Raw genomic sequence first — 554,328 nt, 5'->3', positions numbered from 1 at the left:
CAGAGTGCTCCATGCATGAATTTTTCATTGGGGGGGGGAGGGGAAGGGGGTAGATAGTGGTGGCCATCGAGGGGGTGGGTATTTTGGTTGATTTTGAAATTTCTGTGAACTCTGGGTTATTAAAGCTCCATTGCAATGAATGATTACTTCAGAGTACCAAGAGACATAAAGGTGGCAGCGAGGGCCAGATTCTGCTTTCTTTAAAGTCAGTGGAGTTTTGCCATTGCATTTAATGGGAACAGGATTTGGGCCTGAAAAGCTTCAGGTAAAATCGGATTTCAAATGGCAGATCAGGTACATAGGTTCTAACTGACACACATTCCGATTTGAACAGAGATCTGCCACTTTTCACAGGTGGATGCTCTAACCTCTAGGCAATGGAGTATTTTGCTATGGGGCTCTCTCATCCTCTTCTTTGAAGTTCTTCCACTTACTATTTAGTTATTATTTTAAATTGGGCCAGAGAAAGAGAATGACTCTATAAGCCTATGAATAGGGCGCTCCCCTGAGAGGTAGCAGATCTCTGTTCAAATCCCTTTTCCTCCCCTGGTAGAAGGGGGACTTGAACCAGTGGTCTCCCACATCACAGGTGAGTGTGCTAACCACTCAGCTAAAGGTTATAAGGAAGGTTGGTGTCATTTTGTGGAATCAAGCAGTCTCTGAGCACTCCTACCAGCTTAGGTCCTACATAGGTGCTCCTGCCTAAATCATATCTTCCCCCAGGTCAGGGATCACTAGCAGAGACAGGTGAAGGAGAGGGGTGGGGTTTAGGATATACCCCTCTCAGCAGCAGCTTCCATTTGCTTATTTAGGCAGCTCCCATCCTAGCATGCTGTGTTTTGTGGATCATAGTCCAAGGCACCTCTCCCTCTCCTTTCTTTGTCTAGGGAGCACAGGCACATAACTTGGGCTTTGTGGATCGCAGTGGTGTTCCTGTGCGTTTTTTTTCTAGGTGCCTAAAAGTTAGGCGTTGCAATGCTCAGCGTCGCAATGCCTAAATCCCTTTTGTGGATTGGGCCTTAAAGCTCTCTCATTACTGATCTCCCCTTAGTGGATTTTGATGACTGTTAGATACATTGATTTAAGGGTGTTGGTATGACACAACTCAGGTGTAAGACCCACCCATCAAATTTCTAGAGTAGGATAAATACCTGATTCACTGTAGCCTGAGATTCAAATACATGATAAACTGGAAGCATTTGCAGCAATCTGGGATGAATGGTCTGGTTCTCCATCCTTTTCTTTCTTCAGGCTGCTTTATTGGAATGAGATCCTCCCCTTGATCTGTCTTCTTTTCCAGCACTCCTTTCCCCTACTCCTTAATTCTCTAGGAAGGCCACAGACCCCTTGTAAGGGCTGTAATTTGAGAACCACTGTCCCAGCAGATCATCTATGTAATAGCAGATCATTTTCTTCCCAAAATTAAATAGTAACTGTGGCATTCCAAAGAAGTTCAGTCAGAGGCAGCTAAATATCGGTAAACCTCACTATGGCAACGAGAAGATCAAAGAAGCTGATCTTCAGACCCAGCCCAGAAGAATCTGCAGAAAGCATTTCATTTTCACACAGAAGAAAACCGAGGACTGGCAAATGATGAAAGCTGGAAGGTGATCCAGGCATCACCATTGTTCAAGGGCAGTGGGCTGAAATACCATGAGATCTGCATCTTAGGCAGCATCCCTCATCTAGGCGGCGTCCTGCCATAATGATCTGTGACAATGTGTAGACCTTAACTAAAGTTAAATTGTATTTGTTAGTCCTACTGTTTAACAGGCACCTTGATGGGTGTGTTGGTTGAATGCAGTTCTTGTTTTACAAAATGTTTACTCGTGTGGTTGGGCTTTCATTACTGAAAAATCTAAAATTGACTTAATCTTGGGCTGCAGCATTAAAAGATTGAAGTGGCTATGGATGCAACTCCAGAAAGCTTACACTTACTCAGAATGTTTAATGGGAAGCTGGCTAGACTCCTGGCTTCTTCATGGGGGACTGGCATAATGCAGGGAGTTCAGATTACAAATTTGAGAATGTTGCTGTTTTAAATTATAAAAATCTATCGGTCGGTCTAGTCTTGTGCAGTTTATTTAAAGGTGATGTCACTCCTGATCTATGATTAATTTTGAGTGCAGCTCCAAGGCACTTATTCCCTGCTGTTTTGTGATGGATTTAATCATTTCTCTTTCATACATTCCTGTGTTCTCAGGCTGCGACCACTTCAGCAAGGATGCACTCACTTATGGACCCCACTTCTTTGGCCTCAAAATACTTAACTACCCACTGGGGCTCCATGGACCATAGCTTGAGAAGCAGAGCGTGTAGCATGCAGTGTCCCTTTGAATCTCTGCTTCTGGGGTTGAATTTATGTGTTTTTAAAGCTGCATACAGAATAAAGCATTTGTAGAATGGATTTTATATACATGTATGTCCACCTGTGCTACTCTGGATAGACTAAGTAGCTGAGTTTTATTGCAGAGTATACTCAGGATGAAATTAAATGAACCTGCATCAAGGTGGCTAGACAGGCTTTGTGGAGGTGAAATGCACCCCCAACCACCCGTCAGGCCAGGGATACAGCGTGGCCTCCAACCCCTAGCATTTGCTACTCCAGTCTATTTTTCTAGAACAGCAGCTGCAGTGTCTGTGCTAGTTATGTGGTGTGGAATGGTCACTGGATCTGTGTAAATCCTAGCTGCCTGGCCTCTCCCTCACCATAACCTGACAGAGATTCTGAGTGGCATGCTGGGATGAGACATTTACCCTCTATAGGACAGATCCACTGATATCCCTCCTTCTGCACAGCCCCTCCTGGTGCTTATGTGATGCAAAGAGTCTGGGGTGACGTTTCTGTGCATTTGCTTTTCTGATCCAATTATCAAACCAAGTATTATCCATTCTTCTCTTTTCAGAAATGTTCATGTGCATAACAAGCTTTGTCTTGGCCTCAGGCAGCTATAGGGGGTGCAGCAACATCTGAGGAAAATTGGGTAATGGGAGGGGGATTATGTACAGGTGCCATACATATTCAACTTCATGTGTCCTTGTGTGATAGGGCCTTTCTCAGGGGTCACACTCAAGCAGCTTCAGCACTCTTGCCCCTTTCAAAGGTCTTGTGGGAAGTCTTTGTGGGCAGTGGAGGCTTGTCAGCTGTTTCCCTTTCAGCTGCTCTGCAAGAAGACTCAGTACCTTCCAATGCACAGCAACTTCCCTTTTGAAGCCTGCTTCCTCCAGCAGCAGGTGTGTCTGGTAGGGACTGAGGCCCCAGGGGGAGCTCCTTGCCTGCTCCTGATTGGGGTGGGGACGTGTCTCACCACACCCTGCTTTTGTGGATTGCTGCTTCCCCCTCTCCCCCCGCCCCATTGGCCTCAGTATGATGGTCTTTGTGTTTGATATTCTCTCCTTGTCAGCTCCATCCATGAAAAACAGTTAATAGATACAACATTTTAAAAATCCCCTCAGGGCTGAGAGCTCGGGCTTTGAACTTGTGCATTGAAAATCTTTCTACAGTTTGACAGGCCTTGTTCTGCCCTGAGTGACTGTTTGTTAGCTCTAATGCTGCCTCTCCCTTACAGTCTCTTCCCTGTAGCATCACTCCACACCTGCCCCTCTTATCTTCTCCTCTGACCTGGCACCTTCAACCCCCTTCCCTTTTCTTTCCGTTTAGATGATCCCCCTTAACTAAACCCATTGTCCCCTAGAAAATTATAGAACTAATATGACATTTGCTGCTATTACATTATTCACTCTGCTTGCGTGTTCTACCTCTTCCCCTGGCAGTGTCGGGTCTATGTAGATGGTAAGGTCTTTTGGGCAGAGACCATCTACAACTGTGTGTGTGTACAGTGCCTAGCACAATAGGGCCCTTCTGTTAGTCTTTGGATTCCACTGTATTAAACATGATTAATAATGATAAACCACCATGGCATAAAAATCCCAGTAGGAGAGGCCATAGTAGAAGCTAAATTCTCTCCTACTGTGCCATGAAATCATAAATGGAGAGACTTTGTAATTTGTATAATTGTCCCTAGATCTTGGTCTTAGATTTGTTTTGGGTCTAAACTTCTTACAAGCTGCAGATTGTTACTATGGTGCTTTGCAACCCATTTGAACGAGGAAACCCCAGTGGCATAAATGAAAGTGCTTGTTACACTTGTATAAGGGGCAAACCCTACTCTGGTGAAGTAGGCCCTGCCTGACCAAAGTGCAACACGTGCTGTTCTGCTCTGAGAGTGGGTGGACAGGACTTGGAGAAGTCCAGAGCGTCCTGGTGCACCACTCCAGGTGAAGGGGAGCAGTTGCTGCATAAGGGAGGCTTTAGCTGAGAATAGGCCATTTTGTCTCATGAGAGGGGTGTGAAACCAGATAGCTGATGCCCTGAGGGCACAGTTCCATGGCCTGGGATAAGAGAGATTCCTTCCTCCAGTCCTTGCCCCTATGGAGAACCACATCCCAGAGCCTCAGCACTGATTTGTCACTTAAGTGCTGTATGCTACCTTGAGTGGTTAATGAGGCATGTGTGTTTCTTTATAGAGCAGCATTTGTACTTTTTATTCATAGTTATAACATGCATTTAGTGGGAAAGAGCTCCACTTGGAGGCTGTAGCAGATAGTAGCAAGCATAGGCCCTCACAGAGGAGACAGAAGAGGTTAACTGCACCCAGTCCTTGTCTATCAGGGAAGTAAAAGGGGAAGCAGGTGGGGATAAGTATCTTAGTAGAGCCTCACCCCCCCACACACACACCAGAAAAAGAAGGGATACCACAAACCAAAAAAGTGAGACTAAAACTGGGAAATATTGGAGCCTGTTGGGGGAGTGCAATGAAACAAGGAGCAAATGACAAAAACAAAAGAGTGGTGGCAAAGAGACCCATGAAAACCAAGGAGGTGAGAGGCCAGAGAGCATTTAGTGAAATGATATAACAAGCACTAGAGCTGTCTGGGAAATACCTCACGTTTAGGCTGGCTCCGGTTAGTGCTCACAGCACAGGGCACTTCTCAGCTTCAAAGTGATTTACTACAACCATTGTCAATGCCACACCATGGGCCAGTGGGTCTTATCCCCACCAGGGGACCGTGCTGTTAGAGAAGTAAGTGATTTGCTGAGGGAGTCAGTGTCAAACCCAGGTTTAAAACTGAGGCTGCCCCTTGCATGTAAGTGTCAAGTTTAACATGTTCACCAAGAATATAATTCTGCTCTGGCCTTTATAGGCTCAGCACCCACCACTAGGATCAAACTCGGAAAACAGCTCAGTGCCCATTTATGCCTCTAGCTAAGGGCCTGATCTGCCAAAGTGCTCGGCACGTACCATGCACCCCGGTGTGCTGAGCTCTTTAGAAAATCTGGCCTATGGAGTCTGGCCCTCAGCAGCAACCTCTCGTGGCCTTGCCTCTCTTTGGTTCTGTCAGTTAGCCCACTCTCCCTTTCCATGCTTCCACCATACTGCCCCTCCCTTGGGCCCCAAGAAACCTCCAAACCCCTCCCAAGCCTGCCGGTCTGGGGGACAAGCCATCAAATGTGTGACAAGTGACCAAAATGGGGAACAGCCATGTTTTGCTGTATGCTGCTCCATAGGTGACAGGTTATAATTGTTTAGGTGTAAAATCTGTTCTTAAGGCTATTTTCCTACTCTGTGAATCAAATAAACCTTTCTTGTAGCCTGTCACAGGGTGTTCCCATGTGGGGAGAGGCTGCTGCAGGTCCAAAGCAACCAGCCCACAGGTGTTCCATAGATTGATCATTTGAGGTCCAAATGGGGAAAAAGAAGGGGGCTCTGGTAGGGGGTTTGGGAAGTGGGTGCCTGCCCAGGCTTCTGATGGAGCACTGGCAGGAATGGGAGGATGAGCCCTGCTCAGGCTGCCCCCCAATTCAACAAATGTAGCCCCCCCCATTAGTGCCTTTGGAGCATTTCCTGTCTTAGAGCTTCTGCTACTGCCCTCTTGGGATCCAGGGAGTTCTAGGTGCTGCAGCTCTGAGCCCTCTGCCCCTGTCCCACCTCAGCCTTCCCCTGCCTGAAATCAACTTTTGGCTCTTGAGCTGCCCCCACCCCCTCTTTCTTCCACAGGCCTCTCTCTGCTCCCTGAGAGCCGTCCTGCAGAGCACGGCCTGAGCATGCAGCAGAGCAACACAGGGAAGCTGCAGGGTGGATCCAGGAGGCCGAACAATGAATCATACTTCATAATGTGGTATAGGTGAGAGCTCTGCCTGCAAGCAATATGCCCCCTTGAGCTGTGGTCACCAACAGGGCTTGAGGAGATTCTAGCACCATGCACTGTCGTGATGAAGGGAAGAAGAGTACAACCAGGGAGAAGAAAGGTACAGAAATAGAATGAATGTAGGTTGGTGGTGGCTGTTTCCTGTTACTTTCAGCCAAGGGACATCACAAGACTGTAGTGTTGCTGTGCTGCCCAGGAGTGGTGGTGTGTGTGCTCATAAATCAGAAGCACTTGTCAGATCCCTTACAAAATTCAAAATGGCTTCTCTAAGCAGTATTTGTTGTGCCTGCGCCTGCACAGGGAACCTCCCCTTACAAGAAGTGCTTCCTCAAGGTAATGCTGTGCCTTGTCTTTGTTTCTGCCCTGCAGTACACGGGAGGCTGGAGGAAACTAGCTGGGGTTAACTTCTTCAGTGGCTTCCATGTTCTCTTTTGGCCTTCTTTTCCTCTGTGGTGGAGCACATTGTCACATGGCCTCACTGTGTGCAAAGCTATCTGACTCTGCAAGGAATCCCATGGAAACCAATGGGACTTCTCCCTCTGAGTACCTTCCTCTGTGAGTGAGCATAGTGGAGTCTAGCTCCCAGCCTGCAGACAATTGTGCATATGGTGTTGTGCCTCTCTGCTGCCTTAGGTGTCACTTAAGAGTAGTTTTTCTTGGAAGTGTGAGGAAAATCAAATTCCTCCCTTTTGGTTTATTATAAAAAACAAAACAAAGAGTACATCAGCAATGAATAGTAACAGCATAGCTGGCTATAGTTGCTCTTCATTGGTCCTCCAAGGAGTAATTGTTCCCCAAAAGTCTCGTAGCTAACAAGGGAATGGAAGGTCCATGAAGCACCCAATAACCCAGGGGTAGGCAACCTATGGCACATGCGCCGAAGGCGGCACGCGAGCTGATTTTCAGTGGCACTCACACTGCCCGGGTCCTGGCCACCAGTCCTGGGGGCTCTGCATTTTAATTTAATTTTAAATGACGCTTCTTCAACATTTTAAAAACCTTATTTACTTTACATACAATAGTTTAGTTATATATTATAGACTTATAGAAAGAGACCTTCTAAAAACGTTAAAATGTATTACTGGCATGCGAAACCTTAAATTAGAGTGAATAAATGAAGACTCGGCACAGCACTTCTGGAAGGTTGCTGACCCGTGCAAACAATGGAGAGAATAAGAACTTAAAACAAACAACCCCCCAACTCTTTAATCAACGTGATAATGTAACAAAACTAGTGTCTTACCAGGCATGCTAACGTTACACGGTGGAACATAACTTGGTAATTCCCCTGCTCTTTGTCTAGTTTAGAGTGGAGGAGAGTTGTGGGACCCAAAAATCAGTAGAACTCTCAGCTGCTGATACTCACGTCTGTGAGCCTCAGTCCATGTTAACTGTAATACAGAGTCATCCATATAGGGACTTAAACAGATGAGTGCTTTTTTTGATTGATGTTGAGGGTTTAGGAGGGAATATAACAGTGGTGACCAAGGTTCCTCGAGTGCCCGTTCTTTAATAGCCTTGGCAGAATGCATCTCGTAAAGCTCAGGCAAAACAGCAATAACACCCTGGCATCCTGCTGTGGGAGGCGTTCATGAATGATTTCCTTGCCAGAATTAATATATCTAATACTTTACATTTAAAATGTGCTAAATGTGGAGCTGTTGTCCCACGAAGCCACAGGCCTCTAGTGCTGACTTCTACTCCCTGCCTTGAGAGCTTGCCTGTTAAATCCCCAAAGCCTTTAATTTTGTTACCAGATGAGATCATGTAAAAGGGGATAGGGCTGGCCCACCGCACCTCAGACAAATAGCTGGCTCTCTCCCATCCAATGTACTTGCAAAATACTTGCAAGCGTTACCGATAGCTGATATGCCTCTTACCCACGCCAGGCTCAAATACAAAACCCAACAAGGTAAAAACATGCTGCAGGTATCTCAGTGTTCCTCATTTTTACAGGGATGGTGGAGATCTCTCTTCTGTATGATTTGTGGCTAGCAACCTGTGTGTTCACTTGCAGATAGACCTGCTCCTCAGATGGAATGTGTGTGTGTGGGGGGGAGGGCTGCATGTGCAGAAACTACTCTGCACAGCTGAGCCCTCTCTTGTGGCTAGTGCGTTTTTTCAGAAGAAAACTTTGCTGTAAAGCCAGTTTGCTTGGAATGGGGAAGGAAGAGCCTATGGGAAAAGGAAGTATGGGCCAGTGGTTATGGCACTAGCCTAGGACTTAGGAGACCTGGGTTCAATTTGCTGTTCTGCCACAGACTCTGGGCAAGTCTGTGGGTCTCAGTTCCCCGCCCATACAATGGGGATAATAGCTCTTCACTTACCTCACGGGGGTGATGTGAGGGAAATAGGCTAAAGGGTGCCAGGTGCTCAGTTACTGGTGTGTTAGGAGCCATATAAATATCTTAGGCTGTGGCTACACTTAGCACTTCAAAGTGCTGCTGCGGTAGCGCTGCCGCGGCAGCGCTTTGAAGCGCTAAGTGTAGTCAAAGCGCCAGTGCTGGGAGAGAGCTCTCCCAGCGCTGTCCGTACTCCACCTCCCTGTGGGGAATAACGTACAGCGCTGGGAGCCGCGCTCCCAGCGCTGGGGCTTTGACCACACTGGCGCTTTGCAGCGCCGCAATTTGCAGCGCTGGAGAGGGTGTGTTTTCACACCCTGCTGCAGCGCTGCAAATTTGTAAGTGTAGCCAAGCCCTTAGATGGTAAAACATTCCCCCTTCCTGTCTCTAGAGTGCTGGCTGGGCTCCCGTCACTCCAGTTTACTGTAGGAGATAGCAAAGTCCAAAGGTCTGAGAACTGTGCTAGGAACAAGGTTTCCTGAGTTCTAATCCTGTTTCTGGCATAGCCTCCCCATGTGGCCTTGGGCTAGGGTGACCAGGTGTTTGTTTTTTGACTGGAACACTAGGTCGAAAAGGGACCCTGGCGGTTCCGGTCATCACTGCTGACCGGGCCATTAAAGGTCCAGTTGGCAGTGCTGTGACGCCAAGGCAGGCTAGTCCCTACCTATCCTGGCGCTGTGCTGTGCTAGCAGGTCCGGCTCCTAGGTGTGGGGAGGGGCACAGAACTCCATGTGCTGCCCCCACCCTGAGCACCGGCTTCATATTCCCATTGGCGGTTTCCCGGCCAATGGGAGCTGTGGGGAGCGGTGCCTGCAGCGAGCGAGAGCAGCACGTGGAGCCTCCTGCCCCCCTGCCTGCCCCGTGGCCTACTAGCGTTGGACCTGCTGGCCGCTTCCGGGGCGCGTGCAACGCTGTGTCAGGAGGGGCAGGCAGCCTGCCTTAGCCATGCTGCACTGCTGACCAGGAGCCACCTGAGGTAAGCCCCGAGGTGTTGAAAACAGGACACCTGGTCACCCTAAGCCCCTCATCCCTGGCCCCACCCCAGAGCCTGCACCCCCAGCCCAGAGTCCTCACCCCCATGCACCCCAATACCCTGCCCCAGCCCAGAGCCCCCTTCCATACCCTGAACCCCTCACCCCACACAGAGCCCTCACCCTTGCAGAGCCCTCACCACCTCCTGCACCCCAACCCCTGCCTCAACCCACAGCCCCCTACCATGTGCTGAATCCCTTGGCCTCAACCCCAGCCTGGAGCCTCCTACTGTGCCCCAAACCCCTCATTCCCAGTCCCACCCCAGATCCTGCACCCCCAGCCAGAGCCCTCACCCCCTTCCACACCCCAAGCCCCTGTCCCAGCCTAATGAAAGTGAGTGAGGGTGGGGGAGAGCGAGCCACCGAGGGATGGGGAATGTAGTAAGCGGGGGTGGGGCCTCAGGAAAGGGGCGGGCTCTGGGGGAAGGGGCAGGGCTGGGGTGTTCGGTTTTGCACAATTAGAAAGTTGGCAACCCTACCTGGCGCAAGTCAGTTAATTTTTCTGCCTCCATCTGTAAAGTGGGGATCATAATACTTACTGGTCCCTATCACATGAGGCTGTTATGAGGGTTAGCTGAATGTAAAGTGCTTTGTAAACTTAACTAACTTAAGCGCTGGCAGGACACCACCATATTTTCATTCCCAGCAAGGAGTATCTGTATCAAGGCCACTTCCTCTTTACTCTGTGTTAACCAACTGCAGCAAGAACTAGGCATTGTTCTACGCCCCCGGTAGGGTGACCAGACAGCAAGTGTGAAAAATCGGGATGGAGGTGGGGGTAATAGGAGTCTATATAATAAAAACACCCAAAAATCGAGACTGTCCCTATAAAATCAAGACATCTGGTCACCTTAGCCCCGGCGTATAGGGACTGTCTCTTCTGGAAGAGGAGGTGCAAATCCTCTTACAATGCAACACTTGGTGCATATCACCCAGGTGGTGATGCTTTGTTCCAAGGGGAGTATTTATCTGTACTGTGTCAGCACCCCCTCCCCATCTGCCCCCCAAAAAGAAAAGAGGGCGGGAGAGAAAGAGAAACAGCATGTGAAATGGCTAAAAACCTGCTTGGTGTTGCTTTCATTTCAACAGCAGCACTTTCTCTACTCCTGTGTGGAACTTCCCTGGCTCTCTGCAGGTCTGCTGAAAACTTGTCAGTCCTCCCCATTCATGAGATCACTAGCACAAGAGAGAGCTGGGCCGTAGAGTCTCTCTACCTTTACCTATAATGCAGCGACACTGCTAGCACCTAAGGGTTACGGTTCCATTAGCCTTTTGCCTTAGAACCTCTCTCTGCCTATGGCTGCGCTGGCGCTAGATGGCCAGTGTTAGACGGAGTTGAAGTCTTTTCAGACTTGTCTGTGTCGACTTAAACAGGAACAGCCATTGTGCTTATTATGGTGGCTAGCTCTGTGCTGTGCCTCCATTTGGGTGCATTGGTACCACTGAAGGACACTGGCCAAGTGGGCTTTGTGTGTGGGTGGTGAGGAGAGGGGGAAGACAGCTTGGCTTTCGTGTTGATGCTGTAGACCAGTGGTCCCCAACCTTTTTGTGACCAGTAGCACATTCATGTTTTCAGAAGAGCGTGGCGGGCGCCAACAATTTTACAAGGCTTATTTTGTATTTTTACATTAAATAATACAAAAACCATCATATTTAATATCACATAATATATGAATCCAGAGAGAAGCCAGAGAAAAGCCGCGAGGACAGAGAACACCGGTGCCCGCAGCCCTGGAATGCTCTGTCCCCAGCGGGTGCAGGGCCCCAGATTGTCTTCTCTGCTGGGCACTAGGTGGGCCCCGCACCTGCCAGAGACCGAGAACACCAGCGCCTGCAGCCCCAGAGTTCTCTGTCCCCGGCAGGCGCGGGGCCGCGGCTTCTCTCCCCTGCTGGGAACCAGGCAGGCCCCGCACCTGCCGGGAACAGAGAACGCCGCGCCCACAGCCTGAGTTCTCTGTCCCCGGCAGGTCCCCTGCTGGGCACTAGGCGGGCGCACATAAATGCCCCGGCGGGTGCCATGGCGCCCGCAGGCACCACGTTGGGGACCACTGCTGTACAACTTTCTGTAGCATCATTGCTGAAGTCTTCAGATCAGTGAGAGGCTGCCACCTGCTGGTTCTGCAGGCGCAGACACAATATTGGATCCCACGTCAGAAAATCTGCTTTTGGGTATTAGGATGGAGCCAGATGATGTTTTAATACATAAATAAATACATAAAAAATAAAATTCCGTGCCCACCGGCCTTTCAGTCTCCAGAGGGGAGCAGGAGGGAGAGGTTACTGGTTAGGTTCTCACAGTGAATGGACAGTGACTTTCCTGTCACCTCCTGACCAGTCTCTGCAGTTAGGAGTCGGGAGGGGAAATGTCTGCTCCGGTTCCTGAAGGCAATGTGGTATCTTTCACACACAAGCATTAGCTCTGTAACCTTGTCCACGGATCTCAGACCAACACAGCTGCCCACAGCTACAGCCTCAAAGGGCAGGGAGTGAAAGCAGGTGCCATTGCCCCCGCCCTGCTGCAGCACAGCTCCTTTCCAGCTGCCAGCACACTGCGTATTACACAGCATGGGTAAAACTTTAACCCTAGTGCATGGGGGGCCATCACCTCTGGCTGAATGTTGTTCCTCTCATCTGTTGCATAGTTGGCACTGTAACCTCAACAGCCTCAGTGTCTCCCACTTCCATACACGTCCTTCACACAGCTTTAAACAGGCTTTTGAACTTTACTCTGCATATGGATCACGTTCCCAAGGGCCTCCACATTGCATATTATTTTCAGGCAAGAAACTTGAATTTTATTTCTCCAAAGGCAGTTGGATGTTCCAGCCTGGTCACCCTAAACCACTCCAGGAACAGGAGCGGTCACTGCCTCCGAGAAATGGGCATGCTGCTTCCAAGCCCTCTCAAGCATCGAGGGTTGGGCTTGGAACACAGATTCTGATCCCATGCATTGCCACTACAGTACTGGGTTTGGCCCTCTTCAGTGCATGCTCACCAGGGATTGAGAACAGGGATAATCGGCGTCAGGATTGCACCACTGAGCCCTGCAACCTCACGGACCCATGGTCCCCAAAGACTTTGCATTCTAAATACAGAAGAACATAGAGGCTGTTGCATTTCATTAGTCGAGGCCCTTTTCCATGACACTAGACCACAGCATACAATTTCTCCTTTCATCCTAGTTATATTTCCCCTAATGCCAACCTCCTTCCCAGCTAAATTTAGCTGCTCTTCATAAGCCTGAAAGATGAGGTGCCACTTTCCACTGTGGCCAGTAATGGCATGCTCCCTACCAAGTTTGCTGTGGTCAAACATATTCATTTCCTGTCTAGCCTTGCTTAAAGTAAGTGCATGCTGATACCTTCCCATTTGGCAAGGAAATGCCACTGGATTATTTTATTTTAATACTTTGAAGCCAGCTGGGAAGGTTTTTCAACACCAGAAGCAAAATTCTGGCCTTCCTAGAATCCCCCCAGCCTGCAGTCCTGACAAGAAAAGCATCTAATTCCCTGTGCCCTGAATTCCCCTTGCTTTACTGGAAATCTGATTCACTGTTTAATCCACTGATCAAACTCAGCTGAGTACAACTAAATCAATAGTACAGAGTGTCAAGGCTGTGTCAGGCTGTTAGCTCCCAGACAAAGTGGAGATTTCTAGGAAACAGTTAAGAAAGGGGCACCATGAAGCTTCCCCCCCTTATTGCTGGAGAAAGCACCCAGTTGGCAGAGCTAAACTGGGCAGTGGGCAGAACTGCTGTGGGAAGCAAAGATGGGCAAGGAAACAGCTTTATGGAAATGTGTTGTATGTCAAAACGAGACAGCAGCACTTTCTTCACCATGCTGATGCCAAAGTTGTCATTCTGGGAATGGGAGGCAGTGGTCTCAACTCTTGAAGAGAGTGGTGCTTTCCTGCTACCTAGCCAGTGTGCTGACAGGCTCTGTGAAGTATGTCTATTGCTCTGTCACAGAGAGGGGTTATGATGTGGTGCCATTGAGGGCCATGGGTTGGAGTTAATGGAGCACCAGTCTACAAGTCATTAGTTGGAGTAAATGGGGGACCATGCTACAGGTCATTTTCCACCCCTGGGGAAAATTGACATCCTCTCAGAACAGTCCAGGGGAGAAGGCTCCTAAAGTTAGCAAGGAGTCTTCCTGGCTAGCTGGGGAGCACACCCTTCCCAAGTCTAGAATATTTTATCTAGTTCCTCTAACCCTAAAGAGATTCTGTTCACATGAGGAATTCATGGGCCTCAATAATAGCTTGGCATTTTCAGAGGACTGTGCCTGCTCCTACACTGACTAACCCTAATCCCCAAGGAGGTTTGACCATTGTTTCACTCGGCTGAGCTCTCCAGCATTAAACCTTTGCTTTGTTCTCTCACTGACCTCAGTAGAGTTTACAAGCCTCTGTTAGACCCCTGGCAAAACTTCCTGTGGAAGAAAGATGCAACCCCCGAATCCTTGGTGTCTGTAGCTGTTCCTAATAAGCTTCTCTAGATGTCAGCACACCCACACGATCACACTGCTTTCTCCCTGTTCTGAGCTAGTGCTCTTGGAGGTAGGTTTTATCTCAAGTACATTGTAGAGTTCTTCCCTCAGGAGGAGCTTATAAAGGTGTAGGTTTCATAGCTAGTCCAATGAGTGTTTTTTGTTGTTCTTGTTGTTGTGTAAGGCAGGGACTCCAGGAACCATGAAGTGGCACCTGTGTTTTAGATTGCTTGTTAGCTCCCTATTTCTGCACTGTAATTGATTCCAGAGGCCTATGGATGGTTGGGTCATATTGGCCGCACTAAGTAGGCCTTACCTAGTGGCATTCAGGAAGGAATGAGTTAGAAGGCTCTAAGCAGTGTGAGTTGGGTCTGGGAAGAACCTGGAATATTTCTGCTGAAGAGTAAAGGGAAGCATTTAGCAGCTTAACAGGTTAGTTTGGCTTCTACTGTTTTGTTGTGGAAGCCCTGTGATGGCCTTGCCAGCATGTGCAGAACTGCAGAGAGAAGGTGGTGTTTCCAGCTAGCCTGGGAGTTTCTTGTGTGTCTTTGGTCTCCTGTACTCTCCAGGTAAAGTAATAAAGGCACAATTCAGTCTGTAGTTCCAGGCTGGCCCATGAGGAGCAGGTTTCTTGGACTTATTCCCTTTCCCAGTTGGAAGGTTTGTTTCCTCTGGGTTCCAATGTTTCTCTCCGGTGTGATGCTTTCTCCCATTGGGCAGCACTGCCAATGGATGAGCTAGTGTAAAGAAAGGCAAATCATATTTCGTTTGAGCCCTAACTTTCTGCCAGGAGAACTTGTTCTTAAGCTGAGCATAAATGAAATGCATATCACCTGCACCCAGCACTGAGTCCAGGTAGGGACCTCTCTCTCCATTTTTGTTGGCAGGAGTGGCCGCAAAAGGACATAGGCACATATACAACAGATCTATAGTGTGTGTAAACTTGACATTGCCCTGATACAGAGCCATTTTTATGGGGAATAGGATGTGCTCCCCTCCCAGCTGCTTCTGCTTGTGCTGCTATGAATGGAAAATCTGAGGGGATGCTTTCTGGTCACTCTATAACATCTGGCTACCTCTTGGGAAATAAACATACATTTTTTTGCCTGATGGTATCATAAAACAAGGAGGTCTATGGGCATGTGACCTGTGTCCAGAGTAAAGTTCAAAAGCCTGTTTGGAGTTGGGGGAAGGACGTGTACGGGGATGGAAGGTGTGGAGATGTTCGGGTTGGGTGTCTTTGAATCCCAGCCAGTTGTGCAACAGATAAGAGAACAAAACTAAATAGGAACAAAATTAGGCCAAGGTGATGGCCGCAAATGAACTCAGTTCAGAAGGTTTTTTTTACTTGTTTTGCATAACAACCTGTGAGCAGCCAGAACTTAAGGGGGCTGTGCAGCAGCAGGGCAGGGGTTTGCAACCTGCTTTGGCTCCCTCCCCTTTGGGATTGTAGCCATGGGCAGTTGTGTTGGCACCTCTATGGACGAGATTACAGCGCTAACTCTTGAGCATGCGAGTTACCGTGTTGTCATCAGGAATTGGAGCAGAGCTCCAAATTGCAGTAACCAGTTAGGAGAGTCATTGCCCCTTGATTCTGGGAACCAAACTATTAATCTCTCTGAACTGCCCTCTGGCATTAGGCGTAGTTTGATGTCTATATTTGGGGGGATAGGAGACCAGCCAGGGCTGTCCATCTCGTGTTGCCCCGAGCTACCTGACGTCACTGCTCACCTCCTCTGAATGTTTGAAAACCTCTGTAGATCCAGAGGTGACGCGTAGGACTGTCATGTGTCCCTCCCTCCACTATCAACAGTTACGTGTTGCCTCTGGGTAAGGGGGGAGCCTTCATGGGGAGGTAGCAATGACTCAAGCTGTTTTGGGGGAGGCTGAATTTTTAAATTGTGCCCCCCATTACCAAAATATACAGTTTGGGGAGGCAACACCCCTCCATGCCCCCCAATTTCTGCTAATGCCTCCAGCTCCTCAGGCTGAAAGCTTGAGCTTAGCACCAACTATCTAATCTTGGGCCAGCTCTGGACTGTCAAACCCAGTGGTTTTCAACCTTTTTTTTTTTTTTTTCATTTGCAGACCCCTAAAAATTTCAAATGGAGGTGCAGACTCCTTTGGAAAGGTTAGACATAGCTTCAGACCCCCCGAGGTCCGCAGACCACAGGTTGAAAACCCTGGGTCTAGCCCCATCAGAGATCTGCTAATGCTGCTACTATGGGTTGTAACGGCATACCAATTGCCATTAATAATTCTGTCCTCTGGCTACAGCCCAGAGCTACAGAAGCTCTGCGGTCAGTATGGCACGCACTCTGCAGAAGGGAATACACCCCTTTTGCTGTTAATGCAATGTGGAGTGCATGCACAGAACTTGTTTACAGCATCTGGCTCCATCGTAGAACCCCAAAGAAGATGTTTTGAGGTGGAATCCAAGAAATGGTCAGTTCCTGCTGTCACTAACAGGTGGCAGCATTTCATCAGTTTTAAAAGACTGGGTCCTTCAGTGTTAATGCCACAGGAATCATTGTACCTTTGTAGCACTGCAAGATCCAACCCAGCTGACTGCAAACCCTGGGGCAGAGTCCTTCAGCTGTACCATCAATGACCCAAATAGGGGCAGAGAACAGAACCTGCCCCCATGAATAAATTGGCTGCTGGAGTAAAGCAATATTACACAACCATTATTTGGAAAGACCCATGTTTGTTTGACTCCTGGAAGTTTAGCACTCAGCAGCAGCATTTGTAGCCTTGGCCATGTTCTGGGTGAAATCCTGACCCCATGGAAGTCTACTCTATAACTCCTGTTGACTCCCCTAGGCCAGGATTTCACCCACCAACTCCAAATCCACAGTTAGTTTCTTTAGTCCAACCCTGACTTCTTCCACTTCCTCTTGGAACCTTCCGAACACCTTAGGGAGTAATTAATGCATCATCAACTAGATCTAGATTATTGGCCCAGTCCATTTTCATGCGATTCACAGCAAACTTTATGCTGCATTCTCTGGCCAGTGGTGGGAAGGACAGAGGTTACTGCTTGGATATTTGTAAAGCAAGTGTCCAACATATGCTGCATAGTCTATGCCATGAGCGGGCCTTTTCCAGCCTTCAGAGCTGATAGCTCCCAAGGTCAAAGTCTCTCATTTCATCAAATGTCTAGATTTGGAAGTTTACTGGCATGTCAGCTCTGAAGAGAGTTAAATCATTAACTTGCTCTGCAAAAACCTAAGATTTCTGGCTTGCTGGTGCTGAAAGCAAATACTCCCAGTTCTGGGGTATTTGCTACTGACCCTTTGGTGTCTTATTCTGAATTCCAACTTGCAGCAAGAGACTAATGGACTAGAAAATGCCTGGCAGAGAGCCAAATTCAGGAGGTGGTGAGTTGGGGGCCATCATTAGGAGATAACGATGTTGCACTTGTAGGTTTTGATTGCAGTAGAGCCAAGAGGACCCAGTCAGGATTTTAGTCCCCCTTTATATTAGTCCCTGTACAAAAGTGTGCCCCCAGACCACAAAGAGCTTGTAAGTGATCCACAAGGCTGTACATCAGCATTTAATAGATGAAGTATAAAGTTAAGTAGATAAAATCTTTGCTGTCCCCATCTGACCCTCAGCCTAGCCATCCTGACCTGGCGGCCCTCTCTTAGACATTGCTTGAAAATCAGAGGAGCAGTGTCCTTCCTGTTGTGTTCAGGCAGGGAGGTACTTGGCTGGCGTAGGTATTCCAGTGTTATACTGGCAAAACTGTAGACACAGGTTATACTGGCAAAACTGGGCTTTTGTCTGAATAGCTTTTTCCAGCCAATCCCTCTTCCCCAACCCCCACGGGCAAAATAAACTGGCCAAAGTGCAGTTTTGCTAGTATAACCACATCTTCACGGGCTTCTGCTTGAACAGCTCCGCCAGGCAGGGATCACATCTCTTACCCCCTCCTGTCTGACACAGCATTGCATCAGAAGTCTGTGGGGTAGACCTGACCTCTGTGTGTAAGGGGCAGTGTGGGAGGAGGCACAGAGGTGGTTTTGTGAGAGATGGACAAATGGACAGTGGTAGCTGGCATTGTTGCGGAGTGGCAGGGGGGTGAGGGAAAGGCAATAATAAGTAGGCAGAATTAGGGACTTGAAGAGCCCCTGAATCAGTTCTCTTTTGTTCATAGCAGTGTCTCGTCAACATTGGATAAAGAGCTAAATCTTCTTACGTGCTTTAAATGGCCCTATACGTAGCCCTGAGACTCACCGGCTTAGGTGTGAGGTGGGTACTGTGCATAATGTAGTGTAATGCAGAAACCACAGGGTTGATTGGTTCTTGTGTGCATAAGGGCTAAGTGGTAGTCGCCCTGTCTGTTGGGCACCCATTGATGATACTGTTGCAACTAACGTTTTAGGCTACAGTATAGTTACTGTCAAAGGAGAGCTGTGCAGAAGCACGTTCTGAAAGAAGGGAGCTGCCAGTAAACTGGTTAGCCGGCTGTCTTTGTGTCTAATAGAACATCTTGTTAAGGAATCAGAGGCACCTTGTAATTCCTCAAGTATAAACTGGTCTTGCTTGTTAAAACCTGTGCACGCTCCTAATTCTCAAAGCTTGGGCAGATCAAGCCTCGTGCTGAAGAATATCAACAGCAGCATATCCTCTCTAGAGACTTTATTTAGTACTCGCTCCCTTGCAAACGTTATCCAACAATACAAACAGAGCTCGGTAGCCAGGAAAAGTCCCATAAATATTTCTCCAATGTTTATATCCAGTGCGCGCCCACTCTGTGTCTCTGCCTCCCTCACGTACACAGAGAGTTACAAAGCTTTCAGGTTTGCTGGAAGAGAGGGTGCTCCAGGCAGTGCTCTTGTAGAAATGGAGGGATAGATGATACTTATGAGAATGTGGCCTCTTACACAGTGGTTCCTCTTCAACTGATGTCCTGAAAGTAGACAAGTTAGACTCCATTTTGTCGGTGATGTCTGGCTTTCCTTCCCCGTAAAGATTATCTGGAACTCCTTTACAGACGTCCCCTTGGAAATTCCTGATTTGGGGGTGGTGTCAAAATGGTGTCTAGCTACATTCTGGGCCTAGAGTGATTAAGCTCTGGAGGGCACAGAGGGTAGCAGAGGATCAACACACACCGCATGTCAGTGGAAACCCTTTTCCTATTGCGTGACTAGTGTGAACAAACCCATACAGAGAATTCCTGGCCAATTTTCAGGCCTCTACTGTTCAGTGCTCTTGAAAGTGAGTGACTTAAATAGCGCAGGCTGGAGCTAGGCAGTGTGCAAATGGGTGCTGTCCAGCCTTCTCCACACAGCTGTGCTGCCTGCACCTCAGTCCTGAGCCAACTGCATCCCTGCTCTTATTCTTGGAATCCTACCTCAGCTACTCAGTCATAACTTGCAACAGCCTCAGAGTCTTGGCCTCTCCTGAGCACAGCCTCTCAATCATGCTGACTTTCAAGTTCCATTTTTGGCACAAACACTAGTTACATTTTCGCCAGGCAGCCTTCATGTGTTCCCATGGTTATAGAATAGTTCAAATGGGGCCATATTTGTATCCCCAATTCCTTCTCTCTCCAGCAGGCGATCGGAGGATGCAGGCCCTTTATCCTTGAACAGTCATTCTCTGCCAGCTCTGTGTTGGGCACAGATGTTGAACGAGGTGCAAACTGAGACCACCAAACTCACTTCATTTGTGAGCTGACCCAGGTTTCCTGATGCGGATGTGCATTAATGTACTCTGCCATCTTGCTGTTCATCTTTCCATCCTGGCACTCCCATTCCTCCTAGGTGTCTACACCAGAGCCCGTCTGCTGATGGAGATGGTGTGGGGTGTTTCCCTTACCCGGTACCGACAGACCAATTGGCTTGCACGTTAAGGACTCCTGTTCAGAATGATGACGTTCTCCATCAGTAATACTGAATACTTACACTGTGCTGGACGTCCTCTAAATCCTGCACAAACATTAGCTTCCTTTTCCTTGAGGCCTTCTGGTTCCTTGGCTTTCATGGCTCTGTCCTCTCTTGGTCTTATCTCATTGGCTGCTCCTTTGGCTGGTCTTATCTCATTGGCTGCTCCTCCTCTCCTCTCCCCCTGTGCTTTACCTTTGGATGGCACTGTCTTTGCACAGCATTCGACTTTTTGCTGATCACTCATACATTCACCTTCCCCACCTCTCCAGCTTAGGGCTGCATTCAGTCCTACATATCTAACGCTCGCTGACACATTGCCTTGGATGCCCGCCATCATCTCAAGCTCATCCTGGAGAAAAAATGCTCCTTATTTTCCGGCCTCTTCCCCTTTCTCCACTGCTGTCACCACCGCCATCTGTCTCAATGCTCAAACTTGCAACCTTGAAGTCATCTGTGACTCCTCTTCCCCATACATTCACTGATCTTTACATAAATAAACACCAATACTGAAAATACCGTGTACCATTCCATGGCCCGGCACAACGCCACACTGCACTGATTGTATTCATTTCGGGTCTCTCTGGCGCCTTCTATCCGAGGATCTCAGAGCGCTTTACAGATATTAATTAACAGCTTCACCTGGTGGGGAGGGATAAGTATCATCTCCATTACAGAGAAGAAAACTAAGATCTGGAGTGACTTTCTGTACCTCACGCAGGAGTAAGTGGCAGTGCCTGGAATAAAAGGGGATCTCCTGACTCTATCATGTACTCTAACTAGACTCTATTTACTGAATTTTACGCATTTCCCTGGAGTGCAGCATTTTGGCTGCTGATGTCCATGACCTTGGAGCATTAAGCTTGCGGTTTCATGTGCTTTGGAAGCCCTGGAACACAAGTGCTGAGGCCAACAGAAGATTTTTCCCTGAACTTCTTCGCCCAGACTCCAACACGTTCCTGCCGCTCTCCTGCGGGATTCCCCTGCCCTCAGCCAGGTCAGTTGCAGTCTAGCAGGACAGCGATGGTTTCACATGGTATCTGAATGTTCTGAGCTGGTCTTAAGTGTCTGAAATTGCACATTATGAAACAAGACAAACCAGCTCAGGCCCATGAAGACACTTGGGACCTTAGCATGGTAGTGGAAGAAAGCCTTAAAGTAGACCTTTGAAAACCTTAGCCTCTGTCCCACAGGGAGGAGGCACATAACTGGATTCTGGCATCCCCTTCTGGGTCCAGCTGTTTCCTTTAGAGGTTTTGAAGTCCTGCATGAACTTTTCCTATGGCAGCAGAGCTTAGAGAGGCAGCATGAGCTGGCTATATAAAACATTCCTTGTGTAAACACTTTCTTTGCAGCCTGGCCTGTCTCTGGAGGGAGATAAGGAAGGTGTGAGTGACTAAGCGTGCTGGCTTTGAAATGCAGTCCTGTTTTCAGCCTGGAATTGCAGTGTGCTCTCAAGGTAAAGGTCACCCAGCCAATGGTGTGCTCTTTAATTGCTTGTTAGTTGGGCCTTCTCTGCCCGGCTGTGTGCAGTGGGCTCTGTAGTTGTCAGTCTCACAAGTGGCAGTGTGCAGTTGTTTCCCCCATTATGTGGTGCAGAGTACCGGGGAGTGCTTGGTCTTTTACAGCTGAGTGGGGGCACAAGGGCCCTGTCCCAAGGGGTTCACAAGAGAAAGGAATCTCTTGCCTTCTGTTCCTGATCAGAGTCAGGGTTGCCTTCAGCCTGAGGTTCCCCCAGTGTCTGGCTGTGTCACAGATAAGGTTTCTCCAGTATATTCCCGTCTTGAAAGAATAACCACCAGCAATTACTAGAGAGCTTTGCAGCAGCATGAGGATTATTGCGGAGACCCACTTCTGTGTGCCCAGTAGAGTCTGTTTGTCTGCACTGCCCTGCTTATATCAGGACTGTGGGGAAACCAAATACTTGATCTAGCTCGGGGGCTGTCTTTGAAGAGATTATTGGGGAGTTAATGGACGTTTGAGCAGTAACTCCTTGTGGGGAATTTATTTCAGGGGGACACCTGAATCAGAACACCTAGAAATGTTCCATATTGTGAGCTGTGGGGCAGGTCTGAGAACTGATGCACGCTATGCTCTGAACTAGTTCTGTCCTTCTCAGACCCCAGAGAGAAGATGCGGTTCTGACTGTGCACTCCTCCATGGGACTTAATGGTTTCATGGATAGCAGGAGCAAACTCTACTGCTAGGATAAGCCACCTGGCTGCCCCATTGCTAGTTAGTAAAAGAGTCCTTCTGCAGTGACCAAAGCAACATCCCATGTTCTTTGGAAGAAGCAATGGTCATTTTTTGGGGAGAGGTGAGGGGGAGGATGAGATGGGTGCCAGGGAGATTGGAGGGGAGGAGGTCATAGTAATCGAAATACAGACTGCTGAGGGCACGGAGTGGGCTGATGGGCGCATGGAGTTTTAACTGTGTGGCTAGAGAGGAAAGGTCAGTCTTCAGAATCTTGCGGGGGTGTGTGTGTGCAGGAGGAGTCAAAGCTGTTTTAACCACAAGCCCATCCTTCCTCTGGCATCTCTGTTTGTACGGTGCAGCACAGGTTGGCTGGGGTTCGCTATTTCAGCTGAGCCTCTGTTTCTTCCCAGCCTGGCTTTGAGCCAACAGGTTAGTGAAAGTGGGGGCCCAGAGCTTGGGGAAGAGCATTCACCTGACCTGAGCTCAGCGCTGCAGGGAGCCAAGAAAGTAGGTTTAAAAACAAAAATCCGCTAGCCAGAGCCCTTCCCCCTGCTTCCAGGGTTTCATTTTTGAAAACAGCTGGGCAGCTAACCCCAGGCCAAGCCAGGGGAGGGAGTAAAGGGGAACTGAAATTAAGCCAGCTCCACCTTTGATCCTGAAATAAGGGCTTCATCTCTGGAGGCACAGTGCTCCCCCACCACCCCACCTCACTGGGGCACATGGTCCTGTCTCATCCCACCCACCTTCCCTACGTGAGGCTCTCCTCGCTGGCTCACCTGCCTCCCCTGTCCAGCCTGCTTCATTGGCCATCTTTCCCTGCATCACAGGGTGTGCTAACCACTACGGAGCAGTGAGAAAGAACACCTTTGGGTAAAAACAAGCCCTTGCTAATGTGCTGCTCTCTCCAAAGTGCACCTGGCTTTAGCAAAGTATTTAATTAGCCTCCACAAAGTTCTTTTCTTCGCCTGCAGATTATAGTGATCTCAGCCCAAGAAGCCCTGGAATGTGATTCCTTCTGAGGACATGCTCAATTGAGACATAATGACATTGACTTGGTGTGCAACAGAATGTAGTAAGAAGAGCATGGAATGGATTTTATTAACATTATTGAGCTACTTGTGAATGATTTTGTGACTATAGATATTGGTGCCTTCTTTCTCTGAATGTCACTGTAATTGGCAGTGAAAGTCGCTAGATTTGTGTCTGGTCACTTTAACACTTATTTTCTCACAAGAGAAACCAAAAAGTCACTAAATCTAGTGACAGTCGCTAAGGTGGCAACACAGTGACCTAGGCAGCTTTCTAATAACCTTGGGTCTTGCCTGGGCTTTTCTCTCATTACAAATGTTGACCTTATTAGTTAAAGGGCAACTCTGAAGTGGTGACCGAATTATCTGATTAAGCCTGCCACCGTGCTCAGTACATGGGGGCAGGCGGTGCAGTTTCAGTACAAATGACTTTGGTCCAGTGGGTTTGATCACATTAAAAAGAGGGATTAAATGAACATGAGCCTGAATTAAGCAGAAGGCCCGGTGTGTGGTTTCCATTGAGCAGAGGGATGGTCAGGGCAAGAGGATGTGGGTGGGGGGAAAGAGAGAGCATCATTTGAGGGTGTTCTGGTTCCATGGCTGCATGCAAAGCCTGGTGTGGAGCAGGGGGCCGCATAGTCTGCAGCGTGGCAGGTTGTTGCTCTCCTCTGCCTCTTGGACCCTGGAAGGGAAACAGCATCTTCATCCCTCTTCCCTGCAGCCTTGCCCCTCAAGCTGCCATCTGCACAGCAGAGAGAAGAGCAAATGATCCAATCTTGCCCACTGGACCCAGCACTCCCTGTCCTTACACACATCTGAGGGTGGAGAGGGGAATCTAGCCCTGGAGTCCGTATGGTCATTTGAGAAATCTGCCAGGTGGAGTTTGATGATGGTTCTGCTCTCCCTGTGGGAGCTGTGCTCACATGAAACAGCAGGTCGCTGGAGCTGAGGACTGCTGTCACTTAGCAGCTGGGCTAGGATTGTGCTTTCAGCAAAGGTGGGACCCATCTCAGGCGAAATGAAGGGTTCCAGCATCCCTGACTGCAGAGGTGCCCTGTGGCCAGTGAGGGTTTGGAGACTTTGTGTTTAGGGTGGCTAAGATTTTAGTTCTGAGAATTGGAAATTGCCCTGACAGTCCCTCCCCCACTTGGCTGCTTTGCTCGCTGCAGCGAAGTATTGAGGCTAATGCAGTTTGGTGCATGCACCTCTCCCCCAATCGTTGCTGTCTCTGACTGTTGATAGCTGTAAACCCATAGTGACTGCAGCAGGTGCAAGTGATGGCAGGGCTCTCTCTAGCTTCCCACCTCGCTCCTCCCAAAGCTGCAACATTCCTTCGCCATAACTGCTTAAAGAACCTGGAACAGGGATCAAAGAGCCACTGCCTGTTTGTGCCTGAGAAACGCCAACGTTGGTCGGCGGTTGTTTTGCTCTCAGGCTCATGCTGAGCTCTGTCCCCAGCTGCTCTCAGCACTGCTTTGGGGAAGTTGCAGTCCAAAGGTTTCGTGCTCCTAGGGCTTGGACAGAGCCAATGGCCCTGAAGTTTGTTTTCTGGATCAGGAGCCTGCAGCTGGAAGACTTTGTGCTTTCCACAAGGGAAGCTGCTTGAAAGTGGCTGAGCCTGTGCAACCAGGCAGGGAGGCCTCTACCCCCCTGTTCCTCCTCTGGGTGGGTGTGGTGCAGGTTCCACCTGCACAGTGGGGGATTGCACCCTAGCACAGGTGTTAGGGTGCTGTGCTGGCGGAGATGGGGTGGGGGATATGTTCCAGGTTGCATTAGATTGTAAGTAATTGGGGGCAGGGATTCTGTAACGTGCCACAAACACCTACGGGAGCTACTACTGAAAAAGAGGGTAGCTCAGGGGTCTCCTGTTCCAAACCAGGTGTGCGCTAGGAGCTCTCATGCAGTGGAGTTCCTGTTCCCAGTGGTGATTCTGCACCAGCCCATCTGGCTGCCCATTTTTGCCTGTTATGCTCCCTTCCCCCACCTCAGAAGGAACTCTTTGGCTGTACCCGGGAAGTGAGCTAGCCTACCCTGGAAGCTAACCTGAGGGCACCCTGCTGGCAGGTAATGGGAAGTAATGCTGACATGTTTCCCTTCTTAATCTCCTGTAGCAAGGAACCCACAATTTCTCACAGCAACACTGTTGTGTCGCAAACCAGCAGTACACAAGGAGGCCAGGGCATGTCAGAGTGCGAAACCGCCATTTCAGAGTCATGTGCTGCTCCACCCTCTTGCTGCATGTTCGGGGCTCTTCTCCTGCTCCTGGGTCTGTGCCCATGCCCTCCCAGGGTTCACAACCTGGGACTTGCTCATTGCCAACTCCTCTTCTCAGCTCCCTCTCTCTCTGCCATCAATGGTCACTCCTCATGTTTTCCTCCTTCCTATACCAGCACTCCTCTGTCTCGTTCTGATGTCCTGTAACACCTGAAACCCTCAGAACCTCACCCATGAATCTCCTTTAACCCCTCCTTTGCTGGCCTTGTGTACCTTCTCACTTGACCCTCTGCCAGCTTTAGTTGTCACCTCTCGCCCTGGCCCCTTATATCCTCCCTCTCCTCTGGATCCTGTCCTGCCTCTCGGATATCTCTTCTCTCCAATTCTAGGGGAAATGTCCTCATGTGCTCTCCGGTGGCTTTATATCAGCCGTATCATTTTCCAGCTCCCCTTTCTGGTTAAAAGTTCTGCTATCACTTTTCTGGCCATGTGTCCTGGCACAACCTACTTCTTCACTGCAGAGTTAGCTCAAGCTCTTATTCGGGTGTTGCATCTCCCTAGCCCCTCTTGTGCCCACACAAAAAGTCCTCTCACCAGAGTTTATTGGTGTTTTTAAACCCAAGCTTGCTGGCCCACCTGGGGCAGAAGCTAGAGCTTGGGTGCTGCTTTTTCTCAGGCTGGTAACCTGCCCACCTTACAGTGAGAATACAGGCTAAATCATCAACTGCTAATATTCCTCCAGCACCTTCTCACAACTCCCCCCGTACCCAGAAGGACAAACAACTTCTCCCACAATTCACAGTAACTCAGGCATGGCTTTGCAGTGTGGTTTCAAGCATCCAGGCTAGGCTGACTTGGGTGCTGATCACCTGAGTTAACTCTGCAGTGCCTGTCTTTTGATACTCTCATTCCCTGCTGCCACTCTGACCTTGCAGCCATCAAACCTTGCGGCTCCCTTGTCCTCTGATCTGCTCTGCTCTGGGAAGCATTTTGTGATTATGGAAACGAAAGACTATTTAAAAGCACATTTTCCTGTATGACTCTTAATGGAACATGATTATGACATTACCAGGGTCTGCTTCAACTAGGCGTGATTTGCATCTAAATTGCATGCCAATTGCATAGTGTCACAGGAATTGAATCCCATCAAAATGCTTCTTAGGTTAAGAAAACAATGTGCAAATTATGAGAAACAGCAGATTAGAAGCTGGCAGATTCGTGTAGAATTTCTCTTTTATTAGCTATTCTCAGTGGCACCTACTAGCTCTTCCTGGAATGGCAGGGCTGCCTCAGAATAGCTATTCCACATTCTGGTTCTTCTGTGGCATATGTTTCTACCCCTTGCATCAGGCACTTGGTGTGAGGTTCACAAAGATATTTAGGGGCCTAACTCTCATTGACTTCAATGAGAGTTAAGTGCCTAAGTATTAGTGAAGAGTTCCCAGCTTAGCATGGAGGTTACCTTTTATTTTTCATTCTAAATGTAATGCAAATCAGACTGGGGGATTTTCTGCAGCTAATGAGCCTCCTTCTATCTGGCTCATTGAAACACACTTGCTTTCTACACCAGGAATTTTAGCGTTCTCTGTCTTGTGACTTCAGTAGCTGGACATTGCCGTAGGACTTAGGACACTGGACTCTGAATATTGGTCATTTGAGTTGGATGCAGCAGCCGGAAGCTGGATGCTGGAGTTGGACACTACACCGAGTAGGATTTTTGTTGTAAACCTATTAAGGGAGTTGTTTGCCAGAAGAGCAGTTTAGGAGGCCAGTTCCAATGCTTATTGGTCAGCACTCTGCCTGGCATATGGGAACCACGGCTCATTTCCCAATCCTGATCTTGCTCTTCACGTTGGCCCGCTGGCTTAGTGATTAGTGTTCTGTACGTCCATGCACAAGAGCTGGGTACGATTCCCTGTTGTGTTCTCTCCCCTGACAAGGGCTGTGCCCTCTTCCCCTGCAGGGTGGCTTGTGTGTGTAGCGTTGCTCAACCACACCCTCTCCAGATCAACTGGCTGGCACTGGTGTGCTCAGAATGCCCGCAGGGCCGGCTTTAGGAAGTGCGGGGCCCGATTCAAACAGTTTCGACGGGGCCCCGGCAGGGATGACTAAAAAAAAAACATAAAAAACCACATGGGGCTTGTACTCATCGGGTGGTGCTCCTAGTCTTCGGCGGCGGGTCCTTCACTCGCTCTGGGTCTTCGGCGGCACTGAAGGACCTGCCGCCGAAGTGCTGCCAAAGACCCGGAGCAAGTGAAGAACCCGCCGCCGAAGGGCCGCCGAAGACCTGGAGCGCTGCTGGGTGAGTAAAAATTAAAAAGGAGCCTCTAGCCAGGGAAGGGATTCTCGGCCACTTGCCCCCTACCTCCCCGGCAGCCCTGCCACTGGGCGCGGGGCCCTCTTAGGCGCGGGGCCCGATTCGGGGGAATTGGTGGAATTGGCCTAAAGCCGGCCCTGCAGAATGGAGTCCCATTAGCCACGGGATAATAGCTGCAATTTGGCTCTAACTGTCCTGTGCAGAGCAGAGAGCACAGGGATCATGTGCTCCTGTCTACTCGTGTTCATGTGCCCGGTGGCTCAGTCCCGTACACAAAGAGCTTACAATGGGGGAGAGAGAAGGACAAAGAGCATGAGGCGAGGAGCACAACAAATAGGCAATGTGGTCATGTCGGCGGCTGGCCAGTTCCAAATGCATTGAGTGGGTTTATTTTTAATTAGAAACTATTCCCAATCACCTCTAGCCCTGGCTATTGTTAGTTGGCTAACTCCATGTGGGCATCACAATACAAGTGACTCTTCAGCAGGGATTTGAATGCAGAGAGCAGAGGGGCCTTAGAAATCAGCTCAGGAAGGGCTCCTTTGATGATGATGATGATGATTTCCCCTCTCACATATTTTGTGAACAGCCTCACCTCTCCTGCCTGGGATTCTGGGAATGTTTCAAAGTCAGGCATATTTGAGATGCTCCTGGCTGTTGCTGTTTAATTTGGTCCCCATGGCAGCTGCCTGGCTTGGAGTGTGGGTGGGGGCAGGATAGTTTTTATTTAAAGCTTGATGTGCCGGCACCAATGGGGTTGTGCGTTGCTTCTATAAACAGGAAGTCTGGTTGGCTGCAGCATCAGTAGATTAGACAGGAGACAGATCCCAGAGCAAGCTGCTACTTAGGAGGTGGTGATGTGTGGTTCCAGAGAAACAAAGGGATTCCTAGGCAAGGGAAAATAAGACAAGGCAGTGACAGCAGTTTAAAATATCCTCTGATGTGCAGCCTGGGGCTTCCATGTTCCCTGGGTCTGTGCTGCAAACTAGTATACAAACAAGCTGAAATAACTGGGGATTCTGTATTCAATCTTGCCGGGGTGGGAAACTCCACCTTGGATACTGCCTGGCTGGTCAGAGGCCAGGCTTAGTAAAAGGCCTGTGGGGCTGGGGCTGCCGCTGGGCTGTTGGGGGGGGAGGAGGGCAGTGGGGCTGGGAGTGCCACCGGGCTGTGTGGGGGCAGTGCGGGGCAATGGGGCGAGGACCTGCCTTGAGATACCATCTATTGCACGTGCTGGGAGACTGCCCAACGGGAGGCATTAAACCTTTCACATCTGACCACTGGAGACCGGCTGTTTTGTATTGTGACCCCAGTGCCATTCATATCGGCTCGTGCTGGGAAACACTAAAGTCTGGGACTGGTCCCTCTCCCCTTCTTCCCTTTTCCTTGCTGACTGAATGGCACTTGAAACTGAATTCAGACTGCCCTCTCCAGAGCAGGACCTTCCTTCCTCTCTGTCTGCCCTCAGCAGGAATTTACTCCTTCTCTCCCTCCCCCTCCCAGGTTGTCCCTCTTCTCCCCTGACTCCCCCTTCTCCTTGCTGAGAATAACCGCTCCCTGTTTTCTCTCTCACCCAGGGACAGCAGGCTTGGCTGCCCTTTCTGCCACCTGCCCAACAGCAGCCAGGAGAGTGGTCCCTCTCCCTCCTCCCAGGTGAGCGGGGAGGGAAAGACTTTTAACTAGAAAAAAAATCCTTGTCGGCTGGCACTCGCCAGAGGCGTGGTCAGGAGGAAGGGGCCAAGGGCCAGAGGTCAGGCAGGGCTGGTGCAGCTCACCCTGCTTGTGACCTCCATGGAGCTCAGGTAAATATTTAATGATGCAGCGTGCCAGAGAACTTGGCATCCAAGGGCTTGAATCAGCACAAACCGCGCCTGTGCTTTGGGAACAGTGATGAGGGAGAGCCGCGTCCTTTCTGTGAGAACAGAGTTCGCTAGCAAGGGGAGAATGGCTGGACCTGCCTGTGGGAAGCCGGGCTGACAGTGACTCCAGGAGGCGAGGGAGACTCAGGGCTTCCAACGTCTGCTTTTTATTAAGCATAACAGCAGGTTACATGTAGTGCTGGTGTTAGTGCAGCTGTGGCCTAGTGGATTGTGCCATTACGGCTTGGGTCTGGGAGTGACCAGGTTCCATTCCTTGCTGTGTGATTTTGGTCACATCTCTTCCCCTGTCTGTGCCTCGGTTGCCATGTCTGTAAAAGGAAGACACCTTTCCAAAGTCCCCTGACAGCCACAGATGAAAAGCACACATCGAGGGCCTTGTACTAGCATTGCAGGCAAGCCTTGGCTTCCCAAGGGCCCAGGAGGCCAGGGAAACCTTTTGGAAAATCTGGATTTTCAAAAAGGAGAAATGTTGGCTTGATAAGTATTGAAAACATGCAGGCTTGGGTCCCGCCCACAGAGCAGATCCAGGGCAGGGACCTCTCCTAAGGCAGCATGGTGCGCTGTGCACATCCACATCCCTCCTTACTTCAGGGGGAGCTGCACTGGACACCCAAACTGCCAGGGAGCAGGTTTGGTCCCAGCCTGAGCAGTGTCTCTAGGACAGGCTGCCAGGTCCGCTGTGTTTGGTTTTATAACCAGCTGCTCCGAGGAACCAAACTTTCAGCAGATGCCTCAATGTTTTCCTTAGAAATGGACTTGTTTTCTGGCCCAGGAACACAGTGGTCTCTGAAACAGGCTTCCCATCCTGTTGGCCTTGGTAGCTCTCTCCATCCTTTCCATTCCCCACAAGGCCTTGGGCTTTCCTGCCTTGCAGAGCTGCTGAGCTGCCTCTTGCTCTTGTAGGTTAGACTCCTGCCCCTAGTGCTCTAGAGATGGCAGTAACTGGGGCCTATAAGGCCTACTGCTAAAACTAGCTGCATTGCAGGACGGTGCTTTGATGTTGCAGCTCTGGCAGGAGCTGGGATTCTCAAGCTTGGGTGGGAGGTCGGCTTGAGAGCCTGAGCTCCAGCCCAAGCGGCAATATTAAAGCACGGTCTGTGCAGCTATTTTTAGTGCACTAGCACAAGACCCACTAACACAGGTGTGGACCCAGGCTGGGAGAGTTATTCCCAAATGCAGTGTAGACGTACCCTGAGCATTCTGACTCCGACTCCTGTGTCTAACCCACCAGACTGCAGTGCCCAGCTGTCAAATAGACCTCAAGAGAATCCACCTTCAGGATTTACAGAAATCCTGGTTTTAGAAAATGTTTTATCTTTGAACTGATTCAGCAAGATTCTGATACCTTCACTGGTGATGGGTAGCACCACTGCACAAGTCATCCCATTATCTCTGGTTAGTCTATTGGGGGACTATTAGACTTCAGTATTAAGTGTATCAGAGCCTGACATATCAGCACTTGCAGGCCTGTGCTTGACAACAGAGGCAGCTGTCCTTTGAGGTGGAGAGACTCGGGGGGCAGGAAATGGGAGGTGGGAGAGGGCCAGAATGCAGCATGCAGAGTACATAGTGTTATGAATTTTTTTTGTGGTCCTTGTTTAGGGTGCTCTGCATAACTCCTGGGTGGTTCTGCCATTCATGAGCAATGAGATCATCTCAGAAGCAAGCCACTGTGTACCACCCTATCACATTTATATCTCTCCTCCCAGCCCACCCTGCCCCCTCTCCCTCCGCAACTCTCAGTATTATATCTCACTTAGTCCATTCCCCTACATGGGCACTGAGGCAGAAAGGCAGTGCAGGAGTGCCCTATATGCTAATCTCTGGGGATTTTTCTATTTTTAAATATCCCGAATGATGAGGCTTCCACAGTTTCTTTCCACATCCGCCTCCTACAGCATTTCTCTCAATGAATGATTATCTTTACATAGCCCAAGATACACACACTAGTGATTTATATAGACTGAAGCCACTGGTAAGTACTGGCTCTTGTGGGTTGTTAGGGTGGGTAGAGTGAGTTTTCATATAAATATTATCATTAATGGAATATGTAAACTCTTCAGGCTAATGATGGCTCTATGAAACTTGCCCTAGGTATTTCCAGTTTTCCTAATGCTTTCGTTCTTTAATGGTAACAGTGTAGTCATATAATTTGCATAATGGCTTCACAATAGAGGTGGAAAACCCATGGAATGAAATCCTGGCCACGTTGAAATCAGTGGTAGACTAGACTTTAACCAGGACCAGGATTTCACTCATGATCTCTCCCCCGAGGTGCCTACAGACTAATAAAGTTACTAATTCAATTGCTAGAGGAAGAACTGGTAGTATTAAGGTTGCCTGCAGGGCTGGCTCCAGCTTTTTTGTCGCCCCATATGGCGAAGGGGAAAAAAAAAGATTGAGCTGCCGCCGAAGTGCTGCCGAAGAGGAAGAGACAGAGTGAAGAACTCAGCGCCAAATTGCTGCCGAAGACTCAAGCAGAGCCCTTGAGCTGCTGCTGAAGACCCGAATGTGCCTTCCCAATAACGGACAGAGTGCCGCCCCTTTCTATTGGCCGCCCCAGGCACCTGCTTCCCATTATAAGACCCCTTTTCAGTTGTTTATAACTTTGCCAAACTATAATCATTTGGGCTGAAATTTCCATGCTGGGTGTGTACTTCAGGTGGAATTTTACTTTGTAAGCTTTCAGCCATTTTATTGTTTCATAGAGTTTAAGCCAGAAAGGATCCTTAGATCATCTAGTCTGACCTCTTGGCTATCACAGGCCATTAAATTTCATTCAGATAATCCTGTATTAAACCCAAAGACTTTAGTCACAGTATGGCATTTTAGTCTTCAGGAGGCTAAACTGTGCGCCACAGGCAAAGGTCATGAAAGACTAATGCCGGAGGCCCCTGCAGTGACAGGGTCTTGATTAAGTGTATTATGCCCAGATGCTCCCAGCAAGCAAACTTTGCCCCATACTGTGGGGAAGATGCCTGCCAATCTGACTTTGTGTAGAGTCATCAACATTGAATGACTCCTCCTTACTGGAACAATGGCTTTTCTACCAGTAGGGCTGCTGATTTTTAAATGACCCTGGTGGCTGTGTGCCAGCTTCTCAAATATAGTCACTCAGCTAGGAGGCAAGGCCCTTACTGCCAAATGGAGGCTGTAATCCACAATGAAGGTTGTAGTGCAGTGTGAAGGTCATACTCCAAAATGAAATTCACAGTACAAAGTAGAGCCCCTGAAACGGGCTTCTCAAAACACAATGGAGTTCATAGTCTGACATAGACATATCCCCAATCTGTCATGTACAGGTTTCTTTCTGACACCCATGAAATGTCGTCTGCCATCCTTGGAATTTCATGGACTAGGACAAGAGAGGACAAGGACGTCTTCTGTTTCAAAAGAGCTGGATTCAGGCAAAATGCTGAGGACAATCCAAGAGGAAAACCATATATTGTACCTTGCAGTTTGGGGCCTCAAGCGCCCTGCTTTTCTATTCTAGTATATGGCCATGTGAAATAGAACCTTGAAGTATAGTAAATGAATTAAGAATTCTTCAGAGGCTTAGGGTGCTATGAAAACTCTGAAAACCAAGTGTAAGCCTTATGGAACATGAAGCACCAGGTTAAAAGAGAAATCGAGAGGCTTAATTATCTGTCACCTTTTCTGCAGGTTTCGGTGCTCTAGGTACGTCCAGGTCATAGCCCACACAAAGTATTCCAAGTACCGCAGTATGCATCTCAACAAAACTAGGCCCCAAACGAAATCCAGACCGCTTTCAGGAATTTCAGAAGATTAGGAACTGCAGAATGAGAGTGTGGAGGATCCATTATTACTCTCCTGTGTCAAGAGGAAATAGCTTTCCATAAACTTGAATAGGTTAGGAAGTCGATTTTATTTTATTTTAGAAATTTAACAGGGTTCATATAACTAAACATCCCCTATTTTTCAGTGTGACCATTCCATAGCCAGGTCATGAATTGAATATCAAGGAAGATTGGTCTGAGAATACAGTTAGGAAAAAAATATTGTTTTGTCCATACTAAAAAGATTCTGTCAGCCTTTTTCTTTGGGAAGCTCTAGCAGGAAGTGAATGGGGTGGGAAGAGGGAAAATAGGACTGGGAATTGGGGTCGGAGGAAGAATGGGAGTGGTTGGGCAAGGAGACTGGGACTGGGAATCAGAGGGAAGGGTCTGTGCCCACTAGAGAACACTCCCTTCCAGGGGCTGGAATGGAACCCTTGTTTCCTGAGTCTCCTCATTCCTATGCTGTCAGCAAATAGCCACGAAACCACTGGCAAAGTGTGTGTCTCATCCCAATGCTGGTCCACGTAGAGGATGACAACCTTCCATTTCTATTAGCTACTCTGATAGCTCAAGTGGCAGAGGCCTGTGTGGTGGTTCTAAACATAAGGTTCCAGCCCCACTGATTAATCATGTTAGTGTTAATATGATGCCACATGTTGGCAAGGAGCGGGGGGCAGGATGGGTCAGGGGTTCTGATGGGGGCAGGAAGTGGGAGAGGGTGGATAGGGGCGGGCGCCAGGCTGTTTGGGGAGGCACAGCCTTCCCTACCCGGCCCTCCATACAGTTTCAGAACCCTGATGTGGCCCTCAGGCCAAAAAGTTTTCCCACTCCTGTGTTAGAAGAACATTTTTAAGGTTGTGAAGTCAAGCACTCAAAAATTATGAAATGCCAGAATTAAGGTTGCCTGTTTAATCTTAATCAAGCCCCCTTTGTGCATTGTGATATGGTCTTTAATTACATGATCTCACACACCTTTTTTTCCATGGGACCTCTGTAGAGAGGGTCCTCTGAGAGAGACATAGAGCTGACCCATGATCTCACTGGGCTCAGTAGCAAAACTCCCATTGACTTCAAGGAGAGTAGGATAGGGATCTTCCATCAGGGCATCTATCCAGATAGCGGCCTCTCGGCCTTAGTCAACTCTGCAACCAGCATCTCTGCTAGTTGGGTGACCAGACAGCAAATCTGAAAAATTGGGACAAGGGGTGGGGGGTAATAGGAGCCTATATAAGGGAAAGACCCAAAAATTGGGACCGTCCCTATAAAATCAGGACATTTGGTCACCCTATCTGCTAGTGAAGTTGAAGCATGGGAGCAGGAGTAGCATGGAGGGACTGACTGAGATCGTTGGGTTCTTTTGCTTCAGGAATCCAGTCCTCTGCTGCCTGTGTCAATCTGCTCTTGCTTGGCTGGAGTCTTTTGTGGGGAGGCCTATCTCCCCCTAGGGTGACTAGACAGCAAGTGTGAAAAATCGGGACGGGGGTGGGGTGGGGTAATAGGAGCCTATATAGGAAAAAGACCCAAAAATCGGGACTGTCCCTATAAAATCGGGACATCTGGTCACCCTATCTCCCCCTGCCATGCTGGCTGCTCAGTAAGTTGAGCCCTGTAATTGCAGATGGAATAATCTGCAGCACTCACACCAGAAAGATTCAGAGAATACAAACCACAGCCATTTGTTTTCACTGGGGGTACAGGGTGGGGAATGAGGGAGGATTGCTTTCTCTGCTCTGCAGCTGCTCTCGATGTGGATTTCACTTCCTTCCTTGCAGTAAGCTGCCCATCTGCAAATCTCTCCCATCCCCCCATTCCCGCACCAGTTTGTGCTGTTTGTTCTTGTTCTCAGTGGAGGTAGCAGGAGAGAAGGAGCTGGGTACGCCCTCTGGGTGTCTAGAGTCCTGCCCATATTTTTTGGAGACCTGCAGTGTTTAGGATTTAGTGTGTGTGGCTGCCTAGTTTATCCTTTGTAAATGTTTAAGCACACATGCTGCTGAAACAATGGCTAGTTAGGAGACTTAGGGCTGGTCTACACTGGGGGGGGGGTCGATCTAAGATACGCAACTTCAGCTACGTGAATAGCGTAGCTGAAGTCGAAGTATCTTAGATCGAGTTACCTACTGTCCTCACAGCGCGGGATCGACGTCCGCGGCTCCCCGTTGACTCCGCGTTGGTGGAGTTCCGGGGTCGACAGGAGCTCGTTCGGGGATCGATATATCATGTCTAGATGAGACGCGATATATCGATCCCCGAGAAATCGATTGCTACCCGCCGATACGGCCAGTAGTGAAGACGTACCCTTAGGGGCAACAGAATCTTCGCTCACAAGGAGTGGAGTTGTGCTGAGCCCCCGAGCAAGAAGATTGTTACCCATCCCATAACAGGTCAATCTTTGTCTCGGAATTATTTCCATTGCAAAATCTTAGGCTTAGCCCTATCATGTCCTTGTCTGTCTCCGTCCACGTGTAAGGGTCATTGACTGGAGGCTCCGTTGCTCCAGCCAAGACATCCCGGAAGAGATCTGGCACCGGACCTAGTCCTGTCAGAGAGTTTGCATAACCAGAATACGGGCAGAGAGGGAGCGCATTGTGCGTAACAGGTTTGTCTGCAGAATGAGCTTTCAACATGATACTCACCTAGCATGTAACTGACACTGACCTCCTTCCGAATTACTTTCTCCTCTCTCTCTGAGTTATTCATATGTGTGCACGCACAGAATAGGGTTTTGTAGTTCTAGGGTGACCAGATGTCCCGATTTTATAGGGACAGTCCCGATATTTGGGGCTTTTTCTTATATAGGTGCCTATTACCCTCCCATCCTCTGTCCTGATTTTTCACACTTGCTGTCTGGTCACCCTATGTAGTTCAGAGATGCCCCATTTTTCCCGAGCCACATTTTGCAATCTCACTGCTTGTGATGAAAATGCCTCTCCTTTATTATAAACCATGGGACACACTTGTAACATCTGATATTTGTGTTTCAGGCCTTGGTGGCGACATTGAGATAACACCTATTCCTGGTAGACCGCATGTAGTCTATTTCCCCTCCCGACCCCAGCATTTGGAACTCGGGAACTCGCCACATACCAGCTGGTACAGATGAAAGACACATTGCAATGCTGGCCCAGCCTAACCCAGCATTCTTCTTGACCACGGGCTCTGTTCCCTGTACGGGTTGGCAGGCTGGTCTGGTCTTGCTTCACAATTTCCCCCCTTAGTCAGTTGTAAACAGAGCTTGATGGCTGCACGCCCAGTTATTCCCTTTAGACTTCTGCAAATAACTGGATTGCTGTCACAATGACCATTTTGGTCTGCTGAAGTCTAGTAAGTAGCTGACCTTGGGTTTGGTTCTGCAGGATCCCAAACAGTTGTGGCATTTGAATCTGCCTGGTAATGGGGCCTGGAGACAACAGGCTTGTGTATTACATCTGATGCAGGGTATTCTGGGTAACACATAAAGAGATTATCCTGAAGCAGAAAGTGTAGAGCAGGGCAAGCCCAAAGAGCAGGGCAGTGAATCCAAGCCTGATTCTGCTGGCCAGTGGCCCATGTCAGAATCAGGTAGCTAAACTGAACCCATTTCCACTGATTAGTGATCGCTCTTGGAAGCTAGCTGGGCTATTCCAATTAACCCATACTGGTCAGTTTCCTGATGTACTACGCTTACCAGAGCACGGTACAAAATGCCTCTGCAGACCTTTATTCGGTATTTTAAATGCTGTCTTTTGACAGCAGTGGTTATCCTTGGCGCACTCTGAGAACTGGCCTCGGAACTGTCACATCCTGCAGTGGTGTTTTTAATGTTTGCGAGTTATTTATCGGCTGCAGCAAGAGATTTCTTTCACCTGCCTGTGGGGGCTGCAGCTGCTTTGTCAGCAGAACCAGAAGACCCTTTGGGCTGCTCTCTCTCTTTCTTGACTGGAGGGTTGGGAATGCATGTTCTTACCTGCAGCCATTGTGGGGCAGTTTCAGGGGAAGGAGCCAGGACTTTTTGGTGCTCAGAATAACCTCAGCCAGGTTCCACATCAGATGTCAGCCACGGAGAGGCTCTTTCTCAGAGGAGGCCACTCCAGCAACGAACTGAAATTGCAGAAATTTTTAGAAATTTTCAAATTCTTGGTTTGGTTTTGTTTGTTCTTTTGTCACTGACTGCAATAGAATAAATGATGGTTGAGGGTTTATTCAACTTCTTAATTTTCCTTTTTCTTTTTTTGCCATGTTGTGACTTTTCCAAAGTTGAAGAGGTTTTGAAAAGTTAAAGTGGCAGAAAGGAAACTCTAGGACTCTGCCCCTGGGTAACCTTTCCAGAGACACGGAAGTTTTGAAAAATTAAAACTGCAGAACAAAAAATAAAACCAGTAAATAGAAAAACTGGGGAGCGAGGAACCCTGAGCATCATTCATTTTATTGCACTTGGTGGCAAAAAGGGAAAAAAGAATGGAGGGAAATGAAATTTTGAAAATGTGAAGTTTAACACTATACACAATCAATGTAGCCACAGCCACTATTAAAAACTGGTTTACTGACAGATTGCAAAAAGTAATTGTAAGTGGGAACTAGTCATCCAAAGGAGACATTTCTACCATGGTCTTGCAGCAGTCTGTTTTTGGCCCAGTGCTATTCAATATCTGGAAGAAAACATATAATTATTACTAGTAAAGCATGGAGATGATACAAACTTTGGTGGAGTGGTAAATAATGATGGGGACAAGATTATTTTTACACACTGACCTGGCTTGCTTGGTTGTTCATCTGAACAACATACATTTTAATATTGACAAATGCACAGTTGTACACCTGGGAGCAACGGATGTTAGTGACCAATTACAAGCTGCGGGGACTGTATCCCAGAATGCAGTGAAACTGAAAAGGACTTATGGGGTCACGCTAGATGACCAGCTGAACACAAGCTCTCAGTACGACGCTGTAGTTAAGAGGGCAAACACAATCCTTGGCTACATAAGCAAGGGAATACCCAATAGGAGCCAGGAGGTGGTATTACTTCAATATATGGCAAAGTAAGACCATTACTGCAATAGCGTGTCCAGTTCTGGTGTCCACACTTCAAAAAGAAGGTTGACAAACTGGAAAGGATTCAGAACAGAGATACAAGAATGATGTGAGGTCTGGAAAACGTGCCTGATAGCGAGAGACTTAAGAAGTTCAATCTAGTTAGTTAAGCTGAGAGCAGGGCCGCCGAGAGTGGGTTCGGGCCCCCGTAAAATATTTTTTTCGGGTCCCCCAGCAAGGGCAGACCGGCTAAACAGGGCCGGGGAAGCCGGGCCCCGGTAATTTGTACCGGCTTCCCCCCTGCCCCCTTCTCGTTGGCCCTGGCTGAGAGAAGGTTAAGGAGTGACTTGATCATAGTCTAAAAGTAGCCATGTGGAGGAGAGATTTCTGACAGTAGACAGCTCTTTAATCTAGCAGAAAAAGGCATAACAAGATGCAAAGGTTGGAAACTGACACTGGACAAATTCAGAATGGAAATAACGTGTAACTTTTAACAGTGAGGGTCATTAGCCATTGGACCCATTGACCAAGCTTCAGTTTTCAACCGACAAGGCAGCCTTAGCCAAGGTGTTTTTCAAGTAATCCTAATCTCCGGGGAAAGGAGCCATCCACCACCTTCCACTGCAGTTGACTCAGTTAAGGTGTTTGCCCTGGCAGCTCCGAGCACTGGATCAGACCTTGTCAACCACACACCAACTTGTCTGATTCTGGGCAGTATAAACAATGTTACTGTGGTAATAGTTATCCGTCCCAGAGGCCCTTTTATGTACTGTTCTGTTGTGGGTCAGTCTAGCCAGCTCTGGCACTCAGGCAGCGTCCCAGGAAACCCCTTTACATGCCTACCTAAACCAGCCCCAAGTCCAACAGAACTGCACTGAACGTACCTGTCAGCACTGTAGGTCAAAGCGGTTGATATACATAGGCTAGGCTACCGTGCTGAGTGGTGAACTGGATTATTCAGGTGACTGACCTTGCACATTTGGATGGCTGGTGTGTTTTCTGTGCTGGAAAGCTGTGGGGCACGTGGATGGGCTTGTGCAGAAGGAATGGGTGTGTTTTGTGTGAAACTGCGTGTGCAGCTCTAACCGTGAGTCAGGAGATGCCTGAGGGCACTTTCCAGACTTCTGATTTTCCCAACACAAAGCCATTCATTGCCCCACCTATTACGTAGATTTCAGAACCTTGGTAATATGGAAGAGGATGGCGACATGCACCTCATTGCCTGGCTGGCCAGAACGTCCTTATATACAAATTGCTTATTTGCAAAGCCCTCCCCCAACTGAACCAGAGAGAGAAGAGTTCATTCCAAACCTGAGAGACGGGGATGAAGAAAGGAATCTGTTTTGCTGCTGAAGATAGCGCACTTCGTGGGTGCTGTCAGGTTGTGCTCTCATTCTCTGTGTTGCGCTCATGGGTCCTCACTGAAACAAGGCAGGGCCAGAGGGCAGCAGTTTAGTAAAGTGAATGAGAGTGACTGGAAAATGAAAGGGCACAAACTACTAGTGAATTCACATGCTGCTTTGCAAATCCCCTACAGGAGGAGCTTCCTGCCAGGGAGTGTGGTACCCACGTGCCCTTTGCCACTGGTTCCCTCACTCTCTGGAGCTACTGGACACAATGGCATAAAACTGCAGTGGCTCAAACAAAGAGAGAATGTTCCCGTTTGGTTTGGAACAGTCGTTCAGTTGGCACAAGTCAGGCTTGGACACTGATTCATCTGGCTGGCATCACAGCTGCCCAGTCTCACTATGCATGCTCTCAGGCTGCCTGGACTTGCCACCCACAGTCACTCACCCTGGTGGGATGGCTGCCCATACTGACTTGACTGGGTAATATCCTAGGGTTTATCACTAGAGTAGGTCAAAATGTTTTGATGGAACAGGTTTCTATTGGAAAATGCATTTTCATCGACGTAATCGTTTTGGAGCAACCTGTTTATTTCAATTAAATATTCAACAGGAAAGCATTGAAGTGTTTCGTTCTGACTTTCTCATTTCCATTCATTTCATTTGGATGTTTTTATGTAAAATATTGTATTACATTTATCTATTTAATATAAAATATTAAGTATTAATATAAAAGTCAAAATGAAATGCATCAAAATGAAACATTTCAACAATTCCACAGTGAAATGTTTCAATGTTTCCCAATTGGAAGTTTTTGGAATTTCCCTTCCACTGAAAAGCTCAACATTTCAACTTTTTGAAATGCCAGAACTTCCCTGGAATGGAAATTCGATTGTCCTGCCAGCTGTGCTTGCTCCACTTCCACACATGAACACTTTGTACCTCCCAAGCCTTCCCTGACAGGGACATGGAGTGACCTGAGGAGATGGCAGGGTCATGGTCTAGTTTGGAGGTATCTGATACACCCAGAAGAACTAGCTGAGGAACTTAGCAGGTTGAGTGACTTCAAACAGCTGTGTGGAGCTGTACAGAATCAGAGCTCTAGGAATTAGTGGCCCCTCTGGGGACAGAGATCCAGGCCCCCTTCTGTGGAAGAATGCTGTTAAATCTTCCTATCTAAGGCAGCAGGAGTGGTTCCTGCTCTGAAGGGTGCTCATGTCGATGGGCCTCGTGGAGCAGGAGTGTTTGTTTGAACTGTGTTCATTATTATTATTATTTATTTATTTTTGGAAGGTGCAGGCTCAGCAAGTTAAGCAGGGATTTTCCGGTGACAGGCTTTGAGCTCCTGGATGGCAAGAGACACATTGTTCATACAAGCCTAAATCTGTCGGGAAAAGAACTGGGGTTGGGCAATTCCAAGAGTCTGAAGTCAAGGGATGCAGGACGGTGGGACACAGTTAGCAACCCCAGGGCATATGAGAAAACTAGCAAACAACCCAGTGTGCTGCAGTGAGACCAGCCCATGACAGGAATCTGAGGGCACATGGACGTATTACAGTTACAAGCCTGAGGATCTGAGCTGTCAGAGAATCATAGAAATGTAGGACTGGAAAGGGACCTCAGTAAGTCATCTAGTCCAGTCCCCTCTACTGAGGCAGGACTAAGTACCATCCCTGACAGGTATTTGTCTAACCTGTTCTTAAAAACCTCCGGTGATGGAGACTCCACAACCTCCCAAGGTAATTTGTTCCAGTGCTTAACTACCCTTACACTTAAGAAGTTTTTGCTAATGTCTGACCTAAATTTCCTTTCCTGCAATTTAAGCCCGTTGCTTCTTGTCCTGTCCTCAGTGGTTAAGGAGAAAGATGCATCACCCTACTCTTTATAACAATCTTTTACGTACTTGAAGACTATCATCATGTCCCTCCTCATTCCCCCTTGGGGAGTTGCCCCAGAGACTGCTCTTATTGGTCCCCAAAGTGTGCTGTTGGTTCCCTGTCTGGTAGGTGCATTGATGCATGAATCACAAACCTCAGAAGCATCTCGCCTGATGACCTAGGGGAAGAATCGGAAACTTCTACAAATGATGGGAGAAATAGAGGGTTGCTGGCAGCTCCCAGTGGAAGGCACGGGTACAATGGGAGTTGGCAATGTGAGAAGGAAGGTCTGGTGACTGAGGGTCTCCCGGGATCCTGCTCAGATGAGAGAAGGTCCTTTGGTTCTCAGTGTGGGAAACAACTCCCCTACCACATCTCATGGTGAACAGACAGGTTGTAGTTAGCTTTCCTCATTGTTTCTTCATCCAATAATACATCTATCTGGATGCATTCTGTTCCCTTTCCCTTAACTTCCTGTCCCTCAACGTGTCACTTCCCTTCTGAACCCAGGAAAACTGTGGGATATGTGACTAGAGGGTTTCTGGCTACATGCAACATTGATTTTCTGGCTAATGTGGGTCTATCGTATTTTGTCTCCAAGGCAGACTAAGGGAGTTTCCTGGTCTGAGGAGGCTCTGGGTGCAAGTTGTTACTGCCTAGCCAGTCGTCACTGTTTGGGGGAGTGCCTGTGACACATGATTGGAAAATACAAAACAACATCTCTGTTTATGCAGCAGGATGGATGATAAATCCATTTGATTCATCTTAATTTCCCCTGCTCAGGCAGGAAATCTGGAAATAGCTACATCCCTTGCCATCTCTGATTGGTCCCCTGAGGCCACTTGCTCTTTACAGCTTAGCCATGATCTTTGATGTTGCTGGTGACCTTGGAGACAAGGACTAACAAAATAAGGCTGCTTCTTGAGACCCAGTTTTGTCTAGTGGTTAGAGCAAGGGACTGGGAGCCAGGAACTTCTGAGTCAAAATCCTGCCTCTGCCGCTGACTCACTGTGTTATTGGCACCACTGCTGTGCCTCAATTTCTTCATCTGGGAAAAGTGGGTGGTGCCAACCTACTCCCAAGGTGTGAGCAGATTGTCGGGATTAATGAGTCAATATTTGTGCAGGGCTCTGCAAAGGGAACGTGCTGTCTGTGGAAGATGTACTATTAGTCTGTGAATTGGCTCGCTATTCAGGTAATGTATTAGTGTTTGTTCTTGTCCCTCTTCAGTGTACTCTGACCCATCACCGCGCCTCTTTCCTCCACACTCAGTTCCCCATTCCTACCTTGTCTGGGTTCAGAAGTGGCTTACACACGCTTCCCTTTCAGCCCATTGAGGAGAATAATGAATTTATTCTGAAGGCTGGGTATGACTTGTTGTGGTTGAAGTAGCCAGTGTTAGCCACCCAAGCCTATTTCTCTACATTGGCTGTGCAGTAAATCTAAAAATAGCCTAGTTATCCTCCGCCTTTTTCCAAATCTGCGTCAACCCAATCTATAAATAGGTGCATGTATCCGTATGGATATAAGAAAAGAGAGAGGATGTCTATGCAGTTACATAAAGCAGGAGAAGAGGGCACGTTCCAGTGGACAGAATAAATTTGTGCAATATATTTTTTGCTGGCACTCTTTCATCAGCACTAAAACAGTGCCCAGCAGGCCCATGGGGGTGCAGTGCTGCTGGAAGCTGTGTCTTTCACATGAGCTGTAAAATCAAAGTCCTGACTGCTTGTGCTCAGTTAAAATCCATGATGTCCTGGTCAAAGTCCAACCAGAGTGAACGACATTCTGCCTCTCCCAACTGCTCCTGTAATATCAATTAATTACTGAGTCCTAACTCCACAACCTTCCCCACTTAAAGGGCTGTATGCCATTGCCACGTGCTGTTCCCCCAATAGAGGTATCTGCATTCCAGTGGGGCAGAGGAGAGCAGGGACACCCATGTGCGGGGTTTGTTCACTCAGTTGGGAAGGTTTGCTAGCGGCTTGGGGATCCAGTGTGGGTGAAAGCTACTGTCTTAGGGTGGGATTTCCAAGGGCACCTAAGTGACTTAGAATCACAAGTCCCATTGGAGTTCCCATCTGAGATCTATGGGACTTGTGCTTCCAAGTCACTTAAGTACTTGTTGAATTCCCATCCTAACTGCCTACCCTTCTCTTTGGGAGTCGATGACCACCCAACTCCTGAATGGCAAAGAGGTGACTGGCTGGGTTAGAGCCTCCCCACTGCCACACACCCCTGTTTGTTTATGCTGCACTGATCTGTAGTTAGGGGGAGGCTGTGGGCCTGGTTCTATGCCAATGGGGGTTTCTCTGGGTTAGGTGTGACAGGAGGGTGGTTACCAACTGTACCCTATTTACTTTTTGACTAAATGAGCCACTACTGGGGGAGTGCTCAAAAGGGAGAGAAGGGGCACACAACACACGGAATTGTATTAAGTGTTGTCTGTGTATTCTCATGACCCCTGGCTGGGAAGCTCTGCCACCCTGGGACATTGTCCTATTGGCCTGCTGCCTGTGGTGCTCTGGTCCCATGAAACACTTTGTCTCACACTTGGAGATTTTTTGCCTGGTGCATCAGTACCCTAGGCAGCCTATAGGCAATGAAGGTGAACTGGACTGGGGAAAGGTAAGGACTACTTTAACCTCTACCTACAGCAACAGACGGGGTTAGAGAATTTGTATAAATAATAATCTTACCAGACAACTGAGCCTCCTGCCTCTGTCTTAATTTCACAAAACCCCAAAGGCCCTTCCCTGAATGTGTGCTCCAGTTTTTGTTTTACCTGCAGAGGTTGTACAGATGTCAGTGATGTTTTGCCCGTGTATAAACAATGCTCAAGCTGTGCAGAGGTGCCAGGGTCAGCCAGCCAGGTCTCTCAAGGGCCCATATGTTGTCAGGTGAGATATTGGCCCGGGATCAAGCACAGTGACTCTGCCTCTGGAATGGAAACCGCCTCGGGTGGAAGGTGTGCAAACAAAGGCCGAAAGTGCATGTGCACCTGGGAGGGGGCGAGGGAAGCTTCCAAACTGTTCAGCTTTGAGGGCTGCATTTACAAAGGGCTGTGAAGGGGGTTGGCTATTTAATACCCCTTGAGTCTAATGGGAGAAGCCCGGTTAACCCCTATTCAGCCCTCTCCATTTCTTGTCCCTCTGTTACGGAGCCTATTAAACCACCAACTAGTTGTCACCAAATGTTGCTTGCCCAAGGAGTCATTGGAAGAGGTAAGAGGCACCTACATGTCTCCCTGTGGAGCTGCAGAGTCTGTGTCTACAGTTTATACAGAGTCGGCTGTGCAGCTGGGAGAGGCCCAGCTCCCACTTTCCTGCACATATCTATCAGAGTGAAGTGGGCCCAGTGAATGGGGCCTCTCCAGGGCAATGCTGTAAGTTCCAGCCACACAGCTAAGGGTGGAGCTGCAGCGAGCGGGCTGGCTGGCTGGCTGGCTGGGATGCTCACATGGACGTTCACATGCACACCTCGCCCTCCAAAGAGCTAGATAAGTTTAAAGCTGACTGTGGTTGGGGGAGCTAATTGCCTCAACCACACTTGCCTGAGCTCCCCTTTGGAGCTTAATCAGGCAGGGCATTTGTGAAATAATTTTGCTAAAGATAGCCCATGGCCAGAAGTTGACCTCTCTGGATAAACAAACATCCCGATAAGCCGTCGCTGACCTTGAGACCCTTACATAACCCAGCATGTGAGAATCTTACCTTTTCCTCATTGCAAATTGCCCTTGTACCCGATTTGGGTTGTAGAACATCACCACCACCAAGATGGAAGTGATACACTTTTTGTTTCCATAGGCAATGGTTTCTGGATTCTTGGGCCCTTGGGATGAATGAATAGATATTAGGGCTTTTCTCTGTGAAGCCTCCAGCCCAGCTAGTGCCCACGTCTTCTCATTCACTTGGGTGCACTCTAATCTACCGCAGAGCATGGTCCAATCACACCAGAGGTGCGTGCAGGGGAAGGCTGGAGTCCCGGTCACAAAAGCCTGTAGTCCAGGGTTGGGGGATGTACCAATGCTTCAGGAACAACTGCTTGATGCACTGATAGTCTCTCACTCTGAACTTGGCTCTGGAAGGAGGAACAACTGTCAATAGCAAGCTGAGTTTGAGAAGCAGCTGCAATGTAATCAGTTCTTAAAACAAAGAGCCCCAAACCCAACTACGTATGCCCAACTAGTTATACATCTCTCCCCTCCCCCGCAGCTGGCAACCTCTCTGGTCCAGTGACTGGGCAAAGTTGAGAGGATGGAATATGTGATTTTTAAACTCCAGGGATGCCTCCCAGGGTAGAGAGGAGACCTGGTTTCTGTGCTGGCCCCAGCACGTCATGACTGTCAGTTTTCCTCATGAAGTGTTGCCTGAGTTGCTCTTCTGCTGATGTCTCTCATTTCCTCCTCTCCTTATGGGAGATGAACAAAAGGAATCTAGAGGAGGGGGATCTGCCAACAGGAGGGGAACAGGAACAGATGCCCTCCCTAGTGGTACAAACTAATCAATGTGCAGAACCGGGCCAATTGGGCTCAGCCAACAATTCCCGCCCCCCACCCCATACTGCCAAGTGGTCTGTCACTGGCACAGAGCTTATTTACTGAGCACTTGGGTATGATGCAGGGAAAGGCCTGGAAAACAGGAAGCGTGGAGATCTATTAAAAAAAACCCTCAGATCTCTAGGTACAAAGCCCTATAAACACCCTAGATGGGGTTGTTTTTCTCTGGGCTTTGCAGCTACTGTCAGGCCTGTGTCATGCTATGTTCTGCCGGCAATTCTCTTGTCACCTCTGCTCTCTTGGGAGTGGAACAGAGGGAGCTTCCCAAGCTGCCACTGGAACAGTAGCTCCATTCGGGTCTCTGTCACATGAGTTCGCGGTCTCTGGAAGTCCCTAGGGAAACTCAAGTCAAACACAGCAGCACAGCTTTGCTTCATGTGGTGGTTCTGTCAGGTCTGTGTTCCAGCCAGTTCTGCCTTGAATCGTGTACGTCCTGCCCGTAGCTTGAGCACCACACATCAAAGCTGGGAATAAAGTCCCTGGAGTCTGTGACAGCAACAAAAACAATTCAACTATTTTTCCTGTGCTAATAAGTTTCCTTTCCGTTTGCCAAAGGCGCCACTCAGCTCTAGGCACTCCAACTTCATTTAAAAGCTACAGTTCCTATAAAATCAAGGACTGAAATAGCTCAACCCCATTCTCACCCCACCCCGCCCTACATCCATGCCCACCGGCCAGCTGAACTGCAACTGAAACCTCCAGGCATCTCAATCCTCCCCTAACAGCAAGGACAATACATGGCCCTTGCAGCATACCCTAATGATCCACTGACTCAAGCTATTTTGGGTTAGGAGGGAGTGAATTCCAAAGTCAAGGGCTCCTTGCAAAACATATCCTGCCACCAGTCTCCCTTCCCCCGCTTTTTAAACCAGGCGGTGCTTAATTTGTAATGACAGAAGTGCTGGGGCTCAAGTCATTTTTTTCATGCATAAAGCCCAGAAGTGTCGGGGTTATGAACTGCCAAACCTAGAGGTGCCAGGGCTATGAACTGCCAAGCCTAGAGGTGCCAGGGCTATGAACTGCCAAGCCTAGAGGTGCCGGGCCTCAAACCCAGCACAAAGTAAGCACTGAACCCAGGAGCTGAGAACTTGAGCACCTCTGCTGACTGTAACTGTGGCCATAACACAGAGCCAAAAAAGCAAGATTGTCACAGTTGTGGTGTAAGGATAATGTTTCCCAGCGGAAGAATACAGAAAAAACTTGGAAGAGAGAGAAGAAAAAGAGTCCATCTGATGCAAGGGGCTTGGGTCTGGCTCTGTCCATGAACAGCACCTAGTAATAGGATCAGGAAATGGGTAATTGACCCAGCTCTTGTTCCCTCCAGGCTAAACAGGAACAATTGCTACCCGTTAATCCCAGAATCCCTTTGCTGAATCATCCAGCAATAAGTGACAGGGGCCAAGTTTCCAGAACTTTTAACTGCCTGGAAGTGCTAGAAACAGCCCTGCCACCCCTGTCTGGGCACCCTGGACTTCCACCTCCGCTGGTTCTAGGAGGTCAGCCAGTATGACCTTGTCTTGTTCCCAGCAGAAGGAGCAGCTTCAATTAACTTGACTGGATGATAAGGATCATTGCTGTTGACAGTAAACTGGCTTGTCTGTTTGCAAATAGCAACTGTCAATTTTTCCAGAGCACCTGCCTGCTCTTTAACCTAGAAACCCCATTTCAGTGGGTGGGGAAAGGGGAGATGAGCTAGGGATCAGATTTATACAGCAGCTATGACTGGAGCCCTTACCCTGTCCACCCCAAGCAGCGGATTGACAAAATAAAGGGGGGGTGGGGTGTTTTCTGCAGCCCAGAACAACAGCAGGAATCCTGCTGCTTGCCAGTACCTGCGCTGGGCTGTGCATCACCTCTGCTGATTGAAACTGTGGCACTAATACATGGTTTCATGAATGGTTTTGTAGACTGTGCAGTTTCTCTGGCTGATCCCTTCCCGAGAACCAGGCAAATCTATCTCAGAGTAGCGAAAGTGGACCAGGGTCCAACACGCCCAGCCTGTGCTTTCCTCGGGAATGGTCAGTGTGTTGCTTGGGGTGGCAGCCAGGCTGGAATAGCAGAGGTTGCTGCAGGTCAGCACTGAGGTAACAGCAGATTGGGGGGCTGGGGGAGATGGCCGCAGGGGGTAAAAGCACAGGAAGTGCACCAGTAATTATACAGCCTGCAGGAAGTGTGAGTAGGAAACTTGCACAGTGCTTGTCCCATCCATGCCCCCTTCCTGAGTTCCAGCCAATGCAATCTCACTCATTTGTACAAGCATGAAGTGTGTCCACAAAACATTAAGGAAAACATTTAATCGAATAGATTTTGCAGCGCCATATTTTTGCTCCAAGTCAAATAAGCGATGAGCCTGTTTAGACCAGTTCTGTTAAGTGGAAGTGAGTTAAATAAAAACACCTGTGACTGGGAAATGACCGATTTCTCTGCGTAAAATGAAACTGGAGAAGCCTGGGACTGAGCCTGATTCAGAGGGGAAGGAAGAGGCTGAGAGGAAGGAATGTAAAATCCAGGCTACCTCGAGTGGGGAAACTCCTGCCTTGCTGAATACTGTATAATTGTACTATTAAAGCAAGAAGTAAGTAAACTAGTGTTGTGCACGGCCGTATGGGAGACCTAGGTCAGTCTCCTGGTCCTGGGAGATAGGACTGAACCAGGATACTTAATGGGTGGGAACCACTAATAGATTTTAAGGTTAAAACAAAATTCCATCTTCTGCTTGGCCCTCGAGTGAGTATGTGGTTGGGTCAAATTCTTCCAGAGCCAATTTTCAATTAATTTGCAAGCCCTACACAGCAGAGGCGTAGCCTATCTCATCACTGGGTCTCTTGTAGCTTGACACAGCCCTGATTCCAACCCAAATGCTGGCACTGAAAACATTCACAGCTGCCATCTGCAAAGATAGTAATGAATCAGGAGTTAAACTGTGCAGCTGTCCCCTTGCAAATGAGAGGTGGCTGCCACCCTGTGCATCCGCAATGAAGAAGCTGCCACAAGATTGCTCAGCTGCCTGAAGGCCCACTAATGAATGACCCAGCTGCCATGGCACTTGTTTGGCACAGACCCATTGTGGATGGATTACATCGGCTGAATAGTACCACTGAGCCATGCACTGACCTCTCCCAGTAATTACTGGGGCCCTTATTAAGAGCAGTAGGAAACATTACAGAGAAACCATGTATCCCTGTTGCACGCCAGGAGGAATTGGTGGCCTGCGGGAGATGGCTGAATATATTATTCAGTGGGCTCTGTCTCTTTGTTAACACATCGCTGGCATGATGGCCTAGACAAGGGGTTCTCAAACTGGGGGTCGGGACCCCTTAGGGGGTCACGAGCTGTCAGCCTCCACCCCAAACCCCGCTCCGCATCCAGCATTTCTAATGGTGTTAATTATATTTAAAAGTGTTTGAATTTATAAAGGGGGTCGCACTCAGAGGTTTGCTATTTGAAAGGGGTCACCAGTACAAAAATGTGAGAACCACTGGCCTAGACACTGATGCTGTGGGGAGGTCCATTGCTTGACTCCCCTCTCTAGAGTGCCGTGCCGCCTCTGCACCTTACCTATCTGGGCAGGTAAATCACAGCCTGCCTGGCAAATGAAAGCTGGGTGACCTCACCTTTTATCACTCTATCCTGCCTAATCTTTGGGGTTCCTTTCTCCTAGTTCCCATCACTGTGATATCTGAGGGCTTCCCAAATCAGAGCTGCAGTGCAAAGTCCACAGGAGCCTTTGTGGACGCTTCTTTTCCCCTTGCTACAGGAGGCTCTGCTTGGGGAGTGTGTGTGTTTATATAAACACACAAATACACTTTTCTAGAAATTAGATACAAAAAGCTATTTTCAAAGTTTGTCAGAACTGCAGAGTCAAGTACTGGAGTTAGGCGATGCCCCAGATGTTAAGGTTGCCCTTGCACCCTTTGTGCAAGTACACTGCGGTAATGGTAGTCTTTGAGGACATGGTCACACACTATTTTTTGCACGGGACCCCTGCCTCACTCAGTGCACGGTTCTCCATTGTTCAAGCTGAGAGGCAGAGCTAAAGCATAGGAACCTATGGGCTCAGCAGAGCTCTCGTCCTGCTCACAGCAGCTTTAGGGAGGTCTAACATCTGTGTGAAACATGAACGTCCCCTACATTGGTGCGGAGTCCCATCACACTCCAGTACAGGCGATACAAATATTTCCCTTACAAAAAAGGCACCAAATTAAAATACTGCCTCGGCAGCTGTCAATCAAGGTAGCCACCCCCTCCTCCACGTCCCTTAGAATAAAGAGGCCAGTAGTGTTGCAGCTTCTCTCTGACATGTTTCTGGGCAGGTGCTGCTGTGTGCCATCGGCTTTGCTTTGTTATTGAGCTCCTATGGCGGCTCTGCCACCCTCACCCTGTCTGTGTCCCTCGCTCTCTGCCTGACACGTGGCTACTTGGCCACATCAGGTAAATGCCTAGCCCTTAATGGTATGTCAATACCAATGCTAATGGGAGGCACACAAGAGCATTGAGCAGTGTAGAGGCTGGATGGAAGGATTTTGACAATTGGGAATCCAAGGAGCTAATACTGAGTGAGCCCCGAAAGCCCGGAAAGGCTGACATGTGACACAAAGCAGGCAGGGGAGCGCTCACTTTGATTTCTTTGGCAGTTCTGACTGAGTAAGGACTGCAGAGTTTGGCCTCTGACTAACCCTTTAGCAACTTATCGCTACTACAGTCTCTCCAGCGTGTCGTGCTCTTACCTTGCAGTTTGGACGCTTTGTGGCCTGGAGGTACGTTGGCAGGCCCCCAGCTAGTTAAGCCATCTGTTTTTGTAGGCGTGATTGACCAATGTTTTTTCTTTTGTGCAGTAGAGAGGAGTAGAGACGCAAACCTTAAATGACTGCATAGCTTGGGGAAATGAGGTAGTGACCGCAAACTGTAGAAGTGCTTCCAAAGTATCATGGAAATAAATTCTTCAGTTAGTTATTCAAAAATAAATAAATACAATAAAAGGTGGGGAAGGAATCTCCCTAAAAGCAGTGGCTCTTGTCAGCCTTGTGAAGTATAGAAGGAATTCTAATGTGGAAACTTACAGTATTGCACAGTGGCTGCAACTTGATTCAATTTGAGGATGACCTGATGTTACTGGCCTCAATTTTTTATTATATTCTTGTGGTTCGTGATCATCTGCAGCACCAGATTCCCTGAGCTACTTGCAAGCTCATGTTAGTTGGAAACATAGTTGGGGGAAGGGGAATAAAATCTTTTCTTTGACTGGCTTGAGTAAGAAAGATACATCATTTCAAAGGCCCGACCTCTGTTTATTCCAGTCCTCGTGCTCTTCACAAAGTCCTGGGCCATCCTGCTGCCTAGCTGAATAGTTCTGATCTAACTTCAAAAACTCCTTGCTGGGGGCTGGATTTGGTTCCGTTGCATCCACATGCAGGAGCAGGGCCAGCATTGAGCCCCACGTGTAAAAAATCTGTGTCAGCTATTTTTCTTTGACAGGTGCTGTAAAGCTTTCAAAACAAGTAATAGATCTTAGGCCCTGAACTATCCTCTGCCCTAAGTCTGCTTTCTGAGTTTATAGTCAGGGGCGGCTCTAGAAATCAGGCTGCCCCAAGCAGCGCGGTGCGCTGCGCCGCCCTTCCCCGGTCCTGCGGTGGGTCCCCTCTTCCCGCGGCTCCGGTTGAGCTCCCGCAGGCATGCCTGCGGGAGCTTAACCGGAGCCGCGGGAAGAGGGGACCCTCCGCAGTCATGCCTGCGGCAGGTCCACTCGTCCCGGGGCTCCGGTGGACCTCCCGCAGGCATGACTGCGGCAGGTCCGCCGGCCCAGCCTCCCACCCTCCCCGGCGGCAGGGGACGCCCCCTACATTTTGCCGCCCTAGGCACCAGCTTGTTTTGCTGGTGCCTAGAGCCGCCCCTGCTTATAGTTTAGATTCCGGTTCAGCAAGTGAAAAATGGCACATCCACTAAGTCTACTGTGAATGTCTTCTGCATACCCAAGATGCAGGATGGATCTTGAACATTTTTTTAAATGGAAATGCATTTTGGGGTTCTGTTTGCATTGTTACAGGTCAGAGACATTTGAAATGCAGAAAGCAAATTGTTTGGGCTCCCTTTCATTCCTGCTTTGTATTGTGAGGGCAAAAAATCCCCTGTTATGGAAGCTGATTAGTTATTTGGCAGTATTTTTAGCCAGGCTGAACCTGACGGAAGTAGAATGCAGCTTGAGCAAAGTAGAATGCAGCCTGAGGAGAGCTGGGGAGCTCCAAATGCAGCACTAGCTGGTTAAGCTGTGATTCTCTGCTTGGTAGAGCAGTTCAGACCGATAAAACATATAAAGTGAAAAACTGAAAATAAAAGAGACAAACCACAATGTTGTTCTTGCAAAAAAGCTAAACTAAACAAACCCCACATCTCTTCTGATTATAGCTTTTTTGTTTGTTTTCAGTGTTTGTTTCCTTTAAAGGAACATTGTGTGAGTTCTTATGTGTCAACTACTGGAACTAGGAAAATAGAAAATGTATTTATGGAGAGGGAGGTACAAGAAAAGAAGTTGGGCTGACTACTAGGAAAACAGGACCCGGAGAGGTACAAACTGTGAGTGTTTCTATATGTATATATAAAAGTTCATTAAAGAAAATCCCTACTTTGAAAGTACTTTGTAAGGGTTGCAAAGTGGAGCATGCCTGATTGGCCCAGGCATGCTATTTAAGGCCTAGAGGAAACAGCTGGAGGCTGTCTGTGCAACTAGGTGGATCCCTGACTTACTGCTGTAAACAGATCCCTCCTGATACTTGGTCTTGCTCTTGGTCCTGGTCTCCTGCTCTGCTCCTGATGCCTCGTCCTGCCTCTTTTCTGCTAACCCTACTTGGCTGGTTCACTTGGCTCTGACCTGGACATCAATCTTGACACCGAGCTGTGCCTATGGTGAGACACTGGTACGGCCTACTGCTTCTGGCCTTGGCCCTCTAGACTGAACTCCGATCACATTACGGCGTTCCCTCCAACTTAGGCCCACCCTTGACCCCACGCCTTGTATCTGGGGTGCTGACACATGATCACATACTGCTCGTTTCCAAGGGCTTTTTTTTTTTTTTTAAATTTTAATTGAAAAATGGGAAAACAAAGAAATTCTCCTGAGTGCAACTAATTGCTAGGCAGTAGTAGGACAGTGGGTGTCAAGATTGCTGGGTTCTAGTCCTGGGAGGCAGCCTTTTACTTCCAGCTGCAGTAATTTGTTAGCCTTACTGCTGTGCTGATCACTGGCACAAGAAAAAGTACATTGAGGTCTATGAATATGAAGCCCTGTCCTTAGCCCGGATAACAGGAAGAAAAGCCTGTAAACGCAGAGAATTCATCTATTAAATTTCTAACTTCGCCTTTGCAAGCATCTGGGGGGTTTCACTTTCAAAGGGAAACATAAACAAACTGGAATTATTTTTGTTACAGGCAGCTCTGTTCTTTCAGCTACATCCCTTTCCGTCAGGGTGGCAGCTGTTCTAACACATGTTCTCTCTGTGTCACCACTTCTCCTAGGCTGTAATGCTGGGTGCTATTAGGGTACATCCACACTACCCGCCAGAACAGCGGGTAGTGATTGATCTATCAGGGATCGATTTATCGTGTCTCATCTAGATGCGATAAATCGATCTCCGCTGTGCTCCCCGTTGACTCCGGAACTCCACCAGGGCAAGAGGTGGAAGCGGAGTCGATGGGGACACCGTGGCCATCGATCCCATGCTGTGAGGACAAGAGGGAAGTCAAAATAAGATACATCGACTTCAGCTACACTATTCTCGTACCTGAAGTTGCGTATCTTACATCAACTCCCCCCGCAGTGTAGACCAGCCTTTAGATTCTGGTTATGAAGAGGGCCTTAAGCATTAAGTTTGACCACGTGAAGGATGTATTTATCTGACCTCATCTATAAAGAGTTTCTCTCTGCCTCTAGCTGATAATGTTTCAGAAGAGCCAGGTGTAAACAACATGAATACAAATGGAAGTGGCACACACTGCTACATCTCCCATGGGTGCTCTGGGGATGCATCTTCCCTGAAATGTCATTTTTTAATGATGATCAAAGTGACAAGCTTCTTCTCCTCGTCCCCAGAAAGAATCCAATTTCTTTAACCCTTGGTACGTATGTCTCAGAACAGGGCCCGGCAGAATGAGCTTCTGTCTTTACACCCTCAGAACAGGACCTGGGGTGAGGGTGAGGTGGGAACACTGTTCAGTGGGGTGTGTAAGGTTGATCGTGTTTTTGCTGTGACCATCTCTCCTTTTTGTAATGTGACGTAGAGAAGGAATGCATTGTTCCCCGAAGAGCAGTGAGTTTTCCTTTGAGGTGCCTTATCTTTAACTTGGCCCTTCACTTATACTGTAAAGAGGAGCTGAGTGTATTGGTGTGTGAGAGTTAAACAGCAACTGACAAAAGCCCAAGCCCACCTGTTCCCAAATCCCCTGTCAGTTCTGTGCTGGATTCATTCTCAAGGGAAACCTCCCAAATGGTTCCATGGATGAAGTCACCTAATGAATATTCATTGCTGTTTGCAGTGTTGTTGAAGCTGTGTTAGTCCCAGGATATTAGACAGACAAGGTAGGTGAGTGTGACATACCAGTGTACAATTCAGACCAGTGGGAGGCGGGGGGGAGCCTGTGTCACCACTGCCCTGCAACCCTGGATGCCTTACAATGCCTTGTTGAAGTAGCTCCCACCTGGGTTGTTCACAAACAGCCTTCCAGCATGCCAACCACACCCTGAATGTCTGTGTGCAACTGAAGCCTGCCAGTTACACCCTGGCTCTCACCAGCCTGGATTAAAGTGCAGCGTGACCCCAACACGCCTCCAGTCCTGGATTTCCCCCCAGAAATGTGTGTCCTGTACTGCCCAGCCTTCTCCTGGACTCTACAAATATATTAAATCTGTTATTCCTTTCAGGGAAAAATGTACCACCTTATTATCTTAAATAGAGTTACCCAGACATTTCAGTTTAAACACACCGGATTAGATCAAGCAATAAAACAGTTTATTAACTACAAAGAGAGAGATTTTAAGGGAGTACGAGTAATAAGTCATAAAAGTCAGAAATGATTACAAGAAAAAGAAAGAGCAAATGCCTCCTAGTGCCTAACTTAATGAACTATATTAGATTCAAGCAAAATTTCTCACCATGTGCTTCCAGCAATGTTACTGACCAAACTCTTCAGGTCAGGACCCCGCCCCCCAAAGTCCAATGGCTGTTTGCTTTTGTCTTTTCAGGTACAATGAATGTGATGGGCAGGGGGAGAGAGAGGGGTGTCTTGGGGTGTTTTCCCCTTCTTTTATAGTTTCAGTCCCCCTCTTGCAAAAAACATTTCCAGCTGGGAACTAAGAGACAGTCCGTGTGGAAGGAGGTTCCCTGCTGTTTTTTCCACCTGATTGAGCTTCCCTTGTTTTCCCTTCCTGATCGATGACTCTGGTTAATGCTTAAATGCAAATTAAGGCAAACATGCACTCCTTCGTTCCAGAGAGGCCTGTTCAATCAGTTTGGTGCTATGTGAGTTTTGAACATCGTACATGGAAATCTTATAACTTCATATATGATGTTGCCACACATATTTTATCCAGACAGTACTGACCAGCAAATTATGAGTTTTCAAATGAGTTTACCAGGCATACCCTGGCCTATACAAAGATTATTACAGGGTGTAGGGTGTGAATACAGGGGTGTATTCTATCCCAGGGAGATATCATCTTCTATTGGACCAACTTCTGTTGGTGAAAGAGACTTGCTTTTGAGCTAATACAGAGCTCTTCTTTAGGTGCGTGTAAGCTTGAAATCTTGTCTCTTTCACTAACTAAGAAGTTGGTCCAATAAAACATATTGCCCCACCCACCTTGTCTCTCTAATGAATATTCACTTATTGACCACTTCCCCAGCTAGGCTGAGATTCTGCAAACATTAGGAAGAGGGTTAAATAAAAGGGTGAAGCCCCTTATACCAATGGTCCCACTCTACAAGCGCTATCCTACTGTAGCTCCAGCATCTGTGCCAGGGCTGGGCTGGTAAAGCATCTCCCTTCTCAGCATGCCAGCAACAGATTATTAGGCCATGGTTTGAGTGTTGGGACGTCACTGAGGAAGCACTGGGGGGCAGAGTGGTCTCAGAAGGCTGTGCTGTGGGGTGTGCACTGCCTCGGCCCCACCTGCACTGTCCTGTGGCGACAACCCCCAGGCATGTGGCCTAGTCCTGTGCTGACCTTTTGGCATGGAAGCACCTGGCATGGTGTCATAGCCCACCAGTAGGAGCTCTTCCCTGCACCCGTGATAGAGGGAGCTGGCTGGGTAAGCCCCTGGAATGTGTCACTCCTGCAGTAGCTGTAGCGGGTGTCCTCACTCCTCCCAGTGGGTATTGAAGGCACCTCTTCAAGTGCAGCTAAGGCCCAATGCCTAGGTATGGTCATTGCATTCTGGATTCATGCAACTGGTCATTTCGAAACACAGCACCGGGGCTATAGTCCCACTTGCTCCGGTGGCTGCTGTTGCTGCTGGCCTAATTGGGAGGAACCTGTCCTGTCATGGCTGACAGATGAGGGGACACAGAGGGCAGGAGGGGTCTGAGGTGGGGCGGGATAGCTCAGTGGTTTGAGCATTGGCCTATTAAGCCTGAGGTTGTGAGTTCAATCCTTGAGGGGAGCATTTAGGGAACTGGGGTAAAAATCTGGGGATTGGTCCTGCTTTGAGCAGGGGGTTGGACTAGATGACCTCCTGAGGTCCCTTCCAACCCTGATAGTCTATGAGAATGGGTGAGTCTATAGTGGAACTGGGCTTTTCCCATCTGAGCTCAGGCAGAGAATGTTCAGGTCCACGTGTGAGGCCTGCCCCCACACCCACAGAGCATGCTGCAGGGCCTAGCAGAGCTGGGGCAGCCCAGGTCGGGGAGAGCAGACTGAAGTGAGCTGTACGGGTTCAGGCAGGGCCGGTGCAACCATTTAGGCGGTCGCCTAGGGCGCTAGGATTTGGGGGGGCGCCATTTTCTTCAGCAGCGACTGCAGCGGCCGGATCTTCGGCCACCCCAGTTGCTGCCAGCATTTAGGCGGAGGGAGCCGGGGCAGGGGAGCGCGGGGAGGGCCGCCTGCAGCAAGTAAGGGGGGGGGGCAGCACGCAGGGGAACTCCCCACCCCAGCTCACCTCTGCCCCGCCTCCTCCCCGAGCACGCCGTGGCTGCTTCACTTCTCCCGCCTCCCAGGCTTGCGGCGCCTAAGCTGATTGGCGCCGCAAGCCTGGGAGGCGGGAGAAGTGAAGCAGCCACGGCGTGCTCGGGGTGCTTGTGCTTGTGCTCATGCGTGGAGCAGGGGTGAGCTGGGGCGGAGGGTGTGTGCCTCAGGGCGGGGATACGGGGGTGTGTGCAAGGTGGAAGTTTCGCCTAGGGCGCGAAACATCTTTGCACCGGCCCTGGGTGCAGGCAAAGATGGCACAGCCTGCCCATGCTGTAACTTATTCCCTTATTTTGAAGCAATAGAAGCTGGTAGTTTCACCCATTTCCTCCTCTCCCCCTCCCGCCCACGCAGCTGTCTCTGGGTCAGTGGGTTTCCCTATGACAGTGTCTGCAGCTGCATTGATTGACTGTATTGATATTTCCAGATCCACAGGCCTGGTCCAAGCCCCGCAGCCCTTTGTGTTGGGAGCCGAAGGCAGCTTAGTACCAGAGCATGAATGAATGTCCATTTAAATCTCCCCTTTGTCCTGACCTGTGCAGAGCCAGTGGCTTCTCCGTTGAAAACAATGGGGATATTTACATAATGGGGCTCTGGCAGAGCGGCTTCACAGCTCCATGGCTGACGTCAGGCACACGTTGTTCCCAGAAGGACCCCATTGACCAAGGCAAGCTAAATAAGCAGTTCTGCGGGGCATTGTGCTATTGCCCCAACAATGCTCTCCTACTGGCCAATTGGCTTTATCGCAGGTAACAGATGATTCATCTGTTGTCCCTGGATTGCCAGCTGGGGCCAGGTGTTCCTGGCTGATAATCCCGTCCAGGCAGCAAGACGAGGGTCAAAATATTCTGACGTGGTGGAGTGACAATGCCTGAGTGTGCTAAGTGATGCGCAGTTGGTAGGAGAGCTGGAAACAGCTCAGCTGGGCAAATAACAGTGGGAAATCACTCCCAAGTCCCGAAGAGACAGCAATCCCCTTCCAGAGCTCTTTGGAGGGGTTGGGGAAATGGGGGTGCTCTGTCTTTTGATGTTGTTGGTGCTTTGCCTGGGTCCTGCTCCTTCCACTCTGAGAGGAGAGCCCCTGCTGAATGTCCAAGGAATGGGCCGGTCGCTCCCTGGGTGTAGGCTTTGGAACTGAACTCCAGTGCACAGCTAGGCAGCTGCCCTGTGCATGGGGAGCCTCTGCTGCATAAACCTCTCTCTGTTTTAATTCATGGTATTTACCTATGTGTCCATCACCCTGGTGCCTCAGCACCTCCATGCCTCCCTGCGGTCATGTATAGCAGAGGGTGTCTCCGGAGCAGTTCAGACATCAGTTTAGAACAGGGGCGGGCAAACTTTTTGGCCCGAGGGCCACATCTGGGTATGGAAATTGAATGATGGGTCATGAATGCTCCCGAAATTGGGGGTTGGGGTGTGGGCTCCGGCAGGGGGTGCAGGCTCTGGGGTGTGGCCAGAAATGAGGAGTTCAGGGTGTGGGAGGGGGCTCCTGGCTGGGGCAGGGGGTTGGGATGAGGGTGTGGGGGGGGAATGAGGGCTCTGGCTGGAGGTGCGGGAACTGGGGTGGGGATGAGGGGTTGGGGGTGCAGGAGGGTGCTCTGGGCTGGGACCGAGGGGTTTAGAGGGTGGGAGGGGGATCAGGGCTGGGGCAGGGGCATGGCAGGGGGTCAGGGGTGCAGGCTCTGGGTGGCACTTATCTCAAGCAGCTCCCAGAAGCAGCGGCATATCCCCACTCCAGCTCCTACGTGGAGGCGTGACCAGGCAGCTCTGCGCACTGCCCCATCCGCAGGTGCCGCCCCTTCAGCTCCCATTGGCCAAGAAGGGAGCTGCAGGGGCAGCGCTTGGGGTGGGGGCAGCTTGCTGAGCCCCCTGGCTGCGCCTACATGTAGGAGCCAGAGGGGGGACATGCTGCTGCTTCCAGGAGCTGCGCGGAGTGGGGCAAGCCCCTGACTCCGCTCTCCAGCTGGAGTGCCAGAGCAGGGCAAGCCCCGGATTCCGCTCCCCGGGGGGAGCTCGAGGGCTGGATTAAAACGTCTGGAGGGCCGGCTGTGGCCCCTGGGCCATAGTTTGCCCACCCCTGGTTTAGAAGATGGCAAAGCCATCTCAGTCCTCTCTGCTGGCCAACACTAACTGGGCAGGCTGCCCATATGGAGCCCATCAGTGTAGCCCCTTATCAGCCAAAGGGGTCACTGTTTATTATACAACACTCCCCTTTCTCCTCTGGGATCCTAAGAGCATTAACTGCTGGAGGTGAGGGACTGATTGATGTTCCCTCTTCTCCCCAGGGGCTGAGCATGTTGCTTCTGCAGAACTACCAGCCCCTGTCAGCCCGCATGGGGATGCAAGGACTTGGGACTCTGACCCTGTTCACATGGCACTGCACAGGTCATGACCCTAGAGTCACTGGCCTGGCCCAAACCTTCTCCTAGGGACTGTCCTGGGACCACATAATCCCTGACCTCCATGATTCAAACCTTGGGAGTGTGGTTTTGAAGCCCGATCATTTTTGTTGTTTAAATTCCGGTGGAAGCCCAACGGCCAAGTCTGTGGGGACAGAGCCTGTTCTACTGGGCCAGGCCTCTCCCGGGGGGTGGGGAATGTTTGGCCAGTGAAGTGAGCTGAGGGGCTTAGTGTGCTCACTCGTACTGTCCATCCTTTTGGCAGGGAAGGTGTCTCTGGGACACAAGACAGGAGGAGGGAGCTGCCTCCCTTGGGAGCTGTGGCAGAAAAGGGGGCCTGGCTGCAGAGCAGCTGAGATGCAATGCATGACTATTTCATCCTCTAGAGCAGACTGATCAAAAACTAGCCACATAACGAGCCCTTCTCTGCCCCAGGTCGTGTGCTTATAAAACCATCCCAGTTGCCCCACTGCTCCAAATAGTGGGGAAAATGATAAGTGGAGCTGCCCAGTTCAGCCTGTGCGGAGGCAGGACAGGGAATATGGAGTGAATGAGGGGCTGGGTGTGCCCCCCTTCCTCTCTAAGTCCTAGCTCTGCGAGTGCTAAACAGCAGCAGCTATAATGCCAAGAGACATTAATAAACCAAAGGAAAAGCTTTTATGGGAGAGGTAAGAGGTTACAGCTGTTAAACTGCAGCCTGACATCTGGTGCATGAGCACACGGTTGGTGAGACTAACATGTTAATAACTGAACCTCACACAGTTACAGTGATGGTCAAGGAGCAGGGTTCAGAGCAAGCCCCTCCCAGGTGCTCTGCCTTCCCAAGTGGACTTTCAGTAGATAAGGAGGAAACGCCAAGCTCCTCTCTGGCCTGCATGGACAGTAAGGTCCCAGGGCACTTCTTGTAAGAGCTGGGGTTTATGTCTGGTGTCCTTGGTCAGGATTTTCCCTGTCCCTGCTGCAGTACTGTGTGCTGTTTGTGGCAGTTGCACTATAGCTTATAGTGCTGCGCTGTAAAGGCTGCTGCCTGCTCTCATGAGAGGTGGTTGCATCTCTTTGGTGCTGTATATAAAAAGGTGATGCAGAAATGTTAAGTGTTTCCTTAGTCCCTCAGGGTGACAAAATTCACCTTGGAGCATTGATCAGTGGTCAGCCAGTCAACACCCCTGGAGCACACAAAACACCAGCACCCAATACACAGAGTGCTGCCTGTGCTGCTGCTGTACATTATCGGGAAGTGAATGATGGCAGATGCCATGATCTGGGTGTGAATAATGGGTTCAAGTCACTCAAATCCTATTTTTCATGTTATCAATATTTATTTTTTAAACCCTAGTGGTAGGCTCCAAATTTTGTCAGTTGCACTTATTCTGAGACATTTCCTTTATCTGTGGATAATATGTGCAAGGGAGAATGGGCTAGGTTAGTATGAGTGCGATGAGATGTGGTTGGGTCCAAGTGGAAATCACGTGGCAGGACCAAAGGGATTGTGGCAGTGAGGCATGTGAGTAGCTGAATCTCCAGCTGTGACGTTTACGGCCTGGAATCTGGGTGGAATGCACGTGCACTGCATCTGTTCAATACGTTGGTCTGGATTATATGTAGGCTGGCTAAGACTGGGGCCTATGGATAGCCCTGGGCTGGGTTTGGGGTTGGACCAGATTGTGGTCTCACTCTGAGGTCAGGATTGGGGCTAGATTGTGGCCCTGGGTTAGGGTCGGATCATGGCCCCTGGCTAGGGTTAGGGTTGAGACTGGATGTGGCCTCAGGCTAAGGTTACAGTTGAGGCCAGATTGTAGTTTAGGGCTAGAGGGTGATCCTAGCTAGGTGTAGGGTTGGGGCTAGATGGGAGACCCAGATTTGGGTTACATTTTACACTGCACTAGATTTGTTTCCAAACTTCACATGCCCCTCCCCTGAGAGATTCTAAGCTCTCTGCTCGGCTTTTAGGGTGACCAGACGTCCTGATTTTATAGCGATTTTGGGGTCTTTTTCTTATATGGTCTCCTATTACCCCCCATCCCCTGTCCTGATTTTTCACACTTGCTGTCTGGTCACCCTATCCGCTTTGTTCCAGATAAGGGGGAGGAGGAGGAAGGTTTTTGCCACTAGGAACGATGGACAGTGAAGTGTGATTGTCCACTAACTTTGCAGAGCAATTCCTTGAATAGGGGGGTGGGGGATGAGTGGGGGGGGGTCACAGCTGCATCTGAGCAAGGCTGGGATGGGAGATACAGGGAGTGGGTAAGCAGCATCAGACATACAGACTGAGAGTCCTAATCTCCTGACACCCCAAAACTAACCGTAATAGCCTCTTACCACTAGTAATTGGGGTTAACAAACACCTGCTGTCCAGGAGACAGTTCCCCTCTAGGTATCAAGACAACACCTGGGACAGCATCAGGGAAGTGAGGCTTTTATGAGATTGCATCTGCTTCCTAGCTGGAGTGTAATTACTGCTGCATGTGGGTTTATTGGCTAGCTCTGCCTAGGGGGATGTTTATGGAGCCCTAATTGAGCTAAGCGGTAAGGGTGATTCCTGCTGTAAGCGGCTCCTAATGAGTGGGGTGAGGTTGACTGGGACATTGCAGGCCAGGCGGGTTTGTGGAGTCAGCAGGAGAGAGGAGGTCAGATGGAAAGCTTGCTGCTTGTTGGTGCCTGCACATGGTGGAAGGCAATACCCAGGCTTTCCAGTCAGCCTCCTGAGTGCTTGGATGGGAAGATTCCTCACACGCAAGCTGGTGCTGACCGTGGGGAGAGCTCTGCATTTTGTCAGCTTGGACAACGGGCCTCTGCATGTTTAGAGGCAAAAGACAGGACAGACCACGGCTCTGTGCTACAGGTAAATGAGAGCAGGGGCTTTTCAATACACGTTTGGGCAGTGCTTATGCCTCTAACACAGGGGTCGGCAACCGTTCAGAAGTGGTGTGCCAAGTCTTCATTTATTCACTATAATTTAAGGTTTCGCGTGCCAGTAATACATTTTAACGTTTTTAGAAGGTCTCTCTCTATAAGTCTATAAAATATAACTAAACTATTGTTGTATGTAAAGTAAATAAGGTTTTTAAAATGTTTAAGAAGCTTCATTTAAAATTAAATTAAAATGCAGATCTTATCAGTTTAGTGTGATCCTCGCCCTTGCTTTTCCTTGCTGAGTTTTCCAGTGTCTGGCACGTATTTGGATACTTTAAGCTGCACACAGGCTTCTGAGTGATCAGTTGTTAACTGGCTCCAAGAGGGAAAGAGGACAGATTTCATGTGTGAAAATACCTGTTCACACAGGTATGTGGATCCAAATGCTGAAAGCATTGCAAACACAATTTTCTTCAAACAGTTAAATTTCACTAGCAGGGATGGAATAGAGGCCCCATGATCTCTCTCGGTAGCTTCAAGTGCACTCTGCAGATCTCCAAACTTTGATGTCCACAATTCTGAGCTTTTTAACTGAATGGGCTGCATTTCAAAATCTTCAACACGCATCCACTGAAATACAGACAAATCTAAGTTGCTTTCGTTGAACTTTTCAGGTTTAATTAGAAAAGAAAGAATTGGGCCAAATTGCTGGAAATCTTGAAATCTGTCAGAAAATTCTGATTCCAGTTCTTGCATGCTTGAGGTCTTTAGACCACAATTTAAGGACTTCAATAACTCAGACATAGGTTAGGGGTTTGTTATTGAAGTGGATGGGTGATATTCTGTGGCCTGCATTGTGCAGGAGGTCAGACTAGATGATCATAATGGTCCCTTCTGACCTTAAAGTCTATGAGTCTATGTACATTCCAATCTCGTAGACACTGGCAGTGCAACATGTCAATAGCTCTTTTATGTGTTGGAAGTAGCGGAAAGTAGAAGTTCAAATATCCCGAGGAAAAAATATATATATTCCCCACCTGTAAATGGCTTTCCGTTTTTTGCAATGCACTGTGCAATCTTGTAACTTCCTTCTGTGGCTTGATTTTTACTTACACTTAAGCTTTTAAAAACACTGCTTTGCTTCTCATATCCTGCTACTGCCTTTTTGATCGATTCAGTCTTGTCCACTTCATCAAGAAAGGTTTTCTCGTGCTTCATTTCAAAATGTTGTTGAACACTTGATGTGCGACAAACAACACTTTCACAACAGAAAGCACAAACAGCACGGTCCGTCTTTTGAATAAATCCAAATGTCTGTCCAAGAAGGCTGAAACGAATGGACATCTAACTTTGCTTTCTTTGGAGCTGACATTTTGTCAAAAGTACCCTTCAACTCACAGTGGGGAAAAAAAATGGCGACAGATGGCACGCACAATGTCAAACGCAGTGTGCTGTTCCACATGGTCTGATATAAGCAGCAAACCAGAACTTTAAAATATCCCAGTGGCCTGGAACAATTTTTAAGGTGGGGGTGCTGAGCTGCGCCCCCTCTTGCCCCTGGCTGCACCCCTCACTGCCCCAGACTGGGGCCAGTGGGCCTCAGCTGGGGATAGCTGCAGAGCACTGGGCTGAGGCCAGGAGCAGAGCCCTGGGCCGGCTGCTGGTACCCCAGGCTGGCAGTGGGCTGAGCGGGGCCAGTGGCCCGGACCCCGGCTGGCAGGGCGGCCATAACCCTAGACTGGCAGCTGGCTGAGTGGGGCCGGCGGACTGAACCTCAGGCTGGCAGTGCCACTGAAAATCAGATCACGTGCCGCCTTTGGCATGCGTGCCATAGGTTGCCAACCCTTGCTCTAGCATCAAGCTTTCTGCTGAGGTGACCTTGGGCAAGTCACTTCTGTTCTCTGTGCCTTGGTTTCTCCCCACCTTAAAATGGAGACAGTGCTTCTGCTCTGACCCACCTTTGTATAGTGCTTTGAGAGCAGGTTGAAAAGGGCTATCTCAGTACGGAGCAGTGTTACTGTTCCTGTGGGGAGTTACCGGACTGGTGGGTGTGAGGTTAGGCTGATCTAACTCAAATATGAAGCATCATGACTCAGTCACATCAGTCAAATGACTTTGCAGTAACAGGAAGTTCAGATCAATGTATGCCACTTATGGGAGCCCCAGGCTGGGTGTTGGCCTTAGTGTGTCACGATTCCCAAATCACTACTAGCTATTGAATTTGAATGCATTTTTTCTGGCAAATCATTAGCCACTGGGCTAGAATTCACCCTCTGTGGATAACTGAGCCAAGGCGTTTCCCTGCTGAGTAACACAAAGAGGAGGTGGGGAACAAATTTCACAGTGGGGAGCAGCTTTCAGGGCAATCGCACCCCATTGCCTCCACCACCACCATCATATTTTACCTCAGAGGTTTTAGTCTTTCAGTCCTGGGGGATGCTCTAAAATCTGCTAGGCTGACTCTGAACTCTATCCACTGTTTCACATGGGTGTCATAGTATTCCAGTCTCTTCCTGGGAACTAGTAAGAGTGTCTGTATACAAAGATAATGTGTTTATTCTTTGTTTCATGCTGGTGAAAAGTGGGTTGACAGCCCAGGAGAGTGCAATCCCCATTTATCCCCATAGCACAGGCAGTGTGGGGGAATAAGCTTTCAACACCAGTGCCTTGCCCCACTGTGACAAAGTCAGCTCTGTTTGCTCTGGATCCTTAGCAAATGAGTTCTCTGAGCCCACGGGTCGAGCTTACTCCTCTCAAGATTCAACAGGTTGAGCAACCTGAGCTTCTGCCCAGACTTTGGTGAGTATATGGGCTCCCAGCACCTCCACATGTCAATGCTGAAGTTATATTTGTAGCAAGTGAATAGGGTGCTCCTGATGTCATCAGTATGTGAAGGCTCTAAGGATGGATACAACAGTCCAGATTAGTGATAGTCCCATACTCCCATTAACGGTGATTCCAGTTGTGGGAAGCCCTTTGTAGATAGCTCCTCCTTCTGAGGAACTCTCACAAACCCTGGCCAGCTTCATAGTTACTTTATTCATTCTCCACACCCTGGGATTCGTATCTTCCTGGTCTGTGCTGGATGAGCAGGTCTCAGCCTGAGTGCATATTACAAAAAGGAGCTATTTTCTCAAGGTGCTCACAATGCCTCACTTCCACAGGGTCTGTGAGACACCATTATTAATTATTACTTGTCTCCATAGTGTGCCAGATGCTGCCCACGCACAGATAGGGGCTGCATTTTCCGGCTATCTGAAGAGCTCACAATCTCAGAAGAGGAGCAACATACTTTATGTGGTATCCCTCTCCCCCAGACAATGGCTCTTCCACTGGGATATCATTAGTGACTGTTTCCATATGATAGTAGAAGTGGGACCGGAGGAAGGATTTAGAGGAGAAGGTAGAGGCCTTGTGGATCAGTCCAGAAAGGGTGTTCCAAAGGTAGGGGACTGGGTGGGATAAAGCACAGCGATGGCTCTGGGAGAAGGTGGTGATAAAATCTGTGCAGCACTGACTCCCCTGGGAGATGTCCCCAGCTTGAAAAGGAGAAGTGTGGTCGACGCTATGCAGAGAAGACTTTCCAGCACCCACTATCTCCCTCTCTCTGCTTATTGTAAAAACCTGGGCATATTTCAGGACTTCAGGGGACCTGGGAAATGGGACCATTCACTGAGAGAGTTTTGAGGGAGCTGGCTCAGAATCAACACATGCAACTGGGCAGCTGTGAAAGTGAAATCAAAGGCAACCTGCTTGTGACCTGGAACTTGGCCTCACTGTTTCATTCACGGTGTTCTAAGCAGGCATGCAGCCAAGGCCTGACTGTCTCCAACAAATGGAACAACTGAGATTAGCAAGTCTGAGCCCCGAGGAGGCTTTTGTTCCCCTTACATCTTGGAGTGTTACAGCTTTTGTTGAACCTGAGCTCCTTTCCTTCACACACCACCTGGCTCTCTGAAGTAACTGAACAGAATGTTCTTCACAGAGGAATAATTACAGTGTTCTCTGACGCAGCACCCTCTGTTCATTGAAAAAATGGGTTGTTTTGAGTCTGAACCTGGTCAGGAGTCACCAAAGTCATTCTTGCCTGAAGGCCATTTGGTGCCATGTATAAAATCAGTTGGTAGGTCTCGGACCAGTTCCTCCTATTGAGGCAGATGATTTGGCCCTATAAGGAAAATAACACCTAAGAAGGCCACCTTGTTGGCTTTCTCAGCAGAGAGGCTGATGAATAAATAGATCACAGAGACTGAACTATCCTCTTCATTTGTGTCTCTTGTTCCTTTTTAAGTGACTATTTCTCTGGATTGACATCCCTGGAGATGGATGTCCTTAAGGTATCCTGAGACTTTGTGCAGCTTTAGCAGCAGGGCACGTTTACCCCACACAATGTCCTCTGCCAGTGTGTATCAGCCTTATTTGGAGGAGCTGTCCTGGGGTGGGTGGGTCAGAGGAGAGGTCAGTCCTCAATGACCCGTTTAGTCCTTTACTCATCTGCTGACAGTCACTCCCTCTCCATTAGGAAGAACTGTTCCTAAGCCTAACCGGGCAGATATTACATAATTGTCCATTATGGGGTTTCATGTGGTCACTGCTGGAGACTGAGTTAGATGTACTACGGTTGGATCCAGCCTGACAATTTCTACGTTCCAAGCCCTGATGGCTCATTTCTTCCCTCTCCTGTGATCAAAAGGGAGTAGGTGTGATTCTACTATTCTTCACTGTGGCTTTCTGATGTATGTTGTGAATTTCCACTTGCTACCAGAGAGTAATTCGTTCTACAGTTCCCTGCCCGATCTGATCCCCCACTCCTTTACATTAAGATCCTTGGGTGTACTTCCTCCATAGGCCCTGGGACACTGCAACATTGGCCCCTAAATGGAAGGGACCAGGGGGGTTTGGGGTAATACATATGCTCCAGACCCTCATGTTTGCAGAGCTACCTGATGGATTCTGATGGGCTCATTTCCATGTGAGAGCTGGACTGAGTCAGTCTCCTGATCCGATTAGCTCACTGCTGCAGCGTTTCCCTTCTGTTTTAATTTGCTTTTCTCGTTTGCGGCATTGTTTTCTGTTCTGAAAGGAGCTTTAGGAGGTTGTTTTGTGCCTCACCCACTAGAATAAAGAAGAGCTGCCCACTCTGCTCCCTAGGGCTCTCTTCCATAGGGAGATTTTTATTTTAGTGCTTTGATATCCTCAGAATTTATTCTTGCAGCAACATTGTTTTCATGATCAAATGGAAATGTTTCCAGTGGGTGGCTTTGAAAATGAGAAGCTGAGCGAAGAAGCTAAAAATAGGGATCAGAGAGCAGCTGTGCAACTGGTGAGCAGCCTTGTTATGTAACAAGCCCAGGGCTGCATTTGCAGCAGAACTGGGAAGATGTTAGCATTAGTATCAGGGTGATCTGCTCTGGTCGGCATCTGGAAGAGTGGGGGCAGCAACAGTGGTGCATGTAGCACCAGAGTTCAGGAAGAAGGCTCTGAGGAAATCCAAGAGGTACAGTTGAGAGGGGGTCTGTGCAGGAAGGGGGCAGGGAGAAGAGTCTACAGCATTCACTCTGCCTTGAAGTGTGCTGCAACCATGTCCAGTATGAGTGATCAGTTAACCCTCCAATGGTAGAGCAAATGAGCTCAGCTAGAAGGCAAAGCTTGAACCTTCCCCTGGGTTCTGGTGCTAACTCTGGGAACACACAGAATGACGGGGCAGAGCTCCAGCTGCCAACTTCAAGTGCTATTGACCCATTCTAGCAGAGCTGCTGGGATTCTTGGGCAAGGGGGATTCCAACATGGCACCCAGAGCATAAAAAGCTAGTAGAACATTTGGTATACGCCGGTAGCACTCTGCTGAATGGTTGGGGTTACCCAGCCCCACATCGCCAGGGCCTCGGCCTGCTCACACTGATGAAATGCACCATGCCCCAGTGGTTTGTGTAAGGCAGGAAAGCACATATATTACTTTGGCTGAACTTCAGCCAGCTCTGGGCTATTTTGGGAGCCTATAAATGACAGGGCCCACCAAGAGTTCTGCCTGCCATGTAATTAGTGGACTACAGAGCAATACATGCAGGCGCCTTGTGCTGAGATCAGAGGGATTCCCAACCCCTGGCATCTGACACTAGTGTAACTTTTATTGCTAGGGTCAAGCCATTGCCACAGATGGTCCCACTCCAGAGTGTGAGTGACATCACGGGGACCTCTCTTATGTTTTCTCAGGCTTTTCATCCCTGTGTTGATAGTATTGTCCACTAAGGCACTGAGGCAGGTGAGTGGCCTTGGGTATTGTAGCTATTAGAGCTGGAAGGAGCTCCCAAGCTCAATAGGTCCAAGCCACTACGTGTAGGGCAGTTTCTCCCTTCTGTTGTTCCTCTTCCCCTGAGTGTTTTTGCTCCGACTTTCCCTCCCACGGATTGGTGGCTGGTGGCATGGAATGACTCAACAGGTTTTGTAGAGGGGAGAAAGGGAGTGTTGACTTTTCTTGGGAGGACAGATCTACTGCATGCATGATGTGTGGGTGCAGCGCTCCCTTCTCTTGTGAATGGTGGGGTTGGGTTTCTGCCATTCTGTAGATGTAAAACACAGACTATGTATAGCTCCGTGTGCATCGGAAACAATCTCCTAAGGCGCCTGTTCCGCCTCACGGAGCCCAGCAGCTGTTCCCACACATTCCACTGGAGCGTATCTTTCGGCCCGGCCCATTAATTTCCACATCTGTGAAGTCAAAGGGCCCCTCTTGTTTTCTCTCTCTGAACTGGCTCATCTCCCGCCTGCAAGCAAAGTCCAAGTAGGGGGTTATCCCATTTGATCGGCTACAGTATGTTTCCTCTGTGATGGGATGGCCTGGGGCTAGTTAACATTAGCCATTGAAAGGGTGGTGTCCAGAGAGGGTTTTCTAGATGGCTGCCTCTCTTTAGATGAAAACGCCATCCCTCTAGCTGAAATGCTCAAGCCTATTTACCCTTTTGAATCATTCTCCTCCCTATCATCTTCTCCCAGATGTAGTTTATTATATGGGACTATATGTAGGTTTTTCTCCTGATCAGATGTGCCTGGTTGTTACCACTTTTTTCTTAGCATGACGTGAATAGATAGCCTCATGGTAGATTTTCTTAATGTGTTATTACTGCTTTTTGAATGGAAGTGGGTGGGTTTGTCTGTCTCATGCTTTATTTTTAATTTAATTTTGGATGAATTTAATGACACAGATCTGCCAATGCACCTGACTAAGAGCTGGTCTGCTCCAGGAAAAAGCTCACTATAGCCAGTGCATGCTAGCTACTCTGCACTAACTCCCTGTGTGGACACACTTACTGCACATTAGGTATGCCTTTGGGTGCATTAGCGTAATGTACTTTGGAAGTGTACTAAGCTGACTGCCTGAGGGCGCTCACAGTGCCCAATTTGAGAGTCCACACCAGGAGTTAGTGCGCTTCAAACTCACACTCTAACTTACTGTGCTCTAACTTCCCCATGTAGACAAGCCCTAAGCTTGACCCTCAGCAATCTCTTCTATTCCAGGACCGGGCCCCACAATGTCTTTGCTAATGCTCCTCACTCATGACCCGCAGTCCCCCTGCTATGCCAGTCCAGGGTCTTCCTTGAGCAGAGACAGTATAGTCGACTAATTTGTGTAGCGGCTTCCATCTGACAAATGACCAGTGACACTAGTCTGAGACCAGTGAATTAATTTCCCTGGTGATCTAAATCCACATTTGAGTTGATCATCTAGAATGGGCTAATGGCCCCGGCTGACCTGGACAGATGTGACTGGGGGTAGAGGTGGTAAATGAAAACCACCCAACTGTCCCTGTTGTTTTTTAAATGGAATGACCCTGCATGTGAAGTGAAAGGCACTTCCCTGGGTAGATTCCAAACATAGCCCCAAATTTCAGCCTAACTAGTGCAGACGGAACAGCCATAGAAAATGTATTCTGAGTGCTCAAATGTTGGCCCGTTCCTGCCTCCGCATCTTATTCCAGCACAGTGCGGTAAGGGGCTAACACCCAGGAAGCAGAAATATTGCCATGTTTCCAGAGCCCTACAGCACGCACATGGAGTTATAGATCCTGGGCAGCTGATTAGATTCTCTCTTCCCATTGACCCCAAATGCAGTGGAGTCTTCATACAACTCGGCAGGAGCCATCGCAAACTGGTGTTGCTGCTGTGGGCAGCTCACCTCCCTTCTCTACCAACTCCTCTTATGTTGTTAGCTTAGCTTTATGTCTTGGGGGTTCATATTTTGTATTAGTTACCAGGAGAAAGGTATCTCAGCTTTTTTTTTCTCCCTAAAGCCCGAGGGAAGATTGTAATGGCATAGCCCAGGTTGCATAATAGCCTTTTTAATTACAGTGTGCCTAGGTTACAGCTCTCCACATACACATACTGTTTATTGGATCAGTAACAAGAAAACCATCATAGCAAACTGAGAGTGGAATTCCTCCTCTCCTGCCCCTTGCAGGCCCTCTCCTAATCCTCTGTTCTCAAATGTGCTGGCATCCTTTGTTCTCTGGCAAGTTCTCGCTTCTCCCATAGGCACCATCTCTCCCCCAGAATGTTCTCTTTGGCCCCTGCAATCCCTGCCCAAGGTGCAATTTAGCTGATTAGCAGGGATTTGCTAGAGCTCAGCTCTGAGCTGGGGTAATTGTCAGCCCTTGGGTAACAGCGGAGGAGGAAAACAACAAGTATCCAGGGAACAGGCTCCTTATTTATTCTTTGCTGTAATGAAGAAGAGGCATTCTGTGTAATATGCAGAGGGAAAGTGGGATCTGCTGTTTGCATCTGACAGCAGATCTTCCCTTCTGGGTCTCTGTGAGTCATATCCATCCTTGATTTCAGTTGAGGGGCAGGGGGCGGAGTTGGGGCAGGGACTTTGGGGAAGGGGTTGGAATGGGGGCATGGCCAGGGCTGGCACAACCCACTAGGCAACCTAGGCGGTCGCCTAGGGCACTAACATTTGGGGGGTGGCGACCGCAGCAGCCGGACCTTCCGCCGCCTCTGTCGGGGGCGGCATTTCGGGGGCGGGACCTTCTGCTGCCTAGAGCAGCAAAAAAGCTGGCGGCACTCCTGGGCGTGGCAGGAGGGGGCGGGGCAGGGGTGGAGTCGGGGGTGGGGCTGGAGGCAGAGGAGTGGAGTCGGTCACCCACCAGCGCAAGCAGAAGTTGGTGCCAATGGTCGCTGGAACCCCCCACAGAGAAGTCTTGTCTTCCTCCCAGTCAGGCTGATTGTTGGCACAGTTCTATAACTGATTCTTTGAGACACACATCTACAAATGGCAAAAGCGTAATACCAAACAGACTGACCATAATGCAGCCCTCTGGTTCCTCCTCTGTCAACACAGAGCGACTAGGTCTATCCCATCATTTAGGTCATCCCACATGAGGTGCCATCCTTCACCTTTATTCTAGGCTGCCTTTCCTCCCCCTGTCTCTGGTCTTAGACCTCTTCCGTACTACAACCTTTAGCCTAACTTCCTGATGTGGCTGGCTCAAAATGTGGTTGATAGCTAACCATGTTCTACCCCTGACCCAGGCCTAAACTGCTATATGGCTAGCTGACTGTGACTGGTTCAGCACACGCACTGTTATTTTGCTGTGTAGACGTGACCCTCTGCCTGTGTGGGTATGACCAGTTTGGGTCTCTCTCCTTCCAGCTCTCTGTGCAGTACAGTATAGCAGAGTGCATTTACCCACATTCTGCTGGTGCCTCTGTGTATGCCTCCTGGGTATTCTGTCCCCTGCTGCAGCACTACGGGACAGCTGCTCAGATTTTCCCAGAGTGCATTGATACAAGCATGGGTAGGTTCAGATGCAAACACTTTGACACATGGCTGTATTGTGAAAGAAGCTGCTGTCAGTGAGAGAGTGCCGTGAACTACTCTACTTAGAGTGTCAATGGGCATGCTCTTTTTTATTTTACTAAACTTTCCTCCAGAAGAGACCTCAAGGTCACACCTGAACCTGGTTTCCTGGGCCCAATGCAACCATGCCATCATGTTTGAAGTCATAGGATATCAGGATTGGAAGGGACCTCAGGAGGTCATCTAGTCCAACCCCCTGCTCAAAGTAGGATCAATCCCCAGACAGATTTTTGCCCCAGATCCCTAAATCTGAATTGAACTTACAACCCTGGTTTTAGCGGGCCAATGTTCAAACCACTGAGCTATCCCTCCCTGAAGATTCACATAACATGGTAAACCATGCCATTTCCTGTTGGGGAGAGTGACCTGCTGCTTTCAGACTATCTGGCTGCCTCACTCACACACACAAACTTGGGCCTGCCATTGACGAAATGCTCAGATAAACCATCACTCTTCCAGCTAAGTGAAGAGGGATATCTGGAGACTTCAGTCTGATAAGGCCTCTTTTCTCACAGCGTTTACAGACGGGCTGTCAAGACTGATTCCCCACTCTGTCACTTCTAGTGCAGAAGGTGGGGCCCGCAAGGATTCTAAAAATTAATACTTGTCACTCCAGGAATGTATTAAACTCCCAAGGTTACAGCTTTTCTCTGACCTTGGATGGGTAGATGCTGCCACTACCCAAATGCAGAACCCTTTTAAGAGACCAGGAAGGCGCACTTGGGAATTCCTTCTTGTGGGGTACCTTCAAGACCTTTCATCCCCCCTCCGGGGAAGAGCTGAGAAAGGGGAAAAAAAAAAAAAAAAGAAAGAAAGAAATCAGCTGTTGCCACCAGCTAATTAAACAACATGCACAAACCTCTTAAGACACAACAATCCAATTCTGTTCTTAAAAAAGGTAAATTTTATTAATAAAATTTAAAGAAAGAAAATACATCTGGGAACTTAGGCATTTGCTAGATTTAAAAACAAACAAACAAAAAAAAACCCCGACAAGGATTAAGCATCCAGGTTAACCTTTCTTGAAGTCCAGCTTAAAGGTTACAAGCAAAACAAAAAGTGCCTGGGGTTAGCACAGAGGAATCCACAAGCCATAACGAAATAAAAGGAATAAACCTAATCGCATCTTCCTAGACATTTCCTGATCTGCTTATATATCTGGCGTTTTTAAATGAGTAGTTTCTAGGTATGATACTGATGATTTTTTCATACCTGGCCCAAAGCTGCTTACAGCATAACTCTGTCCTGACCTCCTCTCCCCGGAGAACAACAACAGACAGACAAAAGGGGAGTCTTGTTTCAATTTTTAAAAGTTCTAGCCTACCCATTGGCTCTTTTGGCCAGGTGCCCACTCACTTCCTTTAACCTATGCATAGCAATGAGACTTTTTAACTCTTTATAGGTAGAGAAATTAGAGAACAACTACTAAGAGGGATTTTATAGCTACTGGCTGGCTGGGTGTCCATAAAAGGGAGCTACCTCCTCGCCCACTTCATTTATCACAGGGGCCTTGTGCAAGAATCCTTGATTCACTGTTTTTAATGACTTGTGGGAGAGGGATAATTGTGAGTGTGTGACTCAGATGGCCTTTTACAGGATGATTGTCAGTAAATATCATCTGGGTGCCAGTGTGGGCACAGCCACTGACTCAACCAGTGCTTGGGCAAGTCCCTTGACTGGCTTGCGTTTGTCAGTTGAGCTGTAAAACAATACCAAGGCAGAACTTCCTAGAAAGGCAATTCTGATCTGCCAAGAGACAGCTGAGAGAGGCCCTACGGAGAGAGAGCACCGGTTGCTTTGGGAGAGAGTTGGTGTTCTGCAATAAAGGCAGTAGGCTTCTAAATCAATTGTCAATGGCTTCAAGTAAGGAAAAACTCTAAATTCAATAAATAAGCCTTTGCTTCTAACTTCACGATAAAGGGGCTGATTCTTATCTCACTTACCCCCATATAAATCAGGTTAACTCCACTGAAGAGTGGAGTGCAGTGGAATACGGGCATACATCAGACAAGAATCTAGCCTACTGCCCGGTGACAACCCTCCCCCCCAGTTTAGCTATGGAGGTAGAAGAGCAGCAGCAGATTGTTTAGGGTGTTGGTGGATGAGTGGAAGTGTCTTGGTTTACAGCATGGAATGTACAATGACTTGCCTTGTGTAAACAAGTGACCAGTGTGTACACCCAGTGTAAACAGCTCATAGCCCTCAGAGCTCAAGCACAGCACCTTGGGTCCAGAACTACTGAACCACTGAGGCATGGTCTACACTAGGACTTTAAATCGAATTTAGCAGCATTAATTCGAATTAACCGCTCAACCGTCCACACCAGGAAGCCGTTTAATTCGACCTAGAGGGCTCTTTAGTTCGAATTCGGTACTCCACCCCGACGAGGGGAGTAGCGCTAAATTCGACATGGCTATCTCGAATTAGGCTATGTGTGGATGCAAATCGAACTTAGGAGCTCCAGGAGCTATCCCACAGTGCACCACTCTGTTGACGCTCTGGACAGCAGTCCAAGCTTGGATTCTCTGACCAGCCACACAGGAAACGACCCGGGAAAATTTGAATTCCTTTTCCTGTCTGGGCACTTTGAATCTGATGTCCTGTTTGGACATCGGGGCGAGCTCAGCAGCACCTGCAACGATGCAGAGCTCTCCAGCAGAGGAGTCCATGCAATCCCAGAATAGAAAGAGGTCCCCAGCATGGACAGACTGTGAAGTCCTGGATCTGATCGCTGTGTGGGGCGATGAGTCTGTGCTTTCGGAGCTGCGCTCCAACAAACGGAATGCAAAGACCTACGAGAAGGTCTCCAAAGCCATGGCACTCAGAGGATACAGCCGGGATACAACGCAGTGCCGCGTGAAAATCAAGGACCTGAGACAAGGCTACCAAAAAGTCAGAGCGGCAAACGGGCGCTCCGGAGCCCAGCCCCAGACATGCCGCTTCTACGAGGCACTGCATGCCATTCTAGGTGAGTCTGCCACCACTGCCCCACCAGTGACCGTGGACTCTGAGGATGGGATAGTGTAGACGGGCAGTTCCTCGGCGATGTTCGCCGATGGGGAAGATGAGGAAGGGTTTGTGGAGGACGACGCAGGCGACAGCGCTTACAATACCGCTTTCCCCGACAGCCAGGATCTCTTCATCACCCTCACAGAGATCCCCTACCAACCGTCCCCGGCCATTAACCCGGACCCTGAATCAGGGGAAGGATCAGTCGGTAAGTGCTATAAACATGGAAACATTTATTTTTTAAAAAACAGGAATAAAAAATATATAAAAACTATATAAAAACTTTTCCATATAAAACTATATAAAAAGAAGGTCCACACACATAGGGATGGAACAGAAATCCTCCTGGGACACTTCCACGAAGCTCTCGTACAGGAGCTCGAAAAGCCTCCGCAGGAGGTTCCTGGGGAGAGGTGCCTTATCTGGTGCTCCGTGGAAGCACACTCTTCCGCGCCAGGCCATCCTAATGTACAGCGGAATCATTGCCTCCACCAGCATGGCAGCATACGGTCCTGGTCTGTGCAGGGATTCTAGCAGCATCCTCTCTCTCTCTCTCCGAGTGACCCGCCTCAGGGTAATCTCGTTCGGCGACTGCTGCATCTAATTAGGGCAATTAGTGTACTGTTACTATTGTGAATGCTTGACTTTTACTTTGCATAGCAATGACCTTCGTTTAACAGCCACGTGTTGGAGGCCACAGAGGAAAAGCATACAGTGATCTTTCCCGGGCACAGCCGCGAGGGGCTGGAACAGGGTCAGACTTTATGCTTTCCAGATTGCCTTCAGCGGGAGGGCACAGCTATCCATTAACTGTTAAGCAGCCTATAGTGTAGTGCTTACCAGGCCTGGCTGCTACATGGATTCAGCTGTACCGCCCCGCTTGTCCGATCTCCTGTGCAAGACCGCAGCCAATGAAAGCGTATTCCGAAATATCGAACTTGTCCTGAGAGCTCGTGAGACTAGGTGCCCTGTATGGTCTTGTTCACAGAAACTGACTAGACTGTGTTCAGTGTTCGCAAACATGTATCTTTTCAAGGAAATCACTTCCTTTTTCCCATCACACAGCTGCGGCTCTTTCACGAACTGCCCCGGCATCCCCCTCACAGAGGCTGGCGCAGATTAGGGCGGCGAAAGAAAAAGACTAGGGACGACATGTTCTCGGAACTGATGGCCTGCTTCAGAGCCAAGGCGGCCGAGCAGAGACAGTGGAGGGAGACCCTATGTCAGCACCAGCGCTCACACAGCGAACGGGAGGACAGGTGGCGGCAGGAAGACCAGCAGGCGACTCAAACGCTGCTTGGGCTAATGAGGGAGCAAACGGACACGCTCCGGCGCCTTGTAGATGTTCTGCAGGACCGCAGGCAGGAGCAGAGAGCCCCCCTGAACTGTATCTGCAACCGCCTTCCCCCGCCACAAAGTCCTGTCCCCCCCTCACCCAAAATCACAAGAAGGAGGGGCGCTAGGGGCCGTGAAAACTGTCACTCCACCCCAGCAGAGCGCTCATGTACCAAACAGCTCTCATGCCATAAATTTTGAGAAGTGCTTCCCTTCCTGGATCACCCAGTCCCAAATCCAAGTTTCATCCCCCCACTGTGTAGTTGAGTATTAAGAGTAGTTTGTTGTTATTCACTGTTTCCGTCACGTTTTCCTTGTCAGAAGACTTTGTGTGAAGGGGGGGGAGGGGTTTTTTAATTGCATAGGACAGCCTCCATTACCAGGGTACAGACTTGGGGGCAGGATCAACAGCAGGACACACACAGACTGCAGTCACTAGGCACCAGGGTCATTCTGGGAGGTGAATGCTGCCCCGGGTCAGTCTGTGAGGTGTATGCTGCCCCAGGGTCCTAGCGCCTGCCATCCACAAATGGCAAGGCAGGCTGCCCTTACCATGCCCTTCCACCCTAGCCACGAGCCTCTCCGATGCCCTGAGCCCCAGCAAGAGCCCTCATCCACAGACACATACTCACCCTTCCCACACACCCCTCACCCCTTCCTAGGCCCCAACCCCCAGCCCAGAGCCTGCATCCAAACTCCGTCCCAAAGACGGCACCCCTCACCCCTTCCTGCAAACCCACCCCTTCCTGCACACCCACCTGCAACCGTCCTCCCCCCAGAGACCGCTGTAGGAGCAGGAGCCTGTCATTCCTCTAGTGTAGAAGCGGTCTGTACATCAGTGCACACCGTACCCACCACAGTCTGCGTCCATGTTTCAACCCTTGAACAGGAATTCATAATTAAAGAAAACTTTATTAATAATCAGTGTTCCATTAAATTTATTTTAAAACGTGTGTTGGAAGGGGGGAAACCTGGAGAACGGGGTATGTAACCGCAGATCGAAGTCAACAGTCACTGAAACAGGCTCAGGTTCAGCTTCTCTGTAAATCAACTGGAGAGTCATAGGTTACCCTGCTCTCCGAGGAACCTAGCTTTCAAAGCCTCCCGGATGCACAGCGCTTCCCGCTGGGATCTTCTATCGGCACGGCTGTCTGGCTGAGCGTAATCAGCAGCCAGGCGATTTGCCTCAACCTCCCATCCCGCCATAAAGGTCTCCCCCTTGCTCTCACAGAGATTGTGGAGCACACAGCAAGCAGCAATAACAACGGGGATATTTTTTTCGCTGAGGTCCGAGCGAGTCAGTAAGCTCCGCCATCTCCCCTTGAGACGTCCGAAAGCACACTCCACCACCATTCTGCACTTGCTCAGCCGGTAGTTGAAGAGTTCCTTCTCACTGTCCAAGGCGCCTGTATAGGGCTTCATGAGCCAGGGCATTAGCGGGTAGGCTGGGTCCCCGAGGATCACTGTAGGCATCTGCACATCCCCAACCGTTATTTTGTGGTCCGGGAAGAAACTACCTGCCTGGAGGCGTTTAAACAGACCAGAGTTCCTGAACACACGCGCGTCATGAACCTTGCCCGGCCACCCGACGTAGATGTTGGTAAAACGTCCCCTATGGTCCACCAGTGCTTGCAGCACCATAGAAAAGTAGCCCTTTCGGTTAATGTACTCGCTGGCCTGGTGGGCCGGTCCCAGGATAGGGATGTGAGTGCCATCTATAGCCCCACCGCAGTTTGGGAATCCCATCGTGCCGAAGCCATCTATGACAACCTGGACGTTTCCCAGGGTCACTACCTTTGAGAGCAGTTGCTCAACGATTGCGTGGGCTACTTGAATCACAGCAAGCCCTACGGTAGATTTGCCCACGCCAAAGTGGTTCGCTACTGACCGGTAGCTGTCTGGCGTTGCAAGTTTCCAGAGGGCTATGGCCACTCGCTTCTGCACAGTCAGGGCTGCTCGCATCCGGGTGTCCTGGCGCTTCAGGGCAGGGGACAGCAAGTCACAGAGTTCAAGGAAAGTGCCCTTACGCATCCTGAAGTTTTGCAGCCACTGTGATTCATCCCAGACCTGCAGCACTATGCGGTCCCACCAGTCCGTGCTTGTTTCCCGGGCCCAGAATCGCCGTTCCACACCATGAACTTGACCCATTGCCACCATGATCTCCACTGCGCGGCGTACCCTGCTTTGTGAGAGGTCTGCGCCACTCTGTGACTTCCTGTCCTCACCGTGCTGACGGAGCCTCCTCGCCCGATTTCTCAGCAGCTGACTGTGGAAGAGGTGGACGATAAGGTGCTAGGAGTTGACAACGGCCATAAGTGCAGCGATGATCGCAGCGGGCTCCATGCTCGCAGTGCTGTGGCGTCTGCGCTGTAACCGACCAGAGAAGGGCGCGAACAGATTTCCCGCCGGCGCTTTCAAGGAGAGAGGGCGGGAGTGACGGTTCAATGATGACAGTTACCCAAAACCACCCTCGACACATTTTTTCCCCCAGCAGGCATTGGGGGCTCTACCCAGCATTCCAATGGGCAGCGGGGACTGCGGGAACTGTGGGATAGCTTCCCACAGTGCACCGCTTCCAAAGTCGACGCTGGCCCCGTTACTGTGGACTCAGACAGTCGAATTAGTGTACTTAGTGTGGATACACAAATTCGACTTCATAAGGTCGATTCCACAAATTCGAGTTAAGTAGATTCGAAATAGTCTTGTAGTGTAGACGTACCCTGAGAGAGAAAAATTGTTTCTAGAGATTGTTGTGACACATCAGCTGCCTCCTAGTTGGGTTTAAAAGATGGCACCTGAGCCCTAGATGGGGGAGAGAGCTGGTGGGCAGAGCTGTCTGGGAGTGAGAGATTGGCAGGTGCAGGATGCCTGAGAGCACAGACTGGAGGAGCAAAGAAAAGAGGCAGGTGGGAGCTGCCTTGGAGAGACAGAGTCTTCAGAGAGCAGAAAGCCCAGTAGGCCCTCCATGGGAAGAGGGAGGCACTGGCTAGGTGGCCAGTTCCGTGGCTAATCTGCTGACTGCCCTGAGCTCTACAGGCAGTGCTGGGATTCGGAAAAGGGCTGAGTCACTGGACTCTACTTGGGCAGTGGAGTCATGCAACTGGGGCCTTGGAACAAAGGCAGAAAGGAACTGGGAACAGAATGTTTGGGGACTCATGGGTGGGTGACCTGGAAGTGATGCCCCTGGAGAGGGGAAAGGAAAATTGCTCTTGTACCTTGACGTTTATGGTGGGCTTGTTGAGAACGGTTCTACTATAAAGGTTTTGGGGGAATTAGTGCACTAGTGTATGTGTGAATAAACTGTGGCCAGAGATGGGACTTTATGCTGAGCACTGAGAGACTGTTCCTTTCCTGGTCAAACAGCTTGCCAGAGCTTGCGCAGAAGGGAAATCCAGGTGGGTGTCACCTTCTGACACTCCTCTGCTAGTTAACCAAAGTGGAACCAGGCTGCTGGCACAGAGAATTATCAGAGCTTGTGGGGATTATCTGAGCAAGAAGTTGAAGGAAAGCTGACAGGGGAAACAAAGCTATCAGCTTTGAATGTCAGTAAGACCAATGCATCTGTTTGCCGTGCAGGACTGGAAATAAAATACAGCTGACTTGGAGGAAGGACAGGTTGATATCACAGAGGTAGTAAATTCTGCAATAGAGCGTGACAGATAAAGGAGTTAAACAAAAATAGATATACAGTCAACAATGGAAGCTATAATATTTGTACACCAGTATGAGAAGCTTAAAAGTAGAAACAAGTGAAATTAGGTGCTTGGCAATGGCAGCGTGCCTTGGCATATAATAGTCACGGCTGAAACATAGCTTAATGTCAAGCATTTCAGCAATGTGGTGGAATGATAAGTCACTTGTATGTGGTTGGAGGACTGGGGTGCAGCAGCAGGACTGGAATAGCAGAGTAGGGATCATGATGGACGTGAGTAGCAGAGCTGGGAGCCAGGCCTTGGCAACACACACTTACATTTGCAAGCCCGATCTCTGGGAGGATGCTTCCTCATTCCAGATAGACAGGCCTCTGCTTCTCACTGGAACGGGCACAGCACAGCCTGGTAGTAACAGTGCAGGCCTGCCTCACCCTGCCAAAGGGCCCACACTGGGGAGTGACCAACAATGGCTGCATTCACTTGTGCCTTCCTGTTTAATGCTTGAAATAAACTGTAGTTACTTTACTTACCTAAACAACAAATGAAACACAAACACCCCACCGGGAACCTAGCTGACCTGGGGTTTAAAGAGAGAGAGAGTCAGATGGTTGAGCACAGGCTCCCCTTCCTGCAGCCTGTGTGACCGTCCTACAGCCATGTGAGCAGAACAAGACCTGTCACTGGAGTCACAGGAACAGAGGGGACTGTTGCCTGCCCTCATCTTCTTCCATCCTCCTCCTTCCATATGTGCCCCTGTGCTCTGCTGCCACATACCTTTCCTTCTCCTCCTACACAGTCACTCCCCTCACCACTTAGCTCATCTAGTCTAAGCTCCTGCCTGACACAGGCCATAGAAGTTCACTCAGTGATTCTTGCATCCCTTGGCAAACCGTTCCAGAGGTAAAAAACTGCATCTTATTTCCAGATTACATTTTTCTGACTTCAGTTTCGAGCCACTGGATCTTGTTATGCCTTTGTCTGCTAGACTGAAGTACCCTCTGGTATCAGATACTTTCTCCCTGTGCAGGTACTTGTAGAGCACAATCAAGTCACTGATTTAGCTTCTTATCAATAAACTAAATAGCTTGAGCTTCTTAAGTCTCTTGTGCAAGGCTTGTTTTCTAGACCTCATGTCATTCTTGGAGCTCTTCTCTGAACTCTTAGCTATTTTCCAATATCCTTTCTTTAAAGTGTGGACACCAGAATTGGAGGCAGCATCCCATCAGTGGTCTCACAATGCCATGAGTAGCCCTGGAGACTAAGCCCTTTGTTTATTCACATTCTAATACCAGGGCAGGGTGAGCTCCCACATGCTGGCCCTAAAATCTGATCTCAAGTGACTAGCTTGAAGCGCTTTGAGCAAGGTTCTGTGTACTCTAGAGAACAACTAGACCCAGATTCTCAAGTCCCTGGGTTCTGCAGTGCTCTGGTGGAGCAGACTGGAAATTCTGCAGGTGTTTTATTTAAATTCAGAATTGGAAGGTTTTGTATTAAATTAACTATGCAAATGAACAATTGCTCAGTACAGTTACTTTTTATATCTTTATAGTGTCTACATATTTTCAGTGTGTTGCAGACTTTTGCATTAACACCTGACTGTACTGAAGATGATGTCATGAGGAAGATGGAAGGTTTCGAAAGTGTGTCTCTGGGTTCCTGAGAAGGCAATTTGAGATTAGCAGGATATTTCTACTAAAACATTTTGGCAGTGAAATAGCTAACAATGTTAATATGAGCCTGTTATCTTTAGGTTTCAGTGTGAACACCCCATTAAGATGAATGGAGCCATTTGCACCTGTCAGAGCTATTGTTTCAGTTGTCCTGCAGAATGAGGCAAACACCACAACTGTGGTTACACTTGAGCTGCATTTTCTAGGTTACCTTAGCAACCATGACTGGCAACATAACTGTCTTTTAAATGAACACTAAAATTTTGGATCCCGATACAGCAGCAAAGGGTCTGCAGATTTGGTACATACAGTGGCCTTTCCTATAAGGATGAGTGGATTTCACACACTATGACACATTCAATTATTGGCCTTTCTGCAGAGATACTCAAGGAGTGGTCTAATCAATGGCAACCATGATGCAGATACTTGCCTACTGGCACTGGCGTGAGCCCCCTCCCCCAGCTCATGTCACATAAGACACCCAATAACCAACAAATGATTACTTTTGCCACTACCAGGCAGAGCTAGACTAGACCTGGCAATTTAGAGGTGAGCACTTTACCAGTCTTGGCTATTTCCCTAGATTGCTTTTTGTTTCATAAAATGACTGCATTTTACTTCTCGCTTGCACTAAGGGATCTCAGATCCTACCGATTTCTTTCCATGTACTCTTAGTGGTTTGAAGCCACACAGAGGTGACCCACAAAGGATTTGTTCAAAACAAACAAATATTTACACCCTTTTTGCTTCTTTCTAATGGATAAGTAGGCCTGACATGATTGCAGGATGATATTTTTTCCACAAAGAAGTTTTTCCTGCTTGGTTTTTTTTTACCTTTGAAATGTCAAGTCCTCATTTCACTACTTCTCCAACCACCATAAAATCTACCTGGATAGAAAAGATGTGAATTTGTAATGTAAAAAATGAAAGACTCTTTCAGGGTTTCTCTGCTCACAATATAAGAAGCCAGGGGCTGGGGGAAGCAGCACAAACCCTTTTCTTATCCTTTGCAGCCACCTTTGGACCAGGGGCGGCTCTAGGGATTTTGCCGCCCCAAGCACAGCAGGCAGGCTGCCTCCGGCGGTTTGCCTGCGGAGGGTCCGCTGGTCCCACGGCTTCGGCGGACCTCCCGCAGGCGTGCCTGCAGGCTGCTCACCTTCTCCCCATACTCTGCTGCCCAACAGGCCAGAGCTGGAAGAACAAAAATAGCATTTTAAAATTGGGCTAGTGTAAGTGATTATATTAAATATCCTCTTGGGATAAATGGGATGTGGCTGGAAAGCCTCTGTTTTGTGTACAGGACGTGTACAGCTGATTACTGTCATAAAGTAGCATTGACCTGCAGGAGGTCCACCGAAGCCGCGGGACCAGCGGACCCTCCGCAGGCAAGCCGCTGGAGGCAGCCTGCCTGCTGCCCTCGTGGTGCCAGCAGAGCGCCCCCCGCGGCTTGCCGCTCCAAGCACGCGCTTGGCGTGCTGGGGCCTGGAGCCGCCCCTGCTTTTGACTAGGAGGCTCCCTTTGAGATACCATAGTTAATACACAAAACTTTCTGGGTCATCTTCCCCACCACATATAGCAGGATTTTCTTTTTCATGCTTCCGTCAGTGTTTGTTTAACTTCTGTGGGCCCCTCTTATATTGGTGCCTCAAGAAACCAAAAAAAGGCCTACACAGCCGCTTCAGAGAGAGAGGAAAAGTTGCGTTTTTAGCCTTTGGGCATATTTGACATTGAAAATGCACCAGCAGCTGATAGCAAAATGAGGAAATGAGCATCCTACGTGGTGGAAATGAGGCAGCCTCAAGCTGTCAAGTGTAGCAGGCTCTGTGAGTGGATGCACGCACACCGGACAGATATACTTGAGCTGCTGCCTAGTGGCAAAGGTGCATGCTGTTGTGCTGCATTAATGTGACATTGCTATGTGATGATGTCCCACACTAATGCAGCATTATGAGGTGAGGCTGCTATATCACAACACAGCTCTGCATTGCCAGTTACTCACTTACTTTAATTGCCCTGCAGGCCAAAGATGGGGGAAATAGCACTCTCGCCTGTATTCTGGGATGGCAGTAGCCATCACTGAGCAGTACCGTGCCTGTCTCTGCAGGCTAATAGAGATTATTAATAATACTCCTTTATCCTCTATTACTACTTTCCTTTGAGAAGCTCCATGTGGTTTACAAACATGAAAGAATTAAGCCTCTTGACTCCCTTATGAGAATGGGGAAATCCAATGTCAGCCCTCCTCCACTTGCACGTGTAAGGATGTGTGCACATGCCAGCTGCTTTGCCCATCCCGTGCTGTCATGACAGTTTCTCACATGGACTCAACTGCTGTGGCTGGTGGGATTAACCTTGGCCCAGCTGCAGTGAAGGCAGTTTGGTTTAATAATCTCTACACAAATTGCCCAGATGAGGGATGCTTGCTGCAGCTCTGGGAATTGGGAAGAGAAATTCTCATGACTGATATTGAAATTCCCTGCATAGCTTTAGTGGCACTACAGTAAATCAGATAATTAGTCATATTATTGATCTTGCTGATAGATTCAGTCTAACAAGAAGGTCAGCTGCATTTGCTCTCACAGTGGGGGCTGTGTGTGCGCACATGTGTCTGCTTGTCCTATTTTAATCAGTAGCAGAATATCTTCTCGTAGGTCAGTGATGGCTGCTAACAGCCTCACCCCCCACTCTGGGCTTTCGACTTAAAGAGAAAATAAACAGATTGCAGTAACTGGAAGGCCTTTGACTATTCATTGTTGCCACTTTGGCCTCAGTAATTTAGGAGGAATCAGTTGAGAGCTTGGTAATAAACAATGGGTCAGACCCTCAAATTGGCATAGCTCTATTGAATTCAGTGTCGCTATCCAAATTTACATCAGCTGAGGGTCTGGCCCTAACTATTTAATCCTGAATTTGGCTTTTATCTGCTTTCATTCTATATGCATCTATAACCCTCACCTACCCTATTGAGCCTCCCCTGGCTGTGGCCTTGTGAATCTCATTTCCCCCCGTGGATGTGCCAGCAATGCATTTTGTAGCTCATAGCTTCCGACCTGCTCTCGGTGAATCCTGATGACACGACAATGGAACTTTGAAGCCGTCATTAGCTCATTTTCTACCACCCAGATCCTTCGACTCCCTAACATTCCAAATACCTTGATTTTTGGTAGGCCCCTCAGAGTACGTCTATGCTGCCATTAGACACCCATGGCTGGCCCAGGCCAGCTGATTCAGGCTCAGGCTAAGGGGCTGTTTAATTGCGGTGTCGATGTTTGGGGTCCGGATGGAGCCTGGGTTCTAGGAACGTGCAAGGTAGGAAGGTCCTGGACCCTGGGCTCCATTCTCACCCCGAACATCTACACCACAGTTAAACAGCCCCTTCCCTGCAAGCCTGAGTCAGCTGGGACATGCCAGCTGCAGGTTTTTAACTGAGCTGTAGACATACGCTCAGTGCATAGGTACCTCAATGATGGGTGGTTAGGAATATGTAGACAGAAAGACATCACTTTTCTGCTATGACCATGGAATGTTCCATTTTTATAGTGACGTGGGAGGTCAGAAGTCAATAAAAAATGTATCAGAACCCACTTTTGGGAAAGCTGGCCTCTACACCTCTGGGATTCTAGAACCCAATTCAAGCCCCATCCAGGGCCGGTGCAACCATTTAGGCGACCTAGGCGGTCGCTTAGGGCACTGGCATTTGAGGGGCGCCATTTTCTTCGGCAGCAACCACGGCGGCCGGATCTTCGGATGCCCCGGTCGCCGCCGGCATTTAGGCGGAGGGAGCTGGGGCAGGGGAGCACAGGGAGGGCTGCCTGCAGCAAGTAAGGGGGCGGCACACAGGGGAACTCCCCGCCCCAGCTCACCCCTGCCCCGCCTCCTCCCCGAGCACGCCATGGCCGCTTCACTTTTTTCCCGCCTCTCAGGCTTGCGGCGCCTAAGCTGATTGGCGCCGCAAGCCTGAGAGGCGGGAAAAGTGAAGCGGCCACGGCGTGCTTGGGGAGGAGGTGGGGCAGGGGTGAGCTGCTTCACTTCTTCCGCCTCCCAGGCTTGCGGCGCCAATCAGCTTAGGTGCCGCAAGCCTGGGAGGCAGGAGAAGTGAAGCAGCCACGGCGTGCTCGGGGTGCTCGTGCTCATGCGCGGAGCAGGGGTGAGCTGGGGTGGGGGTGGGGTGCCTCAGGGCGGAGGGTGGGGGGTGGGGAGCTGCCGCAAGGGGGATGCCTCAGGGTGGAGGGGGGGAGCTGCTGCGGGGGGGGGGGGCACCTCAGGGCGGGGGCGTGGAGGGGGGAGGGCACAAGGTGGAAGTTGCGCCTAGGGCATGGAACATCCTTGCACTGGCCCTGGCCCCATCATAAGCTAGAGCAGCTCTGGGTTTGCTCTAATTTACACTTGGACAGCAACACTCCCTGAGGGATCTCATCTAGCAGCCCAGGAGAGCCAGACTGTAGAGGTGCACTACTATAGTACACCCTTTCCTCCTTAATACAAGCTTGAGCTCAAGTGGAGGATTGGTATAGGGCCATTATGCTGGTTCTGTGCCACAGGGGGAATCCCATTGTACCTGGGGCAGTCAGGTGCGAAGATGTAGCTGCTAAAACCCAGAATCAAGTCACTATTTCCCAATCCCTATTGTTCTCCCTGTACACAGTTCTGCAGCCGCAGTTAGAGCAGGGTATGGCTGGGAGAGGGAGAGCAAAGGAATAAAACTCATACCAGCTCAAAATGAAAAGCAGTCCCAAAGGGACCTGTAGGGTTACATAACCGAGTGGAACAGCATTACAGTAACCAGCGAGGAATTCTAAACCCTGACAGATTAATGGGCATCCAGTGGGCCTGCAGTGAAGATCCACCCCCTGTCCTGTCTCTGACTAGGAAATTGTATCCATTACACTATGTGAGCTGTGCCAGAGCCCTCCTAACATGAGGAATGGGGGCTTTAGTTAGTGACTGACAGGATTCCCAGGCATGTAGACAAGGCAGTTGATGAAAATATACACCCAGCATTCCATACCGATTAGGGATGTCTGTGGAAAGCTACTGACCTTGGAAAGTTCTCTTTGCCTCCAGCACTAAATGGGACCCAAAATAGCAATACGCAGCATCTTCCTGAAGGGAATCTACTTGGCTGTGCTCGCTGTCTCACAACCCAAACAATCCTTACACGTGTCCAGTGAGTTAGAATATACATTGTCATGGCCCAATAGTCAGAATCTGTCACTGACCCAACATATGTTTTACTGGCTGATGATGTGTAATCCGACATATAACCTCCTCTCCTACAAAGCCAGTCCTCCTGAGCTATTGTGTTCCTCTTTCACTCACTATGGTGTGACGGATTGGATCACAGAAACCCCCCTGGGAGCTGCCAACTGATGTGCCAAGACTACCTCTGCTCCTGTTTTCCCTGCCAGCTCAGGACCCCAGCATCCTGTCTTGCTGAGCCAGACACTGCCGTCTGCTCCAACAAAGACCCAGGGTCTGAATTACTTGCCCCAAAACTGCAGGTTTACCTGAAAGCAGCTAACAGAAGTGTGCTTGTCTTTAACACCCAGATGCCCAACTCCCAATGGGGTCTAAACCCAAATAAATCCGTTTTACCCTGTATAAAGCTTAGTCTGCTTGCTTAGCCATCTAAGCATGGATGAGAAAGTGGCACCAAGGTGGTCTCCCAGGGTAAATATCACAAAGGAAAGGGATGGGGCTTTGCAAAAGTACAGGTGCACAGGTCCCCCTAGCTATTGGCAAACGCAGAACCTTAAAACAAAGCATACCCCACAGGGGGCAGAGAGGGGCATGAGGAAAGTAACTGGCCTTGCACCATGGGTTGATGAGCACCAGCAATCATACAGCAATTTCTGGTGGCCTGCATATCCACGTTCTACCCTTGGAAGAGAACAACCAAATTTCCATTTCTTCATCCCAGATACACAAGAAGATGATGTCCTGCAAAACAAACGAGGAACTTGCACTTATTGGCAGGTCAGTATTGAGAATTATTCATCCCTGTTTCCTCTCATTAAATAGCACTGACATCCTCAGATGATCAGTGGGGAGTGGTCTACTTTGGTGGAAGTCCAAGCTTTCCATGAGCAAGTGGAATTGCTTCCTGAGTCAACCTGCCCTTTTTCATTCATTAAAGTCTGGCAGAACTTTTCCATTAAAATTGGAGGAGAGGAAACAAACCCTGCAAAGGTAAAACAAATGCGGTAGCTGTTGTGATGTCTGAATGCTGCAGTCGTATGCTTTCCCTGGTGGCTGAATCAAGGGGCAGCATTGTTGGTGGCCAGTCTGGAGGGAACTAGCAACAGTAGTGGACAAGATAAAAAACTAAGAGGAAAAACTTGTCCAGAGGGAAGAGAGAGGAGTCCATAGAAGATACAACCACAGGTTGACAGAGCCCATCTGCAACAATGAGCACAGAGTGATCTAGTTAGTAACTGTGGGGAGAGCTGGGTCCGTGCATGCTGGAATGTCTCTTTCACTGGTTCTGAACATCAGCATCACAAACACTTTGTCTGTGGCTGATTGGCTGCTGAAGGGTTGGGTTAAACAGGGTACAGTATTGTCAAAAACATTCTATTGTCGTGAATAGGAGTTACACTTAATTTCTATAAACAGAGAACACATGCTCGTCAGGGAAGATGTAACATACATATCCCAACACAAATGGGTTGTGTACTGGTCTCTGCAAGTGGGTTGTCATGAGCGAAGATAAAGTCCTGTGGGACCAAAACTCTTATGTAATGTGTGCAACTTGTGCAATTTCACCTCCTTCCACAATTTTGCAGGGATATATTTCTAATTTATTTTATTTATTGGATCAAAATCTTACAACCATTAAATTGGCTTAACTGGGAATGGAAAGGTTTTCAGTGGAATCCAGGACTTTACCATTGGTGAACCTGAAATGATTCTGGGAGTCAGATAAATAGACAAACGTTCAAATGATGCTGGTGGTCCCAATCATTTGAACTTTTATTGATCTGGAAAATGGGCTGGAAATCTTGCAAGAAATGTCTCTCTCATCAGATTTCTTGCTGGATGAACAGTTCTGCAGGAACAGCCTCTCTCATGGGATTTTGGTGCATCTGCTTCAGGACAAAACCAGGATGTGCCATGAAAATGACTCTACCTGGTGCTGCTTTGTGACCAGGCATAGCACTGATTGGCCCTGTCTTGAAGAGCTTACAGTCAGCTTCTCTGTGTTGTAACTGCCTAGCACAATGGTTGGTCCTTAGCCACTACTGTAATAAATGTAAGATTAATAATGCCTCATATGGCCTGATGGTTCATTCCAATGAACAGGGCCGCCCGGGGGGGGGGGGGCAAGAGGGGCAATTTGCTCCAGGCCCCGAGCCCCACGGGGGCCCCCACCAGAGTTTTTCAGGGCCCCTGGAGCGGGGTCCCTCACTCGCTCCGGGGTGCCTGGCAAACTCTTGTGCGGCCGGGCGCAGGAGTTTCTGCTGCTCCCGGTCTTCGCCGGCGGGGGGTCCTTCCGCTCCGGGGTGGAAGGACCCCCCGCTGGCGAATTACCGCCGAAGACGGAGCGGGACGCGCCGCCGAAGTTCAGCCCGGTCTTCGGCGGTAATTCGGCGGCGGGGGACCCTTCCGTTCCGGGATCCGCCGCCGAAGTGCCCCGAAGACCCGCGGCGAGGCCCCCCTCCGCCGAATTACCGCCAAAGACCGGGCTGCGCTTCGGCGGCGGGTCCCGCTTCGGCGGTAATTCGGCGGAGGGGGGGCCTCCGCCGCGGGTCTTGGGGCACTTCGGCGGCGGGTCCAGGAACGGAAGGGCCCCCTGTCGCCGAAGACCCCGGGCCCCCGGAATCCTCTGGGCGGCCCTGCCAATGAAGAGACATTCACTTAAACTGATGTCCATGTGCACATGGCCATGCAGCATGGAAGGGATTAATCTGAAAAGGCCTGCACTCTGCCTCTCAAAAATCTGTGCTCCACCAGATTTCAGGCTAACCCTTGCAGTGGCTTCAGTGGGTATCTCTGCCTTCTGAAAGGACAGCAGGTTTTGGTCCCTGGATTTTATATATTAATATTTGTCTTCAATGGGACTATCTGGGAGAATCAAGTGGCAGTGCAGTGGGAAGCACAGTTGGAGTCACAAGATCACTCCTGGATGGAAGGTGCTGGAGGGAGAGTGTATTCAAAGCCTAGACAGGAGGTAAGGAGCTTTCCAGAGGCTCTTTCAGCCCACTGAAGAAGCCAGGTTGATCTTGAACTCTGGAGGAAGAATCTCCAAAACATGGATCTTTGAAGGGCGTTTGGAGGGTCATTCTAGGCAGAGCTGGCAGTTTCCTTTAAGACTCCTAGATGTCTATAAACCTACAAAGGAAAAGAAGCATGTCTGCAGAGGTGGTACTGCTCAGGTCTGTTAGTGAGAGAGACAGAGAGTGCTTTAGCCCATCATGAGAGTAAAAAATCCAACACTTGGTGGAACACTGAGTGACACTCATTCTTCTGTTATTAAGAGCAGGTGAAAGGTGCTGAACTGACAGCCCTGAAAAATGAAGTCTTCTAGGCCATGGAGCAGACACAGTACAGGCAACAGAAGGGGAAGGTAAGTTTTCCCCATTCTGCCACCTGCAGATCTCCACCAGTGGGAGCTCCTCCAGGGCAAGAGGGGAGTATAGTTGGCCTGGTTCATTCTGAACTTGACTTCTTGTAAGGAACCTTCACTATGAAAAGTGGGAGAAACTGAAAACCCAAAAATCAGAGTCAGGAAACAAAGTCCTAGTGAGCCAGGAAACACGCTCAGGGGTGTGCTGCAGGGGAGGTGTGGGGAGCGACAACAGGAAGCTCAGTCTGGTTACTCTTTCCTGCTTCAACAGAGACGGAGACAGCACCGCTGTACTGTTAACTCTTTCTCATATTCACTACGTAAGAGCACCAAGCCCAGAGGAATGAACAAAGCTGTTCCCAAGAGGCAACAGTAAATTTGTAGATTTTCTAGTCTTTTTTTACTATTATTACGTATTCATTTATTACACTGCGGAGGAGAGTTGTGACTTCCCAGCTCTGTTCAGGCTGCAACAATGGTACCAGTTGGGATGGGAGCATCTGCCCACTAGTAGCTGGACTGACTCCCACATTAACAGGGTGCCAGCCTAACACTCTGTATAGGAAGGTTGAGCTCTTCTGTTCAGTCATCCTAGGCTTGGATGCTAAAACACTGTTAACATTCGGGGTAATTACTGCTGAGCCTTGCCAACAAGTGAGTGGAGTTAGCTACAGCCAGGATACAAGGGGAGCAGGGCATGTCTCTTTGGATCAGAGGAGGAAGCTTAGGTTTAGATTTTGTTAGTAGTTTTGATTTACCAATAAAGCCAAATCCCAGGAAGAGGGTGTGTTTGAACACTCAACACAAGGTCGGTTGAAGCTGGGGTAGGGATTCAGACAAAACAGCTAATAGATGGTAACTATTATAGAGGAAGTCGGTAGCCACCCCTCTGTTTAGGTTTAGGAGGTGACTGGTCCTTCAAATCCCACAAAGGGGTCTCTTCTCTGATAACAGCCTCAGCTCAGAACTAGCACACTCAGGAAAAGTTTAGTTAATCGTTTGTACAGGTCAGGAGTCTCTGATCTGAAGTCTTCAGGAGCCAGGTGAGTAGGCAAGGGTTGTGGTTTTTTTTCTCCAGGGTGTAGTTTCAAGAGGCTTCCCAACTACTTTACATGTATTGTCCCAAACAGTTCTTGGAAGTTTCTAACATTTCCCCAAGGTTTACATTAGTCACTCTCCTGGAAAAATTATATACAGTCCTACAGCAGCACACAAACAACAGCATTTTTAATACAGTGGACCCCAATGATATTAAACTTAATTCAATAATGTTTAACTTAATTCAGTAAGTTTTATCCAAGATATTGCAGGAAATTGCCTTCTGTCAACACCTCCATTGTTTGCCATGGGCAAATGGAGAGAGCTGGGCCAGATAAGTTTCTCCTACCAAATTCTCTTTCAATCAAATCTGAACGGAAACTTCTGAAAATCACTATTTCCCTTCTGTTGCTTGTGTTGGCAATAAAATATTGGCAGCATGGATTCTAATCTCAGGGTTTGTGTACCTGCGGAAATTAAATGGCAGAACTATGGCAGCATAATTACACCACTGTAGCTATGCCAGTATAACTGCCCGTATGAATATTGTATTTTGGAATAAAAGTGACTTTATGTCACTCTAATTAGTTTGCTTTGGAAGTCAGTTTCCCCACGTGAACAAGTCCTAAGATTGAGGCCATGCACTGGCCCAAGCAGCAGCGCACATGGTACTGGGACCCCTAGGAACAGATAGCTTCCTTCGAGTAGAGAGAGCCAGACCAGGCTCTCCTTGCCTACCAGCACGTGGCCCAGCCTCTCCTCTCCCCAGGACACCATATGGGGAAGGAGCTCCCCTCACAATCCGGGGTGGGGAGAGGGAGAGCAAGCATCAGGCTGGGCTCCCCTGACCACCCTTTCCCCCCTGGTATAATAGTCTTCTGCTGGCGCTGCTGCCAGCTTATGTAGCTAGTCCTGTCCAAGTTGTGCTGAAGGTTCAGGGTTCACTCCCTACTAGTCAATGCAGGCTGGCGAGTTGCTACAGTTGCACATAACAGAATTTGTTTTCATCTTTTTAGTTTAAGAAAAACGCCCTAGGAAATTCCATAAAACAAACAAAAACCCTATGTTAAAAGAGTGTTATTTAATGAGGCAAGGATCCTGGGACAAAAATAGTATGTGATCATAGAGCTGAAGACTACCCTTCTATAGAGGGGGTTGAATTAAGATTGCATGGGACACTTAATTCTGACATTTCCTAACTTTGGTGTGTGCTTGACTTTGCAATCTAAATAATGTTCTTTTAACACTTTTTTATATGTAATGATTCTTTATATTATAGTAGCACCTTGATCCTGCACTGTGGTAGGCATTGTATAAACACTCAGTAAGAGACAATCCCTCCCTTAAAAAGCTTACATCATAAATAGACAAAATTGGGAGAAAGGAAGTCGTATTCTCCCCCATTTTACAGATGGGGAACTGAGGCACACAAAGACTTTCACGCATCAGCAGGCTGGGTTGGTATCATGGGGTGGCTGGTCCTTCAGGCAAGCTGGGCTCAGCCTTCCCATGCCTTAGCAGCTATCCAGCGGAAGTTGGTCCAGTAAAAGATATCACCTCATCCACCTTGTCTCTTTTTAGAAGCTATCCCTCAGCCTCACTCTTCTGCTGGCAACATAAGGGTTAATTAGTGACCTTATTTTGGTATAAGGGGGCTTAATTAGAAACAGTGATCCCCAGTCTGGTGGTGAAGCAGGGAGTGTGCTACTTAAATAGAGCTGGGAACTCAGCAGATAAAGGAAAACTCTGGCCGGAGGAATAAGGGGCTGTCCCCTCTGGGAAGAGCTTGAGGAAGTCAGGCTGAGTCATCCACTGAAGTAGAGTAGGTTCCAGTGGAAGGGAAGCCCTGAGTTAGGGCCTAAAAGGAACAAGGAGATTGTCCAGCAGAGCCCCTGGTGAAGGGAAGTAGTAGGGGAATCCTGCTGGGGAAGACGCAAGATAAGAGAAACTCTACAGGTTCAGGAGAAGAGGCCATGAAGCAAAGAACTTTAGTGGAGTCTGAGAGGAGCAGAAGATCTATTAGTTTGGGCATTTGATTTAGACTTTAAGCTGGATCTTTTATTACCCTGGAAGGAGAGTGAACTGTTAACCTGATTTGGCTGGAAGGCTGAGCCACAGAAAACCCAGGAAGGGAGTCAGGAGAAAACACCAGCAGGGACTGGCTATCACAGCCAAGGAAGTGGCCACCAGGACAGGGAGGGGTACAAAAGGTGAAGTTCCCTGCAATGCTGCATCCAGGCATGAGGGGGCACCCTAAAAGTGAGGACATTTCCTCTTACAGCTTGATTTTAATTAGTGAGCAAGAGAACCAAGGCTCCACAGTTCAATACTCTGCTCAGTCAGCCAGTCTTTCCATAACTGACTTCAGAAGCTGTGTAGACTTGAGGCCTCCAAGCTTTTCTGGATCATAGCTGACAAAATAAACTCTTAAATTGCACATTATGGATTTATTAGTGATTCCCTGGATCTGATCGCCACAATTAAAATGAGCTTAGAGTGGAGTACATATTATCCATTAATTACAGCTCCTGGCAGAAATGATTCACCTGTGATTCCTCCATGCCCTACCTCATTAAAATGGCAGCTGTCTGCCTACCCACTCCTGCAGCTTTAGAGAAATCCCAGAGCAGAACTCTGAGCCCAGATTCTCAGTAAACAAAGCCCTGACATGTGCACTATCCACAACTCATTCATCAGGTTGTCATTGCTACCAGGCAGCTGTCTGCTTCTGATCTGAACAGAAATTAGTCTTTCAGTCATTATTCTTTTTCCAGTGGTTTTGTTATAATTATTATTTCATGACTCTGCCAGGGTTGAGAATAGAATTGAGTGCATTTCTACCACACTCTGTTCTAAAGTGCCTCTTTACAGCATATTAGAGAGACAAGGTAGGTGAGGTAATATCTTTTTAGTGACCCAACTTCTGTTGGTGAAAGAGACAAGCTTTCAAGCTACACAGAGCTCTTCTTGACAGCGTGGCACTGTCAATATGTCCTGATGACTAAAACATATGCTGTGTTGCTTTTGTGTATTGAATCAAACACAGCCCAATTTATCTAAGAAGAATTTGTTTGGAAAACAACACAATGTGCAACAATCCAAGCCCCAGAGAGCAAATCACCATGAATGTTGTGCTAGCCACATCCTGTAGCTAGAATAAGGGTTTTTGGGAGATAGGGAGGATCACAGGATTAGGAAAGTGCTATAACAGGTTTGAACAGGGTTGATTTGGTGAGCAGGTCCATGGATTTTATTAAGGCTACCATCTTGTGTTGCAGAATCTCAGATTTAATTTTTAAAAAGGCTTTAAAACTAAGGTCTGGTCTACACTTAAAGGTTAGGTTGGCATGGCCAGTACTTAATTTGTAATGAAAGAGCAATTAGGTGCCAGAGCTCAAGCAATTTTTTTATTTTCATAACTGATGCAGCAAGCCTAGAGGTGCCGGGACAATGAACTGCCAAGCCCAGAGGTGCCGGGACAATGAACTGCCAAGCCTAGAGGTCCTGGCACAAATTAAGCACTGGGCATAGCTACAGTGTTTCAGGGTAAATTCACAGCCCTGAGCACCATAGCTATGCCAACCTAATCCCTGCTGTCCATCAACCTAACTACTCTTGCTTGGGGAGGTGGAGCTCCTACAATAATGGAAGAGGTTTTACAACAGTATAGCTATAGCATTGTAGCTGTGCCGCTGTAACAGCTGTAGTGTACACATGCCCTGACTGTGGCAAAAATAACCTTCAGATAGTGAACTGAAGCTATCCTCATCTGATAGCTCTTCACTGCTGTATATAAAAGGAGTGGGTCCTAGTGCCTCGGTTATATGTGCTCTAAGACCCCCATTAGCATGATGCTGCCTTTTGTTGACAGTCTCAGCAGAAAAGCCGAACACTGAATGTGCATGAACTTCCTGTTAGAGGGTTTTCCCTTTGGATTATAGATAAGGCACAGTGGGGGAAGGAGAAGCTTGCTCTGTTGCTCCCCATGCTGTATCAGTTCTGTGGGTGAACCAAAGCCTCTTTAGTTTCCACAACTGTCAATCCGGCACTTTTCACCAGCTCTCAAAGAAAAGGTAGGTGTTTGCAGAAAAAAAATATGGTTTGTTCTGTGTGTGCGCCACTCCAAAAAGCAGACACTTTTGAGATTGTCTGGATCAATAAAATGCCTCAGTGCTAATGCTTTGTACAAGGTGCATCTCCCTTATTTGGGCAAGAAAATCATTTTCCTGGAGCTCTTGCCTCCATTCGGAGCTAAATGTCTTTTATACAATGACAAGACAGAGCCCAGGGTGAGTGTTCAAAATAAGAATTATAGGGTCACCTGGAGTGCCAGGCTACCAAAGGATTGATCCAGTGGGGTCACCTGCAGGGCCAAGCAACTAAGGCATTGATACTGTATCCATGTCTCAAAATGTAACCAAGTCATTAGCTAATGACGGAGCTGAGAGGTGCAAGAGGACTTGGAGAAGGATGGCAGCTGTTTAGAAAAGGAACATGAGAGCAATGGAGCAATGAAGGGGAGTGTGGGGACTGAGAGGTGAGACACAATATTGCACCTGCCAAATGAGGCCTGGTGTTAACATCTTATTACAGTCATGAACTGTATCAGGGAAACTGATCATAGGAAAACTAGATGGAGTAACCTGGACTGTGCTCACATGAATCTACATAAGAAGGGCAGAGGGAGGTGCAATCAGGAACAAGGTGTGAGGAAACCTAATACTGCCATTAATAATATGATAATATACTCACTCCTCTGGAAGTATAATAGTCACACATAGGCAGTGGCTCAAAGGGCTGCATTTCTGCATCAACCATCCAGTGACAAATAAACACAATTCAGACATGCACTTTGGGGCAATTCCATGATTTCTAGCGCATCCATGCCCATGTAAACAGTAACTGCCAATCTAACAAGCTATGGTCATACTCCACAGCCACCATCCCAGGCAAAGGCCTGAGAGAACAGAATTTAGAATAGAATCTTAAAACATCCAACAAAAGTCACCAGTCTTAGGAAAGCAAATTCCAGAGCCAAAGGCTTCTGCTGAGAATAATCTGCAAGTTTCCAAACAGACAAATCTGGAGACTCTTAACAGAAGCCCTTGAGATAACCTCACTATTGCTGCAACATAAAAAATGGGGGGGGGGAAGATCTGAGGTTAAAAAACCCAAGGCCTATAATTATTATTTATATGGTGCTTTTAAAACAGATACAGCTGAAAGATCCCTCACCTGTAAACCTCATTTGTAAAGTGACACTGCATATTTCCAAACAGATAGCCTGTAAGGAACATTTGCTCTTTGTTGTATGCTCGAGATAGGAATTCACAGGTCAAATGTGGGAGGTGAGATGTGAGATGCATGCCATTCCATAGCATGCTCTGGCTGTTCACAGCAGTGCCACAGCATCTGATAGCAAGGGATGCTATGAAACATCTAAGCATCGCTTTTGGTACTGAGTTCTTTACTGGGTGCTTTGTGTGACAAAATTGCAATGGTTTTTACCACTTTTAGTTTCCTGACTAATTTTATGTATTTATGTATTTAAAATTAGCACAAAATGCTAGTAATTTATACCTATGTAGACATGTTTGATCTCATGATTAAATTAGGGCTAACAAAAAAAAGTAATCCCAATTAATTATGAGAGTAAAAAAATAATTGTGATTAATCACGGTTTTAATCACACTATTCAACAATAATAAAATACCCATTTAAATGTATTATAACTATTTTTGGATTTTTTTTCTGCATTTTCAAATATATTGATTTCAATTACAACACAGAATGCAAAACTGGTATTCTATTATTATTTAACAGTGTGATTAAAACTGATTGTGACTATTTTTAAAATCTAGTTAATTTGTTTTGCGTTAATTGCATGCATTAACTGCGATTAACTGGCAGCCCTAGACTAAATAGATGGCAGAGAGAGTCTGTTGCTTAGTAAACTGAACTGCAATAATCTTATTATTTTTATTTGGTTTTTATATTCTTTCCAGGATGGCAGCTCTATTGTCATAGATCCATTAATAGGGTTGCAGTTGGGCCCCCATCATTCTGACTTCAAAAAGCATTAGGCCTAGTGCATTTTTTACAATAGGGTGATCCCTCAGGTTGAGTCACAGTAAGGATCTGGGGAGCGAGAACAGGAATGAATGTTCCCTAAAGGTTTAGGAGGAATGAGATGGGATTTTACCAACATAACAGGAGCAAAAGTAGGACTAAAAAGTAAGATCATCTTTATGTGTTCTGTATGACTCTGTTACAGCTTTTGCTTCAACTAGCTGCAGATGGGCTCTCAGTGGGATGGTGGAGGCAGGAACATTTGCACTGCTGGACCACTCAGGGGATTGTAGCACAAAGGCCCATGGCCCTGTGAGCATTGTGTCAGCAGCGTATGCTGGAGAGCTGGGTACTGCACCTCACCCTTATGTACACCATGAGAGCTAGAAGTGGAGCAAGCGAGTGGGCAAACCAAAGGAGGCCTGGCTGGCCACATCCACTGCTAGGCCAAAGCCTAGGAGAACCAGGGCTTACGCAGTCCAAGGAAGAGGAGTTGCTAGGACCCCCACCCTATGTGGGCATCATAGACCTGCTCTTGCGAGTGGAGAGCAGGGAAGGGGCCCGTATCGAGGGGGGACAGCCCCGCACGGGGCACGCTCAGCCGGCATCTCCCTCCCTGCTAGCCCCGCTCAAAGCCCAGCTTCGCCCAGCTCTTCCCCCCTCCCCTTGGCCTCAGTCAGGCGGCACGCGCTGCCTGGCCGCCAGCTCCGGCGGCCCTAGCAACAATGCTTCTCGCGGGCACCCAATCAGCGGGCAGTTGCCTCCGCAGAGCCAATGGGAAGGCGGCGGGCAGAGGCGGGGCCAGGCCGCGGGGAGCTGCCCTGCTCGGCGCCGCCATTTTGGCTTCAGAGAAACAAAAGAGCCGAAGCGGCTGGCCGCGGGGATCTGATACTCAGGTAACTTGCTCCCCCCGCCCCCCACCGATCCTCTCCACCCCCCTTCCCGCAGCTCCCCTCGGCTCCTGCAGTCCCGAGCCCACCGGCTCCTGGGCCCAGCCCCTCCCAGCGGTTCGGGCGGCCGCGCCCGACCCGCCCGGACCCGGAGGCGCTGGCAGACCGCTCGGTAGCCTGGGTAAGCGGGGCCGGCCTGTGGAGGTTACGCTTCTCCCACGGGGCCCTGCTCCGGGCCGGGCCAGGCCAACTGAACTAACGGGATCCCTGTCTCGCCCCCCCCCCCCCGGCTGGGCTGGGCTGGGCTGGGCTCGGCTCCTGGGGTCCGGGTCCGCAGAGCTCTGCCTGTCACTGCTGGGGCCGGCCAGGTCCTGCCTCCCCGTGGGACGTGGAAATCCCCAGCTTCCCCCCCCCCCCCACGGGCGTTGAAACCCGCTTCCCTTACTGCCTACTTCCCACCCCATCCCCCTCCCTGATCCGCCCCTGACTTCCCCTCGTGCGGCTGGCGTTGGTGCCGTGCCAGGCACACACGGAAGCATGGGGCTGCCTCGTCCTTGTGTTTGGCTGATGCACACACAGGGGTCCCTCTTCAACGTCCCTCAAAGAGATGCTCGTGTGCCCCAGTTTCTTTGCGTGTGGACTGGCTTCACGTTGCACCGGGTTCCATTCAGTTAATGCATTTTCCTCTGTAGGGGTTCGGGAAGAATTTATAACTGTAGAGTGCGAGCACTTTTAGCACCCGAGCATCATGCTCATTAAGGAGAGCATTCCTCTTTCCCTTTCCTTCTCCCCCAAACAAGGGTTAAGAAATGTGATGCTAGTTTCTGGATGTCATCAAATTGTGAGGTAGGCAGAACTTTTGAGGCAACAAAACCAGGGTTTTACAAAGGGTGGTTTTATAGTAAGAGTAAAGGTGGATAGTTTTTCATTCCTTATTCAGTGTTACTTACCAATATGGAAACCGTATTGCTTACCTGCTAAGATAGTCAGGGTGAGAAGGGCTTTTTTTGTTGTTGTTGTTCAGTATAGTGATACAAATTAAATTTAGTATTTGCTCCAAAACCACTGAAAAATTACTGAAATGGAAATAAGGTAATTACATCTCTAGTATAAGGAAACACTTCTTGATTCAATAAATATTTGTTAATCATAGTTCCAGAGTATTACACTGCATGCAGTAGAAACCCTGTTCTACAAATGTTTTGTAAAATCAAGGGCTTATAAAATTGAGGGCATATGTAAGGTCAGGCACAGGGACAAAAAGGCATTTTGGATTAAGTGAGGTTTTGTAATTCTGGGGTTTGTAAAATGTGGTTACTGTTGTATTAACATTGCTGCCAAAATAAACTCCTGTTGTAGTTATGTACCAAACCATCCTGTTTTGGCCTTGCCTTCTCTAGAAAGAAATAACCCATTAGCTAACACATGCTAAAGTACACTTTTCTTTTCTAGTGTAGTCATACACCGAATCGCCATATAGTGATGGGCTTTCTTCTTTTTCTTTGATACAGCAGCCAAATATATTCCACGGTTATTTCAAACCCAATATTCTAATAAATGAATCTTGTGTTCTTATCCTTTGAATATTCCAGAAAAGCTTTGAGGAGAATGTCTCTAAAGACGCAGAGTTGGTTTTGGTGCCTTTTCCTTATGACAAACATTGAATATAAGAGATGGTGTTTGGCTCTGGAACTTAAAACTAATGTGGGTGTAAGATTTTTTTTTAGTTTCGAAAGCTTCAGACACCCTTTGATTTTGAAACTTGATTGATCTTATGCAGCAATTATATAGCTATAAAGCCATTGGAGAGCTGCTGCTAGGAATATGTGGGAGTTGTGCATGCTGAATTAGAAACTAAAAAGAGGATCTTTGAACTGAGTCCATTTTGTTTCGTATCATTTAGTTCTCACCCCATTTACAAAGTTATTTAAATTGAATATGTTGCCGTTTTGAAGTCAAACGTGTGTGTGTGTGTGTGTGTATATATATATGTATGTATGTTACGTTTGCGTATCTTGCTTTGTTATATTTTGGAAGTATTAAAGCTTGGAAACTCGTCAGGAATACATGTTACAGGTAACACAATTTCCTCCCTTCCCCCCCCCACCAGTGGAGAGGAGAATTTCAAATTTATCAAACACCCATTTGCTAGAGGTTTTGAAAGCCCATTCTGTCTCATGGGTGTGATTCGTAAAGTCAAAAAGTTTATGAACTTAAAAATTGGATCTAATGGTCTGTGAATTCCAGTGATGATTAAACCTGGTGAAAATCTAAACAAAAGGACTTCTCAACCATGCCTGTAGCTGTTTCCATCACTTCACACTGACTCAACCGATATTCTGAGCTTCAGAGTGACTCACAGAATGACAGCCCTAGAAGCTTATTGGGTAGATGGAGACCCTTGAGCAGGGTTGAGGAGCACCACTCTATAAAGAATTCCAGGCGCTCGGGTGAGGCCTGAGCTTCCTGCTAGGGGCCTATGCCTAGACCTTGCTGTTGTACCTCCTTATTTTTGTATCTTCCTCTGCCTAGTAAATGTAACTTAAAAAAAGAAGCAAAAAACATTTGTCTGAGATTGCCTTGGTATGTTGGCTGAAGGGGCATATAATCATAGAATATCAGGGTTGGAAGGGACCTCAGGAGGTCATCTAGTCCAACCCCCTGTTCAAAGCAGGACCAATTCCCAACTAAATCATCCCAGCCAGGGCTATGTCAAGCCTGACCTTAAAAACCTCTAAGGAAGGAGATTCCACCACCTCTCTTGGTAACCCATTCCAGTGCTTCACCACTCTCCGAGTGAAAAAGTTTTTCCTAATATCCAACCTAAGCCTCCCCCACTGCAACTTGAGACCATTACTCCTTGTTCTGTCATCAGGTACCACTGAGAACAGTCTAGATCCATCCTCTTTGGAACCCCCTTTCAGGTAGTTGAATGCAGCTATCAAATCCCCCCTCATTCTTTTCTGCAGACTAAACAATCCCAGTTCCCTCAGCCTCTCCTCATAAGTCATGTGCTTCAGCCCCCTAATCATTTTTGTTGCCCTCCGCTGGACTCTTTCCAATTTTTCCACATCCTTCTTGTAGTGTGGGGCCCAAAACTGGACACAGTACTCCAGATGAGGCCTCACCCATGGGCAGCAAATGTCAGAAATGTTACTGTTCTGTGAATACACTGAAGGAAAATATCTAGTCAGTTTAGACCAAAAACAAAAAACAAAAACTAATTTTAACTAGGACATAGGGGCCCCAAAGGGATTTCATATCTAGAAGGGCAAGTTAAGTAATGGTATGTGTTGTTTTTTTAGTTTTTTATATATTTTTTACACCATTATATTTGAGAAACAAAATATGTGTAGAGAACATTAGTGACTAGGATAAGTAAGACAAGGAGTGAGTTGCAGGAATTTATTGGAAACTAATATTAAACACCCAAATAATTTCAGTTATGATGGTGATTTTATATAGGCAAGTAGGCCATTCATTCATTTAAATGGGCCAATTTTCTCTAAGGCCACATCTATGTTAGGATTTGTATTATAATAGCATCTAGAGGGTCCAGCCAAGATTGGGGTCCAAATTATGATAGATGTTACATGTAACATAGGATGGTCCCCCTGTCTTGAAGAGTTAAATACAAGTGGTAGGACGGGAAGTGGAGGCACAGAAAGGTGAAATGGTTTGCCCAATGTCACAGACAGGTAGTGGCAGAGCTCAGAATGATATCCTGAATTACCATCTTGTGGCCTGTCCACTAGATCACACTACCTCCCTTTTTTTACCACTGGTTCACCTACACTTGTGGTAGCAACAGTGGGAGTATTAATATAGAGGGCTCCAGGTGCTTTCCCACAAGCATTTTAACCACTGTTTCCTTTAACCCTGGTAAGAACAGGTCTAGAATACATAGTGTCCAAAATCATGGCATCTTAGTTTAGCTTATACCAGTGAAACTGACTTGGTAGCTATAGTGGGAAATTTTAGGAAAAAAATCTTGGTGTAGACGAGGTCTGAAGATGCAGTTTTTGTTTAATTTAGTTGTGGTCCATTGTAATTTGCTGCAATCTTTAACATTAAACTAAGATGTAAATTAAATGTTTTCAGGAGATTGTGAGATTTGAAAGTGAAGTGCATCTCCTGCATATTGCTTTTTCTAATGTGTAACTTGTTCTGTAGCTAAGAATATGCTCACAAAATTCAACGATCTGATCAGAAGGCTAGAATATGGCAATATTTAAATGGTAATTCTTATTAATATATTTCTTTGTGGCAGTGCTGTTAAAAGTGCTGCCTTGGTAATTCTACTTTTTTCTTTAACTCTGAGTCAGGAATACAGTTTAGGAAATTGGCATTATACTACCTGTCATTCTGATCATAATGTTAGGGTAGGAGCAAAACACTGTGTTTTTCAGAGCCAAGGTCATTTGAGACTAATGAATATTGTGTTCCTGTTGATTATTGTGGCTAGAGCTTATCAGTATTTTTCCATTACATTTGATGAGTTAGCGCTAAATCAATCTTAAACAAACTGGCCCTTTCTACATTAGAATATGTGATTTGTCGTTGATGTGCAGAGGAACAATGGAATAAAAATCTCACTAGTTTAGTTCATTCACTCGTCCATTGTTTCATTTGATGATGGTTAGTTTGTCTCTATTGGCAAGAAGGTGTGATTGGTATCTAGGCAACGCAAGTCCTGCTAAGCATCTCTGCAACCTACTTGAAGAGATTAAAATTTTCCATTGCAGGGGAAGAGGATTTTTCCTTTGTACCTAAATTCCTTCATCTGGCTTGCTATTTTCTGTTCAAGGTTAATGTATTTTTGTAACTATGCAGGAAACATCTTTAAAATACACTATATAACCGTTTAATTACAATAATTTTTCTGTTAATAGTTTTAAGGTATGTTGATGTCTTATTACAGATTTTGGTTAGAAACAGTTCATCAGAATTTTTTGTCAGGGGATTTTTGTTAATAGAGGAAAAACACTTCATTTTTGTTTTAAAAATTGGTCCCTCTGTCCTATTCTGTTACAAAAATAGTTACCAAGAGACAGTATGATATGTTTAACACAAGTGGACATGCATTGTAATGTGCTGTAGGAGCTAGATACCACTTTTGTTTGCCAGACGGTTTAAAATTCACTACACATCTTGAAAGCGAAACAAAACAAGGTTTGCTAAAATTAAAACCCTATTAAATGCTTGTAGACAGGTGCTGGCTACATGTCTCTGGAGGCGTTGAGTTGATGGCTTACCCACCAAAGTTGTTTTTAAACTTCCTGCTTCATGCAGCAATGGGTTTTTATGTCATGAATATGTCTAGTTGTGTTAGAAAGATTGAGGTGGATCTGATGTGATAACACTAATCCTCAGAAAGGATGCGTGCAGTACTCTTGCTTTGTAAATAGATGTAGTTGGAGGTAGATGTTTACTATATTTATTTAAAAAGTTAAATAAATCAAAACTGCACAAGCTAGTGAAGCATGTTTGTTCATATTGTTTGTTTTTTAATTTTAAAAAGCGCTAGTCAAATCAGTAATGGCCTCCAGAGCCAGGGTTGTTTGAATAGAGGAAAGTACATCCTTTCACTGAAATTAAACAGTTGTCATTCAAGCTGGAAACTTCAGGTCTGTTCAGTAGACTGACACTGATTTTTCTTCCAGTCTCAATTTCTTTGTGTTCAGGATATAACACACAAAAGAATCATTTTGGTTAAAGAGAAGACCAGGCAGTTTTATTTTTTTGTAAAACAGCGACACAAGTTTTGCTGCTTGTAGTCTGGTAGATGGAAGTAGATGCATTGTAATAGTGATTACATAGATTTTTTAGGTAGCTTTTTAGCTAATGTGGAGCCTCTCAATCTCTCCTCTGGCCTCCTTGCCTCTCATCCAGTCTGTCCAAAATTCTGCTTCTTCTCATGCAGCTTACTGGCTTCCTGATTTGCCTCTTCAAATACAAGTTCCTTGGCCTCGTCTTCGGGGCATTACATCATCTTCCCTCTCTGCTCTTACTTCCTCCTAGCTAACTTCCCACTTCCTGCCCTCATCCCAATTCTTTTACATTAGACCTAGTCTATACTTAATATTTAGCTCAACATACCTGTGGGTGTAAAAAATCCACACACACCCCCCCCCCCCGAGTACTGTAGCTATGCTGGCCTAACCTCTTGTGGAAATGCAATTAAATCAAAGGAAGAATGCTTCTATTGACCTCTCACTACCATAACTTGGGGAGGTGGAGTTCCTACAGCAATGGAAAAACTGCTTCCATGACGGTAGGGACGCATCTACACCATGGGTTATGACCTGTAGTGTAGATAGTCTTACTTGTCTTCATCTCCTTTGTAACTCCCTGCTTTGAGCATTTCTGTTGTGATGACCCCTGTAATGAATGGGGTCTCTTGCCAGATACCTTCTCTCTCTTTTAAATCCTTCCTCTTTAAACAGCCCATTCTCCTCATTAGTAATCCTAATACCCTCTCTCCTGATCTTTTGTGTTTAGACTTTAAATTTATCAGAGAACATTTTTGGTCAAGTGCTGTGTACGCTGATTAAATGGATTTTAAGAACTTTTAAAAAAATGAGCTATTAGGACTTTTCTTCTTCCTCAGAGCAGTGTCTCCTATTGCAATCTCTTTATACAGCCCTCAGTCTCATTCTGTGGCTCACATGACTGAGATCCAGCCCAATTTCATGACTAGTGTATATAATGATTAAAAGCAGACTTTTAAAAAATAAGCCCCCCCCATTTACATTGCTAAAAATATCCCAGGATGTTTAACTTTTTAGCTTTATTAATCCTTCTACCAACTAGAATTTGTCATTTTTCCTGTGTTCAATTTTAGTCTGTTTTCATTATACGTAGAGGGTCTTGACCAGAATACTCAAGTAGCTATGCAGTAGTATGATGCACAAAGCTTTTACAGCATCTGAGGTTTGTCAGGAAGTGTGGATGAATCTCTTTCATGCTTCTTGAAAAAGAGGACTTTCTTTTAGCAATTGCTCCTGGTTTGTGTTTGGATCAGTTCCAAATGTACAGTAAATCATCTGTGCTGTATATGAGATATTTAGACAGTATTGTGGTCAGAGACTTTCATTATGACATCAATCAGAATAACACAGCTCCTGGGTACAAAGGTGGGAAATTCTGTTGCTGACAAACTGCTTGCCTACTTGTTGTTTTATGTTTTCTGAGGCCATGTCTATATGAGAATGTTGCATCAGTTTAACATAAGGTGTGATTTTTAAACTGATCTAGTTGAATTGGTGCTAAAGGCTATATTTCTATTTTGGTTTAAACCAGGCTTAGGTCAGTTTAGTTTAAGTTGATTAGGAATCTGCTTAAGCTAAATTGAAATAAGGTACTCTTAAACCTAAACAAGAGTGTCTTGTGCAGAGCTTTACACTGGTTTAACATCACATCTTGAGGGTATGTCTTCACTCCCAATGTGCTTTAACATGGCTGTGTAGTCTTGGCACCAGTGCTGGGAGAGAGCTCTCCCAGCACTGTAAAAAAACCCACCCTCATGAGGGGAGTAGCTGCCAGTGCTGGTGCACTGTCTACGCTGCCACTTTACAGCGCTGAAACTTGCATGGTCTAGGACCCAAACCTGTGAAGAAAGCAAAGTAATGAAACCAAAGGTAACCTATATTGTCTGATGTTACTAACAGTAGTAGATACTATTGTTGCTTTATGTAAGAAGAGGGAGCTTTTTAAACAAGTAGTTCCAGTTGTCTGATTCCTTGTTAAATGTAACTTTCACTACTACTTTGAGAAATCTGCTGACTGGTATGGTTTTGGATTGATAAATGTTTATCTATTTAGAGTATCAGTTAGGGGGAATATGACTTTATACACAGTTGGAATGACTTGTTTACTTTGAGAATAGACTGTTATCTTCTACTTAGATGTCTTTTAATATGTACACTGGATTCCAGAGAGCAGATATTAGACCTGTCATCCTCTCCTTGCTGTGAATGTGATCCTGTAGACTTTTACAGACAGGCTGTGCTTGCTGGTTTCAATTTGCACTTGCTAGATTGCTTACCTTGTTCTTGTTTCCATGCATGTAAAACTCTTCTTAACAGAATATAGAGGGAATTAAAGCCAGACAGAGTAATTAAGATATAGTCATAGGTCTTCTGAAAATAACCTGTGATCTTGAACATGGAAAATATTTGATCTCTTCCAGCCAACATCATTTCAATAATTTGTATCTGCATGCATGTGAGAATGTAATCCTGCAAATTTAAACAAAAATCTATGATGAAATCCTAATCCCAATTAAATCGTTGCCTTCAGTAGGGACAGATTTTTACCCCAATGCATCAGCATTTACAGGAATAAGAAATATGCAAACCACATTAGTGCTGGACTCTTTCCAAGCTTCAAGCCTTAGGGAATTTAATTTTCATTGATATTCTTGGTCCTATTCCAGGCCATGAATGTCTTACTGGATATGGCAGCCCCCTGGCTGTGGAGAGGGAAGTAGGCTGTCAGCAACCTCCTAGGGATTTCCAGTTCTTGTTTGGGTGGGTGATGGGTCCTGCCAATGGCTTTTTGCCTGTGAAGTCCTATTGGACCCTCAGTTTGAATAAAGTAACCTTTACCACCTTTGCTTGTAGTGCAGAAACACTGACTGCTATTGTGATACACTGCTGGTAGAAAGTAACACATCATACAGGCATAATATTGATGTGGTCATCCCGCATCAGATGGACTAATTATAACAAAATAATTATTTTAAAGTGCATTTTGGAGTTCATGTGATGGGACCTGCCACTGTGGACCATCAGGTTGCTACTCAGGTGGTTTCACATTGCTGTTTGAATCGCATGACCTAGTTTGCAGATTGGAATAGGTGAACTTCTTGGCAATGGTGGTTCTGGTGAGTATGTTATTAACCGTGTATGGTTCTCAGGAAAGCCAACCTCTCAACACAAAAGGATGAAAAGTGTGGAATAAGTCAGATATAAAGCTTTGTATATGAAATGCATCTGAATAATGCTATAGAGAAGAAAATACAAGACCGCCTTGATATAATTTGATTGGAAAAGTTCATTGTTGAACAGTATTTAATTAGAGGAAATTTTGTGGTTGTGACAGGGAAAGAATTAGACCCTCACCTGCTTTAATATTTTACTTGAATCACAGCAGACACAAGTACTATAGAGAAGTGGGTTTTTTTTCCAGTCAGATTGCACAGTATCACTAATTCAGAAATTTTGCTTACGAGACGCCCTTTTCTATTCTGCCTCTATTTATCCTGATGTGATCTGCTGTGGCTGGGAAAGATTTCATAAGAGATTAGTCTCCCTCCCCACTTCAGTGCACTGGCTGCTATGCATAATAAATGCAACTCCTGTTGACTCTGGGCAGCTATTTTCCTATGCATTCAACTAGATTTTGAAAGTTCTTAAGAGGATCCTTGTTTTTTGAAATATTGATAGCTCACTGTATTGCTTTTGTAACCTTTGAAAGAGGTTCCTAACACAGAGGTCCCAACTAACTGTTGAACTACTTTTGATTTTTCCCCATTAACGTGTAGATGGAGATATTACTTTTTAAAAATAAGACCTTTGTTTAACTATAATTGCTAGTCAGCTCTTATTTGGGGCTTGTTTACACTTACCGGGGCTTTGAGGTGTGACGATTGATGCATCGGCAGTTGATTTAGTGGGTCTAGTGAAGGGAGGAAAGGAGAAAGGTGAGGGGGAAAGCTGAAAAATCAAACTAGAACCTTTTTTCTTCATTTGAAAAAAAATGAAATGTCAACAAACAAAGCTGGCTGAATATTTTAAAAAAATTATTAACAAAATGCTGTGAGTGCATTATCATAATTGTAGAATCTCACTAAAATGTTGTACACAGTAACGAGTTTAAAATGTGTACAGGATATGCTCAAAGGAGAGGACATTGGTCACAGCCTGGGCAGAAATTTCTGACTTTAGTCAAATAAAGTTGTACCTTTGTGGACAACAATGGTGTGCGGCTGCCAAAAGAGCCTTTGATATGTTGTTGACTTGAAATTGAACTTAGGGCAGGAACAGATACCTGATGTACCCTATAAATAATTTGCTTTTCCCATTAAAAATGCAGGAGTAGGTAGCAGTATTACACTAAGGTGACATGCTTAGCACTGGTTGTTGCCTGCAATGCATTTAATATAGTTTCTAAGGTGCACCCTTGGTACATAGCCAGTCATGAACCTTATGGATATCTCTTCAGAGTGTAGGCTCAATCTGCCATGATACATCAGAAATAGGTGTTAGAAGACTAGGAATCTGCTATTGGAAACCTTTATTTTAAATTGTAATTCGTCATTACAAGCCATTATTAGGTTATGTGATGATGGCTTTCAGTCACTCATCTTTCTACAATAAAAGAACACTTGTGGTTTACATGCATTTATAAAAACTTAATTTAAACTGGGTTTTCAAAGGGGCCTAAGGATTTATGCATCCAAATCACATTGGAAGTGAGTAGTATTTGGGCACCTAGTTCCCTTAGTGTCCTTTGAAAATCCTCTCCTAAATTTAAAGTATTTATCGCCTTAAAATATGTGCTGAGACCCAGATGTGGTAGAGCAAGAAAAACATTAGGATTAGGAGGTTGTGAACTGAATATGAGTAAGAAAAAATTCTTATTCAAAACAGTGTAGCTGTTGGACAGAACTTCATAAAAAAATCTTCCTTTGGGGAAATGACTGACTAGTGTAATGAAGCTCTTTATACCAAAACATGTTTTACAGCTCTTAAGTTTGAATTAATGGATTTACAGCACAGCAGGGACAGATGTTTCTTGTTGTTGTTTTTGTCCAAAGGTGAAAATTGCAGAGATCAGTGTGGCTTATCATGAGTATTAGATCTAATAGAATTTTATTTATTTTGACTTAGTGGGCATGTTTCTATAGCAGCATTTATTTACAAAGTTTAGCAATTTGTATAATATTAACCAGGGGTAGTTTATGGTAGAATTAAAGATTCACTCAATGCTGCATATTCAAAAATGGTAGCAACCATGCTGTAACTTTTGTTGGGAATAAAAAAAATGAAAAACAAATTAAAAGCTAATTTCAGAGAGAGGCTCCTTGTTTGAGATCCCTGCTGATTGTCCTGGAGACTTCAACACCATGAACTCACAGTAACCTCTCAGTCTGTTTTAACCACTGGAAAGCAGCCCACTCCCAGATTTTTCAGAGCTTGAATGTTTTCTCAAGCAAGGGATCTGAGTTATGTTACCTTATATTCTATACTGAAACTGTCTCTAATTATCCTTTCATATACACCGTTAATTTAAATTCATAAGTCTCTTGCAGAAGTCAGCCATTTAAATCATCCTTCTAAAAATAGTTTTCTTGTGGAGATATTTCTATATTTAAATTATGTAACTGTTCACTATTTTAATCAAACACTTCATTTCTTTGTCAAAGAACACTATTGATATTTTTCATAGCTTTTGGATGGTATTTTTAGGAACTAGGGCCCAAAACAGATTTTTGGTCCATTTCCAAGAAGTTCAAGTAGCTTAGAATAGGTGATTTAGGGTCTTAATTACTATGGCAGTTATGTCCTTGGAAAAGAGATTAATTTTTCCAGGTATTATGTAACTCGAGAGCTGCATGGCTCAGATGCATGTGTTCTTGTCTGAGCAGGAAAAGCTCTGTAACCTGTCTAACTTGGTTTTTGTTTCACTAAAGAGGAAAAATAGATCTAGTAAAAAATAGAACTGTAATTTCTCTTTGGTATTTTATATATGTAGGAAACAAGGTGTAAAATGATTTAGACCAAGTTGGATACTCAGTATCTGACCAAGTAGTCTCAATATCTGAAAAGACTACTTGGTGAGGTGACGGATAAGCTCCAGGCAGCAGCAGCTTACTGTTGTTACACATTGGTGAAATTGGATTTTTTTTTGGTAGGTTTGTTTCATAATCTTTTCACAAACTGAATTAATACACTAGAGTTATTCAGGTTACCTTATGGAATTTTTTAAAAGTATTTTGGGCATATCTCCAGAAGAGGGCTAGAGAAATTACACTCCTGTTAAATGGAAATAGAACTGAGTTAGAGAAGACTGGAATTGTGGTGTTTCATGGAGGTAGGTAATAAAGCAAATGTTACATCAGATGTATCTTATAAGCGGTTGTAAATAATTGTGTCCAGCGTTATGTACTATGATACCTATATCCGGTAATTCCTAGGAAGCAGTAGCATTTACAGATGCACTCAAAGTCCTTGCATTCTTGCCAGTCATTGGAGTGAGGATGGATAAATGCAGCTGTCCTATTACCCATACAGACTTTTGTTTTATCAAAACTGTTGTTAGTGGCAACTGCTTTGGATGGTGTATGATTTTTGGTTTTACCTGTTTAAAATGTCTTGATTCTGACACAGAAAGCTACTGATAATCTATTGCTGGATCAGGTTGTATGTAAAGGGGTAATAAAAAATGGAATTTAGGGGTAGGGGAAGGTATTCATAGAAAAGAGTGACATTCTAATGGGTAATTTTGCTGATTTAGGTAGAAAAAATATATCCCTTTAGCTGTCAGAAAGGTATTTTAAAGACAAGTTTATCTATCTAATGTACTTACCTGGCCCCAATTACCATAGTATCTGAGTGCCTCACGGTCTTTGATGTATTTATCACCACAGCATCCCTGTGAGGTAGAGAAGTGCAGTCATCCACTTTTTACAGATACAGAAAGGCTGAGACTTGCCCAAGGCCACAAAGGAAATCTATGGCAGAATAGGGACTGTACATACTACAGACCTAGGAGAGGAAATTTTATCTACCAAGGTATCTTGGATTTGAAGGAGTTTCTCGAGGAAGATCCTTTAGAAGACTTCACGTTAGGTATGCAGGTGCCTTAAGTTGTCAAGACAGTTTTAAAAAATCAATATGCTGACTGATGTGATGCAGAAATGCATAAACTAAAAGAACTATGGAGAAGGCTCTACTCCAGCTTACCCTTGTCTTCCTCTTCTTACTTGCTTTACAAGCAACCAAAGGGCACTGTTCAGCACTGGCAAACCAGGCAACATTGGGTATAATCTTAGTTTTGATATTTTCTTTTAAATTGAGCTGCATCTGACAGATTTACTGAGTCTGTTTCGAAACTGCTGAAGTGATCAGTATATTTCCTGACACTAAACAAGGTTGTAAAGGGAATGCAGCAAGCAACGCACTACAGTAGATTTTTTTCCCCACTGCAGCATTCTGTCATTTTGCTCTTGCATTACTTGTTCAGTTTCATTTTTCTCAAGCAACAGAATACTTGCTTGTTTTTCCCCGACACTGCTGCAAATCAATGTATTAAACTTGCATTATCAGATAATTTTGAAAAACCCAAACTTTGTTGCTTACAAGAAGGAACCCAAAATTAGTAAAATAATTGTGTTCTAGTGATCAATGTTAGTACATTTTGATAGTCCTACATCACTAACAAACACTGTTCTTTGCCAAACTGAAATGCCTGCCTGTCTTTCCTATATTAACACAAAAAAGCATTGTTAACAGAAGTTTTAAACTTTATCTTTTAGGGTACAGTGGTGAGTATATGACTATGTAGTCTCAGCATGTATATCTGAAAAGGGATAACATTTTAGAAACGCACAGACATACCATTTAAATTGTTTTTGATTATTTAAAGGCAAGTCAAAGTTGTATAGGGGGTACACAAAATGAGTGGTATAAGGGAGCTTTCCACCCTTTAAAGAGAACAGGTCACTTTTACTTAAGAGCTACAATGGAGAACATAGTTCTCCATTTTAGTTTAGTACAACCATTTGTAATGAATGGGCTTTCCATGAGGACTGAGAAATAAAATAGTGGGTAGTTCATCTCTAAAGTTTAAATGATTAGTCGCTTTTGTTATTGCTATTATGTTAAGACAGCTGGACAGATTGCGAGGCTAAATTGAATTAATGATCCAAATTGAATAAGCAAAAACTAACATGAAAAATAGATTAAGTAGTTTCTTGTGCAAAGGGATTTATATGTAGCATTAAAACACTGTCACAAACAAAAGATTTCTTTTAGGTTCCTGTCAAAATGTAAACCGTTAATTTATTATGCAAGATCTTGATCACTTAACTCCTATCCCATACTTGATCACTTAACTCCTATCTATTTCTAGTACTGGGTAAACATTTACCAACTTGATATATTGACTGCAGTCTCTTTGGAAGAGAAATTACATTGGAAAGTTTAGGCCAGTTTTATAATGCAATTAAAAATGTGGAATCAAAACATTTCTCCTGCAAACTCCTCGACCTTACTGTCATACATAACTGTTTTCCATGATAGAATTAATTTGAGGGAATTTAATTTTAATGTGCTGAATAAATCCTGATGCCTTGAATTACAAGGAAGGGTATGTTTCATTTTCTACTTCCAAACATTTTGTTTTTATTTTGATGGCTCTACATTTCAGCTGGCGCTATTCCAGTCAGCTTTTGTTTTTTATTACATTATTTTTATTATTTCAGCAAGATGATTTCAGACAGAGGACATCTGCAGGTTTTATCCTTTAAATAAATGTAAACATAGTTTTTGTAAGTTTCATACACAGTCCTGGTAAAGCATTCCCTGGCTGAACTCTTACCAGGCTGCTTAACACAGATGCAGAATATACACATTATTTCATTAAACCTGGTAATATGAAAATATAAGGAGAGTTTGCATAACGCAACCACAGTGAAAGTCCCCTTCTGGGTTGTTTTTTTCACATTACTCAGAAGGATTTGTATTTACTTCTCATGCCTACTCAAAATAGGACCTTTTTGCAGGTATCTGCATACTGATGGCCCCAAATCCACACACTGAAAACTTTGCCTAAATATGAAATAATGAATTTGATAAAATTTCACATAAAACACAGCAGTTATGAGAACATATATGTGGCTTAATTCTGATTTAGTGCTTGCATTAGATATGGCATAATATATATGGTGCCTTTATCAAATACAGATTTAATGATAACAGTAGTAGGATTTTTTTTCCTGTTGAGCTACATACCCAAGTGACTTTTGTTTTCTGAATATACTGTGTGCAAATACCTTATGGACCATTTGGGTCTATATGAAAGAAAACAAGTTCTGAAGTTACACTGAAGAACTAATGAGCTCACTGGGGATATGAGGGAGGGGCATGATGTGTTTTTCTTAGGTGAACCTTCTCCTTTTGGCAGATATTTATTTCCTTTCTGTAGTGCTAATAAGCATACTTTTTTCAATATAAATTCTGCTGTTCTGACACAAGTTTAGGCCTGGTCTCCACACCGATTTTGTATCGGTATAACTAAGTTAAGGAGTGTGATTTTTTTTTTAAAAGGAAAAAGTAATTTATTTTGTTAAGATAGTTATCCTAGTACAACCTCTAGTGTGGACTCAGTTATGCTGGTATAAAAGTGTTTATACTGGTCTAGCTTATTCCCCTTCACATACTGAAATAAGCTGTTACTGGTATAATGACATCTGCATGAGGTGATGACTGCTTTTAAATGTACCTTATAATTAAAGCAGTACAGTTTTTGTTTGTCGACAAGGCTTTATTATCTAGGATTGAACAAAATTCAGGAGGGCTGGAGTTATTTGTTCCAGGAAGCCTGATTAAGTCTTTGGGGATTTTAAAATTTGATTGAAAAAATGTATATGAAACAGTATGTGATGTGTGCAAACAATCCTCAAAATAAAAATAGTTGTCCATTGAAATGTATCCCTCTCTTAGCACATTAGAATATCTGTTTTTAAATGGACTTGTATGTTATCTTGTATCTTAGAAACTGACAAGTATAGTGGTGCTTGACTGTTGCAATCTGGGTAGAAGGCAGCATAATATATATTTTCATAAGGGGGATAGAAATGCAGTAGAATAAGTTCAGATGACAAACTCCATGAGTTTCTGCAACTGAAAAATACTAAGAGTGCCATCTTCTGGATAAGACAGTGTTGCATACATTGGCTGGCTCAGTTAGTATTCATGAGCTAGGATGATGACAAATTTCAGTACCAGCAAGTTCCAGACCAAAAAAAAAAAATCATAATATGCTTGTATTTTAAACAAGTTAGTTCCAAATAAATATTGTAAGTCTTCAGTTTGTATTTGTATAGGTCCAGCTAAAAAGTAAATGAATTCTTAGCATTTCTGTTAATGTAGATATAACATTTTTCTCTTGCCAAGTAGATTTAGTGATTGTATTCTGAAAAATATTGGGAAATCCATTTAGATTGGGAAAGAAACATGCCTCCCCCAATATAAAATGTAACTAGAATATCAAATACAATATTGACAATTTGTTGAGTGCATTGTTCTAAGTTAGGTGTTAAATACCTTTGCTAGAGAATTGATTAAATTGATAGAGAAACAAAACAAATTTATCTAATTCAATCTTGGTATAAAAATCTAGTGGTTAGTTTTATTGCGTAGTGTGTTCTCCATATTTGGGAACTTTTGGAATTTTTATATATTGTTAACTTGAGTGTGCCTGGGAATAATTCCACTGACAGGCGTCTTGTTGAAGGTATATTTTTTCCAGCAGTCAGGACTTAATTGGTTGACCCGTTGTTTCTGGTAAATTAAAGTAGGCAGATAAACAGCTTAATGTTCTTATGTATGAAAAAGCCCTGTACATATTTTTAGTTGTACTAACATTGTTGCCTGTCAGACCTGTCCTCACTGCCATAAGCTTCTAGTTGTTTAGTTTTAAAGCTAAGCTAAAGCCGCTAAATATCTGAGAAGGACAAACAAAAATAGCCCATTGACCTTGAACACTTTATAGTTTCTTTGAATTAAGTGCCTTATTGTTCATGTAACATTCTTTAAGATGGAATAAAGGTGTCAGTTCATTTTTTTAGATACTAAAGTTAATCATTAAAGTGGAGTCTCAAATTACTATTACTCAACCTAAATTTGCTAGTAAGGTTTAGTCTGTGATTTTTTCATTCTGTACTGTTTATCTGTAAAATGAAACAGTAAAATAACAGGTAACTGAAACTGTTGAATGGTGGTTGATCTGCAGCCTTCTGGGTGCTATTTGTTATCTGGCAGCTTTCTACTAAAGATTCTCTGCCTTTAGCTATGCAGTATATAGTACATTTGAAAATTACTGAATGATAAAGTTAAACTGTTTTTAAAAGTTTAATTACTATGATCAATATTTTGTACAGATAACATGAATAGTGCATAGCATATTTCTGTTCTAAATTACTTTGAAACAATATATTATAGAAAGTTGCTCAGATTAGATTTGTATAGGTTTTTTTCAGTTCCTGGAAAAGATGATTTGTCAATTTAGTGGGAGTTTTTAACTAGTCTTTCATTCTTTATAGCTCGTGTTTGTGTTGAAAGTTAGTAAAATATCACATATTAAATGGAAACTTATGCATGGATTGACAATGATTGATTTGTGTAGTTCTGTAAGTGTACATAATAGCTTATACATAAAGCCTAACTTGGATCTAAACTCTGCTTAGTATCTAATACTTTATGTAGAATAAAGTGCTAAAACATGAAGTTTAATCTTCAGATTGCCCCATGGGCCTTTCTGTTGATAAGAAATGCTGTGAGGGCTAGTAAGGAGAGCAACTGAGAGAAGCAATATACTTATTACCCTACCCTTCCCTTCCCTTCCTTTGTATTGCCTCATCTTGTTCCCCTCCTTCATTGTGGGTCTGCGTAGCAGCTAAATATAATTTCTATTGGCTGAGGCTTTGGTAGGGAGGGGTAAGTAGCTTTGTTTTTCTCTGCCTGTATGATCTCACTCTTATTTGCCTCTGCACTTAAAGCTGTAGTTCTTTTCAGTTTCGCCTTGTGTAGAGGATTGTTTACATTCAGTTTCCTTTGCTGTGCCTTAGGAAAGTAACTGTTAGCTTGCTCAGACCTCGACATACAAAGTTACTAACACAAAGGATTCTATTCTACTTGTTTTAACAGACTTTTTGAACTGGAATAAACGCCTTTTGGGAGACAGATCTACTTCTGAACTGCCTTCACCATTGCCACATTGTTTTATCTAATGTGCTACAAGGATGAGCCCAGCATTTGGAGCTATGGAAGTGGAGCACTATGCCAAGGGAGTCCTGCTCGAGCCTTTTGTCCACCAGGTTGGGGGTCACTCCTGTGTCCTCCGATTTAATGACAAGACCATCTGTAAACCCCTCATCCAGAGGGAACACCAATTCTATGAGACTCTCCCAACAGAAATGCGTAAATTCACTCCACAGTATGAAGGTATGTTACGAAACCTTAGAAAGGGGTTGGGCTTTTTTCTGATTTCTAAATCCCAGTGTGCTCTGTTTCCTCTAAAATCTCTTCTGTGCCGAAGAGATTTTAGGGGTTTTCTTTTCATGTATTTTGATGTTGTCTGAGCCAGGCTGTGGAGATGCAGGGTGGAGATGCTTGCCAGTGGGTCTTTGGGCTGACTAACAGCATTAGAGTAGAGCAACTCTGCTGGTGACAGCCCATATATCTCCCTTAGGCACAGACAGGTAAGTAGCTAACAGCTTGTAAATGTTCTCAGTAATGCTTTCATTTTTATTTCTGATTTTAATTTTATTTTTTTTTTATTTTGTTGCCTCTTGTTTAATGTGTGTCTTCAGGGGCTGGGTAAGATTGCCTGAATACATGTTTTGTGGAAGTTTAGCTGTATTGTTTTGTGTTTTGGGTTGTCCTCTAACTCTCATATTAATCACCATATATAACGTCAGTATAGCAAAGAAAGTTGAAAAGTATCTTGTTAAACATTTGCAGTTTGTTTCTGCCCTTAAGGAAATGAAAATTCGTGGCATTTAGGTAGGCAAGGATCAAGTAGCCGTGATGAGGCTGAGTCAGATGGTATGTAGGAGTGGAAATTCCAGTTCTTTTAAGCATTGCACTAGTTAAACAAAATGCTTCTCTCTTTGTGGGGTATTCCATTAACTGCTGTCTGGTGATTAATTGATAAAATAAGTCTGAAGCGTTTATTCATTCTTGAATTGCTTTTTAAAGCATTTTAGACTTGAACACTGAGTAAGGGTGGCCAAGTTACTTTTGATATTGATTGTAAAATTGGAGGAGGGGCTTCAGAGATGTTTCAAAGTTATATTGCCTGATTGTTCACATACTTGCTGAGAGGTTTGAACACATCTTATTAAAAACTTTTGGAATTGTTGAAGAAAATGTGGTCTATAAATGATACTTTACAAAATGTTGTAGAACAATTGTACTAGTATATGTGGTTTTTCTTTTTGGGGAAGTGTGGGAGGGATTTAGGGGTAAGGGGGCCTCATTTGGTCCATCTCTGTTGTTTTTTCCAGGATAAAGCCAAAGGCCATTTGCTAGCTGGCTCCCCCATTTTTTCCTGTAGTCCTTTCCTATGTGGCAGCAGGACTGTCAGTCAGAGCTTCTGCACTCCCTACCCCAGCTACTGTAGGTCCCAGAACCGCCTGCCCAGCTCAGAAGTGCCAATCTCTCGCCGAGAACTCTCCCCTCCGGCCGAGTGATGTGCTGCAAGAACTGTGCAGATTGATTGATTTGAGGATAAAGAGAAAGGACTGAGAAAAAAAAAAAAAAAAAACATTCAGCCAGTTGTTACGGCTTCTTCGATAATCATTGAAACTTTCTAATATGGCACTGGGGGCAACCCTGTCAGAACTTTCCTCTAAGACTCTTAATATACAATGCAGTATTCTAGAGACTCTTGAGATGAGGAGGAAAAAATGCTTTCAAGGTTCACCATGTTTCTATGTACTACGATCAAATTTGCTTTGTATTGCTTTTTGTTCTTTATTTCACAAGACCGCTGCACAACCAACATCAATAAAATATATACCCCAAAAAGGGAGGGAAAAAAGTGTAAAATTAAACGTGGTGATTCTAAGTGGAAGCCTTTGAGCTAGTATCTGTTGTAATGTGTGACATTTTTCTTGTTTTGCTCTGCTTGAAGCCTTTCTTTGCCCTTGGAATCTATTAACCCGCAAAAAAATCTGGATAAATGCTTTTTGCTTTGCTGTCATGCAAAACTTAAAGCTTTTGGTGTTTCTATGCAGGTTATTTTTCATGGCAAGATGTAAATATAAAACGTTTTACATCTCTCCTAGGGTCAGACAAGTCAGACTTTTTTTAAATTAATAAAATTTTTCAATAATTGAAATTGTCTCCTGTTATTATTTGAGTTCTATTTGACTCTGTGTATCAGAGAGAAAAATCTCTTCTGTCACTATTGTTTTGTCTACATGATAAATTGTCTTCTCTGTGAGGTGTCATTTTGTCTAGATGTTTTGATATTTGTTAGGTTGACAGATGAGTTTTGGCCTGTGGCAAGATAAAAACTAAGGACCTGGGTAAGAGAAAAAACAAAAGTTGATATATTCTTCATGTAAAATCATGTTGCATAAAGTGTATGCATGCCATTTAATTGATCACTAACTGGTCATCTCCTTTCTTTCCCCAGGTGTGGTGTCGGTGAGCTTTGAAGAGGATGAAGATGGAAATCTGTGTCTAATAGCCTATCCATTAAATGGGGACCATGATAACTTGGAAAGCATAGATAATTCTGACTGTGAACCCAAAAATAAGTTGTTACGATGGTCTAACAAAAAGACTGTATTATTAGAAAATGACAAGATAACTAAGGAATGGGTCCGACAGCACAGGAAAGAGGAAAAAATGAAAAGGTAGGTCAAAAGGAAGTGAGTGTAAAGCTTTGAAACATAACCTCCATGTGTTTAGTTTTATTCTTATCTGGTCTGATGCAGATATGAGTAAAATTAAACACATGGGGGCTACATTTCAATGCTAGAATGGAGGTTTTATCCAGTCTTTTTTTTGTGTCTTCAGCCATATGTCTCTTCCTCCCACTCATTTCTGTTTCTCTTCTTCTCTCCACTGTGAACACTTTCAGTAGCAGAAGTGGTTTCCATTCAGGCGAGTTTCGTTTGAGCCCCTTCACAAGTAAATCTTTGCAGTGGTCAGTTGAGGAAGGTTCTAGGATTCTGGTTATTTTCTAACTGTAGTGTCTGCAAAAGCATAACTCTGCAAGAGAAAAATTCAGCTATGCTGAATGAGTCTACTGGAATCTTTTTTTTTCACGAGTGAATAAGGAAAAATGCAGTTAGAGGTAAAGCAGGATTCCTGCAAACCTGTTCCCAATTCAAACCCCCTGATCTGTGATATATTGTAGTAGCAGTTACCAGAGAGCTGTAACAAAATGGAAATCTGGAAAACTTCTAGCAAGCAGGGTGAGGGATTCTGTAGATCTCATTAATGTTTGTTTCATAGGGTCTGTTGAAATCTGCAAATATAAATTAGCATAGAGTCAGATTGTAGAAGCAGATTTACAAAGACTGAAATATCAACAATGGGAAACGTGCTCAGACCCATGTATAATGAAATAATGGATTTTGCCAGCTGTTGGTAGAAGTATTCTGAGATACATATGAATAGGCTAATTGAAAGCATTGGGTGGTTGATGGTCAGCAGTGTATAATATGTAACGCTTGAACAAATTATATCTTTTCCTTTTAAAAGTAGGGTACTTTACTTTCTCCATTTGGCTTCTGACTTCTTTATTTCTTTGTTTTCTAGTCACAAATTAGAGGAAGAATTTGAGTGGCTGAAGAAATCTGAAGTCTTGTATTACAGTGTAGAGAAAAAGGGGAATGTCAGTTCACAGTTTAAGCATCATAACCCTTGGAGTATGAAATGTCACCAGCAGCAGTTACGGCGGATGAAGGAAAATGCAAAACATCGGAACCAATATAGTATCCTTTCCCAGAAGTCTCTCTCTCAACAGCAGAACAAGGAGGGATTCTGCTTTTTTTCTTGGCAAATCCCCCCCCGCCCCCCAAACAAAAACAAAAAAAAAACCACCTAACCCAGACTGTGTAGAATAGGATTATCTGAAACCATGGTTTGTTAGATAGAAGGTGACTGTGAAGGGATCAGAATTTGGGCTTTCCCAACACTTAAACACATCTGTGCAGGGCAACTCAAAGAATCTACTTTAGTATGAGTCTCTGTTAGTGGAAAAGTTTCCAGCATCCTAGGTGGGGAGTGATCACTGACTAGACAAGTTTACTAATGCATGAGTTTAGAGGAGTGGAGTTCTGCTGCTGCTCTCCTTGGCATGAGCAGTTATATTTGTTGCATATATTAGAATGATGTCAAAGGATTTAGAAGAAGATGTTAATTGGAGATATACCTAGCTCCTAGAACTGGAAGGGACCTTGAAAGGTCATTGAATCCAGCCCCCTGCCTTCACTAGCAGGACCAAGTACTGATTTTGCCCCAGATCCCTAAGTGCCCCCCCACCCCGAGGATTGAACTCAGAACCCTGGGTTTAGCAAGCCAATGCTCAAATCACTGCACTATCCCTCCCCCCACTTTAGCCTTCACTCCTCTACCCTCACAATTCCAAAAATGTGTCTTCTCAGATACTATTTTTTTTAAAGTACGAGGGGATTGTTGGCTTTTAATTAAAGTAGTCAAAGGTGGAAAGTTTTCATTCCTTGAGTGAGAAAATAGGAGTACTTTTGAAAACTTTTTTTTGTACAGGCTAGTTCTCTGCTGCCAGCCGCTTCCTAATTTCAGATAATTTTTTGGTGAAAGCAAACTGAACCTAAAATTTAATCTGGATTTATAACTGAGAAAAGATGAAAATCCTTAGTAAATGCAAGCTCCTAAAAGCAGAAGCAGATTATACTTATCGGCTCAGAGTGTAGGATTGTTCATGTGATGGAAAATGAGATTTCCGTGTTCCGTTAGTGCCAGTGCAAACATCAGAGAGCACACTCTTAACTCCAGTAAAGACAAAAGGAGTCCATATGCGTGTGAACCTTTAGAGAAGTGATGGGCAACCTTTGGCCCACGGGCCACATGCAGCCCGTCAGGATAATCTGCTCTCAGGCCATGAGACAGTTTGTTTACATTGACCGTCCGCAAGCACAGCCACCCGCAGCTCCCAGTGACCATGGTTCGCCATTCCTGGCCGAATGATGGGAGCTGTGGGCGGCCGTGCTTGCGGACGGTCAACGTAAACAAACTATCATAGAATCATAGGGTTGGAAGGGACCTCAGGAGGTCATCTAGTCCAACCCACTGCTCAAAGCAGGACCAAATCCCCAGATTTTTACCCCTGTTCCCCAAATGGCTCCCTCAAGGATTGAACTCACAACCCTGGGTTTAGCAGGCCAATGCTCAAACCACTGAGCTATCCCTCCCCCTCTCTCCTGGCCTGCCAGTGGATTGCCCTGATGGGTCGCAGGTTGCCCACCACAGCTCTGGAGTGATGTTGGTTCTCTTCCATAATAAGGCACAAAGAGCCTTGAATACATTCTGCCTGCAACTGGCACAGATGCTGTAAAAATCTTAAGACCTATGTGCCCAGGGAAGGAAATCTTGTATGTGAGGCGTTTGGGTGATTTGGATCACTAAAAATGTGTATGCATAAACATAATTAACCCATTAGAACCATGGAGAATGATTAAAGCAAATAGAATTCTCCCAGGGGCCAGCCTCACAAATCTAGTGATGAGTCCTAGCTAGATAATTTAGTGGGCCTCCATTAGCATAGTATTTGAGGTCTTCCCAAATATTTATGAACTTATCCTCCTAACACCTTTGTGAGAGAAGGAAGTGTTATCCCCTCCTTTTAGAGATGGGGAACCAAGGCACAGAGAATTTTAGTGACTTTCCCAAGGTCATGTGGGAAGTGTCTGTGGCAGAGCAGGAAATTGAATCCAGATCTCATTAATCCCAGTCCAATGTTTTTCCTCCCTTTATGGAAATAGTGTCTGCTAGGTTTACTCACTCCATGGCGAACTTAAAATTAGATTGTGGATTGCCAGATGGTGGCCAGCCTAGTAAATAGTGCAGCCCCTAGTGATTTTTCATCTCAAATTTGAAGGTGCTTGTAGAGTGAGAGAGCAGTGCAAGCGGGAACCTATAGTCTCTTTGGACTTCGCATCCAAATTAAAGACTAGGTCATGTGCTGTCTACTTTGTTTAATGCAAAGTAGGTGTATCCTTTTGGTTCTTGCTAAGTTGCTAATGTAGTCCTAGATTGGGCAAAGTTTGGATCCCCATGTATTTTAGTCATTTCTCAGTTTAACTTTTTAAACTTTTGCTGACTGCTAAGAAACTCCACCACTACCTCCACTTGGAATGGGGCTGTCAGAATGCTTTTTAAAACCTGTATTTCTTATTGTAAGGCTTTTTCCTTAACCAGTCAGAATTTATCTTGCTGGAAAATCTAACCTCTCGATATGAAGTGCCATGTGTGTTGGACCTTAAAATGGGAACCCGGCAGCATGGAGATGATGCATCAGAAGAGAAGAAAGCTAACCAGATCCGGAAGTGTCAGCAGAGTACTTCAGCGGTTATTGGGGTCCGAGTGTGTGGCATGCAGGTGAGTCTGAAGTGGATTGCCGGTAGGGTTGGGAATAAAACGGCTATATTTGAAGAGACCTTTTTAAAACACTTTCTACTTGTACCTTTGTGGTTTGGTACTATTAGCAAAGACTAACTTTCTTCTGAAACAAGCCTTCTGCTGCTCAGAATTGAGGAAAATATCTCTCTCCCAGAGTTACAAGTATGATTGACTGGTAATAGCTCAGTAAATTTCCAGCCAGTCACAAACAAACTGTATTATCTTATTAAGGTGATAATAGGAAAATGAATTTTGTTGCTTTCTTAATCCATTATATTCTTTGTATTTGTAATTTTAGACATCTCCTTATTATCCAATCATCCCACTTCATGCCCCTACCCTTGAGAGTGTTATGTTCTTATGAGAGGTCCTACCTTTCATTCACCTTTCTAACTGAAGGAAATTTCATGACTTTCTTCAGAGCACACCAATGTCACTAATCAATCAGAGGAGTGACTGCATAGCAACCTGCAGCTCTCCCTCTGCATCACAGTGAGTGTGTCCTGTGAGCTGTAGATCAGAAAACAAACCTGTCTTTATTCTCTCACTGTGCATGGATCTTACCATTTGGCTATCAGAACAGCAGCAACAACTCCTACAGTTAGTACTATACTGGGGACTTGGAAAGTCTGGATTCTTTTCACTGCCGAAAGTAAACTTTTTGTGTAATGTGCAAACAAGAAGTTGATCATTAAATATGAGTGATAAGATTACAGTGTAGATACAATGAGGGAACAGCTTAGGCTTTCATTTAAAGTAGTACCCTGCAGCGTGCATATCTCTGGCATCTGAGTGACTTAATTGAGTCCTAAGAAATGCCTTAACTGCTTCACTGCAGCTCCAGCAGTGTTGAAGAGCCACCACTCTGCCCCTCTGCTGCTATGAAGTGGAGTGAGGACTGTCTGTTCTTCTTCCAGCTTCTGTGTGGGAGAGTTTAGCCTCTTCCCTTTCATCCGTAGATGTTGGTAGGGAGAGGGCATGTTTTTTCTTCCCAGTGGCCTTAGTAGGTGGAGAAAATGACTTCTCTATCCACTTCCATTCACAAACGTTCTGTGGGGTACTTCCTTTTCCATCCAGTAGACTCCCTCGATGCCTGATGTGTTTATTCAGCACTCCCTGCGCTGTTCGGGAAAGTGAATATTCATTCCTGTGGCTGGCGCTTAGCTCACTGCCGCCCTAAACTCATGTATCGAGAACAGAGAACCAGTCAGCAGAGATGGATAGGGAAGGGTACCACATTTTTTCACCACCGTATTGATGCTCAACTGAGATAATGGTTTTGGTTTCCTGTTCCAGCCCATTTAGTGTGTGTGCCCTTCAGACAGAGGCCTCTGCTGGAGAAACATACAGAGCTGTAGAGGGTGGTTGTTCCATTTACAGGTCTCTGACCTGTAAATATAGACTCCACCTGATCTGTGGGTTTGACGTAAATGACGTTCTCAGTTTGTAGGAAAAAGCAATGGTTACTGATTGCTAAAATTACCCTTTTCTTATAGATTCATAGACTTTAAGGCTAGAAGGGACCATCATGATCATCTAGTCTGACCTGCACATTGCAGGCCACAGAATCTCACCCATCCACTCCTGTAAGAGAACCCTAACTGCTGGCTGAGTTACTGAAGTCCTCAAATCATGGTCTAAAGACTTCAAGTTACAAAGAATTCACCATTTGCACTAGTTGCAACCTACAAGTGACCCGTACCCTATGCTGACGAGGAAGGCAAAAATCTCTTGGGCTCTCTGGCAAAATTCCTTTCCTACCCCAAATATGGCAATCAGTTAGACCCTGAGCATGTGAGCAAAACTCACATTGCGACCCATACTAGACTAATAGATCACTTTGGCTCCAGTTTTGCAAGGATTTAGATGCTTAAAGTTAAAACCTGGATAGAGAGGAAAGTGCTTTGAATTAACAGTTGCCACTATCTCATTTACAAACTGGTGTGGTTTCTTTCTACTCCATTTAGACAGCGCAATGCAAACACAACTGGCTGCTCTTCCTGCACATTTAGTTGTCCCAATGTATTCTGAAGAACATGGTTGGGCACTTGACCAAACAATTCAGAACTGGCGAATTTCTTCTGTAAGGGGGCTTATTTCAATGTTTCATACGGGCAATTGCTGTCGTCAGACTTCCAGCAGTCCTGGGAATAGGTTTGGTAAGGCTGCCAGCGGAGGCACGCAGTAGTTGCTAATGGAGTGAATGATATGGAGTGGCTGCCCTACATGTTGTAACTTGACTTCAGAAATCTTGGCCTCAGCCTTCCTAATCTTACTTAAACTCTTTATCCCTTTTTTCAAAATGGAAAAGCTCAAGTCTAAGCCTGAGGAATTTTCAGTTTCCTTTTGACTAGCAATACCTCAGATATTGGTGGGCTGTGATGGCTAGGATGCTTTCCCCTCCAACTGCATAAGAGCTATTTTAAGAGACAAACTTTTTCTCTCTACTGGGACATTGTTAATTTTTCTGGAGTATGATTCAGAGTTACCACTGCTGGCAATCCAACCATTCTTTTTGTTCTTCTCTCCTATACAGGTCTTCCAGACGGGCACTGGCCAGTTAATGTTCATGAATAAATACCATGGGCGAAAGCTTTCAGTCCAAGGATTTAAAGAAGCACTTTACCAGTTCTTTCATAATGGCAAATACCTGCGCAGGGAACTCTTTGAACCAGTTATAAAGAAATTGACTGAACTCAAATCTGTCTTAGAAAAACAGGAGTCTTACCGTTTCTATTCCAGTTCCTTGCTTATCATTTATGATGGCAAGGAGTTGCAGGAAGTGACTGTGGACTCAGACCCAGAGGACTTAGAGGATCTCTCAGAGGAGTCTTCGGATGAATCAGCTGGAGCATATGCATACAAGCCCACTGCTAGTACTGTTGATGTCCGTATGATAGACTTTGCCCACACAACCTGCAAGTACTATGGGGAAGATAGTGTGGTGCATGAGGGCCAAGACACAGGTTATGTTTTTGGACTTCAGAACTTAATAGGTATTATTAAAGAAATAAGAGACGAAAACAGCGAATAAACAGTTTGAATGCACATCAGTAGAAAGCACTATAGTGACTCTTTGTATTCCAAAATTATTGGCCACTTTCTAGTGGTAGGAATATTTACAGACTCTGTTGGATTGGTCCCATCAGAGTCAGACTTGTTCAGAGGAGGGCATTTACTTACAATGGTGCTGGACCTAGCACTGGCAAATCTTGGTATCCTTATTTATTTTAACTCTTTCTTAAACATTCCATATTTGATTATTCAAATACCTCTGTTATCCCGGTGTGTATATATTCCAATAAAGTTCTTTTTGTTCATTGTAAATGATGATGGTGTCATTGCTGGTGATTAGGAAAGAGAATCAGATTTCCCAGAGCTTCCCAGTCATATAGTACAGAAACTGAGTTTGATCACTGGATATTGAGGGGCAAATAATTGATTATCTTCTTAAATATCCAATAAATTGTTTTTATAGTAATTCAGGATCTCATTATAATAAATCTCATGGGGGTACATACCCCATTTGGATAGTTTGTACAATATTACCATAGAGATAAATTGAACCAAAGCATTAATAAGAACTTCTCAAAGGATTAACCTTCAGCTTAGTTTGAGTTCAGTCACAGCTACTGGTGGATTGCTGCACAATATGAAAACCCATCCCCTAAAGGGCTTAACATCTAATTTGAGACAAGATGCAATAAGCCAGTGTGACCCAGTGAAGGAAGATGAGGGTAACAAAGATCCCCCAGTTTCAGATTAGCTATTGCATGACCTGATGATGCCAAATCATCTTCAGTTTTTAAAAATACATAGCAGCTCTTCCCAGTTATGTACAATCAAACAATCACTGATTGGCTGATCTGTCGTATGTCACAGTAAAGGTGGATCTTAAGGAGGGATTTGAGGAAAGGGGGGGTAATGGCCTTATGGATCAATTCATGGACAGAGTCCCATGCACAAGGGGCAGCATGGAAGAAAAGGCTAAGGTGGTTGTGTGGAAGCAGTTGACATCCATGCAGGTGAAGCTGGCATTGCTGGCAGAGTAGATGAGGTGATGTGACAGACAGAGAGGACAAGTTATGAAGGACCCAGTGAAGAGATTAAACAAAGGGAGTGATGTTGGTAGAATGGGCCAGGAAAATGAACTTAGCAGTTGTATTCAAATGCATCAGAGGGGGGTGGGATGTATGTATTGGGAGAGGCCAGAGAGGAGGATGTTGCAGTAGTCAAGATAGAAGATTGGCTCTCCTGTTCTTTGGTCTCTTACTGACAGACAATTTCCAGGCAACACATTGAATCTCTGAGGGATGTTATGGTCCCCTATTCAAAGCCCACCAGTTGCTGATTTTCTTCTGACCGTACCTGTTTAAGGTCTGAGGCTGCTTAATATTCTGACAATGCTAATTCTAAGTTTATTATAGAGGTTCACTAAGTCTTTCCTGTCAACTCTTCTCATAGTTTTGGTTTCTTATAGTGGCCATCAGTTTTTGGCAGTAGTTACGCATCACTTCATGTTAAATTCCACCATGCAATTAACTTATGGAACTCACTGCTACACAGTATTATAAAGCCAAAAGCTTAACGCGGTTCAAAAAATTAGCGTTTTATACATACAATGAGAAATGATAAAAATGTGTTGGGTTTTAGGGCAAACCCTTAACTGCCTATGATTCAAGAGCAACTTCCCCTATGGGCACGTTAGTGCATCATTGTTCACTATTACATTTCTTGCATTTCCCTTTGAAGCACCTGGTACTGGCCACAGCCAGAAAAGATGCTGAATGTGATAGAGCACTGCTGGGCTGCTGTGAGAAAATGATCCAATGAGTGGAAATACCAAACTGGGAGAGGATGGGTCACTCACTGCAAAGTGTTGCTGGCTTTTCAGCTTCATTTTCAATAATGTTCTCATGTCTGTTAACAAACCAATGAAAAAGCTCTCTGCATGAAGTGCAGTCACCTGTCCTCGTGCATAATCATGCCCCTTGTGCAGATGTCGTACTCCACAGCCCAAGTTAACCTTGTCTATGCTCTTTCTGAAGTGTGCAAGGTGAAAAGGAATTGGTAATGAGTGACCTTTCAGTCTGCTTTATTACACATGGACCTTACTGTGAACAAATGTAATAGGTTCCGTCTCAAAGGAGTTCGGTCTAATATAAATCAAGCATTTAGTGACCACAGAATGAGCCATTCTGTCCTGTGCTTCACTTCAAACCAATTGAGGATCCCAGGTACTGGCTGGAGACAAAAAATGGTAGTGCACTAGTTGGGCAATTTGGGTTCAGCTTTACTTGGATTGCAATGGTCTCATTTGACCACCACATGGTCAACAGTCTGATGAAGGGAGGCTTTGGACCTAATGTAACAGAAAAGGTGCTGGTCAGAACTGGAGTACCGGTACTTTAGTGGTGGTGAAGTGGAAAGGATCTCACGTAGCACCTGCCAATAAGGAGGTAATCAGTGCTATGAATCCATCACTTTTATCAGTCTCACCTGTTTTATGGTTATATAGATAACATATCAGGATTGCAATGCAGACAAAACATAATTGGATGGGGAAATGCAGATCAATGGAACTTCCTGGACATTAAGGAATTGTGGGTGGGTGTGGGGAAGGAGAATGGAATGAATAAGGCCTGTGTCATTTTTAAAGGCAAAATTAGAATGTCCTGAGGGGAAAACGTATTCTACAGGTTTTGTTTAAAAATATATAGACAGTATATTGAGCTGGGCATCTCCCCCTTGGGATGGCTGGAAGGGGAAGACTGAATTATACTCACTTTTAATCCTAAATCGTGTTGCTGAAGGGTTAAAGGATGTAACCTAGACAAAAGGTGGAAGAGATCTGAATGACAGTATTATCTAGCCTAGCGCAAGAACGCCTCTATTTTCTCCCCTACCATCTTGTTCAGAAATTCATCTAGCAGCCGCTTATGTTTGAAGAGCTCCAGTTACATAACTGCCTCCTCAGAGCTTCCTATTGTTAAGCACGATCTATAGGTGGGAGCACAGAGTGTGATTTCAAATAATACCACAGCCCAGAAATTGTCGCTTATTGACTCCATTGTTGGGAGTCCCAGAAAAGAGGCTAAGGCTGGTACAGGTCATGGAAAGTGGGTACCCACTTCCACTCAGAGCCCCCCTGGATGAGGGCTGGGGCAGTGTGGGTGGAGCTGCCCTGTTGTACTTGTTCTGTGAATACAGAACACTTCATCCTCCAGCCTGTCAGCACAGGACTCCCCTGCAATATGCACGTTTTTGCTGGGAAGATGTGAATGAAGGTGGGGAGTGCCACCAACATGATGGTTCCAGTGGATGCAGCACCCTGAGCTGACAAATAGGCCCAGGCTTTTTTTGTTCCTTTTTTTCTCTCCCCTTGGTTATATAAGGGAATGTCCGGGGCGGGAGTCACCTTAATCCCAGCAGACAGGCACAAGTCACAGGGCCTCTTGTGCAGATACTTCAGTGATATTCCTGTCAGTGCTGCACATCTCGTTTTTTGGCAGCAGCTGGGGGTGATGTTCAGCACATGAGACAGCAGGATTTTCGTAGCCCGTAGCTTGTGCCAAAGAGCCAGCAGCAGCAAGTGCCAGGGAGCACGTGCAACAAACACATGGTGTTTCCTGTTCCGTTGCTGTGGGCTGCCATCTTCCCCCATTGATAACTGCTCCCTAGACACTCCACGAGCAGTTTCCAAGGGCATCACAAGACAGGTTAAAATTGCTCTAATCCTTTCCCTAATGCGTGAGTCACTGCAAGCATTAGCAGGGAGGCATGTGCCTTAGGAAAGAATTTTTTTTTTTTTAAAAAGGTCATTTGAATGAAAAATTCCCATCAACATGGCTGCCAAAGACACCGGACAGAAAGGGCAGGCTTAGGGAGAGGCTCCAACTGTGCATGGTGAGGGGAGGGGGGGGTCTAGTTTTGGGGAGATATTCGCTGTCCTGGCTAATTGGGTGTCCCACACTACAGATCTGGATGCACAGACCCATAGGCTTAAGGGTTGCCCCCTTAGTATCTGTGGGGCCAGGTGTACTGCTGTGAGGCGGGGGTGGGGGCATGCAAAGCTGCACAGGCATAGACTAGCTGAAAAGGGAGAGTGTGAAGATAGCTGGTCCAGATGTGCAGAGCAGGAGATTCTCTGTTCCACAGCAGAGAGAACTGCATGCCCTGATGAGGCTTCTCGTATGACCTGTGGGTCTAGGAAGGTGGCATGAGGACTTTGAAAAGTGACAATTGTGATGGTCTCTGACTCTGCTCCAGCAGCTGTTGTGCTGGCTAGGGGTGCCTCTCGCCTCACACTCAGAAACATGTAGCCCACTGAGGAGTTGGGAGGTTCTGTACAATCTCTCTCAGCAATAGGGCACAAAGGAATGATGGGTATTGGTTGCTGATGCAGGAAATCCTGTTGCTCAGTAATTTTATAGTGTAAATCTCTCTCTCTCTCTCTCTTTGTTGGAATCGATCTCAAACACCTGAGCTAGCATGAGGGATGTCTGCTCTGGGGACAGCAGCTGCTCCATGCCACTAGCTGCAACCCTGGCAGTTAGGCATGCACTGCCTGGCAGATCATGTGCTAGCATTGGATGCATTTGTACCAGGCATTTTCCATTCCTGTGCTGCACTGAGGAAATCCTACCAATGAGTAAACACATTTACCCACTTAGAGCGCTCTCCCTCTCTCCATAGCAGATAAAGCAGCTGTTTGGCTGCTGATTATGGTACTTTGTACACTTCAGTTCCGTATTTCCCTTGGCCGTTTCTTGCCCAGGTTGCGTAAAAGGGAAGAGTCAACAAATACCTGGCCCTACATGTTCAGGATCCAGACAAGGGAGGTGACGTGGCCACAGAAAAGCTGATTGTCTCCAAAAATCTGCCTGAGCAGCATGGACACTGGTGATAGCGCTGCTGAGAGACTTACGGATAGTCACTGATACGAGTAAGTCTTCTCACACACCTGGAGGTGGGTAAAGATAGCGAGACCGTGGCAGAGAGCTTCGATGAATTGACCAAGATTACAGTGGAAATTGGTGTATGGAGCTCAGCAGCTTTTGGCTTCCAGCCCTGAGTTCAGACCAGGCGGCCGCTCTTCTGAATCCTATTTAAGCTGATAATTTCTTGGGTTTGTTTTACATTTGGTGACGCAGAGTAGGATTTTCAAAGCACATGGGTGACTTGAAGCACAAGTCCCAGTGGAGGTCCTGGGGATGTGTGCTCCTAAGTCACTTTGGGTATGACTGCATTGCAATGTAAGCCCAGGGTTCCAAATCAGGTTCAAGCCAACCCCTCGCTCCCCTTCTGTCTACACATGAATTACACTAACCCAGGGCTCACATCCAGGGTCCCACAGTCAGAGTTTTCCACTAGCTCAGACCTCAGACTGGCGCCTCCCCGCATCCTCCCGCCAGACTCAGCCCTCGGATCAGAGCCTCCCTCCATCCTCCCGCCAGACTCAGCCCTTGGATCAGAGCCTCCCCCCATCCTCCTGCCAGACTCAGCCCTCGGACCAGCGCCCCGCTCAGGCTCAGCTCTTCGTTTGGAGCCTCCCAGAGGCTAAGTTGGATTTGGCTCTCAGGGCGTGGTCATTTGGGATGTTTCTTTCTTAGCACAGTGGAGGTGGTTTGGCTGGCGATGAGCTAGAGGAGACCCCCCCCCCCCCCCGATTCTGTCTCTCACTTCAGGACAGTTCTGAACTGCTGGCTGGTTGGTGGGGTTCTGACACTCCAGGGACTGCACCTGAGTCATGTGCTCTCCACCTTTCCAAGTTGTTTTTTCTCATGCTTCTAAGTTTTGTGGCTATAATATCAGCCATGAAATCAGAGCTGGGAAAGCCCCCTTGGTCCTAGTCTTTCCCCTGGTGACACCTCCCAGGGGCCAGTACTCTGTGTTCTTCAGGGCTCTCTTTTATCTGATCCCAGTAATGGAACTTCCCTTAGGGAGCCTGGTAGATTCTCCCCTCTGATGCCCTTAACAGCCATTGAATGAGACTTTTTCTTGCCTGCGAGTATGTGTCTGGGCAGGCGTGGAAGGGTTGTAATATTTGTGCACACTGCTGTGAGCTAAACTTAGACCCCGCTTGGCAACTGCTGGTGGTGCTAAGCCCTTGGGCACATAGCTGACCCTGGCTTGGAGCCCTGAGCTCCCTGACTGGTATTTAACCTTTTGCAGAGGCAGGAAGAGTGGGAAATCCCCCTCCTCCCGTAACTTCCTCCTCACGCCCCAGCACACAGCTTGCTGGAGGCCGGAGCTGAAGCCAGAACCCCCAGCCGGCTGCTGCAGTTTCTGGGGCTGGATTGAATTCCCGGAGGAAGAGCAGGCTCCTGAGAGCAGCCAAGCAAGTGCAGGGCAATGTGTCATCAGCTAATTAGCTGGGGCCTGCTGTGCCTCAGACACGTGGAACCCTCACAGCTGCTGGGCAAGTCACGTCCCCTGCTGCAGCATCTGTGTCCTATGTTAGAAGACTGAGGGAAGGGCAGGCAAATGGGGGCTCTGAGGCCCCCCAGCCCCAAGGGGAGCGCTGTGCTCCACCTCTCTGGGGCGACGGGGCAGACAGTGCGCGTGAACCAAAGGCTGCGCTGCACTTTTCCGTCAGGGGAAATGTCTGCCAGACATCATTTAATCTGAGCAAATGCAGGCCCAGGAAGCGAGGACCCGGCTTCCCCGGGGGGGAGAATGCAGGCAGCTCTAGCTCAGGAGCAGAAAAAACAGGGCGAAAATGGCTCACTGAGGTCAGTGAAGCCAAGGCTGGCTGTGAGCACAGCCGCTTTCCTGGGCTGGGCAAGGGGGACAGAGGGAGAAGCGCTCGCAGCCACATCTCCCACTGCTGGAGCTTGGAAGCCTGCTTGAGCTGGAGGCCCCAGCGTGTCAGGCCACAGTGAGGGCTTGGCTTTCCATGGGGTGTGGGAGGGGAATGGAGGCAGCGCAGGCAGCAGGGATGGAGGAGTGCAAGGGGCTGGGCGTGGTCATGCCCCTTGTCCAGGTTAAGCTGTACTGAAGGGGTGCGGGTCGCATGGGACAGCCTGGGGAGAGTGTCTGAACACCCAGGGCTGAGTATCCAGCGGCTGAGGAAAGATGTTAAAGTGTAGTTCTCCTCTGACTGGGCCCTTCTTACTCAGGCACCATTCTGCTGGGCTCAGAGCCTTTCTCCTCCCCCCTCCTTCCTAGTGCTATCAGGGTCAGAGCCATTCCCTCCGCCCTGGTAGCTACCGAGCTCAGAGCCACTGCCCCCGACTTCCATGCACTGTTGGACTCAGAGCCGGTGCCTGGGGTGCTGCTAGGCTCAGAGCCACTGCCCCTGGGCACTATGGAGTCCCGTTTGTTACTGTAGAGATTAACGTGAGTTTTCAGTCCCTCTAGGTCTGCAGAGCCAGCTGAGCTCCAGGGAAGGGAGCTGGAATCGATTCCTCCTTGTGCATTGTCAGCAGAATCCCAGAGCCAGTCCCTTACAGCGGTGCAAACCCACAGGCTGAAATGTCCTGCACAGGGGCAGCTGAAGGTGGAGCAGCTCTGAACCCGGTAACTGGGCCTGCAGGATCTTTACTGCTGCGCTGGTGCTCAGGTAGGGGCTTATACTTTGCTGTGAATGTGGCAAGATCCAAGCTCCTCCTGATCCCTGGAGATTAGTGGGCCTGGCTGTGGATTGGGGGAGACAATGCTGCCCTGGAGTTGCCTATTCTTATGCTCAGTGCAGCCCACAATCAGCTTTAGATTCTGCTGGGCTCCAAGCCATCCAGCTCTAGTCTGTTCAAGTGCATAAGGACATTTTAATTAATAAAAAAAGGATCAAGACTTTCCAGCCAAAGGGATTTAATTAACCTCCTCTGGTGAAATGATGGCTACGTGAAAGCACCAGCCTGCTGCGGGTCTTGGAAAATTCCTTTCAGTTCATCTAGTCTGTTCCATGCCTTGGCCAATGCAGGATCCCAGAGCTCTGCATCCACTAGCAGGGGCATTGCAGTGCTGGCCTGTTGGGCTTTTCAGCTAGCAGCTAAGATCCTAGCTGCTTGTTCCAGTCAAACGGTGCTGGACAGGTTTCTGGGCCCTCCCTCCGGCTAGCTGTCAAAGCCACTCCAGTTATATAAACTAAAGCAACACCTGTGCTGACAGGTGAGTGCCGTCAAAACAAACACTGGCAGCTGGTTGCCTTTCCCTGTGAACAGAGACAAGAGATGCTGGAACACTGGGACTGGGTGTCGCAGCGCTTGGCTGCAGAAAGGTATCTTGGATCCTCTTTCCGGTTTCACTGGTAAGCAATAGGAGTGACGGGAATAAGAATGTCTCTGTGATAGCTCGAGGCCTGGCCGAGAAAGAGGCAGAGGAGGAGGAGACCGATGCTGGCAGGGTAGGAGTCACCTATGGTCCTGAAATTGGTGCTTCACTGAATGCAGCTCCATTGATAGAATGTCCATCCACACAAGCACTCCAGCTGCCTTCACCGTACGTAGCCTAAATCATTGTCATCATCCAGATCCACCTTCCTAGCGCCGTGTGAGCCAGCCTTCTGCTTCATTCCTATTCTTGGCATCACAGTCAAGTATCCTTCACCCTCCTCTCCATCAAGCCCCCTCTCCTCCTCTCTATCCTCTTTCCCACTGCTCCCCACCTATCAACCTCCCTTCTCATTTGCCTCCTATGCCCTGTTCCTATACCACATCCTCCCTCAATGTTCTGACCTTTCCCAATCCTCCTCCTTTTGCATTGCACGGCATCATAGAAGATATATAGAAAAGATACCTGGTCAGTTTGTCCTGCAGACCAACCCTCTGCAAGTTCAGGACATGGTCCACCTCTCCCACCACCCCGAGACGATATCAGGCACGGCAATGACAGTGTGTGTGTCCAGGAAGGTCCGTAGTAGGGATATGTTACATGTACCATTGTCCCCATTACCCTTCTCCTGCCATGACTAACCCAATGAAGCATATCCAGTCCTTGGAATTTCACAGGTTATGTGTTAGCTGATTGCTCCAGTACCATTTTCCAAATAGTCTCTGCTGTGGTTTTGTTGCATGTCCCCTGAGGTTCTGTTTGCTGGCTGGAGTAGCTGTCTCAGGTGGGAACATTGCTAACTCTCCCAGTAGCCTTGGAATCCTGGATTGTGGTACAGTAAGTACGTTCCTAGCAGCTTCCCTGGCTTCATGTCTGGCTACTCAGGGAGTTTTACTGAGTTCCTCTTTGCTGTGCTCTCGACAGTGGTCTGTGCTGGTGACACTATGGCCCGTAGGAACTGGAACCCACCCAGAGTTGCTATTTTGGGTGGTGGCTTACTCAGAAGTGTCACATCAGGAAGTATTAACACTTCCTGTTTACTGGCTTCCCTCAGCTCTTCAACAAGGTATGCACAGGCCCGGAGGGGACTCAGGTGTGTGAACCCCTCTGTCATTTCTCAGCATCATGGTCTGAGCTGGTTGAATAAACCATCCACCTCTGCTTTGCTATGAGAAATCATTTGTGCTGCCCTAATCTGGATGGGTCCAGCATGCAATGGGTGATGCCACCGGGCACATTCAGGGCAGCAGTACCAGGACAGCCTGTGTAATTCAGCCAAGGTTAAAGAGATTCTCAACAGCTCAGGCCTGGATCTCTTTGCCTGCTGGTTGCTTTATCCTCCTGCCCTTTCTCTTCCTGGCAGCTCTCATTCACAGAAGCCTCCTCCTGGCCTGCATGCTGTCTGCCTCTTTCAATTGTCCCCCGCTGCTTCCTGGCTGCTCGTGCAACACTCTGTCCCTCTCTCGTTTAGAGGCTTTAGTATGTAAGTGGGTCAGCCTGAAGCCAAAACTGGACCAGGAGGAGGCTTCTGTGAATCGCCACAGACTGTCTGGACAGACAGGAAATACAGTCACTTACTTTTCCCAGAAATTTAGTTCCATTTTGATCATGAGTCACAGGCCGATTGCAAGGTGATGCATGCACAGTGTGAAGGTGCTTGCCTGGGACGTGTTCTGGAGCTGCTGTTCTCATTTGTAGGGGCATGAGATTGGATCCTGGTATTTCTGTGATTGGATCCTGGTATTTCAGCCATAGTGTAGCATTTGCATAAGCTGTAAAGATGACAGCCCTGATTCTTGCTTACTGAGTGCAGGAACCAGAGGGCAAAGAGCGGTGGGAAAGGTGACTCGAAGCCCCTCCTGCTCTCTGGGATGGAACCAAGGGCTAAGAGGAGACTAAACAGAGAAAGGTCTGAAACAAGGGACTCAGGCAGTTTAGGTCTTTGTCATCTTCCTGCCTCCCACCTGGGCATCATGCCTGATGCCTCCAGCCTGTCGGCTGCCATGGAAAGGTCTGGTGGCTGCAGGGGGCTGTTCATTCCTGCCTGCAGTTTCAGCTGCTGGGTGAAGCGTAAGGCAGCAGACTCAGCCTCTGTCTCTCCTTCCTCTTCCGGGGGCCCTGTGGCCCCAGGGAGACTGACCCATTAGTGGGGATGTCTGTGTCTGACGTGTTCTCACAGCCCAACCTGGCTTCCCTAGATTTATTCTCTGTCCAGGTTTGGCAGCCACAGCTTGGCAACCTCCTCATCAGCCAGAAGAGTGCGGGAGGCTAACCAAGCTGACTGCTGAGCTGTAGCGTGGTCTAGTGGTTAGGGCAGGGGAGTGGGAGCCAGAAGCTTGTTGGTTCTAGCCCAATCTGTGCTGAACAATACAGTGTTTAATGCCATAGAAAACCCTATACATAAATCAGTTGACCTGAGGCAAGTCACTCAGCTTCTCAGTGTCCCCAGCTATAAAGTGGGGGCCAGGATACTTACCTGCCCCCCGTGTGGAGAACATATTCATAAATGGCTGTACAGTGCTCTATAGGAGCTTAACTTTGCTGTTGACCTCTACCCAGCTCCCCTCCCCCCAACGTGGACAGAGGAAATTGCTTATAGCTCTGTGATGTGTATTTGATCCATGGGAAATGACTGATCATCCTCATCCCTGGGCCTGGTGACAGCAGCTGGTGTCTCTGGCAGAATCTAACAGAGGAACAGAGTTCCCTTTGCCCATCACTGAAATGCAGCAGTGTCTGGGGTGGAATAAGATACCTGGTCCATAGCAAACAGGACCACAGTACAGCCATGTGGGACAGGAAGTAAAGGAACCTGCAGGGGCATTCTAGGTTGGCTGATTATTTCCTGAGGTGGTTTGATTTGCCCAGGACTCTGGAGCTAGCACCGGATTGTCACAAACAGTGCAAGGGGCTCTTTAATGCCCACAAAGGGTCAGAGCGTAGAAGTACAGCTCGTCCTGCCTCCACACTGGGCTCAGGAATGACTCGATGGGAAGAGCGCCCACTACTGAATCACTAACATCATTCCCTGACATGATTGGCTGCTCCCTGGGGGACTTCATTCCGAGGGCTGACCAGGCCTCGTCCTGCTTAGCAGGTGGGTTAGCAACACACGGTGGGGTGGCTGCAGCAGGCAGGAATGGGCTGATGTGCTGCAAAGGATGGGAGTGAAGAAGAGGCAGCTGCAATCCTCTACACTACCTGAGCTGCTTTGGCTCCTGCCGGACCCTGCTGCACTGTGCTCCCAGGGGAAGGAAAGGAGCTGGCCTTACATGAGTCGGGGCTCTGTGATGTTATTCAAACATCCACTGGGGTTATTTTGAACAGCTGACGTCACAACCGGAGAGGAAAAACAGACAATTAGGTCTCATACAATGAGAGCAAAGTATTTCCTCCTGCGCTGAGCGGGAGCATCACAGCAGGGCATAGCCCTGAGGTCCTCAGTCCACCAGGAGCTCTGTGTGTCTCTGCGCTCTGTGGGAAAATGTACAGGAATCTGCTGAGTCAGCCTAGATGAAGCCCCAGATTGGGCCAGCTGGGGTGGGGACGGCCGGGGGCTGCCATCCACAGCTCCTGACTCTCCCACTCCAGAGAGCCAGCTCCTTTCCCTGCCCCCTCACTTCCCACCAGGGCCTGAGGTGAGAGCCTTGGCCTGCTGCCATGGTCTCTGTCCCACAGGCCGGGGTGTGGTGTGTTTGCGATGCACAGCAACGTGCCCGCCAGAGCTATTGAATAGCAGGCACGGCGGCTGCTTGCGTGTTAGTCTCTGAGGGGCAGGTTTCACTCTCTGTCATCCTGACACAAACTCCTCCTGCCACTCACTACAGGATGTGGATTTCAGGCAGGGCTAGGAGAGTTTGCGTGAGGAGATGGCGGCGCTGTGTGCTTTGGTAATCGGCAAAGTGGAGCCACCAGATCACGCGGCTTCCTCTGGCACTTGCCTCTGCTCCGCCGGAAGAGCAGACTCCTCAGTACAGCCAGTTTAGGAGGACTCGTCTATTCATTATTATTACATATGATTTATGGGATACTTTACAGCCATTAGGGCCTTGACTTTTAGACCATTCAGTGGAATTTGCACGTGCAGTGACCACGTGGCCATGTGCAGCCACAGTATGTTAGAGTAGATTTTTTGGTTGCAGTAATGTGCACACCCAGTTCCAAAAAGTGGAGCCTAACTTCTGTCTTCTCAAAACACTAGCATTCCAGTGGCAGACCCCCCGCTGCTCCATTGGCATCTGGGTACAAGCCCCTACGGTCTGAAGGCAGAAGTGCGGCCACTGCAGAGATGTGCCCTACAGTGAGCAGCTGATGGGGAAGGTGGCATCCCTGGAGCTGGAATGGTGCTGGGAGCAGGTGCATTTTTAGCAGGAGTTTGAAGGGGGAAAGGACCTGGTGAGTGGGTGGTTCTTTGCAGCATGGGGGCAGCACCCAAGAAGGTGTGAAGCTGGGTATGAGGGAGGCAGACAGAGATCCAGGGGAAGGTGTTGTTAACCCTTCAAATGCTACCCAATTTCCTGGACACTGGAGCAGAATCTGCAGAAGGGTTTGCTGCAGGGGGCTGGCGAGGGCTCTTTCCCAGACTTGGGATACATGGAAACCAGCAGCTACGAGGGAGAAGTCTGGCCACTTGCTTGGGAATGCAGGGCTGGTGCACTGGGAAGAGAATGGGGCTTATCCCTGGGGCTAGGGAGGTACCAGGAGGGGTTGGCAGCTGCATCCATCTGTGGAGTCATTTATCCGTCTATGGCACACCAAGGGTTATGGACCTTGCCAGAGTGGTTTCTGCACAGGTAGTTGCTGTGGTATGTCTCCTCCTGCTCCCCCATTAGTCCTGGGGTGTCTGGCTCCCCTGCATTAGTCCTGAGGCCGGATTTACTGGGTTGGTTGGCTCCATTCTCTGCTCAATTCGGGCTCCTCTGATGTAGGTTCAGCCGAGAGCCAATGTCTGTGCTATGTCTCCTCGCCTCCCCTGGCCAGATGCCAACCTCTCTGTCTCAGTGGAGGAGCAATGCCCTTCACTGGCTCAGCAGAGCAGCCCAATAGGCCCCTCTCCCTGTAGGCCTGAGAGCTGGCAGCTCAAAGGGTCCTTTCAGGGGAGGGCAAAGATCTCCTGGCCCAGATGGTACCGACCTCCACACCCCCAGCCTGTGCCCACAGCGGTGACGCAGGCCGAGCAGAGCCACAATGCAGGGGTTTGTATGGCACACAATGGAGAGAGACAGAGCCAAGGGACTCGCTGAGCAGAACAGGCTAGGACTGAGCCACTGGGGAGGGGACCAGAGAGATGCTACCGAGAACATTTTGGCCTTTCGTATGCTGCCCTTTCCTCTCCCACCATTCAGTGCAATATCAACCTCCCCCCCCCCCCCAATGCAGCAGCCCTCCGCCTACACATGTGAATGACCCCACCTCAGTGCACCGAGGACACGAATACCCTGTCACCAACCCCCCTCCCCCACTGAATGCAGCCCCCTGTCCCTGACAGACCCTTTTCACCGGCCTCCCCCCGGCCCACGCAGGGCCTTGTCTGGCTCAGGCAGCTCCCAGCCGCAGTCCCTGTTTGCCTGCGCTCTGCAGGTTTAGTATGGACAGGCATGAGAGTGGCAGCCTGGCGACAAGCTGCGCCCAGGAAAGGCCTGTGGCAGCCGGGGCTGCCCTGCTTATCTGCTAAGCTGGCTCCAGCTGGATGCCCTGAGCGAAGCCAACCATAAACTTCACACTGCAGAGAGACCCGAAAGGTTAAACCTCTTGAGCTCGACTAGCCTGGAGACACCTGCTGCCCCACATTGGACCCCACATGCCCCTGCTTCAGCGTACCCTAGGGCCCCCGCCTATGCCTCAGTGCTCCCCAGAGATCCCACAGGTTCCCACCTCACTCCCCTCGGGACCTGAGCCTCTCAGACCCTGCATCTGGGGACCCCGCAGCCTGTGACTCCTCCACATGAAAAGTGGGTATTTCCTGGCCCGGCCCTAGAGGTGTTTTGTTTAGGGAGGTGCTGTTGGGGTGTTTGCCAGGCACATGCCCATGCTCAGAGCTGGGTCGGCTTGTTCCCCTGAGGCTGGCATCCCCGCAGTGCTCAGAGGCGCACACGAGCTGGGCATGGTGACCCAGCTCTAGCATCCTTCTGGGCGTATGGACACAGTGAGACTGCTGCAGGGAGCTTATAGATTAGAACAGAGAGGACAAGTAAACATCTTGCGTCCTGGGATCTGGGCTAAGAATAGGCAGCTGGGTGAAGCCACCTTCCTTGGATTGTATGGTAATGAGCGTTATGTAACCCTTCTGCCCTAAGCTGCGTCTTTGTCAGGTCTGAGCGGGATTCCAGTGCAGGCAATGACATGCAGGGAGCAACAGCTGAGATCTGTAGGCGTCTTATGATCCTATTCTATTCCCAGCATGGCCTAGCCAGGTGACTGGCCAACTCAGGGGTCCTGCCCCAGGGTGGTGAATGGGTTTTATTTACCAGTATGCGTCTTTCTTACCTAAACACATTAGGCTGTTACTGCACCAACTCCTACGGACTAGTCAAGGGCAAGTGTGGGCAGCGTTTGGCTGAGAGACCCTAGGGAAGCACAGTGAGGAGTGAGCCGTTAGCTGACGTTGGTTCAGCATAGACTCAGACGGGAGCTCTGCTGCTGGCTGTCCCAGCTGCTGGGATTTTTACAGTCCCGCATTGCATTATGACAACATAAACACCACCCACAGTTTCACTTGGTTATGGGTGGGCTACTACTTCATCTCTCATCCAGAACTACTGAGTATGTTGTGAGGTTAAACAGCTGGGCAGTACCCAGAGGTGGCTGCATTTCAATGGTGGGTAAAGCGGTAGAGCTAAGGCCAGAGTCTGATCTAATTTCCTCCAGTGTAAAACCAGAGAAACACTACTGACGTGTGTGGTGAAGCGGGGCTCAGGCGCCGGCCCTCTGGGAAGGTTGTGGCGTGCTTTGGGAAGTTGGCTTGATGGGGGCCTTGTGCATGTCAGCCAGTCAATATGATTTTCTTTTCCTTTGTGTTGCCTGGTCGTGATGCTGCAGGGGATGCACAGGGGGCATGGTGCTCTAGGGCTCTCTGTAAGTGTCTATTTAACCCAGTACTTACATGGCCCCAGCACTGTAGCAGCTGTGCACCTCACAGACAGTCATGCCTCTCTCCTCACAGCACCCTGTGCAGCAGGGAAGTGCTGTTACCTTTGTTTACAGATGGGGAAAGCAAGGCACAGATGGCCCATATTGTTGGAGCCCTGCTGTTTTTTTATACTAGCTCTGTAGGCGTAAAAGACCTGCTATATGGGCCCCGCTGGGATGCCCTGGCATAGACAGAGCCCCCAATAGGTGCACAGCCAGCATAGTCAGCTCTGTGCCCGCCCTTGCATGAGCCCTCAGCAGAGTGGGTGGGCTGAGGACATTGTTCAGAGTAGGGAGGTGTGGCAGGCCATTCCTATGACCCTGCTTTTCCCAGCTGCTGGAACAGCCCATAGCATCATAGGGGCTCTGTGGGCAGCTGGGTGCAGGTTAGGACAAGCCCTCAGGCTGCGCTAACTTACCCTGCGGGCAAAGGGGCCTTCAGCAGCCCCTGACTAGGGAAGGCACAAAAGTGGGATTAAAAACCACCTTTACTCCCCTCCTCCACATCCTGTGCTGAGCAGGCAGGACTGCGACTCAGAGATCATGTGGCTTGCCCAGGGTCACATGGAATTCCCACCCAGGTCTCCTGAGCCCCAGACCCAGACCATTCGGGGCACCAGCCCTCCTGCCACTGAGGAGTTGATGCTGTCCGGGGGGAGGTGGCTGTGGTGACTGGTGCTGTCCGAGAGGTGAAGCAGTTTGCGTCAGGTAGGAATGCAATGTAGCCTGAAACACAACAGCTCTGCTGATGCTGCCCAGGAACCCAGCTTACAAATCACAAGATGATTTTTCTGTCTGCCGAAGCCATGAATTTCTCTGAGACTGAAAACTCCAGCTCGGTTCTTTCTGCTTCTGACGTCCCCTTTGTGGGATGAGCTGCTAACTGGGGTGCAGATGTGCAAGGCAGAGGGGATTCCAGCTTGCTGTCCCCTCATGGGATCAACTGCTGCAGGGCTAATGGGGCTGAGAATTATGTGTTAGTAGGATCAGTGGATCTAATGGGGTAGGGCTGGGGGGTGGCTCACAAGAGGCACACAAGCTGAGTAAGGAGCCATTTTTCCAACCTAGTCACCTCTCCGAACAATAAACCCACTGGAAGGTGGCATAGCCCACAGTGTCAAAGTCAGGACACAGAGATTTTAGTCTTGGTTCTTCCACTGACCCAACATATGACTGACAGAGGGTGTCAGGAGCTAGGACCTGTTAGCTCCAACCCAGGAGTACTCAAGTGTTGGAGCCTGTCTCTGAGTGGGAGGGAACTGGGTGTGGGCACGCCCTGGGCCTTGGCAGCAGTCTGAACCTCATGTGTGCCTGCTGTTCTGAGGGTGCAGAGGGGAGGGGATGCCGCACATTCCCAGGAATCTTTGATCAAAGTATTTTCCATTTCTGTCTCAGTTTTTCTACCTGTAAAATGGGGCTAATGCTACCCCGCTTCTGTAAAGTGCTTTGAGACCTAGGGAGAGAAAATACTATGCTAAGTATTATCATTACCAATCCATTGACTGAAGCAGGGGGTGCTTGTTGTGGGTTGGGGGGTGCAGAGGGGTTATTTGGGACTGAAGCAGAATGGGGGATATTTGTGTAGGAAGCAGAGCAGGGGGATGGCTTGGGGGGGCAGTGGGGACAGCTGGGTTGGGGAGGGTGTCTTGAGATGGGGCAGCAGTGGATAGGGGTAGTGGGAATAGGAGCCAGCAGTTGCAGAGAGTCTCAGATCTGGGCAGACCTGGAGAGGGGATTGGAGTTTCCTCCCAGAGCTGACAGCAACAAAACCATAAAGCCAAAGCACTCAGCTGCATTAACTCGTGTCCTGGGCGCATGAGGCGAGAGCAGCTCCGGCTGCTGAGGACACAGACATTGTCTGCAGCTGCTGCCTTGTTACCAAGTGACTGTCTCAGGAGCAGAAGAATCTGCCCAGAGCAGCTCAGCAGAAATTCAAAGGCCCCTTTCTCCTGGGGGACACAAGGCTGGGAGAACCTGGCTGCTTGTTTCCCATCCATTCACTCTGGCTGGGGTGGGAGACGCTGACTGGAGCTGCAGGAATCTGATCGCTAGGTTGTTATTAAAAAGAGCAGACGGCCCAGGGTCTCTGGAGCCCTGTAAGAACTTCCCCCAGACATGGAAAGCTTCAGTGGTTCTGACCTTGATGCTGGAACCACAGAGTCTCTCTCTCTTAGGCTGTGTGCAAGATACTGGGGCAGATTCTCCGCTGGTGTAATTCCCCTGCCGTTAGTGGGGCTGCTCCTGGGATGAATTTGGCCCATTTCTGTGTGTGGGCTGAGGAGGGGGAATCTCCTTTTCATTCACCCCACTAGACCATCTGTGTGGGAATTGGAATCATTGTATAGCCTCTGGCCATTTGAAGGCTGTTCATGCCCCTGAATCTCCCAGGCACCCTTAGCTGAGCTCTCCCCTCAAGCCAGCAGCTGTGCCGAGGTACCAGACCCTTTCCTGGATGTTAATGACTAGGGAACCCTAATGTCCCATGTCTCAGGACAGCTGGGACCAAGCCTGGTTGTTTTCATTTTGCAACGTGACTGTGGGAGAGGTTCCTTCCATGCTGTTCCGTTCAAGCAGCGAGCCCAGCCCAGTGCAGATGTATTGCAGAGACTGGAGCACCTGGATCCAGGGAGGGATGCAGAGAAGGAATCTCTCGGGCCAGAGGCAGTCTGCCTGGCTCGGCGGTCTGCCTGGCTCACCAGTCTGTCTCTCGTGGCAAGCCTTGTGCTTCACTAACACTTTCCTCTGCCCTGCATGGCTGGCCTGTTCGCCATTCGAATAACCACATGTACAGTACAGTGCAGTGTCACTGGTGCCCACATACCAGGCCGGTTATTTAGCTTTGGGCATCCAGACTGGCCCATCAGCAGCCTGTTTCTTTCGGCACACGGGGCTTGGCGGTGTACACCCTGGTCAGTGAGGGTTTTGGGTAGAAGGTCCAGCTGGAAGCATTCCTCTGGGCTTCTTTTTCCCTTGCTAGTGGCTGCGGGGGATGTGACAGGTTGTGGCAGGGCCAGCGGGAGCCAGTGCTGATCTGACTGACCTGTCATGGAATCAATTGCTTGATGGCACTTGCTCTGTGCCTGCGGGGTGGAACCGCTCTGTCTCTGGAGACCTCTCTGAGCTGTGGCTCAGACGGGCTTGCAGCTGAGGCCCAGGGCTGGTAGTCAGGATTCCTGATTCTGGTCCCAGCTCTGTCACTGACTGGGTACAAGTAACTTTAGCAGCAGTTGCCACTGGTGCTGCTAACTACAGAAGGTGCAGGGCAATGGTGAATTTCATGCTCTGTGCTCAAGCTCCTCTGTCTCTGAAATGAGGGTAAAGCTGACCTGCTATCACAGATCCTCAGGATCTATCCTACGCCCCCAGCTTTTACACAGCCCCTGGGAGGAGCCCCTTCTTGGAGGGTCCCACCCTTCCTTCAGGGTAGGCGCTGCTGCTTCACCACCTCCAAGACTGAGCTCCAGGGCTCTAGCACTCCCGTTTCACACCATGAGCTCTGTCCAGCTGTCCAGGGCACCTCAGCAAGTATTTGAGTGGCACCAGGCAGTGTTTTCAAAACAGAGCAGGGTTGGTGGTCAACTGGAACTTAGCAGAGAAGAAAATAAAGCACAGAGAAACAAAGGTTAAGACATAGTCCATCTGGCCAAGCCAGTGCAATTAGCCGGCCAAGCTGCTATGGACTCCATTCGGGCTCTGTCTCCCTGTCTTTTTATTAGACCCAGCTGAGAGCAGTTGAGCCTTCCCAGAAGCCAGCTCTTATCCCCTTACTGTCACCTCTCAGGCCTTTGTCTTCTGGCAGAGCCATGCTGAGTTCACATCCCCTGCCTGCCGCAGCTTCCCTCTGTTAAGTGTTCCTTGTACAGTACCTGGGGCTTCTATTGTCTCGGTGGGTCCTCTGTTGATTTGGGTCTGTTTCAGCCATTCGTTCCACCCAGACAGCGAGGTGACACACACACCTCACGTCTCCTGCACTGCCCCAAGAGCAGTCTTAACCCTTTGCCTTCACTGGGTAGCCATGTAAAATACAGAGGGAAACAGAGGCACTCATAGGTGTGATGACACTATTACAGCACATTCCTGCTTTGTCACACTGCGTTGCAGGGAACTGTGAGGATTGATTAATGTCTGATTGTAAAGTGTTATCAGATCCTTGTTTGGAAGGGGCTGTGGGAACCTTGCAGATGATGCGTGTGAAATGGGGGGCTGGATGCTTCGAACTCGATTTCGTGGTGCAGCATATCTTGTCCCTGTATCACAGGCTTTGCAGGAGCCCTAGGCTTTGCTGTGCAGAGTGGGGTGCAGGAAGCTAGCATCACCACAGGTCACAGGGGTGCAGGGCTGGCAGCATTGGGAAGTCGCCTGTAGAGCATCCTCCCCTGCACCATGGAGGCCGTGCAGCATGAAACATGGTCAGTGCAGGCTGAGGAGCGGGTATGTCTGCTGATTCAGTTTGTTCCTTGAGCTTCTGTGGAGCTCCAGCCACCAACCAAAGCTGCTTTAATTAAGGAGGTGGGAGGGTGATGGTGGATCACCCTAGAGCACAGCAGCCTGGGATCACAATATTGGGGTCTGTCTATCATGGACAGGGCAGAGGGGTGGCTCAGTTTTTGAGTTCTGGATGAGGAACCTTGTGCAGCATGTGACACCCTGGGCTGCCTGATTCGAATGCCCAGGACAGAGAGAGACCTCCCTCCACTGACACAAACCAAGGTTGGTAATGTTGGGTCTGCCAGCAGTGGCCCAATGTGTCCCATACTCACTGCAGTCCTGGGCAGCAGAGAGGACAGCCTGGCTCTTGGGTCCCCTGCCTTGGCTCAGCCCAGGCCCTAGCCCTGGCGCGTGCTAAGTGTTAAATATTTCCTGAGTTAATATGTTACAGTTTATAGTCCCGTCCCTTCCCCCCCTCCCGCCGTCCCCAGGACCTGGGGCTATTTACCTGTGTAGGAGTCATTCCCTGGCTGAGCAGCTCAAAGAAACCCTGAGCGCTCACTCCCTGGCATATATGACAGGGAGAGAGGTGTGACCCAGCGGAAGTGCGCACATCCCAGGGTAAACAGGACGCAGTCGTGACACACAGCTCGCTGTGCGTTTCAGTCTAGGCAGCCGAGAGCCTTAACTGAGGGAGTCCCGGGAGCACTGCAAGGAAGGGGACAGCTCCCCAGGGTGGGTCAAAGTGCCCTGCACATGTGACTCTTCCCAGCAAAGGAAGAGGGGACCCAGTCATTGACTCTGGAACAGGAAGCTCCACTGCACCAGCAAGTAAAGGATCTAGATGTGTCTGGTTTGTGCTGGTGATGGGCATGAACCAGGAGGAGAAAACAGTACATGCCATAACTCAACCGGACGCCAGCTGGGGCCCAAGGCAATGGCTCAACCCTAGCCAGACGGAGGAGAGGGACTGGCCCATTCAGCTCCTTAGGTAGCAGTGCCGGCACAATGGACCTCAGAGCAGGAACTGGCAGTGCATGGCGCTGAATGGAGGCCAGCAGAGCAGCTGCACCATGATGCCAAACAGCACTACGCTCCCTGGGGCTGCGTTAACTTATACACCCCAGCACCACTCCACGCTGGGCACTGTGCAGGGCAGTGTAACAGGCTACATTTGCTCTCTGACTTGCCTGGGATCGTGTCTCTGCCTTTCCAGCCACTTGCAGCAGCACAACTCACAGACCAATTAGGCCCAAAATGTGTGTTTCAAACATAAAAACAATTATATAATCTGCCCTATGGTCCCCCTGCCAGGGCAAAGACACTGTGTTTCCAGACCCTTTTATTCCCTTCCACAGGCTCTCACTCCCCCCGCTTCCCAGTCCAACTCTGCCAAAAGCTTTCTCTTGGACTAGTTTCTTCTTCTCCCCTCCTCGATGTTCCTGTAACTCGTACTCCAGCACCGGCACTAATCATCCTATTTGTATGCCTGGCTGGAGGGGAATTCCCATACTCCCATGGAGCTGCACTTGGATGCTAGGTAAGTCTGTTCTCCGCTGCACCAGCGCATGGACTTCAGCGGGCTTGCCCGGGTATAAAATGAGAGTAGCATTTGGCTCCTTCACTCTTTGATCTCGCTGTTTCTCTTGCCTGCTAATGCACATGGGCATGCTCTGTACTGCCTGCAGGTCTAGACCGGCTCCCAGATCTCTCCCCCAGGATGGGGGGTTGGGAGAGGCGAGGTTCTAACCTCAGTCCCTGCTGTGGCTCTTTCTAAGAAAATCATTGACTGCATCTTGGCTGGGTCATTTCTTCCGCAGCATCTGGGGCTCATTAGGCCCTTTCGCCTTCGTATGGTGCCTTTGGCTGCTGTACGTGCCTCTGTTTTGCTGAGAAAAGGTGGGTGAGGGAATATCTTTTATTGGCCCAACTTGTGCTGGTGAAAGAGACAAGCTTTCGAGGTCCACAGAACTCTTCTTCAGGTCTGTTGTGATGCGCTCACTCAGCATCTGCTGCAGCTAGGGGACACGCGCAGAATGAAGGAGTTGAATGCTGAGCCCCCTACCCAGCCTTTACTCGCACGCATTGATTTCCATAGGAGCGTCTCTGTGTGAGGACAGAGTGAAGCACCGTATGCAGGGGGTCTGGGAGTAACCAAAGCCACAAACGCCAGAAGCTGCCCTTTGGTTGCTATGTGGCTGGTCTTTTAATTTTATGCCAAAGGTGCCTCAAGTTTTGTATAGGAGCTGTATTATGTGTGGAGTGAATACATAGATAAGATCTATCCTGGTAAGTCCCATAGTCCATCCTTACCCACCCACCCCACCTCCAACCCAAGGGCCAGAATTATTTCCTCCATCCTATTCTCCAGGAATTGCTCCAGTCTGGTTTTAAATGCCCCAAGCATTGGGGCGCCCAGCACCATGCCCTGTGGGAGGTGATTGCAGTTGCTCTTAGGATGTGGTTCTGATATTTACATCCTAAATTGTCCTTGACTGAGTTTCATCCCATTATTCCACTTCTGCCCATTTGTCCTGCCTTCCACCAGTCCTCTTCCCTCCTTGGTGTTTCCTGGTGCTTGTGGATGGTTCTATCACTTCACAGTCAGGGGTGGAGGATATGTCTCTGTCACAGGGAGGACATTAGCTGCTGATTACTTCTGGCAGCAGGCAGTGCTCCACCCCTATTCCCAACCCACCCAGCATGGTGATGGAAAACCGATATGCTGCCCTGGCAACGAGCAATGAGGAATCACTCCCAAAGGTGGAGGAGGAGAAGCCATGTATCCCCAAGGCTGTGAGGATTGCAGCCACACTCCCAGGAGGAGATGTAGGGTAGTGCCTGTTGGTGACTCTCTTTTGAGGGGGACAGATGTGCCCATCTGTCACCCTGACATGGCATCCCAGGAGGTATGCTGCCTGCCAGCGGCCCGTATCTGAGACATTACAGAGGGATTTTTGAGGATCATCTGGCCCTCTGACTACTACCCCATACTACTCATCCATGTGGGCACTAATGATATTGTGAGGTATCACCCTGAGCTGATCAGAACTGACTACAGGGCTCTAGGAGTAAGGGTGAAGGAGCGTGGGACTCAGGTAGTGTTCTCTTTGATCTTTCCAGTCAAGGGTAGAGACCCAGGCAGAGACAGATGTATCCTGGAGATGAATGCCTGGCTGTGAGGCTGGTGTTGCCAGGAGGGCTTCAGCTTCCTTGACCATGGGATTGTGTTCTGGGAAGAAGGACTGCTAAGCAGAGATGGGGTCCACCTATTGTGGAAGGGGAAGAGCATAGTTGGATACAGACTGGCTAACCTATATTCGATGAGGGCAGGAGACAAAGCTCATAGGTAAGTAAAAAACATGGAGACCTGGGAGAAGTGTCAGAATCTGGGGGTAGCCTGGGCCATTATAGCATGGATGAGGGAGAGACAAGAGACAACATGGGGGGGGGGGGCGGGAATCAAATCGGTATCTTAGATGTCTGTATACTAATGTGAGAAGTATAGGGAATAAGCAGGAAGAACTAGAAATGCTAGTTAATAAACACAATTATGACATAGTTGGAATCACAAAGATTTGGTGGGATAATACACATGACTGGAATATTGGCATAGAAAGGTACAGCTTGCTCAGGAAGGACAGGCAGGGGAAAAAAGGAGGTGGTGTTACCTTATATATCAAAAATATATACTCTTGGACTGAGGTTGAGATGCTGAAAGTCTCTGGGTAAGGATAAAAGGAGTAAAAACCAAGGATGGTATTATGGTAGGGATCTAACACAGATCACCTAACCAGGAAGAGGAGGTAGATGAGACCTTTTATAAATAACTAACCAAATCATCCTCAGCACAGGACTTGGGGGGGGGGGGGCGGAGGACGGACTTCAGCTGCCCAGACATCTGTTGGGAAAAGTTCTTGAAATGTATTGGAAACAATGTTTTATTTCAGAAGGTGGAGAAAGCCACTAAGGGAAAGGCTGGTCTAGATTTGATTTTGACAAATAGGGAAGAAGCGATTGAGAATTTGAAAGTGGAAGGCATCTTGGGTGAAAGTGATCATGACATGATAGAGTACATGATTCTATGGAATGGTAGGAGGGAAAACAGCACAATAAAGATAATGGATTTCAAGAAGGCAGACTTCAGCAAACTCAGAGAGTTGGTAGGTAAGATCCCTTGGGAAGCAAGTCTTTAAAGGAAAAAACAGTTCAAAAGAGTTGGCAGTTTTTCAAAGAGACACTAAAGGCACAAGAGCAAACTATCCCACTGCGTAGGAAAGATAGGAAGTATGGCAAGAGACCACCCTGGCTTAACCAGAAGCTCATCAATTATCTGAAACTCAAAAAAGAGTCCTACAAAAAGTGGAAACTAGGTCAAATTACAAAGGATGAATATAAACAAATAACACAGCATGTAGGGACAAAATTAGAAAGGCCAAGACACAAAACTAGATTAAACTAGCTAGAGACATAAAGGGTAACAAGAAAACATTCTATAAATACATTAGAAGCAAAAGGAAAACCAATGACAGGGTAGGCCCGTTACTTAATGAAGGGGAGAAAACAATAACAGAAAATGTGGAAATAGCAGAAATGCTAAATGACTTTTTTATTTCAGTTTTCACCGAAAAGGTTCGTAGCGATTGGATGTTTAACATAGTGAATGCCAGTGAAAATGAGGTAGGATCAGAGACTAAAATAGGGAAAGAACAAGATAAAAATTACTTAGACCAGTTAGATGTTTTCAAGTCACCAGGACCTGATGAAATACATCCAAGAATACTCAAGGAGCTGACTGAGGAGATATCTGAGCTGTTAGCGATTACCTTCAAAAAGTCAAGGAAAATGGGAGAGAATCCAGAGGACTGGAAAGGGGAAAATTTAATACCAATCTATAAAAAGGGGAATAAGGATAACCCGGGGAATTACAGTCATCTTAACTTCAGTACCCAGAACGATAATGGAATAAATAATTAAGCAATAAATTTGCAGACACCTAGAAGATAATAAGGTGATGAGTAACAGCATGGAATTGTCAAAAACAAATCAAGTCAAACCAACCTAACAGCTTTCTTTGACAGGGTAACAAGCTTTGAGGATGGGGGAAGCAGTAGATGTGGTATATCTTGACTTTAGTAAGGCTTTTGATACTGTCTCGCCTGACCTTCTCATAAACAAACTAGAGAAATGCAACCTAGATGGAGTTACTATAAGGTGGGTGCATAACTGGTTGGAAAACCATTCCCAGAAAATAGTTATCAGTGGTTCACAGTCAAGCTGGAAGGGCATATCAAGTGGGGTCCCGTAGGGTCTGATTCTGTTCAATATCTTCATCAATAATTGCGATAATGGCATAGAGAGTACACTTATAAAGTGTGCGGATGATACCAAGTTGGGAGGGATTACAAGTGCTTCGGAGGATAGGATTAAAATTCAAAATGATCTGGACAAACTGGAGATATGGTCTGAAATAAATAGGATGAAATTCAATAAGGACAAATGCAAAGTACTCCATTTAGGAAGGAACAATCAGTTGCACACATACAAAATGGGAAATGACTGCCTAGGAAGGAGTACTGCAGAAAGGGGCCTGGGGTTCTCAGTGGATCACAAGCTAAAATATGAGTCAACAGTGTAACACTGTTGCAAAAAAAGTGAACATAATTCTCAGATGTATAAGCAGGAGTGTTGTGAGCAAGACACAAGAAGTAATTCTTCTGCTCTACTCCATGCTGATTAGGTCTCAGCTGGAGTATTGTTTCCAGTTCTGAGCACCACATTTCAGGAAAGATGTGGACAAATGGGAGAAAGTCCAGAGAAGAGCAACAAAAACATGACCTATGAGGAAAGATTGAAAAAAATTGTTCTTGTGTAGTCTGGAGAAGAGAAGACTGAGAGCGGACATGGTAACAGTTTTCAAGTACATAAAAGGTTGTTACAAGGAGGAGGGAGAAAATTTGTTCTTTTTAACCTCTGAGGACAGGACAAAAAGCAATGGGCTTAAATTACAGCAAGGCCAGTTTAGGTTGAACATTAGGAAAAACTTCCTGTCGGGGTGGTTAAGCACTGAAATAAATTGCCTAGAGAAGTTGTGGAATCGTCATCATTGGAGATATTTAAGAGCAGGTTAGACAAACAACTGTCAGGGATGGTCTAGATAAGACTTAGTCCTGTCATGAGTACAGGGGACTGGACTAGATGACCTCTCGAGGTCCCTTCCAATCCTATGATTCTATGATTATTTGGACAAGTTAGACGTATTTAACTCCTTTAAACTTTCCTGGGAAATCAGGCCTCCTAGGCCCTTAATTACATGCATTGTTCTTCCCTGAATTCTCTTAGTCTTCTCCATCTCTTTCTGATACTGAGGGGCCCAGAACTGAACCCACTATCCTTCGGAATGGGGTGTAGATCACACATTTTACTAGATTATTGCCACACTTTGGCTATATAACATGATGATGGATAAGTCAGAAGGTGGCAGGAACGTGGATCTCATCTCCTGTTTTTGTGAATGGAACACAAGAGGTGCCTGCGGGAGGGCAGAGGTTCGCTTGCTTCAATCCCAAGGAAGGCAGTTGTTGCTGAAATGTTGACTGAAAAGTTGTTTACTCCCAAATTAAAATTGCTGGAGAATATTGGAGAAGCTGAGAGGCACATGGTGTGATACGTATTCCAGCTGGCTACTGTCACAGAGTGGTGGCTGAGGAAAAGCCCATGCCAAGGGGGAGAAAGCCCAGTGTTGAGCCTGTCTTTGAAGCCAAGGCCAATAATGTGAAGAATACTTCAGAAGTGGTGCCACCCTCCAAAGGCCTGAGAGGGAATATATGGAGATGGTTCAGGGAGGCTGTAGGCCAGAGAGCTGGGGACTTGCTATGGGGAGGCCTGCTGAGGATGCTGCAGCTGCAGGGGTGACAGAGGCTGGCTGTAAGGGCCACGAGGGGCGTGGATGGGACTGTTGGGCAGGAGGAGAGGCTGTGGGTTTCAGAAGGTACCATGGGGAAGTTGTGGGGAAGTGGCAGGGAGTGTTGCAGTCAGGGGAGCAGTTAAAGGCTGCGTGGGGCGGGGACTAGGAGGCACCAGAACTCTTTTAAACTCCTTTCGTCTCTGGCATTTTAAAAATAAAATCTATCTATTTTAAAAGGTAAAAATATAATCTCAGCAGCCCAGTGTTTATACAGCTCTGCTACTCCAGCCTCCAATTATCCCCCTCATGCCGCTGTATAATTTATTTTCCTGAGGCGAAGCTGTTGTGATGTGGGAGGTAAGATCTCGTGAGTGGTGACCACGGTACCTTAAAATTACCCCCGGCGCCCCATTGGGTGTCATTATCTGGCTGCCTCAGAATAGGCTGTGAGCTGTTGGCTGCTTGTTTGCATTTTTTGCCAAGGAGCCCCACGTTTGATAGAACCATCCTACCTGCTAAGCAATGCAGCCACTCCCCGCCCCCGCCCCCGAGGGACCTGTGGCCAGGGAAGGTGAGCTGGGGTGATGATCCTTCTGTCCAGGACACAATGTTGCTCTGGGAGGCAGCAGAAGAAGCCAGGATCCAGTTGGAGCCATGGATGCGCAGGGTGTAATTTCCATTGAGTTTTATTTTGACTCCCTCCTAAGTAACTCGCCATCTTTGAGCTCTCCACCCGCACTGTGGGTTTGGATTTCAGGTGTCTGCTGCAATTCAGTAAAGCACCCCAGGAGCCAGCTGGACCCGCCCCGCTGCATGGAGCTGTCATGGGGGCTCAGAAGTGAATTTCTGCAGTGAGTGGGATGCCAGCTGGGCAGTACTGGCAGCGAATCCTCCATTTGTCTATGCTCAGCACAGGTTCAGCCTGGGCAATGGTCAGGGGAGCTCCCCACCACAGAGGCGCTCACTCCACTTTGCCCATTAGCTTCACCATGACCTAGAGGCTTCCCCTCTAAATGCAAGAGGGGAGCGCAATCTCCATGGCCCATCCCATCCTTGGTGTCTCTTCTGAGGCAGCCAACAAGGGGCCGCACAGGGGCCATTTTTGTGATGCCCCCTGGGACTGGAGTGAGAGCCCCTATTCGTGTCACAGAGGGATTCAGATGGTAATAACTTCCTGTCACTCCAGACCTGCTCTAGAATAGAACCAGTGTCCTGGAGCAGAAGGCTCTGTATCCCATTCCCCTCGCTCCTAAGCCAGCCAGTCCCCTTTGACCCAGGGTCTTACTGAGTGCAATGCCATAGAGATGAAAGGCCCTGGGGCCCATTCACAAGCCTCCCTGAGCTGTCTTTTGAAAAGTGCTCTGGGAGGAACAACCTTTTCTTATTTCATGGGCCTGGCACACAGGAAGGATGACTGACTTTGCAGCTGAAGCTCAGGACTGGGAGTTAGGACTTCTGGGTCCTAGTCCCAAAAACTGCCACATACTTGCCACTGGATGGTGGGCAACTTATCACACCCCTTGGTGCTTCAGTTTCTGAGAGGATACATTTGTGAAGTGCACTGCGCTCCCCCAGCGAAAGGAGCCAGAGAATGGCGGCGCACGGTCACTATTAAGATATAATCACTAACAGAATCAGAGCTACAGGGGCTCATTTCTCTAGCCCTTGGCCCCGCATGGCGCAGTGCAGGCAAGATGTCATTGACGTCACCGGGGAGTGAGAGGGAGGAAGTGGAGCACAGGAAAGCTGCTCTGAGTTTCCTTCTACACCTTTCTGCACTCTCTGCATGTTGTTAAGTGTGTTGGGTAGCTGGAGGAGGAAAGGGGCAAATCCCAGCTCTGCGCCTGTCTGGTTTCTGCCTCCCCCGGGCAAAGGCATTCGATTCCCTCTGGGGTTTTATACCTATAGCTCCAGAAGGCAGAGAGACCTAATCCAGGCCAGGCACTGGACATGGGCTAAGGAAATCAGCAGAGAGCTGACCCCATGGCATGCAGCATTATCTTTACAGATGGGGTGTCCCTTCCTTTTCTTAAACCCTGTGATCAAAGTCCCAACCAACAAACTACATGGTGGGTCACTTCAGTTCTGTAATTACAGCTCCACTTTAAAGATGCTGATGGGGGTGACATGCAGGATCCTCAGGGCTTGGGAAGGAATACATGTCAAGAGGCAAATGGAATGTGTAATCAGCAACAGAGAGCAGCTGGGTGAAGGCAAAGAGCTTGTTTTTGCTGAGCAGAACTAGCTGGGGCAAGCCAGGCGAAAGGCTGTGGTAGTTTGTCTTGGGACGTGCCGCGTGCGAGTCTGCATAGAAGATCCCTTTGACAGCACTCTCCCACATGCCACTCTGGGAGAACTGGCTCCTTTCCCCTGCCGTGCTCCCTGGACCCACACAACCTTTTGTCGTCTTCGGTTCTAAGAATTCCAGCTGTTGACAGCAGCTGAATGTTCCTTCTTTGCAATCTGGAGGGAGGGGCCCAGGGCTTGGGAGTCTATAGATTCTGAGCACAACAGATTATGCAAGAGAACTCCTGAAAGAGGAGAAGAAGGAAACGAAACAAAACAAAACAAAACAGCCCTCTCTCTCCAAAGAGAAGAAATTCCAGCCAGTCACCCAGAGACGGCCAGCACTCGGTTTCTGTTTACTTCTTGCTCTCTCACTGTGAGTCAGGATTGGAAGCAGTGGCTGGCTGGACAGTCTCTCAGTGGTGTTTTCAATTAGGGCTCCTCAGATGCTCCCTTTCCCTCACCCCTTGCTGACAGCCTGCTGGCCTTGTTTACACTATGCTGCTGGTGAGATGATTTATTCTCCCTGTGAGGTGAGCACCTGTCCCCGATGCTGGCAGGAAACCTTCATTTTGGTGCTTGTCATCAGTGGAACTGGGGGGAAGCTGCATCGATGAGATTTTATCAGTTAAATTCACAGGGGTTAAGCACTGACTGTCCTAAGGAACATGATGGTCCTATGGAAGTGAGTTCAAAGCAGTGCTCCCCGCCTGGAACCACGTAGCACTTAAAGGCCCTACATATAAACAAAGTCGTAAATACATAGGACAACGACTGACACCCCACCACCTTCTTTCCTTCCGTGTTTATTTCCATACAGTGTGCACCTCTGCATGGCACAGTAATGCCACATATTACATTATGGGAAGTAAAGATCACACATGAAGGATTCAGCCCTGGCAAAGACCGATGCATCTATGTAGCATGTGTGTCAGCCATCAGTTCTGTGCAGCTGCCCACATATACATATGTTGTCCTCAGAAAAGAAGAGTTTATGCAGAGTGGGCTTAGGGTGACCAGATGTCCTGATTTTATAGGGACAGTCCTGATTTTTGGGTCTTTTTCTTATATAGGCTCCTATCAGCCCCACCCCCTGTCCCAATTTTTCACATTTGCTGTCTGGTCACCCTAAGTGGGCTGCACACATCCAGCCTCTTGCATCTATGCAGCACCTCTATGGTCACCTGCAGACAATGCATGGGTAGCTGGCCATGGGCATGCATGCCTTTGGAAATGGAGAGCACGCACAAAGCATATAGTGTGTGAGCATGGAAAGGCTGCCCACCTATTTGTATTGTTTGAAGACAGAAAGCTCGTAGCACAGGTACGGTTGCCATGTGGCTAAGCATGAGAACTTGCACATTACTAGAACAACTTTACCTTACTGCTCAGAAGTGCCATTGTATTCAGTCCCAGACCCCAGGGCAAATTGAAACCCACCTTCTTCTGCAGGTTTCTACTCAAGATCCTGGATCCAGCAGCCCCTCTTCCAGATGATGTGGGGAGGTGAAACAGTTACTAACAAACTAGCAGTGAAACTATCTTCCAGCAAACATAGGTGGGCAGCTGCCTATGTAGGTGGCCATACATGTGGCTGCATGCGGATCAGTGAACAGTACACCAGCCTAGGAGATGGATGACCATGGGTCTAGTCCCAACTCTGCCACTGACTTGCTGTGTGACTATGGGCAAGTCCTTTCCCCTTTCTGTATCTCACTTTCCCTATCTGTAATGTGGACATGGTGCTGTTTCCCCTCCTTTGGAAAGTGCTGGGAGCTCTCTGGGTGAAATTGCTGGGCATTATTAATGTGTGGACTGGCAGGCCTGCTGAATCCATGTCTGCTTCTGCTGGGAAAGACTCCTTCCTGTGTGACCTTCCCTTCCAAGCAGCATGATGTTGTAGTGCCATGTAATGTGCAAACAAAAGTGAGGGCAAGAGTGCGTATTTCTGCCTGGCAGGAAACGGGCAGCACCGCTCACCCCCAAGCTCCTGGATGAACTTCAGTGAACTGTTGATAGTTTCCTCTTGCTCGAGGGTTGCAGACCTAGTTCCTCCTGCAGGATGAGAGTCCAGGGGACAGCGAGGCCTCATCTTGACAGTAGTGTTTCAGGTTTGTCTGCTTAGCGCTCTCCTCTGACCCTGGCTGCTGCTGCTATTTGCCGAGAGCCAGCAATGAGTTTGCTTGGCGAGGATTCGGAATGCAACGTAAGGCCCAACCCCTGCCCCAAAATGCTTCCAGTCTAAGACACACAAAAGACAACCATTCAGATGCAGAAAACACCAAGTGGCCAAGCAATGGAGTCCCTGGAGCTCGGCAACAGCCTGAGAATGAACTCGCAAGCAGGACACTTAGTTAAAAACACTGAAAGTGAATTTCAGTGAAATCCAGCTAGCTACCCCCTCTGGCCCTCCAAAATTGGCGTTTCTTTCCCAAAATCTACCTAGTAAAAATACCCCCCGGTTAGAAAGTCTGGACGTGAAGAGGTCAGGGTTCTGTCTAGTTCCCCACTGCCATATCATCCCCGGACACTCACTGTTGCCCCACTGCTTTACACCAGCCACATAGCTTGGTCCCCGGTGTGGTTCTGTTATGGGAAGAGGCTGTTGGTGATAGCTATTGTCTATGAAGCATGTGACACAGATTTCAAATGGAATCTAGTCCCGGGATTCATTAAGTGCTAGCAGAGGACATGGTTGTGGAGTAGAATGCCATTTTTGTGACTAGACATGGAATGATTTATCTGTGTGCTGTCATGAACTGTGTTGCTGAGGCATTGCAGGATTATGTCAGTGGAGGTAGAGCTTGCACGTTTGTATTTTTGCTAGCTCTCACCTTAACTATGGAGTGGCGACCACTGACCCATAATCACAGGACTTCTGAAGCTGGCCTAATAACGCTGGGGAGGGATTTGAAAGCAGAGGGAAGACGCTTGTTGCACTGGGGTCAGGAGGGCATTCCAGGGGCAAACATGGAGTCAAGTGGAAGAAGGATACAGTTGATCATCAGGTGGAGGCAGCAAAGGAGAGATGATCTGTGCAGTTGTGGAGAGCCTTGAATGGGAGGAAGAGGGGGAGCTGGTTTGGGTTTGTATAGGGAGCTAGCTCAGGCCTTGCAGTCTGGGGTCCAGGAATTCCCCCCAACCCCCAATAAAGCCAGGGGGATGTTTTGTAAACTACAGACTGGGCTGGTTTGTCTAGGATAATCCAAGCTGACCTGGCAGCATTGCTAATTGTGTGCAGCAGAAGCTGGGCCATGCAAATGCCGCCCTCACCTGCAGAGAAGGCCCTTGGACACAGGAAAGAGCATTGATTAGACCAAGAGGAGAGAGGAAACCCAAGGGCCCCTCAGGGCGCTGTGCCTTCAATCCCCTTTCAGTACATTGTGCCAAGCACAGGGTGAGGCCCTGGCACTGTCAGAGGCTGCGTGGGAGGTGGGGGGTTGCTGCATTCACTTCATGGCACATGCTGTGCTGCTGACTTCATGGAAATAAGGCTCTATTATCCTCTGTGCAAACAGCAGCTGGGCACATGCCAGGGAAGGCGCTGCCTGCACCTGGCCCCAGAGGTGCCTGCTGTGTGCAGAACGGAGATGGCGCTGACAGCCAGGTCTTCAGCAAAGCCCTGGGCCGGCCGCACGGCCAAGGGAGTCTGGGCAGGGGACCCCATGGGATGGCCTGGCTCGGGGGGGCTTGTGTCTTACTGCAGGGTACAGGTGGCACCACTGAGCAGGGTGTGCAGAGTAGGGGGCAGGATGGCTCAGCAGGAAAGGAGAGGACACGGTGTTGGAGCCAGAAGGTTCTGGAAGGGGCAGGCTGCAAGGGAAGTGCACAGTCAGCAGCAGGAAGCCCAGGGAGGGAGCTAGTGGGGAGCGGGTGCAGGAAAGGGACAGAGCAAAAGGAGAAGCCAAAGGGCTCTGGGAGAAAGGAAACCCCGCCCCACAACGGGTCAGTGCAGCTCAGTGCGGGGGGGAAGGTTGCTCCTGACACTTTAAATACCAAACAAACCCCCTTCTCCCCTCTGGTGCCCTCCCCCAGCTGGGTGAATTCTCACCCCCGAGGCGAAGGGGCACGGGCTCCCGGGAGGGGAGAGCAGGCTCGGGGGGGCAATGCAGCTCATGAGGGATTTGTGCGACACGGTGTGGGGATCAGGCCCAACCAACACAGCAGAGGTCCCAGGTCACTCGTTGTCAGGGGCGGCTCCAGGCACCAGCACGCCAAGCGCGTGCTTGGGGTGGCAAGCCGCGGGGGGCGCTCTGCCGGTCGCAGCGAGGGCGGCAGGCAGGCTGCCTTCGGCGGCATGCCTGCGGAGGGTCCGCTGGTCCTGCGGCTTCGGCAGACCTCCCTCAGGCTGCCGCTGAATTTGCGGGACCGGGGACCTCCTGCAGGCAAGCCGCCAAGGGCAGCCTGCCTGCTGAGCTTGGGGCGGCAAAATGCCTAGAGCTGCCCCTGCTCATTGCTACTACAGCGGGCAAAAATCCTCCCCAAAACCAAGGTTTAAAGCTTCAGAGGCAGGAAATAGCAGCACAGTGGCCATCTCCCCAACACACCACCAGGAACTTGCATTGCTCTAATCCTGCTCTGCTGCATCAGAGTCATAGGCTTTAAGGCCAAAAGGGACCACTAGGCCATCTAGTCTGACCTCTAGCCCTACGATTTCACCAGATACCCCTGCACAGAGCCCAGTAACTCGTGTTTGGCTAAATCATATCTTCCAGAAAGGCAACCAGCCTTGATCTGAAGTCTTCAGAGATGGAAAGATCCACCCCCCTTCCCTTAGCGGTTTGGTCCAATGGTTAATCACCCTCACTGTTAAAAAAATAAATAAAAAACAATGCCTTATTCCTAATCTGAATTTGTCTGGCTTTAACTTCCAGCCTTTCTTTCTTGTTGTGTCTTTCTCCGCTAGATTAAAGAGGCCTAGGCAATCACCAGTTTCCAGTCCAGTGATCAGTTAATCTTTATCCATTATAATGATCACTCCCACCTGGGCTTTTGTTAGCCGGCACGCTGATCCGTATGTATTCAAGATCCTGAGGTTCTGTATTATCAATAACTAATATCAGGACTGGTGCCTTAATGTAACCCTCAACACACACACACACACCTCTCTTCTATGACTCAATCCTTCCTAAACAGGCTGTAATCAGTGAGTGTAACGTTCCAGTTACGGGAATCGTCTCGTCAGGTGTCAGAAATGACTGCTGACAGAGCGCTTTGTGCCCTTTACCTGTGGTGCACTGTGGCCTCCCCAGCACCAGAGCTGGTCGGGACAGAGCTTCATTTACACACAAACCCCTGGATGATCTGCAGTGCTGGGAAAAGGCAGGCGAACCTGCAGGGGTCTGGGTGAAATCCAGCTTTATCGGAAGAGGGCTGGGGTCTGGGCAGAGACCAGTGCAGACTTTATCATTTCATTTCTTTGTGTTTTTTAAAGGGAAATGAACTCCCCCAGTCAGTGGGGGAAATTTCCCTTGTCTTGCTGTCACCCCCTTCTCCATGCCCCAGTGCTGAGGGGGTGCCCCTGGGATTGGGTTTGTTATACTAGCTATGTGAGGTAAGGGTTTTGTCCCTCTCCCACTTTGCATGCACACAGCCCCTGGGCTGTGGGAATTAGCTGTGATCCAAGCCCCTTGCTGTTGTGCTATCAGGTGACAGTTTGGGTTTGGCACGTAGAAAATTCCTATTTTTGTCCTATAGGCCCTTCGTGAGGCTCCTGGGCGCAGTGTGTGCAAGTGCACGTGACAGGGAGAGGCATTTTAGAAAGACGTAAGAGAGCAATAAGAACAAACAGCAAAGAGTGCAGGTATAGCAGATCCCTGCCCTCCTCCAGAGGGCTGCAAGCTTACCGCCAGGACAGGTGCAATGCTCCCCCCACTCCACCCTCAGAGCAGGGCAGGGAGATATTCCTTGTTCGCCGGTAGCAGTTGTAAAGCATTATCACCCAAGGTCTCGCCCAGGCAGTCATGGCCCCCCACTTTTCCTGGAGGGCTAGCTGGGACAGGGGTCCCAAAGGTTTATTCTTTTGTAACATGAGTTGTGGTATGGAAACGTTGAGAACCACTGTACTGTACAAGTGTTAAGGTTGGTTCTGCTTCATCTGTGACCCCTTGGCAGGCTCTGAACAGTGACTCCTTGGCAGGTCCGATCACTCTGGATATGTCTACCCTGCACTCAGGCAACTGCATGGGCTAGTCCTGCCTGCCCAGGACCCTGGATGCACACTCGAGTAGTCAGTGCTGCTGCTGCTGCACTGCTATTGTTACTTTAGAGCTAGCTTTGATCTATCTAGAATAAAGTTAGCTCGGGTGCGTCTACACTTGCTGCAGTCACCCCTGATTGCAGGGTAGACCTACCCTCTGAGGATGTGTCTACATTTGGAGCTGGGGGTGTGATTCCTAGCTCAAGGACACAGGCGTTAACTCTCAGCGAGCTAGCGTGCTAAAATAGAGCGTAGCCACAGCAGTACAAGCAACAGGCAGGGCTAGCTGCCTTGACTATGTGCCTAGGGTCTCTGGTGGGTATGTGCCCTCCCTCTGGCCGTGCAGTCACAGCTACCCTTTAACTGGCTCAATCTCAGCTAGCGTGAGATTCACACCCCTAGCTCAAAGTGTAGACATACCCTGAGAGGTGCAGGGAGGGATCCAGTGCAGAACTGCGTGCTCAAAGAGCTTTGCTGCTTTGACAAAATACTTGCTTAATTTTTGCTGCTTCCATGCCTGACCTACTGGATCACTGCATGCAGAGGAGGTTTCATCTGACAGCCAGATTCCTCCTTTCCTCTCCCATTGCCTCTTTTACATACTAGTGGAGTAAAAAACATTAAAATGACAATCAAAACCCAGCTCCTAGCAGATTCCACAGAAATATGTAGGTCTGCACTGGACAGAGTCTAATGTTCCCAAGAGACAAAGCAGACCTCTGGCCATTCCCCGGGCTCTCATTCTGTCATTAGCTCAGGCCCTCTCTCGAGGAAAACCTGGCTGAGGAGCTGCCTGGCCTTGTGCATTAGGCTATTTTAATCTTGGCTGGTTTTTTTTAAATACTAGTGAGATCATATAAAGGACTAAATGGCAGACGAGTGTCCTCTTACCCACTTTCCCTTTCACAACCCACCTAGAAGCGGAAATTTTTGGTTCATCGGTCACCTACATTTCTGCCCAAGAGAGAATTGGCTCACCATAATAAAACACATGGGGCCAGAGCCTGCTGTCAGTGACACAGGGTGGAGTCCTCTGACTGCCATGAAACAATTCTGTCTTTGCCCTCTGTGTGAGCCCTACTGAGGGTATGTCTACACTACGGGATTATTCTGATTTTACAGAAACCGTTTTTTAAAAACAGATTGTATAAAGTCGAGTGCACGCGGCCACACTAAGCACATTAATTCGGCGGTGTGTGTCCATGTACCGAGGCTAGTGTCGTTTTCTGGAGCGTTGCACTGTGGGTAGCTATTCCATAGTTCCCGCAGTCTCCCCCGCCCATTGGAATGCTGGGTTGAGATCCCAGTGCCTGATGGGGCAAAAAACATTGCCGCTGGTGCTTCTGGGTACAGCCTCACCCCTCCCTCCATGAAAGCATCAGCAGCCAACCGTTTCGCGCCTTTTTTCCTGGATGAACTGTGCAGACGCCATTCCACGGCAAGCATGGACCCTGCTGAGCTCAAGACAGCAATCATGGACATTTTAAACAGGGGCAGCTCTAGCCATTTTGCTGCCCCAAGCACAGCGGCATGCCGCGGGGGGGCGCTGTGCCGGTCGCCGGTCCCCCGGCTCTGGTGGACCTCCCGCAGACGTGCCTGCAGATGGTCCAGTGGTCCTGCGGCTCCGGTGGACCTCCCACAGGCGTGCCTGCGGATGCTCCACCAGAGCCGCGGGACCAGCAGACCCTCCGCAGGCATGCCTGTGGGAGGTCCACCGGAGCCGCCTGCAGCCCTCCCGGCGACTGGCAGAGTGCCCCCCTGCGGCGTGCCGCCCCAAGCACACGCTTGGCGTGCTGGGGCCTGGAGCCGCCCCTGGTTTTAAAGACCTCATTCATTCTCGTGCAGTCAATGCTGAACCGGGACCTGCAAAGCCAGGCGAGGAGGCGGCGGCTACGGCAGAGCGGCAACGAGAGTGATGAGGACATGGACACAGAATTCTCTCAAACTGCGGGCCCCTGCGCTTTGGAGATCCTGCTGGTAATGGGGCAGGTTCTAGCCATTGAATGCCGATTTTGGGCCCGGGAAACAAGCACAGACTGGTGGGACCGCATAGTGTTGCAGGTGTGGGACGATTCCCAGTGGCTGCGAAACTTTCGCATGCGTAAGGGCACTTTCATGGAACTTTGTGACTTGCTTTTCCCTGCCCTGAAGCACCAGAATACCAAGATGAGAGCAGCCCTCACAGTTGAGAAGCGAGTGGCGATAGCCCTGTGGAAGCTTGCAACGCCAGACAGCTACCAGTCAGTCGGGAATCAATTTGGAGTGGGCAAATCTACTGTGGGGGCTGCTGTGATGCAAGTAGCCAAAGCAATCACTAAGCTGCTGCTACGAAAGGTTGTGACTCTGGGAAATGTGCAGGCCATAGTGGATGGCTTTGCTGCAATGGGATTCCCTAACTGTGGTGGGGCGATAGATGGAACCCATATCCCTATCTTGGCACTGGAGCACCAGGGCACCCATTACATAAACCGCAAGGGGTACTTTTCCATGGTGCTGCAAGTGCTGGTGGATCACAAGGGACGTTTCACCAACATCCACGTGGGATGGCCGGGAAGGGTTCATGACGCTCGCGTCTTCAGGAACACTACTCTGTTTAAACGGCTGCAGCAAGGGAATTACTTCCCAGACCAGAAAATAACAGTTGGGGATGTTGAAATGCCTGTCGTTATCCTGGGGGACCCAGCCTACCCCTTGATGCCATGGCTCATGAAGCCATACACAGGCAGCCTGGACAGTAGTCAGCAGCTGTTCAACTACAGGCTGAGCAAGTGCAGAATGGTGGTAGAATGTGCATTTGGCCGTTTAAAGGCGCGCTGGCGCACATTACTGACTCGCTCAGACCTCAGCCAAACCAATGTCCCCATTGTTATTGCTGCTTGCTGTGTGCTCCACAATCTCTGTGAGAGTAAGGGGGAGACCTTTATGGCGGGGTGGGAGGCTGAGGCAAATCACCTGGCCGCTGATTACGCACAGCCAGACACCAGGGCGATTAGAAGAGCACACCAGGAAGCAGTGCACATTAGAGAAGCTTTGAAAACCAGCTTCATCACTGGCCAGGGTACAGTGTGATTGTTGTGTTTGTTTCTCCTTGATGAACCCCCCCCCCCTTGATTGACTCATTCCCTGTAAGCCACACACCCCTTCGATCACAGCTTGCTATCTAAGGAAATAAAGTCACTCTCATTTAAAAATCATGTATTCTTTATTACTTAATTATAAAAAGAGGGAGAGAACTGACAAGGTAGCCCGGGTGGGGTTTGGGAGGAGAATAGTAGGGAAGGAAAAGGCCACTAAAAAAATTTCATAATAATGAGAGCCTTTTGGTTGGGCTGTCCACGGGGGTGGAGTGGGCGGGTGCACGGAGCCTACCCCCATGAGTTCTTACTCATCTGGCGGGTGAGGAGGTTAAGGAACATGGTGAGGGGGGAGGGTGGTTATACAGGGGCTGCAGCGGCACTCTGTGATCCTGCTGCCGTTCCTGAAACTCCACCATACGCCGGAGCATGTCAGTTTGATCACGCAGCAGCCCCAGAGTTGCATCCCACCACCGCTGATCTTCCTGCCGCCACCTCTCATCTCGAGCATCTCTCCTGTCCTCACGTTGGTCCCTCCTTACCTCACGTTGGTCCCTCCTGTCCTCATGGTCACTGGTATCTTTCCTGTACTTTGCTACCACGTCCTTCCACTCATTCAGATGAGCTCTTTCATTGCGGGTCACTTCCATGATGTCCGAAAACATTTCTTCTCACGTCTTTTGTTTTTTCCACCACCTTATCTGGGCTAGCCTTTGGGACGGAGTAGGGAGGCTTGAAAAATTTGCAGCTGCATGAGGGAGGGAAAAAGGGGAGAGAAGTATTTAAAAAGATACATTTTAGAGAACAATGGTCATACTCTTTCACGGTGAACAACACTATTCATCTTACATAGCACATGTGTTTTCACTACAAGGTCGCATTTTGCATCTTAATATTGAGTGCCTGTGGCTTTGGTGTTACAGATCACAGACACAGGTCCGGGCAACAGAATTCGGCTTGCATGCGGCCATGGTAAGCCATTGTCTTTCGTCTTCTGCAGCCTTCATCTATCCAGCGCCCTCCTTTCCCAAATAGCAAGCAAACCCCATTGAGTGCTGCTTCTTTCCTGTTAACGTGCAGCAGCAGAAACCACCCCATGGCTGGTATCATGGAAGATCACTGCTAAACACCCCACTTCCCCACCCCCAACTGTGTGGCTGGTAGCAGGAAAGATCCCTGCTAGCCAAACGCGGAAAAGCTCAGCGCCAATCGCGCCCCCCTTTTTCCCCCCACTTGGCTACCTGCAGGGAAGGATTTCTTTTAAGCCACAGGCAAACAGCCCAGTAGGAATGGCCATCTCTGTTCTCTTACTTAAATTCCTGAATTTCAACCAGGTTACCATGAACGACATCACTCTCCTGAGGATAACACAGCAAGATAAAGAACGGATGTTGCTTGAATGCCAGCAATCACCGGGACCATACGCAGTAGGCTTTGTCATGCAATGATACCAGATTACTAGCTACATGCATGGCATGGTCAAGTGTCCTACCATGCAGGACGGAATAAAGCAGCGCTGCCCAGAAACCTTCTGCAAAGGCTTCCATTTCACTCAATCCATTTGAAAACCTACTTAGTCAAACTGGGGCAATTTCCCGCATCTCAAACTGTAAAGCATCAGAGGCAGCAAAAGCCTGAATGAGGTTCTTGGCCTTTAATTGATTATCTGGTGCCTTTTAAAAGTTTGTGGCTAAAAGCAATTCTCCTTTACATGGTTCGGTAGTGACTTGGAGCACGTCTAGAGCCCCTGCAGTGATCATCACCTTAGTCCTATGGGGAAGTTAATTTACATGTTCCCTACCATGTAAGTTGCTGAGCACCCAAAAATCCCATGGAGGCCAGTAAGAAGCTGTGCAAACCAAGTCCTTATTGTGCGAATAAGACAATACAGACAGTGACAAGGGAGGTGAAGTAATATCTTTTATTGGACCAACTTTGGTGTCTTTTTCACCAAGAGAAGTTGATCCAATACAAGATATTACCTCACCCACCTTGTCTGTCTCATATACTGGGACAAACACAGCTGCAACAACATTGCAACCCATAAGACAATGCAGCAGATAGGAGAGGGAGTATGTTGGGATTATTAATGATGAGAAGGGGCTGTTTAAAGAGGTGGCTTCTAAGAAAGGATTTGAAGGAGATATCGGTCAGGGAGACTGTTTGTTACAGGGGCCAGTATCGTAGAAGGCTCAAAGCAAGGGAGCATGCAAAGGAGATGAAGATAAGAGGCAAAAGAATTGGGATGCGCGTATGAAGTGGGAAATTAAGTAGGAGGCTCAACACTGGGAATAAACCAAAGGGCACGGGTGTGCTTTGATGTGCTAGACCCAGTCTCACCCTCTGATCTGCTTATACACTTCTGGTTAACTCCATTGTGTGAATCTCGGGGCACAGTTGGGCCCATTGCATTCTAAAGTACCTGTACAGAAAACTGACAATGAACCACGACCTGATTGTTTCATGAATCTTTACTGCCCTCTGCTGGGTATTCATCAAACCAAAGACTGCTTCATTTCCACTGTATTTTTTGCATTGTTTGCTGCTGGTCACTGTTCTTTGAACTTTGTCTCATTTTAAGTGATTTTGTGAATTTTAATTTTGTCATTGAATGATAAGACTCCTGCAATATTACACAATATTACTTCCTAAATGTACCTGACAGCAGCCCCCTGCCTGGGTAGAATGGGTGAGAGACTGATTTCAGAACATACTAATTGCTACACTGAATCAGACCCTAATTCCAACTAGGCCAGTTCCCTACTTGTTATGGTTAGAGGTTGACTTCAATGCTAAAGTAAGAAGTGTTATATCCCTGCTTCATTTTATTTTATTTTTACTACGATAACTCTGGATATTCTTCCTATCCATATAAATGTTCAGTCCCTCTTTGAATTAGGCCAAGTTCTTGGTTTCAGTGACAATCTCTGGCAGTGAGTTGCACAGATTAATTGTGCGTTGTGCAAAGAAGTGGAACCCAGGGACCCTCACCTTCTCAGGGAGGTGAGTGGCCAGCTTCCTGGGCTGCCCTCCAAGGTGGCAGGCAGGCTGCCAGCCATGCAGCCATTCTATGAAAACTTCTGAGATTTTTTTCCCTCCTGTTCTGCTAAGGAATTTTTTTTTCAAAATCTCGGACTTTTGAACAGAACAGAAAATCCTGTATCCATCTGCTCTGCTCTGCTTTTGACCTTAATCTCTCTATGCCTCAGCGCCCATCTGTAAAATGGGGATAGTAATACCCAATCATCTGACAAGGCAGTTGTGAAAATAAATTAATGTTTGTGCAGCACTCAGATGCTATCGTGATGAGTACTATAGAAAAACCCATGAAGAAACTAATACATCTGTCTTAGAGCAAGGTTTGGATAACATGCAGTAAATACAGCCTAGGGCCACAACTGAACAAGGAAAAGACAAATATTGAATAGCAGCTCATTCAGTGAGCACTGTGCATCCAGCCTATGAACTAAATGAGGCAGGGGTCTGATGGACAAAATAGTGTGTGATCATGTAATTAAAGACTGTATCGCAATGGCAGATGAACAAGGGGGCTGAATTAACTTTATTAATGTTCTTTTAACATCACTGTTATGTCTGTAATGATATATACGTATATCATGTCCCTCCTTCTTCATCTCCTTTCTAAGGTAAATATCCCAATCTTCTCCAGCTCTCTTCCTGCATGCATTTTTCTAGCCCCTTGATCACTCTCCTTGTTTGCTCTGAACCTGCAATATTCTGCAGTAGTCTTTTTGAGATGTGGCGATCAATACTGCACAGGGTATTCCAGACCAGAGTAAACCTTTGATTTACATAATGGTATTGTATTTTTTTTCTGTATTATTCCCTATCTCATGCTGTATGCATCCTAATATTTGTCCCCAACCGTGGGGGATGCTCTAACTTACAGTAGCTTAGTGGGCATCCAATGGGGTGTTCTGCATCTCAAAATAGCCAAAGTGCTGTGGCCTCACTCTTCCTGCCCCTCCCACCTTCGCCCCTACCCTAAGGGTGGCAAGGTGCTGGGGGAGCATAGGGCAACATATGTCAGACCTATGCTACTCCTGCACCATGTAGTTCCCCCAGGGGCTCTTATCGGCCCATTACACTGCCGGAGCAGCATAAAGGGGGTGGAATCCACCCCTGTGTATTTTATAAAACTCATGTCCACATTCCAGAATCATGGTTCTACAACACCCTGCAGAGACTGGAGTCACATACGGAGCTGGGGTGAGGAATGGTGGCTTGATACTGGAGGCAGGGAGGGAGGCAATCAGCGAGAGTGATTCAGTGTGGGGATGTTCTCAGAGGAAAGGCAATGGTAGCCACGCAGCAAAGGGTTTATATGCCGTGAGGGGGCAATGGGATGGCAGAGGTATTATGTGAACTTGCAGGAGGAGATGGGAGTGATGTGGTACGGGAAGAATGGCATATGCCGGGGGAGGGGGGACAGAACACAGTAATGACCTGGGGGAGAAACTACATGCAGGGGGGAGGGGATGCCCTGTTGGGGGGGGGGGGAGGAACTACTCGAGTGGAGGGGCTGCCGCTGTCCCATGCGGGGGGAGAGGAGCCATGCAGGGGGGAGAGGCTGCCCCGTTGGGGGGGCAGGAGCCATGCAAGGGGGAGAGGCTGCCCCGTTGGGGGGTGCAGGGGGCGAGGGGATGCCCTGGTGGGGGGGGGGTGCAGGAGCCATGCAGGGGGGAGAGGCTGCCCCGTTGGAGGGTGCAGGGGGGAAGGGGATGCCCCGTTGGGGGGGGTGCAGGAGCCATGCAGGGGGGAGGGGATGCCCCGTTGGGGGGGGGTGCAGGAGCCATGCAGGGGGGAGGGGATGTCCCCTGCGGGGGGGCAGGAGCCATGCAGGGGGGAGGGGATGCCCCGTTGGGGGGGGTGCAGGAGCCATGCAGGGGGGAGGGGATGCCCCGTTGGGAGGTGCAGGGGGGGAGGGGATGCCCCGTTGGGGGGGGGTGCAGGAGCCATGCAGGGGGGAGGGGATGTCCCCTGCGGGGGGGCAGGAGCCATGCAGGGGGGAGGGGATGCCCCGTTGGGGGGGGTGCAGGAGCCATGCAGGGGGGAGAGGCTGCCCCGTTGGGGGGTGCAGGGGGGGAAGGGATGCCCCGTTGGGGGGGATGCAGGAGCCATGCAGGGGGGAGGGGATGTCCCCTGCGGGGGGGCAGGAGCCATGCAGGGGGGAGGGGATGCCCCGTTGGGGGGGGTGCAGGAGCCATGCAGGGGGGAGGGGATGCCCCGTTGGGGGGGGGTGCAGGAGCCATGCAGGGGGGAGGGGATGCCCCGTTGGGGGGGGGCAGGAGCCATGCAGGGGGGAGAGGCTGCCCAGTTGGAGGGTGCAGGGGGGAGGGGATGCCCCGTTTGGGGGGAGGGGGGCTGCCCCGGCAAGAGTCACGCGGGGCGCGGTCCAGCGGACTCGCCAGGCGGGCCCACCAGGGAGCGCTCACGTCTAACAGAAGGGGCAGACAAGGAGGCGGGGCTACGCGATGACGTCATTAGTCGTGGATGACGCGGCGCGCTGGTGGGTGGGTCCGTGTTGACATCGGGAGCCGGCACCTGAGGGCCGCGTTGAGTCGCCGGCCGCTCGCCCGCTATCGCTATGTACCGGGCCCTGTACAGCTTCCGCTCCGCCGAGCCCAACTCGCTGCCCCTCGCCGCGGGGGAGACCTTCCTGCTGCTGGAGCGGAGCAACCAGCACTGGTGGCTGGTGACCCGCGCGGGCTCCGGGGAGACGGGCTACGCGCCGGCCTCCTACCTGCAGCGGCTGCAGGTCAGGGCAGCGGGCGGGGCCCGGGGAGATGGGCTCGGCGCTTCGTGGCGGCGGCAGTGGGGCAGTAGCGCCCTTTCCCCAGCGGAGAGGGACGGGCTGTGTTGGGGAGACGGGCCGGGGAGGACAGGCTGTGTTGGGGGCTGGGCAGAGGGGGACGGGGGCGGGCCGGGCAGAGGGGGACGGGGGGGAGAGGACAGGTTGTGTTAGGGGGCCGGGCAGAGGGGGACGGGGATGGGCCGTGTTAGGGGGATGGGCCGGGGGGGGAGAGGACAGGTTGTGTTGCGGGGAGGCCAGGCCGTGTGGGGTTGCTGGAAAGGGGAGGCCAGGCTGTGTTGGGATGGGGATGGGGAGGATACTACAGGCTGTGGGTGGGTGGGTGGGTGGGTGGGTGGGGGAGGGCGGGTTGTGTGTGTGTGTAGGGGGGGCACTACAGGCTGTGTAGGGGACCCTCTCCTGCGGTGGCTGCAGACTAGCAGTTGGGGGTACAGGGCTGGGCACTATCCTGGCTGTCCCACATCAGAGGATGAAGCGTGTCCTTTTACCTCTGTAGGACAGGGCTTAGCGTGAAGAACAGGGAGACTGTACATCAGAGACTGACTGTGATCTGAACTTCTGGAGTGCAGGCTTTAGAGGGTACATCTTCTGGGGAAGGGCTATGTGCCAGCCTCTTCCCTCAAAAGTTACAAGTCATGGGGTGCTATACTAGCAAGAAAGTCTGTGCACAGGCCTCCTGGTCCCCAGAGAGGCTGTCTCAAATGATAGTCATGAAGTTCTTGGATCAGCTTGTACTGCCCAGGGGAGATGTGACTCTTATCTGCAGCAATATAGGATCATGAGGCTAAGGGCAGGTATGAGGACCTCTACCCTGGAGAGATGGGCTTCTTGCATCTTGCTGAGGTGACACTTTGGATATTTTGGTGGCCAAGGACCAGGAAGCACTGACCTGGTGATGTGAGCTGTGCACTGAACTTCTGTAGGTCAGGACCATAGAGAAGAGATATGGGACTTCACTCTAAGGACACAGGTTATGTGTTGGGCCCTACATATAATGGTTACTGGTGAGAAGACAAGGGAGTCGGGGGGGGGGGGGGCATCAGTATGGGAGAAGAAGTGATGTGCTAGTTCTCTATCACCTGCACTCATCAGAGAGCCGGAGGAGGAGAAGTTCACAAGGCCTACACTGGTGAGACTACATATATACTTAGTCTACTCTCAGAGGCTATGAGTGAGTGGATGGTAGGCTGTGTGCGGCTTATAACATCTGGAGTTACCAGTGTGGGTTGCTTTTAAATTATGCAGTTATCACAATCTATGTGTTAGAGCAGATGTGCAGAGAATTGCTTTGAGAATGACTATTCACAGCTACTACTGTGTATAAGTGAGACTGTTTAGCAGGAGATCAGCAATCACACCCATTCCACTAATGTAGAGAGTAATACAAGGGCTAATAACAGGCCTGTCCCAGCACTGATGAGGGGGCTGGAGGAGAAGCTAAGAACAACCAGCTGTAATGATAGGGGCAGTAATTATAGTTAAGTCAGTGACATTAGTAATTATAGAAAATAAGAGGACAGACTCCTCCAACCCTAATAGGAGTCAGAGTGATGAGGGCTCATGTGGTAATCACAACAGCAAGGATAACCCATACGTTTTTGTTGGTGCTGTAGAAGATAAAACTGTATGCCCTCTTTTACGGTGTGACGACATGTTTTAATGGCGGGTTCTTGGGCAAAACATGGATCCTGCAATACTCTTGTTATATGTATAGTTTGGGTCAAGCTTTTTATCCTACTAATCCCAGGGTTTACAGTGAGGCCTACAATATCTCTAAATTGCATACACCAAATAAGTCTGTATAGAAGTACACACGTTGCAGGTACATTTTTGGTTTCCCTGAGAAAATACAACCCAGAATGTCAATAGAAGCCAATTTATTCTAATATGCTGGTGATTTTCAGATAGCTCTAATCTTGTGATAAAAATAGTAAATTTGTTTCTAAATAAATTCAGTGACTTGGTGATATGTTCTATAATTAGATTTCACCAATCCAGTAACAAATGTGAACTCCTGAAGCACTGGAACAATCTTATCATGGAGTCACAGACAATCCCATTGGGTACGCCAGTCTATCTTGTCACCCAGGCAATCTGGACTTCGTGATAGTTGGTTTCTGTACACCAAAGATCACAAAAGATTCAGGTTGTTTCCAGTCCCAAGAGATCAGTCACTTACCCTCGGTCCGTTTGTACCTCAGATCTCACACCAAAAACACTTGTAGCCAATCCTATAGTAAACTAAGGATTTATTAACCAGGGGAAAGAAATTAGAGTTATTTACGGGTTAAAGCAGGCAAACCTGTATACACAAATTAGTTAGTCTATGGTTTTAAACGATTAGAGTTGTAGTCACCTGTCAGCACTGAATGCCTTTTAGGGCTAACCCAGGTTGACCTAGGACCTTTTTGCTTCTGTTTCATAGCTCCAGCCCTGTAAGAATCAAACAGCAAATGAGAGAGAGAACATTTTCTTGCATTCTTATTTTATCCCCTTCTTCCAGCATTCAAGCTGATCTTCTGCTCGTAGCACCTTCATGGGTTTCAGAGGGACATTAAGCAAGGCTTTGTATCCTGATGTTCTACAGTGGCCCATTTAGTTTTGATGGTCCTTCTTGATGGGCAGTGGACCATTCCCCATGACTGGCTTCACAGGTTCAGAGCAAGCATTTTTACATTTGTAAAGCAAAACTTGCATATCACCTTATAGCATGGGATAGAGACATTATGAGACATTTAATATTAATAACTAATTTTAAAATGAATATGAAAGCAGGGTTATGACAAGCCATGAAAATGGCTTCTGGTACTTCATATTTGTTCTCCTTTAGTTCAAACCTGACTTTCCTAACTGCCATTTCAACCTGTTACCAGGAAATAGCATGGGGGGTTTTCTGCCACCTCTGTATTTGACAATAAAGATTCTGGAGCCAGAACTTGACTGGTGATCACGCTGATGATGAATGAGGCAGAATAAAATTCAAATGGCTGCTCTGTCGTTATAACAATACTTAATTGTTTTGACTGCCTCTCATTCAGTGATATGATATAGTGCTTTCAGGTCAGCTTTTCAGAGCTGTCTGGAGTCAAAATTTGCTTTTATCAGTTAACCAAGTAGAACTGACATGGAAAAAACTTTTTCTGACTGAAGCTTTGCTTTAAACAGTTCAGTGGACTGTCTGAGACAAAAATGCAAACAAGTCGTACCACATCTCTATTTAAAAAGTTTGATGCTAATTAATGACGAGATGCTGAGAGGTAATTAATGTCACCATGATCACTACAAGAATAATGAAGCTAACGATTAGTGACAATGTGTACTGAGCAGGGAAAGAAAGCATGTCACCAACGGGAAGGAGTCACCATTGCAAACATAAGTCAGCAGATTCATTAATAGTGCAGTCAGATTGTTGGTAAGCAGTACATGTCACGACAATCACAGTCAAAAGAAGTAAACATCTCATACTGCTAATGCTTCCCAGAGGAAGGAAATTAAAATAATGTCAAAGGGGAACCTTTGCAAAGAGCAGGTGAGTTTTCCCTGGCACTGTCTGTACCAGGAGAATTACTGTATATACACATTCATTAGCCCGTTTGTTTAGAAGCTGACCCCGCAAGATGGATAGATAAAAATAGCAAAAACTATATGACCCTTTCATAAACCAACCCTATATTTCAGGGGTTGGCAAACTTTGGCTCCTGGCCCCTTAGGGTAAGCCCCTATCGGGCCTGGACGTTTTGTTTACCTGGAGTGTTCACAGGCCTGGAGCCTCTCAGCTCCCAGTGGCCACGATTTGCCGTTCCCAGCCAATGGGAGCTGCGGGAAGTGCTGCCACTTCCCGCAGCTCCCATTGGCTGGGAACAGCAAACTGTGGCCACTGGGAGCTGAGAGGCTCTATATGCCTGCGGATGCTCCAAGTAAACAAAACGTCCTGACCCGCCAGCAGCTTACCCTGATGGGCCGGGAGCCAAAGTTTTTCGACCTCTGTTACGTTTTAAAAGTTGGCGTCACAAGAAACACTCAAGTTTTGCTAGAATTATTTTAATGTAATCTAACGAAAAACCTGTTATAATAATAACTGAACAAATATGTATTCACCTTCAAAATTAGTCAGTATTTAAAATCAGTAAATAGATATTTAAAACAAGTAACTTAGAACAATATGAGACTTTAAAAAGTCTTAAAATCCTTCAAAGTCTGAATCTGTCTCTGATTCACCAAACAGTTCATTAAACTCGGCTTCAGTCACAGCTGCACCTGCATTGTCATCGTTGATGTTGGCAGTGTCGTTTTCAGACTCGGATTCCTTCTCATCATCAGCTTCTGTTGTGTCATCATCAAATATGGCATCATCTTCTGACCTGTTGAGTACATTGCTGATACAGCATTTCCGAAATGATTTTTCGAGCATTTCGGAGGGAATGGACACCCACGCATCCTTGATCCACTGGGCGAAGGGATTGATTTCGGGCTTCATAAGATTCCTGCATTTTGTCAACTTCGCCATGCCTGAGCACATCCATTCAGACCACATTTTGCGTAGTCTGTCTTTAAAGGGTTTGTTCAGGCAGACATCAAGCAGTTGTAGAACTGAAGTTAAGCCTCCAGGTATTACAGCCAAAGTAGTTTTCATATTTTTGGACACATTTTTCACCACCTCCATCTTGTGTGCTCTGAACATGTCTCAAACGAGCATAGCAGGTTTCTTGAAAAGTGCTACTGGTCTCTTATTCCACACTTTTTCCAGCCATTCAATAGTCCCGCGTTCATCCATCCATCCCTTTTCATGTGCACTTACGATGACACCAGCAGGAAATTTCATGTTTTAGTCAAGATTTTTCTTTTAAAAATAACAGGAGGGAACTTTGATCCATTTGCCAAACATGATAAAACCACCGTAACATGGATTTTTTCATGGCCAGTGGATTTAATTAAAATTGTTTTTTCATCAACACGGGTTACCGTTCTGTTCTCGGGAAATCTAATGTCATTAGTGTTTTGTCCATATTTCCTATTTGTGACAGTTCAAATACATATTCCTTTCAATATTTTATAATAAATCTTTGGAAAGATTCTATTTTTTTCTTCCAGACCTCTTGGCAGCTTTTGCTCTATCTTTGTTCGCTGACGAAGACAGAGACCATGACGGTTCATGAAGCGAGTACACCAACCCGCTGATGCAACAAACATTGATGGCTTTACTGACTTGTGTTTGTCGTCTTCTGACATTTGGAGAGCATGCAGACGAATTCCAGTTCTACTGACAATGTACCCATTTTGTCGACATTCAACAACCCAATTATTGAGATCTTTCTCCAGCTCAGGAAATTGAAGCGCACCTCGTTGGACATTTTTTCTTGCTTCTTGGCATGTCTTTTAGTGTTGTTTTTATTTTTTTGCCATTCTCTTACTTGCTTCTCATTGATACAGAATTCACTAGCAGTGGTGCAATTATTGTTTGCTTCTGCATATCTAACAACTTTAAGTTTGAACTCTGCGTGATAAGTAGACATTTTCTTTTGATTTCACCATTCATTTTAAATACTAGTATGAAAATAGATTATTATTATTATAGTTATAGATTTTGTAGGACTTTATATAGGAATGTCACCTGCTTTATCACTGTCAAATTATTATTGTTCTTTGTTTGTTTCAAAGCAGCCCTATAGATTGGCATGTCTGTGACGATAGACTATTTAAATTTTATTAGAGATTCCATCGATTCTGCACATTATATTTTCATATTGGCTCGAGACTTACGAGGTCCATTGGTAGAAATGCATGAAGAGATCAAATTACACAATAACGTACTGACACCAGTGTTATAGTACTATTGCTCATTGTATTTTTCTGATTGGCTTGTAAGGTGTAGCATTTTGTGAAATGCATGGGTCAAATGTCATGCAGATCTGCAGCACTGCTCTTTTAGTATTCGTTTCAAGCCAATCTAGTCCACTGAACAAAGGCTTTTCAACTTTAAAAGGCTGCAGTATTGACATCAATAAATGAGTCGGCAAACTTTGGCTCCTGGCCCGTCAGGGTAATGGGCTGGCAGGTTGGCACATTTTGTTTACCTGGAGCTTCCGCAGGCATGGAGCCCCTCAGGTCCCTGTGGCCGCGGTTTGCCATTCCCAGCCAATGAGAGCTGTGGGAAGTACTTCCCGCAGCTCCCATTAGCTGGGAACGTCCAACTGTGGCCACAAGGACTAAAAAATAAGTCATCTCTTATTTTCAGGCTTCTCCCTTATTTATAGCACAGGTGGAAAATTCATACCTTAACTTCTTTGGGAAGAACACGAAGTCCATATTAAAAACAACTCTTCTAAACGTATTCTTCATAAGCTGCCAGCGATTACAGGAGTAGAGTTTCTAGTTTGTTGGTATCCTCCACTTACAAAATTGCTGACATTTTCTACTTTAATCTCAATAATTTAAATGGTATTGCCATGAAATAGGGAGACTCAAATGTAGAAGCAAACTCCTTTTAGAGACAGCCGATGCCTTTAGAAAATACGTTGTGGGCTAAGCAAAGGGAAGAATGCATGGTGCCTGGTGTGATTTGGATGTTGCAGCTGACTGCAGTTAACGGCAGATTGCTTAAAAAACATTTAATTGCTGTTGATATTTCTATAAATTTTTCACTGCTGTAGTTCTGTGTTGGCTATATTATGGATTAGTAAAGAGTATTTCAGTGGTTTGAGGGGTAAATACTAGTGATAGGTTCCCAAAAAATAAACAAGACCCTGTCTACACTTGAAAAGTTTTGCCAGCATACCTATGTATATAGAGCTATACTGGCAAACCATCCTAGCATAAATGTAGCTTATACTGGCATAAATGTGTTTCTGTTGGCACAGTTTATGCCAGGTCTCCGAGACATAAGCTATACTGACAAAAGCACGTTTTTGCCCTTATAAACTGCATCTATGTTAGGACTTATACTGGCATGGCTATTCTGGTTTTAAAAAAAATCATTCCCCTAATCAACATACCTTTTCTGGTATACATTTTAAGGGTAGATCAGGCCTGAGGGAAAGATAATGGGCCCGCTCCTACTTTTGCATAAGAACTAGCACAGAATTTGAAGCAGAAATAGTTTCTTGCTTGAATTTAGACCTTATATGTGAAGCCTCGGTTGAGCTCTAAACTGTAAATAGAGATTTCACAGTGGTGCTGGCAGACTCTGAAATAGCAATATTAGCAAGCAAAACTGTAACAAACGACAAAGCTAACAGGTGCTGCTGATCAAACAAGTGAGAATCTGTACCCGACACTGAGCCGTCCAGTAATGGCACATAAGATAATTGCCTTGAGTTATTGACATAGCAGAGACAAACACTGCTAATAGCTAATGCCAGGCAGATGCTGTCGTAGTGAAATCATCAACACAAAAGCTTTGTATCTTCTGATTAAATGAGAGGGAGCCAGTTGGCAGGAGGTTTAGTTTTCGTCACAAACTGCATGGGTGACACTTAAGTGGTTTCTGAGCAGGAGAAGAATATGGAGATTAAATTGGAGCCTGACTTTTCAGTTGGAGACAGTCATTCATTACAGAAGATGAGCCTTTTGAAGTTTTATATGAAGTAGTAAAAAATTCATTTTTAAAAGCTTCCTTTGGAGCAGGGGTTTTATTCTTTTTATCAGGGAGGAGAGTGGCTGCTGAATAGGGGAGAAGGCTGAGTGTAACGAATAACAAGGGTCCTTTCTCTGGGTTAAAGAGCCCATATGTTATCATCATCCTGGTGAGATGTGAAATTACTTAATGGGAATCTGGAACTGTTCCAAGTTCTGGCTTCCAGCCTATGAAGGTTTGGATTGTACCACCACAGCTCTAGAAGACCGCCTACTCTCCAGCAGAGGGGACAATGGAGTTGACACTGGCAGTATCCAGACCTCAAGGCCAGAAAAGGCCACTTGGTACATAGAATCTGACCCACTGGAGTTTGCAAGGCTAACTTCTCCTTCCTTGGAGAATAAAGTAGAGAATAGTTGCTTCAGCCTTCTTACTAATACTTACCTAGCCCTAGTGGCCAGAGATCCAAGCATCAGGTTTCAAACACCTAGCTTCCTGGGGAGAAGTTTCAATCCTGGCATGGTCACCTCAGTCCTTTATCCTTCCTAGCATGGAAAAATATGGGTTCCATGTTCTCAGCTAAAATGTTCCTTCCCATATCCCACTGTTGTGCATTGTTGACATTCAGCCAACTCTGGGGTGGCAGGCAGCAATCCACTAGCACACAGCAACAGTGTTGTATTTGTGTAGACTGCAAAGAATTTTATCTAGTATCTTCTAATATCACTGCAATCAGGGAGCCTCCACCCACCAACTACCTCTAAAAATGTTTCCCTAATATGTAACCGGAACTCTTTCTCCTTTAGTTTCTGGTTATTCCTTTTTGTTCTGCTGTCTCTGAAATTGAATAATTTCTATCCTTCCTCTTAAGGTTACCCTGAAGGTATTTATAAGTTGTGAAGAACTGAAGATTCCAGTAAGATATGAACTACTAGTGACACTTGGTTAAGAAGGCTAGTATTGCAATCCCTGAGCCCTGGATCGGTGTATTGTGGCAATCAGTCTATTATAGGGTTCTCCTATGTTGCTGACTACCTATATGACTCTGAAATGACAAGCCTGTTACAGGGAGGGCCTACTACTTTTCTCTAGAGCAGTGTTTCTCATTGACTGGTCCATGGACTGGTGCTGGTCCTGAGACATCTGTGACACAGTTTAGGAAGGCAGTAAGCTGGTCCCTGGTATCAAAAAGGTTGAGAAACACTGCCCTAGAGGCATCTGGTATTGGCCACTGCTAGTGTCAAGACACTGGATTTGATTGACCACTAGTCTGACCTGGAGTGGCAAATCCTATCCAAGCAAATCCTATCTCATGAATGCCTTTGAAATATTAGATTTGTTGCTGCAGGTTTGCAGTGATCGCACTAGTGGAAAGCATGGAATGAAAACCTTCACTCTCTGCTTTTTTTTAATGTAATCTTACCCGTCTGCCACTCATGCATTGCTCTCACCATGCCCCATCACAGCTTCTGTTCTTCCCTCTCTTCCCCCCAGTGACTCCTTTTCCCCTTCCTTGTTGCCCTCTCCCCTTTACAGTTCCCGCAAGTTAAACCAGCTCCTTTTTTCCATCCCCATCCCAATCTCCCTCTCTCCTCCCATCCACACATTCCTCCTCACCCCTGGTGACATTTGCCCCAATCTGGCTCTTTCTCCATCTCATCTGTACCTTCCACACCCATTCCCACCCCTCTTATGCTGCTGTTCCTGACCTCACGCCTATCCTCCCTCCTCCCTTTCTCTTTCTGGAAGGCCCACTCCCTCTTTTAAAACCAAAGCCATCCATGACTGATTCATATCTCGCTCCCTCAAGTTCCTGGCTCTGAGATCTAGTTCCCTTTGTCTGACACTGCTTCTTCCTCTGTCCTCCCTTACAGAGGCCTCTCTTCCTCTAATGCTCCCTCCCTTGTGTCAGATCATAGTGGGGATGTTAGGTTTCCCCTCTCTCTCTCTTCCCCTTCCTGCTCTTTCTTATTAGAACAGCACTGAACCTGACTTTTTCTCTTCTCTCCCCCTCCATGTCACTGTCATTCACTGTTTGCCCAATTCCTCCCCATCAGCTTCCTCTCTGATTTCAATTCCTGGCCCTCACTCTTCCTCTCCTCACAGTGTCTCACCTACATCCTCGGGGATTTCAACGTCCTTGTTGATGACCCATCCAACGCCTTAGCTGCATGTTTTCTCATCCTCACCTCTTCATTCAACCTGCTTCCCTAGTTCAGCTGTCCCACTCACCAGAAGGGCCTCTCACTTGATTGATCTTTGCTAAGCACTGCTCTTTCTAATCTCTCTGCTGCCCCATTCCCCTTGTCCAGTTCTCTCCTGGTCTCTTTCAGCATCGCCCATCAGCACCTCCCGCATGCCCTGTCTGTGACTTCCATTCCATCAGCATTGATGACTTCTTGTATGCTCTCATCTCCTTCCTGCTGTCTCTTACTTTCTTCCATTGAGGGATAGCTCAGTGGTTTGAGCATTGGCCTGTTAAACCCAGGGTTCTGAGTTCAATCCTGGAGGGGGCCATTTAGGGATCTGGGGCATAAATCTGTCTGGGGATTGGTCCTGCTTTGAGCAGGGGGTTGGACTAGATGACCTCCTGAGGTCCCTTCCAACCCTGATATTCTATGATATAGTTTTTTATTCTCTCTGTGCTTTACTTTCCACCATCCTTGACTCTGTTGTCCCTCTCTCCCTTTACAAGGTTTGCTCTGCCAACCTCCAGACCTGGCTCACCCCCAGCATCCGCTTCTGCCACTCCTCAGCAGCCCAAAAGCAGCAGTTCTGGCAGAAATTGTATCACCAGACTGACTTCCTCTCTTCAGTTATGCCACCTTCCTTGCTAAGTAGCTGTACTTTTCAGCTTAATTGAATCCCATGCTCACAATTGCCACCTTTGACCTACTTCTCAAACCTTCCCTTCCTCCCTCCTCCAGTTCTCTCTCCACATAGGATCTCTGATGGTTTCTTTTTCTAAGACACCATATTTTGTCAATTTTATAAGTCCCTCGGCTTGCCTTCCTTTCCTCTCCTACAACTGTTGCCTTTCTCCCCTGTGACAGATGCAGAAGTTTCTCATATTCTATAACCTTGCTGTTGCCCCAGTGATCCCATCCCATCTCCTGATCACTCTCTCACCCACTATCATCCCCTCCCTTACTCTTTTCCTTGACCTCTCACTCTCCTCTGGTTCTTTCCCCTCAGTACAAACAAGCTTTAGTCTTTCTCATCTTAAAAAAACAACCCGATCCCACCTGCCTCTCCAGCTACCACCCCATCTTCCTTCTCCCTTTCATCTCAAAGCCTGGTGCACACGCTGTCTACGATTGCTCTGTGGAGTCCCTCTCCCCCAAATTCCATCCTGAACTCTCTCTAGTACAGCTTCTGCCCCGACATGTCACTGAAACTGCTCTTCTCAAAGTCTCTAATGACCTTTTCATAGCTGGCTCTCAGAATTACCACCCCATCCTCATACTTCCTGACCTGTCAACTGCCTTTGACACAGATGACGATGCTCTTCTTGAAATCTTGTCACTGGCATTCTGAGACTGTCTTCTCCTGGTTCTCCTGTCCCTTTAATTGATCCTTCCGTGGAGGATCCTCCTCATGTGGGTTCCACAGGGATCTGTCCTTGGTCCCCTTCTCCCTCTAGCTCTGGCTAATCTCCTCTGCAAACACAAATTCAACTGCAGTCTTCATACCGATGACTCTAGGATCTAACTCTGTACTCCAGAACTATCTCCTGCTGTCCAAATTAAAATCTTTCTGTCTCTCTGACATCTTGTGAACGTGTAGCCACCAGTTGAAGCTCAAAGGCTAAAATAAAGCTCTTAATCTTCTCCCAAGTTGCCTTCTCTTCCTCCATCACTGTGAACACCACCACCATCCTGCCTGTCATGCAGGCCCATAACCTGGGTGTCATCTGGACCTCTCTTCAGGCTATGTCTAAATATTGCCATTTCTTTCTGCATAATATCTCTAAAATTTGGCCTTTCCTGTCCATGCACACAGCTAAAACTCTCATCCAGGCTGTCATCATTTTGTATCTTGATTACCGCAACATCCATCTATCTAACCTTGACAAATGCAGTCTGGCCCAGCTTATACCCATTCAGAATGCTGCTGCAAAGATTGTTTTCCTAGCCCATCACTTTGACCATGTCACCCCCTCTTTGCATCCCTCCATTGTCTTTCCCCTTTTCAATTGCATCCACCTTCATGGCTTATTCCCCACCCTATTGAGATGTTGCTATTGAGATTTTGCTTCCTGCCGCTGATCAGCCCAGGGATGCCAGCCTCCACTTGCCTCTTGTTACGTTTTCAAACAAGCACCTCCCATGCTTCCCCTCATGCTTGGGAGGTGCTCCCCATAAAAATCTTCCCAGTATTTTGGAGAAGAGATTTTGGGGGGTGGGGGCACAGAGCTCCTGGCATGAAGGAGGAGTTGGGAAGTGTTTCAGGGAACCCATGAAATAGAGGGAGATGAGAGGGTGACACACGGAAGCCCTTAGTTGCTTCAGTAGGCTGCACATAAGTGTGCAACCCTCTAGTTTTATCCTGATGTACGCTCTTTAGGGCAGGGACTGTCTTGCTCTGTTTTTGTACAGTGCCTAGCACAATGGGGTCCTTGTCCATGTTTAGAGCTCCTAGGCACTTCAATAATAGAGGCGGTAATAAATGAAATTGACAGGCCTAAATGGATATAAAACACCAACTGTGCAAGGATAGACTTAGTATTTCCTTTGGCTTTTGGAGGCCCTGTTGGCTGGAGAGGTGACTTTCATTCATGCTTTTTTTCAACTTAAGGATATGCCTTTTTGTTGCTCTGGGACTTCATTTTTCCTTGTAAAAAGGAGTTGATTCTGAGTGGGAAAATTACCATGGTGATGCTATGGCTACATTGGGAATAACTGATGTTCCCCCTGCACAGGGCAGGAGTTCCTGACAGTGAGAGAAGGTTCCACTGTTACATGGCTTCCTCCTGTAAGAAGGAAATAGTCACTCTAGTTCACTAGTTTAACTTTCTGTTACGGTAATTATTAGAGAAGACAAGTCAAGCTTGGGGCAGCACTTCCTGTTTGCACCTGCTATGCCTCACTTTGATCTCAGTGCCTTTATCAGAGCCTCTGAGGCTCAGCTTGGCTTTCGCATCATTTATGAAGTCTTTTATTCAGGGCTAAGAATTGAGAAGCTTCTCTCTACTCCCAGTGCTGCTCACTTTGAAATGGCTTCCTTTTTCTGATCTTCGACCGCGTGCTTAAACTACAATTTAGCCCTGCCTCTGTGGCTCAGTCTCTACACTGTCCCAGTCCCTAATCCATTATTAAAAATAACTGATATTAATACTGCATTATATAAAGTGAGGAGATAATGTCAGTCTTATAAAACACTGGCCTCCCATTCCTGGATTGGAATTTATCAAAAATAAGTGGCAGGTGGAGACGTTTCTGTCTAAAGTGGGAGCTATTTGTCCTGTAACAAATAAGCTGCTGCTCAGCTATATTAAGGGAATAAAAAATAGCATGGAAAATATTACACTAGCATTGTCAAAATCATTTGAGCCCTCCCTAACTTGGATATTGCATTTGGTTTGGGGGTCTCCATCTCTGAAAAGCAGGAAATACAGAAGGTCTAGAGAAGGACAACAAAAGTAGGATACTGGGTAGAACAACGTTTTTGTTTGTGAGGGGGTGAAAAAGTATGGGCTGCCTAACTTGGAAAGGTGATACGACCAAGAGAACTAAAATGTTTGTTAGGGAGTGTCTCGGACTGCTATTTACCCTGTCCCTTTTGTACAAGAATAAACAGGCACATGATTAAATTAAAATACTGCTTCATGCAGTCTGTGTGTAAGCAATCTGTGAAATTCACTCTTGGAACAGAGTATTGAGCCAGTATTTTAGTGATACTCGGAAAAGGACTAGCTGTTTAGCATAGGAATAACAGTGTTAGTTATTTAACCAAGGTTGCTTTAGGGTGTGAACTTGAGATAATTCCTTGAAACTCGTCATTGCCCTCTTATTAATTTGTATTGCAGGATTGGAACCCTATTGTACTTGGTGAGGTAACAATGCAAAATAAGGCAGTTCCTGTCCCAAAGAGCTTATTATCTCAATCAGTTGTTTTCAACCTCTTTTGATGTGGATTTCACATGGAGGTGCGGACCCCTCTGCAAATTCAACTTGTAGTCTGTGAACCCCTACCATAGAAAACCTAGACTGAAAACTGACTGAACAAATTCAACGATAAATGTTGTACATGCTCGGCATGGCATTTGATGCAGCGTGAGAGAGGGCGCTAAACTGTGGGCTTCTAAGGTAACAACAATAATTCTGGGTTTTGACCTACAGGGTGGGGTATTAATAGTTTTGATTAATCAGAAAAACGGAATGCCTTTTCTGGGATCTGAAACTTCATTTTCCCTTAGACATAGTGTGTGGACCACCAGGGGTCTGCGGAGTTGAAAACCACTGATCTAAATAGTGAAGTCATGTCAGGTGGCTGAGCTAATTGAGATGGAGGAGAAAGACAAGAGTGACAGCAATATGAACTCAAAGTTACATACATATATAGTAAAGTGCACAGTGTTGCACAATTGACCATCAGCTCTATTAGGTTTTAACTCTCTTTCTGAGGAAGCAAGTACTGGTCACTTCCTGGGGTCATGGGAGTGGAAGCATTTGTGGGTAAGTTCTGCCTAATAAAGGCTCTCCACAATAACTTATGGATAAAATGGGTGAAATTCTGGTTCTCTTTAAGTCTGTGAATTTTGACACTGACTTCAGTGAGTACAGGGTTTCACCCTATATAAATAGAGCAGGGGTCGGGGTCAGCAACCTTTCAGAAGTGGTGTGCTGAGTCTTCATTTATTCACTCTGATTTAAGGTTTTGCGTGTCAAGTAATACATTTTAATGTTTTTAGAAAGTCTTTCTATAAGTCTATAATATATAACTAAACTATTGTATGTAAAGTAAATAAGGTTTTTTAAATGTTTAAGAAGCTTCATTTAAAATTAAATTAAAATGTAGACTGTGTGTGCCTCCCCCCCACCCGGACCGGTGGCCAGGACCTGGGCAGCGTGAGTGCCACTGAAAATCACACATGCCATAGGTTGCCTACCCCTGAAATAGTGTTCCCTTGTAAGAAGCAGAACTCATTCTTGAACAGTGCAGATAAATGTATACACAAGTTCAATCTGTTATGTAAATCTCTTAAATTTCTGTGGCGCTTGAATAGCTTTTTCTGTGTGCTTCTGATGTGGCAGAGCTTCTAACGGACGAGAGAGCCTAATCAGGGCATTGACACAGTCCCGAATAAGCACTTAGGCTAAGAATAAAGTTTTATTTTAGAGAATAAGGAGCGGGTAGTGATTTACAGCTGAGCCTGCACTTCTAAGCACTCTCAAGAAACTGAAATGAAACATTTTTCTTCAGGCTGTCAGAATAGCTGAGATGATATGTCAGGGCCCACTAATGCTTTGAGATGTAATTTTATTTGAAATTAAATTACTCAGCCAGGGGAATTATAGCCCTTTCTAATTACCGTAGCTAAAGACATGAAATTCTAGAATGTTTCACAGTTTTGAATGATTAAAGTAGAAATACACTAGTGATCTTTAGTCCCCCCCCCTTTTTTTTTGTTTGACTGCTAAGATAAGCTCTCATCACTTGTTGCACATTGATTAAAAATAATTAGGCTTTTTTGAATCCAATAAAACTTGTCTCCATGCCCTGGATTGCTGCGTGTGAGTTATGTTGGTGGCCCAGAGGACAAATCCGTTACTCCTTAACATTCATGAATATGCTTAATAAATGTGTACAGTGGTCATAAATGAGGGGCAGGAGGGACCCTCAGTGGTCTCAAAGTGATTGCCCAAAAGTGGAGATTTTACATTGAAACCAGTTAAAGCAGTGGCTCTCAACCTTTCCAGACTACTGTACCCCTTTCAGGAGTCTGATTTGTCTTGTGTATCCCCAAGTTTCACCTCACTTAAAAACTACTTGCTTACAAAATCAGACATAAAAATACAAAAGTGTCACAGCGCACTATTACTTTCTTGTTATGTCATTTAATTATGAAATCTATTGGAATATAAATATTGTATGTACATTTCAGTGTATAGTATATAGAGCTGTCATTCTCTGTATGAAATTTTAGTTTGTACTGACTTTGCTAGTGCTTTATATGTAGCCTGTTGTAAAACTAGGCAAATGTCTAGATGAGCTGATGTACCCCCTGGAAGACCCCTGCGTACCCCCATGGGTATATGTACCCCTGGTTGAGAACCACTGAGTTAAAGGGTCAAATGCACCTTTCAGGTGGACATGGCACTTCCATTTACTTAAAATCAATTAATGGTACAAGTATGCATCTGAGAGCACAGCTTCATTCCTAAATAGTGTGGGTTTGGTTATTGTATTTGAGGCTGTTAATGGTAAGGGAAGAGAAAGGAGTATGAAGGGAAGATACAAAATGAAGGATTGGTGTGTGCTGTCCTCCTCTAGGGCTTCAGGAAGCACTTTAGTAGATTGGTTGATATTGAGGATGGAAAATGTCTCTGGGGTGACTCAGTCAATTTTGCCGCCTCCCCACCACATAGTGTCTTGCAACAGTCAGAGAGTTTTGGTATTGGTTTTGGAGCACATCCCCCCCATAATGCCTATCCTCAGCCTTGAGCCGTTCACAGCTAGTTCTCATCTAATTGTCCACAAGTTGTTTTTGGGTTTTTCAGTTTCTGCTGCTTAAGTTTTGTATTACTACTTCCTCACTACTTCTTGGTCTGTGATGTTGAGACTTCAGATCTGTTTAATCAAGAGATCAATTAAAGTTACAAAATGCATGCAGTATGTGTGTATTAAAGAATCTTTCCTATTGTTTACATCTGAACAAATGATAAACCATTGCTTAATTACAAGGGATGAGTTGCTGTTTCAGACACAACATCTGTACATTGCTCTTACTAGGTGATGTGTCCCTGGAATGTGCTGTCTGTGGTAGGGAGCAAACACAGATGTCCTTGTTTTGCAGGGTACCTGTTTGCAGGCAAGGTCTTTACTTCTGGTCTGAGATTACATTGCATGTGGTGTTTGTGAGCAAGCATGCTCTTGTGGTTAAGGTACAGGACTGTGCAGGTCTCTTAATTTTTCCGTACCTTGTTTCCCTGTCTGTAAACTGGGGATAGTACTAACCTACCTCACTGGAGGATTCAGGCTAAATTAATGTTGTTGTCAAAACATTGAGATACTTAGATGAAAGGTACTAGTTATGGATAGAGGACAAGGGACTTAAAGGCAGACTTTAACAAACTGAAAGAAATGATAGGCAATGTCCCATGGGAAGAAAATCTAAGGGAAAAACGGAGTTCAGGTTCAGGAGAGCTGGCAGTTTCTTGAGGAAACAATGTTTAAAAACACAGCTGCAAAGTATCCTGAATGTGAAGGAAGAATAAGAAGAATATAGTAAGAGGCTTATATGGCTCCATCAGGATCCTACAGAAAGTGGGAACATGGACAAATTGCAAAAGAAATATACAAAAGAATAGCCGAAGCATGTAGGCATAAAATCAGAAATCCTAAGGCACAAATGAGTTACACCTAGCAAAGGACATACAAGTCAATAAGAAGAGGTGTTTTAAGTACTTTCGGAGCAAGAGGAAAAATGAATACCTACACTTGCCTTCTATTTAGCGAGGAAAGAGAGCTAGTAACTGATGAAGAAGGCTGAGGTGTTTAATGCCTGTTCTACTTCAGTCTTCACTAAAAAGGTTAATGGTGACCAGATACTCAACACAACTAATATTAACAAAGGGGAAGGACAGGTTAAAGAATATTTAGGTGCATTAGAGGTATTCAAATCAGCAGGGCCTGACAAAATTAATCGTAGGCTACTTAAGGAACTAGCTAAAACAGTCTGGGAACCATTAGCAAATCTCTTTGAGAGCTCATGGGTGAGGTCCCAGAGGACTGGAGAAGGGCAAACCTAGTACCTGTCTTTAAAAAGGGGGTCAATGAGGACTCAGGGAATTACAGACCAGCCAGCCTGTCTTCGAAACCTGAAAAGATACTGGAACAAATCATTAAACAACGTTGAGAATAATAGGGTTATAAGGAATTGGCAGCATGGATTTGTCGAGAGCAAATCATGTCAAACCAACTTAATTTCCTTTGACAGGATTACTGGCCTAATGTGGTGGGGGGGAGCAGTAGACATGATATATCTTGATTTTTTTAATTTTTTTTTAGTAAGGTTTTAGACAGTCTCACATGACATTCTCATAAGCAAAGTAGGGAAATATGGTCTAGATGAAATTACTATAAGGTGTATGTACAACTGGTTGAAAGACCATACTCAGAGTAGTAATCAATGGTTTGCTGTCAAAGTGGGAAGGCGTATCTAGTGGGGTACCACAGGGGTGAGCCCTGGGTCTGGTAGTATTCAGTATTCTCATTAATTACTTGGATAGTGGAGAATCCATATAATACTAGATAAACTGTTCCAATAGTTAATCATCCTCACTGCTAAAAATTTACACCTTTTTTTCTAGTCAGAATTTGTCTAGTTTTAACTTCCAGTCTTTGGGTCTTGATATACTTTTGTCTGCTAGACTAAAGAACCCATTATCAAATTTTTCTTCTCCTTGTAGGTACTTACAATCCGTGATCAAGTCACCCCTTAACCATCTTTGTTAAGATAAAAAGATTGAGCCTTTTACTATAAGGCATGTTTTCCCATCCTTTAATCATTCATGTGTCGTGTAAGTATTGGGATTATTGCTTAGTCTGAGTCAGAGATGGTTGTGTGGGGCCTTCGGTGGGTCTCTACAGGGCCCTCTGCAGTAAGGTGGTGGCACAACAGCTTAGAGTTACAAAGGACTTTATTGGGAAGGGAGGAAAATATACTTTTTTGTTCTGTTTGCAACTGACTCATAAGACGGTGTAAGCTAACCAAGGCTCCAGTCACAGATACCATATCCTAGTCCCTTGCTAATCTCTGGATATTCCTTGCATGAACCAGGCATATTTATGTGGCCATGGGAAAAATCAAATCCAGAATATAAAATAAGCTCTTTGTCTGACAGTGAAATTTGGAAAACAGATGAATCTGTCTGTTAACATCATTGTTACTAGAGCTCTGCTTTCGTTCCAAGAAACAGCCTTGCCTTTTTCTTCCCCTGCCTGTAGAGTTTAGATGTAAATAAAAATAAACAGAATTTTTAATAACATCTTGGCTTGTTCCCTAGTGAAGGTTTTAAATTTCATGCCATTCCAAACCAAGATTATCTATTCAGTAACTGAGCTGTCGGTCTGGGCACTGGTAAAAGAATCAATTCCACAAGGGGTATTATTAGAAAAAGAAATACAAATAGCTTTAATACATAGCACTGTACAGACTGCAAGAAAATTAGACTTCAGAGACAAGGTCCTAAATAGTCAACGTCATAACCCAAATTTTATGAGTCATAGGTTCTAGTGGAGCTACATGTGCAAAGAGTTTAAAGTAAATGCATGTGATCTATAGTTGTTCCAAAGGGCGGGGATGTTAATCTGAAACCTTTTTTCTTGGCAGTAGCAATTCCAGTTTTGTAATTTATTTCACCACAAGATGCATTTTGAATACAGAATTCTTACTGTTGCAAGGGCCAAATGTGTCCACTGCCAGCTTGGTGATCAACTGGTACGTAAGCAGTAATAGATCTACCCCAGATCAGTGGATTTCATTGGTTTACATATGATCTGTTGTTTATATTAGTGTTTGTTGCAAAGTGTCTTGTTGATTCAGATGGGGTAGGAATGTCCTTTCTAGTCTAGTTTATTTAATTGCTGTGAGAAGAGCAGCCTTCTCCATGACTGTGTGTTAAATGTCTAGCTGTGTTCTCCACACGCAATGACTCCACTTTTGAACAAATGCGATAAACGTGCTGCACTTCATGGAGGAAGGAAACTGATCTGACAAGGGTGGGTGACAGACTGTAATTCTTCTTGCTGCATGTTGGACTTGTGATTATTCGTTAAATGTGTGCACGTGGATTGCTTTGTCATCCCCTTCAGGAGTCAATGAGATTAACTTCTAAAGGGGAAGGAGTAGCCATTCTCAAGTCTTGGCAAGTGGACAGAGATTACTGTTGTCATCAGGCAAAGCAGGAAGAATTTTGAAACTAGATGCGTTCTCCCCAAGTGCTCGTATTAATGGGGTTCAAGGAGCAGCAGTGCTACAAAAGAGAGATGGGCCTATCACAGGGGTCTCAAACTCAAACGACCACAAGGGCCGCATGAGGACTAGTACATTGGCCCGAGGGCCGCATTTACTGACACCTCCCACGCGCTGCCATTGGCCCCGCCCCCACTCCACCTCTTCCATGAGGCTCCACCCCTGCCCCACCTCTTCCCACCCCTTCCCTGCCCCCATTCCAACCCCTTCCCTGAAATCCCCACCCCAACTCTGTCCCCTCCCTGCCCCCAGGGGGTGCAGGAGGGGTATGGTGGGGGCTCAGGGCAGGGAGTTGGGATGTGGGGTGCAGGAGGGGTGAGGGGTGCGGCCGGGGGGTCGGGGTGTGGCAGGGGGCTCAGGGCAGGGGGTTGGGGTGCGGGATGCAGCGTGGGGGTTCAAGGCAGGGGGTTGGTGCAGCAGGGGGTTCAGGGCAGGGGGTCAGGGTGCAGCAGGGGGTCAGGGCAGGGGGTCGGGGTGCAGGGTGCAGCAGGGCAGTGGGTAGGGGTGCAGCAGGGGCTCAGGGCAGTGGGTAGGGGTGCAGCAGGGGCTCAGGGCAGTGGGTTGGGGTTTAGGAGGGGTGCAGGGTGCAGCAGGGGTGTGGGGTGTGGCAGGGGGCTCGGCTGCATGAGAGGTTTGGGGGGGCAGGCTCCTTGTCTGCCCCTCCCCTGCGCCGCTCTGGGAAGCCGACGGAACCTGGGGACGGAGGGGTGCAGGGGTTCCCTGTTCCCGGCAAATGGGAACTGCTGGGGGCGGTGCCTGAAGCAACAGCCCCACACACCCCTGCGCCCCTCCTTCCGCAGGTTCCGTTGGCTTCCCGGAGCGGCGCGGGGGCAGGGCAGGCAGGCACTGTGAGCCTGCCCTGCCCCCGGTGTGCGTTGGGCAGGAGCCGCTCTAGGTAAATGCTGGGAGAGGAGGGGGGGGCGTGAGGAGCTTGCGGGCCGCAGAAAATAAGCCTGCGGGCTGCGTATTTGAGACCCCTGGCCTAGCATGTTTCCCACTTTCTCCCCTAACCTTGACAATCAATACAGAAATCTCCATTTGAACCCTTTGCTACGGTGTTGTCGAGTTTCGCTTTGAATTACTTAATTGTAATGGTGGGCATATCTTTGCTCTTGTGTATCTGAAGACCCCAGACCATTTTACAAACACTATAAGGTTAGGTAAATTTTTATTCTCATTTTACAGCTGGGGAAACTGAGGCAGGTGACAGGTAGGTGATTTGCCAGAGACCCACCCAGAGAGTTAGTGTCAAAGCAGAAATTAGAACTCGGGTTCCTGACTCCCAGCCCTGTGCTCATCTTTCAGAACACACAGTCTGTGTGTTCTAGAAACTTGGTGTAAGTGCGCAGTCCCCTTTTCTGGCTATTCTCTTCCCATATAGGGTTGGGGATGAATTCATCTGTCCAGTTGCTGCATCTTTCTTTCGACTGGGAGTAGGGCTTTCTACGTCATTGTTGCTCCATAAATTGGATGAGGTTGGAATACCTGACCTTCTAAATCTGCACTCTACATAATCTCCGTTATCTAGAGGGAAGTGAGAATCCTAGATCAAAATTGTGAAATGTCTTGCATCTGTCTTGAGGCTTGTCGGGACACTTCTGAAATGATGGTCCCCTTTCTCTGTATAGGTTGGCCAAGGATTTCCATATATGGGTGTGAACAGCTTCCTTACCTACCCTTGTGGTCTCCAGGGGAGTAGCTCTGGGGAAAAGGCTTCATGAGACAACAAAGCCTAGCCAGTGGGGTCTTGATGAATAGGACTTTTGCAGGAACTCACATAAACCTGAATGTCCTGAAATTTGTGTTTGTACCTTTAGACCTGTTTGTCTCAGAGCCCTATATGGAATCAAAATAACATGAAATCTGGTCTGCTCATAATATTTCCATTATTCAAAAGCTAAAATCCAGTGAGGAGACTGGATCTAGCCCCATGGGAGGAATCAAAACCATGTTTCTTTTCAGCAAGTTCAGGAGCAGGGGATATGTGCTTTTAAAGCCAGATGTGCTTTTAAAAATTCCTGTGTGTTTTAAGTGACAGTCCCAGTTTAGATCTGGTGAGACTGGGTTCCTCAGAGATTGATGAAGATGAATGCAACTTCTTCTCAACTCTTTTTATTCTAGAGCTCAATCTTTGGACCATTTTGACTTTGACCACCCTGTGCCCTCATTGTTTGTCCAATCTCCTCATAGTGGCAGAAGCATCAGGTTCCAAAGTAACACAACTTCAATTCTGCTGTTGGTGGCTCTTGAATAAATAAGAACTTTGACTTTTATTGAAGAGATCAGCCAAACCAAATTCTCCCTGATTTATTTCACACAGCAAAACCTTTGTGATACAAAATGAGAGACTTGTCATGTGGGAGGAATGGAAATGAGACTGAAAACATGATTCATCAGCTACTGCATCTGTTTCTCTGTATTCCCCCCCCCCCCGCCCTCTCCTCCCCATGGTAGTCTGCAACAGTATTCTGAGCAAAGATCCATTACCACTAAAGAAAGATCGTTGCCCTGGACCCAAGGCTTATTAACTTGCAGCAGTGATGAGGGTTAGCTCTATTTTAATTTTGTATTCGCTTCCTGCCATGTACGATTAATCTAACTGGGTAGCTTGCTTTTTCTTGTGAAAGAACAAAATACTAGATTGTGACCCTAAGAGCCCCTCAGTACCAACTGGCAGAGGGCCCAATGTTCTGTGAGCGCCTGTCAGGCCTGAAACACTTACTACAGCTAACACATTACTGTCATAGTATTTATCTGTAAAAAGTGTTGTGTAGTATCAAACGAAAGCTTGTGACATACCAGTCAATAATATTGTATGATTCATGTACAGATAGTGTGTGTGTGTGTGTGTGTGTGCGCGTGCGTGTGCACACTGGAAACACGTTCCTGAAATATTTTCAGAGTCAGACTTTCCTGAGCTTTGCAGAATCAAAGGTATTGGAGCTGAGAGCTCTTTTCTGGTTAGCCAGAAGAAAGCAGAGTTCCTTGAAGCTTTTCAGTTTTAAATAATGAAGTTTGTCTGCCCTAGCATCATCTTTATTGACTACCAACCCCGCCCCCCCTATAGCCCTTTAATTGTTGGAATGGATTTCAGGCTTTTTCTTCCATTATCTTGATGGCATGAGATAAAAGCAGTATTAGAAATAATTATGTGGCTGTTATTCCAAAGGATGATCTTGTGTGCTCCAGTAGGTGGCGGGGGGGGATGGAGGGAAATCGCCTCCAGCTGTGAGATTTGGGGAAGTCTAAACTTGTTTGTGGTCTTAAGCTTGCCTTGTAAGAGCTTGGGCTGGCTTCAGGGATTATTGTATGTGTGGACCACATTTGATCTTGCTGTCTAAATTCTGAAGTTCTGGATCGGAAGCTTCACTTCTTTCCAAGCCAGGGGATTGCTGTTTGCCTAACCCCAGTGTAGTGGCGTCCTGAAGAATGCACAGCAGGGAATTGAAATAGTGGCATGCCAGGCCTAAAGATGAACTTTTTTTATTTTATTTTGTTTAAGTGGCATCTGACAGTGGGCACACATGTGCTTGTTAAGGGCTTATTGACTTGTGCAGTGATATTATCCTGGTCCTAAAAGTCAGCCCAGGCTGTGCTCCTGTTTCAGAGGGTCTCACTGATGATTAATGGGACTCCAATTGATAGAAATGTTTAATGTGCAGCAACCACTTCCCCACAATGTTATCATTAATTGGCTTGAATCCTAGAGCTCATAACTGACTCATAGATTCCTAGATGCTAAGGCCAGAAGGGACCATTGTGATCATCTAGTCTGACCTTCTGTATAACACAGGCCAGAGAACTTTCCCCAAAATATTTTAGAGCAGATCTTTTAGAAAAATATCCAATTTTGATTTTAAAATTGCCAGTAATTGAGAATCCGTTGTGACCTTGTAAGTTGTTCCAATGGTTAAAAACCTTCACTGTTAAAAATTTACTCCTGATTTCCATTCTGAATTTGTCTAGCTTCAAGTTCCAGCCATTGGGTCACGTTACACCTTTCTTTGAAGAGCCCATTGTCAAATACTTTGAGTGCCGGTCCCTCTGTGTATTCCACGAACCTGAGACTTCTAGCAACCAGTGTCCCTGGGTCTTTGCCTGCTCCCTTGCTCTCCTTGTGCTCCATGCTGAGGGCATAAGGGGCGGTACAGAAACCTCTCAAGTTCTTTCTTACTGCCACATGGCCTGAGTTGGAATTTCCAGAACTGAAACTCTTTGACAATTTTTTTTGTAAATATTTCAAAGTTCTTGTATAATTAGTTGCTATTGTTAGGAGTTTTTATAAGTTTAGATAGTAGTTAAAATCTCTGCCCCAGGGGAGTTCTCTGCTCTCCTGATGTAAGATTTAGAGTATGTCCAGTGTTCTGGGCTTTAAGAATTGTTTCCTGCCCCTGATTATTTTTTAGTCGTCAGTGACCACTAGCACTGCCTCTATTTCCTTGAAGAAGTTCATATCTCCACGAAGTGCACTACCTGCCACTCCTTTCCTAGCCAGATGCGGCAGGCAATAGAACTCCAGCTTTGGAAACACCTTTGGAACATGCCATCAGGCCCCAGTCAAATCCAGGGGAGACCCCTCTGTACATTGGTCTGAGACATCCTGGAGTGCACCTCCTAGTTCAGTGTCTGACTCAGGAGCAGAAACAATTGGAGCAAAGGATCCTTCATCTAGGCCTTCTCATGACGGTAAGACACAAGCACTCTCATAAGCTTAAAAACAGATCCCCTCCTAGATCTACTAAGGGAAGGTATCCCTCCCCAACCCTGTCCAGGTCAGGGGAGTCCTCGTGCCCAGGACACAGGGACTTAAGGAGTCTAGTCTGTGAAAGAAGCTTATTGGAACATCTCTGAGGGTGAGATATTACCTGTAGTCAGTTTCTTAATGTATTAGGCTTAGACTTGCATGTTTTTGCTTTATTTTGCTTGGTGACTTACTTTGTTCTGTCTGTTATTACTTGAAACCACTTGAATCCTACTTTTTATATTTAATAAAATCACTTTGGGTTATTAATAAACCCAGACCAACTGATTAATACCTGGGGGAGCCAACAGCTGTGCATATCTCTCTATCAGTGATATAGAGGATGAACAATTTATGAATTTACCCTGTATTAGCTTTATTTTTTTAGGGTTTGGATCCCATTGGGAGCTGGGGGACTGGGTGCTGGAGACAGGTAACATGCTGAGCTGTTTTTAGTTAGTCTGCAGCTTTGGGGGCATGGTCCAGACCCTGAGTCTGCGTTGCAGCAGGCTAGCGTGTCTCGTTCAACAAGGCAGGGTTCTGGAGTCCCAAGCTGGCAGGGAAAATGGGCTCAGAGGTAATTTCAGCACATCAGGTGACAGTCCCAAGGGGATCTCTGAGACCGAACCCATCATACCATCATCTTCCCATATGTGGACAACTGGCATCTTAAGGCAGGACATGTCCAAAAATCATAGCATGAACCTGGTCGCTGCACCGTCTCTTCGCATCTGCCATGGGAAGACTTATAGATCAGGTTATCCACAACCCTTGTACATCTGTCCAGATTTTCCTTACTCTCCTGTGTCACATGATGTCATGTACTTACATAATGCTGTTTGCCAGATGTGTCTGCTGCCTGCAGGCTTGGTTTGAACAGTATAAACACGGAGCAAGCAAACAGTATGAACGCATCTCCCCATCAAGATGAGGGCCTCTCTGGCTTGGTGGAAAGAATCCTGCAAATTACTGGGGGAAGGGTGGTGATTAGGCCTTTCTGTAGGTAAACTCTTGGGCCTGGTCTATACCTAAAACTTAGTCCAACCTAGCTATGTCACTCAGGGCTGTGACAAATTTCATCCCCTGTGCAACGTAGGTACGTCAACCTAACCCCCACTGTAAATGAAGCTACATCAACAGCAGAATTCTTCTATCGACCTAGCTATTGCCTCTTGAGGGAGTGGATTTACTACAGCAATGGGAAAAAACCCTTTCAGTGCTATAGTAAGTGCAGCAGTGCCGCTGTAGTGCTGACTTACCCTCAGATTGCATGCTGAATATAATCTGTGTCCAGTACACTGGAGGCTCCTTTTCCAGCCTGGCTGTTAATTGGTCCTGTAGCTGGCAGGCTGTCTTTGATCCTCAAGTCCGGAATAATCCTTGTTTAAGGAACTTCTCATGGCTTCTTTAAAGTTTATGCTGATGTTGTTAAAAGGGTGGGTAGAAAGGAGCACAGTCTGTTCTCTCAGGCCATAGGGTTCTGTGGCAACAGCTGCTAAAAAGGTCCTTGGGATTTTCTGTCTAGTTTACATTTCTTTTTGTGCAATTCTCACATCTGCCCAGCAAAAAAATTAACTAATGGCTTTCCGCTCAGTCTGCCCCTTGAGGGTAAGAAGTGCTTTTTCCTCATTAGTGGCTTTAATAAAGTACATATTGTTGTGTTTATGGAGCATATACCTGAAAGCTACATTTGTGCTCTGTATGGCAGACTTAGGTTTTGTCTGGTCTAAATCCACAGCTTACCTGCCACCTTCATTGATTCCTGTCTCTCAAATCCCTAGCTTTTCTTTCTCTGCACCTGGCCAGCCCCGCAGGTGACAGAGGTGCTGTGAGACTGCTGGCAGCTTCCCTCTAATAACTGCTTGTTGATGGTTGCTATTGATCTAGCAGCAAGCAATGGCTCAGGGGAGTGAGGTCAGCTTTATTTTTCTCCCTTCTCTCTCCTGTCAAGTCAGACACTCTCTTGAAATAGTTGAAACAAACTGTAGAACTTGCTGCTAATATCTGTGCCTGTGGTTATTGGCAGTATGAGTATTGACAGCAGAACAAGGTTGTGATTCTCCTTCCCCCCCGCCCCCCATTCCCCGGAAATTACTGCTGGAGGAAGGGACACAAATAAAAAAACTCTCTGCAAAGTGGTAGTAAATAAAGCACAATGCACAGCATGTGATTGATCTTGTAAACGTATCCTTCAAACATAAAATTGTCTAAAATGAAAAGCTTGAAATTCTTTAGGTATACAATAAAGCCCAATAAAGCTTTGTATCTGCCCCAGTTTTTTGTGCCTGTCCTTGGATACTGATATAATTTTACCAGTTTGTTTTTTCAGCCCTTGCTTGCTACAAAGATTGAACCATACCAATCCTATGATAGCTGCTGAGCTGGGTATGTAGAAGAGTTCTTTTGAAAAATGACAGCATTCAAAACTCAGCTGTTCTGTCTTCCATAATTTTACCTTCCATTTTCCACCATTTTGCTGCAGCCTCCTTCCTAAATGTAGATTTGGGTAGAAATATGGATCTTCAGTCTTAAATGCTATAACAGAAAAAAGGAACTCAGCTTTAGGTTCCATCAGCCATGTTTCAGCTGTTGATTCCTCTTGTGGACGCCATCCTGTGACCTCTGTGTTTAGGATCAGTCATGTTTGCCAAGTAATGGAACGATTCCATAGCCTCTGTGAATAGTCTTTCAGTTTTCTCCTTGTGTAGATCCAGTTCTTTACTAATCAGTTCAAGACAGATTTCAACTGAGACTACATCAGTTTGTAATATGGCAAGTACCTCTAAAACCACCTTCAACTGCTTTTGTAAGTAGTTGTCATATAAAATGTGAGCTATGTTTTGACCAAAGTTTCCTTGTGCTTTGTAGACATTTCAATTTACTTGCGGTAACTGGATGCAGATAGAGACCAAATATCACTGAGGAACTGGGGAATCAAGCCTCCTTTTTCAGCCATTAAACTGGAGGCTAATGGTGGTTGTGGAAGAATTTTTGGACTTCTGTAACTATTACTACTGATTTTTTTTTTCTTCAGTGAAGTTTAAATAGAATGCCAAACACCCATATGTCATAAGTTTAGAATAATTGTCCTTGAGGAATTCTGTCCTTTTTCATAGCTTCATTAAAGACCATCTTGTCATACTTTTCTCTTCATTCTTGAATGGCATCTTCAGCAAACACAGTGGTCTGCAGTTTCCTTTTCAACTGTAGAAACAATAGCTGAAAGAAGGTGCATGTTTTTCCCTGTGTAGGTGTTTGTAACCATCACGGGTCACTTCTCAGGACTGACTTACCATTTTGTACTTGTGTCGATGTGGATTCTTTTTCTTTAATTTGTTCTCTTGTTTCACTTCTGCCATCTAGTAATGGCTATGTGAACTTAAATCTGTTCTGAGAAGCATATTCAGGGTAAAGTGCTTCAATCATTTCTTTAAACTGCTCATCTTGTATTACTTTGACGATTATGATGTTAATTTGAAGGGTGCAGGTTTGATCTGTAATTTATAAATACTGTATCTGACATAGTCATTGTCCTGCTGGGTTATTGGATGCATTTCCAGCTTTGTTAGCACAAATCTTAAAGAATAAGACTTTTTCAAGCTGATATCTTTCCTAGGTAATGTCCATCTCTAATCTTTGAGTAACAAAGAATCAATTTTGTGTTGTATCATAGTCCTTGGGTGCATCTGCACTGGAAAAATAAATATCCTGATTTCAACAGTCATCAACAGTGCTACTGCACCAGAACTAAGCTGCTAATGGAGGGCCTGGTGTTCATACTACTGTCAGGAGACCGTGAGCAATGACATGATGGTAAAATCATCTGAACCCCTGTCTATGCCTAGGGAGGTTGTGGAATCTCCATAGTTTAAGAGCAGGTTAGACAAACACCTGTCAGGAATGGTCTAGATAATATTTAATCCTGCTATGAGTGCGGGGGACCAGACTAGATAACTCTTGAGGTTCCTTACAGTTCTAGGATTCTGTGCTCTCTTACAGCAATGGTAACACTGAAATGTGCGTAATGACTTTGCTAAAGCACATGATCAGATGTCCCCATGATCATGAAGAATTGGGAGAGACTGGAAGAGATGGAATATTGTTACCTTCTGTCTAACCTTCCCAAAGGCAAGGAAAAGCTTGTTTTAGAAGGGAGAGTTTGTAGAGCCTGTCATATCTGTAATGGGCCAATGCAGTAAATATGGAAATCTTACACACGTGTGTGTGCACAGAGCATGGCTGCAGTCCATTTTCTGTTCACTCAGCCCATAAGAGTCTATTTGTCTAGAAGAATGCTTGTCTAAAAGGTATGATTATTCTGGACTGCTGAACAAGTTCTTCGCTCTGATTGCATTCAAAGAGCCCAGGCATTTTGTAGAATGACACTTGCAGATGAATGCAAAATGAGGAAGGAGGGAAAGTTTATTTTTGGTGGTATTAGGGAAGTAGGGAGGGAGGACTGTTAAGGTGAAAGGTTAGAATGCCATTGTACACAATACACCCACTGGGGTTTTCTGAGAAATGCTAAAACCCTGAATCGACTGAAATTTCTCTTCCCAGTACTGGCAGAGGGATAGCAAAAATACTGACAAATTCTGGATTTTATTTTTCAGGAGGAAAAAAAATCAGATTTTTAGAGGGTTTAAATATTTCCTCAAGACAAAACTGCCTTCAGCTGAATGAGGATGTCAGGAATGAGAAATGCATGCTGGTGTCCATCCCTGTCCCTTTGGGATCTGGGAAGGGTGCGCTGCTCCAGTCACAGATTGAAATGTACTACTGGTCGGCTGTTCATGGTGGTACAAAGTGTAGATCTGTATTAGCCTCTCCTCTCCCCCATCATAATGTTTGCTCTCCATGCTACGGGGTAAGAGGAAGCCTGCAGACCAGCTTTAGCGACATACTTCCTGTTTGCTCATGCTATCAGTAGAGAGAGAAATACTGATTTATGGAAGGTAAAGAAGGAAACCTCAATTCTTGTATACTGTTCAAGTGCGTATTTAAATGTAACCTGTTAAATGAATTTCACATACATAAGAGATTCTTGTTGTATTTGAGGAGCCCCGTTTTATAGGCTATAAACTGAGGTATAACTAATCCAACACTAGTGTGGCCAGTGGCTGTCAAAGTTAACTGCTCTTCCCTCTGCTTCACCTTTGGTACCCAGCCTACCTGTGCCAGGCCAGATGTGGCGCACAGTCTCTCTGATACCATTTCTTTTTAATTGATTTAACAAAAAACTTGCAATTAATCTCTCTTCTCGTACGACCTTCTGGAATGAAAATCCGTACAAATGCTTTTTCAAATAAAATCTGTCACTACTGTCATGGTTGCCATGCTAGCTGCACCACTGGCCCATCTATGGATCTTACCAAGTGCATCACCCCCCCAGTGTGAGGCCTCGAGCTTTTGAGGGGCTCTGTCTGCAGGGCTGTTTATTTGCAGTGTAGATGATCTGGCTCTAGCTGAAGTCCAAGATCTGGGACTCTCTCACTTCTCATGGTCCTAGAGCCCGGGCTCCAGCCCATGCCCGAAGGTCTACATTGTAATTAACCAGCCTTGCCCTGGAAGCCTGAGTCAGCTGGCATGGGCCAGCTGTGGGTTTCTAATTGCAGTGTAGATGTAGCCTAACTCCTTGGATGGAATTCTGCAATTCACCTGCTCTGACTGGGACCTGGATTACAGCCCTTGGGCACCAGCTGTGACTACTTCAGCAGGTCCCACTGGGCTTGGCACCCAGAAACCCTTTTTCTCTGGGTGTCTGACACTATATGTTTGTAGTGATATAGAAATAGCTTCTTCAAAAGATGCAAAGCATTTATTGTATGTCTACAATGCAATTAAAAATCTGCTGCTGGCCCACGTCAGCTGACTCTGGCTCTTTAATTGCTGTGTAGACTTCTGGGCTTGGTGATAGGGTGCCAGAGCTTGGGCTGCCCGAGCCCAGAAGTCTACAGTGCAATTAAACAGCCCTGCAAGCCCGAGTCAGCTGGCACAGCCAGCTGTGTGTGTCTAATAGCAGTGTAGACATACACTTAGAGAAAAGTGTAACAGTGAAAGGGCTACACTGATATTAGTTACACCAGCATAAATCCCTCATATCCCAGATAACTCTATCTCTAGCTGGGTTTAGCTGCCTGCTCACAGCATATGTCTCTCCCTATCTCCCAGCTGTCAGCTTTTCCTTTCTGACCCAAATCCCCTCTCCCTTTTCTGTGGTCTCTTAAATTGTTTGTCGTCTTTGATCCCAGTTGGCCTTGGGGAGGGTACCCCATTCTAGCCTGGATGGAGCTATCAATTGTTATCTTCTTTACAACTGTGCAACTGAAGTGGACTTATCTGTGTCATTGTTTTACATTTCTTACTTGGCACCTCTACAGCGCCCTTTGGTTTAGCTGTATGTGTTCGAGTAGGCAGCAGTACAAAATGGAACAGGGAAACTGAGTGACATACAATATTAATCAAAATATTTTCCCAGTTCATTACAAATACATCTCTAAAATATCAGTCTGACTCCATCCATGTTAGCTAAGAGTATCCTATTGAGTCTTCTTAAAGCACTATTGTTTAGAATTGTGGCTCAGCAGCCCGGTCATGGTCCACCACTGCATTGTACAAACACAGAACAACAACAAAAAATTTCAGTGCAGGTGGTAAAAAAGCAAGGAACATCTGAATAGCCCTGTGAGTACACTCTGCTGTATCCTTGTACATTCACTTCCCCACCTGGGGATACATAAGAAAGTGCAGCTTCAACCACCCACTCACTTTCTTCTAGTCACCGTAGTCAGTGTGTCCATTTAATCCCGGTCAGCCCTTGTTCCTTTCTAGGAAAGTTAGCGTTTCCTTGTCTACACAGTTTTTTTTCATGGTCCATATAGTCAATAGCTAACAAGAATTTTATAGTTCCACTGACCACTTAGTTATACTTGGGGCTCCATGATCCGGTATCCTTGCTGTTGGGGGCCTGCTGATTTGGTCTAAGTCAAATGCATGGGCATTTTGCCTTTACAGAATCCATGGTCCTTTCTGACTGCATAGAATTTTTCTCTTTTCTCCGACAAAGTGGATATTCACCCACGAAATCTCATGCTCCAATATGTCTATACGGTGCCACAGGACTCTTTGCTATATTCATTATGATAATGTTTATTATGGTAGTGCCTAGGATGGGACTCCGTTGTGCTAGGTGCTGTACAAACACTGAGTAAGAGAGAGTCCCCTGCTCTGAAGATCTTAGTCTAAACAGCCAAGTCACCCAAAGGGTAAGAGTAGGGTTGCCAGGCGTCTGATTTTTCGACCAGAATGCCTGGTCGAAAAGGGACTCTGGCAGCTCTGCTGTTAAAAGTCCAGTCAATAGTACAGAGGTGGCCGAGGGCTAAGGCAGGCTCCCTGCCTGCCCTGGCTCCATGCGGCTCCCGAAAGTGGCTTCCAGGTCCCTACGGCCCCCTAGGCACATGGGTGGCCAGGGAGGTTCTGTGTGCTGTCCCCACCCCAAGCGCTGGCTCCACAGCTCCCATTGGCCGGGAACCCTGACCAGTGGGAGCTCTGGGGGTGGCACCTACAGGCACGAGTGCAGCACATGGAGCCCCCCTGACTGCTCGTGCACCTAGGGGCCACTGGGACCTGGCAGCCCGCACCCCTTGGTCCCAGCCCAGAGCCCCCTTCTGAAACCCTGGCCCCACCCCAGAGCCCACACGCCTAGCTGGAGCCCTCACTCCCCACACTCCAACCCAGAGACTTCCACACCCTGAACTCTTCATTTCTGGCCCCACCTGGAGCCTGCACCCCCATTCCAGAGTCCATATGCTCTGTACCCAAACCCCCTACCCCAGCCCGGAGCCCTCTCCTGCACCCCAAACCCCTCATCACCCCAGAGCCTGTACCCCCAACCGGAGCCCTCACTCACCTCCTGCACCCCAGCACGGTGAAAAGGAGTGGGTGGGGGGGGGGGAGAGTGAGTGACAGAGGGAGGGGGGCTGAGGCAAGCAGGGATGGGGCCTCAGAGAAGGGGCAGGGTGGGGCCTTGGGGAAGTGGTGAGGCAGGGGTGTTCAGTTTTGTGCAATTAGAAAGTTGGCAACCCTAGGTAAGAGAATGGGATATATAACATGTAAGTAGAGTTAACAGCGTGGTGGATTGCAAATTTCTTGTTAGTTCTGTACCTTGATTTTTGTTGTTTCATTCCTTTCGATGTGGATTAGCTGGATGGTAGAGCAAAGGAATGGAGGGGGCAGGAGAGGCTGCGGCAAACAGCCAATCAGCACAAGGTATGCAACACAGTTATACAGCACTGCAAGCATGGTGCTTAAAGACCAAAGGTGTAGTCCTTGCCCTGAAGGGCTAAGTGAATATGTAATGGAGCAGTGATTAACTATAGCACTGGGCCTTGGGGAGAGTGAGATGAATCACCATAAGATCATGCAGTGGCGAGATTTGGTAGTGGTGCACACTTTGTGGAAAGCCTGAGAATTGTTTTAATTGTGCGGTTTGATGCAGTGAATGGATATACTGGGAAGTGAGTGTGTAATTTGGTAAGCAAGCCCTTTGACCAGTTCAGTGGTGGTACACCTCTACCCCAATATAATGCTGTCCTCAGGAGCCAAAAAATCTTACCGCATTATAGGTGAAACCGCATTATATCGAACTTGCTTTGATCCACTGGAGTGCGCAGCCCTGCCCCCTGGAGCACTGCTTTACCGCGTTCTATCCAAATTCGTGTTATATCGGGGTAGAGGTGTATTGAGAGGCAATGGCAAGTGCTGCATCACACCTTCAGCCAGGACATTTGGAAGCAGTGCAGGGGCTTTGCAGGTGGAGGGACTACAACATTTTTATCAGAGGAGCTGTTGGCAGCTTTCAGGGAAGTTGCCCTCCCTCCTCTGGGGAGGGAAGCACTGAAGAGTTCCTTACTGTTGTTCTGTCCCTGTCCCAGAGGGGAAATACAGCTCACCTAAATTTTCTCCTATCTTCTCAGAATGTGAAATGCCTTCTCTGAAATGCTTTGCCTTTCCTCCCTTCCCAAACACTGTTCTAAATATATTCAGGTATGCCCTGCTTGGGCTTTTAAATTAGATCTTTCATTAGAGGTGGAAAAGTCTGCCTATGAGGGGAAGGGTTGAGAGGGATTTTTCCCCGGGTGCATGCTGGACTGTTAGAGGTAGCTTAGCTCACATCTGTGGTGTTTAATGAGCAGATATTTTTATTTTAACATACTTTGGATTTGTCTCCTAAAACAGATTCCCCTGCTGTTTTCTCCTTATCGCTTGTCTTACAAAAAAACTAAAAAATGGTCTCTTTGAAAAAATAAGTTTTTCAGAGGCACTTTCATTCCCTGCCTTGTTTGGCATTTTTCAGTGTTGTCTGCAGGTTGCTGTAAATACACATTTGGCTTAGTAATTAATCAATGCATAAATAATACATAGTGTGTTATCAGAGCCTGCACACCAGTGCTGTGGAGACAGCACATTCAACCCCTGTGGAGAGGGATTGCCTTGTGCTGCTCTGCAGCAACCCCCCATGGCCAATTAAGGTGCATCCTTGATGAGCTTCCAAATGCTCTTTGGCCAGATAAATGGTTGCTGTGATGTGGGCAGGGGGTAAAGCAAGGAAAAATGAAGGAGATCCTCAGCATTCAGACAGATGGAGTGAATGCCTGATTACAACCAGAAAACCCACATGCACTGAACTGAGAATGCAGGCAGTGGTTTTTTTAATGGTCAGCACACTCAGCCCAGGAGTATTAATTCCCAACTATCTATATTCAGGGTTCTACTACTGACTTCTTGTGACCTTGCACAAATTACTCACCAATACATAGTCTGCCCTGGACCTCAGTTGCCCTGTGCCTAAAAGTGAGGCTTGCGTAATGATTGTAAAGCACTTAGAGAATTTCAGGTAGAAGGTGCTGAATACGTGTAAAGTCTTAATATACAAAATCTTTTAGGAATATTTCAAGCATAGTGGCCAACTTGAATCTTTCCTGTCCTTTCATTCCAGTCATTCCTTGTAATGCAAGCTATTTGGCCCTGGTCCAACTTGCCTTGTGTGGATAAGCACCTAGCCCGGGTTCTGTAGCATGGTGCCTCCTCCATCTGTGCTAAGTGGGTTGGGAGAAATGGATCTAGGATTTGAAGTCTAAATAGACAAAGCCATGGTGCAGAATCACTGGGGAATGGAAGGTCCAAAGTCCATGTTAAAGGAAGGATTGACCTGTAATTCAACTAGGTTGGGGAAACTGCTTCAGTTTTAAATCCTGCCAGTGTGGTGCAGTATTATTTTCCTGAATGCACAGCCACTGTGAATGACAGTTAAACCTGTTCCAAGGCTTTTGGACATGGTCTGACTGATGAATTAGATGTTTTCTGGTGTTTTTCATCTTGAAAAGCTGGTATTGTCAACAAAAAAAATGTGCTAAACTGGCTGGCTGGCAGGCATGTAACTAGAAGAGCAAATGATACAATGATGACTTGAGTGGGAATCTGGAAAAGCCATTTCAGCAGCAAAATTGTTAGAAAACTAGCAAGAAAAATGTGAATAAAAGGACAAACAGTACTGTAGCCACCTGGCATGAGAGGGTCTCCAGATACTTGGTGTGCATGTTACTCCAGAGGTGGGTAAATGTAGCAGAAGGAATGAGCATGAAACAAACTGTGTGTTGCAGTGGAAACTCAAAAGCTTACTGTGGCAATCTGAATGTGAAATTGATCTGAAGAGCTGTTCCATGCTCTTTGCGATTGATCTTCATGTAATGAATTCTTGGAATTCAGGGCCCGGAAGGCAAGTGCATGGAGCTGTGATGAGTTTTTCATTTCTAACAATAAATCTTGAATAGACAGAATCCATTTTGTGTACACCTGCACATTTTAAAAAATCAATTTTTAAAAAGTTGGCTCTTCAAAGAGGTAATGAAATGACCAGGACAGTTGACACTGACTATCATCATATGCTGTGGTTCTGGGCAACTAAAGCCTTTCTCTTGTTTCCATTAGTCATCTGAGTTCTCTGCACTGCCTGTTCCTGTGGATTTCTTATGCTGTCAGCTTCCCTTACTGTGAAGTGCGATGGAAAGGAATCTGAAAATTAGGATATGGTAACATGTAGCGTGTTGTGTTCCATAGGTGCTGGAACAAGATGTGGTTTTGCAGTCTATTGACCGAGCTATTGAGGCTATCCACAACGCAGCTATGAAGAATGGAGGCAAATACAACTTGGAGCAGAGGGATGTCCTCCAGTAAGTACAGCCAGTACCTGGGACAGATTGAGACTTGACAGCTCATGCTCTTTCCCAAGAGGCAGGGAAAGAGTGAACTTAGTGGTACAGCCACAGTGGGAGGTTGCTCACTGTTCCAGTCCTGGGTGTGGTTAATAAGGGATGGCCGGGTTGGTTGTTGGTAACTGGAGCCCCACTGCTGCTAAGTAAACAAAGGACTGAAGTACTCAGGGAGCCCTCCAACTCACTGATGTGAGAGCCAGGTGATGAACAGCTGAGTCTCCAGTCACCACTGCAGTGCCTACTCTCAATCTCTGCCCACAATTCCATTTTCCTCCAAGCAAAGCAGTTTCTCCAACTCACGGGGCACCTGTCTGCCAATCTAACCCACTGCATGCGGTTTAGAGTGTCACATTGGCTAGAGGCTTGCTTGACAGCTCTCTCTACAAGTGTCGGGGGGGGGGGGGGAATACTCTGGTTCAATTGCAATCCAGGTTGGGAAAAGAGATTTTGCACCTTCTTTGGCTGTTCCAGTTTGCCCTCTCAGATGCAGCTGTCCCTCTGGTACCTTTCTCCCTGCCCCCAAACTCGTAGGTCACTTGGCCTCTTGACCTTTATATTTAAATCTGCTCTTGGTTAAAACATGAACTAGAGAACATCTCTCCGCTAAAGTCAGTGATGGAGTGTTAAGGTCTAGAGACTACTTGTTTCTCTCTGTCCCTTGGCCCTTGCTCCTCCAGGGTGAGGACTCTTCCTTCCCTGGTGATAGCACGGTAATTGTACCTTCTGCAGCTGCTGTCCAGCCAGTGACGCTGAAAGACCTAGGCACTTTTTAGAAGATCGCTCAGAGAAGTGATACTTCAGCATCATGACATTGCTACAAAGTGGTTTCAAGGCTGAATTTGCCAAATGCATCATGTAAAGGAAACTATGCAGCTAGTAGAGTGACACACAACTCCCCTGCCCTGAAATAAAAACCCACCTGAGCAGTGGTGCTCACTGCATAGTGCATGGCTTGCACCTCCTCTCATTGGGTGGTCTGAGTTGTGTTTAAGGCTCCAGATGCAAAGGTATTGATCCCATAGGCACTGATGATTTTTGTATGTGTGTGTTCACCCACCCACAAATACACAATTTGTGGTGGTTGGTTTGGAGAAGAGCATCTCTAGAAGGGCATCTCCACTGCGGATACTGGACCTCAACCCCCTGCATCCCTCAGAAAAGCCCAAATAAATCACTGCATTGTACGCACAATTTTCTCCATGGGAGAGGGTCTGAGGGAGAATAGATCCACACATGACAAATGTCAGCCACATTGCTTAATGCACTTCCGGAAGGCTCCGAGACATTACAGTGCTGAGGACAGTATAAGAACCTGTATATAATACAAAGAATAGATGTTGCCTTCAGTGGGCAGCAGTTGCAGGGTGATCCTTCAACAGCCCACTCCTGGGGGACAAAGAAAGTGGCATTTAAAGATGGAGAGAGGCTGAATTGGTGTCCAGAGCTTGCTGAAGTTGGGTGCTTTTGTTTCTTTCCTTCATTGCTTAAAAATGTAAATCTATTGGGATTAGCGAACATCAGAGCAGGGTGTCTTTGTGATACACCATTAACAATTGCTTGCTATGAGACTTTTGATACCTCGAGTTATGGATTAAGGCATGTCTATTTCACCTCAAATCAAACAATCATGGACACTGTAAGGGAGCCATAGAACTAAGGTGCAGGCAAGTCTAAAGCGTGTGGCATAAGAACTAGCCCTCTGTACCATGAAGTGGAGATACATCTCCTGTGAACCCTGATTCACAAATCATGTGCTTTTTACAAAGACCCTTCCCTCCTCTTTGAGAGGTGCTTAGTAGTTCAGTGGAGTTGGACTTATTCTATCCTCAGTAAAGATCCTTACTATGGAGACGTCTATTGTAACCACAGTCCAGTTTCAGACTTAAGCTTCTTGGCACTGGGTACTGACTTCATCGCTTCACCCGTGTCCCTAATGCCCCTGTTTCCATTCCATCTGCCAGGAAACTGATCCATCATCGGAAGGAGACTGTGTCACGCAAAGGTCACTCACCAGCCAGTCAGGGAATGATTATGACCCCGTCCTCCAGTGATCACCATTTGGATTTAGCACGACAGCCCAATGGCATGTGCCGGACAGGTTATGAGCGACATCACAGCCTGCCAAACACGGAGATCCAAGAGGATGATGAAGGTCTTTACCAGGTAACAGCATCTTGGCCTCTTCTAAATTCTTCCTTAAAGAGTCCCTCCCTCTCGTATGATACATAATATTCCCTGTGCAGTTTCAGTCACACTTGTTGCCTTGAGCTATAGTGTAGCTTCACTGTTTGCTACTATACAGCTGCTGTGTCCCATCCCAGGCATGGCTGGTATGATCTCTGTGTATTCTTTACATTTATAAAGCACTTCAGGGTCACTGAGGATACAAGACTATGTAAACGTGCAAGATCTTCTCTAGTTTGTGCTACTGGCTCTTTCTTGACACCTTTTTAAAGAGCTGTTGATTCCTCAGAGAATACTTTGAAATACATTGTTTTTAGAGACAGTTCTGCTTAGGTCATAATTTTTTTTCTGTGCTTTTATTTCCTCCTTGTTAAATCTGCACAAAAACAGGATCTCTGTTCCTTAGGAATTCCTCTGTGTATCTGCTTATTCCTGTGCTCAAGTTGTGAAGATCCTGTTTTCTTGTGAACATCCCTAGTAGTAACAAATTAGAGGAGGAAAACACAGGAAATGTGACTTAAAAGCAGAATTCTATCTAAATGGAACCAAATTACTGTAAGCCGTCAACAAGTCTTCAAAGAGACAGGCCAGGACAGACTTAGCAGCGATTGTTTGGAGTAGGTTATGTAACTGATTACATGGTTGGACGTAGCAAAGAGATGGGAGTTCCCCTCATACAGATGGGACATGTTGGTGTAGGGTTGCTGCATCTGTCCAAGAGGAGTGTTTATAGTGGCACCATTACCCCGTCACTGCTGATAGGAGGGGCTTGTTACTGACTTAATAAGGAAACATAAGTCTGTGGAGATAAAAAGGGGCTGGTATACAGGCTTACTAACATTCTCTACCCCAGTACTCTGCCCCTGTAGGCAGCCAAACTGACCCAGTTCTAAAGCCCTCTGATAAAGGAGAAAACTTTGGTGGGTGGTTTATACTTCAACAGTGCTGCTGCCTCCTTGCTTCTCAAAGGCTGAACTGAATGGAGAGTGTAGCTGGACACTTCTTTAATTCATCAGCCTAAGGTAGTCACGTGAGCACCAATTCCTATGGAGGAGAAAAAAAATCTAGAGCATTATAGCAGAGTGACATCTCTGCTAGACTTAAGGATAAGGCCAGCTTTCTGTTTAAAGCTTGACTGTTCTAAGTGCTCTGAAATCCATATTGTTAATCAAATTTTGTTGAAATTTGATACATCTCGTGGAGACATGGGGTACCATCAGTGATCTAAATTTGGGGCCTTTTAACCAAGGGGTTCCTGAGTTACAGCCCATGGGGAAAAGACCGCTTTTCTTCAAGTTGACACATTTTTTGCCGATAGACAGAGATAAAATCAGGGCTCACATTGTACCCGGGACTGACTCTCAAGAGTTACCCAAACAGAGTGCTTGGTACCCACCAGCCTTTGAGGGAAATCAAATTAAAATGTTGTTTCAAAAAGTTTTCTTCTCCAGTTAGGCAAGCTAAGACTCACATGCCTCGTCGCCCACCTAATGGAATACAGTGAAGTGGGTTTTAGCTCACGAAAGCTTATGTCCAAATAAATGTGTTAATCTCTAAGGTGCCACAAGGACTCCTCATTGTTTTTTCATGTGCAGAAAGAGGCTAGCTCTAGGAAAACTACCTCTGCATCACAGGACCTGGGTGTCCCCAAGTGTGTGTGTTAGTCATCGAATCTGAGCACTACTCCGAGCACTCTGAGGAAGAATGGGGCAGAGGCACCTGTCAGCCCCACATTCCCCTCCCATGTGTGTATCATGGTCTAGGCCACCTGGCCCATCCACAGGGATGTGACTCCCCCTCACTTAGGCAACCTTCCTCCAGAACCTGGCTGACATATCTTAGGTTATACCCCCCCCATCTCCCTATCCCCCATGTGAGCTGAAATCTGGGGGTCCCTGCCCCCTAGTGATGTGTGAACCTTGCATCTGTGTGTATGTGCCAGAATGTGAGGCTCTTGCCCATCTATGGGGATGTGACCATCCAACCCTGCCCCCTCCAGAGTCAGATTTGAGGGGGAAAGGGAGCCCCTTTCCCTCCTCCCATGTGAGTCAGGGTCTGGGGAAGTCCTTCCCCTCTGGATGGGGAGCTCAAACTGGTATGCACCAAGAACATACTGCTGAGACTAGGGTGGGGAGCTGAGAACATTCATGCTTGACACACATCATAAACTCTCCAGGGGAGTGGGGAGGGAACACTGTTAATAACTGATTAATAATTCATTGATAATTAACATCCAATTGATAACTAATACTTGTAAAAATTGTAAATGTGATTAGTGAGAGGGGTTCTCGAGTCCAGGTTAGTTTATTAATAACAAACTTCAGATAAATCAGCTTTGTTTGGATTTGTTGGTTTAACAAAGACAGCACCTGCCCAGAGAGGCATGAGATATCAACAGCTGCAGAAGCCCTTCCCCGAACGTACTTGCCATCAGTCCAGACTGCGGATGGTGTCTACTTCCTCTTTCTCAGGGCTGTTATACCCATATTACTCTTTTGTGTTTCTCATTCCAATACTTGTCTATTTCCTCCTTTTTGGTACCTATTTCTTATCTTGGGTCATTTTCTAAGATTTCTGTTCCCTTGTAACTTTACAACTGCCTCAGTACCTTATGGTTAGTCAATGCTTATTTCTGTTTTGGGGTAATGTTGTTATAACTCTTGTGCACATTTTGTGGTTTATCCCTAAAATATCTCTTGCAGCAATTTCTAAAGGTTATTGCTTAGTAAAATTCCACTCCTGAAAATTAACTTACCTGCAGAGCATCATGGGACTCTTGCTGCCAAGCAGACCTTAGTTCTTTCTTTGAACTGCTCCATTCACATCAGCGGGTGGTGTTGGTACTTAAGACATCTGCATCAGGTATTGTTTCAGCTGGGAACATCTCACTGACATGCATGGGCCACTTAACACCTCTCTGAGCCTGCTGGGTTGCTGGGTGGATATGTAGAGGCCCCCCCCCCCACTTCATTTTCCCTTCAGTTTTATGCAGTAGTATAAAATTGAGCAGCAGCTCTGCTCTAGATAAGGTTGGAAGCCCTTCCTGTTAAAAGGATGACTCTTCTTAGTGCTCTAGAATTGGTGTGCTTACTTGGATTGGCTTGAAATTTGTTATGTCTCATGGGAGTGTAGGGTGGCGTTTGTAATCCAAGGGCTTGTCTACACTTACATTTTATAGCACTCTCACTTGCTGGCAATGGGCTGTGAAAAATCACCTCCCTGAGCACAGCAAGTCTGAGCACTTTAAAGCTCTAGTGTAGACAAGCTCCAAGTGCTGGGAGCCAATCCCCTCATGGAGGTGGATTACCAGGAGTGCTGGGAGAGCTCTCTCCCAGTGCTCACGTGCAACCACACTCACACTTCAAAGCGCTGCCGCCGGAGCGTTCTTGCAGCAGCGCTTTGAAGTTTCCAGTGTAGACATATGTTGGGCCATTTGAGCAAGGGGTTCCCAAGATACAGCCCCAAGGAAAAAACAGCATTTCATTAAATTCACAAGATCTAGCAACTTTGAAATCAACCCTGGGCAGAAGTCTGAGAATGAATTGTAAACATTTGGTAAAAATCTGCCCCTAGCAAGTTTTTTTTTTTTAAATGTAATCTGAGTACAACAGAATATTCAGAATGGAATGAAACTATTTTTGAAAAGAAAAGAAACTACGCTTGAGACCGTTTACAGGGTGGGGAGGGGTGATTCGGGGAGCAAGATGAGTTGGTATGGTAATGGGGGAGAGGGGGTTAGGTCTGCAGCGAGTGATACAGATATTATGGGGGGATAAACAGGAATGGGTAGTAAGAGGGGAAAAAGAATTGGGGGCCTTTAATTGGGGGTAGGAATTGACGGTGGGGGCGAGAAGATGGGAGAGGTTGGAGAATGGGAGGGGTAACAGGAAGTTGGGGGTTTAGTAGTGGGGTGGCTCTCAATCCTGAATTCTCCCGTTCCCTGTGAATGCTGTGATCAGGGGGAGTCCCACCCCTCTGCAGGGATCTGAGCCCCTCTCTCTGCCCACTGTGTGGTCTGGGATATGGGGGATCATGCTCCTCTTGAGGGGTGTCTTAGCTCCTCTTCCTGACCCTCAATGTGATCTGGAGTGGGAGGGAATGAAGTTAACACAGATTTACACAGCTGAAACTCAGAAAATAAATAGTTAAGCTACACACCACCCCTGTGTGGGGTGGAGAGGCTGTTCAGTGTGCAGCAGGGACATGATTTGGAGGAGAGGCAGACTGGGTACACCTCAGGCAAGGCAGGGAAGCCTGGCTGAAGCAGGGGCAGGAATCCCAGCTGGCAGTGGGAGCGAAGGCCCTAGCTCATTGTGCAGCTTGGGCTACATAGCCAAGATAGTGTGTGGCCCTCCAGTAAGCTGCTTCCTGCAATGTGTTTAAGCAGCAGTAGGGTAGGGCAGGACACTGCAAGGAGCAACTTCTTACATGTCAATGGTTTCTGTGGTGCCAGCTAATGGCTTTTCGGGCTAGGAGAGGTCAGGGGAGCTAAAAAGTGGGCTGGGGACTACATGTTGCAGGGATTGGTGGGGCAGGAGCAGAGAACAAGAGACACACACCCCAGTCTCTTTTTCTCACTTGCTTAAAGTTACTGTAACCATCATGTAATGAAATTGGCACGGTTTTGGGACAAAAGTCAGGATGAGATTTCTCTCACTGGCCCTGTTGGTAACTACACGTTGCAAACATCTCTGAGCATGGCGATTATCCCCAGCCAACTGTAACAAAATGTGCAAGAGAGGGAAGGAGCATTGAAGAATCTCACAGCAGTTGTGTGGTCTAGCAGGAAGACCACTGGACTGGTCTCTTCCTAGCTCTTCCACTGCTCCGTGCCTCAGTTTCCCAGCTGTAAAATATGGATAGTGATGTAAAGTTCTTTGAGACGTGGTAATGAAAAGCACTGTAGAAAAGCTAGATCTTTCAATTATTACCTAGCCACAGTAGCATATCAGCTGTGAACATAGTTGAGAACTACAACTGTCTAAATGACCATTAACTCCTAACAACAAACAATTCCCTTTCTATTTAAAAAATGAGGAAATTAAATGCAAAACACTTTAACGTGGAGTTAAGGTTGCCTGGCCATAGCTTGTGCCCTTCCAGAACATCAAGTTGAGCAAAACGCAAACTTCTGAAAACAAGGAAATACAGAGTTAAGGTAAATGCCCACATAACTTTAACTCATATAAGGGCAGAGTTATGGCCTGATAACCCTAACACACACCCTCCCATTGCCTTTTCACTGTAGTGGACAGGTGCTACTTGCCACTCTCCCTACCCTCAAACACTGAGTCTACTCTCTGGACAGAATACCACACTTTTAACATTTAAGAACCACTTCCTACTCTTTTATAATCCCTTCACACTTGCACACAGGCCACCTAAGCCTAACCAGCATTAACTCCACAGTCTGCTCTCATATCCCACTTCACTACTGCCAGTATCCATGGCAAGAAGGCCCTAGTTCCCTGCTACCAACAGCCTACACAATTCTGTATTGAAATAATGCAGACAGGAACCTCAAGGTACGCATGCACTTCTCTCTTTTGATAACACACATGGGAGGGACTCAGACCCAGATCTCCTCATATTACAGTCACCATTCTTCCAATCTGCTCCAGCCTATTCCGCTGTCATTCAATACAACTACACTCAACACAGTCAAGGCAGCTGCAGTTCATACAGATAATTCCCAGTGGCTGTTGCTAGCTCTAGGGGGCAGAGTTAAGGTTAGGTGGGTGTTTACTTTAACTCTGTATTTCCTGGTTTTCAGAAGTCTGAGTATGGCTAAATTCAACATTTTAGAGGGGCATGAGCTACCACCAAGCAATCTTAACTCTCCCTTATTGAAGTTTTTTTGCCATTTAATTTTGACTACCTGACACAATAGGGAAGGTTTGAAGCCTTAGAAACTGGAAGAGTTATAAAACCCGCTATTTGTTTACGCTCAGCAAGCTACTTTCCTGGGTATAAACTAATTGTGCTCCTGCTCTTCAAGGCTTTGTTATATACAGTAGTGTCCATCCTAGCAAAACTTTGCTAAAGGAGTATATTATACTTGTTTAAAAATGAGCACAAGAACTGCTGAGAACAGCACAACTTCTAAGCTTCGGAGTTTGAGGATCAATCTTGATCTCTTACTACCCAGCCTTGTGGGATAGGAGTTGCACTCTCCAGTGCCCCCTTCTCTTCCCAGGCAGTGCTTGGAGAAGCATTGATTAGTTCCTGCAGCACTCTTGCCCTCTCTGGCCAGAGAAAAATCCTGCATGTGTCTGGAAGGAAGGAAGTGATGGACACAGAAAAGGTTAGGAATGAATGGAGTTGGGAGTCCCTTGCCCTTGCAGAGAAGTCCAGCCCACCCCCAGCTCCTGGGAAGAAGGAGCCAGCTGAGAATCTTACAGGGGTCTGCGTGGGCCCTGCCTGGAGGCATTTTTTTTTTATATAAGTCTCCATATAGCAGGTGTCAGATCAATTTGAAGCCTCTTGCTCAGCCTCTTCTCACAGGCTGCTGGACGGGAAGGGGCTGTCACCTTGACTGTTGGTGTGGGTCTGCCTGCCCTAACCCGCTCAGCTTCTTGGTGCCCAGTGGGTACGGGAGTGAGAAGGGAAATGTATCTACTGTTCTGTCCCTCTTCCAGACTCCTCTCATTTGGAATCCTACCTGTGCTGCTGTTCACAGCTTTGCCACCCATCAGCAACATGAATCCACCTGATTATTGACACCTTTCACTGAGTTATTCAGAATTAAAGGGGTATCAGTGAAACTCTCACTGCTGCCCACTCAACAGTACTCACAGTTGTGAAGGTAAGCCTTTCAAATGTGATCAAGGCAGGGGAGTCTGTCACAGCGTGGTCATCTTCCTGAGTGTGCAGAGAGAACACCCAGCACCTCTGCTGCTGCTCACAGCTTTGCCAAACAGCAGAGGTGCCGGGTATTCTCTTTGCACATTCAGGAAGATGGCCCTGCCTTGTTCACATTCCCCTCACAACTGTGAGGACTCAAGGCTTATTTTTTAAAGATAACCTTAAAACAAAGGTTACATTCTGCAGAAATCACTTTTTCTTTCCTCCCCCTGTCAGGAAAGATTTCCAGAGCTCCGTGTATAGGTTATGTTCCATGACACTTTGACTGCTGTACAAACGCTACTCTATAATAGTAGGGGTCAAATACCGGTATGTGGCAAATTTGGTAGGGTCAGTGGAGCCAGTGAAGTGTCCTAGAATGAGCCCTTTCCCTTGCTGCCCCCAAATAGTGGCATGCTGATCTTATAAACTAACTGAAGCAGGTTGCCAAAACCTACCTCTTATGTAAGTGTGATTGTGGTGAGCTAAGCAGCTTCATGGCTATAAAGATGGGGCTGACCTTAGCACAGCTGCACTTACAAGAGCCTGGGAGGGCCTTCTGCCAGCATTTTACAGAGGCCTCCTCTGTTCTAATTGTGCCTCTCACAGCTGTGCAGTCTCTTAGGGCCAAAGACTAATAATTTTTAAAAGGCAAGTAGGTGTGGTGCTGGATTCTGGCCAGTTCTGCCTTGAGAAACAAGCCTTCCACCTGCAGCAGCATGGTCTGGATCTTAGTAAATTCAGGCCCTGAACTGAGAAGGAGAAAGCAGATTCCACAGTCAAGAATCTTTCACTGAGAAGAATCTGCTTCCAAACCAAAACCTCCTTTCCGCTTAAGCAGAAGCTTGAGTGCTTCCATTTGATCTCCACTTTCACTGTGTTGTATGAGGAGAGGAGTTATGTCTGAAGTAACCAAACCTTATTAGTTTACTCTTTAGAGGGTAAGGCTGACAACTTAATTGAACCCAGAGAAGAAAAAAGCCAGCACAGATTGCAGAGCACAGGTGAAATGAAACATCATTGAGCAGGCAGCTGGGACTTCCAAGTAGAGCAGCCTGTGTGGAGTGCATTGCGGTGATCTATCTGGCGAAGCAGTCTCTTTAAGAATGGTGTCTCTATTAGCCTTCAGAGATTGCTCTTCTTGGAAAGTCCATCTTTGTGTTCTTGAAGCTGCTAATGTTGCTGGGGATGTGCTCCTAGTGCTGCAATTGAGATGGAGCATGGTGGGGCCAGGTTGTGGTTAGCCCTATGCCACTGTAATCCTGTTAGATTTGTATACTATTGGGGCTCTTATTCATTCAGATTTCTAACAAGCCTTGTTCAGGGCAGCGTTGCCAACTTTCGCAATTACATTGCAAGTCTTGCGACATTTTCATAAAGCTCTAGCTGATGGAGGAGTCATGTTATGGGAGTATCGGGTTTCATTTGGAACAAAAGTTTCTGGGCCTCATGGTTGCAGAGAAAAACTTTGAACGTGTGTCCCCAGTTGGCTCATAAGCAAGCTGAGTAAAAAGAAACTAAAACTTATCTCTTAAAATCTCCTTATTTTGGAGAGCCTGGTTCATGATTTTGAACTCTTGGCCCCACTGTTTGTTTTACAGGCGTTATAAAACACACAGAAATTCAGTATGTCAAAAAAGGCAGCCTTCTTCCCAGCCCATCAATATAAAATCCTCTCCTCCCAAATACCATTAAAGAGGAAGCCTGGAAAAAATGAGTATTATAGCATGGCCTCAGTGTTGTCACATCAGGGCTCTGTGGGACCAAGCTGGAGTCTAGTGCACCTCATTGAGACCATTGGCACCAATGCCTGCTGTCTGATCCGAGGATTCCAGTGTGAGCACTTCTCCTGAGTGCAGCCATTGCAGTATCACATAAGGATAGAGGCATCTTTCAGGCAGTCAGGCCCCAAACAATATATGTCTTTGTAGGTCCAAAACCACATCTTTAGTTTCCACATGGAGATGAGCCTGTGCAGTTCAGTGAGTTCTGGTGCAATGCCCTTCCTTGAGGGAAACACCACTTAAGTTGGCTGCTATTTTCAATGCTGGCTGCAGTTTCCCACTGGTCTGGGGTCGTAGTCTTACATGGAGCAAACTGCAGTCATGCAAACACTAAGCAATAAAGATATGGTTAATCGTGGTGAGGTCCCTGTATCCATAAGAAAAGGTGAGGACTTAGGAGTTGTGAGGAATCACCGTTATTCCACCCACAATCATTGCCAGGAGGAGAGAATTAGGTGGGAAGTACTAGCTGTAGGGAGTTTTGTGAAGCTCTCTAGTTGAAACTTTTCGCAGCAGGGAACAACATAGGGGTTGTGGCAACACACAGCTACTCTAGCCCTGGTTTCTCACTCTCTGTGTAAGAAATTGCTATGGAAGTATGAATTAGGAAGGAATTTACGTAGCTCCAGTCCTTGGCTTTGTCTTTCTGCAAGGATATTTGTAGCTGATGTAATGGATCTCTCCAAAAGCGTGTTTAAATATGCACACTGTTTGCAGCCTCTGTGGGGCTGTTGAGATCACTGTAAAGTCATAGTGAACGTGTGGGATTGCATCTGGAATGAGAAAAGAGTAAATGCTTGACAGGTCTGTGACACAAATACTGTGTGCTGCTGAACATAGCAATTAAACAAGGGCTGCTTTTCCTGTCAAGGGGAGGGAATAAAGCAAGGTTTCAGAGTTTCTGCTTTGTTCTTGCAGGAAGCCGCCTATTACATCTCTCTCATCATTCCATAAAGATATTAAGGACAAATTAACACACACACACACACACACACGTTTTATAATAGGAAGTGTATCTTTACTGTCAACCTCCTTTGATTGCTCTAAAATGTTCCCTTTTAGATCCCGCCACAGCCCCGACGTGCTGCTCCTGTCACACCCCCGCCACCAGAGAAACGCAAGAATGCGCAGATGGAAGCACCCATTAGAAGTAAGGAAAAGCTCTTTGTTTTTTTATGTTGGGCAAGAGGCAGACAACACTGAACTAAAATATAGGAAGATGTGTAATGGTAGCAGCAATTCTGGCTGGTTTTGGTCTGCACCTCAGAAAAGCATCTCTTGGATTTCTGCTCAGGTGACTCTGGTCTGAAATTTCCATCACAATTTTAATCCTAAAACTCCAGTGTTGGGGACTAGTGTTTCCCTATGTCCTTCCCTGGTCCTAAAGCATGATTTGTGGCTGACTGGCACCTGTGGCTGCTTCTCCCAGCAACTGTGGGTGCATTGGATGCTGGGCTTGGTGTTCTCTGGACTTCCTAAGCTGATTAATTTTGGTGGAAGATAGTGTTTGCAGAAGAAGCTTTAGAATATTTGTTCTGCTTGGTTGTATAGTTTTCCTGACGAGCATATAACCAGAGTTTTGTGGTCCTTGTATAAGTTTTCTCTCAGGAGTATCATAGGGATCTTTCAACAAAACAGCATGAGAATTTGTTTTGGTTTTTTTCCAATCTGGATGTGATGATGCCATTAGATCACCAGGGGGCACTCACTATTAATGCAATGAGGAAAGGTCCGTTAAATAAAAGCTTTTTTGATAACTGTCCATCTACCTCTTTGGTCGTATAATGGCTACATCAGTCAGACTTTTGCATAGTTGGTGGCTTGCCTGTGCAAAAGACAGGAGTGTGGTGTCTTCACTCCCTAACCCAGAGAAGATCAGAGGTGCATGTGCTGCAAGCACAGTAACTGTGTTGGTAGTGAGAACTTGCAGTACTGATCAGTGGAGTGCTACTGGGCCAATACTAAGCAAAAAAATTGATTTGCAACCTTTAGAGGTTAGACCTATGAGGTAGAGGAGCGGGGAGTGAAAGTTATTTCGTTGTGATACAGTTCATATTGTGGTGGTTGTGTATTGCCCCAGTGCTACATTGTGCTCATACTGTTACATTGTCGTGATGGGTCACTCTCTCCCCAAACTCAGTCCGGGATTTGTTAATGCCCTGTAAATGAGCTTGCAGGGTGCAGGACAGATCTTTCACATTCTGGGCAGTTCATTGAAGTTTGGAACAGGCAGCAACCTGCTTCATGGTACTGAGCCATTCCACACTATAATAATGAGAGGTGTGTGGGAATGATTCTCTTGAATCCATTATCTGTTCCCTTGATTCAATTAAATCTACTGGAAGTACGTGGATGATCATCTTCAGGAGGAGGAGGAGGAAAATGAAGAATGGTAGAGATCTCCATGGGAGATGTGAGCTCTTATTCAGCCCCACATGTCTTTGGCCTGAACAGTTGGAGTAGCCAATCCCACTATTGCCTTATTCATAGGGATAGAGGCCTATTGACGGGCTTCTTAGCCACAGATATGCAACTCGTGTTCTGGCTTTCCACTTGGGGGTAAGATTGTGAGATTACCAAAACATCACCCAGGGCTAGCAGAAAAAACAGAAGGCTCTTCCAGAGGTGACTGGCCCTTTGGCCCAAGAGAAGCTCTGCCTCTTCAGTTTGGGAGGGTGTTCGTTGCTTAAGGAGGAGATTTATTTTCTATGGATAAGCAGGAGTCAATAAGGAGCAGTGAATGGCTGGGGGTACGTTCATGCAGCATGCAAAATCAGAATCCTTGGGAATCAAGGTGTTCCTAAAGCAGTATTTTTAGTCTCCTACAGATCTCAAATATCTTTATTTGGGATTCACAGAAAGTAGCTGATTGATGCCACTTTTTACCCAAGTAACTATCTTCCTGGCCAAGCTATGAGAGGTTGGGTGTTGGATAAAAGTATCCGCAGCCCCATTTTTACACGTTATGGGACAAAGTATATGAGTAATGAAAAATTTAGGCTACATGTTAGGAAAAACATCCTAGCAGTAAGGTTGGTCAGACAGTGGACTAGTGTTTCCCTAGAGAAGTGGTATAAGTACCATTGCTAGAGTTAGCCAAAACTAGACAGGAGAAAGCACTCAGAAATATACTCTAGCAAGTACTCCTGTACTGGCTGGGAAAGGGCAGTATGAGCTAACAGGTTTATAATCCGATTACCTAGAGTGCAGAAAGTGGACAACACGTTCCTGTCAGCCAAATGCTTTTTTCTTGCTGTTGACGCCAAGCAGAGCATACAGTTAGTGCTGCAGGGAAGGATCGTTACAGAAGAAGGGAGAGGCTTGCCGCAATGAGTAATCTTATGTACCTGGAAATTTTCAGATACATCAATCAAAGTACTGGCTACATGCATGCAGTATATTTGGGGGAGGAGGGGGAAGTTATTGTCTAAACCAGGGGAAAAAAGACTCCTCTCTCCTAGTTACAGTGAGCCTTTTGCAGAGAATCTCTACAGAACAGCTTTCTTCCCCTTCCTGAAGAGGTTATTTTACTGGAATGCTCAAGAGAGACCTAATACAATTTTGCTTTGAGATAAGTGAGCCAGGAAGAGAAGTTAAACCGCTTTGGTAGCATGCACAATGAGCTGCTTAATGGACTCTGCTGCGGCAATTTGTTTTTCTCTTTTTCTTTGATGCTGTTGCTAAGGCCTTTTAATTGTTCCTTTTCAGATGCTGTTGAAATCACCTCTGGGTCCATTTCTAGTGCCTCCTCTATAAGTACAACTTCCTTGGATACCTTGTACACTGGTTCCACTGCATCAGAAACAGCTCTCCCAACGGCCACTTCCAGCCCCACCAACACCCCTCCCCCTGTCCCCAGAAGGAGTGCCCACACCACAGTATCACGCAGCTTGGATATTAGCCCTTCAGCCCACCTGAAGCATGGGACTTCAACAAAGGGTGGTGCAACCAAATCTCCCCAGACCAAGAGGGCTGCCCCAGGACCTCCTGTTGAAACAGCGGGTCAGAGGTCTCTCCCTATGGATGGGGAGAAGAATCTGCAAGTCAAGACGATTGCTCCAGCTCCATCCGGGGGCTTAGAAGCCTTCAACTCTCTTTGCCTTGATGATAAGAAGGCAGCTACTTTGGAGCTGTTGGCATCAGAATCCAGCAGCCAGGCAGTGTCTGTGCCAAAGACAATAGGTGCTGAACTGATCGAGCTGGTGCGCAGGAACACCCACCTCAGCTATGAGCTGTCACGGGTTGCTATCGGTGTAGTGATTGGCCACATTCAGAGCTCCATCCCAGCAACCAATAACATCATGGAGCAGATCCTCATCTCATTGGTGGAAAGTAAGGTAAAGGAAATGCTGAGCTCTGGCAAAAGGGCACCATACAGGGACTGGGCAAAATATTAAAATGTGATTGAAGTAATATTTTGCAGTTTGCTCCTGGAGCTCAGAGGCCAAATTAAGTGAGAAGAGACGAGTCCAAATTAAAATAGGATGAGTGAGTGAACGAACGGAGGTGAGGGGATTTCAGGGAGAAGTGAGTGAGTTAGGAAAAAATAACCCAAGTAGGTTTAGCTAGCGACAAGCAGGGAAATGGTAGTCTGGTACATTGTGCAGGATATTATTCCAGACAGGCTGTGAAAGTAAGAACTGACTCTTTGGGGGAATAAGTGAATGAAAAGAAGAAGCTGGTATCGAGATCTGTTTGGTGATCAGCTTGGGTTCTAGAAGCACTGTGCGTAGGCTGGAGAGGAGCTGGGCATTACAGGAGACTACATATGAAGGGATGGAGGATTAACAGTTTGGGTCCTGTGACACTAACAACAAACAGGTGAGTTGGTAGGAGCAGAGCTGGGGGGATAGAGTTTCTAGATCTAGAGGATAGTGCTAGCAGTAAGATGTCAATAGGCACAAATATAGCAGGATCCAATGCACTCTGGGGAATTGTACTTTGGTCCTGTTTCTTTATGAAGCTGGGGATGGCTACATATGGACAAAGTATAAACTGGCTGCTCTCCTAGAGGAGAAGGAGATGGTGGTGGAACATTTCTCCATGGAGTTTATTTCCCATACTGTGACTGCCACAGGGATGAAGGAGAGAGAACTAGTGGCTGCCAGTGTTGTATTAGCCTCCCCGTTGCCCACCACTGAATCACTTCTTCCTAAAGTCTGCAAGCGTTTGCTGGATTTTTCAAATGCATGGAAACTTTCAGCAGAAGTTCTGAATTCAGCATTCTTCTAACCATGAATGAGAGGATAAGATTGAGGCAAGTCTGAGGACAGGTATCCTGACTAGTGAGGGCGAAGCAAGCAATCAAAGGGAACTGCCAACATGGAAGGTTCAGCAAGCATTACTGATGAGTCATTCTGTGTCTTGGCCATGTGTGACTAGACACAAGCCACTGGAGAGCATGCTGCCTCCCGGATGGTGGATCTCCTTACATAGAAATACCCAAATCCTTTATGTGGGAACCTACAACATGAGGGAGTTGGGATCTGATAGGCACAAGAATGACTTTCAGTATCCAGGAAGAGAACTGAAGATCAGTTTGGTCAACTGAAAAGATCAAAGAGTTTTATGGTGCCCAGTGTGAGTGAAAACTGAAGGAAACGCGTTAGAAACCAGTGTGTGAGATTCAGGAAGGCTTGAGATGCACTGAGGCTTTTTCGGATGAGGTCTGACTTTGGGTACCCTGCGATCAGAATTTGTGGGGCTGGTTAGCAGTGTTTTAAACCTAGATAGGAAAGAGCAGAGGCAAAGCTTTTGCTTAGCTCAACTGGTGAACATTCAGCATGTGGTGAATAACTGAGAAATATTAGAGAACTAATGAAAAATAAGAAAAATGGGATGGGATTTATACTAAATAATGAAGACTGATCTGGTGGGCATAAATGGAATAGTAACATTGCTATACGGTACCTATGTAGGGGAGAGATAGGAGTTGGTGCTCTAGTTCTGGGCAGCAGCTAGGGGATAACTTAGGGATGAGTTGAAGTAAATATATTAGTCATATGACCTGGGTACTGTGCATGCCAACATCATAAGAGAATTAGCCAAAGAACTTGAGCCATTAACAGTTGATTCTCTGAGAGTTTTTTTTAAAAACATGGAGGTAGCACAGGACTGGAGAAGAAGTTATTGTGGTACAGATCCTTTTTAAAGAGTGGCAGTTATTTTCTGCAAGTAGTGGAACAAATATCAATGCAACATCTGTAAATGGGGGAAAATAGAACCATGACTAATGAACAGATGTTTATAAAGAACTTCTGTGCATAAACCCACTTTTTTTCTCCAAAAGTGTTACACTTATCCCTATACAGTAATTCTGTGCACAGTTATGCAACGTGTGGCTGTAACAAATAAGCACCTTATTTTTTGTGACCACAGAATACACTAAACTTACTTTGCACCTTTTAGGCTCTTTGGTTGGTCTTCCCATCAGGACCGTAAAGATTCAAATAGTTTTCCCTGAGACAAAGTTTCTCTATTGCTCTCTATACTGGGCTGTTCCACAATACATTCTTCAGCCCTCTTTTAACCCATTTAGGGAATAATTCCCAAGCCATTTGAGTAATATCACCATCTTCAACTCATGCCTAATAAACTAATACCAAGCCCTCACCACCTCACTCGATTACATACATGCACAAACAAAAATAAGACTGCATCTTGCAGTAGTCATTGAAACAGACAAGTGTCTAGGCAGCCCTTACCTTTGAATGGAGGGATAATAAATTTAGCTCCCACTTGTTAAATACAAGGAGTACATTCTACATTCCTTATAAACATCTAAGATTACAGTTCCATTGCTGATGGCAAAATTACAGTGAATTGTTCAGAGATGTTCAGATGTCCAAAACTACTGGTATTTAAAATTTAGATCAAATCATAATCCAGTTAATTATCTACATTGAAAAGATCACCCATAAGTAATCATAACAGCTCACATTTTTGTGGCCACAACCTATCGGGTAATTGTTTTCAAACTCAATAATAATATACTTATATGTCTGATCTAGATTCAGAAATAATTTGTAACTGATGTATCGTGCAGATGTTCTGGATTTGGCCCGAGCTGTATGAATCCTTGCTCAATTTCCTCTCCCTTGGACCTTGAACAACTCTCTAAAAATACTTTGAGCTTTATCGTGCTCTGAGAAAACAGATTTTTTTTTCTATTTCTGCAAAGAATCACCAACTTTGTTGGTTGTGAAAGTGAAGACTGTGTACCAAGTTCCTGAAAGTAGGATCCCTCGTCTGTTTTATAGCTGTGGCTATATCCTAGGGAACATGAGATTAAATTTTGTAATTCATTGGAGGGGGGGCAATGTATTTGCATTTTGTACTTGGTATTGTACAAGGAACAAAAGACACTGCCCCTGTCCAGAGAAATGTAGTCTATCAGTATATCTTCAGCAGTATTTCTCTGAGGGTAGACACCAAGGTCTGGTCTACACACACACAGTTTTTGTACTAGTACAACTATTTTGGTTAGGAGAAGGATTTTTTTTTTTTTAGTTATGCCAGTACATCTCCTAGTGTGATGTAGTTATACTGATACAGAGGTCCTTTATATTGGTAGAACTTATTCACATTATTGTGCAGGACTGGCAACTTTGTACTTGTATAACTAGTTGTACCACGGGGTTGTACTGCTTGCATTATGCCCGTATCGTTAAAACAATACAACTTTTGTATGTGGACAAGCCCCAAAATAATTATCATTATAAGCTTATATCCTTGATTATACCAGAACATTTCATGTTCCCAAGGGGATTTTATTTACAAACTGACACAATGTACAGGGCTGTGGCTCAGTTTTCAGCTTTAAGTCAAGGGCATATTTTTTAAAACACTTCATAAAACTCTTTGGATCCTCTCCTTTCATTTCATACAGTAGAGACACTTATCCATGGGGGAATTCTGTCTTTTTTTTTTTTTTAAGTGAAGTGAGACATCATTGATTAAAGCATCAGTGTACTCCATAGTAAATCTCATGCTCATTTCAAGCTTTGTATTACATTCTTTAATTAGTTGTGCCCTTTCTTCTATTCTTCTAGTTTTTAATTTGAAGTCAAATCACTGGTTTACTAAATCAATTTTAGACTCTGTTACCTCCAGCTTATTCCCAGCATGCTCTTCTGAAGATTGAATTGCTTGTGTATTTTCCATTCATGTATAGTGCTCCTCTTCTGTAGAACCCAGTGCAAGGCACTGATCTAGGAGGGGGAAATGACCTCTTGTGCCTCTGATATTTCATTTCCCCTAAGTTAGTCTGGTGGGTGTCTGATGCTCACTTTGTAATGGGAGTAACTTCTAAAAGCGTGAGCTCAGATTACTAATGAGCCATAGTTCCCCATTAAACCCTTAAAAAGAGGAAGCAGAATTAACCAACCACTGTGTGCTCAGGATACCTAGAGGCCCTCCCATTATAAAATGACACCAAGACAGAATGTTTTCCTTTGGGAAACCTGAGTCACAGCAGCAAATCTCCCTAAGTGGCTTCCCCAAGCAAGCATTGACATTGCCTAAGCTATGGTCACTCTCCTCTTGTCCTGCCTCCTTTTTTAATGAATTACACAGTTAATAGATGGTGATAATGAAGGAAAATGAAAAATCTTGCTTTTACAAAAGTATTTGCTGCAATGTCTGTTGGAAAGATATATTGGAATTGGCATGCATAGGAGCACACATGTCTCAGGAATTGGAGGAGTTGGTCTGAGGATTTATTGGGCTGAATATCAGACAAGAAAAATTGTCTGTCTAATATATTTTAAATGGTGTGACTCCAGTCCAGGTGCTGCACTGCTTGAATAATCTAGAAATAGACTAAACAAAGCACTCAAATGCTTTGTAAGGACAATTCTGCATTTAGCAGGTGGATTGTGGGGGTGAACAAGATGTCACCTAATAGGGGTAAAGACCTAACTCCTTTGTTTGCTGTATGAAGTCTTCAGAAGCATAGGAATTGCCACACTTTATCAGACCAGAAATCCATCTCGTCCAGTGTCCTGTGTCTGATAGTAGCCAGAACCAGATACTTGAGAGGAAGGTGTGAGAATCCCAGTGGGTAAAAGGGATCATCTGCTCCCCATGTTAGGGCTCATCCTGGTCTCCAATAGTTAGAATTGGCTTAAACCCTGAGGTTCAATACCCTTCCAAAGGTTGTGTTAGGACTAACTACAACAATTCTGGTTATTCTTGTTATCTATATAAATGTCCACTAGTCCCTTTTTAAATCTTGCAAAGTTCTTGTCCTTTTAGTGTGGCTTTTGACACAGTCCCACATGACATTCTCATAAGCAAACCAGGGAAATGTGGTCTAGATGAAATTACTACGAGGTAGGTGCATAACTGGTTGCAACTCTATACTCAGAGGAGTTACCAATAGTTCACTGTCAAAGTGGGAGTGTGTCTCTAGTGGACTACCGCAGGGGCTAGTCCTGGGTCTGAATATTATTCAATATTTTCACTAATGACTTGAATAATGGAGTGGAGAATATGCTTATAAAATTTGTAGATTACGCCATTCTGGGAGGTGTTCAGGTACTTGGGAGGACAGGACTGGAATTCAAAAGGACCTTTACAAATTGAAAGATGGGTCTGAAATCAACAAGATGAAATTTGATAAAGACCAAATGCAAAATACTGCACTTAGAAAGGAAAAATCAAATGCACAAATACAAAAAGGGGCATAACTGGCTAGGTGGTAGTACTGCTGAAAAGTATCTGGGGGTTATAATGGATCACAAATTGAATGTGAGCCAACAGTGTGGTGCAGTTGCAAAAAAAAAAAAAAAGCTAATGGCATTCTGGGATGTATTAACAGGAGTATCATATGTAACACACAAGAGGTTATTATCCTACTCCATTCAGCACTGGTGAGGCCTCAGCTGGAGTACTGCGTCCAGTTCTCAGCACCACACTTTAGGGAAGATGTGGATAAATTGGAGAGAGTCCAGAGGAGTACAACAAAAATGATAAAATTTAAAAAACCTGACCTGTTACCCAGTTTTTTAAAAAATTCCTATGTTTAGTCTTGAAAAAAGAAGACTGGGAAGGGGAGATAGTAAATAGTCTTCAAATATGTTACAGGCTGTTATAAAGAGGACTGTGATCAATTGTTCTCCATGTCCACTGACGATAGGACTGCTTATCTGCAGCAAGGGAAATTTAGGCTAGATATTAGGAAAAACTTTCTAACTCTGAGGGTAGTTAAGCACTGGGATAGGCTTCCAAGGGAGATTGTATAATCCCCAACATTTGTTGGGGAGGTGTTTTAAGAACAGGTTGGACAGACATCTGTCAGGGATTGTCTAGGTTTACTTGGTCCTTCCTCACCACAGAGGGCTGAACTTGATAACTCCTCAAGTGTCCCTTCCAGCCCTACATTTCTGTGATTTATCATATTATGTGACAGCTAGTTATACAGTCTGCCTACACATTGTGTGAAAAATCATTTCCTTTTATCATTTTTGAATTTGACACCTTTTTCATTTCATTTAATATCTCCTTGTTCTCCCTGTCACTACAAGAACAGAAGCTCCTGATGTACCATCTCTTGACAATTCATTATTTTATATACTTTTATCATGTCCCCTATTATTCATCTCCTTTCTAAGGCAAACAATTGCAATCTTCTCTCTTCCTGTGAGAGTTTTTCCAAGTCCCTGATCATTCTTGTTGCCCGTCTCTGAGCCACCTCTAATTCTGCAATATCTTTTTTAGATGGGGTGACCAGTACTGCATGCAGTATTCCAGATGAGGTTGCATCATTAAATTACATAATGGCATTATAATATTTTTCTCCATGCCATTCCTTACTCCTCCTAGTATCTTGTTTGCTTTTTTGAGCAGCTGCACATTGAACAGTCTTCACTGAGCTGTCTGCAGCAATGCCCTATCTGTGGGATTAGTTACCTTAGAACCTTATAAGATGTATGAATAGTTTAATTTTTTCCTTCTAATGTAGGTTACATTTTCATCTGGAAGAAGTTTAATCTATGCCTCCTGTGAAATTGCAGTGTCACAGTGTTCCACTTATGACACAGGAGTCAGGATCCATCTGCACTCCCATTAAAATCAAGCTTTAAAGCTGTTGACAGTACTGTAAGCTCTACTTTGGTCAAAGGAGTTCGAACGTAAGTGGGATGGCCAGCGTGGATTGGCACAAGCCATGTTAAACCAGTCATGCTTACAGCTAGCTGATATTTTGCTTTGACCCTATGCTTTCTGGGAGGCCAGACTACATTAGAACCCTGTTTGGACACAGCCTGCGCACATCAGCAATAGGCATGCTCCAAGCCCTGAGCCCTCCAACCAACCCCCTGGAGCGTCAGACCCTGTTCCACTGGACACACTCAGAAATCACCAATCTGCTGTTCCCAAACCAATGGAACACCAGTTTACCAGTTGCACTTCAAGATCACCTCTCAGTTCAGCTTACAGAACTTAAATTTGTTTATCGTGAAAACAAGTATAAATAGAGATTTGAGAAAAATCAAGTAGAATTAATGGAAATTGGAAACAAATGGATACATAAGTTTAGGCTCCAGCAGAAGTGTTAACTAACAAGATATTTGCTTGTCTCATAAAAGTTAGCTCACCCAAAGTTTCTCTCCCAGTATTAAACAGCAAGACAGGGTGTGACGCGCTGTTCATAAGACAAGCCAATAGGCTGCCTGTCTCTAGGTGAAGGATACTTGTATGTATTCTGCACCCCCAGCTATACTGTAAAACCTGTCTTAGAGATCACCCCTGAAGAGAGATCACTTGTCACAAGTCACTACTTGCAGAGGCCACAGAACATCACCACGCTCTGGTGTGCAAACCTTTGCAGAGGGACCACCTCTCTTACATGCAATCACTTTTGCTAACTCCCATGGGAGGTCGCTCTTGGCAGGTTTTACTGTAGTTCTAACCATCCATTGTCTTCACTTGTAAACTGGGTACCCCGTGCTGCTTATTTATTTCCTTCAGAGAATCTCTCCTGAAGACTTTGCAGTCTCTTGATTAGCATTTTGCTCTGTCTGTAAACAGGCATCCATTGTGAAATATACATTATGTAGTTTACATGTAGCTAGGCAAGCAGGTAAGCATTTCCTGCCTGAAAGAAACCTGTTTATCACCTTCTGGTGGCGAGCCCCAACTAGCATAATTATGAGTGTATATACATAACTCCCTACATATTATCCACACATACCTCTAGCAATGATTAAGCATGAAACAGGCTTTCAGTGGAGACCTCACATGTCACCCGTTGACAAACTTATTTAGAGACCAGACCAAGGGGATCCCTGTAACACTGTGCACCCTGCCGGTTGGCATCAAGAGGTCCCTGAGTCACAAGGACCAGTGTGTAAACCCATTAACTTCCTATGGATTCTTGCTGGCACTGGGTTATGATGCATTTAGTGTGTGTATGTGAACTTTGCTACCTTTCATTCTGTAACTAGCCGTGACAAATCTCATTGCTGACACTGTCAAACTGTTGCTCCATTTCTGCTGCTTCTGGAAGCAATCTGCCCTTTGCACTGAATGCAGTTTCCTTCTGTAAGTCTCTGTTGCTTAAAACGAATGACATTTCCATCTTGTTGAAAAATTTCTTCCACTCTGTGCACGTTTAGCTTTTCGCAGCCTTGTAAGGGAGGCTTGTTCCCCTTGCTTGTTCAGAAGCGTGGGGAGCTCAGGAGTGTTAACACTTGGGAGACACTTGTACAGCAGCTTTGCTCTTGGCACAGGCCGAAAAAGGTTCCTGCGGTATCTCACTAAGAGAGAGGGTATGAATATTTTTTGAAAATTGTTAGGGCTTAGGAGGCCTTTTGTTCATAAATTGCTACGGAAGTAGCCCTGTTTGGGGAAGTCATTGCCAGACCCCCCTGAGCACACCATCCTCTCATGGCAGTTCTTGATCAAGGACTGCCGTCAGCCAGAGAAATCTGCTGCTGAATATATCTGTGGAGTGAATGTTTATTGGCCTACAGATGGCTGGAACACCTGAAAGGCGAAGTCTGGAAGACGTTACTGAAGCGTAGCTAATGTGGTGGTCGAAAGCCAAGTAACTCCTCTCCTCTCTCTCCCTGTGACACGCTTGCACATCTGTACACACCAGACTCTGCCTCTCTGCAGAACAATCCTGCTTTCTAACAGGATTATATTTCCAGTGAAGATTTCTTTAATTATTACATGCCCAGCCAGGGAGCAAAACTTGCTCCTAAATGAAAGCGTTATGTGTTCAGAGAGGTTACCCTGGAGAGTTTGGCTCAATAAATTAAATTAAGTGTCTCTGTTAATCTGGACTAGAGTCTCCTGGGGAGAGCTGTTGAGGAGACCAGCTCTTCTCTGCATTAGCTGCTACTTATTGAGGGGGGTTTACCCGCCTCTTGTAAATGAAGGATGGAGGGCAGCCTTTGTTACAACAGCAAAGAGTGAAATACAGAAGAGTCCCTTTTGTGTCTCTCCTGAAGAGCTGCTGTATGTTGGAGCCGCTGTTGCTGTATGCTGATCTGGAGGGGAGTCTCTGGGAAGGTGTTTGTATTCAAAGCACCAGTGATTTTCCAGAATTGGTGGCTTGGAGAGAAGGAGGAAGTAGAAAAGGAACAAAAACAGGAGGAAGAAAAAGCAGGAAGAACAGCTTTGCAGCTCTGCAGCCAAGTTTGCAGACCAGAATCGACAATCTGTTTGTTAGCAGAGGGGGTGAGGTGGCAAGAGAGAAGCTTCTGAAAATAATCATGTTCTGTTTAGCAGAAATGAAAGCCCTGCAGCAGCGTATGGTTCTCCTTCCATTTGGAAGGGACCAGCTGTTTTGTTAAGAACAACAAACAAATGCAAAGCAAATTTCATTATGAAAACAGTTACATCCACTCACTGAAGGTGTCCGCTGCCTTCCCAAGTAACAGTCTGATTCCTGGAAGTGACCTCGTGGAGTGTGCGCAGGGCTGTAATAGCTGCCAAGCTGCTTAATAAGCAGAGACCTGACCTCATTGCTGGGGCTGGGGGAGAAGAGAATGGTGCTGAGATTCCATTAAGACAGCACATGGTATGGTTCTACTAGTCCGATTGGAGCACTTTGTTAGGAGATTGATCTCATTCATGGCCATTAGCAGATTTATGTTCATTGGAATTGGAAAGCCTATGGAGGGGGGATTATAAAGGCAGAGATTTGAGTGTTGAGAGGCTAAGAGCAGCTTGGGTTAATCATCAAAACAAGTAGACGATCTAAAAAGGCATCCCGACTGTTAACTCTATTAAGAGCAAACCAGCATATTTCTGGACACCTACTAAGAGATACTGGCCACAGTTAACCCCCTCACAGGGGCTGGCCCTTGGATGTAGAATAGTCTCCCAATGAAGTTCCATCACTTGAAAATGGGCTAGCCAAAGCACCTGAGCTTGTGCTGCAAGAAACAAACCTGCACAGGCAAAGGGAAGGATGTGACCAAGTAGGTGTCTTCCATCTACCCTCTGAGTCTGTGATTTAAATCACTGTTTAGCATGGTTGCTGTAATCAGTTTGTGCTTTGTGTTTCTGAAAGTCACCCTCTGTCTCACACCAGCCTGCTGGTAATCTAGCTGGCCACTCGTCCCTCCGCAGTGTCCCAAGATGCCTTTCTCAAGAGTATGTAGTGGATTGTGATAGTTAAACCAACACGTTCCCTCCTTCATCATCTCAGCCTGACAAAGATTGTGTAATTAACAGCGACAAGAACACTTTGATTCAGTGCTTCAATTATGTAGTAAAAAAAAAATCCTAATTAGTTCACACCTCAGATGCCACTAAGCAAATTATGAACAAGTGTCTCTCTAATAAAACAGCTTAAACATTGCACTTAAGTTTTCAGTTCAGGGTTACTAGGTTTCAGCTGCATTGGCAATAGCTTGTTCTTTGACATTTTGAAGTGCTTATGGCAGCTACCAGTGCCTGCTTTGAGATGAACTGGGCTGCATTTGTGCTTTATTAAAAAAAAGATTTCTGCTCTCTCCTCTAATATGAACTTGAGCTGCTCTTGTTTCTAATGTGAGTTACTGCTCAAAGGTTTTACTGTCTGAGGTGCAGCATAAGTGGCAAAAACGAAGTGTGACTAGATTCCGTTCTTGGCCTCATCTGTCTCTGTTGAGGCCGAGGCCTGGTGCACATTATATCATACATGTAGTGAAAAATAAATTGTTCCCAAATTTAAGTAGTGATGATGGGGTGGGGGGGGGAGGTGTCTCTTTTCTCATTGCACAGAGAAGGGCAATATTTGTTACTCCCTCATAAACCACTTCCTTTTGTTCCTTTGTCTCATCAATGTGGCCCATCAATCTGACCAGGTCACTCCCATCTTTGAACCTCTTCTGGCTTCCTTCCTCCATTTCATCAAGTTCAAGCTGTTGCTTCTTGCCTTCAAGGTCCTGAATAATTTTTCCCCTTCTGATAGTCAGTGCTTACCTCTTCTGGTGTTGTACCCTCCCAACCTGTCCCCATTCTCCACTTCTTCTCTGACACCTCAATACTTTCAGTGCTGCCCCTTTATCAGTGCTGCCCCTTTATGTATTCAGAATCTTCTTCCTGAATTAATCTTCAAAGACAATACCCTCTCCTCATTCAGACTCCTCCTAAGGCACTCCTCTACCATGATAGCCACAAAAAACTAGTTCGCTTATAGCTAAGATGTAGGGTAAACTTTCATTTATAGAAAAAAGTGGCGCATAAAATTCTATCAGGGTATGTCTGTCTGTCACCTGGCCACCTTTCTCTTTAGTTGTTAGCCTTTCCCCTACCTTCCATCTCTCTGTTTTGTCTCAAGCACGTAAGCTCTTCAGAGCAAGGATTCAGCGTGTGTGTGTGTGCGTGCGCACGCAGTATTTTGCACATGGTGAATACTACCAGACACGTTGTTAATAATAATCTGAGAGAGAGATCTGTGCTGAAGGAAGATTTACTGATCTTTGTGACTACATACAAACTCATAAATCTATGGTGCACTGTCATCTCACTTGGCTATATAAAGAAAAGCAGAGCCTAAGCAAATTGAGAGGAATTGATTCCTGCACAGGTTAATCCAGAAGGTAGCAATCCTAATACTTAACACTTACTGTGCTTTAACATCTTCAAAGTGCTGTACTAATATGAACTAATCTGTTATTAATGATTGACACAACTGGCAGGTGAAATGAAAATCTGCCAGTTCTGAGTGTGAGAAAAATGGGCTGTATTGCTGGGATCACATCCAAAGAGCTGCTGGCTGAACTTTCAGTTTTGTGGGACAAAACTGTGCCTTATAGACAGGGCCGGCTTTAGGCCGATTCGCCCGATTCCCCGGAATCGGGCCCCGCGCCTTAGGTGCCTTTTTTAATTTTTTTTTTTTTTTTTTTTACTCATCCCGGCGGCAGTCTGCTCTGCCGGGGTCTTCGGCAGCCCCGCTCTCCCGGCTGGAGCGCGGCAGCCCCAGGGCCCCACGACAGCGGCCGGAGCTCCGGCTGGAGTGCGGCAGCCCCAGGGCCCGCCCCCCCTCCACCACACACACACACACTGTCTCTATCTGTCATGCTGTCTCCCCTCCCTACATTTGTGCTGCCTTATAGAGTGTGAGGCTACATTAACAACAATATGTTAACCCTTGAGGGCTTAGCCGAGTGCTAATTCATCATTTAGCAGTAAGGCATTCGCCAGGGAATATCCCACCCTCTAACTTCACCACCTCAACTAAGCTTCACAATCATCATTGCTGTGTACAGTATTAAATTGTTTTTTTAAAACTTATGCTGTGTGTGTGTGTGTGTGTGTGTGTGTGTGTGTGTGTTTATAATATAAATCTTTTTTGTCTGGTGAAAAAAATTTCCCTGGAAGCTAACCCCCTCCCCCCCATTTACATTAATTCTTATGGGGAAATTGGATTTGCTTAACATCATTTCGCTTAAAATCACATTTTTCCAGAATGTAGCTACAACATTAAGTGAGGAGTTACTGTAGAAGCTAGTTGTAGATTATTTTTCCTCTGATGGAAAATAGATAAACTTCTCCACTCAGCAGTGTCCTTCCAAAGCATTGACAAAATGTGCTCTTTTGTAGACATGTGGCACTCCCATTTCCTGTTAACAGCGATGGAAAGATTTTTATGTACTAAACTGTACTTATCTGGTCCATGCAATCCCCAGGTATAAATTCCCATGGCTGTAGGAATGTTTTCTGGAGCTGATCAGATGTTAGGCTCATTGATCCAACTGAGACAACCAGCTGCTCTGGTGTCCAGCCTTATGTTTCTGCATTGGAACCTCTGAGAACTCAGCATGATTTTCATACCCTCTGAAAGCAAAACTGCCTCTTCAGCATTGTGGTCAAGGTTTTGGAGATGTAAAGATTATTTCTGACTCTGCACCAGTCCTGGAGCCTCCTTTCACTGATTCAGTAATTTCATTATCTTTGCAAGAATGGAAGGGGGAGAGAACCAGAAAACAGTGTTTAGAAGCTGAAGTAGCAGAGGGGTGTGTGTGTGTGTGTGTGTGTTAAACTCACTGTCCACCTGTTGCCAGTTATTGTTTGAATGAAGTGACCTCTCAGGACTCAGGTAAAGGATACCCATGGAAACAATTACTCTCCAAAAAACTGCTAACTATCAGGACCCCTATTACTGGTATTTCTTTTCTGTCTTGCAGAATCTGAATTCTGGGCTGCCTTCAGGGCAGATCTGCCATGATGAGCAGCGGCTTGAGGTGATCTTTGCAGATCTGGCCAGGCACAAAGATGATGCCCAGCAGCGCAGCTGGGCACTCTATGAGGATGAAAATGTCATCTGCTGCTATTTGGAAGAGCTGCTCCGTATCCTGGTGGGTTGCTTTCTTAAGTAGGTTTAGTGAAGCTGAGATCCCCTTATAGGTTTCCTCTCTCAATATTCTTTCCTTAGGGCTTGTCCGTGTGGGGCGTTAGTGTTTGGCAAGCCAGGCGAGACTCGACCATGCACCAGCTTGCTTCAAAGTAACTCGCTGTTTGGTCACTGCTCCAGTGCAGTAAGGGTCCTGGAGTGTGACTTGAAAGCACAGTATGCTGAGGCGCACGGTGGGACTTTTGCTGCTCTAGAGCAGTATCCTCGCAGTGAGTTACGGTGGAGCAAGCTGGGGCATTGCAGAGTCATGTCCTGGCTTGCACCACTCGAACTCACCCTGTAGACAAGCCCTTAGTGAAATCATCAGACAGCTGTTTGAGAGTATTTTGCCGTTTATTAATAACGGGTGTTAAACAAGCCCTGCCATATGTGTGTGTGTGTATGTGTATATATGTATGTGTATATATATATACACACACTGTAATGCAGCCTGGGACTTAAGTTGCAAGCTTCTGAATAAGGCTCTGTCTGCCTGGGGTCTGTCGTGCTTAGGAACCAGGATTAAATCCACCTTGCAAAATTATCATCCACCCATGTTTTACAGTGCTAGGTTCTTTATTCACCCGTCTTTAAAAAGTAAATAAATAAATAGCCACCAAAAACCTCCTCCCCAGACACACTGCAAGCTCAGTTGAACACTGTTCCACTGGAAACTTGTTTCATGATTTGGCTGGCCAGCATGCACGGGCCAAACAATATTAGTGTTCTAGCCTAAGCCCTAACAACATGCTAACACTGCCTGGTCCTGCCCATGCTGGTCTTTAAACTGTGTGGAAAGGGTTACTGCTTCCAGCACTGTGTGAAGGCCAGTGTAGAAGGTCTTAACTCTTAATTTCTTCTGAACACATGAGCTTCAGCTGCTTCTCCAAGGGCACGTCTACACTGCGGACAATAAAGCAGCACAGCTACGGAGCTACAGCTGTGCCTTAGTGTAGATGCTTGCTATGTCAACAGAAGGGTTTTTTCTGTTGATGCCATCAGTCCATCTCTCCAAGAGACAGTAGCTAGGTAGACAGAAGAATTCTTCTGTCGACCTAGCTGCATCCACAGTGGGGGCTAGTTCAGCGCTTAGGGCATGAAGATTTTCATAGCCCTGAGCAATGTTGCTAGGTTGATCTAATTTTTAAGTGAAGACCAACCCTAAAACATATAGCTCATCAGATGGGCTTAATCCAGCTTCCTCTGTTTCTCCCCCCACTAACTCTGCAGGGTGAGATCTGCCAAGTTTGAGGAAGACAATGCAAGCGTAACCAAAATGTTTATAGATTGCAAGCATCATGTGCGTGTGTCTCACATAGCAAGCCCAGCACTGACTGGGGCTTCTGAGTGCGACTGCAACACAAACAGTATTTTCAAAACCCTTCTTGGTTCACCTTTTTCAGATGCTTTCAGCATGTAAGACATGCAGGGAGAGACTGCACAGCACTGAGGCAGTTCCAGGAGTTCACTTTGATACGGAATCTCTAGGGCAGCTGTTTCCCCAGGCACTGTCTTTGTGCTTCCCTCCTAATGTCTTTGTAGGGTAGTTGGGCTGTGGAGACTGAAGTCCTGGGGATGGAGGAGCTGGTGGGATGGGAACAGTTCTTTATCCTGCTGAAAGGCCAGCCTGACTTGGGGCCTCTCTGTGTTCCAGATAGAGACCCTTTGGCTTCTCCAGTATGCCAGCAATCTCACTTGTTTGATTGTGTTTCCAGACAGATGCAGATCCTGACGTTTGCAAGAAAATGTGCAAAAAGAATGAGTTTGAATCAGTCCTGTCCCTTGTGGCATATTATCAGATGGTAAGAGGTGTTGCATTCTTCCTATCTTCTATTGGAGGTTTTCCTGTAGACCCTAAGGAGAAGGGTTAACAAGCATGAATGTATGTAAACCTTTTCCCCGTTTGGACAGTTTGCTCCCTGAACTAGACTGAGTTTCAGAAAATCCTTCTTGCTCACTTAGGTAACTATGTATTATACTTGTGGGTTGTGCAGAGCTTACATGGACAATGAGGAGGTAGGACTTGAGTCTAGTTTCAGGAGCAGTATCTAGTACTGTACCTGTAAGCAGTCGGAAAGGGTAAAGATTGCCGCTTTCTTTTTAGCTCCACAAAGGAACAGAAGCAGCAGCTCTACTATAGTTTAGAGGAAGGATTTCTGAGAATGCCTTGGGAAAGCCGACAGGCTGTGGCTTCTCCTCTCTTAATTGATGCATGGCTCTACATCCGTAAACAGCTCTGATTAGGAAAGTGGGTTGTGAGGAGCCGCCCTGGGACTGAGGAAGGAAATTGATGTTCAGAGGAAGAAGTGGGGAGTTTGCCTTCCGTGCCTATAGAAATATTTCTCTGCCCCATTCCCTTCCTAAGGCTCACTGCGGTAGCACTTAGACATGGGTAGAAAATGTTTCCTTAGTCCCCAGCCACAGCACAGCAAACAGTGCAATCAGCTTTTAATAAAACATTGCTCTGTATAAACCCAGAGCTTGGCTGTGGAAGAGGCCGCAACATGTTAGAGAGAACTGGGAAGCCCAGTCAGGAGTACACAGCCCAGGCTGCTGGCTTTCCCAGTGCATTATTGCTCTCCATGGTGTGCTCTGTGAACCTGACGTCACAGGATGAATGACCATGTGGAGAGTGGTAAAGTTACTCATTGGACTTTAGTACCTGTGACACTTGGTGCCAGGATTCCTCTCTCTGTTCTTCTGGGTGTCTTTTGATCTCTCTGACCAGTTTGTCGGCTGGTGTTTGGAGTGATATCAGGTGAAGCCTAGCTTCAGGGCTCCTGTCAGGGAGAGGGTGGGCTTCGGGATCAAGCAGAACCACTGCCTTGAAAAGAGACTTGATGGTGGAATTTCTGCTTTGTGCACTCAAAGCCTTCTGATTAAAAACCCATTCTCTCAGCATGAAACCTGACAACTTTATAGCAGCCCTTCAAGGTCCTTTTCATTAATGATCAGAGATGCTGCAAAATCGGTTTAGATTTTAATAGATCCTGATAGATCTTGAGGTGCTAAAATTCCTTTTCAGTTCCACACTCGGCACTTCACTATGATTACTCCCAAAGTAAAGGAGGGGTTGCAAGCTATAGGTCTTCTAGGAGCACTGTATCTGCCCCCTCCTTACTGGGGTCATGAAAGCTGTGCATCCCTGTAAGAGGCACAGGCATTCAGACTGAATCAGATCTGGTTTTGGTGGGGCTAAAATAGGATCATACACCCTAGGCTCTCTTCAACTGTCTCATCACAACAGTCAAACTGCGGATGAGGTGCACGGTATTTCAGGTGTGAGCTATTGCTGCCCTGTTCCTTTTGTTAGCATCAATAGTACAGGCATTAGTAGCTGATTCCAGCACAAAGATGAGTTTAAAAAAATAATCTGTACAGTTTTTAAAAGCTGGTATTGGGGCTAGATCAACTTGTACACTGGAAAGATCTGTGCCGTATCTGATAATGGGTTGAAACGTTGGGCTGCCTTGCACTTCTGCTCACTCACCTGCACTGGTCACAGTAAGTGTGGACTTGCAAGCTCTCTGCTTGGCTTCAGTCTTGAACCGAGTACTCAACTGTGGTTTTGTCTAATTGGAAGGATTCCTTTCTTTCTAGGAACACCGAGTGCCATTGCGGCTGCTGCTGCTGAAGTGCTTTGGAGCAATGTGCAACTTAGACGCTGCTATTATCTCCACTCTTGTTAACTCCGTCCTTCCAATGGAGCTGGCTCGTGACATGCAGACTCATACACAAGGTGAGCCGTAGTTATGGACTGCTCCTAGGTGTGACTCCCTAGGGGCACAGCTTTCCATTAGAAAGGTTATGTGCTGTTGGGGAATTTAAATTTTGGAGTTCAAGCCCATCCTGAGCTTCCAGTTCATTGTGTCCTAAGCATTCTAAGGGAGACATGTACACTTATTTTAAAATAAGTATCAACTTAATTAAACCTTATAAAACCTAGCTTTGGTTTTAATCCTTTGATTTAGGGCTAAATAAATAAATACCTTGTATATTATAGCACCCCACATTTTTGCTGTTGAATATACAGTTATGCAGGGAGTGGCATAAATTTAATATCATTTCAGCTTACTCTTTATTTCTGCCAAGTGTTGCTTTGAGTCTCAGCTTTCTGTTTGGTTCATGGTGTTAATGGAAGATGCATGCAGATCCTTGAGGAAGAAATCTGGCCTCTTTCAGGCAGGCTTTGTCTCTGTACACCACCCTTTTCACCCCATTCCTAAGTGTGCATCCCTTGCTGACGACTGGAGAGATGTGTACTGGCTAAAATGGAATAACCCTTCTTGCGATTAGTCTTGTTGCTCATTAGTGTCACCAATGTGCTTGGAATGGATGGTGACATTGAGGCTTCCAGTTAATGCAGAGTGTGTAGGCATAGCTCCTGTCATAGGTCGTCTTCTCTCCTTCCGTTGGCCCTTCATTAGGGTCAGGAGCTACTCTGCCAGGAGTTTAACCGTGCGAGACGTCGAGAAGCTGAAGATGGGGATAAATCCCATCTATCATTCCACCAACACTAGGAGTCAGTGCAGGATTGTTCCTGACTCCATACTTCCTGGCCGCTTGTCCAGTCAAGTTTTCAATGCAAGCAGTGGAGCTTCTACCCCTTCCCTGGGGTGATGTGACCCAACACATCTCACCAGTATGACAGTTCACTTGACTAAGTATAACTCTTCCTTTCTTTAATTTATCCCTTGAACCTGTCCCTCAGAGGAGTGCATGCAGGCAGCCTACGGGAGGTGGTGTATGAGTGAGTGCCATGCAGAGCACGTTCTGGACACATGCTGTGTGCCTGGGTCCCGGGTAAAGGACAGATATAGAAGCTGATGCTTCCTTAAGATTAACAGAAAACCTGCCTCACTGGGGTCATCAGCACCACTGGCCTGGGAACACACATACTCTCCCTCCCTCTGAAGTCAATTGGATTCGGATCCCTCATATAGCCTGAGCATACCTGAGAACTGGTTGCAAATGAAAGCATCCTGCAATGACAGGAATGGGCTGGCTCTGGTGTGTAGGGCTCTCACTATAGGTTGCAGGGACGGCTCTACAGTTTTCGCCGCCCCAAGCAGTGCACCAAATTGCTGCCGTGGACGGCGGGGGCAGTCTGTGTGCCCTTAGGGCAGCAGGCACATTTCCGCCGCGGTGGCAATTCGGCGGCAGCTTCTGTGTTTAGCTGAAGCCACCGCGGACAGCTAAACATAGAAGCTTCTGCCGAATTGCCGCCATCGCGGAAACGCGCGTGCCGCCCTAACGGCATATGGACTGCCCCCGCCGTCCACGGCAGCAATTCGGTGCGCTGCTTGGGGGCAAAACAACAGGGACTGCCGCCCCTTGCAGATTGCCGCCCCAAGCACCAGTTTGGAATGCTGGTGCCTGGAGCCGGCCCTGATAGGTTGTCCCAAAGGCACTGGATTCAATACTCTTCCAGGTGTGCTCCTAATCAATTAAATCTGGTTTATTCTCCTGACTTTCTCATCTACTACCTGAAACTAGACAGCTGAAAACAACCCCTCCTTACCAGGGGCCGGTGGGGGGAAAAAGGGGTGGGAGACATGTGAAGCTAATGTGTCAATATGTACAGTTTAATTGAGGGAATGGGTGGTGCTTCCATGTCGAACACAAAGAAAACTGTTTAACAAGCCCCTCTGGGCTGCTGCTGCCTCTTAGAAAAACCAAAGAATAATCTTTACAACTGGAAACTCCCCTGAGAACTTGTTCACTTTTCCAAGCTGTGGGCGGTTCTCTTTTGCCTTGTTACACGATACCCGTGCTCAGTGCAGGGCGTGAGGACACTGTCACAGTCTGCCTGCCTCTCCCCTGTGTGAACTGTCAGATGCAACCCAGAGAAGGAAAGCATTAATTAAATCTGTGTGGAAATGGAGCAATGGACTGTGTCCTCCTTTGTATCAGATGTAACTTTAAAAACCCTTCTGAGCTGGGAGGGAATAACGGGAATGGGTGTCCTTATCCCTATGCAAATGAAATGGAGCCCCCTCTTTCCCTGGAAGGAAGAGGATCAGGCAGCTTCCAAAGTCTGTCTGCAGCTTAGACTTGTCTAGCTCTGTGGTGTGGAGCAGCGGACTGACAGCTGAACTAGGGAATGGTGTGCAGTTAAAACCAGGGACAGAAGAGTTACTTATTTTTCACCCTCACTCCTGAATGCACTATGCAGCATAGTCTCACTCTGCCTGCACTAGAACTACACCGCTGCCAAGGACTCTACCTTCCCAGCTGTCAGGTTGGTTCTCTCCTGACTGCTTTCTATTTGATGTACATATTCTCTTCAGAAACCTGCCCCGTCTACTCCTGTTGGTTTTGGCGGAACCATGTAGCTAGGTTTCTATAATGCAGGAGGGAGCGTTAAGAGGTTTGTAGTAAATACAGGTCAAAAATAGACTCTGGTCTGATCCAAAAGACAGATTTTCTAATCTCTGCCTCTCCATATGATTTAAATAATGAATTACGGGCAACTCAGCACTTAACCAGCTGCTAATACTGCTTAAACAGAATAGTTTGTGCTGAACAGGTCCCATCTGTAATAGGTTGTGCTGCCTTTACTGTTATGCCATTTTCCCTTCACTTGTTTCTCTTTGTAACCAGAGATCCGGGGCTCGGGGGGTGGGTTTGGCTTGAAGATTGGTTTACTTTAAAATGTTTTTTAAAAGTTCCATCCATGTGGTTCCCAGACTCTTCAAGCACCTGCCAGTTTAAGCAGATCTAATTGACCTGATCAGCAGCTGGATACTCTGGTGATGGACACTAGAAATGGTACCACGCCCAGGTTGAGATCTCAGCTATACTACTACTTCCCATCCCTTGGATGTTAGGCCACGCTTGCCAGACCTTATGGAGTTTAAGTGTAGGCTAGAGTCCACACAAATGAGTGGGAATAGGGTAGTTGCCAGGGGCCAAGCACAGAGATTCAACACTAATGACAGGAGTAGGAGACCAGAGTACCAGTTACCAGAGCTTGGAGTACTAGTGAAGTGGTTAATTTTCTTACGGTAGCCTTCGGTAATTTTGCTATCTCTGGATTCTCTGGGACTAATGAGGATGAGCAATTAACTCTGAAAAGCCATGACATTTTGTAATGAGAAGCAGTAGCAATGCCAGTCAGTACCTTAAATGGTAAACAGCCTTCTCTGCTTTCCAACACTCAGATCTCAGGTTGCTATTCCACTATCCTTCGCCTTAGCAAGCCAAAAGCTATCTCTGATTTTCCTTTTCTTTTCTGAGGCTGTGGCTACACTTAGCACTTCAAAGCGCTGCCGCGGCAGCGCTTTGAAGCGCTAAGTGTAGTCAAAGCACCAGCGCTGGGAGAGAGCTCTCCCAGCGCTGTCCGTACTCCACCTCCCTGTGGGGACTAACGGACAGCGCTGGGAGCCGCGCTCCCAGCACTGGGGCTTTGACCATACTGGCACTTTGCAGCGCCGCAATTTGCAGCGCTGGAGAGGGTGTGTTTTCACACCCTGCTGCAGCGCTGCAAATTTGTACGTGTAGCCAAGCCCTGAGACCACTATTGGATCAGCCTGTCTTCAGTGGAGGGTGTGGAGAGCATGGAAGGCTTATGCATTATTCTTAGGAAATGTTATTTTTTGTGACTCAGTTTAATCTTGTGCTGGTTGTTACCTGGTCTCAAAGGGTTAAAGTCTCTCTAGAGAGATTCTCTGGAAGCAGGGAATAGGCAATCAGAGGGTTAGGGTGTCATGTAGCCATGTCTGGGATTGGTAACTGGGCTATCAGGAACTGTCAGCAAGTGAATGGAGCTGCCGTGAAGATAAAATGGAGCCTGACAACTAGACCATAGAAATTGGTCCTCATTCACCTTGTCTCAACCAAACCACTAACTTTTTGGAATGTGGATGAGAGATGACTTATCTGACCATAGTCCCTCCTCTGCCTAAACTTGGAGAAGGAGCAGTGCCCGTGAAAACTGGCCAGGTGACTTGGACTTGAGGCTTCTGTTAGTAACGTGCTCTCCACAGTGGGGGAGACTTCTCTAATCTGGGCCTCCTGAGCTCCGCTGTGGGCCAGGCAGTAAGGAAGATGCTGTCTGAGTCTCCCAGTCCAATATTAAATGAGACCTCCCTACCTAAAGTTAGGGAAAGCGAGACAGGTAAGATTCCTGTCTATGGACTTGTATTTTAATCCGTTTCTCTGAGCACTGAGCTAAGGAGCCATTGTGAGAAATGCATCCTGAAACCAGGGATCCAGTCTCAGAGTAGGAGGGCCACAGGGCTCCCCTTGAGTGAAATGGAGGCCCAGAGCCTATCATGGAGTATGTTTACACTGCAGTCTCTGCATCTGTGCCACTCAAGTGTAGCTGCTTCCTGCACTGACACAGATTTTTCGCATCAATGTATATAATGCACCTCTCAAAGAGGTGTTAGTTTCTTCCATCAACCTAGCTACATCTACACCATGGGTGATGTCGATCTAAATACATCACACAGGACAAGACATTTTGCATAGCCCTGAGCAACGTAGCTTGGTCAGTCTAATTCTTAAGAGTAGACCAAGCCTAAGAGGAATGCACTGATGAGAGACTGTGGAAAGGTCAGAGACATAGTGTGCCCTATGGATCCTTGGCAGGGGGCAGCTTGTTATCAAAACATGTTCAATTCATCCCCTAAAATTTGGGGCTTTCTCTGAGATGGCGACTCTGTATTTACAGCTAGCTTGTTTTGCTGGGGCTGAGCTGCTCCCATTAAGGAAATTAGGGCCTGACATTTAAAATGTAAAATTAGTTTAGTAGCTGGGATGTTTGTGTGGAAGATTGGAGGCCTGTGACTTTAGAGCAGCTTGAGATGTAAAGCCATGTGGCTGGAGTGCATTAAACATATCCCTTTCCACCACCCTTTCTCATACCCCAAATGCTTTTTTTATTTGGAAGCTGTTTATAAAATGCTTGTTCTTGCTGCTGCTGCCAAATCCAAATGATCTAGAATTAACCATTTCCTGGCACTCCAAAGCTTTTGACTCAGAGTCCTGGAGTCTTTCCTGCTCCCCCATCTACCGCAAAGTGGGTCCTCTTGACATTTTCTTGTGGTCTCTTCATCATAACAGAGCTGATGTTGAGGGTTAATTTGCATATTCCTGCTGCTCTTCCTTGTTTCATTTTCTGTCAAACATACCATACAGTCCTTCATCACAAAGACTGGTAGCAGGTATTGTAGGGTGGGTTTTAGTGGAATTACTGCTTGTAATAAGTGCTTGACTCTCAGCCTTGGAGACTGACGCCCTATGCTCACAGGTACGATGCAAGCAACAGCACTGCAGGCTTCTTCCACACTTCACTGCTAATATGCCTAAATCTTGCCCTGGAGGAACCACCTCTGGGATAAGAGGGAAGGCACTCTCTGTGGTCTGTTCATTCCTAGTCTCTCTACTGAAACTGTCAGATGGCCAGCTAATGTCAATGGCAGTGGTGTGCGTTATTTTTTAACATTGATACTTTGCCTATTAGAAACTGGATTGAGAACCCATTGCCTCACTTTAAATGGGGGCCCACTGAACAGCCCATTAAGTGGTGGTAGTTTTTAATCACTGACCACTTGGGCTAGATTAGAATCAGTAATTTAAGTGAAAGTCTCTCTCATTATTAATACCTTGAGCCCAACCTGTGCCCCATCCAGTCTCCTGTGGTGTTATTAATATGCAGTGATAACCTGATCGTTTTCTACCCACTGAATGAGGAGTCAGTCTCCCCTTGTTACACAGGTACCCTGGTTTGAAGTCTATCTTGCAAAGAGACGTTTGGGCAAAACTTAAATTCTTGGACAAGTTCCGGCTGATTATGAAACCTGCAGAAGCGTCACCTGTTATGTTCTGAGTGAGGACCACGTTTTCCAAAGGGACTAATAGGGCTGTTATCCTTCAGTTTGGAACAAAGACCATCACATACGTTTCCCCGGAGCTAAGTAAATTCCACGCAGGCTGCCTCTGAGCGATGGGGTTGTGATGGGTTGGGTCACAGAAACCCCTTTGGGACTGCCACATGATGTGCCTGGACTACCTCTGAGCCCATTTTCCCTGGCAGCCTGGGACTTCAGTACCTTGCCTTGTTCGAGCCAGACACACTTGCCCGCTGCAAACACAGATCCAAATCTGAATCATGTCCCCCACAAGCTGCAGGCTTAACTGAAAACAGCTTAAGAAGTGCTCCTGTCTCCAGCACAAAGATACCCAGCTCCCAGTGGGGTCCAAACCTGGAATAAACCCATTTTACCGTGTTTAAAGGTTATACAGAGTAAACTCATAAATTGTTCGCTCTCTATAACACTGAAAGAGAGAGATGCATAGCTGTTTGCCCCTCCCCCCAGGTATTAATACATACTCTGGGTTAATTAATAAGTAAAAAGAGGTTTTATTAAATACAAAAAGTAGGATTTAAGTGGTTCCAAGTAATAACAGACGGAACAAAGTAAATTACCAAATAAAATAAAACATGCAAGTCTAAGCCTAATACAGTAGGAAGCTAAATGCAGGTAAATCTCACCCTCAGAGATGTTCCAATAAGCTTCTTTGACAGACTAGCCTCCTTCTAATCTGGGCCCAATCCTTTCAGCTGGTACAGTCCTTGTTCCAGTTCAGGTGGTAGCTAGGGGATTTCTCATGACTGCAGCCCACTTTTTGTTCTGTTCTATCCCCTTATATATCTTTGGCACAAGGTGGGAATCCTTTGTCCCTCCCTGGGTTCCCACCCCTCCTTCTAAATGGAAAAGCACCAGGTTAAAGATGGATTCCAGTTCAGGTGACATGATCACATGTCACTGTAAGACTTCATTACTCGCTTGCCAGCATACGCGTATACAGGAAGACTTACAAGTAAACAGAGCCATTTACAACCAATCGTCCTGGTTAATGGGAGCCATCGAGATTCCAAACCACCATTAATAGCCCACACTTTGCATAACTACAATAGGACCTTGGAGTTGTATTTTATATTCCTAGTTTCAGATTCAAGAACGATGCATTTATACAAATAGGACAAACACACTCAGTAGATCATAACTTTTGCAAAGATATGTTACATGGCGTATTAGCATAAAGCATATTCCAGTTATGTCATATTTACACTCATAAGCATATTTCTATAAAGTATTATGGGGTGCAGTGTCACAGAGGTCATGGAATTTACTGTGTCTCTTAACTCATAGCCTGCCCATACCAACCAAGCAGTCTGTGTAATGGAAAGGATGGATGTGGCTAATATGGTGGCTGGATGGTCCAGTGGCAGGAAGCTGAAGCTAGACAAATTCAGACTGGGTGTTTTTCTAAAAGATCTGGTCTAGGAATTATTTTGGTGAAGTTCTCTGGCCTGTGTTAGAGGAGTTCAGACTAAGATGATCACAATGCTTCCTTCTGGCCTTGGGGAATGAGGGCTGAGCCTAATGCAGTGCCCTCTGCACTCCTCTGTGCTTAGACTCTGACATTATGCATTTCAGAAGGAGAGTGATTGAAAAATGCTTTAAGCTTGGAGCAGCACAATGCATATTGGTTTAATACAGGACTCAGTTCATTATGCTTATACCATTATAAACTTTCTCTTTTAAAATACATCGGCTTCTCAGCCATACACAATGAGTAAGGCTGCGAGTCTCTCACTGAAGTCACAGATTCTGTGACTTTCTGTTACTTCTGCAGCAGCTGGTGCTGTCCCAGGAGCTGCAGTGACACGGAGCTGGGTAGGGAGCCACACCAACCCTGTCCTCAGTACCACGGGGGTCCGTGCCACAGTCTGTCCCCCCCTCCCAGTACCAGCGGGGGTCCCAGGCCATGCGCTATGGCCCATCCCCCCTCTCCTCCAGCACAGAGGAGGGTCTTAGGTCACCTCGACCCCTCCCCCGGCACCCCCAGAGTGTCCCCCCCTCACGGTAGGTATTTTTAGTAAAAGTCATGGACAGATCACGGGCCCGTGAATTTCTGTTTACCGTCTGTGACCTGTCCATGACTTTTACTAAAAATACCCGTGACTAAAGCGTAGTCTTAACAATGAGTATGACACATTGCGTTTCTTTCTGTCTGACTTGGAAATGCTTGGAGCTGGAGCTCTGATTGTTACTGTAGCAGGATGCTTGCCTCCAGTTCAAGGTTACTGCTGGTTTGCTGCCATCTAAAAATAAACTTTCTCTTGCGTCCATCACTAATTCATAAAGTTTGTCTCCGGGCGGATGTTTTCGTGCTATGCTCCGTGCAAGGGCAGTGCTGCAGTATTCAGCCTCTCTCTGCCCTTCATTTGTGCCATCCCTTCCTTTGGAGCCCCTTGGCATTGCTCATTAACTGGCCAGAGGGGCCACTGTTCCCAGGAGCTGTGTGGCTCCCAGTGCTGCCAACCTAGGAATCAAAGTCTGGTTCCCTTAGAATGTAGGTGTCAAGTTCTGACAGTAGCTGACTTGTGCGTATCCTTGCTGAGCTCCATGTGAGTGGAGCATCGTAATCCTGTTTGACATGTACCCAGCTTTCTGGGTAGAATGGGGTCGTCCTATAGCTCTTCTGGTAGAATCTGGCTTCCCTGCAGCATAATCTGTCTTCACTATTGGACAACTACAAAGCACCGCAGTGGCGGATACAGGTGGGGTGGGGACTGAAACATTTTCATTTTCTCCTGTTGGACTCCTGCCCTGCAACCTCCCAGGATATGTCTACACTCTGTTTTAAACCCCTGCGTCACTGAGTCTCAGAGTCAGGGGCTGCAGACTCAAGCTTACGCTATGGTGCTGAAAACATCAGCACTGTATAGATGTTGTAGCTCAAGCTGGAGCTCAGGCTCTGAAGTTCAGGGAACAGGGGTGGGCTTCAGAGCTGCAACTCCAACCCCAATGCTTACACTGCTGCTGTTAGTGGCATAGTGTAAGCTCCGCAAGCCCGAGTCAGTAGACCTGGACTCTGAGAGTCATTCTCAGTATCCCCTCCCTCCCTAACCTTCACCTGATGTCTTTAAACTGCAGCTGCATTCTACCAGTATAAGCATCAGAGAAACACACCAGGAAAGGCTCCCATTCTGCCTAAAGGAGGTGTTCCCTGGTTTATGTGGCAGGAAGCAGAGACTGCTTTTAGCTGAGGTAGCTTTACAGAGTCGTGTCTAGATCCTGTGTTGCCTTGTGTTATGCATGCCAGGTGCACCTTATCACGTGTGTGTTGCCTGTGCTGCCAAAAAACCCCATGTGTGCTGATGTTCCATTCACTTCAGTGGAAAGTTTAAACAGCAGCTCATCATAAAGCAGGAGGGCTTCAGCCACAGAGAAAGCGAGTGGTGAGAAGTGATAATATGGGCCTGTATTCTTGCCCCTGGCCAACCTGCAGGGTGTTTTGTTTCCTGTCATCCAAAGATAGATTTGTAAGGCTTTACCAGTATCCACATACCATTTTGGAGCTAAACACTGAGGTTCCTGTCACAGAGAACTAACTGCAAACAGTACCGGGAGTGAAATGACCTTGAATCGTGAAGTGACTTAAGCTTATTTTGGCCCTAGGAATTTGAGAATAGCAGCTCCTCCATTGTCTGATATATTGTAGAGTATCTAATCCCTTTTGTGGCTGGTAGGGGCCAGAGCAATCCATGCCAACCCTCAAGCCACTGGGGATTGTAAAGCAGGCTGCAGGAGTTCCACAGGATCCTGCCTGACTAGTTACAGAGGAACACTTGAGGCTCAAGCTCTCTGCATGGATCCCGGACGCCTTTGATGAGAAAGCCTTACCCTGGGGTTGATGCAAGCACGTTGGCTGCTGTCCAGGTCTTCTGACAGATGCTTTGTTTTTATTGCTCCTGGACAGTCATTTTCCTGTGATGCCGCTAGCTTGCAGATCTATCAATGTGTTGTTAGAAGGGTTTATAATAAGACACAGTGAGACAGAATTAACAGAAACAATTCTAAGGAAAACAGACGGATAATCTCCTCTGTAATCATGAGCATTCCCTGTTGCAGTTCAATATACACACAACTCTACTGTCAAATCTTTTCATTTGAGCATTGGAGACGATCCTCACCAGGGCTTAATTTGTGCCAGGGCTGGCACCTCTAGCAGTTCATAGCCCCGGCACTTCTGTGTCAGTTATGAAAGTTTTAAAAAAAAATCGCTTGAGCCCTGGCACCTCTTTCATTACAAATTAAGCACTGATCCTCACCTGCCCTACCCAGCTTTTCCATTGCTGCATTTTGAGGTGGGGTAGGGTGGGGCTTATGAAGACCTTCAAGAAGCTTCAGAAAATATGTTTTGGCAAAGGGCTGTCTTACAAAATACCACAGCGAGTTTGAGAAATCTGTGGCAGGAATTCACTAGCATGCCGTACGGCCTCTTGTAACCACTTGAGCTGTGTGCATGCCATCTGATGGCAATAGAGCCCCTCAGCTGAATTACAGTCTTGTATTCTTTCAAAATAATTGTATTAATGCTATTTTTCCCCCATCTGGCCATTGGTATGATCCTAAAAAAAAAAGTCATGATTGATTATTGCCTCAGTTCTTCAACACAGGGCTGGCATTGTAGAGGATACAGTGAGTGTCCAGTATCTTGAAGGAGACTAGGGAGGGTTGGAATGCCCCAAAACATCAGCCTATCATTCAGTATACTGATAATAAACCATGTACTTGCTTCCGTATTGAGTGATTACACTGCTCTCAAGTCAGCGTTTATTCATGTTCCAGTATTGCCTTTAAAGCTCAAGCACAAACCAGAGCCTTAGTGGGAACATAGGAAGAGTCCAGCATACTGCCTCTCACAATGGCCCCCACCAGATGCTTCAGAGGAGGATGTCAGACAATTACACCTGGACAGTTATGGCAGGAAATTTCTTCCCAACTCCAGGTAATGAGGATAGGCGACTGGTGCCTTCCCATACTGGGTGTGTACCAGCTAAAGGGAAGGACACGTGACCACCCCACATGTCTACTCTTCCCAGTGACCCCTCCTGCCCTGTGCCCAGCCCAGGGCCACAGCACTATCCCTGTCCCATGTTCCCTGAGGGGGGGGGGAGGCTGTCCTTCTCTCCCTGTATCTCCTCTTTCTCCCTTCCCCTCCTCCCCCTGTGCATTCAGCTGCTCTTCCTGTCCCTGGCAGTTGGGTGGGAAGTGGGATGGAGCTGCTTCTGCCTGAAAGAGCTTGGCTGGGAGGTGAGTGTGTGCGTATGTGGGAGCGTGCCTCCTAGCCAGGCTCTTTAAGGCAGAAGTGGCTCCGTCCTGCTCTCCGCCCAGCTGCTGGGGAGAGGCGCGGGGAGAGAAGAACAGAGAGCCTCTCCCTCCCCACTCCCCGCTGGCCAGTCTTGGGAGTCACTTGACCCCCCCCCCTCTCCGTGACAGGTTCTATCACAGAAACCCTCTTGGGAGCTGCCACCTGATGTGCCAAGGCTACTTCTACCCCTGCTTTCCCTGCCAGCTCAGGACTCAACACCCTGTCTTGCTGAGCCAGACACTCCCATCTGCGCCAGCAAAGACCCAGAGTCTGAATTACTTGCCCCGAAGCTGCAGGTTTACCTGAAAGCAGCTCATAGAATTGTGCTTGTCTTTAACACTCAGATGTCCAACTCCCAATGGGGTCTAAACCCAAATAAATCCATTTTACCCTGGATAAAGTGTATACAGGGTAAACTCATAAATTGTTCGCCCTCTATAACACTGATAGAGAGAGATGCACAGTTGTTTACTCCCCCAGGTATTAATACATACACTGAGTTAATAAGTAAAAAGTCATTTTATTAAATATAGAAAGCAGGATTTAAGTGATTCCAAGTAGTAACAGACAGAACAAAGTCACCAAGCAAAATAAAATAAAATGCGCAAATCTATGTCTAATCAAACTGAATACAGATAAGATCCTCACCAGTTCCAGAATGCTCCCTTTTACAGACTAATCTTTTACCTGGGTCCAGCAATCACTCACATCCCTTGTAGTCACTGCCCTTTGTTCCAGTTTCTTCCAAGTATTCTGGGAGGTGGAGATGCTCTCTGAAGACAAAATGGAGGGGTCTCCCAGGAGTTTAAATAGACTTTCTCTTGTGGGTGGAGAACCCCTCCTCACTCCTATGCAAAGTCCAGCTCCAAGATGGAGTCCTGGAGTCACCTGGGCAAGACACATGTCCATGCATGACTCTCAGTTTTTACAGGTAGCATCCATTGTTTACATGCTACCTTGAATGTCCTCAAGTAGACTTCTAATCTGGATTGGAGCATTCCAAGATCCATTGTCCTTTAAAAAGAACAGGAGTACTTGTGGTACCTTAAAGACTAACAAATTTATTTTAGCATGAGCTTTCGTGAGCTGCAGCTCACTTCTTCAGATGCATAGAATGGAACACACAGACAGGGGATATTTATACATACAGAGAACATGAAAAGGTGGAAGTATGCATACCAACAGGCAGAGTCTAATCAATTGAGATGGTTGGGTCCAATTGAATTTATTTCCCTATGTTAAGTTCTCCTCACACCTTCTATGGGCCATCTTAATTATCACTTCAAAAAGTTTTTTTTCCTCCTGCTAACGATAGCTCATCTCAATTGATTAGACTCTGCCTGTTGGTATGCATACTTCCACCTTTTCATGTTCTCTGTATGTATAAATATCCCCTGTCTGTGTGTTCCATTCTATGCATCCGAAGAAGTGAGCTGCAGCTCACGAAAGCTCATGCTAAAATAAATTTGTTAGTCTTTAAGGTGCCACAAGTACTCCTGTTCTTTTTGCGGATACAGACTAACACGGCTGCTACTCTGAAATTGTCCTTTAAGTGTTTCGTGATTAGGTACTTAATTTCAACATTCCTTTCTCCGGGAACTGACCAAATGCTTTACTAAGGTTTTTTAGAAATCAAGCCAGTAGACAGCCAACATTCATAACTTCGAATACAAAAATGATACATGCATACAAATAGGATTAATACATTCAGTAGATCATAACCTTTGAGATGTGTTACATGGCATATTTAGAATAAAACACATTCTAAGCATATTTCCGTAAAGCCTTATGGGAGGTACTGTCACACACACACACACACACACACACACACACACACACACACATATGCCCCATATTCTCCCTACGCATCCCCTCTAATTGCACGTTCCCATTAGCCATATAAATGTCCAGTTCTTTTTTAAAATTAAACTAAACTGTGGCCTCAGTTATACCTTGTAGTAGAGTTTCACAGATTCATTCTGAATTTTGTTTTTCAAAATGTCATTGCGTGTCCCTCATTTTTGTATTATGAGACTTACCAGGAGTGCCCGGTTTACCTTCTCAGGCGTTCAATCTCTAGACCTCTGTCAGGTAATCTCTTAATCTTAATAATGCTGTAATATTTTTGGTTAAGCATCATTGACCTAGACACAATCTCTGCCCACGGAGTTTACAATCTGAAAAGTTATGGACAAGTAGCTTATGTGTGATGTTGTGTTTGTTTGACTCCACACTTCAACTGGATTCCCTCAGTCTGTGTGTAAGAGACCATTAGTACAGATTGCTTTTCAGGAGCATTAGACTGTATATGGTTCTTTGGCACCTTCTTCTTATGATATAGCTACTGCACTCAATAATGATCACCAGGTTTCAGTCAATTCTGTAGCAGTAAGATACCACAGTGATAGTATTGTAGTCTGTACATGCAAGAACAAACTGTATGGCACAAGACCCTTCACAGATGGTATATTTAAATCTGGCAGGATTGGGTGAGGTGCTCTGGAAATGAATTACAGACAGAACGCCTCTTGTAGTAAATATGGCATCATTATGGAAACGTATGTTGGACGGAAAAACTTTTACCAAATCTACATTTTCAAAGCATAAAAAGTACCTTTCTGTTCAACTTTAAAAAAAAAACCCACAAATAAAAACCTAGGTTTTATTTATATCAGATGTATAAGTGACCCAATCACTATCAGGTAGATGTAACTGAACATAGTATTTAGCCTTTATCTAGCGCTCTGCACTTCTAGAACACAGCACAAACATTAATGCTCCACTTCCTGAAATCTTCCAGATGGAATTGAGGGGATATAGACTGTATTTCATTGTGACATATGCACTGTTGTATGGTTCTTCTATAAACCCCTACTGAAGCACACCAGCTAATTAAGATTCAGGAAAGGCAGTGATTATGGTTCTGTGGAGCATTCATGTATAGCTACTGCCAGTGAAAATTGTGATAGACTAGCAGGTTGTGGGACAGATTGATGCATGAGACAAGTGTATCCTGGAAAGCCAGCAGAATTCACACCTGGAGTCTTGAGCATTATGTGCTGCAGTCTTAGGTGACTTTAAACAAACTTAGGCAGAGCTGATCCATTGAAAATGGAAGAATGCAGACACAGTAGCAAAGAAACCTAGCTATGACATGTTAACCATTGAAGCAGGAAGTATTTAAAGATGGCTAGAAGGATGGGTGCTTTTCTGGTTCCAACTTATTACATAAATTGTTGGAGGTGTCCAGGGATGGCACAGGGGAGATTTTAATTATTCACCTGTCATGTTTATTAAGAGCCTCTTAAGAAAGAAGGAAAAAACAAGAACATTCATTATGATCCCAAAATTGATTGAAAACGTATGTCTGCCATGTTCATTCCCACCCTGCTGCTTTTGCCTCTTCCCTTTCCACTGGAGCACTTAGTTGATGTGTTGGTGTAGTTCAACAGGGTGTCCTCCAAAGCTGGATGAATTATGCAGTTTCTATAGAAATAATATGGATCAAAGGAAACTTCAGCCCATCAAACTCCTCCCCTGCCTCTCCCCCCAGCCCCCCCACCCCCAAACTCTGTTTAAGATACATGAGAGGGTCTGGATTCTGACATGAGTTACGGAACTGGCCTGTCTTCTCTACAGACGAGGATTCAAACCCTGCCTTGGGTCATAGATGAAAATGGGTTTCCTCTTTTTAACCCTGGCCACCTTTCATGAACTTTTTGTCTGTAACTGCTCTTTCTTGCAGGTTCAGATGTTGAGATGCGATCTGTGTTCGTGGTTAACACGTGATTGGTACTGGACCTCATATTCACAAGAAGTCCAAGATTAGACTAGCAGGCACAGTATATGTCAGAAGAGAGGTGCCTTGACGGAGCTAGGTGTGTGCTTGTACACACACCTGTGAAAGTACAGGATTATACTAATAGAGGATGGTGTAAATGAAGTGTGAGCTGCATTGGCAGAGCTGCAGGGAACAAAAAATCTTTTCAAAATGCTGCTTGGGGGGTGTTGGGTTTTTTTGGCTTGGTTTTTTGTTTTAGAATGGGTGTTGGGAAATTAAATGTGGCAACTGAACTGAGAACTGAATCTAGATTTCCTAAGTCTATCCTGTGCTACCTCACTGTGCTGTTAGTTAATGTATTTATCCCTGCAGTGTTCAGAGGCCCCCATTAGGATCAAGGCTTGTTGTGCTGGTTGTTCTCAAACACATAGGAAGACCTGGTCCTGGTCCCGGTCCCAAAATGTGTAGACTGGAATATGACAAATGATATGTGAAGAGTGTAGAGAGAGGGCTACAGTCACATGCATGTATTGTTAGATACAGGTGTTTATTTGTATTGCAGCATTCCAGCTGTCCTGAAATGCTCCTCTGCCTTGCCATCATTAATTGTCTGGGTGTCTTTTTTTTAAGCCTCACGGTTGAGATTCCTCTTAAAAAGGGAGAGGGTAGTTGCCTACCTTCCTATATGAATTAAATCATTTATCACCTCAAACCAGAGGGCAGACACTTGGGAATATTAATGGCTGGATCTATGGTTTTATCTTGCAGACCATCAAAAGATGTGCTACTCTGCACTGGTGCTGGCTATGATATTCTCCATGGGAGAGCCGCTGCCATATCACCACTATGGTAAGAACTGAGTGTGTTGTGGAGAGGGAAATCTACTGCCTAGACATCTTGGGGGAGTTCCTGGTGGCCAAGAGCTCTCCAGAGTGCTAGAGGGGGATTCTCCCTGCTGCATGCATGGGAGGAGAGAGATGCCCCCTACACCTTCTCTATCCCCTCTCCGAATTTTGCACCAGCACAACGTAGGAGAGTCATTGGCCCAACATTGCCAAGAAGCCTAAGGGCTTGTCTGCCCTTGAAACACTACAGTGGCACAGCTGCGGCAGCACTTCAGTGTAGACATACACTAGAATAACAGGAGGGATTCTCCACATCCCTGAGAGATGTAGCTGCTGTTGGAGAGGTTTGTGTAGGAGTCTCCTTAGCTAGTTCACTAGACTCCATTATAAAGATGCACAATCTCTGAAGCCAGTGAAATGGGGAGCACAGAATGAATTTCTCCAAGCTTTTAGAAACATGTATTCCTCTCCTAGTATAATCCGGTGATTATTTCCTGCAGGTGTCCTTGTTTGCATGAGCTGCAGCACTTTCCTAATAGCTAGGTTAAAATTAATTACTACTAATTATTTGGATTAATTTTAAATAGACTAAAGTACTGGGCAAGAATATAAATCTCTTCTTGCCCATAATGTTTGTTTGTTGGTTGGTTTGCTGCTGGGACAGTAGCTAGAATAGAAATTTGGGAATGCATTTACTCAGAAAACTGTCCATCGGTTGCCCTGCTTCTAGCACTGCTGTGAAATGTGCATAATTTTTTTTTCTGAGCCATTCACATCTCCTACCACAAAGACCCCACAGCTGGCCATCCAGTGACCAGGGCGTTACCTCCTAAGTGGCTGAAATTGCAGCTGATTTATGTGTAAAAGAAGCAGGCGATGTCTTGCATCCGGGAGGGTAGCGTGTTTGATCAGCACTAAATACTGAAAGCCCTTTTCTCCTCATGTACAGAGCACCTCAACTCACAATTTGTCCAGTTCTTGTTGGATGTGATTGAAGAGGGGCTGCCCTCAGATACCACAGAGCAACTGCCTGACCTGTTTGTTAATGTGCTTCTGGCCTTTAATCTCCACATTCCAGGTCAGTGACACTACTTTTCCTCCCTTTCACAGGATTCCGGTGGTCTACAGGAGGGAAAGTTTCTTGACCTCCAGGCTGCACTGTGCTAACTTGCCAAGCTCCCTTCTCTTCTTTATTCTCTCTTCTAGTCCTCCAAGCCTTCCATTGTAGGCACTGAGGAAGGACCTAGAAAGAGAATGCCTTTGGGGGCAGGGCGTGATTTTAATCACCCACTAAGGAAAGTGTGTGTGTGCATGTGTGAGAGTGAGTCCCTGACTCATTCTCTGGCCAGCACTGAGTCGGCAAATACAACCCCACCTGGGATTCCAGGTGAAAATATCATTCTAAGTGAATGACAGCTTGTCAAAACCAATTAACCCCTTGGGGCATGTCAAGCCATCGGGGGCCCACATGATTCCCTCCACTCTTTCAGTCAGTTATTTTAGTGGGGTTTTATATCATGCCATGCACTTGCGTGGGTTAACGTCACAGGAACATCTCACTACGTTAGTGGGCACGTATCAATATAATTGCACAACTACTAATCTTCTCTCTCCTTCAGGTGATTGGCAGAGCTGCTACTTATCCCTGGCTGTGCCTCCTGAATCTCATTAAACGTAGATGCATTAGGGTCAGTCTCATAAACATATTCTGCTAGGCATCACTTTCTCTGGGATTTCTTGATCCCTCATCATGCCTACCATGTTGAGCTCCTTACTAATAGGCAAAAGATCTAGTCTTGTGGAAAGAAGCTTAACCTCTCCCAGCTGCTGCTGTTTGCAAGAGTTTTGGAGTCCGTAATCATTTAGAAGATGGCAGTGTAATATTAGGACCTAGGCTTGGATTCTGCTTGTTAATCCTGAATATGCAAGATCTCCTGTTGCTATATTGTAATTGTCGTGTTGTTTCCTTGCTGCTGTTCTGTACAATGCCTTTATCCTTGGCTTCATGGAGAGGGAAGGCTGAAGCAGCAAGGACATGTCCAATAGCTCACCCGTTATTTTGTATTCCCTTTCATTAACATTCAGGTAGTTGTGGTTTTGTTTCTAATTTCATATGAAAGTTTATCGCACAGACACTGATTAAGTATGCTCTCTCGGTTGCTTTCATTCATTATCCTTTCTTACTGTTACCCAGTGCATTTGCTGGCTTCTGTAATTAGGCAATAACACTTGACGGGCGGTGCGTTTCTGGGGGATTATTGCCCACCTGTAGTGTAGCGAGAAGCTGAGAGCAGAGTGACGTGTTCTCGTATTCCGAGAACTTGCTAAATGCTGTTCAGGCTCCTTATTAGTAGGTTGAATTTTTATTCCCAAACCTTCAGAATCTATCATAGAATCATAGAATTCAAGATCAGAAGGGACCATTATGATCATCTAGTCTGACCTCCTGCAAGATGCAGGCCACATAAGCCGATCCCCCCACTCCTTTAGCAAGCGACCCCTGCCCCATGCTTCGGAGGAAGGCGAAAAACCTCCAGGGCCATCAGAATATTAGCACTTCACTAATGCAGAGGTAGTTAAAGCTTCCTTAGGATCTGTTAATAGATTAACTCCTTTCAATCTGAAGGCTCCTGAAGTACTTTACAAATTAAACAGTATAGACCAGGATCCCTATCCCCACCACAGAAACACTTTGGCAGTGTTCCACCCAGCAGTTCAGAGCAGGAAGAGATGAATAAATCTGTATTCAAACGAAACCTTAGGGAGGCAATATAACTCGAGTAAGAATTTGGCCAGGACACTAGGATTAACCCATCTATGCTTGCAAAAATGTAGATCTTCCTCTAATCTGTTTGTCACCTCATACAAAAGATGGCACTTTCTGCCTCCCTCTTTCACCATGCTGAGGCTTAGCGGTCATTAGTGTGATGCACTTCATCAGCACCTGGGTTTCCCTTTGGGGGGTGTTATACAAGTACATGCCCAGCCCTTATTTACTTTTGAGGTGTGAAAAGGTGCCAGGCCACCAAGGTATTGCTGACCTGACAAAGTGAAGGAGATCCTGTATTGGGGTGGGTGGGTCCTCTGGCTTCAAGTGTTGGATCTAAAATAGAATGGAAGTGATGGTTCAGAGTATAAAGCCTTGCAGAGTATTTCCAAAGGCTGCTCTGATCCCCTGGATGGGAGCTAGCAGCAAGCCAGCTCACCAGGTGCAAATAGAAAGTGAAATTCCAGTGTTTATGCATTAAATTTGGAGGAGATTTTCTGTCCAACCCTGTGATGTTCTCATTCTGAGCACAGCAATGGTTGTGACACCCCAAAGAGTCCCACGTCAGTGGCATGAAGACAGGCTTAGAATTTTGTTTCTTTTCCTTTGCCACTCACTTAAGCCAACCTGAAATGTGTTGCAAAGAGATCTGTCATTGCTAGTGAGCCTGTTTCATCTTTTAGTTCCAGAACACAATGTGATCATGACTACGGTGAGCAAGCACTCCAACGTCAAGACCTTCACAGAAAAGGTGCTGTTGCTACTGAACAGGGGAGGTGAGTGTCTCTGCAACTTTATTACATTCCCAGCAGGTGGGAAAGGTTAATGGCAACACAGAGCTAGAGAGATGAGGCAAATATCATTGAGAGGTCAGAGAGTTAGAGGGGGCAGCTGGCAGATGAGCTCATGGCTTCACTAAGATTTGCTGCTCTCATACAAGTCTCAGTGTGAGGTGGACAAGGCTGCATTCCTGAGGAAGAAACTGTCTGAAATAAAGCCCTGCTGATGACATCTGCTAAGTGACTAATAACAGCAGGTGGACTGATGTTCTCTTGCAAGCCGATCCCTATGAGCTGAGATTAGTGCAGCCTTTTGTGGGAATGGCTAGGCTTGGCAGGATTCGGTTTTAATCGAGAACTGTAGGTCAGAGTGCATTTCAGCCATTGCTGAAATCGACTAAAAGAATCAATTGGTTACAAGTGGGCGTGCTGCACAGATCAGGCGTCCCTGGCCCCACTCACTCATCACCAGCCAGGAGTGCAGGAGCATTCCCCAGCAGGAACTATTCAGCAGTGGGATTGCCTCCCCGGGAGCCAAGGGATCATCCTTCTCCTTGCAGTCCTGGCTGGGAGTCCCTGCTCCACTGGTCCGGAAACCCAGCCTTCCCCACACCTTGTGTCTGCAGGGATTGGGTGTCACCAGCCCTGCGGCCACGCAGGGAGCCCTCTGCTGAGCCAGGATGACCCTAGCCTCCCCTGCACCTTGTACCCCAGTGTCTTGGGCCTCTCAGCCACACAGGGAGCCCCCTGCAGCCCAGCTGTCAGCACTGCCCTTACCCCAGCCCTACCCCCCACAACCGCGGAAATAAATATAGTTTAAAATAGGAAAAAAATCTTTAAAATAAGAATCAATAAAAAATCTTCACAATTAGAAAACTAACAATTGAACTCTGCTGAGCCTACCTGCAGCACAGCAGCGTTATCTCCTCCTGAGAATGGAAGGCAGTTTTTCCCTTGTCTTCGATGGCATTCTGTACCCACATGCCAGGATCTGCCTGCCTGCCTCTTGTCTGTCAAGCTCTGAATCACTCCCCTGATTGCTCATGCTGGGGAGCAGGTGCCCCAGATGCTGGGTCTAAAGGGAATACTGTCCTCAGAGAACGTTGCTTACAGGTACACTTTCCCTTTTCAAATCACCCACCTGATTTGCCAGCTCCAGTATAGTGTTCAATCCACTATATTTGTAAAGCGGACCATTAGAAAGCCATAAAGCTCAGCTCCCAGTCAGCACAATGTCAAGTATTTCTACCTGTTTATCTGCCACTGCACTGTGCTTTTTAATACCTTCTGGAGCCACCGGTATTAGCTTGATTCTGTTGACATGCTGTTAAATAACCCATCCTGTGTCTGTGATACTTGTAGTTCTTTTCTCTGGCTTCAGTTCTTTTCAGGGTTGTAAATCATGGTCTTTGGACAACATCAGTTAAACTGCATACAGCCTCCATGCTGTCCACCTGACTTCCTTCCAAAGCCTTTACTTAACCCTTTCACTACCCGATTACCTCATGCTACCACCTCACCCTGAGCGGCTGCAAGAAAACAGCAGCAGTTGAGACTCTTTGGTAGCAATAATCTTTTGGGGAGACTCCAGCATCCTCCTTCCCCTAAGGCAGAGGAGAGGGGTCAGTGTACTTCAGAAGCCTCTCTGGGATGTGTATGAATATTTTGCTCTGAAGAGAGTGGAGATGCTGCTGGCCTATTTAAACCTGGAGGCGTTTATTATTTTCTTGCTTCTGAGTAGGTTATTAGACTGGTCTCCATGGTGAAAGCTCATTTCAGATACAAGCTCGGCTGGACTGGGGGGCTGATGAGGGAGTTTTGCACCAAGATTAATAAACCAGGGAGAAGAAAATGAGTGTGGCTGCTCAGGGAGGCCAGCAAGTTCTGAGGGGTGCTGGGTAGTGCTGAAGTAATGAGCTTTCCCTGTGATGTGTTAGTGAAACACAAATAATGATTAATACTTAGACTAATATACGAGTTCGGTCGCAGCTCAGTGCCCTGCAGAGCCGTCATCCCAATTATGCAGCCTGGAATTATGCGCTGTGCATGCCGGTGCTCTCCCAGCATTCACAGCTGCCACGCGTGGTGTAGTGTCTGAACTAGTGCTTTGGAGTAGCTGTCTTAGGTCAGGGAAGGCACCTGGCGCTCCAGTCCTGGCTCTGTCCTGGTGCAGAGATTCAATCCAAAGAAGGTGGCTAGAGAATTTGAACAAATGTTGACTATAGATTTTAACACAGACTTTTTTTCTATGACAACCTGCCTTCATCCCTTCTCCGGCTTGGCTCCCAGATGATCCAGTTTGTATCTTCAAGCACCAGCCTCTGCCGCCGCATTCGGTGCTGAAGTTCCTTCAGGACATCTTTGCCAGCAAGGATACCGCGAACATCTTCTACCACACGGACATGATGGTGATGATTGACATAACGGTGCGGCAGATTGCCGATCTCTCCCCTGGAGATAAGGTGCTGAGCCAGAGGAACTGGGGCTGGGATCTGGGAAGGAAGGGAACTTTCCAGTGCAATGGAAGAGAAGGCCTCTTGCTACTCAAGCCATGGTGGGGAGAGGAGGCGGGTTCTAGCAGTGAAGCAGAATAGCCCAGATGAGTAATGGGTGCTCTGGAATAGAGTAATCAGTGATTTCTGGATCCCTTTTCTTTCCTGTCCTCTGCCTGTTTGGCAGAGCTGGCCTTAGGTCAAGCAACACCCAGGAACTCATTGGAGTTCCTTGTCCCATTGCTAACTCAGCAACTGTAGGCCAGCCGGCACTCCTCAGCAACAGGACCAGAGAGTGAGGCAAGCCCAGTCTGCCCTTGTAGCAGCTGGAGGAATGATACAGTCCAGGTACTTGACTGAAGGCTCCTGTTAGGGAGTTGTTGCCAATTCTCTGTCCCTCACAGAGCCCCCACATTGCTGTCAGATCAGGTGTTTCAGCCCTTGGGACCACTACAGTGATCAGGGAGCCAGGATCAGGTTTGAATGGGGAGAGGCATGAAAATTTGCCCCATCCGTCCTCCATCCACTCACAGAAAGATATAGGAAGAGCTAACCTGTGAGAATCATTTCTCTGCGTTTCAGTTGGTGGGTTCACTCCCCACCCGGGGTAACTGGCTGTGTCCCTTCCCTCTGGGGACTCCCAAGGGACAGGGAGTTCCTTGCTTTAGCCCCCTCCCTAAAAGCAGATGAGTGGGATCTGTTGATGTAACTGTTGTAAGTTGCCCTGGGAAAAGCATCAAGATTCCATAGATACTAATGAGTCCCACAGAAAAGCAGGTGCTTGCGATGGAATCTCACTCCTGATGGTAACACCGCAGCAGCTGTTCCAGTGTTAAAGCTTTTTGGAAGCTGGAACACTTGTTTATCTCATTGAAATATTGCATTGTGCTCTGTCTTCCCCCCCACTGCAGCTGAGGATGGAGTATCTGTCTCTAATGCATGCGATCATGCGTTCCACACCCTACCTGCAGCATCAGCACCGGCTCTCTGACCTGCAAGGTACCTTGCAGCGCATTTTGGCTGAGGAAGAGGAGGGGCAGCAGTGCCAGATGGACAAAATGATCATCTGGGAAATGTATAAGGAGTTCCCAGAAATGTCTCCAGGAACCAGCTAACTGACCATCACATTGGACTGAGAGAGCCACTTGGAACAAAAATGTCTCATGTTGACACTTCTCCCCATCCCCTTCCAGTCCTGCTTATACATATTATTCCTCCGGGTGAGGCCTAGGGTTCACACAGGCCCTGTAGAAGTGTCAGCAATGGAACACCCCAGCAGAAAGCATTTTAAGGGCACTCCTGAGGTCTGGCCCTTTATGAGAGTTGGTACCCTGAATGGAAGAGGACGATTGGCACTAGTGTCATGCTCTGACTGGGACAGGAAGTCATTCATCAGCTGTGCGGCTATTGTTAACAGGAGGGGACACAGAGCTTGTGAGGGACTTACCAGCCTGGATGCTGGATAGCTTTGGATGTTTAGCTGTTCTGGGGTCTGAGGTCCCGAAGTAAAAAGCCTTTGCCGTAGAGTATCCTTTATCCCCATACACATCTCTCCCTGCAGTTACCAAGTGGAGTAGGCCAGTGTTTGGAAGAAGCTTTTGTAACATCTGTTTTGTTTTCTGCTGCTAGTGCAAATATGCTGCAGTCCTGGCAAATGGGATAGCTAGCTACATCTCCACTACTGTGTCTGGTGAGCCTTTCGCTTCCTCCTGACCCCTGGCTTGCTCTCTGGGTTACAGCCCACCAACTGGGGTCCTAACAGCCTGCTCCAGCAGCTGCTTTTTCCAGTCTGCTTTACATAGTGATGATTAAATCCGAGATTCTCTCACACTGTGCCCGCAGAGTAGTAACAGTTGTCCAGGCAACGTTATTCTTTTCAGAGGCCTCTGGCCTAGACACAGTGCTAAGGTGTATCCCGCTAACTGAACCTGCAGCTTGTCTCCTAGTGTCTTCCCAGCTTCTGGTGCGTCACACGGAGGTGTGTATTTGTAGCTAGGGGCATGGGGTGCTCTCTTCTTACAGCCTGTGGATTTCTTGCCTTGAGCTTAGTAGCGATTGGTTCTGCCTAGCTGTACCTCCTCTCCATGTGCCAGTGGCCTGAAGGTTGCTTGAGCCTGGTGTCCAGTAACTCTGCTTGTGAATATGCACAAGTGTGGAGAACCCGCTATATTTTCTCTAGGTCTCTAACAAAATGGATTAATCTGTTTCTTATTTATATGTTACAGATGTGGTCACAAGCTAACATGGGTCTGCAATACCTATTGCTATGCACAGGCACTGCATAAGTGCTTGCGCTCCTTCACTGGAGCTCTGCAGTGCTTTGTGTAGATGCTGTTAGAAATGAAACTGGACATATGTAGGCAACTGGTTATTAGCAGATGAATGAGCAAAACTTGAAGTCTGTGTGTGGTCAGGGCTTGGGCCCCAAGTGCGATGTGAGTGTGAAGCCCAGGAAGGGATCTGGTGATGGCCCTGCAGCCTAAAGAGGGTGAGTGGATCATGAAATCAGCGTTGGAGCATTCAAGGCTAATGAACAGCCCTGTTAGAAACAAATCTATTTTCCCTGTCAAAATGTCTGAATGCCAAAAGGGAGCTGTATTTTCGTAATCACTAACGTAAATGTAACATGCAAAGAAATAAAAATGTCTTAAACGCTGAGCGCCTGAGAACACTTCTGTTGCCTACTGCATTCGGTCACTGGCTGAGACTGTGCTGCATCCTTATTGTGGGGACTGAGGAAAGGCCAGTGCAAAATGGTGTGAACCCTTGTCCTTGGTTTGTTCACTAAATGTTAGTGCAAAGTATACGGTTGCTAATCTTTAAATGGGAGTTACGGTAATTCAGGAGTTGATTTTTCAGACACCAGAACCCCAGGTAGGGAAATACACGAGCCCAAACCCAACTCCCCTGCCCCATCTCAATGAAAGGATGGGCAGAAATGGGGAGAGCGAACTGTTCTGGCCTCTGGGCGTTTCTGATCCGAGTAGGAAGGAGTAAAAGCCTGAGGGACAATGTCGGGGAGGAGGTTCCAGTGAAACGACTCTGCCCAGCCCGGACCAGATAGAGCCATGGAATTAGGGTGACCAGACAGCAAGTGTGAAAAATCGGGATGGGGATGGGGGGTAATAGGAGCCTATATAAGAAAAAGACCCAAAAATCGGGACATCTGTTCACCCTACATGGAATGGAGAGCAGCAACAAGCCATCCTGTCTCGGTCACCTTTGCTACAAGCCACATTGCAATCAATAGCCTGCAAAATATCTCTCCAATAGATTAAGGGTTTGCTTAGAGTTGCAGTTCACATCCTACAACACACACCACTTGTCTTCTTCCAGCAAAGCTTCCGTTTCGTTTGGCATCCTGCATCACAGAGGATTTTGAACTGTCTTTATTAAGCACTAAGGAATCAAGCTTCTGCTGTTGAAGCTAGCTGTATACCTGTTACCAAACCCTCAACCCTTCCCATGGGGTAGGTAAAAATGAGGTGGGGATGAGGGGTTGCTCCAGCCTCATTCTGAGATGCTCGTTAGAATACTGTGATAGAAAGGGTATATGTTGACTCTGCTATGGAGAAACCTGCCCCAGTTGCCTTGGAGGTAGGACTTGTTTGGCTGGTACACTGAACGTTGGGCTCCTGAAGTCTGTTCTAGGCTTGCATCATGGTAATTCTTTTCAGTTTCAGCCCCTCTGAGCTGGGGCAAAACTTACCAGAGACTTTTGCTTACCTGTGAGCCCTCCTTCTCAAATGGTATCCTCCAGGGGTTGCTATTTCAGTAGGGGGGACAGTTGCCCTCCTGTGATTCCTGCCACCTGCTTGGGCTGGCAGGTCTGAGCATCAGAGCAAGTCAGGAAGAGACCTGCTCCCCCTCCACCGCTGGTGGCAGCGGTGGCTGCCAGATTGGGTCCCTGCTCCACAGGAGGTGGGCAGTAGCTCTTGTGTCTGGAGAAAGTCAGCAAGAGGGGCAGGAAGTATAGAGCTGTGGGGAGCAAGGAGGCAACACCACAATGGGACAGGTGCAGTCCCTGGTGGAGAGCCAGTGTTCTGGATGCTGATGCCTGCAAGTCTCCGTGATGCTGGAAGGCTAGATGGCAGCTCGTGCCCTGGCTGCAGGCATTAGCTAAGAACTGACAAACTCATAGCTGGAGACCAGACCAGCTCACCTGTATGTTTGTTTTTGCTCAAAATAGGTATTTGTCTTATAATGTATTTAGTGTTCAGCCTCTATGAAATGCTTGTTAATTGCTGCCTGCATTAATCTCACCTGTAATGTCGGGATTCCACACTAAAGAAAATACATACGTTTTGCCTTATAACTGAGAGTGTTTGCTCTGAACTTGTGAGCCCAGGTGTGGGAATAATCCCCCTGCCCATCCAGAAGCCATCAAAATCAGATGGGCCATCAAGGAACATGGCAATATAAAAGATTAGTTAATGGCCCTATCGCACCTTGGAAATACTACATGCAACGAAGCTTGTCCTGTGGACCTGGAAGCTGAATGAAGGAAATAAAACAGTCACAGAAAAATGTTCCCGCTCTTCGCTGTTTGAACTCTTCCAAGGCCAGGGCCACCAAACTGAAGCCAGCGCTCCCCCGGGGTGTTGGACAAATCTGCAGCTGCCTCCCCCAGCACTGATAAAATGTGAGCAGTTACCCTCAAGCCATTCTTGAGGAATCCCAGGGAGACCACTGTCACTCTGCCCTAAGGCTGGTGTCTGGGTGCTCTGACAGGTAAACCCTCCAATCTACAGCCTGAGCCAGCCAAGCTGGCTGAGTGCCAGACTTGGTGCTAATGTTGGTTCAGCCCAGTGGGGAAGCATCACCAGTGAAATGCCCTGCGCTGTTGCCAGCACAATAGAGGGCTCCCCCAAGTGTCGGTTCCCCAATGCACTTGTGGCCTGGGTGCTACTGAGCTCTGGCTTCGTTAGACAAGATAGAAGCTGATACAGAAGACAGTAAGGGGATCAGCAGCCCCCCAATGAACCTCCTGTCATAGCCGCTAGCCCCATGTTGTTCTCTATCAAGGCCACTGTCTTTCCTCCCTACATGCCTGCTCTTAGCACGGGGGGGGGGGGAATGTCTCTGAGTATCAATACATTGCATTACCACTTCACCCATTGACTCCTGGTCCCCTGCCTGGCTGTTGTGACACTCACAGTACAGGCTTCAAGGCTCTCCTCTCACCTTATGTTAGGAGCTGTTGGACCTCTGCCCAGCTGGAGCACTTGAGCTGAGGCAGATGCACCTGCACGGAGAGTTGGTGCTTCTGGTGCAGGAAGCTCTTCTCAACACCGCCCCCTCTTGTGCCAAGGACTCCAGCCAAGCTAGCGTCGGTGCTTCCTGGCGTGTTAGAGTGCACCAGGTCCCCACGTTGCATAGGGAACTCCAGCCACCTGTGGGGGGGGGCTGTCTGAGGATCAGGGTGATGGCAGCTGCCATTTGGATTGATGTGAGCTGCAGGATTCTTTTGATGCCCAAAACTTTTCTGCTGTGCATTCCCTGGATCTCGGCAGTCATGGCGGAGTGGGCAGGGTGGCAGAAGGGGAGAGATTGGGCAATATGACCGGCTGATCATAAACATCATGAGACAGGATTCACCTGCCCACAGGGGAGGAAATGGAAGGGAACAGTGATGGGTTGGGAAAGTCTGAGCCTTCTATACAATAGGAGATCACTGAAGTGAAGGAGCAGAAAATATCCAAGGTGTGGGGTTTCACTTCAGCTCTGATGCCATGGTGAGAGGCTCTCTGCCCCCAGTCAGGAGGGTGAGTGGCTGTGCGGTTTCCCTAAGCTAATGAGTTTCTGCGTGAATGGGAATCCTGTCAGGTAATCCATGTAACTGCAGTGAGAGAAAAGGTCTTAGTAAATCGGAGAGAATCAAAGTAGCTTTTCCTCTGTAAACTCATTATCGTGGCGCCTGTTTAGCCATGCCAAGGCTGAATGCAGGCGACAGGCACAGATAACACACTTGAGTTTTCATTATATTTAATGGGCCATTATTAGACCAGTATCTCTTCAGATGAGTGTGTTTTCATTGTGCCTCAGCGGTGAATGGCGTTGGGGGCTAGCATAGGGGAAGCTGTCTGTTGTCTATGACCCTTTGCGTTTGTCTTACTGGCTGGAGTGATTCAATTACAACTGTTGTGCCGTGCCACTGCCCCCAATGAATTCCTAGCCCTCCCCAGTGACATGAGCTGGGTAATTAGAACAAATAAACTTGGAAACCCTCACAATTTTTTTTAAAGCATCACTTCTCCTCCAATTGGATTTCTTGACACAAATCCTGTGTTTAAGGAGGTGTGATGTGTAATCAGTTTGATGGCTGAGGCTCTCATTAGTTGGGTATGTCTGTTCCGTGCTTGCATTTACACTTCCCCTCCTTTATTAAGACCTCTGGAGATTTCTCAAGCATGTCCATCCATTTCTGACTTTTGTGTAGCTCCAGTTTCTCTTCCCTCCTTTCTCAGTCAGGATTGTTACTTTATTTTTACCCTGTCCACCCATCTGGCAGGCACTGGAGCACTACCTGCCAGGACCTGCAGGACAGCTCTGGGAGAGATGAGCCCCATGACTGTACTCTGTTGGGGGGGGGGGGGGGGGGATTTATGGAGTGGGGTTTAACCTATTAGTGACTGGTTAGGAAACCTCCATTTCATGTGTTTGTTTGCTTGCCAGGCCACGGTCAAACACCAGCCTGAAACCTGGGGCTTAAATTTCAACAAAGCAGCTTGTGGTACTGGCTGTTGATAATCTGCCCTTATACATTTCAGCAAAGCTGCTTGTCTGCTGATCTGTGTCACTCTGCTCCTCCTAACAGTGAAATATGGCAGTGTGTGTGGAGAAACAACTAATAGTACAGATGTTATACCAATATAATAAAAACCAGCAGGATCTTATTAAGAGGGATAAGGCAAAGATGCCACATTTATTGTAAATACCATAACAAAACAAAAGACAACAGTAAACAATGTTGTTTTACTACTTATTTCTTACACACACACACACATATATTCATTCACACAATCATTCATTCAGGTTCTGTATAGATGTTATAGTTACCAGCCTAGATGTTGCTCATGCCAAGTTACTGGCCAGGTATCTTGGTCATGAGGATGGAGCCGAGTCTGTGTCAGATGCATCTGTGTCAGATGCAAGTCCACCGGATGCATCTGACACAGACTCGGCTCCATCCTCATGACCAAGATACCTGGCCAGTAACTTGGCATGAGCAACATCTAGGCTGGTAACTATAACATCTATACAGAACCTGAATGAATGATTGTGTGAATGAATGTGTGTGTGTGTGTAAGAAATAAGTAGTGATAGAAATAAGTAGTAAAACAACGTTGTTTGCTTTTGTCTTTTGCTTTACTGTTATATTTACAATAAATGTGGCATCTTTGCCTTATCCCTCTTAATAAGATCCTGCTGGTTTTTATTGGTATAACACAGAGAGGGGGTTGAGAAGTGATTTCCAGGGTACTGCATGAAAAAGGTGGACGGCTTTTGTATAGCCTTGCTTGTATTTCAGTAAGCACAGCTTTGTAGTGTCTCTGGTTAACTACGGCACAACATACAGGAGCCACTGGAATGGAGTTGGACAATAGCCAATGCACTAGAGCAGTGGTTCTCAAACTTTTGTACTGGTGACCCCTTTCAAATAGCAAGCATCTGAGTGTGACCCCTCCTTATAAATTAAAAACACTTTTTTATATATTTAACACCATTATAAATGCTGGAGGCAAAGCGGGGTTTGGGGTGGAGGCTGACAACTCATGACCCCCCATGTAATAACCTCGCGCCGACCCCCAGTTTGAGAACCCCTGCACTACAGTCTATCACGTGCAGCCTTATAGTGATGTCTCTAACTGAAGAAGCCATTGAGGGGGGGAGATCTGTATCTTCCCATGTGCTTGCATCAATTATCTCCTTCCTCATTCAAAATGGGCTTTTGGTGACCCGCAGGATGCTGAGGGAATGAGGCTGCTGATTATTTTTATATTCATGTAATGTGTGAACCATGACCAGGGGCGGCTCCAGGCCCCAGCATGCCAAGCGCGTGCTTGGGGCGGCATGCCGCGGGGGGCGCTCTGCTGGTCGCCGGGAGGGCAGCAGGCATGGTGCCTCCGGGACCAGCGGACCCTCCGCAGGCATGCCCGCGGGAAGTCCACCGGAGCCGTGGGACCGGCGAGCGGCAGAGCGCCCCCCGCAGCATGACGCCGTGCTTGGGGCGGCGAAATGTCTAGAGCCGCCCCTGACCACGACTGACTTACTGCACACCATTCAAACTTCGCCATGTGCTGGAGACGATACTTAGCTTTATGTTCTCCCATATGTTGTTAGAATCTATTGTAGCTTTCCCTTAATGTGTCTTCATGGGAGGGAGGAGCTTATTTCTGTGCATAGAGTTTATCCAGTTATGGAAAGAGTGACTGGACCTAACCTGAAAAAGGAAAATGACCAGTGAGTTCCCGTCTCCCTCAAGGAAACTGGGAGAGAGCAGAGGAGAGTGGGGCTCCCAACCAGTCTTCTGACCTCCACACTGGCTTAGCAACAGCAGCTGGAGGACTGAGAGCTTGGAGACTCTCTTCTCTACTTAGTGTTGGTGCCACTGCACCCCTCAGTAGCATGGGTGAGTCACAGCAGGGAAACCCATTTCAGTCCCTGCAGTGCTACTGGAACCAGCCTTCCACTGGAAGCAGTGGGAGGAAAAGCCTAACTGGTTACAAGACTGAGCCTGATACATTTATAGAGGGGATGGTCTGATGAAACTGCCTACAATCACATGCAGTCGATCTGCACCTGCTAGTAGCAAATATCCCCACCAGCTGGAGATGGGACACTAGATGGGGAGGACTCTGAGTTACTCCAGAGAATTCTTTCCTGGGTGTCTGGCTGGTGAGTCTTGCCCACATGCTCAGGGTCTATCTGATCGCCATATTTGGGGTTGGGAAGGAATTTTCCACCAGGTCAGATAGGCAGAGACCCCAGGGGGAGATATTTCACCACCTTCTGCAGCATAGGGCACGGATCACTTGCTGGTTTGAACTAGAGTAAATGGTGGAGTCTCTGTAACTTGCAGTCTTTAAATCATGATTTGAGGACTTCAGTAACTCAGCCAGAGGTTAGGGGTCTATTACAGGAGTGGGTGGGTAGGTTCTGTGGCCTGCAATGTGCAGGAGGTCAGATTAGATGATCCCAATGCTCCCTTCTGGCCTTAAAGTCTGAGTCTATGGGCTTGGAACAAGCCCAGAGGGAATGACACATCATCTCTGGCAACTATTTGCATTTTACTCCTTTTTTTTTAAATCTATAATCTTGAAACTCAAAAAGTCAGAGACAAGCTTCAGGCCTTCTACTTTCACATGCTAAAAGGCTTGTATGAACACATGGCAAGTGCTACTGTGAAAAGTCAACACAGAGCTCAGCCAGGAGCAATAACGCAGCACCATGAAGACATGGATTCACTATACACCTCCCTCATCTTCAATCCAATGGCCTGCAGCAACCCTAGCAGGACAGAGGAGAGATAGAGAAGACACTGGGTGTGGGCTGAGAAGGCCTGAGTTGGACTTTACTTCATTTTGAGTTCCTTTTGTGACTAAAACCCCACCCCCAGGGAAGTGGGTCAGCTCCGACTTCTCCAGCCTGAGTAGAAGGTGTTTGGAGGAGGGTGGGGAAGCCACTTGCGCACAGAAAGCATCTTCAAAATGGCTCCCTAGTAACCACTGCCAAGCTCACTGTAACATGCTGGAGGGGAACATGCTTCTCACCTGCTATTAAAACAAGAGGGAGAGAAGTTAGTTCTGGTGCCATGTGACCTCTGACAACAAAAAGATGCCAAAACGAGCCGAGGCTGCTTCTGTGAGTGGTTCTGTTCCTCTTTCCAACAACAGTCTTGCGCTAGCTCGGGCAGAAGTGAACGAACCCATCCCAGATTAGCAGGGTATAAATGTGACCAGTCTCCTGGGGTGAAGTGAGCTGCCCAGTTCCAGGTCCCATTATCCTTTCCCAGGTCTAGCTGTTTCCCTAGAATGTTATTTCTTCCCTTGCTGAGCTCTCCAAAGTGAGGTCATTTGCTTCAGCCCTCTCCCCCCATTCCCTCTCCTGGCAGCAAGCTAGTCTCGCTTGCCCCTGACAGACTGTGTGAAGTGCTCTGTGACCCCTTTGGTGCCTTTGCCCTGGGAGACTGTCCCTGCCTTGTAATACGCAGGCTCACTAATTGCCTTGCTCAATCCCAGTATCTAACAACGCCAGACTGCAGCTGCACAGACTGACCTCTGCACAGAAAAGGAAATACTGTGTGTGTTTAAGCAGTTCCCAGCGAGCTGTCAGCTTTGACTCTTGTCTGTCTGTCTTGGCCGCACATCTGCCTAATCCCTGCGCTCCCACAAGGCGCTCTGCAATGTGATACCAGCAGCCTGCTGTCCAATTAAGGATAGCAAGATGAGACAGACGCGTATTTAAACATGCTGGGGGATTTCTGGATGGACAGGGGTTAAATGTGAGCTTAGGCTAAAGCAAAGCTTAAAAACTCAGTGCAAGTTCCCTGCCTTTTGTATTGCCATGAGGGAGGTCGCTTTCCTTACCCAGGGCAAGCTGCCCTTTCTCCTTAACGTTTGCTTTGCATTCTCCTCATACAGAAGATGGCTTTGTGCCTGTACAAACTGCATGTTGTGATCTGGGCCTTGCTGAGCGGGCGAGTCAAAAGTCTCCTTGGCCTTGGGGTGGAATAACCGTAAGGAGAATACTGGTTACAAACGGGGCAAAGCAGTGCTAGGAAAGGCCTGTTGCCATCAGCTGCACAGGCCCAAGTTTAGGAATAGTGAGCCGAGGGAGTGGCCATGTTGGGGATTGTCAAGAGGCTAGAATGGGAGAGCATTCAAGAACTTGCATTGCCAGTTGTGCCACTTGTAGCTTTGCTAGCAAAACCACTTGAAACAGCAACCCCCATTTAAAAAAACAAAAACCACCACCCACCTAGGCCTCATTAGTTTTGTTTGCACTTTATTTCAGCAGTGACAACACTCTCTTCTTGGGCTTAATTCCCCCTTGGGGTCCCTGGGCCCTCACTTCTTCCCAGCCCATCTTTAATCCCTAGGAGTTACCCTGTGCTGTGAGTGTTCTTGCTTAGATTTTAGCAGGGGCGGCTCTAGGATTTCCACCGCCCCAAGCACAGCGGCACGCCACGGGGGGGCGCTCTAGCGGTCGCCGGTCCCGCAGCTCCGGTGGACCTCCCGCAGACGGATGCTCCACCGGAGCCACGGGACCAGCAGCTCCTCCACAGCCACGTCTGCGGGAGGTCTACCGGAGCCGTGGTCCCAGCGGACCTTCCGCCTGCCGCCCTCCCACTGGGACGCCGCCGCAAGTGCGCGCTTGGCGCGCTGGGGTCTGGAGCCGGCCCTGGATTTTAGTTGAAGTAAACTGAAATTTCCCACTTGTTTACCACTCCCTCTATTGCCGCGGGGATGTCAGTGAACAGACAGAGCTATGTTGTCTGTATATTGTTTTGCTGAAAAGCAGAAACTGAATCCTCCTACAAATAAATGTCGTCTCAAATGCCCTATTAAAGTCTCTTAGTGAATGCAGATAAAATGATTCTATATGTGTGAACTAGGATGTTATCCGGAAAAGTCCACGGCACCGTAACATCTCCTCTCCCCATGGTCGCATCAGCTCTGTGTATGTTGTTCCACATTTGCATTTCAGAAATGAAAAATCTCTCAAATCAAAAGCAATAAAGGCTCTTGGTGATTTATTTTTATAGCATCCAAGATGGCAAGCGAGGCCCTTCTCAGAGGACATAAGATGTTTACTTGTGAGGTGTAGACAAGGGCCAGTGAAATGAGGGTGATAACCGGGGGGAAGGGATGAGGGGAACAGACGAAAGAGCATTTGGTTATTCTGTGTAAACCAGGGGGGGTAAATATGTAAATAAAATAGATTAAAACGCTGAAAAATACTCTGCGGGCAGCACCAAAGGAGTCGGGGGCAGAGACTTGAATGAGGAGAGTAGTAGCTTAGTAAGTTAGTCAGGAGCACATTTCACAGGCCAGGGGAAACTTGTGAGAATGCACAAGGGACCTACTGTTCAGTGTTTCTGAGAGGGGGAGGGAATGATCCCTGGTTTTTAAATGGTCTGGAATTTACAGCTTTGGTCTCAAGACATTAAATGAAATACTGTACTACAGTAAAATGAAATACAGATGCTTCATCAGCTCTATACTAAACTGCAGTGTTGTGATCTTAGGCTCCCCAGTGCACATCCTCCACTGGAACGAATATAATGCATCAAATTTTCTCAGCCATGCATATTTCTGCAGCCATTGTTGGTATGACTACAAAGAAGTAAGGAATCTGGGGCCATGTCTGGTTGGACACTGGTGGGAATGGGGTGGTTGTGAATTGGTGTTTCCCAAATGCATTGAAAGTATATTTGGGCTTCTAAGGGTGTCATACAAAATAAAATAAAATGCCCCACAAGCAAGAACAGATCTAACCTAAGACATAAGAATGGCCATAATGGGTCAGACCAATGATCTGTCTAGTCCAGTATCTTGTATTCCTATAGGGGCCAGTGCTAGATGCTTCAGAGGGAGTGAACAGAACAGAGCAATTTATTTAGTGATGCATCCTCTGTCCTCCAGACCCAGCAGCTAGCAGTCAGAGGCTTAGGGACACCCCTGTAATGGGGTTGCATCCCTGACCATCTTGACTAATAGCCATCAATGGACTTATCCTCCATGAACTTACCTAATTCTTCTCTGAACTTACACTTTTGGCCTTCATGAAATCCCCTGGCAGTGAGATCCAGAGATTGACTATGTGTTGTGTGAAGTACTTCCTTATGTTTGTTTTAAACCTACTGCCTATCGATTTCATTGGGTGACCTCTGCTTCATGTTATGTGAAGGGGTAAATAATCTTTCCTTATTCACTTTGTCCATACCATTCATGATTTTATAGAGCTCTCAGTTGTCTCTTTTCTAACCTAAACAATCCCAATCTTTATAATCTCTCCTCATATGGAAGCAGTTCCAAACCTCTAATCATTTTTGTTGCCCTTCTTTGTACTTTTTAATTCTAATACATCTTTGTTGATAAAATGATATCAATATTTTAGCTCTACTCTCAGTAAAAATATGAGGGACAGGACCACCAGCTATTCGACTCAAAATTTAGAAAACTTTCTTTGCAGAGTGAGACTGAAAAGGCTTGATCTATTTAATTTATCAAAGAGAAAGTTGAAAGGTATCTTGATCACAGTTTGAATAGCTCTCTGAGAAGATTTCTGATAGCAGGTGGTCTTAAATCAAGATTGGATGTCTTTCTAGAAGTTATGCTATAGCTCAAATAAAAGTTTAGGGGCTTGATGTAGGAATCACTTGGTGAAATTCTATTGCCTGTGTTATGCTGGCAGCAGGCCTAAATTAACCAATGTGCATTCAGTGCACTTCTACTGGGGCCCCAGATCAGGAGGACCCCCCCCCCGCCCGCCCGCCCCCAACCACCGGATCTGGGTGGGTGGCATTGCAACCTGGCTCTTGGGGTTGCAATGTCACTCACGTGTGGCTTGAGTGCCCCTCTTCATGCCGAAGGAGCAGCTAGACAAACCTGAATGAGTAGCGTTGCGACTTGGCACGCAGGGCTACAGAGCTGCTCACGTTTGACCCGGCCACCCCTCTGACACGATGGGAGCAACCAGGCCAAATTGAGTTAAGGTGGGGAACTCCCAATTTCCATAGTGCACAAGCCCCCAAAATAATCTGGCACAGTGGTCAGACTAGGGCCATGTCTACACTGCCACTTACATCTGCAAAATTTGTTGCTCAGGGATGTGAAAAAACACACCCCTGAGTGACATAATGTTTGCCAGCATAAATGGTAGTGTGCACAGCACTATGTTGGTGGGAGAGCTTCTCCCGCCAACATAACTACTGCCGCTCATTGGGTGTGGTTTAATTATGTTGACAGGTGAGCTCTCTCCCTGTCGGCACAGAGTGGCTACACAAACGATCTTACAGCGGTACAGCTGTGCCTCTGTACGCTCGCTAGTGTAGACATAACCTAGATGATCATAGTGATCCCTTCTGACCTTAAGAATCTATGACTGAATCCAGGATCTATCAAACACAGAGACAAGCTACAATATGGGGAAGTTAAAGCACTTTTTCTCTTTAATTACAGAGTGTCACTGGCATAGCTGGGAAAGAATGCAGGAGTCTTGACTAAGGTATTGAAAAGCCGGAGCTAATGGATAAGCTCCAAAATAAGTGGTGTAATCTTCAGCAGGGGCGGCTCTAGGTATTTTACCGTCCCAAGCACGGCAGGCAGGCTGCCTTCGACGGCTTGCCTGCCGGAGGTCCCCAGTCCCGCGGATTCGGCGGCATGCCTGCGGGAGGTCCCCTCGTGGCTTGCCGCCCCAGGCACGCGCTTGGCGTGCTGGTGCCTGAAGCAGCCCCTGATCTTCAGAAGTGTTGAGGACCCGTAGCTCCTACTTTCAATGGGAAGTGCTGGGTCCTCAGCATTTCTGAAAATCAGGTCACTAAGGCTGTTTACACACTATGCACCCTACAATGGCACAGCTACAGCACCATCACTATACTATTGTACCGCCATAGAGTAGATGCTTCCCTCCATCTAGTTGTGTCTACACTGGGAGTTAGATCAGCATAGCTATGGAGCTCAGGCATGTGAATTTTTCACACTCTGTGTAAGGTGGCTGAATCGCCAGCAAGCAGGCTCCACAGAGCCTGAATACACACAACACCAATATGCAATTCTAGCTTCACTGTATGTGCATTATAAGGACATCAATATACTGCCTAGTATAAACATTAGTGGAGTGCTGTCAGTGAGCTCCATGCTGTAACCGGCATAGAGGTGGAGGGAGTCCCTGCCTTAAAGTCACCGAGCAAATACTCACTACTATTGACTTCAGTGGGACTAAGTTCATAGTAACTGTTCACAGGCTCAGGCTCTTCGGAACTTTCCCTTCCTTGTACTCCTGCCCATCCCTGCTCCCTTTTAGTTACCCCTCACCCATGTTTGTCCCCCCTTTCCAATCCTCAAGGTGAATTTTAGATTTTTCCATTCCCCAACCGCCCCTACTACCTAGCCAGCTCTCTTTGGATTCGGCTGTCTTACAGTGGACTCTGCCGATGTTACTTTCTTCTGACATCTAGTGCTGAACACTAATGAGGATGTAAACCCCTGTTATTCCAAAGCCTATTACAGGCTTCAGTGGATTAGGCTGCGATATTAGTTGAGTGAGATAAAACTAACAGCTAAGTCATGAGACTGACAAAATAATAAACCAGCTCTGCCGAGAGAGCCGCCCCAAACGTAAGAGTCAGGGTGTCTTTTTCTCAATTTGCAGTGCAACTTTCCCTCTAGTCTTGTTCTTCCCAAATGTGAAATGTTTGATTGTCCTTTCAGGGAGCAAGAGCAGATTAGCTAAATCAGTGCTATATGCACATGCAGACTTGTGCTCAGAGAAGAAGCCAAATAGCTGCAGCTGTTGTTATATTCCAGATAACCTAGCATCCTATTAGCAGTGTCCTGGAGAATCTCTGCCCACATAATATCCGCCTCTGCTCAGCTCCTTTTCGCATGGAAAAAAGGGAAGCTGTCTGCCTGAGAAACAAAAGCCCATTCTTTGTGAATGTGATAAAATCGGCTCTGCTGAAAAATCTACATTGAAAGTCGCTGGATGCCTGACCACTAAAATCCAGATTAGATCACAGGCACTTTGGAAGCCATGAAATTCTGAAACAGATGCATCTTTTGGCATAATGATTTGTTACTGGTGCCATGTTTTTACCTGACTCCTAATGGCCTTCCTAAGTCCTATAGAAATGTGGAATAGCGCTGCTGTGATCGGGCTCTAACCACTAGCAGCCTGCCAGACCATCCATTCCCGCATACTGTTGCAGATGGCACCGAGTGGGTGGGTCTTTCTACTATTGCTTTGTTTTTCTAAGACCCAAATGGCTCCCCAGAGCAGAGCTGCACTAATTACAAGAAAGCCTCTTCATTCTCATTAGTTTGCACATCCTGGGTGCTAGCATGTGAGAGGGAGCCAGAATAGCCCCTTAGCCTGCTCTGTAAGGGCGCCAAGGAAAACAGCAGTGTCACACAGCTGGGGCCAGACACGAGAACCAGCAGAAGAGAATGTTCCCAACGGGCTCACTTGCACTTACCATTTTTTGTGTGTAAACCATATTGGCTGGAGCCTAATGCTCTTTAAATAGCACCTGAAGGAAGCCCTGGAGCGAGGTAACAGTGACTCAGCAATACCATATTTCCCCCCACCACCTATGCCTGCAATTTCAGCCACCAATCACTTGGTTAATGTTGGTAAAGGGCTTTGAACATACACACAGTATTATTATAGAGAGCCTGTGGCTTCACAAACAGTGGTGTAATGCTGAAGCTTATAGAATTGTTCAGGTGGGAGTTGTCTTGCAAGATATTCCCCGTTTTCCCGTTCTGCTGGCTGAAAAGGGATGAGTGCAGCTCTCATCACAGCACTGCTGGGCCAGCAGGAGGGCCCCCTGCCATTCCTGCATCACTCCCCTTCTTTGCCAACTGGGTTAAAGACAGATCTGAAGCCTGCTCTCTGCATGGCACAGACTGTGCTTTCACTAGATGCCTGGGCCGTTTCCCAGTGGGCACTTTGGTACTTTTAAAATTAAACTCTTGGGCCTGATGAATGTGGAGGATTTTACTGTTATTTCTTCAAACCAGCCAAGTCACCCGTAAGGTGAGATTTCTCCCCTTCCCCTAGCTGGTTCATGTAGCTTATTTGGAAGTGCACAAGGAACTCGCTGCTGCATGCAGTTCTTTATGAGCAAGGACCCTGGCTAGATTGAGTATGTTCATCTGCCAACTTTTTCTTTGGATAATGTCAGAGAACAAGGAGGAGAGCACTGGAATTGGTAAGTCGAGAACTCTAGTACACCTAGTCCTGAGAAGACTTGGAATACTCAACCCTGGAATGGGACAAATGATTATTTCTTATTTGAATCATATTTATCATAGTGCCTAGGAGCCCTAGTCGTGGGCCAGGACCCCATTGTGCTAGGCACTATGCAGACACAGCAAAAGGACTGTCTCTGCCCCCAAAGAGCTTACAGAGAGTGTAACAGCATGGCTCACCCACCAAAGGGCTGTGGCTAGCCAACCCTACTGACAGAATGAGTCACAGCTGGAAAAGATCAGGGTGGCTGTCCTGCAAAGAACAGCAGGAGGCTGCAATGAAGGGGAAAGGGGGAGCTCAGGGAATGGTAGCCAGATTCTGACTGAGAGCTGTGACAGGAGTGAGTAGGAGGTTCCTGCTAGGGACCCTGACTTAGAGAAGGGTTTTGGACTGGAAGCCAGAACCAGAGAGCTGAGGGAGGCTGCGCTGGTACAACAGGAAATACTGGATCCAGCTCCCACTACAGACCCTGACTGAGAGAAGGGCTTGTGGGCCTGGAAGCCAGACGGCTGAACTCCAGCTAGGTAAAGCCTGAGAGACTTTGTATTGGGATCTAGTCCTGGGGAGACTCTGCCTAAAGGGGCAGAGTGATTGAAGGGTTGGAGCCTGGGGGGCCAGCACAGAAGGAGTCAATATGTGGGGCCCTGAGAAGGGGAGAAATTGGTAGCAGGGCACTTCAGAATGACCTCTGGCTATGAGGGGGTGCTCAGGAGGCAGCTGGCCCTGTTACAGAGTCACGAAACAATAGATGGAAACAGACAGGTCAACAGGGGAGTACTGGAAAACAATGAGTCAATGTTGGTCAGCATAATAGGCAGTGGCTCAGCACACCAGCAGCCTAACCATTTTCATGCTTTTATAGACTTCATGCCAGAGTGAAGTTTTAAAGAGGGTTTAGAGTTAGTTTTGAGATGTTTAGAGGGAGTTTTTCCCAGGTGTGAGGGGCAACAGGGCAGAAAACAAAGGTGCTTGTTTGAAAATGTAACAAGTAGACAATAGAGGCTGGCATCATGGACTGATTGGCGGCAGGAGTTGACCTTTCAGTAATGAATACAGATGATAGGTAGGGTGGGGATAGGTCTTGAATGTGGCACTCACAAGTGTACTGAAGGGGCAATCTGAACTGGCCCCCAGAGGAGACAGACTGGATGACATCAGCGGGTCTGTCCCATTTCTAATTTCTCTCATTCTTTCTTCACAGATCTGCCTTGGAAGTGCAATCTGAGCTCAGCTCTTTTCCTCTCTCCTCCTGTAAGTAGAATGAGGCGACAAGCTGGAACAGAACCAGATTTGTGGCTGTAAGCCTGGATCCTAACGATAATATGCAGGGCTTCTACAGCACCTTTTTATTATTGTCTGGTATTTCTAGTTTAATACACCTCTACCTGAATATAACGCTGTCCTCGGGAGCAAAAAAATCTTACCGCGAATTTGCTTTGATCCACCGGAGTGCACAGCCCCGCCCTCCCCCCGGAGCACTGCTTTACTGTGTTATATCCAAATTTGTGTTATATCGGGTCACTTTATATTGAGGTAGAGGTGTAGTACCTAGCAGCTCTAATTAGGACCCTGTTGTACCAGGAACTGTACAAACATAACACAAAGGATTTCAAAGTGCCTCACAAAGGGGAGTAAATATCTCCATAATACAGATGGGGACACTGAAGCTGAAAGTAGCTAAATGATTTCTCCAGCAGGTCAGTGGAATGGGCTGGAGTAGAATCTACCCAATCACATTATCTTTTTCACTACAGTTGTGTTGGTTTGCTCCAGCGGCCCCTTCTCCAAAATGTTCCCTACTCACTCCCTATTGTTGTGCTTTCATCTGGTCTCTAGCTCATGTGTTGATGCATTATTTGCTGCCCATCACTGTGTTATCGGTGCCTTAGGTTTATGATGAGACATTTAGGATTTTAATAAAAGAGATCAAACACCCTGCTGCCTGCAGCTACTGCTCTATGTATATAGCTTGTGCAGTGCTTTACCAATACAAAATATTATTAGGAGCTAGTCATCTTTAAAATCCCATCTCAGAAAAAATGTATATAGTACTCTAGAAAAACTTGTGCAAGCTCTATATTTAACCAGCTCCAACAACTTGTAAGGCCAGATCAGAGCTCTTCTTGTCCTCCCGCTTGTTCATTTATTTTACCAGCAGAAGGTAAACAAAATTCAATCTGCTGTAGATGGTGTCCAGTGAGTTAAGTCCAGCTCATGCATATTCTCATTGGTTGTTGATGTTATAATGACTATGAGGGGACAGCAATAATGTTACTTTAAAAAGCATGCTCTGTACCTGTTACTGGGATTTCAAAGTGAATTCTATTCACATTCTAAAGAAGAACTATTCCTACTGCATAAAATTCCTTTTCAGCTGGGAGAGCTGAAGTACCCTTTCAAATGAGGTGAGCTGCAACGGCCCCTTGCTTCTCCTCTGTGCCCCTCTGTTTAAGCAGGTTCTAAAGTTTTCACAGCAGTAATTGGCTGGGCTGTGCCAGGTGATCTCTATCTGTGTTGCATAATTGGATTTTACAAGTAGGCAAGATCACTCCCTTATTTAAATACAGAAACTTAAATAAAGTGTAATGGTTACACTTTAGATTAAATAGAACTGAACCCATTAAATGTCATTTCCCTTGAGTAAATAATTATTGGTTAGATCCTCTTCTATATGCTGGGCCTTGTATCAATAGTTATTGTGGTAACATTTCAGATATTTAAACATTAATCCTGTCTCCTCTTTTGCAAGTGGGCAGTGACCATGGTACAGAGAGTGGGGAAGCCTGATTTGAAATGCAAGGAACTAGAGTATCTGCTTTTTCTGACTCTACACAATGAGAGGGGAAGCATAAGCTCCAAATCTGAACCTCCTAGACAAAAACCGGCTGACTCAATGGCCAATGCTAGGCATTGGTGTGAGTGAAGGGGATGGTTTCTCTCCATTGTGATAATAAGGACAATGAGGCTCTGATCTGAATTCTCTTCCTAGCCCAGCTTCTGTTAAATCTCTGCAGCAGCCTCCCATTAGCCAGTGGAGCATTGGCCTGTGCCATCCACATGCCAGGGCTAGGGGTGGTCAGGGCTGTACCATTGGAAGCCATCATTGGAAATGGCAATGGAGTATTAACTCTTGGGATGCCCTAGCCCATGGTCAGCTCTTTACAAGGATAATAGGGGACATCTCCTCTGCTCCAGTGGCACAGATGTGCCTGGGAGGAGAACATTTGAAAAGTTTTAAAACTCTTAAGGAGGTTTGAGTTAAAAAATAATCGCAATGCTCAGCTCTTTACAAATACTCACTGATTATGCCTACGGTGACCAGATAGCAAGTGTGAAAAACCAAGGTACTTTTTTGGGGAGGCGAGCAGTGGGTACAGTTGCATATCTAAGACAAAGCCCCTAACATCGGGACATCTGGTCACCCTAACTATGCCTCGCTTTGCCCTGTGTGCGAGTTAAATCAATGCTGTTATCCCCATTTTGCAGTTGGAGAAACTGAAGCAAGTAAGTTGTTACTTACCCAGGTCCAAGGAGGAGATTGCTGTCACAGTCCAAATAAGAGCTCTGCAGCTTCTGGCTCTCAGTCCGCTGCTTGGTATTTAAATTCATGTGCAGGAGTCAAAAAAGGACTGGGTCTTTAGATAAATAATAGGAACATCCCCAGTTACCATTGCTAGAATTTTTTTAAACAATGTTAGAGTTAGAGACCTTCATGCCTCAAAGCATAAACCACCCACTAACTGCTTGAGATTAGAAATAAGCAGGTGCCCATAGGGGAAATTTACATAATTGTCCATCGTGAGATTTCTTGCACCTTTCAGTGAAGAATCTGAGATTCGCTACTGTCAGAGCCAGATATCTCATATGGCCTGGCAATCCATATGTCTAGGAGCTCTGAAATCACAGGAAGAGTGTGAGAGAAAACTCAGGGAAATGGCCCAAAGAAGTTCTTATCTAACTTTCTCTCCATGTAACTTCTGATGTTTAATTTCCCAGATGATTCCTGAATTTACATGGGCACAGAGCTAGGGTGGGGGCTTGCCATGAAGGACAACCTCCTTTTATACAATTTGTTCTTAATGTTTCTTGTGTGGTACAACTATAACTATAATGTTAGCAGAAAGAACAAGCTACAAAAGAGCAATGAAATTCTATATTAGAATTGAAAGTGAAAGAAAGCTGTGCTCTGTAATTTGTCTGACAGGCTGTTTCCAGGAAGTATCTGATGAAACTGATCCCAGAGCTTGCTGTAATACATAAATTAGCCTCCTCAGAAAAGCGTTATTGAATCTGGTGATTAACTGAGAGTGACTCATGGGCAGGGGTGAGGAAGTGGGTGAAAGATAATGTAATGCTAGCCTGACCTGCATCATCCATTAATTTAAATGGAATTCTGGTCATGTGCTTTCCTCCCAATGTTCTTAGTCCCTCTTCTCTCAGCCACATGCTCCCTAGCTTCTGGTTTTCCTCTCATTCCGGCAGGAAGCACATTGCCATCTAATGATCAAAGGAAGGAAGAATTTCAGGGCAACCATATGGTCATGGGAGGAACCATGTTTGTTAACTAGGAGTATAGAATTGAATCCAGATTAAAAAACTAGTTAAGTGGCATTACTGCTGGTGCTAAGAGACCGTAGAGAGGTGCTGTCTGATCACTCATCTTCCGTGTACGGTCGGGGCCGAGTCTTTAGGCTGGAGTTGATGGAGTAATCTCAGACTCATAAAAGCCAGAACTGGTCAGCCCTTTATTACATCATCCAGTTCCTCTCCCAAGGGCCAAGGAAGCAGCATTCCTATTATCAATTTTCTTATGTTTTCTCCATGACTTAGAATGGTAAATTTAATCAAAAAAAGGCAAAGATGCAGGTTAGAGCTTGTGGGCACCTCCTCTTCTCATTCCCATCTACCCCCAGCTTTGAAATTCACCATGCAAATTATATGGCAGCATCAATACTATGTGAAGTATACAGTATGGCCAGCCTACCTCTGCTGGTGCTTCCGGCAAAGAGGCAAAAAAGCTGGACAGAGCAGGCACGAAGCAGGGAGAAAATAAGGGGGGGATGAGAAATGTAACCTAGAGATTGTGTGAATATGTCCTGCAACAGCTATTTCCTGCTTGTGCATTTTAGTTAAAAAAGGGAGATGCTGGAGCAGGAGTTAATTTGTCTGATACATGAAAAATGTGTGTTGGGGGCAATGTACTATGCTGTATAGGAGCTGAGGCAAAGGCTCTATGTGGATTAGCACATCCAGGTGACTGGCCATTCTCCTATCTGCTCCTGTCTGTCGTGGGAGAGGAGGCAGTAGCCTGTGGACTACTTGGCCCTTGTTTTATATCAGCTACTGCTGGAGGGCGGGGGAGAAGGGAGCAAGGGGGAGAGAAGGGAGACACAGGTGAGACAAAGGGGGAGTAGGCAAGAGGCAAAAAGGGGCTGGGGCCTTAATCCCCTATAGTCATGCACTATTCCCCTACCACAGCCCTTAGCACCCTTCCCTGCTCCCAGCACCCAAATACATCCTCCCCTGACACCTACCACTGCTCTGACCAGCTCCTTTGAGCCCCTGCCTCCCATATCAACTCCCCCCGCCCACCCCCCCATACCTACCAGCACCTCGACCGCTTCCCCCCCCACACCCACTGGCACCCTGACCCATTCACCACAGCCCTTCCCCCACTGGCACCCCGACCCCTTCCCCACAGCCCTCACCCCCACACCTACCGGCACCCCGACCCCTTCCTCACAGCCCGTCCTCTCACAGCCCTTCCCCCCACACACCCACCAGCACCCCAACCCCTTCCCGCACCGGCACCCCGACCCCTTCCCCCCAGCCCTCCCCTCTACACCCACCGGCACCCCGACCCCTTCCCCCACTGGCACCCCGACCCCTTCTCCACAGCCCTTCCCCTCACAGCCCTTCCCCCCACACTCACCAGCCCCCCAACCCCTTCCCCCACTGGCACCCTGACCCCTTGCCAACAGCCCTTCCCCCACTGGCACTCCGACCCTTTCCCCACAGCCCTCCCCCCCACAACCCCCCGTTCCTCACAGCCCTTCCCCCCACACCCACTAGCACCCCGACCCCTTCCCCACAGCCCTTCCCCCAACCCCCCCCCCGTTCCTCGCAGTCCTTCCTTTCCCCTTCCCGCCCTGCCAGCTGCGCGCAGCCCCCTCCGCAGTGAAACGCGCCATTCAGCACCCTGGTCAGCTCCGCCAGCTTCTCTCCCCCCCCCCCCCCCCCACTCGCGCCCACAGTGAAGATGGCGGCGGCTGCCGCCTGCGCCGGGCGGGCGCTACCACTGCGGGGCGGCGGGAGGGGAGCGGGAGGGCGGAGCGGACCATCGGGGCAGCCGGGAGCCATGTTGGGGCTGCGGGAGGAGGCGATGCCGCCGCCGCGGAGCAGCCCGGCCCGCACGGGAGGCAGCCGCCGCCTGTAGATGGTGGCGGGGCGCAGAGCCAGAGGCGGAGCGGGGCCGAGGGAGCGCTAGGGCCGGGCGCCCGGGGGCGGGGAGGGGGCCGGGGGGAACATGGCAGAGCCGCCGTCGCCGCTGCCGGGACCGAGCCGCCGGGGGCGGCTGCTGCTGCTGCTGCTTCTCCTTCTCCCTTTGTTTCCCCTCGGCCGGGGGGAGCGGGGAGCCGAGGGGCCCGGGGGCTGCGCCCGCCGCGGGGAGCGGGGAGCCGGGGAGAGCCGGGGGCCGGAGGGGCCGAGCAGGGGGCTGCCGTGCGCGGGGGGCCGCTGGCGGGGCTTAGTCCTCCTGGGTGAGCTGCGCGGAGCCGGCCCGGCCGCCGGGGGCAGCTGGGGCTTGGCCGCGGGCAGGGGGTGTCGCTGCGGCTGCCCCCTCCTGCGGGCGGGGGGTCGGAGGGGAGCCCTGTCGGGGAAGCCGCGGCGGGGCAGTGGGTCTCCCCGAGCTGGCTCGGGGCCCCCGCTGAGGGGCACGAAGAGGACTCCGCGCCCGGCAGCTGCCCGCGGGGAGCGGGCCGGCGGCTCCCCCTGCTTGTGGATTATAAACGCCCAGGCGCTGCCCCCGAAGCCGCCGGGCCTGGCACGGGAGGGCGCTGGGCAGCCCCGCAGCCAAAGCCCCGGCGGCTGGGCAGCAGCGCCGAGCCCCGGCCGCAGGACTAGCGGGAAAGGCTGCACCAAGCCGCCGTGGCACCAAGGCGGGGAGCCGGCCGAGCAGCCAGAGAGCGGTGCGGGTCCGGAGCGCCCAGGCACCTTCGCCTCCCTCGGGACCGACCGCAGCGGGGCCCGGAGCCCAGGAGAGGAGGCGAGCGGACAGCAGCGGGGCCGGGACAATGCGGCCGGTTCCCTGGACAATGCCGGCGGCCAGAGGGACGGAGCCTGCTGCGGCTGTGCGAGCCGGAGCCACCTGCGCGCTGCCACAGGGGCCCCGAGCTCCCCCGGGGGCTGGCGGAGCGCGGCGGGCGCGGGGCCCTCCCTGCACGGCGAGAGGCTGTGCGTAATACAAGTGTCCAGGCACCAGCCCAGTCCCGGAGCGTCTAACTTCACGGATCCCTGGCAGCTGGAAATCTGGGGGTCCCTGGCCCCGGGGGCGAGGCCCCGGCACCTGGAGAGGTACCCGCCGGCCTCGGAGAGCCGCTCCTGGTTTGCAAAGATGCAGCTGAGGCCGCCACCCCGCCGCCGCGGCCGCTCGCACCTCAGTGAGTGGCTGACCCTCGTGACCTGCCTTCAGCTGTGTGCAGGGAGACAGCCGCACGGGGGCAGGTCCTGCCGGCGCGCAGGTGAGTGCTGGGTGGCCAGCCCGGACCATCCTGTGCGCTTGGAGACGGATACTAAAGGGCAGGCGCAGGCCGGTGAATTGGGACAGGCAATTTCAGCACCACCTGCGCCCGGGACAGCTCCTAGAGCGGAGCTGGGACTCGATCCAGCCCGCGCTCCGCCCACGCCGCACAGACAGCAGGATCCCTGTCTGTTTTTTCACCTGTTTGATTCCACCAAAGGCTGTTTACAAACTCTTTGCTTTGCCGTGGACCTTGGGAGCCCGTCAGCCCTGGAGCTCTTTGCTCACCTGCCAGTAAAGCCTGGTCCAGCTATCCAGCTTGATCTATCACATTATCCGTCTGTCAAGCAAAGGAGGAGGAGAGAGAGTGCATTCCTACCATTATTAAGGACTGGCAGGGCAGCCAACCGCCACCCCCACTTCCCTCAGTACAATTACCAGGTTCAGGTGGCTGAAAACCAGCCTCCAGGGACTCCTGTGATAACTATGGCAGCACAAGACCTCGATTCAGGGGAGGCTGGGAAGCTAGTCTACTCCATGGATGCCCTGATGAATAGCAGGTCTATGGAGCTGTTTAGCATTGACCCCAAGAATGGTCTCATCACCACCACCAAAGCTTTGGATAGAGAGACTATGGACCTGCACTATTTCCGGGTTACTGCTGTGGATCATGGGGTCCCTCGCCTTTCTGCCACCACCATGATTGCTGTAACTGTTGCTGACCGAAATGATCATGACCCTGTTTTTGAGCAGAGTGAGTACAGAGAGACTATTAGGGAAAATGTAGAAGAAGGCTACCCTATCTTACAGCTGAGGGCCACAGATGTGGACTCCCCACCCAATGCAAACATCAGGTATCGATTTGTGAATGAACAAGCAGCCCACTCTGTCTTTGAGATAGATCCCAGGTCAGGTCTGATCACCACCAGTGGGCAAGTGGACAGAGAGAAAATGGAGAAATATTCTTTGGTGGTGGAGGCAAACGACCAGGGTAAGGAGCCTGGGCCCAGATCTGCCATGGTTAAAGTCTATATCACAGTTCTGGATGAGAATGACAATGCCCCTCAGTTCAGTGAAAAACGCTACATCGTCCAGGTGAGAGAGGATATAAGACCCCATACAGAAATCTTGCGAGTTACTGCCACTGACATGGACAAAGACAATAATGCTTTAGTCCATTATAACATCATCAGTGGGAACAGCAGGGGGCAGTTCTCCATTGACAGTGTGACTGGGGAAATACAGGTGGTGGCGCCTTTGGATTTTGAAGTTGAACGTGAATATGCCCTGAGGATACGTGCTCAGGATGCAGGGCGCCCTCCTTTGTCTAACAATACTGGCATGGCCAGCATCCAAGTAATGGACATTAATGATCATGCCCCAATCTTTGTCAGCACCCCTTTTCAAATCTCCGTTCTGGAAAATGCCCCCCTTGGCCATTCAGTGATCCACATCCAGGCAGTGGATGCAGATTACGGGGAGAATTCTCGTCTGGAATATAAACTAACTGGGATTTCAACTGACACCCCTTTTGTGGTGAACAGCGCCACTGGGTGGATCACAGTGAGTGGCCCCTTGGACCGTGAGTCAGTGGAGCACTATTTCTTTGGGGTGGAGGCTCGGGACCATGGCTCTCCATCCTTATCTGCCTCCGCTAGTGTCACTGTCACTGTCATGGATGTGAATGACAATCGACCTGAATTCACCCAAAAGGAGTATTTCATCCGTTTAAATGAGGATGCTGTTGTGGGGACCAGTGTTCTCAGTGTCACGGCAATCGACAGGGATGTGAACAGTGCCATAAGCTACCAGATAACGGGGGGGAACACCCGGAACCGCTTCTCTATCAGCACTCAGGGAGGAGTGGGGCTGATCACTCTCTCGCTACCCTTGGACTACAAGCAAGAGAGGCGCTATGTGCTAACAGTGACTGCCTCTGACCGGACCCTGCATGACAACTGTCACATTCATATCAACATCACTGATGCCAACACCCATAGGCCTGTGTTCCAAAGTGCCCACTATTCAGAGAGTGTCAATGAGGACCGTCCTGTGGGCAGCACTGTGGTGGTAATCAGTGCCACTGATGATGATGTGGGGGAAAATGCCAGGATCACTTATTACCTAGAGGACAATATTCCTCAGTTTCGTATTGATGCGGATTCTGGTGCCATCACATTGCAGGCGGAGCTGGACTATGAAGACCAGGTCACTTATACCTTGGCCATCACTGCCAAAGATAATGGGATCCCTCAGAAAGCGGACACCACCTATGTAGAAATCATGGTGAATGATGTAAATGACAATGCCCCTCAGTTTGTCAGTGCTCACTATCAAGGCATTATATCGGAGGATGCCCCTTCATTCACCAGCGTGCTCCAGATCTCTGCCACTGACCGCGATGCCCACACCAATGGGCGGGTACAATACACCTTCCAGAATGGGGAGGATGGGGATGGGGATTTTACCATAGAGCCCACCTCTGGGATTATCCGTACTGTCCGTGGGCTGGACCGAGAGAGTGTCCCAGTCTATGAGCTGACTGCCTATGCTGTGGACAGGGGGGTCCCCGCGCAAAGAACCCCAGTCAACATTCAAGTCACTGTTCAAGATGTGAATGACAATGCCCCTGTTTTCCCAGCTGAAGAGTTTGAGGTTTTGGTGAAGGAGAACAGCATTGTGGGCTCTGTGGTGGCCCAGATCACAGCCATTGACCCAGATGAGGGATCCAATGCCCAGATCATGTATCAGATTGTGGAAGGCAACATCCCGGAGATCTTCCAGATGGACATATTTTCCGGGGAGCTCACTGCCTTGATTGACCTGGATTATGAGACCAAGCCCGAGTATGTAATTGTGGTCCAGGCCACGTCTGCCCCCCTGGTCAGCAGAGCCACAGTCCACATCAAGCTCATTGACCAGAATGACAACAGCCCTGTCCTCAAGAACTTCCAGATCCTCTTCAACAACTACATTTCCAACAGGTCCAACACCTTCCCTTCGGGGGTCATAGGGAAGATCCCGGCTTATGACCCAGATGTGTCCGACAAGCTCATCTACACTTTTGAACGGGGCAATGAACTGCACTTGTTGATTGTAAATCAGTCAAGTGGTGAGCTGAGGCTTAGCCGTAAACTGGACAACAATCGTCCCCTGGTGGCCTCCATGCTAGTGACGGTCACAGGTAAGATATTTAAACTCGTTGGATGACTGTGATAGTGTAACATTTCTTAGAGAGGTTCAGGTGGTTCCAGGCTGGAGACTCCAACATGTATCTTGTGGTGCTGAATTTTCAGCATTTGGGCCATTATTTTACTTAAAATTTGAAAAAATAAAATAAAATGGGTGCTTATGATAATATCCATACTACGGGAATGTCTTGTAAAGCATTTGAAATGTAAGGATGACAATGCTGTATAACAGCAAAGTGTTGTTATTTAGCTAGAAGATCAGTTAGTCATAGCTTTAAGCATGAGGTGCTCTCTCTAGTAAAGGCAAGTTTCTGTGATACACTGCATAGGATGCTGGCTTGGGAAGCACACTGCTTTTCCTGGTGGCTGAACAGACTGCTCCTGCTGGTTCCTAGAGGCTGCTGACCCTGGGGCTAAATGTGCCATCTCTGCTTTGCTTTGAGCCCCTCCTAGCTTAGGGAGCAAGCCGTTCCCATCCTTTGGGGCCTGAGCATGCTCTTGCTACTGTGCTCTCAGCCTTTGCTGATTCAGGGAGTGAGGGATCAAGCTTGGGGCTTGAACTCAGCCCCTTAAAAAATCTTATTCATATGTTTGCTGTTACCATTCCCCTTTTTGTTCTTCTCGCCCTTCCAAAAATAGTTTATGTTATAAAATTCTGGCTTTGGAATATTAATACTACAAATATTTAGAGCTCCATTTTCAAAAGCATTTTCTACAATTTTGAATTCATTTTTTGGAGTCCAAGTTGTTGCATGCACAGAAATTAGGTGTAAAAGATCATGCACAAAGTTTTAGAAGAGAGGTTTAAAATGTATCCCCTAAACTGTCAGTGTAGGTCCTTGTGTGGTGTGTATCCCCTGTATTAATGTGTGTATCCATACTAACCTCCCCTGTGACATAGAGAATTATTATTATCCCCACTTTACAGATGTGGATCAGAGGCACAGATGGATTAAGTGACTTGCCTGAGGTCACACAGGAAACTGATGGCAGAGCCAAATCTGAATGTAGATCTTGTGAGTCCCAGTCCCTTGCCTTTAACACAAGACCATCCTTCCTGCCTTGTAGAGGGTGTTTCTTGAAATACCAAATAACCTGTGTGTGACTTGTAGAAGGAGGTGGGGGAGGTGTCCATTTAGAGGGTATCAGTGACACAGGCTAAGTTATTTAGCTGTGTCTAGGGAGGCATACATTATTCATGACTTTCCTCAGATCCTCAGCTTCCATCTAACCCTTCCTCCCCCTTCCCCCACCCTACCAACTCGTTTAGTGAGTGAGCTCGGAAAATAAGGCCCTTGTTTCTTTCAAAAGATGCAGTATGGGCTTTAAATGTTGATATGTTCAGTCCAGCCCAGCGTACTCAGCTACAGCGCCTCACTAGATTGAGGTTCTTTAGGGGTTAATTGTAACTGCAGGGCAGGGTAATATCATATTCAGACACACACATGCACAGGCTGATTACTAGAGATGGGGGGAGCGGTGCTGACCTTTCTTGCTTCTGCCAGAGTATGTTTATGCAGACTCTGCCTCCTAATACACTTAACCCTGCACAAAGGCAGGAGGAAATCACATTTCAAGGCCTTGCACTAAACTACCTTAGAACAACAAGGCTCTTGAAATTACCATGTCATCATTTTCCAGTGGAAGTGAGGCTAGAAAAAGCTAAGCTCACCATGGCGAGAAGGATAAGAAAGGAAGCCCAGTCTTGCAGGAGGGGAGCAGAATGGAAAACGTGCCTTTTGTTGGCTTCAGTGGGCGCGAGTGGTGTTTAGGTTTAGACCCTGCTTTGTAAGAATGTCACCTTCCTGTAGCCATGGCATTTTTTATTATTCTGTTATTTACTGAGCACTGTCCATGTGCTTTATAAACATATAGTGATGGAAGGCCCAAAGCTCACAGTCGGAATCAACACACAATTATAGTGACATCTAAAGGAAGGGCTAGGGGCACTTTGCAGATTAAAATGAACTGAAATTAAAATTTGATTACACTGTTCATTTATATACAGTGCAGTCCTAAAGCCACTGCACCAAAATTAACTTCCTTCTGTAACACGAGTACATTCATTTCTGAAGATTCACAGCAATAAAAGCACGTTGGTAAGATACCCAGAGCTATGATCATATAACAGACCAAGAACATTCCCAGTGTGGGAGAAGCTTTCATTGCTCTGTGTGGGTTTTTGGTCAATTTGGTAAAATGCTAGAGGGCTACAGACTGGAAGGAAGGTTAGAACGTAACACTACATTGAAGAATAGATTACCACTAAACTGAATATATGAAAATATGAAACAGAATAGACCACTAAATTGAAGGCTAAGTGCCTATTCAGTCTCCATCTCTGTTTGGCTGCCAGCTGTATTTGTTATCTACTAGGATGGGACCCTGTCATTGGTAGGGTTAATATGGTGTGAGGAGGAAGGGAAGACTTTGATAGTACTAAAACAATATTATTGCACAGGGACTGAAATAACAAAACCACTGATAGGCAGCAAAAACAATAGACTTCTTTGGCTCCAAGGAATAAAGTGTTAAAGTTGGAGTGGCAGGTCTCAAAGGAAAATGTACAGGAGTTTCCTGAAGGTGGGTGGGTGGTTCCACCTGGATTCCCCCTATAATCCCTCTGAAAGACCCCATGTCAGACCTATACTCTGTCCAAAGAAGGCTGGATGCAGCTTCCTATGGAGCCAATCATCATTAGTGTTCTCTATGCATAAAACCCACTTTGGGGTTATTGCAGATTCATTTTAAGCATCTGCCAGTGTTGAGCCAGGATACTGGATTAGAAATGCCATTGGTCTAACCTGGTTTGGCAAGTCTTATGGCAGGCATCACAGCACGAGCCTTTTCCTAGGAAGTGACAAGATCAAAACCCCCATGCACAATAGCTAACTATTCCATGGCAGCTAGCATTTTGCATGAGACTTTGTCTCATCAGTGCTTGAAATCTTTTACAGTGGATATCAGTGCACAAAACCTTCCACATCCTGGCAGGTGGTGAGAGTGCATGCCCAACTCGAACCAAAATGGGTTGCACTTTGGAGTCCTACTGCAGCAGTTGCTGCCCCTCCCGAACAGCTCTGGTGACTAGTCTTTACCAAGTAGCCAGGAGCCTGAGAACTTGCACCTGTCATCCACGCCTTTGTTACTCCAGGCTGCACAACTGGAATATGGTCTATTTAGGGCTACCTCCGAAGTCCACCCTGAAACACCAGCTGATTCAGTATGCAGGGTCTGGGTAGCTCACAGTGAGCACATAACATTGTTAGTTCAGCTCTCTGAATTAGACCCCTGTTTGCGTCTCGGTGCAATTCAAGGTGTTGGTGATGATTGTTAAAGCTCGGAAAGGTCTGGGAACCAGTTATCTAAGGTGCCTCTTACCTTATACTTCACCATGGCATTTAAGATCAAGTGGGGTGCATTCATTGTCAGGTCCTTAGTTTAAACACTCTGAGTCAAATCACTCTATTGAAGTCAGTGAAGTTACTACAGGGATGAATTTGCCCTCCATGTCTGGTGCCAAGTTTTGTTCTGGAGCAGCCCTGCTTTTGGAATTTGCTCCCCTTGCAGGTCCATTAGAACCCAAGACTAGTAACCTTTAGAGCATGGTGCAACACACACTTATTTAGGTTAGGTGTTAAGTAACAGTCTGGTGTTGTCCGTGGATGTTATGTTTTAATCTTCATATTTGAAGCTGCCAAGGCAAGAGGCCCTGTAATTAATTTCGTGATAATACACTATGTAAGTTAAATTTGACCAGATTCACAAGATTTCACAATTCCCCCCAATTATATATATCAGAAACTTGAAAGAGCTGCTGATGCCTCCTGGAAAATAGAGAGGAACATTTACCTCAGAAACAATTCTCTCTTAGTTTTGCTTTCCTTTCATGCCTTTCTCCTAAAGACATTTTTGTAAAAAACACCAAGATCTTTCCAACATAGGCATCTCTCTTGCTCCTTATTCCCACATATGTACATTGTGAATCTTTTTTTTGTGATGGCATCATCCTCTCTTAGACAACTGATTGTGATGCTACAAACAGGATTATGACATGAGATGGGGAAAGAAACATCAGAGGCTGCTGAGTTCCTAAAAGACAAAGGTCCCAGAGGACATACAGAAAAGCTGGTGTTCAGGGAGAATTGTTTCTGAATAAAATGTTTTCTATGAGGCATTGATTTCTCTGTATCTTTGGCTTTTGGGGCCTGGTGATTGAAGTGTTAGGAAAAACAACAGTAAGACTGTGTATTCTGCATCCCTCGCTGTTTCTGATTGCATGGCATTGGACACCAGAAAAAGAGACATTAAGCTATCATTAGGGGGAAAGGGACTACTGAGATGTTCAGGCTTGAGTATTAACCATAAACTGGGATATCCTGAATTGAACTTGTTCCCTGTACTTTGGAGATGGGCTCCAAGTGTGCAGAATTAGTCTCTGATGGCTGCTTCCTCACGCAGCATTTGTCATGAGCAGATGTAATTGTGTCATAATGTAGCATCTAGTGACGTTCACTCTGGGGTCAGAGGTTTGAATGTGATTGGTGGTTGGCTTTCTGCTAGGTCCATTGGCTTTCACTTACCCAGTATCTTTAACAGTATAGTGCCTAGATACAGTGAGCTAGGTTCTTAGCTGTTGTAAATTGGCATAACTTCACTGAATTCAATGGAGCTGCATGAATTTATTCCAGCTGAGGATCTGGCCCAGCATGACTGGCACCTTGTAAATACCTTAGCTGGAACAGCAGAGCATCCTTACCCCCATTCCCAACCCAAGTTCACTTTTCTGACAGTCTTTTACCCTAAGCCAATGGTTCCCAAACTTGTTCCACCGCTTGTGCAGGGAAAGCCCCTGGCAGGCCGGGCCGGTTTGTTTACCTGCTGCATCCACAGGTTTGGCCAATTGCGGGTCCCTGTCGCCGCGGTTTGCTGCTCCAGGCCAATGGGAACTGCTGGAAGCGGACCCCAGTACATCTCTTGGCCCGCGCCGCTTCCCGCAGCCCCCATTGGCCTGGAGTGGCAAACCACGGCCAGTGGGAGCAGCGATTGGCCGAACCTGCGGACGTGGCAGGTAAACAAACCGGCCCGGCCCGCCAGAGGCTTTCCCTGCACATGCGGCAGAACAAGTTTGGGAACCACTGCCCTAAGCCCATGTGTCTAATAGGAATCAACAGCCAGGATGTCCATAACAGCCTGATGAATAAATAAGTGATTAGTTGCTGCGTGTTTGGGGAGAAGAACTCAACCTGTAAAGGACAGTAGGAAAGAACCAGCAAAATAACATATTCTGCTATTCAGATGCATGTGTGACTCCCATTACTGATTATGGGAATTATGTAGGTTTATTGACAAGAGTTTAGACCCCAGCATTGAGGTGGGGGATCCTGGAATTTGGATTAAACAAGAAAGAACCCTGGAAAAGCTGTGTGTGACTGCAAAGGATACAGGGGGGTTGTGATAAGAATGGCCATGCTGTACCTTATACTCCCACCCCTCCTACTGCAGCTGTGGTGCCACTAACCTCAGCCCTGCTTCTGACATCTTGTACTATGTCTTGGGACTGTAACTTTGATCTCTACAACCAGCTAAACAGACTGGTTTTTGTCCTCTGTAAGTACTGGTTCAGTTGGTCAGCAAAGGTGTCGTAAAGGACAGGCAGGGAGATAAAGGAACCACTTTCCAAGCTCCATGTTAAGTAAATGCAGGAGCAAACTTCTCCCCATATTCCCTTTGCCATGTCACAGTGGAGTATTTTCCTGGGTGCACTGTTCAAACTGACTTGTCTAGTGTTCCATTGCTCGTTGATTAGGTTTTTAATAAATGTGTAATTCCCCTCCACCCATCCTAAATCCCCACACTCCCTATGTTCCCATCACCATTAGCAATAATCATCTCCATTGGCTGGCAGTCTCAGCAAGGAGGTCCAGCAAGACAGTCCGGGGCATGTCAGTGGAGAGTAATTAGAAGCTCATGCTGCTACCAGCAATGCAAGGGAGATAAAATGAGCTTGACTGGTGGTTGTGGCCAGGGATTGAATGTTCTGTCCTCCTTGCTCTCAGAGAGCCTGGGACAGGGGTGTAAAGATCATACACAAAGGCCATTTATTTACCAAAATACAGACAAGCTTTTGTCCATGGCTTCCACCATGGATGGACCCAAACCTACTGTTATAGAGGTGTTCTCTGGCAGAGAGGGACACAAAGCCTCTGCAAAAGCTCTCACACACTAATGTTCTCTGCTCCAGGGCACTGAATGACAAAGCAAAGTGTGTATGTGTGTAGGGGAGAAACAGAGGGAGCCCCAAGCCGGACAGCCCCATGGCTGTGAGAAATTAAGAGGCCCCAGTGTGACTGAAGAGGAGATAAAGATGCGAGGCTGCTTTAGCCTAGCCTGGCCATGCTGCTCTGCTCCTTTCTTCCCTTTCCTCTTCAGAGGGTGTTTTACAGAATGTGGCTGCAATTTTATTTTCAGTTCTCAGGCCATTAACTCAAGAGCAGCCTCTGAGACCTCACAGCCTCTCTTCACTTGCAAAGTTAGCCTGGGATGGTCCATCATAATGCAGCATTGAGTACCTCATGGACTGAGACAAGGTTAGGCTGGTAAATGAATGGAAAAGAACCCTCCCTGAACCCCCTCAAATGAGATGAAATCATCTCAACCTGTCTGAAAGGAGAAAGAGAGGTGTATGTATGTGACAAGGAGGGACAGGAAGTGGTGCAGCTTGGAAGAGGAATGGGCAGTGAGGAGCTGACAACTGATTCCTCTCAGGCCATATAGATGGGTATCTCCTCCGGAATAAGTGGGTGGAGTGGGTGGCTGAGCAGCTTTCCAGGTGTATAGCTGGATCTCCCTTGAGGAAGTGAGAGAGACAAGGTGGGTGAGGTAATATCTTTTATTGGACCAACTTCTGTTGGTGAGAGAGACAAGTTTTCGAGTGACACAGGGCTCCTCTTGGAAAGCTTGTCACTTTCACCGACAGAAGTTGTTCCAATTAAAAATATTACCTCAAGGCTCACCCTGCCTTGTCTCTCTAATATCCTGGGACCAAACCATCTACAGCAACAGTGCAAACACCTGGGGCATTGAGGCACGCAGGCCTATCCAGGGCTCCTGTTCTATCAGGATAGGTGGGCTTATCCTGAGGGGGTGGAGCACTTTGAGCTGCTTCCTCAATCTCATAGACTCATAAACTTTAAGGTCAGAAGGGACCATTATGATCATCTAGTCTGACCTCCTGCACAATGCAGGCCACAGAATTTCACCCACCCACTCCTGTAACAAACCCCTAACCTATGTCTGAGTTATTGAAGTCCTCAAATTGTGGTTTGAAGAGCTCAAGCTGCAGAGAATCCTCCAGCAAGTGACCCCTGCCCCATGCTGCAGAGGAAGGCGAAAAACCTCCAGGGCCTCTGCCAATCTGCCCTGGAGGAAAATTCCTTCCCGACCCCAAATATGGCGATCAGCTAAACCCTGAGCATGTAGGCAAGACTCACCAGCCAGCACCCAGGAAAGAATTCTCTATAGCTATATATTTCTCCAGTCTCTATAGCTATATACCTCTCCAGCTTTGTACGTGGTTATTGTAAACCTCAATTCAATGCAAAAGTAGCAAGCCCTCCTCCCTGCTGCTGGACCTGGGTGTGCCCTGAGGCTGGAAGCTCTCTTCCCCCCCCCCCCCCCCACCACCTCCTCGCTACCTTCCCTGTAGGCAAGTTTCCAGGACACCCCTCTTTGTAGGACATGAATATTCACCAATATCTGGCTCTCCATCCATTCACCGGGGCCTGGATTTAATCAGAATGGCTGAGGAGTCTGTGATTAAATGGTTCCCTGGGGTGTTAGTGCCTCCAGTCGGCTTTGGGCTTTCTTTGTTTTTTTGGAGGGTCATTCCCTGAACCATCTGCTTCCCCTTAATGTGGCAGGGACAGGGAGGCCAAGCAAAGGCCTGAGCTCCGCAAGGACAGTACTGTCAGTGGGATGCATTGTGTTGTGCAGACTGTGAATACTGAACAGCCCACATGGGGTCACTTGGACTAGCAGCCCCCTTGTGTAAAGCAGGGGCTGGGTGGTATGTTACAATGAACAGATCATCATGCTGGCGCAAACAGGGAATGCATTGTCAAGGCCTGGTGGAGTCTTTATCGCAGCTTTGTGCTTTATAAGCACCATCCATGGTCTGGATTCTGGTATCGCGTGTCATCGGAGGTGAGATGAGTTTGCCAGTCTCAGCGTCATCCCCAGTCTGCAGCACTAATATGGCACAAGTCCATTCTGTGAGGACAGGGGGAAATAGGGGATCCTCTGGAAATTTGCTCTCAGGCACATTCCATTTGTGGGGAAGTGCCCCTCAGAATGACCCTCCCAGCACTTGGGTGAGAAGGGCTGATTCTACACAGTCAGCCCGCGGGGGTGGGGAGTGCGCAAGGTTGGGATCCAAACTGTCACATTATCGGGATCCCCTTCATTGGGTCTGAGTTCCCCTCAGGAGACGTCAGGGCTGCTTCTTCATCTCCCAGGTCTCCAGAGACGAGGGAAGTCCTGAGATGAGTCCAACACTGGCTGCCCCACTAGCTCAGTTATCGTTTCTGTAGCACTGGAAACACGCAGGGCACTTCACACTGGGTCAGATATGCTTAGCAGAAAAGTAGGTGCAGCTGCTGGGCAGCCGCTGCAGCACGTGGGAAATTCCCTGTTTCATCACAGCTTCTGGGACCCACTGGGTCGATCAATCTGAGGTATTGATGAGCTGTTGACAGTCCTGCTGTCTAATGCTGGATAGACGCTTCGTCCCTCCCCCCCCCCCCCCCGACGCATCAGCCACAGGGAGAGAGCTCATCGCTCCCTGAGGACACGGGCATTATTTAAGAGGCAATGAAGGCTTGAGGGGGTGCAGAGATCTGTGGGCGTCAGGTGTAGAGGGACGGAAGCTCCTTGTTCTCTTTCTGCCTGGCAGTGTTGATGCAGCTTCAGTGACTTTTGTTGCCTCTCCCTTCCCATGTCTCATTGCCTCCTACTCACCATAGCATGAAGGCAGCAGTTCAGGGCTCAAATACAAGGCAGTGGGGATGAGGGGCATATCCCAAGTCTAGCCAGCAGCATCTGAATGGAGATGGAGAGTTTGTTTCCTTCATCCACAGGCTTCTCTAGACAGGTGCTTATTGTGCTTTCCAGTCTCAGGGCAGATGAGGCCAAAGCCAAGTACACACCCAGCCCCCTGCCTCCAGTCCGGCATGTCGTCTTCTCGCTGCTCAGAGTTCTGCTGCCAGGCATTCTCCTGTCCGACCCAGAACCCAGACCCGTGTCTGCTAAGCTCTAACAGCTATAAATCAGGCATGTGCCCCCCGCCTATTGATTGGCACTGAACACCCAGTGAGCATAGTGAAGGGAGCTCCTCTGTCTATGGGTGGGAGCCAACTGGGATGGAACCAACCAAACACACAGATTGTACTTGCAATTACTGGAAAAGAAAATGGGCAAGGAAAGAGGAGGCAATGGGCTTGCAGTGCAGAGTCTCAAATCCCCTCCCTTCCTCCAGACAGGGGGCTGCAATGCAAAGTCCTAACAACCTCCCCCTCACGTGGACAAAGAGGCTGCCATGCTGGGACCCCTGCCCCTCCTGATTCTGACAAGGGTGCTATAGGGGATTTCAAAATCAGCGCTAGAGTAACAACCTCCCTGAAAAACTGATTAATGAAGCGGAGCAAAAAGGGCCAAAGGGCTGCTGTTTATTTGGAGACCTTCATATCTAGGACTTGTAAAAAATCCCATTTAACATTTCCCCTCCGCCTGGCACCATGCAGCCCCACATGCCTGTGGCAGAGTGCTAGGAACTAGAACCCAAGGTACAGCTACACTGCAAAATAACCCTGCGGCAGCAAGCCCTGGGCTCGTGCTACAGGGCTAAAAACAGCAGCATAGACATTCCCACTTGGGCGGGAACGCAGGCTCTGAGACCCTCCCCCTTGCCAGATTCCAGAGCCCGGGCTCTAGCATAAGCAGGAATGCCTACCCTGCTAGACCATAAGCCCTAGGAGCCTGAGTTGGTTGCCCTGGGCACTGAGACTCATGGCTGCAGGGTGTTTTTTGCAGTGTAGATGTCCCCTGAGGTACAGTACTAGCTACTTCCCTCAGGGAATGGATTTAATTGGGGGGGCTGGGTGCTCAGTGACTTAATTAGGCAGCAGGCTGATGAGCTAATGAGAGCAATCAGCCTGTCAGCTGGGAACACTTAAAGCACAGGAAGGAAGGTAAGGGAATGCAGCAGGATGCGATCTTTCCCTCGCTCTCTCCCCAGGGTGGACTGAAAGGAAGTGTACTTCCAAAGCTCCAATGGTATGTTGTTGTACAGGGCTGTACTGGTGGAGGGGACCCAGTGAATAGCACCCATGTCTATAAACTCAGAAGCATGCAGCCTGTTTGTGGTGGTCCAAAGGATGGAGAAGGCAGCCTGCTAGAGGGCCTCACCACTTCACTACCCTGAGTGCCCCATAAATGGAACCACCACCTCTGGGGTGGGGAGGAAGTAGTCAACATCCAGCACCTGCAGGGAAGAGATATGGGGCAAATTTCAGTTCTTATGAAAGTTCCCAGTTACCTGTCTTGTCCACATAGGATGAACGGGAGCTCACCTTTTAGGGCAGGGGTAGGCAACCTATGGCACACGTGCCGAAGGCGGCACGTGAGCTGATTTTCAGTGGCACTCACTGCCCTGGTCCTGGCCACCGGTCCGGGGGGGCTCTGCATTTTAATTTAATTTTAAATGAAGCTTCTTAAACATTTTAAAAATCTTATTTACTTTACATACAACAATAGTTTAGTTATATATTATAGACTTATAGAAAGAGACCTTCTAAAAACATTAAAATGTATGACCGGCACGCGAAACCTTAAATTAGAGTGAATAAATGAAGACTCGGCACAGCACTTCTGAAAGGTTTCCGACCCCTGGTTTAGGGTCTGGTCTGAAAAGACTCACTCGCTGTAGAGTTGGTGGTGCTCAGTTTGCCCCAGATGAGAGGAAGAGCTAGCATTTGGGTGTTTCATAGCCCTTGGCCATCCCTCTAATTTCTGAAGTCTGGATTTCCAAGCTAGATTGATGGTCCTGCGGACTGAAGGCCTCTCTCCTACAGAGCAAAGCAGCAGTTGGGGAAGCTTCCCACCCACCACTTTCTGCCAACAGAAAGACCCCCTGTAGCAATCAAAGCAGAGTTTATACTCTATGGCCTAGCCAGTCCTTGATTTCTCTGATAGATGTGCGCTCTGTGACACAGGCCCCAAATTCATCTCACGTGGGGGCCACCAAACAGTCATCCAATTTTGACAACTTCTTGTCACTGCATTCTTGTCTGGGATTCCCAGTACACCCAACAATCAGGAGGAGAGTACACATTCAGGACACCCGAATGGAGGGCTCTTGGTTAGATGGTGTTGCCTCTCTCCCTGAGATCTAAGCAGGTAAAAAGCATCCTATCGGTACTGGTTGGAACCAGAGTTGTTTTCTGGCCTACGCCAGCCTGTGCTAACCTCTATTCATACTGTGCAGATAGCGATGGTTCCCTCCATTATCCCCACCACCACCTCCTCTGCCTCTGAGTCGGACAGAGTCAGCAGTGGGGGCTTCACAAGGAGAACTCGGGTGAGATTTTCTGCCTCACTTCCACATGAAACATAACGAGTTGGATTTAAAATGAAAAGCAAGCCCCCAAGCCATCCACCAGGAGATTAGCTCTTGGGTGATTGCTATGGTGCCTCTCTCTCCTTCCTGCCCCTGCTCTTTCTCAGCCCTGTTTGAATCTTATCTCCAGAGCTCCAGTGCTGGTGTTTGTGAGGGAGGCTTCCACCGGAATTTTCAGGGTTGCAGAAAAGCAGTCACCTTTTAGAGAGAGGGAAAAGGGAGAAATTTCAATCTTTTAAATCCTCCCAAGCGCTGAACTTCAAACGGGGCTGAGGAAATCAAAGGGCTGGCATCTCAGCCAAGTTGCTCTGGCAGCTCAGAGGCAGCGTGGAGCTGGTGGGGGCTGGAGGAGTGTTGCAGTGAAATGGGGAGCTTAGCACTTAAATACGTTGGCCCTTCATCTCCTGAGACCAAGCTTCCAGTTAGAGCTCAGGAGGGTTTGCAGCTCCCAGTGCTGCCAACAAACCTACAACCTCAACCTCTGACGGGGCCATTTGTGACAGATTGTGCTGGGGCTCTGTGATTTGGAGCCTTTAACAGGGATTAGATTGAGTCCCCCAAACTCATTTCACTTGTGAGCGCAGTAAGATCTGAATGCAGCTGTCTACTGGAGCGTCAGCCCTCTTGCGCATCCCAGCAACAATGCCCACTGGTTGTATGTAATGCATTGAAGCCCAGGTTATGTCAGCGCAGCAGGAGATAGCGAATGCAATTATCTCCCAGTCGGCAGGGCTGGCAGCACAGACATGGAGTGAGGGGCTGATAATATCCTCCTGCTGTGCTGTCCCTAGGATACAGGCTCTCCCTTTCACAACACCATGACATGAACAATGTGGGGGAGACCAGAAGGACTTTTGGGTCCCCCAAGACCTTCCACTGAGAACACAATGATGCTTCTCTGCGCAGGAGCATGTGGAGGGTGGGACAGAGATTATTAATATGAGTTAAAAAAGCTCTGTGCACTTACACTAGTAATTAAAGCAGCTCCCCCCTCCCATTGGAAATGGTAGGAGCCATTCTGACTGTTGTGTGAGGGCCGCATCTCGCCTTTGGTGTGGTGTCCTGCTAATGGAGTGGTTACACTGGCTGAGGATCCGGAGGTGCTCTGTTATAGCGGAGAGGAGCAGGCAGCGTGGGTTATAGATAGGCGGAGTAGCTGAGAACTCATCTTTCAGTTTTCAGCTGCAGGAAACAATATGAAAGGTGTATAAATAAAAGCACAAAGAGAGCGGAGATGTATGGGCCAGAGCGTAATGACTTGACTTCTTATTCTCCGGAAGCGCTTTTGCTGGAGCCATTCCATCACAATCATGTTGTCCTGGGGCTGCTGCTGTCACAGGCACTACTGTTGTGGGCTAGGAAGGAGCCCGCAGGGAAAAGGTTGAGCCCCTTCACCTCCAGGCCCTGCCACAGCTCTAGGGGCAGTGACACAGCAGGAAGCTATGTGCAGAGAAACTGAGTCCTGTGTCTCTAGCAGGCTGGTTGTGCAGGAGAAAGTCTCGGCATCACAGCTGTGTGATTGTGTGTGGTGAGGGGAGCTGAGGTTGTTGCGCTGGCCCACAATCCTTTGGGGGCACAAACTAATGATGCTGCAAACAGCAGCATCCCCTGGGAATCGGAAGTATCCTGGAAAAAGCAGGGCGGGTGGTTGCACCAGTCTGGGAAACAGGATGCTGTGAGTTCCGCTTGAATGCATCAGTGCACTGTAGAAGATAGGGCCGGGGCGGTGCAGTGAGGCCTGGCAGCATTGGGTTGATGGGGAGGTCTAGGAGGCTGCTGTTTGTGTGAGCTCAGGCAGATCATCATGCCAGCAACACTGAAACCTCCAAGGAGAGGTCAGTCACTGATGCATGGGCTATGTCTTCTCAGCACAGCTGGGGGATTGATAAGGATGTCATTTCTTGGGCGGGGGGGGGCGGCGGGAGGAATGGCATTCCAGCAGACCTCCCATAGCCCTGAGTCCGTTTGCATCAGTTCTGGAATGGTCCTGTGTCCCCCTCTGTCTGGGCTCTAGTATTTGCTAGGCACTGATATGCTAACACTCTCCACAAATGGTAACGCTGGGAAGAGGGACCTTCAGAGGAGTGTCCTGAGGGACCTTCAGCTTCTTGAGTTCAGGGTATTGGCCTGTGGGTGCTCATTGCTGATTTAACTCCTCTGAAGGGTCGAAAGGCACTATCAGAATGTCCCCCACCCCCAGTTGCTGTAGGAGTTCTCCAGGGCATGGAGGGGAGGTTAAGAAAAGGGACTGACAGTGTGTTGGATTCCCCAGTGTTGCAGGGGCTCCCTGGTGGGACACAGAGGGGTGATTGGGAGGAGGGGAGGCAGTTGCAGAAGGTGGGGTTCCCTCCCAGGCCATGTAAGTTGTCCTAGTCACAGTGGCACAGCCCCATAAATCCACTCACATCTCTTCGCTTTTCCTGCCAAGATGAATGTTTCCTTTGAACCCTAAGCTATGTCATAAATCAGAGCGCCCCTCCCTTGTGTGTGCTGAGTCCCAAGCTGCAAGATATTCCTTGAACTTGGCACAAAAATGTTAACAATAGCGTGAATTAAAGATGCCCCATGTTCCTGTGAAAGGGAATGTGCGAGGCCATTTCTGGGGAATCCATTTTCCTGTCAGACGCCAGGCCCAATCTTTCTGCAGCAGACAGGGGAAGAGTAATGCCCCTTCCAGGAAACTGATCAAGGCTCTTTCAAGTGGTGCTTTGCAGAGATGATCGCACTGGCTTAGGAAGGGGAGAGGGAGGAGGACACTGGTTCTGTAGCCTGCAGGCCTTTTGTGTCTCTACAGGGGACCAGCTCCATCCATTTCCCAGCACCCTTCCTGTGTGAGCACTTTTAAGGGGTATTGGGGTCAGTGGCAGAGTGGCTGAGCTTAGTCTCAGGTGCAAGTCACCTCCCCTGGTCCAGCAAGATGCATGAGTTGCTGCAGCCGTTCTAAACACTGAGGCTGGTGTGAATATTGGCTCACAGTATTGGTGCCAGTCTTGTTGCTGAAGAAGGTTTGTTTTTAAATCTGGAGTTTCCCAGAGTCTGTGTTGCGTGCGGTGCCGCCCATAGGAGAAGTTCACACAACAGCCACCCAGGGAGTAGACAAGTGAGGAATAGCACCTTGTACGTGTGAAGGATAAGTGCCAAATGACACCAGGGCTGCTATCTAGTAAGTCTGAAGATGGATTGTTCCATTAGATGGTGAACTGAAAGTTTTCTTATGATTATTATAAAACATTCCTATAGCATTATAAATTTCCCCACGGCCTCGCGGAGCATCAGCAGAGCACGTGCCCTGCCCTGAAGAGCTTCCTGGCTCACGAAGAGAAAAATGCACAAGGGGCAGGAAGATGTGGGGATTTCTCATGAAGGGAAGAAGGATCAGATTCATCCCCGGCGCAACTCAGCTGACGTCACTAATGAGTAGGGCCTGAAGGGAGCAGGGCTTGCAGGAAGAAGCGTCTTCCAGGAAAAGATTTGAAGGAGGAAAGGGAGGGGCCCCTTGGTGGCTGAGGGGTGAGTGGGCTGGACTTGTGATCAAATGGGGCATTGGAATATTTCCTGACAAAGCCACTAATTTGCTGTCAGTATTAAAAAAATAAAATCACTGCGTAGCCATGTCTACACTAGGGAGCTTACAGGCACAGCTGTACCGATGCAGCTGTGCCGCTGTAAGATCGCTCGTGTAGCTGCTCTGCGCCGACAGGAGAGAGCTCTCTCATCGACATCATTAAATCACCCCCAACAAGCGGCGGTAGCTATGTCGGAGAGGAGAGCATTTCTGTCAGTGTCACTTATGTCACTCAGAGGGGTGTTTTTTCACACCCCTGAGCAATAGAAATTATGTTGACAAAAGTGCTACTGTAGACATAACAGAAACCTACTTTTCCCTAGTTAGATATGGGAAGGTTAAGAACAGCCATACCAGGGACCAGCAGGCTTAATACCAGGTAGGGTAGTTAGCAGGATGGAAAACTATGGCCCAGCGCACTCCTGATGAATAAAGAACCCATGGCATTTTTGCAAGATTCAGGGTGTTAGTCCCATTGTTCTGGCAAAACCCAACTGGGTAATTATATTCTTCCATTCTATGGCTAAACCCTAACTTGGCTGTATCTACCTACCTTCTTACTCATCATTGCAGTATCTAAATTCTGTGCTAAACTCTCGTGTAGTGTTGCTGGGAAGTGCTGCTGCATTCCACCCAAAGCATGATGCGTTTTAGTGGTAGGGAAAGTGGAGTGATGCCGAGTCTAAAGTCGGGGGAAGCTCTGTGTCGGCTGCCAGCAGCAGCCTGGGCACCAGGGGAAGGGGCAGCCCGCTCGGAATGCCCAGGGTGTGGAAAATGATCCCTACATGAATTGAATTCTGTGAAATATTTGAAGCTTTGAAATACCCTGTAGAAACCAGTTAATAATGGAGTAGTAACAGTATTAGACCCAGGAGTCTGCCTTGTGACCTTATGTTTTCCTATCTACGCTGCTATGTGGGCAGGCCCGGGGGGGCAGTCTCTCACTGCCAGGGAGACTCACATCATCCCTGCTGGCCTTTGAAGGGAGTCCCACACAGCCCATTGCCTTGATTGCACATCGCTCACTGAGATCTGTGGCCTAGAGGAAGGGTCCCTCTCCACTCTCATTCCAGAGGAGGCAGGCTTGCCCCTGAGCATTTGGTGAGCTGAGGACTCTGAATCTGACGTCATGGGGATGCAGAGTGTTAGCTGCTAGTAGCCTGTGCTCCAGGGGCAAGGGGCAGCCACCTCAGCAAGCTCCAGGGATGTTCACGGAACTGTGCATGGAACAGGATCCCAAGGGCTGGAGTTTGTTTGCAAGGAAGATAAAGATAAAAGAGAATAAAACAATTCAAGTTGGGGGAAGAAGGAAGAGCAGGAGCAGATGGTGAGGAGGAAGGAAGCAGTGAGACAGGCATAGAGCCTTTGAGACCCAGGAGAAGAGAGGAAGGGGATGGAGAGGGAAGGGGAGAAGACAGAGGGAAGGGGGGAGGGAAAAGCAGAAAGAATTAATGGTCAGAATACTAGTAGCCAAAACACACTGAAACCCTGTTAGCTGCTCTTAGCTCCCGCCACCCCAGTGCTCACTTACTCCTCAGCCCCTCCCCCAGCTGTGCCCATGGCTAGCCAGCACTATTGCTTGCTCATTTTCATGAGCACCCAATTTGCTCCCAAGTGTGCAAAGACCCAAATCAAACAGAAGCGTAGTGGCAGACTCTGCCCAGGTCCAGTGTGTGCTGAGCACAGCAGGCATGCGCTCTGGTGCACACCCTGTCATGTTGTTTATATATACAGGCCTCATGTAGTCTGTGATTCCATGTATTAAGTGGTGGCACAGACTCATGCTCCAGAATCTCAGCTATCATTAAAAAAAAATATCTAGCCCTCATGGTAGCAAGGGAAGCCTTCCAAATGTGACCTGAACGTAATCAATGCAGGAATGTCTGCCTGAGTCTGCAGAGTGCCTGAAACAATAACTCTGTAGTGGAACTGCCCTCTGACGCTCAGTGGAGAATTAATTCTCAAACTTAATGATGACAGTTTAAATGGCACCATTGCTGACTATTTCACTGTCAATCATTTCAAAAGTAACATCCTTAGGCCACAACCCAAGCTGCCCTTTTCAACTGCCAGAGACTCAGCTTCCCTCTGACAGCTTTTGTGGTGGTTGTGTTGTGTTGTTAATACACCGGTCAGTGGCACGCTGAGAATTGTACATGCAGAGGTAGTGTAATGAACAGGATTCAATATCCAGTTAAATACCAGTGTGGGAAGAGCTGTCCTAAGTGGGTTATTCACACTAAACACAGTGATACCCTCCAATATTCAGTGTATCAAAAGTTGTTGCAGAGACTTCTCTCTGGGTGCTGGAGTAGCCACAGAAATTAGGCCTGGCCACGGAGTTTAGGCCAAGCTTGAAGTGGGATCCGTGGAGCTCTGGTTACTCATGGATAGGGCCCTACCAAATTCATGGTCCATTTTGGTCAATGTGATGGTCGTAGGATTTTAAAAATAATACATTTCATGATTTCAGCTGTTTAAATCTGAAATGTCACGGTGTTGAAATTGTAGGGGTCATGACCCCAAAAGGAGTTGGGGGGAGGGTGTGTTGCAGTACCGCTACCCTTACTTCTGCGCTGCTGCTGGCGGCGGCACTGCCTTGAGAGCTGGGTAGCTAGAGAACGTCAGCTGCTGGCCGGGACCCCAGCTCTGAAGACAGAGCCACGACCAGCAGCAGCGCAGAAGTAAGGATGGCATGGCATGGTATGGCCACCCTTATGTCTGCACTGTTGCTGGCGGGATGCTGCCTTCAGAGCTGGGCACCTGGCCAACAGTCGCCGCCCTCTGGCTGCCCCGCTCTGAAGGCAGCGCAGAAGTAAGGGTGGCAATACCATGACCCCCCCTAAAATAACTTTGTGATCCCCCTGCGACTCCCTTTTGGGTCAGGACCCCCAATTTGAGAAACGCCGGTCTCCCCCCTTGAAATCTGTATAGTGTAGGGCAAAAGCACACAGAAGACCAGATTTCATGGGGGGAGACCAGATTTCACGGTCCGTGACATGTTTTTCATGACCGTGGATTTGGTAGGGCCCTACTCGGAGCTCTATGCCACTCATGCCCTCATCTTCCAGTCAAACAACTGCCATGCTTTAATGTTTTCCTCGTCTCTTCTGCAGACGGGATCCACAGCGTGACAGCCCAGTGCGTCCTGCGTGCCATCGTCATCACAGAGGACATGCTGGCCAACAGCATCACGGTGCGGCTGGAGAACATGTGGCAGGAACGCTTCCTCTCGCCGCTGCTCACCAGCTTCCTGGAGGGCGTGGCCACTGTGTTGGCCACACCCAAGGAGGATGTCTTCATCTTCAACATCCAGAACGACACGGATGTGGGTGGCTCAGTGCTGAACGTCAGCTTCTCAGCGCTGGCTCCCCGCGGCGGCCACTTCTTCAGCTCAGAGGAGCTTCAGGAGCAGCTGTACATGAAGCGCATGACTCTGACCTCCATCTCCATGCTGGAGGTGCTGCCCTTCGATGACAACGTCTGCCTGCGGGAGCCATGCCAGAACTACATGAAGTGCATCTCCGTGCTCAAGTTCGATAGCTCAGCTCCCTTCATCGCCTCCCCATCCACCCTCTTCCGGCCCATCCACCCCATCACAGGCCTGCGCTGCCGCTGCCCCCAGGGCTTCACCGGGGACTACTGTGAAACCGAGATCAACCTGTGCTACTCCAACCCCTGCCATAATGGGGGCATCTGCACCCGCAGGGAGGGTGGCTACTCCTGCATCTGCCGCCAGCACTTCACAGGTAAGTGCCTGATCCCCGCTGAGGGGGAGGAGCACACTGTGTTGTGGGCATGGCTCTGCCAGGCCTGGCCATCAGTGGGGAAGAGGGTCTCTGCTATCCCAGGATAAAGAGACCAGTTTTCGGACGTGTCTTTGCCACACACCTTTCCAGCAGTAATAATCCTGGGTCTTCGCTCTGTAAAGGAGCCAGAACAGGGTTGATTGGTTACGGCTTTTGTATCCGAAACGACGCATTGCAGCAGCATGTCAGAGTTTCGTTGGGAACGGCTTGCTAGAACCACAGGGGCAAACGCTGACTTGGTCAGCTTAACCCTTCATCCTTCCAGAATGGGGACCCCGTGTGGGTCTGTCAGACTCTGTCTGCCTGGATGGACACTAGAGAGTCTAGGCAGAGGCCTCCTCCCATACTGGGCAATGCGTGGCACTGGGCTGAGCAACTCTGTCTGCCAGGCTGCTGCCCTCTTACCCCACAGAAGTCCCTGTGTTTCCATGGTGCTGTATGTAACAGGGGAAAGGAGAGTGGTATTAACATGGCCCTGAGCAGTCTTCTGGTTTCTTCCCATCCCCCTCGCTCCTGAGGAATCAGCTGCTAATGCTGCAGACTTAGTGGATTCTGCTGCTTTGAGTTTGTAAATGTCACCTGGCTTGTGTTTTGCTGGTTTAACCAGGACGGGAGGCACTAGGTACAAAATGCCATGGCCCTATGCCTGGCACCAGGAATCAAAGCCACGGGAGCTCCCGGCTCTATGGAGCTGTTTGTAACAAGGCTGAAACCCTTTGACTAAAGCGAAATGCCTTGTCCTAGCCCAGTATGTCGGGAAGTGGGGATTTGGGGGTTACCCCATGGAGAGGGGACTCTCTCCGTCCTCTTCACTCAATCGCTTTCTCAGAACAACAGTTTCCCTGGGGCTGGGGAATGTGCCTGGGGTGGGGAGGAAAGAGGCGGTTGTTTCTGCTCATCCTCCCACTTGCTCACGGCTGCAATGCCACAGATGTTCCAGGCGGGCAGACATGACACTCAGGTGCCTCCCACACATGGAATCCACCCTCAGCTCTGCTGTGGCTGGAGCTTGCCATCCTCAGCAGCCTTTTGTCCCTGACAAGGCAGAAAGTTTCATTTCACTCGGGGAAATCAAACTGCTGAGGAGCCTGCTCCTCTGAGCCATTGCTGCAGAGTGCACTGAGGGAGCAGCAGGGAGACTTGTGATGGAGGCTCCAGCCTGTGACGGTCACACAGTGCTGCTGGCAGAGGCAGCCAGATCTATCTATTGCGTCTCCCCAGCCAGTCAGTTTATCAGCATCTGGCAGAGCCACTCTGTGCATTTAGGTCTCCTCCCCCAGCAGGTGGGAGGGCAGGGAGGGAGCCACTCTTGGGAGGGGAAGTAAGGCTGGCTGGTGCGTGGCCTGTTCCAACCGGGGGAAATGCAGAGACCGAGCATCATTCCCGAACTGCCAGCACCCCCGCTGCCTGGGAAGGAACGGAGAGGTTGGGTTGTGCTGTCCATCAGGGAAGGAGATTCTAATAAGGGTGTGTAGAGGCTGCGAGGCTGAAACGTGAATCTGTACCCCAGTGCCAGCCTCCGGGAGCACGAGGAACAGCTCGCACTGCAGGAGCGTGACTGGGACTGGGGAGCATTGCAGAGCTGTGGGGGCTGGGCCAGCCTGGAAGGGTCGAGGTGCTGCAGGTCAGGGGCGAGGGGCATTGCAGAGCTGTGGGGGGGCTGGGTCAGGCCTGGAGGAGTCGAGGTGCTGCAGGTCAGGGGCGAGGGGCATTGCAGAGCTGTGGGGGCTGGGCCAGGCTGGAAGGGTCGAGGTGCTGCAGGTCAGGGGCGAGGGGCATTGCAGAGCTGTGGGGGCTGGGCCAGGCTGGAAGGATCGAGGTGCTGCAGGTCAGGGGCGAGGGGCATTGCAGAGCTGTGGGGGCTGGGCCAGCCTGGAAGGGTCGAGGTGCTGCAGGTCAGGGGCGAGGGGCATTGCAGAGCTGTGGGGGGCTGGGCCAGCCTGGAGGAGTCGAGGTGCTGCAGGTCAGGGGCGAGGGGCATTGCAGAGCTGTGGGGGCTGGGCCAGGCTGGAAGGGTCGAGGTGCTGCAGGTCAGGGGCGAGGGGCATTGCAGAGCTGGGGGGGCTGGGCCAGCCTGGAAGGGTCGAGGTGCTGCAGGTCAGGGGCGAGGGGCATTGCAGAGCTGGGGGGGCTGGGCCAGGCTGGAGGAGTCGAGGTGCTGCAGGTCAGGGGCGAGGGGCATTGGGGAGCTGTGGGGGCTGGGCCAGCCTGGAGGAGTCGAGGTGCTGCAGGTCAGGGGCGAGGGGCATTGCAGAGCTGTGGGGGCTGGGCCAGCCTGGAGGAGTCGAGGTGCTGCAGGTCAGGGGCGAGGGGCATTGCAGAGCTGTGGGGGGGCTGGGCCAGCCTGGAGGAGTCGAGGTGCTGCAGGTCAGGGGCGAGGGGCATTGCAGAGCTGTGGGGGCTGGGCCAGGCTGGAAGGGTCGAGGTGCTGCAGGTCAGGGGCGAGGGGCATTGCAGAGCTGTGGGGGCTGGGCCAGCCTGGACGGGGCGAGGTGCTGCAGGTCAGGGGCGAGGGGCATTGCAGAGCTGGGGGGGCTGGGTCAGGCCTGGAAGGGTCGAGGTGCTGCAGGTCAGGGGCGAGGGGCATTGCGGAGCTGTGGGGGCTGGGCCAGCCTGGAGGAGTCGAGGTGCTGCAGGTCAGGGGCGAGGGGCATTGCAGAGCTGTGGGGGCTGGGTCAGCCTGGAGGAGTCGAGGTGCTGCAGGTCAGGGGCGAGGGGCATTGCAGAGCTGTGGGGGCTGGGCCAGCCTGGAGGAGTCGAGGTGCTGCAGGTCAGGGGCGAGGGGCATTGCAGAGCTGTGGGGGCTGGGCCAGGCTGGAAGGGTCGAGGTGCTGCAGGTCAGGGGCGAGGGGCATTGCAGAGCTGTGGGGGCTGGGCCAGGCTGGAAGGGTCGAGGTGCTGCAGGTCAGGGGCGAGGGGCATTGCAGAGCTGTGGGGGCTGGGCCAGCCTGGAAGGGTCGAGGTGCTGCAGGTCAGGGGCGAGGGGCATTGCAGAGCTGTGGGGGCTGGGCCAGCCTGGAAGGGTCGAGGTGCTGCAGGTCAGGGGCGAGGGGCATTGCAGAGCTGTGGGGGCTGGGCCAGGCTGGAAGGGTCGAGGTGCTGCAGGTCAGGGGCGAGGGGCATTGCAGAGCTGTGGGGGGCTGGGCCAGCCTGGAAGGGTCGAGGTGCTGCAGGTCAGGAGTGAGGCGCATTGGGGAGAGGTGCGGAGCTGCGTGGGGATACTAGGACTGCACTAGCTGGGGGTACTCTTGGTCAGGACTGAGGGACATGGGGAGAGGTGCAAGGACTGGACTGGCAGAGGCATTGGCCTCCTAAACTAGCCCTGTGCTTGCTGGCTGGAGAAGCGGGAAGGGAGCCTGTGGCTGCTGGTGGAGTGAGGATCTCACTTGCTGGCTCCCAGGCCTGTGGCTCCCCTCAGCTGGGAAGAATTGCTGTGGGGGATGGGGGGTAGCAGATGGCAGGGTTGTGAGCAGCTCCTGTGTTGGTGGTTACTGGTGAGATAAGCAAAGTCAATAGTAATTAACCCCCAGCATTTAACGTGTGAACAGACATTAGCAGAGAGGTTAATGAGCTCGTTTCCCTGTCACTTCCCGCCATCTCCCCATCCCCCACAAGCAGCCGGGCAGGTAACAGGACCTAGTGCTGGGTAGTTCCCTGCTGGGCTCTGGAAGCCCCAAGGAGACAAAATGTGAAGAGGCAGCTCCCCCCCCACCCCTTTCCCACCCCAGGTTCTCTCTCTCTGTCGGTCTAAGCCCTCATCACCTGTTTCCCAATCCCTATCTCCTGCTCTGTCACTGAGCCCAGCTCTGAGCATCATCCCCTGGGCTGGTCAAAGCCTTGTCAGGGCTGACTGACATGGGCAAGCATAGCTCAGCCAGCGTGTGGGGAGAGGGAGTGTCAGCCTGCTGGGAGGGCCTGGCAGGTAGCCTGGGCCAGCCAGCACCGGTGTGCACACAGGGTGCATTGCCCTGCCAGGGTGTGTGCCGCAGCCAGAAACTGCTGCCGATTGGGCCTTTGGATGTGAGCAGGGGTCTGTCAGTGCCCAGGACTCTCACCCTCCTACTCCTAGCTCTGTTCCTTCTCCCTCATGCACAGGGTTCTCATGGGCTGTCCGTGGCTCATTGCTCTCTCCAGCCTGGTTACACACCCGTGTGGATAGGAGTCCCTGGCCTACAGGTACCCCTCCAGGACCTGGGCCTTCCATTGGGCTCCATGCTCCTCACATTGGTTTGCTCTTGTCCTGACCCTGTGGCCCCAATGACCTAGCAACAGCAGCCTCTAACGTGTGGTGGGGTAACAGCACAGAATCCAGGCCAGGCCTTACCTAGAGCTGGGCTGTGGAGATACTGGGGCCTGGCAGGCAGAGGGCTCCCTGCATGCTGATTCCCTTGGAGTAATGAGTTGGGGACTGTCCTGGATCGCTGTGCACTGGGAGGGATGCTGGGGTGGCCCTGGGTTTCTGCGCTCACTAGAATCAGGCTGCTTACGCCACAGCATGTCACCAATGTGATGTAGCCCCATCCCATTCGAGGGCTGTTTGATTTGCGCCGATATGTGTCACCAAGGGGGAGGCCTGTGCGATGGGCCCAGGCTAATGCTAGGCTGAACGTCAGCGCCCAGAAACAGATTCTGGGGACGGCCCTGGTTGTGCTCCTTCAGCACAAAGAGGGTGGGCTGGTGTTGGGAGGGAAGTGAATAGCTGTTGCACCTGAGTTCCCTGGAGATGAGACGGGTATGGGGAGGTACTCCAAAGGCAGTGGGCGTGGGGGACACTTGCTGTTGGGTGGGGGAAGGGCCAGTGTAGTAGATACCACAGGAGAGACAGACCAAGAGGAGAGAGCAGAGAGTCCAGGACTGCAAGCCCTGGGCTCTGAGGAGCTCTGGAGCCTGCGACCACTTGAGGAAGAGGGGAGGAGGGTGAGGAGTTCCCAGCCCTCCAGTTGGGATGAATAAAACATGGCTGCTGCTTCTTCCTTCCTTCCAGCCCCCCTCCCTCCCCCCCCCCACAGTGCTGGCTCAGAGGAATACATTACTGATCCCATCAAAGGGAGGGAGGGTGCCTTCATTTCAGAGACAATGAAACATGTCTCTGGTTCCCTTGGGTGCATGGCTGCCTGTTCCCAGATTTAAAGTGACAGGAACTCCCCCTTTGATAGCTGCATGGATCAGCCTTGATCTGTGGTAGAAGGGAGACACAGGGCAGGGAAAGAGAAAACAGGAGGCTGATGTTGCAGACAGGGCAGGTGTGTGTGGGAATCCCCCGTTCTCGCAGCCACTGACAAGGGCTCCAGTTTGCAGTTGGCAACTGTGGGGGCTGAGACTGCAGAGACCAGGATGTGGGGATTCCCAAGGGTCATGTGGTGTCCGGCTAGGGTGACCAGACAGCATGTGTGAAAAATCAGGATGGGGTGGGGCGGCGGGGGTAATAGGAGCCTATATAAGAAAAAGACCCAAACATCGGGACTGTCCCTATAAAATTGGGACATCTGGTCACCCTGTGTCCCTCTGGAAAGGCTGGGAGGTTCGTCCTGAGCCGAGGTACAGTGCAGGGACAGACGTTTCCAGATACCATGTGGGGTCATTACAAACATAACCCAGGTGAAAGGGGCGGTGGCTAGCCTGGGGGCGGGCAACTAGAGACAGCGCTTTCCACCTCCAGTGCTCCCCTTCCAAGTGGGGGCTCAGATCATTGGGCCTGGCTGTTCCAGGGCTGGAGGAAAGACAGACAGAGCCTTTCAGCGGCTGGCCAGCTGTAGCTGTAATTGTGGCCATGGCCTATGTGAAATGGGTGTGGGGTGCCAGTCTGGTTCCTGCAGGATCACACGGGGTGGTGCTAATCACCCCCTGTGGGAAAGCTCATACCAGAATGGCCCTGGAGAGTAAACGCCTCACCTCCTGGGGACAGAGTCCCTCCAGGGCAAGGCTGAGGCACACGGGCAGGGCAGCATGGGAGGGAAGCCTGCCCTACCACTCCCTGGCCTATGCCCTCTCGGTGGGTAGATAAATCTGGTGCTCTCCAACCTGGCACCCTGCACCAATCGGGTCACAGGCCCAGCTCCTCCCCGGGGGTTAGGGTCCCAACTCCCACTGATGTCAGTGGAAGTTAGGAGCCTAAATATCTTTGGGGGTCTGGGCCAACGACTTCAGAGATCTTCCCTGGAGCTGTCCTAGGGCAACACTCTGGGGATTACAGGGTGTTTTCCCTATGGAGAAAGGGCGTCTGGCCATTCCAGGGTCACTGAGAAAGAAGTTTCCTGTTGAAGAAAGGAGACCCAGCTTCCTCCATTAGCTATGTTATAGAGCATACAGGTGAGATGCTCCACCAGCAATGCTGCAGGGCACGGCCATAAGGGTTTCTTCTTAGTGGAACTGATGAAATGAGTGCACGTGAAACCGAGAGACTGGAGTGCTGAGTACTCAGGAAAGGGTGGGCAGGAGCTGCTGAAGCATCCCAGTACTGCTCGGCTGATACACTTCATCCCCTGCTAGTCCAGCCCTTGGCTTTCCCCATACAGCTCTGCTGATGCCCCACAGTACTGACCCACAGATCCTGCCCCCTCGTGCAGCAGGGGCCCCTTCCAGCCTCCCTGGGGCAGAGACTTCCAGTTCCGCAGGAACTGTGAGCTGATTTTCGTATGCATCGAGGCTGAGAGAGTGACACTTGTTGCATTGGTGACCTAAGCAAGCTTGTGAACTTCGGTCTGCAGGGCTACATGTGTAGTAAGAGCCTCAATAATTACGAGTTTGAAGGTGTTCTCGGCCATGCCATAAAGCCCTGTATGCTCCGGTAGCTAATGGGAGAGTATTGAAATAGAGAGAGATTCGTCCCTTCTAACCCCTCCATTCCCTCTCCAGAGCCACAGGCAGCAGAGAGAAACCCCAGTGGAACTGATATTTCCTGCCTCAGTGGCCATGGCAAAGAGTTCAGCTTGTCTGAATGATGGTGCAAGTGTGAACTTAGGGCCCTGCTGAAGTTCCAGCCATGGCCTTGAGTGGCAGGCAGCGCCACCCAGTGGCCATGCAGGCAAATGACAACAGTGCACGCATTGTTGTAGCTGTGTCAGTCCCAGGATATTAGAGATAAGGTAGGTGAGGTAATGTCTTTTACTGGACCGAGTTCTGTTGGTGAGAGAGACAAGCATTTGAGCTTTGTGTAAGTGCAAAAGCTTGTCTCTTTCAGCTTGGGGTGGCACAAATCTTGGAGCCGGCCCTGGTCATATCTTTTATTGGACCAACTTCTTTTGCTGATGTGAGGGACATCGGCAGAGCTAGGTAGAGTCCCAAGAATGTAATGAGGGGGAGGCTGCAGGTCTGGGCTGCAGTACATGAGTAGAGCTTTGCTGGGACCAGAATTAGCATATCAGGGATGCTGAAGTGTGGACCGAGCTGCATTGGCTGCACAGCGTGTGGGCCCACAACTGGAGCAGAAGCGGGTAGCGCAGGCCAGGACTGAGGAGTTGCAAGGGAAGACAGAAATAGCAGCAGATTTTGCTGGCACTGGCTGAAGAAAGCCATCCCATTTCCTTATTTCAATCTGTTGCCTTGGCAGTGGTGTGAGGGGTAAAGGGCACACATTACTGCTCCCATGAAGGGACTCGCAAGGAGATGGAATGGGGTTAGTGCCCCAGAGTAACAGAACCTGGGTCATCCACGGGGAACCTGGGTCATCCACAGCCAGGAAACCAGGTAACAGGACACAAGGCCTGGCTTTAGTCCAGTAGCCTAATGGACTGGGGTATTCATTATAAACCACCAGGGTAACTGCCATCCCATGAACTTTTTGACAGCAGGCCCAGGAGAAAGGCCAGGGACTGCATAAACTCTGGAGAGTGAACTCCTCTCTGTCTTTAGAGGGACTCTCCTTTGGCTTGGAACGCTGGCTTGGGGGCAGCAATCATGCCTTGGCCTTGGGGAGAATGTAATGAGGGGGAGGCCTAATGGGTCTTTTCCATCTCTGCTTCCATCTCTGCTTCCTGTGCTGTTACGTAGAAGTCTGTTGTGCATACGCTGTTAGAAAAACAAGGTGGGTATGGTAATATCCAGGGCCGGCTCTAGGCACCAGTGCTCCAAGCATGTGCTTGGGGCGGCACTTTCCAAGGGGCAGAGCTCCGGCTCCTTTTTTTTTTTTGCTTGGGGCGCAAAAAGCCGGGAGCCGGCCCTGCGTGGAGGTGAGCTGCGGCGGTGGGGGGCACGGGGAGGGCCACAGGAAGTAACCTGGGAGGGGGAGCAGAGGAACCGCCCCCCCCCCGCGCTCACCTCCACCTCCTCCCCCGAGCGTGCTGAGGGAGGGGTAGGAGGAGAAATGCAGTGTGCCCGGGGGAGGAGGCGGGGCTGAGGATATGGGGAAGGGGTTGGAATGGGGCGGGGATGGGGCGGAGCAAAACTATTTTCCCGCGGCCCCCCACTGGATCACTCTGCTGTGCTGCATCATGATGACTTGGGTCTGGGCTCATCATAGGAGGAACCCTCTGCTCTGTCTCAGCCAGGCACCAAGCCTGTCCCATAAGAGGAAGAAGGGAGGATTTATGAGAGGCCCTCTGCAGTTGGGGATGAGAGGGCCAGATGCAAGCAGGAGCGGGGAGGCACTGTCTGGAGATTCATCTCTCAGAGCTGCTGGGAGGTGGGTTGTTGGTGAGCAGTACACATCCCACTCCAGGCTGGTCCCCTCTCCCAGCCTATGGGGTTACAACTGGCACTGGCAGCAGTATTAGCAGCCCAGAAGGCAGATGCATTTCAGCTCAGGGGCAGAGGGACTGAAACCCCAAAGCGACCCCCGCCTGCAACCTCTGTGATCCCATTGGGCTGGAGAGCCAGTGCTCCAAATTCCAGAGCTCGGGGAGGTTAGAGGCTCACCCCTGTGGCGATTAGGAAGAGTGAGGGAGAGCCTTGTGCAGCTGGGGAACAGCTGCCTGCAGGCTCTGCTGCCCACACCGTACTGACCTCGCTGTGGCACTGTTCTCTGGACTTGCTGGATCCTGGGCAGGAAAGCCCCTCCGGGGACTGGAGGCAGCAGGCAGGGCTGGGAAACATCTCTTCCTTAGGGATGAGGCTTTGGGTGACAGCTGAGCTCTGCGGCCTGGGTGACGAGCAAAAACCTGCCTTGTGCCTATGCTGGGATCTGAAGGGAGCTCTCTTAGCTCGGCGGGAATCCTCCTGCAGACCTCAGCCTGTGCGCCTTGCACCCACAGCTGAGCTCAGCTGCCTCAGGCCTAGCAATGGGAGACACTTAGTCTCAGGGTGATGGGGCTGGGCACCACTGAGATGGTGCCTCCTGGGACGCGTGGGGACCTTTAGGTTTCGCCCTGGTATGTGACTTATGTCCCTCAACTAAGGAGTGAGAACAGACAGAGCTGCAGATCCGTCATATTCCTGCAGGGGGCAGTGTTACAGCCCTATGAGGCAGGTAAATCCTGCCACCCAGAGTGCACTGGCCGCCCTTGGGCCATGTCTGTCCCGGAGCCACAGGCAGCGTGTCTCACACACATGGTCTCTCAGTGCGGCAGGGCAGAACTGGCCAGCACCAGGGACTCTGGGGAGCAGGGAACTGGCACCGAGGCTGATGGGCCCGAGGTTGAGTGACTCACTGTCAGGGAGGATATTTGGCCAGCTGTCAGCCTCTTGCTAGGGGGACTCTTTACAGGCAAGGGAAGGGCAAGGTTCCCCAGCCCACGCCCACCCTGGTGCTTGGGAAATGGAACTGGGGTGGCTGTGGGCTGCTGTCAGATGCTCGTGCAGCTATGGGGAAGGGAGACCCGTTCAGCTGGCCTCCAGCCTGGCTGGTTCCTGTCCAGGCAACTTTGGGGCAGGGACCTCCATCCCTTACTGCTGGGAGCCCCCCAGCTCTGCTCCAGGGTGTGTCCTGAGCCCCTTGTTCCGTTCTCATCCCCAACAGGTGACAACTGCGAGGTGGACAGCCGCTCGGGGCGCTGCCTCCCCGGCGTGTGCCGGAACGGCGGCACCTGCACCAACTCTGCGGATGGCGGCTTCCAATGCCAGTGCCCCTCCGGGGGCTTTGAGAAGCCCTACTGCGAAGTCTCCACACGCTACTTCCCGCCCACGTCCTTCGTCATGTTCCGGGGGCTGCGCCAGAGGTTCCACCTCACCCTCTCCCTCTCGTAAGTCCTGCTCTTCCTTCTACGTGGCGTGGGTGCCCAGGGCCCCGCCAAAGCATCTGGGACCCACCCAGCCAAGGACTCTCCCAGCCCAGGTCCCTGTTGAAGCACCGGGGAAGGGGGGAAGGGGAGTTCGTCAATTTATTCCAAGGCTCCTGTGAAGTGCCTAGGGTCCACCAACGATGGGCACACTCCTGGGCCCACCTGTCCAGTGAATTGCTGAAGTGCCCAGAGCCCTCCCCACTGAAATGCCTTGGTCCTGCCCAGCCCAGGGGCCTCTGAAACATTTCCATTGCACTCTGTAAACCCTTCACTCCCGGGATTTGCAGGGAAAAGCTCTCTCCAGATATTACATTCAGCACCCCTCTGTCCCCCCCCGCCTCCCAGCTCCTCTTTGGAGCCCTGCTGGTAGAGCGGCATGGGGCCCCGGCAGGCTCTCTCTCACCAGAGGGCCTCTCAGTGCTCTTGCTCAAGGAGTTTAACCGGGATAACAGATGTGCCAGCTGTTGCTGTGATTTCCCATTCTGTTTGAGGGGGCATTTCCCCCTGGAATACCATCTGCAGTTGTCCCCAGCCTGCCCTTCCTCTGGAGGGTGCCCCAGGGAATAGATGCTGTGCTTATCCCGCCTCCTCAGGTGTGTGTCCTCGTGTGGGTACAGAGCTCTTCTAGCACAGAGTTCATTCACCAATTGGAACCAGAAGCCAGAATGTGCTTTTGTACTGGTGTCCAGGTCTTCCTGCAAATCATTGCCCGCTGCGGGGTAAATGCACATTGCTGTGGGTAAATACACCCTGGAAAGTATTGTCCGTGGGAATTCCTAGCTTGTTCCCGCTGAAAGGGAGTGGAATGGCTGGATCAGTTAATCCCTTGTGACTCTCTAAGGGGAACTGTTCCCTCTGCACTCCCGTGAGCGCACACCCAGGATCTGTGCTCTGCTCTCTGTGTCAGGTTCGCCACCCTGGAGCGCAGCGGCCTCTTGCTCTACAATGGGCGCCTGAATGAGAAGCATGACTTCCTGGCCGTGGAAATCATTGATGGGCAGGTCCAGCTGAAATACTCCACAGGTGCGTGTACCCGGATCCTGTGGCCCTGGGGCTATAGCAGCAACTTGCATACGGGCACGAGAGCCTCTCAGCATGTGTGTGTGAGGGTGGAAGAGAGGAGGTGTGTGCACAGGGGTATGGCTATGGGAGAGGGAGTGCACACCTGTGTGTGTGTGTGGCATCCATCAGAGCTGGCAGGAGGTGTGAGTGCAGAGGTGTGTGTGTTTGCATAGAATTGTGTGTGTAGGAGTGTACATTGGGGATGTGAGTGTGTATGCATGCATAGGAGTGCGTGTGTATGTGCATGTGTTATCACCATTGAAGGCAGTGTGTGTGTGTGTGTGTTATCGCCATCGAAAGCAGTGTGTGTGTGTGTGTGTGTGTGTTATCGCCATCAAAGGCAGTGGAGTGTGTGTGTGTGTGTGTGTGTTATCGCCATCAAAGGTGGTGGAGGGTGTGTGTGTGTGTGTTATCGCCATTGAAGGCAGTGGAGGGGTGTGTGTGTGTGTGTGTGTGTGTGCGCGCGCACGCACATAGGTGTTTAGGGGACTAAAGGTCACTTACATTCCAATCAGATGAAATCTGAAAGGCCCGTGAAAGCTCATTTTTGCTTCTGTGCTCTCAGGATGAAGGGCTCGGCTCCATGAGGAGGAAACCGCGCTCTGCTTTAAAATTTATGCCTAACATAGACAAACTAACATATGGCCCAGAAGCCTTCATTTCTGAGCAGTAGTTTAAAGCCAGCTCAACACCCTGCATGCCGAGATACCCAACCCCGTTCCCTTTCATGGGTTTCAGCAGGCGCAGTAAAACTCTACCCAAGCAATTCAGGATCAGCAAAACCAATCAGCTGCAAATCAGCTAATGTGCAATTACCAAAGGAAACGGCTCTCACCTGTGTGGCTGGACGGTGACCTCAGCTCTGGACGGTGACCTCAGCTGCTGGCAGGCCGATCGCTCTCCCAGTGGAAATGCAAGTGCAACAGCTCTAGTGCCGCTTAGGTCTTAGTGGTAGAAAAATGCCAGGGAAGCTTGCTGGGGTCAGGCTTGTGGGCGGGGGTTAGATATATGATGGGCTGCGAGGGTCTGTCGTGAGCAGACGGGTCTGTACGAACAGGGCATGGGAGGTCAGCTGGGCTGCTAGGCTTCTCTTTTGCCTCAGTTCTGGGTCACTGTGCTTCAGGTCTATTCAGGCACATCTTTTCTACCTGCTCACTTCCTGCAGGGGTCAGGGCAGGCATGTTGTCTCCGAGATCAGCAGCCCCTTCCTGGGGTGTGGTGTCTTTATCTAGCCTCTCAGGCACAGCTCTGCAGTGCTGTTCATCTGCTCCCTAGCGTTCTCCCTAAATGGCTGAGTCCTTAGCTCTCTGGCTTAGCTGCCTGAGAGTGCAGAGCAAGCTCATCCCTTCCTCATTTCAGTATCCAGCCAGCCTCTCACTGGAACACACGTCATTAGGTAGCAGGGGCTTCCTTCCCTTCTTAAAAATAACAGAGAGCTCATCAGTAATGTCACTGCCTCCAAGTGACCTGTCTGTGCGTCAGCTCTTTTCATGAGGGCCGCTTAGTGGGAAGAAGGCCAACAGTGAGAAAGTTGGGAAGAAGATTAATGTGAAGGTTGGTTTCTTTGCTTGGGCTCCTGCCAGAGAAATACCAAAGCAAACACAATTTTCATTCATGTGAATCAAAGAACAACACTCAACACTGTGACCAGGGAGGCAGTGGCCCAGCCTGCTATGCACTGATACATGCAGGGTGACATTTGTGTCTCTGATCCATCTTCTAGGAGGGGATGTTGAAAACATTCAGCCAACAACTTGGAGTTAGTGAGTGTAACCTCTTTTGATGAGCAGTTGGCGAAGGTTCAGAGAAGAGCCATGAGAATGATTAAAGGGTTGAAAACATGCATTCTAGAGAAAGGTTAATCTCCCCGAGTCTATTTCGCTAAACAAAGAGAAGGTTAAGGGGTGACTTGATCACAGGCTAGCAGTACCGACGTGGAGAACAGAAATGTGGTAACAGAGGGCTCTTCGATCTAGCAGACAAGGTATAACAAGCTCCAATGGCTGGAAGCTGAAGCTAGACAAGTTCAGACTAGAAATAAGGCACAGTTTTTAAAAGTGAGGGGAATTAATCTTAGTAAGTTGTTCCAATGGGTTGAGGTGGATTCCCATACATGGGATGTTTTTCTAGAAGATCTTCTCTACTTCAAGCACAGCTATTGGACATGAAGCAGGAATTAATTCAGGGAAGTCCTGTGACCTGTGGTATGCAGGAGATCAGATTAGATGGGTCCCTTCTGGCCTTAAAATCTATGACTCTCTGTTGTTCCTACAGGTGCGGGTGGGTGTGTACACTACTATGTTAGTGTGTGTCTCCATCAGTGTGTGTGTGTGTGTGTGTGTGTGTGTGTGTAAATTACATGGTGTTTGGATGCATGGGGGACTGTTTGCAGGGAATGAGTGTGGCCCTGTGGATGCATAACTCACACCCTCGTCGCTGCACTGCTCCCTCCTGCCTGACCACATCTGTCTGTCTGACCGTGTGTAACAGCGTCATGCTTTTCAGGTGAGTCGAGCACCCTGGTGACCCCATACCTGCCAGGGGGTGTGAGTGATGGGCAGTGGCATACAGTGCAGCTCCGCTACTACAACAAGGTACGTGCCACCTTTTGTTTTCTTTCCCTGGAATTATCCTGTTTGTCCCACTGGCTGCAAGCCTGGAATTGGTGAGCTGCAATCACTGAGCGGGATTCCCCAGCAGGCACATTTTGGGGGAGCTGAGCAGTGCTGAGGGGTGTGAATGTCCAGGCTGGATGTCCGGGACAGGAGACCCTCAGTTCGTTAGGGAGGTCCCTGCTGTCCTGCCTTCCAAGCCCTGATTCAGCTTTCCAGTTCTGATTCTCCTAGCCAGGAGACCTGTCTTCTTGCCTTCTTTGTCCCACTGATAGGCCTCGTCACCAATGGGAGTTGGGTCTCATTTTTCTATCGTTGTGAAAGTAGAAGGGATGCAGGCTAGAAGGCCACCCAGAGAGACCTGCATATCTGAGGCACATTTGTGCCGTGCACATGGTGTGTCTCCTTGTGCTGAAGGAGCCAGCACTGAGGGAAACCCCCTACTAACTCCTTGGTTTTTTGGTTTCAGCCCAAGATTGGCTCCCTGGGGGTGGTGCAGGGGCCTTCCAAAGACAAGGTGGCCATCCTGATGGTGGATGAATGCGATGCATCAGTGGCACTGCAGTTCGGCAGTGAGATTGGCAACTACTCCTGCGCAGCAGAGGGCACGCAGTCCAGCTCCAAGAAGTGAGTGTCCCGAGGGCCTGCTGCTCACTGCAGAGGAGTGAGGGATTCAGGAACAGGGATAACCAGACTAAACGGGAGCTCTGAGCTCCCCAAGTCCTGGCAGGAAGGAGCCTACACTGCTCCTCCCACTCAGCGTATACTCCACTTGACTTGGGAAAGCTGGGGTGCCATGAAGCCAGAAGTCCCCCACAGTCCTGGTTGTGTTTGGTTTGTCCCACATCCGGCATGCCTGTCTGGCAGGACAGTGTCAAAGGCCTGGCATTAATGCATGATGACATTGCCACAGAGCCCGAGCATGGAGCGTCTGCCTCTTTCCCTTGGCTATGGGACCCAGGATGGGGCCTCAGGTATTGTTTCCATCCCCAGCAGGCTGTAACAGCCTGGTGCTGCACTGAGGGGAACGGACCAATGTAGTGCTGTGTGGGGCCTGGATCTCTGCACAAATGCCTCTTACAGGCCTCTTCTCACAGGTCCCTCGACCTCACAGGGCCCCTGCTCCTCGGAGGGGTCCCCAATCTGCCTGAGAACTTCCCAGTGGCCCACAGGGACTTTGTGGGGTGCATGAAAGACCTGTACATCGACAGCAAACGGATCGACCTGGCTACCTACATTGCAAACAATGGGACCTCTGCAGGTAACAGGAGCGTGTGGCACCTCTGCTCTGTACCAAGGCCCGGGGGCTGCATGTCCTCCCTGCTCCCCACTGTCTCCCCAAAACGGAGCTACCAAAAGTTGCTGGGCTGACAGCCCAGGACACAGAATCCTCTGTCCATAGACAGGGCTGCCCAGGCTCTAATAACAACAGCACAGGTAGCAATTAGCACCAGCTTCCTCACAGGACCCCGACCCTTTCCAGGAGAAAGAGAGAAACGCGGTCTTCAGAGCCCATTCAGTCTAGGAGCGCAGGGCCTGCCAGTTCTGTTGGTGTTCTTTGCGAAGTAGACGCCTCTGCTCTGCCAGACAGCAGCTTATTTCACATCTCATTGGATAGTCCAGACCTGGGCCAGATTCCAGCCAGGATCCTAGCAGTGAAAGACTCCTGTTCTCATCCCCAAATAGTGCTTCGCCATGCTGCACCATCCAGGAGCTTTACATCTGGTAGCACATATGGGGAATGCAAAGCCAGCCTGTCCCTAGGGGGATTCCCTGGCAAAAGTCACTCTAGCTCTGTGCTGCCTTTTCACACAATAAGGGGCCCTTGTTCCTGGGCAGGAGGGCAGAGCACGGTGGCTGTGTACTGACGGGGGCGTAGAGATCTCAGCCGCGGCTTCCACCTTTGGTCGCTCTGAGGAGCTGCTGAGATTTCTCCCCCATCTCAGTGTTCAAGGTGCTGGGAGGGGAAGGTCAGGGCTGAGCCATTGCAAGTAACAGTCCCCTCCTCTGTCTCTGCCTTGGCCGCGTGTCGGCAATGTCCCCAGGATGCCACGCCAAGCACACCTTCTGCGATTCCAACCCCTGTAAGAACGGTGGCACCTGCTCAGTGGGCTGGGGAACCTTCTCCTGCAAGTGCCCTGTGGGCTTCGGGGGCAAGGACTGCAGGCATGGTGAGTGAGCCCTGCGGAGAGGCAGGCTGGGGGCGCGCCAGGGACGTGTTGGTCTGAAACTGTCCCTGAACATTCTGGTGAGAAGGAGCCGGTGGGGCTGAAGGCCCTGCATGGTCTTGTCCATGCGTCAGTGGGAGTCGCTCCCACAGGGGTTCCCCGCCGGGGCCCTGCGGTGTGTGGGGTCACCAGCATTCATGCTTTATTTCCCAGAAGGGAAGAGGCCAGTTGCCCTGGCAACGGGTGCAATAGAGATTGGAGAAATAAATACATAACTCCACTGAGAGGCTGGCGCCTCCTGGGGATGGCAGTACATGGAGCTCCCTGCCCCTCTTTGGCAAGAGGCACAGCCAGGCTCTGGTCTGCTCAGACCTTGCAGAGACTGAGCCATCTAGTCTCCCTTGCCAAATGAAGTGTGAGTGAAGGTCCTGGGTGGGAATCAGTGCTCCCCACATTGCTCCAAACCTCCACCGGCCTCATGCTCCTGCTTTCCCTTCCAGCCATGCACCATGCTCACTATTTCCATGGCAACAGCATCCTTTCCTGGGACTTCAAGAATGAGGTGAAGATCTCCATGCCGTGGTACGTGGGGCTGGCGTTCCGGACACGCAAGCTGGACGGGGCGCTGCTTCAGGCTCATGCCGGCCAGTACACCACCATCCTCTGCCAGGTACTGCCACTGCAGCCACAAATGCAGCGTGGGCAGCAGGGCCTCCCGTGCTCTCCTCCCGGCTCTGAGAGGAAAGCCTGCTCACTGAATACAGAGGGAACCTGTCACTTGGTAGCTCCGTGCATGGGGCCAGGAGCAGCTACTGCAGCTGGGGTTTGTCAGAGCCAGGTCCCTGTGACTTACCCTCCAGTCTAGTGCAGCAGCAGGGCTGACACGCTATGTGTCACAGCAGATTCCTGGCTGGCGCAGAGCTGGGAAGTCTCTCAGGCGGGCTCCTGGCTGAGCTGGGCACCCATCCCCACGTTCAAAGCACAGGTGAGGAGTAGTGGGGAGGAAGGGGAGTAACCTGAGCTGGCTTGGGCTTTGCTCACCACTTCTGTCGCTGGCTCCCCTTCTCCTCAGCTGGACTCCGGCATGCTCTCCTTCGCGGTGAGTAGAGGCTCTGGGCACACCACCAAGCTCCTCCTGGACCAGATGCACCTGAGCGACGGGAAGTGGCACGACCTCCAGCTGGAGCTGCGAGATGTTCGCAGTGGGCGCGACGTGCGCTATATCATCACGGTCAACCTGGACTTTGGGCTCTACCAGGTCTGTAGCCTCACATCCCCAGCCACTGGGCTCACTCGGGGGGGCTCAGCGGGGGAGCAGAGTGTGAGGGCTGGGGTCCTGGCTGTGAGATCTGCAATCGCTGACTCCGTCTGTCTGTCTAGGCATTGCTAATATGCCTCTCAGTGGCCTCAGGGGTAGCTGGGCACGTACATCTCCATGTACCTGACTAGATCTCTGCACAGTAGGGTTGTGTGGAGCAGGAAGGGAGTCCGGTGACCTGCAGACCCAGGTTTGGGGTCTCGGGGTGGCTGTGTGAAGCTCCTGTTTCTTGGCCTCTTTTGCAGGACACAGTGGTTGTTGGAAATGAGCTGCATGGGCTAAAGGTGAAGCATCTTCACATTGGGGGGATCCCAGGGTCTGGCGAGGTGCAGAGTGGTCTGAAGGGCTGCGTTCAGGTGAGTGCTCAGTTCCAGCAGCCTCCCACACTGGGCAGTGTTCAGAGGTGGGAAATTGGAGTCCCCAGACCTAGCTGCAGAGGCTGATCCCAGAGCCCATTCCAGACACGCACAGGAATTTAGTCCAGGGCCCTCCGCTCCCAGGGGCTGCACCCAGAGCCCCTGTGGACATATGCTTCAGACTTGAGCACTCTCGTGGGGGACCCTGGAAGAATGGAAGGTGACCACTGGGTGGAATAGCAGGATGTGAACAGCAGGGAAGGGGAATTGATGGGAACAGCCTGGCAACGTTTGCTGGGTGACTCTCCAGGGCCCTTGGCAGCTCTGGGGAGCTCGGTTCTAGGGCAACACCTCTCAGATCTGTAGGAGTCAGATCTGCTAACTGGAGCCTCCTGCAGCCATAAGGGTGGAACCAGGGTCCCTGCCTTAGAGCCAAGCTGGGTCACCCTGGCCAGGCTCCTGTTGCTGAAGCCCTGAGCCCCATTCCTGAATGTACCTGGCTTTACCATGTATTTCTGACTTGGTTTTCAGGGGGTGCGCCTAGGTGACACGCCCTCTGGGATGGCATTGCCCAAGCCCAACAGAGCTCTGAACGTGGAGGCAGGATGCAGCGTGCCCAACCCTTGTGACTCCAGCCCTTGCCCTGCCAACGGTATCTGCAGGGATGAGTGGCAGCGCTACTCCTGCGTGTGCCAGCCAGGTAGGGCCCATCCAACAGAGCGACAGGCAGCTCTGGCTTCCTTTCACTCCCCGTTTCCCTTTTCTGTTTCTCTTCCATTCCTTGCTTCTCCCCTTTGCCTGGCTTGTCTCTCGTCTCTCCTGCCACCACTCCTCAGGGCTATTTCCACACACAGCAATGCTCCCTTGAGCCACAGCACTACGAGCAATGGGTCACTCGGTAGCTTGCTCACCTTTGGGAGGCTAAAACCCAGTTGCAGACAGAGACCGGAAATCCCTTTAGAAAGCGGCAGGCAGAAGTTTGGTTGGCCTGGCTCAGAGAGCATAATGCCCTGAGATCCACCTGAATAAACTCCATCCCTCTCTTGCCTCTACCCCAGCACGGCTGGACTTTCACAGTGTTTCCTTAGGAAGCCAGGGTGGTTCGCTCCCTGTTTTGACGGTCTGTGTCTGTCCCGTCAGGATACTACGGTGGGGACTGCATGGACGTGTGCCACCTGAACCCCTGCAAGAATAAGTCGGTGTGTCGACGGAAGCCAGGTTCTCCCCTTGGCTACGTGTGTGAGTGCGGAGGAAACCACTTTGGGCAGTACTGCGAGCACAGGTGAGCCAAAGGGCAGCTGTGCCTCGGCGGGACTCGGCTCTCTTCCCCGCAGCAGTCTCCAGGCCCCTTGCAGGGATCCTGGTGCTCAGAGGATGTTGGTGCTTAAGTTGGGGTTTGGGATCGGCCATTGCTTGTTACTGCCCCGCTGCCCCGCTGAGGTCAGGCTGCCCCCGCTGAGGTTACTGCCCCGCTGAGGTCAGGCTCCTCCCTTTGTAGCATTACCGATGGCTAGTGGAGAAGCAGCCGCGAAGGAGGTGGTGACACCAGGTGGAGAATAAGCTGCAGCAGCAGATGTGCTCTAGAGTACTAGGTGATTGGTCCTGTTCCCCCCCCACCCCGGCTGCTGGGGAACCTCCCTCTCCTGGGAGGCAGCGCTCCCCCTCTGGCCAGTCGCTAGAGTGCACTCGTTGGTGCAAGGGCACTGACAGGTGGGCTGGCTTTAAAGGAGGGATGGGGGCTCCTCTGGGATCTCCCCTCTCTGTACCCCACTCTGCTCCTCTTCAGAGACCCCATGTTGCTTTTTCTGTCCCTCTGACCGAGGGAAAGTTGAATCCATCTCTCGTTGGAACCCATCAGTGCTGCTCTGAATATTGTCCAAGTGGGGCTGCTCAAATCCAATGCAAGTCCTTCCTTCCAACCCCAGCGGGGAAGCCTGCTGCCTGCCGGGGGTTGGGGCCAAGCCTGGGAGCCAAACTCTGCTCCCAGTAGCTCACAAGCACTCACAAGGTGGCCGTGCTCCTGTGGGGGGTGTCAGGACATGGTGGGTGAGTGAGAGAAGGCTGTCAGGTGATTGTGGGTTTCTTTCCTCAGGGTGGATCAGCAATGTCCGAAGGGCTGGTGGGGGAACCCGACCTGTGGGCCCTGTAACTGTGATGTGAACAAGGGCTTTGACCCAGACTGTAATAAAACCAACGGGCAGTGCCACTGTAAGGTGAGGGGGCAGCTGTGCATGCATACCCCTCCCCCCGCCCCCAAGGCACCCGAGCCATGGCCCTCATCCCATCTGCCTTTGTCGGTGGCCTCCTCTGGCCTGTAGTACTCTAGGCAACCACTATCTACCCTGTTCTTCAATGGCCCACACCCCTCGCGCACACCCAACCTGCCAGCACCGTTTGTAGTCCCCTGGCCCTGGCCCTGTGGCACTCCACTGCCGCCCAGCTGGGGCAGAGAATGAATTCCCTGAGGGCCGTCTTTGCTCTCCTGTGGAAAGCTGCGCTTCGTTCCCCCCCCCCCCCGCCCCGGCTGCTGGGGAACCTCACAGAGAACGGGGGGGAGAGGGCAGTGGCAGGCAGGTGGGAAGTGGGGCGTACGTGCACACAGAACTGGGGAGACCTGTCTGTAAGTTGGGAGGAAGCTAGAAGAGTTACAGCATGTGCTGCTTTGCATAGGCTGCTGCCACACCGACCTTGGGCTGGCCCTGATCCCCAACCTGGGGATGTGCCCAGTCAGTGCAGTGTTAAGAAGCTGAAATTTAGGTGCCTGTCTCCCTAGCCGCTCTTGCTGTCTGGCTGGTCCCCCTTCCCTCCCCACTGTGTCCTTCCCCGTCTTACCAGGCCCCTCACTTCCCCTGGGGCCCTTCCTCTGGCCACCCTGCTCCTCCCCCTCCCATGATTCATCTGTCTAACTGCCTTCCCTGCCCCTCTCCGGCAGGAGTTCCATTACCGTCCCAAAGGGAGTGACACCTGTTTGCCCTGTGACTGCTACCCCATTGGCTCCTCCTCGCGCTCGTGTGACCAGGAAATGGGCCAGTGCCACTGCAGGCCCGGAGTCATAGGTCGACAGTGCAACAGCTGTGACAGCCCTTTTGCAGAGGTGACGCCAAGTGGCTGTGAGGGTGAGTTTGGAGGCACGTGTATGTTCTGCCTGGGACAGCAAGCTGCAGCCAGCGCAGCATGGCCTGCCTCTGAGCTCAGGCACTAGAATCTCAGGGACGGTGTCGGACATTCTCCTGGGGCACTGCCCTTGATCCCCTCCTGCGGGACACTCTCCTGGGGCAAAACCCCTCCCTTCTGCTCCTGCTTAACCCTGGCTCCTTCGTTTCCATTTGCAGTGCTCTATGACGGCTGCCCTAAAACCCTGAGAGCTGGCGTCTGGTGGCCTCAGACCAAGTTTGGGCTCCCAGCTGCAGTGCCTTGTCCCAAAGGCTCCTTGGGTAAGTGATCCTCACGGGATGGCTGCAGAAAGGGGCATGTGGCTGGAGCCCTGGAGGGAACATCCTGCCATGTCCATCAGCCTCAGAAAGATGAATCCCCCCCCCCCCCCAGCCCATGACAAGGTTCTAAACCCCCTGATGGCTGGCTCCTGCTGCTAGCACTGCCCCGGGCAGTTAGGAGGAGCTGCTGTGATTGTCAGGTTTGGAGCTGTGGAGGCCTGTGTCTCTGGGCTTTGAGGTGCGGAGAATTGTTGTCTGAGGGAAAATGGACTGGAAAAGAGAGAGCTTGAGGAGCTGTGAGAGCAGAGGAAATCTGCACAGACCCTGTTCCAGACAGAGAAGTGGAGCTGCAACCTGACAATGAGATCCAAGCTACCTGACTGGAGCTTCTCTGGGGGTCTTCTCAACACAGCCGGGAGTGCAGGGCACTGCTCTGAGCAGCCTAGACATAGGTCCAGAAACATCACTCATACAAAAACTGGGGGGGAGGGGGGATCCTGGGAACACCCCTTCCCTCCAGCCCTACCTATCACTGCATCCACTGCTGACTGAGCAGATGCTGCTGGCACTGCACCCTGAAATACAGAGGAAGGTTCTGCACCCACAATGCCCTGCTGCTCCCTCCTCCTCCTCCTGGAGTTCAGCCCTAGCTGCAGAGAGCCAGAGAGTCCCAGTCAGTTGTAACTGCCACCGTGGGGCGGAGGAAGAGAGCAGCAGCCCAGGCCATGGAGATGACATTCAGCACCTTGAAGCAAAGATGAGTCAGTGCAGAGTGGAGATCTGATGTGGCCCTGTCAGCCACACTCTGCCCCAGCTCCCGAGCAGGCTTCAAAGGCAGCCCCAGCTAGAGTGCGTTGTAGCGATCCAGCCGTGGCTGACTTTGGAGAGTGCCACATCAGAAAGGGAGGAGAGCAACTTCCAGGCCAGTGGGAGATGGGAATCACTGGTTTCTGGGAATCCAGGGCGGTTCTGAGCCTCGGAGCCACTGAGCCAAAAAGGGACAGTCCCAGTCCCAGCCCCTCCCCTCCTCCAGACTTTTCCCCAGGGACGTGCGTTCTTCTCCCACTCCAGGTTTCAGCTCCTAACCATGTCGCTTCTCTTCCCCGTTTTTGCTCCCTCTTGATCAGGTTTGCGGGGTGCAGGTAAGGACCCGATGTTGTCCCATTTCCCTCACTATGTGTTGCAAGGGCTGCGCTGCGTGGCTTTTCATTCCCCTCTCCCTGCCTGAGACACCCGCAGACCCCATGCTTCCAGGGCTGCTGACTGTGTTACTAACGCTGCACCGCGCATTGGCTTCCTTATATCCATGTCCGCCCTCGATTGCCTTTCCTATCCCCGAGCAAACTAACCTGCAGAGATTCAGCTGCAGCCGGACTCCCTCCCACCCCTTTATGTCTTGCTGCCTTTACACTGTATCGTTTGCTCTGGGTGGCCCAATAGGCTGTGGTACTGGGATCTCTCAGTGCTCCTGTCCCTGTGAGATGTGTGCCAGTTTCCAGTCAGCCTTGGCCATGGGCTATTGAGGAGTTCACTTGTTTAGGCTTTGAGGGGGAAGGGCTAGTAACTTGAGGAAGAGGAGAGTAAGTGCTGTCTGCTCTGCTAGCACCTGCTGCTGGTTGGTTCGCAGGGTGCTATGGGTGTCAAAGGCTAGTGGGCACCTCCCTTCAGACCAGAGGAAAGGAGCTGCCATCTATCGGGGAAAGCAGATGAAGGGCCATTAGAGAGTCCATGGAAAGAAGTGACGGTAGTAGGACCCCATTTGGACTGATCAAGGTGGGGGCCATGCGTGGCTGAGGCAGAGGATCTTTTGGGGTACACAAAGAGCTGAAACAAACGCACAGCTGTCAGAGAGGAGCTCTCTGTGCCTGGCAGGCCGACTTATGGCCCTTGGGCCAGTGCAATGGGGAATCACGGCAACCCATGACCTAGCTTCATCATGTCCCATGTTCTAGAAGTAGAGTGGCCCCAACCCTACCTTTAGGGTTGCCAGGAATTCGGTTTTGTGCCATTAGAAAGTTGGCAACCCTACCTATCTCACATGCCATGTCCATTCACCCTTCTGGGTGGGAAGGGCCATTCTCTAGTTAGCACATCATGAAGGAAGCCTTGATAAAGGAGCTCAATGACTAAGAATGTTCTGCAGGATCCTATCCAAAATATGGCAACTCAGCGAGGCCACAGGGATTGTTACAGGGATTGAGGCTCATTCTTCTGCTGAAGGGACGGCAAGAAGCAGAGAACAGGGAGAGTGGGTCCCCCTTTGCTGGGTGCTTCCACCACTGAGCCCCTTCTGTCTCTGGCCTGGGTAGCTGGGTTGATGCGGCTGTTGGCAATATGGAGGAGGAGGAGGAGAAGCCTGTAGGGAAATATAGCGATGATGATGATGAAGGGGCTGGAAAGCTGAACGTGGGAGCTCCTTTGGGCCAGGAATTCCTGACCTTTCATCCTGGCTTCCCCACCAACCCGTCTGACCTTGGGCAAGTTGCTTCCCCGCTCTGAGCCTCAGTTTCCCCATCAGTAAAACTGAGATAATGCCATTGATCCAGTTGAGAGTGAGAGGTGTGTGTAGTCCCCTAAGTGCTGAGTTGTTATTTTGCTGGCGCTGCTCCCATTCTGGACATTGACGTGGGCAATGCTGGTGCCACTCATGGCAATAGTGCATGGTGTGCTTCATGTGATAGCTAGGTCTATGAGGTGTGACATTGACTGACATTAATGATGCACTTGCTGCTGCTGATTATCATTGTACTGCTTTTGGGATGGATAACGTGGACCCTGCTGGGAGGCTGTTAATGAGGATATTGGTTGTGTGGGTGGTTTTTAAACAGAACTGGTTGATAGAACATATATTATTATTTCTATTCTAGGAGCTCCAAGGCTTCGGCCAGGATCAGGCCCCTACTAGTGCTAGGCTATGTACATACAGAGTGGGAAATGGTTGCTGCCCAAAGAGCTTATCATTTAAGGCCTTGTCTACACAGAGAAAGCTACCAGCATAACTACACGGGCATAATTATACTGCTGTAGCTATACAGGTGTAACTCCCTGTGTGGACACTTATTCCAGAATGTGTGTGACCACCCAGGGGGAGATACTGGAGTAACTAAAACCGTATAATTACACCAGTGTAGTTATACCATACTGACTTCCTCGTGTCAAAAAGTTCTAAGCAGACAAAGGCTGTGAGAGAGAGATGCAGTGTCCCAGCAGGGATTTCAGTGAATGCAAGCACCAGGCCAGGTGGACTGATTTGTCAGTCATGTCTTTAGTCAGCTGTGGGGTCAGGTGAGAACTAGGGGAGGTACATACTTGTCTGTCAATATGCAAATGTGCATAGAACTGAGCCCCAATAACCCTGTGAATTACACTGCCTGTTATTTGCTATTCATTATTCCCCTCTCTAAAAGTCTCATCCAGTCAGCTACACCGTGTTACACGGGTAACCAATCACATGCCACAAATAGGAAAAACAACCCACTGTCTGATCATGATTTTTCCCAGTTATTGAGTGAATTGTTACAGAAACTGGAACTCTTCACAGACGGACTTGCTAGTGACAACTCCCAGATGAATGTGAGTTGGATTCAGAATGGGTAGTTCAGCTGGCCCCCTCAGCAATCCAGGGCTTTGGTGTTACTTCCCGGTGCTGTTCTGAGTGATACTGACGGCATGGTGGGTTAGCTTTGGGAACAGCACTGTCCTAACCAGCTGGGAAACTGTGTCCCATATCTCTGAGTTTTGAATCTGCAGCGCCCCCTTCTTTCAGGTGCAGCAATTCGCCACTGCGATGAAGAGAAAGGTTGGCTGGAGCCCGATCTCTTCAACTGCACGTCGCCTGCCTTCAAGGAGCTCTCTACTCTGGTAACTGCTCCCTTTACTCCTCCTCCAGGCTGCAGCTCACTGGGACAGGGTAGCCCTTGGAAGCTACATTTTCAAAAGAGCTCAGTTCCCATTTAGGCCCCTAAATAAGGGCTGGACTTTCCATTGTGCTCAGCAGCTACCCTTGTGAGACTTGTGGCTGGGCTTTCCACAATGCTCTGTATCCAACATCAGAGCTCTTTTGAAAATCCGATCCCTATTATGGGTGCTGAGCTCTTGAAAATCCGGCCCTAGAGGGGACCAGAACATGACACTGCTTCCACCAGGAGCCCCTGTCAGTACTTGGATCCTCCAAACCTGCCCTTCCTTGACATAGGGATTAATTTTAGTTTAATTTGTCAGATTATCACAAGCACAAACTGCCCCTGATGGATAAGTGAATTTATCCCAGCCCAGTATTCGAAGAGAAAGCATCAATAATCCCAAGAGGGCCACAGGATCAGATGATTCAGCATCCTCCATTTCAATAGCAATAAAAGTTCATGCAGCCGCTCTCTCATCACCCCTAGTGTGTTCATTTTTAGGCCATGTCTACACAACCAAGTATGTCCCTCGGGGTGTGAAAAAACCACCCTCGAGTGACCTAAATTATACTGACAGAAGTGCCGACGTGGACAGCGCTACGTCGGTGGGAGAGCTTCCCCTGCCAGCAGAGCTACTGTCGCTCGTTGGAGGTGAATTAATTATGTCAACGGGAGAAGTCTCCCATTGGCATAGGGTGACTACAGGGGAGAGCTTCCAGCAGCAAAGCTGCAGCAATACAGCTGCGCCTCTGTAAACTGTCTAGCATAGACATAGCCTTAGTTATTGGCTAATCAGTAAGATTAAATAAGGAATCTTTAGGTTCCTCTAACAATTTAGTTTCCAGGCAGTGGGACAAGTCATTACAGCTGGACTGTTAATTTCAACTCTTAGCCTGTCTTTGAAATTCCTTTGCCCTGCTGGGGAGCTTCTGCTGAAGTTACTTTTTTGTTCACTGTTTTGTCACACAAATGGATAACAACAACAAATCAATAGCTGCTGTTTGCCTGGGGTTCAGTAATACCCAGCTCCGCTGCTCCAGAGCTAAACAGCCTGTAGATGTAGAGAGTTAAAGGGATGCTCTCAAATCTCTCTGAATATTGTTTAGTCCACCTCAGTTTTGACAAACACTGAAGATGCTTGTAATTAAATGAGATGGGAGAGAAAACATTGTATTAGCTTCTCTTTCTCCCCAGTTTGTTTACTTTGTGCAGAGCCCTTTCCCTAGTATAGTCAGTTTCACCTGGTGGTTTGTGTGGATTTTCACACAGCAGCGGAGAAGAAAAGAGTGTCTGTTTTAAAACAGGAAAATGTGATGGTAACACCACAGCCAATGCCGGCTGGGCCCCTGGGCAGACGTGGCACCTGAAACCACTTTGAAACTTCTTTTGGAAGTTGACTAGATTTCAGGCTGAAGGGGTGTCTCTATAACTATCAGACCCGCTTGTATGGAGTTAAATGACACACACCTGTCATCAGGGGTTTCCTTCTCTCCCAGGGGAGCAGATTCCTGAGGCACAGTTCGCTGCTCACTCGAGTGACTGTTTGATCCCAGCGCCTGCCGTTGACCTTGTGACTGTCCCTAGAGATAATCCTTCTATTGACAGGCTTGCAGAGGTGGCCAGCACAGTCCAAGGACAATCTGATCCCCTAACCTAGCAGCTGGGACTGCAGCTCGTCAGCCTTTCTCCCTGTTACCCCTGGCTTAAAGCTGGGGAGGGAGGGACCAGATTTTAGCTCCACATCGCACTGCTTCATCCCGTCTTCATTCTCTCTGTTGGCAGCTGGAGGGCCTGGAGCGGAACGAGACGGAGCTGAACACCATTGAGGCGAAGAAGCTGGCGCACCGGCTGCGCGTGGTGACGGACCAGATGGAGCGCTACTTCGGCAACGACGTTCACATCACCTACCGCCTGCTGTCCCACCTGATGGAGTTTGAGAGCAGGCAGCACGGCTTCGGCCTGACGGCCACCCAGGACGCCCACTTCAATGAGGTGAGCGCCGTTCCTGTTGGGAGGAGCCCTCCTCCTTACCCTTCTCTGCTGAGCAAGGCAGAACTCATTGGCACTGCCCCTTGGTCAGCCACAGCACAGCTTCTCTGGGACGAAGGATGCTGCCTTCTCAGCTTCACCAGCTCTGAGCCCTGTGGAGCAGAGGTCCTTACCTCCAGGTAGGATGGCTGCAACCTTTGTCATAGCTTGTGAGCCATCAGGGATGGTGCCTGCCCCATCTCATTGCTACTGTGAGTAGCTAAAGGTTGTGAAGCCCATGGCGGGCAGGGGAGAGCCAAGGGGGTGTGACCGAGCAAGGGCCAGTGTGGATTGAGTGAGGGAACCCTTCCCAGTACAGCAAAGGGTGAGAGTGTGGGCTTGTCTCCCAGTGGTGCAATGCTCAGCTCCGAGAACACCCCGTCCCCCTTCTTTCCTGACTCACCTGCAGCAGCAGGGAAGGTCACGGAGAGAGGAGGCTTAGAAGATTTCAAAGAAAGGTCTTTTACCTTCAAGCCCACTGAAGACTCTCCCTCTGTCTGCAGAACCTGCTGAGGGCAGGCAGCTCGGTGCTGGCCCTGGAGAACCAGGAGCACTGGGACATGCTGCTGCAGAGCGAACACGGCAGCATGGGGCTGATGGAGCAGCTGAGAGAATACACGGGCACACTCGCCAGCAACATGAAACTCACCTACCTGAACCCCGTTGGCGTGGTGACCCCCAACATCAGTGAGTAGGCAGCAGGCTGGAAGCATTGCCAGGAGGGCGGTGGTGCAAGGCATGCAGCTCTGACACCACACCTCAGAGAGTTACAACAGGCCCAAATGCTAATCCGAGGCCATGCTCCAGCTGTGATTGTCAGCTGAGGAGGGTGCAGCTGGTCAGCTGTTGGATGGGAGGCCCCCAGGAGAGCCTGGAGTGCTGCAGAAAGTGATGGTCTTTCCTCTGAGTCAGCTGAGACTTGGAGTGCTGTGCTGCTGGAGGGGATATAAAGCTAAACTCACGGCCCCCACCCCTTCGGGTGATGAAAGCCTCCCCGCCCCCCCGTTGCTCTTTGTGAGAGTTGCGGTATTACCCCCTCTGTCCTGGCCAAATCGCAGTGGTACCAATTCCATTCCAATTTATTCCCCCAGTAGTGTCAGCTAAAGAAGTTATTCCTCGCTGCCCTGAACACTCCCCCAAGGAAGCCGCAAGCCAATAGGTGTCTTTGGGATGGTGATTCTACCACAGTAAAGCTGCTGCCTCTCTGTTATTCCCAGCCTTCCATAAATCCTTTAGGAAAGGATCCACTGACCACAACCTTCTACAACTCCTCCTAAGTGTTAACCCCGCAGAAGGGGCCAGCATACCCTTGGCTACCTGCTGTTAACTCGCTGAGGGTTTGCCATGGGGTTCTGATGACTAGAAGCCTGACTGGTTCCGCTCTCCCCAAACTCACATGTGGATTTGGGGTGTGCATCCACAGGTAGTTCTCTCACATGGAGCTGGGTCTCTCACGTGGTCCCATTAGGGAGCGTATGTACAGGAATGAACATGTGCCTTTTACAGTCCCCACATCAAGGCCCAGCAAACTCAGTGAGTGCATTGCTCCTGAAAGTGAGCACAGAGAGCGCTAGCGAGTGCAGACGGGAGCTGGACATCCTTCTCACTCCCCACAGCATTGCTCCCTCCCTCCGCTTTGCAAGTGCAGATGTGACCAGGGATCCACAAGTGACTGGGCTGAGCCCATCACACTGCACTCCTGACCTCAGACACATTTGAATTGGTTACTCCAAAGAGAGAAGCAAACGTGTTAACCCTGGCACGCTGAGCCCGTCCCATTGCCACACTGTCCAACCAGAGTAACGACCCTGCGCCCTGGCTCCCCGAGCTGTCCCAGGCCCCTGATTCCTCTGTCTCCTCCCCACACAGTGCTCAGCATTGACCGCATGGAGAACCACACCCACGTCCGGCGGCGCTACCCCCGCTACCACAGCAGCCTTTTCCGGGGGCAGGCCATGTGGGACCCACACACCCACGTGGTGCTGCCGCTCTCGGTGCTTACACCCCCCAAAGTGGAAGGTAAGTGAATGGCTGCCCTGAGCCCAAGGGAATGACCATGATGCACTGGCTGCCTCCCCAGCAGGCTCTGCTGGGCCTCTCTTCATGCCTTGCACCGTATTCAGTACCATCTGCCCAAGGGACAAGCACTGCATGCAGGGTAGCTGGTGGGGGGACATGCAACTGCCAGAACCCCAGCCTGGGCTGTCTCCTGGGTCTGTCAGAAATTCCTCTGCCCCAGGACCTCAAAGACCAATTGTGTCTTACCCCAAAGGCTTCTGGCACCTTTTTCGGGCCAAGAGGAGAGAGCCCCTCTCTTCCTGGGCTGGGAGGGAGCATCCTGTTGGTGCTGTGACCTCCGGGTCCGCAGAAGCTGGGAGCCTGCTGTGCCCTTGCAGGGAGTGTCTGGAATTGCTTCCTGGCGATCTCTGGGAATAGCACCGAGTGCTGGACTCGGGAGGCCCTCTCTGGCCTTGGTGGGGAAGCTGCCATGATGCAGGGACCCTGCAGGTGGTCTTAGATGCCTCCCATAATGGGAGAATTGCTATGGCCATGGACTTCTCTGGGCTCCTCACTGCAGCCCCAGCAAAGATGAATGGGGCTTTGTACAACTTTCTTCCCAAGAGACACCGCTGTGTCCCTTACATAGTGCCCAGCACTGGTACTTGGCTCATGAGCCATGGCCACAGAGATGGCCAGTGGCACCAGGCATTTCCTTCCCCCCGGCTCTACGCTCTGCCTCAGAACAAGACAAGACACCGTTGTTACAGGCGCCTTTTCTGACCCAAGCTCTGCCCACAGCAGCCCCCACGACCATGAGCAGGGAAGTGAACAACACAGTGGAGAGCTCCTCCCCAGAGATGACCCTCCCGGAGCCCGAGCCTGCCGTCACCATCATCATCCTCATCATCTACCGCACCTTGGGGGGGCTGCTGCCAGCTCGCTACCAGGTGGATCGCCGCAGTCTCAGGTACTGGCCACTGCACGTTTGTCACCCTGCCGGGACATGCGCTCTCTACAGGGAAGGTAGCAAGCAACTGGGTACTGCCAGCCATGCAGGGTCTGGGGTGCGTTCCAGCCTGGTTCATCTGACTGCTGCCTAGTGGCCTGTGTGGAGGCTAGGGGCTCTGTCCAGAGCTGGTATCTGCAACACTGAAACCACTCTCACAACGGGCCCTGCTTGGCCCCTGTGTTGGCAGCCTTCTAAGAGGCCAAGGCCTGGATGAACCACAGAGGATGAACTGCCCTCTCCCCACGGCCTAAGGCAGGGCTGAGGCTGGGTGGGCAGTGGGCAGCCTGTCTTGTGGCGGTGGATGTGTTTCAGGCTGTCAGCCCAGCCCTTGTCAGCCCCCTGGCATTCTTTGACAAGGGTCTGACTGGTTGGGTGGCTGATGGGCTCAGTGACGAGACCCTTGTCATCTCTTGCAGATTGCCCAAGAACCCCATCATGAACTCCCCCATAGTGAGCGTGTCCGTGTTCAGCAACCACACCTTTGTCCAGGGCACTCTGGACACACCCCTGGTGCTGGAGTTCCGCCTGCTGGAGACAGCCAACCGGAGCAAGCCCCTCTGTGTCCAGTGGAATCATTCCAGCCAGTAAGTGCCCAGCCTGTCTGCGCCGTGCTCCAGCCCAAGAGTCTCACTAGCCCCAAGGCCATTCACTGCTGCTGCTTTCAAGGGGCTTAGTAAAAGAAACTGGAGACGTTAACTAGTTCCCTGACTTTTCTGAACCGTCCTTGCTGCTGTGTGCTGGGGCGAAGCTCTGTCACATAGCCCCCTTGCTAGGGCAGAGGTGGGGATCACCAGGGAGGGTGGAACTGGCCCGCCAAGGTGCTGCCTTCTGGCACATTGCACTGTCCTTACTGCTGAGGGCAGGTCACCAACTTCAGGCAGCATTGAGTAGATTCTTCAACATCCAAACATGGACATATCCTGTTACATCCTGCCACCTTAGGAGGAGTAGAGAACCTGTCTAGGCAGCCAAAGAACCTCTGAGCAGGCTGATGCTCCTCACCTATGCACCCCCGGACCTCCCAAGGCCTGACAGGAGATGTGATTTTGAAGGCCTATTCCTTTGAGATTGCTCTGTGTTCTCTTGCGGCTGCAGGACTGATCCCTCCGGCTTCTGGACAGCAAGGGACTGTGATCTCGTGTTCAGAAACACCACGCATGTGCGCTGCCAGTGTTCCCAGTTTGGCACCTTTGGGGTGCTGATGGATAGCTCCCACCGAGAGGTAACCCTAGCTCTGCAGAGGTGGGAGGGAAGGGAGGAATGAGCGGGAAGGCTGGTGGGAGGGGAGGCCGGAACCACAAGTGGTGAAAACCAGAACAAGAGGATGTATTTCCATGAGGTTGTGCTGGGCACACCATGGACAAGTAGCAGAATGGAGCAGCCCCTGATGGGATGGTGACCATGATCTAAACGCACCAGAATATTCAGGGTAGAACTCTGGGTTACACAGGTGCAGACAGTGCCCACTGCAGAAATGTAGCAGAAAATCCCAGGCTGTTTCTCCCATCTAATTCCCAGCTAGAGGGAGAGACCTTTGAAGCCAACACATGCTCATGCTTTCTTGCCTGATTCTGCCTTTTGTCTTTGGTTTCATCTGCAGCAGCTGGAGGGTGACCTGGAGACCCTGGCCATTGTCACCTATTCCTTGGTGTCTCTTTCTCTCGTGGCCTTGCTGCTGACCTTCTCCTTCCTGACATGTCTGAAAGGCCTCAAGTCCAACACCCGGGGCATCCACTCCAACATATGTGTCACCCTCTTTTTCTCCGAGCTGCTCTTCCTCTTGGGAATCAACCGCACTGAAAATCAGGTAAGGGGAGGAGGAAACAGTCCTAAGTGCAACTAGGTGGGATGGCATCATAGAATCATAGAATATCAGAGTTGAAAGGTCCTCAGGAGGTCATCTAGTCCAACCCCCTGCTCAAAGCAGGACCGATTCCCAACTAAATCATCCCAGACAGGGCTTCCTCAAGCCTGACCTTAAAAACCTCTAAGGAAGGAGATTCCACCTCCCTAGGTAACCCATGCCAGTGCTTCACCACCCTCCTAGTGAAATTTTTTTTCCTAATATCCAACCTAAACCTCCCCCACTGCAACTTGAGACCATTACTCCTTGTTCTGTCATCTGGTTCCACTGAGAACAGTCTAAACCCATCCTCTTTGGAACCCCCTTTCAGGTAGTTGAAAGCAGCTATCAAATCCCCCCTCATTCTTCTCTTCTGCAGACTAAACAATCCCAGTTCCCTCAGCCTCTCCTCATAAGTCATGTGCTCCAGCCCCCTAATCATTTTTGTTGCCCTCTGCTGGACTCTTTCCAATTTTTCCACATCCTTCTTGTTGTGGGGCCCAAAACTGGACACAGTACTCCAGACTGGACACAGTACTCCAGTCATCAGATGGGGAGACCTAGAGGGTAGAAAGGAGGCCCAGGAGAACAGAACTGTTGGGTGAACGCAGCAGGAGTGTAAATGCTTTGCTAGTTTAGTCTCCAGTGTTTCATATTAGACCTAGTTTCAATAATGGCCCTGTGAGTATTGCATAAAGCAACCTGAGCACTGGAATCATCCTGCAGGACGCAACCTCCCAGGTTCATAGGGATGCATAGGGGAAGAGTGGGAGATTCCCCCAGGGAGGAATCTTCCCCCTAAATTCTCTTTTCGATGTAATCCAATCTTTTCTTTCTACGTTTCATACCACGCTCCTCACCATGGAATCCCAGCCCCTTTTAGGGCCCTGGCACCAGCCATAGCGTTAGGTTGTGGTGCCAACTCTCAGGCACAGGGCAGTTGGTTGCAACTTAGGACAGGCTGTTGCTAATCAGGAGAGGCCCATGTCTGATGGGATGATGAGCTCTCATTCCTGGAGGCTGTAGTGCATCCAGCTCAGAAATGAGATGACTACTGGAGAGTCTCCTGTAGCACCAATGGAGCAGCTCCTGGATCTGAGCTAGGTCGTTGGTTCAAGCCCCAGAAGTGACAGAGTGTTCCCCACATCCCTGAAGAACAGAAGGCATCACTCAACCACCTACCCAATGGATAGCGACATGTGTGTCGGAGAGGGACATGAGCAGGGTTATGAGGCTGCTTGATTTGAATGTGGGCTCTTTGGGGTGGGTCGTTCCAGGGTTTATTACTGACTGTGGACCCAGACTTCTAGCTCCTTTCTAGGAGGTTGGGAATCAGCAGCTTAGGTCAGGGGCATGCAGCAGAGGTACAGGATCCCACAAGCCAGCTCCCTGCCGTGTGTAGAGCAGAATGGGGATGTCAGAAATGCTCTGGGACTGACTCTGCTGCAGCAAGGGAGATTGCCAGGCAAGGGAGGGCCTTTCCCCTTCCCCAGCTGGAGGGGCTGTCCACTCTTTGAGTGGTGATTTGCTCCTTTCAGTTCCTCTGCACTGTGATTGCCATCCTGCTGCACTACTTCTTCCTCTCCACCTTCGCCTGGCTCTTCGTGCAGGGCCTCCACATCTATCGCATGCAGACCGAAGCCCGCAACATCAACTTCGGAGCCATGAGGTTCTATTATGCCATTGGCTGGGGGGTGCCTGCCATCATCACCGGTAGGTACCGCACACTGGGCAAAGATGCTTGGGAAGACAGGTTCCCGCTCTGAGGGAGGGAGGAAATGGATAACGCTTGCTACAACATGGAAACTGCTCGGCCTTGGGCGATGCCAAAGGCATTGGCCTCAGAAACCCCCTTTGGTCAATGCCAGCTGCTGAAGGAACAGTGCATGGGCCTCAGAACTTGTCTCCTTTCTGATTCCATGAGCATTGTCCAGCCTGAGTGTTTGGTGGGGGAACGGGTGTGGAGGGGATGTATGTGCATGTCTGTGGGCATCCATATTTGCCACTGTGTGTGTGTTTGTGCTGTATGGGTCTAGCCAGGAGCAACACCGCCAACAGATTCTAGAGCAGGGGTAGGCAACCTATGGCACGGGTGCCAAAGGCGGCCCGCGAGCTGATTTTCAGTGGCACTCACACTGCCCAGGTCCTGGCCACCAGTCCAGGGGGGCTCTGCATTTTAATTTTAATTTAAATGAAGCTTCTTAAACATTTTAAAAACCTTATTTACTTTACATACAATAATAGTTTAGTTATATATTATAGACTTATAGAAATAGACCTTCTAAAAACGTTAAAATGTATGACTGGCACGCGAAACCTTAAATCAGAGTGAATAAATGAAGACTCGGCACAGCACTTCTGTAAGGTTGCTGATCCCTGTTCTAGACCATGGAGATACAGTCTGTGAGCTACAATATGGTGCAGGAGTTATCTAGACACAAGGCAGTGATGAAGACACTATGCATTTATACCACTCCTAGTGTTTGACGTGGTAGATACCACAGCAGAGGGTGTGCTGTAGTTTTCTGGTGTGAAATGTCTGTGGGGTTTAGAGGCCAGGGTCTCACTCTTTCAGAAGAACCTACAAGGTTTCTCACCCTTTCTGGCCTGATGGCCATGAAGCTCCTGCCCTTCTAGAATTCATAGCATGAGATGCAAATGTTCTTTGGCAATTCATCTCGATCCATTTCCCAAGGTTCATCACCACTGGGGGCATGTGTTCTTGGCAGCAAATGCCCTGCTGTGAGGCTCTGCTGAGATGGACATCTCGAGGCATAGGACACAGACCTCACAAAGCGGGAGAGACAGCTTAGCCATTGCTAGATATTTCCATTGCTATGGCAACTTGGCCAGAGGCACTGGCAGGAACCGAGGGGAAGGAGGAGCACTGGACGGGGAGTAAGTAGACATGGGTTCTGTCCCTGGTTCTGCCCCAGCTCTCTGTTGTGGCCTGGGGCAAGTCATTTCTTCCCTATACTGCAGTCTTCCCCATCTGTAAATGAGGACAATGATACTGCTCTCCAAGGAGCATTTTGAGGCTGCATTGACCAATGTTTGGTCTCTGCTTTGAGATCCTCTGGTGGAAGAGGCCATAGTGGAAGTGCAAAGTGACCCCACTGTCTCCTAGGTGGCTGTGTCATGGAATTGACCTTTCCCTTTTCTCCCCTCAGGACTGGCTGTTGGCTTGGACCCAGAGGGCTATGGGAATCCAGATTTCTGCTGGATTTCTATCCACGATAAGCTGGTCTGGAGCTTTGCAGGCCCCATTACTGTCGTCATTGTGGTAAACTCCTCTCGTGTTTATATCGTGTCCCGGCCCACCCCCCCATGGTCTCCCCTTCTTTGCACTCCATGTGTTTGCTGCCCTTGCCTTCTGCTTACCTTCCCCTGGTTTCTGATGCCTCTTCCTCTTCTCATTGCTTTCCCTCCTCCATTTATATTTTCTCCATCCCTTGAGCTTTGCTCCTTTCTCCTGTGCTCTCTCCCCCCCCCCCCGGGGCTTCCTTTCTTGTCACATGTCACCAAGCCCAGGCGGAAGTATGTAGCCCAGAGAAGTGGGGCTTGTGTAGAGCAGACGGAGGAGGAGGTGGACGAGCCTGGGTCTGCACAGAGTTCAGCTTCCCAAGTACAGGAGCTTGTGGAGGCACATGATCGAGATGGCAGGACTGGAGAGAGAGAGAGAACCTCCGTGTAGGAGCAGCAGAGCAGCTTCTAACCACTCTCTGTGCTTTCAGATGAATGGGGTGATGTTCCTGCTGGTGGCCAAGATGTCATGTTCCCCAGGTCAGAAGGAGACCAAGAAGAAATCGGTTCTGTGAGTATTGATTGGCCAGGATCCCAGAGGAGGGTCTGCTGCTCTGATCCCTGGCACAAGTATCTGAACTTCTCTCCCTTCCCCACAAGCCATCCCCTTCTCCATCCCCGTCAAAATCTGCCTGGCCTCCCTGTTACCCGGATTCAGCCTTGAAGTCGCTTTCCACCACTGCTTCTGTTGCCAATATCAGTCGCTTCTCTAACGTCCGTCCTTTCCTCTTATCCCCACTCCCACAGCCTCTTCCTGTCAGGCCCCCACATCTCACCTTATTCCTCTCCAGTCCGTCCATCTGCTGAAAGGTGCTTCCTCTCCCACTGCTCTGCCCATGTAAGTCCCCTGCTCAAACCCTATCACTGGCTCCCCATCAGCTGCCATTTCCATTCCTGCTTCCTGTCCTTGTATCCAGGGCTCCGTTCCAGCCTCCATCTCTGTGCTTGTTTCTCTGTCTCCCCATCTTGCTGCCTACGCTCTTCCCAGCCCTCCTAAATGCCCCTTTTGCATCTTCTCCGCTCGTGCCTTCACTGCTTTCTTCCAAGCCATCCCTTGAGCCTCCCCTGAGCCCAAATGGTCACCCTGGGGATACCGTGTCTGAACCGTCCTGTCTGTCTCATCCAGAAGAGAAGCTCCTTGGGGCTGGGGCTTCCTACGTGCTTTGTCAGTGCTCAGCTTGTAGGGATCTGTCCAGACTGGGTGTGGGCCCACGAGCTGGAGACGTGCTGCAGGGAGTGTATTGTCCCACTGTGGTGCTGGCACGCGGAGTGGGGAGCTGGTGGCTCAGGACAGGAGTGTACCTCCCCTCTGTCTCTGTCTCTGAGTGATAGACTGTAGATTAACAAGAGATTCTAACCTCTGCGTCCCTGTCTCTGTGTGTGTGTGTGTGTATCTGTCTGCCTGTCTCTCTCTCTCTCCAGCATGACGCTGCGAAGCTCCTTTGTTCTGCTTCTAGTTATTAGCACTACCTGGCTCTTTGGCCTCTTGGCTGTCAACAACAGTGTCCTGGCTTTCCACTACCTCCACACTGTCCTCTGCAGTCTCCAGGTAACTCTCCATCCAGCCTGCCCGTCGGGAGGCCAAGCAGGAGCTCTGCCCCTCCCCTCGGGAGCATCTCTCACTGGTGCCTTTGGACAAGGAGCAGTGATGGGAAAATGTAAACAATGGAAAGGCAGGTTAAAGGGAAACAAGACAGACAAGAGGAGCGCAGGAAAGATGGGAAACAGTGAGCTGGGGTCTGGTGGCACCCACTCCGCACCGTTCACCTGTGCTTCCTCCAGCTCCCCCATGAGACCCTCTCCAGCTCCCCTGTGCTCGGCTCCATGGTCCAGCCCGGCCCTGGAGCCTTCCTGGAGCTCCCCCGCTCTCCAGCTCCCCTGTGCTCGGCTCCATGGTCCAGCCCGGCCCTGGAGCCTTCCTGGAGCTCCCCCGCTCTCCAGCTCCCCTGTGCTCAGCTCTGTGGACCAGCCCGGCCCTGTAGCCTTCCTGGAGCTCCCCTGCTCTCCAGCTCCCCTGTGCTCAGCTCTGTGGCCCAGCCCGGCCCTGTAGCCTTCCTGGAGCTCCCCCGCTCTCCAGCTCCCCTGTGCTCGGCTCCATGGTCCAGCCCGGCCCTGGAGCCTTCCTGGAGCTCCCCCGCTCTCCAGCTCCCCTGTGCTCGGCTCCATGGCCCAGCCCGGCCCTGGAGCTCTCCAGCTCCCCTGTGCTCGGCTCCATGGCCCAGCCCAGCCCTGCAGCCTTCCTGGAGCTCCCCCGCTCCCCAGCTCCCCTGTGCTTGGCTCCATGGCCCAGCCCGGCCCTGGAGCCTTCCTAGAGCTCCCCTGCTCTCCAGCTCCCCCATGCATTCCTCCCCAGCTCAGACCTGCCTTGCAGTACTACAGCAGCTCCCATGTTTTATTCTTTCCACTTCAAGCACTGCTGTACACTGAGCTTTTACTCAGCAAGCAGGTTTATCTTAGGAAAGCAACACAAAACAGATTCTTCCAAACATCTCAAATCCCCACCAGCTTATGGGCTCTGCCACTCACACACATGTGCGCATGCACACACTGACACACCTGCTGATGGTCTCTGTCACTCACACACATGTGTATGTGCACACACTGACACACCTGCTGATGGGCTCTGCCACTCACGTGCATGTGCGTGTGCACACACTGACACACCTGCTGATGGGCTCTGTCACTCACACGCATGTGCATGCACACACACACTAACACACCTGCTGATGGGCTTGCTCTCTCATGTGCACACACACACACTAGCTGTTCATGCCTCTCTGGTATGTATGGCACAGAGACAAGCTGAGGTTGGTGCACACTTCAAACACATGGCAGACACTAACCCCTCAGCACCTCGAGCTTCCCCCTGGCCAGTCACCCTGTGGGTTTGGCACTCAAGAGCTGTCCCACCGAGCCTCCCTTCGTTAGAAGCATTACACAGACAGAGGTGTTCCCTTAGAGCAGCTGCCCTCCAGCAGTGACTGTGCCCTTCCGTTCTGTCACTCTCCTTCTCTGCTCACTAATCCGCCAGACATTCTGGCTGCCTTTAGCTAAAGCCCTGTGCTGCCCTGGAGCTCCTGATTTCAGGCCCCCTCCTGCTGCTCTGCTCACTCATGAACTGACTGCTCCCTCTAGTGGTCATTGTCCGTGTTCGCCTGCTAATTCTGTAGCCTAGCTCAGTGGTTTTCAACCTTTTTTTATTTGTGGACCCCTAAAAAATTTCGAATGGAGGTGAGGACCCCTTTGGAAATCTGACAGTCTGTGAACCCCCAGGGGTCTGCAGACCACAGGTTGAAAGCCCCTGTTCTGTGTTAATGACCACCTTTCGTGGACCCCTTAGACATAGGGAGGGGAGGGATAGCTCAGTGGTTTGAGCATTGGCCTGCTAAACTCAGGGTTGTGAGTTCAATCCTTGAGGGGGCCATTTGGGGATTGGTCCTGCTTTGAGCAGGGGGTTGGATTACATGATCTCTTGAGGTCCCTTCCAACCCTAATAATCTATGATTCTATGATAGGCTAAAACCACTGCTGTAGAGGAACAGAGACCCACTGCACCAAGAAGAGACTTCAGTTGTAAGCCCAAATGAGTTGGTTATTATGATTTAATGATACCCCTTCTGAGGCAGCCCTGCTCTGGGACATCATGGGACAATAATGACCATCTTCAGAGGAGTTTTCTGCTGTCGTAAAATGGATCGGCAAAGAGTTGGGCCTATGTTTGAAGTGGATGCACAAGGGCTGCTGGGAACTGCACGCAGGGGAAAGCTAACAGCCACCAGCACCCACTGTCTGAGCTACCCCTTCCCCCATCCTAAGCTTTCTCTGGATAGCCAGTTATCCCCCACCACCTCCAAAGCCAAGGCCTTGCTGTCACTGTGACCCCAGTGGGCATGGAACCGCTGTCATGTGCCTTCAGACTGCTCCCTCATCACTGTGCGCACAGCACAGCATCAGAGCTGCCCAGACAACCCCAGTTTCAGTTTTCCTCTTCCACTTACCCCATCCCCCTTGAGCAGCCTCTCTCCCCATCCATGCCACTGGGCCCAGGAGCTTGCAGCGAGCAGGCCCCCCTTGTAAGTCTCTGGTGGCCCAGAGAGCAGCGAGACCAATCTTGGGAGGCCAAGCTCCTAGCACTGAGTCATTGTGCTGGCTGGAGCCTATTCATGTTAGTAACTGTCTGTGGCCCAAAGCTCTGTCAGTCTCCAGCAATTGTACCCCAGAGCAGACACGCTGGTTCCTGGGGGAAGACACTGGTTCAACCACTGCTGGGCCTCATGCGTCAGGTGGGATAGCATGGCAGGCACTGTTCCCCTCCCCTTCCCCCAGAGTCCTACGATGAATTTGGCCAGCAGGAAGCACTCTCCAAGGGGCAGCCGCTTGTCCCTTCCTCTTCTAGAGGCTAATGGAGTCAGGAGTCTGGTGAGCACAGAAATGCCTCCGCTCTGTGGCCCTGCTGCCCTGTCAGGGGTCTAGATGCAGCACTCTGCGCTATGCTGGAGGCCCGGGTGCAGTGTGAACGTGACTGACTGAAACGCAAGTAGCTGGATGCAGGGCCAGGCAGTGCGATCGAGGAGAGCTGACTGACTCCGTTAGCACACTCCCGAATGGCCAAAGCACTGCCCCGTTGCCAGGAAGAGTGGAAGTGTGGGCTCCCGGCTGTGCTGAGTGCTCCCCTGCCCTCCCCACTCAGGCTCACAGCCTCTCTTCCCCTCCCTCACAGGGCCTGGCCGTGTTGGTTCTGTTCTGCGTCCTGAATGAAGAGGTGCAGGAGGCCTGGAAACTGGCCTGTCTTGGCAAGAAGAGTCAGGGCGAGGAGGCAGCTAGATCTGCGCAGGTGGGTATGGAAGAGCACTGCCCCAGTGAGCGAGCCCAAAGACAAGCGCCTTCTCCGTCCCTGAGCCTGCACTCTGCCTGGGAGGGAATCCCTCCCTGGGCCCACCCTCCCCACCGAGCATGCAGGTTAACTGGTCCTTGCTGTCCTGCTCCAGAAGGTCAGTGGGAAAGACCTCAGCCAGACAGCCACCCCGTGGCCAGGTCCTCGCCCCACAGCCCATGTCTGAATTCATGTACTGTCATGTCCCTGGGAACTCCGTGCCCCACGGGGAGGCTGGTGGGACCCTCACCAGTGAAGGAAGAGAACCCCTTTGCAGTGCCTGAGGCTGGAAACTCCTGAACGGACATAGGCCACCCCCGGCCTTTACAGTGTTGGGCTGGGCAGGGAGAGAATCTCGAGCCCCAGCTGCTGCAGAGTCTTCCTAACAAATTCTCCACGTGTCTCTTCATCGCCAGGGCCCCAACGCCTATAATAACACGGCCCTGTTTGAGGAGAGCGGTCTCATTCGCATCACCCTGGGGGCCTCCACCATCTCCTCAGTCAGCAGCGTGCGCTCAGCCCGCACCCATTCCAGCCAGAGGGGCTACCTCAGGTAGGAAACAGCCAGAGGGGGAGGCTGGCCCACATGGCCACAGCTGAGAAATTACAGACGTGGAGCGGGATGGGAGTGGGGCCCACCATGGAATGGGGAGGGCATTGCCTTCTTCTGGAGATGCAGGTGTTACCTCTTGGCCCTTCTGGACCATTGCTACCTATGCCTCCTCTGCTATGACCTTCAATCCTGAGTCGTCACACTCAGCTCTGCTGGCTTGCATCACTCCTGACCCACCACAGACCCCCGCTGCTCCAGTCCTGAGCTCTCCACAGCTCTGCTGGTGCCCCCCACGCCTGACCCATAACGGGCCTGCCTGCTGCTCCAGTCCTGAGCTCTCCACAGCTCTGCCCGTGCCCCCCACACCTGACCCATAATGGGCCTGCCTGCTGCTCCAGTCCTGAACTCTCCACAGCTCTGCCGGTGCCCCCCACGCCTGACCCATAACGGGCCTGCCTGCTGCTCCAGTCCTGAACTCTCCACAGCTCTGCCCGTGCCCCCCACGCCTGACCCATAACGGGCCTGCCTGCTGCTCCAGTCCTGAGCTCTCCACAGCTCTGCCGGTGCCCCCCACGCCTGACCCATAACGGGCCTGCCTGCTGCTCCAGTCCTGAACTCTCCACAGCTCTGCCAGTGCCCCCCACACCTGACCCATAACGGGCCTGCCTGCTGCTCCAGTCCTGAGCTCTCCACAGCTCTGCTGGTACCCCCCACGCCTGACCCATAACGGGCCTGCCTGCTGCTCCAGTCCTGAGCTCTCCACAGCTCTGCCGGTGCCCCCCACGCCTGACCCATAACGGGCCTGCCTGCTGCTCCAGTCCTGAGCTCTCCACAGCTCTGCTGGTGCCCCCTGCTACTCCAGTCCTGAGCTCTCCACAGCTCTGCCGGTGCCCCCTGCTACTCCAGTCCTGAGCTCTCCACAGCTCTGCCGGTGCCCCCTGCTGCTCCAGTCCTGAGCTCTCCACAGCTCTGCCCGTGCCCCCCACTCCTGACCCATAACGGGCCTGCCTGCTGCTCCAGTCCTGAGCTCTCCACAGCTCTGCTGGTGCCCCCCACACCTGACCCATAACGGGCCTGCCTGCTGCTCCAGTCCTGAGCTCTCCACAGCTCTGCCCGTGCCCCCCACGCCTGACCCATAACGGGCCTGTCTGCTGCTCCAGTCCTGAGCTCTCCACAGCTCTGCCGGTGCCCCCCACGCCTGACCCATAACGGGCCTGCCTGCTGCTCCAGTCCTGAACTCTCCACAGCTCTGCCGGTGCCCCCCACGCCTGACCCATAACGGGCCTGCCTGCTGCTCCAGTCCTGAGCTCTCCACAGCTCTGCCGGTGCCCCCCACGCCTGACCCATAACGGGCCTGCCTGCTGCTCCAGTCCTGAGCTCTTCACAGCTCTGCTGGTGCCCCCCACGCCTGACCCATAACGGGCCTGCCTGCTGCTCCAGTTCTGAGCTCTCCACAGCTCTGCCGGTGCCCCCTGCTACTCCAGTCCTGAGCTCTCCATAGCTCTGCCAATGCCCCCCACTCCTGCCCTGCAGCATTCCTTGCTGTTCCAGTCCCTTCCCTGCCCTGTCCCAGGGCTCTGCCCATGTGTTGACCTCTCTGCCAGGCACAGATATGATATGGGAGGTGAGAGGAGAGCCCTCCGTTACCCCAGGACAGGGACAGATGCTGCCAGGTGAGGAATTGGGGTCTGAGCGTTTTTGCCGTGTGTGTTTCAGAGAGAATGTGATGGCTCGTCAGGGCTCAGCTCTGGATCACAGCCTGCTTGGTCATACCGGCCCCACGGACCTCGATGTGGCCATGTTTCACCGTGATGCAGGGGGAGGTAAGGCTGAGACCCAGCCAGCTCACCCCTGGGACCTGCCCGTGGACGTGAGAAGGCTCAGTGCCGCCTAGAAGCTGCCCTAGCAAGTGGCATTTCCCACATTAGTGAGCAGCCTTTGAGGTGATAGTTTCTTGCTGCACCTTTGCACACTGAGCACCTGCCACTCCCAGCAGCGTCACTCCGACTCCTGAGTATGCTCAGCCTGGGGGGGAGGAAGGAGTGCCCAGTGCCCCCTTGGGCCAATTAGTTTTCCAGGGTGAAAACAACAGCACAGGCCCCCTCCGGGGGCTGGGGCCCTGGCCTGGCCTGGGAATGTCCAAACATGGGGTCTGTGTTTTGTGCCAGAGGAGTGCTAGACTGGGGGATATAACCCCGGGACGCTAGCAGGCAAAACCCAGAAACCAAGATCCCTTCCCTCCCTGCCCTGCTCAAAAGCCATCCGATTGCCCCCATCCCCACCGCTTCCACCCTGCGTGTGCCCTGACAGACCAAGACTCTGACTCAGACAGTGACCTCTCCCTGGATGAGGAGCGCAGCCTTTCCATCCCGTCGTCGGAGAGCGAGGAGAACGTACGCCTCCGAGGCCGGTTCCAGCGCCAGTTCAAACGGGCAGCGCACAGCGAGCGGCTCCTCACCAACCCCACCAGCACCACTCCCAAAGGCAAGTACCATGCAAGAGCCCTGCCACAGGCCGGGGGCCCGCCTGGGAGCCATCGTGGCTGCCTGGGGCTAAGCAGCTTGGGAGGGAGGGAGCATGGGGAGACCAAGCTGAACGTCTCCTCCCACAGGGCATGTTTCTGATGTAGCTGCTGTCTGATGTGATGCAAGGCCTCCCAAAGGCAAAGCGCTGCTTGGGAGGTCCTGGGAGCAGTCCCTGCTGGCAGGGAGAGGTTAGTACCACCGGGAGATGTGGTGACTCCAGCAGAGGCAGGGAAAGCGCCTCATCCCTCCCATCTGCCGGTTCTGCTCCTGCAAGCCCCACAGCACGTTACTGGTGGTCAAGCAGCCCTTGGGACCTTATCCCAGTGAGTGTCATAGCAGGCCCTGCTCTGTTCACAGCTGGGAATAACTCTGATTCCTCTCCCCCCACCCCGATATGTTGCACTGTTCTTCTCCAGATGTGGATGGCAATGACCTGATGTCCTATTGGCCAGCACTGGGCGAATGTGAGGTTCACCCCTGCTCTCTGCAGAAATGGGGGTCTGAGCGGAAGCTGGGCTTTGACATCAACAAGGATGCTGCCAACAACAACCAGCCAGACCTGGCCCTGACCAGCGGGGATGAGAACTCCCTCACCCAGACCCAGCGCCAGAGGAAAGGTAACTAGCCTCAGAGCAGCCAGCCTAGTGCTCCCTGGGTGGACACATATCCAGCTGCCAGCCAGCAGAGTGTCCCACTGGCTGCACCCCCAGAGTCTCCCCATGCCCCTGCCTGGCACGCCCAGCATCTCCCTGACAGTGTGCTAGGCTGGCCATCCACCCGTAGTCAGAAAGTGAGGCTAGAGCCTGTCGGAGAGAGAGAACGTGTAAGGAATAGAGACAAGGGGGAAATTTCCCTTGGCTGAACTGGAGCTATAACTTCCCCTACGTGTTGCCGAGGGACGGAATGGGAGGTGGTCTTGGTAATGTCCCCTCTGCTGCTTTAAGCCAAGAGTGCCGCACTCTTACAGGCAAGCCACTGACAGGAGTGGCTTCTCCTCATGTCTAGTAGACTGGGACATGCGTCCATTGTGGAGGTGAGGTGGTGCTGGGCCACAGGGTGTTGTGATCTTGAAAGCTTTGCAACATGCAAACACAGGTGGCAGTTTCCTCCATCCTGGGGTGATCTTGGGGAGGGGCAGGGCCACCCAAGCCGAGTTCTTTGTCCTTGCTTTCTTGCAGATAGTGAGGAGAGTTGTTTGCACTGTCACGGAGATTCTCTTCACTTTCTACTTTGTTTCTGTCTGCACAGGGATTTTGAAGAATCGCCTCCAGTACCCTCCAGCTCTGCAAGGCTTACCATCCGTTGGCAGAATGACCAACGAGCTTTCCTGGTACAAAACATCCACCCTGGGTCACAGGGCTGTTCCTGCTGCCTCTTATGGCAGAATCTATTCTGGTGCAGGTAGCCTCTCTCAGCCAGCTAGCCGGTACTCTTCCCGGGAGCAACTCGACATGCTGATGAGAAGGCAGATGTCCAGAGAACAGCTGAGCAGGAACGACGCTGGGGAATACTTGGAAGCTGTACGCAGCAGGCATGGGTCCAGGGAGGAACTGGACACCATTCTCAACAGGCCTGGATCAAGGGAACAATTGGACACTATCCCTAGTAGGCATGGGTCTAGAGAACATCTGGAAAATATACCCAGCAGGCATGCGTCTAGAGAAGACTTAGATACATTAGCTTCTAAGCCTGATCAGAAAGATCATGGGAATACACTACCCAGGAAGCAGGGTTCTAGAGACCATCTAGATACTTTACCCAGTCGATTTGGGTCAAGAGAACTACTAGACTGTGGGCCAGTCAGAGAGGTCTCTAGAGAGTGGCTCAACACTTTGCCTAACAGGCAAGTATCTAGAGATCGAATGGACACTTTACTAAGTCGAGACATTTCTCGAGAACAATTGGACCTGCTTTCAGGAAGACAGCCTTCCAGGGACCAGCTAGTATTAGCTAGACAAACTTCAAGAGAGCAGTTGGACTTTTTATCCAGACGATCTAATTCCAGAGAGCATCTGGATACAGTGCCTAGTAGGCATCCATCACGGGAAAATCTGGAGTTTCTTTCTAGAAGACTGCCATCCAGAGAAAATCTAGAACCACTTTCTAGAAGGCTTCCTTCTAGAGAAAATCTAGAACCTCTGTCTAGGAGACAGCCTTCTAGGGAAAATCTGGAAGCAATCCCTAGCCGACATCCTTCCACTGAGCAATTAGATATCCTTTCTTCCATCCTTGCTTCTTTTAATTCTTCTGTCCTGTCCTCTGTGCAATCCTCCAGTACTCCCTCTGGCCCACAGACCACAGCAACTCCTTCTGCTGTGCAGACTTCCTCAACGCCCTCTGTGCTGTGCCCGTCACCACCTCTCTCTGCTACATCCCACAGTATCTCTGAGCTGTCGCCAGATTCAGAGTAAGTATTTCTCCTTCTCCAGGGCAGCTTTCGGGTCAGTCCAGGCCATGCTGTGAGATAGCCAGAGGATAGTTTGCATCTTCTAGCCACTTAGTTACCAAACAAACGAAAGAGCAACCGGGTATTACCATCTGGAGTATGGGATCTGAAAGCACAAAGCCTCCTGGCGAAATGGGATCAACTCCCATAGGATGAAACTAGGCCCTAAAAGTACTTACTGGTTGTGACACGCTGTAGGACACTGTCACACCGGTACAATGGGTGGAAGTGCTAACATCTCTAAAGGGGCAGCTGTCCCACGGGGTGCCCCTATGCTCCTCTGGGGCTCAGCATCCGTCCCGGCGCACCTGCTGGGTGCTGACGGAGGGGAAGTGGCTCTGAGCTATGCTTTTTAGAATGCATGGCAGGGTACAGATCTGTCTGTTGCCTTCAGCTGTACATGGCACAGGCACTTGGATGAATAGGTATGGCCAAGGGAAAAGATCTGTATTCTGTTTCTTATATGTGCCTGGCCTGGCCATTTTTCTGGGAGCCACAGCCAGACCCTGCCCTCATCATTAACATTATTTATTGCACCAGGAGGTGAGCATGATGCTTTCCCAAGCCCCTGGCCAAGCAGGGAGAGCCCAGGGAGTGTCACTTGGGCCTGGGTAGTAAGGCACCAGAGGCTACATTTGTTAATTTTGTTTCCTTTTCCCTGAGAAGAATAACGAGAAGTGAAGGTCATTCCTGAGGGGCCCGAGCTGCGGCAAGAGCGAAGGAAGAAGCAGGGATGATCGCCTGGCCAGACACTTTCAGCAGAGGTTTGGAGTCCCTGGGTGCCAGGCGCCTACAAGAAAAGAACTGATGATGGTGGTCAGAGGCCCAAATCTACCTCGCCCTCCCCACCCATTGGTTCTGGAGAACTCATGGAGGGGAGAGTTAGGCAAACCATCTCTGGGAGGAAGGGGTCTCAGGTACCTCTGCACCAGAATGGAGCTGCACTGACCAATCGCCTGCTCAACAGGGCAACCCCAGAGGTGGGGAGAAGTACTACACCGTGAGCAAACCCAGGCTGGTGCCGCTGGTTACATATCAAAAGCAAACAGACCGAAATCTTCCTTTCTGAACCATTTCTACACTGTGTGTGTGTGTGTGTGTGTGAGAGAGAGAGAGAGAGAGAGAGTGGGGTGGGGGTGGCCACAGGAGATGGGGCCGGGGAGGGTTTTATACATTTTGTATCTTTGTAATCAGAGAGAAGAGAATTTCTATGGTTATTTTTACGGAATGTTCTGTTCCCGTTGCTGTGATGCTGACAGTGTTTGTCTTGACAGTGAGTCCCAGCTGTGACTAGAGGGGCTGCTGCTGGCCTTTCCACAGTGGGGCTGTGCGTGTGGAAGCCCAGAGCCCAGGGAGCGGCTTTCTCCAGGCTTCCCTTTGTGTTGTGTCCTGACCTGCAGTACTCCCTGCTATTCTGGCCCCGGTGCCTCCACAGCCCTGCCAACACCCCTGTCCTGCTGCTCCCAGGGCCAGTCCCACTCTCTCCCAGCAGCCTGGATTTTCTAGTCCTGCATATGCTGTAGCTCATCAATGCGTTTCAGTTCTCAGGAGGAGTCTCCTACTGTCTGAGTGCTGAGCAGAGGCTGCCAATTGTGCCCAGCTGGACTGAGGTTTTGTGCTGGGTAGAAGCCCATGCTTGTGTTAGAGCTGTGTTGTGTCACACAGCCATTGCTCGAAATGGGCAGAGTGGGAAAGCCTGCTGAGTTCGTAGGGTTAGAACACAGGAAGGCAAAGCTGATCTGTGAGAGCTCCTGCCGAGTGAAACAAGCCTCTGAGAAGCCTTACAAAGGCACCTACGCTCTGGGCCTCTCCCTGAGTGTCCATCTCCAAAGGCCCGAGTCCCCAGTGGGCCCCTCTCAGCAGGGAGGATGGAGGAGAACACTGATTTTTTTTAGCCACCATCACGTGTGCAGTGTCCTCTTTTTTTCCTAATATTGACTGGAGCAAACCCCACCCTCCTCACGTCCCCAGGAGCCTCAGAGTTACAGATTGGCTCAGGGAGAGAGGCTAGACAGCGCTCTCCATGGGAGCTAGACCTGGGTGCTCTGCAGGGGAGTGGGGAGATTTCTCCTGTGCTGTCTCCAAGAGTGGGCAATTCCCCAAGTCCCAGGTTAGCACCAAGTGGCCCAAGGGGAGGAGCTCTGAGATGGTCCCAGCCAGCCAGGGAGCATGGCTGGAGGGCACTGGTCAGGGCACCATTGTTGCAATAGAGGAGCAGCCTCTTATCTCCATTTTACACGTCAGTCCCTAGCACACAGGAGCCAGCATCTCCCTTGGCCTGTACTGCAGGCTGCACTTCCGTCGGGCACAGATTCCAGTAATAGGGTCGTAGTGAGCCTATACCCAGGCGGCTCCATGTGCATGTCCACACATGTGCACCCAGTGATGAGCTGCTAAAATCTTAACAACCGGTTCCCTATAAAAAGTTCTGATTTAAGGGGGGGGAACAGGGGAGGGGCCGGGGCAGAAGGAGACATACTTGTGGGGCTGGGGGCCCCTGCAGGGCCTGGGGCAAATTGCCCCACTTGCCCCCCCAGCAGCCCTAGAGCTTGCAGCCCCCTCCCCGCTTACCTTGCTGGCAACTCAAAGCAGCAGGATGACTCCGGAGCTCAGCTGAGCTGCCCAGGTGATGCCGGCGGCTGGCCATGCTGCAGCTGGAGGGAAGCGGGGGAAGGGCCGGGGGAGCTTCAGCCTCCCGAGCTGGGAATCCTGGGAGCAACAGGATGGTCAGGCCCGCGGACTGGAGTTCTTTGCCCACTCCCTGGCCCTTTAACAACCGGTTCTCCACGGAGGTCTAATTTTAGCAACCAGTTCTTGGGAACCTGTGGGAACCGGCTCCAGCCCACCACTGTGTGCACCCCTCCCTGCCATCCCAACGCTCCCCTGGCAGCAGTGAGAGCTGCCCTGTCTGCTGCAAAGGCCCGCAGCTCAGAATGGCCTGAATGTCGAGAGGGAGAGGGAAGCTGTTTTCAACACACTGTAGTTTGACATTTAAGCCACCCTGATGGCTTATCCTTCCTCCCCACATCAAAGGGGCTGGGGACTTTGATTATCCCAAGGAGTCCCTCATGAGCCCTGTCATTTTATAGGCTGGATTTTTGCTTATTGAACCCGACATGAAAATGGAAGTAAAAGAAAGTTTGCCAACCCCCCCAGCCCTCTTTAACTGGTGTATTGCTGCTGTTTTCCCCAGAGGCACAGGCATTACCTCCCCCTGCCATGGGTGACAGTCTGTGCCTGGCTATACCCTCTCAACCACCAATGCAGTCCATTTTGATTGTCAAAAGCAATGTGTTTACTAAAGTGAGCGTGGGGTGTTATCTGTCTCTCTCTCCAGGCTGCAGCCCTCAGTGGCCTCGTGTGTCTTGCTCTGGTTATCACCCACTTACAGAGTAATGACACCCTATTTACTGCCTTATTACCATAGAACACTTTAGCGCAATGTTGACTCAAATTATGTAATGTTTACACAAGGAAAGTTTTTCCAGTGATTGTGCAAACAGGATGGAAGGTGGTTTGCATCCTCTGAGATCTGGCCGCCCTGGCACTGCCCATGCCACCACCAGCAGGAGCCTTGGAAATGTTAATGGTGATTAAAAACTGTATTCTCAAATACATGCCACAGTTGGCAGCTAGTGCAAAGGGCCTTGTGACCTTCCAGCCTGCAGCCTGAGCGAAGTGTGCGCAGGAGGACGAGAACCTCTGCCGTGGAAGCAATTGATCAGAGCTGCCTCGTGGCCCGGGTCTGACGTGAGCAAGGCCCTTTAGGAGTGGCGGAAACTCCCCGCACCCGCCCAGGTTGTACTGCCCACTGCAGCATTGCAGCTCACGTTTTCACTCACCTCGACTGGCCGTGGAGACCAGGGCAGCGTGCTGCAGTCCCCCCAGAGATGGGCGGGTGGGCAAGAGGGTTACACACCTACTTGTTTACAGAAATGAAGCTCTAACGTGCAGTGGAGCAGAAAGCACAGGCCATGATATTGGCCTTCTGTCTTGAAAGAGCAGGTTCTGACAACGCTGGGGAATGCAGACTCCCCATCTGTGCTGGTCACCCTGTGGCGCCTTCTCAGCGCCATGTTCCTTTCAGGAACGATCTTGTTTACACTGTTTTTTCAGGCTGTATATAACCAGGACCTAGAGCTCTGTTTGTTACACTGATTTCTACAACTGCATCTTTCTTCAAATGCTGTTTGTACCTTCCATCCTGTTGTGAGTCCATGGGGATCTGGGCTACTTCTTATCACCAAAAAGCTGGCTGGGTTGGCTTGTAATTGGGTTTTGAATGGAACGCGATTTTCTGTGGAATTGTTTTTCTGGAGGGGGTTGGTTGGATGAATGGTTTGTTTACACTCAAGGAGCATTAGTTCAATGAGGGACGGCTGTGGGAGATCACAACCCTGTGTTCAGGAGAGGCAGGTGCCAATATAGCTCTGGGCTGGAGCTAGCTGATATGGGTGGGGCAGGTTGATTCTGAGACCATAGCCATTAACCCTTAGAATGCTGCTGCTTTTCAGCCGGCCACCTAGGGTGGAGGGCTACATCGGCACCCCCCCGAAAGCTCCCTAGGAAACATCCATGCAGAGCTCTCCACGCGGGCTGCACTGCTGAGTGAACGAACACAGCCCCCATCTTCAGCCCTGTCCAACACTAGCCAGCTTGCGACTTCGGGGAGGAGGGCAGCATCCTGCTCAAGCCCACAGGTGCCTCCCTCCGACTCTTTGTAGACGACAGCAATTCACACAACTGCCAAATGGTGAGCTAGTGACATGTGCCAAAAAAAAAAGAGAGCAGCAATGATATTAGCCTTGTGCCAGGCCTTGCTGGCCTTTCCCGTGCCACTACAACCTGCTGCCTTGCAGCTGAGAATGTTCTGGGGAGGGGAGACCCCCCTCCATCTTTGGAAGCTGTGCTTAGCTAGTGACCCTGCGGATTGTACTGTTGTGGCCTCGGCTGCGGAGCGCATCCTCTGGTGGGTTGGTTGTCTCCTCTCCTTTGCCCAGTTTGTTGGCAGGGAGTGGAGAGGCCCACGGGCCGTGTAAAATTGTACCATGAAAGCCCCAGATTTGAAAATAAAATTCTATAAAACAGTCCTAGGCTCCCTCCTGTGTCTCACTCTGCTCCGGGGTTCAGTTCGTTCCGTCACTATAGCCATCTACAGCACAGAAGCCCAGCGCGCTGTACGGACTGTCCACAACGCATCGGGCGTGGAGGGCGGAGGTCAGCAGGAACACAGCATGCTGCACACTGGAGGGGCAGGAAGGGGAAGATTTAAGCAAGGGTGCGGGTGGGAAAGCCTAGCTCTGGAGACGTGCCCCAGGCTCTTAATAACCGTGCAGAGGAGATGGCCACATAGGGTTGAAGGTCTGACCCAAAAGACCCATGTACCATACAGTGCATAGACCTCAGCTAATCTCCCTGGGGAGCGGGGGGGGCTGAGCTGCCACTGACCAGCTGGCATAGAGTCTGGGCCTTCCCACCACTCCAGCTGTCCCACTTAAAAGGGCACCATGCAAAAGAAGGGTGGGTGGGAGCAAGAGAGCTTCTGAGTCCACCTGTGAGTGGGAGGGGATGAGACAGACAGGGAGATGTGCAGACACTGGTGTGTGAAAAGGGGAAAATGGGGGGCACTGGGAGTAGGAGATGTTTGGAGTAATAGCTAAGAGCCCAGCAGTTAATTAGAAAGCTGACACTGCAGCCTCCTACAGTGCTAGAGACATATAAACTCCTACAGTCCAGTGGGCCCATCCAGACCCCACAGCCAGACAGCCCAGCACCATAGCAGAGGACAGACTCCAAGCTAAAGTTGGTAGGCAGCCCAGCCCCCTTGTGACATTAATTCAACTGCAGGAGCAGGGCAGGCACTCCCCAAAACTCCCCCACCCAGCTCCCTAGTGCCAAGGCACACAGCCCGTGAATCATCATTTGGAAGCCTTAAGTCAGCAGAACAGTCCTTGGCTGGGCAGGGATCCTGCAGGCAGGACGTGTTGCCAGCAAGCTGGGGGACAATTCCCCCTTTTCATGGGGCACTCAAGCTGGGTGGGTGCGTGAGATGTGGGCCAATAGGCTTTTATCCCTACAGCAAGCGCAGGCTCCTTGTAACGACCAGCCCTGCACAGCCATGTGGGAGCTATGTGGTTCCAACACCGCCAGACCTGTAGTTGGAGAATAGCTTCTCCCTGCACAAGGACAGGTGGCCACAGAGACCCAGGGAAGCCTCCCTTCAGTTTTCTCTTTTCTAGGTCTCCTCATTTGTTGTTTTAGTGCATGTGGAAGGGAGGGCCGACAGCACTGGCCAGGCCAGGACTGCCTGAGCAGGCTCTGCACTGCTGTGCTTGCCCCAACCCCCATCCAGCTCAGCCACTGCCCCAGGCTCCTGACCCGCAGCCCTCCGCTACTCCACTCCTCGGCCCTCCACACAGCCCTGCCCAGGCCCCTTTAGCCTGACCTGCAGCACAGAGCCTCCTGGCACTGCGAGGGTCTGCTCTGGGGTGCAGGGCCCATACCAGTAAGGGAGGCTCGGTGTATGACTGTGGGCCAATTCCCCCACCTGGCTATTTGTGCCGCCACGTCCCCCGGAACCAAGGGGTGTAAAATGCTCCTCTGAGCGGGCAGCATTTTGCACTCACAAGGCCCTGCTGTGAGCGACTCCAGCAGCCGCTAGCCTGAGGGAGCCTCAGGAGTTGAACACATTTGTAGTGACGAGTGGGTACAAACAGGGCCGGTGCAACCATTTAGGCGACGTAGGCGGTCGCCTAGGGCGCTAGGATTTGGGGGGCGCCATTTTCTTCGGCAGCGACCGCAGCGACCGGATCTTCAGCCGCCCCGGTTGCCGCCGGCATTTAGGCGGAGGGAGCTGGGGCAGGGGAGCGCGGGGAGGGCCGCCTGCAGCAAGTAAGGGGGGGGGGGCCAGCACGCAGGGGAACTCCCCGCCCCAGCTCACCCCTGCCCCGCCTCCTCCCCGAGCACACTGTGGCCGCCTCACTTCTCCCGCCTCCCAGTCTTGCAACGCCTAAGCGGAGGGGGAGCTGCCGCGGGGGTGGGGGCGTGCCTCAGGGCGGGGGCGCGAGGGGGAGGGGAGGGCGCAAGGTGGAAGTTTCGCCTAGGGCGCGGAACATCCTTGCACCGGCCCTGGGTACAAATAATATTGGATGGTTCAAAGCGGCAGCGTCTCAAAAACCAAGGGGTCAGCTCTGTGCCAGGGGAGCAGCACCGTTGCTAAGCCACAGTCCACTGATAGCAGGAGATCGATAAGTGCTCACAAGCTAGAGATCATGCCTGAGCCCTGTCCGACAGTCCCTCCCTCTCCTGCCAGCGCTCCTACACAAGATCCTGTTCTCCAAGGGATAGGAGAAAGAGAAGGGCCAGGAGAAAGCCATGAAATTGAGCGCAAAGGTTATGGTAGATCGCCACTAGATTAGACACCTGCCTCTCCTTTATTACTGAAAAAAGGGCCTTTCCCAGAGCACCCTTTGCCAGGTTTGGCTAGCTGGGGTTTGAGTCTTCACTCCACGCTGTGTTGCAGCATCAGGAGTAACCCCAGTGAAGCCAGCAGTTACCCCAGGTACAATCTGTGTAGTGGGGAGGAGAATTAGGCCCACTGGGCCAATTTAAACAATTTCTAAGAGCTGTGATCTCTAAATTCCTTACTAAGTTATCCGGGTTCTGAGCTCCCGTCCCCCAAGACCTCCTCATGTCTTTCAGTCCAGCCCTGCAGCCCTCTGCTTAGGCCCTGGCAAGGGTGACCCGTCCCCTTTAAAAGAAGCAGGCCCAGCGCCCCTGTGCCAGAGCAGGTGCTCCCAGTTGGGCCAATAAAGATGGCAGGGCAGCACCTGGGCCTACTAAGGAGGCTCAGCAAGTGAGGTACTTCCTGGGGGAAGGCTGAAGGCAGGTGATGAGTAGAGGGGTGGGCTGTGATCTCCCCAAGGTGGAGAGCCAGGGCTAGAGAGGGTTGAAGGCAGTACAGGGCCTGCTGAGCCAGCGCTGGAGAGGGAAGTAACAGGGGGGAGAAAGGGGTTTCCATGCTGAGCTAGCAGCCTGCTGAGAGCCAGGGGGTGGGGCAGAGCTAGGCCAGGCCTACTGTCTGGCCTGCCTGGGGTGGGAGGTTAATGGAACAGGGGCAGTGCTGGAAGCTCCCCTGGTGAGGATGAACTCCCAGCTGAAAGGGCTGGGGTGGCTGTCCTGGCAGGGCAGGAGGGGACAGAAGAGCAGCCCAGATGTGGAAGCTGCCTGAGTGTCATCCATGCTTTGCTTGCTGACTCCATGACAGGACTGCATGCCCTGGGGGTGAGACATGGACTATGTTATGGAACTCCTGGATAGGGTGACCAGGTGTCTGGGTTTTTACCAGAACCCCTGGTCGAAAAGGGATCTCGGTGTCTGCTGACCAAACCATCGACTGTCCGGTTGGCAGCGCTGTGCAGTGGGGCTGGCAGGCTCCCTGCTAGCCGCCGTGCTGCGTGGTTCCCAGGAAGCAGCCGGTATGTTTGTCCCCCCTCTGGCTCCTACGCCTAGGTCAAGGGTGAGGAACCTACAGCCTGTGGACCAGATCCGGCCCATGATTAATTTTATCTGGCTTGTGGGGCCCCTGTGGGGAGCAGATGCCCTGACTCTTTCCCCCCCCCCCCCCGTGGGGGCAGGAGCCACAAGTGCCAACTCACCCTGTTTTTTTTCTGTGGGTCAATGGCCTGTGACAGAAAAAAAAGGTTCCCTTCCCCAGAGCTGGCACCCTCAGCGAGAGCTGTCACTTTCCCCCCACCATGCACCCCTGGCCCAACCCAGAGCCCCCTCCCACACTCCAAACCCTTTGGTCCCAGCCCATTGCCCCCTCCTGCACCCCGAATCCTTCATCCCTGGCCCCACACCAGAGCCCTCACCCCCCTACACATCCCAAATGCCTGCCCCAGCCTGAGCCCTGAACCTTTCATTTATGACCCCACCCTGGAACCTGCACCCCCAGCCCAGAGCCCTCACCCCTTCTCGCATCCCAACCCACTGCCTCAGCCTGGAGCCCCCTCCCGCACCCTGAACTCTTCATTTCTGGCCCCACCCTAAAGCCTGCACCCCCAGTGGAAAATAAGTGAGTGAGTGAGGGTGGGGAGAGCTAGCGACAGAGGGAGGAGAGATGGTGTGAGCAGGGGTGGGGCCTCAGGGCAGGGGTGAGGCAAGGGTGTTCGGTTTTGTGTGGTCAGTAAAAAGTTGGCCACCCTACTCCTGGATGGAGGATTTGCACTAGGGTTAGTGATACACTGGCCCTGAAGTTCAGTGAAAGGAGACGGGGGAGAGATGGGGATAGTGATGAGGGAGGGCGTAGCAGTGGGGATGTGCGACAGAATGAGGAAAGTGAGACAGGGAGGGGCAATAAAAAGGCTGTAAATGGCCCTGAGCTGCTACCTGTGGCAGTGCTTTTATAGCTTTATGGGGACTGGAACAGCTCCGGTACAGTCCCCGATAAGGGAAGGAATGAGCAGTGCTGCTCAGTGGGAGGAGCTGCAGCAACAGGGCATAGGGGCCATCCCAGCATGTCCAGACAGCCAGGCGGGACCCTCCTGGGGAAGGTGCTGCCAGAGACTAGCTGGCCTAGGGACACACCCACCTGGCACAGAGGCTATAGCAGTGAGCATCTGGTTGGTTGGGACAGGCTGCACCAGCTGATGGGGCCTCTGGAAGACCAGGGGTTTTATGGCCTTTGGGACATGCGTGTTTGAGAGCAGCCCATGGGCCCTGGAGAGAGAGGGGTGGACTCTGCAAAGCGCAGGATGCTGGAACATGCTGCCCCGTCAGCCCCACCCCATGGACCAGCCACTGATGGACCTGGGCTTTACACCTTGCTCTCCAGCAGAATTCCTACAGGGTGTTGTGTGCAAATGTTTCAGCTCCATCTTCCTGGCAAAGCATTGCTGGCCTGTCACTGCAACTGCTCTGGGATGCCCATGGGACTGGGTACCTCGTGCATGGGGAGCACTCACAAACATGCTAGTATGAGTTAGCAGTAAATATTATGATTGCACTGCACAAAGCCCATGCAGAGAATGGGTCCCATTGTGCAGGGTACTGTACAAAGATCTGTCTGTCTCCTAGCCCCCATTGCCAAGAAGGCATTAAAACTCCCTAGAGAAAACACACCCTACGTGTGCCTGACACTTTCTCTGTGCACATACCCAGGAAGCACAAGCATCTGTGGTACTTTCACCTCCTGTGAACATCCTTGCAAATCAACTCTTTACTGGTGCGAGTGTTCCCCTGAGAGTGACTGAAAGGGCCCAGATACCAGCAAGGGACTATGCTGACTTGATTTGACCAAATGCTCTTGAACAGCTGTTGGAAACATTCAGCTGGCTCTACCCGAACACCACGCTGATGGGCACAGTGCAGTCAGAGATGCTGTGGGCGCTAGCATTGCTAGGCGGGTGATATTCCTAAGCTCCTGGTGCTAAGGGATGCACCAGCTGATCACCCACAGCCAGCTTAGGAAATGCACCAACCTGATCTTGTGGCTGATACTTGAAAGACAAGTATCCCAAATGCTGCTCTAAGAGGGAGTGGGGCTGGAGAAGAAGCTGTAGGTAGCCCTGGGTGTCAGACAATAGATATTCTGGTAGGAGAGGTTTGGTCCAGCTGGAGAATACAGTCAGTGAAGATGAGTGAGGAGGTGACTGTTCTTTAGAGAAATTGTCTTTGTGCTTCAGCCCATGTGGAGAGGCCAAACAGAGGCAGAACTACCCCGTGCAGTGTGGTATTTCTGATAGTGCCTGGAGAGAGCGTGCGTGTTGTGACCATGAGCATCTCTCTTGGCAGAAGGAGATGGTCTCGAGCAGGTGCTCTGCCACCAGAGAAGGCAAGAGGAGTGCAGGAGAGGCTTCCTGGACAGGACAAGTCTCTTGAAATGGCACACGCTCTGGATTGGAGATGAGCTTGTTTTGGCGCTAGATGCTGCAGGATCTAGAACCCACCCTAGCTTCGGTGGCTATGTGGTCATGCTGCCCTCTAGCAGAAATGGTGAGAGGAAGAAAGCAGGATAACCACGCAAGTGTCTGCACCATGGGAACTGGTTACACTGGGTTTTCTAACCACAGGTTGTTTCACCTGAGGATGGGTCCTGCTGAGACCAGGCAGCTCTGAGCCCCATCCATGAGCACTGGGGTCATTTCATTCAGTGTCCCATATCCATTCACTTGCTGCGTCCTATCCTATGTAGGCTGCATGCCCTTGGGGGCAGGGATGGTTTGGGGACCTGTGTCTGTGAGTGGCCCAGCGCCTAATTAGAGTGCTTTTTGTTTTCCACTAATGCTGGGTGAGTCACGCAGGTGGAGGGCTGGCTATGACTCAGCAATGCTAGACTGAAACCTTACCCAACCCCTTCCCACCCCAGGGAGCTGGAAGATGTGAAAGGTTGAGTTGAACTCAGGGAGCCTCACAGGGAACTTTGGAACAAGATAAGGGAACTCCTTGCTCTGAGCTCATGTACTCAGTGAGTGCACACAGAATAGGCCACTAGGTACAGCTGTCCCTGTAGAACACTCTGGTAAGCACCCACCTTTGCCAGTGGGCATTGCCCTAAGAACTCAGTGGCCTATGGGAGCACCGAGGCTGTAGGCAAGGGTGTTATAGGACCATCCAAGGTTACTCCTGCTGAGCCAGGGATGTCTGTGGCACTGAGGATCTGGCATTCTGGAGTGCTGGGAGATCAAGGGGTCTGGCAGTGAAAGAGCCTGAGAGGTGGTGCTTGGTGGTGTGTTCGGGGGCAGTGCCCAGGAAAAGGCTGGATTGGGGCATTGATAGTGGGACAGGGCTGCCTGGGAGGAGTGGGTCTGGGGCAGGATTTGAAGGAGCAGAGGGAAGGGCATAGCTGCAGGTTCAGAAAGGATCCTGGGGGGTAGCACAAGAAAAGGTGCAGAGCTGCTTGGGGATGTGACAGGGAATGGAGCTGGCAGAGGAGGGGGACGTGAGAGGAGGGAAGTCAGGGGCATGCAGGATGAGCAGGCTGGCAGCAGGGCCAAGGCCTGCAAGGACAGGGGGCTGTTTGAAGCCAAACTGTTGCTGGTACAGAGCAGAGCAGCATCCCCCTCTGGTTAGGGGTGTTGGCTGTGACCTGCAAAGCCCTATCTGGTTTGGGATCTGGCTGCCTGAGAGATGGGAAGGGCTGGTGCCAGGGGTCTCTTTGTGAGAGATCCTAGCAGGGCCAGCTCCAGGCACCAGCCTAGCAAGCAGGTGCCTGGGGCGGCCAATGAAGAGAGGGGCAGCACATCTGGCCATTCGGTGGCAATTCGGCAGCGGGGTCGTCACTCCCTGTCGGAGCGAAGGACCTTCCGCCAAATGGCCACAGCTGTGCTTGGGGTGGCAAAAACGCTAGAGGCGGCCCTTGTCCCTAGACTCCAATACATGCCCCAGCGTGGTCTGACAATGCCCAAGGCTCCTGCTGCCCCAGGCTCCCACCCACTGGGAGCAAGGTTTCCATGGCTCTGACTGGGGAACAGCCCTAGACTGAGGCTACTTGCCCCTGGGTAGGAAACATACAAGTTCCCCCTGAGGGTGCCCTCTGCAGGCAGCTCCTGGGCTGCTACTAGCCTCTGGTCCTCGCAGTGTGGATGACCCCAGGGGAACGGTTTTAAGCCAGGGTCTCTGGAAGGGGCAGAGGGCTATCCCCTGTGTCAGCGACTGGCAAGGACTGAAGAGATGGACAGGCCAGCAGGAACATTTCACCCTGAGGCCTCATCCAGCCAGCCTGGGGTAGGGTGACCAGATAGCAAATGTGGAAAAAATCAAGACACTTTTTTGCACGAGGAGGGGATACAGTTGCGTAGATAAGACAAAGCCCCTAATATCCAGACGTCCGGTTACTCTGTCATGGAAGCACAGGGCTGTGCTCAGCAGGGCCACCCTGTGGCTGATTGAGGTGTCACATTGGTAGACGTCAAGGATCTCCACCCAGCTCTCCTGAGGCGGCTGGGCTGTGGGGCCATGACAGAGACGTGGGAGGGTGTGCAGTGCGGGAAGGGATTTCAGGGAGACATCCCCCTGTAGATGACCCACAGGCCTCTGCCCTAGCCTCCTTGGGGCCGGATTGCCCACCCAGGGGCCCCCAGCCTGGCAACTGCACTTTCAGGGTTTGCCCCTTTAAACCTATTGACACATGAGGCTGTGGCGCCCTCTTGGCAGGTGAAGGAGGGTGGGAGGGGGGAGTGGTGTCTCAAAGATCACAGTCAAGTATTAATAGTGGGAAGGAGCGTGTACACTTCACTGGAGGGCTGTTGGGCACGGCAGCTCGCACCCCACACCAGGTAAGCACCAGCGATCGCGGGACAGAGTCTCCTCCCACTGAGGGGGAGAGCTGCAGCTAGCCAGAGGGAAGAGGGGCATCTCACCCAGCAGGGAAATTGCTCCAGCCATCTCAGCATAGCACCAGGAGCAGCTCAGGCTGGCCTCAGCTTCACTGGATCTGAGCTGAGTGTGCACAGATCACCTCCATTACCCATCCCTAGGGCTATGCTCCAAATCATGGGGGCGGGACACCCCATTAGCGCTCATGGGGGGCTATGCCCCAAATCAAGGGGGGCAGGATACCCCATTAGCACTAGCAGGGGTGGGACACCCAGTTAGCACTAATGGGGGTTATGCCCCCATCTCCATGAGGTACGAGAGCCCTAGGTGCAGACAGTGGATTTGTGCATGGAGGGGTTGTCAGCATGTGGCTGTTGCGATGTGTCCCACTTTGGCCTCTGGCCTCTGCCAGAGCAACCAGTCAGCAATGACTTTTGGCATGCTGCCCACTGGAGACTCCAGCCTAAAATAGCAGCGCAGCCATTCCCGTTTAGACTGGTGCCTGGGCTCTGAAACCCGGCTGGGAAGGGCTCTCCGAGTCCGAGCGGGGACAACTACGCTGCTATTTTTAGCACCGTAGTGCGAGCCTACGGTCACCACCCATCCTTGATTTTCCGGGACCTCCTGCACTGTTTTAACATTACATTGAAGCTTGTGAGACTCATACAGTGTACTGGAGGGCACTTGAGAAAAAATACACAATGTGCTGAGGGAAATGGTGTTTCCCTAAAACCTCCTGTAAAATAAACCCTTGTCTCTCACGTGGTTTGTTTCCATCCCGCTCTCCCCCCGCCGCCCCAAATGGGCTCACCCTACACAAGCCCCAGGAGTCCCGGCCATAGGCCTGGCCTCTGACACTCGCTGCCGGGGGTGGCAGTGCAGTGTAGATGTGCCGAGCTGGCTTTGCCCAGCCCCACGGGACGGATGGGTTAGGCTCTCCCTGAGCTAGGCTGGCTGGGAGGGAAATAGCCCACTTCCTTGATCAGCCCTGTCGCTGCAAGGAAATGGAGCACCACGGGGAAGTATCCCCACCGTGCCCTGCTGCGACTGCCTTCACTGGGATGCTGGTGTGAAAGCAAGGGGCCTGACTGCTGTACTAAGGGGGTCCCTGGGGAACGTCCCAGCCCTCCTCCAGGCCCCCAGCGGAGAGCATGCTGGGGGGCTGCCTGCGGGCAGCCACAGTACCTCATGCCCAGCTATTCAGGGTGCGCTGTGCCCCACAGGCAGCCCTCCCGCACCTGTGCTGTGCTTGCTGTGCAGGGATGCCCCTTAAATAAAGGCTGGGTGGTCACGCTGGGCTCGCACGATTGTGCTAAAAATTGCGTAGCTGTTCCCACTCGGGCTCCGAGAGCCTTCCCATCCCCCCGGCTGGGTTTCAGAGCCCAGGCACCAGCCCGAGCAGGAACGGCTGCACTGCTATTGTAGCCCTGTGAGGCTCCCGGGGAGCTGCACAGGCCAAGCTCTCCTTGGTGGCTGTAGCTCTAAACCCTGAGCACTGGCAGGGATCACGCCTGGGGCGAAGGGCTGAGCTCGTTCACTGCTATGTGTGGGGGGTCTCACGAGGGGCTCAGAGCAAGGAGAGGTGATTGGCCAGCCCTTGCCGCTCCCACAGCCAAGTGGGCTCTGCTTCATTCCTCTGGGGGCTGGCACTGTGCCCTGTGTACCTGAGCCCTGCCCTCTGACTGGGCGGCTCCCACCTAGCCGAGGTCTGGCCCTGTGAGATGGAGCAGCGGGCTGAGCCCAGGGCCAAGAGACAAAGTCGCTCTTGGGAGCAGGGCCTGCTGCCCGAACGATAGCACCTCCCACCGCCCCGCAGCCAGGGCTTAGCAATGGCAACAGATGCCAAAGGCCGGATGTGCCTCTCCCTCCCATGACCCATCCAGGGAAGCCAGGCTCTGCCTGCAGAAATGGAGGCTCCAGGGTTGCTGCTCTGGCCCCTTTCACCAGCAATGAACACATTCAGACCTGGCAATTAAAATCCTTGCTAATTCTCACTGGAGAGGGGTGTGTGCATGCCTATGTGCGTGCACTTGTATAGCTGAACATGCGCAGAGGAAGGCAGGCATGGAGGGTATCAGTACACAGCTGCACATATGAGTGTCTGGGGGTGGGGGGTATAGCTCAGTGGTTTGAGCATTGGCCTGCTAAACCCAGGGTTATAAGTTCAATCCTTGAGGGGGCCACTTAGGGATCTGGGGCAAAAATCAGTACTTGGTCCTGCTAGTGAAGGCAGGGGGCTGGACTCAATGACCTTTCAAGGTCCCTTCCAGTTCTAGGAGATTGGTATATCTCCAATTATTATTTATTATTACAGCTGTACGTGGGGGTGGGGGGGGTATCAGTACACATCTGTACATGAGGGTGTTGGGGGGGGCAGATATAGGTACACAGCTGTATGTATGTGTTGAGGTGGAGCAGTGGGTATAAATAGGCAGCTGTGCATGTGTGAGGCTTAGGGCCAAGGGTGGAGGGTACAAGATCACAGCTGTATCTGTATGTATCGGAGGGAAGGAGAGCAGTGGATATTGGTGGTATGTGTCTGAGGGGCAGGTGTGGAGGTATAGCAGCTGTAGATCTGTATGGCTGGCGGGGCAGAGGGTGTAGGTACACAGCTGTACATGAGTCTGTCAGAGGGTGGGAGCGGGGGGGGTAAAGGTACACAGCTGTACATGTGAGTATCTGGGGGGTGGGGGTGGAGTGTGTGGGTAACCCCACCAATGGCTGCCCGTTTAGCCTAGAAAGTCAGTTACTCTTGCTGAGAACAAAACCCCCTCCTGTGAAAAGTGCAAAGTCTGCAGGTGCAGGCTCAGCATGGGGCTGTCCTGTGGAGCTTGGGCTGGCTGCAGGGAGCCTGTTCCTGGCCACTCAGCAGTCGCTGTTTGTCCCTGGCATAGGCTAGACAGAGCAGCCACTGGGCTGTTTGCACTTGCACTCGGGATGCAGTGATCCCCAACGGACCATCCCCTAGTCCAGAATAGCTGGAATACATACACAGCACACTGGCCATGCAGCCTCCAGCCCTTGGGCCTGCCCCTATGCCAGGGACTGCAAAGAGGGCAGTGAGTGTAGGGCCCACACCAGGATGCAGCCCAGAATCACTCCGGGTTTGCCCAGGGACTGCCCCCTCGCAGAATCATTTCCAAAGCAGCCAGCTGCGAGGTAATGAGCATGGAGCTGCAACTTCCTTGCAGGATCGGACCGGGGGAGCAGGCTGGGCTCGGACAAGCACTGACTCCAGCCTGGAGCCGTGCGGTGACGCGGAGCTGCGCGGCCAAGGGCCTGGGCTGCAGTGTTCCTGGGGGTGAGATTTGGGCCCAGATTCTGGTGCAGGGACAGGAGTGGGAGAGAGGCAGGGAGCTCCCCTCCCAAATCCTGGTGCCTTGTGCCCCCTAATCATAAGGTGCAGGGGAGTCACAGCACCAGCAGTCCGAAGAGGCAGGGCCCTGGATCCATCCATCTCCTAGTGGCCTAGGGCTGCTCCAAGGGAGTAGTTCTGCTCCTGAATGCCCCAGAGCCCCCAAAGTGAGTCTGCCTACTGGTGTCCTCCCCAGGCAGCAGGCTCCATGCTGTGCTGCCCCCCCGGCACTGCTGAGCTCCCTGCACCCCCGCTGAACCCTGGCTCTCTCCTGCCCCCATGGCTTCTGGGAGCTCCCAAAGGCTGGGCCTGTCCTTGGCTCCTGGGGTCAGAGTCTAACTGTGAGTGTTGCCAGGTCACACCAACCCACTGGATCGCTCAGCAGATTTAGACTCTGGCCTCAGCTGGCAATGGAGTGGTGGAGACTGGCACAGCTCCTCAGCTGGCAATGGAGTGGTGGAGACTGGCACAGCTCCTCAGCTGGCAATGGAGCGGTGGAGATTGGCACAGCTCCTCAGCTGGCATGAGAAACACCTCCCCGAGAGGCACCCGTGGCCTGGGACTCCCCAGCACACAGGGCTGAACTGGCCTCCAGGCAGTGGCGGCAGGGCGTGGGCGTCCCCCGGGGGGCAGTAGCACTGCCAGCACTCAGCCCGTCTCCCCTTCTCGTCTCAGCCTGAGTGCGGGTGGGGTTGGTGCCGGGACGATGGAGCAGAGCGAGCTGCGGCACCGCCCCTGGGCGTCCCAGGCGGACAGCGAGGCTCTGAGCGAGGCTGAGCTAGAGGAGATCGCACCGAGAACCCAGGCGCCGCGGCCCTCTCTCTGCAGCAGGCTCCGGGACGTAAGGTAGGGGGCGCTTCACACACCTCCCCAGTCACTGGAGAGGGGGAAGTGGCACCGCCCTGTGGGTTGCTGATAGGGGTTTTAGGACTCTGGCAGGGTGTTTTTTCTTTGCCTGACCGGACTCCCGCTGTCTCCTGCCCTGTCCATATGCAGGGGCCCAGGGCTAAAATGGCTCTTGTCCCCAGGAAAGAGCACTGTGTTTGGGACTGCCCAGCACCAGGCCCCACCACTGGAGCCAGAGCAGGGGAAAGGGGTGTAAAGGCACCAGCCCCTGAGGCTGGGGTGCACCCATGCCATGCTCGCCCTTTGGCCCATGCCCTCTGGTGCTGCCGGAGCTGTTATTCCTTGACTCCACACACAGCCGAGTGCCAGCCAGGTGGGGAGTGCTGTGCGCCAGGCATCCCCCCCAGGGCATGCTGGGCCCCTGGCCAGCCCAGGGCCGAAGGGGCAGGAAGGCCAGTGATGCCCTGGGCCAGTATCCTGCACGGGCCTTTGCCACCACTGCATGCGGACTTGGCCTGGTGCTTCTAAAGCTGCAGTTTGGTGCTCCAGTCCCTACTGAAGGGGCCCCTCAGAGGGAGTCCAGGGGTCCTGCAGGGGGGCCGTTTGGTTTGGACTTTAGCTGATCTAGTGCTCTCAGTGCATTGACCCCTGCCCGGACAGGGCGGGACTGCCAAGGCCCGGATCCCCTTGCTCCAGCCCTCCTGACTCTGTAGGCCCTAGTCCAGCCCAGAGCTTTCTCCTCACTCGTGGCTCCCCCCTCCCCTCCAGGTGCTCATGTGCTGCTGCCAAGTCCCTTCTGTTCCAGTTCCTGCCGATCCTGAGCTGGCTGCCCCGGTACCCAGTCAGGGACTGGCTCCTCGGTGATATTATGTCGGGGTTCAGTGTGGGCATCATGCACCTCCCCCAGGGTAAGTACCACAGCCCCCACCTCTGCCATGGGAGTGCCTGCAAACACATTCCTCTAGGGGTGATCGCTCTGGGGTGCAGCCAGGCATCTCCCATCCCGGTCACCTGTGGGCCAAAGGCTGTAGCCCTGCTGTAGCTGTGGGGGAGGGTATACAGTACATTATGGGGGGGGGTGTAGGGGCGGGCAGAGAGCTATGAGTGTGTGTGTGTGTGCAGGGGTGGGTCTGGTGTTAGTGTGTGTGGAGAAGGGCAGGGAGCTGGGGTGGGGTGTGTATGGGATGGAGGGAGGGCGGGGAGCTGGGGTGGGGTGTGTATGGGATGGGGGGAGGGCGGGGAGCTGGAGTGGGGTGTGTATGGGATGGGGGAAGGGTGGGATGGCATGGGGGAAAGGCAGCATATGTAAGGGATGGGGCAGGATGGGGAGGGCAGGGAGCTGGGGTGGGTGGCATAGAGGTGGGGGGATTGGTGGGGGGTGTATGGGATGGGGAGGGCAGGGAGCTGGGGTGGGGGGTGCATGGGATGGAGGGAGCCTCTAGTAACTCTCCTGCCTTCATTGCTGTGTTTAGGTTTAGCTTATGCGCTCCTGGCAGGGGTGCCTCCCGTCACTGGCCTCTATTCATCCTTCTATCCTGTCTTCCTGTACTTCCTGTTTGGAACATCTAGGCACATCTCAGTGGGTGAGCAGGCAGTTGCGTGATTGGGGTGAGCCAGGGTGCCCAGGATGGAGGTCTGTGGGTGAGGGGGGGCAGGGTGCTGTGCATGAACAGAAAGCTGGGGCCTGTGGGTGAGCTGGGGGTGCCCAGGATGGGGGGACCTGTGGGTGAGCCGGGGGTGCCCAGGATGGGGGGGCCTGTGGGTGAGCCGGGGGTGCCCAGGATGGGGGGGCCTGTGGGTGAGCCGGGGGTGCCCAGGATGGGGGGCCTGTGGAGACGTTGCACTCCTGCATCACCAAGGAAAGGAGCATATGTCCTATGCACACAGCTCAGACTTGGGCCCACACACTCACCACTGCCAGGGAACTGGAGAGATTCGCCCCACGCACAGGACTGGAGGAGTGTGTGCATAGCCCTCTGCCCACACAAAGAGCGCTCAGCAGTTGCTGTGCCAGCAGCCACATGCCCCCTGTGAGCGATTCTTGCACATCCCTAGCTGAGCGCTCAAAGCGACCCCGTGAGCCAGATACAGATGAGTGAGCAGTCGGGTGGCTGTGCTGGCTACAGGAGGGAGCCCCTCCACTGGTGATAAGCAGAGGCATCCTGGGTGTGACCCCGCTCCCAAGAGAATACAGGGTGGGCAGGTCTCGGCTACACACAGTCTGCCAGGGCACAGGTTTGAGTTGGCGACTCTCATGACCTCACCCTGTGTCCCTCCACGCAGGCCCCTTTGCCGTCATCTCTGTCATGATCGGCAGCGTGACAGGCTCACTGATGCCCAACAGCAACTTCATGGATCCGGTCAATGGCACAAATGAGACAGTCCTCAACGAGGCAAGGAGAGATAGCGCCAGGGTGGAACTGGTGGCTACACTCACTATCCTGGTGGGCATCTTCCAGGTGAGTAGGGTGCTCCGGGTGGGGCAGAAGACTGGGCCAGGATGTTGTTTGAAAGGCTGGTGGGTGGGCAGAACCAGTGTCCACAGGGTGGAGGTGGTCAGCACACCCTGGGACCCTGACAGATCCAAGGCCGAGAGGGCCATGCCATCCCACCCCCAGTCCAGGCTGACCTCCCTGAAACACCCATTGAATCTGGGGGCTGTGGCAGCTTTCCCATGTGCTGCTGGGCTCATGCTCCGTGCTCTGTCTTCCTCCTTTGGGCCTCAGTTGCTCCCATTCCCCCCAGGGCAGGTGAACAGCATGGGCAAGGGGCATTCCTCCTCCACCCCCCAGCACCAAGACCAGTTCTGCTGCTTACATCACGTCTCTCAGTGGCTGGGCCCTGCTGGAGGGGCACAAGCTGCATTTACCCTTGGAGACCTTGAGCTAGTCCTGGGGGAGATGCCACGCAGCTGATTCCTGAAGGGTCCATCCTGGCACCAGTCCAGAGGCCGGGCTCACTGCAGGCCCTTGGTGATGTTTGTGAGCCCTTTCCAGAGCAGGACTGGGGACACTGTCCCGCCCTGAGGCTGACCCCTACTCCGCTTGTGGCTAGGCCAATCAGCATGGTTGTACGAAGTGTGATCCCCGCTCTCAGTCCCACCAGCCTGGGAACCAGGGGTCTCAGGTTCTGCTCAGCACACCAGATTTCTGTGTTGTCCCCCATTCTTTCCAAAGGGTGCTCCCCCAAACAGCCACCCGGTCAAGTGATAGAGATGTCACTGGGCCTCCCTCCCCTCCCTGTGTACTCTGCTGCGCAGACGGCCCTGAGCACAAACCGCAGTCATGCAGCTTGGGTGCCCCCTGGGCTGGCCCTTCCAGCACAAACCCTACCAGGTTCTGTCCCACTGAGCTTCCAGGGCAAGCAGAGGAGGCTCTGGGCATCCCAGCCCAGGGCTGTTAGGGGCAAAAATACAAGTGTTCTATTTGTTCCTCAGGAAAACTGAAAGAGGTGGCAGCCGCGTAGTTGTAGTTCTGTCCCCCAAGCCCTGCGGCTCTGCTTATGTTTAGCTACGCCCCGCCATGCCCAGGCGAGGCTGGTGTCGGGGTGAGAACCCTGCGAGAGGAAGTTGGTTGCCGACTATCACTGGGTCACTTTCCAGATGGCCCTGGGGATGCTGCAGTTCGGATTTGTGGTCACCTACCTGTCCGAGCCCTTGGTGCGGGGCTATACCACAGCTGCTGCCGTCCAGGTGCTGGTCTCTCAGCTGAAGTACGTCTTTGGGGTGGAGGTGGCTGAGCAGTCAGGGCCGTTATCCATGTTCGCTGTAAGTAGAGCCCAACTAGGGCGGGTGCGGGTGGGGGGATTTAACCCTTCCAGCACTGATCCTACATCTCCTGTTACAGAACACTTTCAGACAAGAGGTGTGTGTGCACAAACACATTCTCTGGTGCTGCATACAGTTTGGGGAACCCCTGGGGATCCCCAGTAACAGACTGATGACCACAGACATTCTTAAGGGTCAAACCCTGGGCCCCTCCTTCTCTCAGTTTTACTCTTGTTGACTTTCATGGGAATTTGCCTGAATCAGGAGCTCAGGATATGGTCAACTTGTTCCATCCATAAAATGAAGGAACATCTCATAGGGACAAAATTCTGTATTTACTCTCAACTGGTCAGCTGTGAACCAACCCAGGCTGCTGGCAGCTGATTGGTAAATAGGTGTCATGTGACAGATCTTAGTCACATGGAATGGGACCAAACTTGTCATTTTATATAACCAGCTCCTCAGGTGATGTTAATGGTCATAGCTGCATGGGCTTCAGTGGGGTCCATTGGCTTCAGTGGAGCTATGACTACATACACCAGCAGGGGATCTGCCCTCACAGGATCTTAGATGCTGCCACTAATGTTTTCTGATAAATACGCTTAACTATGGAAGAATCCAGTCCTGCCACTTTCCCAGAGGAGCAACATTTGCTAATGGGGTCTGCTGGGATTAGACTTGGCTGGGATTTCCCAGGGAGCAGTGTTTGCTAATGGGGTCAGACTGGGCTGGGATTTCCCAGGGGGGCAGTGTTTGCTAATGGGGTCAGACTGGGCTGGGATTTCCCAGGGGGGCAGTGTTTGCTAATGGGGACCTGTGCTGGGGCCAGACCAGGGCTGATGGGGTCTGCACTGGGGCTATACGGGAGGGCGGGTCTCTCCAGCAGATGGGATTCCCCTAGAACTCCCAAGTGAGTAGTGCTCCTTGGGTATTCACTGGGGTTGGACAGTGAGGAGGCTTCCTCAGGCTGGTTTTCCTTGGGATGTGGCCAGTGCAGCACCCTATGGGTATGCAGTCTGCATCAGTATTACTTGCTGTATTGCACTAGTGCTTGGCGACCCCAGCCTCCACAGGCCCACTCTGTGCAAGTTGCCAAATGTACACAGGGGGTGACAGGACCCCTGCCCTGGGGATAGCACAGCCAGTGCCGAGACTTTAATGTGAGCATGCGCTGACACTCTCTGGTTCCACGGGACGTATCCAGTGGGTGGCCCCTCCACGCCGGGGCTCTGTCTCCTGAACGGATTTGGTGTCATGGTCTCCCCTCCTCCTCTCCTTGTAGGCCTTCATTGAGATCTGCACCAAGCTGCCACAGACCAACGTGGGCGCCCTGGTCACTAGCCTGATAGCCATGGCCGCCATCCTCGCTGTCAAGATGCTCAGTGCCAAGTTCGCCTCCAAGCTCCCCATGCCCATCCCCATAGAACTCATCACGGTAAGGAGGGGTGTGTCACGAACTGCATGACATCTAGAGCACCCAGCCCCATGGGGCTCTGCACAGGGCAGGCTGTCGCCCCCACAGAATAGGGGCTTGGTTCTCTGCCAGGTGCCTGTACTGGTGATTGTTTAGTGGCTGCCCCTCGTGCTAGTGTTTCGTCTCCTCTGCGGTGGCCAGGAGGTTTTGGCACTTGGGTAGGTTAGGCAGAGTGGCCCAAAGATGGCCAGGTTTTGGCTTAGTCTCTGGTGTTCCAGAGGCAAGCCCCAGTTTTCCTAGAATGTGTCCCCCAGTGCCGGGTGTATGCTGGGGCCGGCCAGGGAGGGGACTGTGTCTGGCTGAGATTTCCCTGGGATTGTCCAAGGCATGGGTTCTCAAACTGGGCATCGTAACCCCTTGGGGCTGCAAGGTGGTGACATGGGGGTTGCAAGCTGTCAACTCGGTGGGGGCTCACAGCCCTGAGCCTCCCTTAAATTAAATGAATCCCCCCCTCTTGTTTTCAATGTATGGGGGGGTCACACTCAGGGCCTTGCTGTGTGAAAAGGGTCACAGTACAAAAAGTTTGAAAACCACTGGTCCAAGGAGAGCAGTTTTCGCTAGCAAGGGCTGTGCTAGGGCCAGACAGAGAGAACTACTGATGGGCTCCTCTTACACCAGCTGCCAGGAGAGGCGCAGCTGGGAGCACCCAGAGCCAGGTCTCTCAGCCAGCAAGTCCACTGGCCCCAGTGGTGACAATTGCATTCAGAGCCCAGAAAGGCAGCCCGGTCGCCTTCCATCTGCAGGTCCCCGGGTTAAATCTGGCCCAGGCTAGTGGTGCGTAATGTTGGACAGCCATCCCCTCCCCAGCACAAACCCACAACCAGACCTGAGTTGTCTCTGGGTGAAATGGGTCATGGAGACTCAGCTGCCCTTGGCTACTCCGTGGGACAATGGGCACTGGCTGGGGTTCCCTGCTCTCTGTCCTCATCCTGTCCCCTCCTTAAACCCTTCATCTGGTCTGATTCGTTTCAAAGGGCTCCTGATCCATTTCTTTTTTTGTCTGTTGATTCTTGGCCCTGGGGCTCTTCCCTTGTTGCGGGGAGGCACTTAGCAGCTGGTGGGCTCTACCTACCAGTCTGGGTTTTCAGCTAGGGCGGCCCCTTTCATTGACTCCCTCCGAGAAGGGCCCTGAGCAGAGGCCTGCACGTGTCTGCTGTTCTCTAGCAGGCTCGTGGGGGTTGCATGGCAGGGACGCTCTTTGCCTCACGCTGTCCCTTCTTTTCAGATCATCGTCTCCACGGGGATCTCCTATGGAGCCGGCCTGAAGGCCAAGTTTGGGATTGCTGTTGTGGGCGACATCCCCAGTGGGTGAGTGAGGGTGCAGCCCGGGCTCTGTAGCAGGCACCTCATTATGGGCAGAGAATGGCACGCGTTTCTGCTGCAGCCTCTGTGACACCGGGGATGGCGTGGTGGGGCTGTGCCAGGGGGAGCAGGCTGCCATCCCTGAGGGAAAGCCCCTTTCCAGCTGGGTTTCCTTCTCTTGGCTGCAGGATGAAACCACCAGTGGCTCCCAACGTCAGTTACTTTGGGCAGGTGGTGGGCAATGCCTTTGCCATCGCCGTGGTGGGCTATGCCATCTGCATCTCCCTGGGCAAGATCTTTGCCCTGAAGCACGGCTACAAGGTGAACAGTAACCAGGTGAGGACCCCGCTGCGCTCTGGGCTTTCCCCTCCAGCCTCTCTTCTCTTTGTTTTTGTCTTTGGCACCCGCACTCGGCAGGAATCTGAGTCTGGGCAGTGCCTGCCCCTCTCTTTGGGGTCTCCCATGACACCAGGCGGGGGCCTGCTCTGCTCTGCCCTGCCCAGCAAGGGTGGAGCCTCCATGCAGTTCCTGACCCCTCGCACTGCTTTGCCCCTTGCAGGAGCTGATAGCCCTGGGGATTTGTAATTTCGTGGGTGGCTTTTTCCAGTGCTTCAGCATCAGCTGCTCCATGTCCCGGACCCTGGTGCAGGAGACCACTGGAGGGAACAGTCAGGTGAGTCCCAAGTGGCTGGTGCTCCCATCAGTTTCAGCCCTGAGGAATCCAGGAGGATTCCAGCATGAGGCAACGAAGCTTCCGCTATCATCTCTGGCTTGACTGCGAAAACCCCAGGAAGGCGCTGTGGAAAGCCAGCTAGGGTGTTAACCTATGGTGACAGTGGGCAATGGATGGGCGGTAATTACCCATCATTCATGGGCCGGATCATCTGCCAGACCAAATAAGTAGTTAAAGGGTTAATTGTTATTGTTGCTCTGCCAGACCAAATAAGTAGTTAAAGGGTTAATTGTTATTGTTGCTCTGCCAGACCAAATAAGTAGTTAAAGGGTTAATTGTTATTGGGAGCAGAGAGCTGGGGGCAGTGGGGCAATTCTCATAAATAACTCCCACCCGCAGGGCAAGGACTGCCTGTTACTTGCTCTGGCACTCGCGGACCTGATGGGAACATGAGAGGGCCTAAGGGGGACGTGCTGGATCACTGGCCAGACAGCCTGCCTACGTGAGCTCACCTGCACCCCCTTCTCACCCAGCATGCTCTCTTGGGGCCAGCGTGACGCCCACTATATCAGACACAACATACAGGTGGTGTCTCTGCATCGGAGGTGGAAATGTCCATGCACGTCTGTCCCTTCTCTCCCTGATCTCTCCTCTCTTCTCCAGGTGGCCGGGGTTATCGCCTCACTTGTCATCTTAGTGACCATTTTGAAGATTGGGCAGCTCTTCCAAGACCTACCCAAAGTATGTATTGTCCTGGCGCTGCCTGCCTTCCTGCCTCCTCACCCGTCTGGACAGTTACCCCGAGTCTCCAGGCCCATTACAGCTACTGGCACCACTTATAGATCAGCCCATGAAGGACAAAAGCGGGCCACAAGTCCTATAAAAATATAGGGACAAGTGAGTTCCCATAGTTGGTCCATCCTCCCAAGTATCCTCCCCTGCTGCACTGGATCAGATCATTGGTCTGTGCAGCCTCTCTAGTATCCTCCCCTGCCGCTGGGTCAGATCATTGGTCTGTGCAGCCTCTCTAGTATCCTCCCCTGCTGCACTGGATCAGATCATTGGTCTGTGCAGCCTCTCTAGTATCCTCCCCTGCCGCACTGGATCAGATCATTGGTCTGTGCATCCTCTCTAGTATCCTCCCCTGCCGCACTGGATCAGATCATTGGTCTGTGCATCCTCTCTAGTATCCTCCCCTGCCGCACTGGGTCAGATCATTGATGCATCTCTTACAGAGTCCCTCCTCCAGCGCTATCTGGCATTTGAGGCATCACAGGATGACAGATAAGCACCCATAACCCTTCTATCCAGTTGTGTGATGCAGTGGCACAGAGGGAAATGCTCCCATCCTGACTCCTGCAGGAGTCCAGCTAGCACCCTGCTGCATGAGGCTAGAGTCCCCTTCGCATTACCACAGCTCCCTTCATTACAGGAGGGGTTGTTAATGACCTTCGCTCCATTCCTGCCTTTAAAAATGCAGCTGTGTTGTTTGACTCAGTGGTCTCTACAAAAGTGAGTGCCACTGGCAGGTCAGTGTTTTCCTGGCAGCATTTCCCTCCCATCCCTCCCTGGCTTTGGCTGAATCACTGAACTGGGGGTCAAAGCTTCCTCGCTCAGTGTGTGCTCCGCCCCCCTCAGGTCAGGTCCCATGTGGGAGGACAGAGTAATAGTGGGGACCCTTTTCTGTCCAGGCAGGTGCTTGTGGGAAACACAGACCCCTGGAGTCATCAGGCTGTGGGGTCCTGGGGTGGCCCCATAGTGCCCGCTGAGTCCTTACAGCTTTGGGGATTTCTCTTCCAGGCCATCTTAGCAGCCATCATCATTGTGAACCTGAAGGGCATGTTCAAGCAGTTCACAGACATCCGCACACTGTGGAGGTCCAATCGCATAGATCTGGTAAGAAACACAACAGGCCTCCATGGGCCTTGGACCATGGGGCCTGATTCCCCTGACACTAGTCCCATAGGGCTCTGCCTTTGGGGGGCACAAAAGGGAAGTCCTCAGTGCTGCCCTGGTCTGGCTCCTGATAGCCCCTTACTAAGGGAGGTGACAGTTCCCCCAGGACACTTCTTACCAGGCTTGAACCAACTGAGAATAGAATTTGGGCCATAGAAATTTGTCAGAACCAGGACTCTGAACTCCAAACCACAGGGCCCAGATTCTGAACCTCACAGTGCAGGCCTATTTCTGCAGTGGGCCTGAACTGGATCCAGATCTAACCTCCATGGCTCAGGCCCATCTCGGCTTTTGCCTTGCTGCATCCCTGGGGGCTTCAGAGCGGGGAACCAGATCCCCGCAGGATTCAGAGCAGGGAACTGAATCCCAACAGCACAGAGACTCTGCAGGTAAATGCAATAGCCAATCTGCATTCAGCAAGAGCTTATCCCTCTTTGTACGTCAGAGAGTGCATGTTAACAAGACGGGGATGTCAGCCAGGACACTGGCGTTCCCCTCCATAACCCTTTTCATAGGGCGTCCTGGGATCTCTAACTTCCACCCAGGATTCCCACTAGAGACAGGCAGGCAGGGCCTTGTTTTAACATCTCCCCTGAAGGAAGGTCCCTCCCACAGTACAGCTCTCCCTGGGACTGCATGGCAGCATCAGCATTGGCAGTGATGGCCAGTGCACTAGTGAACGTCACACTGAAGTAGCCAGTGTCTACCGCAAACCTGCTCCCCTTCCCCAGCACTTCCCCTGCCTTTGTCTGCTACAGCTCATCTGGCTCTTGACCTTCGTGGCCACCCTTCTGCTGAACCTAGACATGGGGCTGGGGGTCTCTGTGGCGTTTTCCCTGCTCACAGTCATCTTCCGGACCCAGATGTGAGTAGCACTGTCCCAATATACCATGCACCTCCCTCTGAGCTCCAGTAAGTGCTACTGAGCGACTAGTAGTGCCCTGCCCTGTCTATATACTTGTGTGCACACCACGGGGAGCTGCTAATGGGCACATATGAGCCACTGATGACATCAGCACAGTCTGAGAAGCCCATTTGCTGAAAAGCTGCTATTAATGCTGTACCCCTGCCCACCTTCACCACCCATGGATGAAGCAAAGCCATAGCCAATGGCAGCTCGTGGGCACACACAAGGCTTTAGCCTGGTTTAGCACTACTACGCCCTCTCACAGCATGGCTGTCAATGTTACATCACCACCAGGTCACTGGGGCAGTACTCAGAATGTAAGGCACAACATCATTCCCCGCGGGATCGACGGTACCTTTGCTAACCCCACTCTCTTTCTCTGTCTCCCCTCAGGCCCCGCTACTCCATCCTGGGGCAGGTTTCCAACACAGACATCTACAGAGACGTCGTGGAATATAACAAGGTACAAGCGGGTGGTGAGATAGTTGTGGGAATGGCCAGAGGGGACCCATGAACGAAGACAGACCAGCTCCTTTGCTGCTGCTGAATGTATTAGGCAAACCAGGATGCTGGGGCCAAAGCTGCCATGAGCAGCCAGGGGAGCTGAAGTAGGGCACATCCAGGAGTAAAAAGGTGAACGTCCTTGTCAGGCATTTGTCCTTCCCAGAAGGAGCTTCCCTGTGCTATCAGTGCCTGTGAGTACTGGCCTTCAGGGACTGGATGCCACTTTCCCTTCCCCTTGGGGAGGAGGAGCACCTCCTTTCCAGAGCACTGCAAGTGTGCCTTGCGCTTTACAAAGCCTTAGAAAGCCAGGTCCCCCTCCAGTTGAGCTGTGTAAGCTGCAGGCCTTGCTAGTAGTGGGACCCTGCAGGGGCTTTGGGGGCTCTAAAGCAGTGGTTCTCGACCTTTCCAGATTACTGTACCCCTTTCAGGAATCTGATTTATCTTGTGTACCCCAAGCTTCACCTCACGTAAAAACTACTTGCTTACAAAATCAGACACAAAAATATGAAAGTGTCACAGCGCCCTATTACTGAAACATGGCTTCCTTTCTCATTTTTATCGTATCATTATACAATAAATTGATTGGAATATTTAAAAAAGTCTATAGTATATAGAGCAGTATAAATAAGTCATTGTATGAAATTTTAGTTTGGACTGACTTCACTAGTGCTTTTTATGTACTGTAGCCTGTTGTAAAACTAGGCAAATATCTAGATGAGTTAATGTAGCCCCGGAAGACCTCTGTGTACCCGCAGTGCTATGCGTACCCCTGGTTGAGAACCACTGCTCTAAGGGATGCTGTGAGGCAGTTCCAAGCTGTGAGGTGGAGCAGCAGGAGAATGGGAGAACCGGAGGGGGGGAGCTGAGGAGGAGGGGAGCCCAGAGATGGCGGGGGGGGGGCATGGCTTTGCTTTTCTGTGATGTCTCTAGCTCTCCCTATTACTCATTTTCCCCACTCCTTCGAGGCAGTGTCCCTCCCACAACTTCCTCCATGTCTTTCTTTCCAGACTGAGGAAATTCCAGGCGTGAAGATTTTCCGCTCTTCGGCCACAGTGTATTTTGCCAACGCTGAGCTGTATGCAGAGGCCCTGAAGGAGAAGGTGAGGCAGGGGCAGAGATGGACTCACGTAGCACACTCTGGGGCGAGGCCTGACTCTTCTCTACAGCCTGGTCTCCAGTACCTTGGCCAGGAGGTCACTTCAGGCCTGGGGTGCTATTCTCCAGTCTAGCTGGGAAAGCAGCACAGCTCCACAGTCCTGATTCTCTCGGCTCTCATGCTACAGTGCACGGGTTCTCTCTTCCCCAGTATGTAGTGGATCTAGTGAAAGGCTAATATGGTCCCTATCCTCATAGTGTTGGAGCATCTCACACACCAGCGATGTTCTCCTCACAGCACCCCTCTGAGGTAGGTGGGGAACTGAGGCCCAAGGTCACCCAGGGAGCCTGTGGCAGAGCCAGGAATTGAACCCCGCTCTCCTGAGTTCCAGTCCATTGCATTAACTGCAAGCCAACCCTTCCTATCCTGCTCCTGGGCTCTGCTCCTGCAGTTAACCAGTGCTCCAAGCTCTCCTGTTCCCAGAAGCCAAGAAAAGGATGTGGAAGGAGAGCGCTCCATTCTGTGCAGGAACAGCTGTGGCGACTCCCTGCACCATGCGGTGGGAAGTGGGTTGGGAGAGAGCAGGTCACTGGCTTCCATATCCAGGGAGCTGTATCTTTTGCAGAGTGGCATTAATGTCGATTACCTCATTGGGAAGAAGAAGAAAGCCCTCAAGAAACAGAAGAAGCAGCAGGAGAAGGACAAGAAGGAAGAGGCAAAGAAGAAAAAGGTTCGTCTCTGCCAAATGTTTCCTTCTGGGGTTCCCTCCAGTCTCTCTTTCTCCTTCCCTTCATCCATATCCTCATCCTCCTCTCTCCTTACATATCTCTCTTGGTCTCCTCCTTCCTCTTTCTCTCTTCTCACTCCCTCTTCCGAGCTCTCCATTCCTCTCTGCCGCCACTTCTCTAGATTGGCTCTCCCTAGTCTTCAAAATCAAAGATGGACCCACACTGGAAATGGCTCATCTTTCCCTGGGTGGGGGGAACCCAAGGGTAGGCCTTGGCCCCTGGGGAATGTTCCTGAGCCTGACAAGCATTTGTACTCTGATTGGAGCCACCAGGGATGGAAAAGAGATCCCAGGAAACCACCTGACACTGGAGTTGTGTCCAAGGTTGGGGAGGAGGTTGCTGGTGTTAATAATTAAGGAGACAGTGATTCACTAGCATTTGGTGAGTGGTCGGATATTAGACACAAGTGCAAGGTGTGATCTTGGGAATTCCAAACTAATGAACCTAACTTCAATGCCAGACAAATAATTAAAGAGGGACTTATACGCCCCCTCATGGACATATGATGGGAACAGACCAGCATACCATCTGCAGAGAAATCATGCCTCTCTTAACTTACTAGATTCCTTTGAGCATGTCAAGTAGGAGCAAATATAGGAGACTCAGTTGGCAAAAGTTATTTGGACTTTCAAAAGGCAAATTCTCTCAGAAGAGGCCGTTAGGGACCCTAAGCTGTCTTGGGGTGAGATAAAGTTCTGTCATTGATCAAAACTGGCTGAAGAGAAAGAATACCTAGCTCTTATATAGCACTTTTCATTAGCAGATCTCAAAGCACCGCACAGAAGAGGTCAGATTACTCCCATTTTATGCATGGGGAAACTGAGGCATGTAGCTGTGATTTACCTCAGGTCACCCAGCAGGCCAGTGGCAGAACCAGGAATAGAACCCAGTTCCAATCCTCTATCCACCACTTCTGAATAAATGGTCAGTTTTCCATCTTGCAAATGTTAGCAGTGGGGTGCCCCAGAAGCTTCCACTCTAGGCCTGGTGTAGAATATATTTACTAATGGTAATATTCATACGGGGAAAGAATGGTGGGTGAGTGCCATTGCAGACAGCTCAGTGAAAACCCCCACTCATTGCATAAGGGCAGTCCTAAGAGCAAATGAAATCTTAGGATGAATAAAGCCAACCACTATGTACTGGGCTAGGGAAGATACCTCCCCCATGGGCAAGTTATTCCAGAATTGTCCACTCTGGCAGCTTTGCACCTTCCAGCTTTGCACCTGGCCATGGTCAGAGACTGGATACAGGACTAGGTGGCTCACGGGACTGAATCAGGCTCTGCTTATATGTTGTGACTTATATTGTCCCAAACCTCCTTGCTGAGGTTGACAAGCCTCCTGCGGGGTGATGTGGGCTGTGTGGCTACACTAACCCCTCTTTAACGTTCTCTGTCCCCATCTGGCTTTGGTAACAGAAAACTAACTCCAAGCTCTCAGAGGCATCTGACCCCAGCAGCGATGACCTCGGCTTTGTAGATATTGACATGGAGACCAACATGCAGGTATTTATCTATGTTGATCTTTAAAAATCCAAGTCCTACAGTGCCTGACATAATTGAATGTCATGGTAAAATCTCAACCACAATGGTTTTCTCTATCATTAACACAAAGCCTCCATTAGCAAGCAACAAAACCCTCCCAGCCCTCAGCCCTTCTTTCTCCCCGGACACCTGGGGAATAAGATATGTCATTAATCTAGGGCATGGGCCATCTCCCACTCTGATGTGTGCTGGGGTGATTGGTGTCAGTAGGGGTCAGAGCCTCTGTTTAACGTCTCATTTCAAAGCCTTGTTTTTCACCAGTGGAAATAGATATTTTCCAAACCTCTTTCTCACTGCCGCCTGTGCTGATACGGTGCAGTCAGTCAGTTTGACGCTCGTCTGCTATTGGCTGAGGTGCTCCCTGAGGAATGCCATCATCTCATTTGATGGGGGGGGGCACTGTTTTCTTCCCCACAGGAGCTGGGGAGTGACTGCAATGGATCTGGCCCTGCAGTGGTTGACTCCAATGGAAGCACGATAGAGTTGGAGCCTCAAGCCAGCAGCACCCCAAAAGCCCTCAATGAACCCACCCTGGAGTCTTTAGGTCTCAAAAAGCCTGACCTCCACTCCCTCATCCTGGACTTCACCCCTGTCAACTTTGTGGATACTGTCTGCATAAAGATCCTAAAGAACGTAAGGGGAAAGGCAGGAAAAATGTCGCAGGCACCGCTGCCCTGGGGACTCTGCTACAGAGCTCTGCAAAGTGGGAGCATTCAGACACCCAGTGCTGGGAACTTGAGTGCCTCAGCTCTGCTCTTCTGCTACCAGATAAGGTGAAATCTCACCAGACACTGGCTCCAACCTGTCCCCATCCCCTCCCTGATCCCATCACCCACCACCCCCCCCTCTGAGCCATTGCTGTCTGTCGCAGATGAGCTGTTCTCTCCAACATACACACCCGCTCCCTCATGCTGGCATTTTAACATCTTCTGCATCACCCTGTCTGCCCAGGCCTGTCAGCTGTAAATTGGGCATCAAGATGTAGAGTATGTTTCACATCCCTAACTTGTCTTCCAGGCAGCCCGCTAGCCCACAGGAGATTGGCTCCAGGTCCGTGGTATCAAAGAGCAGCAAGCGCCAAGGGGACATCTAGGGCTGCTTTGGGGCAGTTGGCTAGTAATCTCGTACCCCATCCCATTCTGCGTGTGGTGCTGCTGCTGGGCATGGGACATGGCCCCCCAGGGATGGGAGTCTGTGGAGGGGCTCATCGACTCATCTCTTTGTGCTTGTGTCCATTGCAGATATTCAGAGATTTCCAGGAGATAGAAGTGGATGTGTTTCTTGTTGGCTGCCATGGTAAGGAGGCCTCAAAGCCCAGGTGCAGCAAAGCTGTAGACCCTCCATTTGATCGCAAGTCCTCCCTTCAGGAGGATGTATCTTGTCGCACTGAAATCCCCATCTACCCTCCTTTGGGGCAGAGTCAGGTTCTTGCTTCTGGTTTCATCTTCCCCTGTCTCCTCTTCTCCTCTCCAAACCATACCAGCCTCAGATGTTACCCAGATGGAAACTGCTCACAGAACTGGTTTCAAACCCAGCGTGACTAGTAGTTCAGATCCCACGTCAGGAACCAAATTCAGCCCTGGTGTAAATCCCTCTGAGGTCAACACGAGTCACATCAGCTTCTGCCATAGCTGAATTTGAGCCAGCGTATGTGCATGGGGAATCTTTCCCAAGCCCCATTCAGGAGATCAGCCAAAGCCCCTGCAAGTAGGCATAACTCCCATGGTGCAATGCCAGAGTCTGTTTATACCCCAGAACAGAGACAACATCCGGGGAGCATTCCTGTTTCCCTGAATTCCAGCTCGGATCATTTTGCTAGCACTTCCCAAAGCAAAGAATCCCAAAGGCAACCGGTAAAGAGCAAAGAAAAAGAGAGAGAGGGGGTTCTGAGGGTGTGGAGGGTGGGTGGGTGGGGTCAAGGCTGGGCACATCGGCCAGTCCTCATGCTTTTCACTCTAGGGTGTCCTGGTGTTATTGTGCCACCTTTCCCCCTCAGCGTCTGTCATTGACCAGCTGGAAAAAGGCAACTTCTTCAGCCAAACCATCACCAAGCACCACCTCTTCGCCTCAGTGCATGATGCCATCACCTATGTCACCAGGAGGCAGGGACAGAGCATGCCACAGCCGGTCACAGTAAGCACAGTCTTTCTGCTTCACTTAGAAAAACAGTCTCCCTGGCAGACCACCAGGTTTACAGATGTGAAAGCAGCTTTTGTTACAAGTTGCTGGCCAGCATGCTTCTCTCCACCAGCCATGCCAGTATGTGTGCGCCTCCCCTACCCACCCTTGCCTAGCCAATGTGCTCTCTCTCCACCTCCACCACCATCTGCTGTCCTTCCCCGCCTCACTTTTCCTCAGTTGCTTCTCAGTTATGCAGATCTCTGAGCAAACTCTATCATTAACACTATCCCATTCAGGTGGCCTTCTGGGCTACTGCACATGCAGCCATGCAAGGAAACCAAGTGCATGCCCTGAAACCCTTGTGTCAGCAGGGGCCGGGAGACCTGCAGAGCGAAAAAAACCCAGCTCCTGCGGGAGAGAGACCCCCATTCTCCAGGCCAGTCAGAGCTGGGAGCACATCATATTGTTCTTGGTCCCATCCTGCTGGCTGATGAACAGAACTGTGTTAATGGGCTGCACCCCACTCTCCTCACAATGCAGAGCCTTCAGGTGGTGGGGGGAAGCCACAGGAATGTGGAGTTATTTCAGGGAGTTGGGGGAAACCAAACCAATCTCTTTATTATTTGACTTTTTAGACTTATTCCAGCACTAAACTGTAGCCACCAAAAACAGCATCTACTGTCCCCAGGAGCTGACCAGGTGAGAGGGAGCCACCAAGGAACATTTCCAGAGGACTCTTTGAGCTGGCTGATGTTTACAAGGGCAGGTGACATGGGATTCCCTGCCACTGGGAATCTAACAGACACAAGATCTCCTACTGCTGAGCATCTGCTTTGGGCACTGGAGACCTGAGATCATCTGCCCTTGGGACCTCACTTTAGCTACTGGACAAACTGGGAATCTATCTCAAACTTGAAATCTCCTTCTGCTGGGAATATTCTCTAGACACAGGAGATCTGGGATCTCATGGGCTTATGAATCCACGTCACAAAGAAGATCTTCTGCCTCTGGGAATCCCCTCAGGGTCTGTGTCTGTGTCTGTGTCTGTGTGTCTCTGTAACTTGAGTGATGGTGTCCTTAGTCTCTGTTTGCCAGAAGCTGGGAATGAGTGACAGGGATGGATCACTTGATGATTACCTGTTCTGTTCATTCCCTCTGGGGCACCTGGCATTGGCCACTGTCAGAAGACAGGATGCTGGGCTAGATGGACCTTTGGTCTGACCCAGTATGGCCGTTCTTATGAAATATCACTGGAGAGAAGCTGCACTTGAGAGTTTTCCACTTGGCTGTTTAATTAGATTGATGTTCTTCAATTGAACCAGACAAACAGTTCTATTGACTGTGCAAAATTCCCTGCAAAGAGCAATACTGAACCAGCCCACAGGCTGGAGGCTGCCTAAGATTTTGTCCCCTCCCTGCATCCCATTTCCAACTTTGTGGGTAAAAAACCAAGAGCAAACTCCGACCTTGCCACATGGGCCAACCTGTGAATATGCACAGATTTTATTATAGAGAGAGAGAACACGAAGATCAGAGTATCACTTTCTAGGGTGCAATCCAGACCAGTAAGGAGCTGTCACCACCTGTCCTGCAACCTTGGGTGCCTCATCATGCATTGCTGTAACTCCCAACCTGGCCCCTCGCAAACAGCATGCAGGTCACAGCCTGAGGGTCTGTGTATAGCTGCAGTCTGCCAGCAGCTCCTGGCTTCCACCAGAATTGGTTACCACTTGCAGAGTGATTTCAACACACTCCCAGTCCCGGATTTTCCCCAAAGAATGTGTGTTTGGCACCTTACAGCCCTTTCCTAGACAGTCCAGATGTTCGTCTGTTGTCATTGTACAACAGTTGCTACTTTAACTGGAGTTACCAAACAATTCAGTTTAAACACAATACTGGATTAGATTTGAATAAAGAATAAAACAAGTTTATTTAACTACAAAGAGGGAGATTTTAAGTGAGTACAAATTAAAGGTATTAAAGTCAGAAATGGTTACAACAGAAATAAAGATAAATCACTTTCTAGTAACTAAACTTAAACTATACTCAGTTTAAGGTAAAATTCTTATCAAACTTTCCCAGCACCAGGGCTGACTAAATTTTCAAGTAGAGCCTCTCTCAGAATCCAAAGGCTGGTTCCTTTGTCTTCTCAGCTGAAAAAGTGAGAGAGAGTGTGTGTGTATCTGGGGTGTTCCCTCCCCCGTTTTATAGGCTGGTTGCCCTTTGAAATGCATTTTCCTGAGGGTTACCCCTAGATGAAATTTCTTCCAGCTATGAGGATGGAGCAGTGAAAGAGGTTCCATGGTGTTGGTTAAAATGTAAATTGGTCTGTTACTGCCCCCCCCTTCACTGCCAAAGAATGGCCACTTGACCAGTGATTGCCAATCAACTTCAATGACCCCTGACTAGAGGTGTCAGTTTGTCCTTTGTCTTGGAGAAGCTGATTTACCCGCTCCCCAGACTTATCTGGTCAACACATTTCAGTCATAACTTCAGCTTATATTCATAACTTTCCATATAATGTGGCTACATGCACTTCACCATGCCATTATTGATCAATGAGTTATTAGTTTTCAAATGATACCTCACAAGGCATATTTTGTACAAAGATTATTGCAGTTGTGTAAGGTGTGAATACAGGGGTGCATTCAGTGACATAGAGGTATTGCTTACTATTTATTATCAATACTGTACATGTTGTGGTTCTTGAGAAAATCATAGCTGCCAGAAAAGGAAAAGACACATTAGATTATCCAGTTCATTAGCTGCCCAGGACAGGATTGTTCCTACAGAATATTTTCAAGTGTCCAAGCCCCACCACTTCCTTTGAAGAACTCTACAGCTTAATGCATCTAGTAAATACAGGACCTGAAAAATGTGTTTAGTCAGTGAATAGACTGTTAGACCTGTAAAGGAGTTAACAGAAGGCAGGAATTAGTTCTGATAATTAACTGTTATCTAGCCTGATTCATGTTGCACTGCTAAGACTTAATTTGAAAATATGATCTGACTTAAAACCCAATCACTATGAATATTTCTCAATAAACTGTGTTGTTACACAAAGCAACTATTTTTGCCATTTATTAACGTGACATTTGTCAGGGCTAGCCTCAAATCCATGTCAGTGCTGACCATTTCATCAGATTACATCGTTATAGCCACTCTTATATACTGTCCGTTTGGTCCACCTTATTTATAATTGTGGCCTTATTCTACCAGTCCCGCTGAATACTTTTTACAATTGTTTGACTTTGTTTTAAGAAGGCTAATGCTAGGTGGTGCCACGGCCACTCCGGCTTTGGAACAGCCACTAAGAAGCAGAGAAAGCAACGGGATGAATGACTATATTCAATATCAGAGGGGTAGCCGTGTTAGTCTGGTTCAGTAGAAGCAGCAAAGAATCCTGTGGCACCTTATAGACTAACAGACGTTTTGCAGCATGAGCTTTCGTGGGTGAATACCCACTTCTTCGGATGCAAAGAAGTGGGTATTCACCCACGAAAGCTCATGCTGCAAAACGTCTGTTAGTCTATAAGGTGCCACAGGATTCTTTGCTGCTTATATTCAATATAAAATTAACGTACTCAAAAAACAGCTCAACCTGACCCAAACTGCTGGGGCTGGACTCACATCCTGCTTGGCTCCAACACTGTTTGGAAAACTTGCCTCATTCTATTGCAGCTTTATACATGGCTGAGTATTGTGTCAGATATTTTTGTCAGCAGGAGATAAACTGATGGAGGTGATGCCTTGGGGCCTGACAGGTGGGAGGTGAGGGAGAGGGAGCAGCTGAGATCTAAGCAGAACCGGATTTACAATGGTGCCAAGCCCACACTGAGAAAGGGCCTATTATGGACCTGTCTAATCTATCCACGAGGCTGGGTCTGGCCCCTCGCCCAGGGAAGTCCAGCACGGGAGTTGTTGCCGGCACAAAAGGCCTGAGGCGACAGCAACAGTGGTTTGTTGCCCGGAGTGCCTCGCTCCAATTAGACACACCAGGGTGGAGAAGCAAAAAAAAAGTTTATTTGAGATCTCAAAGCACGTGCTCGGAGACACAGAAAGGTCTCAGATCAAGCACACCCCAGGGTCTGGCCCCTCCCCCAGGGAAGTCCAGCACGGGAGTGATCTCAGGAGGTCTGGGGGAGGGGGAGCTGGACAATGGGGGAGGTTTTGTGTTGGGGAGCTGGGAAGTGGGGGTGTCTCTTTGGGGTGCTGTGCAGTTGTTGGGAGTCCGGGGGAGTTTTGAGGGGCACTGGGCTTAAAGGGTTGGGGGGTATTGGGTGGGGGAAGGGCGTGTGGTGCAGAACAAGGCCAGGCAGGCCAGTGTGTGTCTGGCGGCTGCTGGTTTGTAAACATTGCCCTTGTGCTGAGCTGAGCGGAGCGCCACCACCCCAGGCTGGGCCCCATTGTTCCTGGCCGCACCCTCACTCCGGGACTGACACCCCTGCTCCCTCCCACCATGGCCTGTTGCCCCCAGAGGGGCCCACAAAGGGTTAATCTGGCTCCGGTTCCGGGTTGATGAGTTTCCCGCCTGCAGACTGGGCCATGCAGAGCCAGGCCAGCAAGCAGCAGCAGGTGCCTCCCTCCTGGCCTGTCAGTGGCAGGGGCCTGCTGCAGCCTGGCCTGGGGAGCCCAAGGCTTAGCAGGAGACTGGCCTTGCCCCTGCCTGTGGGGGTTCGTGAGCAGGGGCGAGGGCTAATCTCTGCCCCAGGCTGCAGGTATCCACCCCCCTTGGGAGAGTGGGGCTCTTCCAGCCCGGGCAGGGGCTCAGGGGCGGCTCACGGGCTGCAGCGTGGTGCTGCCCCAGGGGGCTGGGCCGCCTGCCCAGTGCGATCCCCCCCTGCGCGTTCCCTTTGCCTGAGTGAGGAAGGAGCCGGAGCCCGCGCGGGGCACAGGCTCCTCGACCTCCAACCAACAGAGGGCGCAACACGGTCGCAGCCTTGCTATGCCCATTGCTGCGCATGCTCTAAAAAACTGTCCCAGTCTCCGCCCATGCGATCTCCTCTCCCTGCGCCTGCGTCCCCCCCCCCCGTCAATTTGCCTACTTGCGCATGCGCTCCTGTGCTTTTACGGCTTGTCTTCCCGCGCATGCGTCTTTTCCGCTCCGCTCGGGGTCAGTCAGGCCTCGGTAGTGGTAAGGGGACAAGATGGCGGCCTCCTCGGTGTGTCGGGCCGGCTGTGCCGCGGGCCGAGCCCTTCTGCGGGGTCCCCGCTCCTCGGTGAGTGGCCGCGCGCCGCTGCCCCGCCGGGGCCTGGGGGAGGAGCTGCGGAGGGGGCCGGGGCAGGCCCGGCCTGGCCGCCTTGGCCGCCGGGAAGGTCACAGGGACGGGGAGGCGCCGGGGACCGGCAGTGGCCCCGGCCTGGCTCTGTCTGGCCCGCTGCGGATGGGCTCAGAGGGGGGATGCGGCGCGGGGGGCCCCGTTCCCCTGCGGGGCCCGGTTCGCAGTGCGCGGGGCTGGCCGGAGGAGCCGTGCCCGTTGGCGGGGGGGGGCGGTCCGAGGCCAACGGGCCCTTCCGTCCGGTCGGGTCCCGCCTCCCCTAGTGCCGAGAGCCCCGAGGCACCCGCGGCGGGACCAGCTGCCCTGGGTGCTTCGCTTCGGAGGTGGCCAAGGAGCGCGGCGGCTCCCGTTGCTTCTTGCAGTTAGATCAGCCTGACCCGGAGCCTCAACGCTGCACCTGCCGGCGGCTAAATCCTACACGCCCCCTGCTCTAGCGGGGATCCAGCCAGGGGCGCAGGAACAGTGTGTACGGTGGGGGTGCTGAGAGCCATTGAACCAAACTGTAAACCCTGCAGAGGATGGAAACCGCTCTAGGCTGGAGGGTGCGGCAGCCCCCCTACTTCCAGCACCGATGGATCCAGCGAGCATCGAAGAAGTTTAAAAGCTTGCATGGCCGTTGAAGCGCACCCAGTTCCCGTGTTTGTGCTGGGATGTTGTATACATTAGGGAGGCTTTGCTCCTTTGTAGTAGTCTCTGGCTGAGACACTAGTCTTAACCAGACATCTAGTTGGCATCTATAAATAGACATGTTTCCCTACTAAAATCATTCAGTGTATGTCAAAACTGGGTGTAGTTTCCGATGCTGCGGGGGAGCAGAGTACTTCACCTTCTGTTTGACGTTCATAATCCAAGGAAATCCTGCTATCCAATTTGGGGGTCTATTGAATACAACAATTTCAGGTTTTAAAACTATTAAGACAAGCCTCTAAAAGCTTATCAAATTGTATTTGAGGTAGGAAAATGGGTAAAAGAGGAAAGTAGTAATACAGATGTAGCAGGGATAATTTTTTAAAAAGCAACAACTCTTTAGTCTGGTGATATGATTATTTAAAAAAGGGGAATTTCAGCCCTAGATCCCACTGCAGCAAAGGCCTGACCATTCAACAATGACAATGACAATGTCAGCATAATGTCAATCTGTTTTTAAAAAATGAGTTAAAAGTAGCTTCTGGTGCTACACCTGCCTTAGGTCCTCCTGCCAAACTTTATAGTTTTGCAGTTAGGTTTTCCTATTTTGAAAACTTTCCCTTTTTGCTGAGTGCAGAATCCACATGGACAAGAGCTAGTTATCTAGGGCAGTGGTTTTCAAACTTTTTTCCTGGCGACCCAGTTGAAGAAGATTGATGCCCATGACCCAATGGAGCTGGGGATGAGGGGTTTGGCATGTGAGAGAGGCTCAGGGCTGGGGGAAGGGGTTGGGGTGCTGGAGGGGGTCAGGGCTCTGGGCTGGGGCCAGGGATGAGGGTTTGGGGGTACAGGAGAGGGCTCTGGGTTTGGGGAGGCTCAGGGCAGGGGATTATGGCCCGGGCTTACCTCAGGCGGCTCCCGTTCAGCAGGGGTACTAAGGCAGGCTTCCTGCCTGTCCTGGCACAGCGAACCTTGCTGCGTCCTGGAAGCGGCCAGCAGCAGGTCTGGCTCCTAGGTGGAGGCACACAAGCGGCTCTCGCCCACAGGCACCACCCCTATCACTTCCCCCCTCTTCCAGCTCCCATTGGCCAGTTTCCAGCTAATGGGAGTGCGGAGCTGGTGCTTGGGGTGGAGGCAGCACACTGCTGACAGGACTTTTAATTGCCTGGTTGGCGGTGCTGACCAGAGCCGCCGCGGCCCAGTGCCTTATATTCCACAACCCAGTACTGGGTCGCAACCCACAGTTTCAAAACCGCTGATCTAGGGGAAACAGTGTAGCAGACAATGCAAGGTACTGTCAAAATGCACAGAACAAACTGTCACAGATCCACGGGATCGCTGCTATGCCCCCAGCTTTAGAGCAATCTCCAGGAGGAATCTGTTCTGTGTGCCAGACCCTCTATGGGTCCTGCTCTTCCTTCAGAGCAGCCTATGCCACCTCACTGCCTCTTTAGATTGAACCTCTGTGGCTTCAGCACTCCTGCTTCACACTGTGAGCTCTGTTCAGTGAGTCCAGGAAATCACCGGTAGAGACTTGTATGCTTTTTGGGAATTAATGCGCTTCACCGGATATTTACAGTGACACTCAAATAGCACTGTCAAAACACTCGGGTTTATTGCTGAACTGGAGCACAGCACTGGAAGTCCTTAAGTTAGCATAGAGAACTGAAGATTAAAGCATAGTTCAAATCTTTTCTGGTTAGCCCAGAGCCCAGCCAGGCTGTAGTGAACCCTCATGTTCAGGCTCTGTGTCTTTCTCCATCTGACCTCCTTGGTCATTTTCAGGTGAGAGCAGTTACTCCTTCCAGCAGCCACCTCTCTTATCCCACCCACCTTGCACCTTCCCAGTCCTTTGTTCTCAACCTGTGGGATTTTGCTCTGCTTTCCTGCTGTGCAGTGGGGAAGGCCATCTCCCTGTGGGTCAGTGATTGCTGGATGTCAATGTCCTGGTGATTGGATTTGCCATAGATATGGGGTTGCCATGGCCAGTCGTTTTAATGACCCATTCAAGCTCCGACAGCTAGGCAACATTCACTTATGTCTCTGACAGCACAGCTGTGCTGCTGTAGTACTTCAGTGAAGACGCTACCTATGCTGACAGGGAGGGCGTTTCCAGTCAGATTAGTTAATCTACCTCCCTGAGAGCTTTGTAAATGTGAGAATTCTGTTGAATTAGTGCTGTCTGCACTGGGGGGTTAGGTTGATTTAACTGCATCACTTAGGAATATGGATTTTTCATACCCCTGAGCAATGTAGTTATATTAATGTAAGTTCCTAGTGTAGACCTGGCCTTAGCCTGCCCTGAGACCAAATAGCCGTCCATCCTCCCCCACCCCATAGCCATGCAAAATATTGGGGAGACTGAGGTACACCGGATTCACAAAAGTATTACAGAAAATTTCCACTTTGTCTCACAAATTAACTGTAAAAAAAATAGAGAAAACAATTCTCACCCTTTGAATCTTTCTCCTCCTCCATATCAAGTTCAAACTTCTTGTCTTTATTTTCAAATCTCTGCATAATTCTTCACCCTTCCCTTCTTATTGGCCCATATTTTGTGTTGCTCTTCTATCCCCTTTTCTGCTGGTGAAACCATCCTCAACTCCCTCTTTGTCTGATTCTGCGATGAGTATCTGCCTGCCCTTTTCCATGCAAATCTCCTAACAATGAGCTGGTCTGCAAGCCCTTTTCCCTTTCTACATTCAAAAACCTGCTGAAGACCCATTTCTACCATGATCATTTTATGGCAAGGTTGTTGGTGCTTGTGGATAGTCTTTCTTAATTTGTTTATCTTACTGATACATGGCCAGTTAGAAAGGGGGGGAGGACCCTGAGCTCCAAGCTGTGCTGGGGGACCCCCCCCTTCCACAGCAGTGCTCAGGATCTCATCTCTTCTCACCCTACTTCAGTCCTCCTCCTTGCCATCAGCCTCATTTTGTCAGTTATTTTTAGTAAAAGAGACGAGTCATGGGCTTCTGTGAATTTTTGTTTATTGCCCATGATTTGTCCTTGACTTTTACTAAAAATAACTGTGACAAAATCTTAACCTTAATAATAAATGGTGGTGTTCTATGCTGAAGCTGAAGGAACAGGCCTCAAATACAGATAGGACTTGCACTACTAAGGGCTTTGAATTTGAAGTGACATAGTTGATTTGTAATCTGCTACATATATTGTAAATACATACATTATAAGCAGCCACTGTAAAGAAACATGATCTATGTATCACTTTCATTGTGTTATCCCTACAATGGAGAGGATGTGTGTACACTGTACACTTAGTACAGATCTACCAAGATATACACTTTGTGGGATGAGTGTTTGGTAAATGGGGATATACAAACCTGAAGGATAACATAAACTCACGCTGCTTATCTGTCCCAAATCTTAGTGTAGGAAAGAAGAGTAGAGAGGTACAGATATCAGCCTCTGGAGACCCATTGTGTAGATTACAATTTTGGGATGAGGTTAAAGCCCTGCAAAAGATCTCAATTTACGTTAAGAACGCCTAACAATGAGACCACTTCCAAACTCCTGCTTCTGGAGGCTTGCCTTGAGCCCACTTGATTGCTCTCATCCTTTTCCGTGGGGACACGGATTGCTCTCAGCCCGGGGGGGGGGGGGGAGACGGGGACGGGACGACGGACGGACACATACACACACACGTTCTTGTATCCAGAGATCTCAGAATCTGGCACATCTTATTTAAAATATATGCATTAGTGGTTAGGGATGTACTGTGGGAAAGCTTTAGCGAGTAAATCTGTGTTCTGCTGGACTAGCTTATTAGGTCTGCACCGTCATGTGACTCTTGGCAATCTATATGTTGGTAGCTCTGTATTATAGTGTGAGTTGCTGTTTGATGGTGGCTTTCTCTTTAGCCAGCCTTGATGAGTTTGAGAAATCGAGGTGCAGCTACCTATGCCCAGGCACTCCATAACATTCCAGAGACGCAAGTTACTTCTCTGGACAACGGCCTCCGTGTGGCTTCTGAGGAATCCGACCAGCCTACATGCACAGTAAGTTTAAGATGAGTTTGGAATCCTCCCATGATCACTGTTAACTCAGTTCAGGTAATGTACTAGTCTTTCAAAGAAGACCAGCCCTTGTTGGAACCAAGGTTAGCAGCAGAGATTCAGCCATTTGTGTTTACCTGATTGTGGCTTTGGGCAAACTGGAGCTTAAATAAAAGGCACAACTTACTTTGGAATGAGTCAACAAATGTCTGAAAAGTCCATTGATGCTCTCTTGCTCTGCCCAGATCTCCCACCTGCATTTATATGGAACTAGCTTTCAGACTTACTTACACTTAACTATGACAGCCATTCATTGCTTAATACATCTTTGATAAAATTCAGAAAAGTATTATCTTATGTGGCAAGGTAAATGGCATAAAGAGACTAGATTCTTTTTTTTAAAAAAAGAAAACAATACTAGCCTTCAATGCTGGTGGTAGCGTGTGTCCTAGTACTAGCAGTGGGGTTCTCTTAAACTCCAGGTGTTACTTAGTGACAGGAAACTTGCATATGTTCCTAGCTGCATTTCCTAATTGTATTTATTCAGCTCATCTCTCTTCTGTTAGGTGGGTGTGTGGATTGGGGTAGGTAGCCGTTATGAAAGTGAGAAGAACAATGGAACAGGATACTTCGTGGAACATCTGGCATTCAAGGTGAGATGATGTGCTAGGTCTGGTACTTTTCACAGGAATTGACCCTATGCAGCTAATTATGATCAAACCATCACTCTGGGCTCTCTGAGATTTTCTGTCTGACTTTAATTCATACGTGGTTCTGGTTCCCATGAGTCAAAACCATGTTAGAAAATTGGACTTCTTCCACTTGCCACTGCTTAGGATGTGTGGGCACCAAAGCATGAACATACCTTGTGTAAATTAAAAGGAAAATGAACTTAAGCTCTTCAGGGCAGGAAATGTCCTTGTATATCATATCGCTTAGCAGAATGGGATCCCAATCCTGATCCAGACCTCCTGGACCTCCACCAAGCCTTCCTGTTCTTAGCTCCTGGCCCCTGTTGTTGCCTGTGTCTATACTGCAAAGAAACGCTTGTGGCAGCCACTCTGAGCCTGGGACTACAGACCTGGTTGCTCTATGGTGCTAATACAATTGATATGGGGCTGTTTTAGGCACCAACAAGGGCAAAATAAAAGTTCAAGCTGTCCTCTCTGTTAAAAAGGCATTTTATCTGTGAATGTGCACTGAATCTTTGTACTGACTCCCATAGTTAGTGTTCAGGGGACTCTACTCTTGCCACTGCCCAGGGGATTTACGTGCCTAACTCTCTGTAGTGTTTCCCATGCTAGTCATGGGATGGTATTAACTGGCTCTAAACAGTGAATTGACCAGTCAGTGGCATGAAAATCAATGGCTGTGCTGCATGCAAGAAGGGTGTGCAGAGGTCCTTGTGACTAACTCCTGAACGTCCAGAACAAATTTTCTATGGAGTTAAGTATTTTAAACAGTGAAAATTTAGCCCACTTAAAAAGAAACCAAAAAAAACCCCAAAAAACACACCCTTCTAATTTATTTAATCCTAACATCAGTAATTTTATTTTTATTTATATAGAATTGTGTGTGTATATATTGTATATAATATGAAAATTATTAAAAACGAATCACTCTTGCTTTGCTGCTCATGTAGTTTGTGGCAAAGAAAGTATTGCTCACAATTTTAATATATAACAAGTTGGAGACTCACTGCTGATATTGCGGTAACTCATTTACTGGACAAACCTGTGTAGAAAGCTTGTATTGGTATTTAGCCCACATTAAATGAACAATGCTGTAAATAACAGAACTTTCCTTATGGCCAAGAGTCTCTCGCCACCTGCTGAGCAGCACTTCTTTAGTGCAAGCAAGCCTTCCTGCTGAATAATAGCCATACTATGGGAGCTTTCACTGGGAGATCAGCCTCTGTTCATGGTGACAAGCATTTTAGGCTATTCTGAAAATTGCATTTGTCCTCATTAGTAAGTACCTATTGGCGTCTGGTGGGATTGAAACAGATTACTCATAGCTACTTCTAAAGTGGCACCCTGAGTTATTTGAAGATCTGTCATTAATTTGGTTCTTTAGTTGTCAGGGAAAAACCTAACCAGTTTCTAGCTACATCTGTTTCTTTTAGGGCACAAAGAAACGTCCTTGTGCCACTTTTGAAAAGGAAGTGGAGAGTATGGGTGCTCACCTGAACAGTTACACCTCCCGGGAGCAGACTGCCTTCTTCGTGAAAGCCCTGTCCAAAGACCTGCCCAAAGGTAGTGTGACCATTGGACTATTAAGTCTCTGATCAAGAGCTTGAGGTCAGAGAAATACCTTTTTATGCCTCTTGTTATCAGGTGCTTGTAGAACAAAGCAAAGACTCTAAGGCCATGGTTCACTTAGTACCCAGACAATCTGAGCACTTGCAGGTCCTGAATGGTTAACTGATGAGCACATAGTCATGGAATGGTGCTCAAGCCTTCAGCTTCGTATTCTTCTAAAATAAGCCTTTGCGGCCTACTATACTACTGTTCTGTAGATAGCCTTTAATAATGTTGCTGGATGAGAGAGTGACTTTGATAGTCCTTTGCTGTTTTATGGGTTTGGGAAGGTGGGTAGTGTTAACTCAGTTATTAAAGGTCAGAAATGCTCAATGGAGCTCCTGTGGGTCCTGTTTTCAGTGCAGCTCCACACTGCAATATACAGATTTCAATTTGTATTGTTCTTTTGTGAAGTAGTATTTGCCCATGAGAGCAAGGAGGTTTTTAAATGACGATTTGAGGACTTCAGTAACTCAGACATAGGTTAGGGGTTTGTTACAGGAGTGGGTGGGTGAGATTCTGTGGCCTGCGTTGTGCAGGAGGTCAGACTAGATGACCATAATGGTCCCTTCTAACCTTAAAGTCTGAGTCTTTGAGACCTACAGGACTAGCTATGACAAACCATAGACATAGCAAGTTTTCTGCAAGTGAACTACACGTTTGACTCCTGACATGCTGCACCCATATCTCCTCCAATTTTGGGTACCCACACTGCATTGCCAGTGTATGGAACTCCTGAACTGCAATGTAATTCCTGTACCAGTCTTATAATGCCTCTGAAAAGCAAAATGTTATGCCACGCTGAGAACTGATTTTTAATGTTGAGATTTCTACATATTGAAATCATTCCATTTTATCTGTTTTGTGATCCAATGGAGACTTGAACCTAGGAGAACAGCTAGTATGTTAGCCCATTTTGCCCTACATACCCTGTCCCATCGCCGTCTCCTACCTTCCCCCTTTTTCCTGAGTCCCGGAAGAGTGTTTATTCCAGTCTATACCCATTCCTCCTCCAGATTGACCTGTCTTCAGTTTCCTGCTGCATTCTGTAGTGCCCAGTTAAAGGAATTGCTGAAATTGTGTGTGTTTGTGTTGTAGCTATCGAGATTCTGGCTGACATTGTGCAGAACTGCAGCCTAGAGGATTCTCAGGTCGAGAAGGAACGGAGCACCATCCTTCAGGAGCTGCAGGAAATTGACAGCAACTTGACAGATGTAGTCTTTGACTATCTTCATGCTACTGCTTACCAAGGCACTGCCCTGAGCCACACTGTTGAGGGAACCACTGAGAACATCAAGTGAGCAGCAAATCCACTCTTTTAGGTCTGCAGTATGATATACACCCGAGGACAGTCCCCTTTCCGCTAACACACAATTCTTGGGAGCACACAGTTCCTGTTATGGATCAGAGTAGCAGCCGTGTTAGTCTGTATCCGCAAAAAAAACAGGAGTACTTGTGGCACCTTAAAGACTAACAAATTTATTGTAGCATGAGCTTTCGTGAGCTAAAGCTCACTTCTTCGGATGCATAGAATGGAACACACAGACAGGAGATATTTATACATACAGAGAACATGAAAAGGTGGAAGTATGCATACCAACAGGCAGAGTCTAATCAATTGAGATGAGCTATCGTTAGCAGGAGGAAAAAAAAACTTTTTGAAGTGATAATTAAGATGGCCCATAGAAGGTGTGAGGAGAACTTAACATAGGGAAATAGATTCAATTGGTGTAATGACCCAACCATTCCCAGTCTTTATTTAGACCACAGTTAATGGTATCTAGTTTGCATATTAATTCAAGTTCAGCAGTCTCTCTTTGGAGTCTGTTTTTGAAGTTTTTTTGTTGCAAAATTGCCACCTTCAAGTCTGTCACTGAGTGGTTAGGAAGGTTGAAGTGTTCTCCCACTGGTTTTTGAATGTTATGATTCCTGATGTCAGATTTGTGTCCATTTATTCTTTTGCGTAGAGACTGTCCGGTTTGGCCATGCCAGCAATGCCCCTCTGCCATGTACATTGGCCAAACCGGACAGTCTCTACGCAAAAGAATAAATGGACACAAATCTGACATCAGGAATCATAACATTCAAAAACCAGTGGGAGAACACTTCAACCTTCCTAACCACTCAGTGACAGACTTGAAGGTGGCAATTTTGCAACAAAAAAACTTCAAAAACAGACTCCAAAGAGAGACTGCTGAACTTGAATTAATATGCAAACTAGATACCATTAACTGTGGTCTAAATAAAGACTGGGAATGGTTGGGTCATTACACCAATTGAATCTATTTCCCTATGTTAAGTTCTCCTCACACCTTCTATGGGCCATCTTAATTATCACTTCAAAAAGTTTTTTTTCCTCCTGCTAACGATAGCTCATCTCAATTGATTAGACTCTGCCTGTTGGTATGCATACTTCCACCTTTTCATGTTCTCTGTATGTATAAATATCTCCTGTCTGTGTGTTCCATTCTATGCATCCGAAGAAGTGAGCTTTAGCTCACGAAAGCTCATGCTACAATAAATTTGTTAGTCTTTAAGGTGCCACAAGTACTCCTGTTTTTTTTGTTATGGATCACTGAACTTGATAAAAGGGGAGCTGCATAACCTCAACTACATGCTAGTAAAGCACATCAGCAACAAAAGTATTTGCACAAGGAAGCCAACCCAGCCCATTTGCATGCAGCAGGTGGTGCCTTACCACGTGGCTGATCTGTTCACCATAGACTTACAATTTTTGGCTTGATTCTGTGCTTCCTGCTGCTGGTGACGGATGCTGTATTATCAGTTTTGGAGTTTGAAGTCCTGTTGCCCTAGGATAGGCCTAGTACGAGCAGTGCTATACAAGCTACTCTCACATACTCCCGCCATTGTGCCTCAGCCCTCACTAGGGAGGACTGACTGCTTAGGCCAAGAGCGGAGCCCTCTCCTATACCTAGTCTTTGGTGCCTCTGAAATCACCAGCCAGGAGTGCCATTATGGTGATGGCCTTGACCATGGACACTGACCCATTAGCAAGTAGGTAGGCTACTAAACAGACATCTGAAAGTAATGACTTCTGGTCACAACTGATATAGGCTGGATTTGAACTGGAGACCTAGAGGTGAAAGGTTCAGTATCCTAGTCCCAATTCCCTAAGCGTTCCTGTCTTCAGGGTACAGCACAGGGGAGGGCTAGATGACAGATTCCCAGGAGATGTTATTACCATAACCAAGGGTGTATTGAATACATCATCACTTCGGTTGTATTGAGTACCTGCCTTCCCTGACCACCCAGCCCTCACAGCTCAACCTATCTCCTCCAGGCCTGGATTGTTGGGATATTAACATGTTGTGTATGCTCTTCAGGCGTCTGACTCGTGGGGATCTAGCTACGTACATTGACACTCATTACAAGGCCCCTCGCATGGTCCTGGCAGCTGCTGGAGGTAAGTGCTAGTTTCCTGGGACTCTAGGAGAGGGGTTCTCAACAAAATTTTTGGTGGCCTCAGAGTGCAGCCATCAACTCTTGTGGTGGCTGCTCTGACAATTTTTCCTAAAATACTGAATTAACTTTAGGAAAAACAAACAAATATGCACATATACATGTCCAAAGCATTGTCATTTAGGTAGGGGGGTTTTGCAAACTCAATAATAAAAGTAATGTACAGTTGTCTCTATTCTTTACTGGACCTAAACAGAATAGAAACAAAAATAAGGTGCTTTGCATGTTCTTGTCTTTTGTTTCATTTGCTTTTTTGGTTGCTTTTGTTTTTGTTTTTAAGTTTTGTTAGCTGGTGGCAGGCAGTGAAATGTGATATTAACTAAAATACAAATATCACTTTTCACGGCAGATTTACTCAGCCCCGGTAAGCCGAGGGACAAATTAAGCCCTCACTGAGGAGGTAGGTAAGGAGACAGCAGGGGCTGGCACCTTGGGGCCAGGCTGGCATCTGGGGCCAGGGACTGGAGACTGTTGCTGTGCGGCTGAAGGCCGGGGCTGATGGATGCAATGGGAGCCAGGGATGATGGGGAGGAGATGGGCATGCCTCTGGAGCCCGTGGATGGAGGAGGCAGCGGGATCCAGGGACAGTGGGCAAGGGGTGGTGAGCCAAGGGCCTCACCCTCCGCCCAGCTGGGGCCAGATCCCGGAGCCATTCAGTCAGGGCTGGAGGAGGCAGCGGAGACCGGGGCAATGTGGGGAATGGTGAGCCTGGGAATGGAGCCCACTGCCACACGGCTAGAGCCCATGGCCAGAGCCTGCCACCCCAGGGCTGAAGCTGGAAATCTGAGCCCCGGCACCCCCAAAAATGTGGGGAACTCTCACCAGCTGCATGTTCCTCTGGCATTTCTGGCTTCAGAGTGGGGCAGGGCCCAACCACTGCTGGCAGCCCCAAGGGAAGGGCTGCTGCTTCACCTCCTCTGCCCCCCATCACCACCAAGGAGGCTGTGGCCCCAAGAAAAGGCAGCCACGGTGGCCGCATTTGAGAAACAATGCCCTAGGAAGTCTTGATATTTTAAAACTGATGTTTAGACTCCAACGCGCACGCGCGGTCTCTCATATCTACGGCTCTTGTCTATCATATAGTACATAATATTAATTTTTCTTCCTTGTGTTTCAGAGGCTCAAGTAGCTGTACTGATCTCTTGTTCCTTCTGTTTCCCTTCCCAGGTGTTTCCCACAAAGAACTGGTAGACCTTGCCAGGCAGCACTTGAGTGGAGTTCCCTTTGAATACAAGGAGGATGCAGTGCCCATTCCCCCACCCTGCCGTTTCACTGGGAGTGAGGTAAATTCTTCTTGGCAACAGCTGATTGCTTTGAATACAAAGCATACTTTTGTGACATTAGCCCCTGGTCACTTACGGGATGAAATCTCTGTGTAAACTTGTATGTTAGTTTCTTTGTATGAGTAGATGGCACCTCAGTCCTGACCTACAGCACCCCTGCTGTTCTAGTCTTGAGACCCTACACAGCTCTGCCTGTCTTACGAAAATGTTTTGATTGTAGATGTGACCAAAATCCACTAGGAACTTATTGAGGCTAGTACTTTCATCTGTGACCTAATGGAGTCTAGAAACCAGATGCATCTGGTGACATGATGGGCACATTATATATAAGAACTTACAGGTGAAAAGCTAGCCAATTTTGTCTATGACAGCACCAAATCCCCTAATTTATGAACCCATGCTTTGCACGAGACCCTGGAGAGAAGGCCACAGTGCTCACTCTGCTCTTGCCATGCCCCTTGATGTTTTTCAGATCCGTGTCAGAGACGACGCCTTACCCTTAGCTCATGTCGCTATTGCAGTGGAGGGGCCAGAATGGTCCAATCCAGACAATATTCCCCTCCTTCTAGCTAACTCGATCATAGGGCGCTATGACCGCACCTTTGGAGGTGGTAAGGTAAGAGACTTGGGAGCATGGCATTCTGAGTCGGCTGTAGTGACTTAACATTATGATCTCGTTGAGCAGGAAGCTGTTGTGTATAATATTGAATTCTGAAATGTTCCCATGAGCTGGAGCTTGTCTGTGAATCCAGAAGGCAGGATAAAAATGCTAACCAGGGCTGATCTGGGACACCTCTTGGGCTGGATGGGGTGTGGCAAGGAGGTCCTGCTAGCCCTCTCTGGAGAGAGCTATATGCAGCTTTCTCAAAGAGGATTGCTGCACTGCAGACCCTCAGCAGGTATGGAGTAGGACTGAGTAGGGCGATTCCCAGCAAGGTGCTCACACTCCTGAGTATCCCTTCCCTAAACTTGTGCTGTGATGCAAAGACAAAATGTTCATTTAGTGGTGATAGTATTGAAGCAGAGCAGGGTAATATGTATCCCTATGACACAGGCATATCTTATAACTGCATTGTGGTGAGGACCTGTTTAAAACGCAGTGTACACCTCTCCTATCTCTGTACAGAGACTCCCTCTGGCAGGGCATGCCTGTAGTGTGGTCCACTCTAATTCCAGGCCACCTACTCCCTGTATCCCCCACCTTCCTTTTGGTACCCTTCTGGAATGGTACCAAGTACCACCTCCACAGTGCAGTGCTGGGAAAGGAGAGAAGTTTAGTGAGATGTAAAAGCCTTCAGCAGGCTGTACACACTACTTTCTACCATGAAAGCTTGTCATCTCTGTGGGATGGAGCCTGGAGTGCACTCCAAGTTGAGCTCTCACATGGCATCCCGTTGTGCTCTCTACCTTGTTTGCTCTTCTGACCCTATAACCACTCAGGGGGAAGCATTTGAGCTGTCAAAGGAAAGGTGAGCATTTGAATCACTGAGGGTGTTTACTTATGTGCAGAATCAATCCAGCAGGCTGGCTACAATTGCAGTGGAGAATAAACTCTGTCAAAGTTTCCAGACCTTCAACATTTGCTACTCTGACACAGGCCTCTTTGGACTCCATTTTGTTTCTGATGCTCTGAACATAGAAGATACACTGCACTTTGCTCAGGGAGAGTGGTGAGTGTGATTTGCTGCATATGGTCAGTCCCTATTATGGAGACTACATCTAGTAGAGAACTTATTATATCCTACAAAGTTCAAACCCATGTACTGTCATGACGAGTCTTATGTTTTTTAGAGTTTTATCTCGTGTTACTCCTTTCCTGTGGGGCTTCCACAACTTCCCTTGGGAAGAAATTCTTCAGGCTATAAGAGAGATGACTCCTCATAGCCCACCCGAATCTTCCTTTGCCTTAATCTCATCCCATTGTTCTAGTTTTATCCCTCTGGCCTCCCTGAATGGTGGCTGTGGTCCCTGTTTGTTCTGGTGCGTTAGAGGTTGTTCTAGTGTTGGGACCTCTTACCCCAAACACGGTTGCCTTTCCCAGAGCATGAGGAAGGCATGGTCTGTCCATCTTGTTACACTTAGGAAAGATGACCTGGTGATACATAATGCACAGTCTCAGCCCTCTTGACTGACTGATAAATGCCTTGGTGCTGGGGACCATTCAGTGTCAGGATTAGAGGGACTTCACATTTGTTTAGCCTTTCTTAGAGTTTATTATGTGTGCTCCAGCAGTGCCTAGAGGCTACAACAAAAATTGGGAGCCCCTGTGCTAGGAACTGTACACATAGAGCAGGAAACAGTCCTTGCCCCCGGGAGCTTGCTATCTGAATAGACAAGAGACCCTGGATGGGAGAAAGGGGTGTAAGACTTGTAGGAAACCTACCAAACTGCACAGAACCCTCAGGAATTGGAATCCCTTGGTAGTGGTCAGTGACTGACTCCCATTTGCAACTCTTAACAATCCTAGCAGCAGAGATTGTGAGTGATTGAAGTTTATAACAGTGGACTATCAGCTGGCAGCATGCCCTGGTCCCTTTGCTTTCTTACTTGTGGCTGCCAACTTGGAGTGACACACCTGCATTGAGGTGCTCCCAATTGTGACTGCTAGGGTAAGCTATTTCTCACTTCCCCCATGTATGCTCTGACTGGGCTAGCACTGTGCTTTCTCCGGCCAGCTGTCAGCTTTCTGTGCTACTCATTACTGAGTTCGTAGCCACTCTGAACAATACATGAGGAAGGTTCGTTCTTGGTGCATTAGTTAGTAGCAGGAGGGTTGAAGACCTAGTATTCAGTTTGTGTAAGAGGTTGAAAATTGAGGAGTAGTGTTCAAAATAAATGTGGGTGGAGGTAATCACTTCTCATCCTGTACTAGTGGAAGGTCTTTGAGAGCCCCTTATTCCCTTTGACTCTTGTTCAGGATGCGTCTGTGCACCAGTGCGACAGACGGGGAGGTGAAGAGAGCCAAGAACATCCTACGGAATGCCCTGGTGGCTCAGCTGGATGGTATGTTCTAATCTACGGAACAGCTGCTTTGCATTTATTTAACACTCTAAGTTCTGCCCCTCCTGGAAAAGGAGGCACTCTGTCTAGAAGCAAGGTGCTACTGGCAGGCATTATGCAAGGTTGTTCCTCAGCCCTGACCTGGCATATCCTCTGTTTTTGTCCTAGGTTACCACCCCAGCTTTGTTAATTCTGGATCCTAGTCTGTAACACTCCATGCTAGCCCTGAATCCATGGGCCTCTCCTGAGCAAAGGTGGCAGTGCCAAAACAAATTAGGCACCACCCTTGTGATGCTAAGGGCAAGGTTGAGACCATCAAGCTGGTTTCAGTTATGACCCAAGTTAGGTGTGAACCAGGGTCTCCAGAAGTGGAAGTCATAATGCATTTTTCTGGTTCCCACTGGAGCTGCCTAGGATGACCTACTAAAGGAGCATGTGGGTGCTGGGTTATTGTAAGCTGACTAATGGTATGGGCTGCTTGCATACTTTTTTCCAAACTGGTGGTCATGCTATGACTAAGGCTAGGATTTTGTCATGGTTATTTTCAGTAAAAGTCAAGACACGTCACGGACAAAAAACAAAAATTCAAAGAAGCTGTGACCTGTCTGTGACTTTTGCTGCTATGGCTCCATGGCTTCCCCTGCCACCCTGGTGGCTCTCAGCTGTGGGGTTCCCCCTATGCCCGCAGCAGCTGGAAACTGCATGGGGGGGCTCCCTTCACCCATGGCAGCTGGGAGCTGCAGGGTGACCATATTTCCCAAAGAGAAAATGGGGATACCCAAGGCGTCCCTCGTGCAAGGCTGTTGCCCGTCGTCGGAACTCTGAGGAGGGCCCCCTCAGGAGTCTGTCACTAGAATCTTGCGGGGGGGGCCTGTTGCTGCAGTTACCTGTCGCTGGAACCCTGGCCAGGGCCCTGCTGGCTGCCAGCTGCAGAGTCCCACGGCCGCTGGGACTGAAGCAGATTCTGTGACTTCCATGACCTCCGGGACCTAAACGTAGCCTTAGCTATGACGTGCTGCAAGGCCTTTGACTATCTTGCTCAAAACGTGAGGTCTTTCCTAATGAATCTCTACATCTTTCCCAGGTACCACACCTGTATGTGAAAATATTGGGAGTCATCTCTTGAACTACGGACGCCGTATATCTTTAGCTGAATGGGATGCCAGAATTGCGGTATGTATCAGTTCTTACGGGAGCACTCTTAACCTTACTCCAGGTGTTTGTTGTTGGGCATAAAACCTGCTGCTGAGAAACTGGCATCTAAGGCACTTACCTGTTTAATTAGACTGTTTATCCTGGCGAGTCAAAGGCAGGGTCGGTGTTAAACAACTGAAATATATATAGTGGAATTGCCAAACATAAGACTATACTTGTGTTCTGTGTTGTCACATCACCTTCCTGCACCCTAGATCTAGATGCTGGTTCATCCCTTGTAGGTTAGTGGTACAACATAAAACCATGTTAAGTGACTGACGTGAGTGTCTATAGCATTAGTGATGTGGGCTCATTTGAGTAATTCCACCTCTGATGAGATGCCCAGGATATAGCTTCAGCCGGAAAGGCCTCGGTGAGTATATGCCAGTTAGACCTTCTCTAACCAGAAGCCTGAACTTGAAATGTCTTGAGAGATTCCACCCAGAATATTTTACTGACAAGCAGAAAGTTGGTCATAAAGTTCTCCTTTGCTTATCCATTTGGCTGTGAGACTGCAGCATTAGAGTAATATTGAGAGAGAAGTGTTCTTTAACAGGTATTTCCGGCGATCTTTCCCAAAGGCCCCCCTTGTGCTGATTCTTCCTTCTGGTCAAGAATGGCTGGCTCACATTGAACTCTTAATCTTCACTTCTAAGTCAATTTAATACTTATCCCCAAACTCCCTCTGCCAGATACATAGTGGGTGCAGTCTCGCAAGAGCCATATAACAAGGGGCTTCATTGCCTGGCACTGTGTAGCACTATATATAATACATAAGTTGAGAGACTTTACTTGTATAGACTGGCACAGGTTGTCCATATCCTCCAAGAGGAATTGCTCATGGATACTGTAACTGTCCCGGCAGACAAGTAGCCAAATAACTTCAAAGCAGCGTCACATTGAGCAGATAAACAGAAAGGGTCAAATCTCTTGGTCTTTGGCAGTCGGATTGTGTGGTAGTTGAACGGCTTTTAGTTTGTGTAAATGTATGTCTATCAGAAACATGACTCGTTGCCTGTTCTTGTCATTTCCTGTTAGGCTGTGGATGCTAGGATGGTACGGGAGGTCTGCAGCAAATACATCTATGACAAATGCCCAGCAGTCGCAGCAGTAGGTAAGTGACCTGGTTATAGGCACAGGTTAAAAAGCAGCCAACGTGTGGTTGAGTCTTTGTTTATAATGGAGAGCAAGGTGTCTGTTCAGTGGATCTCTGCAAGCTTTCTGTATAAAGTAATTTGTAGTTTGTTCTGGCTTCTTTCTCCGTCTAATTTACCCTCCTGGAAACTTCACTACTGTCTCCCCTGCCTTTGTGCATCAGTTATGCTGAAGCATGTTCACCAGAGAGTATGTTCTGAAAATCTAGTTAGGCACAGATGCTAAGACAATGGCTTTGGGCTGCTGGCCAGCCTCCCGCTCCGTTACAAGCTACAGAGATGTGATTAACAATGAAGCTTCAATCTGTGGGTGGGGACCGCAGTAGCGGCCGCCAAATGTCATCTCCTTACTCTGTGGTGATATCAGTTAATGTAAGAATCAGTGGGCTTGACTCCTTGCATTGCTAATCTGGCATGTCTGTCTGTCAGCCAAGGAGATGTTCCCCTTGGCAAACTTGCCCAAGCAGCTTCTCTCCCTTAAGTGCCTGGTGGGTTCCCCTCCTCTGCACAGTGATCTCCAAGATTAAGTTTGAATCTTCAAAGGGGAGCTATAAGAAAAGAAAAAAGGATTTCAAGACAAATGGGAAGTAGTGTTAAAAACCACTGTCCAGTTAAACTGTCTTCATAGACTTGTTTCTTCCTACTGTTGGACCGAGGTTTTCATGTAAGGATTTGAGTCTGGGTGTGGTGGCGTCATTGGGTCAGAGAGCAGTAGAATTGAGAAGCTGATGGTGGATCTCTTCACTTTATTCTAAGTGACTAATTCTCCTTTGCTCACGCAGGTCCCATCGAACAGCTCCCAGACTACAACCGGATCCGCAGTGCCATGTACTGGCTCCGTTTCTAGGCTGTGCCCCCTGCAGAGTGGAAATGGAGACGTCTTGGGCTGGGATGGGGCTCCCAAAAGGTGGATGTGTGTCTGAATCTTTTCTGTGTGGCAGTGGCAAGATGGGCCTTGCTGTAAGCTCTGTACAAACACTTGTCTTCTGAATTGTTAAAATGAACCGAGCCAAATAAATATAATTTAAATGGAGTTGGCTCTCATGGGTGTTTATGGCAAAGTGCCACTGTTGGCTAGGTGTGGGGTAGAAGTTATTTCATGAACCTCTCCAGATTGGTGACACACTGGAGCAGCATTAGCACTGGCAAAGATGCGGCTATAGTATCTGGGCTGTGATAGGGTATGCTGACTTAAGTGATGCCTGGAGTCACTGCTCTTCCCTTTACCTTTTGCAGACCAGTATAACTAACATGCAGGTGGCCAAAGACTAACCGGGCCGCTGTTGGTCTGGATTGGGGTGCACTGAGGAGGGCCATGAAGAAGGAATCTTGCAAAGCCTTCTTGTCAGTTTCTATAAATGCTCCAAGGTTCCTTCTTCCCTTTAAGGAAAATGGAAAAAACGTTTTGCTTCCCTTCGCCATGGGATTGCACTCTGTGCTGTTCACTCACTGCCATAGCCTGCAGAGAGACCTTTGACACTGGTCTCTTGTTCTGTGGCACCAGTCTAGAACACAAGGATAAATGTCTCTAATCTTCACTCTTCCATCAACACAGCTCTTTCTTGCGCCTCTTTACAGTGGCTATAAACAGAACTGTTACTCACTGACACCTTTTTGATGGCACCGATTAGCTGGCTTCACCTAAGAGGTTGCTTGGTATTTTCTTTCTCGGTGTTCTGAGTAAAGGGGCAACCTTGGACTAAAATTTTGCTTTCAGAAAGCAGTTCATCTGCTCTGCTGCTACCCAGCAAGCATCAGCATTTAAACTGCCACAAAGATCAGGAGGGAAAGTGATGGAGCTGCCATCCAGTTGGGCAGTACATGTAAGGAGAGTGGTAGCCTTGTGCTGTGCAATGAAACTTAACTGTATTGATTCGAGTTCCTTTTGCTCTTTCCTGTGTGTCAGACGCACTAAGCTTCACTACACGTGAGTCCTAAGCTATGAACAGCATCACTTGAGCAGACAGCTTGGCCTAGGCGAGAGGTTGAAATTGTGGTTTGTTTCTCTAGAATGAGTGATTTAGATCTATGTTCTCAGCTCACTTCCCACCTCCTTATTTCCAAGGGTGCACCAGCATTCCTGTCCATTCAGATTCTTTTTGGAGGGAGCCTCTCTGAGCTGGGGTAGCCTTACCAATGTGTGCACACATACCACCTCCACTTCAGCTCAGAGCTCTCATTTCTAGTCCAGGTATAAGTACTTCTTTCATCTGGAGGAAGGCTGTCAGGATGCCACTGGGCACGTGATGTGCACACTGCTGTGGTTCAACAGTAGCATGGTACAACTCTTTGGGGCACTACTGTTTTACTGTTTGTGCACAGTGTTTGGCACCAGGGGCACTGATCTGACTGGGGCCTCTGTGCACTAGTCCTACTAGTAAAGGAGGGAAAAATGGGTGTCTAATGGCACAGAGGCGTGGGAATGGGGTTCAGAACTCTTCGTCTCGAGGCTGATGGTTAAATCCGGGCTAAGTCAATATTGATCAACCAGTAACAAGTTGTGATGTCCTTGTTCTGTGTGAAATGATTAGGACCTAGACAGAAACCAAATAGACAAGTGTCCCCATCAGACAAACCACCAATAGTCAGTCCAACCTTTAACAGTGTTTGAGAGGCCAAGAACTGACTGGGCCATGGAGACTGAACTATCTTATCCCTGGAGTCTGTGTTGGGTTGAGGTGGGCAGTCAGGGCAGAGTGGAGGAAACTTATTCTGCTCTTTACTATACCTGGTTGGTCTCCTCTAGCCACACAACTCCTGGGTTGTCAATCCAGCATCTTTCACAGGCATGAAATTCACAGGATATCTGGAAAGCTGACTGTATGGTCAGACCCAAAATGTGCAATATGGAGGTGCAAATTAGAACTGTTCCAAGAACCGTTTGTTTTAGTTTGCTGGGAGTTCCAAAAATAAAACTAGTTTCAGATCAAATAGAAACTGAAACTCTTCAGAATATTTGATGAATTGAAAAACATCAGCATCAACACCAGGGTGAAATGTTTGTTGACCCAAATATGCACTTTTTGCCAAAAGTTTTGCACAGTGGTAATGCAGATACTTCCCACAAGGTGGTGCTAGCTCACCATTTCTCTGTTCTTAAACTGCAACATGTTTTTTTATTTAAAGTTTTGTTCAGTGGATATAAATATTCATTGGATTTTCACTTAATTTCTAGACATTGCCCTGACAAGTGGATTTTAACATGTAAAATCTTTCAAGAGTTAGTCATAGAATTTAAGACTAATCCAGTGAGCCAAGCCAATTGTGCCAAATCCGGATTCTTAATGAGAATTGGTGTTTCCGAACTCACTGCATGTATTAGGCATGTTTGAAACTGTTAAATATTCTTGATGCAATTGCACTGAAACTGCCATTGCAAGTTCTAGCTTGTTAGACACACATCTAAAGCCCAGAAAGCTTAATAACATGCTCGCTTTTGCCTGAAACTTGTGGGACCAATAAACAATTCCGCCTCTGTTTATGGCTGCAATTATACCCTAATCCTCTTTGTTGCCTTTCCTTACTGCATCTGCCCTGTAGCTAGGCCAAGTAAACTGGTGGAGTCTAATGCTGTCAGCAAGCTTTGTAGTTGGTGGAAGGTAGAAGGGGGGGACATCTGTAAGGTGGGCAAATGGGAATCCATTTATGTAACCCTTCACATGGCAGTTCCTGAGCAGAGTGTTTCTCTTCACTAGAGCTATCTGCTTTAGAAAGAACTACCTAGGGGGAGAGGAGGCAAGCTTTTAACCCGCTCTACCAGTCTGTGCTTCCTGTTTCTTTTTTCTGCTCCAGCATAAGAGAAGAAAATGTCCCCATTACTCGAGGGCCATGTTTTATAGAGTTCTGGGCTATGCCAGAGTCAAGCTGATGAGTGGCTACAGCTGTATAAATCTGCCTGGTTAATGTGGCATTATAGTGTGTGTGTGTTCTGAAGCTTTCAGTCCATGTAGAGATCTTAACACCTCATCAGATCTCTCAAATAAGGAACTGCTGCAGTGCCTAACCCCCACATGTAGATTGCTGCCCAGTGTCCCACAGCACAAGCGGCTGTCAGTGCTCTCCCGGTGCAGAGGTGTCTGAATTGTGGGATGCTTTAGTGTTTGTAGAAATCTTCTTGCTGCTGGTTTGGCTGAGGATTGTTTAAACAGTATTTGTCTATAGTAGGGATAGGCAATCTATGGCATGCGTGAGCTGATTTTCAGTGGCACTCACTGCCCAGGTCCTGGCCACCGGTCCGGGGGGCTCTGCATTTTAATTTAATTTTAAATGAAGCTTCTTAAATATTTTAAAAACCTTATTTACTTTACATACAACAATAGTTGTTATATATTATAGACTTATAGAAAGAGACCTTCTAAAAACATTAAAATGTATGACTGGCACACAAAACCTTAAATCAGAGTGAATAAATGAAGACTCGGCACAGCACTTCTGAAAGGCTGCCAACCCCTGGTCTGTAGGTTCCCCAGTGTCTGCATGCTTTGGAGATCAGGGCTTTTAGAAATGCTGATGGTGTCTTGAGCAGCCCACCAGCTGTAAAGAAAATAAAGGAATTTACTCTCTGCACAACTAACCTTTTCCCTTTATGTGCAGCCTTTAGACAGAAGCAGCCTGGTAGAGAACACAGGGATGGTTGCTATTGGGAGCCTATAGTGATGGGAATTCAATCCTCTGCTTACTGGCTTGCAATGGATTTTTGCTCAGACTCTTACAAGAGATTCAAGAATGAGTTGCTGAGTAATCAGGTCCCAATATACTTGACATCTGGATTCTTCTGTGCCAGAGGAGATGAAACTCTGAACTAGTTGGCAGGGTCCCTGTTACTAATACTGCTCTGTGCTGCCCCATCAGGGCAGCCTCGATCTGAGAAAATCCACATTTGGAAATAACCAATGCATCTTGAAAGCGTGAGACAGTCTCATCTCTCTCCTTCCCCCACCTCCCAAGTTCCAGGGGCTAGTGTGGGACAGTGGCAGGGAGTAGAGAAAGGAGCAGGAACTCTGTGGAACAGGGCAATTTCAGAGAAATTAGAGGGGGCCTGGCTGACCTCATGAATCTGTCTTCCATCCCCCTGACAATGCAGGATTGTCCTGCAGGGCTTTGACCAGTCTAGTTTTCAGTGAGTTAAATGATACTTAGATACTTGCCTTGGAAGATGACTCTGCAGTCTATTGGGCCATACTGCTAAGGGCTTGTCTACACTGGCATTTAACAGCGCTGCAACTTTCTCACAGGGGTGTGAACACCGCCCCGCCCCAAGTGCAGCAAGTTGCAGCGCTGTAAAGAGGTGGCTTTTTTAGAGCGCTGTGAGAGCTCTTTCCCAGCGCTGCGCCGCGACCACACGAGGCACATTAAAGCGCTGCCGCAGCAGTGCTTTAGCATTGCCAGTGTAGACTACCCCTAATGTTCTGATACTGTCTAAACTTTTCCCTGCTCCATTTTCTCCCATTACTCCTAGTTACAGCCCCTTCCTCCACTCTAAACAAGGCTCTTCTTTTGATGCTTACGCCCTTCGCACAGTTGTGCACAGTTGTCTTCTCTCCCCTATGCCCCTTGGTGGTGGTTGAGCTGAACAATACCTGTAAATCAGCCCTTCTCAAACTATGGGACGCGCCTCCCAGGGAGGCATGGGAATGTGTCAAGGGAGCTGCTGCCCTCTTTTTAAAAAACAAACAAAAAACCCTCTGGCTGTCAGCCCCAGGCGGCGGGGGCTTGTGCAGAAGGACCATGCACACCCAGGAAGCGGGGAATAAAGGGGACAGCTGGAGCCACTCAGGCTGTCCTCTCTCAGTCCCTCACCTGGAGGTTGTCAGCCCTGGAGTGGCAACGGCAGCACAGAAGGATGGCAGTGGGGCGCTAAGTTTCCTGTGGAAAGTGATATTGACAAATATCACTTTTCATGTTGCTTCCCTTACTTACGTGCTGCCACTGGAGGTTGTGCTGCCTTCAGAGCTGGGCACCCAGCCAGCAGCCGCTGCTCTCTGTTCTGCCTTCAGAGCTGGGTGGTGGTATATGTTCTTGGGGTGGATGTAAATGATCACAGACACAAAGAACGGGGGTCTGATTAAATAAGTCTGAGAACCAATGTGCTAAATCAATTCCTTCATTGCTGTGCTTTGCTAGGAAATGAGAGAATTGAGAGGTATTTAGGATTGCGTGCAGAATTCTCTGCCTGTGCTTCCCACCCAGGGGTGTATAGAACAGCATGTGCACACTGGAGACCAGGAAACCAGATCCTCGGATGTGCGGGGTGGATCTGCCTTTGAAACCAGCAGCTCCTTTGATATGTGAGAGCTGGCTTTTTGGAATATCCAGCTCTTGCCAAGGGATGGTCCATAGCAGCCAATTGTCTGTAATTGCCTTACCTGAACTCAATTATCCCCCCTTGGAAATTACTGTTGACACTAATCATAGATGCACAGGGAACCCTGGAGCTGCAGAGAGCTGCTCCTGTTCAAATGATAGAAGTGTTTGTCCTTGCTTCCCTCGGATTCTGGAGAGCTTTTGGAAGAGGAGCCTTAATCCTCTGAGCCTGGTTCTCTATTTTCTACCAACTTCCCCCTGCTGCTGCTAAGGGAGAGCCACTCCTGATGCCTGCAGTGGGTGAGGAGAATCAGGCCCACAGGGGGCCAGTGTTAAGCACATTTACAATCTGTTCAGATAAGAACAGGGTTTAAAATAGGAGCACAGTTCATCCATGCTTTGCAAGCTCAAGCCTGTTCAGACTCCGCTAGGAAGGGTCTTTAGAGCAATTCTGACTAAGGCTGTCATGCTTATGCTTGGTGAACTGTTCCCAGGAGGGCAGCATGGACAGTACTGTAACTGAATTAGCAGCCTTAACCGCAATATGGACAGGGCTTAAGGAACAGCTTCTCCCTGTGCTCTCTCCCTCCCTCTGTCCCACAGGCTTCTGGAGTCTTGTGTGGCTAGTCTAAGGTGCCATGGCATAGAGCCAGCGGTGTTTGGATGAGGGCCAGGTCATGGCCAGTAATGGAGCAAAGAGGAAAGCTAATCGGTGGGAGGAGAGCTCTCATGAAACAATATGGCTGGGAAGCCCATGTTGCTACCACTCAACTGTACCTGGCTTGTTGGTCAATTAACCTTTACTCCCTTAATATGGCTGAGCTCAAAAACACACCTGCAAAGTGTCAGCCCCTTTGCAGTCACATGATGCTGTCCTATGAGCTGGGTGGGGAGGAAGATAGGCTAGTGGATGGGAGACTTGCTTCACTTTCTGGCTCAGCCAGGCTTCCTGTGTGACCTTGGCCAAATTACTTAAAGCACCTTATGATTCCATTCCTCACCTGTGCAATGGGGATTATACATTGCTACCACTCAGGGGTGTTGAAGATACAAATGCATTGATTGAGGCACTCTGGTATTGAAGGTCATCTAAGTACCTAGATGGAGCTGTAGGTCTGGCCTGCTTGTTCTGTTGGAATGAATGAACTAGCTCCTTGCATTAGGGCTTGCCTTAGTAGATGTGTTACTGCGGCTTTGCACTCTGCTGCACCACTGTGAATGAGCATTTGGATGATGATCTGAGCTGTGAAGTCCTCAAAGATACTCCCCAGCAATATGCCATATGACCCATTAACTCCTTGGAACCTGTAGGCTCTGCTAACTCCTGATGCACTGAGTCACTAAATCTCACTTCTCCCAGGCACTACAAAAACTGGCAAGAAATCAATGCTGGAGTTAGGCTTGGGAGCATCCCCAGCTTCTGAGCTCTGGGCTGTAAGGGACAGTTTCTGTGTCCCAGACTTGCTTGGAGCAGAAACGGTCCGGGGGGGAGATGCTGATGTAGAGTGTCAGGTAGTTTTGGAGGAGAGAGAGAGGTGGAGAAGGGGTCTTCTCGTGCCAAACCACCAGCTGTGCCCCAGCCCCGCCCACTGTCCTAGTATAGTTGATTTGGGATGGGGCAACGTGCAGCTCAATGGCAAGATTTGGTTTCAGTCTCTGCCTTTCCTCAATACTTACCAGGGCCGGCTGTAGGCACCAGCGCTCCAAGCATGTGCTTGGGGCGGCACTTTCCAAGGGGCAGAGCTCCGGCTCCTTTTTTCTTTTTTGCTTGGGGCGCAAAAAGCCAGGAGCCGGCCCTGAGCGGAGGTGAGCTGCGGAGGTGGGGAGCACGGGGAGGGCCACAGGAAGTAACTGGGGGGAGGGGGAGAGGAACTGCTCCCCCCCAGCTCACCTCCGCTCCACTGCCGCCTGCTCCCCGAGTGCGCCGCCGCTCTGCTTCTCCCCCCTCCCTCCCAGGCTTGCCGTGTGAATCAGCTGTTTTGCGGCAAGCCTGGGAGGGAGGGGGGAGAAGCGGAGCAGTGGCAGCGCACTCAGGGGAGCAGGCAGAGCGGAGGTGAGCTGCAGTGATGCGGGGTGCAGGGAGGGCCACAGGAAGTAACCCTGGGAGGGGGCGGAGGAACCGCTCCTCCCCCACTCACCTCCACCTCCTCCCCCGAACGTGCCGCCACTCCGCTTCTCACCCTTCCCTCCCAGGCAACCCTGGGAGGGAGGGGGTGTAGGAGGGCAAATGTGGCATGCCCAGGGGAGGAGGCATGTCCGGGGATTTGGGGAAGGGGTTGGGATGGGGCAGAGTTGGGGGGGGGAGGGGCACGGGAAAAATGTTTTGCTTGGGGTGGCAAAAAAATTGGAGCCGGCCCTAATACTCATTGTTGGCTGGGGAAGGGAATAATACTGGAACCTAAGAATTCTGCCATTGCTCTTCTCCCCTCTTCAGGTGCTCTCTACAGAGGTTCCTCGTTTCTCTTCCTCTCTGCTTCAGCTTATCTCCCCCATCCCCCTAGGCCTAGCATTAAGATCTTTCTCTCCGCTGGGGATGCTTGGATGGGGACCTTCTGCTTTGAGGGCCATCAAAGCTATTCATAGTTTAACCAGAGGGGCACTGGAGGAGTGTCGTCTTCCCAGGGGCTCTGCATGCTGCTGTTTGGTACTCCCTGCTCTCACGCTGGTGCAGAAGGCTGGTCCTTAGAAGGGGAGGGTCTCTTAGGTGGCAGTCTTATGTCCTCAAGTGACGTTCACTTCCTTCATGTCAAAAGTGACAGCTGCAATCCCAGTGTCTCAGGTGTGCCACAAATCTTGGTTGGATTAGTACTGGGTTCCTTTTGGTAGTCCAGGAACAAACAGCCATGCTGTGTGAGCTGCACTGATGGGAAGGCTTTCTTCCCATCCTGCAGGTAGAGTGACACATCCAGCCACTCACTGTCTGAGGCACTGCAGGGAGTAAGGGGTTCTAGGTTGGAGATAGCAATGTCTTGTCCTCTGTTCTGGAATACTATGGATCCTGGCCTGAATGGGACAGGCATAACAGGGAATATTTCAAAGTGAGAGTCTTCACCTGGGCAGCTGGCAGATCCCCCAAAGGCTCTGTTCAGACAGTGCAGGGTGGGGTGCTGCCCGATGGGAATAGGGAAGAGTGGCTACTGTTCCGCTTGGCTTGGCTAGGATTTAACAGACTTCACTCCTTAACCTCAGCAGTTGCAGCCTGGTAGCTCAACTGATAGAAGAAGCAGCATCCTTTCCCTCTGTCAAGGATGTAATAGGACAGCAACTCTAATCACAGTGTGAGCATGAGGTTGCTTATTATGGAAGATTTTGCTTCAAATCCCTGAAGGATTTTTGTCTGGTTCCTTGCCAGGCAACCACAATCAAGATCATTTTTCAGCAGAGGTTAAAGGTCAGAAGGAGGGGTCAGGAGGCATGGTTCACTCACAAAATACTGATTTGGGATGCCGCTATTGCATAGATAAGTGAAGTATTGAATGGTCGAATACTGGCAAAGGGGAAGCTGAGTTTGTGAAGAGCCGGTCGGGGGGTGGCAGGGAGGAGTCCTAAAGAAACAGGCCCTGATGCAGAAAGAGAGTGATCCTGGGACCTCCCAAGAGGAAAACGTGGAGAACCCCCTCCCAAGGGGAACATCCGGCGTCAGGGCCAACCGACCAGCTCGAGGGGACCAATGGGACATGGGCTGCTATCACTGTGGCCAAAGAGGCCACATACAGACCCAGTGCTCCAGGCTCAGGTACAGACCAAGCAGACTGGACCCACAGAGGGTCGGCCAGAGCTGAGGCCCCCCCACAGTATTCAGAGGGAACATTAAAACCAGTCCCACTTCGTCACAACGTGGCACTAGTATTAATGCACTTAACCCTGGGGCCTGCAGGGCAGAAGACGCTCCTGGGGATGCTGTGACTCCCAGACCTGCTTTTCCTGACTTTGTGTACTGAGACTCCAGATGCACGGAACTTGGCAGGGCTGTTGTGACATTGTAATATAAACATCTCCCAGTGCAGTCTGGTGCATGCAGCTGCTTAAAGGGCCAGGAGCGTGAGCGATGGATTTATCTACTAGAGACCTGATGTCTGAAGCTGGCACCTGGGTTTCCGGGGTTCATGTTGTCGACAGGAGAGCGCTCCTGCCGACAACGAGCCGTTTGCACTGACATTTGCCGCAGCAAAACTTTAGTCATTTGCAGATGCTTAACTCCACACCCCCCTCGCCCTCCCAAAAAAAGGCAAAAGTTGTGCCACGGCAAGTGGCAGTGTAAATGGCTTGTTGTTGGCAGGAGTGCTCTCCTGTCCACAACACGAATCCCGCTCGTATGGGGTGGAAGTATTTTGTTGGCAAAAGTGCCGACAAACAGCATTTACACTGCCCGACTTTTAGTGACACAGCTGTGTCGCTAAAAACTGTAGTGTAGACAAAACCTCAGCAAAGCAACTCTAGCTCAGGCCGGGAGAAGTCTCATGCGAGTTAGTCAGTGGGCCTTGTTTTCTGAAGGCAAGGGTTTGTCTGCTGCTTTGGGGAACGATGGAGATCTTGGATCCTGTATCAAGAGGTTTGGCTATGCAGGAGAAGCTGTACCTCTCCTGCGTTAGCTATGACATTGAAAGAGGCCCAAGTTCATGCACCAGCACAGAAATCCTGTCTGGGTGTGAATTTGTGTTGCGAGCTGTGATGGGTTGGATCACAGAAACCCCCTGGGAGCTGCCACTCGACGTGCCAAGACTACGTCTGCCCCCTGCTTTCCCTGCCAGCTTGGGACCCCAGCACCCTGGCTTGCTGAGCCAGACACTCCCGTCTGCTCCAACAAAGACCCAGGGTCTGAATTACTTGCCCCAAAGCTGCAGGTTTACCTGAAAGCAGCTCACAGAAGTGTTCCTGTCTTTAACACTCAGCTGCCCAACTCCCAGTGGGGTCTAAACCCAAAAAAATCCGTTTTACCCTGTATAAAGCTTATACAGGGTAAACTCATAAATTGTTCGCCCTCCATAACACTGATAGAGAGAGATGCACAGTTGTTTGCTCCCCCAGGTATTAATACATACTGAGTTAATTAATAAGTAAAAAGTGATTTTATTAAATACAGAAAGTAGGATCTAAGTGGTTCCAAGACAGAACAAAGTAAGTCACCAAGCAAAATAAAATAAAATGCGCAAATCTGTGTCTAATCAAACTGAATACAGATAAGATCCTCACCCATTCCAGAATGCTCCCTTTTACAGACTAATCTCCTTTTACCTGGGTCCAGCAATCGCTCACACCCTCTGTAGTTACTGTCTTTTGTTCCAGCTTTTTTCAAGTATCCTGGGGGGTGGAGAGGCTCCCTCTTTAGCCAGCTGAAGACAAAATGGAGGGGTCTCCCAGGGGTTTAAATAGACTCTCTCTTGTGGGTGGAGACCCCCTCCTCACTCCTATGCAAAGTCCAGCTCCAAAATGGAGTTCTGGAGTCACCTGGGCAAGTCACATGTCCATGCATGACTCAGTCTTTACAGGCAGAAGCCACTGTCCACACGGTATCTTGTATGTCTCCAGGAAGACTTCTTATGTGGATTGGAGCATTCCAAGATGCATTGTTCCCCAAGTGCTTCCTGATCGGGTACTTAACCTTGCGAATTCCTTTCTAAAGAACAGGAGTACTTGTGGCACCTTAGAGACTAACAAAATTATTTGAGTATAAGCTTTCGTGGGCTACAGCCCACTTCATCAGACACATAGAATGGAACATATAGTGAGGATATATATACATACAGAGAACATGAAAAGGTGGGAGTTGCCCAACCAACTCTAAGAGGCTAATTAATTAAGATGAACTGTTGTCAGCAGTAGAAAAAAAACTTTTGTAGTGATAATCAAGACAGCCCATTTAAGACAGTTTGACAAGAAGCTGTGAGGATACTTAACATGGGGAAATAGATTCAATGTGTGTAATGGCTCAGCCATTCCCAGTCTCCGCTTAAGCCTAAGTTGATAGTATCTAGTTTGCATATCAATTCAAGTTCAGCAGTTTCTCATTGGAGTCTGGTTTTGAAGCTTTTCTGTTGCAAAATTGCCACCTTTAAATCTGTTACTGAATGGCCAGAGAGGTTGAAGTGTTCTCCTACTGGTTTTTGAATGTTATGATTCCTGATGTCAGATTTGTGTCCATTTATTCTTTTGCGTAGAGACTGTCCGGTTTGGCCAATGTACATGGCAGAGGGGCATTGCTGGCACATGATGGCATATATCACATTGGTAGATGTGCAGGTGAATGAGCCCCTGATGTTGTGGCTGATGTGATTAGGTCCTATGATGGTGTCACTTGAATAGATATGTGGACAGAGTTGGCATTGGGCTTTGTTGCAAGGATAGGTTCCTGGGTTAGTGTGTTTGTTCTGTGGTGTGTGGTTACTGGTGAGTATTTGCTTCAGGTTGCGGGACTGTCTGTAAGCGAGGACTAGTCTGTCTCCCAAGATCTGTGAGAGTGAGGGATCATCTTTCAGGATAGGTTGTCAATCTTTGATGATGTGCTGGAGAGGTTTTAGTTGGGGGTTGAAGGTAATGGCTAGTGGCGTTCTGTTATTTTCTTTGTTGGGCCTGTCTTGTAGTAGGTGACTTCTGGGTACTCTTCTGGCTCTGTCAATCTGTTTCTTCACTTCAGCAGGTGGGTATTGTAGTTTTAAGAATGCTTGATAGAGATCTTGTAGTTGTTTGTCTCTGTCTGAGGGATTGGAGCAAATGCAGTTGTATCTTAGAGCTTGGCTGTAGACAATGGATTGTGTGGTGTGTCCTGGATGGAAGCTGGAAGCATGTAGGTAAGTATAGCAGTCAGTAGGTTCCTAAAGAAGCTGACCAAATGCCTCACAAAGCTACTTAGAAATCAAGCAAGAATACAGCCAATATTCTTAACCTCAAGTACAAAATGATATCTGTGTACAAATGGGATGACTAGATATAGTAGACCATAATCTTTACTGAGATATGTTACGTGGCACAAGCAGCACAAAACATATTCCAATTGTGTCATATTCCCATAAAGCATTATTGGGGACAGCGTCACACCATCACACAAGCCATGTAGCCACCGTTCAGCATTACCTTCCGGCCGAGGAAGGCGGTGTTGGGCTGGTCTGACTGTATGGTCCTAGGATGTGGTCTAGCACCCCCTGCTGTTCCAGCTGGCTTATGGCTGTTAGAGTGAAGGACTCACTCAAGTTCCTCCACTGAGCGGAAGTAAGCAGGGGCCAAAAATTGTGCCAGCCAAAGTGGATGCCATGGTGCTTCATTTGCCAGCCACTTCCCAAAAGCAGAAAAACAACTCTCCAAAGCCCCACACCCCAGCCAGGCACTCAGATATGCTGCTGGCAAGACAGCGGAGTGGGGTGATGCACTCTGTCTGTTTTGTGGTGGTATGAGGTCATCATGGGAGGGGTTTCCATGGTGACAGACAGACAGAGATTCACACTGGTGGGGCAAGGCGGGTGTTTATTTTGTCCTTTCTTCTTGCATGGGCACCCCTCCAAAAAGCTGAAGGATCAACAGAAGAACCAGCCTCCGAAGGCAGAACACTTTGGGACATGCCTTGTCATGCCAACTTCATAAATCCCCTTAAACACCACCTGGGTCCCATCACTACAGTACTATGGGTGGCTATGCTTGCTGCTACGTACTCGTGTCTCATTTGGTGGGAGCAAGAGACACAGACTTTCCTGGGAAACTTGAGGGGTTGGTTCTCTGCCACCTTAGCCCAGTACTTCAGCTGCTTTGATTGCATAATGACCATAAAAGCTTTATCTTGGGTTCTGGTGAGGGGTTATATAAGCTGCTGATGTGTGAAATGACTACTGCTGTAACGAAAACCAGCTGGATTCATGGGTGGGGAATCCTGCTATTTCCCAATATCATGCATTGATAGGCAAGTTAGTGATGTGAAAATGCAGAACTCTATTTATGGATGGAAAAGCAGCTTTGCTGCAAAGAAGCATGCACTATTGATGTGCCTTCTCTGCCCCATCTACAAAATGGCTGCAGCAAATCTCTGGCAGAGACCTCATTGTTCTTCCATCAGAGCATCCTTCTTTTGGGTTTGATCTTTGACCAGTTTGCTAGTTGTCCTCTCCCTGGGACTTTTAAAAATACCCTCTTCCCTGAAGGTTCCTACTGGGTATGCTGCATTCTGGGGGTGTATGCTAACATTGGCGGTGGCCTGCCCATCTCAGATCAAGTGCCCTATTGTTATAATGTTGCACAATGGCTCTCCTGTGCAGATCCATGTGAGTGCATGCTCCTCATGCTCACCATTAAGCTACTTTCTAAAGTGCCTGTCCCCATAGTCTCTGGTTAATGTACGTAAATTATGACTTGCAATGACATTGGTACCTGGGAGCTCTCAGTTCTCTGTACTAACAGGTGCCTAGTGCTGAAGAACATGTTCTAAGCTTTTGGGATTAAACTAGGATCTACCTTTGTTAAAAATGGGGCTTTCCCCATAAACTGCAGTGGGTCCTGAGGTGATTTTATTGGATTACTGGATCCACAATGTGTATCATGAAATATGTTTGCAGGAGAAGCGGGTACATCATTGAGCAGTTTCAATGTGATAACACTGAACTGTTCAACACAGATCTGTAAATCAGTAATAAAAGGGATTGTGGGGGGGGGGTGGCTGCTCTTGGAATGAGATATATGGTACCTTTCACCCTAGTAGGCCAGTGCTAATTCAGCCCAAGCTGGTAGTGGTCCAGAGCCAGAACCATCTCATGGCGGTTTTGCTAGTTTGTGAGATAAGTTGGTGGTTTGGAGGCTTCCTCATCACAAAGCCAACACTGCTGGTAGTAACTGGCCATCACCTTGGCAGACTGTGTGGAAGTGCCTGACTTCGATGAGTTGTGGAGAGTGAATGCCCTTCCTGGTCCCCAGAGGTCAGGACTGAGGCAATTGGAGAGTGGGGGCTAATAGTGGAGGTGGTGTCTATGGATGTTGAAGTGCGTGAATTGTGTGGATTTTTCACGTCACACGGATCTGTCAACTCTTCTGGAAAGCTGTTGCTGGCTGGGGGTTTGTAGACTAGCAGGAGGCACCAGTGTCTCTGGTCTCTGGATTGACAGAGTCTGGGTTACCCAGAATTCCCTTGGAAGGGAAGGGAATTCCCAGAAGGCAGCTCGCCCCTCTAACACAGGTCCTGCCATCAGCATGTGTGACAAAATCTTAGATGCTGCCTGCTAGTTACCAGCGAGGGCATGACCCGTCCCATCTTGGGGCACCTAGCCGGAGAATTTCTGTAGGGGAACAGGCCTGCCTTCATTTACCCCTTCCCCCTCTCTTCCTGTTTGTGTGGGAGTACAGGGCTGCTCTGGCTGCTGGGCTCCAGGCTCTGCACCAGAAAGGTTGGAAGGGTTTGTTTGTAAATTATGACAAACTTTGTTATTTCAATCCCTCATCAAATGCTGTGAACGTCCCCAAAGGGCAGGTGCTATAGAAATGAGGTCATGGGACTGCTCTCCTTCCCACCTCCTGGCATTCTGCTGCCAGAGGAGGCTGGCAGTGGGCAGCCAGTGCCACCACCTCTGTAACTTGGCAAGTATGGAGTTAGTGCAGGAGCAGCAGAGGCGGCACTGGCTCCTGAAAGCTATAAATACGAATCGTAGTAACTGGCCTCCCCTTCCAACATGGGAATGCACCAGCCCTGTGTTCTGGCATCTGGAAAGCTGCCCGGTGCCATGGTCCTGGGGGAAAATACCCAGCTCCTGAATAAGATCATCATAAAGCTCAGTCGGAATCGTTACTGCCCCAGCAAGCCAAGCAGCTAGTAAAGCACAGCCTCTAGCAGCGCATGGGCCACGGCTCCAGATTCCTAGGCTCAGCACTCTGCTCTCCTTTCCTTCTCGGTGCAGAGTGAATGGCGGCTGAGCCAGTTTAAACCTAGGAGGGCAGCTTTCCCCTTCATTCAATTCCATCCATTCATTAGCGCCTCTCCACCACTCCCTCACTTCCTTTCCTTGTTGCTGTGTTCCTCTTCCCCCAAGATCCAGGGGGTGGAGCAGGAGTCCTGGCGCACCTTCCCCTCCCCCCCATGCCTGCGAGCAGGGTTTAGGGAGAGTTCTGCTTGTTGCACATCACCGCTCAGCACCCCGTGGGCCATGGCAGTTCCTAGTACTCTCCCTCCCCAGACCGGGCTGGAGAGTGAATTGTGAAGCAGAACGGGGAACAGCTCCTCCCAGCCCTGTTCAGTGGGGCACGGTGAGAGCTGCCTAGTGAGGAGCCCCTTTGCTTTCCCACCGGTGCCGGCTGCTTCTCAAGGCCACTTTGGTTTTTACCCAACAGCTCGGGTATTGGCAAAGGCACAATGTGATGCCCATGGGCCCTGCCTCAGAACTGCCCTACCAGGCGTCTCTCCACCCCCGTACGTCATGCTCAAGCCCCCATGCTCTGGCGCTGTGGTGATTCCTCGGACCTGTGGGGGGCAGGGGGGTGCTGCAGGGCTGTGTGGGCAGGCAGGAATCTTAAACCGAGCCAGAGCAGCCTTCAAGGCAGGGGTGTGCAATTCTGCAATCTCACTCAGAGGATAACCAGATGGGCCAGGGCCCCGTGCTGCATCCTGGAGGTAGTGGGAGGCGGACATTGCTCTTTAGACTTGGCTTAGGCCACGAAAACCAAGCAAGGAGCTGACCTGCCGCTTGCAGCTTTCAAAGGCAGGGAAATCCAGATCTGGCACTGGAGTTAACCCAGATGCAGAGTCCTCTCCTCCCCCCTGCACACATGTTCAAAGAGATCCTCACAGCTCCACTGCCAAGCACTTAGGCCATCAATCTCCTGGGCCAAATCCTCAGCACCAAGGGGAAGAGCTGCTCCTCCCCAGCTCCCATGGGCTGCCTGCTTTCTCAATCAACTATATTTGCTTGCTTTGTATTTCAGCCCCCTCTCCCTGCAACTGATGGGTGTAAGACCTGCCTCCAGCGCCCTGGGGCTGGGCTGAGCTCAGCTACTGGCTCAGCTGGAGGCCGACTTCCTTTTGGCTGGCTTGCTAGAGCTGTTGTCTGTGGACCCCACCGAAAGCCTGGGGCGAGGTGGAACTGCAGCGATGTTCACACAGTGAGTCATCTGAAGGGGTGTCTCGCCACATCTTGGTGCACACGCAAAGGGAAGGGCTTGAGTGCCTCAGGGCCATCCCATCCTGCACACTACCTCCATCGGCAACCCGACCTCCCCACGCAGTGCTGAGCCAGACCCCGACCCTCCTGTGTAACTGCTCTACCAGGTGACAGCAGCTCCGGCCACCTCCCTCCTCTGGGCTGCTCTGGAGCATGAGAGGTTGATGCCTCCCTGCGGCTCTGGGGATGGGGTAGGACCCAATGCACCAACCCAGGCCTCACTGCAAAGTCCATTATTGACTCTCGAGGGCTTTCCTTACCCCGCCCCTCCCCCCATGGCCAACATTCTGGGATAAGCGCAGTCAACCCGAGAGGAAGGGCAAGCTGGCATCACCCCCTGTACTCCCAGGCTCCCGAGGGGGCCATAACCCACTGCCCTCAGGCCTGAGCCCCACCTGAGGCTGTGACACAGAAATGGATTCCTGGGACACTGATCCGGGCTGTCAGGTCCTGGCAGTGTGTGTGTGTTGATGGGAGCAACCTGGAACAGCCACTAATGGAAGATAAGGTGGTGGTTGTCACCTCCCTGGCAGGCCCTGCCTGGGATAGCCAGGAGGGAGCAGGCCTTCTTCTGGCTATTGACCTAAACAGCTGCTCCTGCCTACAGCTGAGCCGTGGTCTGGGGATGGGGCAGTGTGTCTCACCCACACCCACCATGCTCATTGCTCAGGGTCCTGCAGGGGTGCACCAGGTGGCCATGTCCTGAGGTTTGCTACCAGTGGGCTGGGCTGGGTTGTACAGCGTGAGTGGTCATCAGGCTACACCGGGCTAGAAGGAACACGGCTCTTGGGACGGCATTGTCAGATCCAGCTCCCTGGCCCAGCTGCTGAATCGGACACCGGCCCCTGTCTCAGCCAGGAGGCGTGTTGAGTCACGCTCTGCAGATACTAAGCTGCAGCCTACACAAGTCTGAATGAATGAGCACTTTGGTGCTTGTCTGCGGTCGCATCTGGATTCATTCATGTTTTCCTGGCTGCAGGGGCCGCAGAGAACTCCTCTCCCTTTTGCTCCTCCAGCCTGTTTCCTTGCAGCCCCTCTGTGCTGTCCTTGGTGGGAGAGCTCTTGCGTGAGAGCCACACAGGTTGAGTCTTTGAACGAGATGACACACCAGCTATGCAGTGCTGTTGCTGAGAGGCTAGTGGGTTAATCCTGAGCACAGCTGCCGCCAGCTGAGATGGGTGCTTACAAGGCATATCCCATATGTAAAAGGCTGCACCCACAAAAGCCAGAAACCTCATTTCCAGTCTGCATTTGGCCTTGTGCGCAATGAGTTTGGGGGGGTGGGGGCTCAGCCTAACCCTTGGGGCTGTTCACATCCATAAAGCACGGCCCGATTGCAGAGTGTTGCACGTCTCTGCACAAGGGGAGCTCTGGGAGTGGAACAGCAGCAGGACCGAGGGGCATCAGCCGAGGTATGCGGGACCTAGAATAGTGGTGGTGCATCAGCCCAGGAGCAAGGGGCGCCAGCAGAGCCGCGTGCTGTGCCTGACTCCAGCTAGCACTGTCACGCCCTCATTTTTATAAGCACTAACATTCGCCCAAGAACTTAATCCCCTTGCTGCCCCCTAAGTCCCTGAACAAACCCCGCAGCAGTTCAGCTGACTTAATGGCCATGACGCCTGTCCCACTCTGCTCACCCCACTCACAGTTCCCAATCTCTTGGTTTCCTGCAGCTCATTTCCCTGCACGGCAGCAAGTGAGAGACAAGGACTAGCACAGAGCTGTTCATCCTGCACTAGACATGCCTGTGCCATGGGACAGCAGCCAGCGACTTGGCACCCTCTGCTGCCTATAAAACAGGTCCGCAGAGCTTGCTTGCCTCGAGAGACAGGGTTTGTCTGTTCAGCTCTAATTCAAGCAGTGCCAAAGTGCCCTCAAGGGTGCTAATTAAGCTGCCTTTTAGAGGCAAGAGTTTCCCTTTTATGGTCTGATAAGTACGGTTAGTCATATTATCTGGGCCAGCCGAGCCCGCTGCGCCTTCCCTGCAGAGCTGCCGTGGGTCTGACCCACCTGGTGAGCCGCCCCTGTCTGGTACAGAACGTATCCCTCTCGCAGCACATCGGTAATTAGAGGCGGAGCTGTGCAGTTTCTAACCTGTGTCTCTCTCTGGATAGGGCCTGAGTGTGTGGATCCAGCAGTGACAGAGGCTACTTAGGTACCTAGGTACATGCTGCTAAGCAAAGGGGATCAGTCGCTCTTCTGCCCAAGGGCTTGTGAGGCAGGATTGTCAGTGGATGCTCGATAGCTGGGGCAGCTGCTCAAACAGCCTCTGTCGATGTACCTTTACTCCCTGCACTTGCAGATGGGGGCATTAGTATCACTGGTGCAGGCCTGGACGCCCCGGCAAAACACTGGCCCTTCCTGTCCTGGGGCATGGATCCCTCTCAGTGCACAGCAACCCCCCGCCGCTCCCTAGGGTGGACTCTCTAGCCTCTCTTGGGGTAGCAGCGGGAGGTGCTTTCTGACCTCCCCATGGCCACTTTGCCTGGGTACCTTGTTGAGGGAGCTGAATGGCTCAGAGGAATCCCCTCATGTTTCTGTTCCCCGTCTGCAATGCCCCGCCAGTGAGGCTGTCTGGCAGCTTGTGTGAAAGGAGTGGGTGGATCAGTCCAGAATGGGCATTGGGCAGGGGTCCATAGCCCAGTGCTGGCACCAATGGGCCCCATTGTAGGCAGTCTCAGCTGAGCGACAAAGGATTGAAAGGGGCATGGAGATGACTGCTGCTTCCCCTGGGGGGCCTCTCCAGGACAGGGCTGAGCCCATCTTGGCATGGCGCAGCATGGAGTGGAGCCTGCCTTGCTGCCACCCATGCTGTATCTGTTCCGACGCCAGCTGCAGTGCTATCAGCCCCGCCTCTTTCGCAGCACTCAGGGAGTGCTGTGCTTTGGGGTCCTCAGCCTGATGGAAAGCAGACAAAGGCTGTGCTTGTTAAGCTGTGAGTGTTAGAGGGTCCCCCCCCCCCCACCCCCTGCTCTCCCTTCTCCTGCCACCAGCCTTTCTCTAGCTGCTTTGTTGAGCCAGACGCTTTCCACGGGAACAGCTGCTGAAAACAAAACAGCGTGTGCACCGTGGTGCTTGTCCTGCCGAGGTGCCGCAGGGCCGGGGGAGGAGAGTTTCCCTGAACGCTTTGTTGATACGGCAGATTCCTCTGGGATGAGCCTCGCGGTGCTCAGCTGTGTGGGTGGTCCCTCCCTGTCTAGTTGGAAGACGGACTGAGGGGAGGCCTGACACGACTGCAGCATGGCCACTGTCCCCAGGGGAGTTACAGCCTGCCCTGGCACTACCCATGTCCCTGACTCTTGGGCTGTCTTTCATCGCTGCCTGCTGCAGGACCCCACCGAACCCGCCTTCCCTCGCTGCCTGCATTCTCATGCTGTGCTGGTCCCTCCTCTCAGGCCCGGGGAGCGAGGGAGCTGGTTGCCCAGGGAGCCTCTCCTCAGGAGCTGGTGTGTCGGGCAGTTCCTGGCAGGGAGCCCAGAGTATGAACCCAAACTGGTTACAGCAGCACCAGTGACCGCTGCTTGTCCTGGCTCCTTGAATGAAAGCCCTGGCCTCTCCAGCTGGCTTCTGAGATGCCTGCACCTCGCTCCTCTGCCCTGAATGTGGGCCGTTAGGTTACCAGAGCAGAGTCCATGCTATGCTTGAGCTCAGCAGAGGGTAGAAAGGCAGAGCTCTCCTCGGCGGGGGGGACCTGCATGGAATCCACCCTGAGCAGCAAACAGGCCCCTCCCAGCGGCCCCCCACAACAACCTGCCTCGTGCGCACAGTCACACACACACACACACACACTGTCCACATACTAACCCCCCACCTCCTGCGGGGGGGGGGGGGGGTTGTTGTGCACGGATCCATGCTCGCATCCACAAACAAACAAGCACGAGAACCAAAGATGCACAGAAGAGCACGGCCGCCCCACGTTTGCACTCCAAACCATCTGTGCTCTGAATCCGGGCTGAAGAGGGGGCCAGTCTGCAGACCCCGCTGTTGCAGTGGAAGGGTGCAGCTTGCTTGGCAGAAACAGAGCGGTGCCAGGCCTGGATGTTTCCAGTGAAGATGGCTTGTTACCTTGGAGACCCAAACATCTGCCCAAACAGCCCCCAACTCCCTATGCTGTGCTGGCTGCAGTCAGGCCAGGACGGAGAAAGGAGCATTTCCAGGCTCAAGGGAAGGAGAAGGGAGGCTCCCGACAAGGGAGAGGGAGGCCTGGCAGCACCCAGCACAGGTATGTGAGTCCACCCTCCGTTCCCTCCCCCCACATGCTCTGAGGGGCTGGCAAGCTCTGGCCACAGGACTGGGGTGAGGTTCGCAGCTGGGGCAGGAGAGGGTACTGGCTCCTGGAGCCTGCTAAATGGGAGGTGCCCAGAGCCAGGCACAAACCCTGCCTTGCACAGGCTGTTAGTGGGGTTGTCACTGTCGGATTCTTTGGAATGGAGATTTGGGAAGCGCTTGCCCAAACAATCCCTGTTTCTATTCTTGCTCTGCCAGGCCTTTGCCAAGTGCTGGCTCCTCTCCCCCTTGCTGGCTGGCAGAGCTTCTGAGGGATCCGAACAACGGCGGAGAGCAACCCAGCTGTTCTGAGCTGGGACCCCAGCCTCAAGCACTTGCCAGGTCCTCGATACAGACTTCCAATTGACTCACTCAAGCAGGGGCGGCTCTATGTTTTTTGCTGCCCCAAGCATGGCAGTCAGGTGGCTTTTGGTGGCACACCTGTGGGCGGTCCGTCGGTGCCGCGGCTTTGGTGTCCCCACCGCCGAATTGCTGCAGAAGCCGCAGGACTGGCAGCCCTCCCGCAGGTGCGCTGCTGAAAGCCACCTGACTGCTGCCCTCACAGTGGCCCAGAGGACACTCCCCACAGCTTGCCGCCCCAGGCACGCGCTTGGGGCACTGGTGCCTGGAGCCGCCCCTGCACTCAAGATCTGTCACCTGGCACGGGGAGGATGTGTGCTCTGCTTGGGGCGGGAACCCTCATTTGCACGCCCCCTCTCTGTCTCCCATGATTCAGCAGCAGCGGTCAGTGATGGATTGTGTCTGCCCACCCAGCTGGCAAAGAGTCAGTATTTCCCAGGAACACGCGGGCAGCAGCTTGCAGCACCCCTGCAGTGCTGTCGCCTGAGTTCATTCCCCTGCATGCTGATTCCTGGCAGTGGATAGGGCTCAGAAGACTCCTGCAGCAGCATTTCTCTTATTATTGTTCCTTTCAAGTGCCCACACAGTGTAAGCACTTGCAACGGGAATCTAGTAGCTAATGCTTAAATGGGCCTGTGCTCCTGGCAGCCCCAGGTTTGCTGACCTCCAACAGCAGTTGATGTGTCCTGGGAAATGTCGGCTCCCAAAGAGCTGGGTTTTCACTTTGCTTCTCCATCTGACCGGTAGCTACCCACTCTCACTGTTAGTGCAGCCCAGAGGGTTGTAGGCCTGCTTAGCCCTGCCTGGCACCCGGTTTAGGCAGAGTGGGTGTAAAACATGCCCAGATCAGCACGGCAGCATCCAGCTCTCACTCGGCGCAGGTGGAAACGACTCCAGCGGCTGCACAGCAGTGGAACCAGGCCCACGATTCCTGGTCATGGCTCCCATTTCCATCATGACAGGCAGTGACGGATCGAGGCCTGAAGCACCCTCCGACGCACAGAAGCAGACCCCTAACTATTGCCATCAGTACTGTCCCTCCTGCTAGTCTTTCCTCCCCAGAGAGCAGGGTGGGGGCCCTGCGTCTTTGGCCAACCCAGGCCCACACTGAACTCGAGCTGGTTGGGGTAGGCTCCTCAGCCTTGTTTTATGGCTCTCAGTGCTGAGCACAGTAAACATCTTCTGGGGGAGAGGAGGGCCTGGGCAGTGAGGCCTGGAGGAGGGTCTTTAGGTGTCCAGGGAGAAGCTGGTCTGGAGCCACAGGCCAATGTTTTGCCTGTCTGGGATGTCAGTTTGGCTGCCTTTGGAACTCCAGACTCAACAGTTTTTGAGAGGAAAAGCTGCTTTGCAGCAGCTTCCAGCCCCCCTGGGAAGCGTGGGCTGGTGAGGGAATGTCCAAGGGCCCCATGGGGGCTGGGCCTACCAGGAAATGCCCCAGTGGGCTTAAAACTCCCCCAGCCCTGGATGGTGCACGGAGCCCTCTTACCCAGCACGGGCCCCAGGCACAGAAATGCATCAGCAGAGCGCTGGCCTTGATTCTCAGCGGGAGAGAGCAGCTCCTAGCATGTTGCATTGACTTGGTTAGTAGCTGAAATAGACCAGACAGGCTTCTTGGGAGAAGGTGAGTGGGAAAATGCCAGTTCAGACTCCCAGATGCTTGGCAACAGGCTACTGACAGTGCCAGGTGCGTCACTTTCAAGGGGCAGTGTGCCATGTGCTAGAATGCACCCTCTGTGGCTGCTTCCTGGCAGTAGCCTCTATTGCATTATGGGATGTCTCTTTCCTTGGCTTAGATCAGGGGTAGGCAATCTGTGGCACGGGTGCCGAAGGCGGCACACAAGCAGATTTTCAGTGGCACTCACACTGCCCAGGTCCTGGCCATCGGTCTGGGGGGGGGGCTCTGCATTTTAATTTAATTTTAAATGAAGCTTCTTAAACATTTTGAAAACCTTATTTACTTTACATACAACAATAGTTTAGTTATAGATTATAGACTTATAGAAAGAGACCTAAAAACGTTAAAATGTATTACTGGCATGCAAAACCTTAAATTACAGTGAATAAATTAAGACTCAGCACACCACTTCTTAAAGGTTGCCGACCCCTGGCTTAGATCATGATGCACTCATGGCCGGAGAGGAGCTTGCCTGTGCTCCAGCTGGGCTGAGGCAGTGCAAGGAGCGACCCTTACAGATGTCTTACAGACCCTTACAGATGTCTAGGGGATTCTTCCCTTCCCACTGGGCACAGCTCTGAGCCTTTGGACCCACAGCCTGTGCCCTCACTGCCAGGCCCTGGGCACATGACTTGCATTCTCTCGCTCTCCCCCAGCGTACTGCAGGCTGCCTTGGGGAGCAGCTGGTTTGTGAATCCAGGGTCTTTTCTGGAGTGGCTCCCCTCCCTCCCATTCTAAGCTGGCTCCAGCTGGAGTGAATCCTTCATTCTGGGAGGATGTGACTCTCCTGCGGGGCCTGCTCTCAGCAGAGCAAGCGGGTGAGGTAACCCTGCTGGGGGAGCTCCAGGGGCTGGGAAGCGTTCTAGAGACATTCCTGGAGCATGTCCCAACCAGCCCCTGAGGCAAAGCAGAGATTCCGCAGCTCCCTTCTCGGACAGAGCTCTCCCTGCTTCCTCTGCTCACTGACCTTTGACGAGGTCACTCTGGGTATGGCTACACTTGCAGCTGTACAGCGCTGCCGCGGGAGCGCTCCCGCGACAGCGCTTTGAAGTGCGAGTATGGTCGGGGCACCAGCGCTGGGAGAGAGCTCTCCCAGCGCTGCACGTACTCCACCTCCCCGTGGGGATTAGCTTACAGCGCTGGGAGCCGCGCCCTCAGCACTGGGGCAGTGTTTACACTGGCACTTTACAGCGCTGTAACTTGCTGCGTTCAGGGGGGTGTTTTTTCACACCCCTGAGCGAGAAAGTTGCAGCGCTGTAAAGCCCCAGTGTAGCCAAGGCCTTTGTTTCCCCTCTGATAGACTCTGCTGCCAAGCCCGGAAGATGTGAGGTGCCGTATCAGAGCAGGTCACTGTCCCATCAGCCCGGTCTCCTGTCGGAGCCAATACCATCTGCTTCAGAGCATCACAGAGAGCAGGGAATAGCCTCCCTATTGGATTTGCCCACCTGCCCCAGGATCTCTAACGTCCTGCTGGAGCACTGAGACACTTCCCCTTTCATCCACAGCCTCCCCATTGTGGTCACCATCCTTCTGGAACAGGCAGATGAGACAAGGTTCAGGGGCTGCCCACCCCCTGCTCTGGAGAAGCTGCAGTGCTGGGAAGTTCTGCCCTGCCCTGCCCTGCCCTGCCCTGCCCTGCCCTGCCCTGTACCAGGCAATGCTGGAGCTGCCCCACCAGGGAGCTCAAGGAGTCCAGGACCCTCCTGTGCTAGGGCTGGGGTTCCTGGATCACTGGCTCTGCCCCACTGCCCCCACACCTGCAAACCTGGCATGCAAGGTAGCTCCAGGCCTCTTTGTCTCAGGTGTGCGGCCTCTCAGTGTGCTGGGGACTGCCTGAAGGGTGGGCAGGCAGGGAGAGCACCGGGGGCTCCCTGCTTTGTTCTGTCCCATAGCATTACTGCCATCAGGGGCACCCTAGTGATGGGAGGGGAAAGGAGGCACTGCCCCCTGCACTCCCACTCCCCACAGCTCTGACAGCTGGTCTCTACCCTCACTGCAGCTGGCCAGCTGGGGGACGGGATCTCAAAGTAATAGAGCATATGGCACTGGGGGCTGAGTAAGGGCTCTCTGGGTATCATAACAGAGCTGCAGCATGGGGCTGGGCACTGGCTCAGAGCGTCCAGGGGCTTGATTCCCATTCAGCCTGTGCCAGTCAGGCCATAGTTTCCCAGGTGCTATGGAGCCCAGAGCTATTTCTGTGGCAGCTTTTGGTTCCTCCCATGTGCAGTCTCAGCCATTGGCAAGGCTTGGAGCCCTGCTGGGGGTTAACGAGGCTGTTCCCCGCCTGGGGCTCAGCAGCTGTGTCTGCGTTTGCCCGACAGTGGGGATCCCAAGCCGAGGGCTGCCCTGGTGCAGCGTCCGTACATGATCCCCACTGCCTGGCGTGAGTCACTGTCTGCTCTGGGCCTCCCTCATACCAGCCTTGGTGAGTCTGTTGGAATCAGCGCGAGCCCTGGAGGGGGGGTGGCTGCCTTCCCCGCAGTCAGCGTGCAGCTGCTGGGGTGGGGGGTGCTGGCCTGAGGGCAGCAAGGGGCTGGGCCTGGGGAGAGCTCCATGGTGGTGAGGCAAAGAGGAGCCATGGGGGGCTGGACAGTAAAAGTGTTTGTAGTGCTAATGCCCAGGCCAGGGGAAGGGAAACGAAGAGCACAGGGGAACTCTGGGCTGCAGGTGACAGCCCAAAGTGTTAACACCACCCACCAGCTCAGCTCGCACCAAGCCAGTGTCTGGGGTTGTACCTGTTGCTGAGGTGACGCTGCTGCCCCTCTGAGCCAGCAGTAGGAGGGCGAGGACCCAGGATGCCGTTACATTCACTGGCAAGGATTCATCTCCACCAGCCTGGCCATGGCCCCAACTGCCCCAGCTAGGCCTGGGCTGCCATTGCTCTGGGTGCTGTACACACAGGGCACCTCGCCTGGACAGCCCCCTGGTCGTGGAGCAGGGTGACCAGACAGCAAGTGTGAAAAATCGGCACGGGGGTGGGGGGTAATAGGAGCCTATATAAGAAAAAGACCCAAAATCGGGACATCTGGTCACCCTATGGTGGAGGTGGAAGGTGACCACTCTACCCACTGAGCTCCCTGACCCAGAGACAGATGTTCTCACTTGAAGATCACAGCTCAGCTCAGGCATAGCTGGGGCGAGCAGGAGGCCGGGGCCCAGCATTGCTGCTGTCCCTTCCCTCTGGCTGCACAGATGCCATTATTGCAGCTTGCTGCTGTAGGGCCAGCATCTTTGCATCCTGCCAGTCTGCACCCCGGCGTCCCAGCAGCCAGCCTCAAGAGTCTCCCCTGCTCCCCCATGGAGAGCTGGGCCTGAGGTGCAGAAACGTGTGATAGGCTCTCTCGCTCGCTCTCTGGTGCTCTGGGTGCAGAGGGAAAACTCCGATTGGTTTCAGTGAGGGCAGAGATCAGCCAGTGCTGTGCGCTTTAGAAAGTCCCCCCTCCTCGGAAGGGAGCCCTCTGGTACAGGCCATAAGGACTCTCTTTCGTGGCCCCTCGTCCCTGGGTGGGCTGTTTAGCCCTCCTGAGAGAGGCAGGGCACTGTGTGACCTGTAGTGGGAATGTGCTCAGCTCTGTGCCTTGGGGGTGAGGGGATCTGAGCTGACTGTTATCTGCCTGTCTGAAATAGGGGCAAAGTTTTGCTGCAGGCTGGATATTAGGAAGGAGCAAAGAACCCAGTATCTGAGGCCAGACCAAACCCATGTCCTGCTATTGGCCCCACTATAGCTCTGAGCAAGCTCCCACTTCCCCGCTGGGAACCATTCTGCTGTAGGTCGCTAGCCACCTTCCCTGTAGAAAATTGGGCCTCTTGCCTGACTTTGCTCAACCCTGGCTGGGAGGGGGTGTCTTTTCTCTGGGGGGTGAATGGGTGGGACGGTTGGCTGCTGCTGCAGGAAGAATGTGCTGGAAAGCTTGGGCATGACTGCACACGACCTCTGGTGCTGTTTGTAAAGGCCAGTGTTAGGGAAATTGCATGGAGTTAACCCCGTAGGCTTTGTTCTGCAAGCACCCTAAGGGCAGTGTGGGGAGGTGTTTGTCCTGGAATTATCCTCCCTGGCATTTCAACCAGGAGTCCTCTATCCTTATAGAGAGGTGGGGGAAAGAGGAGCTTTTCCCTCTGTCCTCTTCTGCGCCGTCCTCTCCAGTGTCCCCAGGGAGGGGAGCAGTCCCCCAAACTCCAAGAGCACTGGTGGCGAGACGTGCAGGAAGTGGGCCTGATTTGTCTTATCAGTGTGCATGTGCCTGATGGGCACATGTGGTTGATGTCATTGCACACACAATCTCAGAAATTGCAACTAGTTATGTCTCAATGGCCATTTGTAGATGCAATTACTAGGGCTGTAGGCTCGATTTCCAAAACCACGTGTGCAATAATGTGCCCAAATCAGGCAGCTGTGTGTACAAATGGGTCTAATTAACCAGCTGGAAGTGCAAGGGCATGATTTGCACGTGCAGTTACAGTAATTGCTCGTGCACATGGGGCGCAGACATTTGATGATCTGGCCTGTTACCACCAGTTCTTTGGAGCAGATATACAGACCCTCATTGAGACTTTAATGGCTGTTTTACAGACAGGTTGGAAGGCAGCAGACCTGCCGGGCAGAAAGTAACTGGTAGGTAGTTATTTTTTTAGTACCTGTCTGGTTGCTGCTGGATTTTCCTACCTAGCTTTGGCTCCTGCCCTACCCGGGAGGCTGTTAGCAGGGAAGGGGAGCAGCTGAAATTGACACCCCCAGCCTGTTCACAGCTGTGGGTAAAGCTGGTAATGTGTTTAACTCACAACAGGATTGGCAGGACCCCCAGCCTTACTGGCCCTGTGGAGCCACCACTGCCTACCCTCTTCTCTGCTGCAGGATGGAGAGATCCCATCAGCAGCCTGAATATGGTAGGGGTCCCCACCTGCTGCTGTGCTGCAAACTGGGGCAGGTTGGGACCAGACGAGCTGGGGATGGTGGAGGGTGAGGCCTGTGGATTCTAAGCAGAGATGCAATTAGGTGAGCAGCCCCTGCAGAAAGGGAAGTGGCATCTCTGCTGCTCCCTTTAATTTTCTCACCTTGCTCCTGGCTCTGCAGTAATTACCACTGCAGAAGCTTTCTGGCACTGGCCTGAGCTGAGCTGTGGGCCCCTGTCCACCCAGCACATTCTGTGCACCCTCCTCCTCCTGTGTCTCACTCTGGCAGTGTGGCGCCTTCCTCTCATTGCTTGTGTGAGAGAATTAGTGTCTCTCCTGCCCTGCCTGGAGCTGCTCCTGCGTAGTTCCCAGAGCAACTGCAGCCTGCACAGCCTTGCTTGGAGGGTGCAACGTGGCTCAGCTGAGCCAACCCCCAGCCAGGAAGCCTTAACCCTGGCCTAGAAGAGGCTGCCTGAAACCTCCCTTCCCCAAGGCTCTGGGCCCACAGGCACCGCATGGAAACCAGTCCACTCAGGATCCCCGCCCAGCCCAGCCCTCACCTCATGCCCATTACTGCGGTACCCAAGGGTCTGAGTGTATTGCCTTAGGCCGAGCCCTGCATTTGCAGTGCCCAGGGCGTGCCAGGTGCTGCCCTTCTAATTGGAGAAGTGATGCAGATCCAGCCCCCTAGGCCTGGCATAGGCACCTGCATGGCTCGATTCTGTCTGCTAGCCCACTGGTGGTTGGGGGACTCGAGGGACTGCAGTGGGGAGGAGCTAACTGTAGGCATGGCGGGAAGGACAGCGGCTGCAGCCCCAGTGCCATGCAGGACCACCTGGCCCCAGCCATCGGTGGTGGCCCCGCGGGCACAGTCCTGGGTTTGCTCTGTCCCCCTGGGCAGGGGAATGGACAGAAGAATTGCCAGGGGGAACCGCCTGGTGAACAGACGGAAACAAGGTGTTGAAGGGAAACTGCAGGGCCAGGCTGGGGTTGGTGAAGTGAGCAGGCGGACGCGGACTGACGGAGAAGGGCCTTTTTCTGACTACACTGAGCATGCGAGTCATGTCCCCCCGCCCCCCGATCTCAGCCAGCCGCATGGAACGCCTTAGCCCCCTGCTCCCTGTGTGAGGCTCCTGCAGCCAAGGGTTACTCCTGGTTCTTCATGAGGGCTATGGGCAGCTGCTGAGCCAGACAGGAGCCCCTGCTTTGTAATGGGGGTGGGGGGGTGTCTCTGGATAATAGATGGTGCAGTGGGTGAGCTAGCTGTGCATCTCTGGGAGCTCTGCACAGCTGCTCTCTGTGGGAGCTGCTGCCCTGCCTGCCCTGAGGCCTTTCCCAGCTCAGATGTGGGGAACGTAGACTGGAGCCCAGGGGAAGTTGTTCCCTTGAGGTGAGGCCTGAGCAGGGGGCCACATCAGGGGCTTTTCCTTCCACTTGATATTAGCAGGGAAAAGGGCACAATGAGACCACCCTCAGCCCCGTCTGGCTACACCTGTGCTGCAGGCAGTACCCCTGGGCTAGTGGGAGGTAGCTTGGGTGAGTTCCTTCCACAGATGGTACAGGACAAGTGGCCTTAGGTCCCTCACAGCTGAGAGCTTCTATCTCAGCCACTGCCCAGCTGGCACATCCCCTTCCCTGCTCTGCTCAGTGACACGCCAAGGGGGAGGGGGGAGCCCATGCCATGCTCAGCTCCTTGGGACACAGGCACAGCACCTGGAGTCCAGCTCACCCTCCTGCCCCCATCCAGTAGAACTCTGACCAGCATTCCCTGAGCATGCTCCAGTCCCTGTCCAGCCCCATGTGCATGGGATAGGAGTGTCAGAACCGACAGAGCTGCATGGCAAGACTGGGGCTGGGATAGCCAGGGGGCATGCTGTGGGTGTGGACAGAGAGGCACTGGCAGAGCTGTGTGGGGTCCCAGGGCTAGAACAGCTGGGGGGGGGGGGGGGGGGCTGTGGACAGAGAGGCACTGGCAGAGCTGTGTGGGGTCCCAGGGCTAGAACAGCTGGCGGGGGGGGGGGGGGGCTGTGGACAGAGGGGCACTGGCAGAGCTGTGTGGGGTCCCAGGGCTAGAACAGCTGGCGGGGGGGGGGGGGCTGTGGACAGAGGGGCACTGGCAGAGCTGTGTGGGGTCCCAGGGCTAGAACAGCTGGGGGTGGGAGTGGGTCTGGCAGAGCTGTGTGATGTCCCAGGGCTAGAATAGTGGGGCGGGCGCTGACCTAACCCAAGGGAGCTCCAAGGCCTGATGAAGGGAGGGTCTGATGCCAGCGCCACCTGCCCAGTGGTCGCCCTGCTCCGACGGGCCCATTGCTGAGTGTCTGTGGAGCAGAGAGGAGTGCAAGCCGCCTGCAGGCAGATTCCTCGAGTTCCTCTCCCGGTGAGGTATCCGGGCCCCAGAGCAACTGTGCCTTGACTGACACGCCTGGCAGGAGGGGAGGCTGTGGGGGGGCAAGGGGGAGAGAGACGGGGCAGGCTGGTGATGACGCATACCCTTCCCCTCATGGCTTTGGCAGCTGGAGGAATGCTAGGTATGGGAGGGGGCAGGGGAAGGAGGTGGCCTGGTGAGTCATTCACATCTGGGTCTCTCCCTCTGCAGAAGGGAGCCATTGGGCCTGGAGGCCACATGCAGGATTCCTTTCCTGGCACCGCGGGGGGGGCATGAAGCATCTGAGCTGGTGACTAGGAAAGCAGCACGGGCTGCCTGCTACAGCCCCCCATCTCCTGTGGCCCTGATGGGGCTGGACGGGGTGGGGGCACTCAGCTCTCTGGGGTCCTCACAGCTCAGAGCCCTGCTATCCCCCTTCTGACTTTCTGTTGTCAGCCGCTGCTGCTAGTAGAGATGGTGCCCCAGTCTGTCCTAGCACTGCAGGACACTGGCCTAGAGGGGCTGCTGGGCTGCTCCCGCACTGAAACTGGGATGCCACTGGCACAGAGCGGCTACTGGGGCTGCTATGGCGATGCGTCCTGGGCTGGGGCCTCTGTCCACTCTGCATGGGGTCTGAGTCAGTCGTGATGCAGCACCCGTGCAGGCCCATGCCCCTTCTCTTTTAGGCTGTGTGGCTTGTGCTGCGCTCTGCACTGATGCCATCCAGATGCTGGGAGGCCTCTTCCCTCTCTGCAAAGCCCCTGCTGTTCGTGGGCGTCTGGCCATGCCTTGCCATGACAGCCAGTTTCTTGGTGCCCATGGCAGCTGGCAGAGCCCAGGGTGACTCTCAGAGCAGCACTTTCACAGCAGCAGGCCCTCAGCCAGGGCTCCCTTCCACGGGGAGCTGGGATGCCCTTGGCTCTGGGCAGCTTCTGAGAAGAGCATGAGGCCCATCTCTTGGCACACACCTTCCCCCAGCCCCGGCGCCACATTTCCCAGCAGTGCTTCTCCTGAGCCTGCAGGATCTGTGTCTCCAAGCGGGCCCGCGAGGACACGGGTAAATGCCGTGCTGTGGAGATGCGCACCGCTGCCAGGCGCTGAACCCTTTACTGCGGCTGCCCCATGGATGCTGACGATGGGGGGTGTCAAATTCTGAGCTGTTTCAGCCATCGCATCCAGGCAATCCTCCTCTCAAAGGATGTGCCACTCGTGCTCTGGGCCTGGGGCCAGCTACAGAGCTCTTGGCAGCTGCCTCTGCTCCTTGTTTAATGAAGCCCCTCTTCTAATTGGGACAGGCTGCCCTGCCTTCATGAGACAGGCTGCTGAGCAGGAGGCTGCTCCCATTTGGATGGCAAATGGGAGGAGGGCACAGGGGTCACCCTGATTAGAGCATGGTGCAGTGTATGGCATGTGCAGTGCCACCTCAACCCCCAGAGCCAGGCCCACCAAGAGCTTAGTCAACAAAGGAAGCTAAAGGCCACCAGCCCTGGAGCTACTGACCGTCTAGGGGAGGGGACTGAACACAGGTCTACGTGCTAATGAGGTGGCATGGGATGCTCTTGATGCTGTCTCTTTAAGAGGGAGCTGGGAGATGGCAGCCCCTCCCCTGCCTTTGAAACTGTGTGTCTGGAAAAGTGCTTCAGGAGCCCAGGGCAGCCTGCATCTCTGCGAGGGATCTACGTGGGCAAAAGGCCCCAAGTTCGTGGCACCGCTCCGTGGACACAGCTTTGAAGGTGCATTGGATGTGGGGTTGTGTGGTGCTGCTCAGGGCAAGGGGCCTCCACTCCCTGCTGGAAGATGCACCTGGACCTGCTTATCGCTCTTGAAGGAGTGGAAAGGGGAGCTCCTGAGCCTGCAGGATCTGTGTCTCCAAGCGAGGAGGCAAGGACACAGATACACCAAATACCTGGAGGAGGAGGGAGGTGGCTTGGTACCAGCTGGGATTGGGAAGGTGTGGCACCAATGCAGCTGTTTCTGAGGTGCAGCTACCTGAGCTGCTGTAGTGTGGGGAGAAGCCACTGGGTTCTTGCCATGCTGGGGTGGGACCCACGATAGAGGAGACGAGCAGCTAAGACAGAGACAAGCCATGGGGAGGGAGAGGTAACAGGACTGGGAACATGACTTGGCATTTGGGGATGCCCTGAAACCCACTGTGAGGGGAGGGGGATTGACTAGAGGAGGATCCCCAAAAGGAACTGGCATTTATCAGATGATGAGAATGTTCCCAGTTATGCTAGAGAAGAGATGCAGGCCCTCCTGCCCCAGGGCACAGCCCAGCCACTAACTGCCTGGCGCTGGGAAGAGACATCCCTGTGGGCAGGGTATCCCAGAGCGGCCTGCTGCAGGGTTCTTGAACCTGTTTCTGGAGCAGACAGTGCTGGCGCTATAGGAGGCAGGATACATGCTCACTGGATCACTAGTCCAGCCTAGTAGGGAATTCCATAGCCCATCTCCTCTCAGTTTGGCTCCCTATGAGACTAACACAAGCCCAACAGCCAGGAAAACTGAGCATGCCCTCTGGGGTCCCAGGGTCAGTGATGTTCCCCATAACCGCTCCACGATGCCCCTCGTCATGGGCTAATCTCAAGCATTGGTCTCCTTCCACACCTGGCCTCTCCAAAAGCTAAGATTCCTGGACTCGCATGTCTAGGGCTGGTTGCAGAGTAACCCAGCACCATTCTCCATAGGAGTCGCCATGTGGGAACCATCTAGTCTAGCTTTCTCCATACAGAGCCATGGGTAGCCTGTCTCTGATAGTGTTTAATCCTGTTTTGAAATGTACTCTGTGGTGGTCTGTAATATCCTGCGACAGAGAGTTCCATGGGTTAACTGCAAGTTACATAAGAAGCTGTTCCTTTGATCAGGTGTGTGACCCTTTGTCGCAGTGTTGAGGGATGCGGGGAAGAGAGGGCCCTGGCTTCCCACACCGGTGGGAACTGAGCAGCTTGGGAGCCCCAGCACCTCCTGTTTGTTTTCTTTCCGGTGGTCATTCTGGATAATCTAATTAAATGCTGGAGCCAGTCCGCCGGCTGTTTGTTTGTTGAAGACATTTCTCTGGTGACTCTCTGCAGTGGCTGAACCGATCCGAGCATGTGAGTGGGGCTGCAGCCGAGGCTCCCGGAACTCCCCAGGCTCCCTTGACAGGATGGGAACAGCAAAGCCACTTGGGCCAATGCCACTCAGCCCAGCATGGCTGTTGTCTCTAGCTCCTGCTGGACTTTGCCAGGCTTGCAAAGTCACAGCTAGGCCCAGAGCAGGAGGTTGGGAGGTTACCCAGTCCGGCCCTTCTGTGGCTCCATTCCCTCTTGCAGCCTGGTTCAGCCCTGCCCAGACTTCCCTCTGGAGCAGGGCTATTAGCCACGCAGTGCTCTCTGTACACTGGTGCCTGCAGAATGGGAGCAGTCAGGGGTTAGTCAAATGGTCCAATGGAAGTTCAGTGGAGAATTAACCTTCAGTGCTGCTGGAGTGATCGAAGTAGCCTGTCCTGTCTGGTGGGGTCCTGGGCCCTTTAGCCGCCTTTGTGGAAACTCCCAAGGCAGAGGTGCTTGAAAAGGGACCCTGGGAATTGCTTTGAAACCAAGTGGAGTCTTTCTAGCCTTCTCATGAACTGGACACAGATCCCCTACAGGAGCCCTGGGGGGCAGGGAATGGCCTCTCGGCCAGGTTCCTTATAGCGTAATGGGCTCCTAGTCTTGGCTGGAGCCGCTAGGTGCTTCTACATAATGAATGCCAGCCCAGCAGTGTGGGCTTGGAGCCGAGGGCTGATTTCCAGTCGGTAGGGGCTGGGGCGTCTGCTAATTCTCCGTGTTAGGTGGTGGTTGGTGGGTGGGGAGGTGGAGCACTAACTGACTGGGGGCCCAGAGGCAGGTGACTGGTAATTTTCTGCTGGTGAGGAGAGCAGGATGATACCTGGTCATCTCATGCTGCAGTGAGGTGTCACACACCCATGTCTGTGTGAGCCCTGCCGCTCTCTGCTGGTTAGCCTGCCTCAAACCTGCCTGTCTGTGGGTCAGTCCCCTCTCCCACAGCTGAGCTTCCCTCTAGTTCACCAGGCAGAAGCTGGGAGTGCTGGAGTCAAAGGGCAACATGCATGGAGTGTGCCTGCTGCCCTGGAGCACCACGGGTGGGGGAGCTAGCATTGGTTTATCACAGACTGAGGTTGGGATGTCTCAGGTTGAATCATGCCTTACAGCAATTGTTTTGAAAGGTGCCTTATTCCTTATAGAACTGGTCACGTGGAACTGTGATGGACAGACAAACCAGTGCAAAATCACCAGGGGTGCAAAGTGAACTGGATTTAAAAGCAGATAATGTACATTCCCCAGACATCTCCGAGTCCCCTGACTGGCTCAGAGCATTAGCTGACCACAGTCTCCAGTCTCCCCATAGGAAAGGATAATACATATAGTGGCATTGTATGGATTCTTGCCCCTTCCTCTGAAGCATCGGGTACTGGCGTTTGCTGGAGACAGAAAACTGGCCTAGGTGGGCTAATCAGTCTGATCTAACATGACCAGGGGTACAGAATACTTGATGCTCCTAGTTCTGAGTACCTGAAGTGCTTAAGTACTGCAGGGGTGGGAGCACCGTGGAAGTACCTAGTGAAGTAGACACTGGTCTGGACAGACTGTTGTTCTGACTGGGTATGGGAGGGAGGGGGAGAGAGACAGGATTGTTCTGGTGGGGTAACTTTGATTACATTTTATTTTAGCATTAGCCCAAGAGGCCCCAGGCTGGGTTAACTCATGAGAGCCAGGGATTTACACCAGGAGCAGAATGGATCCAGTCTCTTTTGTTGGGATCTGTCTTAAAAGTTGCTGGTTATGTCTCACTGAGTGACTTCCCTGTGCCTGGATTGAAAATGCAGCTGGATAATGTTATGACCATACATAAGACTTGTAGCTAAAATGAGAGAAGAATCAATCTTCATGCTCTAAGACATAAACTGCTGATAGCAGGGGTCAGGAAGACCCCCCTCCCCACACACATCACGTACAGCATTACACAGTTAGCCAGCTGCATAATGGGCAGGTTACACATTCCTCAGGAACGTCAGCTACTGGCTTCTTCCAGGCAGGGCACAGAGCTGATGGAGCCAGTGGCCTCTGGTTTCTCAGTCTCTTGTTTCAAATGTGGCCGGTGTTGATTCTGTCAGTTAACTCCATTTGTGTGGCCAAATGGGCTGGCTCCTCTGGACAGACAGAACTACCCGGTTATCCTTCATGAGGTTATATGGTGGGGGTGGGCCCATGCCGTGCCACACAGCCCCCCTGCCCAACACTGGAACACTCCCCCCCCAATTTCCTATGGCCAGAGCCCCCCCCAGACCTGCTGTGCCCAGGACCCCCCCCATGCCACAAATGCACAGCACCCTGCTCTCCACCACACCTGCCCAGCCCCCCCCCCCGCCCACAGCCCTCCTCCACAGAACCCCCACTCCCTAGTGCCCCAACATACAGAGATCTTCCCCGCCCCCTCACAGCCCAAAACACACACACACATTAGCCCTCCAGAGACCCACTCCCCCATGCCCTGCCTCCCGGCTGCACTCACTGGCCCTGCTGGGAGGTGACTCTGTCTGCCAGGCTGAGCCAGCAGTGCAGTCAGGGATGGTCCCGAGGTAGGGAATCGCTCCAGCCCCTCGGGAGTGGGAGTGGCACAATCAACCAGGCTCCCTCAGAACCCACTTGCCTGGAGGGGCTCAGCCAAGCCCCCCACACAGTCCCCCCACCCCAACTGGCTGAGACTGGCCAGGCTTCTGCACCAGTACCAGGCGGTTCAGCTCCAGGGAGACAGGTGGGGCCCCCCAGGTGGTGGGAAGCAGACACTGCCCAGAGCCAGAGGTGCACTGGGGTCCAGCCAGGAGGCAGAGAGAAGCTGATGAATGGGGCCAGGAGCTGGAGGGGTGTGTGTGTGTGTGAGAGAGAGAGAACCAGCAGGTTGGTAGGGTCTTAGGGCACAGTGCAAGCAGAGCAGGCCTGGGCCCCTTCTGAGCATGGGCCCGGCTCCATGGTACCACTGCTGCCACTGTAAACCTGGCAGTGTGGCGGGGTGAAGTGGGATTTGAAAACCTGGAAAACTCTCCCAACTGACTATCCTAGGTCTTTGCTCTGGGATAGGGAGGAGGGGCCAGTACTGCTTAAGCACTGGGATAAATTGCCTGGGGAGGGTGTGGAATCTCCATCATTGGAGATTTTTAAGAGCAGGTTGGACAAACACCTGTCAGAGAAGGTCTAGATAATACTGAGTCCTGCCAGGAGTGCAGAGGACTGGACTAGATGACCTCTCGAGTACTAGGATTCCCACCCTAGCCAGATTAAGGGAGGGGGGGAATGGACAGTGCACCTTTGCCCTGACCTGGGAACCCTCTAGATAAAGCTGGCCCCAAATGCCAATTTTTGATGGGAAATTTGAACAAAAAAAATCACTTTTTTCCCCCCAGAATTTCTAGTGAATTTTTCAACAAAAACGGAACCCAAACGCCTACATTTTTTCAATTGTCAAAAACCTTTCTGGGAAGAGATGCTCAGCTGTGAAAAAACCAACCTTCCCCCCCCCCCCCCAGTGTTAGCAGAACCTGGATAGTTTGACTAAAAAAGTTGGATGCTGATTTTTCATTGAGAAATCGAAACATTTCGAGCCAAAGGAAAGTTCTCTGGAAAATGTTCATTGTGTCAACCAGCCTTTTGAGGGGGGGGGGGAGCGCTGATTCTATGTGGATCCAGCCTTGCCTGTTGGGGGCCCGAGGTGGGATCAGTCTCCGCAGCCCCCCCCCGACGCACAAGGAGCCCAGCTGTGGGCTGGCCAAAGAAGGGTCTGAGCCGAGACCCATCCTCGCTTCCCACGAGGCTCGCCCCACGGCAGTGGCCTTCGGTCTCCGCCAACGTGGGCCAGGACACCGTCTCTAGTGGCCACCATCTGCCCCATTCACCGCCCCCGGCTCAGTTGCGCTGCTGGATCGAAGGCCACCGCTGTCCCTCAAAGGCACCTCCCCGGGGATGTCTCGTTTTCCTCGGCAGGGGAGGCCCCCCCCGGTGTCCCAGCTGGAGCTGGAGGCTCCCGTCCCGGGTGTGGCCGGCTGAGCTCCACTCCCAGCGCCCTGACACGCGAGCCGGGGAGCAGCCCCTTGCACCTGGGAGGGCCGGGTGGCCATTGGCTGCCGCGGGAGCAGGGGCTGGGCCGGGGGTGCAGCCTGCAGCGCTTTGCCCAAAAGCTGGGGCCCCGGCTTAGTGGTGGAGGGGCTCTGGGGGCACGGAGGAGAGAGGCGGGAGCCGGAAGGAGGCAGGGACCAGCCCCCCTCCCCCCGCAGCGGATTCTCCAGGACTCCCTCTCCGCTGCTCGGGGAGCCTCGGGACTTTCCTCCCCAATGCGCGGCGGGGACGGAGCGCGGCGATCTCGCTGAGGGGCCGGAGCCGAGTCCCGCCCGCCGGGTCCCAGCCTGACTTCCAGGGGCGCGAGAGCCGGGATTTGCGGAGTCTGCTGGCGGGCAGCAGGTAACCCCGCGCCGCGCCGCGCCGCTCCCTGGGGGAGCCCCGCCGGGCCCCGCGCGCACCGGGGGCCGGGCCGGGCCGGCAGCTGCAGGGTTGCGAGGGAAGCCAGGTGGCTGGGGGGCCCCCCGGGGAATCCCAAGGCCTCTCTGTGCAGCCGGGCTGGGCTCTCGTGCGCCCCTGGAGCAGCCGCGGCAGGAGCCTGCCCAGTCCCGGAGCGCCCTGGACACCCGGTTCCCTCTGCACCGGCGCTGGGAACTTTCCAGGGGAAACCCCTGGTCTGGTCAGTTTCATCCGCTGCGGCTGCCCCTTAGCTCCAGCTCCCCTCCCAGGCGCTGCCCCTCCGCCGCCCCCTGTGAGCTCTTCGGGTGCCCCCAGCAGAAGGGTGGTCTTGGGTCCGAACAGAGTCCCCGGGCAGGAGGCCAGTTCCGAGGGGAGATGGGGGGAGGTGCCCTGAGTGGGAGGCTTAGCCAGTGTGCACCGGGGCTGAGGTCCCCGTCCTGCAGGAGCTCCCTGTATAAAGCTTGTCTCAGGGTATGTCAGGGGAACTGCTTACCAGGGACTGGTGAGGGACAGGGGCCAAAAGACGGGGAAGGGGAGACAGGAAGGGGCAATGCATCCTGGCACCGCTGCACTGACTCTGCACTGCAGCTGGCAGGGCTTTGGGGAAAGAGGACTGGCTACGGAGCTCTTTGGAGCATCTCTCTCAGGCTCTGAGTTTGCCTTGACTTTTATTGGGGCCCCAGTACATGCGAGGGGAGAGGGATGTCAGCCAGGCACCCGTTAACAAACAGCTACAGGGCGCAAAGGGGAGAAGTAAGATCCGAAGGGATCCCGGCCAAGTATTCCCACTCCTAGCTCACTACTGCACATCACACCGCTGTGTGCGCTTGCACTCTCAGCTATGCACAGTCACACACTTGCATTGCAACCACAACCATCCACTCATCCGCTGAGGGTCAGAACAGCACATGCTGTCGCATGCTCACAGCTGCACACTTACGCTCTTGGGTGGATGCAGCCTGGTTGGAGACAGCTGGGAATTGCTTCTGGGAAGCAGGAAGGCCTGAGGTTAGTAGGCCAGAGCGGGGCTGTTAGACAGCTGGGGCCCTGTGAGTGTGTGCAGTGACACCTCTGCCAGGGCAGCAGCAAAGAATCCTGTGGCACCTTATAGACTAACAGACGTTTTGCAGCATGAGCTTTCGTGGGTGAATACCCACTTCTTCAGATGAAAGTTCATGCTGCAAAACGTCTGTTAGTCTATAAGGTGCCACAGGATTCTTTGCTGCTTTTACAGATCCAGACTAACACGGCTACCCCTCTGATACTTAACCTCTGCCAGGGGAACCTGCCCTGCCCGTACCCCTCTTCCCGGCGCTGGGGCATCTGTGTCCTGCTGAAACTTGGCTTTTCTTCTTCCCGGGGGACGGAGTTGTGCCATGCTGGAGAGGTGACCCCTCCTCACTGGGGCTGGAATCAGGGATGCTGGCTTTGCTGATTAAAAGCTCCAACAGGGAACTGTGCCTCTACCCCTGCCACCTGTCCTTTGCCCCTCACTTTCTCAGCCCTCTTCTGCATTCCTTGCCCCCATGACCCCCCCCCCCCCCGGCTCCTGTTGGTGTCAATGGGAATACCAGGGAGACAGATCCCAGGTCTGTAAGTGAGCCTGGACTCTCTCCTGTTTGGAATCATTGGGATTGTCTCAGCTCAGTGAGGAGGGGACATCTGATCTCCTGCCCTGGCTGTGCTGGGCAGGGTTTGTAGGTGCCCCAAAAGATTTACTTCCAAGTATCTCTAGTTTGATCTGCTCTACTAGTCAGTAGACCCTGCTTGGATCTGCTTGTTCTGTGGTGGCAAAGTCATGGGGGGAAGCACCTGCTCGGTGTGTCCTAGGAGCAGAGTGGGCGTGGGGCTCCTGTGCTGCTGAAGTGAGAGGTGGAAGATGATGGCTAGCATGTGTGGGCCCTCAGCCCTGGCAGTGCCTCTGTTCCCACTGGAAAGCTGGACTCTGCACTGCTGAGGGTGCAATGAGCCTCCTTAGCTGTCTCAGGGATGCACTGCTCCAGCTACATGTTAGAGGGAGGAGCAAGAGCCCTTGATTCATCGACCTTCTGCCAGTGCAGATTTGTGGAGAAGTTCCCATCACTCCTGGCCTACAGCACTGACAGCTCTTCTGCCCCAGCCATGGACCTTGGGCTAGGATCTGGTGTTCATCAGCTGTGGGAGTGAGAGGAGCAGTGCCCCCCATGGTTAATGTGTGTGAGCCTGTGCCAGCTGCAGAGTTTTGGTGGGCCTGGATTCCAGGCACGTGTTCAGCCCGTGTTGGAAGGGAGCCCCTAGCAGGTCTGGCTGAGAGGAGTTTCCCCTCCTCTTTGGCTGGCTCTGCCAATACCTGTCCTCCCTGTTCTGGCTGGCACCATGTGTGCAGCACTCCAGGCTTCTCACCAAACCACTGCAACGTGCAATACGCAGCCCGGGTAATAAAGGTAATAATTGGAGATATACCAATCTCCTAGAACTGGAAGGGACCTTGAAAGGTCATTGAGTCCAGCCCCCTGCCTTCACTAGCAGGACCAATTTTTTGCCCCAGATCCCTCACAACCCTGGATTTAGTAGGCTAATGCTGGGCCCTGCCAGGCATCTCTAGGACAGCCTAAGCTGCTCCAGAGAGAAGGATCCCAGAGCCCAGGGTGGTGATGCAGAGAACAAACTCCCCTCTGCCCCCTAAGCGGATCCCTGCATGACATGGCTGAGGCTCGCTGGCGCAGGGTCGGGGGGAGTGTTGGGTAAAGCTTGCAGCGCTGCTGGCTGCTCTGCAGGGAGGCAGCACAGTCCCATGGGTAGAGCCCTGGGCAGTGGGAGACCTGGGTTCCATTCCCAGCACAGCCATTGACTTGCTGTGTGTCCTTCCCCTCTGTACAATGGAGCTAACGACGCTGCTGACCCTCCCCTTGAGAGCTAGCAGTGCGAAAGTGCAGTGAGGCCCAAGTATCAGCCAGGCTGCCAGTCAGGCCGTTCGCCAGCTCTGAACTCAAGGCGAATGAGAGAAACTACGTGCGGGGGAAGAGTGTTTCCTCCTCAGATGGGCTGGGCTCTTGCTGCCTTCCAGGGACTCGTCCTCAGGCTGAACTCCCACCCGTTTCACCAACCATGGGACAATTTAAACTGGGGAAGCTTTGGATGTGGCTTTCAAGCTGTCTGAGTTAAATCTGGCTCACATCAGTTAATAACAGGCTAATCCATTGGGAGTGTGTCCACATGGGGCTGCACCGGTTTATCTAAATCAGTGCAACATCCCACATTAGTCAAACCAGTGCAACACTGTGTGCAGAGCAAGCCTCAGTATCCCCTTTATGGGCATTAGTGGATGCCTGAACCCCGAGGTGGGGGTAGGGGAGAGGATTGGTACATGCTGGGGGGTGGGGAGGGGTTAGCTTGCAGCTACTCTCTGCCTTTAATGATGGTTACAGCAGCCTCTCTCTATTCTCCATCTTGGGGTGAAGTGCTAGGGGAAATGGGAGCTCTTACAAGCTGCCACCAAAGTTCCAGGGAGCCCTTGGTGCCAGGTGTCATCCTCTCTTGCCCCTCTGTGAGTTCCCCCAGTCTGTGCGCTGCTGCCAGTCCCTCTGCTCTGTTGCTGAGTCGCTTGGGTACAGGCTGTGACACGGAAGAGCTCAATCAGAGAGAAATAAGTGAAAGGGCCATAAAATAAGCCAATTCTGTGGTAGTCTAGCTCTTTCCTACGTTGCCATAGGGATGTGGGGAATGTTATACCAGACTGGGCCCAACAGCCCGTCATGTCTGGTGTCTGACTGCAGGAGGGATGCAGGGTCCATCTAGAGCAGGGGTCGGCAACCTTTCAGAAGTGGTGTGCCGAGTCTTCATTTATTCACTCTAATTTAAGGTTTTGTGTGCCAGTAATACATTTTAACGTTTTTAGAAGGTCTCTTTCTATACGTCTATAATATATAACTAAGCTATTGTTGTATGTAAAGTAAATAAGGTTTGTAAAATGTTTAAGAAGCTTCATTTAAAATTAAATTAAAATGCAGAGCCCCCCTGGACTGGTGGCCAGGACCTGGGCAGTGTGAGTGCCACTGAAAATGAGCTTGCGTGCCGCTTTCGGCACGCATGCCATAGGTTGCCTACCCCTGATCTAGACCATTACCTGCTCTTCTCTAGAGGCCAATAGGGATGGTGCTTTTGTAAGAAAAGAAATTGTCCCACACACATGCAGGCCCATGCATAAGTGCACAGCATTATCCCGGGATATAGATTTCTTCGCTCACCTACTCCAGCTGGTGATCACTCTATTTCCTGAAGCATCAGGATCAATGGCCCTTGGGGTAGTCTTTGTCCCAGCTGGTGTCACTGCAGATGCTATTCTTATTCAGATAAATGCCTAACCCTTAGTGGAATCTTCCTAAGCTACTTTCCTCTGTAATACCCTGCATCAGCAAGTTCCACAGATTAACAGTGTATTTATTAGCAGTTAAATTTGTTGCTCTTCAACTTGAATGAATTAATGCACATTGGAGGGAATTATTTGAATGAATCACACCTGTTGCTGGGTTCTAAATGAACTGTGATAGCTCAGGGGAAAACCATGTATGTCACTGTGGACAGTCCTGAGACGTCTATCAGAAAAAGCAAACCGAATGGTAAGGTGCATAAGGAGTGGGCTAGGAGAATATGCTGAATAATAATAATGCTGCAAGGACTAGGATGTCCCTGTAAATGAGTACTAACGTGTCAGCTGGAATGTGTTTTCAGTTCTGGTAACCTCAGAAAGGATCCAGCAATGGGGAGAGGCTGCCCACTGAGAGGTGACGTGACGGGGACATTGTAGTACAGAGAACAGGGACGCTCTCCCCTGGTGTTTTTCAGCCTTCTGAGGCGGTGACCCCATACCTGAAGTAAAAACTGTTGGTGATCCCCTTCCATCACTTACATTGGCTACAGAAGTAAGAGTATCAAAGGTAGCAATGCTGAGCTGCCTCAGTGTGTGCGTGTGATCAGAGGCTGCCACAGAAAACTTGACCATGAAGGATCTGGATGTGCCCAGAATGGGGGAGCTGCAGACTGTAATGAAATTGGCAGCGCTGTGTGACACCCCTGACCCCAAGGGGGTCATGACCCATGGGTTGAAAAACACTGCTCTAGATATATGCAAAATAGTGACTGGTTTAGAGATGGCAGGTGGGGTATACCTGCCTCCTGGCACAAGAACATGGGGCCGGCCAAAGGAAACTGAATGCCAGTTCATTTAGAACTGACCAAAGGAAACACTTTTCAACCCACTGAACCTGGAGAACTTGCTGCCACAAGGGGTTGTTGGAGCCCAGAACTCAGCACAATCCCAGATGAGATCTTTATATAGACAATAAGTTATACTTACTTATATTGTCACGGTTACTCAGACCATGACAATATAAATGCCTGCTTCAGGCCCTGAACCAACCACCTGGGGTTAGGTAGGCACTTCCCTTGGGGGAGGTGTTCCATAAGTGTCCACTAGGGGGTTTCTTGCATCTGGCCACTGATCAGAGACAGGCCACTGGCCTAATGTGACAACCCCTGCTGTGGGGTAAGGTGCCTGGGACGGTCCGGTGGGCTTTATCCATGAAACTCAGCTGTCTCTTTGTCCCCTCCCCCCACCCCATTGGTTTTCATGTTCTCTGGCTGGCATCAGCTCCTCCCTCTTGTTATGTCTTGCAGGCTTCCATGATGAGAGGGTGGATCCTGCTTCTCGCTGTGCTCCTAGCTCCGGCGCCAGTTACGGCACAAAAAAGAAACCAAGGTTGGTGCTGCCTGAGCTCTGTAAGGGGCGGTATGTGGGGCTGCGGGCCGCGGGCTGGGTGCACTCGTAGCACCATCGCTGGGTTTGCTGGAAACACTGCGTGGCCCCAGAAAAGCTGGGGGAGGGAAGATGAGGGCATTTGGCCCACATAGCTGGGTGGGTGCATTCAGGCTGGTCCCAGCTCCTCCCCTCAAGCCAGCCTGTGCCCTGTAGTCTGAAACCTGGTGTCTCTTCCCAGCACAGACTCACTGGCAGGCTGCCCAGGCAGTTCTGAGCCGTGACCACTCTGAATTGTATGGGGACTGGAGGGTGGGGTGTATGTGGGGGAGGGGATGGGACACAGGCTTTGTTGAATGGTTGATGGTTCCCCAAGACCCCACATGCCTGACACAGGACTGGACGGGGCAGGGAAATGATCCAGGGTAGGGGATCTCTGCTCCCCTGCTGCCTCGAGGCTGGCCTCTGTGTCTGTGGTTGGGATGTCTGCCTGGAGCATGGCATGTCGCTGCGTAGAGTTAGGTGTCACAAATCTGCTGCTCTCTGCAGTTGTCTGGCTCATGCCTCTCTGGTATCCCTATTGGCCCCTCCCCAGCCCCAGCTCCGTCCCCCCCCGCCGCCTGCTGATGTGCAAGGAGAAGTGGGGCTTGTCCAGTGTGGTCAGCTCCTGGCCTCACCTGTGAGCTGTCAGGCTCTTGCTTGCTCCCTCCAGCAGGTGAGGTTGGAATCCCTCTCTCAGCACCACCTGGGTGGGGATAAGGGTTAGATCCCCAGACTGAGAGCCCCCGTCCCTGAAACGAGGACTGCTAGGGTTGCCAGCCCTCGATCTCTCAGAGGCTATTGAAGCCAATCCAGGAGATTTTAGGCTGCTAAAAGTCTGGCGGCACAGCGGGGCTAAGGCAGGCTCCCTGCCTGCCATGGCTCTGCGCGGCTCTCGGAGTGAATGGCGTGTCCAGCTCGTAGGCACTGGGCGTCCAGGGGGTCTCTGCATGCTGTCCCCACCCCGAGCACAGTGCTTGGGACGGGGCAGCGCATGGAGTCGCCGGGCTGCCCCTGAGCTAGGAGCTGGACATGCTGTCCACTTCCCGGGAGCCGCCCAAGGTAAGCACCGCCCGGACGGAGCCTGCACCCCGCACTCCCTCCTGCATGCATCCCAACCCCCTGCCCATGGACCCTCTCCCGCACCCAAACTCCCTCCAAGAGCCCTCAACCCTCTGCCCCAGGCTCAGCCTGGAGCCCCCTCCCACACGCCAAATCCCTCGGACCAACCCCCCAGCCCAGAACCTGCACCCCCTCCTGCACGCCAACCCCCTGCCACAGCCCGGTGATGGTGGGGGAGAGCGAGCGACGGGGTGTGTGTGGAGTGAGTGGGGGCAGGGCCTCAGAGAAGGGACGGGTCATCAGTGGGGCCTTGGGGAAGGGGTGAGGCAGGGGCAGGACAAGGGTGTTTGGGTTTGTGTGATTATTAGACAGTTGGTAACCCTCAGGACTGCGAGTGCGGGGAGTGCGGCATCTCCCTTGCTGACGTGCTGCTGCCCCTGTGCTCCTGAGATGGGCCAGAGGGCTCCCTGCAGGCTTGTTCTGCTCTAGGGTGTAGACTGCGCTTCCTTAAGGCTCAGCCTGGGAGTTGCTGTCTCTCCCTTCCCCCACCAGCTTGATGATTGCCCCCTCCCCTGGGCTGGGGCATGAGGGAGCCCAGGGATTTTATCCTGCGGGAGGTTGGGAGTTGTCCTGTGCTGAGACTCAGAGGAGGCTTGTGGCCGGGGACGCTGGAACAATTTGTACAGTGGGGGTGCTGAGAGCCATTGAACCAAACTGTAAACCCTGGATAGATGGAAACCACTCTAAGCCAGGGGGTGCGGCAGCACCCCTAGTTCCAGCACCTATGCTTGTGGCATAAGGGGAGGAGGAGGAAGGATCCATGGGCCTGGATGATGGAGCTGCCTCTCTCAGCCTACTTAGGACCTGGAGCTCCAGCCACCTCTTGGCAGGGACTTATCCCTGAAGGAATGTGTGAGGGGCTGGAGTGATTCCCAGGGGAGGGGCAGCTGCTGCCTCGCTGGTGAGTCCCTGGCCCCTTTGCAAGGCCTGTGGTTGGCAGGGAGGAATGTGGTACTAGTCTGAGAAAATCCATTGTGTTCTCTGCTAAGCGGGCTCCTGGTCAATGGGCCCTGGGGGAGCTGTCAGCCCACAAGCACTAGCTGCTGGCAGTGCTCATCCCCTGCATATCCCCGCCCCTGCCTGGATGGCCCTGTCTGTTCCACATCCGCTCAGCCCTGGAACTCCTTGTATTAGAGGGACAGGCTGTCATGGTCTCTGGCACTGAACTGGTCTCCTTGCTGGAGAATGTGGCTCTGAGGTCCTCGCTTCCTTGCCCTGACTCACGGACTCAGGCTGTCTTGGAGCTCTCTGTGGGAGGAGTGCGGGCTCCTGAGGTATGAGGCTGGAAGGGCTAAGCCAGCGGAGGGAGCCTCCATGGCAGGGCTAGGACCGTTCCCTCTGACTCTCGCGTGCTGGAGCAAAGGGAGTCAGCCCTGAGCTGCTGATGGTTGCTTTGCAGGGACGTGCATCAATGTCTATGCGGCAGACATCGTGTTCCTGGTGGATGGATCCTCCAGCATCGGGAGGGCCAACTTCCGCATGATCCGAGCCTTCATGGAGGACCTGGTCAGGCCCTTTGTCCATGTGGTCGGTGAGAGCGCGGTGCGATTCGGGGCAGTGCAGTACAGCGACGACCCCAGGTGAGTCCTGATGGTCCTGTCCCCCCAGCCAGACACATGGGGTGCAGGAGGCTCCTGCAGCCCTGTCCTCGGTGGGGGCACCTCTGTGTTCCTGGGGGTGGCTCTCAGGGTTCCAGTCGCCAAGGGAGCTCGGGGTGCTTGGAGTGGCCCCAGAGCTATCTGCTGGGGAGGGAGTGCTGCGGGTGCCTGACACCTGCCACTGACAGAGGAGCCCCAGCTTCTGCTCATGGCTGCTGTTCTCAGTGCCCCGTGGTAGCCAGTGCATCTTCTTAATTGTCCCAGGCTGGGCAGGAGTAGGGTGAGAATAAAATATCTAATTACCTCTATTGCCCCTGCACCCCCTAGCACACTTTCTATGGAGCCCCATTACAGAGAGCCCACTGACCACCTCTGTAGTGTCATTGCGTCGCTTCTGTGGAGCTGCATCCTACGGATCCATGGGAAATGACCCATGCCCTATAGAAACCCTGTGGGTGCCCTGGTAGCTTCCCCTAAGGAAGCATGTGGGCCATGTGGTTACTGTGTAGGGATCCTGCTCAGCCTGGGAGCTGGCTATGTTGTGGGTTTCCCCCATCCCGCTGGGATTGCGTTTGTCCCCAGGCTCGAGTTCACTTTCTCCCAGCATCCCAACGGGACGGAGGTGAAGAGGGCCATCCAGCAGCTGAGCTACAAGGGCGGGAACACACGCACAGGCGCCGGCCTCCGGTACATCGCTGACAACTTCTTTGGGCCCACTCAGATCCGGGCTGGGGTCCCAAAGGTACCTCTAGAGAGACCCTGCTTATGCCATGGCCAGGGAATGTGAGCAAAACACCGTCAGCTCTCCTCCAAAGGGGCCAGAGCGTGCTGATGGCTAGGCCAGTCACTCGGATCCCTCCATGCTGGAGGGGGAGCAGAGCTGGATGCTTGGCAGGAGCGGGTGGGTTGCTACATCCCCTTTCCTTCGAACCCCTGTGTAACATCTGTCCAGTTCCAACTCTTTCTCCATAACAGGGGAGACCGTGGGGAGGCAACACGCCCCAGCCCAGTGGGACTGTCTGACTTCTGCTCCTTCTTCCCACCGTGGGCCCCTTCAAACTCAGCATCTGGGGGTCCCTGTCTCACATCTGCTATGCTTTGGCTAAGCCAGCTGGGGGCACTAGTCTTGGGGCCCCTCCTGCCTGAGGTGGGCCCCCCGGCTCGTGTTGAGTCTGGTGGCTGACGTGGAGTTGGCCAGCCCCCTCCTGACATGCCATTGCCCCTTCCTGGCAGGTCTGCATCCTCATCACAGATGGCAAGTCTCAAGATGACACTGAGCAGCCCTCCGTGAAGCTGAAGGCTCAGGGCACTAAGGTCTTTTCTGTGGGTAAGTGACTCCAGGGTAAGTGACTTCACCAGGCTGCTCAGGACTCCCACCGCTGACCACGGTGTCCCTTTGGTCCGGGGAGCTCTAGGAGGAAGGCAGAGCTGGGCATCCATCCTCTGATCTTGGCCAGTGCAGCTGCTGGATGAGAGTGGAAGAACCTGGCCGGGCTTGGAATGAACCTGATCCTCTAGCATGAGTGGGGGGGGGGAGTGGATGGTACAGGGGTGTGAGGCTAGGGAGCTCTGACTTGCAGTTCCCTGTAACATCTTGCAGTGGCCAGCAATGGGAGGTGGGAGAGGCCGAGGGGACGGGCCAAGGGCCCTGGGAACCCAGCACACCTATAATGTGCTGCTGCTAGCCATGAAAGTCTGACGCTGTAGCAGCCGACTAGGGCAAGTGAGAATGGGGGGTACCACTGTGCCGAATGGGGGGTGCCACTGTGCCAACCGGTGGGTGGAGGAGGACATGGCTCAGGGCATAGCTCAGGAGAGAGACCTCAGTGCCCACTCACCGGCTCTCCACCCCCTACAGGGATCAAGAACGCAGACCGCGCGGAGCTCATGCGTGTGGCCTCCACTCCCACAGAGGACTACTTCTTCTACGTCAATGACTTTAAGATCCTGGGCACCCTGCTGCCGCTGGTGTCTCAGAGGGTGTGTGCCAGCACCGGAGGGGTTCTGCAGACGGGTAAGGGGCGTGTTGCAGCTAGCGCTCTCGGCCTCCCGCTGCAATGGCTCAGCCCCGAACGTGCTTTGGAATGCTGTGTTCGATCACATCTCTCCGGTTTTCAGTGCCTGTCTAACCCATGAGACAATTACAGCCGAGGGATTTTAGCAATCTCCCCACTGGGACAGTTTGGGACCTGTCTGCACTTGGCTCTGCCTGGCAAGATACTTCTCTTTCTGAGTCTCAGGCACTGGCTGCTGTAGCTGTTTCTGGTGCTGCAGTGGAAGGTTTAAATTCCACCTTCCCCTGTGTTCCTGGAGATGAGCCCCATCCTGGAAGTACACCTCGGTGTCTAGGGCTCAGTGCCAGTGTCACACTGAGGCACTGTTTTGTGGTGATGAGACGCTGACTGGGGCCCTGCGTCGCTTCGTTTTGGCCCCACAGGTGCTGCCATGCCCAGCTGATTCCCCTCCACCCAGGAAGTTTGAGAGAAGAGAATCATGAAAACGTTCTCAGATAACATTCTTCGGTGTGGCAGAGGCCATCTGTCCCTGAGCGGGCTCCCTGTGTTGGGCAGCTGGGAGTTAGATTACGCGCCGCGGCTCTGTACCCTGGGGAAGGTGTGGTATCAGCAGGGAGCCTGACTGCTGCTTCCCTTCCCCTAAGGTCCGCGGGTGTACAGTGGCCCATCCAACCTGGTCTTTGTGGAGCAGACGGTTGACATGCTGAGGATCCGCTGGACTGCGGCGGGCGGCCCGGTCACAGGCTACAAAGTCCAGTACGTGCCGCTCACGGGCTTGGGGCAGCAAGTGACAGCAGAGATGCAAGAGGTGAGAGCTTCCCTTTCCAGCTACAGTCTGGAGATCCGCCTGCTGGTCAGGCTCAGGAGAGAGGCCAGTGGGACTGAGCTGCCCTCCTTGCTGGGAAAGGGAGGCTTCTCTGGCTGAGGCACACTGGGACGGGTGTACATGCAGCCTGCCCTGTGGGTGAATGGAGCCTGTTGGCTTCCCGTGGCGGCAGCTCTGATCCCTGCTCCAGCACCAAACCCCTTAGGGAAGTGAATGTTGCAAAATCCCATCTGGAGCCCACCCGCTCCATGGGGCCTGGCTCAGTGGGCCGTGCCATCTGGACAGCAGGAGGAGGCTGGCAAGCAGGCAGGACGTTCGATCTCTCTGGCTGAAGAGGGGAATGGCTTTGGGTGCCTTTGAACAGGTCAGCCTGAGCCCCGGGGAGACGAGCACCGTGCTGAGCCAGCTGAGAGGAGGGACGGATTATCTGGTCACCGTCATCGCCCAGTATGCCAACAGCATCGGCGAATCGGTCTCTGGCAAAGGACGCACTGGTGAGTAATGTGCCCAGCTCCCCATTCATGCAGCGCATTTGCCGCTGCCCCCATGCCCTGTCCGCCTGCCCAGACGCAGGAGCCAGCTTGCACTCCCAGGCTCCCCGGTGACCTCTGAGCCAGGGGGATTCCTGATGGAAGAGCCTGGTGAGCTTGGAGTCCAGCCTGGGGCTAGAAAGCTTGGCTACCATGTCCATGCACCATTGTCTGAGGATGGGGCCCCATTACAGGGGTAGGGCAGTGGCTAGCGAATGGGCTGGCTGTGAGCCCACCCAAGGATGGGACAGGGCTGCTGGACCCGCTTCTGGCTCAGTTTGGGGTGAGTGGGACTCCTCAGGCCTGTGACTGTGGCAGGCTTCCCATGGGAATGGGCGACTCCCTGTGGCCCCACCACATGCTCACTCCATCATTGCCGCCATCTTGGATTCTGTGGCTGGATGACCGTGCTGGGATCGATAGGGTGTGAGTGCCGCTGCCGAGCCAGGCACTGGGTTCTCGTGCTGATGGTTTTTGGAGGGTCCCACGATAGTGTTAGCTCTGGGGCATTGGTGGGCTTGGCAGGGGAGAGATGAACAGTATATGGGGAGTCTTTGAGTCAATGCTTAGAATCCCCAGGACACATGACGGGCTTAGGGCTGCTCCGCCACAGCCACATGCTGAGTCTTGGCTCCAGATTGGCTAGTGACCGCTCCTGCCCCATCCTGTATCGCCCCAGGGCAGCTTGCTTTCCTCCTGGCACCAAGACACCTCTTGACCCCGCCCAAAGGGCTGGGTGCTCTCTGGGGCGGGAGTGTGTGAGGGTGATGGCCTTGCCCCCATTCTCTTTCAGGGGCCCTGTCTGGAGTGTCGAATTTCCGAGTGGTGGAGGCCGGGCCGTCCTTCCTCAGACTGGCCTGGGGAGCTGCTCTGGAGAACTTGCAGGGCTACCGGATCGCCTACGTGGCCCGAGGTGAGGGTGGAGTGCAGGCGATTGGGCTGGGGAGGCCCCACCTCTCCTGTGGCTCTGCAGTCTGGGAACGTCCCCCTGGGCTGTGTTCTCTTCCACAGGAGAACTGCCAGCCAGCCTGGCTACAGACCCTCGTCCCTCATATGTAGGGTGTGGTGCCTGGATCCATTCCAGGAGGGCAGAGGAATCCAAGCCTGGGCAGGCCTTTCTCCACTGCCCTAGGACTCAGCTGGGTGGGAGGGTTGGAGGAGAAGCAGCTAGCATGGATCTCTGCTCCCTTCGCTCTTTGGCTGCATGACTTCCCCTCCCTGGTCTGTCCAGCAGTTTTATTAGCTACAAACCCCCAGAAGCAGACAGACGTGTGGACTCCCTCCTAGGCAGGCAGACACAGAGCCAGTTGAATGGCCTCTTGTTCCCTTGGGGGAGGCTGTGCTGTGCTGGGGTCAGGGCAGGGCAGCCACTGTGCCCGAAGGGGGTGGGCGGTGCCACCAGGATCTCTGTGATACGGTGTGTGGCGTTCATGTGCCAGAGTGAAGCCCAGGCACCCCGTAGGTGAGAGCAGGTTCCTGCCCGAGCTCTCCTCTTGCTGCAGCTGTACGTGTTGTGGGGGAATGTGTGGGCCGAGGTGCTTCTGTATATCCAGCGTGTATGTGGGGGGGGCGGTTTGGAAGGGGGTTGGGTGTGTGTCTTGGGGTCAGTTGTGTGGGTGCTGGGGTGTGGGTGTACAGGACTGGTCTGTGTGTACGGGAGGAGGTCAGGACATGTGCTGGGGGTGTATGTGTGGAGTATGTACATAGCGGTGCAGTGTGCGTGTGTGTACAGAGACTCTCTGTCCATGCTGGGGTTCCGGCAGGGGTGTAGCTGGTTTCAAGGCCCCTCCCCCCTGCCCGTGCTGTTTTCTGTAGGAAGCTGCACCTGGAGCTGCCCCTCCCTAGCCTGCAGCCATCCCAGTGCATGTGGCCCTGGCAGCACTCCTAGTGTGCCTCGCCCTGCATGCTGCCACGCCCGGCTGCCATGGCAGTGCATCTCCCCAGCAGAGAATGCTGGCCCTGAAGGCACAAAAACACCGCTGAGCTCATCAGAACCACCCGTGTGCCCTGCCCAGACCCAGTGCCCGGCTGAGGGGGCCAGCTTAGAACTGAGTGTGGAGCTTTCCTTGCCATCTTCCCCTCCTTTCATGGCATCTGCAAGGGGGTGCCAGGACTTGCCTGCAGCTCCCTGCCAGGGAGTGCAAGCGGGGCCCTTGCTCCCTTTTCCCAGCCCGGCCTGGTTGGCTTGAGCCCCTGGTCTTTGTCTAGCTTCTTGCACTGGCTGAGCCCTGCTGCTGGGAATGAACGTACTGAGCGCACGTAGCGTGTCTGCTCATGCTGCTAGCCATGTGCTTGCACATGTGGGAGGGCAAGTGTGTTCTGTGCTGCACGTACCTGGGGCTCCCCCTCGCCACCCCACCTGGGCACCAGAGTGTTCCAGTCTTGACCTACTGCATGAAGGAAAGGCCTGTCTGAAGCCCCAGACAGCTTGTGTTCTGCAGCCAGCCCAAGGCCAGGGGTGGTGTCCTGTAGCGCCAGAGCCCCCTGCCTTCCAATGGATAGTCCTGTGTCCCCCCCTACCCCCCCAGGTGCTGGGCCCCACTCATGTGGTGCTGTCTGTGCCCATCACAGGTGAGGCTCAAGCGGAGGAGATGAGCCTGGGAGCCAATGCCGTGTCCGTCACGCTCAGCAACCTGCGCCCCAACACTGATTACGTGGTCACGCTTCAGCCTATCTCCCAGCGGCAGATGGCAGCACCGTCCCAGCTAACCGGCCGAACCCGTAAGTACCATCTGCTCAGACAGCCAGAGCCTGGGGCCGCACGGAAGGCATCTGAGTGGGTTTTCTTCCTGCCCAAAATGTCTCTTTTTTTTTTCCGCAAAATAATTGTCAGATTATTGAAGTATTTGTTTTTCAGAGGACTTTTCGCCATATTTTTATAAAAACTCTATCAACATAGTTCTCAAAGTCAGCATCAACATTTTCTCTTTGCCAAAATCCTGGTTTCCAGGAAGGAAACATGGTTTTCAAAAGGCAAAACATTTCTAAAATGCTTTTGATAAAAATGTCAATCCCGCTGCATGAAAAGCGTCAGGCAAACTGGAAAATGGGCCCACTCTGAACCCTGTGAAATGAACACCACTCTCAAATGTTGTGAAATTGTTAGCTCATGTTTTTTCAGCCATGTCTAACTCATGTCAAGTACCAAAAATGCATATCTCAGCTGCAGCATAACAACCTTCACTTTGACCCAGAGATTTTTAAATGGAGTATCTATCTATCTATCTTTTGGTAAAGTATCTCTGATGTATTTTGAGACTAGTATTGGATATCTGGTTTATGTGACACAATCAACTTTTAAAATAATGCATGTGTGTGGACTTGCATTTGAAGCTGACTGGTGCATGTCCATGAAGTGCATGTCCATCACTCCTGGGTGTATTTTTCTGAAGAGTTTTGTGGTGTATTTATATTTTGAGATTACTGGTGAAGGAACTGTGCTTATTTAGGGGCAGAGTTAAGGTTATTGTTCTAGTGTCTCTTATGTGAGCTGACAATGCAGTAGGGTGGCTGGGCTGGGCTGGACTCTGCAGTATCCTTTGGCTGTCTTGTGGGTTGCGTGAAGGCTGATCTCTCTGGGTCTCACATTTGTGCCATGGTTGTGTTTTGTTTGATTCCCTCTCCCTCCAGTGCGTCTGGAAGGGGTGCAGCAGCTGTCAGTTCAGAACATCTCCCAGCAGAGCATGCTGGTGGCCTGGCGGGGTGTGAGTGGAGCTACTGGATACCGGGTCTCCTGGGGGCTCCTCTCAGGTAGGTCTGCCTGACGCACTAGAGCTCTCTCCCCTTTCCAAAAACCAGTGGCAGGGTGCTGTAGACTGAACAATGGACACAGGTCCCCAGATCTCCTGGCTGGATGGTGGGGGCCCCATCGTGCTGAGCTGTGGTGCAGGCTCTAAGGAGTGGGTGGGTGGGGGGCTGGCATGCCTTCCAGCAGAACAGGTGCGCCCCTCCCATGGTACAGGACTCTTCTGTAGTCAGGTGCATTATGGGGCAGAGGGTCCCAAACTGTGTTCTCTGGAGCACCTGAAGTGTGGAGAGACTGGAGCTTCCAGAGTGGCTGGAGGACAGGCGAGTGAGGCAACATGCTGAGGGGAGAAGGGGACCAAGGGGCTGGGCATGATGCCCAAGACAGAAGGGAATGAAGTGGCAGACAAGCACGTACGGGGGAGAAGAGGAGGGCAGGTGGCAGAGCTGTTTGAGCAGTTGGGGGTGAGAGGAAGAAAGTTGTGCGGGGAGGGATGGAATGAGCAAAAGGGGCCGGGGCAATGAATTTATGACACTGAAGGCAATTCAGATCCATACCTGCTCTCCTGCTGGGCCTTTTGCCAGTCCCAGGGGCGTAACAGCCTGGGACTGGGTTGGGAGAGGCCATCCGCCAGGCTCTCTGTCCGTTCTCTGGAAGACTAGGCAAGGCCCTGCTCTGGGGGTACTGGGGATCTCTCCTTCCGCCCCTGAGACACATGGAGAATCAGGCCCAGTCACACCAGACTGAAAGGTGTCTGTGAGTTCCTGGAAATGACCTCTCCAAGCGCTTTGGGGTTTGCGCAGCTTCTTGGCCGGGTTAGCCACGTTGTCTGTACAAAGCCCATTGCTGAATCCCTCCAGAAAGGCCCACACATCTGGGTCACAGGTGCAGGACCCAGGCCTGCACACCTCTGGGCACAGAACTCTGGGAGTTCTGCTTGTCGAGGATGGGTAGGATCAGGCCCTGTATGTTAGTCACCTGTGTCTGAGATGGGGTGGGGGGAGCTTTCTTGTTCGATCATCCCCCAGCTTCTCTATTAACATGAAGAGTTTTTACTGACAAAGCCATGTGTGGCTGGGTGTGGGAGTGGTGTCAGGATGTTTGCTGGCCTTTGACAGCCCAGAATCCAAATCCTGATGAGATGGGCCTGGGGTGTGGCCTGGTGTATGGGGGGATGCCAGACTAGACTTGATCTACTGTGTCGTGGAGGCAGGGATACTGGATTGGCAGCGTGGCTCTGGCCCCGTGCAATCAGGAGGTGGGACAGCAGACTGGAAGGGCTGTTGGTCTGGTCTGATGTGGAAACCCTGGGGTTGCATGGGGCTCTCATTTGAACAGATGGCCTGGAATGGTGCCTTAAGCCTTTTTGCTCTTGATTATCTCAGGCCAGGACATTCGGAAATTTGATGTGGATGCCAGCAAGAATTCCTACCTGCTGACAGGGCTGCAGCCAGACACAGATTACCTGCTGACGGTCACTTCACTCTACGGGCAAGTGGAGGGGCCCCCAGCCTCCATTAGGAGAAGAACAGGTGTGTGCATGGCCATGGGAGAGGCTTTCCACTGCTATGGGGGGGGGCAGGGTCTGTGCCAAGAAACTGGTCTCTCTTTGGGATAACTGTAGTATTTGTACTATGGTAGCACCCAGAGGCCCCAGTCAGGGCTCCATTGTGCCAAGCCCTGTATAGATTGTGACACTCCCCAGGAACAAGGCACCCCACCACCACCTGTCCTTAGCGTGAGGAAGTCACTTCTGTGCGTGCTGTGGATCAGCTCCCAGCAGCCACTGGCAGCCCAAGCACTGCCTTCCAGATCCCCACAGGCCTTGCTCTCTGAACAGGTAGGAATCGGCACACACCAATCCCTGAGTCCTCAGAGCATGCAGTGCAACATCCAGCCACGGATCCACCAGCCACTCTTAGAATTATCAGGCCTGCTGTCCCCAAAGGAACCGTATGCACCAGCTTGTCAAATTGAGCTCAGGACCAGTACTCTGCTTAACACACAGCGCTGAGCTATATTGATAGTGAAAACTAGAATAGGTTTATCATCAAAGAACAGAGTTTCCTGTGATAGTGAGTAAGGGTATCGGAAATAAATGGTTACATACAAAACAAAATCATCACCAGCTCTCTAGATAACTTCATTAACAACTTCTCCTCCTGTCTGAAGAAGCAGATCTCGCCCAACGTGCTTACCAGTGTTTTCAGCCAAGCCTGGTGGAGACCCCTCTTTCATGAAGTAATCTCACAGTCCGTTTGCTTCCTAGGTGAAGGATGCCAAGGTGTCTTCTTTGCCCCCAAATATATTCGAGCAAATCTTTGATGTGCAGTTCAAGTATTGTTCTCCCTGCCCACTGTTTGCTTCTTCCTATTACTTTTCCAAAACTTTGTTAGCACTCAATTCAGCCTGCTGAGAGGAGACCCATTGTGAAGCAGACAATGCTTCATTTCCATGTAAGCAGCCAGATAGAGAAACATTTCTTGACTGGCAGAAAAACTGTTTTTCACCTTTGCTTGACCTAGAAAACATAATTTTCAGTGTATGTACATAACTCCTTACGAAACCTCTGTACATGCGTTTCCCGATACTGATGATGAGTGTGACACTGGCTTTTGTTTGTGACCTTGCACGGCACTCTTTGGTGAACTAGAACATATGTACCAGATCCAGGAGATCCCAATCAGCCCTGTGCACCTCCTCTGTGCTCCTCGCCAGTTGGCGAGAAGAGATTCTTGTGTCACAGATGACCACCCATGCACATGTAATGAAGAGAGAGGTCAAGCCCGCAAGAGCTTACGCTCTGAGTATGTCCAGAGGGCCGATAGGACAAGCAGCTGGGGCAGCACAAAGTACTAGCAATGCACATGGCCCCAGGCTTGGCTGGTATCCCTCTCATGGGAGAGCGATGTACAGGGGACACAGCAGCTCTGCATCCTGATCTGGTTGGGGGGGGGGTTGATATGCTACTGAAGGGATCCTGGCTGAGAGAGCACTTTGTAATGTCCAGGAAGCGGGATGAGGTGGCACCTACAGTCGAGTGGGGAGGAGGCTGGGGCTGCTCCTGCAGAAACAGTCCTGATAGTACCCCTGCTGGTTGCCCCCAGTAGTACCATCCCTGGTGCCCTTGGCCGGATCTCCAGGGGGTTAATGCCATTCTCCAGGCCAGGGCACAGAAGCCTTTCCTTTCTCACAGGTCCCTGGGGAGGGAGGCCCCTATTGTAAGCGGGGGGCTCAGCCCTGGGGGTGCCCCCATGGCACAGACATTTCTGAACACGTTCTAAAGCAGAGGGAGATGGGAAGTTAATTTTGCCATGTCTTTTTTCTGGATGGGAGCCTCAATTGTTCCAGGCCTGGCCCGGGGCTGCTCTGTCTGGTGCCCCACCATGGTGTAGGCAGGAGGAAGAAGGAGCCCTCTGTAGGGGGCTCACGGGAGCCCTGCTGGGGCTCCTGGGCCTTTCCAGGTCTTTCCAGGCCACTGGGCTCGCGAGCCAAGAACGGTGCTACTGATATTGTATACAGGCCATTTTTGTTTGATTCAAGCTCATGAAAGGCCCAGAGAGGTGGAGAACCCCAGGGGCAGAGATGTTAGGAGTGGGGAGATCACAGCACGAGGGGAGGGAGGGAGAGCAGGAGGTGGCTAGCCCAGGGCAAAGGGTCACCACTCCCCACCCCGACAGGACACCAGCATGCGTGTGTCGATGTCAGCCCCGGTGCGGCTGGCAGGAGAGAGTGGGGTGGCCAACTCCCCAGCCCTGCTGTTCCTCCCTTCTCTTGGCATAGTGGCTCTCTCGCCAGTGCAGCCCCCGGCTTGCCAGCCCCACAGACTGAATCCCTACCCAGAGCAGGCCCCGCTGAGGCAGTGCCAGAGCTGGCTTCCCCGACGAGCTGCCAGGGGAGGACCCTCCATTGGGGGAGGGTATGCAGCCCAGCTGGGGGGTAATTAGCGACAGCTGTGGTGGTGGGCACTGGACTGAGGCCCACCACCTCACTTCCCAGAGCGCTACTCTGGCGGGAGCCCAGCTATCGGCTCAGCTTGGGAGATGGATTTGGAAGCCTGAGTGTTTCACTTCAGTGGGCTCCAGGCTCTGTTGAGAGCCTTCATGCTGCTGAGCTCAACCTGGCCGTCTGTCTGTCCTTCCTCTAGAAACGGGCATAGTCCAGTCCCTGAGGACTGTCATTCTGGGCCCAACATCCATCCAGGTGGCTTGGAACATCATCCGCGATGCCCGTGGCTACCGGCTGGAGTGGAGAAGAGCAACAGGTAGGCTGGCCAGGTCCCCCGGGCGGGGGGCGGGGAAGGCTACTGGAGAGGCTGAAATGCCGTGTCTGGGTGGGGGTAGGGTGATAGATCTCCTCAGGCTCAGCTGGGCTCCAGGTCTGTCTCTCAGACCGGCCAAGCACTTCAGGGGGATCCAGCTGCCAGTGCAGGGGTCTCTGGGAGGACTAAGGGGAGGGGAGGTGCTGAGATTCAGGGCTGGGAAGCAGCAAGTGACTGCCTCGTCCCTCCCCACCCCATTCTGGTTCTCAGGTGCTGAGCCCCCACAGACCATGTCCCTGCCCACCAACATCAACAGCTACCAGCTCACTGGCCTGCAGCCAGCCACGGAATATCGCATCACCCTCTACACACTGTACGATGGGAGGGAGGTGGCCACACCCGTAACCATCTCCCAGACAGGTGAGTGAAAGCCCTTGGGGCCCACAGGGGTGGAGTGGGCAGAGGAGAGGGATCCCAGAGCCTGGAGGTGCCCAGTGCACAATGCAAGTGGCTCTGTGACATCCTACCAGCCTTTTTTGGGGTGGGTGGCCCTCCAAGTGAGTGACATCCCCAGCAAAGGGCTCCTGCTCTGCTCCCGGCTCACCCCGCTAGGCTCTGGCCTGGCAGCATGGGTGGGGTCATTGCTGAATGCTGGGCCCCCTGCCAGGCCCAGACTGCGTGGGGCTGACAGACCCGCCCCCTTCCCTGGAGCTCCTTGACTGTAGGTTTTCAAAGGAAGCAACTTGGGTGCTGGGCAAACAGTGATCAAACCTGCCCTTTCCCCTGCACTGGAGCCTCCTTCCATGCAGCAGTGGGGGTGCCAGGAACCCCATGGACTGGGTGAGGGCAGGATCTCCTGGCCCTGCCAGGCCTGTTCTGACTGTGCCATAGGTCTGTGGTGCCCCGCCCTCTCCTTCCAGTTTGCATGGTGTCCCAGGCTCTGCCTGCCCAGCTCCGAGCCATGGCCCTAGCACCATCTTGTCTTGCAGGAGTGGAGCCCCCAGTGGGCAGCATTTCTGACCTGCGGGTCGTTGATACCATGGGGAAGAGGATCCGGCTGGCCTGGACTGGGGTCCCGGGTGCCACCGAGTACAAGATTGTGCTGCGCAACTCCCAGGGTGAGTCTCCAGCGGGGAGCCAGCGCTTGGGGGCCGCAGGAGAGTTGTGGCTGCAGGCTGGAGCTCCAGACCCACCCAGAGCTGACTCTCTGGAGTGCCACCTGCCCCCTGACGCATCTGAGGCCCAGTGGGTGGGTGCGGGGGGGGACTGGGACAGGCCAAAGCCCTGGAGAACTCACCATGATGTCTAGATACCCAATGGAGGCTAACTGCAGTCCTGGGAATGACCCCCCCAACACACAGTTAGAGATCCACCCCATATCAGTGCTTCTGCGAAGCAGCCCTTCAGTCCTCCATCTCCCGAGCCTGCTGAGAGGACGGGTGGGGGCTTGTTCACTGTTTAGTTGGCTGGCACTAGCCCTGTGCTGAGTGCTTGGGGGCAGCTGGCTGAGATTCTGAGGTAGATGCTAAATATGAGACCACAGGTTTTGATGGCATTAAGTCTGTGAGTGACTAAAGCCCACACTGCAGTGCCCCCCGGCTGCCCCGCTTTCTCCTTTGTGCTGTGATTTGGATATTCACTGCAGCGCACTCTGCACTGTCCCTCTCTGTGCTGCACAGCCTAGTGTTGAAGCGGTGATGGGGAAGCTGGGTAGGGGCCAGCTGGGGCTTTTGGCCTTTGGTGAATTGCAGGAGGCAACTTGGGTTAGTGGCATAAGCCTGTTAGCTGGACACTTGCCAAAATGGGCAGCACTGAAATAGTTAAGAGTTAGTATTTACACTGTGATCATTAGGTTCCAGAGTCAACATCTTCTGCTCATGTGAATAGAGCAGTTCCCACCTCTGAGATATTGTTTCAGGTTGCTGGCAGACTCAGGCAGGCATATTGCTGTGTCTGCTACACTGGGGTTACATTTTGAAGGTTTGCCTCGCACTTGTCAGGCCACAGCTGAATTGTGTGACACAGAGCTGATGCCATGAACAGGGAGCACGTGTTCACAAACTCATGTCCAGTAGTGGGGGGGTTCCCAGTCCACCAGCTCCAGCTGCTCTAGCCACCCCAGGCCTGGCATTCCTCCAGAGCACCATTGGCTGGGCACCAGCTCGTGTGGCCACCCTCTGCTGGGTGATATGGAATAGCATGCATGCTTCCAGGTCCCCCCGCCCCAGGCCATGCAAGTGGGCTCTGAGGGAAGTGCACTCACTCTGCCCATCAGACCAGACATGTGCATGTGGTGGGGAAGGAGTGGTACCTGCTCCCCCTCCGCTCTCCAGCCCAGTCAGCTCCCCAGCCAAGAGATCTTTGCCCAAAGGCCAAGGAGGCAGCTGGGGATCAGCGTGGCTTGGCCTGTGGGTGGGGGTGCAGTGCTTTGTACCTGGGTCTGAGGGTAGCAGGGATGTCACATCAGCTATGTCAGAGTCCCTCTGTGACATCAGAGCTGGAGGGAGCCCTGAGCCTCCTCATTCCTCTCATCCCTGCAGATGGCAGTGACAGGACCAGGCTGATCCCAGGCACCCAGACCACGCTGGAGCTCGAGGACCTGAGAGAGGAGGCCACCTATGTAGTGCGTGTGTCAGCCCTGATTGGCAGGCGCGAGGGCAGTGCTGTCCCCATCAGTGTCCGCATTGGTGAGTGGCAGCTAGCCCCAGTGGGTGGGTGGGAGCTGAGATCGGCCTGCGTCAGCCCCAGGGAGGATAGGCTGAACTGAGTGTTCTCCTCTCGTGGAGCTGGTCCCAGGCACAGTCAAATGGGATTTCTTCCCAGTGTGGATTGCCACGGACTCGCAGGGGCGAAAGAAAATGCAGGCCTGTTATTTACCAGGCTGCACGTGGCAACAGACTATATTGGTAAGGGATGCAAGGAGAGTGTGGGTCACGATGCAAACTGCAGACACATACACACACACTAAACTTAATCAATTTAAAAGTTTTATTGGGGATAATTACAAGGGGTAAGGGAGCAGCGTATGATTAGCTAATAGAGTTAATGAAACTTAAAACACACAATGACTAAAATATCTACTAACAATATTTATAAACAAAGATGCAGCATTTAGTAATAACTGATACTTACAAATACAAACCAACGCATAACGACCGGCAAACGTAGAAGCTCTATTTGAAACACGTGAGCTGAGAGAGAGGCTTCGAGGTGATCAGGCTCGGTTACAGGTATACACAGGACACACGGGTATACACAGGACACACGGGTATACACAGAATACACGGGTATACACAGGATTCGTTTTCTTTCTCCTCTCTCTGCCTGCACATGGCAGGCAGGCCATAAAGTACCCACAATGACATCATAGAAGTGTCATAGGGGACGGGGCCCAAAACCTGTTTGTGTTCGTTTCTGATTGGCACAAGCAAAGTTTACACCATGTAGGGGAGCAGGTGCCTTAAAGTCTGGCTTCGCCCCCAAAAGGTGAGGAAATGCATATTGGTTTAGAATGCGTTCAACACTGAATGACAAAAGAAGAGGCCAGGGCAATACCGGTATGGGCAAGTTTTACAGGATGCAGACAGGAACTCATCTCAACACCCAGCAACCCCGGGAGCTCTGACTAGGGCATGGGTGGGAGATGGGTTCTTGTCCGTTCACACAGGGGTCAGTCCTAGCTCCTTTTCCTCCCCCAGCAGCAGGCTCAGCTGGCATTCAGCACAGCTGGCCGTCTCTCTCTAGAACAGACACCCAGGGGTGCTCATGAGCCCTGCACGCTGCACCCAGCCCCACTCTGCGAGCCATGCGTGCTATGTCCGGTATTAACCCCACTCCAGGGGCCTAGTTGCTGCACCTTTCCCCTGGGGCAATCATGCCTGCGCCCCCTTGGGCTCGCTCTGTCTTACTGGGGGGTTTCCTTGTGTTTCTATGGCAGAGCCGTCAGTGAGCAGCATGTCCAACCTGCAAGTGGTGCCTGTGGGTGTGGGCCGTGTGCGACTTCTGTGGAGTGCCGTACCCAGGGCCACTGAGTACAGGCTGGTGATCACCAACAGGCAGGGTAAGAACTGGCCTGCAGAGCGTGGGCATGGGCATTGGATAGGCTGTGGTATGGGGGCCGTGCCTGTTGGTACCCACTTCTCTGCCTCGCAGAGCTCTGCCTTGCAGGGGTGTCTGCTGAGGCACCTGGAGGGATGTCAATGGAACATGGATAAAAGGTCGGCAGAATGGGAGGCTGTGATGGGGCAGGGCAGAGGGCCTGGGTCCTGTGGGGGGAACAGGGTGGAGGGCTCGGATCTTGTGGTGGGGATGGGGGCTGGGTCCCATGGGGGGCAGTGGGATGGAGGGGCTGGGTCCTGCACTGTGGGGGGGGTGCAGGGTGGGGCTCGTGCGCAGCTGTGACTGAACAGGGCGGAGGGGCAAGGGCCTGTGGGAGGCAGGGCAGGGCCTGTAGGCAGCGGTGACTGGGCAGGGCGGAGGGGTTGGGAGTTACCGGAGGAGCAGGACATGGCTGCGGGTGGCTGTGACAGGGGCTTTTGTGCTGGGCAAGCCTGGCATGCACCAGTACATTAGGGCCTTCTCCCCTGGGAGCGTCGAAGTGTCTGAGAGCCCTTCCCCCAGACGCCCCACGCTGCAGTAGCTGTGCTGTGGGAGCCACGCTCCCTGCTGGGGCACAGAGGCCGACTCCCCTGTGCTCTCCCTTGTTGCAGATGGCTCAGAGGAGACCAGGCGCATCCCCGGCAACCGGAATTTCTTTGAGCTGCAGGATTTGAAGGAAGGAGTCACATACCTGGTGCAGGTGACAACCCTGATGGGCAGCCAGGAAAGTGACCCTGCCACTATCACTGTCCAGCTGGGTACGTCTGCATGGGGACCTGTGCAGGGGCACGGGTAACACTGAGGGGGCAGCAAGCTGGCTCAGCACTCGGGCTGAACGGTCCAGCTCTCCCAGCAAGCCTGCGGGGCTGGGTGTCACCACTGCAGGGCGTCCGGCTCTCCCAGTGAAGGCTCTGGGTATGCAGCCCTTGGTTAGCACCAGCGTCTGTTCCTGCCCTCTGGCTGGGCTGATTGCGGGGACCGGGCATGACAGATGAGTCTCTGGGGTCCGGGCTGACGCTGTCTCTGGCCCTGCAGATCGCCAGTCTGTGGGCAGCATCACCAACCTGCGGGTGGCTGAGATCAGACCCAACCAGCTGAGGGTCGCATGGAGTGGGCTTCCTGGGGCGACTGGCTACAAGTTGACATGGCGGGCGAGTGATGGTAGGTGTACTGAATGTGTGTGCGCTCAGGTGGTTTGCAGGCCAGTGCCAGCTGCAGGCAGGGTGGGGCTTGGTTTGGCCATTCCATGCTCAATGGCCTGTGCTTGGCTAACCCATCATTCATTGTTTGAGGAGACCCCGGCCCGCTGCTCCCTGGGGAGAGCACAGACTGGAATCCTGGCCCCTGCTGTTCCCAGATTGGTGGGTCACATCCAAATGGCAGCTGCTGTTGCCATTGCCTCCCCGCTGGATGGGGTGCAGCCATGACATGCTGGCCATGGTCCTCCCTGGTTGTTGCAGCATCTTGTCCTGGGGTGTCCCTCCCGCAGCAGCTTAGCCCACCTCCGCCCTGCCAGACCTGTCCTGCCTATGAAATCCAACCCCTGCAGCTTGTGCTTCTCTCCCCCAGGTCAGGAGATCTCCCGGGTCCTGCCTGCCGACAGGACCTCCTTCAGCATCGAGGAGCTGCAGGCCGGGGCCGTCTATGTTATTGGGGTCTCGGCCCTGGTTGGCAGCAGGGAAGGCAGCCCCGTCACCATCGCGGCTAGAACAGGTGAGGCCTCGCCTGACCCCAGGGTGCAGCTCCTCCCTGCCCCGTCTGACTCTGTGTGATACTGATCTCTTAGTAACCCAGGCGTCCTGTCTGCCCTCTGTCACAGCTCCGGAGCAGGTGGGGACGGTCTCCAGCCTCAAGGTCCTCTCGTCCAGGAGCAACGTTGTCCGAGTCACCTGGGTTGGAGTGCCTGGGGCGACAGCCTACAAGGTGGTGTGGAGCCGGCGAGACGGTAAAGTACCCAGCTAGGTCAACACACTGTCTGTGGTGCCCACATCCCCAAACCTCTGCCCAACTCTGTCCTGGTTGTGCCGGGAGCTCCGGGAGTCCCATGGTTGCCCTGACCTGCAGACCCCATCACTCCACGACTCTTGCGCTCGAAGGACAGAGGGCCTTTGCCTCCAGCCCTGGAGTCTCCTCTCTGCCATTATCTGACTGGCACAAACTTGGAGCTGGGCATCATGAGATGAATCTCTCCCTCCCGTGATGAGACGGGATCACTCGCCATCACCAGCTAGTGGAGCGCCTGGCTCTACGTCCCCCCCTACACTCCGGGCACTGGGAATGAGGCTGGCATCCCTGCCAGCTCTGCCCCTTCCGGGCGCCATGTTAACCCTCTGTTCCTTTGCAGGGGGCTCCGAGTCGAGCGAGGTGGTTTCTGGTGACACCAGCTCCTTTGACATTCTCAACCTGGAGGGTGGGGTCAGCTACACCGTGAAGGTCACAGCACTGATTGGCAACCGCGAGGGTGACCCTGTCTCCATCATTGTCACCACACGTAGGTGCTGATGCCTGGCCATGGGAGGCCTGGATCCCTGCTGGGCCTAGACTGGGCTGTGGGTGGAGTTGGTGACTGCCATTGTCCAGGGTGCCCTCAGCCTGGGCGGTGCCCTCCCAGTGGGTGTGGGCAGGAACTGGAACTCCCATCTGCTCCTTGCTCTAAGATCTGTGGCCTGAGCTGGTGAGCAGTGCCTGTGTGGGAGCTGGAGGTGGTGATGCCTGTGCCAGGGAATTAGCAGCAAGTCTGCCCTGGCGAGTCGCCCACGCAGCCCAGAGAGCTCTTCCCAGGCCTCGTGGCACAGCTCCGGCCCCACCAGGACCTCTCCGAACCCTGACAGGAAGCTGAGGAACCCAGCCCAGTGCTCCCCAGCCTGCCCATGTGGGCCAGGACGCCCAGGTCCCTGTGGGGAGCCTCTCTGCGCACCCGGCCTGGCAGCTGCAGCAAGGCCTCTACTCCCCTGACCCCATCCCTCTGTGTTGCTGCCCCCCAGCGGCCGAGGTGGCCCCCCAGCCTGTGGGGAACCTGCGGGTGATTGACTCCTCGGACCAGCGCATTCGCCTCACCTGGAGCCCGGCGCTGGGCAGCACCGGGTACCGCCTGAGCTGGAGGCCAGCAGATGGTGAGCTCCTTCCCCTCCTCCCCCAACTCTCTCCTGGCACGCCCTGCCCCGTTTAACCCCGTCTCTCCCCTGGTGCAGGGGGGCCGGAGAGGAGCCAGCTGCTTGCCCCCAACGTCAACTCCTACGACATCGAAGGCCTGGAGGTGGGAGAGCGCTATGAGATCCGGATCACCAGCCTGGTGGGCAGCCAGGAGAGTGAGACCGTGGGCATCGCTGCCAACACTGGTACGGGTAACCCTCCCACAGGCCGGCTCTGTCCTTCCCAGCCCAGGGTCTGAGGACCTGGAAGGGAACCTCTGACCATGGCTGTTTGCTGGCATGTCATTGGGGAGTGGGATGGGACAGGCTTTGCCCTCTCTGGAGTCTGAGCTAACCTAGCAGGCTTTGAAGCCGGCTCTCTTAAGGGGAGCCCAATTCTGCCCCCTAGACACCCTGTCTGGCTGAGCCGTGTCTGGAGCCAGGGGGCCACCCTGTGGCGAAATGCAGAACTGTGCTTCCCCGACCCCTCCTCCCTTGCCTGGTGGGTTGGGTTTGCTCCCCGCGCCCTCACCACCTGTCGGTGGGGGGTTGGGGTGGCACCAGTCCCTTGGGCTGGAGTGGGAGGCACACTCTACACCCTATTCTTTCCTGCCCTTCCAGCACCTCTGGGCCGAGTCACCAATTTCCGGGTGACGGAGACCCGAGACAATTCTGTGACCTTGGCCTGGACTCCAGCTCCCAGAGCCACCGGCTACCTCCTCACCTGGAAGCTGCCCAGAGGTAATGAACAGCTTTCCAGCAGGGCTGCCTCTGGGGCTGCAGAACTACAGCAGCGACCCCTAGAGCCTGCATGGAGCTGTGCCCCATGGGTGCCTGAAGAAAGGGCCCTCCTGAAGAGATAGGAACCCCGCTTCCATGCTGGGCCTCAGCTAGCTCCCAGCTCTGGGACCCCCTTGCTCGCCCAGAGCCAGCTGTGCAGAAGTCCTGGCTAAGGCTGTGGCCCAGGCTCAGGTCTAGCTCACTGAAGTGAGATTGGGGCTCAGCCCCCTGTTAATGGGCAGGAGCCCAACTCCCCAAGCTGGCAGCCTGCTCCAGACAGGCCTGGGGACCTGCCGGAGGGTCTCTCTGGGGCAGGGTGGATGGAGTGGAGCTGAGCCCAGTCTGGGGTTCTGGAAAGAGGGTCTCTGTTTCCATTGCTGTGGGATCCTTGACCATCCCCAATTCAAATACCCCTTCAAAGGGAGACAGCGCTGGGCAGAGAGGTGCGGTGGGGAGAGGAGATGGGTAGCGGCCGTCTCCCTCGGATCCTGTCTATGCTGAGGTCCCTTGTCTCTGTTCGGGTTAGAGGGAGGCGAGACGCAGAGTACACTGCCCGGGTCAGCAACTTCCCACCAGGTGTCAGGGCTGCGGCTGGGGCACAGATACCTCTTCACCATCCGGCCGCTGTTCGGGAGCGCCAGGGGCGCGGAGTCCACCCTCACTGACCACACAGGTAAGGGACAGCCTGGATGGCTCCCAGGGCCAGTCTGGCTTCAGTTCGGATGTGGGAAGGGTGGGGACTGGGCTGTGGGGCCTTGCCCCATTGGGGCACTTAAAGGTTTGGGGCTCAGCCTGGTTGCTGCTGGGACAGGGGCTCTCGCTAGTCAGCTGGCAGCTCAGCACAGCAGTGAGGCCTCACCTGGAGCCTGACCTCTCTGCTACCGCTTGGGAGGGGCACCATGTGGGGAAGTTTGTCTGCTGATGGCTCTGGAGCAGTGGTCTCCGACCTTTTTGTCTGGCGGGTGCCAGACGAAGGACTGTGGCAGTGGTGGAGTATCCTCTGAAATGCCGCAGAAATTCGGCGGCATTTCGGTGGATGCTCCACCGCCGGCCAGGACGCGGGTGCATTTAGATGCCCCTGCGGGCGCCATGGCACCCGCGGGCACTGTGTTGGGGACCCCTGCTATGGAGGCTTCCCCAGCACCAGCTGCCCCTGATCCTGAGCTGCGGGGCAGTGGGCAGGAGCCTGGCCTGCACACAGGGGAGTGGCCCTCCAGAGCAGGCCCACCCCCAGGAGCTAAGCTGGGCTGGGCTTTTCTTCCTGTCCCACCACCCCTCAGGGGCTCCCTCATCACCTTCTCCTGTGCAGTTTGCAGGGACGCTCGCGGTGACATCATCTTCCTAGTGCATGGCACCCGGGACAGTGCCTACAGCGCCGAGACCGTCCGTGCCCTGCTCTCCAACACCGTCTCCGCGCTGGGCCAGCTGGGCCCCGATGCCACCCAGGTACTAGGCAGGGCTGGCCTGGGGGCTGGGCTCTGGTTCTCCCCACTGATGCGGGGGGGGGGAGGGGGGGGAAGGAACGTGCACCCTGCACACGTACCCCTTGTTCCTCTACCTGTCCTGAGGGCTGCCTCGGCCATTTTGTGTCTCCCCTTCCCCTGCCCTAGGGCTGGTCCCACCCTAGGGTGACTAGATGTCCCAATTTTATAGGGACAGTCCCGATTTTTTGATCTTTTTCTAATATAGGCTCCTATTACCCCTCCACCCCCATCCCGATTTTTCACATTTGTTGTCTGGTCACCCTATCCCACCCCGTCCTGGGACCGCATCATGACTCTGATCTCAGTAGCCTGGCTGACCTCTTGCCTTCTTCCCCAGGTGGGCGTGGTGATCTACAGCTACCGCAGCGTCCCGTGGGTCCTGCTGAATCGCTCCAGTGACCCGGGCGCTGTCCTGGAGCGGATCCGCACCATGCGCTACGAGGAGCCCAGCGGCAATGCCCTGGGTAAGGGGCACTGTGCCTGCAGCCTGGGCTCCCCCAGGGTGCCACACAGTGCCTGCTGTGGGGTGGGGGTGATGCCAGCTTTGGATGTCATGCTTCTTAGCTGCCTTGGTGCCAGGGGATGAGGACAGAACACTGTATGGGGGAGGGGCAGGAAGGGAAGTGGCCTGTACTCTGAGAGTCCTGTCAGTGGTGGGTTGGACTCTGCACCCCCAGGCCATGGGAACACCTTCCCAGTTGGCTAAGGTCCCGCTCTGGAGTTAACCTGGGGTGGGGGTGAGTGGTGATGGGGGAAGGGACAGAGGTGGCGGGGGCCCTATGGGGGTGAGATGGGGGTGACATCAAACCCGCTTTGTAGTGATACCCTTTCTCTCTTCAGGAGCTGCCATCAACTTTGCCAGGACCTACATGCTGAGCCCCAGTGCAGGGCGCCGGCCTGGTGTGCCAGGGGTGCTGGTGGTGCTGGCAGACAGCCCCTCCGGTGACGATGCCATTGGGCCGGCCCGGGAGATCAAGGCAGCAGGTGAGAGCTGGATCCCTGGAGCTGGGATGTGGCGTTTGAGCCAGGTGGAGAGGGTGGGGTGGGTATCGCAGACCCACATGATTGGTGCTACACCCCCAGCTTTGGAACCCTTTCAGCATGCCAGTCCCCCTCCGGGTCTTGTGCTTTCTCCAGGGTAAGCCACTCGGCTTCACCACCTCCTTTGACTGGTCCTCAGTACCTGCAGCTTTCCTGTTTCACACTGTCCAGCTGAGACAGATCCCGAGGGAGACTTGCCCGCACTTGGGGGTGGGGGGGGTCAATGCGCCTCGCCGTGCGTTTGCAGTGACACTTCCACAGTCGGGTTAATTCGCTAACTGGAGCAGGGCATAGGAAGGCCTTAGGGTAGTCTAGAGAACTGAAGGTTAAAGCACAGACCATTCTGGTTAGTAGAGCCCAGCCAAGCTACATCTGCCTCCCTCTGTCTGATCTTCTCCATCAGACTCCAGGTGAGAGCCCAGACTCCTTCCAGTAGCTAGCTCTGATCCCCCACCTCACCCCTTTCCAGTCCTTTGGTCTCACCCTGGGGAAATGCTGTTCAGCCTCCCTCTGGGTCACTGGGTGCTAAGTGCCAATGTCTGAGCAATTGGATTTGCCATTGTCTTCTCCGATGCTCCATTAATATAGGGCATAAGTCCCAGACAGATAGGCCTGCCCCGAGAGCACAGTCCTTTTCCACCCACTAGGTAACAATTCAGCATATAGGGGAAACCGAGGCACCAATCAGACTCATAAAAGTATTACAAAATGTTCCCACTTTCACATCAGGCAATAGTTGGGGGGCTGAGGAAGGAGGAAGAGGGCAGGAGGGTAGGGAAGGAGTGGACAATGGTGGGAAGAGAGGGGTGTGGGGGGGAGGGGTGGGGAGTAGCAGGAAGGAAGGGGATTGTGAGGGCACCTTCTCCCTCTCCCCTTTACTGCTGGGTTGGTCAAAACCCCTGCTCAGGGCAGTAGTGCCGGAGCCTCTAACCCCTTTCGCTTCACTCCCCTGAGCAGTCGGTCCAGGGGGGTTAGTGCCAGGCTGCCCCCCTGAGGCTCCTGTCTGCTCTGTGCAGGGATCCAGGTGCTGGCGGTGGGCATGGACGGGGCAGATCGTGAGCAGCTGCGCCGCATTGTCACCAATGAAGACGCACACCATGTTTTCTATGCCAAGGATTCGAGGGCCGGTCTGTCAGAGCTGGAGGACAGGCTCGCCAGCACCCTCTGCAGGGTGACTGTCACGGACAGGGTAAGAGGTGGGAGTGGCCTGCTGGGGGAAGCTGCCTTCTGTCCCGGTAGGGTTGCCAACCCTCCTGGTTTTGCTGGGAGTCTCTCAGAATCAGTCTCTATCTCCTGGAGGCTACTGAAGCCAAACTGGGAGATTTTAGGCCACTAAAAGTCCAGTGGCACAGCAGGGCTAAGGCAGGATCTCCATGTGCTTCCCCTGCCCCGAGCATTGACTCCGCAGCTCTCATTGGCTGGGAACTGTGGCCAATGGGAGCTGCAGGGGTGGTGCCTGCCGGCAGTGGCAGCATGCGGAGCCCCCTGCCCACCGCCCCCAGGGGCCGCAGGGACAGGGCAGTCAGAGAGCCTGCCTTAGCCCTACTGCGCTGCCAACTGGGAGCTGCCTGAGGTAAGTGCCACCCAGCTGTAGCCTGCACCCCAACCCCCTGCCCTGAGCCCTCTCCTGCACCCCAACCCCCTGCCCTGAGTCTGCACCCCTCACCCCCCCACACACACTGCAACCCCCTGTCCCAGCCCTGAGTCCACTCTGGAGCCCACAGCCCGCACCACCTCCTGCACCCCAGCCCCCTGCCCCAGCCCGGTGAAAGTGAGTGAAGGTGGGGGAGAGCAAGTGATGGAGGGAGAGGGGATGGAGTGAGTGAGAAATGGCCTCAGAGAAGGGGCGGGGCCTTAGGGAAGGGGCGTGGCCAGGGGGTTTGGGTTTGTGTGATTAGACAGTTGGCAACCCTGCCCCCAGGGCTGCCCCCAACTGCAGGCCCGGGAGCTATCCCAGAGCCAGGTTGGAGCTGCTGTTGGGTGGGGGGTAGGGAGCTGCAGGTGACTGAAGCTGTGGGGCTGGGGGCAGCTCTCCCCTCCCCCTGCCCATGCAGTATCTCTGTGGCCCTTGTGTGTAATGTCCCCCTGGAGGTTGGGGGGTGCTGCTCCCTGACCCGGGGGCTTGGCACGGGGTCGAGCTGACTTGGCTGCCCAGGGCACTCTCTAATGCAGAACTTTTTCCCCTCAGCTGGAGCCCTGCACAGTTCAGTGTCCCAAGGTGAGTCTCACGCCAGTCAGCACCTCTGCAGCGTCCTCCCACGAGGGAGCCGGCACAAGTCGGGGCTGCAGATAGCTGGACCCCTCCTGGAGCTGGGGGGGATAGGCTGGCATGGAGTTAATGTGGGGGATCAGTGCAATGAGAGGGGAGGCAGCGCGGAAGAGCTGGGCTGTGTGAAAGGCCTGGCTGGGTTGGGGCAGCTTACTGGAGGGGGGGTGGCCAAGAGGACTCCAGGCTCTGGTAAAGTGGGGAGTCAGGAGATATCGAGGTGCCCTTGGGAGGTGAGGGCGCTCCACTCCCAGGTGTATCTGCCACGGTGGTGGGTGAGAGCGTGAGGCCCCGTGGCCAAGAAGGTGGGCAGAGGCAGGTTGGATGATGGCTTTTCCCTGCCAGCTCTGCACTGACTCCTGGTGCAGCCTGGCCAGCCCCATCGCTGTCTGAGCTGCCCTGGGGACTGGCGGGGCCTAGGTGCAGGAGGTGGAGATGTTCACAGGTGACTCTGCTGCCTGTTGCTGCGCTGCCCCCTAACTGGCCTCTTTGCTGTTTTGCTGCAGGGTGAGAAGGGGGAGCCCGGCCAGACTGTGAGTATTACGGGATTTGCTGGAGGGGTGCCCGGGTGCAGGGCAGGGGAGGGTCTGCTCCCCTCCCAGGGGCTGTGAGGCCGCTTTGGTTTAGTGGCTTAGCTGATGGACTTAGAAGCTCTGACTGCCGTTCAGCCTGCGTCCTGGGAGCAGGAACGGCCATTCATTCCTGTCTTTGTCTCTCTGTGCAGGGGCAGAAAGGACGTGTGGGGCAGCCTGGCCCCCCTGGAGACCCGGTAACACCCCCCCCCCCGTGTGTGGGCCCCTGGGTTGGGGGGGTTGTGGTGCTGAGCTCTCCCTGCACTCAGGGTGGGTCGAGTGCAGACCCCGTGTTAGTGTCAGGGCCTCGCCAAGGCACAGGGCATGCCTGGAAATGGACTGGGACTGGGGAGCTCAGCTGAGGGGTCACAGCCCCAGAGCCTCTGTGCAGTGAGGGCTCGTGTGAGGAGTAGTGCAGGGGCTTTTAGGGGGCCTTATTACAAATCCCCAGTGTCACCCCAGTAAGCAGGCAGGGGGAGACCAAGGGACCCCTCCCTGGGCCTCCTGCTGCGCTGAGCTCCTTAGGGGCCCTCACTGGCCTGCCCTGGGAAAGCTTATTGTGGCAGCTAATCATCCTGCCTCTTCTTTGGAGAGGCGCAGAGAGCAGGAGAAGGAGGCGCTGCAGGGTGATGGGCACAGAGGAGCCTCTGTGATGTTATTAATTTAATTGGGGACCATATAGATCATTGTTGCAACTGAGGTCCTGTAGTGGCACCAAATCTGGTATAAAGGAGGTCAAATAAGGTGTCTAAGACAAGATTTGGTTTGCCTTAGTGTGCATAGAAACCCCAGCCTTGGGCTGTAACTGCCCTGCTTCAAGCAGTTTGTCCTAAATTAATACTGTCAGTTGGGTCCCACCAGAACCAGCATCGATACAGCCTCCCAAGGCCCTGAGCCTGCCCTTACCACGGGGGGTGCATCCCCATGTAATAACCCTGTGTCATTTCTCCATGGCTGTTCTCTCTCCTCTTCTTTCTAGGGGCTCAATGGGCTTCCAGGCCCCCCAGGACCAATGGGGCCACGGGGTGCCCCAGGCGAGATCATCGAGCGGCCAGGCCAGAAAGGGGAAAGAGTGAGTGAGTGCCCTTCACACCCCGTGCCGTGGGGGAGGAGCCAGGCACTGGATGGCTGCATTGTAGGGGCAGAATATCCACTTTGTTCAACTCTGATCTCCTTCTGAGCCAGTGCCCTGGGGTCCCTCTGGGTGCATCCCCCAGGCCCACGTCCACTATGGAGCCCCTTGGTGTCCCTGTTGGTGGCATGCATGCCCCTGAAACCCATTGGCAGTGCTGGGCATGAGGGGCATGGACAGCACTGAGTAGAAGGCACTAGGCCCATTGGCGGAGCTGGGTGCCAGTACCACTGATAATGCTGGGCACAAGGCACTGAGCACCAGGCCCTTTTGGCTGTGCTGAGTATCAGGGGCACAGACAGGCTAGGTCAGAGGTACCGGGGCCATTGGTGGTGCTGGGTACCAGGGGCACAGACAATGCTGGGTAAGAGGTACCGGGGCTATTGGCGATGCTGGATACCAGGGCACAGACAATGCTGGGTAAGAGGTACCAGGGCCATTGGTGGTGCTGAGTACCAGGGGCACAGACAACGCTGGGTAAGAGGTACCGGGGCCATTGGTGGTGCTGAGTACCAGGGGCACAGACAATGCTGGGTAAGAGGTACCGGGGCTATTGGCGATGCTGGATACCAGGGCACAGACAATGCTGGGTAAGAGGTACCAGGGCCATTGGTGGTGCTGGGTACCAGGGCACAGACAATGCTGGGTAAGAGGTACCAGGGCCATTGGTAGTGCTGGGTACCAGGGCACAGACAATGCTGGGTAAGAGGTACCAGGGCCATTGGTGGTGCTGGGTACCAGGGCACAGACAATGCTGGGTAAGAGGTACCAGGGCCATTGGTGGTGCTGGGTACCAGGGGTACAGACAATGCTGGGTAAGAGGTACCAGGGCCATTGGCGGTGCTGGGTACCAGGGGCATGGACAGGCAGGGTAAGAGGTACCAGGGCCATTGGCAGTGCTGGGGATGCAACTGTCTTTCACAACCCACTTTCTTCTGAGGTTTTCTGGCACTGGGACCCAGGAGGGAGCCTATCCCCATGGAATCGCTTAGGGAGCTAAAAGCAAGCCCAAATGGGGCTCTTCAGTAAGAGCTTTGGCCAAATCCCAGCTGATGGGACCCTCTAAATCGACATTCCCTATCCCAAATGCAGCCCCCGTGGCTGCCCTGGCATGGCTCAGCACTCTGGGATGGCTTTGAACGTAAATGGGTTTTCACTCTGAGGTGTGAACCTGCCTGGGAATGGTGGGGGCAGTGGCCAGAGCAGAGCCAGGACCTGCTGGTTTATTCCCTTTTCCATTCCCAGGGATTACCAGGAGCGGATGGGATCCCAGGAAGCCCTGGTCGCCCTGGCAACTCTGGCTCCCCTGGCCAGCCAGTAAGTAATTCCTCTTAGTTCCTCCTCTTGGGCCATATTTACCATTGGTGATTTGCATCCCCCTTCCCATGATGCTTTGCAGCACTGGCTATTACTTGACTTCATCCCAGGTCCAGATTAAATGGGCCTCCTGAGACCCACATTGCCCCTGTCATCTCCCATGTCAATCCCCTCCCAGGCCCTGCCTCCTGCCTGTGGTGACTGTAACTTGAGTGCCATGGACTGTAGCGGTTACCCTGCGCTATTGCGTCTGTGTCTGCGTCCTGCTCCATGCATGGTGTGCAGACCATGTGCAGAACTGATCTCTCGGCTTCAGTCTCCTGCTCCCTTGGCCGGAGGACACTCCTCATCTTGTTGTTTGATTTTTTTTTTTCCAGGGTAGACAAGGCATTCCCGGCCTCCGAGGGCTCCCGGTATGTATTGCTCCTGCTTCCCCGTTAGCCTTGCTGTCTGCTCTGGAGCACCCCTGCTTACTGTTGCCTTTGCCTTCCAGGGGGAGCAGGGCCCAGTGGGGCCTCCCGGGCAGCGGGGAGAGAAAGGCGAACCGGTAGGTAGAAGTGCATCCCGTCCAGTGCCACCTAACGTGGCCACCATCTTGGATTTCCCACCAAGCAGGGCAATCCAAAGGCTCAGTGAGTTCTGTCTGCAGCAACCTCTGCTGGCACCTAGCCGCGCGTGTGTGTGGGGGCCCCACAGGCCCCTCCCACCTTATGTAACCCCTGATCCCTCCAAGTTCTGTGTCCCGCAGCCCTACGAGGCAGTGCTGCTGTGAGCAGGTTCTGGCATTGGCAAGAGGGAGGCCCTCCACCTTAGATCCAGACAGACGCCTCCCTGTAAATTACACACACTTCATACTGGGGTCACAGCAGCACTCCCAAGCTGAGCGGGGTGGAACCAGCTCAACGCTTGGAGTGGAGACTCCACTGGCTCTGGAGTGCTGTGAACAACTCAGTAGGGATTGCCTTCCTTTGATCTCGGTGCCGCCTCCTGGTGCCAGGGACACTGTGCTGCTGGATAAGTCTTAAAACTGAGTTCCTGGCCACTTGTGATCATTAACGGTGCCCTGGCCCATTGCCCAAGAGTCTGGTGTTCACCCCCACGTCCTGGCCAGAGTCCAACTCTGGTAACTCTGTGCACCCTTCCCCGATTCCTTCCTCACTGCCTGTCCTGAACTGTGGTGCAGCTGCCATGTCTTCTCCCAGAGAAGCTGAGGCACTTGTATATGGGGCTGGGCTGGTGCACTGAGGTTTGGCCTTCTGTTTTGTGTAGGGAGATCCAGGAGCGATTGTGAACGGAGGAGGGGGGCTGCCTGGCCGGAAAGGGGAGCCTGGGAGTCGGGTACGTAGTAGAAAGCAGGTTTGGATTGTGCGGTCATTGGGGTACAGGAACGAAAAGAGAGGTCCTGTGGCCCAGGGCCCTGGCACTCGCAGTGGGACTGCGGGGGGGTTATATCTCTCCGCCCCATGGTGTGAGCCTCTGGGATCGGTTCAGTGGCGCCGAGAGCATTCCAGTGAATCTCAGATTGCACGAGGATTGGTGTCCCCACGGCACTTCTGCTCTGAATAGATCTGTGCTCAACTCTTATTCTATGGACCCTGCCCTCTCAGGCCTCCTCAACATGGGCGTAGTTTGGGAGGGTGGTGGGGCATTGCCCCCCCCAAAGTGCAAGCCTCAGGCAGGCGTGGAATTTGCCCCCGCACACGCAGCCCCATTAGCCTGACTGGAGCTGCCCCCTCAGATATAGAAGTTACACTACGCCTGTGCTTCTCTGTGCTGTCCCTGCCCTGTGGCTGGAGGTTTGAGGGACTCGCAGGCTTGCCCAGTGCCAGATGAGCAGGAATCCAGTCCTCTCAGCAACCTTGCCTGGGTCTGTCACCCTCTAGGCCTCACACTGAGGTTCTTAGACTCCTTGCTGCCAGCACATGGAGTGAGGAGGCCTTCTGCCATAACCCTGTGCCACAGAGACCGAGGGCCCTGCGTCTAGGGTGAAGCTGTGCCAGGCTACAGCCGAGCCTGCAAACAGACCTGCTGGGCAGCATGGGCAGCATATGAGCACCCTGAGCACTGGCTGGACACACACTTAGGTTTGACGGCTGCGCTGCAGACCTGCATGGCTGGCTGCAGGGGCTCATCTCAAAATCCAGGGTCCTCCGTCCATGGTGCCCTTGCACAGCACAGAGCATTGATGGAGCCTCTCTGATTCTCTAGGGAAATCCTGGCCCCCCAGGGAACCCTGGGCCTAGAGGAGCAGTCGGTGATCCAGGACCTCCTGGGCCCATTGGAGCTCCAGGGCCATCAGGACCTGCCGGAGAGTTTGTCAAGGTGCGTTCCCCCTCCCGCTTGGCAGGAACTGTTCAGAGGCCCTGCCCTGAGCAGCTAGATGAAGAGTCACATTGTGCCCCCTCCCCTGCCCATGCATGCAAACAGCCTCCTCCACAACACTGTGCACCCGCACGGCAGCCCCCATTCAACCCCTCCACAGCTCCTTCCATGTACACGGGCCCTGCCATGCCTTGCCTCCCCAGGCATGCAGCTCCCCCTCACCCCATGCATACAGCAGCCTGCACCAGCACCGTCCACACAGCCAGGCTCTGCCTGTGAGAAGCTCGCCTGGCCTGGCGGGGCTGGGGTTTTGGGTTGGGGGGTGCACCAAGGAGCCTGCGCTGCAGAAGAAGCTCAGGCAGTGCCTGGGGCTCGGGCAGCAGCGGGGCTGGGGAAAGGTGGTGGGGCAGGCCCTCACTTCGGCGTCGGAGGCACGTGGCAGGCTGAGGAATCAGTACGGTTAGGGCAGCTGCGGTGACATGGAATCCCTGCTCCCCTGCCCCGGGCGCCCAGAGCAGCCACCCGCCTGGCTCCTTCCTCCCCTTCCTGGCTGCTGCTCTTATGCAACTGCTGGGGGGTCCTGTCCTGGAAGGGAAACAGCCCTTCTCTGTCCTCTAAATGATCTGACTCTGCCCAGCCGTCCTTTCCCCTCCCAGCTTGGTTCCAGCCCTCGCCTCCAGGCGTTCCCTCTCCTCAGGCTGCTCCATCTCGCACCCTCGCTGGCTATAGGGGTGGAAACAGATCAGCCCCCACAATGGAAATTAGTCCCCATTGCCCCCCTGATTCTGCTGCCTCCTTCTGTATGTGCATCATCCCCCCCCCCACATGTGTGCACGCTGTGTGTTCCCGTGGATCTCTCACCTAGGCACACGTAGCCCCACCATGGCCCCTGGCCAGGTGTGCACACATGAGCCAGATACTCACGTGGCTGCTTCTGGCGGGTGGGCATCATGCTGAGCTGTATCTTTGCTTCTGGTTTCCCCGCCAGGTGCCTTGGGCTGTGAGTGCACCAAACCCACTGAGCACTGCGTGCCCAGGGCTGCCCAGGGGGTGCTAGGATGGCAGGTGCAGGGAGCCCTCCCTTTAACCCTGTGTATTTCCTCTTGCAGGGGGCGAAAGGCGAGCGAGGGGAGCGGGTAAGTGACCTGGCTCTTCCCCTGAGTGCTGCGCTCTGGCCTGGGAGAGGCTGACAGGCTGTGACGCTCAGCAGCGCTTGCCCCTTCACGCCAGTGGGTGGGGTCCCGCAATGCTGTGACAGGACAGGAGTGGCCTCTGCTCCCTGCGTGGTGGAGCTGGCCTGTGGGAGCTGCAGCCAGTTAGCCACAGGGCTGAGCCAAGACGGGCTCCCCTGGGTGGGTGGGCTGTGTTTGGGTGCAGAGCGAGCTCGTGGGGCCGTCAGGTCATAGCCGGGTGAGAGGGGTAGGAAGAGTGTGACGGGATATCTGAGCTCCCTGTGATTGTCTCCCTAGGGGCCCCCTGGGCTGATTGATGGGGTTCCTCCCAGAGGAGAGCCAGGCATCCCGGTGAGTACCTCCCCCTGCCGTGCCAGGGCCAGGAGTGGAGGTGCATGGCAGGTGGGGATGGGGTGAGGGTGACTCTGGTGCGGGGGGGAAGTTGGGTGGAGAGGTATGAGTTAGGGAAGGGCCAGAATAAGGCTCCATAGAAAGGGAAACCTCCCTTGCTAGATGTGGGCAGCGTTAACCTTGCGCTGAGGCTGGCTTCCCATCAACGCGGTGCCTGGGCTGAGGAGGTTGCTGTCCCCGTGTCACTCAGGGCTGGTCTCTGTGCTGCTCAGGTTGGGCTCAGCTCTTTCTTTCTCTCTTGTTCCTCAGGGCTTGCCTGGCGATCCTGGTTCCCCTGGGCCCCGGGGACCTGCTGGGCCCCCAGGACAGAAAGGAGACAAGGTAAGAGGTGAGAGGCAGGGGCCACAAGAGAGCCCAGGCTGTGCTAGTGCAGGATCTGCTGCCGTCCCTCGCCCCCCAATCCACTGTGGGATTGTGCTCTAGTCTCCCTTCTGCACAAAGGCACTTGATGCCATGACCGGGGCAATGCACGCACGATAGGAGGCTTTGCTGTGGCTTGGAGTGGCCTCGTTTCCCTGGATCCCACCCCGCTAACCAGGAGAAGCAGGGGCTCAAAGAGCCATCCTCACTGGCTCCTGTCCCCTCGAGTTCCCTGAGCTATGATGCCTTTGTCTTTTCTGGGCACTTCCTTTGCTCTTTGTCCCCAGGGTGATGGGGAAGAAGGTTTTCCAGGGCCGCCGGGTCGCCCAGGGGACCCAGGAGATCGGGTGAGTCCCATAAGAGGAGGTAAGCCATGCCCTGGCGGAATGAACCCCGCTGGCATGGAGCCCCCTGCAGGCCTGTGGAGCCTCGAACAGCAGGCCCCCTGAGTGGGGAACAGCAAATGGCACTAGGGCTCTGTGGTCAGAGCTGGGAAAGGCCTATTAGACCCGAGAGTCCATGCCCCAAGCAGGGCAGGAGAGAGCCTCTGGATCAGAGGCTGCATGAGACCCACTGGGCCAGTGCTCTGCTGGCTGTCTCCCTAGAGCCAGCCCTGCCTCTCCCCGGCTGGATGGCAGCTTGGCAAGCCCTGCCCCAGGGGTGGAGGAGCTCATGTACTTGGCTGGCTGCTCTTGGGGCAGCCGGATGGCAGTCCTAAAAGCCACCTCAGCCAGGAGCCTCTCCACTCTCAGCTCTGGTAAAGCAGCCTTCCAACTGGGGTGTGCACAGAGCAGGTGCAGTGCTGGGGGAGCTGCTCAGGCCTTGGCTCAGACCACGGGCAATGGGGCCTGAGCAGGGGCAGGAAATAGCCCTGTGTTCACAGGTATCCTGAGGAAGTCGGAGGCTGAGCCTGCAGGAATGGGCTCCAACCTCCTCAGCCACTGACCCGCCGGGCTTCCCCCTGGACAACCCAGCTCATGCCTCGCTCTGATCAAGTGGGAAGATAGGTCCAGGCTTCTCTGAAAACACACCTCAGCAGGTTTTGCCAGGGACTCCCTAGTGGAGAGATGTAATGTTCTTGCTTTGCTTTCCTAGGGCCCGAGAGGACCTCCAGGTGAACAAGGAAGCAAGGTGGGTCTTGGGAGACCTCCCTGCTGGCAGGATGTTCCAGTTGGAGACAGGGAGTTGGGCTTCGTGGGTGGTGTACCCAGTTCTGCCAGTCCTGTGCTCTGTGACCTTGGGACGGCTCTTCTCCTCCCTTCTGCACCTGTTTCCTCATCTGTAAATGAGGGGAGGCTGTCCTGTGTCCCTGGGGCCGTGGAGATAACATGCCTTGAGATCCCCGGAAGGAGGTGCTCGGTGTGAATTGTTATTACGCAGGTGGTCTGCCTGCTGTACTGGGTCACTGCCCTGTAACACTGCCCTGTCTGAGCCTTTCCCCACAGGACTCCTTCTGGGGAAGCTGGTTGTGATGGGGCACCGCCCCCAGACCCTGCTCTTTGGTGCATGGGCTCCTGGCCAGAAACCTTCTGCCTGTGATGGCCAAGGGACAGTCTGAGACAGAGCACTGCAGCCTCAAGTGGGGAAAGTCAGCGGGAGCCACGAGCCTGTTCTGTGTTCCTGTGCCGGGGTGCGAAGGCAGGGCCACGCAGATGGGGTGTTGCTACAGTCCACTCTGCTCACAGGATCCTCCCAGGAGGCATCTGCTGGCCACTCGCCCAGTGGTGCCTGCCTCTTGGAAACTCTGCAGGATGAAATGGGCCGAAGGCCTCTTCTGCTGCCCCAGGAGCTCCTCCCAGCTAGGTCCTATCCCGGGCATGGTTCCTGTGCCCTCCAGCACTGACACACTTGTCTCTTTTGTGACAGGGAGACCGCGGGCAGCCGGGAGAACTCGGAGAGGCAGGGGAGAAGGTGAGAGTTTGCTGGAGCACAGGGTTACGCTGTGGGGACCAGGGATATCGGGCACTGGCTCACCTCTGCCCTTGGGACAGTGCTGTGAGTCACGACATCCTGTCCAACCAAGAGGAGAGTTTGGGACCAAGCAGGTGACCTGTCACTACTGGAGCAGGCACCACACTCAGGGCTCCTGATCTGAGGCCGAGTGCAGTTGGCTGCTGCTCCCACCTCCCGAGGGTGCTCCCTTTGCACAGGGAACAGGGGTCTGCAGTTTACACCCCTGGGACTTTCCGCCCCCTGCCTGTTACTGCTGCTCCAAACCAAAGTTCTGCCCCAGAAGTGATGGAGAAAACAGGAGCCTTGACGAGGGGAGAGGCTGGGATTTCCCTGCGACCATCCCTGTCTGCCGGCAGTCTCCCCAGTGACAGACTGGCTCTCAGTCTGCAGGTGTGCTAGAGACGTGGACAAACTGGATGTGGATTTCTGGGCCCCCGGATGGGCAGGCCCATGCTCCGTGCTATGGCCATGTATCTCGGAACCCCTGCAGGAGACTCTGTCTAGAAGATGGATGCTCTGCCCTAGTCTGTTTCGACTGGGTCTCCGAAGAGGGTGCCTGCTGGCTGCTAGGGAGCTGCTGCAGGGGGCAGGGCTATCCGAGGGGCCCCGGTGAGTATGAGCCCGGCTGAAATTCCCTTTCTCTTTCCATTTCCTCTGCAGGGTGATCGCGGACCTCCTGGGCCGGAAGGGAAGAAGGTAGGTTCGCTCTGGGTTAACCTTTCACAGCCAAGGGCCTGTGATCGCTGGGGGTGGGTAGTAGGCAGGACAGCTCTTGCCAAGGAAGCTGGGTCAGCCCCGTCCCTGGCCCTGGCTCATTCTGTTCAGCCTTGTGGCCCCCTCTCTGGCCCTGATCAGCACATGAGGGACAGCAGCTGGTTGGGGAGAGTGGCTCTTCTATCGTGCCAATGCAGCGGGTCAGTGCGCCTGCTCTCTCTGCTTCCCTCATGACTCCGGGAGCATCTGCACCACCAAAAGGATCCCTTTCCCCCAAACCCACCCACGTCCTGCCACTCACGAGAGCAGGAGCGCTGGCCAGAGGCTTAGATCAAGCAGTGCTGTGTGATCCCAGCTGGGGAATGGTTGAGGGAGGAGCAGAGAACCGGGTGAGCTGGGGAGGCTGAGCAAGGGGGGTGCTCTGGGTGCAGGTTGGCTCCTGCTGGCTCTGACGGTCCTGCCTCACTTCTAAATGCCGAGTGTGCACAGAACCTGTCCTGCTTCCACTCACGCCTTCTCTCCTGTTTCAGGGGGAGCTGGGAGCTCCAGGCCGCCTGGGCCCAGCAGGCAAAGAGGTGAGTGTGGGAGACCCCTGCTAGCCCAGGTGGAACGTGGCAGTGCCAGCCCCACAGTGTTGCACAGCCTGGGCAGGAATGCTCCTGTGCTGAGATGTCTGCTGCGGCGCCCCCTGCTGATCTGGCACCATGGTTTGCAGAAATGACTATTGGAACCTCCTGTAACTGCCCTGCCTAGGCCTTGGCTTAGTACGCTGAGTCAGTGGGAGAGTTCGGCGGGCGGGGATCCTCCCTCCAGCTTCTAAGCAATGGGCCCCAGCACAAATTGGGCTGGAGTCTCCATCCATGGTTCTTGGGCGGTCTGGCTCTGGCCTGGGGTGTGAGTCTCTGGGGCGGCTGGTATTCCCTGCATGGACAAACGAATGTACCGCCAGTTCTCTCATGGGCTTCTCTTGTCTCTCTAATCTCTGGAACAGGGATTGCCAGGACCGTCCGGCCCCCGAGGGGAAAAGGTAGGGACCCTTCGGAATGGCCTGTGTCCGTTCTGCTTGCTGGGCCCCTCAGCCAGCTCTTGGGGTGAGCAGAGCATTTGTGGAGCATCCATGAAGTGAGAGATGACAGCGCCTGTCCCTGAGCTGCGCTGATTTTCCACCCGTGTCCCCGACATTGCTCCTAACATGGAGAGTTCTCTTCCTCCGCGTATCTTCTCTGAGCCTGCGCACCCCTAGTGTTGCCTTCGTCAATGTCCCTCCCACAGGTCTGGGCCTCAGGGGCCAGGAACCCTGGGCCTAAGTGCAGAAAATACTCAGACTGTCCTTAATGCAACAGACAAGGGGTCAGCTGCCACACTGCTGCCCCTTTGCATTCATCACTGACATTTGGTGGGTGCCTGGAGACTAAGTGAGGAGTGGAGGAAGAGTCCAGGTAGGAAGGGCATGGCTCTAGGTCTCTAGTGAGAGAGGTGCTGGGAATCCCCCATGATAGGCAAGTCGTGTGGGCAGGGCTGTTGGATCTTGGAGAAGCTCTTAGAAGAAATAAAATTCCCCAGGTGTCTCTTTCTAGAGAGGAGGTATCTCCCCTGTGTTGGTATTGCCCTGCAGAAGGCGGTGGCATTGCGTACAGTCTGCTTGGTTTGTCACATCAATGCCAGCCTGTCATCTCCAGCTGGGGTGCTGGTAGGGCAGAAAGCAGGTGTCCTCCCTGTGTGACTTGTGCCATCTGTGCTCACTGGGCACAGAGAATGGGACCACTGATGCTCTGTCACTCAGCTGGGGCAATAACACTCTGCTGGCCGGAGTCACTGTCTAGGTCTCTGGCACTAGCCCCAGTGCCCTTGGGCTTGGGTTCCCAGCGCTGCAGGGGAAGGGGAATCGTTGCGCTCTTTGGATCTGTGTGTTTGAAGTCTGTGGTGTGGGGGAATAGCGAGATCAATAACGCAATCCTCCAGTCTGGCACCAAGCCCCGCGGGAATCTCCTTGTCGATAAGTAACGCCCAAGGAAGGGCAGCTGGGTACCTTGCTGTCCGATGGGGACCTTGGCCTGCAGCGCTCAGCCAGGTGCAGAGGGAGTGAGCCAAGCTGGCAGATAAGCTGAAGGGCCGTGGCTCTCAAAGGAAATTGAACTAGTCCTGAGACTCTCGGCACGTGGTGCTCTCTGATGGCTTCCTCACGATCCCAGGGCAGGGTGGGCTGCTGCCCCTTGGGAAGGCTCTGCCCCCTGGGTGGGGTGCTGACCCCTGGCCTTTGTCATTCTCTCCCTTAGGGGGATCAAGGTGCTCCTGGGGAACCCGGAAAGCCGGTAAGTGGCCTCCTCTCTGCCAGGCAGAAACTGCATTCTCGAGGGCTGGGAAGGGTGTTACCAGGCTCCCAGGGTGGGAACTGACCCTCAAAGGGGCAGGAGGGGCACCACAGGACCGCGTTCTGCTGGGACAGTGGGCCCCCAGCGTTGGTGCTGGTGGGAAGGTCGGTGCAGAGATAACTCACTGCAGAGAGTGGGGCGTTGTCTATGGGGTCTTATTGCACCCACATCACTCTTCTCCTGAGTGCTGACCTGTCAGGGGATGGGAAGAAGGCTGCTTCTGTGGATACCTGGCCAAGGAGAAGTGCTCCCCCTGGTGGCTTAAGAGGTAGCAATTCCCATGAAGGGCAGGCAGGGCTCTCTCCAGGTGTCCTTGCCAGCAGAGAGCAGTGCATGGATTTCAGCAGTTTCTCTCCTTGTGTTTCTCCTCCAGGCTTCCAGCGTCTCTGGGATCAAAGGAGAGAAGGTAACTGAAAATGATCCTGTCCCCAGAATTGGGGCGCTGGTGTGGGAGGGGCCTCTCTTAGTTCTTTTGCAAATGTACAGTTTGTAAGATGCACTCCCAGCTGGCACTGTGTTTTAGGGCAGGGCAGAGTGCAGCCATGGGGCTTGGGCCTGCGGTGTAGTGATGGCTGATGTGACCCAGGAAGGGGGCAGTTACCCAGCAGGGCTGACAAGCTCAACTGCATGTTGATTCTGCTCCATGGGCCAGGGTTTCTGGTTAGGATGGCACACTCCCAGGGCGCCCAGGAGATGCCCCCAGAGGTTGAGGGGAGAGGCCAGTCTCTATGTAGTAGCTTAGGGTTGGTCCGTTATCTGCTCAGTGCCTTATTGCTGTGGTCAGCCCTGGGTGAGAGAACCCACCTCCTTTAGGCTGCCATATTCCTGCCCTGTGTTCCCCTCCTTCAGCCACTCTGTTCTGTGTCTCTCTTCTTCCCACTGCCTTGCCTTTCCTGCAGCAACTCTCAGGACTCGAGGGTGTCGCTCCTACTCCCATCCCCTTCTGTCTGTTCAAATCATCAGCAGTGAAAGAGTTAAAGTTGACACTCACGTGAGGTCATTGGGTTTGAGAGTTGCTGCTCCAGTCGGATTGGCAGGGGCACTCACCCCACTGGGTTGTTGCATCAGGCTCTCTGCAGACACAGGCAGCCAGCACTGCAGTGGCTATGCTCAGGTCCTGACTGGAAGGCTCTCTGCAGCTGGGAGGGCTGGAAACATATTTCTTGTAATGAATTGAAAGCTGAGGCCAAGCAGGCTGGAGTCCCCATGCTTGGGGGCAGGGGAGCTTTGCCTTCGCTGGGGGCAGCGTGGAAACATCACCTGCACAGAGGCAGCTTTGGCGCTGCTCGCTCCAGCATTCCATGCACATTCCTTCCACCCCCAGCCACTCCCGGCTCCATGTCACCTGTGGTCAGTCCAGCTGGCTCCTTTCAGTGTCATCCTATCCTGAGCCCAGCCTGCCCCCGTTGCCTTGGGAAGCAAGTGAACGGCTCGGTCTCACCTGTTGGTGGAAGGGCCAATGTTGGGGTCCAGAGGGGATCAGCTCAGCGTGGCTGATGTTGCTGTTTCCTCCGTTCCAGGGTGACAGAGGACCTGCAGGAGCAGAGGGGGCCCCGGGTCCCAGGGGAGACGCAGGAGATAAAGGAGACCGCGTGAGTATCATTTGGGCCATCAGAGGCACCGCTCCAGCGCCCAGCACAGCCAGGAGCTCTGGCAGAGGCAGGCAGCTCAGTGGGGGCCCAGGGGATAAAGCCATCTCTCCTGTCCCCTCTGAGACCCAGGCCCAGGGCCAGCTCGCTGAAGTGAGTTTGGGGCTCAGCTCCCCGCTTAGTGGGCAGGATCCCAAGTCCTGCAGCCAGCAGCCTGCTCAGGAGGGGCAGGCACGCTGCTGGGAGTGGAGACCGGAGTAGCTCTTGGTGCTGGAGAGGGTGATCACTCTGGGACAGGGGCATACAGCTCTCATAGCTGGGTAGGAAAGAGGGTCTCTGCCTCCGGTGCTGCATCCTGCAAGGTGGCTCCTCAGTGCACCGTGGCTTAGGGGCTCTTCAGGAGTGAGTCTGAAATCTGGGCCTGTGCTTGGGGCTCCCCGACACGCCTGTGTAGCTCCCTGCTCTGGGAGTTGGAATCCATCCCTCCCTGAGGGCAGGCCAGGATCCACCATGTTGTCTGGATGTAACATCGCTGGGGGGAGGCAGTGAGAACCACAGCTTGGCCAGGTGAGGAGCCTGGAAAGGGCTTGTCCTTCCTGCCTTGCTCTGACCTGCTTTTCTTTTTGTTGCAGGGCCTCCCTGGATTCAGTGTCACTGGCCCACCTGGCCCCAAAGGAGAACAGGGCGACAGGGTGAGTCTTGCCTGCCTGCCTTGTGGCTGGCATCCCCCAGCTGGCTGTGCCCTGCATCCCGGGCCAGGTGCCATCAGGGCCATGGGGCCGTGCTCCCACTCGTGTCCGTCCCTGGGATTATGTCTGACTCAGAGCTGTCTCTGAGGAGGGAGTTGCTCAGTCTCTGTCCTTTGGGCCAAGGTGGCATCGATCAGCCTGGGGCTGTGCCCCTCTCTCCATCATAGTGGTGGGTAAAGGGTCAGAGAGCCAAACGTGGCTGATGTGAGCCCAAGTGGGAGCCCATCTCTGCACAGGTGGGGGGCCCTGGCTCACCTGCACTTGGGATGGGGGAGGGATTTGGGGACTTGCACCCCCACCACCCATGTGCAAGAAGGACTCTGGCCTATGGGAAGGCCCAGGAGCAGTCCCCAAGGCCCCGTGAGTGCTGCTCCATGTCCCGCAGCCTCCCCTGAGACCACACAGACTCTGCAGGGAGCAAGGTCACCAATAACAGCCTCTCTCTTTCCGGACAACCAGGGGATTGTCGGCCTCACTGGCAAGAGTGGCCCAAAGGTAATGGCTCCGTGGGGTGAGGGGTGTGTGGGGAGGGCTCCTCAGCCTGGCTGCCCTGGGGGCTGGGTTGTGTGTGCGCACTGGTGCTGTCCTGTGGGGGGAGGGGTTCCTTTCTTCTTGTGCCGTTTGCATGGATGCTCTGTTTGGGTGTGGGGGAGCTCTCCCTACCCTGCACGTGTGGGTGCTGTGTTATGTGAGGGGGAGGGACGGTGCCTCTGGGCATTCACTGTTTATGTTTGGGGGGAGGGGGCTCACTGGCTGCTATGGGCTGTGTTGGGGGGGCTCCTCTTGTTCTACACTGTTCACATGGGTGCTGTGGGTTGGGGCTCTCTTAGCTGGGTGCTGGGTTGTAACCAACTGGCCTCTCCTCTCTGTGCTGTGATTTTTCTCTTGTCTAGGGTGACCCAGGGGAACCCGGGGAGAAGGGGGAGCTGGGGAGACCAGGAGCTCCGGGGCAGATGGGCCTGCGAGGGAAGGAGGTAACGTAGAGGTGCTCTGGATAAGGAGGGCATGACCTGGTGCATGCCAGGGTGCTCGTGAGCAGGCAGATGGGGCTCTTGGGCCTACAGTTCTGACTGTTGCCTCAGACAGTCCCTGCTGGTGGAAAGCCTGTTTCTGGCTACAGTGATTATACAACATCCTGGAGTTTCCATGGAGACCCTGTGCCAGATTGTTATGACAACATCAACAGGCTATTTTTAACAGGGGATCCAGGAGGTATTTGAGGGGGCTGTGTGGAGTGGAGGTGTGTCCGGTGGAGGTTTGTTTGAGGGGCTGGTGAGGGTGGGGTCATGTGCAGGCATATGCCTGGGGAGGAGGCTGTGTGGAGTGGAGGTGTGTTCCTGGGGATGTGTTGAGTGGAGTTGTGTTCAGGGCGATGGTTGGGGGCTGCATGGAGTGGAGGCATGTTCCTGGGGTGTATCGAGGGAAGGTGTGTTCTGGGTGATGGTGGGGACTGTGTGGAGTGGAGATATGTTCCAAGGAGATGGGGGACTTGCGGATATGGAGGTATTTAGGGTGCTGAGTTTGCACACAGGGTGCACTGAGTGGGTGGCTCTATGTTTTGTTGGTCAGGGAAGATTACTGGTGACTCTCTTTTTTTTTTTTTTTTTTTCCCCTCTCGTTTGTGCTGCAGGGTGAACGTGGTGAGAAGGGTGACGAGGGGACCCCAGTAAGTGATCAGTCTGCCGCTTTGTGGCAATGCCCCTCCCCCGCTTGACCACACTTGGCTTTTCCCGCCATTCTCTTACTTCCCTCTCTTTCCCTCTCAGGGAGAGCCGGGTCAGCCTGGCAAACCTGGCGACCGGGGCCCCCGGGTAAGTGAGGGGGATGTGAGGGGTGTATGCCGTGGGGTGGCGGGGGGGAGGAGATCATGAGAGGGTTGCATGTGGGATGCACAGGGGGCCGGAGTTGCTGGGACCAAGTGGGGACATGGGGATGGACAAAGTGATGCCCCTCCATGGGACTCCATGCTGTCAGGCTCCCTGAGCTCCTGTGAGTGGGGAGCTGCAGAACAGACCCAGCTGTGCCCTGTGTGCTGCCTGGGGGTGAGACAGCAGCTGAGATACTGACTGGGGTGAGCTCCAGAAGGCGGAGCCTGGCAGAATGGTGTTACAGTGGGGTTTGGAAAGGCAACTGTCCCTTTTCCCCACCCCGGCAGCTGGGAGCCTGGTGAATTCCAGCCTCTGTAGGGGCAGCAGCAGCATGGCCTCTTGGAGGGGCCTCTGCCTGGCCCCTGCTCCATAACTGCTCGGACCTGAGTGCCCCTGCTCCTCCCCAGCCCCGTTCCTTGGGTCTAGGCTCCCCAGCCTCTCACTCCAGCGTGGGGGTCACCATGGTGCTGTGGCCCCGCTGCCTCACCTGCTGTCTCTCCACCAGGGCCTACCAGGAAACCGTGGCCTCCCCGGGGAGAAGGGTGACCAGGGAGACTCCGGCGATGATGGCAAAAATGTAAGTTCCCGACTTGCAGCCCACCCCTTCCTTCCCCAGCAGCCAGCGGCCTGACTCTCCCCTCCCCTCACTGTGCCCCGTCTCTCCTTGCAGGGCAGTCCTGGAGTACCAGGGGCCAAGGGCGACCGCGGGGAACCGGTGAGTAGCTGCACCCCCTTCGGCCACGCTTGGAATGAAGCGTTTAGTGCCCAGCCTGGGGGTGCTCCGCCCCCACACAGACCCTTCTCCTTGGCGAACTGCAGTAGAGTGAGGCTGGGACCCCCAGTGTCACGCCTAGAGGGCTGCAGACAGGGCACAGGGGCACCACCATGACCCACACACGATGGAAATCCAGGCATGTAGGGGGATCGCCATCCTCTGAGAGGAGCCGCTGCAGGCTCAGGGTGTCCATTGCATGCTCTGTGCACACACCCCTGCTCCTGTTGCACTCTCACCCCACATAGACACAGGCTTACTTGTACACTTGCTGATTTGCCCTGGCCCATGTGGTGCGCCCAGGCCTGCACGTATCCTCCCTCATGCCCGCCCAGACCCTGCACAAGTAAACTCAGCTGCCATTGCCTGAGCTTGGGATGATGATCTTTCCCTTCCAGGTCTCTGGTTTTGAGCCAGCCCAGGCTAGCAGTGCTGGCAGCTAAGCCGATGTGCTAAGCCTGATGTTTTGCTCAGGCTCTAGTTGGCAATCTCAGCAGAGTACCCAAAGGCGAGCTGGTCCCCGGAGATGGGCCAGGTCAGGGCAAGGGGGCAGCGTGGAGAAGCTTGCACCAGTGGCCATCCCTGAGCAGCTGCCCTGGCCATGGGAACCCCCCAGTGCAGCTTCTTGACTCAGGGCAAGGTGTGGAGCTCGGGCTGCATTTGGGCTCTGTGCCGGGTGGGGGCCCCCAAAGCTCTTGTTCTGCTCTGGTATGTCTAAGGTGGTTTGGAGCCCTGCAGAGCCTTCCCCCCGTCCCCATGGGGTGCTGCTGTGTCTTGGGCTGTGTCTGTGCAGATGTCCTGGAGGCCTCCATTAATGCAGGGCTCTCTCTCCTCTGCAGGGGCCGGCTGGACCCCCAGGACGAATTGTAAGCTCAACATTTCTTTGCCCCTGCCCTGGTTGTGTTGGGTTTTTGTCCTGGGCCCCATAGCATGTGACCCCTCTCTCTGCCCCACAGGTTGGTTCGGAACCTGGAGGAGGAACTGGAGAGAGAGGCGAGAAGGTGAGGCTGCTACTACCTCCTGGGGGCTGCCGTGGGATGGGAGCTGTGGAGCTGCCCTCTCTGCAGGAGTGAGACAGCCCAGCTGAGGGCCCCAGGCTGTAGCCTAGAGCTCTTTGTGTTCTGGTACCACTCAGGACTCTGCAGTATGGACCACACCTGCCCTGCAGAGAGACTGTCCTGGAGTGGAACCACTCCCTGCCTGCCTGGCAGGGGCATGGCTCACCTGGGCGTGGCTCTGGGGGATGCACTTGGAGGAGGATACAGGACAATCTGGTTCCAGGGGAGCGACAGAGCTGGTCCACCTGTCTGAAAACACTGAACATCTGTGGTCCCGTGTCTAATCTGTTCTGACTCTCTGTTTCCATTTCAGGGGGAGCCAGGGGACCCCGGAGAGGATGGGATGAAGGGTGTGAAGGGTGAGGCCGGGGTACCTGGCCTGCCTGGAGAGAGGGTAGGTGCCAGTGCCTGGGAGTATCTGTCTCAGGAGGTGCCACTTGGAACTGAAATGTCCTTGGATTGAAAGCTTCTGCAAGCCGAGCTCTAAGGGAGGGACGGGGGGCATGGCAGAGGGAGCGGGGGGCTGGGTGTAGCTCCTGGGAGCACATAAGGGCGCTGTCTCACAGGGAAGGGATGCGCATATTGCGGGGGGTGGGGGAGATGTGCCTGCCAGGGGAGCAGTGAGTGTGGGGAGGCTGCATTGGGCGGGGTGTACTGCAGGAATTGGGGAGTCTGTAGCACTGGGTTTGGGGCATAGGAGCACATAAGAATGGAGCATGCTGGGGGCTGGTACCTCTGGGGAGCATGTGCATGTGGGGAGAGCGTGCACAGGGAACTGGTTCATCACTCAGGTATTCATGTGGTGCGGGGCAGGGTGATGAGTATATGGGGGAAAGTGAGCCCCAGCCATCTCCTCCTGACACTCCTGGAGCAGAACCATCTCCTTCCTCTTGCAGGGGATCGAAGGCCCCAGAGGCCCCCCTGGAACTCGGGTGAGTCCCTGTTCCCTGTCCTCTCTGCTGCTCTGGGGGGATGCAGCACTTCCTGCTCCCCACCCAGGTGCTGGGGAGCGTTGGCTGGCTCCGCCCCTCACCTTGTGACCAGCTGTGTTCTCTTCTGTTTCCTACCCTACAGGGTGACCCTGGAGACCGAGGCCAATCAGGAGACAAGGTAAGAGCCTCCCTTTCATGTAACATGCCAGGTCTGCCTGGGCCCAGCATGGGGTGGGCGGGAGGGTGTAGCTGGGGTGTGTTGGAGGGGCCCCATTGGGCCATACCATGTCTATAAGTGGAGCTCTCAGCAGGACGTGCAGCTGGCAGGGCCTCTTTGCCTTGTTCGTGGGAGAGAGGGGATGCATCCCTGCTGCTTGGCCTGTGCTCTCGGGGAGGTCGGAATAGGGGAGCCTTGGTGCGAAGCCGTCACTGCCTGGCTCTCTTTCAGGGAGACCGAGGCCCTCCGGGGCTGGATGGCCGGAATGGGTTGGATGGCAAACCTGGGCAAACGGGCCCCGCGGGGCAAAGGGTAAGTGTGGCCTGGCTGGGGGAATCCCATCCCCCTTGAGTGAGGCTGCCCCTTGGAGGGGCCTAGGAGTGGCTCTGCTCCCTGCAAGGAGAACCACTAACCGGAGTATCGGCGTATCGCCAGGTCCTGCTAGCCATGTAACATACACCCGGCAGCGTGACCTGCCCCGGATAGCACCGCCACCCGACAGCAGGGTGTGCAGGTACCCGGGAGACCCCTTCTCCAGGCCCCCAGCTGTAGCTGAAGGAGCTGCCTCAATATTGAGGGTTACGGTAGGAAGGCAGGTGAAGGCGTTGCCTAGCAGGGCCGTGTGGGGCTCTCCGCATACAGGCCGACAGCTGCCTCAGCTGTGCCAGTGCACCCTGGAGTAACACCCCAGGGTGGGAGGGATGTGCAGTCTCTAGGGTGACCCACCCAATCCTTGGCCTCTCTGCTGAGATGCCAACAAGGGCACCAGATAGTGCCAGCTGTAATGGTGGCTCAGTAGTGCAGGCACCTGTCCTTGAGGATGGATACAGACCATCAGCTCGTTCACTTCAGCCACAGAGCCCATGGAGCCTGAGCTGGATTTGAGTCGGTGCCTAGAGGGAGGCTCTGTGTCCCTGAGCCGTGCAGTGCCCTGTGCTCATTTGAGTCCGTGCCCCCTGAGTGCCTGCTGCCGGGCTAGCTCAGGGGTGCTGCTGGCTTTCCCTGGGTGGCGGCTGCTCCCTTCCAGTGAGTCTAGGGGTCCTGTTAGCAGAGGTGCCTGTGTGGTGGTGACCTCTCCTGCTTTCATGCCGTGATGTGAGCCAGGCCTCTCTGGAGCCCCCAGCAGCACCCTGACATGGGGTGGCCAGGCCCTAGAGTCAGGCCTGAGCCCATCCCCAGTGATCACAGCTATGTTCTCTTGTTTTTCTAGGGTGATCCAGGCAAGCAGGGTGACCCCGGCCGAGATGTAAGTACAGAGCTCCTGATTCTGAGGGGTGGCGGGTCACATGAGGCAGGGGGCTTACCCACTCCCCCCCTTTCCCTGGGGCACCCCGAAAGTCTCATGCACAAGGCCAGTATCTGAATAACACTGCAGCAATGGGCCCAGGCATCACCAGAGCAAAGCACTGGTTCAGCTTACTCTGTGCCCCACCTCCCTGTCACAGGGGTCCATCCATTCCAGTATCCTTCCTCTGATCAGCAACTGATGCTTTACCCTGAGAGCCCGAGGCCTGGAGCTGGTGGAGCTGTTCTGGGGGCCATCTGACCCTGCAGAGTCCCTGGCCCGAGGGCACTACTTACCCCTGCAATCACCAGTCTTCCTCTCCCTTTGGTGCTGAGCTGCTGCCCCTCTTGTCTGCCTGTGACCCAGCTGGGATCTGCCTCTCACCTGATCTTCTATTGTTGCAGGGGCTGCCAGGCCAGCGAGGGGAACAAGGTCCCCCAGGAGCCATCGGCCCCCCAGGACCACCAGGCTTAGCTGTAAGTAGTTTGGTGGGCTGTTGTGGGCCATGCCTGCTGGCTGTTCCCGGCACCTCCTCTGGCATTGCCCTGCACTGGCAGGGCCCCAGATAACCCACCCCCTGCCTTGCCTCCCTACCAGGGGTTTCCTTAGAATCATAGAATATCAGGGTTGGAAGGGACCTCAGGAGGTCATCTAGTCCAACCCCCTGCTCAAAGCAGGACCAATCCCCAACTAAATCATCCCAGCCAAGGCTTTGTCAAGCCTGACCTTAAAAACCTCTAAGGAAGGAAATTCCATCACCCCTCCAGGTAACCCATTCGAGTGCTTCACCACTTTCTTAGTGAAAAAGTTTTTCCTAATATCCAACCTAGACCACCCCCACTGCAACTTGAGACCATTACTCCTTGTTCTGTCATCTGCTACCACTGAGAACAGTCTAGCTCCATCCTCTTTGGAACCCCCTTATGAGGTCACTCCTGCTCTCCGGCTGCCTCTCATCCATGGTCTCCACTCACCCTTATGTGCTTGCCCTGTGGGGTGTGACCCTGCCTCACACCATGTCCCACATGCTCTGGAGGCCTGTTCCCAGGATTCATGCTGCCCCCTTGGGCCATCCTTTTGCCCTGAGCAGCCTAACCCAAGTCTGATGTGAGGCCTGCTCGGGCCTGGGGGTGCTTGCCCAGAACTTCCTGATCTGTCAGGTAGGTTTGGGGCAGCCCTTAGCTCCCAGCAGCTCCGTTTGGCTGGTTGCTCTGCCAGCTCGGCCCATGCTGTTACCCTGGGTCTGTCTCTCTCCAGTCAGCTGCCTGCTCCTGTTGGCTGTCATGCCCCTGCTAATCACTCTCTGGGCAGGGCTCACAGCCTGACCCAGCCTCCCCTAGGTAGGAGCTGCTGCCCTGTGGTATGACAGTATTGGACTCCAGCCACCCTGCCGGTCGGGGTGAGCCCAGAGGGGCCTGTGGAGGGCCCTGCTGCTGTCTCAAGCACGTGGAAGGCCCCTCACTCTGCTAACAGCCTGCGCTTCCTTCCAGGGCAAACCCGGCGACGACGGCAAACCCGGCCTGAATGGGAAGAACGTGAGTAAGGGAGCCAGCGTCTGCTGGAGAAGGGCAGCTCCTGGCGGTGGCAGGCAGGGTCTCTAGGCCTGATGTGCAAGGACCTGCCCGGGCGAGAGGGAGCTGCCCTGGCAATGGGGTGGGGTCAGAGGAAGAGACAGCTGCCTGTAAAGCTACAGGGTCCCCGAGACTCTGCTGAATGCAGGCAGAGGGCTCCTTGGGAAGGGGGGGTTTCCCTTACCAGACTGGTGCCTGCCCCCGCCTGACAGACCAAATATTGGCAACCCCTGTAACAGGCCCTCAGCTTGCCAGGACCTTCCACTGATGGGTTGTCAAAGGGGCATAACAAAGGGCTTCTCAAGCCAAGAGTGTGGGCTCCCCCATGTGGGGCACCCAGTGTGCCATATATCAGAGAGGTAGCCGTGTTAGTCTGGTTCTGTAAAAGCAGCAAAGAATCCTGTGGCACCTTATAGACTAACAGACGTTTTGCAGCATGAGCTTTCGTGGGTGAATACCCACTTCGCCATAGGTAACCACTAGGGTCAGTGCCATTCCTCAGCTCCACTAGCCCTGAGGGAGCCTGGCTCATCTACGGGCTGTGTGGCAGATGTCAGGAGGCCTGGGGGACCCAAGGGGATGTATTGTGCTCCCCAGTGTGGAGGTAACAGTCTAATCTGGGACCTCTCCCCCCACCTGTCCAGGGCCCAGCCCCATAGTGTGCAGGGCCTATGTGGAACAGGGCTTTGACTAGTGGTTTCTATCCTCCTAGGGAGAAGATGGGACTCCAGGAGAAGATGGGAGGAAGGTAATGAGCTAAAGGGCCCCTCTCCCCTGGACTAGCAGCCCCCTTTGATAGCCAGGCCTGTGAGCAGCCTAGCAGGTGGGGTTCCCCTGCGGGACAGACTCCCCTGCTGCTCCATTGTCTCTGCCAGGCACCTCTCACCATGTACTTCCTATGGGAGCAGCAGCTGCCCCCTGGTGCCAGCATGCAGCTCTGATCTGCTCCAGCTTTGTTTACCCAGCAGGAGGGGTGGGTGAGGTCAGGCCTGATGTTACTTTCTCCTCACTAAGTAGCAGTCCTAGACCTTGCTGGCTACAGGAGAGGGGCCACTGGGAAGACAGACTCAGGCTCTGGGTGAGGGTTCCTGCCCCAGTGGGGGTGGGGCAGGCAGCCGCAGTGACTGGGCCCTGCCTGAGTCCCCTTGGCTGTCTCATTTGAAAATGGAATGAGGCTGTAAGGTAGCCATTTTGTCTTGGCTTTTCCCAATTAGGGGGACAAAGGAGAAGCTGGAGCCCCTGGCAGAGACGTAAGTACCTGTGATTCCCCCTCTACCCCCCCCCCTTTCCTCCACCTGCCCTGGATTTACCTCAGTCACAAATTGCCCCCCAGCCTAGGGGCTCAGCACAGAGTCTCTGTGTTTGGTGGCTCCACATGTGACTCTTCCATGTGCTGCCTACACAGTCACTAAGGCCCCCGCTCTCTGCTCCAATAATCCATCACACTGGGGGCTGCACCGTCTGGGTGGTGCCAGTGGCAGAGAACACACTTAACAAACCTGGGGGTGAGTCTGATGGGTCTCCCCAGCTTGCTGCCCATAGGCAGGCAGGGGTGGTCGGTAGTGATCCAGTGCATCATCGCTCTCCAGTGCATCGGGACCTTTACCCTCCGGCAGGGGAGGGGAGTGCAGGCAGCGTCCTGAGGCCTCCCCCCACCACACACTGTATGAGGGGAGCTGCGCCCTCTGGTCTGTGCTTTCTGGCTCATAGAGGCTTGGGTTTAGATGGCAGGCTCTGCTTAGCTGGAAAGGGCAGAGGAGGGCCCAGCTCTGGCTAATGAGATGCTCATGGGTGGGAGTGGATCGGGGTGGGACTGGGGCCTCAGTGACTTCATTGCTTACAGGCCCTAGTTGTTTCTTGGGCTCCCTCTTTGGCACCTCCATTAAAGCATCACTAAAAGATGCTGGTCCCACCCACAGCAAGTGGTGATAGTGCCAGGGGGAGGTACATGCCTTCCGCTGGCACCCCAGGGTGCTAGCACTCTTTGACAGTGACAGGCCTTTCAGCAGTCATCTGGCTGTAGTACCTGTCTGTAGGCCCTCCCAGCTGGTAAGAGGTGAGGGTAAGAGGGTTTGGGGGGGTGATGCCAAGGGGCAACAGCACCAGATGGCGATGCATCTATTCTTCTTTGGCAGGGTCAAGAAGGCCCCAAGGGCGAGCGAGGAGACCGTGGGTCAGCAGGCCCCTTGGGACCTCCTGGTGTCCCCGGTGTACCTGGGCAGGTTGGACCCCCAGGCCAGGTGCGTAACCTCCAGAATAATACTTCTAATAACAGCTGCTTGGCACGGCTCACCGTGCCCACGGCCACTTGAGAATGGAGCCCTATAGCCTGCATGAGAGCTGGGGGCGGGAAGAGCACTAGTGCTGTTTACAGCTGGGAGAGATAGAGAGAGAAGAGGAGACTGGCCCAAGATCACGCTGAGCTCAGAGCCTGGGACTCCAGTCTCCCAGATCCTGCTCTAGCCACTAGATGACATGCCCATGGCTGAGGTGGGAGTACAGACCTGGCCAAGTCCAGAGCCACCAGCCACCAGGGTCTGGACAGCAGAGTGATGGACAGCAGAGTAAAGGCCCATTGTGCCATGGCATGGATACCCCGGGTCCTTCTCTGATTCCCAGGGGAAATCCTGTTCCTCTCCAGCTGCAGCTACAAGCTCCTTCCAGCCCTGCAGGACCACTTGGACCATACAGCCTGCTCCCTGCCTCAGGGGGCAGACCCCAGGGCAGGGGAAGTACCCCAGCTTGAGTGGGCTCCTCCTCCCAGTCTCAGTGCTCACAGACACCCCAAGCTGCGTGGTCTCCTCTCCCCAGCCCTGGGAGTGCCTGGGGACCCCACCCATTGGCAGTGAAGCTGCTCTCTCCCCTTGCTCGCAGGTCCAGGGTCTGCTCACATTCCTTCTATACCTTCCAGGGTGCTCCAGGCCTCGCTGGGGCTGCCGGACAAAAGGTGAGTGTTTTCCCAGCCCCCATCAGGCCACTGGAAAACGAACAGAGCAGAACAGCCTCTCCTGTCAGACCCCACTCAGAGAGCGGCTGGCTTGCTGTGCCAGAGCACAGACCCCTGGGCCCTCGGGGGTTAATCCTGTGAGTTCCCTGAGCCCTGCTCCCCACTGTGCCCAGCTGGTGGGTGTGGCTTAGTGTCCTCCAGTGTCGTCTCTGGAGGAGCTGGGGGCTAGGAGGGACTAAGGTGCTTCCTGGGGGGCCTGCGTGGAGAGCAATGGGGCCCAGGTGAGCTCTGCCCACATTCTCTGGGGTGTCATAGGCTTTGCAATAGGCCAGTGGGGGTTCCCAGAGGGTCTGGCCCAGACTTGGTTCCAGGTAGAAGTTCTCCGAGGCTGCAGAGCCCATGTGCTGGGCTAGCTGGGGGTGGAGCACTGGTTCATGTGTTCGCCTGCCTGCCTGCCTGGGGAGGGAACTTGAGTATCTGCCCTTCCCTCAGCACCGTGGCACTGTTCCTCCCCAGGGCCCTCCCCAAGCTGTATCACTTCAGCCTAGGCGTAAGCAGGGGCTCCTCCAGAGGAGGTGAGGCTGAACTCTTCCTCCGGGGCTTTACTCTCCAATCGCTGGGCCGGAGGGGATCCTGACTCTGCTTGCTCTGTTTCAGGGTGACCGAGGAGAGGCTGGATCCAAAGGAGAACAGGTGCGTACCCAGCACCGCCTGGGGCAATCTGCCAGCGCTGAGTCCTCCCCTCCCCCCAGTGCAGTGCCCTTTGGAGTGGGGGTGGGGAAACCCAGAGCTTGGTCAGCCCCACTGTATCCCCTCTGAATGCAGCTTCTGGGGCTCTGGAGCAGCTCCATCAGCTGAGATAAACAGACCCTTGCCAGTCACTGCCACTTGGGAGCAGGAAGAACAGGGTGATTCTAGGCCTGCTGAGTCCACCCCTGCAGCAGAACAGTGCCCTGCAATGCTCGTTCTCATTGCCAAGGGAGCCCCCTCCTAGCCCTGGTGACTGTGAAGAAATGCTTGGGAGTGTGACCCGAGCATAGCCGATGCAGCAATGCCAGCCTGAAAGAACTATGCCCCACTCATCTCAATCCTGTGTTAACTCTGCAACCTAATGAGGCCAATTTAATAGCTACATAGGAACTCTTTCCCTGCTGATCATTTTAGCAGCAAAACCCGTCTGAAGCTCTTGCTATTTCACAATTCCAAACCACCTCCTATGGTGCTAACCGCCCCAGCTGTCCCAACCTCCAACTTCTCCCACGGCTTCGCTTAGGTGGTTCTGCATTAATTAAAATGCCTGCAGCCCAGTGAAAATGGGGGCAGTGTAAAATGGACTTTGATATCCAAATAGCTAACCCAATGTGCTGTGGGCTCCCATGTGTCCCTGGGGTAGACATCACTACTGCGCCTTTCCTCTGGCTGATCAGCTAATCCAGTCCCCTGGGTAGTTCAGGCAAGCGCTCGCTTTCTGAGCGTAAGGGACACTGCTGCAGAATTAGCAGACTCCGGCTGCAGCAGGTAGGTCCTGCTTACTGCAAGATATGAAGAGTTAATGCAAGTGACTGGCTACGACCGGGGCCTGTGTGAGACCTGCAGTCCCAGGGAGAGCGCAGTGGTGACTTGTGAGCAGCGTCATCGCACTAACTGATGGGTGAGGTCTCAGCCCTGTCCTCCTAGATGGGGAGGATTCTCTCTCCCCCATATTCACCAGGTCAGCTTCCCACCCCCTCCCAACCCAAGATCCTGCTGCGTCCTTCCCAGGGGTTTCCATGTGACATGGCCAGGTGGGCAGTGAGCAGAACTGTTCTAATCTGGTGTCGTTCTGCTTCTTCTCATGGTGACTAGGGCAGACCTGGGGATCCTGGACAACGTGGTGAGCCTGGGACGGTCTCGGTAAGTCACTGTGTGTGGGGCCAGTCCCATCCATCTCAGAGTGGGCAACCTACTTACACCCGCAAAATAACCTGGGCATCTGCTGGTGCAACCAGTTCAGCCCTGGCAGATGCGGGGAGGGCTAAGGCCCTGGGGTCTCAAAGCTGGCAATGATAGAGGATGGGGTTATGCCTCGGCAACCCTGGTTGGGGACTGCCCCTGTTTTTGTTCTCATTGTCTTTCCCTTGCTGTTCGTAGAATGTTGAACGTGCCCTGGAAGCCTATGGGATTAAGGTACGAAGCAAAGCAACAGCCAGCTCTGCTCATGGGCCATCTGTAAAGAGGGAGGGGAAACATGGGACTTGGGGTGGGGATACTGTCCCTGGCCATTGGGAAACCAGCAGGAGGGAAGGCCTGACCCTGGTAATGGTGGGTGAGGAACAAGGGGACTGTTACATACTAGGGACCAAATGGCTAGGAAGCAGTTCTGCAGAAAAGGATCTGGGGATTACAGTGGACGAGAAGCTGGATATGAGTCAACAGTGTGCCCTTGTTGCCAAGAAGGCTAATGGCATTTTGGGCTGTATAAGTAGGGGCATTGCCAGCAGATCGAGGGATGTGATCATTCCCCTCTATTCGACATTGGTGAGGCCTCATTTGGAATACTGTGTCCAGTATTGGTCCCCACACTACAAGAAGGATGTGGAAAAATTGGAAAGAGTCCAGCGGAGGGCAACAAAAATGATTAGGGGGCTGGAGCACATGACTTATGAGGAGAGGCTGAGGGAACTGGGATTGTTTAGTCTGCAGAAGAGAAGGATGAGGGGGGATTTGATAGCTGCTTTCAATTACCTGAAAGGGAGTTCCAAAGAGGATGGATCTAGACTGTTCTCAGTGGTACCTGATGACAGAACAAGGAGTAATGGTCTCAAGTTGCAGTGGGTGAGGTCTAGGTTGGATATTAGGAAACACTATTTCACTAGGAGGGTGAAGCACTGAAATGGGTTACCTAGGGAGGTGGTGGAATCTCCTTCCTTAGAGGTTTTTAAGGTCAGGCTTGACAAAGTCCTGGCTGGGATGATTTAGTTGGGAATTGGTCCTTTTTTGAGCAGGGGGTTGGACTAGATGACCTCCTGAGGTCCCTTCCAACCCTGATATTCTATGATTCTAAGGGGAGACTGAGATGTAGGGAGGATGGCAGAGCCCTGACTAATAGGATCTTGGGTGTAGGAGACCAGGGCCTGGTGAGTGCACAACCGAGAGGGAAGCCAGAGCCATTGAGCATGTGGTATGGAGAAGGTTGGGATACTGGCTGGTGCACCTGGTAAGGGAGTGAAGGCCTGGGGTCCCTAGCCACTGGACCATGGGTAATGGTGGAGTGGCCAGGGGTTCTAGCCGGCATCTGCCTGGTATCCCAGCAGCTCTGTTGCTGGCAAGCTTTTGGCAGTGGTAGGTCATGGCTGCAGGGTGTTACGATGGGCTCGTTGCCATGTGTGCCAGGGGGAGAAGTCATCTGAGTATGAAGGTCAGACCTACCATTCTCTGTCCCTGCCACTGACCTTCCCCCAGCAAATCATGGGATCCCAGCATGTCTGCCTGCATTCATCAGGAGACCCTGTTCTTGTGCAGTGGTGGGATTGAGAAGCATTTGCTCAGGGATGTATGGACTCTACCGGTTGTCCCTCTGTCAGGGGGCTCAGGTCCTGGATAGATGATCCCTCCCCCAATCCAGGATCTAGGACTTCCCTCCTTTCCCCGCTGTTGTGATGACTGCGCTCTGTCTCTCTCAGATTGCCTCGCTCAGAGAGATCACTGGAGCCTATGACGGCAGCACTGATCCATTCCTGCCCTACCCTGACCGCCGGAGAGGCCCAAAGGGTGATAGGGGAGACTCAGGGGAGAGGGGACCTCCAGGCAAAGAGGTGAGGTGAAGCCACCAACAGGGTTGGGGCAGGTACAGACGGGAGGGGTGAGTTCCTCTGGGTCCTCTCTGCTGCCCCTTGTGGGTGAGGGGTCCTTCAGCCAGCACCCAGGGGAATAAAACACTGCCTGTCTTAGGGGTTGCTCTGAACCTGGTCCCAATGGGCCCCACTTCAGGCCTGGGTTAAATCAACCCTCTCTGAGTCCCTCGGTGCTCACGGCCAAGCAAACAGCTCCCCAGGTTCTTCCTTTCCTCAGAAGAGGAGGGGTGTTGAGTCCCCATCCCCTTCTCCTCAGGACTCTCACACACACGGCTTTGGAGTCCCCTGTCTCCAGGGGAAGATGAGCGGGGGAAATCCAAATGGCTCCCTGGTTCTCTCTGCCTCACACCTCAGAGATGCAACGAATCTCAGCAGCATCTCCTCTGGGAAGCTGCCTCCCTCACTAGGGCTGTCCAGCTCCTGCCAATTCATAGATCTGCTCCATGCTTCTTTCCTGGGAAGGCAGTGGACTCCAGCTGCTTCTGGATCCTGCTGGTTAACCCTTCTCTCCCCCTGCACAGTCCTGCCATCACACTCCGTTAGCAAGTGAAGCCCTACCCTGTTGGTGCTGCCCAAGGCCGAGCGAGACTTACCTGCCTCCTGTGCCCAGTGCTCCACAGGCAGCCAGCCCTTACTTGGTCTCTCGCTGGCTAGAGACTGAACTCCCCACTGGCCCCAAAGGGCTCCCTCCAAGCCAGGGCTGAAACCCATTGACCAGGGCAACACATGAAGGAAGCCTGCCCATCCACTAGCAGCACTCTGTCTCCAGTGCTGTCCATCCAGCCCCAAAGCGCGAGCTTCCCCATCATGTCACCTCACCTGCTGGTGCCAGCCCTGGGACTAGCTGAGTTGTGGTGTGTTTCTTGCAGGGTGTGACAGGCTTTCCTGGAGAGAAAGGGCCCAAGGGCGACAAAGGCGACCAAGGCCCTGCTGGCCCCCAAGGCCCCATGGGACGTGCTATCGGAGAGCGAGGTCCAGAGGGGCTGCCTGGCCAGGCAGGGGAACCTGGCAAGCCTGGAATCCCAGGGGTGCCAGGCCGGGCCGGGGAGCTCGGAGAGGCTGGCAGGCCTGGCGAGAAGGTGAGTGAGACCTGGGGAAGAGGGAACAAGGATTGGAAGGTCAGTGGTGGCCAGTTGTGCAGCTGGCCCAGTGCGTGAAGCTGCTAGGGGATGGGACAGGGATGAAGGGGGCTTTCCTCCCCTTCCCCCCCGACCTTAGGATGTGGTGACGCCTGTCTGCCATGGCTGTTCTCTCAGGCGCAACGGGTGCCTGTGTGGGTGGGAGCAGCCCATGGATTTAGGGGCCTTTTTGAGGAGGTTGTGCAGGGGGGAAACGATCCTTTCAGGAGGACTCTGTGCTACACAGTGACCAGACTCTTGGTTCCCAGGCAAGGACCTCAGCTGCTTGAAGGCCCCAAGCCCTGTCTCAGGCGCCCGGTGAGACTGCTCCGAAAGCTGTCAGCTGGGGCTCTCCTGGCATTTACTGACCCTTGCTTGGGAGGGGAGGAGGGAGCAGAACCAAACCCCTGAGACAGCTCTGCTGACCTGGCCCCCCCTTTGCTTTGCAGGGCGATCGGGGCGAGAAGGGCGATCGGGGAGAGCCGGTGAGTGAGGCCTGGACCCACCAGGCAGGCAGCCTGCTGCACCTTTCCATATCATGCACTCTCCATAACTGGCAAACGTGCCATGATCTGTATCTCCGTGGGATCAGAGGCAGCTATTACTGCCCGTGTCTGCACGTGCATCCGAGATTGCCAGTAGGGGAAACTGACCCTCTGATTTAGGGGGCTCAGGATTATTCCATGGGGGTGCCGGGGCCATCGGTTGCCTGTGGCCATGGGGCTAGATTCCAAATACCAGGGGCAGAGGTGCTGTCCTCTGTGCCTCCCAGGCATGTCACTGATGATTCAAAGTCCAGTGACTCCTCATGTAGCCCTACCTTAAATCCAGCAGGAATCCCAGGGCACACGGAGAAGCCCCCAGCTGGCTGGCACATGCACCAGCGGGGGAAGGTTTTTGACAGTGCTGCAGTATCATCGGCCACCCGTGTTGTGTTCTGGGCTAGCAGGTGGAGCCTTGAAGGGCTGGGATCAGAGACAGTGCCCACAGCCCTGAAGGGAGCACTGACTGTGGGGCACAGAATGGAAGGTCCCTGGGATCTGGGGCCCAAACTAGGGTGGGGAGAACGGGCCAGGAAGTGCATAAAGGACAGTCCTTCACCTTCTCTCACCCCTGCCCCCTTGGGGTGTTGCTGCAGGGTCAGTGTACAGGGGCTGTCTCCCCATGAGGCTGTGGGTGTGGGGCTGTCTTCCCCTGGGGATGGCTTCTGCTCTGCCCTCTGAGGGATCATCTGGGTCTTTGATCCATGTCCCGTTTGTCTTGTCTCAGGGCAGAGATGGCGTGCAGGGTCCTCCAGGGCCCCCAGGACCCAAGGTGAGTGAGTCCCCACCTGGCAATGTTGTCCAGGTTTGCCCACTGGGACCAGAGGGTATTTGCAAAGGACCTCACTCCCCTGCTCCTTGGGATGACAGAGACGGGATAGCTGTGAAGGCCATGTGCTGAGCTGTTGGGGAAGGGCATGCCCCATGCTTCCCCACAGCCTCCCACCTCTGGGAGCTGCTCGGGTCTAGACAGCCTTGGCCAGGACTAAGAAAGAGCCAGCATGACACAGGGCAGATCCTATACGCCCCCACCTTCCCCAGGCCTTGAGCCTTTGAGTCCCTATTGTCCAGTGTTATCATGGGGTCCTGCTCTTCAGGCAGCTCAGACACAGGTGTTGGGAAGCCACTGCAGGCGGCAGCCAGGTGACTAACATCACTCTGTTTAGCAGGGGCCTCACCATTGTGCAGCCCCAGTCGAACTAGGAGACAGCAGCTGGGGCAAGTTGCTCCAGGACCTGTCCTTTTAACTAGCAGGTGCCATGGGAAGTCCGCGGAGGCCTGGCAGGGTTAGTCCCCCTCAGCCTGTCTAGCAGGATCGGCACAGCTCTGCTTGGGTCCCAGGGGAGACCACCAGTGACACTCAGCTCTGAACTCTGGGTGGGGCCCCGAAAGGGACGTTCCAGACCCAGTGGTCCCAAGGGACACCCAGCTTCATTCGATCTAGTACAGAACATAGAGGAGGTACGAGCCCTGCTGCTTCACAGCGTCAGCCAGCCACTCTATGCCCAGGGCTGGAAGAGGCTGGGTAGGTTCTTCCAGAGATGCCCATTATGGGGTTTCTTGTACCTTCCTCTGAAGCAGCTGGGTCTGGCCATTGGCCCATGGGCAAGATGGACCCATCAGTCAGATCTGGTCTGGCAGTTTCTATGGCTCCAGGGGACAAACAGGAATCTTACCCAGGGCATGTGGGCAGAGGGGTCGGCAGGTGCCCTGTAGGAGACCAGATTCCCATGGAGGGTTCCCAGTGCTGTTGGCAGCAGAGTTGCTGGCCCTGGGCTGCTGCCTCTCACTGCGCTTTTGTATCTCCAGGCAGATGTGATCGAAGGGAGCCTCTCGGGTCTTCCGGGGGAGCGTGGACCCACAGGACCCAAGGGAGCCAAGGTTAGTGCGGAGGAGGAGAGAGAAGCCCTGTCTGTACCCCATGTCTCAGTCAGAGTTTAAGGCCCAAAGGGACCATGAGAGCATAGTCTGACCTCCTGTCTGTCACCACCACCAACTCCACCCAGCACCGCACATTAAACCCATCTTACCAGCTCTCCCAGGGTGCTGCAGGAAATGGAGCGGGTAACTTTCCTCTCCCTGAATTTGGACCAATGCCCCAACATGGTGCTAAGAGGTGCTGTGCTGCTGCAGTTGCTGCATTTCAGATGGGATGTTCGAGGTCCTTTGTGGTCATCAGAGAGCTAATGGCGCTTACCACACAAGCCTGGGTTTTAATCGTTGTGTCCTGGTCAGATTCCTGTGTGGAGCAGGACATCCCTAGATTCCTCCTGTACTTCCAGTTGGCTAAGAGAGTCTCCTTCATAGACTCTTGTTAATGTGCTGTATGATCTTCAGCAGCCCCCCAGCCTGGAGGTGGCTGCATTTCAGTGGTGGGTAAAATGATTCCTGCTTGTAATGTTATAGGAATCACCCTGTAAGCTCCTTATTTCCTAAACCAGGGTCTTCCTTCAGCCCAGTCTGGAAACTGACACTGTGGTACTGTGAGCTCAGCCCACTCTGGTGACATCATTGTTGCCACAACAATCAATGTACTTTCAAGGGGACAAAGCAGCAGGAGACTGAATGAAACACTAAGTGGGAACAATGGTGGGGCTTGGAGCAGAGGCAGCAATGCTGTCTACTCCTGGATTGGGGAAGGTGGTGGTGGCAGCTGCCACTCAGGAGAGATGTAGGGAGAGAGTGGTCTGGAGGTTGTTATAGCCAGGACTCCTGGGTTCTATTCCCTGCTCTATGAGGGCGTGTCCCCGACGGTTAGAGCAGGGTGACTATCTGGCTGTGGTTTGAGCCAGGGCTTTCTGACACTACCATTTTCTTCTCCCTCCTGTGCAGGGAGAGCCCGCTGTGGATGGCGAGAGAGGACCCAAAGGAGATAAGGTCTGAGTGTAGTAAGTCTTCTGGCACCTGCGCTTCACCAGCTTCCTCTCTGACTCTGTCTCGCTCACATCGGGGGATCTCCCCTGCCTGGGGCACTTGACTCTGTCTTTGATCCCTCAGCCTCTCTCTCGCTATCCTTCTGTCTGGCTGCACCGCTGCTCAGCAGGCCTAGGTCTATGGGTCTGGCCCTCCTGTGTTGGAATCCAGGCTCGGGTGCCCTGCCAAGGCACATTGGAATGGCTCTTTCCTGGCAATGGCAGCTCCTCAGGCTAAGTCTGAGTGCTCCATGGAGAGAGAACTTGCATCCCCCAAGGGGAGCCCTCCAGGGCAAGTGTAAAGCATGTCAGCAGGTGATGGTGTGCGGGGGAAGCTGGCCTGGCCACTGCCTGTTCGGCTTATAAACAGGAGACCTCAGCCCCAGGGCTGTCAAGCCAGCAGCTTCCACACACAATCACTCTGGATTGGTTCTTTAAAAAAGAAGGAAAAGTCCACATTATACTGTAGGCCCTACATATAAACAAAGCAGCACGAGCGCACCCGCTCCCTGCACTTTACTATGGCATAAGCCCTGCTCCCTGTGCAGCCATGGGAGCCAGTTCCCCTGTCGATTTCCAATCAACGCCCAAAGCTGGGCTGTGCTGAGACCTTATGTGATGTCTCCCTCCCCAAAGAGCTGGGCAGCACTAGGGAGATGGGGGGGACACTCTGGCCTCCCCTCAGGGAGCAAACAGATCAGTATCCCAGTGGGTGAGCCTCTCTCTGCCCTGACAGGAGAGGGTCTCGGGTTGGGTGGGTCATGGTGATTTCCTGCTGGTCTTTGTGACATGCTGCATGTCCCAATTGCAGGGTGAACCTGGGCAGAAGGGGGAGAGAGGCGAAGCTGGCGAGAAAGGCAGGGATGGCAGCCCGGTGAGTACTGCTAGTGGGACCAGAACTGCTGGAACAGGAGCAGGGTGTGGGTTGGGACTGAGGTTCACTGGCAGAGCTGGGGGACAAGGCTGCACTGACAGGGGCTGGGGTGTGTTGGCAGAGCTGGGGGGCGAGAATGCACTGATGGGGGAGGGGAGTGTTGGCAGAGCTGGGGGGTGAGGATGCACTGACAGGGGCTGGGGTGTGTTGGCAGAGCTGGGGGGCGAGAATGCACTGATGGGGGAGGGGAGTGTTGGCAGAGCTGGGGGGTGAGGATGCACTGACAGGGGCTGGGGTGTGTTGGCAGAGCTGGGGAAGTGAGGATGCACTGACGGGGGATGGGGTGGGTTGGCAGAGCTGGGGGGTGAGGATGCACTGACGGGGGCTGGGGTGGGTTGGCAGAGCTGGGGAAGTGAGGCTGCACTGACGGGAGAGGGGTGGGTTGGCAGAGGTGGGGGGTGAGGATGCACTGACGGGGGATGGGGTGGGTTGGCAGAGGTGGGGGACGAGGATGCACTGACGGGAGAGGGGTGGGTTGGCAGAGGTGGGGGGTGAGGATGCACTGACGGGGGATGGGGTGGGTTGGCAGAGGTGGGGGACGAGGATGCACTGACGGGCGATGGGGTGGGTTGGCAGAGGTGGGGGGTGAGGATGCACTGACGGGGGATGGGGTGGGTTGGCAGAGCTGGGGAAGTGAGGATGCACTGACGGGGGTTGGGGTGGGTTGGCAGACCTGGGGAAGTGAGGATGCACTGACGGGGGCTGGGGTGTGTTGGCAGAGCTGGGGGGGGGGGGGGCGCGAGACTGGGCTAGCACTGGGGAGTGTTAATGTGTATTGGCAGGGCTGGGGTGGGGGTCAAGGCTGGACCAGCAAGGGCTAGAGTGAGGTGCTTCAGCAGAGCTGGGGCCTCGGTGCTTCAAAGAGTCGTTAACCCTTTGGTGTCTGTTTTTTACTGTCTGTTCCTTGCCTTGTTTGCGTTAGGGCCTCCCAGGAGAAAGAGGCCTTGCTGGGCCGGAAGGGAAACCGGTGAGTAAAGGCGGGAAGCATCAGCCTGGGAGTGCAGGGTGTGGGAGGGGGCGCATGGAAGTGGGGTGGCCGGAGGAGAGTGTGACAGGCTGGCTTGGAGGCTGCTCGGAGAGGAGTGAGTTGGTCACTTGGGGTTTTCTCAGGAGCCAGAGTCTGTGTCAGGGGGTTTAGTTGAGGTTGTCATTCCCAGCTGCAGAGACAGGCCAGCTCCCGGGAGACATGCCAGCACCCAGTACACTGCCTGTTCCCCAGTACCGCCGCTGGGCTCTCTGGAGTGTTTGTGGGACAATTCCCGGGGCTGGCAGGGATTCAAGACACTGAGTGGGCATGGCTGAGACCATCTCTGGCCCACATGCAGGCAGGTGAGGTGCCCCCAGCACAGGGGGACAGGGTGTGAGTCAGGCAGGGAGGAGAGACTAGGGCCTCCAAACCAGCTGCCTTTGTTCTGTTTGTCGAGCTGTATCTTTGTGCTGTCGGTCCTGGGAGGGTTTGGAACAGGTCCCCAGTGCTGACTGTCATCGAGCTGGTGGGGGATCCCCAGACAGCCCCCAGTTTGTTCTTGGGAACACGTCCGTCCGCATTAACCAGCGGGAGACACTAGCTGTGCAGGAAACCCTCCCACACAAGGTGCCAGCATCGCTGTTCCAGCCCCTTCACACCCCTGTGAGCAGCATTCCCCACTGCGACGTTGTGCTGCCAGCTCACATGTTGTCATTTTGTGTCCTTCCCTTCCATCCAGGGCCCACAGGGCTTTAGAGGGCCTCCCGGCCCAGCTGTAAGTAACCCTTCGTGGTAGGCCTTGGTTCTGGGCCCTGGCTGAGGTTGGCTTCCCCAGCTCTCTCTCTATCCTGTGCAGCAGCTCTGTCTTGGCATCATATTGTATAGGAGGCCAGGCCTGAACTGGGGCTGCTTCAGGGGCTGCTGTGGTTTCGCTAATTCTGCAGCTTTGAATTGCCTCTTTGCAGGGTATGCCAGGCTTTCCCGGAGTTCTAGGCCGACCGGTAGGTGATTGCCTTCCCCTCCTGTCTTGCGCCCCTTCTGCATGTAGCAAGTACATCCTTCTCCTGCAGAGTCTGGGGCGTTTCTGCTTTCAGGAGCAGTCTGCATTGTAAACTTTTCACGCATCTGGAGGTTAGAGCAGGGACCAGGATTCCAGAGATATGTGTTCTAGTCCTGGTTCTGACTCACAACTTTGGGCAAGTCACTTACTCTCTCCTGGCCCTCAGTTTCCCCATCTGTAAAATGGGGCTAGTGACTCTGAGGCTCCTCACAGGTGTAAAGAGCTCAGAGATCCTTGGATAACGGTGCTAGAGCAAGGCCCACAATGACGGACTGTAGTGCACAGCTGGTTAAGAAGTGCTGACAGCACATAAAGTGAGAGGATTAAAATCCTGTCTGTCTGTGCCTGGCCCCTGTTGTAAATCCCGTAAAACAGGCTGGATTTGCACTGCAGCCCCTATTATCCCAGACACAGTGTGACATGCACAACAGCGTGTGGAGAGTATGGGTGCAACCCTGTCGCCCATTGAGTGCGACTTCCCTCCCTCTGCAGGGCCGTGAGAGGGGGCTATGGTATGGTGGCAGGGACACTTCACATGAGGATAACTCAGAGTCCAGAGCTCAACCCTTTTCCAACCAAAACTCAGTTAAACCCAAAAGCCAGTCGGCCCATCTGACCTCTGCAGTGGCAAGAGGTAATCAGTCTCCCAGAGCCCCCATCAAGCACTGACAATCTCTCTCCTGTCCTGCAGGGCAACCAGGGAGATCCAGGGCCACCAGGCTCAGCTGTAAGTAACACCAGCCTCCTGTACCTTCTGTTGTCCATGGCGGTGCATGTATCAGAGCCACATCTCTGGTGGCATGGGGGAATCTGCTACTGCCTGAACCCCAACATTCACAGTAGTGTCCAGATGGTTCCTGGAGGCTGAAACCTGCTGACATGAGATGTCAGCCCAGCATAGAGCTTATACTGGGAAAGGGGAACAGAAAATGACATCCATTGCCGCTGCCAGAGGCACACAAAGCATTTCCGTTCAGCAGTCACCTCCCTGCCAGCCCTCCCCATGGGGCCTGCAAGAAATGATGTCTTGCAGAGCCGGAGGCATAGCCCTATGTGTTATTAGCAGGGCCAGGGCGATGCAGAGCTTTTGCGTGTGCGGCAGATTCCAAGACAGCGAACCAAACAGGAAGCACATCGGCGCTGTCCATGCTGTACTCCAGAACCAGCTCCATTGCACTGCTGGGCTCTAGCTGTAGCTGGGGATAACTGTCTCCTCTTTCCTTGCAGGGGCTTGTTGGACCACCAGGTGCTCAGGGCCCACCCGGAATAAAGGTGTGTCCCAGACATCAGCTTCTTCCAACCTGCTGGAGGCTGGAACCTCTGGCTAGAGGAAGCTGGAGTCCTACTGCCTTTGCTGGGCTTAGGGACTCCAGGAGGTTGCGTTAGCTGGAGGAAGCACTGCAGATCAATGAGTTGATACAGAACCCACAGGCATGGCTCATGCATCCACTGGGGAAGGCCTCCAGCTCCCGGGAGCACCAGGCTCCAGGCAGAGCCGCATGTAGGCTGAGAGGGCCATGCATGAGGTTTGGGTGATAGGCCCATCCCTGAGCAAGCCAGAGGGTGTGGAGCTGCAGAGCATGCAGAATCCTGTGCTAGCTGGAGGGCTTTGCTGCCCCGCTTAGACCCGGGATTGCAAGGGTCCGATTCCAGGTCAAGTACTGCACACCTATGGGCTACCCTGGCCCCTGTGGTCACAGTGTGTGTGAGATGCAGGCTGCGCCCTTAAAAGGGCGTCACCTGTCTGGAAGGCCCACATGGTGTTGTCCCATACTATGGAAAGAGTGAGACTGGCTGGAGCCTTTGGGCACCCCATAGCACAGGGGAAACCGGGAGGGGGTGACAGCAGGGGAGGCTCCACTTCTCCAGCCAAGTAGGTGAGGGGAGCGTGAGTCACAGTAATGGACCAAATTCACCCCGGGACACGTCAGCGCAGTGAGCCCAGGGTTGAGTGTAGGAAAGGAGTGGCGAGGACAAAGTCCATGGAGGGGAAAGAGCAGCAACCCAAGGCTGGGAGACACTGAGTGTCTTTGCAGAGAGCACTCTGGGGGGTACCTGTCCCCATCAGTGTGTGGACGTCTACCCTGCTCTGCCTCACTTAACCACACGCCAGTGCACATGCAGGACCCAGGCTGGCCCTACTCTGCCAAGCACTCACTTGGGGAGCACTCACTGCAGTAACAGACCCCATGTGGAGCTGGCGGTGTCAGAGACCCGAGAGTGAAGCTCTGGCATCTCCTGGGAACTTGGGTTAGCTCAGTTCCCAGTTGCAGCTGGAATCCCCCTTGTGTGCTGCTGGATCCCTCCTGCAGGTCTGAAGAGCTGGAGCTCCCAGGACTGAAACAGGAATTGAGGGAGAGAGAACCGCACAAATACCACGTTGAACTCTCTCATGCACAGCTCCCAAATCCACCCTTCCTTCCTCCATAGCCAGGCAGCCAGAACTTTAGGTGAGAACACTGAGCCGCAAAGGGTTCACTGAACAGGCCTGAGCCAGATCTGGTTGGCATTCCTTGGTCTGTCACCAGACCCGTGCCCTGGCCCCTGTCTGGCAGGAACAATCCCCGGCACACAATCTCGAGAGGCCCATGAGTATTTGCTGTGGTCAGTCGCTGTAGAAGGTGGTATTGGGGATCCTGTCTCTGCTGAAGTCCTGTGTAGGCTCCTGAGCTGCCAAGGGCTGGTGTGGCCATCTGAGCGGGTGGTCTGGTTCCTGATAATGTCTGGAGAGGCCAGCTTGAGGCCTCATGGACACCAGCAGTAGGATTGTTGTACCTGCCCAGTGGGGGTTGTAACAGACTCTCTTATTGCAGGGAGATTCGGGTGAGCCTGGCTCCAGCATTCGGGTGAGTAGCTCTGCCATGCCCTGCCATCTGTGCCCCGTCCCTACTCAGGCTGGCTCTGGCCTGAACTTAGGCCCCTGCGGGACCTTACCCAGTGGGTACACACCTGCCGTAAAGGGGGTGCTGGGCCCTTTCCTTTGGGGACTGCTGGTGTGTCCTGATTCCGTGACGGCAAGGCCTGGGAGCCTGCAGAGTGACTCTGCCTGGGGGGAGATGCTGTCAGTGTGGGACCCACTATCCTAGGGAGAAGCTTCCCCCTGCTCTCTGACACATGCCTCTTTGTTCCGTTGCAGGGCTTGCCTGGGCCCCAGGGAAGTGTCGGCCTCCCAGGCCCCTCAGGCCCCCCCGGCCTTGTGGTAGGTAGTTGGTGTGATTTTTCTCTCATTTGGATGCCATCAAGGAGCAGCGTTTGAATGGTCTCTGTGCTGCTGCCCAGGGTGGGAGATTAGCGGTTCCTCCTTGGTTGCCTTTGATTCCTGACTGTGTTTGTTTTCTACCAGGGACCACAGGGTGCCCCAGGATTGCCAGGACCAGTGGTAAGCATTGCTAGTGCACCGTTCCCGATAGCCCCCTTGCTGCTATGGGGGGTATGAATGACCAAATTCCCAACTGGCCTGGCTTTGCTGATGGCCCTTCCAATGTCCTGCCACTGGCATTTCTTCTCTTGGCAACCTTTTCCTTTGTGTACGTGTCCATCTGGCAAAGCTGGGCCTTCCTTGGCTGAGAGAGCAGGATCCAGGTGGCCCATTGCGCAGCTGATGCTCGTTTCCCTTCTCCAAGGCCTGGAAGTGGCCGGAGGCGTCCGATGGAGATGCTAGCTGTGGATTGTCAGCAGTACTGTCTACTTCTCCCTCCCCCTGATAATTCCAGCTGCTCCATTCCCATTTTCTAGGGTGAGACTGGAAAGCCTGGCGTGCCGGGGAGAGATGGAGTGCCGGGGAAGGAGGGAGAACCAGGGCTGCCTGGGAAAATGGTATGTCCCTCACAGGTGCTGGCAGGGCATGTGCCTCTGCTACAGAGAGCTCCAGCGGGAAGGGGAATGGCAGCATTCTCCAGATACTCGGGTGATGGAGGCGTTAGAAATGCCACAGTCCTGCTGCACTGAGCCTCTCCGGCCTTCCCTCCCATTGTGTGTCTGGTACTGGAGACCATGTGGATCAGGAGTTGTTCTACATCTGTCTGTGCAGCTGGCTGCCCCCGTGACTCTAGCCCAGTTTGGATGACCCAGGAGGTCTCATCAAACCACAAATTCCAGGGGATGTGGCACCTCTAATCGGCACTGAAAGCTTGGCTTTGAATTCAGAGGGGTTTAGATTGTCCATGGCAGCGTGGTGTGTGGAAGAGTACATTGAATTCAACCACTGGGAGTGTGGTATGCAAGAGAGCTAAGTCAGGAGCCGTGTATGATTGGCCAGGTTACCTCCGGGGTGGCCCCACCTCCTGAGAGGGAGCTGGTGGTGGCAGAGCAGCCAAGGGTGCCTGGATGGGAGCATGGAATTGGGGCACAGCTGCACCCATCACGTCCATCTCAGGCCAAGGCTAACAGTTGTGTTGATTGTATGACAGGGTGTGCCAGGACCTGCAGGCCCTGCTGGACCTAAAGGAGCACCAGGGGACGCCGGGCTCCCAGGACAGGTGTGTATGACGTTCTCCTATCTCCCTTGGCTCATTTTCTGAGCCAGCTGTGGTAGGTTACTAGCTCCCTTCGGTGGATTTTCCTTCTGAAGGTGGGAGTAACTCATCCAAAGCCCAGCCCTGCTGGGTGGGGTGGGCTGAGCTGGCCCCTCTCCTGGGCTGTGGAGTGAGTGTCTCCCTCATGGCCCCTGCCTCTGGGTAATAACTCTCTCTCCCTGCCACCCGGGCTGAGCTCTGATGGAGGTGGGACCCTTCAGCCTGCACTGTAAGGTTGCTCTCCTCCCATCTCAGGGTGTGTGGGTGACCTAGGACTGACCTGTGTGGGTTGGAGGGGGATCATTACATCCTCTCCCCACCACCAGCCCAACATTCCCTGCAGCAGGAATTCTGAACGCAGGTCCCATACGGGGATGGTGAGGAAATGGTGACAGTAGCCGGGGTTCAGCTGGGCTGGACAGCCCTTCCACGCAGGGGTAGGGAGTTAGTATCGCACTGCCTAAGCCATGGACCAAGCAGCGGTGCTTACATTGTGCTTTCTTGCTGTCCTCCATGTGATTCACTCACTTCCTACCCTAGCCCTTGGAGAGAGAAACCTCCCCCCGTCCCTTGTGTCACTCATCTGTTAAATGTCCGTATTTCCCCCTGCCTGTCTCTAGGCGATTGTCGGTCCTCCTGGGATGAAAGGCGAGAAGGTAAGAGACTTGGGGGTTAGCTCAGAAATCTGCACAGAAAGCTTCAGAGGGGGAGTGTGGGGACTGGGTGCCAGGACTCCTGGGTTCTTTTTCCAACTCTGGCCCAGAAATTGTATTAATAATAATGCTGTTAGAGCCCAGTAAAAGCCAGAGAGGGAGAGGGTGGTGCTGGAACAGCCTGGAGTGAGTGACCAGCACTTTGGAGCAGGGCTTTCTCAGTGCCACGCTGCCCATGCACCTGTGTCTGCTCTGATGCCATGAGCTGCATCTGCTCTGGCTTGCCCAGTGCCAGCTTCCCCAGTGTCTCTTCAGCCACTTCCGCATCTGAGCAGGAGCACAGGGGTCCCAGGCTGCACCAGGAGTGATGGTTTGTGGTGACCAGGATCAGTGGAAGAAGGGAGCCCAGATGTCAGCTCAGGGTGGGAAGGGGGTGGAGAGGCCTGGTGCTCGCTTTGTGGGAATGCAGGAGGGATGCCTGACATGCTGAGCCTTTGTGTGTTGCTGTCTAGGGCGAACCCGGAGGGATTGAAGGGAACCTGCTGGGTGAACCGGTAAGTTGGCCTTTCACGTCCCTTCCCACTGTTATATCTCAGACTCTGTGCCCAAAGCCAAGCACTAACTCTGCTCTCTACCTGCAGGGTGCCAAGGGCGAGCGAGGCTTACCGGGCCCCAGGGGAGAGAAGGTGAGGAACTTCCCCACACCCCATTGCAGGGAGGGGCTTCCACTCTCTGCTCTTAGTCACCTCCCTGTGATGGCTCCTGGTGCCTTTGTGACCTGACCCATTTCACTCCCCATTGGTGAGTCTCACTCTCTTTCTTCCTGCCAGGGGGATCTTGGAAGACAGGGGGAGCCTGGAGACCCTGGGGAAGATGTAAGTACCATGTAGATGGGGTGCTGGGAATGGCTTGGATCCCCACTGTAGGAATGCTGAGTCCAGAGGCTGGGGGAGGCTCTCCCCTGCTCAACCCCCCCATTCAGGTTCTTGTCCAGGGCCCAGCGCTGGAGTATGTGAGCGGTTTTGATTTGTTTCATTGCCCCACCTGAATGGGAAGCCCTGGCCTTTGTCATAGAAAACGTCTGAGCACGGTCAGTTCCAGCGTGTCTGAGATCTGGCTCCAGGGGGAAGGCTACCTTGGTGCATAGTAATCTAGTTCTGTAAAATGGTAACCAGCTCGTGTGCATGCCCTCACATGTGTACGTGTGCAGCCAGTGTGCACAGCATGGCTTTTCCTCATTGTTTCCTGTGCTTGTATTTTAACAGGGAGCCAAAGGATCCCCTGGAGTCAAAGGGGAAAAGGTACGTAGCAGCCCCGGTACTTGGGCTCCAGTGTACTGAGCCTAGAACCTCACCGACACGCCCTGTCAATCACAGAACAGGATGCAGTTAGCAGCACTTGGTGGCTCAAACACCCACCTGTCACCTTCCATCTTGCACTCGGGCTCATGTCCCTGAGGTATCTCGCTTGCAGTTTGATTGTCATGTGCTGGTGGCTGAGGAGCAGGGAGGATTGTGGCAGCAGTGAGAAGGGAAGGTCTCTGAGTCAGCACGAGACAGAGAGAGCCCTTGGGAGCCCCCAGCTGCGTGTTCAGGGTTACTCGCCTGCTCTGATTGGTGTTTGGCTGGGTGAAAGGCTGATGTGAATGGGCTAATCAGGGCCCTTCTTGCATTGTTTAACAGTGACTGTGATGTTCATGGCTGTGGAAATGGCTGTCACAGTGTCTGTGCCTCATTCCTGCCCCGGCGGGACCCCCCCGAGGCTGAGAGGGGAGTTTATTCTCCAGGGTCCACAAGCAGGGCCAGCTGAATGCACCCCATTCTGTGACTGACAGGGCGTGCTGGTGAGGTTCTTGTGATGTGGCAACTTTCCCACTAGGGACTGACTGAGGCCAGCCATAGATTGCAACCGCGCTCAGTCGCCAGCTGGGGCATAGCTTACTGGAGGATGAGTCTGTCCCATTCCCATCCACTCCTAACCCCTGTATGTCCCTATGTATCCAGGCCTCTGCCCCTCCATGTGGCATGACTTACCATTTCTATTCCATCTGCACCATTCAGGGTTCGGTTGGCATTGGTCTGCAGGGACCCCCTGGACAAGATGGGCCTCAAGGTTTGAAGGTAACATCTCCTAAGACTTTGTTAGCACAGAGAACCTCTCCTTAGTCATACGGGGAGTCTGGGAATCAGAACTCCTGGGTTCTCTTCCTGCCTCTGCCTCTGGCTTGCTGAGTGACTTGGGCCAAGCCTCTTCCCTGGCTCTGTGCCTGTCTCCCTGTTTGTATAATGGGGTTAATGACACTCGCCCTCTTGTTAAACACCTGCTTGGAAGGTGCATATTATTATTATCAACTTAAAACATGGAGTGAAACGCCACATACTGGCCTTGGCACCGCTCCCTCCTGCGTTGCTGTCTCCTGCTGTACGTGACCTGTCCAGCCCGCAGACTTTCTGCCAAGCCAGGAAATACTGTGAATTTTTACAACACAAGCAAGACGCCCATAATCTTCCCCCTTCATGGGAAATTGGTTATTTGGTAGATTCCTGAGGCTCTTTGAGTCACAGGACAGTCCTAGATGGGGAGGTGGCAGGAGCCACTCTAGAAGCAGGACAGGAAGGGCTGGATGCCCCCCCGCCCCCAACACCCTGCCTACCCTGCCCCTCACAGCTTTGAGGCTGAGAAAGACTTGTGCTTACTGAGCTCATGTGGAATCAGCACCACTGTTGCTGGACAGCTCCTGCTGGAGGCCCTGAAGAGCTGAGACAAGCTATTCCTGGTTCCAAACCAATCCTGCAGCAGAGATTTTCAGTGCCCAGTTACCAATGCGAATTACCTCCCTCTCCCTCCGCCAGGCACACCCAGGGAAAGCTACCTACCCCAGTGTTACCGCAGAGCGGGCAAGTGCTGGGATCAGGATATCTCCACTCCAATGCCAGCCATCCTCCATATACAGGCCTGACCCCCTCTCTTCTTGGCTGCCTACTTGTACAGGCCTGAGGTCCTTTACCCTGCTTCTGCCCACCCTCAGCGTGCGGGTGTTTGGCTGAGCTCACCTCCATTTCACTCCTCCCCCCCGGGGCTGAGTGCTCTGCCCTGCTGGAGTACAGCATTCCCCTCCAGACTGAAACTGAAGTCCCCTGAGGAGTGTGCAGCCCCACCCCACTGCTCCTCTCTCAGCAGTCTGGCATCAGGGGAGTCCTTGCTCAGCAGCACTGGCTCCTTCTGTCTCCCCTCCAGGGTGACACTGGCTTACCTGGCCCACCAGGATCCCCGGGCTTGCCAGGCATCGCAGGGACCCCTGGCCAGCCAGGTCTGAGGGCAGAAAATGGACAGCCAGGCCCACCAGGACCTCCAGGAGAGAGGGTAAGAGGTGCAGTTACCATCCGGCCCTGCGCTCTGGCCCATCTCACCCCTGCTAAAGCACAGCCACTTGGACCACACACCCCAACCGCCCGTACTGCACAGCACCAAGGGCCAGTTCACCAGCACGACTGCCCAGCTCCCCCAGCTTCAGCCCTGGGCCTGGCCCTGGAGGTGCTTGCAGGGGAGCCAGATTACAAAGGGAGGCCACTGGGTGAGGCCATGAGACATTCCAGAGCCCTGAGGCTTCCTGTCCATGGACTCCTTGGTGCCGGCAGGCAGGGCCTCCTACTGCGGGAGTGCAAGGGGTCGATGAAAGAAGCAAGGGAAAAGACCATGTAGGACCTTCCTGGCCGCCCCCAGACCAGACTTTTCCCTGCAGCGCTTTCCCCAACCCAATGTGAAGTATGCTCCAGCAAAGCAGCTTCTATCAGCTCCCTCCTGTGACGTGCAGAGAGTCTGCAGCGCCCCCTTGAAGGGTTAAATGTCCTTTCTCCACTCACTCCTCCTCCCTGGTCACGTGTGGTGGTGCCTGCCCGCACGGAACAGGGCTCTCCTTCCTGGCAGGACCCAGGAGTTCACCCCGAGCTGCACAGGCCCCCTCCCATGAGAACACTTGCACTTGCCTCCGCCTGGTGCCCTGAGTGTGAGCTCTGCCACGGGGGAGCTCGGTGAAGAGAGATGCCCCAGGGCCATGGGGCTTGGCCTCGGCCCTGGAGAGGCCTTAACTGTGCTCCCTTTACAGCCAAGGCCACTCCGGGGCCTTCGCTAGCTGTGAAGTAGGGTCTCACCGTGGCCAAGGCCTCTCTTGATTGATGTATTTTTCCTGCTAGGGTTTGATTGGCTTCCCTGGAAGAGATGGCACCTCTGGATCACCAGGGCCGCCGGGGCCCCCAGGGCCAGCGGTGAGTGTTGGGAATCCGGGGCCAAAAGTGCTGGGTGTGTAGCCAGGAGGAGGAAGATGGTTTTAAGGGGGTGCAGCTATTGCTCCCCCTAAGTCAGCATCTCCCTGTGTCTCTCAGTAGGTGCCCTGCACAGGGTCGGGGAGGGAGAACTGGGCAGGGTGCTGGAAAGAGCCTGCTGCCCTGACAAGAGAAGTCAAACGGCCAAGCTCTCTGGGGAGCAAACGAACAGTGCAGGGGGTGACAGGCAGCTGCCCTGGACCAGGAAAGAGGCCATTAAAACCCAAGCCAATGCCACTTTGCACAGCTCCAAAGGGAAGGATTTAAAAGGTCAAGTGCCCAAAAGCAGGCGGGCTGGGTGTCTAATGCACTTGGGCCATTGCCACAGGAGAGGCACGTTGTCTGCTTGCACACACAGCTGTGACTCTTGCTCATCACTTGCACACACAGTCCCAAGGATTGTGTGAGATCTTCTAGCCTTCACCCCCAAGCATGAGGTTTCACCTTTGGGTGACAGAAAAATCTATTGCTTATCCCAGTGCAGGCACCCGTAGGGGTCTCCCTGTGGACTGGAGCCAGAGCAGCTTTGCATCCAGATTCAGAGCTGGGCGACAGGCTTACATGAGTAACATTGAACTATTCCCTTGAGTGGGTTGGGGTCAGAGAGGGATGGCTGGACAGATGAATATCTGCATTTCTCCAACTAAAACTCCCTCCGCCTGCTTGTTCGCTTGTGTTAACCCCCTGTTGCCACTAGTGCTGCCCAGGGCCAGACAAATGAAAGGGAAGCGAGGTGAGTAGTACGAGTGACATGGCTGAGGTCTGACTCCTCTCCCTGGTGTAATTATAGTTGGCACCTGGACCAGGGCAGCACTGATCTCTGTATCCTGTGATATAGTAAACCCCCGGGGATCGCTTCAGAGGCCCCCAGGCTGGGCCTGGTACACTGATCTGTCTCTCTTGTTTCAGGGGGCACAAGGCGTCCCAGGACTGAAGGGTGACAAGGTAGGCTCTGGTTTTACCCTTATTGCACCAGCCCAGGGCCAGTGTAAGGATGTTTCACTCCCGAGGCGAAACTTCCACCTTGCGCCCGTCCCCGAGCCCCTGCCCTGAGGCGTCACGGCGTGCTCGGGGAGGAGGCGGGGCAGGGGTGAGCTGGGGCGGGGAGTTCCCCTGCATGCCCCCCCCTTACTTGCTGCAGGCGGCCATCCCTGTGCTCCTCTACCCCAGCTCCCTCCGCCTAAATGCTGGCGGTGACTGGGGCAGCCGAAGATCCGGCTGCTGTAGTCGCTGCCGAAGAAAATGCCGCCCCCAAATCCTAGTGCCCTAGGCGACTGCCTAGGTCGCCTAAATGGTTGCACTGGCCCTGCACCAGCCTCCTGCGGCTCCTGGAGTGGGGGAGAAGGGCATGTATTCTCCAAGGGCCCCAGCTAGAGGATTTTTTTTCTTGCTTGGTGGATGTTCCCTGTTGCCTTCAAATAACACCTCTCCCCTTTGGGGGATGGGTCACTGGAGGAACCCAGACTTTTCTCCCCCAGTGCAGCTTCGGGGCTAGTGATGTTGATAGACAGAGGTACAAGGACATCTCAGAGCTACCTACAGGTGGAGCCCTTGGGGTCAAGGGCATCTCTGACCCATTTGCAAAGGCCGCTCTTCTCCGTTCCTCTTGCCTCTGGTGCAGTCGCTTGTCTCTGAAGAAGCCTGTTGTGGGGAGTGATGGAGGAGCCAGGCCCCATAGATTGATTCTGGGGCTGGCAATGCTGTTACCATACAGGTACCGAGGAGCAAGTGAGCTCCTGCCCTGTTGCATGACCCGACTTCCCAGTTTGAGGGCATGTCCAAGCAGAGCCAGGCAGCCAACAGACAGCAGCACCCCTGGGCGTGCAGGTGGCACGAGGATCCTGCCCCCTACATGGAAACCTCTGAGCAGCAAGGAGAGGCCATGGCTTTCCGGCTTTGCCACATGTGTGATTGTCAAGCCATGCAATCTCTTGTATGTGCAGGGTAGGGTTGCCAATTTTGGTTGGATGTATTCCTGGAGGTTTTATCACATGACATAATCTTTCATTAAAGATTAATCTTTAATTCCTGGAGACTTCAGGCCAATCCCGGAGAGTTGGCAGCCCTGGTGCAGGGCTATGTCCCATGGAGCATGATGCTAGAGATTTCCGGAGCTGGGACGAAGTGAGCAGGCAGAGGGCATGGAAAGGGGCAACCAGTGGCTGGATCCAGTAGGGCCCGGGTAGTGCCCGACTCAGGCAGCTTGGGCAAGATGTGCAGGATTGCCACTTACCTCGGCTCATTCAGAGAATGCTGCCATTAGCTACAGGGTCACTAACACTCTGTCTCTCTGCCCTGTAGGGGAATGTGGGAGTTGGACAGCCGGGCCCTAGAGGCGAGCGAGGAGACCTAGGGCCACGGGTACGTATCTACCCTATTGCCTCTCCCAGCTGTGAGTGCAGACCCTGCTAACCCACCCCTCTCCCCAGCACAGCACAGCACATGGATCCCGCAGGGCCAGAAAGGCTTTCCAGCCTGCAGTTCAGCGTTGGGGAGCATGGCATGTGCCCCCTTGCGGCACTGGGGACTCTACCAGGCCTTGTGGCTTTGGGATACTGGCACGGCTCTGCATGGGCAGGGGGTATGTGGACCAGTCTTGGAGATTAGAGATGAAGACGACACATTTTGGACCTTTCGAGCCCATCTCCCTGAGGAGAGCCGCCTCTTGGCACACACCCTGGCTGGGGCTGAGGAAAGCCCACAAGTGGGTACCCTGGAGGCATCCCGTGCTCAGGACCCTCCCCAAGGCCGACGTCACTGCCCTGGGGCTTTGCCTCTCGCCCCCTTCATCATGGATCAGAATGGCAGGATATGGAATTGACCCACTGTGCCCCCGGGACCCAGCTCTCCTGGCCCTGGCCCTGTGCTCCGTCTCACTGTCCTTTTCCTCCTTGGCAGGGTGAAGACGGGCGCCCGGGGCTGGAGGGAGATCGTGGGCCTGCGGTAAATACCTTCCTCCTCCCCTTGCCTTGCCCTTTAACCAGGGGCTGGGATTGGCTCCCACTCGCCAGTGACTCCCCTTCTCTTTTCCCTTCAGGGGCCTCCCGGAAACCGAGGGGAGCGTGGCGACAAAGTAAGCAACCTACTGGTGGGGGGCGGTGGAGCCGGGGGAGGGGAGTCTTCTCCCACCCACCCCTCTATCCGGCCGCTATTGAAGTACAAGCACCTGCCCATGGGGTACCCTCCCACTCTGATGGGGTTGGGTCAGGGTATTGCCCAGCCTGCTTGGGCTGCTGCCTGACCAGGGCTGTCTCCTCTCCAGGGGAGCTCATGGCTTGTTCTCCCTCTTGCTCTCATTTCTCCCAGTTCTAATAAAGTCAGGTGTGAACCTGTTTCCCTCTGATCCTGAGCCTCCTACTCATGCCTCTCAGGACCCCATGAGCTTCCCTAGGTTTGGGGTCCCCTAGGCTCTTGGGGCTCCTTCCAACCACTCTCCTCCCCTCTGAGTGTCACGGTTCTGGCGGGTCTCTTTGCTGCTCTGAGGGCGGCCCTCGGGTTTGGTAGTGGCCTGACGGGCTGTAGTGGGAATGGGGCCTGACAGTCGTGAGACCCACGTGCCCCTTTGCGAGACAAGTTTCTTACCCACACTCCCTTCCCTTCTAGGGAGACATTGGAGCTATGGGGCCCAAAGGAGACAAGGTGAGTTCCCCATTTACCCACTGCTAGGGGCTCATTGGCTAATCACTAGCCCCAACTGCCACACCAGAAAGGCCCATTTGCCTTCAGACCTGGGAGTGTCTGGGCCACAGTCCCCAAAGAGAGGTGGGGAAGTAATTCTGCCCTGGCACAAGGCGTTTCCATCTGCCACCTGCACACCAGGCGCTCGTGCCCAATTGCAACTTCGCCAAATGCTGCCACAGCATGTCTACCCCACGTGAACCTTTCCAGGGCTAGTGGCCAGCTTTGGCTATGCCCCGACTGGACACTCCTTAGCCCTGGGGCTGCTCCAGTAACCTCTGCCTGTGTCCCTGGGCGGCAGCCCCCCGGGTTCTTGCCACTGGGCTATATAGTCCTTGGACCTGCCCTTGCTGCGGTGAGGCCCCTGGCGGTGTGGGAAGCTGGACTCTTGACTGGCTTGATGGCCAGCAGATGGTCCTTGGGCACGTGACCCTGTTTGCAAACTGCCGCATGGGTCAGTGGTTTATTTTGAGCTCTCATTGGCTGCTGTGTGGTTTTTTTCCCCCTCTGTGCAGGGTGAAACTGTCATTGTGGAGGGGCCGGCTGGAGTCCGGGGGAGCAAGGGGGAGCCGGTAAGAGCCCTACCCCATAGAGCAGAGGTTTTCAAACTGGGGGGTGCACTCCCTGGGGGGGTGTGGGGGAACGTTTGAGAGGGTGAGCGTCGACACCAGGTGGCTTGGGCCAGCCCTGCACGGTGGGGCTCAAGCCAGCCCCACACCATCTCCACCCACTGACTCACCTCAGCGGTTCACCCAGCCTGCAGGTCAGTGTCAACATCCACCGTGGCTGCGCTGATTTCCGTTCCCAGCAGCGTCTGTGCCCAGTGATGGCTCCGCCTCCAGAGAGCATCACACGTGCCTTCCCCCACCCTGAAAACCCTAGTAGGGAGGGACATGCATTGTGTCTATTTTTGTCTGGGTTGGCGCGGTGCAACCAAAAATTATAACTCAAAATGGGGGGGCTCGGCTCAGAAAGTTTTTGAAAACTGCTTCAAGGGCCCGTTGCCCGGGGGCCAGAGTGGGCTGCTCCCAGGATGCTTTGAGATTTATCAGCCTGGAGGTGTTTCCTGCTATTGATCCTGTAGCTGCTAGGTCCACCCCGCCCCACCCACGACCCCCTCTTGCCTTGGGGTTCACACCCTAGATCTCATCAGACACTTCTCCTCTGTATCCCCTCAGCCCAGTCCCCACGTCCCTTTAGCCGGTCAGACCAGACTCCACCCCAGAAATCTCCCCTCCAGTCCCAATTCGTGCTTTGCTCTTCTCTGCATCCCAGCCCCTGGGTCATCCTCCTTGCGCTGTCAGGGGACTGACACCCTGCACCCTCTGCTCTTTCCCCTGCCCAGGGAGACCGCGGCCTGAAGGGGATGGAAGGGGAGAAAGGCGACAAGGGTGACCCGGGCCTCCCAGGAGAGAAGGTACGTGAGTGAGCAGCTGGAGGACAGGCAGGTGGGTAGGGGAGCATGCCTGTCTGAAAGCTGTCCCAGAGGCTTGGGAGAAGCCACAGAGCACTGGAGGCTTGGCAGGACTGAGAGCAGGTGCTGTGATGACTGGGCACTGTGGAGCACAGCCAGCCCAAGGAGCTAGGAGCTGGATGCTTTGTGCCCTTTGCTTGCTGTGAGTGCAGCCATCGAGAGAGGAGGGGCTTTAGGCTGACGTCAGTGGGAGCTGCAGGGCCCGGTTACGGAACAGAGACCGGCAAGGAGAAGGACGAGAGAGGGGCGGGTCACTGGACACTGCAGGGGAACAGGCTCAGATGGGATGGAACAGGCTCAGTTCCAGCCTGCGTTATACTCTGCTGATGGCTCCGGGGCACCCCGTCCTGGCCAGCGCCAGCCCCGCTATGCCACTGGCAGTGGTAGGGGTGCTCAGCAGAGAGTGGCCCCTGGACACCTCCTTTCCCGGAGGTGCATCAGTCTGACGTGGAGGGGAGTTGGCTACTGAGTCACTGCCATGGGGAAGCAAACCAGGGACATTTTGTTTCTCTCATTTGGGGACCTTTTGTTAGAACCAAATATAATTTCAGAGGCTGGTTCTGTCCCTCCAGCTGCCTGGTGGGAGCAGGGGGTGCTTTCCTCAGGCTGTGCACTGATGTGTGCTTTCACCCGCAGGGAGGAAGGGGCGAGCAAGGGGAGAAGGGCTCCACAGGCTTCCCAGGAGCACGCGGCCCCGGGGGGCAGAAGGTAAGAATAGCCACAAGTGTGCCCAGCCCTGCACGTGCCACTCATGCTCAGATGTAGGTGTGCCCGCAGGTGCGTGTGCACACAGGCCTGCTAGACCATCTGCTGTCCCGATCCTGGCACATACCTGCGGGCGTCACTCCAGCACCCAGCCCCTCTGGCCCTGACCCAGTGTCTTTTCCTTTCCAGGGTGAAGTTGGCGAATCGGGAGACCCCGGAGAGTCGGTGAGGAACTTTCCTGTGCTGCTGTTTCTCGCCCATTGCCCGGGTGCAAAGCCCGAGAGTCACTCTACGTTTCCTCTTTCTCCAGGGCCTGCCAGGAAAGGATGGAATCCCAGGAGCAAGAGGGGAGAAAGGGGACATAGGGCCACTGGGAATGCGAGGCCCGAAGGTGGGCATTTCCTTTGTCTGTCTGTCCTCCTGAGAGAGCCTGCCTGCCTGTCCGGGCCAGATGTAGCCCTAGGGCAGACCAGAGGGAAGCTGAGCCCACTCGGGCCAGTGTCTTGGGGCCAAGCACCTTGGGGAGAGAGGAACCCCCCCGCCCGTGTGCATTCAGGATCAGTGTCAGGGAACCCCCAGACCACCGATTGGCCCCTGGGAATGGGCTTGGACGCAGTGCACCCTCCTAGGAATGTGTTCGGTGGCATCAGCTGCAAGACATTGGTGGCCTTGATAGCCCAGATTTCTCCCCCTTGATAACTGATACCCAGCATAGACCCTGCCTGCAAAGCCAGCCCCCTGCCCCAGGGATGAGTGGCGCAGCAGGTCACAGAGCTGTGTCGTGACTTCTCTCTTCACTGCAGGGGGATCGGGGAACGAAAGGCGCCTGTGGCCAGGATGGAGATAAGGGGGAGAAGGTGAGTGTTCATGAGTGCGCACAGTTGACCCCACCTTCTCCACCCAGTCAGCAGAGGTGGGGACACTTGGATCCAGAGGCGGCAGAGCCACCACACTAAAGGAAGGTGGGACTGCAGTGCGTTGGGATGTGCCAGTGAAGCCGCCCAAGAGCCCTGTGCTCCTCGCAGAGCTGAATGGGTCCCTGGGGAAATGACTGATGCTTAAGGGCTTTTAAGGGAATAAAGGCTGCCCTGGGGGCCAAGAGGCTTATGGGAAGTGGGGACAGTTCAATCCCCATCTGGTAGAACCCAGTGGAGCTAACTCTGGGCCCAGTCTCGCCCCCAGGGCAGCCTGGTCATGTCACTTGGCTGGGGTGCTATGGAACTAAGCTCCATTAGGCCAGCACTGGCCCTCTGAGCCACCAGCGAGGTCTGTGTGGCGGACGAGGGAGGGGCCTTTGAGAAGCCCGAAGTATCAGCCCTGCAGCACTGGAGGGCCCCAGGGATGCTGTGGAGGCTACTGAGGAGATTTGAGGAAAGCGGAGGGGACCCTCAGCCCCACCCCTTTGGAGCCCTAGTGTTGTACGGTGCAGCAACCCCCAACCCAGGAGGGGTGAGTCCATAGGCGGGCGGAGCTGTGTGGCATCGCCCCGAGCACTGCTCAGTGGACTGGCTTCCCTTGGAGTGGAGGAGGAAGCCATGGGCTAGATATAACTCCATCGGTGAAGCAGTCTGTGCTCTAGGCATGAACCCAGCATGGAGGGGCCAGGGCACTGTCCGGGCTGGTTCCCCATTACCCTGCTGTCTCCCCTGACCCGCGTCTCCTTCTGCCTGCTCTAGGGCGAGCCGGGGATTCCAGGCCGAATGGGACTTCCAGGAAGGAAGGGCGAGCTGGTAAGTGCACCCAGCTGGCTCCAAGAGCAATGTGACATGAGCACACCTGGACTGGCCAGAATGAACATCTGGTTTGTTTTCCTAGGGAGAGCTGGGCATGCCTGGAACCCCAGGAATCCCGGGGAAAGAAGGTCTCATGGGACCCAAGGTAAGGATTAAGGAGCAATAATGTTTCAGGGATGGAGCAAGGCCTGTGGATGAGGGGCTGCTGAGGGGCTTGGTGATCGCCCTCTTCAGATCCTGGCCTTCCTTGGCCAGAGCTGCCTCGCTGACTGTTGGTTAATAGCATGTGCCACGGCACGTGCCCACGTTATGTGCAGACAGTGGGATTTCTCCAGTGCTGCTAATAGAGGCACCAAAGCTGCCAGAGGCTCCTCATTAAGATGACGCTACAGACCTTTCCAGTGCACTCAGACCTGAGTGTGGGGAAGTCATTAGATGCTGGGACATGATGTTTCTGATCTAACTGCTGTTAGACTCTGTACAAACCTGAAATTTGGGGCCCAAGCTCACCTGACAATGGCACCTCTACCCAGTCGTGGATTAGCTACTGGGCCAACGGGGCCTGTTCCCAGGGACCCTGGCCAATTGGGGGGCCCTGGAAAATGGGCGACCCCGTGCCCTGACCCGCTCCTCCCGCCCGGCGCTTCTGCGGAGTGGGGCAAGCCCCCGACAGCACTCCCTGGCTGGAGCGCCAGGCTGGCGGAGCGGGGAAAGTCCCTGTGCCCCAACCCTGCTCCCCGGTAGGAGTGCCGGGGCGGGGCAGGGACTGCAGGCAGAAGCGGTGGCCTGCTCTGGCTCCACAAAACTGTAATCTGCCAGTGTCTCTACCCCAAATCTCCCTAGAAAAACCACCTTGTTCTTTGCCTTCCCAGGGTGACAGGGGATTTGATGGTCAGCAGGGAGCCAAAGGAGACCAGGGAGAGAAAGGAGACCGGGTGAGTTCTGCTTCACTAAGGGACAGACTCCAGTGCCCTTGAAGCTCGTGTTAGTGGGATCAGAGCTTATCCCTAAGTTCTTAGGAGTTTGGTAACTTCCCCACAGGAGCCTTCTCCTGCTGCTATGGCAGAGCTCTGGTGCCCCGACTTGCTAATTGCTGGACAGTTTTCAGACACTGACCATCGGTAGCTTGTTGCCTGTTAACCAGAACCGGACACTGATGTGTCCTGTAGGGTGTAAGGATATGCCTGACCAACTGGAGAACCATAATTTTCTAACCAAGACAAGGGTCCCAGCACTGACTTGAAACTCCTCAGCATCCTCCCTTCCAGACGATTCTGGCACGGCAGAGCCAGTGCGTCAGGCTGTGGCAAAAGTAGGACTGGAGCAGGGTCAGTTCACTGTTAGAACTCCCAGCTGGTGAGAGCAGTCACAGCCCTGCAGGCCTGATGGCGAATATCCGCAATTCCTTCACGGACAACTGGTACCGTCTGGCATCTCCCCACAGATCCACTGCTGTCCTGCAGCTTGGGGGTGGGGGTAATGGGGTGGGGGGTAGAGCATCTATGCCATATTGCCAGCCCCAAGTGTTAAAAAATCAGGAATCAAGCCCTAAAAAAATCCCAAGATTGGCTGAAAATTTGACTTTTTTTTTTTTTTAAACAACTAAATGTTGGGTTCTTTACCTTGTGGTTTGGGGGCCTTAAGGATGCACTCGGGACACATTTTTCAGCTTCTCTCGGCGACCAGGAGGGCGAGACGCTCGCTCTTTTAAAAATGCAAGTTCAAATTCTCACGTCATCACAGAATTTGAGGAGCTGGGGTTCTAAGAAAACCCTCAGATGTGCTGGGTCTTGTGATGAAATTGTGAGAGTTGGCCACACGTCTGTCAATAGACGACGCCTATCTCCAATGGTACAGAGCAGGTCAGTGCTGCGGGAGCTTGACTGACTCGGTGTGGGCCAAGGTGCCAGTCTGTCACACTCCCAGTTTGTACTGCCCTGTCGGGTCATGCCCTTCCTAACCCCTGCCTCTTTTCTCAGGGTACTCCAGGCATCATTGGCTCCCCAGGCCCTAGGGGCAATGATGGAGCACCTGGCCCACCCGGCCCACCAGGTAGCGTTGGCCCTAAGGGCCCTGAGGGGATTCAAGGGCAGAAGGTAAGAACCTCTTCCCTGTGCATGGCCATTTCCCTACAGCTTCTACCTACTCCTCCCGACCAGGGCAGTGTTGCCCTCTGAATGGCCAGCAGGTGGCGAGCTCCTGTCTCCTGCTGCCTCTGGAACTCCACAAGGAAACAAAAACTGGACCCCAAACCTCAGTGCTCTCCCAGCCCTGGCAACAAAGGGACCAGTGTCTGAGGGGGGAGCAGCAGCCTTTTCTGTGCAGCATTCAGGAGCAAGAGACCCCCTGAAGGGGGAGAGAGAGCTTGCAGGAGTTCCTTGGCAGGCGCAGGGTGGAAAAAGCAGTTCCCCTTCCCCTCCCATCTGTTTCAGTTCTGCCTGGTCATATCCCCATCCCAGGGCAGTGAGGAGGGCCCCAGACCTGGGTGCAGTTAGCAGGCAGCGAGGACGTGGTAGTTAGACTCTGTTTAAGCAGGATCGGCTCCATCCACCTTCTGAATCTATGAACGGTGCCACGCGAGTGATGTGCAGAGGCTGTTGGAGTGACAGGCAGTGTTGCTCACTGGTTAGAGCAGGAAGCTGGACGTCAGACTCCTGAGGTGTATTCTCAGCTCTGTCACTGGCTCACGCTTTGACTCGGGTCAGTCTTGTAGCCTCTCTATATCTCTGGGATGATTTCCTTGCCCTAAAGGGGCGGTGGGCTTTGTTAATGAATGCTTCAGCATGCCTCCGACCCTGCGCTGGAAGGCACCCTGCAGGTTGCAGTGTGTTCATTCTGGCTGTGTTCTGGAGCATGGCTATTTCATGACCTCCCATTCACCCACAAGATCAGCTTCAGGGCTGCCCTGAACCCAGCCCGAGGGCACCATGTGTGGTGTCTTCCCCCCAGTGCTGCATTTTTGGTCAGATCGGATTGCTCCTCTAGGGGACAGTTCTCACCTACAAGGGCACGGGGACCTGCGTTTGAGGACTTCTCACTGGGGATAGGGAGATGAAAGCAGAAGAGTCTAATGTTTTGGAAGCGGCTGAGAAATCTCTCTCGCGTACCAGCTCATTTAGAGCCGCGTCTAGGGAACAGCCCCTTTCCCTACAAGAGGGAGCTCTGGGGCGTGGGGAGGATGGTAGATCCGGTTCTGGGATACTGCCCTTCTCTGGGTGACCCAATCCTAGAACTCCCCTTGCCGGCCAGTGTCTCAGTGTGTATGTTCCTGCTGCAGGGTGAAAGAGGCCCTCCAGGGGAGTCGACTGTAGGGACCCGAGGCGTCCCTGGGATTCCAGGAGACAGAGGAGATCAGGTTTGTAAGCATGTTTCTGACCCGTTGGTTGTGCATTGCCTGGTTGAATGCTTGGCTCTGCTTGGACATATTCGCTGTACCTTGAACCCCACCTCCATCAGGCAAAGAGGAGAGCTTCCTAGGGGGCTGCCAGGGTTCTGCAGAGGGTGGATGTCTCCTGGCTCAGGGGGTTGCATGTCTCTTGATTTCCTATTTGGCTTGTTTTCAGGGGAATCCGGGACTCGAAGGCTCGAGAGGAGAGAAGGGGGACGCTGGCATGACGGTGAGAAGAGAGCTCCCTGAGGTCTTGGAGCAAAGCCCTGACCCGCAATGACAACACATCAGTGCTACTGTGCAGTCAGTCAGAGCAGTGGGATACTTCCCTCTCCCAGGGGCTGGGACTGGCCCTTGTCATGCCTTCCTGCATGGCAGGCTCGAGGCTTTTCCCCTTTACAGTTTCCCTCCAGGTCTGGCTCAAGTGTTGGATTGCTGGAGTGGGGGGAGACTGCTCTTTTCCCAGTGATCCCCAGAGCAGCTGAGGCAGGCTCATGGTGGGCTGGGGGGGCCGGAAGGCATCTCTTCCCTCTCTCTTCATTCCCTTGGTTTTCTCTGCAGGAACAAGAGATCCGCGCATTTGTCAGGCAGGAAATGAGTCAGCACTGCGGTAAGTGAGGCTTCACCTTCCACTTGGGGCTGACTGACTTCTCAGCAGCACCACGGCTCCGATCGCGTATCGCTACAGAATAGTCCCCTTCGCTGTCTCCTTCTCCGCCCTCTGTCCCTTTGCCCCTTCCTCTCCCCTTCTTTTGGTGACGTTGCATGTGCCATGACTCCCACATCTGGAGGTGTTCAGAGTACAATGTGCCAGCCGCATGTGAGCATTAGGGGCCTATCAGTCTAGTCTGGCTCTCTGTCCCTTTCCTGGTACCTGGTGGTGAGGCAGGTCTGTGCCAAGTGCCAGGATGCTGGAGAAGGCTTTCCCCATGGATTAAGCTCCTCTTTTCTCTCTTTCTCTCCACACAGCTTGCGGAGGGCAGCTCTCCTCTTCTGAACCACGTGAGCACTGATTTCTTGTAATCCCCTTGTGCACCCTGTAATCCCAGTTTGCAGTGCTGAGCAGCAGCAGCCCTGTCATTGACGAGCAGGTCCGTTCTCCCAGATATGTAGCAGGTTTCATGAAAGGGGCATGGCCCCTGCTGGAAGGTCACATGCAGCTAGCTTAGCCCTGTAGCACTGATTGCCAACAGAAGAGGCAGCCCTGTGGAGATGCTGGCTTAGCAATGAGCCCTTGGAGACTTGGCAAGAGTGTCTGGGTTGGTAGGGGAGCTGTCACTGAGGGTGACTGGCTAAGCCAGGAGCAGGAGATAATAATGGAAGCTAGAGCAGCAAGGGCAGAAGAGGTGATGAGTGACATGGTGCAGTTTGAAACATTCCTCAGTAAGGTCTCAAGTCTGGCAGCACTCGGGGTGTCAGTGAGTGCAGTGGGGATTCTGAGGGGGTAGCACCAGGGAGAGAATCCCTATAGGCAAGGAGCACTCAGTAGACGCCAAGCCTAGAACTGCCAATAGGGCAGTCTCAGCAGAGCTCCAGAGGCCGGACAGGAATGCATGGCCAGGCATCTGACAGCAAAAGGAGAGTGCTGCACTGGGCGTCCCCAACCTGAGACAGCATCTGACATGCTACACCAAGATAGCGAACAGAGCATCACAGCAGCCATCCCTTCTCTGACCCAGGGTCCAATGCGGCTCTCTCCCACTCACTTTGGGCAGACTGCCAGTGGGCAGAGTAACTTATGGGTAGTCGTGCCTGGAGAAGCCAATACTTGTGATACCAAGGCACCAAATATATGGTAACAAGCTTGTAAAAGAACAATTATTGTAAAAGCCAGGACTGAGAAATCACTGTAGCCAATACACTAGAGTCAGGAGAATAAGATGGCACAAGGACATTGACAGACTCATCCAGGGTGAGATCCGTTCCTGCACAAGGGCTAAGCCTGGTATGGATCAGGGGAGGAAGAAAGAGGTGAGTGGGGGAAGGGAAGGAAAGAGAGGGCTGGTGAGGAAAGCAAAGGGGAAGAAGGAAGGAGGGTTTCATAGCAGGTTCCCAGAAACGGTAAAAGAACAGCTGAAGAGTAGGGAAGAGGAGGCCAGCGGAGCAGCCAGCAGCGTAAGCGTGGCAAGGAAGAGCTATGACGCAGAGGTAGGTAATGTTTGGGCAAACATGAAATGAATTATTTGCCTGATTGTTCTCAAAGGAGGATGGGGGACACATGCAAGGAACAGACAAAAATCTTCCAGGAGAGGAAGAAGAAATACCAGAGGAAATCAGGATCACGGCAGAACAGGTGATCGAGAAAGCAGAGCATCTTTCTAAACCACCCGTGCCAAACCCACCCAGAGCAGAGCCAAGCAGACTCCATCCTTGAATGGCTAGAGAGAGTGAGAGAGATTATCTTCTAGTAGATAATTCCACACTGTTTCCAGCCAGACCCAGCAGGCTGTACCAGGCTGGGAAAAGGCTGAGTTTAGAATCAGAGGCGTCATTCGTACAGGGGACAGTGTTCAGAGGCTTCTCAGCATTCCTGTAGTACCTTCCTATTTGTGTGTAGAATCTGTGACCACATGCCTCATCCAGAACCATGAATGAGCCTGCCTCATATCTGGGAAGACCTGTACTGTGCTCGTCTGTGTCTTGTCTTGTCCTCCATTGGTGTTTGACTAGCAGCTGCCTCGTTGTTTTTGTATATTGTTCAAACTCTAACCCACCAAGGATTGTGTTCAAGAGCATGTCTGCCGGCTTCAGGAAGCCCCGTTCTACTGAGGGGATGGGGTGGATGAAGGGAATCTGAAGAGAATATATTGCCCTTTGTGCAAGCACCCTGCCTGCAGGTCTCTTTCTGCTGGTATTTCCAGAATCTATATTGCCATCACCTTGCAGGGGAGTAGGTAGGGTGAATTTTTCTGTATAGCCCGTGTCCCAGAGGTCCTGTCCCATCAGAGGCAGGAGGATACAACTACAATGATTATGCCACAAGCCAGGGCTGATGCAGACAAAGTGCTGTTGTTCAGTGTCCAGTGGGGGGGCCGCAAGAGGTGGTCCAGACCTGCCAGTCTATGGTGCTTCTCTCCGTAATGGCTATTTCCTCCCATAGGTCTCCAACGCAATGCTAGTTTTGCACCATGTCTCTCTGGCTGTTAGCAGCCCTGGAAGTGGACAGTGCTGATGCTGCTCTTGAGCATTGGCCCATGGTTTGTCGGGGGGAGGGGAGCCATGTCAGTCTTTTTCATGTCCTGTTTGATGTCTGTGCTGTGTCCTTGCCTCTCTTAGGTCTTCTCCCCAACTATCCATCCACCCAACCACTCCCATCTGTTAATGCTCATCTAGTCCCTGTGCTTAAGTTGTCACACGCTGAAGAAGAGGAGGGTGAGTCTCGTCTCTTTGTGCCCTGTCATAATACTCGTTCTCCGGTGCTGTCTTTGTGAGTCCTGCATAGAAGCTTTGCCATTACAGTGTCCTTCACTTGCAGGTACCAAGTCATTGCAATACCCGCCTTCTGTAACAGTAACTCAGAGAACCTAAGGCAGCTGCAGGCCATTTAAAAGTAGAGTTCTAGCTATTTGTTACTACCTTAATGCTAAGATGCACCTAGGTATGGGCCATTGTATTATAACTTAATGAAAGGCATCTGCGTTCTCGCAGTGACACAGAACATAGAGGGATGTCTTTGCTATGTTGTCAAACCCCAGCCATCTTTGGATCAACTGATCAGAGGGACAGGCGAGTGAGAGTGATGTGCAGAATGAAAGGAGTGTTGTTTATCGAACAGCTGGAGTGCACGAGGTGCTCAGGATGAGTGGGTAGGTTCATGGAAAGATAAACAGTGACCGAGTAGAGGAGTAAGTGTATCACTTGGATAGATACTGCAGGATGGTCACATGGTTTACTGAGGGGTATGTGATGTATTGGATGTGTGAATGTCCGGGATGACCGGGGTGTGGATGAGTGACTATGGATGGAGAGTAGATGAATGGATGGGTTCATAGGTTGAGGGGGTGAAAGGTATGGGAAGAATGATGGGAATGTGAAGGCAAATGTGAAGAATGACTGGAAGGACTGATTGGCTGGATGCTACAGCACAGCTGGTTGAAAGTGAACTGTAAAGCAGCATAGGTTGGTGGGTAAACATCTAAACCTGAATTGCATCCAGTAGTAAGTGAAGGTGGCCCAAATCCTCCCTCTAGCTCAGGGATGGCCAACCTGTGACTCCGGAGCGACATGCGGCTCTTCAGAAGTTAATATGCGGCTCTTTGTATAGGCACTGACTCCGGGGCTGGAGCTACAGGCGCCAACTTTCCAATGTGCCGGGGAGGGGGAGTGCTCACTGCTCAACACCTGGCTCTGCCACAGGCCCTGCCCCCACTCCACCCCTTCCCGTCCCCTCACCCCCAGAGCCTCCTGCACACCATGAAACAGCTGCTTGGGAGTGCGGGGACGGAGCGGGAGGCACTGATCAGCGGGGCTGCCAGTGGGCGGGAGGCACTGGGAGCGTATGAGGGAGCTGGGGGAGGGGGCTGCTGATGCATTACTGTGGCTCTTTGGCAATGTATACTGGTGAATTTTGGCTCCTTCTCAGGCTCAGGTTGGCCACCCCTGCTCTAGCTCCTTTTCCAGCTTCTCTGTTGTCCCATTGAGGTAGGGCACAGAGAGATTTGCAGAGATAAGTCTCCAGGGAGTGTGTTCATTCCCCATTTATTTAATTGTTAGCATTTTTGGTGACAACCTTTGCTTCTCCTGTGCCCTGCCCCCACACACCCCTTGTCTGCTCTAGAACATTTTCTATCCATTTTCCCGCCATAGTGACCATTCCAGTAAAATGAGCACAACATTTTCTAGTGTAGCTGTAGCCACACAGTTCCCTGTGCTGCACCTTCAGGCAAGTGACCCCTGTGGTACGGTTAGTTACTGGGCAGTGCAGCCAACTCATCTCCCCCTGGCTACCTTTGTGCAAACAAGCCAGTGCACCAGCCGGGTAACTCCGTGGCATGTTGACCAGGTCTGTTACTGAATCTGCCATTTTCATTAGCTGCTCCCAGAATCAAAGCTGAAGGCCAATTGTCATCATCCTAGGAATGATGGGGGATGAATTCCCACATGCCTCGTCCGACAAGCCCAGTGACCCCATCCACCTGCCCTTCCGACCCTGCACTTCGCTGTCCCATGGCCCTTCTCATATGGCTGGTGTTGTTTTCCAGGGCACGAGGTGCGTGTTGTGAACACAAATGACCCTGAGTATGAGCATGTCTACGCAATGGAGTACTACGAAGAGGGCCTGGAAGCTGATGGGACAGAGAGCACCATGCTGAGCGATGGTGAGTTTCCTTAACCTTCCGACAGCTCTGAGGAAAATGAGACCGGCCATGAGACTCTCGAGGGGGGAGCAGAGAAAAAGAAGCAGCCTTGCTTTTATGTGGTCCTCTGCCTTTCTAACCTAGTCATTAGGAGTTGGTAAAGTCAATGTGCTTGACTGCTTCCTGCAGTGAGGCTGTCTAGCATGTGAGATGGGAACAGGATACAGAGCCTTTCACTGCTCAGTCACTGTGCCCAGCCTGGCCCAGTGGAAGTTGTTACCATCTGAAGGCTGGTTGGTGCCCTATGTGAAACAAGTGGGTGGGTCTCCAGTTCTTAGTGGACAAGCACCCACAAAACAAAATCACAGCACAGCTGGCAAACATTTCCCTACTTGATCTCACTTGTGACAGAGAAGCCAAGGACTCGTTGGGCCATGGAGACTGAACTCCTTCTCAGGCACAACGAAAGTGGCCTCTCCAGGAAAAAAGGCAGGATCCTCCTGTTAAATATGCTCAGTGGTAGTATTTTATGTGAAACCTCAGCTTAGGTAGCCTGCATTTAAAATTCAAAAACCATGTGCATTGCAATTGCTATTTAGTAAAATCAACTCTTGTAATGCAGCAGCAAGGTGGACACCTCCAGTATCAATGGGGCAGAAAATAAGTCCTTGTAACCTTAAAGAGGTAGAAAGGAAGCTTTTATGCTCTGCTTTGAGACATGATTTAAGAGCTAGTTGCCTAGATCCTTGTAGATGAGCCCAGGACTTAGCCATAATGTTGGCACGGACAGTAGATGTCACATCCAATGGGAAGCATGATGACTTTGAAATTGACATTTATGGAGACCTCACTGAATGGTGTTGGATAATCAGGAGAGAAAAGACTTCTCTCTAAGGTCTGAAGCTGCTGATTTTCTATAAAGCTATTTGGGTGTGGAAAATTTGGAACCAGTGGTCCCTGGAGATATTTCACAAGGGTTCCAGGACATTGCTGGCCTTTCCTGTCTCATAAAAAATAGATCCCAACAGAAAGCTCCAGCAAAAAGGAGGACCACAAGGTTGCCACCAGGAGAGGAGGTAGCATAGCAATGATGTACAACAGTTAAGTTCTGAAGGATTTTCAAGTGACTCTGCTACTTTTGTGTTGCCATTTCTCCCCATGCAAGTTGGGATGCCATTTTTGTGACTTCTGATCTTGAGCTGAAAGGGCAAGTGACCTGTGCGTGGTGTGGTCAGAGAGAGGGCTTTGTTACAGTTCAGGGAAGCCAGCATCTTCCACCTTTCAATCCTGATACTTGTGGGCAAGCCAGATCTAGAATATGACCCACCCATCCTCCTGTCTTGCACTGCCTCTGTGAAATAAACCCAGAGGTTTTCCTGAACCCGTAGTCCATCCATTAGCCTTTCCACTTCTTCCCCACATATGGGAAGTCAGGTTTAGGAAGCTTCTCCTCTGGCAAACAGTGACTTCCTAAACAGGTACTTTACTCCCTGTTTGTAAAAGTGATCACCCCCAGGGCAGCTCCTGAGCAGGGCCAGCAGAGGAGAGAGACCTCTGAGGAAGATAAGAAGCAGACCTGCCTGATAACTCTCCTGTCAAAGGTGGAGCCACCACTTTCCTCGTCCACCCTCTTTTGAAACTGTTAGACCCAATTTCTTCTCCCAGCTCCCAGTAAAGGGACTGATAAGCTCAGTGGTCTGTGCTAACAGTGACCCCTGAGTAGTGTGGTAGAGATCTGGCATTTGCTTGCAGGGAGGAGGTGGTGCCGGTCTCCCAGCTGTTAAGCTGAATAAATAAAAACTCTTTTGTACTGTGCAGAAGGAAGGAAGAAAAAGGAAACCTTTGGGTGGAAAACAAAGATCCTCCTCTTGTAGTCTCTGTGCCCTGCCATGTTATAGAGGATTCTATAGAGGATTCTTACCCCTCCAAGAAACAGCAATGCCCTGAATACTGAGCATCCAGTACAGCAGAGATAATATTGGCACTTTGCTAAGAGCAATGTTTCTTGCTAATTTGCATGAAATGGAGCAGATAGCAGCCACTCAGGGAAAGACTATAGGTCCCAAATGGCAACGCTTCAAGTATCCAGATCACAGCACTGCATTGTGGCATCTGTTAGAGCAGACGTGGGCAAACTACGTCCCGGAGGCCACATCCAGCCCTTCAGACGTTTTAATCTGGCCCTCAAACTCCTTAGCTGGTAAGCGGGGTCCAGGGCTTGCCCCACTCCACATGTGCCATGGCTCCGCGCAGCTCCTAGAAGCAGCGGCATGTCCCCCCTCCAGCTCATACGCGTAGGGGCAGCCAGGGGGCTCTGCACACTGCCCCTGCAGCACCCATTGGCCGGCAACCACGGCCAATGGGAGCTGCAGGGGCAGCGCCTGCGGATGGGGCAGTGTGCATAGCCGCCTGGCCGCGCTGCCGCGTAGGAGCCAGAGAGGAGGCATGCCGCTGCTTCCGGGAGCTGCTTGAGGTAAGCGCCGCCCAGAGCCTGCATCCCTGACCCCTTCCGCACTCCAGCCATGATCCCTGTCCCACCCTCCAACCCCCCCAGTCCCACCCTCCTGTACCCCAGAGCCTGCACCACCAGCCGGTGCCTTCACCCCCTCACCCACACCTCAGCCGTGTGCCCCAGCCCAGAGCCCCCTCCTGCACCCTGAACTCCTCATTTCTGGCCCCACCCCAGAGCCTGCACCCCCAGCTAGAGCCCTCACCCCCTCCCACACCGCAGCCCCCAATTTCTTGAGCATTCATGGCCTGCCATACAATTTCCATATCCAGATGTGGCCCTCGGGCCAAAAAGTTTGCCTGCCCCTGTGTTAGAGCCACAGTAAAGGTGAGGGTGATCACCGGTTGCATTTGGTTCTCTGACAATGCTTCAGCCACCAATCCAGTACAAGGTTTGAAGCACATGGATGGAGCAGATAGGCTTTCAAGAGCGGATGGTTTATCCAGCAGATTTAAATCTTAGTATCAGGGTTCAGGACTGACAACGCTATCTAAAGTGCTGACATAGTGCCAGCATAGGATCCAGGTACTGACCTTCAGGGTTGGGTGAGACGGTATTGTGACATACAGGGATACAATTCAGACCAGTGGGGGCCTGTGTCACCCTTGTCCTGCAACCTTGCGTGCCTTACAATGCCTTGCTGAAGTAGCTCACAAACAGCATGCAAGCCACACCTTGCCAGTTACACCCTGGCTCTCACCAGCTTTGGTTCTACTGCAGAGTGACCCCAGCTTGCCCTCAGTCCTGGATTTCCCCCCATCAATATATGTCCTGTACTGCCCAGCCCTCTCCTGGACTGTACAAATATTTTAAGTCCGTTATTCCTTTAAGGGAATAATATATCGGCTTATTACCTTAAATAGAGTTACCCAGACACTTCAGTTTAAACACACTGGATTAGATAAAACAGGAAATCAAGATTATAAACTACAAAGGGATAGATTTTAAGTGAGTACAAGTAGTGAGTCATAAAAGTCAGAAATGGTTACCAGAGAAATAAAAATAAAACGCCTACTAGTGCCTAACTTAACAAACTATATTAAATTCAAGCAAAATGTCTCACCACATGCTTCCAGCAATGTTAACGTGCCCCACCCCCAGAGTCCAGCACCTGTTTTTCTTTGTCATTTTAGGTGCAATGCTAGAGACAGAGGGAGAGAAAAAGAGGGGGGGTATCCTGGGGTGTTTTCCCCTTCTTTTTATAGTTTGTTCCTCTCTTGAAAAACACTTTCCAGCTGAGAAGTAGGAGACAGAGTCTGTGTGGCAGGATGTTCCCTGCTGTTTTTCCTACATGTTTGAACTTCCTTTGTTTTCCCTTCCGGCTTGATGACTCTGTTTACTGCTTAACTGCAAATTAAGGCAAACATACACTTCTTTGTTCCAAACAGACCTGTTTGGTGCTACATAGGTCTTGAACATGCACTCTTAACATGATACAGGGGGACCTTATTGTGATGGGTTCCCACCGGAGTGCCACCTGGAACTGGGGTACCACTGAGCCCTCTGACTGACCAGCCTGAGCTCCCTCTCACACTGTGACAAGCTCTAGGCCACTCCCGGTCTTACACTTCCACCAGCATTTACCCAGCCAGGGACACGCCAAGCTGCAGTTACATGCAGGCTTTGACCAGCCATTGCATGAACCAACAATAGAAAGGCTACAGCCGAGATTACTCCCAGCCTAGAACCAAGGAGCTGTACCATCCTGCCCAGATCAAAATCCTGACCAGTATGAATTTATTACTCAGTTCGCCTCTCCCTCAATATGGAGAGGAATATGCACACTTAACTAAACTGAGAGTTTTCCCCAGATACCTGAAGGCACCCTGGTTTAGGTTAAAATATAAAACAAGATTATTAACTACAAAAAGATAGATTATAAGTGATAGCAAACAGAGCAAAGCAGATTATCTAGTAAATTAACAAAAACACAAACTAAGCTTAGCATACTAGAAGGATAGGATTTGAATTAATAATTTCTCACCCTGGCTGATGATACAAGCAGGCCTGCAGATTCTCAAGGCACTGGCTGCATTTGCTTTGCAGCTTGAGATCCCCACCCCCGTTCCAAGTCCTTTTCTTTCAGAGCGTCTCTCAGGTGTTGAGTTGTGCGGGAGTGAAGAACAACAGATGATGTCACTCCCTGCCTCATATAGCTTTTCCATGTGCCAAAAACAGTTCCCAGCCCAGTTTGTGGAAAAATACAGGAACCCAAAATGGAGTCCAGAGAAATGTGGTCTGGTCACATGCCCTTGCAGAGTCATAGAAGCCATTACTTACAGACTGGCTGAAACGTTCACAGGAAGGCTTAGCTATTCCACAGCCCATTGTCTTTGATGGTGAACCATTAACTGTCAGGTTTCTTCATTGTTGTACCTGAAAGGCAGGCTATGGGTGTTTTCCAGAGTAAGCCCATTTGAAATACAGATCCATAATCAATATTCATCACTTCAGATACAAAAATGATACATACATACAAATAGGATAATCCTATCCAGTAAATTATAACTTTTCCAATGACACCTTTCATGACCCATCTTGTACAAAATGCATCATAATTATGCCATAATCATATCATAATAATATTACTATGACAAATATGGGGTGTAGTGCCACACTTACAACTTCACATACAGTGTTGCCACGCATATTTTATCTGGACAGTACTGACCAGCAAATTGAGTTTTGAAATGATACTTTACAAGGCATACTTTATACAAAGATTATTACAATAGTGCCTAGGATGTGAATACAGGGGTGTATTCCATCAGACCTCCATCCTTACAAAGCTGCAGTAGGGTTAGCCACTGGCTGACCTGGAGGTAGCAGGTAAGGGTCCTCTTTCCCGGACAGGGCATCTGCCACCATGTTTTCTTCTCCCTTGGTATGCACAATCTCCATATCAAGTTCTTGTAGTATAAATCTCCAGTGCAGAAGTTTGGAATTTGAGCCTTAATTTTGCTTAACCAGATCAATGGATAATGATTCCTTAAAACTCTGAACTTCCTGTTAAAAAGATAGGGCCTAAACTGCTTGACTGTCCACACAATTGCATAACATTCTTTATGACAGAATAATTTTGTTCAATGGGCGTCAATTTCTTGCTTAATAAAGCAATAGGGTGTTTCTTGTTGTTTTCCCCTGTCTGCATCAGGGTAGCTCTTAACCCAGGGTCTGATGCATCTGTGCACAGTTCAAACATTTTATCAAAATCTGGACCAGCTAGAAGAGGCTTTTTTGGACAAAACTTTCTTTAGCTTATCAAAACTCTCTTATCATGCCTTTGTCCATACAACTTCATTAGGCTTTGTCTTTTTACATAGACCTGTGATTGCAGATACACAAACCTTCTGTAATAGTTTACCAGGCCTATGAAAGGTTGAACCTATTTTTTGGTTTGGGGTATAGACCAATTTACTGTGCTTTCAACTTTCAAGGGTTATGGGGATATTTGACCTCTCCCTACCCAGTGTCCCAAAAGAGGAACTCTGGCTGCTCCAATTTGACACTTAAGTGGCTTTTATGGGTAAGCCTCCCTTTTTGAGTTTTGACAGCACCGTTTGTAAGAGGTTTTTGTGAGCAGCACAAATGTTGCCAAACATTGCAATGTCATTGACATAGGCCCTTGCAAACCTCTGTGAACCATTCAACACTTGGCTGACCAGCCTCTGAAAGGTGTCCCCTGCATTAATTAACCCAAATGGTAACATTGTGAACTCAGAGCCATGTCGGTGATAAAAGCGGTGTCCATCTGTGCAGCCTCATCAAAGGGAATCTTTCAATAACCTCTACCAAATCAAAAAAGCTGAGATATTTAGCTTTGCTTACGATATCCAGCATATCCTCTATTTTAGACATAGGATAAGCATCTGGTACTGTAACCACATTGAGTTATCTGTAATCAACACAAAACCTTACAGTGATATCTTTCTTAGGGACCAAGACCACAGGTGGTACCCAAAAGGTGTCAGACTCTTTAATTACTCCTGGGTCTAACATGCTTTGTATTTCTGTACAAATTTGTTCCTGCACCTTGCCAGTAGGCCTGTAGATCTGCTGGGAGGTGGCTGTGGTCTTTCTTTAATGATTTTGAGTCAGCCAAGTGTGTCTGCCCTGGCTTGTTAGAAAATATGTTGTGGTTTTGCAGCACAGACACATCTTCCCTTTCAGCTGGTGTGAACGCACTGCAGATATCAATGCTTTCCAGAGTTAAATCAGTTTCACATTCAGCCTTTAAATCAATGAGGTGGCATGCCTCAGTTTTCCTTTCCACAGAAGTATGACCAATGCAAAATGTTTAAGTGCCTTCCGTTCACATATAAACTGCCAACCCCATCTGGCTCCTCTCCATTTCTCTCTAGCTGTACCTTACTGGGGGGTTGCCTTGGGTTCTGAAGGGCAAGAGGCATCCTAATGTCTTCTGATGATGATTTGCTAGGTATGATGTCAGAGCAGATTTTTAAGCATCAATTTCTTATCTCTCTCAGACCCAGGGAACCTAACCAGCAACTCTGTTCACTTTTTTTTCCTCCCAGCTGACCTCTGCAGCTTGCCCCTGGACGAGGGAGACTGCAGCAGATTCACACTCAGATGGTATTATAACCAAAAAGTGGCAGAGTGCCGGCCTTTCGTCTACAGCGGCTGCAGGGGGAACCTCAACCGTTTCTACACCAAGGAGGACTGTGATCTCCAATGCAGGCACCAGGCAGATTCAGGTAGGGGACCAGCAGTGCCGCTCCTCTCCATTGCCAATAGATCTAGGACAGTACATGTCCCTTTGTGCTGATTCAGCTCAGAATGTAGGTGAAAATAGGGAGGCTGTAATACCAGTGTGTTTAGGTGCTGGGGTGTAGGGGTCTTGACTCCTAGTCGTCTGTTTTTACTGCTCTTTCCTCTTTCTCTGCAGATGCCCAAATTGCTGCTGACAACACATCAGATGGGAAGAGGAATGCGTAAACTGCCCTATTTTAGTGGGGTTTCCCTGTCCAAGGGGGAACTGACCAAAGGGAGAGAAGACCCCACCTGCCCTCTGAGTGAAAGACTCTTACAGGCTCCTACAGGGGAACCTACCCTGGGCCTCCCCCAGGTCCCAGCCACACATGGTGTGTTTGGTCTGAGACGCTCCTTGTTGCCATCTCTGGTCCCTGCAGCGCTGCCCCACATGCCAGCTTGCTGGAGCAGAGACTTGGTGCTATTTCGTAATGAGTGTTTGTGCTGCTCTTGGTTTTACTTTTTATTATTATTTTTAAATTAAGGTGAAATTTTTATCAAATGGAAAAAAAAGATCTGTAACCTCTTTAAAAAGCCAACAGTTCTGAATTAGAGCTTTTTTAACTTATTTGGTGCTGATTAAGAACACACAGAATGCGTTAGCTGGTCCAAACCTGTTCATATTGCCACCTGCTTTATTTCTGGTTCAAAGGCCTGTGGGCCTCTGCTTGTGAAATGGACTAGCCAGCTTGAATGTCTCCTAGCCAAACTGCTCCTGTGGAATTGGCGAACCAGTCACTCAGTGAGCAGAGCTGTGAATGGCAGCATAAATGCACAAAGCCCCTGGATTCAGTGCCAAAGTTCGCAGGATGTTAATTCTCCAAAGGATAAAATCTTCTTGGTTTCTGCGAGGAAGCTGCCCCACTCCATCCCCCAGGCACTGGAAATGCTCCTTTGTGGCTTGTAATTCTGTGCTTTCTTTTCTCTTGCTGTTTGTCTTTTGGGGGGACTCGTTGGGCTGTTGGCAATTCCACCCAAAGGGCATACAGGCTGCCTTCCTCTCCTGGCGTATCCCAGGCATTTGGACTGTATTGGAGAGGAGGAAACACAACCCAGTTGGGCAGCCCTTGAATCTTAGAGATGCGATCTCATGGCTTGGGAGAGACTGACTAGGTGTCAGTTCTCCTCAGGCCCCCAGCAAGAGCCAGAGCCAGAGCCAGGGACTTTCTCTATAGGCAATTCCACCATTCTCAGCCCAACTCTTCTCTTAGCTCCATGCTCAGAAGCCCTCGCAGACAAGCACGTTGCAAATAGCAAAATATGGTTTACTGCTTGGCAGTGGAGATCAGCCTCTCTCTCTCATGGTCTGTGCATTTTCCTCTGGATCCCCAAGAAATTTGTTCTGCTCCAAAACAGCATTTCCCTCTAGATCCCCAAGAAATCTGTTCTGCTCCAGAACAGGATTTGCCAAAGGAAAGGACCTGGTTGGTGTCTCAAATCTCCATGCTCCGGTAGGACCAGACTGTTTGCACACTCCATTCGCCATCATCTCTGCCTTTTTTTTTTTTCAAACCATTTTATAATAACTAAGGGTGGTGAGTGGGGCTTGTTAAAGGCACTTTCCTGCTGGCCTCCACCAAATCCTGGATGTTAGCTACATCTCCTGTGTGCTGCTCCCCTGCACTGTGTGCTGCTTGATGTCTGCAAACATTCAGTTGGGATAAAACAGCTGCTGGGAAATTTAATTCACACCTGGCTGGACCTCCAGTGCAATTTTGTGCCCAGGCAAAGGTGACTTTACAGAGGTCACTGGGAATATCCAAGACTTCTGCTTTAAAGAAAATAAATCAGGATGTTGTAAAAATTAATTCTGGATTCCAGATAAACTCTAGTCAGGACCATTTGCAAATTTCACACCATGTAGAGACTTGGGATTTGGAAAATCATGATTTTTATTCAATTACTAATTGAATTAACCTCTCAGGTTCCAGGCAGGGGCTTCACAGGGGTTAAGGCTATAACATCTGTGCTTCTTATGCCACTGGGGGAGGCATAGACAGCTATGAAAGAGCAACAAATCTGTCAAAGGAAACATTCCCCACCTTCTCCAAAATAAATTTCATTTGAAGAAGTTTCACCTTAATCCTGAACAGTAACCAACATTCTCAAGCAAGAGTGACAGTATTGGAAGAAACCCAAACAAAGGCCAAAGCGTGTTTGTGTACGTGTGTGTGCGTGTGTGGATTTGTCTGTATGATGCACATTGATCCACAGCCATTTTAACGATGCTTTTCTTTAACCTAGTGGTGCTGAACCATGTTATGAGAATAATCAGGGAAACACTGAGGATGGTGCTATGCTATTGTAAGTTCCTGCCATCGTACGGCATTTTTAAAAGCTTTGTAAAGACTGTTTGCAATCCTGGTTTTATACCATCACCCTTTTCCCCACCCAAAATGCTGTGCCCCCAGTTGGACAGTCTCGCACTCTCTTTCAGTTATGTAAAGTGTCAATACAAACCTCCCATCTTTACACAGCTGTTCTGAAAAGGGAAACAAGGGTAACCGTCAGATCTGAAACCATTCCAGTGGGTGGGTGTATATATGATATCTATATATTGCTGCACTGTATGTGTATATATGTATACAACATGTGTCTGTGTGTCTGAATGCAAGGGAGGTGTCATTTAAAGCTGCAGTAATTGGAATCTGATGCAGTTATTGTAATGATCGCTAACGAGGGAACACCCTGGGCTAAAATACAGGCACAGACAGATTTCACTGGGGAACCGCAGTGTGACTCGAAAAGATTGTTTCTGTAGTCATCGGATCATGTTCCTGTGGAGTGGCTTGAAACAGGTGTAGTTGAGGGAAATGTGACTGATGTTTCGAGTCTAGGTACAAAGTGCCTGGCTTCGTGTGGTGGGGCAGTCTTGCTATTGAAAGACTGCATGGCTCAACGGTACAGAGTAAGAACTATGCCTGGGAAGACATGCGTATGCAGCACTGTTGTGATCTCAGTGCATTTACTGTGGATCTCCATTTTGATTACAGTTCAGATCCTTACTAAAGACGACGACTACTACTATTACTACTACTACTACTGTGTTTTCTGGTAATGGCCCAATTCTGAGGTCTTGGCTCCTGACACAGTCCTAAGTAACCAGCAATATCTTAGAATTGCTGATGTGTCATGTCACCTGCCCAGCTGGCTGGAATTGTGCTGCGATGCTTTCAGCAACCTCCTCTGAATTTGTCAGGCTTAGATCTTCGAAGAATGGGTGTGAGTGAGAAGCCCCCTGTTACAGTAATGGGCACTAAAACATCTGACTCAGTTGAGGACAGACCTTCTCCCAGCCTGCATGGATTGGCCACTCCCATGGGATGCCTGGGTCAATGCCCAGTGCTTTCACAGGGATCCAGCACTGTGTGATGTGCAGGAATGACAATGGAAACAATCTTTCAGCTTTTTCCATAAAAGTCCCCTGGAAATTGAGAACCACCATCCTCCTTACATCTGGGCCCATGTGACCTTGCTGTAGATCATTAATAAACTTAACTTATCAGCATATTCCCTGCATCTTTTTGGGGGAAGTGTTTGTCAGCATCCAGTGGTGAGTTTCACTACAGTGTCGCCTGGCAACAGCTGTGAAAGAGGCAAAATACCACCCTGCCTGGCAGTGACTTTAGGAAGATTTGTCTGGATAGATTCAGAGAAGGGTGACTACGATCCCAGCCTCCCAGCCTCTGTTGCTTTTTGTAGCTGCTCGATCTGCTTGCCATGGAAGCAAAGCAGGCAGCTCGCAGCACCATCCAGAGCATGTTACTTTGTGTCACTCCAGTTGCTCAGGTACACACTGTACAAGGCTTGTTACTGCTCCTGATGTTGAACTGCTCCCGCAGAATCTAGATGCAAGTCATGCTGGGTGGTTGTGGTTGTTTTTTCTGTCAAGTGCCTTTCATGACATATGGTGCAAAAACTCAAAATCTGGCAAATAAAAGTTTGTGATACCTCATTTCTGTTGGGCTTACCAGTCTGTCTGTTTAATGCTGTGCCTCTCCCTGCCCACCACAGAACCTCTTGCTCATCGCTGCCTCACAGTGTTTCTACACTCTTCACTTGCTGAATTTGGGGGCCTTTAGAAATGTGTGTCTCTCTCCATCACTTTATCCAGCCCTTTTGCTTTTTGGCCTGTAATAGAGAGGAGCAAGTTGGTGCCAAGACTCACAGCTGCCATTAAAGAGCCCCATAGAGAGTGTATGAGGGTTGTTCCCAATTTGATGCACAAGCCTGAACTTGCTACTGCAACTGGCTGAAAAGTAGCGAAAGCCACCTGTCTGGGTCAGGAATATACACTTGTCATCAGTCAGCTGCTGTGAAATGACTGACTTAGCCTGTCATCCCTCAGAGTTCAATGGAGTATACCCAGGCCGGGGACTGGGCATTA

General features: G+C 50.8%; 6 protein-coding genes and 1 long non-coding RNA gene across 17 annotated transcripts; 6 read left to right on the top strand and 1 right to left on the bottom strand.

The window, feature by feature from the left end:
* Positions 1-98,559: 98,559 nt before the first annotated feature.
* On the top strand, positions 98,560-126,419 carry IP6K2 (inositol hexakisphosphate kinase 2). 3 transcript variants are annotated; one of them, XM_045022849.1, is made up of 6 exons: positions 98,560-98,691; positions 116,622-116,918; positions 119,119-119,341; positions 120,252-120,427; positions 122,896-123,071; positions 125,629-126,419. In XM_045022849.1, the coding sequence occupies exons 2-6, from the start codon at positions 116,717-116,719 to the stop codon at positions 126,124-126,126; spliced, it is 1,275 nt and encodes a 424-aa protein (XP_044878784.1). In that variant the 5' UTR covers positions 98,560-98,691; positions 116,622-116,716; the 3' UTR covers positions 126,127-126,419. The 3 variants fall into 3 exon arrangements, with proteins under 3 accessions (XP_044878784.1, XP_044878783.1, XP_044878785.1); XM_045022848.1 differs by lacking the exon at positions 98,560-98,691 and adding an exon at positions 99,625-99,777; XM_045022850.1 differs by lacking the exon at positions 98,560-98,691 and adding an exon at positions 107,549-107,572.
* Positions 126,420-169,929: 43,510 nt separating this feature from the next.
* On the top strand, positions 169,930-263,147 carry NCKIPSD (NCK interacting protein with SH3 domain). Its single transcript, XM_045024717.1, has 13 exons — positions 169,930-170,167; positions 205,853-205,965; positions 207,969-208,170; positions 217,881-217,968; positions 220,527-221,155; positions 234,446-234,616; positions 236,367-236,453; positions 238,252-238,390; positions 254,375-254,455; positions 255,401-255,529; positions 257,902-257,994; positions 260,287-260,459; positions 261,401-263,147. The coding sequence occupies exons 1-13, from the start codon at positions 169,997-169,999 to the stop codon at positions 261,602-261,604; spliced, it is 2,280 nt and encodes a 759-aa protein (XP_044880652.1). The 5' UTR covers positions 169,930-169,996; the 3' UTR covers positions 261,605-263,147.
* Positions 263,148-274,858: 11,711 nt separating this feature from the next.
* LOC123374680 lies at positions 274,859-283,703 on the bottom strand. Of its 3 annotated transcripts, none has more exons than XR_006581155.1 (4): positions 283,668-283,703; positions 281,834-281,966; positions 280,990-281,104; positions 274,859-278,742 (listed from the first exon to the last, which is right to left on the bottom strand). It is a non-coding gene; the product is annotated as an uncharacterized LOC123374680 (long non-coding RNA). The 3 variants fall into 3 exon arrangements; XR_006581153.1 differs by lacking the exon at positions 283,668-283,703 and adding an exon at positions 282,454-283,027; XR_006581154.1 differs by lacking the exon at positions 283,668-283,703 and adding an exon at positions 282,085-282,417.
* A 1,309-nt stretch (positions 283,704-285,012) lies between these two features.
* CELSR3 (cadherin EGF LAG seven-pass G-type receptor 3) lies at positions 285,013-355,471 on the top strand. 6 transcript variants are annotated; one of them, XM_045023257.1, is made up of 36 exons: positions 285,013-288,391; positions 306,754-307,386; positions 317,339-317,561; positions 318,508-318,623; positions 321,168-321,256; positions 321,744-321,901; positions 322,372-322,535; positions 323,320-323,445; positions 323,943-324,112; positions 324,515-324,700; positions 325,006-325,116; positions 325,648-325,816; positions 326,257-326,398; positions 327,209-327,329; positions 328,049-328,232; positions 328,449-328,550; positions 329,678-329,692; positions 332,317-332,411; positions 334,235-334,444; positions 334,984-335,167; positions 336,350-336,499; positions 337,283-337,448; positions 337,907-338,074; positions 338,586-338,712; positions 339,091-339,297; positions 340,872-341,046; positions 342,504-342,616; positions 343,068-343,147; positions 344,059-344,185; positions 347,357-347,470; positions 347,926-348,062; positions 349,779-349,885; positions 350,373-350,546; positions 351,004-351,204; positions 351,836-352,994; positions 353,700-355,471. In XM_045023257.1, exons 1-36 carry the CDS (start codon positions 285,082-285,084, stop codon positions 353,725-353,727), a joined length of 9,741 nt encoding a protein of 3,246 aa, XP_044879192.1. In that variant the 5' UTR covers positions 285,013-285,081; the 3' UTR covers positions 353,728-355,471. The 6 variants fall into 6 exon arrangements, 4 of the variants coding, with proteins under 4 accessions (XP_044879192.1, XP_044879193.1, XP_044879194.1 ...); XM_045023258.1 differs by having other exon boundaries at positions 337,280-337,448; positions 351,836-355,471; XM_045023260.1 differs by lacking the exon at positions 285,013-288,391 and having other exon boundaries at positions 306,664-307,386; positions 337,280-337,448.
* Positions 355,472-366,258: 10,787 nt separating this feature from the next.
* SLC26A6 (solute carrier family 26 member 6) lies at positions 366,259-389,718 on the top strand. The gene is made up of 21 exons (XM_045023261.1): positions 366,259-366,310; positions 370,381-370,551; positions 371,320-371,459; positions 372,024-372,134; positions 372,835-373,010; positions 374,153-374,317; positions 375,600-375,752; positions 377,017-377,099; positions 377,282-377,429; positions 377,653-377,766; positions 378,430-378,507; positions 379,567-379,662; positions 380,481-380,587; positions 381,023-381,092; positions 382,141-382,233; positions 382,855-382,959; positions 384,438-384,524; positions 384,981-385,196; positions 385,805-385,859; positions 386,560-386,696; positions 387,320-389,718. The coding sequence occupies exons 2-21, from the start codon at positions 370,412-370,414 to the stop codon at positions 387,341-387,343; spliced, it is 2,298 nt and encodes a 765-aa protein (XP_044879196.1). The 5' UTR covers positions 366,259-366,310; positions 370,381-370,411; the 3' UTR covers positions 387,344-389,718.
* Positions 389,719-391,746: 2,028 nt separating this feature from the next.
* LOC123374690 (cytochrome b-c1 complex subunit 1, mitochondrial) lies at positions 391,747-410,050 on the top strand. Its single transcript, XM_045024884.1, has 13 exons — positions 391,747-391,903; positions 396,472-396,609; positions 397,173-397,259; positions 398,732-398,861; positions 400,005-400,203; positions 402,251-402,330; positions 403,554-403,669; positions 404,142-404,285; positions 405,179-405,339; positions 406,587-406,672; positions 407,754-407,842; positions 408,902-408,977; positions 409,800-410,050. The coding sequence occupies exons 1-13, from the start codon at positions 391,832-391,834 to the stop codon at positions 409,862-409,864; spliced, it is 1,443 nt and encodes a 480-aa protein (XP_044880819.1). The 5' UTR covers positions 391,747-391,831; the 3' UTR covers positions 409,865-410,050.
* Positions 410,051-447,260: 37,210 nt separating this feature from the next.
* On the top strand, positions 447,261-553,884 carry COL7A1 (collagen type VII alpha 1 chain). Of its 2 annotated transcripts, XM_045023779.1 has the most exons (122): positions 447,261-447,492; positions 453,205-453,286; positions 455,844-456,024; positions 456,625-456,784; positions 457,276-457,369; positions 457,901-458,056; positions 458,702-458,865; positions 459,248-459,377; positions 460,207-460,326; positions 461,985-462,134; positions 463,044-463,163; positions 464,544-464,690; positions 467,306-467,422; positions 467,690-467,839; positions 468,409-468,537; positions 469,960-470,106; positions 471,357-471,479; positions 472,129-472,275; positions 472,553-472,678; positions 473,087-473,230; positions 473,337-473,462; positions 473,862-474,008; positions 474,502-474,630; positions 474,709-474,855; positions 475,270-475,389; positions 475,955-476,101; positions 476,738-476,874; positions 477,250-477,376; positions 477,753-477,896; positions 478,970-479,142; positions 480,142-480,171; positions 480,726-480,752; positions 480,944-480,988; positions 481,771-481,863; positions 483,169-483,240; positions 483,618-483,653; positions 483,734-483,787; positions 484,510-484,578; positions 485,449-485,562; positions 486,672-486,698; positions 487,032-487,085; positions 487,395-487,466; positions 487,793-487,852; positions 488,601-488,636; positions 489,372-489,416; positions 490,119-490,154; positions 490,703-490,747; positions 491,164-491,199; positions 492,449-492,484; positions 492,918-492,950; positions 494,065-494,136; positions 494,766-494,825; positions 495,342-495,377; positions 495,776-495,856; positions 496,513-496,548; positions 496,649-496,693; positions 497,256-497,327; positions 497,421-497,465; positions 498,362-498,388; positions 498,479-498,523; positions 498,894-498,974; positions 499,477-499,512; positions 499,655-499,690; positions 499,961-500,041; positions 500,940-500,975; positions 501,419-501,490; positions 502,505-502,549; positions 503,298-503,333; positions 503,800-503,835; positions 504,721-504,825; positions 505,497-505,532; positions 506,190-506,225; positions 507,378-507,425; positions 507,663-507,698; positions 509,195-509,326; positions 510,235-510,444; positions 510,933-510,968; positions 511,753-511,797; positions 512,835-512,906; positions 513,858-513,902; positions 514,749-514,811; positions 515,794-515,838; positions 516,804-516,839; positions 517,590-517,625; positions 518,126-518,170; positions 519,712-519,744; positions 520,035-520,097; positions 520,242-520,277; positions 520,634-520,714; positions 521,308-521,376; positions 522,033-522,068; positions 522,578-522,619; positions 522,707-522,751; positions 522,896-522,940; positions 523,331-523,366; positions 524,126-524,185; positions 525,303-525,428; positions 526,259-526,330; positions 527,297-527,332; positions 528,689-528,748; positions 529,286-529,330; positions 529,425-529,460; positions 529,991-530,026; positions 530,581-530,637; positions 531,411-531,482; positions 532,176-532,247; positions 532,434-532,469; positions 532,555-532,635; positions 533,048-533,101; positions 533,921-533,974; positions 534,060-534,122; positions 534,850-534,912; positions 535,957-536,073; positions 537,255-537,332; positions 537,541-537,594; positions 537,927-537,975; positions 538,335-538,367; positions 539,569-539,658; positions 540,642-540,737; positions 542,567-542,683; positions 549,707-549,886; positions 550,078-553,884. In XM_045023779.1, the coding sequence occupies exons 2-122, from the start codon at positions 453,211-453,213 to the stop codon at positions 550,125-550,127; spliced, it is 9,375 nt and encodes a 3,124-aa protein (XP_044879714.1). In that variant the 5' UTR covers positions 447,261-447,492; positions 453,205-453,210; the 3' UTR covers positions 550,128-553,884. The 2 variants fall into 2 exon arrangements, with proteins under 2 accessions (XP_044879714.1, XP_044879716.1); XM_045023781.1 differs by lacking the exon at positions 539,569-539,658.
* The last annotated feature ends 444 nt before the right edge of the window (positions 553,885-554,328 follow it).

Source organism: Mauremys mutica, chromosome 7 (genome assembly GCF_020497125.1).
Source record: "Mauremys mutica isolate MM-2020 ecotype Southern chromosome 7, ASM2049712v1, whole genome shotgun sequence".
Lineage (NCBI taxonomy): Eukaryota > Metazoa > Chordata > Testudines > Geoemydidae > Mauremys > Mauremys mutica.
Note: the sequence above shows the minus strand (reverse complement) of the source record. Positions and strands in the feature narration are given on the sequence as shown.

Excerpts from the sequence above, each read along its gene's own strand:
- COL7A1 (XM_045023779.1), top strand. The coding sequence starts at position 453,211 with ATGATGAGAGGGTGGATCCTGCTTCTCGCTGTGCTCCTAGCTCCGGCG. Across the intron at positions 467,840-468,408 it reads CGTAACCATCTCCCAGACAG|GAGTGGAGCCCCCAGTGGGC; the intron begins GTGAGTGAAAGC and ends CTTGTCTTGCAG. Across the intron at positions 527,333-528,688 it reads CAGGACTGAAGGGTGACAAG|GGGAATGTGGGAGTTGGACA; the intron begins GTAGGCTCTGGT and ends TCTGCCCTGTAG.
- NCKIPSD (XM_045024717.1), top strand. The coding sequence starts at position 169,997 with ATGTACCGGGCCCTGTACAGCTTCCGCTCCGCCGAGCCCAACTCGCTG. Across the intron at positions 170,168-205,852 it reads CCTACCTGCAGCGGCTGCAG|GTGCTGGAACAAGATGTGGT; the intron begins GTCAGGGCAGCG and ends TGTGTTCCATAG. Across the intron at positions 255,530-257,901 it reads CTTTAATCTCCACATTCCAG|TTCCAGAACACAATGTGATC; the intron begins GTCAGTGACACT and ends TTCATCTTTTAG.
- CELSR3 (XM_045023257.1), top strand. The coding sequence starts at position 285,082 with ATGCAGCTGAGGCCGCCACCCCGCCGCCGCGGCCGCTCGCACCTCAGT. Across the intron at positions 321,902-322,371 it reads ACGCAGTCCAGCTCCAAGAA|GTCCCTCGACCTCACAGGGC; the intron begins GTGAGTGTCCCG and ends CTCTTCTCACAG. Across the intron at positions 324,113-324,514 it reads ACACCACCATCCTCTGCCAG|CTGGACTCCGGCATGCTCTC; the intron begins GTACTGCCACTG and ends CCTTCTCCTCAG.
- IP6K2 (XM_045022849.1), top strand. The coding sequence starts at position 116,717 with ATGAGCCCAGCATTTGGAGCTATGGAAGTGGAGCACTATGCCAAGGGA. Across the intron at positions 119,342-120,251 it reads AAAGAGGAAAAAATGAAAAG|TCACAAATTAGAGGAAGAAT; the intron begins GTAGGTCAAAAG and ends TTTGTTTTCTAG. Across the intron at positions 123,072-125,628 it reads TCCGAGTGTGTGGCATGCAG|GTCTTCCAGACGGGCACTGG; the intron begins GTGAGTCTGAAG and ends TCTCCTATACAG.
- LOC123374690 (XM_045024884.1), top strand. The coding sequence starts at position 391,832 with ATGGCGGCCTCCTCGGTGTGTCGGGCCGGCTGTGCCGCGGGCCGAGCC. Across the intron at positions 403,670-404,141 it reads GCCGTTTCACTGGGAGTGAG|ATCCGTGTCAGAGACGACGC; the intron begins GTAAATTCTTCT and ends GATGTTTTTCAG. Across the intron at positions 404,286-405,178 it reads GCACCTTTGGAGGTGGTAAG|AATCAATCCAGCAGGCTGGC; the intron begins GTAAGAGACTTG and ends ACTTATGTGCAG.
- SLC26A6 (XM_045023261.1), top strand. The coding sequence starts at position 370,412 with ATGGAGCAGAGCGAGCTGCGGCACCGCCCCTGGGCGTCCCAGGCGGAC. Across the intron at positions 373,011-374,152 it reads TCCTGGTGGGCATCTTCCAG|ATGGCCCTGGGGATGCTGCA; the intron begins GTGAGTAGGGTG and ends GTCACTTTCCAG. Across the intron at positions 378,508-379,566 it reads TCTTCCAAGACCTACCCAAA|GCCATCTTAGCAGCCATCAT; the intron begins GTATGTATTGTC and ends TTTCTCTTCCAG.